The following is a 535,255-nucleotide window of genomic DNA, read 5'->3' on the forward strand; positions in this document are numbered from 1 at the left end:
ACAGAGAGTGAGCAGGGCCCCAGCTTCCAGAGGGTGCGGCCGCAGGGCCCCACGGGCTGGGTGGCTGCAAACAGCAGGCATGCGCACTCTCCCGGTTCTGGAGGCGCCTGCAGGGCTGCACGCGTGCGGAAGGCCGTGAGAGCACACTGCCCTGCCTCCTCCAGCTGCGAGGGCCGGCTCAGGCAGCCCCAAACTGCCCGTCTTTCCATGGACCTCTCCTTTCTCTGATGACCCCAGTCACTGGATTTAGGGTGTGTCCCAAAAGGCTCCGGGAGAGGGAGGTTCCAACTCTCCAACCAACCCACTCAGAGCTTTCAGGACCATCCTCCACAGGCCAGACACTGATGTCCCCTGGCCCTTGGCTTGCGTATCTCTTGAGAAACTTAATTTGCCAGCAGGTGATGAAATCGCCCCGTGTGGGGCAGTAAGGTCCCCATCATGACCACTAGGCCTTTCAGAGCTCTGAACTTCCATGTCAGTGGCTGAGATCTCTCAGTAAATCCCTCCTAAAGGAGTAAGTGGACTTTGGCATGAAGGCGGACACAGATTCCCTGCCCCTTGCCTGACCTCCCTGACCCTGGGCTTCCCTTGTACTGCCCCTCATTTCTCTGACCTCCAAGGAGAGGGCCTGCACCACAGATGGAGAAGGGAAGCCGAATCCTGAGCCCCGGTGGGTGAGCACTCCCTGCAGGGCTTCCCTGTGTGTCTGTGACGGTCGGTGGTCAAGTGGGAGATGTCTGGCCCTCCCCTGATCCCCTCCAACCTCTGAGACCCGCACAAAGTCTCGTATGCAGCAGGAGCTTAGCATGGACTTACTGAATCGTCAGAAGGTAGCCTGCTGAATTGTCTAGGCCCCGCCTCAGGGAGCAGCCAGGGGCTGGAACTGGTGGCCAGCTCACAGAGCAGACTCTGAGTCAGAGGTCTTTCTGTCTGATTGGATTTTTCCTCCTGATTCAATCTGTAAACAATCAACATTTAATTTGTCTCACAATTACATTGAAAGGCAGATAAACCCTGGTAAGCCTTCATCCGGCATTCTGGTTTCTAATCTCCCTTTATCCTCTCTCTCTTGCACATGTGTGTGCACACACACTGAGTCTCTGGGGCAGGCAAGGGAAGGCAGAGTGGGGACCCCACCTCACCTGCCATCTCCAGCGCAGCACCCAGCTCTGGCCATGGAGCAACCACAAGACGAGGCAGGGTGTGGGGCCGGTCATCTCGCCCTTTGCTCAAGCTTTGGCTGGACCCTGAGTTGTGGGACTTTTCAGGACCTTTGGTATATTTAATGCGCTGTTGCTCTCCATGTGGGGAGCAGCTTTCCCTGGGTGCATTTAATTATAAAAGGTGCAGCCCAAATCAGTCAGTAAAGGAGGAAACAGGAAGCAAGGCCTGGTCCACCTCTGCAAAGGCCAATGACATCCTACTGTGACATCTTTGTCCTGCCCTCTGAGCAGCAATGGGGGTCCTGCGCACAGTCAGGGGCTCTCTTACCAGAGTTGGGGTCCTCCCAAGGACAGCTCAGACCACCACGGAGGGGAGAGACACCAGCTGCAGGGTCAGAACATCTGATTTCCGAAGCCCACTCAGGCGCTCACCAGCAGTGTGATCTCAGCTCAGCCCTCACCCTCCCGGGGCCTCGCCCCCTGGCCCCAGGACTCAAGAACAGCACTGTCAGGTCTGTGGCTGCAGCGAGTCACCACCTATACCACCGGTTGGGAAGCAAGCCCAGAGTCTTTGGCGCACACTCCCTGCCCTTCTGGGGCAGGCTGCACCACCATGGAGCTGCTGCAGCGGCAGGAGGAAGCACAGCGGCCCAGCGCAGGACCGCCTGTGACAGCTCAGAACCTCCTTCTCCCAGCCTGAGGCTCACAAATGCAGTCGTTTCACTTTCCATAAGGAAACGTCCAGTCCTCTCTCGGACCAAGGATCCCCTCTCCCCGGGACCTCCCGCAGGCAGGCCGGCCCCTCCTCTTTTCCATGCATTTGGCCTTTCCGGGACTGCTGGCCCAAAGCCAGGGACAGTCCAGGCTCCTCCTGCCTGCGTGTGGCGGGCAGAAGTGTGCAACTTCGGGCATCTGTGCTCAGGGCTGTGGGCGCAAAGCTCTGCACGTGCACTCCAGGGAACACGTGCACCTGGGGAGGTGGCCTGTCATCCGCCCTGACTCCTCCCTTGCCCGGGAAGCTCCCAGCCGCTCCAGACAGGGTCCTTCTTCCCGTCAGCATTCCTGGAAGCTCAGTGGCCTAAGCCAGACCGATGAGGCTCCTTCCTGGGCCTTTCCCACCAGTACGACAGCCGTCCTTCTGTCCCTTTCACCCTGCGGCTGGGAGAGTGAGCTGGCGTGTGTGGGGACAGCCGCCCTGGGGAAAGGAGGAGGAGGAGGGGAGCCCAGTGTCACCCCTCTGTGAGGCTCAGCTCCCCTCAGACTTGCGCCCAAGCTTCCACCTCGGGTTCTGCTGCTGCCGGGGACCTCGGGTGGCTCCCGGGCGCCTTCCCTCTCCCGCTTCTGCCCAACCGGGAAGGGCCCAGGGGCCCGGGGGTGGGGGGGCCTGTCTCAGCGGGAAGCCTCAAGCTTTCCCTCTCGGGCACATTTTGCCCATCAGTAAGGTAACCATATTGCTCCCTACGGTCCCCGGGTGCCTTCCAAACCCAGAGGGCAGCAGAGAAGGGTGCCCGGCCAGCACCGCCCACACAATCCCTACTTCCTCCTGTGGGGCTGTGCGTAAGCGGCTTGACCTCTCTAAACCTCTGTTTACTCCATTATGACCCTCCAATAACAATGGCCCTGTCCCCACAGTGTCAGGAAAATGGAACGAGCTGGGCTTCCCAGATGCTCAGCACGGTGCCCGCCGGCCGAGAGAGCTTGGCATGGGAAGTTGTAATTGTCCCAGCTGCTCCGAACTCTGAGTCTAAACCCCAGCAGGAGCTGGCAGCTCCGATCGTCTGGGGCCTCCTCTTTCCCAGATAAAGGGCTGAGATGCTGAACTAATAATGCCTTTTCCTTTCAACAGAAATGGCCATAGGAATATTAAAAACCTATCCCCACCCCGAGAACCCCACCAACATGCATGTGCACTTGTGTGCATAAATACGCTCACACACTCACAGGCTGCTCTCATGTACACACTCTCACACACATGCCCGTGTGTTTACACACATATCTACACCCACACATGTGCTCCCATACTTACATGTACACACGTCTTCACACACTCAGGTATGCACATAAATGATCACACATGTGCACAGCCATATGCATGCACTCGCATGCACACACAACATACACATGTATGAACACACACTCAAAGGCACACACCTGCCCCCTCCTCTCTGTTCAGAATGTACTAGCTGTCTTTTTAGTTCAGTAAGTCCCTTTAATTTTTTTTCTATTTGAACCAAATTTTTATTTTATTTTTTTTTCCATTTATTTTTATTAGTTGGAGGCTAATTGCTTTACAATATTGTAAAAATATGGAACGCTTCACAAATTTGCGTGTCATCCTTGCTCAGGGGCCATGCTAATCTCTGTATCCTTCCAATTTTAGTATATGTGCTGCCGAAGCGAGCACAGTAAGTCCCCTTTTTAAGCTCTCAGGGGAGGGGGTTGCACACAGTCACACTGAGACCTTATATGCCAAGTCCCAGCCCTGGAGCCAGACTTTATGACGGAGTTGTAAAGCTCTGTTGATGGGAGTCAGTGGTGCTGGTGCAGACACGGGTTCAGCAGAAGAGGGGCCGGTGCGGCCCTATCAGAGCAGCGCAGGCAGAGGAGAGCCAGCCCACAGCTCACTAGACGCGGTGAGGGGCAATTATGAATGTCGGCCCTGATGGTTTTCTACCTCTCTTATAGAAACCGTCGTAGGTTCTCCTAATATCTGGTCAATTTTCTCTCAAATTAATGGAATTTCCATCCTATAATATGTGGATATTCTGCTCGGGCTCTCCAAAGGCACACAAGACTCTGCAGACGCTGGCTCTCCCCCGACAGGGGCTGCCGCCAGCCCTCTTAGCACACACACTCCTGTTTTCTTAATCACTCCTTTATAAATCATGACATTCCTGGTCGTTCCAGCTACCTGTAGAGGTGATGGATTTGCTCAGAAGACTGGAGCACAAAGCCTCAGCCCCCACTTCTGAAAGGAGGTGGGGGCTCCCTGTGCCCCAGGAACTCGGATTTCTGAGGCCAGTAACTGCTCTCAGAACAAGGAGAGGGAGAGGCGTGCGGAGGAGGAGGTACCCGCAGATCCGGGCTGCACCGCGGACTGTCGAGGAGGAGGGCGGGACAGCGTCTGAGCAGCTGTGGGGGGCGGGGGTGGGCAGGCCCCTGGGCCCGCAAGGGCAGGGCCGCGGGGACTCTGGGCCCCGCTCGGCGGTGCGCTGGCCACCCGCGGAGATGTCCTCTGCTGGCCGGCTCGGCGCCTGGGCCCTGGAGAGGCCGTGGTGCTGGCCGAGCTGACTGCGCAGGGGCGGTCCCCCCGCCAGGCCCCGGAGCCGCCGGCCTCCAAGGCACACACCCGGTCCGCGAGCTGCAGGCCGGCAAAGGCACTGCCCGCGGGAGCTTCTCAGACCGACCAGTACTGGCCCCGCGTTCTCCTAGACCGAGGGTCACAGACAGGCAGCAGTGAGCCTTTCTGACCCATGGGTAGGTGCTCCTTGTCTTGTGCTTTATTCTTAGTCATTAGAATTAGTTAAGGTATTTTAGAATGAGATTTTCACATAGATCTTTACCTTCTTTCGGAGAAGAGGTTCACACTCCTCCAGAGCAGCATCTGAGTGGAGTGACATTCCCCCACCCACACCTGCTGCCCCCCCCACACACTCATATACACACACTCACATGCACACTTACACACACTCACCCACGCACTCACACACACGCACGCGCGTGCACACTCATACACACTCACACGCACGCACACTCACACATTCACACATGCATGCACACTCACACACAGACACACACATGCACACACATGCACATTCACACACACACACTCATACACATGTACACACGCACACACGCATGCAACACTCACGCACACTCACACACATACACACATGCACACACACTCACATGCACACCCACACACACTCATACACGCACACTCATACACAGTCACACACGCACGCACACTTACACACACTTACACACACACACACAGTCACACACACACAAACACTCACATGCACATTCACACACACACTCACACACACTCATACACATGTACACACGCACACATGTGTGCAACACTCACGCACACTCACACAGTCATACACACACGCACACACACTCACATGCACACCCACACTCACTCTCATACACACACACACTCACACTCATACACACACTCACATGCACACCCACACGCACTCATACATGCACACTCACACACACTCATACATACACTCACACGCACACACACTCACATGCACACTCACACGCACACACACTCACATGCACACTCACACGCGCACACACTCACACACACTCATACACACACACACACACGCACACACACACACACTCAGCGCCCTGGGATGTGACTTTCTCTGGTGTGGACGAGCCCCTCATGGCCTCAGGCATTGCATCCACCCTGCCCTACCAGGCCTGGTACAGGCTCCCCCAGTGCGCACAGGAGCCTCAGCCTCGTGACCCTGTGTCTCAAGAAGGGCACGGCGGACTGGGGCTGGCTCCACTGCCAGTCTGTTTTAGAAGTGACAGTGCCCAGCTTCTCACTCCTGGGGACCACCTGCAGTTTCCCCAGAGTCCTGCTCTCCTGCCCAAGAAACCGGAGCCCAGGAAGGAGGGCCAGGCTCCGAGGCCACGGGCCAGGCTCTGCCCCACCTTCGTCCTCCCCTCCTGCTCCTCAAACAGAGTACCCACCAGTGTCCTGAAGATGCCAGCGTCATCCCACTTCACCTGGACAGCAACTGTAGGGAGCAGGTACGACCCAGACAGTCTGAAGAGCAGGCACTCCTGGGAGGCCCCCAGCCCCAAATATCCCACTGAGCTGCACCTGCTCTCTCTTTAGTGATAAGTGTGGCCCTTTCTCGCCTTCATTCATGGTGTTGGGTCTTGGGGACAGGCATGCCCCCTGCTGTATGCACCTGGGGTGCAGACACCAACATTCAAGCAGGACATACTTCTTAGGTTCTGGATAAACCTGCCCTGTGGCCTCCCTCTGACACTTTGCAGGACTGAACACAGTCACAGAAGGCCAGTATGACTGCAAGGGGCCAGGTTTACCTTTCACTGTGTGCCTAGCAGAAGAAGCAGGCTACAGAGAGGCAGCCACAGAGGGCCACTCAACAAATTAGAAGCACTTTTGTGTCTAGGACTCCAGTCCTCTCCTTCCAGGCCCAGACCCATGCTCTCCGCAGAGACATCCTGCCACGTGAAGAATGCCTTTTAGAGGAGTGATATACTTTATATGTGTGTGTATATGTGTATATACAACTATGTATTTTTTAAGAGGGATGATTTGTTATAAACTATATTCAAAATAAGGTTCAAGATATATTACCCCAGTGAGTAATCCTGGGAAAAAATGTTCAGTTCGGTTCAGTCCCTCAGTCATGTCCGACTCTTTGTGACCCCATGAACTGCAGCACGCCAGGCCTCCCTGTCCATCACCAACTCCTGGAGCTTGCTCAAACTCATGTCCATCGAGTTGGTGATGCCATCCAGCCATTTCATCCTCTGTTGTCCCCTTCTTCTCCCACCTTCGACCTTTCCCAGCATCAGGGTCTTTTCAAATGAGTCAGTCCTTTGAATCGGGGGTCAAAGTATTGGAGTTTTAGCTTCAGCATCAGTTTTTCCAATAAATATTCAAGGATTGATTTCCTTTAGGATAGACTGGTTTGAGCTTCTTGCAGTCAAGGGACTCTCAAGAGTCTTCTCCAACACCACAGTACAAAAGCATCAATTCTTCGGCGCTCAGCTTTTTTTATGGTCCAGCGTCACATCCATACATGATTAATGGAAAAACCATAGCTTTGACTAGATGGACTTTTGTTGGCAATGTCTCTGCTTTTTAATATGCTGTCTAGGTTGGTCATAGTTTTTCTCCCAAGGAGCAAGCATCTTTTAATTTTATGGCTGCAGTCACCATCTGCAGTGATTTTGGAGCCCAAGAAAATAGTCTCTCACTGTTTCCATTGTTTCCCCATCTATTTGCCATGAAGTGATGGGACCGGATTCCATGATCTTAGTTTTTTGAATGTTGAGTTTTAAGCCAGCTTTTTCATTCTCCACTTTCACTTTCATCAAGAGGCTCTTTAGTTCCTCTTTGCTTTCTGCCATAAGGGTGATATCATCTGCATGACTGAGGTTATTGATATTTCTCCTGGCAATTTTGATTCCAGCTTGTGCTTCATGCAGCCCAGCATTTCGCATGATGTACTCTGCATATAAGTTATGTTACCCTTTCCTTTATATGGACCATTTAGATTTAGAAAAGGTCTCAAACTCCAGCGCCTTCACAGAGGGCAGTCGAGTTCTATAAATGATTGCAGCAGGGTGGTATAGGACAATAGGGAGGAGTGAGGTCTGTGTACTCAAGAAGACAAAAGGCCACAATGACGCAGTCAATGTCAGCCGTGTCCTAGGGTAAGGGCCACAAGCTGCTTCTGGTGATATCACTGGAGAATAGGCATATGTCACCAGCACTTAATTTTTGATAAATGTCCCCACTTTGGAGGATGCTCCTGGAAGAAAGTTTACATGAAGATGATGTTTTATCAGAGATGAGGTGAGTCATTAAACACCTGTGCTGCACACGCTGTGGGAACCATCTAAATACAAAGGGTCCATGCAGCCCTTGTTTGTGACCACCTGTCTGTGACCCCTGAGGCGGGCTTGATGGCTCTTCTGACCTGCCCCAGGGACCTTGGCTAAACTCTCAAGTCACAGGACCCTGGTGACTGACCCTGCCCCCGGCCCCCGGCCTAGGCAAGGCCATGGATCCTGGGGGAGGCACAGCAGGCCAGGTCCAGGTGAGCAAGGGGTGGTGCTGGCTGTCTCAGTGCCTCAGAGGGCTCCTGATTGGCTCTACCTGAGGTTTCCTGGGAAGTAAGCTCGTTTGTAAGGAAGCTGACAGATGGCACAGACTTAACCGTGGTTCAGAGCCAGGCACTAGAGCAAAGGCAGGCTAAGGAGAGACCTCCACCCCCACTTCTGTCTCAGGCACGCACATCTGGGAAGCCATGACCAGGAGGAGCACCCCCTCTGGGCGGAGGCGGGGACACCTCCCCCACCCTTCCCCCCGGCCACGACTCTGCGTGTCCCCCGACTGCCTCCATGCAGCCCATGACCATCTCCAAGGGAAAGACAACTAGCTGCTGCTCTGCCTATGTTAGGGGAAGCACACTGATTGAAACCGCCCACCCTGGCCAGGCACCATAGTAACCATTTGCATGAGTTGTTTTATGACAGGAGATCCTGATAAGGAATACGGAACTGATAAGCCACCACCAACCGGAAGAGTTCAGGAAAGGTCGAAAGGAGACACCGCGTGTCTGTCCACTTCCCAGAATCCCTCTCGCTAGCATCCATTTTGGCTAAGCAATGCGTGCGCCACCAGGAAAGACTCTGAATTAGAATGATTGGCCAAAGACCACCCGGAAACTAATCCCATCACCATAAAATCCAAGATTGCAAGCCACGCGGCAGAGCAGTTCTCCTGGGTTCCCTTACCCTCCTGCTCTACCGGGTGCCCTTTCCCAATAAAATCTTTTGCTTTGTCAGCACATGTGTCTCCTCCGACACATGTTAGACATGTGTTAGACAAGGCCGAGTGTTAGACAAGGGCCCAGTTTTGGGCCCTGGAAGGGGTCCCCCTTCCTGCAACACCTAGACCCCACCATGTGCCTTTCAACCTTGGTGGTCAGAGCCCTCTGGCACCTACAACAGCTTGGGTCTCCAAGGGACCACCCGGCCCCTCCACCCATCCCGTGCAGCATCTGAATAGCAGGCCCCCTCCCAGCCCCTCACCTCATCACCCCCAGCCCTGCCTCTGGAGGGAACACTTCCGAGCTTATGCGGAACCCTCCTCTCTGCATTAAGAAGCTCCACGGGGCCAGCACTGAGGTTGGAGGCTGTTGGTTTGCCGCAGGGGCACGCGTCCTAATCGTAGACACAGACCCCTCACCCACCCTGCCACTCACCAGGCCCCCTTCACTCTCTGAGGTCCAGCCTCAGGACCGCCTTGGAGTTTCTCTAAAGGGCCAGCACCTCTCCTGCCACAGAGCCTGGGCATCTCTGCCCGCCGCCTCTGCACACACCCCACCCCCAGCCTTCTTGCTCCCCTCACACACATCCCACCCCACCTTTCTGCCCCTCCATGTCTGCACACCCCGCCCTGGCCCTTCTGCCTCTCCCCTCCTCTTCTGCCCCTCCCCTCCTCTGCACACCCCACGCCTGCCCCACTGTCTTCCTCTGCTCCCCAGTCTCTTCGTGGTTCTTAGCCTCCCAGGGGCCGTCTGGAGACGCTCTTGGTGGTCAGAACTGGGAGATTCTTACTGGCCCCTAGCAGGCAGAGGCTAGGAGTACTGCTAACCATCCTGACACACACAGGCTGGGCCTAGCAAAGAAGTATCCAGCCCAGAATGCCCGGAGTGCTCAGGTCTGGCAACCGTCAGACCCCGCAGCCTGCCTGCCTGTACGCCTCCGCCCGCCCGCCGGGGCCTCGCCCTCCTGCACAGCCCCCGGCACCGCGGGTGGGTATCCCTGAGGACTGCCGTCACAAGGGAGGCTTCAGAGGGCGAGTGTGGGGTCTGCCTCGGAAGAATGACGAGTGTGATACAGGAAGAAGCAGTGGGCTAGACCTGGGAGCCCAGGAGCCCAGCCCAAAGGCAAGACCAGGCCACACAGGGGTTCATGCACGCTGAGAGTGCAAGGCCTTCAGAAGCCTGTCAAGGCCTCAGCCTCCTGCGCCTCCTAGGGAGGAAGAGCCCCGCTGGGGTGGGGGTGGGGGGCGGCGGGGAGGGGGCCTGGGAGGATGGCCCCGGGCATTTCAGGCACTCGGGGCTGTAACTCCATTCAGAAAGGCACATTGAGCGACTGGCAAGGGGCGTGCTTCCAGGAAGCACACTCTCCCTGGACCCCCAGTTCAGGCCAGCCTTACCTCCTCATCATTCCTGTGGAGCCCGATGCCCATCCTCTGGAGATGCTGCCTCAGTGACAAGTCCAGGCATGCGAGGAAGTCCCCTCTTGGAGGCCTGTCTCCCTAGGGAACAAGGCACTTCAGCACCTGTGGCCAGGAGGGAAAGAAGGCGTCAGCCGAGGGGTGTGACACCCCTCCTACACCCCACCCAGCCCCTGCATGCCCCAGCCCCATCCTGCCGGCCCTGGCACAGGCCTGGCCCGAGCTCCCTCTCTTTCAGGTACTAAGCGGGGAGTGGAGGATGCTACTTTAGGCGGCCGTGTGAAAAGGGCAGGTCCTGAGCTCTGGGCAACTCTGGGTGCCCACTGGGCCAGCTACCCCCGCCTGCAATTGAGAGCATCACAGCTCTCAAGTCCCACGAACATGACAAAGGTCCGGGGCCACTCAGGGCTCACCAGCTCAACCAGCGGGTCCTTGGGGTCTTCAACCTGCTTTTGTTAATTAATTGATAGATTCAACAACTCATTAGACATCTACCATGTGCCAAGACAGGACAAAGAACAAATTTCCAAAACTACTGCTTGTTTCAGAGAAGGAGAGCAATAACAAGTGGGTAGTGAATATACATGGCTCAGTGAATGGGGTGGGGAAGGGATTCTACCTTGGCTACAGTGGTCAAGAAAAGCCTCTTGAAGACCGTGACGCAGGAGCAGAGATGTAAAAGTTGACAAGGAGATACATCTCAGGAAGATCTGGAGATGGACCATTGCAGGCACAAGGGGAAATCAGGTGCAAAGGCCCTGAGACATAAGTAAGCATGGAGCACAGAGGAGAGGCTTTGGTGGGTGCTGGGTACGCTTGCCCTGGTGAGCACACATACACTGCACGTTCATCGCTCAGGGATCACGTGTCCTCCTTGATGTCTCACAGGGTCTTTTTTCCCTGGTAGAGAGGGAGAATGCAGCAAAGGCCAGGCAGCCTCAGGACCCCAGAAAGAGACACTCTGCAGTCAGTAAAGACTGCTAGAGCAGAAGAGCCACCCAGGTGGGGAGCCAGACCCTGGCTCAGGCTCCTCCCAGCCCTGGCCCCAGGCAGGGGGCCATCTGGGAGCTGTATCTGCGCCCTCCATCCCTTCCATGCCAAGGCTCAGCTGCCCCACAGAGCCTTCCTGGAAGAAAGGGCTACGCGCTGGAAGCAAGGGAGGAAGTCGTCATCGCTAGCCCATCATTCTCCTTTAGCAGGCTTTCATTCTTCAGCTTAATTCAGTGAGAACTGAGCACCTACTATGAGCAAGGCTCTTTGCTATGTCTTCTGGATGGAGGGTGGACACAGTGGCAACCACACCAGAAGAGGAGAGATTAAGTCAGTTGCATGAGTCAGAGACATTTCCCAGAATAGATACCATCTATTGCTGTTGTTACATAGAGCTTCTCTCCATCAGAGGCTATTCTAAGGGCATTACATGTGTTAACCCATTTAGTCCTTACAACGACCCTCTGACTATCAGCTTCATTTTATAAATAAGAAAACAGAAGCACAGAGAAGCTAAGTGACTTGTCCGAGGTCAGGATGGCAAGTGGTAGAACCTGAATTTGTACCCAAGCATTCTGGCTTCAGAGCCCAGGCTCCTACATGTCCCGAGGCCTCTTAGAATGTGGCATTTGAGTTTGGCCTTAAAGGATGGGTAGGATTTGACAGGTGGAGACAGTTGGCAGAGAGAACATGCCAGAAGGAGGGGTCAGCACAAGAGAGGCTCCCAGAAGGGAGAGTCAATCCCTAGGGGCCGCCGGGGTAGCGGCGGAAACCGGGCTCTCCAAGACAGGGCCGAGGCCTTGTCCTGCACGGTCAGCAGCGAGGAGGCTCTCTGGGCTGGGAGCGCGGCCACATCCCTGTCACAGGCCCCGACTCCCCTCCCCGGTTCGCCAGCAGCTCCTACCCTGCACTCTGCTGGCTCCCTCACCTGCCCCGCCCCTGAGCCCTCAGACAAGGCAGCCAGGGAGGGGCTATTCTGGTGCCCACTTTACAGATGAGAAGACCAAGGCTCAGGCCGGCTAAGAAAGTGGCTCCCACGCAGCTATGTGGGGCTAGGCCAGGGCCCTCGCCCTGGGCTGCAGAGCCCAAAGCTCACAGGGCCCTCCGGAGCAGCCCTCTGAGGCTGCCTCTGTCCTGTCTCCTGCTCCCCCTCCTTGAACCGCGTGCCCTGCCAGCAACACAGAGACACTCACAGGCTTGACCGCGCTGGCCTGCAGAAATAGAGCAAGCTGATGGCCATGTGCATCGCTCTAATGACACTCGTAAGAGAGTCAGAATTAATTTCCCAAATGCACGTAGACTCGAGGGATAGACTGGGTGCTATTCACAGACAGCACAATTGTGGACAATCTTAGGCAAATGAACAGCCAGTATTTGCTTTTCTAACTACTGCCCGGTGCATTTTGGTCTTGATGATGGCATTTCCAAAGCCATTTCAGAAACAGATTAGAGAAGTACATTTTTAATCTTTAGCAAAAAAGCAAGTTGTGAGGGAGGTTTAATGTCTGGGTTTTTATTGGGGGTGGTGGGCGGACAGTTAGCACTATGCTTTCTAAAGTTAGGGCAAAAAGTAGCACCAAATAAAATAGTATCACTCACTGTGTAAACGACTACATTATCTCTAATTACGGTTACTTAGGCTGCGTGCACCCACCCCACCCTCGCCAGAGAAATAAAAGGAATCCACCTGCGGGTGGGGACAGAATCATCCGGGCAGCCATGCTGAAAACCACCTCTCCCCAGGAGGACTAGGGACCCTAAGGAAAGCCCTTACCCACCCCCACAGTCTGGGATTCCGCTGTTGAAGGGTACACTTTGCAAGTAATGTAAATACCCTAAGGGAGAGTGGTCACTTTAGTGGAAAACAGACTGGACCTTAACCTGGTGGAGAAGGAGTGTGTGATATCAAAAAGAAATACATATTTGGTCTTCGTTCATAGTTGCTGACACACAGTTCCTGGGACTCTTGGAAAGTGGGGATCTGACCACTTTCTGGGGACCAATGGAGGTCTGGTCCCCCCACCTTCTGGGAGGTGAGAGGGGCTGGAGGTTGAGTTACCAGTGGCCAATGATTTACTCATTTGAGCCTACATAATGAAACTTCTATAAGAACTCCCAAAGGAAGGGGTTCAGAGCATCCAGGTTGTTGAATGCGTCCGCGTGCTGGGAGGCGGTGTGCTCAGAAAGCAGGGATGCCTGGGGCTCCTCACAACCTGGCCCTGTGCGTCTCTTCCATCTGGCTCTTCCTGAGTTGCGTCATTTGTAACCAACCAGAAATAGTAAGTAAAGCACTGTCCCGAGTTATGTGAACCAGTCCAGCACATTTTCTAATCAAAGGAGAGGGTCTCGGGAGCTCCCAGTTTATAGCCAGTTGGTCAGAAGTACGGGTGGCTTGGGCCTTGTGACTGACACCCGAAGTGATGGGCAGTCTTGTGGGACTGAGCCCTGAGCCCGTGGGACCTGCCCTGACTGGGCAGTTAGGCACTTGAATGGAAATGTAGGACACCAGTTGGTATCCAGAGAGCTGGAGAACTGATTGGCGTGGAGGAAAAAATTCCCACACATTGGTGTTAGAAGTGTTGGTTGTTTAAAAAATAAATAAATAATGGTTCGTAGAGGGAGAAGGAAATCAGAACACACCCTGAAGACAAGCAGGCGCCATGTGGCAGCATCGCAGGATGAAAGGACAAGTAACGTGACGGGTTTGACTGGTGCTGGGCGGACGGCACTGTGCCGAGGGAGGGCGGGGCGGGAGAGGGGACGTGGGAGTCGGTGCACACCCCGTCCCCGCTTCCCTCGGCATCACCAGCCAGCCCATGCCAGTCCCCGCGTCTTGGCCCAAGGGCAACCTCTGGTCCCAGGGGAGGGCGAGCCCAGCATCCCCGCAGAACAGAGCAGAGGCGCCCTGCATCAAATGTCCCCAGGCGCAGCCTTCCCCCAGTGACGCCCGGGAGCAGGTGGATGAACACCCGGCCTCCCTGCCCTTCAGACAGGACCACTTTGAGGCCTGTTCCACAGCACCTCCCAGGGCCGTTCAGGACTGAGCCCCGGCCACCCACGGCAACAGCCTGCTCCCTGGCCTCTCTGCCTCCCCGTCTTCCCCACCAGCCCTTCCCACAGCTCCAACCCAACTTTCCCACCCCTGGGTCTGCTTCTGGGGAAACCCGGCGAGACACAGGGTCTCCGAATGACCTGCCTCGGGTCACAGGCCCATCACTGGTTGGCCAGACCTGGGCCACAGGGCGCCTGTGAGTCCCTGCTGGGCATCACAGCAAAGAGCAGCTGGGAGCTTTCAGAGAGGGAGGGAAGGGCACCCCACCGGAGGAGGCAGCGCAATCAAGGTGTGAACGTGAGGGGCAGCCCAGGGGACGGGAGCCAGGTGATGGCAGAGGGTGCGTTTATGGCACAGGAGGCTGGGCTGGGGGGCGCAGGTTGTGAAGGACCCCGTGTGCAGATGAGGACAGCCTGCAGAAGGGATCGGACCGACGTTGGCTGAGATCTCCCTTAGCACTGGAGTGTTATGGGGCTGGAGTGCCGTCAGGAATGGATTAGGGTGGGACTGAGAGTTTGGCGCAGATCAGGGAAAGGTCAAAGGTCACATCCCGTAAGGCTCCCCGGGGTCAGTCCCTCGGACATAGCTTAGAGGGCAAATGTGGGTGACAGTGTGGCTGAGTCAATCCACCTCTTCTGGATGACACTAGCCCACACCTAGCACAGTTTGGGAGGGGATGGGGTGAGGGCCCAGCCACCTTCAGGGCACTGGTTCTTCCTGGTGAAGAGGATGTTCGGGGGAGGCAGGAAAAGGAAACCGGCCCTTATGAGCCCATCCTATGGGCTTGGCACTTGCCACAGTTACCTGGCTTTCTAGCCACATGGTCAGGAAGCAGATACTATACCTATTTTACATATGAGGAAACTGAGGCTAGAATTAAGGGGCCTACTGAGGTCAAATGGGAGAAAAGGAACATTCACACTCAGGTTTGCCCAGCTTCAAAGCCAATCACAACCCTTGATGTGGAGCAGAGCGACTGCAGAGCCCTTTAGGTGAAGAGGTCTGGGAGGGCTTCTTGGAGGAGGTAGCATTTAAGCTGAAGCTAAATGAAGACATGGAACTGATGAAGTAAAAAGCTGAGCAGAAGGAGCAGCAAACATCAGGCCTGGCAGGGGTGGGGTGAGAAGTGGAAATATTCAGATATATTTGGAAGTCAGAGCTGACTGACTGCATGGAAATAGGAGTAAGTCCCTTGCCCTCTGGCAGGGGTCTCATTTCTCAAAAGGAGTGGCCCTCCAGGGATACTGGCTGATAGCTTCTGTCACCAGAAATCAGGGGCCTGGGCTCCTGTCCTCCTGTGTCCACTTACTTGTCACGACTCTGCCCAAGCCTTTCTCTCCTGAGTTTCATCTCTGAAATGAAATAAGAACCCCTGTAGGGCTGCCCCACAGGAACTCATTCAAAGCAAGTAAAGTAATGGCCCTGGAGGCTGCAGCAACTCTGATCACAGATGGGACTCCCTCCAGGGCCTTGACATGAGCGCTGGATTAAAATGCAGATTGTGGACATGAGTGTGAAAATTGCTACAACGACACTGCACACACCAAGGAAGACAAAGAGTCTGGATGGAAGAACTATGGGGCGGAGACGGCATCTTGGAAGAAGCTGCTTGTAACCTGGGCCTGAAGGCCAGGCCCACCGTCAAGCAGAAATGGAGGAAGATGACTAGCCGAGGGGGGCACGCACATGCAGGAGCACGGAGTGGGGTAACGACAAACGTGTCTGCGAAGCAGAGCACAGGGCAGACTGGCCTCAGCGAAACCCCGAGGAGGGCAACGCTATTCACCCAACTGCCGGGACCACCAGGGACCACCAGCGCCTCTCGGGAAGACCTTCCTGCATCACCCAGGATGGCCCGGACTGGCCCCCAGCACCCGCCAAGACAGCCCCAACAGCTTGTCGGTACCAGCAGACAGCACCAAACTCAGACAAGAAATGTATAATGAATAAACATTATTTAAAGGGACTGAGTAATGCCATGAATTTTTCAGTGGCAAAAACAGCCGAGAACTTATTTAAAAATGCATGAATTTCATATTTGATTATAAGTCAAGAGCAGCCAAAAAGAGAGCGGGAGGGTGCAGAGGGGTGGCAAAAAGACACCAGCAGCCTTGCAGACTGGAATTAATGAGGTTGTTCCTAACGGGAAAGGAGTGACATGGTGATTAGTTAATTGCTATTCAACCGCGTGTAATTAATGCACAACTGAAATTGGTGTACAATGAATTAAACTACCACATAAAGCTGCTACCCAAATTGAGCCCAGGACCTTGATTACTGATTGAGGAGGTTATTACCGCAGCTTCACCATTGTGATTTCAACAGTGTCTCCCTCCAACGACATGCTACACAGCTAGTGGGGGAGCTGCAGCAATCCACTGTTTGGTAAGGGTGTGATGCTAATGTCATACTTGGGGCGGGCTCCCTGTGGCTGGTTCTCAATGACCGTGTGGGGAAGGGGTGTGGAGGACAGGCAGAAGTGGTGCTGGGAGGAAAGAAAGATAGGAGGGGACGGGAAGCTGCAAAAAAGGAGACAAGCACCTGTCCTCTTTTCTCCAAGAGCACCGCGGTCATCCCGGGCTCCCCGTCACCCTCGTCTCTTTTTGAGACCACAGCAACCATGATGGAGGCTACCGCAAGAGCCCATTCCAAGCGCCCCCTCTAATGCATTCTCACACAGTAGCCCGGGTGATGTTTTACAGAGACAAGTCAAATCGCGTCTCTCCACTGCTGAAAACCCTCCAGTGGATTTCTACCATAGTGAGAATAAAATTTACTCTCTGCACATGACTTAACGAAAGGCCCAGTGTAATCTGATTCCTACTACCTTTCTGCTTCAGCTCCCCCTGTCCCCCTCAGTCACATGGCCCAGCCATATTGGTCTTTCTGTGCTACAAAATCTCCAAGCCCAGGTGCACCCCAGGACCTTTGCATGTGCTGCTCTATCTCCTTGGAACTCTTTTCCCAAGCTCTTCCTATCAAGCAGGTCTCAGCTGAAATGTCACCTTCTCAGAAAGGCCTGTCCTAACTTCCTCATCTAAACTAGCCCCGCCACCATCATCACCACCACAAGCACCATTATTCTCTGTCACATAAACCTTGATTATTTCTTTCATGGTATACCCCAGAATCTGAATTACTGTTCTTAGGTATGTTATTCCTTGTTCACACCCTGCTCCCTCATTAAAACGCAGCCTCTATGAGGGCAGAAAGTGTCTGTCCATGTGTGCCCAAGGCCCAGGACTAGTGTCCAGTGAGGAGGAGCAGGCAGGGGGACCCCAGAGGAGGAATGGGCAGAAATTACAAATGCCCACTGCCTGATAGCAAGTGGCCCAGAGGCAAGATGGCAAAGCTCGTGAGTGACAGGCCCAGCTCCAGCCCATGGAGTAGAGGCGCAGCTGCTTTTGAGTCTTGGTTTCCTCACCTACCAGTGAGGACTTTGGCCAAGCCACCTACTTAACCTTTCTGAGCCTTGATTCCTCCATCTGCAAAATGGGGAAAATAACCAACTCCTAAGGAGCAGAGATTAAAATTGAAGATCAGGATAAACGCAAGGCACGCATTGAGTGTTCAACAAATCTTCATGCCTTCTTCTCTCCATGAATATTTCTGAGCATTCACTACACACATGCATCTGAGACAGGGGGACCTGGATGCATAAGACAGTTTCCACCCAGGGCAGCCTCTAACAGGCCCCCAGCGAGTCCCTGTGGGTCTGCAGCAGATTAAGCCTTTGGGAGTTAGAAGGGCCCGGGCAAAGAAGCCAGGTACTGCTGAGGTCAGGGAGCCCTGGGGAGGGAAGGCGCTATGGGGAATTCTCACAGGGCAGGGACTGTGGGCTCAGGCCAGACTCAAGGTCACCTTGGACCCCCTCAGGTCTACTGTCCTTGGGCTGCCTTTCCCCTTTTGGGTCCCACATCAGGAGGCAGAGTCACTTACCCAAGCTTCAGCCCCACCCTCATCCACACAGGAAGAGAGGAACACTCTCCACTCCCCAAACTAATGCCATAGGTGGAGAGCTGAGGACCTCAGCTGGGCTCCCCAGCTCAGTGCCCAGGGAGGTGAGGGGGATGAAGCTGAGCCGCCTCTGCCTGAGCTCCGGCAGGAGGGAGAAAACGCCTCGGCCTTTCCATCAGCCTTAAAGGGAAGCAACAGTGAATCCTAAGCAGGAACCCCATGGGAGGCCTTGCAAGTCTCTGCAGCCTCAGTTTCCCCACCTGTAAATTGGGGGCAAGAACCACCTTCTGCAGTGTCCTGAAATCACAAGGATGTATGGGAAAGCATTTCCCCCACCAGGTGCCCCGGGGAGGAAGGAACCGCAGGGCTGGCCCTCAGGGACTGAGCCGGCCCTGTGGGGACGAGTGCCCCGACCAGCTCCTCCAGGCCCTGTGTCCTCCTCCTCTGGGGCTCTACAGCGTCTTCAAGCTCTGACTCCCTGGGTGACAGCCAGAGCCAGAATTGCAAGATTTCTCAAAGAGGAGAAAATCAGAGTTGTTCTGGGTCTGACTTGCCCTCCTGCTCCTTTTGAAGGTTCTCTCTTTGATTCTGAGGCTCCACTGAGAGGCTAGTTCCGTCTCTGCTGGCCCCTCCATTTAGCCACCAGGATGATCAGATGGGTAGACCATGGGGGAAACCTTCCTTCCTGACTCTGGAGAGACCTGCAGGAGACAGGATGCCCCGGCCTGCAGAATGGGGAGGGAGGAGGTCGGCAGGGTGCCCCCCTGGGATTAGAGACCATGCCCTGGTCCCATCTCTGCCACTAACAGCTATATGACATTGGACCATCCTCCTCTGGGCCTCAGTTTCCTCGGGTAAAGATGGATGCGCTTATTCCTATCCTGAGTGCCCCCCAGAGGAGCTCAGGAGGCTGAAGTCAAGAAAGTACATGCTGGGTGCTACATCAGAATGAGTCCTGGTTCTGAAGGGCCCAGATGGTTTGCAGACCCCTGCTGCCTGGATGAGAGTGACCCACGGCCCTGGAAAGCTCGGGAACCTGGCCAAGTGCTCTCACTGCTACTTGCATCCTGCTGGAAGGAGTGCAATGTGACTCCAGAGGGCCATGTGCTGGCCCAAGGGTCTGGATTCACCTGGTCTGAAGAACAAGGGAAATAAATACCAGGCCAGTGACTTTCCCTCTTAGTATTGTGATGAGGAGCCCAGAGCCTGGCGGACTGTGCCCAACATCACCCCAGGCAGAGAGGCCTCCATGCAGGAAGCTCCAGGTTTTTGGAGTCCCCTGGACGGCGGTTCGGGCCAGAGTTCCCTCCTTCTACCAGGCTGATGTCACAGGCCGCGCTGCCATCCCAATAGCTGAAACCAAGGACCTGCGGGGTTCTGGCTGGGGAATGGGGAGAGGGCTGCTGGCAAGCACCGCAGATGGTAGAGGAGAGCTCCAGAGGCTCGTGGGCCTGGGGACATCCATGGTGGGGGGGTGGGGGGCGACTCCTGTTCATTATGGAAAGGCCACAGGAAGACCCAGTCCTTCTCCCATTAGGATTTTGTTTGTTAAATTTTTTTTGAGGTATAATATACAGCAAAGTATTTCAAGTGTCCGATTCAATTTTAACCCATGCATACACTGTGTAACCACAATTCAGATTAAGATGTAGAACATTTCTAGTACCCTGAAGTTCCATCCAGCTCCCTGCCAAAGTAACCCATTATTCTTTTATCACTGTCAATTAGTTTTTTAATTGCATTTGTGTTTGTGCTTAGTTGCTCAGTCGTGTCCGGCCCTTTGGACTGCATGGACTGCAGTCGACCCCATGGACTGCAGCCTGCCAGACTCCTCTGTCCATGGGGATTCTCCAGGCAAGATTACTGGAGTGGGTTGCCATTTCCTCCTCCAGGTAATTGCATTTAAATGGCTTTTTCTCTTTTTTTGCACAGGGTAATGTCTGTGAGATCTGTCTCTGTTGATGCACACATCACCAGTTTTCTATTTTACTGCTGAGTTGTACTTCATTGTGTGGCTGGACTTAATTTGTTTATCTGTGCACCTATTGATAAGCACCTGGGTGACTTTCCAGTTTGGTTTATCATGAATAAAACTTCAACGAACATTCATATTTCTGTCTTTTTGGTGCACGTAAGCCATCCATATTTCTTGATATATAGCCAGAGTGCAAATGATGGCTCAGAAGGTGGGTAGATGTTCAGTTTTATGAGAAAAGGCCCAATAGTTTTCCAAAACGTCTGCATGTTTCCACGCGCAGTGTGAGTCCAGTGGTTCTGCCTCTTCACCAGCACTTGTTATTGTCAGTCTTTTTAGCTTTAGCCATTCTGGTGATGTGAAGTTGTATTTCATTGTTATCTAATTTTGCACTTCTCTGATAGCTGATGATGCTGAACATCTGTTTTTGTACTTATTGGCCATTCATACATCTTCTTTTGTGAAGTACCTGTTCAATTCTTTTACCCATGTTCTTACTGAATTGTCTTTCTCTCCTTGACTTACAGGCATTCTTCATAAATCCTTGATAGCAAGGACTTTGTCAAATAAGTACATTGTGACTCTTCTCCCACCAAGGAGCTTGTGAAATGGCTGATTCCTTGGCTGCACCACTGGAGATTCTGGCTGGGGGTGGGGGGGTGGGGCGCGGGCTTGTAACTGGGACTCCCCAGGGATCTGCTACTCTGCTCACATCCTGCTTTGAGAACCCCACTGAGGTTCAGGCTGGGAAGGCAAGGCATGAGAAGAATCCCCACTCTAAACAAGGCTGCAAACCTGCAGAACATTGGGCACAAGGACCTGAAACTCTCTGCCTACACTTGGTGTGAACATCCCAGTATTCTGGAGTTCCATGTTGATTCTGCCATGTCTCTGCACTCTTCCACTAATGCGTGGAGGGGAGGGGAAGGAAAGCAGGCTCCTCAAGAGCAGAATGTCCAGGTTCTGCATACAGTGTGAGGGTCCACAGGTGTGGATTGAAGGTCTCTGGCTCTGCCACTCCTGAACCTCCCTATGCCTCAGCTTCCTCATCAATAAAAATGCACCTAGTAGCAGTGTCTGTCATCAGGTCACTGAAGGAATTAAATGAGACAAAGCATGCGAAGTTCTCAGCCTACCTTACCGTCAGTGCTCAGTAAATGGTAGACAGTTTCATTCATTAGATGAAGAGTGGAATTAGACCCCACACGGTCCCTTTAGCTTTAAATGTTCACCAGCTATATCTATAAGGCTCCATTTTAACTTCCAAGAGGCCACCAAGCAACCCTGCAGTTCCACGCAGAAGTTTAGGAAGGCCTGGACAGTGCGAAGCAGCAAGCTGTCCTGAAGCCTGACCCTGTGCCCTTGGGTTTATAGTTCACTTTCCTAAGGACAGACGATGGCCCTCCCTGGAGCGCGCATCTTAGCCAGGCCATCGTTCTCCAGACAGACACTCAGTCCCGCCCCTTCCCAGGAGTGACTCTGCACTCATCTGTGCCGGTTCTGTGTTGGTGATGACTCCCACCACCTGCTGGCAGCAATGTCAGCCAGGGAGTTTACCCAAAGTAGTAAGACGGCCATCACCCCCAAGAAAGTAGCAACAGAGTAAGTACATGCAGGCCCCTTTAGATTGCAGAGAGCTCCTCAGTTACTCTGCCAATTCCAGAAAGGCAGCTGCAGGCGGATGGAAGAGCGTGTGGGAGAATCACGCTCTGGCCTCCTCACAGCGCAGGGGTCTGGACTCCTCTGGCATAGGGACTTGGATGCCACCTGTAACATTCAGTCTGTTTTTGTGGAATAACTGGATTACATAATCTCAGATTCATTCATTCACTCATGCATTCATTTAATTTCATGTAAACAAGCATTACGGAGCCACTCCTATTTCCAGTGAACTCTGTGACCAGCACTGAGGAGCTCTCTTGCAAAGCACAGACTCACTCCCACTTGATGGTGGGGGTGGCGCGGGGTGTGACTTGCCAGAGCTGTCCCCCTGCCTTAGAGACCCCTCTCCTCCCCTCAAGGGCCCCAGGGACTCAGAGTCTGCACACAGGATGAGAGGTTTTTCTGTGTGTCTGATCTCTACTCAGCCTTCTTTGACTTAACTGAACACATTTTCTGAATCCATACTCTGAAAATAACATCCTGGCACACCCTTCAGTTCAAGGGGCCGTCTCTGTTGGTACCACCTTCTCCCTCAGACTCCAAGAAATGGTCCTGTCTCAAGAGCAGCTAATCTTGGAAAGAAGGAGCCTTGAGGACCAGGCCCGACCCTGGAGGGATGATGGACGTAGGTCCCCTTGACAGGATCAAACATAGGCATGTGGACCTTCACAGAAGCCTGCTCAGCTATCCCACGGACCTCAGTTCTCTCCCTCTCCCCGCTCCCACCCCAGCCTGGCTGACCGTTCTATCAGTACGCTGGGGGCGACTGGGTCTGATGCCCCTCAGCCTCCAAGCTCTGGGCGGCTGTTTCCCATCTCTAAGGTGGTGTTTCAGAATGCCCCGGTGTCAGCTGATCAAACACAGAATGCGGCCGAGTCAAAGGCTCAGTCAAGGACAGAGCCTGTGTCAGCCACCTCCTCAGACGCTGCACAGATGCTCTCAGTGGGACACCCCACTGAAGATCATCTGGCACCAATCTCCATGTACCAGTCCTGATGCCTCTGGAAACTGGGCTTCCCCCATGGACACTGGGCTTCCCCTGTGGACACTGGACTGCGGCTGGACTCGAATCCCCAAGGTTCTGGTCCTCCCTGGGCATGTAAAGATGGATTCCACAAAACTCCTGGGAGGTTTGGGGAGTATCTTCAGCATGCACAGCTGGCCTCTTCCTCTCCAATCCTCTCAACACCCAGCCTCTCCAAGTCAGAGCCTGCTAATGTGGCCAAGGTCAGACAGGACAACACAGAGATAACACATCACCTCTTGGTCCAGAGGTACAATACGTCTTAGGGCAGAAGCCACTCCACCCCCGTCACCACCCACACACCCCCTCCCAGTTTCTTAAAAAGCTCTGACTTGGCAAACCATAGCTGCAGTGCATAAGTGTATTATGATCCAGCCCTGGACACATAGTCATTACCAAGACCCAAGTCAGCTTTTTCAGGGAGTCTTGTATAGGAAACCAGATCTGACCTGGTACCTTCCACATGATCAACGGATGGCCCCTTATTCAACTCAGCACCAGGGATCCACGCTGAACCGCGTCATCTCTTGCTGCCAGAGTCAAGTCCCTGGCGAGCTGGCTTCTCAGACGTGGTCAGTGCTCCCTGCCACAGAGTGGGGACCGGTGGCTGGTGATCTCCTCGCAGCCTTACCTCCAACTCCAAAAGCCTTTTCTTTGTCATGCTCACCCATAGATGTGAGTGGAAGTCGCTCAGTCATGTCCAACTCTTGGCGATCCCACGGACTATACAGTCCATGGGATTCTCCAGCCCAGAATACTGGAGTGGGTAGCCTTTCCCTTCTCCAGGGGATCTTCCCAACCCAGGGATCGAACCCAGGTCTCCAGCACTGCAGGCAGATTCTTTACCAGCTGAGCCACAAGGGAAGCCCTTGTGGATGACCCCTGGGTAAATTGGTTTGACCTAAGAACCCAGTAATCCCCACCATGTCTGTTCCCTGTGTGATCTCTGAAATGCCTGGATCATGGCTACACAGTCATAGACATAAGGCGTCGCAGGGTATGAACACAGTCATTGATGATGGTTTGCACACTTCCCAGTACCTGCCCCCTTTAAGCATCTTATAATGACAACTAATAAGAAAAAGATAACATCCACAAACAATAAAGCAGGCAGCATGCCTGAGGCGTAAGTGCTTATCCAGAGAGGTCTGCTCCATGACAGTGAAAGGGAAGTGGCCAAGCCAGTGGAGACCCTCCCAGGTACTAATTAAGAGCCCTTCTCTCCTGACGTGTCCCCAGCAAAGAGATGGCAGAATCCACAGAGAGAGAGTGCCCCCTCTTGGACAAGCAAGAGGGAAGATGTGATAGTCCTGCCATGATAGTCAAACCTCAGAGAAGCCCACAAGTGAAAAGTGATACAAGCCCCTGACGTTTATTGGGCACGTCTTCTGTGTTGGACTCGAGGGTAAGAATTTCACATTTGTTCTTTCAGTTTATCTTTGCAGCTACACTATGAAACCAACACTATTATTTGCTGCTTCTATAATTAAAGAGATGGAGACTCTGAGAAGTTAAGGAACTTGCCCAAACTCACAGAGCTAGTGAGTAGCAGAGTAAGTTTATGCCCAGGCCTGCCTGGTTTTAAAATTCTTTCAGCCTGCCACCTGTCCATGGCCTTGTCTCTGCAGCATGCTCGCTTTATACTAGGACCAGCCTTGACGTGGCCAAAGCTTAGCCTGGGCCTTGCCACAAAGCGCCGTGCCAGGACACCCATCAGCAAAGCCATCTCTGGACCAGCCCAGGAGGCTCTCCCCTGGGCCGTGAGTGAGGCTAGGGTCTTTGGGTTCAGGGTTATCCCGCCTACTGAGGAATGGGTCCTTAGACATGAGCAAAAGCGATATCGACGAGGGTTCTCGGTCTTCCGTAACCTAGAGGAATTGATAAGAAGCCAGTCAAAAAATTCAGGTCAGGGCTTCCCTGGGTCTCATGGGCCACAGGAAGAAGAAAAGTTTCCCTTGCTCACTGTCTGAGGCGGTATGAGCTGGTTCCTTATATGGGGTGAGGGTAGGTGTACGTCAAGGGTCAGACCAGGGGGGAGGCTTAGGTGGCTTGCTTTGGTGGTGTGTGCAGGGGTCATGGGCAGACACCCTGGTTTTGCTCCCAGCTCTTCAGAAGTGGCAGTTTGTGGGGGCAGAGGCACAGGATTGGTCTTTTCGTAAATTGTTGTCCAGAATTTGCCCCAACTGCGCATGCACACAGTTATTTTCAGCCCCTTATAGTTTCTTTGTATTTTGTCGCTTGAAGAGACATTTGTCAAGATGCGAGCACTGCATCAAAGGGCCCCAGGTCCCAGCCTGTCTCTTTCACCTGCCCAAAACGGAAGTCTCCATTCAGCTGAGGAAATTCATCCCTCACTTTACTTGATTATAAAGACCACACATCAATTAACCTCAAAGCCTGTTTTGACCCCACAGTCTACTTTAGAAACTGGAGATGGAATTGCATTTTCAGTCCTCCCCCAAAGCCAACCAGCCAACACATTGAGCCCTGACAGCCCTCCTCTCATCCCCATTCCTGAAACAAGCCTTAGGGTTCCAGCTGCAGCCCGACATTGCCCTGGCCTACCCCAGAGCCCCACCCTCTTCCCTGAAGACAGGCTGGCCCCAGGCTAGGAATCCTCTTACAGTCAAGCTTATACTCTCAGGACGGTCAGAAGAGTCACTGACCAGGAGACCAGAGACATGGACGCAAGCACTCTCTCTGGGCTTTGGTTTCCTCCTGTGTAAAACAATGGTCCTTCCAGCCTGCTCCACTGCCCCCTGGTAACAAGGTGAGGTGCTTGGCAAGCACTCCTTTGCCAAATCGTTGCAGGGAAAAACCTCCTCTCCAAGGGGTGACAAGTCCCACCACTGTATTGGCACTCTACCCCCAGTAGCTCCAGGTAAATGTTCATGAGTCTCACTTGAGAAATTATGTATACAAATCCTATTATTAGGAGGTAGTCCCCTCTAATTTCTCCCTGAGAGCTCTCTGTAGGACCTCAGTCAATATTTGCTGAAAATCAAATACAGGCCTTGTTATGACTCAATGCAAACACTGACTGAACTCCACCAAAGCATGCCCCAGACTTGAGAGAGGGAGCATTAAATTAATTTGCACAAGTGTCTATGGGATGAAAGGCATCTCCTGACTCCTCAGCCAACTTACAGAAATTCTCACAAATTCCAGGGCTCCACTATCCTGGCAGTGAATCACCAACACAGTTGAAAATATCAGGCACTGAGCTGATCACTGGGTATTGGAAGGAATGGGTGGCTGAATGAAGGGGAGACAGTGGACAGTGTCCTGGAGGGTCACAGGATCCAGGTTAACCTTGTCTCCACTCACTGTCTGCTATTTTCTTGCTTACCTTCTGAATCTCCATTTTCTCATCTGGAAAATAAAGTGAAGATTATATGGGGCTAGGATTAAATGAAACGATCTTTGTAAAGTACGTGGCACCATGTCTGACACATTGTAGATTTTCAAAAAATATAATAAATCTACCATCGTGTGTCAACAAAGCCACATAACCAAAAAAGCATGATTAAAACTTATGTACTTAGAGACATCAACTACTTTAAAATGTAGACTGGCTGGGTCTTCACTCAGGATTGAGTTGTAAATTCCTCTTTTGGAACCTGACCTGCTTCAAACACATGCCATTGTGATAGATAAAATATAATTCAAAAAGTTAGAAAGAATACAGCTGTCTTTGAAAACATTGCAAGGACAAGAGAGGAATTGTAAACATAAAGTGGCAGTCAACGGTCACACAAACAACAAGTGGCAGACTTCCAGTGGCCAAAGTCACGAAGGGGTGGTGGCGACCAAGAGGACCCCAGAGGAGGCAGGCTGTGCCTGAGCACCGCTGTGGGCGCCCGCAGGCTGGGGCTGCGCCCTTATCTAGGAAGGGCGGCTAGGAGAAGCCACACCTGACTGCATTCGGTGGAAAGGGACGCATTAGGTTATTGATAGGTCTAGAATCTGAGATACAGTGTGTGTGGGCTAAGTCTCTTCAGTTATGTCCAGCTTTTTGCAACTCTATGGACTGTACCCTGCCAGGCTTCTCTGTCCACGGGATTCTCCAGGCCAGAATACTGGAGGGGGTTGCCACGCCCTCCTCCAGGCAGGGGATCTTCCCGACCCAGGGATCGAACCCATAGCTCTTATGTCCCCTGCATTGGTAGCTGGGTTCTTTACCACTAGCATCACCTGGGAAGCCCCATGTCTGTGTGTGTGTGTGTGTGTGCGCGCATGTGTGTGTGCGCATGTGTGTGCGTGAGTGTGTGCTATAGAATGTAGGAATTATAAGACTGTACCGTTGGTTGGATGCTGCTAAATGCTATTGGTGCGCTAAATAGAGAAATGACAGGCTCAGATCAGCTGATTAATTACCCAATTTGAGGTATGGCACGGCAATCAGAAGGCCTCTGTGGCAATGTCCAAACAGATCATCCTTCCTCGTTGGAAAGCAGACCATGCTTAAGGTGTGACCCAGGATCTGACTGTAAGAGCAGCAAGTCTCCAGAGAGGACTGAGGTCTCCTAAGCCAAAATCAAGGCCTAGATAGAAAATAACTGGGCCCCCAAGACTTGGGATAGAGACATCTGAGTGGATACTTCAGAACAGTGAACTCTTGGACTCCCCTGAACCCTCTGCCTACAATAGTTCACTTTCTTTCAGGAAGATGGAAGATCCTTTTGCCTGAACTCTATTCAGAGACCCCATGGTCACAAACCTTTGCAAGACAACATCTTCCCTCCTCAAGATCTATTCCCTCATCCCGCTCTAGGCGCTAGGACAATAACCCAAGGTTGAATCTCAGCAGACCCTGCTAAGGAAAGGGAATTATTCACCAGCAGAGCAGAAGGACCTGACCTACAAGAGCCCACAGGATCGAGAAAGGCTTGCCTGCAAGGGGATCCCAATGGTACTGAGCCAAGGGTAGGTGCGGAAGGGACACAGAATATGAAACTGGATGAAGTTTTGACTCTTCGTCAGGTTCAGAGAGTCTGTCTTAGTAACTTCTGAAATGGCCTCTAGAATCTTGAGAAAGAATTCTCATCTTAAATGTAATACGAAAATATAAGAGCGGCCTTGTTAAACAAGGGCTTCAGATCTTTGATCTCAGAGAAGTGGGCAAGTTGGAATGGATCTATCCATAAGATCTGAGTTTTTCACCATATGACCACATCTGTTGAGAAAATCCATAGGAAACGTCCTTCACTAAGGAGCGGGGAAAGAGGGGTTGGGGAGGGTGGGGAGGTACGGGCTTCGTTAAGAAGTTCAGTGGTGGCTATCTTCTGAAACCGACGCTGATAATGGATCTTTTAAGGGAGTTGGCACCACAGAGTCACCGAGGACAGAAGGATTTGGGAACAGCAGAGACCATACAGTAACATTCAATCTTCAGAGGCAACATAGAAAGCAAGGTTAGGATGGCAACGGGATAGCTTTGACCTACGTGGACTTGTGGTGATTCCCAATAGACCATCATAGGAAAAAGACATATAGGTGGCTGACAAAGGTATTGGGCAAAAATGGATGAAAATGAGCAGAAAATAGAGATAAATCACACCAACAGGCAGCCCAAGTGTTGTTGCAGTTCTCAAACCCAGAACCCATCAATTGAGGAATGACCCTGCAATGAAATGCCGTAGGGAGTTTAAACAATAACCATTACTCCAGTTCTGGGTAAGAGTGCACCGGGAAGGGGAAAACCTGTCTCTTTAGTATGCCGTTGGACATAGCACCTGAGGTGACTTCCGTACGGGAGCATCATCATTCCCCATCCCTCATTAGAGTAAAGTGTAGCTGTTGTTTGGTCACTAAGTCATGTCCAACTCTGCAACCTCATGGACTGTAGCACACCAGGCTAGGCTCCTCTGTCTTCCACTGTCTCCTGGAGTTTGCTCAGATTCATGTCCATTGAGTCAGTGATGCTAACTAGCCATCTCATCTTCTGCCGCCCCCTTCTCCCAATGCCTTCAATCTTCCCCAGCATCAGGGTCTTTTCCAATGAGCCAGCTCTTCATATCAGGTGGCCAAAGTATTGGAGCTTCAATAAATGGAATCTTTCTTGTGGTGAGTCCACAGATCCACCAAGTGGTCATTTCCTCAGCATTCTGCATGAGTAATCAGATGGACGTGTTTAGCAGCTAGCAAGGTAGGAAAGGCCAAATGCCAGGCCCTGAAATTGTCCCTGATCCCCTGACTCAACCAACCAAAAACAATACCACATCCTGGGGGCAAAGGCAGAAATGAGTTCTATTCTCAAAAACTTAAAGAATGCAACAATCGGGGCCCGCTGGGTCCCCCAGAACTTGCACAATCCACAGTGAATCATGGTGATGAATCACTTCAGACTTACCTGAGTTTCACCCCAATTACAGTTTCTGTGCCAAATCTTTGTCTTTATCTAGAACAGAATAACAGAGCCTCTGCTCTGTAGAACGCAGATATTGAGCTAGTAAATTTGTTGGATTTTTTTTATTTTAATTGGAAGCTAATTACTTTACAATATTGTGGTGGTTTTTCTTTAATCCCCATCAAGAAGAAGAGCCAGAATCCCATCCATTCACCCTGGGTGGGTAGACGACATGGGGTCGCAAAGTCGGACACGACTGAGCAGCTGAGCTGGGTAGGTGACAGCGCACATCAGTCTCTCCCAAGGGCTGAGTCCGTGCTTGGGGCAACCTTTGACCGTCTGCACGTTTCACAGAACATCACGTAGTCCACAACTGTCCTGAAGAAGACGGAAGAGAAACTACAAAGATCCCAGGGTCTGTCACATTGGCCCTGCGGTCTCAGGTACGTTTGCACACCTTACATCTTCAACCACTAACATAAGTACCGTGCTTGGAAAGCCTTTCAGCTTCTGAAGCAGCATGCGCTGCACTCAGAATGCTGCTCTGATCCACTTGACAAGTGATTTTAAGTAGGATCCGGAGTAGGAGAATGCTCTGCCAGAGGCCCAGGAGGTAGGGCAGTCGCTTCTGCCAGTTGGTTCAGCAGATGCCAGCCATGTCCGTGGTATTTAACAGCAGCGCAGTCCCACCAGGAGAGTTACAGCACAGATTCCTAAGGTGTGGGAACAAGCCATGCTGTCTGCTGCAAACAAACACACTTTATTCAAAATTCAGTTCCTGGAATGTGAGCCACACAGAAACTCAGCCTCTGATCAGGGAGCATCAAGTGACTGCCACAAAAGCTGCCCACACCACACCAGGTACTCTCTGAGGCAGCAAGTCAAGCAAGTTGGGTACTAGCCACACATCATCCTGCGGGCATCCAGGGTCAGGCACGAAAGGGTATTAAACAGAGGCAAGCTATACAAAGTGGTGAGCCAAACACGACTGTCACAGTCTTACGTTGAGTCCGTAGGTATGAGTCAGCATGGGGTGTGACCTCTACAACCAGCTGACGGGGGAGGGGAAGATCTGGATCTGGGTCATGGAAAGGTTCCACTCAGCATGGTGATACCAGACGAAAGTATCGTCTGGTACTGCAACTGCACCTAGGGGTAGCCTGCAAAGGTCAGGCCGTGCATCTGGCCACCCAGTTTGCTCAGAGAAACGGCCCAAGGTAAGGATGTACAGGATTCCTGGGTAGCATGAAATGTTTCACTGATTGGTCAGGGGCAGTAAACCCCAGACTCTTCCATAACGCCACAGAAGAGGGGGCAGAGCCCAGCTACTCTGACAAAGCCTGAATATCACCCAGAGATGCCCTCACCTGCCACATCATCACCTCAGACAGTGGGTTGAAAGGAAAGATGCGGACACCATTTGCAGCTAAAGGGGATAACCTATGAGTCTCAGGTACAGTGGTCAGAGCAGTGAAGATGCTGTGCATGACCTAGATGGAACGACTCAGTGCAGAAGCCGTGAAAGCAAGGCCGTGAGAACAGAGCACAAGCCCCAAAAAAAGCCTGAACTGGACAAGTGCATCACTAAAGGGTCAGGAGAGAAAGCCCACTATTGCTTGAAACCAGAGAAAATTTAAAAGAAACATGAATCAAATAAAGTTAAAAGTAAAAGATGAGATGATAAAAATATAGCATGAGATGGAAATAGGTATTAGAAAACAAAATTAGAACCCGTAAGTATTATTGCAGAGGAACAGAATAGATACTGTTGATAATATAATTACAGAACTAGAGGAAAGATTTAGGATGATAAAAATGAATATGGATTTTAAAAAACAAAGAAATCAAAGTTATTACGGAGACAGATTGACTATAAAAAAGAGACAGTTTGTCAGGTATAATTGGAATTCCTAAAGAAGAAAACACAACAAATGATACAAAACACAATATAGGGAACAAAACATGTATTCAAACATGTATACATGAAATTTTCCCTGTATTAAAAATAATTGAACCTGAGAAAAATTTTTAAAAGAACATAATGTGTGTCAGCAAATTCTGATATAAAAACCTCAACACAAAGACATATCACATCCTAATTAAATTACAAAGCTTCAAAGTTAAGAGAGAAATCCTCACACATCGCAGCAGAAAGAGCAAAACAACACACAATGGGAAAATCTGCCCAGACTCTGGCTTCTCTGCAGCAACATTCAGAGCCAGAATAAAAGGTATTGACATCTCAGAGTTCCAAAAGCAAGAAAAAGTGAACCTAGAATCTGACACTCAGCCAGCTTATTTCTGTAAAGGCAAGAAGCAGCCATTCTGAAACATTAAGTACATGAGAAAATACAGAACATATGGACTTTTTAGGGGAAAAAAAGTAACTATTCATAATTAAATCCTTTCATTTTATAAAAAATAATAATAACAGCAATAATAATTATAAACTCAGGAATTTAGAGATTGGAGAAAAAGAACTAGGGCTGAGCAGAGAACTCATCTACACCTAGAAAAAGGGCAAACGATCTAGAGAATTACGATACCAGAGCAAATTATGACTTTAGTTAAAGCTGGATAATGTAAAAAGCTCCCCTCACAGCTCAGTTGGTAAAGAATCCACCTGCAATGCAGGAGACCCGAGTTCGACTCCTGGGTCGGGAAGATCTGCTAGAGAAGGGATAGGCCACTCACTCCAGTATTCTGGGGCTTCCCTTGTGGCTCAGCTGGTAAAGAACCTACCTGCAATGCAGGAGACCTGGGTTCGATCCCTGGGTTGGGAAGATCCCCTGGAGAAGGGAAAGGCTACCCACTCCAGGATTCTGGCCTGGAGAATTCCATGGTCTGTATAGTCCATGGGGTCGCAGAGAGTCAGACACAACTGAGACACTTTCACTTTCTTTTCAAGGTAAAAGTCATACTATAACTGACAACTCTGAGACAAGAGGGAAATTCATCAACGTCTCATCTTTCAAAGAGGAGAGTCACCAAACTGAACTCGAAACTTTGAAACAAACTCAAAATTTTAAACATACCTTTTTTTAAAAAAATGATTATCAACTCTGAAGCTTTTCAAAATCTTTCTTTTCTATTTTTGAAGGATCTTCTAGGAAATAATTTCGTTTATCTTTTTTAATGTCTGATGTTCACAATTCCTTCAGTTTTGCTTCAGCTATGTTTTCTTTTAAGTTCTAGTAACAGTAAATACTGGGTTGGACAGAAAGTTCATTCAGACTTTGGCCAACTCAATATAGTACTCTATATTTTAAAAGAACATCTGGAGATAGTCATATTTTTATAAAGGTAAATCTCTGTCACTAGAGGTCACCAAGACAGAATAGGAAGATACTGAGCTCACCCCCTCCCGCAAACAAACCAAAATTATGATTACTTACAGAGAAACTGTCTATGAGAGTGAACTAGACACCAGCAGAAAAGATTTTCCACAACTGAAAACATAAAGAAGGAACCATAATGAGACAGGGATGGGGTGGAGATATAGGCAAGGCCCACACCCCTGGATTGGCTACCTATAAACGGGAAGACCGTCACAGTCATAGAGAACCTCCCCAAACAGTGAGAGGTCTGAACCCCACACTAGGTTCCACAGCGAGGGGGTCCTGCACTAAGATGAGTCCCCAGAACATCTGACTTTGAAGGCAAGCAGGGCTTGTGTCCAAGGCTGTATATTTATCTAACTCATATGCAGAGTACCTCATGTGAAATGTCACACTGGAAGAAGCACAAGATGGAATCAAGATTGCAGGGAGAAATATCAATAACCTCAGACATGCAGATGACACCACCCTTATGGCAGAAAGTGAAGAGGAACTAAAGAGCCTCTTGATAAAGGTGGAAGAGGAGAGTGAAAAGCTGGTTTAAAACTCAACATTCAAAAAACTAAGATCCTGGCATCCAGTCCCATTGCTTCATGGCAAATAGGTGGGGAAACAATGGAAACAGTGACAGACTTTATATCTGGGGGGCTCCAAAATCACTGTGGATGGTGACTGCAGCCATAAAATTAAAAGGCACTTGCTCCTTGGACGAATACCTATGACCAACCTAGACAGCATATTAAAAAGCAGAGACATTACTTTGCCAACAAATGTCCCTCTAGTAAAAGCTATGGTTTTTCCAGTAGTCATGTATGGATGTGAGAGTATCCATGAAGAAAACTGAGCATCAGAGAATTGATTCTTTGAACTGTGATGTTGGAGAAGACTCTTGAGAGTCTCTTGGACTGCAAGGAGATCAAACCAGTCAATCCTAAAGGAAATCAACCCTGAATATTCTTTGAAAGGACTGATGTTGAAGTTGAAGCTCCAATACTTTGGCCACCTGATGCAAAGAGTGGACTCATTAGAAAATACCCTGATGCTGGGAAAGATTGAAGGCAGGAGGAGAAGGGGACGACAGAGGATGAGATGGTTGGATGGCATCAATGACTCGATGGACATGGGTTTGAGCAAGCTCCAGGAGTTGGTGATGGACAGGGAGGCCTGGTGTGCTGCAGTCCGTGGGGTTGCAAAGAGTCGGACATGACTGGTAGAGTGAGCAACACAATACAACACAGGGTCTGTGTGTCAGAGAGCCAGGTGACTGTAGCAAACAGGGATCCACTCTCAAGGAATGCATTCAAAATCTTACACACTCTGAGACCCAGTACAGAGGCGGTGGTTTGAAAGCACTCTGGGTCACACCCACTTGCTGATATTGGAGAGCATCCAAGAGGCAGGAGGCAACTGGAACTACTCCTGGGGACAGAAACACTGGCAACAGCCATTTGGGGAGATTATTCTACCACAATACACCAGTACTGGAAAGCATTTTGGAATCTTATCTCTAGCCTATTAGCTCCAGGGAACCAGCCCTGCCCACCAGTGGGCCAGCACCAACCCTACACCCCCCTGGGTCATGCAACCAACTATGCAGGTAGCCACAGCGAGCCCACAGTCACCACACGAGGCATAGCCTTGCAGTCAACCAAGCCACGGCCCATCCTTGCACACCAGCATGCCCATAGTAATCAGCCCTGCCACACAGAAGGAGCAGCCCACATAGCGGGGAATCCTCGAGCACACAGCTCTGGCGACAAGAGGGGAGCACGCTCCTGGCTCCACAGGACATGTCCTACACAAGGCCGCTTCTCCTACGTCAGAAAGCAGAACCAACCTAACGCATGGAAATAAAAAGAACTGGTAAAGTGAGGGGACAGAGAAACACGTTCTAAACAAAGGAATAAGGCATAACTTCAGGAGAAGAACTAAACAAAGTGGAGATAAGGAATTGATACAATGAAAAGTTCAAGGCAGTGTTCATAAAGTCACTCACCAAACTCGGAATGAACAGAGTAAGAATTTCAACAAAGAGAAAATATGAAGGAGAACCAAGCAAAGCATAAGAATACAACATCTGAAATTAAAAATACACTAAAAGGAATCAATTGTAGATTAGATAACAGAGAGGAATGGATTGGTGATCTAGAAGAAAAAGTAATGGAAATGCCCCAAGCTGAACAGGAAAAAGAATTTTTTAAGATGTTGTTGTTGTTGTTCAATCGTTAAGTCATATCTGACTCTTTGCGACCTCATGAACTGCTGCACTCCAGGCTTCCCTGTCCTTGACTATCTCCCTCAGTTTGCGCAAACTCATGTCCATTGAGTCAGTGATGCTATACAACCATCTCATCCTCTGTCACCCCCTTCTCCTCTTGCCCTCAATCTTTCCCAGCATCAGGGTCTTTTCTAATGAGTCAGTTCCATACATCAGGTGGCCGAAGTATTGGAGTTTCAGCTTCAGGATCAGTCCTAATGAATATTCAGGACTGATTTCCTTTAGGATGGACTGGTTGGATCTCCTTGCAGTCCAAGGGACTCTCAAGAGTCTTCTCCAACACCACAGTTCAAAAGCATCAATTCTTTAGCACTCAGACTTCGTCATGACTCTCACATCCATACATGACCACTGGAAAAACCATAGCTTTGACTTGATGGACTTTTGCCAACAAAGTGATTTCTCTGCTTTTTAATACACTGTCTAGAATTATCATAGGTATTCTTCCAAGGAGCAAGAGTCTTTTAATTTCATGGCTGCAGTCACCATCCACAGTGATTTTGGAGCCAAAGAGGATGAAACCTGACATTGTTTCCACTTTTTCCCCATCTACTTGCCATGAAGTGATAGGATCAGATGCCATGATCTTTGTCTTTGGAATGTCGAGTTTTTTAAGCCAACTTTTTCACTCTCCTCCTTCACCTTCGTCAAGAAGCTGTTTAGTTCCTTTTCACTTTCTGCCATTAAAGTGGTGTCATCTGCCTATCTGAGGTTATTGATATAACTCCCAGCAATCTTGATTCCAGCTTGTGCTTCATCCAGCCCAGCATTTCGTATGATGTATTCTGCATATAAATTAAATAAGCAGGGTGACAATATACAGCCTTGACATACTCCTTTCACAATTTTGAACAAGTCCAAATGAGAATAGTTTAAAAGACCTCTGGAATAACATCAAGTATATTAGTATTTACATTATAGGGGTTCCAGAAGGAAAAGAGAAAGAAGGGAAGAGAATTTACTTGCAGAATAATAGCTGAAAACTTCTCTAAGCTGGGAAAGGAAATAGACATCTAGGTTTAGGAAGCACAGAGAATCTCAAATAAGGTGGCCCCAAGGAGGTCACACCAAGACACAGTACAATTTAAATGGCAAAATTAAAGATAGAGGGAATCTTAAAAACAGCAAAAGAAAAGCAACTAGTTAAATACAAGGGAACTTCCATAAAACTGTCACAGACTTTTCAACAGAAACTTTGCAGGCCAGAAGGGAGTTCTTAATATAGTCAAAACAATGAAAGGGGGGGAAAATGAACCTTACAACCAAGAATACTCTATTTGGAAAGGTCATAATTCAGATTTAAAAGAGAAATAGCAAAAGCTAAAAGAATTCAACACCATGTAACCAGCTTTACAAGAAATGCTAAAGAGACTTCTCTAAGTCAAAAAAAAAGGCCACAATTATGTATGTATGAAAAATATAAAAAGAAAACTCTCATTGGTAAAAAGCAGTCATATAGTAAAGGTAGCAGATCAATCATTTATAAAGACAGGAAGAAGATTAAAGGGCAAAAATAATGCAAGCATCTATATGCACAATAAGTAGTTAAGGGATACACAAAACAAAAAGGTATAAAATATGACATCAAAAACATTAAACATTGGAAGAGGGGAGTAAAACAATAGGATGATTAGAATGTGTTTGAAATAAGAGATCATCAACTTCAATTAATCACATACACATAATTTTATGTGAACCTCATTGTAGCCAAAAACCAAAATATAATAGATACACACAGACAAAGAGAATGGAATCCAAATATAACACTAAAGATATTCATCAAATTACAAGGAGAGAGAGCAAAAGAAGAAATGAACAAAAAAGAAATACAAAAACAACTAGACAACAGTTAACAAAATGGTAATAAGTACTGTGTTGTTTTTGTTTAGTCACTAAATTGTGTCAGAGTCTTTTGCAATCCCATGAACTGTAGTCCATCAGGCTCTTCTGTCCATGGGATTTCCCAGGCAAGAATACTGGAGTGGGTTGCCATTTCCTCCTCCAGGGCATCTTCCCAACCCAGGAATCAAACCCATGTCTCCTGCATTGGCAGGAGGACTCTTTACCACTGAGCCACTGGGGAATCACGGCAATAAGTATGTATCTATCAATAATTACTTTAAATATAAATGGACTAAATTCTCCAATCAAAGGGCACAGAGTGGTTGAATGGATACAAAAGCAGGACCCATGTACACACTACCTACAAGAGATTCACTGCAGATCTAAAGACACTCAGACTGAGAGTGGAGGCATATAACAAGGTATTCCATACAAATGAAAATGAAAAGAAAGCCAGGTAGCAATATTTATATCTCACAAAATATATTTTAAAACAAAGACTGCAACAAGAGACACATAAGGACATTTCATACTGATAAAAGGATGAATCCAACAAGAAGATATAACAATTGTAAGTATATATGCACCCAATATAGGGGCACCTACACACAGTAGATATTAACAAACATAGAGGGAGAAATTGACAGTGATGCAATAATAATATGGGATTTTAACATCCACTGTCGTCAATGGACAGATCATCCAGACAGAAAATCAATAAAGAAACACTGGCCATAAACCACATAGTACATCAAGTGATATAACAAATGTAGATCATTCCACCCAAAATCAGCAGAACACATAATCTTTTCAAGTGTACATTGAATGTTCTCCATGATAGAGCACATGTTAGGACACAAAACAAGTCTCTATAATTTTTTAAAAATTAAAATCATAGCAAGCACCATTTTGGGCCACATGGTATGAGACTAGAAATCTCTGCAAAAAACTTCAAAAAAAAAAAAAACACAAACAAGTGGAGGCTAAACAACATGCTACTAAACAACAAATGGGTCACTGAGTAAATTTTAAAATACCTGGAAACAAATGAAAATGTAAACACAATGATTCAGAAATCAATGGGATGCAGAAGCATTCCTAAGAGGGAAGTTTATAGTAATACAAGCCTGCCTCAGGAAACAAAAAATATCAAATAAACAGTCTAAACTTACACCTAAAGGAATTGGAATGGAAAAAAGAACAAACAAAACCCAAAATAAGTATAAAGAAAGAAATAATAAGTATGGGACCAAGAATAAGAAAAAAGATACTTAAAAATAGAAAAGATCAATGAAACTAAGAGCTTGTTCTTTGAAAAGAATAGAAAAAAGTGATAAAACTTTAACTAGAGTCATCAAGGAAAAAGAAAAAGAGAGAAGGACCAAATAAATAAAATCAGAAATGAAGGAGAAATACAAAGGATCATAAGAGATTACCACAAATAACTATGAAATAGACAACCTGAAAGAAATGGATAATCCCTAAGAATGTACAACCTTCAAGACTGAATCAGTAAGGAAAAGAGAATATAAACTGACTACCAGTAACAGAATTGAATCAGTAATTTTTTTCAAACTCCCGATATACAAAAGCTCAGGACCAGATGGCTTCATAAATGAAGTCTACAAAGCATTTAAGGAAGACTTAACAACTACCCTTCTCAAATTATCCCAGAATTTAAAGAGAAAGGAATGTTTCTGAACTTATTCTATGAAGTCAGTGTCACCCTGATACCAAAACTAGACAAAGACACAACAAAAAAAATAAATTACAGGCCAATATCACTGATGAGCATAGATGTAAAAATTCTCAATAAAATATTAGCAAATTCAACTTGACAATATATTAAAAGAATCAAACACCATGGTCAAGTAGGATTTAACACAAGATACAGATCAATATGATACACTACATTGGTTAATTGAAGAACAAAAGCCATATATATATTCATCTCAGTAGATGCAGAAAATACTTGCAACAAAATTCAATATCCATTTATGATAAAAAAAAAAAAGTTGGTATATAGGGAACAAACTTCAACATAATAAAGGTCATGTATTACAACCCATAGTCAACATAAAACTCAGCAGTGAAAATCTGAAAGCATTTTCTCTGAGATCAGGGACAGAACAAGAATGTCTCTTCTGTTTTTATCTACTTTTATTCAACACAGTATTGGAAGTCCTACCCACATCAATCAGACAAGAAAAAGAAAAGGAATTCAAACTGAAAAGGAAGAAGTGAAACTGTCCTTGTTTGCAGATGACATGAAATTATATACAGGAAATTCTAAAGATGTTATCTAAAATCTATTAGAATTAATAAGTGAATTCAGTAAAGTTTCAGAATGTAAAATTAATCTATTGCATTTCTACACATTAAAAATGAACTATCAGAAACAGAAGTTACAAACAACCTCATTCATAATTGAATAAAATATCCAGAAATAAATCTAACTAAAGAGGTAAAAGATTTGTACTCTGAAAATTATAAGATATTGAAAATATCACAAACAAATGGAAAGATATACTGTGCTTAAAAATTGGAAGAATCAATATTGTTAAAATGACTACATTACTCAAGGCAATCTACAGATTCAATACAATCCTTCTCAAATTATCAAATGCATGCATTTCACAAAACTAAGACAAATAATTCCAAAATCTGTATGAAACTACAAAAGACTCCAAATAATCAAAATAGTCTTGAGAAAGAAGAACAAATCTGGAGGTATCATGATCCCTGATTTCAAATTATGCTGCAAAGATTAAAAGAGTACAGTACTGGCACTAAAACAGACACATAGATCAATGGAACAGAACTGAGTGCCCATAAACCATCTAGTCAAAGCTATGGTTTTTCCAGCAGTCATGCATGGATGTGACAGTTGGACTATAAAGAAAGCTGAGCACTAAAGAATTGATGCTTTTCAACTGTGGTGTTGGAGAAGACTCTTGAGAGTCCCTTGGACAGCAAGGAGATCCAACCAGTCCATCCTAAAGGAAATCAGTCCTGAATATTCATTGGAAGGACTGATGTTGAAGCTGAAATTCTAATACTTTGGCTACCTGATGGGAAGAACCGACTCATTGGAAAAGACCCTGATGCTGGGAAGGATTGAAGGCAGGAGGAGAGGGGACAACAGAGGATGAGATGGTTGGATGGCATCACCTACACAATGAACCTGAGTTTGAACAAGCTCCAGGAGTTGGTGATGGACAGGGAGGCCTGGCATGCTGCATTCCATGGGGTCACAGAGTTGGACACACTGAGTGACTGAACTGAAATGAACTCAAATCCATGTTTATATGGTCACCTAATATATGACAAGGAGACAAGAATATACAGTGGGAGAAAGAGCCTCTTCAATAAACAATGTTGGAAAACTGGACAGATGTATGCCAAAAAAACTCCACTGGACTACTTTCCCATACCACACACAAAAGTAAACTCAAAATAGATTAAAGACTTAAATGTAAGTCCTGAAACCATAAATTTCCTAGAAGAAAACACAGGCATACTCTTTGACAGCAGTCTCAGCAATATGTTTTTAGATCTGCCTCCTCAGGCAATAGAAACAAAAACAAAAATAGACAAATGGGACCACATCAAACTGAAAAGCTTTTGCACAGAGAAGGAAACTACCAGCAAAGTGTATTTGCAAATGATATATCTAAGGAGTTAATGCCTAAAATATATTAAAAAAAAAAAAACTCATAAAACTCAACATTAAAAAAAAAAAAAACCTGGTCAGAGGACCTAAACAGACATTTTTCCAAAGAAGATACAGATAGCCAAAAAATAATGAACAAATGCTCAACATCGCTAATCATCAGGCAATGCAAATTAAACCACAAGGAGACATCATCTCTTACCTGTCAGATGGCTATCATAAAAAGCTAACAATTAACAAGGATGGCAACGATGTGGAGAAAAGGGAACACTCATGCACTGTTTGTGAAGCTGTAAACTGGCGCAACCAGTATGGAAAACAGTATGGAGGTTTCTTAAAAAACAAAAAATAGAACAACCACATAGTTCAGCCATTTCACTACTGGATATTTACTCGAAGGAAAAAAGAACACAAATTCAAAAAGATATATGCACACTAATTTTTATTACAGAATTATTAACAATATCCAAGATATGGAAGCATTTTAATTGACCATCAATAATGAATGGATAAAGAAGAGATAGCACAATAATATATACAATGGAATGCTACTCAGAATTTAAAAACTAAAATCTTGCCATTTGCAACAAAATGGAAGGATCTAGAGAGTATTATGCTAAATGAAGTCAGACAGAAAAAAAAACACCATATGATCTCACTTATATGTGGAATATAAAAAACAAAACAAATAAGCATGTGTTTGCTAGCCATCTGTATGTCTTCTTTGGAGAAATGTCTGTTTAGTTCTTTGGCCCATTTTTTGATTGGGTCATTTATTTTTCTGGAATTGAGCTGCAGGAGTTGCTTGTATATTTTTGAGATTAATCCTTTGTCTGTTGCTTCGTTTGCTATTATTTTCTCCCATGCTGAGGGCTGTCTTTTCACCTTGCTTATAGTTTCCTTTGTTGTGCAAAAGCTTTTAAGTTTCATTAGGTCCCATTTGTTTATTTTTGCTTTTATTCCCAACATTCTGGGAGGTGGGTCATAGAGGATCCTGCTGTGATTTATGTTGGAGAGTGTTTTGCCTATGTTCTCCTCTAGGAGTTTTATAGTTTCTGGTCTTACATTTAGATTTTTAATCCATTTTGAGTTTATTTTTGTGTATGGTGTTAGAAAGTGTTCTAGTTTCATTCTTTTACAAGTGGCTGACCAGTTTTCCCAGCACCACTTGTTAAAGAGGTTGTCTTTTTTTCCATTGTATATTCTTGCCTCCTTTGTCGAAGATAAGGTGTCCATAGGTTCATGGATTTATCTCTGGGCTTTCTATTCTGTTCCATTGATCTATATTTCTGTCTTTGTGCTGGTACCATACTGTCTTGATGACTGTGGCTTTGTAGTATAGTCTGCAGTCAGGCAGGTTGATTCCTCCAGTCCCATTCTTCTTTCTCAAGATTGCTTTGGCTATTCGAGGTTTTTTGTATTTCCATACAAATTGTGAAATTATTTGTTCTAGTTCTGTGAAAAATACGGTTAGTAGCTTGTTAGGAATTGCATTGAATCTAAACAGACATTTATCCAAAGAAGACATACAGATGGCTAACAAACACATGAAAAGATGCTCAACATCACTCATTATCAGAGAAATGCAAATCAAAACCACAATGAGGTACCATTACACACCAGTCAGGATGGCTGCTATCCAAAAGTCTACAAGCAATAAATGCTGGAGACGGTGTGGAGAAAAGGGAACCCTCTTACACTGTTGATGGGAATGCAAACTAGTACAGCCACTATGGAGAACAGTGTGGAGATTTCTTTAAAAACTGGAATTAGAACTGCCATATGACCCAGCAATCCCACTCCTGGGCATACACACCAAGGAAACCAGATCTGAAAGAGACACATGCACCCCAATGTTCGTTGCAGCACTGTTCATGATAGCCAGGACATGGAAGCAACCTAGATGCCCATCAGCAGACGAATGGATAAGGAAGCTGTGGTACATATACACCATGGAATATTATTCAGCCATTAAAAAGAATTCATTTGAATCAGTTCTAATGAGATGGATGAAACTGGAGCCCATTATACAGAGTGAAGTAAGCCAGAAAGATAAAGACCAATACAGTATACTAACGCATATATATGGAATTTTAAAAGATGGTAACAATAACTCTATATGCAAAACAGAAAAAGAGACACAGATGTACAGAACAGAATTTTGAACTCTGTGGGAGAAGGCGAGGGTGGGATGTGTCGAAGGAACAGCATCGAAACAAGTATACTATCAAGGGTGAAACAGATCCCCAGCCCAGGTTGGATGCGTGAGACAAGTGCTCGGGCCTGGTGCACTGAGAAGACCCAGAGGGATGGGATGGAGAGGGAGGCGGGAGGGGGGATCGGGATGGGGAAACATGTAAATCCATGGCTGATTCATGTCAATGTATGGCAAAAACCACTACAATATTGTAAAGTAATTAGCCTCCAACTAATAAAAATAAATGGGAAAAAAACAAATAAGCAATAAAACGAAACAAATACACACTCATAGATACAGAGAATAAATGGGTGGTTGCCAGAGAGGAGAAGTCAAGGGACAAAATCAGTGAAGGGGAATAAGTGGTGCAAACCTTCAGTTATAAAATAAATGAGCCATGAGGATGTCATATGCAGCATAAGAAATATAGTCAATAATATAATAACTTTATATGGGGACAGATAGTTACTAGGCTTTTTGTGAAGATCTTTTCATAATTTATATAGATGTCAAGTCACTATATAGTATACCTGAAACTAACATAATACTGCATGTCAAGCATATTTCAATTTTTTAAGAATCTGTCACTATATCTATGTTACTATGTTGACAAGTATTCATAGTTAAGTGTCTGGAATTATATTTGCCTAAGGACTAGGACTTAGATTTTTTACTTTCTTCATGGTACATTCCTATCTTAAGTCTTTATATTTGCTTCATTTTTATAAAAGTTAAAATTATTTCCCAGATGCAAATATGCCAAGATGTTAAGTGATTAACTTATGGTGGTAAAAATACTGATGATTGTTTTATTTTGCATTTTGGAATTCTAGGCAATTCAAAATTCAAAAATGTGCTTAGGAAAAAATAAGGATAATCATTTTAAAAATACAAATAAAATCTAATATATATATATATATATAATTTCCAAATCAACAGAGGAAAATAATGAAAGCTTTAGTAATCAAATGTAAATTAGAAAAGGGATTAGAGAAGCAAAGAAAACATAACAAATTAGATAGCAAAAATAAGTCCCAATATATCATATCAATATTTATCATAAATATAAAGAGATTTAGATTACCAATTATAAGACAGAATCTAACATATTTTAATCCTCTTAATCTAGTGATATGGCTGTTACTACAAGAGACACAGTAATATAAACAATAAACCAGTCCATCCTAAAGGAGATCAGTCCTGGGTGTTCATTGGAAGGACTGATGCCAAAGCTGAAACTCCAGTACTTTGGCCACCTCATGCAAAGAGCTGACTCATTGGAAAAGACCCTAATGATGGGAAGGATTGCGGGCAGGAGGAGAAGGGGAGGACAGAAGATGAGACGGTTGGATGGCATCACCCACTCAACGGACGTGGGTTTGGGTGGACTCCAGGAGTTGGTGATGGACAGGGAGGCCTGGCGTGCTGCTTGCGGTTCATGGGGTCGCAAAGAGTCGGGCACGACTGAGTGACTGAACTGAACTGAACTGAACTGAATATAAACAACTCAGAAAAGCCAAAAATAGAGAAATGAAACAAAAACAAAACAAGAATAATAATTTTTGAGGCAGATAAAATGTAACAAAACAAAAAGCATTCATAGGAATAAAAAATACTGTGTAATTATATAAAAGGATATAACAGTCATAAATTGTGTGTACCTGACAGCAACGTAACCTCAAAGCACATAAAGCAAAACTGATAGAATAACAAAAAGAAACTGAGATCGGGACGGGGAACACATGCAAACCCATGGCTGATTCATGTCAGTGTATGGCAAAACCACTGCAATACTGTAAAGAAAGTAGCCCCCAACTAATAAAAATAAATGGAAAAAAAAAGAAACTGAGAAATCCACCATCAGAGCAGAACACTCCAACTCACCGCATCGGAACCTGATTCTGCAGACAAAAATAACTTACGATATAGAACAATTTTACAACACTGTAAAAGCATGATCTTTATATATATATGCAGTCAACAGAAGAAAACATACTTTTCCAGGAAATGAGGAATGTTTATAAGTAGTCACCCTTACTGTAGAATGAGACAGAAGTGTCATCCAATTTCAGAGATTCAAATATCAACAATGCAGAACCCAATGAAATTAAATTAGAAATTGACAATTAAAAGACCATTAGGAAAAAAATATCGAACACTTTAAAATGTCATTCCTAAATTAACTCATGTGTTAGTGCAAATCTCAAAACAATTAAGATACTTAGGGCTAAATGAAACAAAATTCTACGTCCATAAGTTGTGAGATAAATTCAATACAATTCTTGATAAACTTATTTACACAAAAAATAAGAGGAGATGAAAACAACTTGAGAAGAGAAATAAACTCAAAAAAAGTAAAAGGGAGAAAATTACTCTATTAAGAAAGTATCCCAGAAGAATCCAGTAAGGAAGTGTGGAAGGATGGTAAGGAAGGAGAAAAGTTGTTCCGTCTTTTGGGGCAAATGAGTTGGGACTTCGCAGTCCTGTACAAGACGGGCCCTGGCTAAAAGCAGCCTGAGGCTGGAAGGGATGCAAGCTTCAGGCATGTCTAGCTCTCTATACCAGCAGGTGGCTCCAGAGCCCAACAGCAGTCCTTCGAAGGTTTCACGTGAAACTAGCACCAGAGCACACAGAAGCTGGGCGGTGGGCACGCTCAGGTGGCAAATAGGAAATAAAGGCATTTTTTAGGGGCACCGATGAAGCCTTCTGCAGAATTTTATTGCTTAGGAGAAAAACAACACTACTAAAAGAGACACTCAGTACAACAAAAACCAGTTATTTTAAAAGAACGATAGATAGATGTCTAGAAAAACATAAGAAAAATAGCAAATTACACTTTTTAAAAGGCAGTATTTGGGCAGTCAAGATCGAGTAATTCCAGGATAGCCTATCCCTTTCACCAAACACAACAGAAATTCTGGACTAAATGCAACAACCTAAGAACTTTGAAAAATTAAAAATTCTACAGACACACTAAAAAATGAGTCAATACATTGATCTAAATGAAATATACTCCCCAAAATCGAAATAATCCAAAAGTAGGCAGGATACTAAGAAGAATGGAACAAAAAGTAGAGAAAATACACAGAAAACAAACAATAAAATGCTGAACCTAAATCCAAATATATAAATACTCATATTAAATGTAAATTATCTGAATATACCAAGTAAAAAGGTAGAGATCATCAGTTTGGATTTAAAGGAGGAAATGCCCAACTATACACTGTGCAAACACTTAAGGGAGAAACAATAACAACTCAACCAATGTATTTCAGAACATAGAAAAGGAATTTTGTGAGGCCCACAATACCTTGATTCCAAAACTGACAAAGACTTTATGTGACTAACCAATAAATAAACAAACTACAGACCAATATCTCTCATGAACATAGGTACAAAAATTCTCATGAAATATTAGCAAATCAATTGCAATAATATTTTAAAACAATAATACATCAGGATCATGTGAAGCTTTATTTCTAGGAACTCAAAGTTATTTCAACTTTGCAATCAATGTAAATAAATCACCATATTAATAGAAAAAAGAATCAAAAGCATTAGATCATCTTAATAGGTGCAGAAGAAGCCCCTGACAAAATTCAATCTATAATTTTTTTAATAACTTTTAAAAATTTAATCTCACCAAACTAGAAATTTAAGGGAACTTCGTTAACCTGATGAAGGACATCTACAAAAAACCTACAGGTAACATCAAATTTAATGATGAAAGATGGAATGATTTCCCCCTAAGATACGAAATAAGGCAAGAATACCTATCCTTGTCAGTTTTAATCAACCAGTCTGGAAGATCCCCTGGAGGAGGAAATGGCAAGCCCACTCCAGTATTCTTGCCTGGGAAACCCCATGGACAGAGGAGCCTGGCGGGCTGCAGTCCACGGGGCCACAGGGTCAGACAGCGCTGGGCGCAGGACTTCTGTCACAGAAACCAGAAGTCCCAAGTAGTACTGTAAGGCCAAAAAGGGAAATGAAAGGCGTAAGTATTGCAAAGGAGGAAATAAATATCCCTTTATCCACAGGCAGCATGAGGCCTATGCTGGGAACCCCAAGGAATCTATAAAAATAACTCTTACAACTAACAAAGGAGTTTAGCAAGATCACAGAATACAGATCAATATAAAAATCAATTTTATTTCTATATACTAGCAATGAACATTAGAAATTCAAATTTTTTAAACAGTATCATTCACAATGTACTTAGACAGCTTACTGAAAAAATGAAATTAATAAAGTTAATAAAGAAAAATATAGAATAAAGAAAAAAATAAAGTTAATAAAACATGTGTCAGGCCTCTATGTGAAAACTGCAAAACACTGCTCAAAGAAAAGAAATGAAGATCTAAATAAATGGAGTAATAAATCTGTGTTTCATGATTGGTGCCTCAGTGTTGAAATGATCTATAGATTCAATGTAGTCCCAGTCAAAATCCCAACAGAAATTTTTGAGATTGACATTGACAAACGTTGACAAACTCTCTAAAATTTATTTGGAAAGGCAAAGGAAATAGCCAAAAAAATTTGAAAAATAGCAGCAAAGTCAGAGGACTTCCAGTACCTTATTTTAATAGAGTCGACTCTTGAACAACATGGGGGTTAGTGGTGTCAACCATACCTGCCATTGAAAATACACATGTAACTTGACAGTCAGCATGCTGTATCCACAGTTTCTCATTCATGGTTTCAACCAACTATAGATTATGCAGTACTGTAGTACATATTTAGCGAAAAAATCTACATATAAGTGAACCCATGCAGTTTGAGCCTGTGTTGTTCAAGGGTCAACTGTCCTTGTCATAAAGCTACAGCAACCAAGACAATATGATGGTGTAAAGACAGTGTGACAAATTAACGCACAACTCTAGGAACAGATAAGAGTCCAGAAACAGACTCAGACAAATGCAGTCAACTGATTTTTTTATAAAAGTGCAATTCCAGGTTTCGGTATTTAACCAAGAGTAATGAAACTTATGGGTTTCCCTTGTGGCTCAGGGGTAGAGAATCAGCCTGCCAATGCAGGAGACACAGGTTCAATCCCTGGGTCAGGAAGATCCCCTGGGGAAAGAAATGGCAACCCACTCTAGTATTCTTGCCTGGGAAATCCCACAGACGGAGGAGTTCATGGAGTCTCAAAAGAGTTGGACTTGACTAGGCAACTAAACAGCAATGAAACTTCCACACACAAAATTCTGTACATAGTTGCTTATACTGACTGTGTTCATAATCGCCAAAACACTGGAAACGATGAAACAGCTTGGAAATGTATGAACAAACTGTGGCATGGGTATAAAATGGAGTATTATTCAACAAGACAAAGAAAAAAGCTATAGAGACATATAACAATGTGGATCAATTTCAGATACATTATAGTCAGTTAAAAAAAGAGTCAGACTCAAAAAGCTGCATGCTGTGTGATACAGGCGTTTTAGAAAAAGCAGAACTGTAAGGATGGTTGCCAGAGGGTGGAGGTATGGAAAGTAACTGACTACAAAGAGACAGTGTGAGGAAATTTTGGGAGGTGATAGAACTGCTCTGTATCTTGATTTTGAGGATGGCTACATTTGTCGAAACTTACACATCACAAAGGTTGCATTTCTCTGTACTTAAATTGAAAATAAATAAGAACAATTTGAAAACAATATTGGAGTGAAGGAGAGAGAAAATTAGAAATGAAGTAAAGATGTTTTTCAATCATAAGAAAACAATATAAACAACTTGATGATAGTAAATTTGAAAATATAATAACAGAGACAACTGGTGAAAACAATCACTAATATTTACTCAAAATGGAAAACTTGAATGAACAAAGAACCATTACCTACGTTGAATGTATTTCCAGGCAAAAATCTTACTAAATGGACAGCAAGCTCAAATATTTTATAGGCAAATCTTCCCTAGATTCTAAACATACCACTCCACCTTATTAAAAACAAAAACCTATTTCAGTTAACAGAAAAACTAAAACTATCCAATTGATGCTATAGGACTATATTAACTTCAATACCAAAACCACATAAAGATAAGGCAAGATCAGTTTTATCTATGAATAGAGTTTTTAAAATTTAAGTTAAATATAGAGATCAAATCCATCATTATATAAAGATCCAATTTGTGTTATCCCAGGAGTGTAAGATTTTCTAACATTAGGAAATTTTCCAATGAAAGTCACCATAATATTCAAGACTAGAGGGAGGGAATAAGTATTTAATCATCTTTAAAGAAATACATTAAAAAGTATTTGCTGAAATAAAACATGACTTTATAATTTACAAAAATATTAGCACACCAAGGCAATTTCCTTAACTAATAAAGTTCAACCACCAAAATTGTTTGGTAAACATCTTACCTCTTAATAAAACTTTAGAATTATTTATATTAAAGATAGTAAGAGGATAAGAATGACTATTTTGACTGCTGCTATTCAATATTTTTGTGGCAATCCCAGTCAATGAAAGAATAAAAGATAAATAAATCAGTGGAATAAAGATTGGAAAGTAATAGATAACTATGATTATTAGAAAATAAAAATCCCTACATAGAAATTTCTTCATAATACACACACATAGTAGGAATTCTGGACTCAAGAAAAACATACACGGGACTTCCCCTGGTGGTCCAGTGGCTAAGAATCTGCCTTGCAATGCAGGGGATGTGGGTTCGGTCCCTGGCTGAGGAACTAAGACCCTCCACACCGCAGAGCAACTAAGCCTGCTTGCCAAGCAAGAGGGTCCATGAAGGTGAGAGCGAGTCGCTCAGTCGTGTTGGGCTCTTTGCCACCCCATGGACTATACAGTCCATGGGATTCTCTAGGGCAGAGTACCGGAGTGGGTAACCTTGCCCTTCTCCAGGGGATCTTCCCAACCCGGGGATCAAACCCAAGTCTCCCGCATTGCAGGTGGAGTCTTCACCAGCTTAGCCACCACCGAAGTCCATGAGCCACAACAAGAGATCCTGTGTGCCTCAACTAAGACCTGATGTAGCCAAATCAATAAATAAGCACATACATACATTAAAAAAAGGAAAAGCATGCCAAAAATAATAGTTCTAGAATCCAGCAAATAAATCATTTGGGTAATGTCATTTGTAAAAGTATCATTCATGGTAGCTGCAAAATCTAGCTAAACATATTATGCAGCTGTTTAACATACTTATGTAAAATATCACAAAGAATATACAAATACCAAAATAATGAAAATAAATTTATGTATAGTTCATGGATGAGAAGATTCATTATCACAAAGATGTCAAGTTTTCCCATATTAAACTATAAAATCAAAGCTATTTCAATTAAAATCCAAATGCTTTTTTTATGGAACTTGGCAATCTGATACAAAAATTCAAACTGAAAGGTTAAAGAAAAAGGATTGGTGACATAATTTTTAAAAGAAACTGTAAAGAGAGAGAATGTGCCAGGCAACAGATTCATTAAAAAGTTAACCTCATTGAAACAATGTGATATTATTCAGAAAGAGACAAATAGGCCAGTGGAGCAGAAGAGAAAGAACCGAAACAGATCCAAGCTAATACAGAAACTTGGTTTTTAGCAGAAGTGGAATTTACAAACTAGTGGGGAAAGGTAAACGGTTTGCTGAGGCAATGGTGTACCTATCGATATACATATATACAAACATATATGAGTCTGTATGTATAGCTATATGATACACAGAAAGATACAGAGACTTATATATATATATCTGTGTACATATAAGAATATTTACATGGATATTCTGCATATATTTATATATACATATTTAGAAAATGCAATCCAGGAACTGTAAAATTATAAAGGTAAAAATATAAAAAGGTTTAGAGATCGATACCTTAAATGCAATACCAAAAGCATACACCACCAAAAGAGAAGGATGATAAATGTGAACATTAGAACTTTAGATGGTGTCTGTGTGTCAAAGACACCACTAACAAATTTTTAAAATAAGTCATAATGTAAGAGTATACATTCCAACATATTAGCATCAAGAATATACAAAATACCCCCCAACATGCAAAATGCTAGGCTGGATGAATCACAAGCTGGGATCAAGATTGCTGGGAGAAATGGCAACAACCTCAGATATGCAGATGACACCTCTCTAATGGCAGAAAACAAAGAGGAACTAAAGAGCCTCTTGATGAGGGTGAAAAGGAGAATGAAAAACTGGCTTAAAACTCAACATTCAAAAAACGAAGATCATGGCATCTGGTCCCATCCCTTCATGGCAAATAGAGAAAAAGAGAAAACAGTGGCAGATTATTTTCCTGGGCTCCAAAATTACTGCAGACAGTGACTGCAGCCACAAAATTAAAAGACACTTGCTCCTTGGAAGAAAAGCTATGACAAACCTAGACAGTGTATTCAAAAGCAGAAATATCACTTTGCCTACAAAGTCAAAGCTATGGTTTTTCCAGTGGTCATGTACAGATATGAGAGTTGGACCATGAAGAAGGCTGAGCACTGAAGAATTGGTGCTTTCGAATTGTAGTGCTGGAGAAGACTCTTGAGAGTCCCTTGGACTGCAAGGAAATCAAGCCAGTCAATTCTAAAAGAAATCACCCCTGAATATGCATTGAAAGGTCTGTTGCTGAAACTGAAGCTCCAATACTTTGGCCACCTGATGTGAAGAGCCGACTCAGTGGAAAAGACCCTGATGCTGGGAAAGATTGAGGGCAAGAGGAGAAGGGGACGACAGAGGATGAGATGGTTGGATGGCATCACTGACACAACGGACATGAGTTTGAGCAAGCTCCAGGAGATAGAGAAGGACAGGGGAGCCTAGCATGCCACAGTTCATGGGGTCGAAGAGTCTGATATGACTTAGTGATTAAACAACCACAACAACATCTCCCATAATACAATCAGAAACAAATAGTTTAATAGTCAGATTCAAAAGAGATGAAACCCTAATGTCCCATACACATACAAAACGCTGCTTAATTTCACTAATATTCAAAATTAATTAAAACTGAAACAATGAGATGCAATTATTCCACATCAGAGCATATCACCAGATGAGCTGAAATTTTAGAATCAGGCAATTTCAAGAGGCGCTTGAGGTTGAGAGGAAATAGAAACATTCATTAATTGAAATAACCACTTTTAGAAAAAAATAGGCAAAAATCGAATGAAGTTCAAAGTTCACATACGCAGTGGCTCATGAACCCCATTTCTGGGCCCGTACTGCAGAGAAAGTGATCATGTGTGCTCAAGAGCAATGTGCTCACGAGTGCTTGTGGCTGCAATATGAAGTCCACCAATAGGAGAATGGACAAATCATTGTGGTGAAGCCATGCAGTAGAATGCAACCACATCATTAAAATTAATGCATGTAAATTTGTAAATTTACATATGTAAATATGTAAATGTAATAATGTACAAGAATGTGTAAATTTACATATACATTAAAATAAATGTATATGTAAACTATACATATACACTTTAACAGGGATAAACCTAAAAAACAATGTTGAGTAAGAAAAAAACAAAGTGTCAGGTATGTGTTGTGTGACCCTGCTTCTGTTAAATGTGGATCACACACACAACAATCCTTCATGGATACATACACAGGAGGGAAAAGTATAAAACCTGATGAGGAAGCATACACCCCACTTCAGGGAATGGCCCTGGGGAGATGTATAAAAAGGGTCTCCAATTCTATCTGTAACCATTTTCCTTAAGAAAGGAAAGAGGGAAGGAGGAGAGAGAGGTGGATGATGAAAACCATGGTATTTCTCTATTTTCCCATGTGTCTTGTTTCTTTCTGTTTCAGTTCTTTTGTAACAAAAATATGAAAAAGAAAGAAGAGATGAGGGAGAGAGGAAGGAAAAGACTGAATGGAAATTCACCAAAATGTTTAGAGCAACTATCTCTTTAGACCATTGTAGGGGGGGTAATTTTTTTCTTTACACTTTTAAGTATGTTTTAAATTATCTCCAGGAAGCATGTATGACTTTTATAATCTGAACAAAACAATACATGATCTTTTAAAAGCAACTTGCTAAACTGTTGTGATTTAAAAACCTGGATTGTGGAAGAGACACTGGTATTTTAGACATCCAGGCCGGCTCTCACAGTGCCTTGTCCAAGACAGGTTTCTGGGGGAGCTGATAAGGGCACAAATGAATTAAATTCCACTATCAGTACCACCCTCTGAGCCTCGGGGGGTGAGGGTTCCAGAAGTCTCGATCCCTCTGCCAGCCTCCCGGGGGCCAGGGACTGCAAGAAGAGATAAAAGCCAGCTTTGTTGTTCTCTCTGAAAATCATTCTTGAAAATTGAGGTCGCCATCCCCACAGCCAGCTTATCACAGGGCAAGTCCCCTTGATGACCTTGAAAACACGTCTGTGACCCCCTGGCTCCCAGCACATGGGCACGATCCTATCGTCCTACGTGCCCTGTGTGGGCACCATGCTCAGCAATTTAGTTTTCCCCCAGTGGCTTCCACATTTATTTCTCAAGACAACTCTAGGAAGTCTTGTCTCCATTTCACAGTAGAAAAATTGGGACTCAGAGAAGTTAATTAACTGGGACAAGGCCACCCAGCTAATAAATCGGGCAGAATCAATATTCCAGGAGGCCACATAGAACTCTAACGGTAGACTATTAGGCACCAGTAACAAGCAAAGAAAAGAAATAATTCTTGGATCAGGACGGAATATTCCCACACCCAGAGAGCAGCCCCAAGTGTAGCCGCTGGGGGATAGACTCTGGGCACTCCCATCCAGACACCAGCTCTCTGGTTCTAAGACGGGGTGGGAGGGGCAGGCTTCTCTGTGAGTAAGAGCCCACCCACTGCCCTAACCACCTAAGGTTAACTGCCAGGCACGAATGTTAACTTATGAGACCTTGGAAAGGGCCAAATGAGTGGGAATGAGAAAAATCCCAGCATGTTCTCCCAGCAGTCTTTCTGATTGCTCTTAACTCTTATTTTCTGGAAAGGACCTGTTGTAGTCAAGCTCCAAACTAGTTTCATTTTTTACCATGATCAGGAAAAACAGACAGTACTTAGAGGCCTGCAGGGGCCCTTGTGAGATCCAGGCAGAAGACAAGCCGTGAGGCGGCTGCTCCTCAAAATGGGCAGTGGCCCTGGGAAGCCCTATAGGTTTCTATACACCAGCCCCACCGAGCTCCCAGGAGGGCAGGAGGGGGCTGGAGTCTCTGGCCCTCCTGACTCCCTCCCCAGGACCTCTGGGCCCGCCAACTCCAAGGCTTAGCCTAGCATCCAAACTGGGTAACTTGATCTTCCCTCCCCGGGGGGCAAGCGCCCTCTGTGTACCAAGCTGTCCTGCAGATGAGATGTGCCCTGAAGCAGGTTTCACCCTCCACACGGGAGATTATCTCAGAGCAGCAGAAGCACTCACTCACCAAATGGGCCTGGGAGCCTCGGGGGACAGCACATAGGCCTGACGTTGCTTAGCTGCTCTGGGCTCCACTGTTCCCAGAGAGCCTGCTTCACCCCTAGGCCTCAGGCGTCATCTTGACCCAAATCCAGGCTGCTTCCCCCTCCCCTCCTCACACAGTCCCACGGGGATCAGGCAGGAACAAACTGGGGGATTCCAAGTGGGGGTCCCCAGGGTAAGGGGGCAGCGTCCTGGACAGCACCTGCTCCTCTAAAACGATAACCCCACTCAGGGTGCAAGTGGAGTCGAAGCAACACCCCAGACCCCAGCGGTGGAATTCAGGCACTAGCTTCGGGCTAAGGAGAGAAACCGTTGGAGGTAGGGCGACTGAGTTTTAACACATGAGAATGAATGCCCCATCATCCCAGAACTTCCAATTTTTCAAGAAAAACTGGAACTCGCAATTTTTACATGACAGTACTCAAATTTGTAAGAGTGGCAACTAATTTTAAAAGCTCTGCATCTCTCTGGACCAATTAAACAGGTGTACTACAGGTTGGATTTGGCCTTGGGACTACCATCAGGTTTGTGGGCTGCTAGGGGCAGGTCCAAGTAATGTACAGCCATCACCCCGATAATGATGACAGAAGGCAACTCTCACTTATTATTCGTCAGCTTATGCTAAATCAGTCCATTAGGTAGGGTCACTGGAATTTTGACGCCTTGCACCCAGCCCATCGCGGGTGTCAGGGGCACTGGGGTGGGCAGGTCCACACGGGCAGATACCCGGCCTACCCAGCCCTCTTGCCAGAAGCCTGTCTTCTAGGGATGGAAGTAGGAAGCCTTCCAGTGCGAAAGCTGAGTCAAGGCTAGGGGGCCAACCGTCCAGAAATAGGGTCTCCTGGAGACAAACCCCAGCCAAAGGGGTATAGGAGTCCGTGGATCAATGCCTCAACCTGTCGCCTTTGGAGTGACAATTCTGAGGGCATCCTGCATGCTAACTTGCAAGGTCCCCCGCAGGAGGGGACCCCACTGACCACTGCTGCAGGCAGCTTGGCAGCATACGGCTTACTCCCCTCTCCTCTCCCTTCATCTCGCCCCCTCCCCACACCCTCATCCCAAATACAGTCTGTACCCAAGTTCTTCAGGCAGCCTCTGCTTTCAGAGGAATTCAAATTAAGGCAGACGACTTGTAGATAAGGACACTGAAGCTCAGAGAGGTTACTAACTTGCCCAGGGCCACTCAGTTGAGAAAGGCCAGAACTGAGACTGAAGAAGGATGGGCTGCCTCTCAAGTCCTGCCTTAACCACTGCCCACTCCCTCCTGAGGGAGAGCCAGCCAGTCCCTTTGACCTCTCTCCCTCTGTGTCCGTGGACAGCTCTCTCCTTGTGAATCTGAACCCTTGGTACACCCAGGGAAAAGTGCCAAGAATGTAGAACACCCACCAAAAAGCAAAAGAGTCTACCCTGGAACTGGGCGGAACGGGTCCACTGCATAACCCCGGTTAGAGTGCAGTGGGAGACCCCACCTCTGTGGGCTCGGATACCCTTGGACGTTAGCTGCCTGCTTCCCCTTGGGAAGGACCCACAGCACCCTCCAAGGACCAGCAAGACCCATTCGAGCCCGAAGTGTCAGAGCTGAAAGACGCCTGGAGCACTTAGAAGCCCCTTTACTTTCCAGAAGGGAAGGCTGAAGCCCAGACAGGGGACCCCTCTCCCCAGGACCAGGTCCTTGATGAACAGAAGGCTCGCACAGAAGAATTAGTTCCAAAGCTTTGACTTAGCACACACACACCTTTTCCACTCTGGGAAGGGCAGGCCTCCCATCTCCAGGGCTTCCTGCTCTTCCAAGTGGAAAGGAGGCAGCCAGGCCAGCCTCTGACCTCCTCGGGAGCATGCCAGGGAAGCCAAAGTTGGAGAGACAGGGTCCTGAGCACAAGGAAGACAGGGAGGGCAGGAGGCTTGCCTCCCTGCAGAAGGACCCTGGCGAGGAGCCCCGTGCTGGCTGCAGGACTGGCCCTGGCACCTTTTGTGGGGGCCTGGCCCACAGGATCCTCTGCTGCACCTGTCTCCCATGGACCCAGCAACAGCCCCACCACCAGCTGACCCCTCCATGTGGGCCTTTCCTGCACCACTGACGGCCTGACGACTCAGCTGCTGACGTCCCTGCTTTAGAGCTGGGGATCGCAGGTACAGAGGTTAAGAACACACCCCAGGTCACACAGCCCAACAGCAGCTCAGCGGGCTCTCTGATTCCAAAGGCCATGTGGGCTCCCTTTATTTTTAGAAAAGATGGTCATAAAATAAGCCACAAGTCCAGCTGTGTTTTCCCAGGGTTCCTGGTTAAAAACCTGTTGTCCGCCACGGCCACCCCATAAAGCAGGACCTGGAACCCAGGCTCCTGACACTAGACGCTTCACCCCTCCCTCCTGTGTGCCCTGTCATCATTTGATTATCCATTCCAAAAATGCTTGCAGAGCACCCGGGCCAGAGCCCATCCGGGGCTCGCTGCTTCTCGCGGGGGCTCTGGACCACTGGCTCTTTGGGGTCTCAGTGCCCAGAAAAGTAGGCATGGTGCCTCTGGTCTGCTTGTCTCATCAGACAGGTCTCCCCACATGGCTCCAGCTCAGAACCAGCCCAGAAAGGTCCCTCATCCGCCTCCAGTTTGCAGAGATAAAGCCAAGGAGACATCAGCTCCTCCAAGTGCCCAGGAGAAACGCTGATTTATTTCCCAAGTGGGGAGCACCGTGGAGGTGCCGCAGGGGCTCTCAGGGGGAATGATTCCACGTCAGGGTGTTTCACTGGCTGGGCTGCGGCGCACAGATTTACTGTTCCAGGAAGAACGGGAACAAGGACTGCGATAAACTATGGGCCGTAGGTGACCGGAAGAGGTGGAGAGAGCTTGGCATCCAGAGAGATTTGTGGAAATCTCTAGAAAATAGAAAAAAAAAAAAAAAAAAGCCCTAGTTTAAAATATACTAAATAATTCCCACCAGCCTATTCCCTTCCCATCAACTCGCAGGAACACTCGTCCACGTCCTCCCAGAATCCAGACAAAGACGAGCCCAGACAGCCGGCCCTCCCGGTGGCCCCTCAGCGTTCCCGGCTGCTCCACAGCCTGGGGAAGCAACACTGGTGATGATTTCACCCGACAGCCTTTCTGTGCAACCTGCACATGCCTCCCAAACACTAGTGTTTATTGCCCACAGGGATGCTCTGAAGAAGGCATCTCTATCACCCTCATTCCCAGGTGAGGAAACTGAGGTTGTGAGAAGTTACGGGACTGACTTGAGGTCACAGAACCAGGCTCATCTGACTGCAAACCTGATCCTCTGAAGGGCCGGGCCAGGCTGCACCAGCAGTGACCCAAGTGGCCCAAGATGAGGGCTTTTCCCTGTGAGACTACTTGGGAGTCTCCCTGGCTCAGGATGGATGCCCGAGCGAGGGGTGCAGACCGCTGGCAGGCCCCTCCTCCGCCCTCAGAGCCTCTCAGGGTCACGCCTACCCCTTCCCCGAGTACATGCCGCTGCTGCTGCTGCTGCTAAGTCGCTTCAGCCATGTCCAACTCTGTGCGACCCCATAGACGGCAGCCCACCAGGCTCCTCTGTCCACAGAATTCTCCAGGCAAGAACACTGGAGTGGGAGAGTGCAAGCCAAGCTACCACTGCACCTAATCCTGAGGAAGGAAGACGGTCTGTCCATCCCCGTTTTTCAGATGACACCGGGGAGACCCAGGACCTCCCAGCAGAGGGGACACTGCGCCAGGCCTCTGGGTGCAGGCAGTGGAGTGGAGGTGTGGGGGAGCCCGCTGAGGCCTGGCCTGCTGGGAAGCAGGTGGGCGCCCAGCACATAGGCAGAGGCGGGGCTGCCCAGGGGGAGCCTGGCAGGCGGGGGCCCCAGGCACCCCCAGCCCCTCCTCTGGCCTCACCTCCTCACACCATAGCCTGACCAGCCAGTCAGCTGTGCTCCGTACCTTCCTGGGGGCCGTCAACTGACTCCAATCAACCTGGAGCTGCCAGCTCCAGCCTAGACGCCCCAGAGGAGGTCGGGCAGTGGGGAGAACTCTTCTGGACCCAGCATCCATGGAGCAGTTCTCCCATGCCCGCCCTGTGACCTGGGTACTCAGGGAGCACAGTGGGGCTCGGAGAAGCAGGGTGAACAGCCTGAGCCCATGGGCCTGGGCCCTGGGAACCTGGGCTCCCGTCCCTCCTGGACTGCCAGCCGGCGGCACCCCTGTCCACTCCCACATTCTCCCCATCAGGGCAGGCGTTGCCAGATAGGAGGGCCTGCCTGGCTCCCATCTGCACGGTGGGGTTCCCAGGCACAGCCTGGAAAACCTGGCCCAACCAGGCTGAGCAGGACCCTCTAAATCAGAGGCCAATGGAAAGCATCCTGTCCGGTGGAATTTGAGAGTCCTCCCAAAAACAGCCCAAGCACTTACATATGCCTGAAACACACCATCTATGCATCATTTCTTTGAGCCACCAAGCCCCCTCAAACTGGAGGCTTCCGGTGGTCCTCTCATCCACAAGATGGGAGAAGCAGCCCCCAGAGAGGGGTGGAGAGAGAAGGAAGATGGCCTCCCCTTGCCCTCCTCTCTGATCCTCCTGCAGCCCTGTCAAATCTGTGCTCATATTTTCGCTCCACAAATGGCCACGATGGAGAGGCAGCTAGAGCCAGGACGCACACCTGGGTCATCTGACTCCTGAACTCTTTTCCCACAAAGAACTGGAGGGAAGAAAGGATGAACAACAGAGTAAAACTGGAAATGAATAATAAACGTTGAATTCTTAAAACCTAATCCTTTGGAGCTTTTAATTTTTTTTAATTTAAGCTCTGGGATTAAATAATTTCTGCATGCTACTTGGAAAAGGACAACAAAGAGCTGTTCACATCACCGTGTCCCAAGCAATGGGATCCATCCAAAAGTAGACTCAGGAAAATCAATAACCTTGGCTAGTTTCATTACTGAACAAGAATAAAAGTAAATGAACTGAGTATTCAATTCTATACACAGCAAAAAGAAAAAAAAATAGATAAAATGTAGCATAAGAAAGTCAAAGAAAGCAAGAAGCTTTAATAAGCAGGCTTCTGTCCTAATCTGAGAAGAGGAACATCCAGGCTCCCACTTCATGTAAATGTGGGCTATTTGCATAAAATACAACAATATGGGTGCTCAAGAGTATTTTGTAGACAACTTTACTGATAGAATCTGTTGAAATATGCATTGTCGGATACTTCCTTCAATTAAAACATTAAATGGATGCTGCCCTTCAATTCGAGGAGCAGACCAGACCTTGTGAGTGAAGGTTACCGACCCACATCCAGAGCAGCCCAGGTCCAGCACTTTCTCTTCCTTACACTCTCTTTCCCCACATTTTAACTCCAGCTATCAGATTCAAAGACTAAAACGCCCTACATGTATGGTTCTTTAATACAGATTAATCGAAAAGCGGAATTGGTGATGATGAAAACGTTCAGGTGAATTCATGCTAGCAATTAATAATGACTAATTATTGAAGTTTCTTTTTTTTTTTTTTTTTCACAAAAAATCTCTAGAAAAGACTATCCTGAAGGCAGAAATTCTGAATGAGGTTCTATAGGAAGTCGCAGAGAAAACAGGTTGCTGCATGCATGAGTTTGAGGAAGGATCTCACCAAGTTAATGCTGCCTCCCCCAAGGACAGCCCCACCCCCAGCACTAGCCATGTCCCCAGGAAAGCAGAGCAAGCCTGTGTCCCTTCAGTCACATGATTGAAGTCTCTTGGGCTTCAGTGTCTGTGATACTGACTCTTCTTCCTGCAGCTTATAAACTGCCAAGGGGGGAGCCCAGAAATTGGGGTTCATAGGACCCTCCAGAAAGCCTACTATTATGTTAAGCCTAAAGTAAGTACACATCAGAGATTAAATTCTATAAAACTTTACCACAACTGGAAAGATTCCACCCATAGCATAAGCAAAGCCAAAAAAAAAAAAAAAACCAGGAGGTGATGAGGAAGAGGAGGAGGAAGAGGGACAGAGGGAAGAAAGAAGGGAGGGAAGGAGAGGAACAACTTAGCTCAATATAGACAAAGGGCCACCAGCATTTACCTTGGACACCTCTGCCAATTAAATCTCAGGATCACTCAGCGTTGCCCTCTAGACCTTCCCGGGTCATTCTCATCTCATGAGATCTGGCCTGGGTCCATAGTAATGATTCTCTCTGATACATTTATTTCTATATTTGATTATAATTAATTTAATAACTATTAATATTAAAATATGAATAGCTATCTTATTTTTAACAGCTTTATTGAGGTGTAATTTACGTACCATGAAATTCACAGAGACTACTTGTAAAGAATGCATAATGTGTAATTAGGAGCTGAGCAAAGCTATTGTGCATAACGAACTCAATGAAGTTGTTCGGGGACCTGCAATTCAGACACGCATGCATCCCTGAGGAGCAGCTTCTGTACACCAGACACTTTGGTGACCTTCCTGAGAAAGAGTGAAGACGTGTGGATTCCAAGAGGCAGATGCATGTGTCCAGGAATTCCAGACATTCTAGCAGGCTGAAGAGCCCCATTTCACTGCTCAAATTATTTCAGTGAAAGCTGTTGAAAGGGATTGTGGGCTATAATTAGAATAATACCCTGCAGGATTACATTCACAAATGTAATTGCACAATCATTTAGAGGTAAATGGCACCATGAGAGGGCAGAGTTTCGCTGGCATGCAGGGAGAGGAGGTGCAAGCGCCTCTCGTGAGGCAGCCCCTTTCTGATGCCAGCTGAGCCAAGAGACAGTGCAAAACGAATCCGAAGATCTTTCACTCCTCAACCAGCTTGTTTTGGGCCTCAGGCCACCAGAGACTCCTCAGTGATGGTGCTTCCAAAAGCAAGTTCATGTGCCGGATGCCAGTGAGGCCAGGCAAACCAAAATGATGCAGTTTGGAGCAGAGAAAGGTTTTATTGCAGGGTCGAGCGAGAACAGGTGGCTCATCCTCAAAAGAGCCCCGACCCCCCGAAAGGGTGTTAGCAGAGCATTTTTAAAGACCCAGTGAAAGGGAGGTGTTCTACAATATGAGATCCAGTCATGCACAATTCTCTGATTGGTTGATGGTGAGGTAATAGGGTGGGGAACATGATCAATCCCTAGCCGCCCATAGGTCTAGAGGCTATGTGCCATGATCATCAAGCAGTTAATTTCTTCCATTTGATGGTGGTTTTCAGCATCTGAAAAACTCAGGAAATATACATGAGATACAATTATCTGGGTACTTCAGAGGAGCTACAACAGAAAATAAGAGGAAGGGGTCTGACTCAGCAAGAACCCACAGGCTCCTGCTCAGTCACAATGAGGAAACGTTTAAATACGACCCAGGCTGGACTTTTCAACCAGTTTCCATTAAACATGCCTTGAAAGAGACAATGGGCTAAGGATTCATCAGCTGCTTCTCATTTGGCTCACGAAAACCCCATCTGTGTCTTAGACGTGGTTGCAAGCACAGTACACCTGGCCACATTGAAAAGGTGTATAGAATCTGCTGCCTCACTCTCCTGAAGCCTGAGGAATGTGAGCCCTTCGGAGATTCTCAAACATCATCTAGCTAAAGATTCTGAATTGTTCCTATTTCATAACCGAGACCTCCAGGGCGACCGCACACCTGGGCTTCCAGAGAAGTCTTGACCTCATAGTGCTTCATTCTATCTGCCAGGCTTTATTCACATCATTCAGTGTGCTGTGATTTCCGTAACTTTGTAAGGTACTCCACATGTTTAAATGCGCAACTAAGAAAAGTATCCTTTTTAGTCCAAGTGTCCTAAATTTTGTCCCAGAAAAAAAAAAAGTAGCTATATAAGTAGACTGCAACTTTGAAAGCCATGACAATAAATCGCATTAATTTGGACCCATTAATCTAGAGTACGTGCTAATCCCGTAGGCCTAGGAGGAAGCTTAGCTTTGAAGAAAGAGTTTGCTTTCTAAGCAAAGAAGGATGCAAACAAGCCACAGAAAGCTAGCCTACTTAGAAGCAGATGTTGTTCTTAAAGAAACAGGTGCACATTAAGCTATGCCTGCTTGTGGGTCCTAATCTCCCAGCTCACTCTTCACTGTAGACATTAACCAACTCTCCTACTGCAGAGTTTGAAATTCCAGGTCCCTCACCAATTCCAGCAAGCAAGTGCTTCCTCCAATAGAGAGTTAAGAAAAGGATGCGGCCCTGGAGATCCACTGAGGTCCAGAGAGGAGAAGGAACCAGCCCAAGGTCACACATCCAGCAGTTCCACTGTTAGTGCCTCAAGCTCTGCCTCACACAGATCGTGGTTCTAATCTCAACCAGTCTCTTATTGGGTGCCTTATTGGTCTCTGTGTGCTAATGTATGGAATTCAGATGAAGGCTGGAGCCTCCCCACGCTCTGAGATCCGGGTAAGACTGGCCCAAACTGCAGCTCCAAACTCTGGAAAGTGCCCTTCCCGAGATCTCTGCAAATCTCCACCACTTGCACAGCTTCTTTTCCTACTGTATCCAATTCTGTCAACTTTAATAATGTAATAGTCAGGTTTCTTACCACCAAAAGCAAATTTATTTGGGAATAGCTAGAAGAATTACAATTCAGGATATGCAAACTATTGCAAACCATAGGCAAAACCAGAAACAAAGAAGGGAGCTGGCTTTTCTAGGGAAAAGAAGGGAGTTGGGAGGGGCTGTATCACCAGAGTCCCCTGAAGGAAGCTGGAGGCTTCTCGCTGGTTGGGCTGCTGCAGGCTCAGATTGGCAGGGCAGTCAGGGTGGAGAGAAGTTTCCTTCTTCCTGCTGGATAGTAAAGTGGTTTGCTTCTTCCTGTCAGGATGTAGGCGCCTGTCTCTTCCTGTTTGGCCATGCCTGACTGGGAAGGGGAGCTCCCCCTACAGGCCTTCTTCGCTCCAATTTTAGCTGAGGTTTCTTTCATTCACTCCGCAGCTCCAATGGAAAGCCCGACCCACCTTTAGCTGGTGGGCGCACACACACTTGCAAATGTGCTAGACTTTGCTGAAGGGCGTTCTCTTGAGTTAGGTTCCCTAGTAGCGCTAGGCGGGCAGCCTTCTGCACGCCCTTTGTCACCCAGGCAACTGCTGAGGGGAGCAGGGAGGTGGACTCACCTTGGGGCAATTCCCCGGAGAGGGGCAGCAGCTGACACTCACAGCCGTGAGGCTGTGGGGTGTGAGCAGCAAGCAGCCCAGTAATGCTGCAACTGTATCTGGCAGGGCACAGCCAGCAGCCACACACAGAGCGGGTATTAACACAAAGGTGCTTCGAGGCATCTGTCACCACAACACAGCCCCACGCTCAGCATTGGGCACCTGGTCCTTGCACCTTGGGGTGCCCCTCGCCCACGCAGCTCCACTGCACAGTCTTGCTTCTTCACCCCTGTTTTCTGCCCTCTTACTGCCGTTTCCCCTCCCTCTCTGGAACAAACAAACAAAAAAGCTTCATTTTCTTCTTTAGAACGGCCTAATCACCCTTTGCCTGAGCTGCTGCCAATGCCCTCTGTATATGGTGACCACCAGTTTCAGCACTAAACGCCCCACATCCCAGAAACCCCTCTGTCCTGGGCAAACTGGAAATTGCTCTTTCAGCGACTGTGACTTTTCAAGGCTCCCTCCCAAACGGGCAGTAAGTCCGGTATTTGCTAACGTGGCTAATCATCTTTTCTTTTGGATCAGGAATGTGTGGTGAATTACATCAAATACTGCTTCAGCCTCTATTAAGAGACTCACATGATTTAACCTGCCAGTGGAGTAATTAGATTAGTATATTTTCCAATGTTGAATGGTCCCCTGTTGCTGGAATAAGCTGTAGTTGAACACACTGTATGTTTTTTATGATCTCATGCTTGATTTGATGATATCCTAATATTTTGTAGGTAACTTGTTTTTAAATGAGGTTCACCTATGGTTTTCTTTTGTTGCCTGTGTCTGATGCTGGTGGCTGGAACAGACTTGCCTTGCAAGCTGAGCTTGGGAACATTTCCACTTTTCTCACATCCGTTTCCTTCCTGCTCATCCTGAGCACATGAGTGAAAAATAAAAGAGAGATATTCAAGTATATAATAAATTTTCCTAACGATGATGAACTTAATTTTTGCATCCAAAAGACATAACATGTTCAGGAAAAATTGTGTTAAAAGTGATATAATCGGGAAACAAGAAAACAATCTTTGTGTGTTCACAGAGGGGTGGGGGGAAGGGCATTTTCAGATGGAAAGAGGTTCATGAAATCACACTGCGCTCAGACTTTTCCTCAGCAATTTTCAATTCAGTGAATAAGAGAGAATGTTCACAAACTGTAGTGAAAATGTGAACCTAAAATGATATGATGATTCAATTTGCTATTTGAGCAAAACAGTAACAAACATTATGAAAGAACACTAAGGAACTCAGTAAATATAGTATCCAGGAACTTTTCTTTAAAATCTTATTTACAGCTATATCCAGGCAAAGTATATCTAAAGAAAAAGGAAACTGGAGAAATCATAATATTAGATGAAAAACATAGAGAGGGGGAGGGGGTAACCTAGGAGTCTCCAGAGCAAAGCTGAGGAAAGTAGTTTTAAAGGCAAACTGTGTATGTCTCAAGTTGTCCTTTAAATATAAAAATCAAGACAGGCAATTTTTTTTAGCACGGAGAACTCAGGCAACATAGTACCCATGAATCTTGGAGAAAAAATCTATCTCACAATAAAATAGAGCATCAAAATGAAAAAAAAAAAGGAAAAATCATGAATAAATGACAAGCACTGACTATAAGAAAATATAGGAAAAGGAAACCCTGTGGAAGAGAATCTTAAAGCTGCAAATTTGGACAAAGTAAAAGAGTAACTTAGTGAAGAGAAATTGGCAGAGAATCTTCAGAAGAGAATAAACCTGCCGATTTCCTCATCTTTCAGAATCCAAAGCCAGCTCAAATTGTCTAGAACTGAGATATCCTTAAAAGAAAATGATTCCCAGCTCATATTGTTTTTCATAACTTTCTTTTCTTAATCTGAGGTACTCTTTCAAGAATGATGGACTATGAGGTGAAGAAATATTGTTTCCATCTCACTTCAGGTTTTTCATTGTTGCTATTAAATTCAACCAAAATTTGACAATCTTATTTTTACATAGCATGTTGAAATAATCTCATTTTATCAAACTCTATCTATGAATCTGTACATGTTCCTAGAGAGATATCTAGAATGACCACCACCTAATTTTAACAATTATGCTTCTCTCTTTTGCTTGATTGTTTGTGATCGTGCATCTTTATGAAATCAATAAAGGGGAGAAATCTAGAGAGAAAGGGAGGGAGGAAGGAGAGAAGGGGGATGGTGGAGCAGAACACGTTTCAGGAACAGAAACGTGACTGAGTTGGTTGATGGCACTCACTCCGACAAGCACAGATGGAACCCCGGGAACCGGGGAGGGGTCTCTTTCTGTCTGAGGAACTAACCTGGTCAGACGACAGCACATAAAGCGGGTATCCACATGGGCGAGCTGGCAAAGGATGAGGCTCAGAGAGGAAGACAGAGAAACACATGAAAACAGAACAGTTGAGCCCCTGGATCAAGCCATGCCTGAGACCTAAGCCTTCTGGTTACTGAGTCAATAAATTGCCCTCTTTGCTTAATCCAGGCATATGATGATTTTCTACTGTATACAACTGCAAGCATTCTAAAAAAGCAGCCTCCAAAAGCCCTCCGAGTTGAGATTTGGGAATCCGATTATCCTACGAATGCTTCCCTGTGAAGCTCCTGACAGTACTCCTGATTACGTGTCAGTTGCCCATCCTGTTCCCAAGGCTAATTGTCAAGTAAGACAGTAGCAAGTGGCAGAGGCCAGTGAGCTGACACCGTGGATCAGGATGCTGCCTGCTCCCGCGTGACCAAGACACGGCTCCCCAGCCTCACCCAGGCTCTGCCACGGCAGGCCTTCCTCTGCTTCAGAAGAACTTCAAGACAGGACTTCAGCTGTCCCACCCACTTCCAGGAAGGAAATTCTGGGGTGGGAAGCAGGAAGAATTTAGGCCAAGCATCAGTTGAAAGGTGACTTTGACACAGATCCAGGCAGACTTCCCCAAGAAAGATGGTCCTGTGGGAGTGTTGTGTGCCATCAGTCAGAAAGGGCGCTCTCAGTGAGAACAGTGAGTTAGGGCCCCAGAAAATGGAGCGGGGCTGCAGGTGAGAGGCACCAGCCTTAACTTGCTCCTGTGGTCTGCTGAGCCCGCACTCCAACTCCTGGCTCCCCACCTGCTTTCCTTCACTTGTCATGGGGCCTGCTCTGCTCAGTCACTCAGTCGTGTCCCACTCTTTGCAGCCCCCCATGGACCATAGGCTCCTCTGTCCGTGGGATTCTCCAGGCAAGAATACTGGAGTGGGTTGCCCTTTCCTCCTCCAGGGGATCTTCCCAACCCAGGGATCGAACCTGCGTCTCTTGCATCTCCTGCATTGGCAGGCAGTTTCTTTACCACTGAGCTATCAGGGAAGCCCCCATCATAGGGGCCTACCTCGGAGTAAAGAGCTGAAATGTGGCCCATCCCTGCACTCTTCAGCCCAGACCCTGGCCTGACCAGTGTTCAGAACTGAATGAACAAATGAGTGAAATGAATGAATGAATGAATGAAGCAGGTTCTATGTACCTGGCACTATTCTTGGCTCTGGAGGCCCCAGAAGCTTCAGGCAGGTGGGGTCCCTGCTCCACGGTATGTACATTCTTTCAGATCACACATCTGAACAAGAGAAAGAAGAGGCCATCTGGACAGGGGCCTGGCATGGGGGACATCAGACTGCCTTGGGCAATCTCTGCCAGTTAGAATTGCCCAATCTTCTAACTAGAGTTAAATGTCTCCTGTCTGAGCCAATTTCTTCAAGTGTCTGCACCACGCCTGGCATTTGCAGGTTTCCCTGAGCAGCAGAGCTGACGCAAGAAAACACCATGAAAAGAGCTGGGGACAGGAGCCCAGGAGAAAGTAGCCCTCTCCTCTCCTGCGTTCCTACAGTGACAATTCACTCTGGTCTCCAACTGTTTGTTTCTGCAATGAGCCTTCCCACAGAGTCCTCCTGTGGAAATGAGGGTCACCATCCATTTTACTGGAATCTAGAACACATTACTATGGCCAGACTTGGGTGTGATACTTCAGGAGCTTAGGAGGGGGGGAGGTATCTATGCAAAGAAGCCCCTCCTTCCCCAGCAACCACCTGTGAGGCTGAGTCCAGAAGAGCAGGTCCTAAGGGACCCCTTCTTCAGGGTCGTGGGATCTCCCCTCATTCTCTGTTTGCATAAGAGGGCCACTCAGATGCCCAAGATCAAATAAGCTTGAGGAATTTCTGTGTCCATCCAGAGAAAGTGAGATAGCTGGCCGACCCTCCCCTTTAAAAAGTGAGTTGTTCAATCACCAGCCCAGGTGGGATGCATGAGACAAGTGCTCCGGCCTGGTGCACTGGGAAGACCCAGAGGAATCGGGTGGAGAGGGAGGTGGGAGCGGGGATCGGGATGGGGAATACGTGTAAATCCATGGCTGATTCATATCAATGTATAACAAAACCCACTGAAATGTTGTGAAGTGATTGGCCTCCAACTAAAAAAAAAAAAAAAAACTGATGAAAAAAAAAAAGTGAGTTGTTCATCGCAGGCATCTGAGATGTGGTGGGGGAAGGGATCCATCTCCCCAACTCACCAGTGGGGAAATGAGGAAGTGACTTCCCCAAGGTCATGGAGAGCCTCCCCTGGGGACTCCTGGCCCAGTGCTCCTCCCTGTGCTGCAACGTGGAACATGGTGGATCTTTTCCTCTTCTATTGAAGTCACTAAAACAACTCAGCTATCAAAAATATCAGATACAAGAAGAGGCAAGAAGATTACATGCACAAAAGAGCAAACTTTGATGATTGTCCAAAATTCTCTAGTTATTTGAAAAATAGTCCCTTCTGTAAAACCTCCCCATGCCTAACATGTTACCAAACATTTCTTAAAGTCACAGATCAAATTGTTTCTGATATCTTCAGAAGCTTCATGTCAAGGCTGATGTTAATATTTCGTAAGAGACAGGCACAGTAGAACAAATGCAAAATCAATGCCATCTGTCTGCAGGAAACTACTCGAGATTCCAGACATCAGAGAAGCCTGATGCAAGCAGATTCAGGAGCAATGGCCCCATAGAGGCAGGGAAAGATGGGAAGGGAAAAGATCCATTTCTGGTTAAGACAAATCCACCTTTGATGGTTAGAAACAAAATTAGTGAGATTAGGCCATTTTTGAATGACTCTTTCTTCTTTAAAATCCTCAGCCCAAACACAAGGTTATAACACAGTCAGTACACTTTGCAGCAGAGTGGCATGTGGTCAGACAGCAGGAGAGATTTCCTCTGTAAAGAGATGGAGAGTTCAGGAATAAGTCAACCGGTGAAGCTGACCAATGTGAATATGCCCATTAGCCCAGGGATGGGGAACTGCACACAATGGCCTCTCGGGGCGCATATAGTCCACGTCTTCTTAGAAGCTTGGCCCAGCAGGTATAAAGTCAGAAGCCAGCTCTGGAACATGGGGCAGAGGGGTTGATTAGAAAGGGCCTGAGGTCTCACAGGCTCACCAGAGAGCCACCTGGGCTTGGGGAGTGGGCCAGGGGCCTCCAGAAGTCCAGGCTGCACAACGCACTGTGACCCCTGGGTCAGCCATCAGCGGGCTCCCTGGGCACATAGCACTCCCGGGGTGGTCCTTCCAGGCAAGCGTACGAGACTCCCCATGGATGTGACCACTCTGACTCTGGAGCCCCTGAAGACACTAAAGCCTCTTGAACGACCTCCCTTCCAACCTGGCATTGTGGCTATTCAGGTACATCTTGTATCTCTGGTGACCCCACACACCAGGCCTTCATGGGGACATAACGCGTGATGACAGCAAGATGTGTGTGAATGGAAGAGCAAGGGGAGGATGGGAAGTCAAGGGGCTTCTGGCTCATGGGTGTCCTCGTCACGGCCATGGACTGTCTAGCAGCCATGCCCCATGCGGCTCCAAGGCCCCAGAATCCCTGCATGTCAGCGACATTTGCTGACCGAGTGCACAGAGCATCCCCATGCCTACTGAGCCCTCCTTCCTCTGCCCAGATCAGGGTCTCCTCTCCTGGGCCGGGCTGAGTGGGTGCCGTGGACGGTCAGCCAGCAGCTCCCCGTGACACCATTTCCTCCAACCACGCCTCCTCCAGCGGCTGGAGGGGCCATACCTCTTGTCCCTTTTGCCCCTTTTCCACCTATTTCCCTGAGGACCACCTCGATCCTTGATCAGATTGACGCTCGTGGGCAGAGAGCTTCGGTGATAAAGGATATTCCCTGAATGGCTGACCTGGAGCGATCTGCCACAGGACAGGCTGCACTGCTGCTGCGACCATCGGGCTCCATCAGCAGGGGCCTCAGGGGCCACACGTGTCTCGGTAGGGGTTGACAGGACCCGGCGTGACAAGTGACAAGATCCCAGCCCAAGCCAGATGCAGCAGAGCAAGGATGTGTGGGCCCCGTGGCAAACCCCAGGAGGGGTGCAGGTCTGGGGGTCTCGGGGATGACCTGGGTCCTCAAGACCCTGCTCCAGGATGTGTGGGCCCCACAGCAAACCCCAGGAGGGGTGCGGGTCTGGGGGTCTCCGGGATGACCTGGGTCCTCAAGACCCTGCTCCAGGATGTGTGGGCCCCACAGCAAACCCCAGGAGGGGTGCGGGTCTGGGGGTCTCCGGGATGACCTGGGTCCTCAAGACCCTGCTCCAGCTGTCAGCCCGGCTCTGCCCAGGTGAGTGCATTCCATCAGAGGTGCGGCTCCACACGGCTGGCCATGGCAGCCGCAGCCTCAGGGCCCCCAAACCCCCAGCTTTCGCCGGGATGAGGGGTGGGAGTGGAGCTCTTCCCTTGGCTCCAGATTGAAACTCCCCCTGACGTGCTCTCTTGGAGCTGCATGATGGAGTGGCAGAGAAGGTCCCCCAAAGAGGAAGGTGCCATCCAAGCCCGTGAAGGACGCCCACAGGGACCAGACTCCAGGGCACCCAAGGAAACACCCTGGCAAGAGCAGGCCCTGCGGGGCAGTCAGACAAGCCCTGCAATCTGACTCGGCTTCGTCCTGGTCTGCGGGGTGACTGGCAGTGGTGGAGAGTGGGTAGCGGGGCTCCCCTCCCCACATGTGGTCTGAACGAGGCCCTCAAATCTCCGGGGCCCGTGAAACACAAACAGCTCGCTGAGCGCGTCTATTTGCCAGCAAGGGCCACCTTGACAAAACGTCACAGACTGGGGGGCAACAGACATTTATTTCTTCACAACTTTGGAGGCCAGATGTCCACGATCAAGCTGTAAGCGAAGCAGGTTTCACACTGAGGCCTCTCCTGGCTTGCAGCAGCCACCTTCTGTCCCGTGTGCTCAGACGGCCTTATCCTGGGCTGAGGGTGGGGAGAGAGATCGCTTTTCCTCTTCTTAAAGGGACCCACCAGCCCTGTGGAATTCGGACTCCACCCTTGTGACCTCATTTAACAACATTACCCCCAAAAGACCCTATCTCCAGATACAGTCATATTGGGCACTGGGAATTAGACCTTCAACATGTGGGTTTGGGGGATGCAGTTGGGTCCACAGCAGCACACCAGGCACCGTGATGAGTGGGGAGGGTGGAAGACGCCCGCAGGCAACGTGTCCCTTACGCCCTTCAAGTCCAGGCACTGCGCCGCCCTGGCAGCGGGCTGAGGGCAGGCACGCCTCCAGGCACACGGGCACACCACTTGTCCTCCACCCTCTCCAACAATCTGACTACCAGGAAGCAGTGCAGAGCCAGGGTTTACGCCCGGTAATCCTGTTGGGGACTAGCAATGTGGGACGTGGTAGTGAGCAGGCTGCTGTGGGTAGCCCGCCAGGAGACTGTAGACCATGTCACCGCTGTCCTACCCAGAGAGTGTCCAGCCATCAATGCCCACTCGTCACCGCTGAAGGCTGCCCCTGGGGGCATCAGCTCCCATGTACCTCCAGGCACAGGCTCGTGGCTCGAGGGACAAGCAGGCCACGTACCCACAGCAAGAAGCTGCTGCGGAGCAGGGCAACTGAGAGTGACAGGGCGTGCGGACTGGTCACCACACTGCCTGAGCAGATGCCTCTATGGGGAGAGGGCAGGCACCCCACAGGGCTTAGTCCCTGTGGACAAGCCCAGACCTCATTCAAAAATGACCAAAGGCCCCAGGACAGCTGGGCACCTCTCGGGGCCTCCCATCTGCCGACAGTGAGTGCGGGAAGCCATGGACCCAAGTTGGCTGTCAGAAGTGACTGGTCCCCTCCTGGGTCTGTGCACATAGCCTGACAGGGACTCAATCTACCAAGGTAAATCAAGTCAGATAATTCTCTTGTCTGTATCATAATTACTTTCTCCAGAGGAACACATTATAGCAAAATGTTGGGCTTTTTTTTTTTTTTAAAGAAAAGCCACTTTCCTCACTAGTTTTATTTTGAATGAGCTAAGTGGTGCTAGGTTTTAGACTGCAAGAGAGAAAACACATACACAGAGTAGGTGACAATTTTCATTTTCAACAGTCATGATTGTGCATAATGCTACTAATGGCTTCCACAATGGTTCATCTTCATTTACCTAAAGCCAAACCCCAAACTTCTATATTGAAGAACTAAAAAAAAATGACTTGGGCCATTTAGTGACTGTCTTGTGCATTCCACCAACCCGTCTCTGGAAAATCATTCTGTACTGTACCCATTTTTCAGAATCATGAGGTGTACTGGGGCTCTTTAGCGGGACATGGAATAGTTTGGGGGAATAGTTTAAATTTAGACCCTCTGGCTCATGACGTGAATCGAGCATAAAGAGGGGCTTGGCTATTCCCTGCAAATGACCGTCCACCGACAAGAATATGAAATGCTCCAACACAAAATAATCAAATGGACAGCAAGCAGCGACCAGCATGCTGTGGGCGCCTTTAAAAATAAGGCTCATTGTTCCCCAACCGTCTATTAATAGCTTGAAAAGACATCTGCTCCTAATTTAGTCTTCTCAAATCAAGAAATCTTCCCTTCACTTCCCTCCAGGGCCCGGATGAAATCAATCAAGCAACGAAATTTATCAAGCACCAGGCACATTCTGGCCCAGAGCTCAGAACCAAGCCTGCAACTTAACCCGAGCCACCCAAAAGCCAGGTCTGCAGGGAACATGCACCCTTTCTCCAGCCCGACATCCTTCACCCTGCACGCTCAAGCAGTGCAGAGACCACCAAGGGAGACCCCAGCGTTGGTGAGCCCCACCCCCATCAGTACCCAAGAGCCGTCCGCTCCATCACCAGGGGTCGGCTGTTGCACAAGATCCTGACTCCAAGCAAAGCTGTATTCCGTCAGTAACAAGCAGCTCTCTGCTCCTCAGGGCAACTCTTCTCATTCCTGAATATCTACGACTGTTGAACACACCTAAAACCTTTCCCCATCCCGTAGGTATAATTCTGCTCTCAGGAGCCACAAATATCAGGTCAGTTCATCTTCCTATGATAATCCTTCAGCTACTTGAGTGACGTCTGCCTGGAACCTGAGTAGCAGGGGGTTGTTATGGACTCAATGCCCAGACAGGACAACTGAGTCACAAAGCCACAGGGTGGTTCTGCCTCATTTCTGGGCAGTGCCCCTAAGTGTTCATGTGTCCCCTTGCACACCCACTCCTGCAGTTCTAGACCCACAGCTCACCTCCCCTGCACGCCATGCTCACGTCTACCCAGGGACGCTGCCAGACCTTCTCTTCACACAGCGTGATTCCTCCAGTTCCCACATAGCTCCTTCCCATCTTTCAGGTCCCAGGTCCATAAGCAGCCTTCTCCAAGTTCCCTGCTAAAAGGCACCCCACATCGTGCCCAGACACACCCTTCTTTTTTAATTCTCTATATAGCAGTGAACACTATCTGCTCTACTTTTCTTCCTTTTTATTCACATGTTTATTATTTATCTTCCCCTCTGAACTGTAAGACCATGAATAAGCACAGGGTAGGAACTCAAATGGTTGTCATCTGAATAAAGAAAATAGCTTTCTAGGCAGAAGCAGCAGCAGCTGGAGCCAAGGCACCCAGAGAAGCCATAGAGTCTACAGATCCTGTGAATGAGCTTTGGAAGCGGAAAGACTCACTTTAGCGAGCTGGGTGGTCTTGGGCAAGTCACTTGGTCATCCTGAGCCTCAGCTTCTGCATCTGCAAAATGAGGACAAGAACAGCACACACCTCCCAGTTCTGCAAATGAGGCCGTGTTTGGGGAGCATTTGGCAGAAGGATAGGTTCGGAACAGACCATCCGCCTGTGGGACTACGGTGCATGCTGGGGGCCGGGTGCCCAAGGAGCCGTGCCCCGTGCAGAGCGACAAGGCGGGGCTGGTGGGCAGACAGGCGGCACAGTGCAGGAGCTGCCAGCCCAAGGGGCTGAGGGCAGAAGATCCAGACATCAGGGCCACCACTGGAAGCCCCGACTGGGAGCCGGCCCTGACCCGTCAGCTGGTTCCCACCCTTCTCCTCCCACCCCTCAGAAGAGCCCGCTGAGGGCACCAGGCTCAGAGAAGGTGGCTAGAGGGGCCAGCCGCCAGCTGTCACATCTCTGCTCATGGCCCCTGGTTGCGCGGTGGCTGAGGAGGAAGGCGCCAGACCCAGCGTCAGCACCCCTTTCAGAAAGCTCAGGCCCTCCTCCTTGGCCAGCGTTGGCTCCCACGGGCAGGGCTGCGGGGAAAGCAGAGGCCCTAGAGAAAAGGGCTCCCCACGGGCCCCACCTCCAAGCTGCCAGCCCGAAGCCCCCTGCAGGGCCTGGGCCGGAGCCAGGGCGCTTCCGCGGGCCGCCGGCCCCCGGGACACAGCCAGGATTGTCCAGCCCGCTGCAGGCATCGACCGCAGCTGAGAGGACAAGGCCCGGCTGTTCCTGCAGACAAGCGGGCAGCTCTCTTCCCACATGACAAGGGAACCTGTGTCCCTGGGGGAGGAGACAAACAGAGGGAAGGGGCCAGGGCAGACCCAGGCGGGGCCGTAAACACCCCTCCCTGGGGTCCCCCACGCCCGGAGCGGAGCCAGGGAGGGGAGGGCAGCACGGGTCCTGAGAAGCCCCCCAGCCTGCCACAAAAGGGGGACAGACGGCCTGCCAGCAGGGCCGAAAGACAGGGCTGTGAGCGTACACACACGCGAGGGCTTTCAGAGACGGGCTCGTTTATGCCGAGCCTCATTCAAGACAGCAGCAGCTTCTATTTAGTGAGTAGGTTTTAATCAAGGATAAAGACCTGGACAGATCCTGCCAAGACTCTTCCAGTAGGACCTGACAGAACACTGCACCAACTAGAGTGTAAAAATGAGGGTAACAGCCATGGAACCGAGGAGAGGAGGGGTGCACCTCCTTCCAGGCGTGGCCGCACCAGAGAGTCCAGCGACCCTGCAGGATCAGCTGTATGCCAGCTCTGGTTCCCCCCGAGGGAGGTGCCTCTGGCCATCTTCACAGCCTGCCATTCTGGAGACCCAGGAGCAGTGCCTTCCCAGTGACCCTGACCAGACATCCCCCCATGACACGGACACGTCATTCAGCCAGGCTCTTGCGCATCCCCGGGCTCAGGAGGCAGAGTTCTGCCTGGCAAGGCTTGAGTCACATTTCTGCTTCTGAAGCTGGGGAAAGAGGTCAGCTCCACTCGGCCAGTAAGGACGTGCAGGAAGGGAAGGCTGCAGACTTTTCCCTTTAAACATCAGCCATTGGCTATAAATGTGAACAGCATGCCGTATCACCCTCCCCACATGGAGGGGGAGGGTTTGGGGGGTACAACCTGCAAGAATCAAGAGAATGAGGCTGACATTCAGAGGAAAAGCTCAGAGAAAACAGACCAGGGTCCTAACAAATTCATTTGAGTCCCTGGATCAAGCTCTGCCTGAAAGCCATTCCAGTTACACGAGCAAATTAGATTTCTTTAGGTAGTGTGAATTGTTTTTAGGTAGTGTGAATTGTTTTTCTGTCACTTGCACCCAAAATGAAAGCACGTGTAAATGCCTAAACATCTCTCCCCCTAGACGGTGAGCTCCAAGAGATCAGAAACCATGTCTTTTCTATCTCTATACCTACCACCTGGTACGGGGTTTGACATGGAGTAGGTACTTAAGAGTACTTGTTGAATGAATGAGCACGTTACTAATGATGAAATTTCTCACTGTCCTCCGCAAACTCTCAGAATCTGTGGAACATGTTCATCAGCCTCATTGCACCTGAACTTACAGCACCTTCCCCAGGCCCCACAGCATCTCTCAGACTCTGGTGGGGCAGCTGGCCTGGCCCCCATTCTACAGGAAGAACGAGGGCTGAGGATATCGCCTAGGCTTCCTCAGGGATGGTCATTTGTCGGGTGTTGATTCAGCCGTCTTGGAGAGGCCCGCTCACGTCACTAGAGAGCCACCTTTTGGACAGGCGCTGTCTGGGCCTCCTCAGAGGGCATCCCCTCTCCAGGGTCTCCCTGCAGAGCCGCTGAACACGTGGGGCTCCTGCGAAGCAAGGCAGGCAAAGCCTCGGACATATTTAAGAGCGAGTTGGAAGTCGTTAGCTCCCATTTTAATTTAACAAGCCCAATTTTATAAATAAGAGTGAATTTTCCCAGGCTATTATTTCTAATTATGCATTTACATCAATTCACATTATGCGGTTGATGAAATGTTAATACCAAAGGCAATTTTCTGCTGACAGGCAGCATGGAGAAGAGCTTTCTTCACATTACGAGTCAATATTTTTGGAAATAATTACCGAGTTGCTCACCAAAGTTTGCACTGACTAACGCAGTTGCTGCATCTACGCAGCCCCCAGTGGAGAGACTAGGAGGGAAATCCCCTGACAGGGAGCGTGGGGAGGAGGCCGAGGGCTTAGGGAGCTGAGCCAGGGACCCGGGCGGCTCCAGGGCTGGCCGCTGCTGGTGACCACTTGGAGAAGGAAACGGCAGCCCACTCCAGGACTCTTGCGTGGAAAATTCCGTGGATGGAGGAGCCTGGCAGGCCACAGTCCACGGGCTCGCAAAGAGTCGGACACACTCTACTGGTTCACTGGTTCAGCTCCACCAGGTGCCAGACTAAACGGCTCCAGGACGTAGACTTATCATCTGCATCATGGGAGTGATCAGAGCAACTCTCCCACAGGGTGTTAATGCATCTATGTTTTCATTCATTTATTTGTCCAGGAGGAATCTATTGTAGATCTACTCACTATTGGTACTCAATAAATGGTAAGGATGCTTATGAGGAGAAGGAAACACTCTGGACTTCCTAACAGAGCAGGCTGGAGGTGCCTCTCACCCTAAGTGACAATACAGGACTGGTGGAGCCCTGCAAGAAAGCCGGAGGACCAACACTCAGGACCCGCAACGCAACTTCACAGAGCTTCCTGCATAACAGAGGCAAGTGCTAGGTTCCAGGGCTGCAGGGGGCCTCAGCATGGCCCAGGGGTGGCGGGCCAGCTACTGAGACAGAGACGACCACCAGGACCACCCCAGACCAAGCTTGCGGGGGGAACGCACAAGCCTCAGGTGGACATCCTCCAGGTCCTCTGTGGCATCTATACGGAAGCCCGCGCAGACAAAGGACCACTTCTACCTGAGCCAGAGAAGCAAGCCTGGGACTAAGTTGTGAGGAGTCCAACTCAGCAGCGTGAGAAAGATAACCAGCGACGAGGAGACTGGGGGCTGTGGCCAGGGCAGTGGGGGGAGAGCAAGGGAGCAAGCGCTTCCCGGAGAGGAGCACGCCCAGCTCTGCCGATGTGCTAGCAGGATGCAGGGAAGGACTCAACAGCGCTCCCGAGGTTGGAGAAGTCGGGCACACGGAGGCATCACTGCAGGAGCCGCGGCGGTGAAGGAACGGGGTGGAGCCGTGCTGAGAAGGGCCCGGCGGCGCTGCCAGACACCGCGGACCACCAAGGCCGCCGCTTCCCAACCTCAGCATCTCCCCCGGCGACCTCTGGGCTCAGACACGCCGGCGCAGCACATGCAAGAGACCCCGGGGACCGAAAAGAGAAGAGAGCCAGGCTCAAGGATAACATTCTCACTTCAGCTTAAAATAGACAGAAAACGCAGAAGAGTCTGAAAAATCCAGCAGAGCCGCACCTCACGGAGACCTGCGGCCTCACCGGTGTCCCCGCCGTGGGTCCAGAGTGCGGCCCAGTCCTGGGTCAGCGTCTGCACAGCTGCAGGGAGCGGCCAAGGGCCACCCCAGAGTGTCCTGCCTCCGGGGCCACGCCTGGGGGGGGTGACGCCGCGCCCGAGGCCCTGGAGCCAGTGTTAGCCTGCAGACCCTGCAGCGTTTGTTTCTGCAGTGAAATCAACATTTTAAAATTAGATTTCTCGTAAAAACCTGGGTTTCCAGCTTCATCTGGGACTGAAACACCAGGCCTCTCAGGGTCTGCACCGAGCCGTGCCCCTGGGCGGGGTGTGACGGGGCTGCTCTGTGCTCACGCCATTTACACACACCTACGCTGTCTTCTCACACCAGCTGTCACTCATCCAAACACTGCCTGTGCACACACACACACAGAGGTCACGCTGTCTATGCACAAGCACCCCCTCCCCCCCCCACACACACACAAGCACACTCAGCACGCGCCCACCACCCCTGTCCTGAGGGTGCAGCCGGGGACTCCAGTCCCTGGAGGCCGGGCCCAGTGGAGGCTTGTGAGCTGAGAGGCTCCAGGACAGGAGATAGGGCCCAGCCCGCGGAAGGTGAGCGCCTGGAGGCCCGGGCCTGCAGGCAGGTGTGGGGAGAGCCACGGCCCTTTGTCACCCCCGGGGTACCCCAGGTGCGCCCTGCCACTCTCTCTCTTACTGTGGGGTACCTGCAGCTGTCACCGTTCACAGCTGCACCAGCCCCTCGACCTGGCTGCCCTGCTCTCCCTGCCCCCTCAGCTGGGCGGGCTCTGGAAGCCAAGGCGCTGCGGGAGCACTCCCACTCAGAGAAGGCCCACCGCAGCCAAGGCCACGCTCCTGCGGGGCGGACCTCCCCATCCCCGCAAGGCGCATGCACACTTGCCCAGAAGCCCCGGGCTGGGCCATGCACACAATAGGCACTCACTCAAGGCTTGCCAAGCCACCTCTCTTTAAGCACCATGGGACAAGATCGAACCCTGACAAAAGTTCTCGTCCCCACGCTCCACCCCAGAATGAGCAGGACTGGGGAGGACGGGGCCAAGGTGAGGGGCCAGGCCAGAGAGGCTCAGGGCCTGGGATCTCCCCAACTCAGGCCTCTTCCCAGAGACTCTCATTTTCTCCGTTTTTTCCTTTTTTGGAAAAAAATGACATTTTGAAACATTATTGTGAAAAATTAATTTAGGCCTGAAGCATCAAAGACATTTTGCAAACAAAACTACGGCATCTGTGTGCGGCCACTGCCTGAGCTGAAAACCCCCTGGGACCTTGGCCAGCCACTGGTCCCCACCAGGAGAAGCGGCCACACCCACCCGAAACTGCTCTCCTGGGAAAAGCACGGCCTGATTCCAGGGCCCGGGGACAGAAGAGTAATCACATGCATGCAAGGGCATGGCAGCCGCTGGCTTCCAAGGCAGGGTGACCTTTTGTCAACTTCGGACAGGAACACAAATCTCCCTACCATCACGCTGGATCGGCCTTGATTGGATCAAAATCCCATCGGAAAACAGGGGGGAGGAAAGGCAATAAAACCTCCAGAATTGATATTAAACCACTGACATTTCACAAACTGAGCGGCCCTGGCAGCTGCCAGTCTAACAGCAGGAGGAACTCTGAAGGGGCAAGTCAGCCGTGAAGGTCACAGCAGCGCGGAGCCTCTCCCAGGCCCAGGCGTCAGCACCGAGGGGGCCGGGGCCCGGACGGCGGGGTGGAGCGAGCCCCTGCCTGGCGCAGCTGCCCCTCTGAACCCTGCCCGCATGCCTGCCCGGTGCACCCAAGCAGGGGACACTAGGGGACCTCAGAGCCTCCCGGACCAGACGCTCTGAAGCCAAAGGTGACACTACGCTCCGAACCTGTGCCTGGCCCCTACTGGACCTACTGTAGCCTCACATGGGGATGGGCCCCCATCCAGCATTAAACTGGGAGAGACAAGAGGTCCTTCGAAAACAGCCTGGGACTAAAACTCTCTGGCAGCCTCCTGTGGACCACAGCACCTCCCACTGTCCCCAAGGCCCCCATACAGATGCTCTGGGCAGAAACTTCTAGGTGGTGGCCAAGAAAGATGTGGAAGGATGCCACAACCTTAGAGGCCTGGAAACAGAGCCCAGTTGGCACTTCCTGAGCGGCTCCTGAAACCCGGAACTGCAGAGGACGTGGGACAATGATCATCATGAATCCCCAGTCATGACAGTCCACAAAGCTACTTGCCAGACCTCAGCTCGTCTAACCCCACAGCAGTCTGGGAGGCGGGGACCCCAGTGCGCTCTGCCGGGGGAGCTGAGGCTTAGCTCAGCACAGCAGAGAAACAGCCACACTTCCTGGCTTTGACGGTCCCATCGCTGCCTCCACTGTGCCCTGGGCTCTGGACTCTGCCCACCTTAACTTCCTGACCACGCGACGCTAACTCTTCAGAAAGCTGGCTGGTCAAAGACACTGGAAGGGCACCAGAGACATCTCTGGTCCCCAACAGCATCTCTAGGGGAACCAACACACAACATCTTGCCAATGGGGAGACTCCCATGGGTCTGGAGCAAGCACTGGAGCCACAGCCCTGACTCTCTGGCCAGCCCCTGGTCATTATTAGCCATCTCCATGTTTTATAATCGCCATCCTCACCATTAAGGTGAAGAACACTCACGGGGAAATAACAGAGTTTTATCTCAAGCAGATTGATCCACTCACATCCATCTGCCCAAGCCTCTTAATTCTCCATAAAGTCAAAGCAATTTTTGGTTAAGTATACAGTCTGTCCTCTACTAAATTAAACTAATAAGATCCAGTGGGAAATAAAACCCCAAGTGTATTGAGAATATTAAAAAACACACAACTCTCCATGGATCTATAAGATTTACTCTGGCAAATAATTGTGAACATAACACACACAGAGACTATAATGAAATCATTAGGGGACACAGAACACCACTTATCACTTCCCCCTGATAACACCATGCTTCCCAAGTACCCAGGCTCAAGGAGAGCCAGTCCACACCCTGAAATCTCCCGTCCCACATTGTCACATTACCAAAGTCAGCTAGGCATGCACTTTAAAATATGAATTGCTGCTGTTACTGCTACGCCCAGGTGCTGAGTGATCTGCTGTAAACACTTTGTCTTAAAATCAATCCTCCCATTCACCCTCTGCAATCAGCAAAGCTGGTATACCCTTTAACAGATGGGAAAGCTGAGTTCCAAGAGATCAAGGCAAGACCAGGACCAGAACCAAAGCACTCCTGACTCCACAGCCCTGGAAGCCACCTGGCTCTGCTTGCTTAGTTTTGCATCTGACTTACTTTCCCATCGAGCAATGGGTCCCCCAGGTCACTGGGCAGGATCTTGCTCATGCTGCTCATCAGAGATGGTGTCAAGAGCCCCCTAAGCCTGCTCACCAGCTGTGGCCTAGGACCATATGCATCGTCTCAGTGGAAGGTGGGAGAGAGAGACAGAGAGGGCAGGAATGAGAACCCACATTGCAGTTGGGGAACCTGAGGCTCACAGTCCCTCCCAACGAAACCCATAGGTCCAGGGGTCTCAGTAGATCAAGGACCCAGGAAGGAAGACAGGGTGAGGCACTTAGCTGGGGACTCAGGCGTCATGACGCTCACCCAAAGCCCACACATTTTGGGGGCCAGGTGCGGTGCTGTTGGTCAGAGCCAGCCGCCAAGTCCAGAGGGACAGGAGAGGACAGGGCCCAGCGAGCTCTCATCAAAAGGCCTCTTGGAGCCACGTCCAAACAAGGAGCCGTCTGCAGCCTTGCACTTGCTCCCAGGCTCTCTAAGAACTTGCTTCCCTGCCCCCACCCCACCCGACGCTGCCTTCAGGGCCAGGCCTCCTCCTTATCCCCTCAAGCCCGGCGCGTTAGCCCGTCCTGCCCTCACCTCACCCTGCTGACTCTGGACTCCTCTCTGTCCCCAGAAGCGCAACCCCCACACCGCAGGTGTTTCTTCCCTGGGCTGGGCCCCCAGAACCTGGCCCTGCCCCGTCACTCAAATTCCCACTCTGCGCTCAGGGCTGAGCGTTCGGGAACTGTCCAACGTGGGGTCCACCTGCCACCTCTCTGCCAGACTGGGCTCACTCTGGGCTGGATCTGCACCCCATGGGCTCTAAGCCCCACTCTTCTGGGCACGGAAACCCTTACTGTGGCTCCAAGGCCCTCTGTGCCCCCACGTGCCGTCCCCCAGGCCACCTGAGTTCCTCACTCGCACCCCCTGCCCTCCACCCTACAGGTCCCTGACTTTGACCTTGGCCTTGGCACGGGCTGTGCCTTCAGCCCCCAGCACCCTCCCCCTCCCGCCTTTGCCTGGCTGATGCGTTACGTCTTCCCCCACCAGCAGAACCACCACGATGTGTGTGTGGGGGGGGCTGTGTGTTACACATCGCAGACTGGGCTGATCAGGCTTAGCTTGTTCTCTCTTTGTGGGTGCGTCTCTGCTCCCTTCTGGGCTGAACTGCAGCTTCTGTGTAGGCAGGTGCTGTGAGCCCGCAGATATGCACCAGTGAGATGCATGATGAGGTCCTCAAGACGTGCCGGCTGAATGAATGTTTGAGGTGACACACGCTCTGTCTGGAGTCTCTCTGCCTTAGTCCATCTCTCCAGGCAGTCCCCAGCCTCAGAAGTCCTGTCTCTGATGAGCAGACTAACAGCCCCAGGCTCCGGGGACCCAGCGTGGGGACACTGATCCAACACGGATAGACCAGACCCATGGGCCTCACAGCTTGGGGTCTCCTACTGCTGCAGGCCCAGCGGAGGCGGACTGCAAGCCAGCCCCACGCTGCGGCGTGCACACAAGCAAGGGCCGCTCAGCTCCCCAGAGGCCTGCAACAGCAGAGCTGAAGCCCCAGCATCTTCCTCCCAGGATGCAGGGCAGAGGAGGGCAACAGGAGCTGCCACGTGAGCCTCTCCACGCGCCACACCCCCATCACAGGCACTCGATGCCCCCATCACCCAGGACAGAGACCCCCCGGGCACAGGGAGGGCCCGCCTGTGCTGCCCACAGCAGCCGCCGGAGGTGTGCCCTCAGGGGAAGTCCTCTGGGGTGGGACTTCTGGCCTTTATCCCCAGACACTAGTGGGGAGTCAATGACTCAACTGGCCAAAAATGAAAGTCCCTGTAACTCTGATCTTTTCCTTTAAGCTGTTGGGTACACAGAGTGTGGCCAAGATTATTGATAGAAAAGTTTATGGATGAGCTGCATCTTAAAATGAAAACACATTACCCAAAATCAATGTTGCTGGATGTGGTTCAGGGAGGACAGGAAAGGTCAGCTGAGACAAGAATATCAAAACCAAAACTCCAAGAGGACATGAACATTAAAGCAAATTTTGAAAGTGAGTTCCAGGAAAAACATTTACGTAGGGCTATAATTTAAGGGTGCTTTCATGAGAGGCTGGGCGGTCTTTCTAAATAGCATTTTTGAAACATCTTTGAGAGTCCGGTGAATTCATGCACAAAATGGTATTGACAAGTGCTGCATACCCCAACTTGCAGCCCAATCAGAACAGCACGTGCTGGTGGTAGGCATGAGTTAGGTTAGAGAGTTGAGGATGGTCACAAGCAAGCCCCTAGGCAGAGCCGGACCAGCGGGTCAGGCAGGTTGAGCGCCTATTGATCACATTACCCCTGTACACAGTGATCCTGCGGGCATTTCAGAGCCCGTGGACACAGAGAGGAAGGAAAAAAAACCTGGAAGCCAAAAGGGCAGCTGTCACTGCCTACCAATGAGGACTCGGGACTGGCCATGCAGTAGTTCTGAAACACTCTGACAGGTCCATCCGTGGGAAACTAGTCTCATCTCACATGGCCAACGTGCTCCCTAAACAGGGCATCTTTCTGTTTTTTTTTTAAACAGGGCATCTCTGAGGAAGCCCAGGGGACACCGGCAGCTGGCAGGGCTGAGGAGCTCTGGTCCCCAGAGAGTAGTTTTCCTTTGGGGAAGCAACATACACACTTTGTCACAGATGCCTTCTTTAGAGCTTCCAACAGAGACCGTGGCCCACCACGACTCAGTGAGAAGGGACTGGCTTCCCTGCAGGAGGGCGCCCGGCCAGGCATCGGCCAGGACGGTGGGGGCTGCTGCCTGGCAAAGGCTAGATCAAGGAGACTGAAGACCACAACCTGCCCGCCAGGGAAGCCCCAGGAAAGGAGCAACTTCGCCCTCTGGAAACTCCTGACAGGGCTCCTGGTTCCTACAGCCACAGAGCCCTAGGCATGGTCAGACCCAGCCTGGAGGTAAAGACACAGAGAAGAAAGATAGAGCTGTGGCCTCAGTCTAGGAGACAGAAGGGAAGAGCGAACCAACCCACTCAGCACAGAGCGGCCGCACACCACAAGCAGCCTCGTCAGGCGCCATCAGTCAAGGGCCGAGGAGCCTCGCTGTCTGCACCAGCTCCAGGTACCGGACCTCAGTCTCATCTGGGGTGGGGCTGTTTGAGTTAAAGTTGGGACCTCAGAGGAAGACAGACCTGGTTTAAGCCTTACTTGCCTGTGTGACTGTGGGCTAGTTCCTCAAACTCTCTGAGTACCACACCTCTAAGATGGGTAAAATCAGTCTACCACACAGGAGTAGGTACCCACCATTATAGGGGTTAAATGAGCCCATCCATTTACTCCACAAATATTTATTGAGCACCGACTGTATGTTGGACCCTGTTCTAGGTGCTGGAGATACATCAATGAGTGTAGACTTTACAGATCTCTGTGCCATTATAAATAAGGATACTGGATCATGTGTTGGAAAGAAGTTGGTGCTAAAGAAAGGAGTGCAAAGTCAGGGACTGGGAGTGCTGGAGGTAGGGACGGAGGAGTGCAGATTGCATATTAAAACTGTGACCCCAGTGGGCCTCACTGAGATGTGACTGCTTAACAAAAATCAGAAGAACCAGGTAACTGAGGAAGGAGTATTCCAGCCAGACAGAACACCTGGTGCAAAGGCCCTGGGCGGGAGCACGCCCGCGTGGCATTGTAGGAAGGAGGCCAGTGTGGCAGAGGATTCTGACCAAGACAAAGACAGAAAGCAAGAGACGAGGACCGAGGAGGGGGAGGTGGAAGGCAGATGGTTTGACCCTGCCAGTCATTGCAAGGTCACTGATGTTTGTCCTGAACGAAAAGGGAGCCACTGCAAGGCTTTGAGCAGAGGAAGAGTGATCTGATTTCTGTTTGAGAAGGACTGCTCAGTTCTCACGTTGACAACTAACGCACGGAGAGTGCCTGGTACACGAAGAGTATGTAAAATGTACAGCTACCATTCTCATTCATCGTAACACCGATTTATGCTGTGGGAAAGAAAGACCTTACCCCCACAGGGTGGTACAGGTTCAGAAGATTCTCCAACCTTAAAGGTGAGCGAGGCGTCACTTCCTCTGGTTGCAGGAATCCTCCCCCTGTGTCTCCCTGGTCCCTGGCCCTCCACCTCGGTATGCTATCAGGACAGGAGACTGCTGCATCTCCGGGCAGGCCACTGCACAGTAGGCTAACTCCTGCCATCATAACCCTGCTTGGAATCAGCCCCCAAATGAATCTGGTTTCCTAGAATCCCACCAGCATCCTGAGCCTGTGCAGTACAGTGCAAGTCTGCCCCCTCCCTTCGGAAGCTGAGGACAGCAATGGGCCTGGCAGGGTTTTATATTCAGTGATCCAACTGTGGTTTCCAAAGGAAGGTAGAATTATTAAGGGAAAGCTCCCAGGGGGTGGGGGCATGAAAGGACAGAAAGCAGCCGGCAACTGCCTCTCTGGGGCCCCTGGAGAGAAACTGCAGAAGAGGAGGAAGGCCCTGAGACATCCCTCCCTTCCTGGCCAGAGACCTTGGCCAACAAGGGCCCAACAGATAAGCAACAGTGGCCTGAGGACACAGGAATAACTCCTTGGCCACAGATGAGATGCTGAAACTCAGGCCTAGGAGGGGGTAAATGGACCTGCCCAGGGCACCCAGCTGGCAAAGACCTAGCTTAGAAAGGACCTGCAGCTTCCTGGACCAAAGTCAGCTGCTGGGAAGTGTCAGCTCCTTGGTTCTTGGGAAACCCTCTGGTGGAGCCTCCAGAGAGGCTGGGGAATAGGGACAGCAGTCACGTTAATCCACAGGGCTCCTCTCCTCTCCACCCAGGTCAAAGCTAAGAGATTAGAGATGGGGTGGAGACAGAGACGCTGAAGTCCGCTGACTGCTTTCCCTTGGTGAAGTCAAGAGACGCCAAGCGCAGGCGTGGGACTCGCCCCTACAACTAACTATGTGTCCCTCCAAACCGCAAGCGCGCCCCACGTTTCCCTTCGGGGACCAGACTGCTCTCTCGAAGAGGGCTGAGGACGGAGGAGGCTCTGGGCGAAAGCTTTGAGAAGTCCAGGGTTTCGGGGGATGCGAAGCCAGGGCTGGGCTCCGAAGCCGGGCTGCGGGCCCGCCCTTTGCCTTCCTCTCGGGGATCCCCCCGGGCACCGGGTAAAGCGAGGGCTGCGACCCATGAAGAACAAGGGGGGAGGCAAGGGCCACGATCGAGGCGCAGGCACCCCACCCCGCTCGGAACCCCCTGGGCCTGGAGTCGTGCCGGGCGCTCCGCAGCCACCCCGCCCCACCCCGCCTCTGCCGTCACTCACTGCCGCCGCTCCGGCTCGCTCTCGCGCTCTCGGCGCCTCGGGCACCTGCTCGCCCCGCGCCGAGCGCTCACTTCTCGCTCGCACGCTGCAGACTCCGGCGTGGCCGCCCGCACGCTCCGGCCCCGGCCCCGGCCCCGCTCGGCGCTCCGCCCTGCTCCCGGGCCCGCGGCGCCCACCCTCCCGCGCCCCAGCCCGCCATGGCCTGGGCCGGGGACAAAGAGCGGGGCAGCTTTTTGTCCAAACCGGGGTAAGAAGTTGAGGGCGGGGGTCTGCGGAGAGGGCCTCGGGCCCCGCGGGGCACAGGGATGCTAAGCCGCCGTCTCGGGCGACGGAGATGGAAAAGAAACAAGGGAGAGTTGGGGTGGGAAGACCCCCAGCCCAAGCGGGGGCGGGGCGGGGCTGCACTCCAGCCTGAGGCTGGCGGTCCCTCCAGGCGACCGGGCGGGGCGGGGGGAGCGCTCCGGGGCGGGGGCGGCGCCGGCTGTGGAAGAGAAAAGAAGGGGAGAGAAGGGAGGGGGGCGGGAGGGCGCGGGTGATGCGGCTCTGGAGGCGGCCCGGCGCCCAGCCGCTGACCGCCCCCTCCCCTTCCCTTCCCCCTCCTCTCCCGCCCCTCCGGCTCCCGGGCCGCCACGCTGGACCCGCTCTCCCGGCGCTGCGCTGGGTCGGACGCCAGGTCTGCGCGCCGCGGCTGAGCGCCCACTCGCCCTGCGGAAAGAGCCGAGCAGGGACCGGCGGAGGCGGCAGCGGGAGAGCGGGGCGGCCGCCGGAGGAGGAGGCGGTCGGGAGCCGCAGCAGCAGGAGACCTGCAGGCAGAAGCTCGGGGCTCCGAGGCGCGCGCTCTCCTGGCCAGGGATGGGTCCCAGCGCGGCCCGGCCCCCGACCGGCCCGCCAGGCAGAGACTGAATTGCGGGTCCCCAGAGTCCGGAGGACTACCGGACAAAAGGAAGCACGGACTGACTGCCAGGAGCTTCCCGGCGGGACCTCGCGTTCCGCGCACCCGGAGCAGCGCCCCCCGCCGGAGCCGCGCCTGGCGAGCCGACGAGGGAGCTGGACTGATTGGCGGCCGCCGGCGGCCGGGGGAGGGGGCGCCGCGCGGGGCCATGGCAGGCTCGAAGGCGTCCTAGCCCGAGCCCGACCGGATCCGAGCCCGCGCCGCCGCCACAGCGGCCTCTCCGATCCCGGGTCCCCGTCGCCGCCGCGCCCCCTGCGGGAGATGGACCAGAGGAACCGGCTCGGCGCTCCCGGATACCTGCCGCCGCTGCTGCTGCGCGCCCTGCTGCTCTTCGTGGCCGAGGGTGAGAGCGGGAACTTTGCTGCCGCTGGGGACTCAGGGGTCCTCCCGGGGCCTCCAAAGCCATCCTGTCCCGGCCGCCGCGGAGAAAGAGGCGGAGGAAGCGAAGGGGAAGGCTTCACGCTCTCCAGCGATCCTAATGTGCAGCCACGGCCCGGCGCGGTAGGGGGTGGAGAGCGGCGAAGGGTCGCGGCATCAGTGACGCCCGCGCCCAGGTCCTTCGGAGCCGGACCTGGGCTCCAGCTGCGGCCAAGCGGCTCGTGGGGCGCCGGGAGTTGGCGCGCCCCAGCCTGGCGCTGGTAGCGGCGCGGCCGGCCGCTGGGAAGAAGCGTGAGCCGCCCCCGCCGCCCCGCCCGGACTGGAGGGAAGCGGCCTGCAGTGGCAGCCGGTCTCTGCAGCGGCCCGGCAGCTGCTCGAGCGGACTTGGCCAGTGCCTGGGCCGCGCGAGCAGCTGGGGGGGTGGGAAGCGCACGGCCCAGAGAGCCGGGGTGGCCCCGGGCCTCCGCCCCACAGCTAGTCACGCCTCTCTCCCCCCCGCCCCCAGCGACATTCACCGAAGTCCCCAAAGATGTGACCGTGCGTGAGGGAGACGACATCGAAATGCCCTGCGCCTTCCGGGCCAGCGGAGCCACGTCGTACTCACTGGAGATTCAGTGGTGGTACCTCAAGGAGCCGCCCCGAGAGCTGCTGCACGAGCTAGCGCTCAGCGTGCCCGGCGCCCGGAGCAAGGTACTGGCCACCCGCGCGGCGCCTGGGGTGGCCGGGGAGAGGCAGGCAGGGCGCCGCCCCGTGGTGCAACCCGTCTCCTCCCGCCCCCGTCTTCACAGCACCTTCAACAACAGCGGTTGTTACCGCTAGGCATTCGCATTCCCTTCACGGAAACCTCCCCTGAACTCCATGCCTAGCCCTAGGAAGCTACCCTTCATCCAGTTTGCCCGCTCTTGCCAGCTGCGGGTCCAGAGGGTGATGGGTTCCGGGTGTTGAAAATAGACCGCTTGCTGGGGCCGGGCTTTCCCTGTCCTCTGCCACTCCGAGGTCCCCAGGGCACACGGCCAAGCAGCTAAGCTCCTCCGGGCTGGGTTCCAGAGGCTGGCGGAGCACGCTGTACAGGTTACCTCCAGCCGCTGCAGGGTCAGAGGGACTTCCCCCTCTGCCCATCTGCCTCTTAAACAGTCTCTAGCGCTGTCTCTGTCCTTCACACACACACACACACACACACATACACACACACACACCCCTACCTTCGCTGCGCACACACACACACACACACACACACACACACACACACACACACACACACACACACACACACACCGCCTACCTTCGCTCTACCCAGAGTCCCACCCTTTGCTCACATCTCCCATCAGGTCCTGTCCATCCAGCTTTCCAAGGGGTTTAGGGAAACAACATAGGGAATGGGGATGCTCCTCCAGAGGGAAATGGGTCTTCCTTCCCACCCGGGAGGCAATCCAGCCTCCCTTCCTTGGCTGGCAGGGGTGCTCCAGCAGCCCCTCCTTGGCCGGGCGCCATGCTAGCTCCAAGCCCTGCTTCCTTCCGGATAAAACTCCTAAAAATTCCGCTGTTCTTCGTGCCCTCCGCCGTGGCTACATCCCGAGCGGTTTCGAGTCTCAGCCCGCCTGCGGAGGATCCTCTTGCAGGAGGTGCGTCTGAGTTCCCTGAGCCTGAAGGCCAACAGCCTAATGTCTCTCTCTCCCTCTGCATTTTAGGTAACAAATAAGGATGCGACTAAAATCAGCGTAAGTGTGGAGCCCAGCGCGGGCCGCGGGAGACCCCTTCCGGCCGCTTTGCGCCCCGCAGCCTCCTCCCTCTTAGAAAGGCTCCTTGGCGGTGCGGTATAGGTCCCAGCTCACACCCTGGCATTGTCGGCCGCTTGGTGTGTCCGTGCGCCATCTGTCGCCGGTCATGGATCGGGTTCTCTTTTGCGTAAATCAAGGATCCCAGGCCTGAATCTCCTTCCTCCTCCGTACACTTGCCTGTAAAGCTCTCCTGCAGGCTCCTTGCCCTAGCTCCTGGCTCAGGGCTGTGGGCCCCACTCCCGCCCCGCACGCAGCCCACGCCCTGGCGGTGCCCTCCGCGGCAGCCCTCTCCTCCGCCTGGGTTGTGGGTCGCGGTGCCGGGCGCTGTGGGCTGGCTTGGAGTTGCGGTGGAGAGGAGGAGTCTTGCCAGGGTTGGGGGAGACATGCGCCAAGCCTTCCCCGCTGGAGATGGAGGGATCACGGCCTGGGGATGACCAGGGCCTCCTATGCCCGGTTCGGAGATGAGGGTTCCCTGGGAGCTTGGTGAGGGCCACAAAGCTGTTGCTCCCCGGCGTCTCCGGCAGCTCGCAGGGAGCTGAGCTTTGTCCGCCGCTCCACGCTGCCGCCGAGAGGCAAGTTCCTAGGCAGCTGGGACCCAGTGGGTGTGGCAGCAGCCTCTGCATCCGCTGCCTCCCAGCTAGGGCAGAGCGCTCGCTGAGAAGGGCTGGAGCTGGGAGCAGGTATCTGTGCACGATGAGGACAGAACGACTCTCCCTCGGACCCCACCTCGGCCTTCCGGGCTCTAGAATGAAGGAGCGTTAGTGGGAGCGGATGTGAAGGCTCCGGGGTCGAGGCGCCGGCCCGCCCGCCCCGGGCCCTGACCGAAGCCCCGCTCTCTTGCAGACCGTGCGCGTGCAGGGCAACGACATCTCGCACCGGCTGCGGCTGTCAGCCGTGCGGCGGCAGGACGAGGGCGTGTACGAGTGCCGCGTGTCGGACTACAGCGACGACGACACGCAGGAGCACACGGCCCAGGCGCTGCTGCGCGTGCTCACGCGCTTCTCGCCGCCCGACGTGCAGGCCGCGGAGGCCGTGTCCCACATTCAGAGCGGCGGCCCGCGCCGCCACGGCCCCGCCAGCGCCGCCCGGGCCGACGGCGCCCAGGAGCCCGGCCGCGGCGACAAAAGCCCACCTCCCGGGGGCCCTCCCGCCGCCGCCGCCGCCGCGCCGGGCGTCCCCGAGTCCGCCGCCGCCTCCGCGGCGCACCGAGCCGCGACCACCGTGGCGGCCGCCGCCTCGTCCGCGCCGCCGCCGCCCCGTGAGGCGGCCCTTCTGCGCCAGAGGCACTCAGGTAAGGGCCCCGCGGGAGGCTCTGGCCGGACGGGCCGCCCCGCTGCGGTCGGTCGCGGGCGCCGAGCCGTCGGTGGGTCATCTGCGGGGAGCGTTCCCGGAACCCCGCCTCTGCTCTCTTCCCGCCGCTTGCCCGGGGTACACGCGGCTGGAGGCGGGGAGCTCGCTCTCGAGTTTGGGGAACCGGATCTCGGGGGGCTGCACCCCAACAGCGTCGGGCCTGCTTGTCTCCTAACACCGAGGGTGGGCAGTAGCACCCAGTCTGGAGTGAGAGGAGGCGGTTACGGTTACAGGCCTTGTACACCGGGGTGCCACCTTGACCGGACCAACAGACACAGCTGGTCCACTGCGGGTGGACCTGGCTGCGTGCGCCCCGCCCTCCTTGGTAAGCTCCAGGCGGTCCTAGACACCGGCTCGACTATAATGGCCACTCCAGGCTCCTTGGGCCCTCCTGGGGCCGGGGTGAGGATGGAGCCCTGCCATTGTTAGGAGGGCACCCGGAGGAGGTTCGGTTCGGGGCTGCTCTCCCAGGGAGCTGAGAGGATCAGGGGAGGGGGAAGGGGCAAGGAGAGAAGGGGAGAAGGGAGTCAGAGCAGAGGGCAACGATGAGGGCCTGCCTGCAGGCCGGGAGCAGGAGGCCGGCTTAGCGGTGTGGGCTTTTACCCAGGGCAGGGGGCCTCCTGCGCGGGGTGTCAGTCCTCCAAGGCATCCCTCACTCCCCGCCCCTACTCAAAGGTGGGACCTCAGAGATAGCTCAGCTCCGGGGCTCACTCCCTGTGTCTGCCTTTAAGCTTGGCACTCCCTCTCAGTCTTGTCTGAGGCACAGTCTCAGAGAGAGCATCTCGATCGGCCTTGCAGCGCTGAGGGGCTGGGCTCCGGGACAGTCATAATAAAGCACCATAAGGTGGGGGAGCTGAAGCCCACTGCCCTACTCTCATGGTTCTTAAAGTGCAGACTTAAAGGTTCTTAAAGTGATCCTGCCCGCAGCATCAGCACTTTGTAAGCATGCAGACTCCTGGGCCCCCCGCTGAATCCAAGGACACCAGCATTCTAGGCTCCCTCCCTGGCTCAGACCCTGCCAGTTTGTCTTCCACACTAGTTCAGTTGTTTCTCACAAAGTCATCCTCCCTGTGGAAGCTTCTCCATGTGGCTCAGGCTTTTGGCTATATCTGGAGGCTTCATCCCTCTCAGGTTCCACACAGGTACCCACAAGACCTGGTCCCCCAGGCTGGGAGGGAAGGCCTGTCAGCTGGGAACTTGTGAAGGTCCTCTCCCCAAAGTCGTCCCACCGGTCTTGGAGCTTACCCCGTATCAGTTTAAGATAACATGACTTGATGTGCAGAACTCCAAAATGCCAGAGGCTTAACACAATTCGAATGTACCATTTCTGGTTTACATCACCGGGAGGAGGGGCTGAGGAAGGATGGCTCTGTTCCGTGCAGTCATTCAGAGATTCAGGCTGACAGAAACTCTACCATCTCTAAGAGGTGGCTTCCATGCTCACTCATCAACATCCAGCCCACAAGCAAAAGGAAGAGGGAATGGAAGTAGCCTTTCTGAGCCCAGTTCCCTGAGCACACCAAGCCCCAGGGCTCCAAGGCTCATGTAGCACGTGATGAATCTTTCTTACGCATTTAGAATGGGTCTTGGTATCTGTCATTTTTTGAAGACTGAGAAAATAGTCACTCAGATAATTTTGGTAGAGTTCAGTTCTCTCAGAGAAAAGCTGATATGGAGAATGTCAATGGAAGTTTGTAAAGGCCGTGCCTAGAAGTGGTCAGTATTACTACCACCCTCATCCATCAGCCGGAACTCAGTCTGATTGTTCAACACACGGAAGCAGGGTAGAAAATGTAGTCCTTGGCTTGACAGCTGTTCTGCAGTCTCATCTCTTCAGGGTGGAAGAGGAGCCTAAATCACGTGCCTAGCATGCTGGAAAAGGGTTATAGGGATACTGGGAAAGGGTTACCAGCCTAGTTACTGCTGGTTGGTGAAGAAAACTCCCTTCTGCCCCATCCCTTGGGCTCTAGCAAGTAAACGTGTGTCTTGGGCTGGAACATTCCTCTGGGATGTCCCATAGACTATAAGCAGAGCAGCAGAGGATGTTGTGCGTCAGATATGAGTTATGTTTCCTTCTTTTACTGGCTGTGTGTCTTTAGGCACGTGACTTACCCTCTCTGAAAGTATTTCTTTTAGAAATACCTGAGTAATCCCTGACCTCAGAGGGAGCTCAGCATAGAAACTGCTCTATAAAGTTCACTATTATCGTCAAGGCCATTATATTCTCTGAGCGAGGAGGAGAGGGTGAGGGAGATGAAGTGAGTGGCTGGTGGTTGGAGGCCAGGCTGAGAAAGGTCTTGAATGCTGAGTGGAGCAACAGGAGCCATTGAAGGTTTCAGTAAAGGAAGCCCCGTGTGATAAGAGGTCATTCCTGCTCGATCTCCCTCCTCCCTGGGCAGAGCTTGACCCCTCGAGCCTCATCACAGCTGACCTGACTGTGCCCGGCATGGCTGGTCAGAGCTCCAGTCTCTGGGCCTGACTGCAGGGAAGCTCCAGATGACGCATCGCTCCAGCAGGGACCCAGCCACGGAAGTTGGCATGGACAGTGCCTTCTTTCTGGAAGTCCTCAGGTCAGCCCCGTTCTGGTGGCACTTGCCAGCCCAGGCGGGGGCTCCTCTGCCCTCCCTGTAGTGAGAAGCAAGACTACTTCCCCCCAGAAAGCAGAGCTCACAGGGTGGCACGACCGGATGGGTTCTTCCACTTGGTTACCAGGCAGGCGTGTCTGCAGAGCGTAACAGAGAGGGTGCTGGTGGAGCAGATGGCACATTCGAGCAGAATCTTGGAGGGGAGGCAATGAGAGTATTTTTTAAAGGTGTGAACAAGGTTAGGACAGCCAAGGATGAGAGCTGGCCCCCGGCTCATGGCAGTGGGAATCATGAGCACCTTTGACCGGGAAGGGGCAACTAGCAGAATCCAGAGAGGTCAGGTGGACTGATAGACGGAAAGAGCTGAGGCCTTGGGAGAGGGATGTGGCTGACCCCCGGTGGCCTGGCAAGACCCCCCTCTTCTGCTGACCTCTAGTGCCCTGTCAGGCTCTCCCAGGGACCAAACCCTCCTGGGAGCTGAGGACAAGGGCACCCAGGTGATGCAGCCTGTACAGGCCAGCTTCTCAGGGCTCAGAGCAGAGTGGGGAAAGGTGAAGGGTAGATCTGGAGCGACAGAGTCAACAACCCAGCTCTCAAGGGAGGAAGATGCATTCTGCCCCAGCCCCAACACCAGGACAAACCCAGAGCTGAGTTCCTAATTAAAGAGGTCATCTAATGCCTGAGCTGAATGGATACTCTGGCTATTTCAGGTTGGCAACCTCAGAGGTGGTCCCAGCCCAGCTCCCCAGTCACCTGTTAAGCAGTTGCTCCTGGGAGAAAATCAGAAGCCCCAGACAACACTGTGTCACTGTTTTTAAAGTGAGCCTCTTTGCTAACGCCAGCAAAGGGGTGGGAGGACTTACTCAAAGCTTGGTATTTCAGCTTTCTCACAGCCAGGCCAGAAAAGCCTTCCTATACCCTGTACATGCCCAACAGAGCCAAATACATATTTGCACTAAAAGTTTATGTTCAAAAACTCATTCATTTCACGTCTCATTTGTCAAGAGACATTTTGATATTTGTGCCTAAAAATAACATGGGCTGGATTAGCACAGCAGAGCCAGCACAGGAGATTGGGGTCCTTCTTAGCCGTGTTCATAAATCTGACTCCTAATTAATTTGAACACTGACCTATTTTTCATGAACACTTTGCTGCTGGTTGCCATGTCTAGAAGAAAAAAAAAAGAGAAAGCAAAACAGTATCTTCCAGACAAATCCTTCTACTGGAAAGTTGCCACAGTGAAGCCAAGTGTGGTCTCAACAGAATTCAGTTTGCAACTGACTGGCTTGTATGTTGGCAAGTGGTTCCCCTTTGCAGGGACCTGGGGATCAGCTCCGTGGTGTGTGAACCTCTAATTAGCCTCCAGGCTCCAGTTCAGAGAAGAGCCACCCTGGCCCCTGCAGAGAGCCAGCTGGATGTGGCAAATTGCTGCCTGGTACCCACCCAGAGAACTGAGTCTTAATATTTCAATTAATAATGAGAGAAAGACAACCAAGGTCATAGGTGTGATGGCTTTAGAGAGATTGCTACTGCTGGGAGCCATCAAGGGGAGCATCCTTGGAAGTCACCATGGCAACTGTAAACCATGGCCGAAGAGGGCTGTGGACAAGGTGAAGGGACTTCCTCTCAGCCCGGGCCCCTGGTGGACAACAAAGCCAGCAGCAATGCCAGTGTGACCAGAGAGAGTCTCCGCGCACTGAGGGGCTTCCAGCTGGGCCAGCAGAGGCAGGCAGCAGTCAGCTGGTCTCCCTCCTCCCCAGACCCACGAGGACCTGACAACCATCACCTTAAATAAATAGCCCGCTCTTCCCTCAAGCTCTGATGTGACACAAGGGTCGTGATTAAAGAGAAAGTAAATCTGGCAGAGGTTGTCTCAGAGAGGAGGAGTGAAACTGAGCATCCTGAAAGAGAACATGAAGGGACTTGATAAAGTAAATGGCTGAGCCTCACCGCTGGCAGGAGGCACCCACATCCTGCAAATGCGTGTGATTATCAACGTCACGGCCTCCCGTCCCTCATCGGCCAGTCCCATGGTTGCCTTGAGCAGGAACCAGCAAAGACAGCCAGACTCGGCTCAGGGCATCAGGGGGCCCACGGGACTCCGGGACAAAGCTGTCTTCATCAGCAGGAGTCCCGGGGAGGACAGCCCCAACCCAGACGAGGCTGACAGAGGAGGCCTGCTCTGGGCAGTGTGAGGCCTCAGGCTGGAAAGAGGCACCTGGGCTTCGTCCCCCTCTTAGATCAGCCCTGGGGACGTTGCCGGGGGCCTCTCTGCCTCCCAACTCTGTGCCCCATGGATTGAGAAAGTCACACCAGGTGTAAGGGCCTTTTTTGCCTATCATCCAGCCATGAGCCGGCTCACAATGCAGCTGATTCTCTCAGCACCGGAGAGACCCCAAATTAAGGAGGAAAAACTGTACTACAGATCATCATAGTGATAAAGAATACTTGCCTTCACTGAGCACTCGGTGTGAGTCACACTCGCATCTTACCAGTGCCCCCCCTTTCTACATGACCCCTTCTGCCCCACTCCATCAAACAGCCCCCACCCCAGAGCCCAGATTCCTTCCCTAGCCGGGGTGGCAGCCCCACGGGAAGAGTGGAGAGCCAGGCTTTCTAAATGTCACCGGGAGCCGAACCCACCAAGGAGCCTCTCATTAAATACGCCAGGCGCACAGTGTAAAAGCTCTGAATATTAAGGATTCCCCAAGCATCCATGGGAATAAATGAGGTCAAGTGCTTTTGTAATGCCATATTGATTACTGCTGCCCCATGTGGACAGAGGCAAGGGCTTGGCTGCGGTCTAAACCTCTAAGCTTTATGGGAGATGCTGACTTGGTTTTAAGATACCTTTGCAGCACAAGAAAAAAGAAGAAAGTATCATCTTTTCTATTCCCCCATGCTTTGCAGGCATCTCTTAGAAACTGCAAAGCAGTGAGAAGCTTCCCTTTGTCTTACACAGGGGCTTCAGGAAAGTTTAAGATTACAAGCAAACAGGCCCAGCATTTGCAACTGCTGATCCCTACCTTTTCTTTATGAAGGATGACAAACCTCCTTCCCTGGGATGGGGCTTCCAGGGGAAACAGTCCGCTTGTTGGTGGCTTTGGTGTTCTCAGGGAAGTGAAGTGAAGTTGCTCAGTCGTGTCCAGCTCTTTGCAACCCCATGGACTGTAGCCTCCTAGGCGTCTCCGTCCAAGGAATTTTCCAGGCAAGAGTATCGGAGTGGGCTGCCATTTCCTTCTCCAGGGTTCTCAGGGGAAGTGCTCCCGGTGCAGGATGGATTACCCAGCCCAGTCTTCTCTGGGCTAAGGCTTAGCTGCCGGTGAGCAGAGAGCGGTGAGAGGGGCTGCGGGGTGCTCAGAGCGGCAGGCCCTCGCTCAGGCCTTCTCTCGAGCCACACCCCCGCCAGGCAGCCCTTGAGAGGCAGGCCTTGTGAGTCTCGTCCCTGTGTCGGCATCCTGGGTGAGGCCATCTCTGGGGAGCACTGGTGGCTCCATTCCGTCATTACCTCTCCCCGGGCTGAAATATCAGCCCTACGTTGGCCTGGCTTCTGGTCTTTGTGGCTCAAGGAGAGTGTTTTGGGGGCCCCGCCATTCACCGGCTCACCCACGCCAATGCATTCTGCTCCCTCCAGCTCAGAAGTGACCACCCTGCCAGAGGGCTCCTCGGGTGAAGGCCAGCCATGCACAGGGCACCTCCCGAGTGTGCCCAGCTGGATGCCCAGTGCTGCTGAGAGCGGAGGCCACGGTCAGCCAGGCTTCCCTGCGGCTCGGCTGGTAAAGAATCCGCCTGCAGTGCAGATCCCGGTTCCATCCCTGCGTCAGGAAGATCCCCTGGAGAAGGGACAGGCTACCCTTCCAGCATTCTTGGGCTTCCCTGGTGGCTCAGCTGGCGAAGAGTCTGCCCACAGTGCAGGAGACCTGGGTGTGATCCCTGGGTTGGGAAGACCCCCGGAGGAGAGTGTGGCAACCCACTCCAGTTCCCTTGCCTGGAGAATCCCAGGGACAGAGAAGCCTGGCGGGCTGCAGTTCATGGTGTCGCAAAGAGTCAGGGCCTAGACAAGCTCTCTTAAAGGAGCTGCCCATTATGCTGGAAAAGACAAAACAAACCTAAGTAAGGCTGACAACAGCTCAAGAGAAAGTGTTACCACTTTTCCAACCACTTAATTCTTCCTCTGACATTTCAAACATTCCTTACTATTCAGCTAAGCTGGTTCACGGGCAAGCCAGTGTTTGAATGCCAACCAATCATCCTATTTCTGGGCCTCACAGAGCTCCAGCCACCCAGAAGTTACAGTCCATGCGTCATTCCCTCACCCTTCATAAGGACTATGCTTCTCATTTTCCACGAGTCCAACTGCTTGCATTCCAATCCTGACCCAACACTTCCACCCCCCACAGGCAAGTTCTCCTATCTGTTATCATCTTGGTGATAGTAGTGCCCATGCAGGACCAGGGGAGATAATCCACAGAAAGAGTGGAGCTTAGCACAGGCTGGGCACCTAGAAAACACCCACTGATGTTGGCTGTGACCATCAGCATTGTTCGTGGGAATGGCATTGACTGTCCCGGGTCCCTTCTTGAACATTTCTGGGGACTGGACAGGGTGCTCTGATCTGAGACTTTGCTCTGAGACGTGTTTCCCTCTGTGCACTGAGTGCATCGTGGGGCTAAAGGTGAGGAGACGGCTGATGGCACTGCAGACAGAAAATGCCCTCAGACTGCAGACGGCTCAGTGAGGTGCTATTTCTGTCCTTTCTCCTTGCCACTTGGAGGGGGGAGGAAAGGAAGTGGGGATAATGCCATGTCCTCATTCTTTCCTGGCTGCAGCTATCTCGCAGGAGTCAGGAGCAAGGTAAGCAAGGCCAGGTTCAGTACGGTTCCCCACATCCCACCTGCACACATCTGTGCATCTGGCCCCGAGGGATGGTCGGGCAGCTGGAGAGGAGGTGCCCAGTGTCCTCCTCACGGGGACTCTCACTACGTGCGATACGGCTGCTTGTGCAAGGGTGGGTGTGTCGGGCGACGGCTCCAGGCCTCTGCTGCAGGTTTGGGCCTGCACTGTCTCCCATTCACTCTGGTACTCTGCCTTTTGTGTTGGTACCTGCTTGGATGCATTCTCTGATGACTGCCAGTAAAGGCGCTGCTTGGCACCCAAGGACTCATGGGGAGAGGGTGGGATGAAGAAGGGGCTATATGCAGAACCAGGAGGCCAGGAATCCTTCAGGCCCACATAAGCCTCCCTCCCACCCAGCACTGCAAGCTTACCCTGTAGGAGGTCTGCCCGCCTTTACCGGACGAATACAGGCAAAGATCCAGAGTCCCACCCTGTCTGCCCCCTGGCCCCTGCCCATCGGCTCTCCCTAAAAAAGTCTTGGTTTTCTCTAAGCCAGGAAAGCCCAGCTGCAATGTCAGATCCTTATAGCAACTCATTACAGTTGATTCTCACACAAATGCTGCTTAGCCCAGAGGAAGGATCTTTAATAAACCCCCAGGGAGACAGAGCTGACATGGTTCCATGGCTTATTCTGAGCTGGAGCTGCGGTGGGGGTTCCTAGCTAACTGTATCTGGTCTGACTGAAGGTGGCCACTGCCCAGGGCATCTGGTAGACCCAGCCCCTGCTTTAGGGAGAAGCTGATGGCCCAACAGTGGTGCTCTGAGAATGTACTCAGGGCTCATAAAAGGTACGAGCAGGGTGGGCTGGTAGTGGGGGATCACTCCACAGAGGGAAGGACGCTTCTCTGACCCTGCGTCTCAAGGGGTCTTATCCATCCTGAGCACCCAGGAGGGCCGCACTGCCGTCTTAGGCCCCCCACATTTCCCTCCTGTCCTGGGACTGATGCCCTGGGCAGGCAGGCAGAGTTCGTTCTCTTGTCTTTGTCCCCAGCACCCCACACTCACATTCCCTGGGCCTGGCACTGATTTGCTCATTCATTCATTTTCTTGTACATTCAGAAAACGTCCACTGAGCATCTTATGTGCAAGATCTGTGCTGGGCACTGGGAGCACGTGTGAATAAGACCAACAGAGTCCTCGGAGTCTGAAGAGACAGAGACATAGCATGACTATTGATCAGATAGCCACACAGCAAAGAGAAATTTGCAGCCATTGCTGGCACTCTAAATGAAGGACCCATGGGCTATGGGAACTAAGAGTAGGGGGACCTGGCCCAGTCAGGAAAGGGCCCTGAGGGAACAACAGTTAAGCCATAGTCTGGGTGATAATTAAGAGTGGGCTTGAGAACGAGAGTGAGTAGGGCCTTCCAAGAAGAGGGGCAGCATGTGCAAAGACCCTCTGGCAAGAGGGGAGTACAGAGGCCCGACAGAGAGTGACTGTGTCCAGGGCACAGAAAGCAAGACGAGGCACGGGGGAATTAAGTGAAGAGGCGTTCAGGTCACACCCCAGGGAGGCTTTGGCTCTTGGCCACGGATGGGAGGGCGTGATGCTTTCTGAAATAACATCCTGGCTGCAGCTGTGGAAGCTGGGGAGGTAGGAGCAGAGTGGATATGGGGACTCCACTTCAGAGCCGGTGATCCAGCCAAGAGGTGACAGGGCGGGAACTAAAGGTTTGGATGGATAAGTGACAGGATGGATGAAGGGATGAATCAGAAAACAAGTGTCTGATGAATGAGTGAGGGGGAAGATGTGTGAGTGGATGGCAGAGGTTGTGGGGGTGAAAGGAAGGATGAAGGGATATGTGGCTGGGTGGAAGGAATGTGTGGGAGAAGGCTATGACTAAGCGGCTGGATGGAAGAATGGGGGATAGAAAGAAGGATGAGTAGATACGTGGATGAAACAGCAATGCAAGATGGGCCTTGCAGGAGGAGCGGGGCTGGGGGAGGAGGCATGCCTGGGGTCGGGCTTCTCTACACCTGACCTCTGCACACCCAGGCCACATCCTCCAGGAAGGGGAGGCCAAAGGGAGAAAGGTCCCAGGTGGTGGTGTGGACCAGACAGCTAGGCCCAGAGTTTCATGCCAGGTCATGCCTCTGCCTGCCGGCCCTGGGTCACAGAAAGGACAGGCAGAGCAAGGGGACACAGCCAGTCCCCAGCCTTCCCCAGCTCCCTTAACCCCTCAGCCTGCAGAAGGCACCTCTGTCCCTTGCTGTGAGGGGCAGGAGTGGACACTGGGCATTCTGGAGGATGCAGTCTGGCAAAGACTTGATGATGACTGTCCATGTAAAAGTTAAATATATTTTTTCAAGCATTTAAAAAGTCAAATCTCCAGGTAGGCAGATGAGTAGCTGTATTTGCATTAAAAACTAATATAACAAAAATACACAAGGCAAAAAAAAAAAATATACAAGGCAATAACTCATAATGCATTCTATTCTACAGAGTCATCTTTTAATGCGTGACATATCCTGGGCCGCTCCTCTGTGCTAATTTTATTTAATGAGCACATGTTATAGAATTTTCAGAGCACTGTCCCTGGGCAATTAAAATGTGTGAACCTTTTCAGTTAAACTGTGTTCCTGAAGAAAAGTCCTCAGTGTGAAAAAGAAAGAAATGTCCAGGTGTTGCCAAGGTGGGCTCTAGAGAAAGGCGCTGCGGTTGTGTTCTGTGCTGGCCTGGGGGACCTACAGCCCGTCTCCCCTGGCCCTGGGCCTTCAGGCTGTCGCTCCTGCTTTTTCCTGGCCATGCCCAGCTCCGCTGAATGGGATAAGGAGGCTCAGGCCTGGACCCACACCGTGAGAAGCCCTCCCTGAGCAGGCCCTGATTGAGTGCCCACTGTTTGCCTGACCTGGGGAGTCTGGGCGCACTCCGCACGGAAAGACATAAAGGCTATGCAGGGGACGAGTGGGAGCTAAAGGAGGCTAAATGCCCGAGCGAAGCAGGGACCACTGCCTTGAAGCACTGACAGGTCTCCCCTTCCTATCTATGTACTGGGCACGCCAGCATTCCAGCATCTACAGGTCTGTGAGTTTTAGGTCTGGAAGGGGCCATAAAGAGTCTCTAATGAGTGGTTCCCAAACTTTCTTCCTTGGAGCCCTGGGCTCCCCAGCCCTGCCTCCAGCCACAAACAAAGCAGTTCTGCTTCTCATGTTTTTTCTTTTTTGGGAGGTGGGGATTGTCGGAGGTATGGGGAGAGGAGTGACTTTATTTTTGCCACACTGCCGGGCATCTTAGTTCTCCAGCCAGGGATCAAACCCATGTGTCCTGCATTAGAAGCGCAGGGTGACTGGACCATCAGGGAAATTCTCCCTCTAATGGTTCTAAATATTGAGGTTCCACACAGCAATTAGTTTGAAAAGAGAGGTCTATGCTTTAAAAGATTTTAAAACTGATTTAGCCCATATTATTTATATATATGTATATGTATATTATTGTTGTTATTTAGTCACTAAGTCATGTCCAGCTCTTGCAACTTGTCCAGTCAAACTCATGGGCTGGAACCCACCAGGCTCCTCTGTCCAAGGGATCTTCCCGGCCCAGTGATCAAACCCACACCTCCTGCATAAACAGGCAGATTCTTTACCAATGAGCCACCAGGGAAGCTCATATACAAGTGTGTGTGTGTGTGTGTGTGTATATATAAATTACACAAAATACTACTGTTGTTCAGTCACTAAATCATGTCCAACTCTTTGCGACCCTATGAACTGCAGCACACCAGGCCTCCCTGTCCTCCACCATGTCCTGGAGTTTGCTCAAGTTCATGTCTATTGAGTCAGTGATGCTCTCTAACCATATCATCCAAAATATACAAATTATTCAAATACACTTTTATATATATACATATATATATAATTTTTCCCTAAGGGAAAAATTTGAAGTGGTTTACAGAGCCCCATGTGGCATAACAGAGTGAAAATTATTTAATGACAAAACTAGAATAAAGGGAAAATGCAGGTGAAGTTAATTTGGAAAAAGGTAGACAAAGAGATGTGTGCACACAGACTTGGGCAGGTGAAAGGTCAGGCAGCGATATGTAGTCGAAGGCACAGCTTGTGTTTAAGTTGACAGACATGAAGCAGCTGGCCAATGCCTGGTGCATCACGCCCGCTTAGACCGCTGGGGGCCTCTAAGAACGACTTCCACTCATTCGTTCAACAGACACTTTGTCAGCGCTGCAGGTGTGGGCAGGGTGCGAAGCGACCGTGGGTTCACCCACTGTCGGAGAAGACAGCTGCCAAAACGTAAGCCACCGTGGCCGCTCAAACACAGCGCAGCGTAAATGTGACTTGCTCTGGAGCCCATGGGGCAACGGGAGCCTCCAGCCAGGCCAAGGAGGATGTGGTGTCTGAGGGACCCCCGTGGAGGGGAGGGCAGGTGGTGGGCGGGAGGACATGGGGTAAGCCGCGTGGATGGATGCTGGACCCAGAAGGGAGGTGCGGGGGATGGAGGAGGACCCAGGGAGGAATTAGCCCAGCCTGCACGAAGCCGCCGGGGGCTGGGGCTGGGGCGGGGGAAGATGAGTGCTTTGCCTGCCCACAGAGCTCTCTGGCCTCTGCTAGGTGGCTGCCCGGCTGTTGGGTTGGTGGACGTGGACAGGCCCGTCAAGACCACTGCGCTGCCCATGTGGGCGCTGATGTGGCGAGAGGCAGGTTCAAGGACCAGGGCAGGGCTGGGCCTGGGGCAGGGGCTCCGGGGCAAGAAGCAGGCAGATGGAAAGTTGTCCTGGAGGTCGTGCTGTGGGCGTCTCTGGGCTGAGCCACGGAGGGTGGGCGGGCTCCAGCAGAAGGGAACAGGAGGGGCTGTCTAATAGCAGGAGAGGGAGGGCCCCCGTGGCCTCTGTGAGGCAGCCAGTCTGCCTGGAGCTTGGGGCCCCGGAGGCAGTGTGGACGCAGGTGAGACAGAACTTTCCCCGAGGTGGGGTCAGGAAGGCATCCCGGACTGAATTCAAAAATACTGGGGAGTGAACTAGAGATAACTCCTCTACGGCCTAGCAGCTATTCAAACTTAGGCATGTTACCTAACCTCTCTGTGGCTCACCTGTGTAAGAGCACTGCCGTTCCACCTCCCAAAGTCTCCTGAGAGGATTAAAGGAAAGAATTCTCTTGGCACCACGAACCAAGAACCACAGGCCTATTAGCACCCCGCAGCCTCAAAGTTTAAAGAATTTGAATGGCGGATGGGAAATCCTCTCCTGAAGACTAGGCCCGGTACTGAGGAGCTGGGAAGCTCCATCCGGCCTGGGAAGTGCCCTGATCCTGTGGTCAGGGCGGCCCTTGGCCCTGCAGACAGCAGCTGCCTGACCAGAGAGAGAGGCCTGTTTACTATTTTCATTAAGTGGCACCATTAAAGGGTCCTTTGGGGCAAGATTTCATTTCAAAAGAATTAAGGATAAAAATGATTGGGGAAAAAAAAAGAAAAAAAGAAAGAGAATTAAGGAGCTGGAAGGGAGCTAGCAACAAAGTTGGCCACATTAAAAACCCATTATAAATGTTAAAATACAAAAAAAAAATCTCATTCCCATGCTCTCTCCTTTGGTAGCAGCATGGGGCCGGGATCAAGCTGAAGCACCAGGGGAGGGGAGCTCCTGACCTTCGACCCTGAGAGTTGGTGTGTGCAGTGGTTAGGTGTGTGGACAGAAGCCAGATGGTCTGGGTTCATGGCCCAGAGTTGCCAACTGTTTTAGTGTGGTCTTGGTAGGGCTGCTAGATTTTAGCAGCTTAAAATATAGGACACCCGGTTAAATTTGAATTTCATGTAAACAATCAATAGCATTTTAGTGTAAGTATGTCCCATGCAGTATTAGAGTTTAACATATATTATACTTTAAATTATCTGTTGTTTATCTGAAATCCAAACTTAACTGGGTATCCTGTATTTTATCTGGCAACTCTAGGCTTTGGGCAAGTTACTTCACCTCTCTAGATCTCAGTTTCTCCATCTGTAAAATAGGGATAAAAAAGTAACTCCTACAGTTAAGAGGGTGGGATTTAAAATATTGCACTTACTGTGGTACCTGGTCCCAGCAGGGCTCTGTCTTCCTGGGCCCTTGATGTGGGTGGGGCCGCTTGCTGGGGGAGTAGGGGAGAAGGCCAGGCCCAACCTTCTGGCACATGGGGTCCCACCATGGCTGGAGAGGCAGGACTTATGAGGAAGCCATTTACGGGGCTAGGGGAGAAGGGGACACAGCCAAGGGCCACGAGAACAGACATTCATTTGTGGGAAGCCCTCTGTGCCTGGGCGCTCAGAGAGGGCTTCCTGGAGGAGGCAGCACTTGTTCCAGGCTTGAGGTTTAGGTCAGACCTAGACAAAGGGATAGACGTCAGTGGTTCTGCAGGGTGAGCCTGGAGTCCACTCGAGGTGCTGGCAGAGAACAGTGGGTTGGAGTACAGAGCTGACAGCAAAAAGGCAGTGGGGGTGAGGTTGCCGGGGGCGATCACGGAGCACACCAGCGGTGGCACTGACATGGTGGGGCTTTCTCCTGAAGGCAGAGGGGACCCATCACAGTTTCTGCCCCTCAAGGAGAGTGAGCCAGACGCATTAGAAGGAGGGAGGCAGACACAGGGTGGAGGAGGAAGACGCTTTAAGAGGTCACTGCAGCACTGGGGCCCAGGCAGGGGACAGGGCACCATGAGGCATGGCTAAAACAGGCAGGGACATTCGTGTCTGCCCCCACCCCGTGGGTTTCCCGGAGGCTCAGCTGGTAAAGAACCCGCCTGCAACGCGGGAGACCTGGGTTCAACCCCTGGGTTGGGAAGATCCCCTGGAGAAGGGAAAGCCTACCCAGTCCAGTATTCTGGCCTGGAGAATTCCATGGACTGTATAGTCCATGGGGTCACAAAGAGTCGGACACGACTGAGCGCCTTTCACTTCACCACCCCATTGAGCCCGGAGCACTCACAATCCTCCCAGCCCAGACACGGAGGCTGCCCTGCGGACATCACCTCCAGTGGACATGTGACACCCACCAGGAGGACAGCTTGTGCTCAAACCCAGGAGCCAGCTGCCTAAGGCTGGGGCAGGATCAACACAGGACCAAGGGACCCACATCTCGCCCCCTCTCTCCAACCTCCTCATCCCACACTTTCAGTTTCCTTTAAAAACCAAGGCCGTTGCTTGCTCCTTGTTTTTGCCCTAGTTACCGGCATACATTAATTTTATGGCAAAAATTAATTCTATCCAGTCCTGTTAGTGCTCGATTATTCCTTGCTGATTCCCTTTGAATAAATATCCATGGAGAGGATTTAATTAAAATATCAACAAGGGGAGCAGCTTCTTGAAAGGTGGTATCTTCCCACCCACTGCAGCCAGGCCGCCTGACCTAACCAGCGCAGCGTTCAGGGGAGGCCAGAGAGCCAGGATAGGATGGGTGCCAGGGCCACCAGGCACGTCAGGGCGAGGGGAGCCAGCCCTGCACGGTCACCCCAGGGTGTAGGAAGGAAGGAGAGCTGACAGCCAGGCCTCCCAGATCCCGTACCAGAGCTTGCCCAGAGGTTGCACACTCAGATCCCTAGAGGGCCGAGCATGGGGGTGCAGGTGAGCGAAGCAGGTTGAGGAGACAGGGCTGACTCCAGGGCGTCAGGTAGGAAACAGGCAGCCACCCGTACCCGGCCTGGGCTGAGGAGAGCAGTGAACAGGAGATCCCTGCTGAGAGGACAGCGGCCAGTCATGCAGCTAGGTGGCTAGCAGGCCCAGAGCTGCTGGGTCGTGGGCCTTTCCAGTTAACATACCGATCTGTGCTTTTATGTAAAAGTTTCCCACATTTTACATGTCGGATTATAATTTACGATTTTTAGAGCTCTGCATGCACCAAGCCAGACCCTTCTGCGTTCCAGACTGAGTCCTCAAGTGGCAACTCAGTGCCTCTCCATTGCCCCAGGCTTTGTGACTGTACGTGTGTCCCCCACAGACAACGGCACTGGGCCTGACCATGGCCAAGATGACCAACTGTTCTATTCCACAAGCCCCTGCAAATCTCCTTGTACCCTGCCCCCAGGAAGCTCCTAGAGGAAGCCTTCCTCTTTGTCTGGGCTCGGCCACCACCACACTCACAGTCAGGGCCAGTGATGGGAACAGGCGTAAGAGCCAGTCTGTTCCCGGCTGCCCCAGGCAGACAGGCCTCCGCCTCCACGGTGAGTGGATGTCCAAGTGCAGCCCACAAAGTCCAGCTGTGCCCAGACTCTTGCTGCTTGGGGCTGGCCCCTTCTCATTCTCAGATGGCAGCAAAGGGGAAAAGGAATAGAATCGAACAGCCATGCTGAAAGAAACTCATCCAGGGCACTCCACTTGGTTTTCTAACATTTTCAGCCAAAAAGCCCCTATTCAAAAAACATGTTATGACAGCACAAAATGCCAAACGGATGTAAGTGGCCTAGCTCTGCTTGACACAGAGGAGGGACCTGTCCTCCAGACCTCCATCACAGTCCGGATGTTAGGATGCTCACTGGTGGAGTGGATTTGTTCATGAGGCTGGACTAGTTCTTTTCTGCCTGTGTTCAGCACGGGAATATTCTAATGCAGCACTTGAGGAGGCAAAGGCTAGGCACTGAGGGGTCACCCACGGACTGAACCTCCAACTTTGCTTAGGTCACAAGAGCCAGAATCAGCCTGTTAGCCATTTTTGTGTGTGGAACCAGACCACAAATGTATCTGAATTTTACTGACTCAAACCTGAAATTAATTTTTAGTTTTTAAGCTAAAGACAAAACAAAACAAAATACAGCCTCTGAGCAGCACTGGCCTCTGAGGGCACCTTTGCAAACTCCTGACCCAGGCCAGCCCCTCAGCGGCAGCCCCCAGGCCAGGAGAAGCCGGTGGTGGGGAGGGGAGGGGCTGCAGACATAGCAGGATGGAGAGAGCCCTCCTCTGTGATCCCAGACGTGTGGGCGGAGCAGGTGGCCGGGGGCGTGGCCGTCCTGGCCAGCCACGCCCACAGATCAGCTGGGGCGCAGCCCACCCAGGTCCTGATGCCTGTAGAGGGGGTGGTCCCCCCAGTGCCCCGTGCCTGTAGGAGACCAGGCCAGAGTAGGGGTGTCCTCTGCATCCCCACCGCAAGAACCAACTGTCAGGAACCTCCAGTGGGGGCAAAGTGAGGATCCCAGAGGGCAACTGGAGCCCAGCCTCCTTCACTTCCATCATGAGGTGATAAATGGCCCCAGAGATTCCCTGTTGTCTTCTGATGTGGCCTTTGGAATTCTGCCATTGCTGGGTAAATAGAGAAGCAGGATTTTCCAGTGGAAGCTGCCCAAACTGGCGCCTTCGCTAAGCCCGTGGGTCTGGGTGCACCCACAGTGTTCTTTGCAAAATGGCTCTGGTGTGAGTCTTACCCACTCGCCACTCAAACAATAAAAGTTAATATTCACAGAGAAGCTTTGATTTCTGTAAGAATGATTGGCAAAACAGTGCTATTTGTTTAACATAAAGAGTGAATCAGATACTACTCCATCAGATGCTTCCCTCACCTCTCAAGCAGCCTAATTTTCCCGCTTAACCACAACATAACCTTCTGCGTGTTGCAGAGCTCTTCCTGGCCCTCTTAGGAAAGGAGGAAATAGACTGTTAGTAACCAGTCATCACAGCAGCCCGCATGTCCTTGGGAACATCGACCTCTCCACGGCGCATGATACAGGAGGCCAGGATAGGAGGCCCTGCCTCAGCTGAGCCAGAGGCAGTCTTCTGGTCCTTGCTCCGGAGGGTGGGGTGAGCCCTGGACAGCGCAGACAGCCCTACCTCGCTCCAGGAGACAGTGAGGACGTGGACTGGGGCAGCAGATGCTGGGGCAGGGGCGGATGGGGGGAGCCAGCTGCTAGACGATTGCCCAGGCCCCTCCACTGGACAGCGGTGGGGAGGGGACGGGACTGCCAGACCCCCGAGCTCAGACCCGTCCTGCGGTGAAGGCCCCTCTGCCTCCAGGAGCAGCCCGGAAGCCTGCCTTCCCTGGTTGACCCTGGCTCATCTGAGTATCTTGTGAGGCATGCAGCAAGAGGTTCCAAAACCTGAGTCCGCCACCCCTCAGAGACTCAGGGGCGTCGTCTGTCTTGAACACAAATGCTTGGGAAGATATTCTGTTTATTCCATCTTGGAAACTTTCTCTCAGGAGGACAGTCCTCAAAATTGGATCTTCTCCAATACTTTTCAGAAAAGTAATTATGTTGTCCTTTTCATTAACATTTTATTCACATGGCTCTTACTGTTTGAGGCACTTTTTTTTTTACATGATTGTTATCTATCAGTGAGCTTCTGACTCTAAACCGTGCTGACTTGGATGTGACCGTCAGCCATCTATTCAGGTCATGGTTCTGTGGGTGTTTCTCCTGCTGGTGTCTGTCAGCTCCTTCATGCACCTGTGGTCATCTGCCCTTGCGTGTGGGGCCGGCTGGGACATCTCCTGGCTCTTATCCTGCCCCGAGCCAGCCCAGTCTTCTCACATGGCAGTGGGTTCCAGGAGCCACAGAGGAAGGCAAACCTCAGCGTGCTTTTCAAGCTGCTGTTGCTTCACGCTCGATAATGTCCATTGGCCAAAGCAAGTCCTGTGGCCAGCCTCATCAGTGAGCGAGGGCAGTGTCACAGAAGGTGAGGGAGGAGGGGCGTTTGTAGCCATTTCTACAATCTACCACTGTCATCTTGCTTAGTCTGGACCTAGCCTGGGGAGCCGTGCCCTGCACATACTCATTTCATGGCGCCATGCGTGTGAAATCTGAATTTTATGGAATGTGCCCCAGGACCCAGAGAGGTGACAGGTATTGCATGGGTCCCACAGCACCCTGGCCCGGAAGCTGTCCTGGTTCCAGCCCACTACCCCATCCCACCTCCTTGGGTCCCGTCCATGGCAGTGCAGGGTCAGGGAGACGATGACCTGCCACCCAGGAGCCAAACGCGGCTCCCCCGACCCAGACATCCTCAAGCAGAGACACGGACGACCCTGCTGTCTGCGCTCCCCAGGCACTGGCCCCCGGGGGCCACCCACTCCCCAGCCGCTGCTGCTCCCTGCTTGGCCCAGCCCAGGAGCAGCGTGGTTGTTTCAGTTCAGGGTTGTTTGCAAGTCTTCTGCAATTTTAAAACCTTTAAACATGAGTAGGCGAGACTGCAATAGTGGGAAAGACAAAGTCGACAGTACTCAGAGGCAAATTAACATTTCCTCTCCAGTCTCCTGTGCCCACAGTTCTGCAGCGTTCACCCTGCCTGGCTTGCAGCCCATTTGCCGTGCCTCCTGGCCCAGCGTGCCTTGAGGATCTGGATGTGTCCTACTGCGCACACACATCTGCTTTTAAGTGCCTCACGCACTTGTTTCTGTCTTGCCTGCACGGGCCTGAGTGTCAGGGTTTGCAGGAGCAGAAAGGTCTGCACCAGAAGATGGGGAGGCCAGTGGGGCTGGTCTGGCCATGTGAGCTCCGTGGGCCCAGGAGCCAGTGCCCTGCTGGTCACCCCATTTCCACACCTCTGAGCCCCGGTGAGTCCACCCAGCCGTCTGGGCTTCCATCAGCTGGTCTGTTACCACATCCACCCTTGTCCTTCCCAGCGACACGTGGCCATAAGGAGCAGCAAAGGAAGACCCGAGCCTTTGGAGTGACCACACCGTGGTCCTCCTGATGAGGGGGAGCAAGAGGGTTTGTCAACTCGGGTCACGCTGCACAGGAGGCCAGGCGTGGTGACGGTGTGAAAAACTGGTACTGCAAGGGAAGGTTACCCGTTTGGGCCCTCCTGTCCTTGTGCTTCTCAGCGGGAGCCCAGGACTAGGTTCGGAAACGCCGACCTTGGATAGGACGGGCAAGCAGATGGCCTCTGCACTCTTTTCTTTCAGATCTTCCAACACAGCCCTCGTTTCCTCAAACGAACAGATGGAATCCTGGCATCTCAAGCCAGGATGGCCCTGGATCATTTGTCCAGGCCCCTCCTTGTACAGAGGGGAGACTGGGGCCCAGGTCACAAGAATGAGAGAAACACCTTGGATAGGAAAAACAAATGGCTCTTCCCCCCTGGAGCGGGGAAGAAGTCAGGGGCCGAAGCCCAGGCTTGTCAGGGAAGCACAAAGCCGGCCGGGCTGGCGGCAGCTCCTGCAGGCAGCCGGGTGGAGGGGCCGCAGCCTCTGTGCACGTTCACGGGCCGGGAAGGGCCTTCTGCACCTCCCCTCAGGGTACAGGGCTCCAGCCCAGCTGGCTAGGCGGGGTGAAGGGAGGAGAGGTTTCCATACGCTGCAGGTAGGCAGGGTGTGGCTGGATACTGCTTCCATGGACGCAGCCCGATCCTTTGCAAGTTGGCAGTGACGTCACACGGTTTGGGCAGGACCGGGGCGTGCGTGGTACCTCTACATTGGTTCCTCTTAACAACCTGGAGGGAGCACCCACCCCCGGTGAGAAGCCTGGGGCTCGTGGGTGGGCTTCCGCCGAGCTGCACAAGAGGCCTCCCAAACAGATGAAGCGCTGACGACTGACAGACGGGGAGTCGGGCAGGCAGCCTGGTGAGGAGGGTGAAGGCAGTATGTCACGGTCCCAGGAGTGCGCCAGAGGCTTGGGTTAGAGGTCACATGGAAGACACAGATGGGGGTGACCTCCCGTCAGGATAGTGCAAGGGTCACTCCTGGGGGGCCCTAGCCCACTGACCTCCACCAAGCAGTGATTGCTGAGTGCCCCACTTTGACCCCAGGGGCTGGGCTGACGGTTTGTGGAAAGAAGACTCACACATTCAGGATGCCTCAGGCAGGGTGTCTGTGAGTGCAGGACTGTGAAGCTCAGGCAGGAGCTGGAGGGGATGGAGTTGTGTGCGATCAGGGGGTCTCTCTGGAGGAGCGGGCCTTAAGCACCAAGGGCACTTTGCAGTGTAGTCTTGGGGGCAGGAGTGGAGAGGGAGCACCCTGTCTTACTCAACTAAAGTAATGCCTGGACTTGGGATCTGCTGTCTAGCACACACCCTCCAGGCAGGGGCACCCCGTGTCCGGACCGCGAATGGGCTCCTGTGCAGTTGGTAAAGAGGAAGCCGCCGCAGGGCAGCGGCGTCTGGCCGGGTACCATCAGGGCACTCACAGCGACAGCCCACCTGGGGGGTCTCATCCGCCCCCCACCCCCACCCCACCCCACCCGCTTCCAGGAGATGACCCTGCCCCTTCTCTCGTCCCCTGCAGGCACCGGCCCGAACTATGCCACAGACCCGCTCCTGTCTCTGTTCCTGTTGGCCCTACATGAGTTCCTGCACCTGCTGGTGGGGCCCTGACAGACTCACCCTCCTGTGCTCCTCAACGGCCCACACGGCTGCCCAGGCCCTGGGTGAGGACCGCGTCACCAGATGGACAGACAGAGACGCATGACCAAGTCCACGTGGAGAGCAAATAAACCATATTTTTTGGGGAAGTTACACAAATGTAGACCACCTAAAATAATGCATCTAGTTTCCAAATAAGATGGAGTTTGAGCCGTGCAATATGCATGGGATCAGTGATTTCTCTATTTTAATGTATTTTTCTTTTCATACTTTTCTTCCAAGTCTTCATTTTGCACGAACTGTTGAGCAGTTATCTTTAGGATACTATGTAAAAATGTCGGGTCAAAGCCTTTTTGACAAAGCAAAATATTTTTAGTAGATTATTGCGTTTAGGAAATTTTTTAATTTACTTTTTTCTTTGGGGGGTTTTCTTTTTTATTAAATTATTTCTTTTGAGACATTTTGATTAAAAAAGATACATCTTATCATAATTAAAATTCACTGTCAATAATATTTATTTTTAAATAAAGATTGGAAACAAGGTCAGACACTCGTTTATAAACTGTACTGTATATTGCTGAATAACAGTTGAATAAAAACGACTTTGAAATAACCTCTCTACAGACATGTATGAGTCTAGCCGTGGTGCCCCGAGCAGCCCAAATGCCGAGTGCTGTGCCCTCCTGGTCTCTGCTGCCAGCTGCACTGGTGGCTGGCTGCAGCCCAGGGCCCCCAGCCAAGGCCACCCTGAGCAGAGCAGAGTGCTTGCCCAACCTCCGCCAGGGACAGGGAACCGCGTGGAACGCGCCCCCAGTCCTGGTCCTCAAGGAAAGGAATTATTGGAAAGAGGTGTGATATAAATCAAGAACCATTCTTTTCCCTTCTGGCTTAACTACCTGTACAATGCATTTGCCCAGTTAGAGATTATGCATCCAGGTGTGATTACTGTGGCTGGATTCACTGCTAGTTTGAGGAGAGAATATGGGGAGAATGTGGGGCACTCCACACTCTCTTCATGCATCCAGAGATTGTGTTGAGCCCCTGAACTGTGTGTGTTCAGGGCAGGTTGGACGTGACCATCACTCAGTCGTGTCCGACTCTTTGCGACCCCATGACTATACAGTCCATGCGATTCTCCAGGCCAGAATCCTGGAATGGGTAGCCTTTCCTTTCTCCAGGGTATCTTCCCAACCCAGGGACCGGACCCAGGTCTCCCATATTGCAGGCGGATTCTTTACCAGCTGAGCCACAAGGGAAGCAGGTTACACGTCTTAAAGAAATAGACAAGCTGTGGGGGGTGTTATTCTTCATTCCATGACAGTTCAGTTCAGTTCAGTCGCTCAGTCATGTCGATGACAAGATGCACTAAATCACCAGATCCCATGGATTTGTTTAAAATCTAGCCAGTTTTTAAACAAACGTGCTTGTCACTGATGTTGCTCACCAGACATCATTACTTCTTCACTGGCTGGCACCCTGTGGTGGTTGGGGCTATGTCACCTGCTCTGGCCACTGAGTTGAGAACAGAGGGGCATATATGATTTCCAGTCCCAGACACTGGATCACTAATGCAAGAAGCATTCCTTTCCCCCATAGGACAACTGGCGGCTTTCAAGATAATAAACACTCTGCCAGCCTAGGTCCCGACTTTCTATGATGGGCAGAGCTCCCTCTGCAGGCCAGCTCTGGAAATGCAGCATGATGAGGGACTGGCCTTTGCCGTTTCAGGCTCCTGAGCTTTGGAGTTGTTATTGCAGCATAATCCAGCCTATCCCTACTAATTTACCAAGGTGCTGCCATATTTATTTGAGAGGAAAGAGAAAGTAAAAGTTTTTTTGGACAGTCCCACGTGTGCAGAGAGCCCCAGTGTGGAGCTGACATCCTGGGATACCTGTGAGAAGACGACCTTGAGCCAGCTGTTTTTAGTGGCTGCATTAAGCTGTTTCACATTTCATTTATGTTGATCAACACCAATCGAGTTGTAAGTTTAATCATTTTGTCTGGTGGATAGTGATTCGGTCCAGAAGGATCATCAGTGTTTATAGTTAACTCAATACTGCACTGGGCTGTCATGTTAAATACAGGCCTCTGTGCTTGAAAAGAAAAACAGACTTTCTGGATGAGAGGCTAAATGGAAACAATGTGTCAGTGAGGGGTTGATGTGCCAGATCACTCTAGGGGCCAGGAGCCAGGCCATCTCCCATCACCAAAACCAGACCGCTCTGCACACGTGCAGTCAGCCAGGTCCCTGCCAGGAAGTGATTGGCCCTGCGTGTGGGGTGCGTGTGGGGAAGAGGAGGCAGGTGTGCTTGGAGAACTGCTCCCATGGGCTGCCCCTTTTCAGCACTGAGGCAGCGCCTTGCACCCAGAGGAACAAGCCCTTAAGTCTCTCCCTGGAGATCATGTTCTCCTGGGAAGGAAGTCACATATGAACCTTAGCAATTTCCCTAAAGTGGGAGCTTCACTGCCTCCCCAGCAATAGATGACAATGGAAGGAATGGCGGGATCAGGGTCCACAGGTGGCAGCAGCAAATCCCTCTGACCCTGGGACCCCCGTCAGCCAGCCTCCCTACTGGTCAGTGCTCTGGACTCACAGGAGCAGGGGGAGTCAGCCCCTGCAGACCCACTAAGCAGGCTGATGGGATCTGGGTGCATGCTCTCTGGGGTCCTTTATGCCACCCACCTAGACAAGGACCAAGAATGAGTCGTTTGCGTTGAATATTATGGGCTGCATACAAAGTGGGAGGGCTGAGCACCCACCAAAAAGAGAAAACATGGGGCTGGACTCAGCCCAAACCACCTTTTCCTTTCGATTTTGGTCCCAGCCCCGGGCAGACAGGGGTCCAAGGACAAGACAACTTATTTCAATTTGGGAAGAACACACTGTGGCTGATTCAGGAGCTCTGGCCCCAGCCTGTGACAACTACCCGCTCTGCTTGGAGGGACTGGGAAAGGGACGGTCAGCATAGTGACCCACACCAAAATGAGGGCACGGAGGCGGGAGGGAAGAGGAGGGAGATGATGGTGGGCAAACTGCACCCCAGCCAGAGATGGAGCGAGAGGGGGAGAGCACTGGGCAGGGGAGGGGGCCAGGTACGTGGGGAGCAGCCGCTGCACCCCAGCTGTGATAAGGCACTGGCACCTCATGCTGATGGTCCACGTGGCCCTCAGGCAGCATCTTGGAGCACAGCCTGGGGGAAGGGCAGGAACTCCTGAGTCTGATGGGAGGGGAAGCGACCGGGGCCAGCGCACTCCCAGTTTTGTTTCTATCTCAACCCCACAGTCTCAGTTACCGCTCTGAGTCAGAAAAGAGTGCTCTGTCTGACTGATCCAAGACTGGCCTTGGTTGGACTACACCAGACGGAGCCTTCTGGAGCTGCGCTTGCGGCTCAGGGGCTTCTCCCACAGGGCAGGGGCACCCGTTCTCACCCATTTGTGCCTTGCTTTCCCGTAGAGGCCCCTCTCTCCATCAGACGCATCCATTCCGTCAGGGTTCAGAGGAAGCAACCTCTTCACTCCCCGGATAACGAGCGGCGGGAGGCCCGGTCCTCTGCCCCGTGTGCATGTCTGCTTAGCCGTCTGCCGCTCTAACACTCTCTCCCAGGTGGGGGCGGGAAAGGACGCAGAGGGACTGGGCGCCAATTCAACCAACCCGCGCAGTGATGCTGCTGGCCCAAAGAGCCCCTGTCCTCCTCAGCCCGGACGAGATCTTATCTCCTCCTTGGGGCTCCAGGAACCCTAGAATGCGTGGAAAACCCATGTCCTTTAGGAAGGACCCGCCCTATTTTGTGGCTAAAGTCTGGAAACAACATTGGCAGTGACCCCTTTTAAATGACAAAGACCCATGGAGCACTAAAAATACATTTCAAGTCAGAAAACATGATTTCACATCAAGTCTAATCTGCCAGCAACTAACAAAAACACAACAAAAATCAGATTTTCTCCCTGCATCTGGTTTTTTTAAGGGGGAACTGCTAAGCAATAATTTTTAATATATAATAAGTGATTATAGTAAGTGATAAGTAAGTGATAATAAGTGATAAGTAGTACTCTTAGCAAATATAGATATCTTTTAGATTTTGAAATCAGGGAGGATTTCTTAAATAAGACACCAAAAGTGGTCACTATAAAAGAAAAGATGAATAATTTTGACTGCATTATAATTAAGAGCATTTATCAAAAGCCACCATAAAGAAAGTGGAAAGAATTCATAAAATACAACTAACAAAGGATTAGAATCAAGTATGTATAAACAACTCCTAGAAATCAGTAGGAAAACCACAAATAATACAATGGGAAATTAGACAAGAGACATGAACCACCATATCATGGAAGAGAAAATATGTCCAGAAAATATATAAAAGGTCAGTTCAGTTCAGTCGCTCAGTCATGTCCGATTCTTTGCAACCCCATGAATCGCAGCACGCCAGGCCTCCCTGTCCATCACCAACTCCCGGAGTTTACCCAAACTCATGTCCATCGAGTCGGTGATGCCATCCAGCCATCTCATCCTCTGTCGTCTAGTATTCAGCCTCAAAGTGATGAGTACTGTAAATCAAAGCCACGATTATACCCACTCAACTGCGTGTGTGCATGCTCGGCTGTGTCTGCCGTGTCCAGCTCTTAGCGACCCCACAGACTGTAGCCCACCAGGCTCTTCTGTCCATGGGATTTCCCAGGCAAGAATACTGGAGTGGATGGTCATTTCTTTCTCCAGGGGATCTTCCCGACCTAGGGATTGAACCCATATCTCCTGCATTGTAGGCAGATTCTTATACCACTGAGCCACCTAATTGCAGGAGGAAAAATTGGTCTAACGTCACTGGAAAACACTTTGGCACTAATTCTTAAAATCGAACATTCACATACATACCTTTTGACCCAGGAGTTCCACTTCTAAGTGGCAAAAGCTCGAGCTTATAAACAAAAGTACACGGCAGCACCATTCACATAACCTGGAAACAGGCAAGTCGCCACAGACAGGACAATGACTGAATCTGCCATGGAACATGCTGATGGCATATTACACACGAGCCAAAGTGAATGAACTACATCTCAGCATCTGTTAGTTGAAAAAAGTAAGTCCCCCAAAACTACAAATAGTATCACTATAACTCTTTTTATAAAGTTAAAATCCAACTAAAACCAATAGATGGATGGATGGATGGACGGACTCTTAAAAACACACAAGATGAGATAAAATTATCTAAAAAGGAAAGTAAGGGAGTGATAAATATGGATTACTTGGTGGTAGGAGGCAGGAAAGTGGGGTAGGGGAGAGAGGAGCCCACAGGTGGATGTAGGTTAATTACCACAATCAGTTTTCGAATTGAGTGGTGGGGTTGGTATTATTTTCAATAAATGAATGAATAAAGCCATACACAAATCAATGATGAGAGCCTATCATAAATAAGGACAATGATTAATCAATTCTGTGCAGATGAAATTAAAAACAAAAGAAGCAAAAAAGACTGCGAACTATCAGGGATTTTTATTAAAACCAAAAGCAAAATAACGTTCTCTTTCCACAGCCCCAAGACAATGCATGTCTCATTCAGTCTCCCACCCAGAGGTCACAAAGTGGCATTTTGTGGGCCACACAAGGATGTCTGTTTGGCCTAAACAAGAATGTTTATTATTACTTCACAACATTGGGAACTCTCGTGTAAAACTCACATTTCTGGCTTCCCCTGGAGAAAACCGTAGTATGTGGCCCACATTCCCACACGGTGAGTGTGGGTGCCAGGCAGTGGCTGTCTCCCACAAAAGAACAGTCTCCCCACTTCCCCACAAGGTCTACCACTCCCTGTCGCCTCACCCAGCCTGTGGCATACAGATACAGTCTGCGAGCACCTGCAGGCAAATGAGCGTGCGCCCAGGAGGTCCCCGGTCTCCAGCCCTCCTCTCCCCTCTGAGCCTCTCACAGCTGTGGTCCCTTACAGGGCCAGAAAGCAGCCATCCAGAATGCTCCTCAAAGAGACTGAAGCAAGACAAGATTCAGGGTTCACCAGAAACCCATTCCCAAAGCAGGTAACTTATGTTTTCAAATAACATGTATCCAGTTTTTTATTTAAGTACACATCAAAGAAGTTACATTGGATTGCAGATACCCTGAGTTTCCTTTCCTTGCAAATGCTATTTTTTCTGTCCCTTTTTTTTTAAAGTAAATTATAGTATACAAAATTTTCCATTTTGCTTTGAAAGGTCTGCTGTGTGTCTACAACAAAATCTACCAACATACTTCACATAGCTGACTAATACGCTTTGCAGCAGCAAACAGATTCCTGCCCCTTAAACACCAAAAGGCTTGGTATTATTATTCCAGCTCCCTCCACTGATCCAGCCCCAAGCAGTTCCATGGTAAAAATACGATCCCACCACCACCATGTCCCATAGCTTCTCCAAACTGGCCCTAAGGAAATGGTGCTTTAAACTAAGAAAGATCACAGTCACTTTTCAGAACGTTAATTCCCATAAAATGGAATGTCAGTTTTACATGGACGGCTCTCCTTTATCAGAAAAAACTGATTCCATTTGACTGATTAATTGTCCGTAGAACCGTCAAGACTTCCAGACTAGAGGTGATGGCTGGGGAGGAGGCAGTCACAGTGTTGTGATGTGTGGGGCAGTTCTGGACTGGGGAAGCCAGGAGATTACAAATGTACAAATTATTAATTCAAATCAATACAGCAAGGGGTTCAGGCTGAGAGACATTCAATTACATTGTTCAAAGAGAAGATGCTCATCTTCAGCTAGTCCGCTCCATGCTGCAAATAATAGAACATTTTTAATTTGTACGCAGGGATGTTAATCTTTTGCCATGTAATCCAGTCCTTGGGGCACGCCATAAATATGTGGCACGGAGTGCGTGAGGCTCCCTGCGGAGGGCACTCCATCAAGTCAGCCCTGGCTTCCCTGCCTGTCTCTTTACGTTAATCTCTCAACACTCAGTTAGGAAATATAAGCAAATGGATGATGGAAGGATGGATGGATATGGAGGCAGAGATAAAGACAGAAATTTTCAAAAACTGTCAGACACCCAGACTCCCAACCATAAACAGTTTATGATTTCCAAATTTTGCCTGATCCAGTAGCACAAATAAATCCCAGAGGAATTAGTCACATTCCAAAAGGAATCACTTTAAAATTCCTTTAAGTAGCAGGCTCCTGTTGCACGTTTAAAATAGGACTTGACTTCCAACTTCATTATACAGAGAAAGTGAAACACACAAGCAGAAGTTAAGTTTTCGAAGCTTATACATCAAGGTGCTAAAAGTTTGTGTCTCCAATGGTGGGTGGTATGGTGTTTACGCCCGGCTGTGAGGTTCAATTTTTCTTTGTTGAACACTTACAAAATATTTTTAATTAAAGAAAAGACCATTTCACTCACACAAACACACATACATAAAGGAAGATTCAATTATAAACGTGGAACTTCCCAGTGGGGCTTCCCTGCTGGCTCAGTGGTAAAGTCATCACCTGCCAATGCAGGAGACTTGAGTTCAATCCCTGGGTTGGGAAGATCCCCTGGAGAAGGAAACGGCAACCCATTCCCTTATTCTTGCCTGCGAAATCCCATGGACAGAGGAGCCTGGTGGGCTACAGTCTGTGGGGTCAGAAAGAGTTAGACAGGACTAAGCGACTAACGCCTTCACTTTTCAGTGCTTTTTCATGAATAGCTGTCACAGAAGCAGAGGCCTTATTACATCTCTTCAAGGTGCGCTGAGACATAGAAACAAGAACCAGCGAGTCTCAGGCTGTCTGAGCAAAAGGCAGCGCTGTGGGAGTCTCGGAGCCCGCTCGGGAACGCAGAGCCAGCTCTTGACGGGCTGTAACAGGCAGCCAGCACAGAGCTGGTCAGCCACAGGGAGAGACCGCTGCACCGCGTGAATCAGAGGGCGTCTGTCATGACAGAGACAGGCGTGGGGGAAGTCAACCACATCACAAATCAAAAATAACAAGGAAAACTCCAGTCAAATAAGACTGAAGAAACTTCAGCTCTTCTCTTAGCCTTGCCAGAGCGGGCCACAGAGACTCACCTGGGACAACAGAAACATGAGGCACATGGAGGTTTTGGTAATGAATAGGCAGATCCAAGTCTAGAGGATGCATTTGTTGACTGTGTAGAAAACTAAAATCAGTCAAATAAATGAGAAATTTGCCATTTCCCTCCTAAATTTCATGAGACAGGGACTAAGAAAATAATTTATCAGGCAGGAAATATTTCAGCAATTGGTTTTTATTTATTAAAGAGCTGCATGGTGTTTGGCATGCTGTCGTGCGCATTTTCTACAAAATAGAAATCATAGAAGTCCATAAAACCAGGGAGAAAGTTCAGAGATTTCTGTCCTTGATTATTACTATAAATAAGTTCTCAATTTCCCCATTTATACTGTTGGTAAAGATTAAAAGGGAAATTTCACTGGAAGATTATTTGTAAATGCCACTTGAAGTGATAATTTCAGCCATGCCAATTTGGGGCATCTACTACATTCCATTCAGTTACAACTGGACATGGAACAATGGACTGGTTCAAAATTGGGAAAGGAGTACATCAAGGCTGTATATTGTCACCCTGCTTATTTAACTTATATGCAGAGTACATCATGAGAAACGCTGGGCTGGATGAAGCACAAGTTGGAATCAAGATTGCCAGGAGAAATATCAACAACCTCAGATATGCAGATGATACCACTGTAAAGGCAGAAAGTGAAGAACTAAAGAGCTTGATGAGAGAGTGAAAGAGCTGGCTTAAAACTCAACATTCAAAAAACTAAGATCATGGCATCTGGTCCCATCACTATATGGCATATAGATGAGGGAAAAGTGGAAACAGTGACAGATTTTATTTTCTTGGGCTCCAAAATCACTGTGGATGGTGACTGCAGCCATGAAATTAAAAGATGCTTGCTCCTTGCAAGAAAAACTATGACAAACCTACATGGCATATTGCAAAGCAGAGACATCACTTAGCCAACAAAGGTCTGTATAGTTAAAGCTATGGTTTTTCCAGTAGTCGTGTATGGATGTGAGACTTGGACCATAAAGAAGACGAGCACCAAAGAATTGATGCTTTTGAACTGTGGTGTTGGAGAAGACTCTTGAGAGTCCCTTGGACTGCAAGGAGATCAAACCAGTCAAGCCTAAAGGAAATCAACCTTCCATAGTCATTGGAAGGACTGATGCTGTGATGCTAAAGCTCCAATACTTTGGTCACCTGATGCGAAGAGCCAACCCAATGGAAAAGACCCTGATGCTGGGAAGGACTGAGGGCAGGAGGAGAAGGGGGTGACAGGATGAGATGGCTGGATGGCATCATCCCGACTCGATGGACATGAGCTTGAGCAAGCTCCAGGAGATGGTGATGGACAGGGAAGCCTGGCATGCTGCAGTCCATGGGGTCACAGAGTCAGACAGGAGTTCCTGCTCCTGAGTTACTTAGGCACGGAGTTGTGAGGGTGCAGATGTGACTGTCGGTGTGTCCTGACCGTGGAGGTACTTTCTAGGCCACACAGGCCTTTCAGCCCTCTCTGACTTCACAATGCTACGGTGGATGCTTCCAGACAAGGACTGAGGCCCCTCTCAAGGTGTGGCCTGTGTTCTCTGCTTCTCTACCAGGGTTTCCTCTAAGCGGTGGAGCCTGTCCCATCAAGGACAGACACAGCAGAAGCACACTGAGGATGGACAGTGCCTTGGAGGATCCCATGGGCGAATGCCCCTGCTTCACGATCCTCAGGCAGACCATTCTGGAAGGCATTCTGCCTGCTTCACAGCGTACAGGCAAGCGACGCGCTGTCAAACACATCTGCTTCTGTCTTCTGTCTGCCGACTGGCCCCCTTTGCTCAGGGCCCTGCAGCTGGTGAGCTGTGATCCACTCCCAAGTAGACCTGTTATACATCAGTTGCCCAAGGAGAAGGTGTACACCCACCCCAGTACACACACACGCGCGCACACGTGAGTCCTGTTCCAAATTCCCAAGAGAAGGGCTCTGATTGGCCAGTCTTAGGTCAGACAACCAGCCTTAACCCAAACAAACATGACATGGAGCCGGGGTCAAAGCATCCAACAGGGCTGCAAGCCCCACTCCATTCTGCTGGCGAGGGAACAGGGTATCACTGTCGGGTAAGATATTACAATGAATCCATTGTATCTGTGCCATGAGCCACTGGAGATTCCTGCTAAAATGCAGGTCTGGGGTACAGGTGGGGCTGATGTGAGTGTCCAGTCCATACTGTTCATAGCCAAAGAGGACATACTCATCCTTCTTCAGTCTCACTGAGTAAGGACCCGCCCTCCCCACCCCCAACAGAAACCTCTTTGCTAAGCAGCAAAGACAGAAAGGAAGATGACTTCTTGCTCTTGAGATACGATAGGAGTGAGCTGTCAATGACATTTTGATGGGCGTTGTTTTTTACACAGGGACATTTAACTCAGCCTACAAACCGAATCATTAAACTTACAGCCAAGTAATGACTTTTACCAAGTAGTGATCAAAGCAGATCAGCTCAGACCCTGACCCCAGCCTAGAGCTTACACCATCGTCTGTCAAGGACCATGATGGGAGTACCCCTGATCAATTAGAAGTAGCGGTCTCACATTTTGGCAACGCAGCACTTGTGGTGCAGTCACACCAGCGTCCTCAGCGGTCCTGTCTCCCAGTCCCTGGGGTGGCCCTCAGCCCCCTCGTCCCCATCCACGCCAGTCCCACCCTGCCCCGTCTGTGGCCTCAGTGACAACCAGTCCAAGCTGCTCCCACTTCAACTGCTCTTCTCAGCTGTGTTCACACGCCCCTCACAGCTCTTCCCCTCTTAACAGCCAGCTGGGAGATGGTCAAACCACCATGGGCTGTGGAGGGTGCCCATTTAGGGCGGCAACACAGTCTCAGTGGAGAGGCGACCACCTGACTGTGACGGAGCCTGTGAGGCCCCCGGGGGCTGGGGAGGCCCACCCGGCCCCAGGCTCCACGGATGGGGCTGCAGGAACAGTGCGGCCTCAGCGCTTACTACTCAGCATCTCACACTGTCTCTGTAGCCAACCCTTTCATCCAAACACTACATACCTCTCTTCTAGAAAAAGCCACCAATGGCAAGTTTCCCAACACATCCAAAACACCCAGCATTAGGACCCAGAACAAGCCTTAAGTCTTCACAGACTTCAGTCTTTTGTAGGCCTGGCACCAGAGCCAGAAGTTTTCTTGTTAGCAACCACACCCAGGAGTCACCTAGACCTCCATTAAGGAAGCGATTTCTGAGAAGGGAACCCTGTACTCCCCCAGAGAAACCCTCTTGGTCAGGACTGGTTCAATCCCAAGTGACAGAAAAACAGCTCTGGGAGAGTACTCATGTGATGAGAAGCACAGACAAGACCACTACCAGGCCCTGTTCTGCTCCAGCTCCCAGTGCTGTCTCCTTGGGGCTCACAGGTGTCCAAGGCAGGCCCCTCTCCAGCCTGTATCCCACTAGTTTAGCAACCTGTGCAGACAGACCACCTCTCTCCTTAAAACTTCAGGAAAAGACCTCTCACTGGTCTGGGTTGGGTCATGCACCAAACCGAGAGCAAATCACAGTAGCCAGGGAGATGTGGCACTTTCACTGGCCAACATGAGTCACAAGCCTGTTACTGGAGCTAAGGCTGAGGGTGGGAGAACAACACTCCTGAAAGCAAAGCTGAGGGACTGCTCCAGAAGGCAAGCACATTACAATTTGGCTACAGCAACTAGATCTCTGGGGACAATGTGTACGTTCTTATAATCACAACTATTATACACAATATTATATAAGCTGCTACCCAACATGCCCGAGGAGTAGCCGGTCATGGATAATCCTGTTTCTGGCTAAATGGTGGGCCCACATAGACACCATCCCCATATTACTCAATGTCTTAGTTTGAGTCACTCCAGATGCAGCTACTGGGATGAAGATGTTTGGAAGATAATGAAATATCTCTAGTGGACAGGGAAAGTGAAACAGGGAAGGCAGGCAGCCAATAACGGGTATGTATCAGGCTAGTTACCATGATGGGGATGTGGAACACTGCAAGACAGCGAATCACACCTGAGAGTTATCCCACCAAGGAATGAGGGAGCTGTGGCTTTTAGACGGCAAGTCCTGTCACTCTTGAGAACTCACCTGGAACTGCCAACTCCCTGGCTCTTCCGGCTCACGGTGCATGGGTGAGCGCACACTCAGTTACTCAGCCATGTCTGACTGTTTGCAGCCCAATGGACTACAACCCACCCAGCTCCTCTGTTCTTGGGATTCTCCAGGCAAGAATACTAGAGTGGGTTGCCATTTCCTTCTCCAGGGGAACCTTCCTAACCCAGGGATCAAACCCGCATCGTCTGCATTGGCAGGCAGATTCTTTACCACTGAGCCACCTGGGAAGCCCTTGGCTTATGGTGTCCAGTGACAAAGGAGTCCTCTGAGAAAGAGATGAAGGTGCTGTCTATCGGAAGCAGGGCTCACAGACACAAAAGTGAGACAGGTAACAGAATACGGGCAGGGAACCAACAACGCCCACGATTTCCAAAGGCTGACTAGACTAAATTGCACTGTCTTGGAGGTCTTAAAGTCATATGAGAATGCTTAAATTCCTCCAAGTCTGTAACAGGAATATCACTTACCACTGTATCAGGCCCTTTACAAGAACATAGTAGAGATTTTTCATAGATAGAATGTTGAGTAAAGTCACTTTATGAGGTTTAAAAGTTAGAAATTCTCAAAGAATGATACTTTTTTCCTCTTTAATATTATTCTGAGAATTTCAAAACATTTTATAAATAACATGGTCTCTAAGCCACCCTGAGAAGGGAAATTGAATTGATTGAGGTTTTTATTTTTAAAATCAATTTCTTTTTTTAAAAAGATCCAAATTGTTTGCATAACCTTCTGGAGACAATGCAACTGATTGATTTTTGCACTTTTAACCCTTTTGAATAAGATGCCACCCTATCAGATACAGGATTTAACCTCTTGAAGACAACCGTGACCAGTCCCCAGAGCTGGGCCCCAAGTGTCTTCATCCCAAACAGATAAAAATTGGAGTTTAAAGAAGGCACACTTTGCTCCCAGAAAGTCCAAGCCAAGAGTTTGATCATGATGCATAAGAATCTTCCCAGCTGCAGGTCATTAGCCCACATGCACAAGGTACTTTACCATTTAAAAGGCATGTTACCTGTGAAACGGGAAGGACATGAATTGTGAGTTCCACTCCAGAGACTCATCCACACAAGGGAGTTATCAGGGTTGGTGGAAGAAGTAAAAACCAAATTCAATTCTGAAAGTGAACATGAAAGTCGTTCAGCCTATTCTGACTCTTTGCAACCCTATGGACTATACAGTCCTTGGAATTCTCTAGGCCAGAATACTGGAGTGGGTAGCCTTTCCCTTCTCCAGGGGATCTTCCCAACATAAGGATCGAACTCAAGTCTCCTGCATTGCAGGCGGATTCTTTACCAACTGAGCTAACAGGGAAGCCCAAATTCAACCCTAAACCCACCCAATCTTGGCATGAAATTCTTTCCAACTATATCACAGGGTCCCAGATGTTTAGTTTCCCAAGCATTAGTAAAATTGCTAGACTGAATTATCCAAAATTGCTGTTCTTATTGATCAAATGATGAAATAACAGCGAATTTGCCATTTTTATAGTTCAGAACAGTCAAATATTAGCAATTTCACATGATTCAACGGAATACAAAACAATGTGGGTAACTAACTTTAGTAAGCAATAACATCGGGGGAAAAATCCATTTCAAATAGAGAAGACTATCACAACCGATAATATAGGCAGGTCACTGTCTCACAGTGCGGGACATGCTGCTTGTGAAGCGCTCGCTGGGTGGCCCGCACTGTGCTCATCAGACCAGCCTGGGGAGCCAGGGAGCCACGTCAGTCTGGAGTCTCCAGGGCTGACTTTCTCCATCTGGACAAAGACATGCCAGGGAATCCCATCCTGGGGCCACTGCCATGGAAGCCTTGTGCTGCAGGGATGACACTCTGCTTTGACGGCCCCTCCTCTATCACACTGACTCAGCACCCCCTCACTGGCCCCAGGAGAGGGACAAAGGTGGCAAGTACAAGGGAACTGCCACCAGGTCCCCGGGCCCTGCGCAGCGAGACACTGAAGGGGCTGCACAAGTGGTGAGAGGCAGGCTCTGCCCGCGCAAGCAGCCCCACTGCACAGTGGGGACCAGCAAAGTGGGCACCATACGCGAGCGACCGCAACACACCTCACAGCAGAGAGCCGCGGCTGAACAGAAGTGACAACTCACAAAACCCACAACTGTTTTGAAACAAATTCCTTTTTATGTAAAAAGGAAAAAAAAAGGAGAAAGAGAAATATGTCTGTTTATTCTTTGCAAGCACTGAGCTCAACATTTAGATGAAGCATTTTTATGAACGGGCCCCACAGATCATCATCTCTGCTGCATTAGTTCTAATTGCATTATTGCTTAACTGCAAAGCAACAGAGAGTGTAATTCGGGAGCTGCAATGCCTGGGGACATGGGCATGATCTAACTGTTCATGCGAAGCCCAGCCTTGGGGACACTGTCCTGAGGACAGCAGCGAGAGGCCAGCATCTCTTTCCCGCTGTCTTATTGGACAGTTCAGCGCCCTCCATCAGGGAGATGACAGAAAACAAAGATCCCTTGGGTCGTGCCTCATGCTACCCTTGCAGCAGAACCTCATGAAGGGATGCAAAGTTTAAGAACAGAGTGTCCACTGTGTACCTGATGCACAGATGAATGTAGCTTAATTCCTGTCTGCAGGAGAGCCCGTCCAGTGAGGGAAGAGACACGTCACCAGAGCCATTCAGGGATGGAGACAAGCTGAGGTTTCTTCACAAGGAGAAGCCTCCCCCTGAGTGTCCAAAAGAAAAAGCTGGATAATTAAGGTGCTGTGAGATTGAGTAAGTGTTCACTAGTTCTTGCTTCTCTTGGGAGCAATTGATTTGTTAAAAATATGCTGCTGAAGATGCTAGCAACGGGGTGGAAGGAAGCAGGGTTGGGGGGGAGAAGGCAAACAGAATGTAACTGATGCAGTTGCAGGTGAAAGTCCCAAGCCTGATCCATGGAAAGTATAAATTACATCTTGGAGTCTGACCTGCCTCAAGGCAAAGATACTGGTCCTTTCCTCTCCCAGAGCAGTCAGTCATGTTTACATAATATTCTCTACATTCACGGGGAGAGGCTCTGGTACCCAAGAGCAGCCCACAAAAGGTTGCGGGTTCTATCTGTAAGCAGAAAGCAGACAAATGCTCAGAGATAGGTGCATGCAGTTGATGAAAGTGACCCTTGGGGATTAAGGTGCCAACACCGGCTCTGTAACATGAAGTGACGCCACCCTGACCATGAGATGTGGCTGGAAGGTTTGCCAAGTCCAGCCTGGTCATAAAACCCCGGGCACAGTGAGCCAGGGATCTGCTTCCCTTCCAGTCTCTGCAAGTCCTCCAAATATGTTCATTCTTTTAAAATGTGTTCTAGGTATTTTAGGACTTCTGTAATTCCATACAAATTCTAAAACTAGCATGTCAGTTTCTTTAAAAAGTTTCTGGAATCTTGACTGAATTTTTGACTATGCTGAATCTATAGGATCAAGTTGAAGAGAATCAACATCTTAACGAGGGCTTCCCTGGTGGTCCAGTACTTAAGAATCTGTCTGCCAAGGCAGGGGACATGGGTTTGATCACTGCTCCAGGTAGATCCCACATGCAACTAACGGGCCACAACTACTGGGCCAGCCCTCTACAGCCCTTGAGCCACAACTCCTGAGCCCACGCAAGGCAACTGCTGAAGTCCGTGTGCCTAGGGCCCACGCTCTGCAGAGAAGCCACCGCGATGAGAAGCCCACGTTCACCACTAGAGAGCAGCCCCTACTCACTGCAACTGGAGAGAGGCCGCAGGCAGCAGCAAGACCCAGCACAGCCAAAAATAAATCAATCAACCTTAAAAAAAAATTTAACCATACCGAGTCTTCTGATCCATGAACATATTTCTCTCCTCATTTATGTGGGTCTCTTAATTTCTCTCAGGAGTGTTTTGTAGGTTTCAGTTTACAGGATTTGTGCTTTTTTCGCCCAAACTTATCTCTAGATGTTTCAAAATTTTAATGCTAATGCCAATTATACTATTTTAAATTATGATTATTGCTAGTATACAGAAATACAATGTACTTGTTAGAAGTGAATAAAAATGAGTAAAAGTGGGTAGAAATAATAAGAATAGATATCCTTGTCTTGTTAATGATCTTACAGGGAAAGCACTTTGTCCTTCATCATGAAGTATGACGTTAGCAGAAGCATTTTCTTTTTTTTTTTTTTTTTATTTTTTTATTAGTTGGAGGCTAATTACTTCACAACATTTCAGTGGGTTTTGTCATACATTGATATGAATCAGCCATAGATTTACACATATTTCCCATCCCGATTCCCCCTCCCACCTCCCTCTCCACCCGATTCCTCTGGGTCTTCCCAGTGCACCAGGCCCGAGCACTTGTCTCATGCATCCCACCTGGGCTGGTGATCTGTTTCACCATAGATAGTATACATGCTGTTCTTTTGAAACATCCCACCCTCACATTCTCCCACAGAGTTCAAAAGTCTGTTCTGTATTTCTGTGTCTCTTTTTCTGTTTTGCATATAGGGTTATCGTTACCATCTTTCTAAATTCCATATATATGTGTTAGTATGCTGTAATGTTCTTTATCTTTCTGGCTTACTTCACTCTGTATAAGGGGCTCCAGTTTCATCCATCTCATTAGGACTGGTTCAAATGAATTCTTTTTAACGGCTGAGTAATATTCCATGGTGTATATGTACCACAGCTTCCTTATCCACTCATCTGCTGATGGGCATCTAGGTTGCTTCCATGTCCTGGCTATTATAAACAGTGCTGCGATGAACACTGGGGTGCACGTGTCTCTTTCAGATCTAGCAGAAGCATTTTCATAGAAACCCATTATCAGGTTGAGAAAATGACATCTATGACTGAAGATTTTTTATCATGTATGGATGTTTCATTTTATCAAATTATTTTTATATCTATTGAGATGATCATGACTTTCATTTTTAATCTATTAAAGGAGAGTCACATTGATTTATTTTCAAATGTTAAATTGCTTTGCAATCCTTAGATAAGCTCCACTTGGTCATGATGTAGTCTTTATATTTTGCTAAATATAAAGGATCCAATTTGCTAAAATTTTGTTAAGAATTTTTAAATCTATGTTCATGAGAAATCATAATTTGCAGTCCCCTTGTATTGTCTTTTTCTGGGTTTGAAATTAAAGAATAGACTGAATTGGGAAGTGTCCCCTCATCTTATTTTCTAGAAGAGTTTGGACATAATTGGTATTATTTCTTCCTTAAATGACTGGTATTAATAGAATACCCCACTAAAGCCATCAGGGACAGAGGTTTATTTTGTGGGGAGGTTTTTAACTGTAAACTTATTTAATAGATACAAGGCTCTTCAGGTTACCCACTTTTTTTTCTTGAGTAAGCTTTGGTAATTTGTATCTTTCAAGAAATGTGTTCATTCCACCTATGTTGTGGGATACAGAGTCTTTTTCCACTCTGGCCACTGGGGACACAGGCCTATATCGATTCCAAGATTGTTCTACCTGGTTCTTCTGGTGGTTCTTCCAGTGGCCTCAAGTACCTTCCTCACACCGACACACTGCTCAAGACTTGACTAGAATCTGCAGACTTCCAGGGCCCTCTATCATGCTCTCTCCATCTCTTCTCTGGTATTCTTCTGCCTGTAAACTTTAGCTGCTTTACCTCCCTGAATCTTCCACTCAGTCTTTCAATTCAGGGAAACCACTGGGCTCTGTGTGAACCCCTCTCCCTGGACTTGCTCCTGGCAGGAAGCACAGGCGTGCCAGCCTCGCCTCACTGGTCTTCCTTCTCTCCTAGATCACTGCCCTGTGCTGCTTTTCATTCAATGGCTGACGGCAGTTACTACATGTATTTTCTTTTTTTTTGTTTGTGATAAATCCAGTCCTTTTTCTCTGTCATGGGCAGAGGCAGAAGTCCATTTTGGCCACTTTGAAATTGAGGTTTCCTGTAGAATATCCAACTGCAGATATCTACCCAACAGTTGTAAGTGACAGGAGAGATTGTGACCAAAGTAAATATCCAGGAGCAAGTGCACAGAGCTAGTAACTAAAACCAAGAGTGCCACAGGAGAGAGTCCATCGTGGAGGAAGAACTGCATCTTAAAGGCAAAACCCACAGAGACAGGAACAAAAAGGAGACCATGAGGTAGAGAAGTGTAAGCAGGAGAGAAGTAGAAGAAAACTCATCAGAGAATGAGGTCGTGGAACTCAGGGCGTGGAGAGTTTCACGAGGGGCTCCAAGTGTCCAGTGCCCCAGAGGCCCGTACACAGGCAGACACAAAGCCGCTCGTGCCTTGACTGTGCCGTGCTGTGGTTCTGTGTACGCTGGTTCCACCAGTTCCAATATGGCAAACTGGTTCCCTTTATCAGAGAAGACTGAGATGGGCGTGAGCGAATCAGATGAGAGGAAGTGGTACAGCTGACAAGGGAAAGAGATTAGTAGCTAGAGGATGGCACAACCAAGGCTGGGGAGAGGCCTTGGTCCTGCCATCTGTGCACAGGAGGAAAAGGGAATCAACAGGTACAGCCAGAGTGATGGAAGAAAAGAGAACTGCTGGATGAAGATCCCAGAAGATGGGAAGGATAAAGGAGGGAAGGACAGGTACAAAGCAATGAAGGCTGAAGACGAGAGAGAGAACAAATCCGCCAAGGACCACTCTCCCATTTACCAAGAGAGACTGTGAGACACAGATAGGTCACATGCTAGGCTATGACAGCCTGACTACAAACCTCAGGCTTGTTTCTACTGGCCTAAGCCTGCAATTCTGAGACCTCTCCCCATGGCTGGTGGCAGGAAGTCCCATATATGCATAGCGGCAGTAGGCCCAGTTTAGGACTCCCTTGGACCACTCAAATGATGTGATATACACAAGACACTAAGGAAATCCATCCGCGACAGCACCTGTACCTGAAGCATCAGGTTCCACGTAGGAGAAGTGGACCCACCTGATGTTTAAAAAGTAGAAGTGTATCACGTTGACCAAATATGGGAATCCAAACTGGTTCAAGCCAAGAGAGAATGCAGAGCGCTGGATCTGGCCACAGCTGGCTCCAGAGCACAGAAGGAACAAGGCCCGGCCTCTTCCTGTCTCTCGGGTCTGCCTGACGCACAGGCGGCCACATGTGACCGTGAGCTGAAGGCAGCAGGTCCATCAGCTCAACAAAAGTGCCAGAACTGAGTCCCTGGTTTCACTGGCCTGGCCTGGATCATATGTTCATTGGGACCAATCACCAGGGCCAGAGGGACTGGTTGGGTGAGCCCAGGGTGGACTCACCTTCACTGGATGCACGTGGGCTAAGAGCAAAGAGCAGGTAAGTGATTCCTAGGAGGAAGGCACAGTTAAACAACTAGCGCCTCCTACAATTAGAAATCTGACACCGCTCCAAGGCGTCAGCTGGGGGTGGGGGGCACTACTCCAGGAATGGAAAGCACAGAGCCAAGAAGCCATGGCCTACACCTGCATCTGTGATGGAACGCAGTCCTCGCAGAAAACGTGTAAGAAGCCACAACACTGGACAACGACAATGCCATTCTGGAAACACTGTTTTTCAGAGTGTGCATCATGGATGCTCAGAAAACAGCTTCGCCTCGACCTTCGAGCCCACTGCTCCTTTTACTCCCCTTCAAATGAATCCATAATTCCATCTTGAGAATTCAATTGGAACTAATTCCTTTATTAAATAAGCTTCATTTGGGAGCTGACTGCCACAGACCTCAGGAGAAAATGCATCTTGCTTTTGCAGAGATCAACACAGTTCAGCAATGCTCAAGCTCCTCTTTCAGAGAGGTGAACCTCAGCTTAGAGGAAGGGCTGAGGAGGCTTCCACACTGAAGGTGACATGGAGAAGATGTAGTAATCACATGGGAGCCAGTCCAGGAGCAAACCGAGTGCATGGCCACCTGCTGCTTCCCTGTGCCCTGCCAGGACAGCGCTGCGAAGCAGAGGCATCCGGGTTCCCAAGCGGGCACCAGCAACACCTCCAAGGCAGACCTGAGGAACCTGAGGATGAGGTTCCAAAAGTAGACCCTGCAGAGGATAAGAGTCTGATCAGGAATAAAAGTAGACGGGGGTGGGGGCATGGTGTGTGTGTGTTCAGTCGTGTCTGACTCTGCAACCCCACGGACTGTAGCCCACCAGGCTCCTCTGTCCATGGAATTTTCCAGGCAAAAATACTGGAGTGGGTTGCCATTTCCTTCTCCAGGGATCTTCCTTGACCCAGGGATCGAAACCAGGTCTCCTGAGTCTCCTGCATTGGCAGGTGGATTCTTTACCACTAGCACCACCTGGGAATCCCCAGACAGTGATGAACCAAACACTTAAAAAGGTTCAAATGGTAAAATGTATGTCATGCATTGTTGTTGTTCGGTTGCTAAGTCGTGTACAACTCTTTGCAACACCATGGACTGCAGCATGCCAGGCTTCCCTGTCCTTCACTAACTTCCTGAGTTTGCTCAAACTCATGTCCATTGAGTCAGTGATGGTATACAACCATCTCATCCTCTGTCACCCCTTTCTTCTCTTGCCCTCAATCTTTCCCAGCATCAGGGTCTTTTTCAATAAGTTGGCTCTTCCCATGGGTGGCCAAAGTACTGGAGCTTCAGCTTCAGCATCAGTCCTTCCAATGAACATTCAGGGTTGATTTCCTTTAGGATTGACTGGTTTGATCTCCTTGTCCAAGGGACGCTCAAGAGTCTTCTCCAGTAACACAGTTCAAAAGCATGAATTCTTTGGCGTTCAGCCTTCTTTATGGTCCAACTCTCACATCCATACACGACTACTGGAAAAACCATAGCTTTGACTATATGGACCTTTGTCAGCAAAGTGATGTTTCTGCTTTTTAATACAGATTTGTCATAGTTTTTCTTCCAGGGAGCAAGTGTCTTAATTTTGTGGCTGCAGTCACCGTCTTCAGTGATTTTGGAGCCCAAGAAAATGAAATCTGACAGTTTTCACTTTTTCCCCATTTATTTGCCATGAAGTGATGGAACTGGAATGCCATAATCTTCTCTTTTTGAATGTTGAGTTTTAAGCTGCCTTTTTCACTCTTTTTCATCCTCATCAAGAGGCTCTTTAGTTCCTTTTCAGTTTCTGCCATTAAAGCGGTGTCATCTGCATGTCTAAGGTTACTGATATTTCTCCCGGCAGTCTTAACTCCAGCTTGTGAGTCATCCAGCCCAGCATTCCTCATGATGTCCTCTGCATGTAAGCAAGCAGGGTGACAATACACAGCCTTGACGTGCTCCTGTTTCAATTCTGAACCTGCCCATTGTTCCATGCCCAGTTCTAACTGTTGTTTCTTGTACTGCACACAGGCTTCTCAGGAGGCAGACTAGGTGGTCTGGTATTCCCATCTCTTTAAGAATATTCTACAGTTTGTTGTGATACACACAGTCAAAGGCTTTAGTGCAGTCCAAGCAGCAGAAGTCGATGTTTTTTGCAATTCCCTTGCTTTTTCTATGATTCAGCAGATCTCTGGTTCCTCTGCCTTTTCTAAATGCAGCTTAAACATTTGGAAGTTCTCAGTTCACATACTGCTGAAACCTAGCTTGAGGGATTTTGAGCATAATCTTACTAATATTTGAAATGAGTGCAACTGTACGGTAATTTGAACTTTCTTTGGGGTTGGAATGTAAACTCAGCAGGCCTATAGCCACTGCTGACTTTTCCAAATTTGCTGGCATATTGAGTGCAGCACTTTCACAGCATCATCTTTCAGGATTTGAAATAGCTTAGCTGGAATTCCATCACCTCCACTAGCTTTGTTCGTAGCAATGCTTCCTAAGGCCCACTTGATTTCACACTCCAGGATGTCTGGCTCTAGGTGAGAGACCACACCATTGTGGTTATCTGGGTCATTAAGAGCTTTTCTGTACAGTTCTTCTGTGTATTCTTGCCACTTCTTCTTAATCTCTTCTGCTCCTGCTAGGTCCTTGCTGTTTTTGCTCTTTATTGAGCCCATCTTTGCATGAAATGTTCCCTTGGTATCTCTAATTTTCTTAAAGAAATATGTTATGCATATTTTATCTTTAAAATTAAAAGAAATAAAAGAAAAAGTAGACAGGGAAATTGAGGGCTCTGTTCTCCAGTCCCAGTCCCTCTGCTGGCCCTGTGGTAGCCAGCCTCCCAAATTGTTGCCAGGGATCTCTGTTTCCTGGTGTTGAGTAGTACTGGCTTGTGCAACCAGAACATTGCAGAAATGATGATGTCTTTGGAGGGCAGGTCATAAAGGATACTTCAGCCTCTGATGTGCAGCTCTCTTGGATCATTCACTCTGGGAGAAGTCAGCTGCCATTTTGTGAAAAGACACAAACAGTGAGTAGAAAGGCACACTTGGCAAGGAACCAGGATCCCCCACCCACATCCATGTGAGCAGATCCTCCTGGGATCTATTCCCCTGGGAGCAGATCCTCCAACCCGAGCCAAGCCTTCAGATGATCAAAGCCCTGGCTGACATCTGGACTCGAAGATGAAAAACCATGTGCTAGAACTCCTCAATTAAGCCACTGCCAAGTTCCTGACCCACAGAAACCAAGATCATAAATGTTCTTTTAAGCCACTAATCTTAGGTACTTTGTTATCCAACATTAAGTAATATAACTCCAGCTGTAGGCACACAAGTCTTGTCTCCTAGCTACCCATCTCACGTTTGCAGGGCTTGCTCTCCCTCAGGGCCACGACCCCTCCCTGTCAGATGAATGCTTCCAGAGGGCGTGGACCCAGGATGTCATTAATGCCCTCTGGCCCTCTATGTCCCCAGTTTCCCTGTGTGCTGTATATGCCCAATAAACATGTACTAGATTAACTTAAATTTCTTTCTGTAGGGGAGAAACCTCGTGAGCACAGTGTTTCCCTCTCCTAGCAATCCCCTCCCATAACTCAAAATGAGACATGAATCCACAAGTCAATGCAATCAACTTCAAGAAAATGTCCAGCAGGCAACCTCGATTCCCCAAGAAGTACCCCCAGTGCAGCACAGATCAGCAGCATGTGTCTACCCAACTATCCCTGCCGAGTCTCAGGATTCAAATGGTCCATCAACAAGGACTTAACCCACCACCACCTGCCACTCCGCCAAGGGGTCAACGCAGGGCCCTGGGGAAAGACGTCAGGAGTTCCTCATGGACCTCTCACATTTCTGCACACCTGGTGAGCAGAGGCACTGTCGGCCTTTGTTCTGGACTTTTTTTCAAGGATGTTCATATCGTGAACAGGCTTGGAAGACAGAGACAGACTTGCTCTCTGACTGCTCGTTGTAAAATTCAGGCACCCTGATGGCTCCTCTCCTGTAATACAACCGGCTACAAGTACAGGTGTCCCCGGCCCTGCACACTGAACCTGTCCAAGAAAATGCTCATTCTCTGGCCACGCGACTGCTATGAGAACAAAGTCCTTCCACGGAGCCAGGACGCCTGCGTCTCCTGCCAGCGACCATAATGCTGCAGCAGGCTCACCAGTTAACTTGCAAGCAGGGTACAATCTCAGACTTGTTACAACTCCTGATAAGAGATCTGGAATTCCAGGTTTTACCCTGCTGGTTCTTGAGCTGAAAATTACGTATGTCTTCAGCCATAAAAGAGTGTCGTTAAGAGCACAGGAAGGCGCTTTGATAAATGGTCATTGATTGATTGGGTTGTTGTTGTTTTTTCCAAGACATACAGAAATCTCAAGAAAATAGCTGAATTCCTTGGATCTTTTTTCTTAGCAGGGTCTAGTAACAGCCTACAGGGCAGAGCGGGGAGGAAACTTGGTATGCCCAACCAGAAGTAAGAAAAGTGTCTATGACTGTGACTGTGAGCCCACAGAAGTCCCCAGGACACCTACCTAGAGGGGTTAACCAAACTCCCCCAGCCCCCAAAATAAACGGCCTACTGGCCAAATCACCGCGTTCCTCTGCAGACACGGTAGTCCAAACCTCCTTGGGCTGCCATACAGAATGCCTTAGACTAGGGGGCTCAACAGAAATCTTCTCACAGTTCTGGAGGCTAGACGTCTGGTGAGGACGCTCTTCCTGGTGTGGAGATAGCAGCCTTGTGTGTCCTCAAGTGGTGGCAAGAGAGGAAGCCAGCTCTCTGGGGTCTTTCCTCATAAGGGCACTAACCCCAGGGGATTAGGGCTTTGACACAGGAATGGGGGAGAGGGGCAGGGAATTCAGTCCACAGCAGGCAACCCGAGGTCCTGGTCCCCAAGAGGTCCCAGGACACACTCTCAATACTGATTCAATCTACAGCACTTATGGACCCCTCAAGCCCAGGGAGAACCTTGAACACCACCTGTCAGTGGGTGGGGAACAGCAACATAATGTACATTAGGTGACTGGTGATTCCATTTATAAAATCTCAAGGGAGCAGGAACCGTCCTCACTCCTTCTCTCAACACTTCCGTGTACACTGATGGTCAGATCAGTCAATCATCTGAAGACATTCCCAACTTTTTGGTCTCACTAAAAAAAAACAAAAAACTCATTATTTGTCACAAAGAGTCAGAGACGACTGAGTGACTAAACTGGACTGAACTGAAGTAGTTGCAAGGACAGGTGAAGACGCCCAATCCCCAAGAGTCATAAGACAGTGCGCCATTATAATGCAACATCAGGCAAAAGCAGGAAAGAGGGGAGATGTCATGGGAAAGGAATCTACTCAGTTATGTGTCTGAGAAACCTCAATAAAAACCGGGGCCTAGAAAAGCTACCAGAGCAAAGGCCAGGTTGGACTAGACTCTCCCAGTCAACTGGGCCGCCGTCTAGAGTGCCCCTCGGTCACAGGGCAGCTCAGTCACTCCACAGCAGGGGCTCTGACTTGGGATTCCCAGATCCCAGAGCCAGGGCCTCCTCACGCACTTCCCAGCCAGCTGTCCACAAACGCTGGACCTCCCCCCACACCATAACAAGCACTGCTTACCACAGTGAAAGTAACACGGGTCCACCTCCAAGACCAAACACACACAAAGAACGACATTAAAAAGCGGAATATATCAACACTCAAAACTAAAACCCTAGAAGCCTTGACACAGTTATCTTTCAACGGAAAATTTTCTCACAATAGTGACAAAATCCGGGTTGAGAAAAGAAATGTGTGCTGGAGGGGAAGAAGAGGCTGGAACCATTCAAGGGTGTGGCCATCCGGGGTCCACTCGGTGGCACATTGAACAGGTTTACCCCGTCCAGTTAGCACCTGCTGCAGGTACTGATGTACAGAAAATCAACACCCTTGATCTTCAACCAAGAATATGGTCAACAAGGCATATTTTTTCTGATCAATGCTGCTGATCAATTACGTAATAAAAGAGGGGAAAGAGAAAAGGGAAAGAGGAATTCACTCTTGGCATCAGAAGAATTTATGTGCCTCTCATGCAGCACTTGCAAACCTCAGGACTGTTCTCTGCTCAGGATTCTGCCTTAATAACAGATGAGAAATGTGTGCTCTGTGTTTCAAGGAAATCATGTGTGTCTCCAGGAGGGAGAGGAAGCCAGCACCTCCTGGAGCAACCAGCCTCAGGGCGAACAGAACTCACGCCTGACACTGCTGGGTAAAGCCGAGTGGCCCTCTGTAAAGGCAAGTGCCCACAGCTGCCCTAACCAGAGCCTCTGATGAGGGGAGGCCAAAAGGAATCGTAAAAAAGAAAAACAACTCCTCCCCAGTTACATTCAACTGATGGAAGTCGCTCTCAGGACTCTCCACGTCAGATGATATTGCAGGTCCAGATTTTCACTGTGAAAACAAATTGGGAAATCAACCAAGTGTGGGGTCAGTCCCAAGTCTCCCCACTTTTTAACTCCCTCTTTGCTGTCACCTCCCACCCCATCCTGACTCCTCAATCAAGGCTCAGCTGCCCAGAGGAGCTCGCCTTGTCACATGGCAGGGTTAGCCTCAATAGGGATGTTTGCATTTCAAAATAAAACTCCGCAGGAAGCAAAGCTTGGCCTAAACAATGAATCTCCATTGTTGGAATTCCAGGCACCCTGGTTTCCTAAGGGTCCAGAACTTGCTTGTTATCACACTACTGGGGGGTGGAAGGGTGGTATTTTATGGCCCTTGGAATCACACTGCTTCAGAAGCCATGTCTTCTGCCTAAGAATGAGGCAGCCCCTCTCTGCGCCTCTCAACTGATTTCAGACTTTCAGTCACTCGTGCCTTCTTTCAAAGGGCTCTCTGCTCTGCTGCGTCCCAGCACTGTGAACGCACAGACCCTGACATGCCTGTCGGCCTCTCCTCCCGAGCACGGGCTGTCCAGTGAGGAGGAGGAGGGAAAACTGCAGTCACGTGGTTCCTAACCCAGATGTATTGAATAGTCAGTCTCTAACGTAAAAAATAAAGCTTAATTGGTAGTAATTTTGCTAAGCAACTTCAGTTCCCTTTGTCTCAATTGCTACCTCTATAAATACAGAGAAAGACACTTTTTACATGAAATTCATGAGCTCATGTCTATTTGTCACTGTCCAATACCATATACCCTCCACAGGTATGACTATCTCTTTCCATGGTAATAAGATCACTGGCAGAAAATCATTTCACAGTAAAAGGACACCTCCCAAAGCAAACCCGAGAGAAGTGGCACTTCACCCCTCTCCTCCCTCTAAGCAGCCCAGTCTGTTCAGGCCACGGTCTACCACAGACCCCGCCAGCGGAACCGCTCCTCGCTGCCTCTGCTTCCACCTCCTCGATGGGCCATCCCTTTCTGGGCATCATCGACAATCGTGCCACATTGCAGTCTCGTAACTTCTCTCTCCTTTTAACCTCTGTGTAAACCACTTGACAGTAACTGTCCATTCTGGCAGAGAAGGTCTTGATCAAAATCGTTTGTTTACAGAGAATTAATCCCAGCTCCTGGATGTCAGTGCTGTGATTCTTTGAAGAGGCCAGGAAGCTGGAGTTTTAACAGCCTTGGAGGAAAGCAACCCAAGACTCAGAGAAGAAGCTGCAAGCCACTGATTCAGTCATTGCATTCGGCTGCCATCTAGTGACAGACAGGGATATCTGCTGCGGACCGTGGGTAGTTTTCACCTCCAACATTCTAAGTTGAGGGAGAGGGGGAGAAAACCTCTAAATAATAAATGCCAATATAACCTGCAATAGTTCAAATGGCCAAATTAATATTCAAGCTATTCTTCTTCAGACATCAAGATACATCATTATTTAAGAAAACAGATTTCATAGCAGACTCAGCCTTCGTCAAAAATCTGGTGGCTTCCCTGGTGGCTCAGACGGTAAAGCATGCACCTGCAGTGCAGCGGATTGAACCTGGGTTCAATCCCTGGGTTGGGAAGATCCCCTGGAGAAGGGAAATGCTACCCACTCTAGTATTCTGGCCTCGAGAATTCCATGGACTATACAGTCCATGGGGTTGCAAAGAGTCGGACACGACTGAGCAACTAAGCGCAGGCGCGCACACACACACCCAGTATCTGTACTTATAGGGTTTCCAAGGCGGTTCAGTGATTTAAAAAAAAAAAAAAATCCTCCTGCTAACACAGGAGACACAGGTTCGATGCTTGGATTGGGAAGACCCCCTGGAGAAGAAAACGGCAACCCACGCCAGTATTCTTGCCTCAGAAATCCCATGGACAGAGAAGCCTGGTGGGCTACAGTCCATGGGATCGCAAATACTTGAACACAACTTAGCATTCATCACAGAGACACAGGTACAAGATATCTGCTATAACATTTTAAAAGAAGATTGCAAAAACCTAGTTTTCATCAGTAGAATCAAATAAAGTAAAATTGATCCAAATAACAAGCTGCAGATCTCTTTCACCACTGGTGCGGAACTTAACAGCTTTTTTCTCAAGTATTTTGGCATAAGAAAAACCTTATTTCTTTCACCTTTCGGGTTCCACAGCATTTTTCAACAACCTTTAGTTATAACACATCAAAGGAAAATTTTTATGTAAAATGAAGTCATGATTCTTGAGTTCTGAGACTGCTTCCTGGTTTTGTTGTTCAATCGCTCAGTCGTGTCCGACTCTTTTGGACCCCATGGACTACAGCATGTCAGGCTTCCCTGTCCTTCACTATGTCCCGGAGATAGTTTCCTGATATAAACTGGCTCAAAGCAGCTAATTATTAGATCTTTGACTATCAACCATTAATTATATTTATTTTTTCTCTGATTTTCTCATTTGTGTACATCATTGTTGTTGTTGATCAGTTGCTCAGTTGTGTCTGACTCTTTGCAACCACATGGACTGTAGCCTACCAGGTTCCTCTGTCCCTGGGATTTCCCGGGCAAGAACACTGGAGTGGGTTGTCATTTCCTCCTCCAGAGGATTTTCCTGACCCAGGGATTGAACCTGTGTCTCTTACATCTCCTGCACTGGCACACAGGTTCTTTACCACTAGCGCCACCTGGAATGCAAAAGTGAGTCTAAACAAACTTTCAGACGGGGATGAGACCTCCCTTGGTAAAAAAAAAAATACCTGAAGAAAATTTTATCCCCAGGGCAAGGGCAGCCAGAATAGATCTTCTGCTATCATCGCAGAACTTGATGGAGGAAGAAAAGCCAGTTGGCCTCTGAGAGCTGTCCCGGGGCTGAGGCTGTGACTGCACATAACTGATCTGCCTGTTCCCAGCAGCAGTGAGCTTGAGGGGCGGGAGGATCTGTCCCGCACCGAGCTAACTCAAACAGCTACCAGGTCCCAACCCCGCCCATCTGAGCTGCCTGAGCACCCTGGCAGAGGAAAGGACCTTGAATATTCATTGGGAGGACTGAGGCTGAAGCTGAAGCTCCAATACTTTGACCACCTGATGCGAGGAGCCAAATCACTGGAAAAGACCTTGATGTTGGCAAAGATTGAGGACAAGAGGAGAAGGGGGCGGCAGAGGGTGAGACGGTTAGATGGCATCATCGACTCAATGGACATCAATCTGAGCAAACTCCAGGAGATGGTGAAGGACAGGCAAGCCTGGAGTGCTGCAGTCCATGGGGTTGCAAAGAGTCAGACATGCCTGAGTCAGTGAACAACAACAAACTGATTTCTCTGGCCATAACTTACAGTTCTGTGCAAAGTGTTAGTCTTGGAATCTACGCTAGCTGGAGCATTCTCTTTGGCTGGGTCTTATCCTTTGGCTGGCTACTTCCCTAAGCAGGATGGAAGACATTTGGGCAGAATCACAAAGTCACAGGACAGGACAGGACCCACATCCGGTTTATCACTGGTCTTCTGATGGCTTTCCAGGTCTGAAGACCAGCTCTTAGTTTATCAAAACCATCAGGCTTCCTAAAAACTGCCCCCAACCCTCCCCACTAACTCACAGTTTCGCCCGGTGTTGATCTTCTCACAGAGAGCTCTACGAAGGAGCTTTTCAAAGATGCTGAACATCATGTTCCAGACATGCTGTGCCTTGTAAGAGGTCATCAACAGGTTGATCAGGTCTTCTTTGGTTGTCCTTAGATCGAGTGTTGGGATCTCTGGCAGTCCGAGCTCCACATGTTTTTGTCCAAGGTGGATCTTCCATCTAATAAATTCCTTTTTATTAAGCTTTTCTAGATACCACAGCAGGTGGTCTGATTCTGCCATCTTGCCTGTCCAGCAGGATCAGACTTAGAAAGAGTCTCCAGGACCAAGGAATTGTGGAATCTAGAAAATAAAGATGGAATCGGAGCACTGCAGCATTATTTACAACAGCCAAGACATGGAAGCAACGCAGATGTCCATTGACAGATGAATGGATAAATAAATTGTGGTACATATATATGATGGAATATCACTCAGCCATAAAAAGAAATACATTTGAGTCAGTTTGGTGACATGGATGAACCTAGAGCCTGTTACACAGAGCAAAGTAAGTCAGAAAGAGAAAAACAAATACCATGTATTAACACATATATATGGGATCTAGAAAAAATGGTACTGCTGGGCTTATTTGCAGGGCAGGAAGAGAGACACAGACAGAGAGAACAAACTTGTGGACAGGGCGGGAGAAGGCGAGGGTGGGACGAACTGAGAGAGTAGCACTGAAACATATACACTACTTACTATATGTAAAACAGATAGCTGGTGGGAAGTTGCCGTCTAACACAAGCTGCTGTCTAACACAGGTGGAGCTCAACCCAATGCTCTATGATGACCTAAAGGGGTGGGATGAGCAGGGCGGTTGGGAAGGAGGTTCAAGAGGGAGGAGACATGTGAATACCTATGGCTGATTCATGTTGACGTTTGGCAGAAACCAACACAACACAACATTGTAAAGCAATTATCCTCCAATTTTAAAAAAATTCAATTGATTTTTAAAAAGGCAAAAAGGAGGTAAAAAAATCTAGGCAAAAAAAAAAAAGATGGAATCAGAGAATCCAACTACACAGCAGCATCAATTCATTTGAAGTTGACATAGTAGAAAACTTCTGTGGTCTGAGATGAGCTTCTTAGATAGTTCATCAATAACAAGTCTGAACTCCCCTAGGACAAAAACCTTGACAACTGACCTTGGTAAACTTGTGGGTTGAGATAAATGTGGTATATTAGTTTCATTAAAGGTCAATGTTCTTGCCTACCATGTGATCCAGCAATCCCACCTCTGAGCACATATCCAGAGAAAGCCATAATTCCAAAATATGCATGCACTCCCATGTTCCTAGCAGCACTACTTACAATAGCCAGGACATGGAAGCAACCTAACTGTTCATCAAGAAATGAATAAAGAATATGTGTGTGTGTATACACACATGCATGCATGCACGCACGCGCACACACCCACACAGGAATACTACTCAGCCATAAAAAAGAATGAAATAATGCCATTTGCAGCAACTTGGATGGACCTAGAGATTATCATACTAAGTGAAATAAGTCAGACCAAGAAAGACAAATATATGATATCACTTATAGGTGGAATCTAATTTTAAAAAACAACACAAATGAACTTATTTATAAAATAGAAACAGACTCACAGATAACAAACTTACAGTTACCAAATGGGAAATGTGAAGGAAGAATAAAATAGGAATTTGGGAGAAATAAGATACACACGAAAATATATAGAAAAGTGAAAGTGAAGTCTCTCAGCTGTGTCCGACTCTTTGCGACTCCATGGACTGTAGCCTACCACGCTCCTCTATCCATGGGATTTTCCAGGCAAGAGTACTGGAGGGGGTTGCCATTTCCTTCTCCAGAGGATCTTCCCAACCCAGGGATCGAACCTGGGTCTCCCGCATTATAGGCAGACACTTTACCATCTGAGCCACCAGGGAAGTCAAGCCATATATAGAACAGATAATCAACAAAGACCTACTGCATAACACAGGGAACTCTACTCAATATTCTGTAATAACTTACACAAGAAAAAATCTGAAAAGGAATGAATATGTGTATATGTACAACTAAACTACTACACTGTAAACCTGAAACTAACACAACATTGTAAGTCAACCACATGCCAAAACAAATAAACAAAATAAACGTATTCAGATGAAGGAAAAAAGGCAACATTCTTGTTGTAAAAATTATCCCTGGTTACTAAAGCTTTTAGCTTTTGAGAATTCAGTGTCATACAAACCTTTTTGAGGAAGGCATGCCTCAGCTCTTTGGTATGGAGTGTTAGACAAACACTGTACTTAAGAGCCATGAAAAAAAGCATCTCTGTGCACCTGGTGTTCTCACGCCTCCACGTGCAGCCAGGATCAGGCACACGATAAAATCGGTGCCCTGCATGCACATGCAAAATGACGCTGAGGAAACTGTCTACTTAGACGAGAGGAAAGCACAAGCCTTATACCACTCCACATAGCAACTCTAAAAATAAGATTATATATTTTTAAAGGAAAAATGATCGGAGCTTAATAAAAAACACAGGAATATATCATAGGTATGATTTTGAGGGAAAAAAATATTATACCTAAAAGCACTAATTGAATACAAAAGAACCAAGGTTTTTGTTTTTGTTTTTACATTGACTTCGTGGGATTCCCTGGTGGCGCAGTGGATAAGAATCTGCCTGCCAATGCAGGGGACATGGGTTCAGTCCCTGATCCAGGAAGATCCCACATGCTCATGCACCACAACCATTAACCCTGTGCTCCAGAGCCCAGGAGCCACAAGTACTGAAGCCCACACGCCCCAGAACCTGTGCTCCCCAAAAAGAGAAGCCACTGCAGTGAGAAGCCTGAGCACCACAACCAGAGAAAGAGCCCCCGCTCACTGCAACTAGAGAAAGCCCGCCCAGCAACGAAGACCCAGCACAGCCAAAAATAAAGTTACAAAAAATTAAAAGCATTTAATATATTTAAACACCAACTCAGCATTTGCTCTTTTAAGAACCTATGAAGAAGAACCACTAGGTGTCAAACTTATGGTATTCTTTAAACTGTCCTATATAATGGTGTATAGTCAGAAACTGACGACTGACAAAGCATGATTAAATATTTCGATCATATCCAGGTTGTATATTATAAACCCAACTAACATCATGCTTTCAAAGAACACTTAAAGAGACAGAGCTCACACTACTATGTTCAGGGAAATATAAGTCATGTAAAAGTACTTATAAGGTCTCTCCAGTGTTTTAACAAACATACCAGCAGAAGGAAGTACATCTCTTCAACACTGGCTGTATTTGTGTAGCACAGTTGTTTTCTTCTTTTTAAACCTTGATTCTCAGTGTTTTTTCAATAAACATAAGATTATGCAGTGATAAAAGTTAAGTCTTACAGAAAGCAGAACACCCCTTACACTGTTGGTGGGAATGTAAGGAGTGATGCCACCGCAGAAAACAGAATGTAAGTGTCTCACAAATCTAATAATAGAACTACCATGTGACCCAGCAATTTCACTCCTGCATACAGATCTGAAAAACTAAAACAAAAACAGAAACACTAACTCAGAAGGACACACGCACCCAGATGTTCACAGCAGCACTGTTTACCGTAGCCTTCCAAAGGACACATGCTCCCCAGTGTTCACTGCAGCACTGTTTACCATAGCCAGGACACAGAAACCACCTCAGTGTCCATCAACAGAGGAATGGATAAAGATATGGTACACGTATGCAATGGAATACTACGCAACCATAAAAAGAATGACATTTTGCCATTTGCTGCAATACAGGTGGACACAGAGGGCATTATGCTAAGTGAATAAGTCAGACAGAGGAAGACAAATACCTACATCACTTATATGTGGAACCAAAAAAGACAACAAACTCTAATGAATATAACAAAAAAGCAGCAGACTCACAGATATAGAGAACAAACTAGCAGTTACCAGTGGAGAAAGTTGGGAGGGGCACAATAGGGGTGGGGGGAGTGGGAGGCACACACTATTCGATGTAGACTAGGCCAGGAGCCCCCCACCTCTGGGATCTAATGGCTGACGATCTGAGGTGGAGCTGACATAATAATAGTAATAAAAATAAAGTGCACAGGCAATGTGCTTGAATCATCCCGAAACCATCCTCCACTCCCATCCATGGAACAAAATCAGTCCCTGGTGCCAAAGAGGTTGGGAACCCCTAGAATAGGCTATAAGGGGACTTCCCTGGGGTCCAGTAGCTAAGACTCTGAGCTCCCAATGCTGGAGGGCCAGTTTCGACCCCTGGTCAGGGAACTAGATCCCACATACCACACACACACACACCCAAAAAAAAAATCCCAAGTGTCACATGTAAAAGAGGCTTCACAGCCAAATAAACAAATAAATACCTGTTTTAAAAATAAGTTATAAGAATGTATTGGGCTTCCCTGGTGGCTCAGTCGTAAAGAATCTGCCTGCCAATGCAGGAGACATGGGTTGGATCCCTGGGTCAGGAAGATCCCCTGAAGGAGGAAATGGCAACTCCAATATTCTTGCCTGGAGAATCCCATGGACAGACGTAGCCTGTCAGGCTACAGTCCATGGGGTCGCAAAGAGCTGGACAAGACTTAATGACTAAACAACAAAAAACAATGTATTGTACAACACTGGGAATATAGCCATATTTGGTATTAATAGTCACCATAAATGGAGTGTAACCTTTAAAAATCGCATAAAAAATAAAACTTTATAAAAAGTTAAGCTTCACCAAAGCCATCCCTCCCGCTAAGTCTGTTTCACATCATCTTCCTCTGAGCCTCCTCCTGGGACTCAGACTTATTGTAAGAGATGAGATGGAGTCCAGCAGGCCCCAGAGACTTCACGCGGAGAAGCACTGTGGTATCCTGACTACACAAATCACGTGGCTGAATAGCTGCCAACCACCCATGGGACACTCTGAGCACCTCTGATCCGACCTTCCGGAGTATTTGTGCCTTCCTGTTTCATTTGGGCGGCCCTGGATATCCATAGAAGCAGGATTTTGGTTTCCTTCTTTTTTTCTTCTTTTTTTCTTAAGTGTAAGCAAAATATGCTGTTTGAAATTGGCTCCTGAAGGGTGGCCTCTATTTGAGTTCTGTTTCTGTTACTTCCTGCATGTTATTTCTTCAGCAAAGGGATCATTTTGCAGGGCTTCCCTAGAAGCTCAGCTAGTAAAGAATCTACATGCAGTGCGGGAAGGGAAAGGCAAACCCTCCAGTATTCTGGCCTGGAGAATTCCACGGGCTGTATACTCCATGGGGTTGCATACTCCATGGGACTGCAGAGTCGGAAAGAGAATATGAAGTACCCGTAGGTCCTGCATTTGAGAGTTGTTGTTGCCCCCAATGGCCACGAGGCACAGCATGTCTTCCTGCCCTGCTCTGAGTACTGGGGACACCTGAGCCTTCCCAAGGGCTTCCCTGATAGCTCAGCTGGGAAAGAATCCGCCTGTGATGCAGGAGACCCTGCTTTATTCCTTCCCAAATATTGTGTTCCAGTGACGGGAAAGTGTGGTGGGAAGTGCAGAACAGACACATCGGGCCCGAGCGTCATTCCTTCTGCCCCTTACCCTTCACCCCCAGAGTTATGCCAATCCCTGCCAAAGTGTTATGCCAAGGTAGCTGTCTTAGGCAGGTGAAATTTCTCTAAGGAGAGAGGCTTGGAAGTGAGAATCCACTGACTGAAAGAGGTGGAGATAGTGTGAGTCTTCAAATCTCTTTCAACTCAGAGAGTCTACCATTTTCTAGGTGCAAGAGGCTTGCTTTAGGTGTAGGAGGACCATCTGAATTTTCAGGTGGCGGCCCCACGTATGGGGGCAGGCGGTCAGCATATCACTGCAGCTCACGGGCTGGCAACACCTTTCCAGCTCTGTCGTGGAGACCACAGTCTGACCTGGAAGTCAAGACCACTGAACCCAGGCACGAGACAGCAGCACAGGGTTCGGAGGCCTGAGGAGAATGCAGCAGACGTTGGTTTGGGGGGATTTATCCGGCAGTAATTTTTATTTGCTGTTGGAGTATAGCTGGGTTACACAGTTGTTTGTTTTTGGTGCACAACAAGGTCATTCAGTTATACATACACATGTGCCTGTTCATTATTCACGGGCCTGTTTGTAATCACGTAGAGCCTGTGAGAGGGTGTAGAGTCCACGTCCTTATTCTATGGAGCATGTTCCTGTTCATTTTTTGTCTATTTGTGTATTTATCTATCTAGAATTTTATATGGTAATATATGGTAATACCAGTCTCCTCAGTTACCTCCTCTTCCACTCCCCTGTGTTCTTTCCCGTCAATAGAGTCGAAGTTTTCTAGGCTTCTGAGTTTGCTTGGCCTAATAATTTTTTTTCCACCTGTGTGCAGATTTCACCCCTGGGTGAGAGCACACTTTCAGTCTCTGATGACCTGCCTAGTGTGAGCACCGCCTGGTCCACATCTATGCTGCTGCAGCTGGCCCCGCTTCATCCTCCCATGTGTGGCAGTCGCAGCCCAGGAGGGTGTGCAGAACATCTCCAGCCTCCATCCGTCTGTGGATCAAGTTCTGGTTGCTTGCGTGCCCTGGCTGTTGTAAATAGCACCACAAAGAACGGTGGATGCATGTGTGTCCTGGAGGGACGCTTTTCCTAGGGTCTAGGCCCTGGAGGTGGACTGCAGCATCCTAGGCTGCTTTTTGTGTCTAAAGGAGCCTGCATGCACTTGTCTATAGTGGCTGTTGTCAACTGCACTCCCCCTGCAGCCTAGGATGTTCTCCTGGCCTTCTGCAGTATTTACTGTTTGTACACTTTCTGCTACCTGCTGCCAAGGAGAGCTCCCTGTAGTTCTGCTGTGCCTTCCTCTTTGAATTGGGTGGCCCAGGATTTCCACAGGAGTGGGATTCTGGTTTCCTTTTTGTTTCAATGTAAGAAAAATTTGCTGTTTGAACTGGCTCTTGAACTCCAGCCTTCTTTGAATTCTTCTTCTGTTACCTCCTGCGTGTCATTTCTCCAGGGAGAGGATCATTCAGAGCCCCGCGGGACTGGTGCCCACAGACTCAGGTTTAGAGCTGTTGTTGCCTGAGAGGGCCACAAGGCAGCAGCACATCTCCCTGCCCCACACCGGGTACCAAAGAAACCAGAGCCTCGGCAAAGACTGTGCTCCTGGGCTGGAAAGCGCGGTGCAAGTGCCGGACGGTCCCACAGGGCCAGTGTCACCCCTCCGCCCCTCACCCTTCGCCTCCCAAGGCCTATCCCAACGCCTGCCAAGGTGTTATGCTGAGGCCACTGTCCTAGGCAGCTGGAGCTTCTTTAAGGACTGAGGCTTGAAGTAAGAACCCCATGACCAGGAGAGATGGAAACAGGTTGTCTTTTAAAGCTCTTCCAATCCAGCCTGTCTCTTTTTAGGTGCAAAAGGCTTGTAATGTGAATACTGTGGTCCCATCTAGAGAGGCCCAGGCAGTGTGGATTCAATGGGGTATTAGAGAACTGCGCATACAGATCTGGTATGGATCTTTTGAGTTGCCAGGGGAAAAAAACCTGCAGGCCAAAGTCCACACTGATCGTTTTACAGCCAACAGGCATCCAGCTGGTGGGAGCTATGATGTTTGAAGAGGGGAAAACTGTAACATGCTAGTTACACCTCATGCCAGACAAACCTGGGTTTGATTTTTTCAGCTACCATCCATAAGTTGTGTGACCTTGGGTGTTTCATAACCTCTCTGAGCCTCAGTTCCCCCATCTGTAAAATGGGTATTATACCACCTAGTTCCACGGCTTCTTGTAAGGTTTAAATGAGATAATGCATGTAAACTGTCCATCACATTACCTAGCATGTAGTAAGTGCTCAGGAGATGATTAACACTTCCTGCCTTAATGGTAGAAAAGTAACCCTAGATTTTCAACATCTCAAGTACGTATCACATTTGTACACACCGTGTGTGGTGGAAGAATGCTTCAGAGAGGGGAAAACGCAGAAAGTGCATTTCTGCTGGGGCTGGAGTTCTGCCTAAGGGAAGCACGCTCCATAATTGGGTGAGCACACTTTGCAGCTGATGAGGTTTAAGAAGGTGGGTGGAAGCAACTGGTGTACAGTGGAGAGGGTTTGGGCTTTGTATGTGCCCAGTTTCAGATGCTCTGTGACATCAAGAAAGGGGCTTGGTTTCCCTGAACTTCTGTCTCAAATCTAAACGATGAGATGGTAACTACAGAAATGTCCAGTGGTTCAGGAGTAACTGACCCCAGAGAAATAAAGTGTGTCCTTGGAAGTGGTCAGCTCTGCAGTCCATGTGTGTCCTCTGCTTGTCCCCGAGCTGCTTTACAGAGGCTGAGGCTTCTGGTGTGGGACAGTGGTGGTGTTGCATGGGTCATGGGTTGTGAAAGTGGGTCATGTCCCAGATCTCAGGTCCCTGGGGCAGCGGCAGAGTGTGCGTCCTTGGCTTGCCAAGGGAAGCTCTAATACTTTGGCCTCCTGATGTAAAGAGTCAAGTCATTGGAAAAGACCATGATGCTGGGAAATATTGAAGGCAAAAGAAGAGGGCAGCAGAGGAAGAGATGGTTGGATGACATCACTGACTTAAGAGACATGAATTTGAGCAAACTCTGGGAGATAGTGAAGGACAGGGAAGCCTGGCGTGCTGCAGTCCATGAGGTCTCTAAGAGTCAGACACGACTTCAAGACTGAACAACAACAACAAAGAAGACAAAAGACCTATACTCAAAACTATATGACACTGCTGTATGAAATCGAAGATGACACAAGCAGAGGCATGTTGCAGACTGGAAGAATCAATACTGCCAACATGATTATGTGACTATACTACCCAAGGCAATCTACAGATTCAACGCAACCCCTATCAAATTACCAATGGCGTTTTTCACAGAACCAGAACAAAAAAAATCTTAAAATTTGTACAGAGCCACAAAAGACCCCAAATAGCCAAAAGCAATCTTTAGAAAGAAAACAGAATTGGAGAAATCAGCTCCCTGACTTGAGACCATTTTACAAAGCTATAAGCATCAAAACATTATGGTATTGGCATAGAATAGGACAGAAAACCCAGAAATAAACCCATGCACCTATGGTCAACTAATTTACAACAAAGGAGGCAAGACTACACAATGGAGGAAAAACATTCTCTTCAATAAATGGTGCTGAAAACTGGATAGTTACATGTAAAAAAACGAAACTGGAAATTCTTACACCATACCGTACGTAAGTCCCTCTCATATGAAGCTTCAAGCTGCAAACTTTCAAAGATGCAACCATGTGTCCACACGCCCAAACACTTACGCTGGCCCGTGTGCATGGCAGCAAGGCCGCGTGCACGCGTCCTCTACAAGCGGCTGTGCCTTGTGTACTTCACTGTGCAGTGCCGTGACGAGCACAGCAGTGCATCATCTTTATTTCCAGCTGGGTCTGCAGAGGATGACTTCACTGAAGCAAGCTCCTCCTTGCTGGGCAACACGAGGAGCTAACTAACGAAGACCTGATGCAGTGAAGACCCACAGAAAGGAAGAAGAGAAACACGAGGAAGAACTAACTACAGAACCAAAGGGACGGACGACATAGGAAATGGGAAGGGGATTTGACTCAAGGAAGCACTGTTAGTTTTTGAGGCACAGGACCTGAACGTAGACTGCTACACGAAGGTTGCAGCATTCAGAATGCAACCCAGTGCCACCATGTCATCTACGGCAAGAAAAAAAGAGCCACTACCCAGACACCGTTGGATCGTTTTTTCAAGAGGGTAGACAGAACTGAATCCAGCAAGGAAGCAGAGCCCATGCCGTCATCAGCATGCGTGAGTGAACTTGCAGCTTGCCCTCAACCTCCCATCGCCGAGGGCCCTTCAGCTCTGCCGTCTCCCGCCCCTCCCCCTCCTCCTCCAGTCAGTGACCCCTCGTGCATATTCACTCAACGCAGCCCCTGTGTGCCAGCTGTCACACTCTACTTCTCAAAGTCCTGTACTGTAAGGTTCAAAATGCTTTATTTTCTGTTTGTTTTTTATGTATTCAGTTAGTTGCTCAGTCATGTCCAACTCTTTGTGACCCCATGAATCACAGCACGCTAGGCCTCCCTGTCCACTGCCAGCTCCCAGAGTCGACCCAAACCCATGTCCATTGAGTCGGTGATGCCATCCAACCATCTCATTCTCTGTCGTCCTCTTCTCCTCCTGCCCTCAATCTTTCCCAGCATCAGGGTCTTTTCCAATGAGTCACCTCTTCACATGAGGTGGGCAAAGTATTGGAGTTTCAGCTTCACCATCAGCCCTTCCAATGAATACCCAGGACTGATCTCCTTTAGGATGGACTGGTTGGATCTCCTTGCAGTCCAAGGGACTCTCAAGAGTCTTCTCCAACACCATGGTTCAAAAGCATCAATTCTTTAACGCTCAGCTTTCTTTATAGTCCAACTCTCACATCCATACATGACTACTGGAAAAATCATAGCCTTAACTAGACGGACCTCTGTTGACAAAGTAATGTCTCTGCTTTTTAATATGCTGTCCAGGTTGATATAAATCATGGCAATAGTTTTTTTTATCCATCTCTCAGAGTAATGGGAAAAAAAATATAAACAAATATAACTCAACTAAACTCAAAAGCTTTTGCACATCAAAGGAAACAAGAAACAAAATGAAAAGAAAACCCACAGATTGAGAGAAAATATTTGCAAATGATGTGACCAACAAGGGATTAGTCTCCAAAACTCACAAACAGTTCATGTGGCTTAATAGCATCAACACAAAGAACCCAATCAAAAAATGGGCAGAAGACTTACACAGACATTTCTCCAAGACTACAGGTGGCCAAGAGGCACATGAAAAGATGTTCAGTATCACTAGTGGAGACATGCAAATGAGATATTAATTCACACCAGTCATAAAGGTTATCATCAAAAAATCCACGAAAAGGACTTCCCTGGTGCTCCAGTGATTAAGAATTTGCCTGCCAATACAAGGCACACAGGTTTGACCCCTGGTCCGGGAAGATGCAACAGGCATGTGGTAACTAAGCCCCTGTACCACAATTACTGAAGCCTATGCACCCTTCAGCCCAAGAGCTGCAACTACTAAGGCTGGCACACCTAGAGCCCATGCTCTGAAAAAAAAAAAGCTACAGCAATGAGAAGCCCACACACACCACAATGAAGAGCAGACCCCACTCACTGCAACCAGAGCAAGTCCATATGCAGCAATGAAGACCCAGCATAGCCAAAAATAAAATAAAAACTTTTAAAAATATATATTTTTTAAAAATCCACAAACAATAAATGCTACGGAGTGTGGAGAAATGGGAACCCTCCTACACTGTTAGTGGGAATGTAAATTGGTGCAGCCACTATGGAAAACAGTATGACGGTTCCTTAAGAAACTGAAAACAGAGTTACTATATGTTCCTGCAAACCCACTCCTGGGCATGTACCCAGAGAAATACATGGTTCAAAAGGATACATGCACTGCAATGGTCACTAAAGTGCTGTTTACAAAAGCCAAGACATGCATGCAACCTAAGTGTTCATCAAGAGAAGACAGGATAAAGAAGATGTGTATGTGCCAGTCAGAATGGCTGCTATGCAAAAGTCTACAAGCAATAAATGCTGGAGACGGTGTGGAGAAAAGGGAACCCTCTTACACTGTTGGTGGGAATGCAAACTAGTACAGCCACTATGGAGAACAGTGTGGAGATTCCTTAAAAAACTGGAAATAGAACTGCCATATGACCCAGCAGTCCCACTTCTGGGCATACACACCGAGGAAACCAGATCTGAAAAAGACACGTGCACCCCAATGTTCATCAGAGCACTGTTTATAATAGCCAGGACATGGAAGTAACCTAGATGCCCATTAGCAGACAAATGGATAAGAAAGCTGTGGTACATATACACAATGGAATATTACTCAGCCATTAAAAAGAATTCATTTGAATCAGTTCTAATGAGATGGATGAAACTGGAGCCCATTATACAGAGTGAAGTAAGCCAGAAAGATAAAGACCAATACAGTACACTAACGCATACATATGGAATTTAAAAAGATGGTAACGATAACCCTATTTGCAAAACAGAAAAAGAGACACAGATGTACAGAACAGACTTTGGGACTCTGTGGGAGAAGGCGAGGGTGAGATGTTCTGAGAGAATAGCATTGAAACAAGTATACTATCAAGGGTGAAACAGATCACCAGCCCAGGTTGGATGCATGAGACAAGTGCTCAGGGCTGGTACACTGGGAAGACCCAGAGGGATGGGATGGGGAGGAAGGTGGGAGAGGGGTTCAGGATGGGGAACACATGTAAATCCATGGCTGATTCATGTCAATGTATGGCAAAAACCACTACAATATTGTAAAGCAATTAGCCTCCAACTAATAAAAATAAAAATAAAAAAATAAAAAAGAAGATGTATATGTAAATATGGAATATTACTCAGCCACTAAAAAGAATGAAATAATGCCATTTGCAGCAACATGGAATGACCTAGAGATTGGCATACTGAATGAAGTCAGACCAAAAAAGAAATACTGTATTTCTCACATGTGGAATCTTAAAAAAAAAAAGAAAAAAAAAAGATAGAAATGAGCTTATTTGGAAAACAGACTCACAGATTTACAGAAGGAAGTTATGGCTGGGGGAGGGGGATAGGGAGTCTGGGACGGCATGTACACACTGCTATATTTAAAATGGGAAACCAACAAGGACATACTGTACAGCGCAGGGATCTCTGCTCAATGTTATGTAACTACCTAAATGGGAAAACAATTTGAAAAAGAATAGATACATGTATAACTGACTTTGCTGTATAACTGAATCACTTCATTGTACACCTGAAACTAACACAACAATATAAACCTTCCAGTAATATTAATACAAAGAAGGACTTGCCTGGTGGTCCACTGGTTAAAAACATGCCTGCCAATGCAGGGAAAATGAATTTGACCCCCAATCCAGGAAAATCCCACGTGCCACTGGGCGGTGAAGCCCTTGTCAACAGCCTGTGCTCCATAACAAAAGAAGCCACTGCAGTGAGAAGCCCCCACACCACAACAACGAGAAGCCCCCACACCACAACAAAGAGAAGCCCCCACACCACAGCGAAGAGAAGCCCCCACACCACAGCGAAGAGAAGCCCCCACACCACAGCGAAGAGAAGCCCCCACACCACAGCTAGAGAGAACCTGTGCACAGCATCTACAGCACAGCCAAGACTAAAGAAACACAATTTTTAAAAACAGATTCCACTCTCCTTTAAAAAAAAATGCAAAGGAAAATATAAAAAGTGGGTCCAGTGAGGAACATACTACATACTGAAAGAGGAAACACCATACACATGATAAAAATATATATAATATTTTGTCAGAACAGAGACCACACAGTCATATCGATAAATGCACACTGACAACTTCCCTATTTCTTAAAAGACACTCTTCCAAATTAACTTAAAGAGCAAAACTCAACTCTACAACATAATAAAGAAACATCTAAAATAAAGTGATTCAAAAAGTAAAAATATAAGGAACAAATTTATTTAAGGAAAATGGAAACAATAGGAAGCAGGTGTTGTAATTCTGATATCAGACTTGATGGAATTGACATCAAAAGCAGTACATAATAAAAAACAACATTTCATGATCAAAAGACCAATTCAGGATAAATGTATATTAGGAATATCTATGTACCACAGCAAGTACTATGATAAAGCAGAATAAAGGAGAAATAAAGATTCAAAAAGAAAACAAATAGAAGACATCAACATACCCAACATACATGCAATACCAGTGTGCAAAAAACACAAGGATGTGGAATATAGAAACTAAACAAACCATATCAATATCTTTAAACTCCCACAACAAATAATTTCATTTTTAAGTGCACATGAAACATTCATGAAAATTGATCACGTGATCGACTCAATGGACATGAATTTGAGCAAACTCCAAGAGATGGTGAGGGACAGGGAAGCCTGGTGTACTGCGATCCATGGGGTCCCAAAGAGAGGGACACAACTTAGAGACTGAACAACAACAAAATTAAGTCTCAAAAAATGTTTCAATATGTTCCATAAAGTAGAAACAATATAAACAATATTCTTTGGTCACAGGATTAAGAGCAGAAATTAAAAACAAAATAAAAAGGTTCTTTCACTTGGTAATTTCAATGCTTTCTAACAAAGTCTTTGGTGAAAGGGGAAATACAAACTAACACAATAAACAAAACAGTCGGAGGAGCCAAGATGGCGGAGGAGTAGGACGGGGAGACCACTTTCTCTCCTACAAATTCATCAAAAGAATAACTGAATGCAGAGCAAACTTCACAAAACAACTTCTGATCGCTAGCTGAGGTCATCAGGCGCCCAGAAAAGCAGACCATTGTCTTCGAAAGGAGGTAGGACAAAATATAAAAGATAAAAAGTGAGACAAAAGAGCTAAGGACGGAGACCCGTCCCGGGAAGGGAGTCTTAGGCGGCCTTGCTTGGGCTAGGGTCCGGGCCTGAGTGCCCTGAGGACAATCGGAGGGAGCTTCTGTGAGGTGCCAACTTGAACTGTGGGAGACCAAAAGAAAGAGAGAAAATTAACCGGCCGGAACACACTGCCGGCCGTTCGCAGAACAAAGGGACGGAGAAAGTCCCGAGAAGAGCTCGCAGGCTGCGGACCGGCCCAGCCCCGCCGGAGGCAGGAGGCAGGGGGGAGGGGAAGGTCGCGGCGAGACACAGGGCGCGGGCACCCGACCTGCGCGGGCGGGGACTGGGGCTAGGGCCGCAGAGGGCGGAAGGCGCGCGCACCCGACTGGCGCCAGCGGAAACTGAGACTGGGTCCGCGGAAGGGAGTGAGTGCGCCACACCTGGGGATAGTGCGCCCATCAAGCCCCTTGCTGCCTGGACCGCTCTGACGGGGAAGGCACAGAGAGCAGGCGCAGCTTTTCCTTCCGCGCTTTTGTGTAACACCCGAGGGCTGGAACCTCGCGCAGCGCGGGGCGCGCTCCATATAGAACAGCCGGGAGCCTGAGCAGCGCAGACGGAGAAAGCAGCGTCAGCCCCTCCCGGCAGCGCCAGCCCGCCCCCGCAGGGCCAGCCCCTCCCCGCAGTGTCAGCCCCGCCCCGCAGCGCCAGCCCCTCCCCGCAGCATCAGCCCCTCCCCGCAGCGCCAGCCCCTCCCCGCAACGCCAGCCCCGCCCCGCAGCGCCAGCCCCTCCCCGCAGCGTCAGCCCCTCCCCGCAGCGTCAGCCCCTCCCCGCAGCGCAACGGAACTAGCTACCTGAATAACAGTCCACCTCCGCCCGCCTGTGTCAGGGCGGAAATGAGGCTCTGAAGAGACCGGCAAACAGAAGTCAAATAAACAAAGGGAACCGCTTCAGAAGGGACTGGTGCAACAGATTAAAATCCCTGTAGAAAACACCGACTTCACCGGAAGGGCCCTGTAGATATCGAGAAGTGTAAGCTGGAACGAGGAGCTATCTGAAACTGAGCCGAACCCACACTGACCGCAACAGCTCCAGAGAAACTCCTAGATATATTTTTACTTTTTTTTTTCTAAGTAAGGAAAAAAAAAAAATTTTTTTTTTCTTTTTATTTTTTTTTTTTATTTTTTCTCTTTTATTTTCCTTTAAAATTCCCTATTACTCCCCCATTACTCCTTAACTTTCATTTTCATAGATTTTTACGATTTTTTTAATTAGGGGGAAAAAAAAATTTTTTTTTTCTTTCTTTCTTTTTTTTTTTTTGTTTTTTTTTGTTTTTTTTTCTTTTTCTTTTTTTTTCTTTTTTCTTTTTTTTCCTTTCCGTTTTCTCTTTTATTTTCTATTTTTCTTTTTCTCTTATTTCTTTTAAAGTCCTCTAGTACTCCTCTACTACTCTTCATTTTCATTTTCACTACACTATAACCTTACAAAAAAAAAAAAAAAGAGAAGCCCTATCTTTAAACCGAAGATTATTCTCTCCCAATCTTGACTCTCTGTTTTCTACCTCAGAACACCTCTATTTCCTCCTTTCCCCTTCTCTTCCCAATCCACTTCTGTGAATCCTTGTAGGTGTCTGAGATACGGAGAACACTCTGGGAACAGACAGCTGTGTAGATCTGTCTCTCTCCTCTTGAGTCCCCCTTTTTCTCCTCCTGCTCATCTCTACCTCCCTCCTCCCTTTTCTCCTGTTCATGTAACTCTGAACCTCTCTGGGTGTCCCTAACGGGGGAGAATCTTTTCGCCATTAACCTAGAAGTTTTATTATCAGTGCTGTATAGTTGGAGAAGTCCTGAGACTACAGGAAGAATAAAACTGAAATCCAGAGGCAGGAAACTTAAGCCCAAAACCTGAGAACACCAGAAAACTCCTGACTACATGGAACTTTAAGTAATAAGTGACCGTCCAAAAGCCTCCATACCTACACTGAAACCAACCACCACCCAAGAGCCAATAAGTTTTAGAGCAAGACATACCACGCAAATTCTCCAGCAACACAGGAACATAGCCCCGAATGTCAACATACAGGCTGCCCAAGGTCACACCTAACACATAGACCCATCTCAAAACTCATTACTGGGCACTCCATTGCTCTCCAAAAAGAAGAAATCAAGTTCCACGCACCAGTACACTGACGCAAGCTTCCCTAACCGGGAAACCTTGACAAGCCAATCGTCTAACCCCACCCACTGGGTAAATCCTCCACAATAAAAAGGAACCACAGACCTCCAGAATACAGAAAGTCCACTCCAGACACAGCAATCTAAACAAGATGAAAAGGCAAAGAAATACCCAACAGGTAAAGGAACGTGAAAAATGCCCACCAAGTCAAACAAAACAGTCAAAACTAAAGACAATACCAGGGCTTCTCTGGTGGTCCAATGGTTAAGAATCCATCTTGCAATGCAAGGGACCCAGTTTGACCCCTGGTCCGGGAAGATCACACACGCCCTCCTGGTCTGGGAAGATCACACACGCCACGGGGCAACTAAGCCCATGCGCCACAATGACCCAGCCGGTGCTCCAGAGCCCCTGAGCCGCAGCTACTGAGTTTCATGTGCCACAACTCCTGAAGCCTGAATGACCTGGAGCCTGTGCTCTGCAACAAGAGAATCCACCCCAATTACCTCAACCAGAGGGTAGCCCCCACTTGCCACAACTAGAGAACACCCAGGCAAAGCAACAAAGATCCAGTACAGCCAAAAATATAAATAAATAAATAGTTAAGGAAATAAATACAATACCAAGTGTTGGAAAAAATATGGAGCAATTGAAACACTTACACAATAAGTGGGGCTGTAAATTGGTTCAACCACTTTAGAATAGTGTCTGGCCATTTATACGAAAGCTAAACACATTCCTCCTTATGACCCAGCAATTTTTCTGACACATACATAGATAAACACACATATACATACATGCAAAAGACATGAGTATATATGTCTATAAGATGACATGTAGGGGCTTTCCTGGTAGCTCAGTGGTAAAGAATCTGCCTGCCAATGCAGGGGACTGATCCCTGGTTTGATCCCTGGTCTGGGAAGATTACACATGCCATGGAGCAACTAAGTCCGTGCTTCACAACTACTCAGCCACCACCCTAGTGCCATGAGCTGCCACTACTGAAGCTCGTGTGCCTCAGAGCACGTGCTCTGCAAAAAAAGAAGCCCCTGCGATAAGAAGACCGCACACTGCAACCAGAGGTAGCCCCTGCTCACTGCAACCAGAGAAAGCCTGCACACAGCAACAAAGACCCAGCACAGCCAAAAAAAAAAAAAATGTTTTTAAGACATGTACTAGAACATTCACAGCTGCTTCAAAATTCATAGCCAAACACTGGAAACAACCTCAACATGTAGGAACAAGAGAAATGATAAAATGCAGTATGAATTTATACACTGAAATATTGTAAAGCAATGACAAGAAAGATGGGTGTACACAACAAAATGACATCACACAGTATTTTCAGTAAAATAAGCTAGCCACAAAGTAGCACATACTTTTAAATACAGTTCAAATTCAAGCAAAACTGGTGTTTTAAGTAAGAAAAAAGACATCCAAACTGGAAAGTAAATAAAACTATCTCTATTCACAGGTGATGTGATCTTTTATGTAGAAAACTCTCAACAGTCCACAAAAATATTTTTAGAATAAATGAATTCAACAAAGTAGCAGGATACAAAGTCAACACTCAAAAATCAGCTGCATTTCTATAAACTAACAATCAGAAAAGGAAATGATGAAAACAATTTCATTTACAACAGCATCAAAAAACAAAATACTTCGGAATTAACCAAGAAGATGAAAGACTTCTACAATGAAAGCAATACCGAGCAAAAAATTTTACTGTACACTTAAGATTAGTGCACCTGATACACATTATTGCATGTTCAACAACCAAAACTATAAGAAAAACAGTCATGAATTGACACTTTATTAAAAAAAAAAGAAAAGAAAGAAATCCAGATGGTCAGAAAAACATAATATGTTCAGCCTCATTAGATATCAAGGAAATGCCAATTAAATCACTACTACAATCCCCACAAGATTAGTTAATACACTATCTGGTTGACTGATCAGTAATTCAGACTGACTAATATACAATCTGTTGGTAATACAAACTGGTGCAACCATTGTGAAAAAACGTGATGTAGCTTTGTGCAGGCATGCTCAGTCATGTTTGACTTTTTCCAAACCCATGGACTGTAGCCAGGACAAAGGCTAACAGAGTTTTCTCAAGAGAATGCACTGGTCATAGCAAACACCCTCTTCCAAAAACACAAGGGACAACTCTACACATGGACATCACCAGATGGCCAACACTGAAATCAGATTAATTATATTCTTTGCAGCCAAAGATGGAGACGCTCTATACAGTCAGCAAAACAAGACCAGGAGCTGACTGTGGCTCCTTATTGCCAAATTCAGACTTAAACTGAAGAAAGTAGGGAAAACCACTAGACCATTCAAATATGGTCTAAATCAAATCCCCTACGATTATACAGTGGAAGTGAGAAAAAGATTCAAGGGATTAGATTTGATAGACAGAGTGCCAGAAGAACTATGGATGGAGGTTCATGACATTGTACAGGAAGCAGTGATTAAGACCATCACCATGGAAAAGAAATGCAAAAAGTCAAAATGGTTGTCTGAGGAGGCCTTATAAATAGCTAAGAAAAGAAGAGACATGAAAGATAAAGGAGAAAAGGAACGATATACCCAACTGAACACAGAGTTCCAAAGAATAGCAAGGAGAGATAAGAAAGCCTTCCTCAGTGATCAATGCAAAGAAATAGAAGAAAACAATAGAATGGCAAAGACTAGAGATCTCTTCAAGAAAACTAGAGATACTAAGGGAACATTTCATGCAAAGATGGGCACAATAAAGGACAGAAATAATATCTTCTGCTTCTGTTAGGTCCATACTAAGAAGAGGTGGCAAGAATACACAGAAGAACTATGCAAAAAAGATCTTCATGACCCAGATAACCACGATGTTGTGATCACTCACCTAGAGCCAGACATCCTGGAGTCCAAGGTCAAGTGGATCTTAGGAAGCATCACTATGAACAAAGCTAGTGGAGGTGATGGAATTCCAGTTGCACTATTTCAAATCCTAAAAGAGGATGCTGTGAAAGTGCTGCACTCAATATGCCAGCAAATTTGGAAAATAGTGGCCACAAGACTGGAAAAGGTCAGTTTTCATTCCAATCCCAAAGAAAGGCAATGCCAAAGAATGATCAAACTAACACACAACTGCACTCATCTCACACACTAGCAAAGTAATGCTCAAAATGCTCCAAGCCAGGCTTCAACATTATGTGAACTGTGAACTTCCAGATGTTCAAGCTGGATTTAGAAAAGGCAGAAGAACCAGAGATCAAATTGCCAACATCTGTTGGGTCACAGAAAAAAGCAAGACAGTTCCAGAAAAACATCTACTTCTGCTTTATTGACTATGCCAAAGCCTTTGACTGTGTGGATCACAACAAACTGTGGAAAATTCTGAAAGAGATAGGAATACCAGACCACCTGACCTGCCTTTTGAGAAATCTGTATGCAGGTCAGGAAGCAACAGTTATAACTGGACATGGAACAACAGACTGGCTCCAAATTGGGAAAGGAGTATGTCAAGGCTGTATACTATCACCCTGCTTATTTAACTTATATGCAGAGTACATCATGCAAAATGCTGGGCTGAATGAAGCACAAGCTGGAATCAAGATTGCTGGGAGAAATATCAATAACCTCAGATATGCAGATGATACCACCCTTACGGCAGAAACCAAAGAGGAACTAAAGAGCCTCCTGATGCAAAGTGAAAGAGGAGCGTGAAAAAGTTGGCTTAAGGGTCAACATTCAAAAAACTAAGACCATGGCAACCGGTCCCATGACTTCATGGCAAATAGATGGGGAAACAATGGAAATAGTGACAGACTCTATTTTGGGGGGCTCCAAAATCACTGCAGATTGTGACTGCAGCCTTGGAATTAAAAGATGCTTCTTGCTCCTTGGAAGAGAAGCTATGACAAACCTAGACAGCATATTAAAAAGCAGAGACATTACTTTGCTGACAAAGGGCTGTCTAGTCAAAGCTATGGTTTTTCCAGTAATCATGTATGGATGTGAGAGTTGGACCATAAAGAAACTGAGCGCTAAAGAATTGATTTTTTTGAACTGTGGTGTTGGAGAAGACTCTTCAGAGTCCCTTGGACTGCAAGGAGATCCAACCAGTCCATCCTAAAGGAGATCAGTCCTGGGTGTTCATTGGAAGGACTGATGCTGAAGCTGAAACTCCAATACTTTGGCCACCTGATGCAAAGAACTGACTCCTTGGAAAAGACCCTAATGCTGGAAAAGATTGAAGGCAGGAGGAGAAGGGGACAACAGGGGATGAGATAGTTGGATGGCATCACTGACTCGATGGACATGAGTTTGAGTAAGCTCCAGGAGTAGGTGGTGGACAGGAAGCCCTGGCGTGCTGCAGTCCACGGGATCGGAAAGAGTCGGACACGACTGAGCGACTGAACTGAACTGTAGCCTACCAGGCTCCTGTCCGTGGAATTTTCCAGTCAAGAATACTGGAGTTAAGTTGGCATTTCCTACTCCAGGGGATCTTCCAGACCTAAGGATTGAACCCGTGTCTCTCACGTCTCCTGCCTTGGCAGGCAAATTCTTTACCACTGCACCACCTACTAAACTAAAATACGTAGTTCTCTCAAAGAACAGTTTGGCTTCTTATCTATTTTGTAATCAAGTCCTCAGTCCAACAGCCACACCCACAGTTCTTTTCTAAGCATTCTTAGGTATGCTATGATTTTTTTCCTGACTTTTGACTTCCATCTCTCTTCCTAATTACAGTAATATTAAGTCAATCATGGATCATAGGCAGAAACTTTTTCATAAAACATTGTTTAATTAAAAGAAATTGAATAGATATCATATCGAAAGTCAAACTTCACTCTGAGACATCTGATAAACTCTGAGGTTTCATGAATGGTTGTGAAGGTCATGTTTTTTACTTGATCCTTGCTAAAAGACTGAGTTTTAACTGGGCTTACCTCTCAAAGCCTTTATAAATTTTATTTGCTGGAAGTTAGGATTAAAAACAATTACACCTCCCAACACTACTGTCCCTTTAAATTTCCTTTCATGCTTTTTCTTTGAAAAATGACAGTCCTGTCTGAGCTCTTCTTTCTTCTTACATCTTCTAAATGAAGCCACCAGTAACCAACACACACAATACTGAAATTCCTTTTTCCTGCCACTTGTCCTAGAGCTACAAATTTACTAAGTACTTGATCTGCATCAAACATACATGATTTTTTTTAAAGTATGTTCCATATAGTAGTTTATCCTTTGAAAAAGTTGATCGGTCTACATTTTATTAAGTCCCACTTACTAAAATACTGGCTAGTAGTATAACAAGAATAACATCAGATGAAAGCAAACTATTCAAATATCAATATACCTCCCATTTCCCAATCCAGATACTATAAGCTTAGGAAATTTAACTACAACTATGAAATATTTTAGACCTCACAATATATCCTCAAACAAAAGCAAATTATCTTACTTTTAGATCTCAAATATAACTCAATCAGATACAGCAGGGCAAAACAAGTCTAGAATTTTAAATGACTAGCTACACTATAGTTTTGTGTAAAATTCAGAGATAGTATAAAGCCTTCTTAATATTTTCAGTGAGGGAACTTATATAACTCCCATCACATTGAATGAAACATCATGAAACCAACTGCATGACATTTTTCATTTGCCTTGCATGTATAATTAAACTCAATAAAATATAAAAATATAAAGAATCTTTCCAGAGCAATAGCAGCTCACCCTCAAACAACTTGACCTACACATGATTTGTCTGGCAAAGTCAACCTATCATTCACAAATCAATCCTCCATTTTTCTCTCCCCATAATACTCCATACACACCAACAACTAGAGAGAAAAAATTCAAGTAATAAAGATTCAGAAGTTCCTGCTACACATTCAGGAAATTAAAATAAAAAACTGATAGTAATCTTAAATATGACACTATTTATAAAATATTCAGGGGGAAAAATAAATAAGAACATATCTTTTCTATCAAGAGACATTCCTGATGACAAAAGGTTTCAGGTGGAAGAGGATATTAGACTATCATTTAAATAGTAATTCCTCATTTCATTTTAAAGGACATAAACCATAACATGTTATATGGTGATGAAATTTAACCACATATTACTTACAGAGTAAAATCTGGCTCATCTAGATCCAGCACCTATAAAATATAAACTGACATGATATGCATATAGCATATTACCTTCCCTGGTCATTTAACTGAGCTCTTGTCCTGTTCTACAGGAAAGAAATTTATTCCAGGTCTCACAGCACTAACTTACAAAGTTTATGTTATTGTTCACAAAAGAACAGTGAACATCACTGAAAATGTCACAGTAAAGAGCTCTGAAAAGCTTCTCTCCATAAAAGCAATGAGAACACTAGCCGAAAAAAAAAAAAGTCAAAATCAACTTTTTTTTCTCAAAATGCTAGAAATTAACCAAAGACTTGCAGCAATCTTGGAAATGATTATTCGAGAAAAAAAAAAAAAAGCTTCATCTTAGTAAGAACAATGAGTTTTGTGACCTTTTAATTTGCTCTATGCCCATCTGCCTGGGCTTCCCAGGTGGCTCAGAGGTAAAGAATCCACCTGCCAATGCCTGGTGAGCTACAGTCCATGGGGTCTCAAAAGAGTCAAACACGAGTTAGCGTCTAAACAACAACAAATGCCCATCTGCCCATCACCCAGTCCACAGGAGTCCTGAAAAACAATGGCCACAATCAAGTCTAGCAGTTCTGGGAGTTCCCAGAAAAAGGTCATTATTGGACACGAAAGATTTCACATAAAAGGCAGTCATTATGTGAACTTACTCAGAGCTCACTAGTACAAAAAGTATTTTCCACCAAAACAATCTATCAAAACCAGAAGCAATTGAACATAACTCTTAAAACTCAACGAAACAAAACCCATTAACAGGCAAAATATCTGAACAGGTGTCTCACCAAAGAAGATATACAGATGGCAAAAAGCATATGAAAAGATGTTCAACATCCTAATGCATTAGGGAATCGCAATTAGAAGTCAGTACACACCTATAAGAATGCCAGAAATCCAAAACACTGATCATGACAAATGCAGGTGTGGACGTCGAGCAAGAGGAACTTTCATTCATTGCTGGCAGAAATGCAAAAAGGTACAGCGACTTTGGAAGATATTTTGGCCTTTTTACCTCTTTTTACAAAACTAAAATACACTTACTATAAAACCCAGCAATTGTGCTCCTTGGTATTGAATATTTACCCAAAAGAACTGAAAACACATCCAAACAAAAACCTCCCATGGGTGCTTACAGCAGCTTGATTCGTAAGTGCCAAAACTTAGGAGCTAGCAAGAAACCCTTCAGCAGATGGAATGATGAACTATGGGACATGAAATACTATTGTATAGTACAATGAGATACTATTCAAGGCTAAAATGAAATGAGCTGTCACGCTATGAAAAGATACATTGAAACCTTAAGTGCATATTACTAAGTGAAAGAAACCAATATGAAAAGGCTAAATACTATATGCTTTCAACCATATGATATTCTGCACGGGCAAAACTATGCAGACAATAAACAGATCAGAAGTTGTAGAGGTTGGGGGCGGGGTGGGAGGCATGAATCTGCAGAGCACAGAGGATTTGGGGCAGTGAAACTATTCTGTATGGTACTAAAATGGTGAAGGCATGTCACTATCCTTGTCAAAACCCATGACATGTGAAACACCAAGTGTGAACAAACTGTAAACTATGGGTTCTGAGTGATAAAGATGTATCAGTGCAGGGTCATCAGTCATAACAAACGCACTCCGGGTGCAGGATGCTGACAGCGGCTGAGGCTGCGCACATGTGGGCAGACGGGGCACATGGGAACTGTGTGTGTTCCGATCAGGTAATGTTACCAAACAGTTAAGGAAGAAACAGCACTAACCCTTCACAGGCTTTTTTTTTTTTTTTAATAAAGAGAAAGAAACATTTTCCACTTCACTGTATGACACCAACACCACCAAAATCACACAAAGCCACTACAGGGGAAAAGAAAATTAGACATTAACATTCTTATCAAAACATTACGACATCTGATTAGGATATCAGCAACATAAAAATAATTATTGTAATAATGATTACATTACTTCTTCATCATGATGAAGAAGTTTATTCTAGCTCTGCAAAGTAGGTTCCACAGGTAAAAATCAATGTAATTCTCCACCCACCAGACGGGCAACCCACAACCTGGAGCACAGTCACATCACAATCCTCCCAGTGTAGTGAAGGTGCTGGGCCCCACATCCGGATTCCCAGCCTGGGGTCTGGCAAAGGGACTAGGAATCCCCAGGGAATCTGACTCTGAAGGGCAGCGGGACTTGACTGCAGGACTTTCACAGGACTGGGAGTAAGAGTCTCCACTCCGGAAGGGCACACACAAAATCCTGTGTGTACCAGGGCCCAGGGGAAAGCAGCAGGGGCCCCACAAGAGGCTGAACCAGACCTACCTGCTAGTGCTGGAGGGTCTCCTGCGGAGGCGTGGGTTGGCAGTGGCTCGCTGTGGGATGGGGGCACCAGTAGCTACAGTCCCGGGAGGTGCCCTTGGCATGAACCCTCCTTGAGGTCATGAGACAGGACTCTATAAAACTCCTAGAGGAGAACATAGGAAGAGCTCTGGTGTAAACTGCAGCAATGCCTTTTTCAATCCCTCTCCCAGAATAATGGAAATAAAAACAAAAATAGACAAATGCAACCTAACTAAACTCAAAAGCTTTTGCACAGCAAAGGAAACAGTAAACAAAACAAAAAGACAACCCTCAGATTGGGAGAAAACATTCGCAAATGATGTGACTGACAAGAGGTCAGTCTCTAAAATCCACAAACAGTTCATGAAACTTAACATCATCAAAACAAACAACCCTATCAAAAAATGGGCAGGACATTGGGGTACATGTGTCTTTTTCAATTTTGGTTTCCTCAGGGTATATGCCTAGTAGTGGGATTTCTGAGTCATATGGTAGTTTTATTCCTAGTTTTTTAAGGAATCTCTATATTGTCTTCCATAGTGACTGTATCAATTTACACTCCCAGCAACAGTGCAAGAGGGTTCTCTTTAGTCCACACCCTCTCCAGCATTTGTTTGTAGATTTTTTGATGATGGCCATTCTGACCAGCGTAAGGTGATATGCTGAACAGCTTTTCATGTGTTTATTAGCCATCTGTATGTCTTCTTTGGAAAAATGTCTGTTTAGGTCTTCCGCCCACTTTTTGATGGTTGTTTGTTTTTCTGGTACTGAGTTGAATGAGCTGCTTGCATACTTTAGAAATTAATCCTTTGTCAGTTGTTTCATTTGCTATGTACCCACTGTTCATTGCAGCACTATTTACAATAGTTAGAACATGGAAGCAACCTAGATGTCCATTAACAGATGAATGGATAAAGAAGTTGTGGTACATATACACAGTGGAATATTACTCAGCCATAAAAAGGAACAACTGTGAGTCAGTTCTAATGAGGTGGATGAACAAAGAGCCTATTACATGAAGTAAGTCAGAAAGAGAAAAACAAATACTGTATATTATTGTATATTAATGCATATATATGGAATCTACAGAGACAATACTGATGAACCTATCTGCAGGGTAGCAGTGGAGATGCAGACATAAAAAAAACAGAAAATAAACTGGTGGTGCGGGAGGAAGGAGAGGGCGGGATGTATGGTGAGAGCAACATGGAAACATACACTGCCCTATGTAGGATAGACAGCCAATGGGAATTTGTTGCATGACTCAGAGAACTCAAACTGGAGCTCTGTGGCAACCTAGAGGGGTGGGATGGGAAGGGAGGTAGCAGGGAGGTTCAAAAGGGAGGGGACGTGTGTACACTGATGGCTGATTCACGTTGATGCTTGGCAGAAACCAATACAGTATTGTAAAGCAACTATCCTTCAACAAAAAATAAATATTTTTAAAAATTGGCAGAAGACCTAAACAGACATTTCTCCAAAGATGACACAGAGATGGCCAAAAGGCACAAGAAAAGATGTCCAATATCACTAATTATTAGAGAAATGCAACTCAAAACTGCAGTGAGGTTACCACCTCACACCAGTCAAAATGGCCATCATTTAAAAAAAAAAAAATCCGCAAACGATAAATGCTGGAGAGGGTGTGGAGAGAAGGGAATCCTCCTACACTGTTGGGAGGAATGTAAACTGGTACAACCACTATGGAAAACAGTATGGAGGTGCCCTAAAAACTAAAAATAGAGCTACCATATGACCCTACAATCCTACTCCTGGGCATGTATCCAGACAAAGACATGACCCAAAAGGACATATGCACCCCAGTGTTCACTGCAGCACTGTTTACAACAGCCAAGACGTGGAAGCAACCTGAATGTCCACTGACGGAGGAAAGGAAAAAGATGTAGGACATACATACAATGGAACATTACTCATCCATTAAAAAGAATGAATTAAGGCCATCTGCAGCAACATGGATGGGCCTAGAGATTGTCATACTGAGTGAAGTATGTCAGACAGAGAAGAAGAAGTATCATAGGACATCCCTCACATGTGGAATCTAAAAAGAAAGGAAAACAAATGAACGTACTTACAAAACAGACTCACAGACTTAGAGAACGACCTTATGGCTGCAGGGGTGGGGGATGGGGGGAAGGATGGGGGGAAGCGACAGTTAGGGAGTTTGGGATGGACATGTACACACTGCTATCTTTAAAACAGATAATCAACAAGGACCTACTGTATAGCACACAGGACTCTGCTCAGTGTTACATGGGAGGGGAGGTCAGGGAGAACAGATACTTGTACACGTATGGTCGAGTCTCTCTCCATTCACCTGAAACAATCACACCATTGTTAACTGGCTATACTTCAATACAAAATTTAAAAAATTTAATTTAAAAAAAATCAAGGTAATTCTCCATATTAATGGGATAAAGTAGAAATTCATAGGACCATTTCAACTGATACAGAAAAACCACTGGGCATAATTCAACACCTGTTAGTGATGAAAACTCTGAGCAAATAGGGACTAAAAGGGAATTTCCTCAACCTGAAGGACAATTATGAAAAGCTGTAGCTTTCATAATATTTAATGGAGACAGACTAAACATTTTATCCTCAAGATCAGGATAAGGCCAAAATGTACTTTTACTTCTATTAAAAATCATACTGGAGGTCCTAGATGATGCAAAAAAAAAAAAAAAGATAGCTAGATAGACAAAAGGTATATATATTAGAAAGAAAGAAGTAAAATATCACAGATAAATTTTTGTAAATGTAAACAGTCAATTTTAGCAATTTAGTCATAATTTTAAGTTAATATATAAAAATCACTGGCATTCCTAAATACTAGTAACTAGCAAAAATTAAAGAAAAACAAAATCTGCAGTATTATCAAGAAATATGAACTACTCTGGGACAAATTTAACAAAATTTGTGCAATATCTATACAAGGAAAACTAAACTGAATTTAAAACACTGAAAACACAACTGAATTTAAAGACAATGCAAAAGGAAAGAAAATAGATATCACATGATTCAAAAAATCATATTTCTTATGAGATAATTGCCAGCTTATTGGTCTAACACAGATTCAGTATGATCCCAAACAGATTTTCAGCAAACTTCTTGCAGAAACTGACAAGTTGATTAAAAATTTATATAGGAAAGGGCCAACAATCACAAAGATGTCTTAAAGGAATATAAAAAGCTAGAAGAGTGACACCACTAGATACTAAGTATTATATACAGACTTAAAGAATTATTATACCTAATTTCAAAGCAGTGTATGGTAACAGCATAATGGATAGACATATAAATCAACATAAGAGTGAGTGCCAAATAGAACAAAAAGCCAGTCTGCTTTTGAGACCATCCATTGATTGGAGGGGGTTGGGGCGAGGGGTAAGTACTGTTTTTCCAACTCTAGAATTACCCACCACCAGTACTTTTTAAAAACAGTTCTACCTATACTTTTTCGGTGATATCCTATCTCTTAGTTTATTACAATACATGTCCCCTTGTATTATAGAGCATATCTATGATGTTGCTTTAAAATTCTTGTGTTTTAATTCAACTTCTCAATCACATTGAAGTCAGATTCCATTGATTGCCTTTTCTCTTGGACAAAGATCACATTTTCCTGTTTCTTTGTATATCTAGTTTTTTTTTTTACTATATTTTGGACATTCTGAATGACTTATGAGAGATTCTGAATTGTTTTCTGGTTCTCTGATGAATACTTTTATTGCAACGATGATATTTTTATTGCAATAGGCAGTTAACTTGGCTGAAGTAAAAACACCAAAGTGCTTTTCCTGTGTGGGCAACCGCTGAAATCTCTGTTCAGACCTTTTAGATTTATCTGGACTGCTTGAAAACTGTCTCATGCAAGCCCAGTTCAGGGGTCAAGCGATGCTATGGTGAGTTTATAAACAAAATTTAGAGCTCCCCTTTGTGAATCTGTCATCTCCCCACTTACTTTCCAGCTGCTGTGTGGCGTGTGTGCCAAGTGGCTTCAGTCATGTCTGATTCTTTGTAACCACATGGACTGTAACCTGCCAGGCTCCTCTGTCCATGCAAATCTCCAGGCAAGAATACTGGAGTGGGTTGCCATGCCCTCCTCCAGGGGGTCTTTCTGACCCAGGGATCAAACTCATATCCCTTATGTCTGTCGCACTGGCAGGCAGGTTCTTTACCACTAGCGCCACCTGGGGAACCTTCCCAGCTGCTGGGGTTACCCCAAATCCTGACCTCTGGCTACTCAATTGGAAAGTCTGTCAACATCCTTTTCAAGTTTTACCTTGGCCTGCACATTGGGGTAGAAAATGTGGTAAACATGGGACGTTCATGCAGTGCCACTCTCCTTTTCCAAACAGATACTCATCCAGTTTCTGCCTGCTTTTGCTTGTTACCCTTGTATTCAAGCAGTTAAACTTTCATCTTTTTGACAGATTGTAATTGTTACCACAGATGGATTGTTCAAAAGGTGGTACTCCTTCCTTATTAGAAGCAATGGTAATTCAGTCGGGAAAGGTAAAAATGGTACTAAAAGAACTGGATATCCATAGGGAAAAAAATGAACCTTAACCCTCCCCTCACACAAGAATGAACACAAAACAGATCAGAGATTTAAACGTAAAAGCTGAAGCTATATATTTCACAAAGAAAATCTCTGTGACTCTGAGGTAGACAAAGAATGCTTAGATAGGACAAAAACGCATGAGTCAAAATTAAAAATGAATGAACATCAATGTTAATTTTATGACTCACGCATTTTGTGTTCTATCTAAGCAATCTTTCTCTACCTCAGTCACAGAGATTTTCTTTCCGGAATATACAGTTTCAGCTTTTACATTTAGATCTCTGATATAGTTTGTGTTCATTTTTGCGTGAAAAGAGGATTAAGATTCACTTTTTTTCCATATGGATATCCAAAAAAAAGACGCTTGCTCCTCAGAAGGAAAGCTATGACAAACCCAGACAGCGTATTAAAAAGCAGAGACAAAAAAAAAAAAAAAAAAGCAGAGACATCACTTTGCCAACAAAGGTTCATATAGTCAAAGCTATGGTATTTCTAGCAGTTAAGTATGGATGTGAGAGTTAGACCATAAAGAAGGCTGAGCACTGAAGAACTGATGCTTTCAAACTGTGGTGCTGGAGAAGACTCACGAGAGTCCCTTGGACTACAAGGAGATCCAACCAGTCCATCCTAAAGGAAATAAACCCCAAATATTCATTAGAAGGACTGATGCTGAAGCTCCAATACTTTGGCCATCTGATGTGAAAAGCCAACTCACTGGAAAAGACCATGATGCTGGGAAAGATTGAAGGCCAAAGAAGAGGGCAGCAGAGGATGAGACGGTTGGATGGCACTACAGACGCAATGGACATGAATCTGAGCAAACTCTGGAAAACAGTAAAGCACAGATATGCCTGGTGTGCTGCAGTCTATGAGGTCACAAAGAGTCAGACATGACTTAGCAAAAGAACAACAAACATCACTAAAACTAAAAACTTCTCTAGAAAAAACATCATTAAAAAATGAAAGTGCCCCTGAAAAAAAAAAAAAAATGAAAGTGCAAGGACCTTTCCTGGTTGGTCCAGTGTATAAGACCCTGCGTTCCCAATGCAGGCAGCCTGGGTTCAGTCCCTTGTCAGGGAACTAGATCCCACATGTCACAACTAAGATCCCGCATGCCACTACTAAGACCCAGTGCAGTCAAATAAATAAATAAAATTTTTTAAAAGAAAGTGCAAGTCTCAGACCAGAAGATATTCTGAACGTATATAATTAACCAAGCACTTTTATATAGAATATAAGGCAATTTCAAATTCTCAATAAAAAAAAGACAAGCCAGTTTTTAAATTGACAAAAGATTTAGATAGACACATCACGAAAGATATCCAAGTACTTAATGAAAACATGAAAACATGGTCAATGTCACTGGACAGCAGTAAAGTACAAATTAAAAGCACAAAGTGATACAAATACCCACTAGAATAGCTAAAATTTAAATGATTAACATTTACAAGTGTTGGCAAGGATATGGAGAATTGCAACTCTTATACATTCCTAAAGGGAACCTAAAATCATACAAATACTCTAGAAAACAGTTTGACAGTTTCTTATAAAATTGAACAATTATTGTGTGATCCAGTTATTCTACTTCCCAGGTACTTAACCTAAAGATTACACACAGATGTTCACAGCAGCTTTATTCATAATGGCTTCAAACTAGAAACAACCCAAATGTCAATCAACATATGAATGGATAAACAAATTATATATATATAAATACATACAGATAAAGAGGACCATAATATTGACATACACTAAAATAGGAGTTAATGTCAAAAACATAACAGAGAAAGAAACTAGATACAAAACAGTACATTCTGTATAATTTCATTTATTTATATGACATTAGAGAAAGTCAAAACCAATCTATAAAGTAAAAGCACATTAGTGGTTGGCAAGGGTTGGCAGAGAGGAGATACAAAATGACTCTAAACAGGACAAGGGAACTTTACTGGGGTAAAAGGCGAGAATGGGGAAGAAGCTGTATCTGAGAAGATACTGACCAAGAATTTTACAAAACTGATGGGATATATCAAGCCGTGATTCAACCCTACAAAGGATAAACAGTGTGCATTAGAAAAAATATATAAGCATAGGCTATGGTTTTTCCAGTGGTCATGTATGCATGTGAGAATTGGACTATAAAGAAAGCTGAGCACAGAAGAATTGATGCTTTTGAACTGTGGTGTTGGAGAAGACTCTTGAGAGGCCCTTGGACTGCAAGGAGATCCAACCAGTCCATCCTAAAGGAGATCAGTCCTGGGTGTTCACTGGAAGGACTGATGGTGAAGCTGAAACTCCAGTACTTTGGCCACCTCATGTGAAGAGCTGACTCACTGGAAAAGACCCCGATGCTGGGAAAGATTGAGGGCAGGAGGAGAAAGGGATGACAGAGGATGAGATGGTTGGATGGCATCACCAACTCAATGGACATGGGTTTGGGTGGACTCCAGGAGTTGGTGATGGACAGGGAGGCCTGGCGTGTTGCAATTCATGGGGTCGCAAAGAGCTGGACACAGCTGAGCTGAACTGAACTGCTAACTGCAGTAGGGAACTAGGTAGGGCCCAGGAAAAGTAATGAAGATACAGAATGTATGAGGACAGCAGTGACAAGTTATTATACAGACCTGGAGGTTTAAAACAACAGAAATTTATCCTCTCTTAATTCTGGACACTAGAAGTCTGAAATCAAGGTAGTAGCATGGCCATGCTCCCTCTAAAGAGTTGAGAGAAGGCTCCCTCTTTCCCTCTTCTTGGTTTCTAGTGGTTGCCCACAATCCTTTGTGCTTTTTGGTTGCAGCTGCATAATTTCAATCTCTGCTTCCAGAATCTTCCCTCAGTGTGTATGTGCTCCCACTGTCTCTGTATTCAAACCTCCTTCTTTCTCTTATAAAGACACCAGACACTGGGTTAGGACCCACCCTAATCCAGTATGACCTTACCTTCGATAAAATCTGCAGAAACCTTCAGCTCAGTTCAGTCGCTCAGTCATGTCCGACTCTTTGCAATCCCATGGACTACAGAACACCAGGCTTCCCTGGCAACCTCCCGGAGCTTGCTCAAACTCATATCCATTGAGTCAGTGATGCCATCCAATCATCTCATCCTCTGTCGTCCTCTTCTCCTCCTGCCTTCAATCTTTCCTAGCATCAGGGTCTTTTCCAAAGAGTCAGTTCTTCGCATCAGGTGGCCAAAGTACTGGAGTTTCAGCTTCAGCATCAGTCCTGCCAATGAATATTCAGGACTGATTTAGGATGGACTGGTTGGATCTCCCTGCAATCCAAGGGACTCTCAAGAGTCTTCTCCAACACCACAGTTCAAAAGCATCAATTGTTCAGCACTCAGCTTTCTTTACAGAAACCTTATTTCCGAATTAAAATCACATTCACAAATAACAAGGGTTCAGACTTAAAACATGTTTTGGGGCAGGAGACGGGGGTACACAATTCATCCCATACCAGAGACTGTTTCTAAATTTAAGAAGCTGTACAAAGTGCTAATAATTCCTATCCATGTTCTTCAGGTCTGAGTTTCTGGAATTCCCTTGGGCCTCCTATTAGCTTTGTTTCTCTCCATGGATAGTGCTTTTTAAATGACCCTAGCCCTCTGAACTTACAACTCCTATAAAGCCCTCTCTACAAAAATTTCTCTTTCCAGGTGACAGGCTTGATGGTGGAGTTAGAATAAATTCCTATCCTCCTTGATGACAGGGATCAGATCTTTATAATCCAATAAAAAGCAGAATAGGTTATGCTATTCAATAAATTAAATTCAGCTGTGTAATGTTTCTCATGGGACCTCATCATTACCTTCTAACTGAGCTTTGCCATGTAAGAAAGATTTCCTTATGGTTTTCCCTCACACTCCACATCCTTGCTTTCCTCCCTCTGAGACTATTTAATAGTTTTAAAAATCTAGAAGGCACTTATTTAACTTCTGAGAGTAGAACCACAATAGTAGATATAATGGTCATCTGAGTCAAATTCACCCATTCTAGTCCATTTTAGTTAGCTGATTCCTAACATGTCGACATTGACTCTTGCCATCTCCCGTTTGACCACTTTCAGTTTGCCTTGATTCATGGACCTAACATTCCAGGTTCCTATGCAATATTGCTCTTGACAGCATCGGACCTTGCTTCCATCACCAGTCACATCCACAACTGGGTGTTGTTTTCGCTTTGGCTCCATCCCTTCATTCTTTCTGGAGTTATTTCTCCACTGCTCTCCACTAGCATACTGGGCACCTATCGACCTGGGGAGTTGATCTTTCAGTGTCCTATCTTTTTGCCTTTTCATACTGTTCACAGGGTTGTCAAGGCAAGAATACTGAAGTGGTTTGCCATTCCCTTCTCCAGTGGACCACATTTTGTCAGAACTCTCCACCATGACCCATCCGACTTGGGTGGCCCTACATGGCATGGCTTAGTTTCACTGAGTTAGACAAGGCTGTGGTCCATGTGATCAGATTGGCTAGTTGTCTATTACTGTGGTTTCAGTCTGTCTGCCCTCTGATGCCCTCTCTCAGCACCTGCCGTCTTACTGGGGTTTCTCTTAGCTTGGACGTGGCGTATCTCTTCACAGCTGCTACAGCAAAGCGCAGCCACCGCTCCTTACCTTGGACGTGGGGTATCCCCTCTCAGCCGCTCACCACTCCAGCGCCGCGCAGCCGCTGCTCACCGCTCATATGTCCTGAATGCGGTACTTGCGTGCAATCTCAAAAATGACAGAATGATCTGTTCGTTTCCAAGGCAAACCATTCAATATCACGGTAATCTAAGTCTATGCCCCGACCAGGAATGCTGAAGAAGCTGAAACTGAATGGTTCTATGAAGACCTACAAGACCTTCTAGAACTAACACACAAAAAGATGTCCTTTTCATTATAGGGGACTGGAATGCAAAAGTAGGAAGTCAAGAGATACCTGGAGTAACAGGCAAATTTGGCCTTGGAGTACAGGATAAACCAGGGCAAAGGCTAATAGAGTTTTGCCAAGAGAATGCACTGGTCATAGCAAACACCTTCTTTCAACACAAGAGAAGACTCTACAAATGGACATCACCAGATGGCCAACACTGAAATCAGACTGATTATATTCTTTGCAGCCAAAGATGGAGAAGCTCTATACAGTCAGCAAAACAAGACCGGGAGCTGACTGTGGCTCAGATCATGAACTCCTTATTGCAAAATTCGGACTTAAATTGAAGAAAGTAGGGAAATTCATTAGACCATTCAGGTATGACCTAAATAAAATCCCTTACAATTATACAGTGGACATGAGAAATAGATTTAAGGGACTAGATCTGATAGACAGAGTGCCTGAAGAGCTATGGACGGAGGTTCATGACATTATACAGGAGACAGGGATCAAGACCATGCCCATGGAAAAGAAATGCAAAAAAGCACAATGGCTGTCTGAGAAGGCCTTACAAGTAGCTGTGAAAAGAGAAGTAAAAAGCAAAGGAGAAAAGGAAAGATATACCCATTTGAATGCAGAGTTCCAAAGAAAAGCAAGGAGAGATAAGAAAGCCTTCCTCAGTGATCAATGCAAAGAAATAGAGGAAAACAATAGAATGGCAAAGACTAGAGATCTCTTCAAGAAAATTAGAGATACTAAGGGACCATTTCATGCAAAGATGGGCACAATAAAGGACAGAAATGGTATGGACCTAACAGAAGCAGAAGATATTAAGAAGAGGTGGCAAGAATACACAGAAGAACTATACAAAAAAGATCTTCATGACTCAGATAATCACCATGGTGTGATCACTCACCTAGAAACAGACATCCTGGAATGTGAAGTCAAGTAGGCCTTAGGAAGCATCACTATGAACAAAGCTAGTGGAGGTGATGGAATTCCAGTCGAGCTATTTCAAATCTTGAAAGATGATGCTGTGAAAGTGTTGTACTCAATATGCCAGCAAATCTGGAAAACTCAGCAGTGGCCACAGGCCTGGAAAAGATCAGTTTTCATTCCAAGCCCAAAGAAAGGCAATGCCAAAGAATGCTCAAACTACTGCACAACTGCACTCATCTCACATGCTAGCAAAAGTAATGCTCAAAATTCTCTAAGCCAGGCTTCAGCAATACGTGAACCATGAACTTCCAGATTTTCAAGCTGGTTTTAGAAAAGGCAGAAGAAGCAGAGATCAAATTGCCAACATCTGTTGGATCACAGAAAAAAGCAAGACAGTTCCAGAAAAACATCTATTTCTACTTTATTGACTATGCCAAAGCCTTTGACTGTGCGGATCACAATAAACTGTGGAAAATTCTGAAGGAGATGGGAATACCAGACCACCTGACCTGCCTCTTGAGAAATCTGTATGCAGGTCAGGAAGCAACAGTTAGAACCAGACATGGAACAACAGACTGGTTCCAAACAGGAAAAGGAGTATGTCAAGGCTGTATACCGTCACCCTGCTTATTTAACTTATATGCAGAGTACATCATGAGAAACACTAGGCTGGACGAAGCACAAGCTGGAATCAAGATTGCTGGGAGATATATCAATAACCTCAGATATGCAGATGACACCACCCTTATGGCAGAAAGTGAAGAAGAACTAAAGAGCCTCTTGATGAAAGTAAAGAGGAGAGTAAAAAAGTTGACTTAAAGCTCAACATTCAGAAAACTAAGATCACGGCATCTGGTTCCATCACTTCATGGCAAATAGATGGGGAAACAGTGGATGACTTTACTTTTTAGGGGTCCAAAATGACTGCAGATGGTGACTGCAGCCATGAAATTAAAAGACACTTACTCCTTGGAAGGAAAGTTATGACCAACCTAGGCAGCATATTAAAAAGCAGAGACATTACTTTGCCAAAAAAGGTCTGTCTAGTCAAGGGTATGGTTTTTCCAGTGGTCATGTATGGATGTGAGAGTTGGACCAGAAAGAAAGCTGAGTGCCGGAGAATTGATGCTTTTGAACTGCGGTGTTGGAGAAGACTCTTGAGAGTCCCTTGGACTGCAAGGAGATCCAACCAGTCCATCCTAAAGGAGATCAGTCCTGGGTCTTCACTGGAAGGACTGACGTTGAAGCTGAAACTCCAATACTTCGGCCACCTGATGCGAAAATCTGTCTCATTTGAAAAGACACTGATGCTGGGAAAGATTGAGGGCAGGAGGAGAAGAGGACGACAGAGGATGAGATGGTTGGATGGCATCACTGACTCAATGGACAGGAGTCCATTTTGGTGGACTCTGGGAGATGGACAGGGAGGCCTGGCATGTTATAGTTCATGGGGTCGCAAAGAGTCGGACATGACTGAGTGACTGAACTGAAACAAATCGAATTTACTCTCATTTTTAAAAGTTTGTTAAATAATTTTATTTATTTATTACAGATTCACTGCCATGTGGACTTTTTTCTAGCTGCAGAGCATGGGGGCTTCTCATTGCAGTGACTTCTCTTGTTGCAGAGCAAGGGCTCTAGGGCATGTGGGCTCAGTAGTTTTGGCTCCCCAGCTCTAGAGCACAGGTTCAGCAGTGCTGGCACATGGGCTTAGCTGTTCTGAGGCATGTGGGATCTTCCCGGACCAGAGATCAAACCTGTATCTCCTGCACTGGCAGGTGGATTCTTTACCACTTAGCTACCAGTGAAGCCCTGCTCTCATTTTTTAAATTTCATTGAAACTTCAAGAATAAAGTGCCAGGCCTGGATGGATGCATTGGTGTTTTCTATCAAATATTCAACAAAAAATTAAAAAATAAAAACAATCCTATACCAAAATCTTCAAGAATCAGAAGAATAAACACATCTCATATCATTTAAAGACAGTAATGTCCTAATTCTAAAACCAGACAATCACAAGAAAGCAAAATCAAGATGATTCTCCCTTATGTGTGTGTGTTAAGTCACTTCAGTTGTGTCCAACTCTTTGCGACCCTATGTACTGTAGCTTGCCAGGTTCCTCTGTCCATGGGACTTTCCAGGCAAGAATACTGGAGTGGGTTGCCATGCCCTCCTCCAGAGGATCTTCCTGACCCAGGGAATCAAACCCACAGCTCTTCTGACCTCTGCACTGACTTGCAGGTTCTTTACCACTAGCGCCACCTGGGAAGCCCATCTCCCTGATGTATCTCTATAAAGGAAACAATCTTAAGATCACATTAAAAGACATGAAAACCATCAGGATACACTGCACTCATGAATGGAAAGACTGAATATAGTAAAGATGACAACTCTTCCCAAATTAATGTGTTATATTCAAAGCAATTCCTATTGAAACCTCAAAAAGATTTCTTATGGGATTTAATAAACTAATCACGAAAATTAGTATGAAGGATCTAAGGGCCAAGAATAAATAAGGTAGAGAACAACTTGGTACAGGGAGTAAGGAAAGCAATTAACCCACTAGATATTGTCTTATTGTAGAACTAAAGTAATTAAAACACTGTATTATGTATGCATAGCTAGACAAAACAGAATAGAAAAGCTCAAAAACAAACATGTATATATCAAAGCTATGTGGGAATATGACATTATCCAATCAGTGAGGAAAGGATGTCCTATTTCAGGAGTTGGCAAACTTTTTCCGTTAATGGCCAGAAAATAATATATTAAGCTTTGAAGCCCATATAGTCTCTGTCACAACTACTGAACTCTGCTGTTCTAGCACAAGAGAAGCCAGACAATAAATGTAAAACATGGATGTTCCTGTGTTCCAACAGAATTTTATTTACAAATACAGATAGTGAGAAGACTTCCCCAGTGGTCTAGTGGCTAAGAATCCACTTTTCAATGCAGGGAACAAGGGTTTGATCCTTGGTTGGGGAATTAAAATCCCAAATGCCTCAGGGTCAACTCAGCAGGCACCAAAACTAGAGAAGCCCTCTCACCACAACTTAAGATCCCACACACCGCAACTAAAACCTGAAAGAGCCAAATCAATAAATAAATTTTTTAAAAACAACAAACAGATGGTGAGCCAGATTTGGCTCATGGGCCATGGTTTTCCAAATAGCAACAGAACAATGACAAAACTTTACTAACAGCCATTTATCGCATCATGCACCAAACAAAGTTTCAGGTGAACTAAAGTTCTAATGTGAAAAAAGAATACAACATAAATTATATTCATTATTTTTCACAATAAAAGTTATTTTAATATAAAACAGAAAATAAGGCATATAAATTGTTTAACTCAGTATTGATCAAGAACCCTCCTACTTTGTGTATTAACTCAAATAGACAAGATACAAAATCTTACCTTTTCCTTCTTGTACACATGTGTGCCCATACCCTCATATGTGAATGACCTTCCTATAACTTTAGAAAGCATTTCAGTGTCTTCTCTTAAATTCTTAATCCAGTGCTCATTTTAAAGCTGTGCTACTAATTTATCTGAGTAGGATCCTATGAGGCCTTCTCAGCACAGATTCCCCCGCACCCATGTCCTCCACCTGCCTCTTATTTATAGCAAAGCTTTAGCCTCCAAGGACTTCCCTGAATTCCACAGAACAAAATTTAATCAGAGTTGAGAAAATAAAGAAATAAAAGAAATCAAGCAAGACAAAATAATAGTTCAGCCATAAAACAAAGTCAAAAATCTTCAGTCTCCCCTTAAAGGTTATAGATAATATTCTGAACCATATTCTTTGAGCTACTCTGCAGATACTAAAACCCATACTAGGTGTAAGAAGTTAACTGCATGATGACCCAGAGCAGTTGGAACCAGAAGATCAAGGATACTGACTCCCAATCACCTCACCACCAACCAATTAGAAAAACGTCCATGTTTTGACCATATACCCCCCAACCCTCCCTAATAAGGGAGTCTGAGCCTTTTGAGCATCAGCTACCTTGACTGCTTGTTTGGTGCCTTCAACAAATGCTAAATTTCCCTTCACCACAACCCAGTGTCAGGAGACTAGCTTTGCTGCACACCAGGAAGGAATCCAAGTTTGGCTTGGTAACACTAATGTCACTGCTTCGGCCGTCCCAATCTCACTTCCTTCAGAACAGTCATCATAGCAAAGACACAAGGTTAACGAAGCGAAGTCTTTTCTATCAGTGGTTGTTTCAATGTTTGGATCGAGCCTCGACGTTTGACAGCCCTATTGGCTTTGCTCTGTTCCAAGGTCTGAACAGTAATACCTAATGCCAATATGCCATGTATCAACAGAGTACGACCAAGAACAAAACAGTCATGTATTCGATACGAATCTATCCTCATCAAGAGTCAGCAACTGGGACAAGAGCTTACATTTCTGTAGCACTCTGTATAGAGCTTCAGGTCGCTGAGGAGTCTTTCCCACCCTGTCGAAGGTAGACAGAAAGTTTATGGCAGCGATGGTGATGGAGAGGGGGATATAATTAGGAAAACGGTCGGAGGTGAGGGGGACGTCAAGTACGCTGAGGAGGGAGGGAAGCTGAGAGGCACCGTTAGTGAAAGAAAAGGAAGGGGAAGCTCAGGAGGAGTCACCCACCAGGGCCGACAGAAGCGGGGCGCGCGCGTCGTCTCTGAGACGCGGGGAAAACCTAGACGCCGAGAGGAGGCCAACTGAGAGCGCCCGCCTCAGCGAGGGAAGCAGCCCGGCTGAAGCCCCCACCTCAGGGCGGCCTGCTTGGCGTCCTGCACCTCGGCCGCCGTTTTCGTCAGTTCCCCTCAGGGTCACTCACCACCAACGCTGCCAGCGCCAGCAAGCCGCCCGGCTCCACCCCGTTCCTCACACTCGCTCAGCTACACAGACTCAAGCACGAGCTCCCGGACCTTGCGGCCCCGAACGTCTCCCGGAGTGACGGACAGACGGGCCAATCGGAGCCCGGCTGGCCGCAGACGTACACGGCGGTGGGCGGGGTGGGACCAAACCGCGCGGTCGAGACGACGTCGCGAAGGCTGGTGGGCTGCGGTGTCTTACCGCCGGAAGGCGCGGCTCCGCGGGAAAAGCGGTCTTAACAGGTGGTCACGGTGGTATGGGGCTGAGACCGTCTCCTCAGGAGTAACCGTGGGCCTGTACCACGCCACCAGCCTACGATTCCTTTGGCCTTCTCCTTCACCAAACGATTTTCCTGTCGTTATAAAGTGCAAGCTGCTTTCCATTGTAAGCGTGTATTACCATCACCCCCTTGTTGTATAAAGGGTAACGGAAACTTGAGTCCACTGTGTCACCCAAGGAACAGATACTAAAAGAAGAAAAATATGAAATTTTTTATTTCTAAACCTTCAATTTCTTACGTCTGAACTTTATATTGTACACATTTTGTTAGTGTTTAAATATTGGGTGCAATTTGAGTTATGATTAAATTCCATCTGGCCGGTTAACAAAAAAAAAAAGGCCTGACTTTTTAAATTTTCTGTAACAGTCTTAAAGATTCTCTAACTTCAGTTCTTAATCTCCCATAAATCTGAAGATGGCTGGTAAGATGGGCAGGTGCTTTGAGTCCAAACCTACAGGAATAAAACTAATTTAGCTGAGGCTCCTTCTTTCTTAGAGCATCATTTGAATCTAAAATAATTAAAACCAGATGCTAAATATGTTTCAGTGTGTGCCTCATTCAGTGATGATGGTCTCACATAAGTTTCATTTATGAAAGAAAGTAAACATTGTTGAAATGATGGAGGAGAAATAAGGCTTTCTATAGATGAGTAGTTCTTAGGCAAAACAAACAACAAACCTTACAGCTTTGAAACACATCTTGTAACAAACCACAAAAATCGTTGTTAAATTCTTGCTACCAAAATCTAAAAGAAGACTTTGGCAGGAAATTACCAGCTTATTGAGAATTTCTTCCTCTACACATAAGGTAGAAAAGCATTTATGAAAGCATAGATCTACATGGGTTTCTGTGAAAATACTGAAGTGCAAGAATACTGGAGGGGGTTGTCATGCCCTTTTCCAAGGGATCTTCCTGACCCAAGGATCGAACCCAGGTCTCCGCATTGCAGGCAGATTCTTTACCATCTGAGCCACCTGGAAAGCCCAGGTCTGTAAGTGTTTAGATACCTGGCAACCATTTTCTTAAAATTCCATCCTCGAAACACATGCTAATGAACCAGCCATCTGCAGAGTCAAATGGGGAGAGATTCCCTTCCAAACTCCCTCAGTGTGTTGACAAAATTCATTTCCTTGCAGCCACTTGAAGTCCCATTTTCTTGGCAACTGACAACAGGGAACCACTTTTAGGAACTGGAGACCACTCCAGTCTCAAGAAAAACAGTTCAGCTATAAAGCAGAGTCCTAGTTCCTCCCCAAGGGAGGGACATAACAATTTGATACAGTCTTTGAGTTCTGGAAGAACTAAGGCCCACACCTAGGAGGAGGACAGAATGATGATGTTGGCCCTCATGACTGTAATCAACTAAAGCCTAGACGTTTTTGATCATGGCCTGAGTTCTGTGCTGAATTCTCCACTGGTCAAACCCCTTCATGAAAATCCATGTACCTTTAGGTTAAGACTTTCCCCAGTTTGCTTTTGAGGGGGAGGGAGACACTGCTTTGGCGGAGATCATGACTGTTACTTGTCACAGAAACAATAAATGCTTCCTTCTCCCCATCTTTGGCTTGGTCGTGCCTTTTGGCTCAACACCCACCAAAAGCTGAATCTACTTTTTGGATAACAATAGACAGACTGCTTGGTTTTTTTATTGTAATTTATTTATGTGTTTTAGAAATATATATATCACAATTCAAACCCAGCATTATGGGGCATAAACAAGGCTTAAGTAGGAATTTTAAAATTTTTAAAGTGAGTTGATCAGAGAAAATATTTTTTAAACACTAGTACAAGTGACTAGGATATAGCGAAAATCAAGAAGGCATTACTCTAATTTGTAACATTGGCATATAAGAAATTGACTGATGACTAAAGTAATAAATGAACTAGTGGATTCAGTAGGTGTGGAATAAATTATGCAAAGCGATTCAAGAGCCCCTTCGTTGTCAGGAACGTCTGCAGAAGCCCACCAGGTGCCAAGGCTATTATGTGCAGGCAGTGGAGTACATGGTACACGTGCCGCTCCAAGCAGGCCTCAAACACGGCCCACACTGTGGGGGCCTGCAGGCCAGAGTGGGGGCGGGGAGTGCTGCCTTGCGGGGGCGTGGCCGACCCACCAGGGGTGTGGCCGGTGAGGGGCGGGCCCAGCGGCGGAAGGCGGAAGCTGCCTGAGGTCACCTGACCCGGGAAACATGGCCGCCGCCCCTGGCGCCCGGCAGGCACTTCTCCCGTGAGCTGCTGGCTGGCTCGGGGCAGGAGGACGGAGACGAGGTTCACGCCCGGGCTCCGAGGGGGCGCGCGGCCCCGCGAGACTCGGGCTGGGGCGGCGTGGCTCATGAGCCGGCGCCGGAGGCAGCGCGGAGTCGCAGACGCCCCTGGTCCCGGCGCGGCCCCGGCTGCCGCGGGCTGAGGAGCCGCGGGGCTCCGGGAGGCGCGCCCGCGCTGCTACCATGAACCCGGAGAAGGATTTCGCGCCGCTCACGCCCAACATCGTGCGCGCCCTCAACGACAAGCTCTACGAAAAGCGGAAGGTGGCTGCCCTGGAGATCGAGAAGTAAGAGCTGTGGGCCCGGTCTGGGGCGCGGGGAGTGGGGCCGGGGCTCCGTCCTGGCTGCTGCGGGGTCCGCTCCTCTGGGAGCCGGGACTCCGTCCTGGATGTTGCGGGTCCCGCTCCTCCGGGCAGCTCGTCATGCTTTTGCAGCTGGTGTTGCTGCCCCAAGCTTTAGGCTCTCAGTGTCGTGGTTAACAGCAGGAGATGGGCAGTACTGTGTGATCAGGGCCATATTATTTAACCTCCTGGTACCTCAAAGGGGCTACGGTGAGAGTGAAGCGATGTTGGGTATGTACGGTGCTTAACCCAGTGCCTGGCGCATGATGCGTCCTCAGTGTGGTCTCTACCAAAACGAGCAAATCCGAGAGTAATCTCCGGTGGGAAGGAGGTGGGAAGCGTGAGAATTTGTCATGGATGTTGACCTGCCTCATTTCTTACCCACTTTTTGAGAAGTGAAAAGAAAATAAGTTGACCAAATGAAGAAGTCAGATCTAAGATCTCAAGGCTCAGAGGGCTGATGGTTTTATCTCTGTCATATCACCCTTCTCCAAAAGTGGAAGTAGGAATAATTTGTTTCTGCAGTCTTAATTACATGTGCAGTAGCACCCTCTTGTCTGTGGGGGATATGTCCCCAAACTCCTAGTGGATGCCTGAAACCCCTTGGATGGCACCAAACTCTATATATGCTATATTTTCTCCTACACATACAGATGTATGATAAAGTTTAATTTATGATTTATAATTAGGTACAGTAAGAGAATATCCTAACCGTCAGCATCACTACTGTTGCACTTTAGGGTTGTTATTAAGTAAAATAAGGGTTACTTGAACATAGCACTACCATACCAGAGTCAATCTGATAACTCAGACAGTTACTAAGTGGGTGTGTATCATATACAGCATGAGTGTACTGAAGGAAGGGGTGATTCATGTCCTGGTGGGACAGCACGAGATTTCATCTCAACACTCAGAACAGCATATAGTTTAAAGCTTATAGATTGTTTATTTTTGAATTTTCCATTTAATATTTTCTGAACTGCTGTTGACCGTTGGTATCTGAAACTGTGGATAATGGGATCCCACTGTATGTGTAACCATGACCTGACATTTTGCTTAGTTATTTTTATTACAAAGCAAAGCGTTTCACTGGGAACATTGAGATTTTTCTGCTGTTATTCTACACGTGTATTTTTTTGTTTCCCAGCCAAATCTTTGTGACAAAGTCAGGTGGGTAGGTAATTTCAGAAGAGTGGAAAGAGGCAGGCTGTGAAACAGAAAGAATGCCAGTTTAAGCATCAGGAAATAGAGGCTTTAGTTCCGCCCTGTCCAGTAAGGTAGCCACTGGCCATGGTGACTATTTACATTTAAATTATTAAAGGTAAAGTAAAGATTTTAAATATAGTTTCTCAGTCATTCTACCTGTATCTCACATAGCCACGTGTGGCTGTCGGCTGCCATAATGGACAGCACAGATTTTCAAACAGTTACATCACCGCAGAATGCTTTGTAAGGGCCTAGTATAGTCTGTTGTGTGTCGCTCGTTCTGTGACCTCTGGCAAATTCCTTAACTCAGGGTTTCTTAACCTCAGTGCTATTGATATTTTTGGACAGGTAACTCTTGGTTGTGGTGGACTTTCTTGTGCACGGTAGGGTTTTTAGCAGCATCTCTGATCTTCACCCACTAGACACCAGTAGCTTTCCATCACTAGTACAACCAAAAATGTCTCCAGACAGTTGCCAAATGTCCCCTGGGGATGCAGAATCACCCCAGGTGAGAACCACTGCCTTAACTGCTTTGGTTTCAGTTTCCTTCTCCACTAAAGGGTTTGGATTTTGCCAAGAGGACCCTCCCGTTCAGCTCTAAGATTCAGCATGTCCAGAACCACACTTCTCTCATCAAGCTCCGCTTTCTTGAGTGCCGTCTCTCCCCACAGCTGCTTATCGTTGCCCTGGCTCTTGCCATTGCCAGCAAATTGTATTGATGAGTATTGCTCTGATGAGTAGGAGACTCAGAACTGATGTACAGACATGGCTCCATGTCTGTGGTTTTATTGGCTGAAGGTGCAGTGACACCGGTTTTGTCCATCACCCGCTCTGCTTCTCAGAAATGTTTGCTATTTTCATACTTGAGTCATTGGTTGAGCCCTCGAATAGAGGTGCTCATCTCAGCCTTATTGTTGCTTCCAGCACAACATCCTGTGTAAGTGCTGTCACTCTGTAGGCTGTGCTGGAAGGATTTTGTCTTAAACAGGGTTTGTTTAGTGGTTAACATTGCCTTTGGCTTGTGGAGCTGGGAATGTGAAACATGTGAGAAAGAATTCATGACATTCGATGAAGCGGTGGTGAGCCCGGAATGCAGCGTCCAGGGGAGGAGTGGTCCTTCCTGAGATGGTCAGCAGAAGCAGGGGTGGGTTGGAGCTGACGTTTGAGGCCTGGCTAGGCTGTAGAACGAGACAGAAGCTTGCCTGTGGGGTGGCCTGGGCAGGAAGTGTCCACGGAGTAGACTAGTAGGCCCAGTAGGAAGCTGGGTCTGGCTGGAGGGAGGTTGCGCGTGTAGTCAGGCTACAGACTGGAGAGGCAGCTGGCCCTCTGTTGACCCCCTGAGTGTCAGGTAGCGAGTGTGGGCCTGATTCGTGGGACAGGTCTTCCTGCTGTGACCCCAAGGGCTTGGCCCAGTGCTCTACAGGCGGATGGATTTGCTGACCACCTGTACTCAGGGCTTGCCCTCCAGAAGAAACCACTGCTTGTCTTGTTTTCCTGGCTGCGGACAGTGTTCTCCCCTCAAGTGCAGGGGTGCAGACAGCAGAGACTTGGGGTTCCAGAGCCTTGGGACTTGAAGGGGCCATCGTGTCTGCAGTGACCTGGGGTGCCCTGAGCTACGTCCTGGTGGGATTCAGGGTGAGGGGCCTTCCAGCTGGTGTGGAGCAAACAGCGGGGTCGGGGATTGTTGCCCGTCTGCTCCTGCTTCCGGAGGCCCTGTTGCCCTTGCCAGCCTGCCCCGACGAAGGTGCCCATTCCTCATGCTCTCCCAGCATCCGGTCTCTGCAGCCTTTCTGGCTTTCAGCGCTCCCTTAGTGCGGGTCAGACCACACCGCCCGCCGCTGCAGACCTTCCCTACCATCTGTAGCTGCTCACAGAGCAAAGGCCACCTCCTCTGCCAAGCCCGTGAGTGGGTGCAGCCTCTCCCCAACCTCTGTCCTTTCAAGCTGCCAAACCGAGTGCCCCTGTCCTTCCTCTGAGCCTTCACACATGAGCTTCCCTCTGTCTGAGCTTCCTTCTCCTGCATGAACACCTACTCATCCCTCAGAACCCCTCTCAAAAGCTGCCCCTCATGAAACCACATCGGATCCCCTCCCCACCAGAGATGCGTCACGCTCTTTCTCTCCTGCCCCGTCCTCACCTTGCACGGTCCTCAGCAGATTTTTTCCTGTTTTGCATGAAAGTCCTCATGGCCTCTCGTTTCTCACCTACCGGATTCTAGCAAAAGCCCCTCAGGCAGGGAATGCACCCCGTTTGCTGGCTCTCCAGCGGGCTGGGGGACCCTTTCCAGTGGCTCAGGGACCATTTGTGACCTGAAACAAGGAGACAGGCAGGAGGTGGCTCCAGGAGGGGCTGGGCTGCTGGCCAGGCTGGGTCTTCTGTGGCTGCCCTGCCGGAGCCTCATGACAGACATTACTCCGCGTCCCGGGGCTGCGCTCACGTGGGCTGAGCAGCTCAGCCTGGTTCCCTGGGAGCCTCGCAGGCAGAGGCCACCGGCAGCCCATCTGGGCGGGAGTGGGAAGACAGCTGCTTGCAGTGGCTTTGGTGACCCCTCCCTCCAGTACTCCTCAGGCACAAGGAGACCACAAGCTAGATCTTCGTGGAAGTTAGGAAACAGGTGTGGAAAATCAAGCTAGAAAAAAGTCATTCTCAGGTTTTGAGTGTATCACCAATGCTGTGAGCGGTGTGAAATCTCAAATCCAGTCTCTCGGATTTTTTTTTTTTAATGATTTTTTTTAAAAATGTTTGCTGCTGCATTGGCCGGGAATCGAACCCGGGCCTCCCGCGTGGCAGGCGAGAATTCTACCACTGAACCACCAATGCTCCAGCTGTCGGCAGCTGTGTGAGCACCTCCCTTTAACCCCAGGACCAGCCTCCTTGTCCACACGCTGATTCCCAGAGCCCGAGGCCACGCTCTGAGGCTGCCACATCAGCTCCGCCGCAGAAACAGAAGCTCAGACTCCAGAGCAGGAGGGGACTGAAGGGGGGTGGGGGGGATGTCTGTGTGTCTGATTTGCCTTCATCCATCAGGACAGAAACCACCTCAGATCCCTCCCTCTCAGTAACAAGAAGCCCACTGAAACTCCGGGGGCTTCCTCCTCTCTGAAGTGTGGTCCCCCTCCCCCGTCCACATGGCATGTGGAGCTGTTTCACAGCTCACAGCCTTCACCACAGCTTCCTGCTGGAGACTGGCCAGGGCTGGGGGGTGCCCAGGAGTCCCCTGACGGCTGCAGGGCACTCGGGCCTTGGCCCCGCAGCCAGGAAGTGGCGCGTGTGTGGAGAATCCAGCTGCTGGTCACGCTCCCCAGGCAGGGAGGTGCTCCCAGCTTCAGAGCAGCCTTGGCTGCGGCAGGCCGGGTGTGGCTGAGGAGCTGGCTCCTGCGGCAGGATCTCTGAGGGAGTTTGCCTAGAAGGGGCCAAAAAAAGCAGCCCTGCATTGGCCGGGAATCGAACCCGGGCCTCCCGCGTGGCAGGCGAGAATTCTACCACTGAACCACCAATGCTCCGCTGTTTTGTGGCTCACCTGCAGGGCCTTTCTCAAGGGGCTGCTGTCTGTGGACACTCAGCTCTGACATCACTGAGACTCGTCTGCCTGGGGTTCTGTTTGATAATCCAGCGGGTTTATTGCACTGCTTAGGAAGTGTGGGCACCTATGGAACTGCCTTCCTCCCGAGGCCCTTGGTTCGTCCACAGCCCTCAGTCCCCAGGGGTGGGCTTGGTGGAATCACACGCTATAACTGGCAAAGCAGGAGGCCCCCCACAGGCCATTAATGCAGCCTTTTCCTGGCACCTCGTCCCTGCTAGTCCCGTTCACCTGATGATGGAACAGTCTCGTCCCCTCCCATCCATCTCACAGCATCTTAAAACACAAGCGTCTCTACCCTTCTTGTCCTCTCCCCGATTACAGGGGATCCTAATGCTTTTCTGTTTAATTTAAAACTGTTCCTCCCTGTTCTTCCCACTGCCTCCGCCATGTTTAAGCCCCCTGTTTCTGACCTGAGAGCTGGGGTGCTGTCCTCTGGGGATGGTGTATCTCCGGTCACACCAGCCCCTCCCGTGCAGCGCAGCCTCTCCTGCAGGCGCCGCCCCATGACTGTGAACCTTCCAGCAGCTCGCCTGTCCTTTGCTCTGTCTTCAGCCGCCCCTCGCACACCCTGGGCTCCTCACCCGCCTCTAGGTACACTGTGTGTCTTCTGGGCCCTGCCATCAGCCAGGCTCTTCTCTGTGCCTCAGGTGCCCAGCCTTCCTTTCTTCTGGACAGTGCCAGCTGCTGACTCAGTCTCACTCAGGTGGCGCCACCCAGGGAGACTCACCTGCAGCATCTGGCTTCTGTAGTGATGCTGTGTGCTGTGGCTGCACCTACTTGCTGAGTGTGGATCCTGCCTGTTGGACGTGGGCCCAGTTCAGCCCCGTCCCTGGGAACGATGACAGAGAACCGCTTGAGTGCCTGAATGGAGGGCTGAGCAAAGGGCTGAATGAAGGCGGTGGATCATTGCAGGTTTTGGTCCCCAGCACAACATTGGTTGCCTTCTCAGAATTGAGATTGGTCACTGTTCTTTGATCCATTCTCAGGAAGGGGAATTGGAGACCACAGAAGGGAAAGGGAAAGCCAGCGCCCCCCAGTCAGCAGCGGAACTGGGGCAGGACCCGTGACTCTGATTCCTCTTTCTGAGCAGGTCCTCTGCACCCCTCATCCCGGCGCCAGGCCCCGGGGCCAGCAGCAGGAGCAGGAGTAGCCTGATCGCACTGGCCTAAGACCCTCTCTTCTCTCTCTTCAGGCTGGTCCGGGAGTTCGTGGCCCAGAACAACACGGTGCAGATCAAGCATGTGATCCAGACCTTGTCTCAGGAGTTTGCCCTGTCTCAGCACCCCCACAGCCGGAAAGGGGGGCTCATCGGCCTGGCCGCCTGCTCCATCGCACTGGGCAAGGTACGCCTTTATCCTGAAGGGACGCACACGCCAGCCATGGCCTCGACTCTGCCCCTGACCCCAGCAGGGGTCGCAGACGCATGTTTCCTGTTGCCATTCTGTGTACACCCTGAGTCAGCACGGCTGGCTCTGCCACCTCGCTCCCCAGTTCCTGGGTGCAGCCCCTAACCCTAGAGGTAGGCTTGCAAAGAGCCTTTGAGCCCAGCCCTGAGTCAAAGGTCTGAGCACCTCCAAGGGAGCCGGGGCTGGGACCCCGGGCTCTGACTCTCTCTGAGTAGCACTTGCGCTCCCGCCGCGTCACAGGACTCGGGGCTCTACCTGAAGGAGCTGATCGAGCCGGTGCTCACCTGCTTCAGCGACGCCGACAGCAGGCTGCGCTACTACGCCTGCGAGGCCCTCTACAACATCGTCAAGGTGGCCCGAGGCGCCGTGCTGCCCCACTTCAACGTGCTCTTCGACGGGCTGAGCAAGGTGAGCCCTCTATGCTTCAGCTGCTCTGAGCTCGCCCCCTGCCTCCCGGACCTGACCCTCCGGGACTTGAGTGCTGGCTGCCTTTCCCCAGAGGCAGGGGAGCAGATGAACAGGTGCTGCCAGGGACGCTCCTTGTATGTTGAATCTGATGATACATTGTAAAGTGGGCTTGTATTTATGTTTGGTTTCCCCCCACATCTCTGTTAATTTAACTTCACCGCATTTTACAAAAGCATCAGTCCACCCCAAGCTGGGGGGAAGACAGCCATCTGAGAGCACTGACCTCCCTTGTAGAAGGCGACGGTGGCGATTCTGCACTGTTAGTTCCTCCATCGTGTGCGACCCTTTGGCGACCCATGGACTGCAGCCTGCCAGGCTCCTCTGTCCGTGGTGCAGACTGTATTTCCCCTGTGAGGAGAGCACAGCCCGTGAGCTCTGGAAAAAGCTCTGCTTAGAAGGGCTCTGGGGTCCCTCTTAGTTCATCAGCGCCTCTCAGCATCACGGAGTTTCCCTCCATGAAGTCGTTTCTAGAGAATCAGTCTCGAAACTGCTCCGGCCACCCCTCAAGGAGTGGGGAGAGGACCCGGCGTTGTTAGGCTGGAAAGCCCTGGGGAACGCCAGCGGGAAGCAGCCACGCGGCCAGTGGCAACAGGCCCTGCGGGCTGCTGAGCAGAACAGGGCCCCCAAGCGCATCTCTGCGCCTTCCCCAGTTCCTCGCTGCCTCCCCTACCTTCCTTCCATCTGTGAACAGGCTCTCCCAAGGCCTTGTTATAGAATTCCAGTGGATTCTTTGCCTTAATAAATTGACTGTGATCCTCCTTCTACCTCTGTCTCCCGTAGTTGGCTGCTGACCCAGACCCCAATGTGAAAAGTGGATCTGAGCTCCTAGACCGCCTCTTAAAGGTATTAGTACCTGGTCCCCACTTTTGCTTTTAGCATTTCTTTCTTCCATCTGTCTATGCAGCTTTGAAGCTCTATCATTGGGATGGTCTTCCTAATTAAAAAAAATATTTACATACAGTAAGTGGGATAATAAGCAGTTCTGAGTATATAGAGTTGCATCAGCAGCAGGATCACACTACAGAACCGTCCGTCGCCCCTAGTGTTCCCACGAGCTGGCGCGCCCCGCCCCCAGTGTCGGGCAGTGTATGCTTAGCCCACTGGGCGTTCAGTCCAGACCCTAGAGGTGTAGGAAGGGTTTTGCCTTTTCATTGCTTCTGTTCCCCTTGAGTCCCACTTCAGTCCATCCTCGCTTGTCCCTTGGTCTGCCTGACACAGGCTCTGTCCTCCTCCTCTGTGGCCACCTGACCCCTGAAGTCAGGCACTCAGCCAGGTCAGGCCACCCAGCCCCCAGCAGCTCATACGCCTTTGACCCCCAGGACATCGTGACGGAGAGCAACAAGTTCGACCTGGTGGGCTTCATCCCCTTGTTGCGGGAGAGGATTTACTCCAACAACCAGTACGCCCGGCAGTTCATCATCTCCTGGGTAAGATCTGGCCCTGAGGCTGTTTCTCACTGCCCATGAGCCTACTCTCTGACCCACCTGGACGCGTCCCGTGGCTGTGGAGGCGCCTCACTGTTGCCCCTCCAGGAGCCGTGATGGCACATGATCCCAAAACACGTTTCCTCAGCTCTGCCCCCAGAGCCCATCACATTCGCCTCTGAAGCAGACGGGGTTCCTTCCTCGTCTCCGGAAACACCCAGATTTCTCTTTGAAGCCAGCCTCTCCCGCGGGTTGCCTGCTTTTCCCGCGGGTTCGCTTCTCAGGGTGTCTGAGCTGCTGTTTTCCTGCACGCTGAACAAAAGCAACGGCAGCCGGCACGCCCTCCCCCGTGGGACACCCCAGGGCCATGACCTTCCCTGACGGTCTCCTTCCTGGGTCAGATCCTGGTGCTGGAGTCTGTGCCCGACATTAACCTGCTGGACTACCTGCCGGAGATCCTGGACGGGCTTTTCCAGATCCTGGGCGACAATGGCAAAGAGATCCGGAAAATGTGAGTGAGGAGGGGCGCGCGGAGCTGCATACGTGCCCCACACACCCTCACAGGCGCCAGGAGAACCTGAGGTTCACTCTCCTCTTGGCGCGTGAGCTTCCCGCTTTGGGATGCCGAGAGCGCCTCCTCCCCCAGCCTCTGAAGTGGTCCCTCTGACCCGGGCGCCCGTGCCGAGCGGAGCAGAGACGGCGCTGGGGAGGCTCCCCGGCCCGGGTGGCAGGGCTATCTCCCTCCTCCTTCGCTCACTGCAGGTGTGAGGTGGTCCTTGGAGAGTTCCTAAAGGAAACGAAGAAGAACCCCTCGAGTGTTAAGTTTGCGGAGATGGCCAACATCCTGGTGATCCACTGCCAGACCACGGGTGAGCACGTGGCGGGCCTGCAGACCCCCTCCTCCTCAGAAGCCCCCCTCCCCGTCCTGGGCAGAGTCCTGCTGGGAGTGGGAAGCGGTGTGACGGCGGGTCCTGGAGCCATGGGGCCTTGCGGGAGAGATTCTGCTTCTGTCAGCATGGAGGCCTTTTCACTTGGTCTTGGCCCTAGATGGGGGAAGATCTGGAGGCCTCCTTGCTGGCAGGCTTGGCATCAGCACCATGAATTGAAAGGCTTGGAAGCTGGGGTCATGTAACTGTTTGTTTCTATTGAGTATCAAACCACCACCAAATGTAACTCCTGCCCATCTCAGTCCCTTGTTATTGACCTCAGGCTTCAGATCAGCTGGGCGGCCCTGCCCCGCTGTGCCAGGCCAGGGCCAGGGGGAATCGTGTGCCTACAGTCAGCTGGGGGTGGGCTGAGGCTGGGTGGCCCGTTGTGTCACTAGTGTCTGGCTGTCCAGCTGTCACCCGTGGCAAGCGGCGACAGTCGTTCCAAGTACCGTCACCCGGTGGGCTAGCCCGGGTGCGTTCATGTGGAATCAGCGGATTCCAGAAGATGGGAGGCGTCAGCGAGACCGGGTCTGGAGGCGTCCTTTCTCCCGCCGTCTCTCGGCCAGCCCCGGGCCGGGAGTGGGGAAATAAACTCCCGCTCCTGATGAGAGGGGCTGCAGAGTCCCCCCGGGGCGTGGACACAGGAGGGCGGAGCACCATGGCTGCTCTCACGGGCGGCCGCAGGACTGCCGTCCATGTGCCCCTGGTGCCCGCGGCAGGAAAGGGCGAGAGCGCAGGAGTCCCAGGGGGCCGGCAGCCGCGCCAGCCCTCAGCCCCACTCCAGGGCTCCAGCGCCCATGGGCGTGTGGGGGGCGGGCACCGGCCGCGCTCACCCCAGGACCCCGTCCCCCCACAGATGACCTGATCCAGCTGACGGCCATGTGCTGGCTGCGGGAGTTCATCCAGCTGGCTGGCCGCGTCATGCTGCCCTACTCCTCAGGGATCCTGACCGCCGTCCTGCCCTGCCTGGCCTACGACGACCGCAAGAGGAGTATCCTTCACCCCGGAGAGCGGAGACAAGGGCAGCCCTGAGGGGCGCGAGGTCACCCTGGGTAGGGAGGGGGCCCCAGGGCCCGCCACACCTACAGACAGCCCTGGAGTAGGAGGCAGAGCGGAGCGTGACCTGGGAGGGCCCAGGCGGCCCGGGATGCCCGGGCCTCAGCTGCGTCCTCAGAGATTTAAGCGGCTGTCCCAGGCCCGGGCTGCGGAGTCTCTGCCCCCCTCGGGGGTGAGGGGTCCTCCAGGAAGGGAGGAGACAGGGCAGCCCCTTGGGGGAGCAGAACGGGTTCTCAGTCCTGCCTGGCTGGGGCTGCTCCTTACATCGGCGTGCTCAGACATCAAGGAGGTAGCCAACGTCTGCAACCAGAGCCTGATGAAGCTGGTCACCCCCGAAGACGACGAGCCCGATGAGCCCAGGCCGGCGGTGCAGAAGCAGGCAGGCCCCAGCCCTGAGGACTGCGCAGCCACGCAGGAGGGGGCAGCCAGCGGTGAGTGGGCTCTGTCTTCCGCCCCCACCTCCCAGCGAGGGCCCTGGGGGCCCGGAGGTTGGAGAACTTGACGTGGGGTCTCCCTCAGCCAGCCAGGGCTGTTCCTGTGTCTCAGCCCCTAACTCTGGGACAGCTAGGAAGGTGAGAACTGCTGCCTTCCTTCTGCAGGTGGGCACAGAGAGAGGAGGCCCACCACCAGCGTCCGGCAGCTCCCGCGGCAGGGGTGGCGTTTGAGCCTGGCAGTCGGCCTCCAGAACCCGTAGCTCTGAACCCTTTCTGCCCCAGAGAGCATTCATTCTTTCCTTAGTCTTGTTCTGAGCTCAGCTACAGTCGAGGTAGAGAGGCGTTGAACCTGGCAGGAGGGCCGTTGAGAGTGCAGGCTCAGCTGAGTCTCGGGGGTGGACATCCAGTGACTCAGGAACCGCCTGCCTTTCCTCTGCCACTCATTCTCAGGGAGGTGGGGTTCAGACCAACCCAGCTGTGGTTTATTCAGTCCTTGGGAATTCTGCTCCTCTCCTTTAACGTTAATGTCTTGTTTATCCTTCACATGAAGAAAACCGCTTTTATGCCTATTGGAGTCTAGAGTTGGACTCTCTAAATGTAGAACTCTGAGACTTTTTTCCATCTCTTGGACTCGGTCCAAGATGAGCTCTGGGATGATGTTCTCCTTTGCAAAATCAGCCAAAGACTAAACTGATGCAGAACCTACTGAAATCTTTAAGGTTAACGGACTGAGGTCTGGAAGTTGCCCCCCAGGAGCCAAAAGGGTTCTGAAAGCATTTTGTCCCATTGGCTTCTCTTGAACGTCAGCAGAATGGCAGGCACATGTGTCCCGTGGGCGTCCTCAGGGGCCTGGCCTAGAGTGGAGCAGCACTGATGCTGGACCGTCCCGGGTGTCAGGTTACAGCCATGCCCACGTCCCGCGAGCCAGCGCAGCAGAACAGCTGGGGAGGAGGAGCGCTCAGCTGGAGCATTGGTGGTTCAGTGGTAGAATTCTCGCCTGCCACGCGGGAGGCCCGGGTTCGATTCCCGGCCAATGCAGCTCACTTAACCTTTTCGACAGCTTTCCTAAGCCTTCCTCAAACAGCTCTCTGCTCAGGAGAATCTTGGTCCTAAGTCAGGACACATTCAGGCAGCTTGGCTCCAGATTTTACTGCCTCATAAACAGCACTTCAGCAGACGCAGAGCTCACTTTATAGTAGTTCCCAGAAATGGCACCGGCGAATTCTGGGGCTCCACAGCCTCCCCAAACCCGCTCAGCTGGTCCCAACCACCGCTTTCCCAGCACGCCAGCACAAGGTGCCAGCAACCCGAGAGAGTCCGCATTTCCTTACGCAGTCCCCGGCTTCAACCAGTGCTGACGCCAGCGCTCTCTGCCCATCTCTTCCAACCTGGCGGAGGCAGCAACTTCCTGCCTGGTCTCTCTCGCTTGGTGCCCCCATCCCCACCCAGCCTGCGCCGTGCAGGCCACGGCGCACCCCAGGCAAGCCACCCAGTGAGGCCTGGCAGCCAGGCCCTCTGCGCACGAGTGCACGCACACTCTCAGGCGCACACTCGAGTGTGTGCACACACAGGCACACACATGAGTGCACACACACACTAGAGTGTGTGCACACAGACACGCACATACTTGCATGCTTGCGCAGATGCGCACACACGAGTGCATGCACGCACACTCACAGACGCACACACTCGAGTGCACGCACACAGACACTCACACTCAAGTGCACACAGACAGGCACACATACGAGTGTATGCACACGCAGGCACACACGAGCGCGTGCACACGCAGGCACACACGAGCGCACACAGGCACACACACAAGTGCATGCACACTCACAGACATGTGCACACACGGGTGCATGCACACTCGTGCACACACGGGTGCGCGTACACTCAGAAACACGGGTGCACGCGCACTCAGACATGCACACACTCGAGTGTGCGCTCAAAGTGCATGCACACGTGCGCACACTCACAGATGCACACACGCAAGTGCGTGCACACTCAGACACGCACACACATGGGTGCACTCACACGCACACACACAGGTGCGTGCACACATGCGGGTGTGTGCACACACAGACACGCACATGCGGGTGCGTGCACAGAGACATGTGGGTGTGTGCACACACAGACACACACACACATGGGTGCACTCACGCACACAGGTGCGTGCACACAGACATGCGGGTGTGCACACACAGACACGCACACGCAGGTGCATGCACACAGACATGCGGGTGTGTGCACAGATACGCACACGCGGGTGTGCGGGTGCATGCACACAGACACACACATGCAGGTGCACACATACTCAGATACACACACATGCGGGTGTGCGCACTCACACCCACACACGCGGGTGCGTGCACACTCAGACACACGTGGGTACACACACAGACGCACACACACAGGTGCGTGCACACTCACAGACACCCACACACATGGGTGTGCGCACACTCAGACATGCACACACTCGCTCTCACATGCAGGTGCTTCTCCCTTGCCCCACCCCAGAGGGCTCCAGTCAGGGTGGCTCTTGTTCGGTTGATTGCCCCTAGCCCCTCTGCTTTTTGCCCTGGCTACCTCCCCCGACCCTTCTGCCTGAGGAGTCCACAGCACAGGGTCCTTCTCTGATTCTGAGCTCCCAGGCACTTGGCACATCCTCCTATCCCCCCATGACGTTTCCTGACTGTCTCGGGCATCACAGTCTGCACTCTGCGGTCAGACCTGCCTGCCTGGGCATCCTTCATGCCTGTTGCCCTTGGACAAGCCCCTCGGCCTTTCTGTGCTTCAGGTTTCTTACTCATCAACGGGAGCAACAGTGATAGTACGGAACCTATGGTGTGGCTGTGAGTGTCGGAGGAGATTTTTTGTGTGTAGAGTTCTTAGCACATGGTGTGGGTCACACACTCCCAATAACAGGCGCTTCAGTGTCAAGTTGTTTCAATGTCTGTTTATAATGAGACCCACCACTTAGCAAGAGTGTCAGGGGCAGGACTTTGGCTCTCTTGCCTTTTAGCATTAGCTTTGCCCAGGTAATGGGCCTCTGATGGGTCCTAGATGAGGGATCGTAGTGGTTTAGGGATGGAAGTTCAAGCGGTGAATGAGGAGCACAGCTATAAATACAATTTCCAGTGGAGGACTGGTGACCTCCGTGGGTGAGCATGAAATGGAATCCACCTATTTGCAAAGCTTTGATGGGATTGGGTGTTATCAGCACTGCAGATCTGAGTGACTCAGACCCAGGACCTGCCAGCAGAGGGCTCAGGGTTGGATCCTTAGATGAGTGATCACAGGACACTGGACGTGGTCACAGAGGACTGGGGCACCCGGCCAGGCTTTGTGGAGGGCATTTGAACTGAATCTCTTCTTTCTCGTTCCCGTCCACTCTCCTGTACCACCCTCATTTTTCACTCTGGTCACAAGAGAAATGCACATTCCCTGGAGAGATTTTGGAACAACCAGACACTCCTACTGGGAGAAGGTGAAGAGTAAACACCTTAAATACATTGTTTGGTAGATATCAATACATTTGGCAGCATGTTCCAGAACATTTAAGAATTTATCCTCAGGAAACAGACATGGGTCAGGTTTTCCGTCTTAACCCCTGAACACACATTGGCTCCATTATTCTCACAAGACTCCAGGAGGCCCTGGCATCACACAGGTGAGGCAGTGGGGTGAAGGCAGGTGACCCAGAAGTCACACAGGAAGTAGAGGAGTCAGACTGAGATCCGGGCCCAGGGGCTCCTGAGTCTGGAGATTGAGACAAAAGGGCAACTGAAGATGGCTAGCTTGACTGGGAACCCCAGAATCACGAAATAAAACAGTCTCATTTTTACTCATCGATTTGGCAAACACTGTAAAGATAACTAGTATCCCAAGGCTTCCAAGGTGGAGAGTGGGCTGAACAACTGCTGGCAGGTATGTGGACCCTTCCTAAAGGCCAACCTGGCAAGGTCTGTTCAAGCCGCCCGGGTCTGGCCCTCTTGCTCAGCAGCCCCCTCTAACGGGGTCCTGGGGAAGTGCCCACACTTGTGCAAAAGCAAGCAGAGGTGAGGTCTCAGAGTGAAAATAGGAAACAGTGGAAATTCATCTGAAGCCAGTTTTTAACATTGGATCCTTTCACCTATAAACACAGTGTGTTCCCAGCAGGCGGGAGGGAGGGAGGCCCCAAGCCGCAGGGAGCTCCCGCCGCTGTTCCTGGTGGGCCCACCCAGGTTGCCCCAGGTGTCCGCCTCACCTTCCCCCAGGCCTGTTCAGGTAATCGGACTCTTTCCTGAAGCAGCTGCACCATTTCCCATTTCTACCAGCAGTGTATAAGGGTTCCAGTTTCTCCGCCTCCTCACCATCACTTGCTATCAATATCTGTCTGTTTTTTAATGGGTGTGAAATGGCATCTCACAGTTTTGATTTATGTCTCCATGGTGGCTTGTGATGTTGAGTGTTTAAGAAGTCACTTTTAACATCTGTTGCCCTTGAACCAGCAGCCCCTTCTGAGATTTCCCGGATGTGTTCAGCACTGATACCCCTGCTTGTGAGACCACTGTGCCTAAGAACCTACAAGCATGCATACCATCCAGAAGTTTCAGGGACCACTAGGCATGGGGTCTTCAGGGCCCCAAAGCCACTTTCCTCTCCAAGAGCCAGAATCAAGGTGTGGGAGACTGGAGGGTCTGTGTGTCCTCGTGAACAGGGGCCTTGTTCTTCTAAAGGCCCCAGTGACCTTTATCGTGATGCCTCATTCCTCTTTCTCTCCCCAGGAGGGCCTGATGGTTCCTGCGACTCTAGCTTCAGTAGCGGCATCAGTGTCTTCACTCCAGCCAGGTAAGTGGTTTGTTCTGGCCAGAGCTGTTTGTGCAGAGCTAGCAACGTACATCTTTTCTGGGCACGGGAGATCGCAGCACCCTGAGGCATATTTTGCTCAGGGTTAGCACTTGTAGGACACAAACTGTCTGATGAGGGAGTCCAGAGGACACTAAACAGCCCACCCCACCTGGTTCTGGGGGACACATAGCCTCTTGGGAAGAACTAGAGGCTGTGAGAGATCAGTAAATACAAGGTATAAGAGTGTAGCTCTAGGTGACTCAAGGTAAAGAATCCGCCTGCCAGTGCCGGAGACCCAGCTTCAAGCCCTGGGTCAGGAAGATCCCCTGGGGAAGGAAATGGCAACCCACTCCAGTACTCTTGCCTAGGAAAGCCCATGGACAGAGGAGCCTGGCAGGATAGAGTCCACGGGGTCACAAAGAGTCAGACAGGATTAAGAGACTAGACAATAATAACAGTGTAGGTAACGCGTGGTGACCACAGGGGTACCTTGTGGACGCCTTTGCCCAGCCCCGTTTGCTTGTACAGGATAATGTGAGGCCGATGCACCTCTCTGGGGAAGGCCATTCAAGGAGCTCAGAGCACATGCAGTGATTGACTGAGCCGGAGCGTGCTCACGCGGGGGTGTGGGAGCTGTCCTCCGAGGCTGGCTGCAATGGCGCCGCCTTCCACGTGGGGGCAGTGCAGGCCAGGCAGGGAGATGCCACCCCGGGAGGGACTGTCCGTGCTCTGCAGGCGGATGACGGTCCCGGGAGGGACTGTCCACGCTCTGCAGGTGGATGACGGTCCCGGGAGGGACTGTCCACGCTCTGCAGGTGGATGACGGTCCCGGGAGGGACTCTCCACGCTCTGCAGGTGGATGATGGTCCGGGCAGGGACTGCCTGAGCCCCTGGACTGGCCCCCAGCCCCGCTTTGTCGGGCACGGCTGGCTGCGGGGCTGGAGTGGATGCAGCTCCTCCTGTATGGAGTTCTTCCCTCTGAATCCAAGCCTGAGCGTGGGCCCTGAGGGCACAGGTCACTCACAAGAGAAAACGTGTACTTATCCCCAGGAGACTCTTCTCCACAGACCCTGAGGAGGCTCTTCTCTCCGTTCACATTGTTTTCTCACTGACTCCTCTCTCAGGACCTTGGGGGTGTTTTCAGAGTACTGACCGTAAATATGGACTCTTCCTAGGATCTCTCCCACATTGTTGGAGCAAGCCAATGAACACCATTCATTTATTTGTTTTTAGTTTGTTGTCACACATCCAGAGCCTGTGTTCAACCCTGCAGTTTCCAAGAAAAAGATGTGGTCCCTGAGCTTGAGGTTTTCCAGTGTGGGGTCAGAGACGTAAGCAGGAAGTTATGGGAAAGGGTGGTGACGGTTGTGCAGGGCCTCAGAGGGCCTTAGGGCCAGCGCTAGTGCCCTGCTGAGGCTCGCTGGAGCACTGGCTGCCCACCTCAAGCGCTCGGGGAGGCCTTCCCAGGCCCGGCTGGTGCCCCACTGAGGCTCGCTGAAGCACCGGCTGCCCGCCTCGAGCGCTCAGAGAGGTCTTCCTAGGCCCGGCTGTGCCCCACACTCTGGGTCACGTTGTCGGGTTCTGCTGATGGTTACGTTTCAACCCCACAAGCTCAGTAGCAATGCTGTCGCCACATCAGGGCTGAGGAGGGACAGGAGGTCGGGGCTGCGGTAGAGACTGGATTTAGCAGGGTCTGAGGTGGGCGCAGACCAGTCAGGGGCTTACTGCCACGTCCCGGTTAGACGGGACGGAGGCTCAAACTGAAGAGGTGGCAGAATGTGGAGAAAGTTGATAGACTGGAGCTGTTTTGAAGGTAGAATTGACAGAATTGGCCAATGGATGGGGTGGAGTGAGGGGGGGAAATGAGTGGAGGGAGACTTCTAGATGCGGGGTTGAGCCGGATCAGGGCATCCTGGTTTCGTTTCCCAAGCTGAGCAGGAGGAGGAACAGGGGTGTGAGTGGACCCATTGAGAGTAGAGTTCAGGGCGGCTCTGGGCATCCCGCCGGAGCGGGTATGGAGGCTGGTGTGGATGTGGGATGCTGGAACTCAGGGGAGAGGTCTCAATGGAGATGCAGGCAGACTGGCCCACCCTGCTGAGGAGCCGCTCTGGAAATCGGAGGGCCCTGGCAGGGAGGGCCATGTGGTCTCGAAGCCCCTCCGGCAGTGTGAGAGAGGACAGGTGTGGGCGCAGGGCAAAGCTAGCAGCAGGAGGGCCTGGTGAGCCTCGTCACTAATCTAGGCCGCTGGGAGGGGGCGGTCCAGGAGGACCGGAGATCAGCCGTGACTGACGGCCCTGTGCGGGGGGCACAGCTCCCCCCGTCACTGGGGAGACAGTGGTTCCTCCGCCCAGAGGAGGCCCTGATTCCTGCGCTGTGGCCAGGAACCTCTGACTGGGACCAAGCCTTGCTTTATACCCGTCATTCAGCAGCGAATGCTGAACCAGGCTTTGAAATTGAAAAGCCAACGGAGAGCACATTATCTGCCGCTCTGTTTCCCTCAGACGGAGGCTTCCTCGTGGCAGCTGCCAACCTGAGTCACCGGCTGTACCAGAGAGGGGCGGCCCCAGAGCCGGGAGACCTGAGCCCAGCCCTCCCACTTGAGGCGGCAGCCGAGGACGGAGGCTGGGGTGCCTGCTCTGCCGGTTGGTGCTGCCTGAAGCGGGCTGAGCTCGGGCACGCTGGCCTCTCGCAGGGTCCCCGCGAAGCGTAACTCGGGCTGCGGGTTTCCGACGCACAGTCACCCCGGGCACTGCCTGCACAGGGGGGCCGCTCCCACCGCGCCGAGGCCCGCCGAGGGCGGCGGGACCCCTCCCCGCCTGGCAGACAGCCAGCAAGGTGACAGTCTGCTGAAAGCTCTGGGTTCTGGCCTTGTGCACGAGACTGGGTACGGCTTTAGAGGACCATTGTCATCGGGGGCATTCAGTACAGGCCTCCAGTACAGTATACTGTACTCTTCAGTACAGTATAGCTGGCTGCAGCAGGCAAGCAGAAAGATCTAGAAATCAGTGCTTCCCAACTTTTAGCACCTGCTGATTGAAAGATGTGCTAAAGATCTTTTATTAAAAAAAAAAAGCTCTGAATTCAGAAACAGTTCCTTTTTTAGACTTACCTTTGTTCTAATTTGATTAGAGCTGTAACATAGTGCCATAAAGGGTTAGATGTTACAGAAATAAAGTGCTGCTTCCCACGGAGAAATGCTGGACTTTATCAGGATGTGTTAGTGATATCAGAACCCTTATGCCTGAAGTCAGTATTTTAACAGCCACAGAAGCACCACGCATTTGGAAGTCATAGTACATGTACACGTATGACCTTCGTTATGAGATGCTTTCTGAGAAAGTGCACAGTGAGAACAAGGTTTTGCAGACAGCATGAAATAACTCACAAGCACCCAGGAGTAACTAGACTCTCTGGAACCAGCACAGAAATGTGTTCTAAGCTGTGACTGAGCTCCGTTCCGTTCTCCGGGTGGAGTGAGCCAGGGTGGAGGCTGCACACCTCTGGCTCCAGACCAGCAGCTCAGGAGCTGAGCACCGGGCGCAGCATGCCGGCGCTAGGAAGAGCCCAGGTTCCAGAGCCCCGGCTTGGCGTGGAGCTCACGCCGAGCCCAAACAGTGCAGCCGGTCCCCCGGCAGGGTAGCTGAGAGCTGCCCCTCGGAGGCAGGATTGCCCCCTCTCCCCGTCCGTGGCACCCTGGGCCGTTCGGCCTCCCAGGCCCTTCACCTCCAGCCAGCCAAGGACGTGGGAGCCAGGGAGAGTGTCCCCAGCTGAGGGGGGGACGCACCAGGCCTCCTGGTCCTGTAGTGTCCCATCGCGTACCAAAGGTACCCAGGGGCCTGTTGGCTGGCTGAGGCCGACGCCCACCTCACTGTCAGTCTGGGGTGCCCCGTGTCTGGGGACGGCCGCTGTGGGCACACAGGGTGCCGCCCGCTCTCAGGCCGGCTGCGCGACACCCTTCCTTCCTTGTCTGGCCCCAGGGCAGCGCCCCGAGGGAGGTGCAGTCACAAGCCAGCCCTCGGTGTCTGTGCTCTGTAGACATGTTTCGCTGGCCCGCAGCACCTCAGGATTGTTGTCAGTCAAGGAGCCCGGCTGCCCGAGGGGCTGTCTAGCCTGGCTTCCTGGGGCCACTGGGATTTGGCCCACCGCCCCCCCTCCCCCCGAGATGAGCAGCAGCTTCCTCGGTGTCCCCCTCCCTGGGAAACAGTGCTGCCGGGGTGCTTGAGTGCATGCAGCGCGTCAGGAGGCAGAGCCGTGCGGTGGGCAGGGCCACCCTGGGCTCAGACGCCGAGAAAGCGCCGGGTCCACGCTTGGCAGCCGCGTGGTGTGCACAGGTCAGCTAGCGCCTCCCCGCTCTGCCTGCCTCATCTGCAGACTGGGAGTAACACGGCTCAGCGCGGAGCCCAGCACAGTGCTTGCCCAGAACCTGCGCGCGCATCGTCTTGCGCACACCGCTGTCGTCACTGCTCACTGTCAGAGCCCGACCCCCAAGCGTCATGCACCCCCCAGGGCCCGGGCTGCAGGTGGAGCGGGAGCTGGGCTCACACTGCCTCCCGGCCCCCAGCAGCTCGGGGCACAGCTGGGCCGGGTCCCAGGGACCTGCCAGGCCTCCCCCCAAGGGCTGTTTCAGCCAGGAAGCGGCAGGACCTGCCGGGCGGGGGAGCCCTCGTTCACCTCCTGCTGTGCAGAGGGCCTCTCTGAAGCCCTCGGCTCACAGGGCCAGGAAGGGGCTTCCAATCATTCCCCACTGCTTTCCAAGCTCATTTCACTAAGACCTCGGGCTCCAGGAAGGTGTCTGGAGTGTCTCCAGCCGTGGGATCCTGCCCACCCAAGAAGAGCTTACAGAGCACGCCCGAAGGAGCCCAGGAGGAGGCTGGTGCGATGGGGCACAGCAGGACCTGGAGGTCAGACAGGGAGAGGGACGTCAGGAAATTGTCAGAGGAGAGGGAATGCACGGGCAGCCTGGATGGTGCCGCAGAGCCGCGCCATCCACACATGCGCCTCTGCCCCTCGTGACCGCTGCGCACGCCGTGGCCTGTCTGAGCCGAGGGCGCTGATGGCAGGAGACAGGCGGGTTTAACAGACTCAGGGCACTGAAGAGAGTGCACAGTCTGTTACTAATCTCCGCGTCGACTTTTATGTTGATCACATGTTGAAATGACATTTGGGGCTTATTGCATGAGTGCGTGCTCAGTTGTGTCCGACTCTTGCCCTCCAGGCTCCTCTGTCCATGGAGTTTCCCAGGCAGGAATACTGGAGTGGGTTGCCATTTACTTCTCCAGGGGATCTTCCCGACCCAGGGACCAAACCTGTGTCTCCTGCACCTACTGCATTGGCAGGCGGATTCTTTACCACTGTACCACTCGGGAAGCCCTTGGGGTATAATGGGTTACTTAAAATATATTGTTAAATTTAATTTCACCTGTTTCTGTATACTTTTTAATGTAAAACCAAAAAACATAATATTCCATGTGTGACTTGCATTATATTTCTAGTAGATAGTGAGAAAGAGAGAGAGGTGAAGAGCAGCGGGTTCCTGGGTGGCTGAGACTGTCTGGGAGCCCGCCTTTGCCACCCTGGACTTGTCTGTCTGTGAGTGAGTTTCTCCATCTGTCCAGGCTGCTGAAGAACTCAGATGCTTGGCTGTCCTCGGAAGACCCCAGCACTTGCAGCCACACGGCTCTTGGGGAGCCTCAGCGGCAGCCCCACCCCAAGGCTCAGTCTGCTGGGCCACATCCCTCACATGTACAGCCCCCCGGCCACCAGAGGCTAGAAGTGCCCGCTCATGCCCCCAAAATGAGCTCCATGGGGAATCATCAAACCATGTTAAATAGCACTTCCATTTAGCACTTTACAGAGCTCAGAACCCTGCCCTTTAGGAGTTCACATCAAACAAGCTTCAGAGAGGCTGCAGGCGAATTGGGAAAGCATAGGCATTGAGTTCCTGACGCAAATGAATAATTGAGCAGTCTGGAAATACCACGGAAGACCGTTTTGTCCGGGCAGGCAATGGCGTCCTGCGTCAGATGGGAAGGGAGCCCCTCCCAACACCTTAAGGGCCCCTGTCCTTAAGGGCCCCATCCCGGCCTCTGTCTGGGGACCCCACTTTGGGCAGAGGGCTAAGGGTCTGTTCCAGCGGCACCCAGTCTTCCCGGGGCTGCTTGGCAGGACTTTTCTCTGCCTGGAGACCAGCAAGGCTTCAGGCCAGGGCAGCAGGGAGCCTGCACCCCGCCCTAGAGCGCAGGCATTCTGAGCAAGCTCCGATCTACAGGCTGAGCCTGTCACCTCCTTCCTGCCTCAGATGAGAACGTTAACAACTTCAGAGGCGGCTCTGAAGGCCCCTCACCCAGGCCGGCCGCTGTGCTGAGGGCCCTGCATGTGACCGGTTGAAGCGTCATGGGTCCTTGTTGGAGAAGTGGGCTTCGGGTGCCTGGGGCAGGGCCTGTGTTACTTAGGGGCGTCCCTGGGGCCTTTCCCTGGACTCTTTGGGCAGGGAGGTTTTGTTTCATTGACAGGCTCTGGACGTAATGCGCTGAGGGCGCTGAACTGCCTTTCAGCTACGAGGTCCGCTGGCCCCGTGTCCGCCCTTCTGCACCTTCTCTGGTGCAGCCCGCTGCTAGAAAGGGGGCTGCGGGTAGCTGCCCAGCAGACTGGCCCTCCTGCCGCAGCGTGGGTGTCCGCGCTCCCACCTGGCAGAGCAGCACCCCAGCGCCCCGGGTGGGGGTGCGGGCCTGTGGGCCTCAGGCCAGCCCCCTCCTGGTCTCGCCCGCAGCGCAGAGAGGGCCCCAGTCACCCTCCACCTGGACGGGATCGTGCAGGTGCTGAACTGCCACCTCAGCGACACGGCCATCGGCATGATGACCAGGATCGCCGTCCTCAAGTGGCTCTACCACCTGTACATCAAGACGCCCCGCAAGGTGAGCCCCCGGCCGGAGCGGCGCTCCTGGGTGGTCTGCAGGGCCTGCCGCGCCTGGCGGGGCCCTGGGGTGGGAGGGCCCTGCCGCGGCTCACACGGCCCCTCCCTGCAGATGTCGCGGCACACGGACAGCCTGTTCCCCGTGCTCCTGCAGACGCTGTCGGACGAGTCTGACGAGGTAGGTCCCCATCCTCCTCCGGGCTCTGGCCGCCGGCCTCCCCTGCTGAGGGCACGGTGTAGCTCAGGGGAACTTACTTTGCTGTGTTCTCTTAAGCCAGCACCCCTAAACTCCCCCCGTTGCTCCTGTTTGGTGAGGAGCAGCCGTCAGGGAGAAAGCTTTGTCTCCTGCCCTCTGGAGATAAAGGCTCTTGCTCTGCTGGCCCTTCTGATGAGCGCCGGGTCTGGCTGTAGCGAGGAAGCCAGTCGGGCAGGGAGCCCCCGGTCCCCGGGAGGCCATGGGGAGTGTCGGCAGGAAGCCCAAGGGCGAGCTCCGGCTGCCTCGCTGCCCGACCCTGCGTCTAGGTTTCCTTTCTCCATCCAGTGGGGTAGTGACAGCACAGAAGGGTGTGAGAAATGTCTCCAGAAACGCCGAGTGCTGTGCCGGGCACCAGCTGAGCCCTCGGAGCACCAGTTGTGATCCCTTTCAGCTGACTCCTTTCTGGCCTCCAGTTTGAACTTGGACCCTGAGTCTTCACTTTTGTTGGGGGTCACCACAAGCTAAAGGGAGAGGCTGGCCCCCTCCCAGGCAGCAGGAGTGACCCCGAGTGGGGTGGGCAAGGGCTGCGCCCTCAGCCTCCCCACACCATGCCAGCAGCGTCCTGCTCGGGGGCCTTCTTGGTCGGACGCCCCGCCTCCCGGCCGAGGAGCAGGGCTTGCAGCCGGGCATTGCCTTCTCCTGGGGGGCATCCCTGCCCTCCACCCATGCCCACTCCGGGCTTTGTGCTGGATGTTGGCGGCCCTGGCCCTGACCCACCCCTCTCCTGCCCTCCTCTGGGCCCCATGAGGCAGTAGGTGCTCGCATCTGCAGACCTCCCAGCGCCGAGCAGGAGAGGACAGGGGCTGGGGAAAAGGGAGCGGGACCTGGCCCATATCTTCCCATGCAGGAGGTATCTCAGTCTCTCCTGGGCTGGCCCCTGGCTTGTGTGGGGTCCCGGGCAGCCAGCCTGCAACCTGACTTTGCTTCCCTGACTCTGAGCCACAGAGAGATTCAGACAGGCAAGTGTCCACCTCCAGGTCCTCTCAGATCCTCCACGTTTTCTTAAACTCAAAGCAGATGGTCTGGGCCTCTGCTCAGTACCCCTCCTGCCTGTCCACCATGCACCCGTGTGTGCACGCGCGCACACACACTGCCTAACCCCCCCGCCACTGCAGTGCACGTACACACACACAGACACCCCGCCTCCCCCCACCCCCGCCGCTGCAGTGCGAGGCCCAGGTGGACATGGCCCGGTTCTGCGTGAGTTAGGACTGACTCGCTGCACACTCACAGCCCTCATTTCAGCACAGAAAGGGAGAGAAGAACTTCGCTGATTGGTTCCTTCCCCAGGACTTTAGTGGAAGCAGCTGAGTTTTCAGTCCTTTAAATTGAGTTGTTTAATCCCATCCAGCCTTCTTCACCCGCGGTTGGTTTTTGTGTGCGTGTGCATTTAAAGGGAGCCGGAGGAGATGCAGTCCATTAAACAGCTCTGTTCAGGTTGCGGCTGTGGAAACTCGATTTGCCGAGATGCCAAATGTTTTCGGGTTTTGGGGCACATCTTGTGGGCCTCCAGTGGGGAGAGGCTGCAGCTGCTCTTGGGGACAGTTGCCGGGGGTGGGGTGGGCAGGCAACGCTGCTGTTAGCAGCAGTTCAGAGTCCCCGCTGTCCCATCTCTCTCCTGGGGAGGGATTTGGGAACCCAGTATCACTGCTGAGTCGTGATCCTGCCACGTCCTGGTTCTTCCCCAGAATCCTGTCCCTGGTGAATCCAGTGACCTTGAGGGTGTCCTGTGTACTTGACAGTGGAAATGCAACCATGAATGAGACAAAGTCCCTCTTCTCCTGGAGCGAGCTTCCGTTCCAGGGTGTCCAAAAAGTGCCCTCTGGGAGGTTTCCCCAGTTATTTTCAGGCACGCCCCTGATCTCAGATTGGAGCTCCAGGGGTATAAAACCCTGAAAGCCCATTCAGTCAGATCAGCCCACAGCCAGACCGGGGTGGGGGGAAGCCCCTTGCTAATAGACCGTAACCACGGCCTGCCCCACGCAGGGCTGTACACTCAGCCTAGGTGGCTCAACACCCGAGTTAGCCCGTTAATAACCGCCAGCTTGTCTGAAGTCATCCCAGTGTCAGGGAATGTGCTTAGACACCTTCCCTGTGGTATCCAGAGAACCCTCGACAGTTCTTCTGCAGGAGAATGGTGTTGTTATTTCCATTTGGCAATTCAGAAAATAAGGCTGGGGAGGGGAAGTAGTTGGCACACACCTGGGAGTGGTGGGGCCAAAACCAAGTCTGTCTGTCCCCGGAGCACGCAGTCGCTGCACCTCTGTGCCTGTGTTTCCCCTGTGTGGCCCCCAAGCTCGTGCTTGGTCATCGTATCATCCCCCCATCACCTGGCCTTTTTCTCTCGTGCTACAATTTCTCGAGAAGACTGTGCAGTCTGGTGTGGAGAGGGCTGTGGGGCTTTGGAAAAGCTCTCCCTCAGCGCCCTGATCCGTTGTCCACTCTTCCGACTGATTTACAGGAGCTCTGTTTATCCAGGACATCCCATCTATGGTCTGTGTCGCAGGTGTTTTCTCTCCTAGTGTGATGGTGATAAACCCGCATACCCGTCACCCTGGGGGAGAGGCACTGGCCCTGGGGGACAGAGTGTACCAGGTGTTCATGATGCAAGAGCTGGCCGCAGGGAGAGGCCGAGCCTCAGAGCCCCAGCTCCGCCGCCACCACGTTCCCCAGCCCCCGGCACGTGGCCTCCCTGGGGTGTCTCACGGGCCCTTGTTTCTCTGCCCGCCTCCCCCTGCCCCCTTCCAGGGACAGCTCGGCAGTCCACACCCCTCCAGGATCCTCGGTTGTCTTTGCTTCTCCTAATTCAGGATAAGTGGCTGCTCCCTCACTACCGCCTGCTCCTCACAGCCTTGATCTGAAAATCCTTTTGTCAGAAACAATTTTGCAGGTGTCAAATTAATATTCTTGGCACTGGAGTAGAAATCCTCCCATCAGCTAGCGATCCAATGACTTGTTTTTAGGTGAAAATGCGACCCTGATCCCACAGTCTGGAACGCGGGCACATATGCAGAGCTTTCTGCAGGATCCGCGGGCGGCAGGGCCGCTCTTTCCCTGCCCAAAGGTGTCAGTGTCAGCCACCTCCCGAGCCCACAGCTGCCCGGGCAGGCTCTGCCCGTGAACCCCCGGACGACAGACGGGTCCTGTCCACGTTCCCCGTGGTTCCCATCCCCACCCCAGCCTCAAGCACAGCTGCCTCCCCACCTGCATTTCAGATCCGCTACGGGTCATGGCAGGTATGTGTCATCACACACGTGCCCGGAGTGAGCCCTGGCGTCAGCTGTGGGCTTCAGAGGTGATGTGTCCCAGTGCAGGTACACTGACCGTAACAGGAGCACTGCCGTGGTGACGAAGACCGTTGAGGGGAGGCTGTGTGTGTGCCGGGCCAGGAGGTGCGTGCGAAACCTCTGTTATGTTCTGCTCAGTATCGCTGCAAACCTAAAACTGCTCTAAAAGTTGAAAATCTATTTTAAACAAAAATATGTGGGATTGAAAAAAAAGTCTTAAGTTTCAGAAGAGGTCTGGAAGGAAGGTCGGGTGCCCCTCCTCCCCAGGGACCTGGGCTGCTCTGACCTGCACGGAGGGCAGGGTGTCTCCACCTGCCCTGCCGACTGCTGTTTCAGGAGGCCGAGGAAGGCTCCCTGTCTGTGCTTGGCCCTTCCTCACAACCTGTCCATCACCCTCAGTCTTTAGGGGCAAATCGTGCCCCCAGGAGGGAAGGCCTGCTGCTGGAAATGGGCCGTCCCTCCATGTCCGCCCCAGAAACGAGGGCTCCCCCTTGTTGCCTTCATCTGAGAGCAGCTTAGAGAGGCGGGGGTGGCCTGTCTGACACCCCCGCGCTGGCTTCCTCCGGAAACCATGGGGGCTGCTGTGTGCTGAACCCTGTCTGGGAGAAGGAGAGGCAGAAACCAGTTTATGGAGTCATGGAGCTGGTCAGAGTGCATCGCACCCTTTGTCTTCAGAAATCTGCCTGGTGGTCCAGGAGTAGTTTCATCATCCCCCGTGTGACATGAGAGGAAGCTCAAGCATGAAAGAGATAACTTGCCAGGAGCCAGCTTTGGAAGCTGGGTCTGTCAGATTCCAGATCATCTAAACCCCACACGAGGTCTGCCCTCACTCACCTCAGTGAGAGTGCCGCTGGGAGGGGTACTGCTCTATCCAGGCTGGATGCACTTGGCTCTGACCTGCCCCCCGGGCTGCCCCAGGTCTGCTGAACCCCCTGGGCCCCACCCCAAAGCAGTGAGCCATGGCGGGACAGCCCAGATGATGTGGCAGCCGCCCAGTGGAGAGCAGGAGGACAGCCTCTGCCCCGTGCTGCCCCCACTGCATGGTAAGGCTGAGGCTCCTTCCCACCTCTGCTCTCCTCCCCGCAACGTGCTCAGGCTCAGTTCGGTTCAGTCGCTCAGTCGTGTCCGACTCTTTGTGACCCCATGGACTGCAGCACGCCAGGCTTCCCTGTCCATCACCAACTCCGGGAGCTTACTCAAACTCATGTCCATCGAGTCGGTGATGCCATCCAACCATCTCATCCTCTGTCATCTCCTGCCCTCAATCCCTCCCAGCATCAGTCTTTTCAAATGAGTCAGTTCTTCCCATCAGGTGGCCAGAGTATTGGAGTTTCAGCCTCAACATCAGTCCTTCCAATGAACACTCAGGACTGATCTCCTTTAGGATGGACTTGTTGGATCTCCTTGCAGTCCAAGGGACTCTCAAGAGTCTTCTCCAACACCACAGTTCAAAAGCATCAATTCTTCGGTGCTTGGCTTTCTTTATAGTCCAACTCTCACATCCATACATGACCACTGGAGAAACCATAGCCTTGACTAGACGGACCTTTGTTGGCAAAGTAATGTCTCTGCTTTTAATATGTTATCTAGGTTGGTCATAGCTTTTCTTCCAAGGAGCAAGCGTCTTTTAGTTTCATGGCTGCAATCACTATCTGCAGTGATTTTGGAGCCCAGAAAAATAAAGTCAGCCACTGTTTCCACTGTTTCCCCGTCTACTTCCCATGACGTGATGGGACCGGATGCCATGATCTTAGTTTTCTGAATGTTGAGTTTTAAGCCAACTTTTTCACTCTCCTATTTCACTTTTATCAAGAGGCTCTTTAGTTCCACTTTGCTGTTTGCTGTAAGGGTGGTGTCATCTGCATATCTGAGGTTATTGATATTTCTCCCTGCAATCTTGATTCCAGCTTGTGCTTCATTCAGCCTGGCATTTCTCATGATGTATTCTGCATATAAGTTAAATAAGCAGGGTGACAATATACAGCCTTGACGTACTCCTTTCCCAGTTTGGAACCAGTTCCATGTCACCTCCGTTTTCCTCCCTAAAAAGGAAGGAAGTTTGGGCTGGATTGTGTTAAGTCCCTTCTAGCCCTGACTCTGTGTGGTCCTGACTCCACTGCCTGGAATACTAATGCGGCCTGCTCAAAAGTGGACAGTCTTCTGTAAGAATGGGGCTTGTTTTTCCTTCTCATATCCTTGCCTCAGTTTTTATTTCACTCCAATTTTAATTCCATCCACTCTCCAAAACAAACAAAAACAACCCCGCCACCCCGCGCGTCAGTTCTGAGTGTTTCTGTACGGTCGGATCACACGGTCAGGTCGGGCGCCAGCCTGAAGCACCGAGGGGCGAGACAGCGGCCAGGAGCTCAGTTCTGCCTGTGGAGGGCCCACCCCACATGGAGAGGCGAGGCGGGCCACCACTCGATGGCCCAGGTGAGGACATGCGGGCCCTCCCGCTGCAGGCCTCACGGCTGGTCCTCTCTACTCTCCCTGGTGGACCCCGTGGCCTCCTGCGGGGCTTGGGAAAGAAAATGAGGGGCGGGAACAAACGAGCTGTGGCCAGCAAGGCGCGACCAGGCCTGCAGCCACACGCCCCGGGGACGGGGGCTCCCAGCCCCCACGGCACAGCAGAGGCCCCGGCCGTGGGCACCGGGGAGCCCTTGGCAGCGGAGTGCTGCCGTGCACGGGCGGGGCCCTGCGGTCTCAGGCCCAGCATCACGCCGGGGGCGCCTCCTTGGGGTGAGGCCGCCACCCCATGCTCTAGGAAGACAGGTTTGTGCTGGGAGGGTTTGCAGTCTATCTCTGTCTGAATTCCCTCCACTGATAGGAAGGTGAGGACCCGGGGCTGCACCATAACTAGAGCACGGGGCAGAAGGCTGCCCAGAGGGGCGGCTTGTTTCCCAAAGCAGGAAAAGGCGGGCCCAGAGGCGGCTTCATGAAGGGGAGGAGGGGGGGAACCACCTTCCCCTGGACAGGGCTGGGGCTCCCAGGAGGGGCCGGCCACTTGCCCCAGCACGTCTCTCCTTGAGCTCGAGAACTGATCAGGCATCTCACCTAGAAAGGCCGACGTCCACCCACCCCACAGAGTCCCCCGAGGCAGCCACGCACACCAGGGCCACCGTCAGAGCCGCCAGAGCTCTTAACCACCCGGCTGCCTGGGCTGTAGCCTGGGCCTGCGCGAGCTGCTCTCTCCCGTGGGGCCTTGTGGCCTGGGTTCCCCACAGGCCCCCAGCGACCGATGCTCGTGTCTGACTGAGAACCTCGGTGTGGACCCGCCCCAGTTCCTATTGGGAGCTTGGGGCCAGGCCCCATCTGTCAGTTCCAGCACCCTCTCTCCCTGCCGTCGCCGAGGTGGCCACCCAGGGCCCTTGTTTTCACACGCACACCCCACCGCGCCTCACCTGGGGCATCGTCGGTAGCCAAGATCTCTCCCAGGACGTGCGTCTGTTTTTCCTCCTCCGGAGGTGGCCAAAGCAGAGTCGGTTGCGTTTCCCTGACGTCTTCCTGTTGGCAGTTTGCAAGGCCTGCTGACAGGGTGGGGAGTTGCTAGAGATGCTGAGGGCAGACGTGCGCCTCATGCTCACTCGGTTCCCAGCCTGTACTGGGCCTCACTTGTCCACAGCAGCCCTTCAGGCGTGCGTTCTGCTGCATCTCCCCTTACCAAAGCAGAAACCGGCTCAGAGAAGTGAGGTGACCAGGTCGGGATCTTGGCCGGATGCCCCGTGAATCCGTGAAGGCATGTCTGTCAGTACACTACCCGCTGCTCTGCTCCTCCGGGCCGGCCAGATCCCTGTCTGTGTCACTACAGCACCCAGTACCCCCAGACCTTCTCACGGCCCTCGTCACACGCCGTGAGGGCAGAGGCGTGTCTGCACACGGGAGGGGCCCGGACGCGTTTCATGAGCATGTGCACAAGCAGGAGGCGCGCAGATGGCAGCAGAGCGCATTGTGGCCCGTCCTGCCTCCTTCCTCGCTCACGGGGGCCTGGGCCTGCCCGCTCGGACAGAGCTGAGTGGGGCTCACACGGGGCTGGGGTTGAGCAGAGGCCAGGCGCCCGTGCTGCTGTCCTGGTCGTCGTGGACCGGGCCCTGGAGACAGCAGCCCCTCGGCCTGTCGCCTGGTGACCGAGCTATAACGGTGCCCGCACTGCCCCAGGCTGCCCCATGCGGAGGCCCCTCCCCGTCCCTGCCCGCTCATGGGGAGAGTTCACCTCCTGCAGGAGTACCTGCCAGTCAGAGCTGCAAGTGAGCGAGGCCTTCAGCAGGAAGCCCCGGGTGGGAGGCAAGGGGGGCCTGTCTCCAAGCCGGCTCACCCCGGGAAGCTGGGGGCCCTGTCTCCAAGCCGGCTCACACCAGGAAGTTGGGGTCTCTGTCTTCAAGCCAGCTCACCCCAGGCTGGCCTTGTCCCCCTCTGCCCTCTGGGGCGGCGGCTGGACGGTTCAAGCTGCCAGAACCCGCACTGTCCTGTCATCAGGGAACTTAATAAGCATCAGGTGCTGCCCTTTGGCAGTATGGCATGGAACTGGCGCCTTGGAAGGACTTCTGAGTCCACTAGAACAGAAGAAAAGAAAAGAAAGCTGTTCCTGATTCCTAAAGGCGTGCGTTCAAAGTCGGGCAACAAACCAAGACAGAATTCTTGTTCCTTTTTTTCAAGTTGTTTTTTGCTTTACTGAGGCATACAAGGTCTTAATCAGGGTGGTTTCCTCAATGGGAAAATAGGTCTAAGGCTGAGCAGTGCCCTCGCTCGCACCCCCAGATCTGGGAGTCTTTTTGGCAGAGCTGCCCCAGTGCTGTAGAAGGCAAGGCTGTGGGCCACCTCCCCGGCATGCTGGGCCCGGCCTGCTCCCGTCCTCATGGGGGAAGCTGTTCTGGGGAAACTGCCCCCTCGGGCCGGGCCAGGCCAGGCTAGGGCCTGGTCGTTGCTTTCTCCAGCCCGGGTCTGCTGTGTTGAAGGCCGGCGGGTGCCAGCAGCCATCCCCCAGAGCTGCACGGGGTCTCAGGCACACAGGAGCTGTGCCGGGGCCTGCGGACATCCTCCCCCCGGCCGCGGCTCCCCGGGTGCCACTCCTGGGCCGGCAGCTCGGCCTCCTGGACCGAGTTCTCCAGATGAGTCCACCAGGCATTGGGGCTCGAGAGGCCTGACCCCCTGGGCTGCAGCCCTCGTGAAGGAAGGGGGCAGGCTCCTGAGTGGGAGGAGGCAGGCGGCCGCAAGTCTTCCCATGCAGGCCCGGCCTAGCGCCTCTTCGTTTGCTCTCAGTTTCACTCCCCAAGAATAAGGGGTAATCCAAATTGCCCGGGATCTCAGGTGTGGCCCTGCAGCCGCCCTGCTGTGGGCGGAGGCATCAGCTGGCCTGGGCGGCGCCTGCAGACCTTGGCCTCAGGCCTCCTGCGTCCTCTTCCCCGCCAGCCCAGGTGCCGCCCTCGGAGGCTCGTGCGGCTCCCTCCTGGCCGAGACTACAGAGGGCCCAACCCAGGGAGTTCCTTCCCTGCTCGTGGGACTGGAAGGCTGAGCCCGTTGACATCTGGGGCCCGGTCAGCTGACCAGGGACCTAGCCAGACTCTGGACTGAGTTTCTCAGAGACACGTGGGTAGAGAAATGGAAGATTTTTCCAGCCATCCCTTGGCAGAAGCTCTCCAGAACCATCCATCTTCCATTTCCTGCCCAGCTCTGCAGCTGCCGGGTGCCTCGCCTGGGACTCCGTGTCCAGGGGTCTGGGCGGGAGGAGAGGATAGGCCTGCAGGCCTGGGGGCTTAACCTTGCAGAGCTCTGGGTCTCCCCTGGTCCCGAGGTGGTGAAGGGGCAGGCAGGAGCATTTCCAGGAGACAGAAGGGTGCGTCCTGCAGTGAGGGGTTTTCCAGGGCTGTTCTGTGGACACGCTGTGGGGACAGAGTGCCTGGATGCACCAGTAAATGAGGGCTGGAAACAGCTGTTGTCCAGGAGACTGTCCTTGGCCTGCTGGAGGGCAGGGGCTGACAGCCTATTGCGGCCCATCTAGACAGTGACTCCCCTCCCATGCTGAAACGTGCCCTTTGCTGCTGTCCGGCTGCCTCCCAAAAGGAAGGCCTTCCTCACTTTGCTCCCCAAGCCACGGAGGGTGTGACACCCCGTGCCCCTCCCCCCCAGCCGCCTTCCTCCTGGAGCTGCTTTGTCAGATGCTTTCTTCCCCAGTTGCCGCTGACCTTTTCTCTCCATCGGTGGCCAGCCGGCTCAGGGACCAGCTGATGCGCCTTCCCCCTGCCCCCCCAGCCCGTTGCCATGGTAACCACAGGCCCTCCTGCTCCTGCAGAATATTGCTTTCTTGTAACCTTCTTCCCTCCCTCTCCTTCCCCCCTTTCTTTCTCTCACACAAAAAGAAAGCACAAGTGTTTTATATTCATTCTGCAAAATCTGTGGAGCGCATACTAATTGGCGTGGCTTCCTCCCACTCTCTGTGAGCCTTTCCCATCCTCGGGGCCAGGACCATGGGCCAGGGTCGGCATGGGCCCAGCCGGCCTGCGCACTGCCATGGCACTGGCTCTGCGTGTCCTGAGGCCGCGTGGGGCATTTCTCACCTTGTGTCCAAGCCCTGAGCGTGACCGAGGCCACGGAGACCACCGTGTCCTTGTCGCCAGACTTCCTGCCCTCAAGCCGAGGGCCGTGAGGTCTTCAGGGACGAGGGGAACTAACAGCCTTGCTGGCACAGAGACCAGAGCCAGGTCCAGTGGACGGCGGCTCCTTATGGTCCCCCTGATGTCCCCCGGGGCTGCCCCCCACTGCCCAGGCAGAGACAGAGTCCTGGCCTAGGCCTGTGTCCAGATGGTGGTTACCCATAGCCATGTTCAGCTTGGACTGAGTGGTTTTGCTGGTCTGCTGGGGGAGAGCCAGTGGCTGGACTGGATGGGCTGGACTGAGAACCCCAAAGTGGCTGCCCACCAACTCCCCACTCTCCTCTTCCCGCCATTGCTTGACCTCCGCTTTGGCGGCCACTCTCAAGTCCTTTGCTCTAGAGCCTGAAGGGGACAGTGTTACTGTTCCCCAGCTTCCACCTAAGGGGGCTTCCACTATGTGTGTGTACACGAGGACACATGGTTTTGCTCCAAGCCCACCTGTCTGTTGGCTTTAGCCCCCAGGGGACCAGAGACAAATCTTCTGATACGGAAGCACGAGAGGGGTGGCCAGGATTACTGAAGGAACCTGTAGACAACATTTCCGGCTGCAATTGTACAGTAGAAGTGTGTGGTCTGCATTCATTTGTGGGTTGGTGTTAAGCTTTCTAAAACGAGAGAACGTGGAATGTGAAACGCAGATTTGCTGGCCGTGCGGTCCTGTGGGGAGGCGGCGGCATACTGGGATGGGTGACACAGATCCTCCTGATGCAGAGGTGAAGCTGGAGGCCTGGGTGTGTGTGCTGCTGTCCCTGCCCTATCCCCGTGCAGGGCTGCTGGCAGGCCAGGCCCCAGATCCTCACACAGAAGTCATGCAGGAAGCGTCTCCTGTGATCGGCACAGCGCCCTGACAAGGGCGCGTCCCCGTGGGCACACAGGAGGAAACAGCCTCCCGGTCCCCTGCAAAGCCACGTTCAGACACCCTGTGTCCAGGTGGTGGTCCTTGATGACCTGCCCCTGCCTGGTTTCCACCCCCACCCCACACCCCGCTCCAGGGCTGGGCCACAGCTCGGGCTTCGGGAATGTGCGTCTGGGTCTGGTCCTGTGTCCATGAAAAGCTTCCGCTAGTTAAGAAACTGCTCTGCATGCCTCCCTCTATCCCCGGTTCCCTAGCAGATCTGGGCTCAGCACTCCCGAGGCCCGGCAGTCCCCCTCAGGGCGAGCTGCCGGCCCCGGGGGCACAGGCACTGCACCAGGGCAGCCTGTGGCCTTGCCTCTCCTCCCGCCAGTTTGGGCCCGGCCCCCAGCAGGCGCCGCTCAGTAGAAGCTGGTGGGGGCGGGTATAGTGGAGCTCACTGGTCCAGAGTCAGGCAGCTGATGTCAGGGTTGAGACTGAAGCCAGGACAGTGAGCACAGAGCCCCATTTGTGGACTCATGCTGAGTCTGATGTGGACCCCAGGTTCCTCGAGCAGGTGCCTGTAGGCGAGACTAAGGACAGTCAAGGGCTCACCTCCGACTCGGAGCCGGGACAGCTGCCTCCTGTGGCCTCCCCCCTCACAGGGCCACTCGGTGCGGGCATCTCACGGACCAGGCCTCTCAGGCATGCTGGGTCTCCCCAAGCGTATTTTCCGATAGGGAAATAACCCGCTGGGCCTAGTGTGGGTTGTGTGACCCTTATGGGGTCAGCATTTGGCTGAGCTGGTTGAGCTGAGCTGGCTGAGGCCTGACCAGCCGGGGGCCCCCACTGCACAGACTGGGCCCTGGGCCTGAGACCCTCCTCTCTTGGGGACCAGAGAGCAGTGATCACTGGAAGAGCTGACCCCACCTTCTCCCCCCACTTCCTGCTGTCAGCTGTCTGCCTGTGTTCTCCTGAGTCTGTCTCCTTTGCAGCAGTCTCTGAGCACTCAGAGCTGTGAGCCAGGCAGCCCTCAGTGGCCTGTCGCCCTCCTGGTGCCCCTGGAGGCAGCTGTCCGTCCGCAACCACAGCGCGGGGTGGGGGTCCTTGTCCATCATCCTCCTCTTCTCTCCCCAGGTTATCCTAAAGGATCTGGAGGTGCTGGCAGAAATTGCTTCTTCCCCCGCAGGCCAGGCGGATGACCCAGGCGCCCTCGATGGCCCTGACCTCCGGGTCAGCCACTCGGAGCTCCAGGCGCCCACCCCCGGCAGAGCCGGCCTGCTGAACACGCCCGGTGAGTCTTCCCTTCCCAGATGGTTGTGGCCTCGGGGCCCCTGGGCATGGGATTGCTCAGTCTTGTCCTGGACCGGCTGGCACCTGGGCCACCCTCCTGAGCCCGGGAGCTCCCCGGGGCGAGGGCCGGCGATGTGCCACTCTGCAGGCAGCAGGCAGCCTGACCCTCCCGCCTCCCACTCCAGCAGCCCCCACCCTCTCAGGAGATCCTCACAGCCCTTTCCCTCATCTCCCTGCAACTCTTGGCCCTTTGAGCCATTGGCTGAATGTGAAACCATCCAAGTCAGCTGATGGTCTCTTCCCCTGGGATGCCGTCACCTGGTCGGGAATCAGGGACCCCAGAGGTTGGGTGTCCTGGGTGGAAGATGAGGCAGCTGTTATTTCCTCGTTGAGAAGCTAAAACTAACACAGCAGGTGGCCCGGGCCTGAGAGTGGATAACTCAGACAGGGTGTTCCCGGGCAGTCCTCGGACGTGAAGGTGGCCGTGGCGCCCCAGGAGCCCCCACTTTGGGGTCCCTCCAGCCGCAGATGGCTCTTCTCCTGCGGCCAGCGTGACTCCCAGGTCCTCCCTCGCAGGCAGACGCCACTGCCTTCCAGCGACACGATCCTGGAAAACACCCAGGGAGACAGCTTGGAAGGAGCGTACCCAGCGAATCTTGGGTGTTTGCCTGGGGTGTCTGTGTCCCCTAGTGGCTCTTGACATCCAGATACAAGGTCTTAGATCTCCTCTGATGCAAAAGCCAAGAGTCAGATAGATGTGGGGCCTTTTCAGTGGTGGCTTCCCTCACACAGCCCCACCGCACTGTCCCTGAAGGCGTCCCAGTACTTGGCCCTGAGGGCACCTGCTCGGTGGAAGTGGGGGCCAGGCTGCCAGCCGATCCCAGAAGGCCCGTGCCTCAAAAAGTGAATGAAAATCGCCCAGTCGTGTCCGACTCTTTGTGACCCCATGGACTATACAGTCCATGGACTTCTCCAGGCCAGAATACTGGAGTAACCTTTCCCTTCTCCAGGGGATCTTCCCAACCCAGGGGTTGAACCCAGGTCTCCCTCATTGTAGGCAGATTCTTCACCAGCTGAGCCACCAGGGAAGACATCTCGCTAGTAACACCTGAAGTCAGACCCCGGCCATGGGGTGTCCCACAGGCCCAGGCTGTCGCCACTGTGCATGCTCCGCCTGCAGCTGCTCTTGTTCCCAGCTGCTTCTGACTGAAGGCGGGAAGGAGGCAGGGGCTCTCGTGGCAGCCCGGCATCCTTTTCTGGTTCTGCAGGAGGCAGCGGTTTCCAGCCTGGACATTGGGCTGCGGCCGGGAGGCTCCCGCATCCTGACCGCGCGACCCCTGTGGACGCGAGTCCTCCCCTCTGTCTGTTCTCGTCCTAGGTCCCCAGATCAGCACTTGGGCACAAACCTGAAGTCTCTGGACGGGTGGCAGGGTTGCCAGAGGCTGGGGGAGCGGCCAGGCCCCAGTGTCGGGGGGGGTGCTCACTGAGAGGAGGTTTCCTGTGGGTGGGAGCAGCCCCAGAGCTCCCTGCCCAGGAAGCCGAGACCGTGCATCCTCAGGGGAGAGGCAGCAGGAGCACAGCCCCAGGCAGGGGACACGTATCCTCTCCACGGGGCTGTCTGATCTGTCCCTCCTCTGTGAGGGAGGGAGAAGGGCGTGGAAAAATGGGTGACCGTGAAACGCTTCCTGGCTAGTGGAGGGGTGGGCCGGAAAGCAGCTGTGCACAGCCCGTCCTGGAGGGGGCAGGGTGGGAGCCCTGGCCGCAGGGCCCGGCCCCGGGAGTTCAGGTAGCACGCCCTCCACTGCTTGGAGCAGGAGCTAGAGGGACTTGGGTGGCAAAGAGCTCTGCGCCCCAGCTTCTGGCCCTGTCAAGACGCCTGGGCCCCCGGAGAGGCTAAGGTGATGAAGACTTGCCCCAGCTCCCAAGGCTGTCAGACTGGCTTGCATCAGCCAGAGCCTCACCCTGAATTCATAGAAAACAGCTAAGTGTGCCAGACGGGAAGAAATTCCGTCCTGGAAAGAGCACCACGGAAGTGCCTGCAGCCAGTGAGACTCCCCGCTGCGAGGGCTTCACGGCGCCATGCACCCCGCGCGCCCTGTCGGGGTGGCACCCACCCAGCGCGCAGTCCCTGGCTGGCACCAGGTCTGTCAGGCGGGCTGTGGTTCTCCGAGGTCAAGCTCACAGCAGTAACTGGAAGTAAGAGCTGTGCCCTGTTGCTGTCTGCCTCGGCCGCCTTGGGGAGGGCAGGAGCTGGGCGCCAAGGATGCTGGCATGGGGCACAGGTCAGAGGGCACCCAGAGACGCACACGCGTTCCGTCCTTTCTCCCATGGCGTCTCTGCACACAGGGGGTCCTTCTGTCCGTTTCCGGCTGGCCACACACGGAGGCTGCGAGGCAGACCGTCTTCCGGTTCGGATCTGCCTTCCCCTGGCTCGCCAGGGCACAGCTCTGAGAACTTGCAGGTGCAGAGCTGTGCCTCTTTAAGACGGATCACCCGCCCTGCCCCCCTACCAAGGGCCTTGGGAAGACTGAGGAGGCGGGGAGCCTAGCAAAGATGGGCCCGGTGGCATAGTGCCTGCACGTCGCGACTGTCAACTCAGACCGTGCAGACAGTGCGGCGGTGGCCGTCACCTGCCTGGATGCTGCTGTGCTGGCCTCAACGTCAGCGCAGCAGTGCCCACCAGGGACCTGCTCTCGCCTGGCCTGTTAGGGACACCCCTGCCTGCAGCGCAGCGTGGTGTGGGCGCAGGCAGTGGTCTCCCTTCTGCCCAGCCCTCTTCACTCCTGGCCCCAACAGAGCCTCGGGCTGGGGCGGGGGCCGCCGCTGGGCCAGTCAGGAGGACCGTGAGCTGCCTGGGTGGGTGGCCCCAAGAGAAGCCAGTGGAGGGCTCCATCTCCCTAACTTGGGCTTCCGTGAAATGACATGAAAGCGCCCGGTTTGGTCCCCTGTGACTTGGCGGTGTCTGTGCCTCCTCTGCCTGGCTCCACATGTCTGGGGCCCTGCCAGACTCCGAGGAGAAGGGCCTGCAGGGAGGAGGGCTCTGGGTCGAGGCCCTGCTGCAGGGGAGGGGAAGCTGAGCCCTGCACAGCTGCGTCGTGACCTGTGACGAAGTCTCCCGAGACGGATGTTTGCCCCCAGACCCAGCCTTCCCAACCTTCCCTTCCGGCCCGTTCTTGGGGTGAAACTGCTCAAGTCATTGCGCCCTGCAAGGCTGTCTGCTCCCCGCTCCAAACACGTGGGCAAAGACGAGCGTGCTGATTCAGTTTCATTGCTTATAGCCCAGCCTGGTGTGACCAGATGCAGAGATAAACTCTAAAGGAAACCCAGAAAGCCATCCCTGGTGGTTCCCCAAGGACAGCAGTGACTCTGATGTGCTGAGCTCTTGTTCGGGATGGGGCTTTGTTTTCAGCACTTTCCTCATGTCAGTTCACTGGAACCTCCCCGTGGGTCAGCCCCTTCTCTGAGCACAGGCTCGTGGTGGTGCTGGCCCCGGAGCCTGCTTCCTTCACTTTCCCGCGGCCCCCCTCCCCACACCAGCCATGGGTGCTCCCAGGCCCTGCCGGGCCCCTTCACTTCTCTCTTGCTCTGAAGCGGGCAGCTGGACAGCCTTCTGGAGCCGGGGGACTGCCCGGGGCAGAGGGCTTGCTGGCCTTTCCACAGAGACCAAAGCAACTGCCTGCTGGATCGGTCCTTGCCGCCGTGGGGGCTGGGCCCTCTGACAGGGCTTCCCGCCCCCTGAGACCCCCGTCCCAGCCCCTTCCCTCTGAGCACAGGCCCTCGGTTCCACCAGCCTCCCCGTCCCAGCCCCGCCCTCAGGGCACTTCGCTGTGGGCTGGGCCTTGTGCTGCTCAATTCCTCGAGCCTGTTAGGCTCCCAAAGGGACCGGCCCAGAGGTGTCGCCCCCGGGTGGCCGGCCGGACCTGCCCTGGGTGTCTGCGGACCCTTCCCTGCCTCCCGGGCGGGGCAGTGACGCTCTCGCATCTGGTTTTGTTGAACTGTAGCGGGTGGTGTATTGAGGCCAGAGCTATTTTTATCCTGACATGTGAGGCTCGCGCACGTCACAGCCACAGAGCTCTATCCAAAACATCCCGGGGAGGCTGTTTGTTGGTGCTCCGCAGAGTCTCCTGTCGCCACATCAGGTTTCACTTAGGAACATCTGCAGTGCTGGCTCGCCAGCCGCCCGCCCCCGCCCAGCCCTGCACACCCGGTGCTCCCGGCGGCATCTGCCTGCCCTGGGCCAGCGGCGCTCACGTGAGCCTCCTGCCTGAGCCCCATCTCTGCAGCAGGCAGGAGCGGGTGGAGTCCCGCTCTCCTCGCCCTTCGGGTGCCTCCTCCTGAGACCAGGCTGCTCCCGCGAGCACGTGGTGGGGGCGGCGCGGGCCCTGACCGCCCCGTCCTGGGGCCACAGCCCCTCGCCCTGGCCTGTCCTCCCGGCAGACCCGTGAGCACGTGAGGGGGGCGGCGCGGGCCCTGACCGCCCCGTCCTGGGGCCACAGCCCCTCGCCCTGGCCTGTCCTCCCGGCAGACCCGTGAGCACGTGAGGGGGGCGGCGCGGGCCCTGACCGCCCCGTCCTGGGGCCACAGCCCCTCGCCCTGGCCTGTCCTCCCGGCAGACCCGTGAGCACCTGAGGGGGGCGGCGCGGGCCCTGACCGCCCCGTCCTGGGGCCACAGCCCCTCGCCCTGGCCTGTCCTCCCGGCAGACCCGTGAGCACGTGAGGGGGGCAGCGCGGGCCCTGACCGCCCTGTCCTGGGGCCACAGCCCCTCACCCTCAGGCTCTTCTCAGCTGCCGGAGAAAGGAGGTCAATCCAGTCGCGTGCAGAAGGGCAAGAGGCGGGCGCCCCATGGGGAGGAGCAGGCTGCGGTCGGGCAGACATGAGTGTTCAGCTGAGAGAGGCCTGGCCCTCCCCGTGGGAGCACTCCTGGAGAGTTCCTTCTCTCTCCACCCCGTCTCCCCTCCCGGGCCTGCAGCCCTGCCCAGAACCCTCTCTCCTGTCCCACCTCGAGCCAGCTGGTCAGTCAGAGCAGTGACTGGTGGGCCAGGGGAAGGAGGCCGGGAGGGAGCGAGGGAGTCGGGAGAGACGGCTGCCCTTGCCCAGCCGGCCCAGCCCGTGTTGCCCTCCCCAGGGCTCCCCGCCCGCTGCTGCAGGGCCTCCCCTCCTGGGGCAGCGGCCTTGACAGGAGTCCACCTGGCAGGGAGCCTGAAGGGCCACAGGCCGCGGGCAGCCCCGTGGCCTCTCCCGTCAGCCTCGGAAGGCACGTGGTGCCCACTTAGACTGCACCCAGCCTCCTGCTCTTTGAAGTGAGTGGCGGAAGCGTCCATGGTAAGCACCGCACTGTGAGGCCAGGACCCTCTCGACACGGCTTTTCCCACGTGCCTCTGCCCCCCCGCCCTCCCTCCTAAGGGCCTCCTCAGCTCCAGGGGCCACCGTGTTGGCCTGGACCTCGAGGGTTGACCGTGGGCCCCAGGGGCGGCCGTGGCTCAGGAGGTGGGACCCATTCGCCTCATGCAGTGCTCCGGGTTAGGGCAGGTTTGCTGGTAGTAACAGCCCCTCTTGTTCGAGCACAGACTATGTAGGAGGACCCAGGCCTGGTACATTACATCTTCTGTCTCATTTAATGTGGGCTCTCATTGCCCCCATCTTACAGATGAGAAAACTGAGGCTTAGAGGGGCTGAGAGATTTGTCCAAAGCTGCGCAGCTAGTCGGGGCTTGAGTGAAGATCTGATCTCAGGCGTGATGGACTCCCAAGCCAGTCTCTAAACACCATGTTTGGGACTTCCCTCATGGTCCGGTGGTTAAGAATCCACCATCCAATATAGGGGACAGAGGTTGGGGACTGAAGACCCCGCATGCCACATGGTGCGGCCAGAAAACCCCACTGCCTCCGTGAGAGCCGAACCACCCAGGACCTCGCCCCAGAGCCTGCTCGTCACGCAGTCCCCAGGGCCTGGGAGGGGGTGGGGGGCGCGGGGAGGATTTCTTTATGGTCAGTCACTGTTTCGATCTCTTTGTCCTTTGGAATACCATGGAACCTGAGCCTGCTAATGGGTGGGACAGGGACACACCTCCAGAAGGTAGGGGGGGACAGGGACATAAGGAGCCATGGTCATTGAGCACCCAGAGGACTGCAGGGAGCCGGACCCCAGGCCACACGTACCTCCACGCGTGGGGGGAGCCTCTGCCCTCCAGCCAGGCCTCCACAGGGGCAGCAGAATTCATGGCCTCAAGTGTGGGGACAGGGACAGCTGTGTCCACAGCCATCTCTGCAGAGTCAGCCCCAGCTGGGCCTGGAGTAACTCGATCTGTAAGAATGTGACACTCGATTCTGCAAACAGCCCCTCGGGGGCGGGGAGCAGACTGTTTGCCATTCCAGAGACACTCAGGACGGCCCTGGGCCAGGCTCTTCCGGACAGGGACCCAGAACAACATACTGCAGACAAGAAGTGCCGTGAGGCCTGTCCTTGAACTGGCTCCTCACGCAGGGCTCGCCGCAGGCACGATTCACAGGAGGTTCTGGAGAGATGACGGTAGTTTGAAGGTGTGGCTCCTGGTGAGGCATCCTCACAGACCAGTTCAGAAAGACTGGTCTGTTTTTTCCTAGGGGAAAAAAACCAGGAAACACCTTTTCCAGTTCCCATCCGCTTCCCTGTAAGGACCTCGCAAGGGTGTAAGGAAGTCTGGGTTCAGCACAGTAGACCTTCTGGGAGAAGGTCTCACTGCTGCCTCCTGGACCCCAGCATCTGATGAAGTCAGCCTGCCAGGGCTCCTCTGTAAGGCTTGCTTATGCTCTGGACGATGCTTCCACACACTTGTGCTTTGGGTTGACGCTTCTGGGAGCTGATATACCCTCTCACAGCCAAGCTTGATTCCCAGAGACCCCACTCCCTGCCTGTTTCACTGAATCGTACACTTTAAAAGGGTGAACTTGATAGTATATGAGTTGTATCGCAATTAAACTGTTACCAAAAAAAATCAGATGCCCTATTCATGCCTGAGGCAGATGGACTTGAGGATTCCTGTCATCACCACCACTTCTTTCCAGCGCTGTTGAGATGAGCATGTGCTAGAAAGCAAGGACGGGGCGACCCCAGGGATGTATGAACACACGACGTCGGGATCGGCTGCGAACTGTGTCAGCCCCACCCCAGTCCCCTCTGCACCTGATGCCTTACACGGGCCGTGTTTGAGGCTGGGGGTGGGGGTGCTGTTTCTGGCCTTCCATGTATTTTCAGCTGGGATACATAAGGGGGTGGAGGAGGAAATGGCAACCCACTCCAGTATCCTTGCCTGCAGAATCCCATGGACAGAGGAGCCTGGCGGGCTACAGTCCATGGGGTGGCAAAGAGTTGGACACAGCTGAGCGACCAAGCACGTAAGGGGGAGACCTGGAGTGTGCTTCTGGTTGTAAAGCCAGCTCAGGGTCTTCAGGGTGCTACTCTGACACAGCATCTTTGCCTGAAGATGAAGAATGTCTGATTTCAGAGCACCGGGTGCAGGTGACAACGCCTGGTCACGTTTTGCCAGGGTGTGCCATCTTTGACTTCTCCTTGAGCAGCGGTGGGAAAGGAGTGTGGCCTCTGCCTCTGGGGGTCTGTGGGCTTTATGGACAACTGGGGCTGTGTGCCTGCCTTCCCTCTTTCTTCTCTATGACTTGCCATCTGTTCTCAACCCTCCAAAGCCTGGGTGTATTTTATATATTGGGATGATGAGTTAAAGATGTGTTGTGTTTTTTCAAAAACACCTGGCACCTAGCACCTAGTCTCATGTAGGGAGTGTCACTAAGTGATGGAGGGGTGACCAGGGGAACGGGTGCGTTCGTAGAGAGCAGGGTCGTATCAGCTTGCACACACTTGTTTGGTCCTTGCTTTTTTGCTGCCAGCGTGGCCCTTGGTTGACGGTGTTCCCTCATCTGGTTGCACAGGGACTTTCCCCACCTTTTTGGCATCAATAACTACTTCCTTTCTGTGGGCATGCAGAATAAACCCCGTCTATCCCTTTCTCTGTAGGTACCAAAGGCTTGGAGTGTTCTCCTTCCACCCCGACCATGAACTCCTACTTTTACAAGTTCATGATCAACCTTCTCAAGAGGTTCAGCAGTGAGCGGAAGCTCCTGGAGGTCAGAGGCGCCTTCATCATCAGGTCAGTTCTGGGAGCTTCCCTTCTCCCACGGCCTCGGATTTTCATCCTCACGTCTTGCAATGGGTCAAGGCAACCATGGTCTCTCCTGCTTCTCCAGTGTGTGATGGTTGCAGAAAGAGGGAGAAGCCGGGAGAGGAGGCTGAGAAGAAGGGCCTGGGAGGCAGAAAAAAGACGAGGAGAGAGGGAAATGCAGGAAGCAGTGAGGGGGCAGGAGGCGGGGAGGAGCCTGCTGAGTGCGCTGGGAGTGGCGGGTAGTGGCAGGCAAGGAAATGGGGGAGCAAGCCCAGGGCCCCCAGCCCCAGAGGGAGAGTGGCGTTGAGGCCACCCTGGGGGTGGTCAAAGGATTGATTCTCAGGAGGGGACGGAAGGGCAAAGAACAGGACAGCACAGTCCCTGCCAGTTGGGAAGGACCACCCAGGGCTTCCTGGTGGTGGTGGTGGGTGTCGCTGCCCCCTGCTTTCCTGAGCTTGAGGAGGGAAGGGCTTCTCCGCTTCGGCACGTTGGCGTCTGGGGCTGGTTAATTCTCAGTGGCGGGGGTGTTCTGTGCTCTCTAGGGTATCGAGCAGCGTCCCCCGCCCCGACCCACTAGGGGCTAGGAGCACCCTCACTGCCCCAGTGGGGACAGTCAGAAGTGTGTCCCCAGACAGCGCCAAAGGCCCCCAGGGGGCAGAGTGATCCCAGGTGGCAGTCACGGTTACAGAGGGCAGAAGTGGATTCTGAACCTCACTGGCCAAAAGCGGAAGGTTTCCACGTTTGTTTTTTCACAGTGAGTTGCAGACTGAAGGGACCCCCCACCAGGAAAATGACAGACTCTCCCCACACAAGTGACAGCTAGCTTCATGTGGCTTTCCAAATTGCAGAGGTGTTGGCTCTTTTGATGAGTCCTCCTTGCCTGGAAGACTTTCAGGAAACCAGTGGGGAGAGAGGCCTTTGGAAAGGGAGTTTGTAGCTAGTTTCCTCTCTGAGAGCCCGCTGCAGTGGGTTTTTCCAGCCTCCATCAGCCTGGCACGCCCCATCGGGGCCTGGGGAGAGGGTGCTGGGGGGTCGCCAACCCCCCCAGACAGCACAAGGTGGAAGTGGGGGCCGCGTGTGCATGTGCGCGTGTGCAGGGGTGTTCCCTCTCCCGTCAGTGCCGAGGCTTCGCCAAACTGGTGGTCCTGCTGTACCCATGGTCCTGTTCAGAGCCTCCAGGGTGGCGAGGCTTCGCTTTCTCTGCAGGGTCCCCCAGGCATCCTGGACTGGTGGGAATCCTCATTTCTGCAGGAGGGAAATGAGAGGAGGCCACGTGCCCGGCTGGCTCGGTTGGAGCTAGGCTGCAGACCCCTGCACTCCGCTGATTTTGTAGCTGCTCCCCGTCCCATCTGTGCGAGACGGCCGAGCTGGGTCCCTGAGGGGCCTGCCTACCCCACATGCCAGGACCTCCCGCCACCCCGCCTCCCAGAGGGTCCTCGCCCCTCAGCCTTCTAGGGCCGAGTCCATCCAGCAGGGCAGTTACTCACTGCTCTGGAGCTCAGGTCCCTCGAGGACCACACTGGGGCCTCCGTGGGCACCGCGCCTGCCCCCAGGGCACAGCTCACTCCCAGCCTGCTTGGCCAGCATGCTCTCCCAGCCCCAGGTGGAGAACGCCGCAGGCAGGATGGAAGGCGCTGCCACTGGGCCCCTCACGTGTGTTGTCCCACCTGCCATCCTGCCTGACCCCCGAAGTAGCAGCAGCCCTTGTCATGTCCAGGTACCGCTTCCCTGGGGCTGCACCGGCCCCCTGACGTGGAAGAGGGCCTGAAGCCATGTGCCCTCCTCCTCCTCGTGGTCAGACGGGGTCGAGGTCCTTCAGCAGAGCTTCGCTGGGGCCCGCACCTGGGAGGGTCAGCCTGCCCACCTGCCTCCCGTCTCATTTCCTTACTTTCTGCTGGCGGTTTTAAAGAAGCAAACACTAGTGATGCATGCAGACCGCTGAGGTGAAGCCACAGGTCTGACAAGAGACCGTGGATGTTTCTTAACCCCTCTTTGTGGTGTTCAGCCAGCTATAAGTTGCTCCCCTCAACCCCCAGGATTGAGCACAGAAAGGAGAGAGACTCTTCTGGCAGAGAAGTGACTAGCCGTGGTTCCTACAGTGCTGCATTTAGCTCGGTCCAGGGACGGTGACTGGAAGGACAGGCGTCCGGAGTTCTTGAGGACAGACATCTGGCTGGGGGTCTCAGCCTTGAGGAAGAGGCAGGACCCTCCGCAGGTCCGGAGCGGTTTCCCCGCCCGCCTGGCCTTCCCAGGTTGCCCCTCCGTGGGGGCGGGAACGGAGCCCCTGCAGGGGTCAGACATCCGCTCGGTGTCCACGTGGCCTTGTTATCTGGTGGACATAACTGTGTAGAGGCATGTTGGGTTTGGGGAGGCCAGGGATTCTAAAACCTGATCTCAGCAGGGCTTGCTGTGCCCCGCCCCAGGCCCAGGCCCTTCTGCCAGCTGCAGGGACTCAGGGAGGCCGGGGGGGCGGGGTGGATGCTGAGAACAGGTTGTGTGAGCCGCCAGCCCTGCCCACACATGCACCCCCTCCCAGGGCGCCACGGCGGTCAGGCGGGTGCCGTGGGCACTTGGGAGCCGGTTGAAGAGGGGGCTTCTCAAGTCAAACGACCCTGGGTTCGAATCCCAGTTCCTCCAGTTCTGAGCTGTGTGGACCGTCTCCAAGCCCAGTTTGCTCTGGCTGTAAGACGTGGTCTCGTGCCTGCCCCGTCGTTCTGCAGAGCCAGGGGCAGCAGCCGGGCACAGCTGGGGGGCGCTGCTGTTGGCCTCAGGACGCGGCTGCGGCCTCCGCCCCGCCCCGTGGTCTGTGGGGAGGGGAGACCGCCCGGCAGAGGGTGAGAGAATCAGCCTTCTGTGCCGAGCGCCGGCTCCCGGGGCGCCCACCAGCGGCCCAGCCTGGCCCCGAGTGGGTGTGCGTGTACGTTTCCTCCGGCCCTTCCCACCCCCCAGCCCGTGCAGACAGAACAAGCCCAGGGCTTGTTTTCCCACGAACCGTCCCACTATATTCCGGAGAAGAGGCGAGGAGGGAGAAAACGCAGCCTCTTTGATAAACTGCGACGTGAACTCCAGCACAACCCAGCAGCTGTCATCCTGACAAGGCCTGCTTCTGTGCGGGAGCCTGCGAGGCTCACCCCGGCCCGCGCGGCCCTCCGGCGGCCTGGGGCCTAATCAGCTGGGCCTCCCCGCCCCCCTTCCTCCCTGCTGCCTTGCAAAGAGGGCTGGCCAGAGAATGCTTTCTTTTCAGCCAGTGACTGTGCTGTGAACTCAGGGCTGCAGCCCCCACCAGCCCCATCCCTGGTGGCTGGGGTCCCGAGCCCCCTCCCGGGAGAAAGGGAAGCCCCCAAGATGAGGCATTGGGAAGGGGCCCAAGTCGGGGGGGAGCTGTCACGAGGCTTTCTTCCATGAGACCCTGACCCCGAGAAGCCCCACTGGATACAGCTTCTGGTGCATTCTGGCCCTCCTCCGACACAAACACGCCTGGCAGCTCGTCCAGTGGTCCAAGGCCCAGCGTCCCTAATGCGTCCCCTGCTAATCCTGTGCCCCCTTACCCCTGCCCCTGGGCTCCGCAGAAGAGCCCCGCATTAGGGACTGGTGGGCCCAGAGCCCCAGCTAGGAAGCCACTGGAAACTGGATTGGTTTTTAATTGTGGGGCGGGAGGGGGCACGGTGGCACAAGAGGAGCTCTCTTTTCACGCCGTAATTGGGAAATTCCACTGTGCTGTCCTCGTGCGCTCCTCCCCGGGACAGGCGGCCCACACTGCGGGCCCGCCCTCCCGACCTGGCCCTGCTCGCCGTCTGCATCCCCCGGGCCTCTGGAGTTCACTCGGCACCCTGTGTCCCTGTGCCCTTCTGCGTGCCACCTTACCTGCCAGGGTCATTGGTTGGTCCCCCAAAGCCCCTTGTGCTGGTGTGAATGAAAGATGAGTCGAGGGACCGGGCCAGACCCTGTTCACAGAGCGGTGCAGAAAAGTGGCTGGGAAGCTGCTGGGAGGCCCAGCTCAGCTCTCCCTCGCTCCCCAGGAGAAACAAACTGCTGTGACAGACACACGCCCCTAAGTCTGTCTGCAGAAGCAGGTCCCAGGCACCTCCCCGGCGTCTTCCATCAGGTGTCCGAGGGGCGGGGGACAGGACACGGAGCAGGGCTGGGGGCCTTCTCCAGGCGATCGCTGCGTCCCTCTCCCTGCCCAGCTGCCTGTGGGAACCTTCTGGAGCCTTCCGCCGTCAGTCCTCTCCAGGGCCAGGGTGCGTCTGTGAGATGAGACGCAGGACAGCGCGGGGAGTGTGTGCCAGAAGCTGCTTTGCACAGCCAGCTCCTGACTTTCACCTCCTAACCGGAATGACACTGAGGGCCTGTGAGTGCAGGGTGGCACGAGCCGACATGCCAGAGATGGCCTGCCAGAAAGCCCTGCCCGCAAAGGTGAAAGGACGCTGCTGGAAGGGGCAGAAATCTAGAGAAATGCCAGCACCCTGCACCTCACAGAACCGTCTGTGACCCAGGGCCTCCAGCAGGCAGTCCTCACACTGCCCGTTTAGAACCCACTCTCATGCACACTGGAGTTCCCGGCAAGAAGTGACGTCTTTTCTTCTGGAATATGGAAACCACATGTGATGGGCCTTGCTGGGTCAGGCTGGGATTAATTAGGTGCAGCCAGGGGTGTGGGGGAGGAGAGGACATGCTGGCCAGAGAGAGCCCTGTGCAGCATGCTCTGGGAGTCTGGGGAGTTCTAGCGGGAAGTGGCCCCACGTTCCGAGGGCCCTCCTGGACCCTTGAGGGGGGCGCTGATGGAAGTAGGGGCCCGAAGGAGGCTTTGAGCAGGGCTGCTGGGAGGTTAGAGGGCATGGGTGAACTTGGCAGAGGGGGGCCATGTGACCCATGGAGCCAGCGGTTTGCCCCACATCCAGGAGCGCCTGTGAAGGGGAAGGGCTCGGGGCCCACCCTGTGCCCACCACATGGGATGCCCTAAAAGGCCTCCAGAGACTCATCACATGGGTGGCGGCACCTACGGGGCCGTCCCAGCCTCCCGGTAAAAGCGCTTGCTTTGTAGTCCACACACCTGAGAAGCGTCAGCTCCCCGGCACTGTAGCCAGAGGCTGGGAACTAGACAGTGAGTTTCTCTCTGAAGCTTGAGAGGTTGTGGGACCTGCAGTTGTCCCTGGATCTGTTTATGCCTTACCTCAGGACGCCAGGAAACTCGCAAAGCTTTGACCTTGGGAAGTCAGACTGCTCGGGGGTCACAGTAGAGCAGCTTAACAGAATATCAGCAGGCTTGGAATTGGCCCCCAGAGGTCACTTTCATCCTCCGCCTCCCTGGAGTAGGGCTGCATCTGAGCCAGGAGAGGCAAGTGGGTGTCCTCGGCCTAAGTGTGCTTTGAAACTCCTGGGACAGCAGTTACAGAAGTCTGGTGGTGCTCTGTGACCGGCTCTCAGGAAGCTCTTTGTTGCTTTCCACCCAGCCTTTTCACCTTGAGTTTCCTAGAGTAGGCTGCTCTGGGAGGCCCCTGTGGGGTCCTCCCCTCTCCCCACAAGCATATCCTTTTAGCAGGTGGCCACAGAGATCACACACACACATTCTCATACTCATCTTCAGTAAAATACGTGGAAGGGCCACAAGGCATCAGACCAGCTGCCCTTTCCACGTGGAAGGAGAGCTCCTGTCTCTGAGCAGATGCGTCGGAAGGGCCCTGGCCTGGGGGAGTCCTGGCGCCGAACGCCGCCTCAAACGGCCAGAGCACAGCCCATGAGGAGGGGCTCTGTAAGCCCGCTGTGCGCTCGCGGGGTCAGGGAGGGCAGTGGGAGTCTGCTCACAAGCGGGCAGCTCGGCTCCCGGAGAGCGTGGGCACTGGGCCTTTGCCCTCACCCTTACGTCTCCCTGCGGCCCAGGAGCCCCTGCGCCTGCCCCTCACCCGTGTCTCAGGGCATCTCCTGGGGCGCTGCACACCCACCGTGGAGCCTGGAGCCCAGAGCCTTAGCCATCTTCTGGGTGCTGGAGGCCATGGGGAAAACTGCCCAGCGTCCAGTCTGGACTTGCTTTTCCTCAGCCTGGCTGGAAGGGGCTTCTCCAGGCATCGCTGACCCACAGGGAACCCTGCTGTGACCCAGCCTCGCCACCCTCTCCCAGCTCTCAGCCTCTGCCTGTCCCCGCTCGGAAGGGGACCGAGGATGAGTCTGCAAGTCCCTCCCCATCTCCCTCAGGCCCCGGGCCTCCAGACTCCTGCCGGCCCGCCACGCTGGCCTGCTTCCGGCCTGTATTTAGATGACATAATCTCACTGGAACTGCCTGGCTCTCGGACAGGGACTGTCTGTCTTGGTCTAAATCTCCGTTTTGATTCTTGCTCAGAAGGACAAGTCTCAACCCCTCTCCTCCCAGCTCGTTTGTTTTTCCTCCGGTTTATCACAGTTGCTCACATCACCCACACTGGCCTCTCTCTCTCTCTCTTTGAAGCTGAGCTGAGACAGATTTCAAGTGCAGTCCTGAGGCATCTCGTTTTTCTCCAGCCCTCTGTCGAGCATCTGTCTCCAGCCTTGCCTGTCACTCTTTCCCTGCCAACGCTGCTTTCCTGGGCGTGAAGTTTGTGTGTCTCCTGCTGCGTCTCTGCCGGCCGCAACCCGGTCAGAGCTGCGGTCACGGTCCCGCGCCTCAGCCCCTGCTCTCGCCCGTGACCGCCTGCCCAAACGTGGGGCGTCTGAGCCTCCTCATCTCGCTCCCCCAGACAGCTGCCGCTGTCCCGATAACGGAGCTCCCGTCCTCACCCACAGCCTTGTCATCGGTAGCCTCGCGGCCTCCTGTGTCCCCGTTCTGCCTTGTTCTCTGCCATTTTGCCGTCTGTCTGGCAAAGCCCTCTCTTCTCCACCGCGTGACGCTGACACGTGTGGCTTCTGTGCCGCACGTCCATCTCCTGCTCCTGGTCAGGCCTCCAGGGCAGCCTCTCCTCCCTCCTCCCTCTATGGTTCGGTTTCCACGATGCCATTCTTTTTTAATGTAAATGTTTCATTAAATAACAGCATACCGTATAAAGGTACGTGAGTCCTAAGTGTCCTACAGCTTGGTTAGTTTTCGCCGGTTCCCTGTATCCATGTAACAAGTGATGAAATCAAGAAGCAAAGCGTTTCTAGCACCCAGAGGTCCCTCTCGCGTCTCCTCCCTACCCTCCTCCCCCAAGTAGGCACTGACCCGACTTCTAACTGTGTATTCGTGTACCTGATTTTTTTGTTTTGGTTTTTGGAGGGTTTTTTGTTGTTAACCTGATCTTTTGAGCTATATGTACACGGAATCATACAATCTGTGCTCATTTATAAGCTTTCTCTTGACCCACCACGTGTTTGTGAGACTCACTGTGTCCCACATAGCAGCAGTTCATATGTCTGTCTCGTCCCCCACTGTGTGAGGAGTGGAGACTCACTTACCCTTCTGCTGGCCGTGGGCATCCGGGTTGTCTTCTTTGGCACAGCTATGAATAATGCTGCCATGAGCGTCCCTTCCCTTGTCTTCTGGTGGACACACGTGCACATTTCTCTTAGATAATGCCTGGGGATTGCCGGAGCAGGGCCATACACATGTTTAGCTTTGACAGGTAACTGTCCTAGCTGCACCAGTCTCCGCTTGTATCCAGGATGTATGAGAACTCTTGTTGCACACATCCTCACCAACACTTGTATCATCAGTCTTTGCTTTTAGCCATTTTGCTAGGTTTGTGGTGGTATCACCTTGTGGGGTTTTGTTTGTTCGGCTTTTGGCCATACTGCTTGGCTTGCAAGATCTTAGTTCCCCCACCAGGGGCTGAATCCAGTGGTTCCTTCACTGGAAGCGCAGAGTCTTAACCCCTGGACCACCAGGGAATTCCCCTCACCTCGTGCTTTTAATTTGCATTTCCCCGAAGACTAATGAAGCTAAAGAACTTCTCATCACTTTTTTGCCTTCTGGATATTGTCTTTTGCCATGAGCCTGTTTAAATCATTTCCCCCTTGGGTCTTTGGTGACTTTCTTATTGATTTGTGGAAGTTCTTTATACATTCTGAATTCAAGTCGTTCTCCAGTGTGTGTACTGTAATTATCTCCTATTTTACGGTTTGCCTTATCACCCCCTTAAAAGTGTCTCTGATGAACAGAAGTTCTTTATTTCTAATGTAGTCCAGGTGACACGTTTTGCTTCTCAGCATTTTTTATGGTTTGTGGTGCTTTTCTCGGGGGATTAGGAGCTCATGAGAACCAACCATAGAGCTGCCTATTTCTGGTAAGCATTCCCAGTGAGCTGGACTCTGAGTACAATCCGCCTAAAGCCCAGAGGTATTAGAGCTTCGCTCTGGACAGGGTCTCAGAGGCCACCTTGTCCAGCCTGCTTGTGCAGTGATTCCCACCTTCTTTTCATCCCCCCATCAGCTGAATCCCAGGGCTTCTGGTGCAACCCAGCCAGTGGAGGTCTGCAGCCTGGAGTTAGAGCCGCGTAGACCTAACTAGAGTTGTCAGCAGTCGTGGGGTCACAGTCACCAGTACGACAGGGGGCCTTGCCTGGCCCTTAGAGTCACACCGAGGCGCGGGCTGCCAGGCCCAGGAACTCGGTGTCTCCCTGTGGTGCCGTCTCCTCTCAGCCTCTCTGCTTTGGTCTCACTGTGGGCGGGGAGATGGACCCCTGTCAGGGTCACGGGCCCCCGGGTGGGGCGGAGTGGAGCGCTCTCCAGAGGAAAGGGCCCGCAGTGCTCTGCTGAGCACCGTCCTCCCGTGTGAAAGTGGAGCAGCAGCCACCGTGATCTCATGATCACCGCCAGGTCTCGGGAGGTTCAGTGCCACCACAAGACGGTGCTCTGGGGAGTGTCTTGTACCTGGTGATGGTGCGGGAGGTCCTGGTGGTGACGGTGACGGCGAGGGTCCTTGTGATGAAGCTCCCACCCTCTGCCTGTCAGTCAGGGAGCCAGGGGTGCGGGTCTGGCCGTCCCGCTCCCCCCATTCCCAGCCCCTGGCCCCTCCAGGGCCATCCGCGGCTGCTGCCCTGGGCTCGGCTCCTGGAAGGCCTGCGCTCTGTGGCTGACTGTCACTGCCTCTTGTTTTCTAGGGACGTGTAGGCGGGACAGCCGCTGAGCGACTTAAGACTTGCCCCCTGGCGGCCTCCGCGCCTCCGTCCCCACCCCCACGCCCTGCCTGTCGGGGCTCTCGGTTGCAGCCCAACGCGGACTGGCAAGGCCGAAGCGGGAACCCCCCAGGCGTCCTCAGGTCCCGTCAGCCCCCCTCCGGGCTGGGGTCTCAGGACTCAGGCCTGTGCCCCGCCTGTGCAGGACGGGGTCGTGTGCCTCCCTCCCACGGGGAAGAGGGGCCGCTGCTCGTGGGAAATTGGTCTGGAACCAGAACCCCAGGCTGTGGACAGGCAGACCCAGCCGGCGTCCACTCTGTGGTCAGCCTCGGTGCTGCCTCCAGGGTATGAAGCCAGCAACACCGAGGGCTCTCCAGGGTGGCGGTGGAAGGAGGGACCCCCCTCCCCTCCGCCTGCAGGCTGGGAGCTCTGTGTGTCCTGTGGCCTTCCCAGAGACCACCGCGGGGGGCAGGCGGGCGGTGGGGTGGCGCCTGAGGAGTCAGACCCCCAGCTGACGGGACCCCTTTCCTGTGGTCTCCGTCTGCAGCCCTGCGCCGTGCCCGAGGCTGGGACTTGTCTGTTGTGTGTTGCTGAGTCACTGTGTGTGGAGCTGGGGCTGGACTCGGACCCAGCCCTGCACCCAGTGAGGCGCTCACGCTGTCTCCCCACCTCTGCCGCAGCATGGTGGCCCCGGGCCATGACTGAAGGAATGAGGGCCATCTCAGTCTGGCTTTCGGGCTCAGTTTGGCGCCCAGGAGGGGCCTTGAGGGCCAGCCGAGGCCTCTCACACAGGCGGGGACTTGGGCTCTGCCCTGCACCACGCCCGGGCTAGGCCACTGCAGACCCGCCCCCGTGGTTTGCAGGACAGACCCTCGGGTGGTGCTGGGCAGGGAGGAGCGCAGGCTCAGCCAGGCGGCGGCGGGGTCACAGGTGCACGCCTCGCGGTTCTTCGGGGCTGGTCCTGGAGCAGCCTCCGCGTTCCCGGCCCTGAGCCAGCCCTGGGCACACGCGCCTGCCTTCACCCAGGTGGCGGTCCAGTCACACAGGCGGACGACTGAGTGAGAAGTGTGAGCCCCAGCACCGTGGCTCCTGCTCCGGAGGGAGCGGCAGGGTTGACGGGGGTCGGCAGGTTTGGGTCTGCGGGGAGGTGGGGTGCCTGGCAGCTTCAGCAGAGCCAAGAAGCTGTGACCTGGATCTTATGTTTTCTCGGGGCATAAAAGTGCTCTGATTTTCCCTCTCCTCAGGCTCAGCTGAAGCTACGCCAAGAACTGGCTTTTAAAGGCTGCCTGAAATGTGGTTTGGAGCCAAGAATCTATAGAGCCAGTGCATTCGTGACCTTGTTGAAAACGCTTACTGAGGAAAATCAGGGGGGTAGGATTTAGGAGCTGGCTTTTTGTTGTTGTTGTTTTTCCTTTTGAAGATTTAAAAAAAAAAAAGCCACCGCTCTGGCCCGCCTCACCCCGTGCTTTCCCCCTGCGCCCCCGGCCCCCGAGTCCACCAGCCCCAGGCGCTCAGCCCTCTGCTATCCACGCCTCCCCCGCCCCAGGCCCTCTCCATCCCCCCGTGCTGCAGGAGTGAAAATACCAAGTGGGTAAAATTAAGGAGCCGGGTAGAGCCCTGGAAATTAGGCCACAGCTGTCAGGCCAGGCAAGAGTCCTCGTCTCTGAATGGACTGCCGGGAGCAAGCGCTCACCCCCCGTGAGAGTGGGTCAGAGTCCTCAGCTCCCCCCGTGCCCCCCGCTCCGGAGGGGCTGCTGCTGTGCCGGCCTCCATGCATCACCGAGCAGCCCTCAGAGACAGGGTCCCAGTGCCCTCCGGGGGGCCCCAAACTTGAGCAGCAATGATGCTCTGTGGGAGCACATGAGGGGGGGTGCCCAGCATGGAGGGAGGGGTCCAGGGAAGCTTCTAGAAAGAGATGCAGAGTCCCTGAGCCATGGAAGAGAAGGCACTCAGTGGCGGGGAGGTGGTAGGAGAAGGTGCCCATGTGTACGAAGAGTGTGCCCGGAAGCCTGGGGCCAGGGCGCAGACCCCCGGCGGGGCTGGGAGTGAGGCGGGGGCCAGGCCCGAGCAGCCTGAGGCTCCCCCGGAGTCACTGACGGACCCCGGGCAGGCTCAGAAGGCCCTCTGCACCTGCTGTGGGCGTGCACAAGTGCTGAGGGGCACCCCGACACGTGGCCATGCTGGGGTGGGTGGCACCGAGCCGGGGGACTGCCTGAGCTCCCAGAGCCCCGGGCCCCACGCTCCCATGAACGGCAGGGAAGTGGGGCCCAGGGCTTGTGGTGATGGGGACGCTATCTGTCTCCAGCTGCGTCAATGGCCTCCTCAGACACCAGAGGCTGGTTAAGGAGCAGCTCAGGAAGCTTGCTTGACAAGGGAGGTGGCCGTTACAGCGTTCTGGAAGGTTCAGTGGTGCCGGGGCTGGCAGTGTGAGCAGATAACCTGGACTGAGTCTCAGGCCTTCTTGATACCCAGACGTCCCTGCCCTGATGCATGTGGCTCTTCCAGGCAGTTAGTCCCAGGTGCCTGTGAGCTCAGCCAGCTTTCCCCACCTGTCCCCAGAGAGGAGTCAGCCTCTCCCTTCCTCCTGCGTGAGCTGATGCCCTTCCTGACAGACTAGCCGGCTCTTGAGGGGCCCCCCGCCCCTTCTGCCAGTAGCCCCTGGCCCGAGCAGTTGGCAGGTTCCTGGCGTTACCTCACTTCCTTCCTACCCTTCAAGCCTGAGCCGCCACCCCAGTCCAGTTCCTTCTGCTTCTCCTGCACCCCCAAGTAGCACGGTAATTGCTTCCTCAGATCTTCAGCTGTGCACGCCGTCTGTGAGTATTTCCCGGTCCTCTGACCCTCTGCAGGAGAACCTGTGATCTTACCGCTGCAGGGTCCCCGCGGGGAGCAGGGACGCAGAAAGGAACGAGCCCCCCCTTCCCCTCCCCGGCGACCCTCTGCCCTGTCTCCGGCCAGCGGTGCCTGCAGTAGCAACAGCGTTGCCGCGTTCTGCCCCAGCCCCATCGCTCGTGTGGTCCAAGGGCACACTCCCCACAGGGTGGGGTGCTGGGCCTGTTGGGACAGGGCGGCTGCCCGGTGATACTCGTCCCCAGCTCAGCTCCCGAGATGAGGATGTGATTCCAGAGCTCTGGGAAGGTCACAGCTTCCATTTCATTCGTGTGGTGTTTGGAGAAACGATCAGACATCCCTTTACATGTTTAGTCTTGCTGAGCCAGCTAGGGGGCTCCTAGGAGAGGAAAGACAGCCATCAGAGATGCGCCTCCAGGCCAAGCATAGTGCCAGCAGAGTGGGGAGCCCCGCTCGGGACGAGAGGCCAGAGAGGGAGGCAGGATGGATGGGCCTGGACAGGCGTGAGCGCCCGAGGGGCTGGGGAGAGGGTGGCACGGGCTGCAGCCCGCTCAGCACAGCGGCGCCGCCTCCCAGGGCCCCCATCGCCTCGGGGTCGGGGGGGACACCTCCCCACACGCAGGCGTCCGAGTCCTGGGCAACGGTCCCCGCCTGCCATCTCCCCAGCCCATCCATCTTCTGCATCCATCTTCTGCCCTGACTTGGCTCTGACCTCCCCCTCGGAAGGGGCATCTAGAAAGGCAGCCCCCAGACCCTCTGTACTTGAAATGGGAAGAAGGTGCTTACATGAGGCAAACGTGATTTAAATAGCCAAGCAGATGGGGAGGCCTCCCATGCGAGGCTGCAGTCTCAGATCTCCCCTGGCCTGGCTATATCGCACCCACCAGCCCCAGGCCCTGGGTAGAGGCGGCTTTCCAGCTCTGGTGGAAGGCTGGGCCTTCGTCTCCATTGATGAGACTTTGCTCTTCTGCTCAGATGCTATTTCAGGAGAAACCACCCAGTAGTAGGCACTCCTGCCTCAGAGTGGAGCCAGGCGTTTTCTCCTGTGAGGAGTATTATGCTAATCACTCCTTGCAAACAGGCAGACTCTGTAGGAGGTTTGCCTGGTTTTATGTGAAACCTACGCCTTTGAAGCAAAGAGCCACCGTAGCTAAAAATACCGTTCCTGGCTGTTGATCCTCTCCTTGGTGCAGTGCTTGTTTCCATTGTTAAATCTCACTGCTCCGCCTCCGAGATCTCCTTGAGGGGGTCCACGACCATCCCCGAAGGTGTCGGTTTCTAAGTGATCTCTGTATTGTTTCAAAAGACATTTTAACCCATGTAAGATAAAAATGGAAATAACGCAGAAGAATGTAGTTTGAAATGTGAGAGACCCTCCCCACCCCTTCCTCCCCCACAAGTAGCCTCTGCTTTCCTCCCAAAACTTGTCTTTGCATTTACAAACGTGTAATTCTGTTTGTGGTGAAGGTTGTGGTTTTCTGGCAGAGAATTCCAGACTCAGTCGTTCTGCCACTTGCCTTGTATTCCCTCACACTCCAGCCGTCGTCTGACAAGCGGATCCATCAGGATCCCGAGCTCGTCAGGACACTGCCCTCTCGTCTTCAGGCTGCAGCAGGCCGACTCAGGGTCAGCTGTCTCTGAGCAAGGCTGCCGTGTCAGGGTTGAACTCCATCGCCCATGTCTGTGTGCGGCATCCAGACCGTGATCTGTGGGTGGTGATGGGGTGCTGGGAGGACCCCTTGCCTGACACACTCTGTCGGGGAAGGTAGGGGGCTGTCTCTGTAACCGAGACCTGGGACTCCTCGGGCACCTGCAGGACACCATCACATCTGGAGCCGTTTCCCATTCTCGTGTGCTTAATCCCATAAAGATCTCCTGGGCTGGGAAGGGACATTCAGATGAAAAGCCTATTTCATGCATCTTAAATTTCCCTGAAAATGACTGATCACAAAAGGAATTTTTGCAGCCTCCTGACAGCGGGTGGGAGGGGGTACAAATAGGAGAAGCCCCTTTGCATCTGGCCACGGAGAACTGAAGCAGTCCCCTCCATGCTCTCTTTGTCCCATACCTTCAGCTGTGACCCTGCCATCCTCCCAGCCCTTTCACTCTGATCTCTTCATGCTGTCCAAGAGACTCAAGCGCCGAGGCTGCTCTGATATTTGCTCTTTGTTACCAGCAGTGGGTATTAGCGTTTCACTTCCCTGTCTGTCCTGACGTTTATCTCAGTGCCCTTTAAGTGGGCACTTGTGAAGAGCTACAGAAAATGATCTCAGATCATAAAATTCCGTAGAACTCCCAGACGAAAGATTGGAAGGCCAGAAAGGCACTAATCGTTCCAGCTCCCTGATTGGAGGCGGTTCTCTCCTGTGGAAGCCAGATGCAGCCAGGAAGGCAGGAGAGGCGCACGCAGGGACGATGAGCGCTGTACTTTCCCCCTGGGGCCGCCAGGCGGGGAGCCAGGGAAGCACTGTGCTTCCCCCACCCCAGGCCTCTGAGGCGGGGACCAAGGGGAGCATGGTGCTTCCTCCCCTCTTCCCCCCCTCCCTGCCCCAGGGCCTCCAGGAGGGGACCCAGGGGAGCGCTGTGCTCCTCTCCCCACCCCCCACCCCCGGGCCTCTGAGGCTGGGACTCAGGGGAGCTCTGTGCTTCCCCCCGGGGCCACCAGGCTGGGACCCAGGGGAGCACTGTGCTTCCCCCCGGGCCTCCGAGGCTGGGACTCAGGGGAGCTCTGTGCTTCCCCCCGGGGCCACCAGGCGGGGAGCCAGGGGAGCACTGTGCTTCCCCCACCCCAGGCCTCTGAGGCGGGGACCAAGGGGAGCATGGTGCTTCCTCCCCTCTTCCCCCCCTCCCTGCCCCAGGGCCTCCAGGAGGGGACCCAGGGGAGCGCTGTGCTCCTCTCCCCACCCCCCACCCCCGGGCCTCTGAGGCTGGGACTCAGGGGAGCTCTGTGCTTCCCCCCGGGGCCACCAGGCTGGGACCCAGGGGAGCACTGTGCTCCCCCCCGGGCCTCCGAGGCTGGGACTCAGGGGAGCACTGTGCTCCCCCCGGGCCTCCGAGGCTGGGACCCAGGGGAGCACTGTGCTTCCCCCCAAGCCTCCGAGGCTGGGACCCAGGGGAGCTCTGTGCTTCCCCCCGGGCCTCCGAGGCGGGGACCCAGGGGAGCACTGTGCTTCCCCCCAGGGCCGCCAGGTGGGGACTGAGGGCAGGGTGGCCACGCTGTCTGGGTCTGAGGACTCAGTTCTCTCTCACCCTTCCAATGGAGCAAGTCAGGGCTATGCACAGAGGACCTGGGACCCTAAGGCAGGGACAAGGTAGAAACTCAGGGGAAGCCAGGACGCAGGCCCTGGACAGGTGGGGAGTGGTCGGGAGGAGGAGAGCAGCCAAAGCCCCGAGCCAGGCCTGGGCCCTGCAGCCCTTTGCCGGGACATCTCCAGGCTGGCAGCAGTTCAGGGCGGCGGTTCTCAGTCCTGACCGGGAAGCCTGTTAGGAATATACGTCACCTACTCCTGGAGGCCCCAGCGGTCTTCGGGTGACTCCAGTGTGCAGCTGGGCTCAGGGGTCTCAGTAAGGGGCTGTTTCTGATGTGGAGGGCCTCCTGGTTCTGGAGGGTCACTGTGTGACCTGACCGAGCCAGGACTCTGAGACAGGAGGTGTGTATGGCGCCCACAGGCCGGGCACCGAGGCTGCCGCCAGAGCAGATGGGAGCCCTTCAAGGCACATCCTTGGAGGAGTTGCCATGGGAATGTGAGATACAGATGGACCGCTGTGGTCGCCTAGGACCCACACCACAAGGGCAGCCCATTTGGGTGAAGAAGAATTTAAGGAGGGGGCCATTCTGGCCTGGGTGGGGTGACCATGTGAACACCAGGCTGCTGGGCCCGAGTCTGGAGGCGGCGTTGAGAGGGGCAGTGTGGGGGGACACTCAGGCTTCTGTGTCCAGCCCAGGGTGACTGAGGTGGAAAGGAGGTGCTTGCCATCTGTAGGTGCTTGTGGTCCCCTCACCAAGCAACAGGGAGTGATCCTTGGCCTGGAGCAAAGGGCTAGTTTGGGAAGAAGGGGATGGAGTAGAGGAAAGTGTGAACAGAGCAGCTTGCTTACGGGAAGGCTGGTGGGGCAGGCGCGTCCCCAAGCCACTCTCAGGGACGACAGGGCAGTCCATCCGGCCCCTGACTCCTGGCACTTCTGTCACCTGCTGCCTCATTGCTCAGAAGGTCACCCCCACCATTTGAGGGGAGAAGTGTCAGCGATTCAGCGGCGCCTTCCCCTACCTGTCCCCTCCACCTCAAGGGACCCTGACGATTAAGGGCACATGTCATGAGGTCTGTGTGCCTTAGGCATTCCGGTCACAGGGAGCTGGAGCCCTCGGGTGGAAAGAGGGGCTAACCCAGGAGGAGAGGTCTGTGCTGCAGGTGACACCCAGCTGACTGTCCGGTGGAAGGAAGCCTGAACTCTGGGTCTGGGGCTCGGCGGCACCGTGGCCCCGGCGGCGTGGCTCTTGCAGGGCTTCAGAGGGGAGGACCGTTCCGCGCAGTTCTCCTGATGGTCCCTGTGGGCCTCCAGGCCTGCAGGGTTCAGGGTCACTTCCCCGACCTCTCAGCCTGGACTCAGAGCATGGGAGTCATCGGACTGAGACCCCCGCTCCTCCTGGGCCTCAGGCGGCAGCTGCTCTGGGGCCTGCTGGTGGGGTCACCCCCATGGGTTCCGTCCTCGCCCCCACTGGGCTCCCCAGCCCTTGGAGACAGGCCAGCACCCCAGCAGAGCAGACTCGGTGTGGGCGCAGGTCACCACTGCCAGGGATGGCTGTGTGGCTGCTCCGTGCCCACTACCCCCAGAGGCAGCCTGAGGGTGGGGCGGGAAGAGCTGCTTTGCTGGTAAACTGCCCCAGCGCCACAGGAAGGTTCTGGAGAAACCCAGGCTCCAGTCCATCAGAAGGCCTCGTGATACCTGTAGTCAGGGTGCCCTCCGCCTTCCCCCGAAACCCTGCATCTTCCCGAAAAAGCCCATCAGAGCTGCTGGGTGAGCCGGGCAAACAGCGAGGCAGCAGCGAAGCGCTCAGGAGCCAGGGAGGGCTGACCAGACAGGGACCTCAACAAGGCTCTGGCCTCACCCTCGTTCTCTGCAGCAGCTCCTGGCCCACGTGAAAGGGGCTTTAGGTATCTGACAGGCCTGATGTGGAGGAAGCACTCACAGACCTCTGTCCTGTGGGGCCGACGCTGAGGAAGCTGTGATTCAGCTTGAAGGGAATCCCTGTGACGGGAGAGGCAGGGCCCCTCTCAAGGGCTGGCTGGAGCTGATTGTCATGGAGACCACAGGATTTCCCACGACGGCCCATCCCTTTCTTTTCCTCTCCCTGGAGTGCTCAAAAGGTGAAATGTTCTGAAGCCATGGGCTTCACCTTCTGGGGTTTGAGGCTTGGGGCGTGGAGAGACAGCCCCCAGGGGCTTCCCCCTCCTTCCGTGGTGTCCCCAGAGCCTCCGGCAGGAGGTCGCACCCCTGCCCCCTGACGTGCCTCCAGCCCTGCTCCCTGTGTGACCAAGGTGCAGCCTCCTTTCTAGGACACAAACTCGGACGTTGTCTGTAGGTCAGCCCTGCATGGTTCACAGCCCGCCTGACTCCCTGGGTTCCCGCGCACACACGGTTCTCAGTGCCAACTGCGTGCCACACCAAAGTGAGCCGGGCCACCCCGCCCTCCAGTCGTTAACTTCTGGCCCACAAGTCTCCGTCTCCCGTTGCCCCCAGCGGCCCCTCACGATGGGGCGTCTTCCCTCGGGAAGCCGAGGTCGTGAAAGGAGATGTCCCCAGGGAGCGGCAGGGGCCGGCACCCCGGGGGTACAGGCAGATGGCGGGACAGGCTGAGTCGGGGCACAGGCCCGTCGGGGGCCAGAGGCACTTAGAGCGGACAGGGGCTGGGCTTGAGCAGACTGCTGTGGCACACGGGAAACGCACGCCAGAGGGGCGTCTGGTGGACGGGCGGGAAGGAGGAAATGGGGGTCACCTTTCCTGGGCTTCCCTCGTAGCTCAGTTGGCAAAGAATCTATGTGCAGTGCAGGAGACCTGGGTTCCATTTCCTGGGTTGGGAAGATCCCCTGGAGAAGGAAATGGCAACCCATTCCAGTATTCTTGCCTGGAGAATCCTATGGACAGAGGAGCCTGGCAGACTACTGTCCATGGGTTTGCAAGAGTTGGACACGACTGAGTGACAAACAGACTTCTCCCGGCTCTGCCCCCTCTCTCCGTGGTCCCTGGAGCAAACCCTGAGCCTCCAGAGAGGCCCTGGCCACCTCCAGGAGACCGCTTGGTTTTCTTGGCCCCTCCCGCCCTAAGGAGGCCTTCCCTGAAGGTCCCAGGATGAGCCCCGCTCAGGCGTCTGCCCCCAGAGCCTGCCACACCCTCTGTAGCAGGGTCAAACAAGCTGCGTGGACCGAAGCCCCTTCCTTCCCGGCCCTCTGCCTCTGCCTATCCGCCTCTGTCTTCACCCCCACTGCACCGACTCCCAGCAAGACCTAGAAAAACAACTCCTGTACCCTCTCTTCCCATCACACACCCCCCCAAAAAACTTCTCAGTGTATCAGAAACATTGGCTGCATTAGACACGATGAATTTTTAAGGCATGAGTTGGCAGGGTTACCATGGCTGCCTCTGCCCTGAGGGGCACACTGCTGAGGATTGATTGAAATAAATAAAACAGATTTACAACTTTCATACTTGGGAAGCAGAGAGCTGGAAGGGAAGAGAAGCCGGGGGCTGTTGGGGAGGAGGCAGGGAGCTCTCTGAACTTCAGAAGGGAGCCCACGGCCTCCTCCCCCATCCAGATGTCTCAGCGACCTGAGAGCCGCTTTCCCTTTAAATTCCTAAAGGATCCCAGCTGTGGGGACAGGGGCAGGGCAAGGCGGGAGGGCCCTTTCCTGTGGGAATGACTCTGGGCCCCGCGTTCCCTGTGCTTGACATGAGGCTGCGCTTCAGAGTTACGGCTGTGGGGCTCCCGGCAAAGGCCTGTTCCATTGGCCTCGGATCACTGAGGGGCCGTGGACACGACCTAGGGCCAAAAGGCAGAGGAGGTGAGGGCCTGGCCCTCCATGCGCGGTGCTGGCAGCTGGGGATGGAGATGAAGGGAGGCCAGGCCTGCGGGAGAAGGCGCGCTCCACGTGCAGCCTCGCAGGGAGCCTGACTCAGGGCACCTGCCTGCTCACCTCCCGCAGCCCAACGCGCCCCTCCCCACGGGCCACACCACCCCCTGAAGCTGAGCTCACAGGGTCGGGCCCCCGGCCCAGAACCTGGGCAGGAGATGGGTGCCGGGCGGGCTGGATGGCCGGCATGGAGACGGAGGCGTGACGGACCCGGCGGGCAGTGCTGGCGGAGAACGCAGAGGATGCCTCCGTGAGCGACAGACCTGCCCGCGTCAGGAAACCATTGGTTGGGCCCAGTCAGACAGGAGGCGCTGAACGAAGTCACTGGCATTGCCTGTCCCCCGTGTGGCGCTAACACAGCGCGATTCCTCAAGATCTGGAGGGGCCTGGGAAGGTCTGGTCCTCCGGCTCCTCGGGAGGTAGGGGCCCTAGGGAGTGGCGGCACGCCCGCTGGGGCTCATTTTGAGTTCTCTGTTCGTCGTGGGGCAATGAGCAGGGGTTGAAGCAGGAACAGACTGTGTTAAGCGTGACTGGGGCAGCAGAAGGCAGCCCCCGCGTTTATGCCTGTCTCTCAGCAGCAGCGTCCCCTCCTGCTCCAGTGGGGTGAGTCCAGGCTCTCCCCTTTCAGGCCAGCTGCTGGCCACCCCGTCTGTGCGGGTAGCTAGTGACTCGGGACAGTCAAGATAGGAAAGCCCTCCAGCCTCCATTTCCCCTTAAACTTCTCTTGAGTCCACCTGATGCCAGCCCCACGTCCCCCGACCAGTAACCTCGGGCAGACTCACCAGTGGGCTGGGCTGTGCCCCCAGCTGGTCCCAAAGCCGGCACTGTCGGCCTGGGTAGGGGACACTCCCGGGCCCTGCAGGCTGCTTGCTCACCCAGCACCTTCTCTTCGGGGATCAGACATACTGTCTGCTTCAGCTTTTCTACAAAAAGCCAGGCCTGAGCAAGGAGTGGGGAGGGGAGGGCCGGGCAGCCGCCCCCAGCGCCCCTCGAGAAAGGATGAGCTCACTTCGCTTCCCAGCCAGCACTGGGCGCCGGGCTTGGTGTCAGAACCCGCAGGGCCAGGTGGCGGGGGCGTCAGCATGCCCTGACTTGGCGACAGGCGCCAGGGAGACCGGAAGGGAGCCCGGGGACCCGGGAAGGCTTGGCCAACAGCGTGGGTGGGGGAACGTGGCTTCGCCGGTCCTGTTTTTGGAGGATGCAGGGGAGTGGGGTCATGGGAAGAAGTCTTCCGTCTTCTCCCAGAGCCACATGGCTGACTTTAGATTTCCCAGCGCGCTGTGCAGCAGGCAGCAGGCAGCAGGATGCCTCCCCAGGAAGAGTGCCCGTGCTCGGGCCCCTGCTCCTCCACGCAGGCCTGGCCCCCAGCTGTCCCCACCGTCCACGCCCCCCTCCTCTGTGCCAGCCCATGCCTGCCCCCCGGCCCCCTCTGTCCCGAAAGGACTGGGTCCCCTCCCTCTCTCAGCACCCCCACTACCAAGACGGCCTCCCCCAGACACCCTGCCCCATGCACCCCCGCCCACAGGATGAGCCCCGGGAGAGCAGGGTCTCCACTCCTGTGCTCTGCACTCGGCCCGGCAGGGAAGGCAGGGGTCTTGGCCCCCACAGCAGGACTTGGCCTGGCCCAGCGTGGTCCCAGTCCCCGGAAAAGAAGCGGCGCGGGGCCTTCCCACACCAGGACAGAGGGAGGACCTGCGGCCTCGGGGCACGGCCCGCACTCTCCAGCCCCCTGCCAGGCCGGCTGAGGTCTTCCTCCTGCCCACTCTGGCCCATGGTCACCTGCAGCAGGGGCTGTGGGTGGGCGCCAGGTTGGGCCCAGGGCAGCAGCTCCCACCGCGGCTGAGGCCGTTCAGGGGCAGTCTGGTGGGTGCTTGGCCGGTGTCTGTGGTTGGGGGACAGTGAGGAGGCTCACACCAGCCCAGCAAGCGTGGTGCGGCCCCTGCGGGCGGGCTCTGGTCCTGAGCCTTCCCAGCCCAGCGCCTGGCTTGGCCTTTTGAGGCTGCCCCTCTCTGTCTGTGCGTTAGGGAAAGTGACGGTCCCTCTCATGACCTGGGGGTTTCAGAGCCAGCGGAAGGTAGGCTGCTCCCCTGAGAGCCCCTGTGAGTGACACAGGGTCCCCTGTGGGAACTCGGACCTGGAAGCATGGGACAGTGGTCCATGCCGCAGCGGGTGGCTGGAGGAGAGGGGGCAGAGTGTCCTTGGGATCCAGGGGTGCACTGCGGGCCGCCCCAGGGCAGGTGTGGGTGGACCCCTGCTCTCCTCGGGCCTAAGGGGGCCCCCAGGTTGTGGCCTCCCAGACCCCACCCAGGTTCCCTTGCACCCCACTTCTCTGCCTTGTCCCCAAGTATTTTCCAAGCTATTGCCTTATCATGAATAGCACATTAATGTGGGTATTAAAAAATATGGGCAAATGTTTAATGCTCGCAAGCTGTGTTCCATTATTGATGCTCTGCTTGAGGGCCCGGCAGGCAGCCCAAGCGGGCGGGGCCTCCGTGGAGAAGTGATGACGCAGCAGCCCCGTGAGGCCGCCATCTGCCGGGCCCGCTGCGGGGACAGCCGAGCCCGCTCACCACGGGCTCCTAGGAGGCAGAGCGGGGAAGGGAGCCGGGCCCCTGGGTCTGAAGCCACTCCTCTTCCGCTGCGGTGGTGTGGCTGGGCCCCTCTGCTTGCGTGGGGTGCAGGCTCCGTGAGGTCTCAGGAGATACCATGGGGGGAGCCTGGGGCCGGGCCGGGGAGGCTGGCCCGCCTGTGCGGGTCACGCCACAAACTCAGGGTTGAATGGAAAGTGGCCCCTTATTTTTGGCCGTGCTGGGTCTTCATTGCTACGTGCAGGCCTTCTCTAGTTGCAGAGAACGGGGCTGCTCTCTAGTTCCGATGCACAGGCTTTTCATAGCGGTGGCTGCTCTTATTATGGAGCAGACTCTTGGTGTACGGACTTCGGAAGTTGCCGCCCAGGGGCTCGTTACTTGTGTCTTGAGGGCGCTGGAGTGTGCTGGCTTCGGTAGTTGTGGCGCTTGGGGTTAGCTGCTTTGCGGCATGTGGAATCTTCCCAGACTGGGGATTGAACCTATGACCCCTGCATTGGCAGGCAGATTCTTAGTCACTGCGGCACCAGGGAAATCCATAATTAGCACTTTTTAAGAAGCACCCCCATTGGGGCACGGAGGGTGAAAAAAGAAGCAGGGAGTCTGATTAGAAGGTGGCTTGGAATTGAGCAGGCGAGAGGGGCCGACCGGTGGCCCCGGGCAGGATGGCCGAGACGGGCCAGGAGGCAGGCGTGCGCTGAAGGCAGAGCCCTGGTGAGAGGGGCCCCGAGGGCCATGGAGGACTCTGTGCTTTGGGCTGCAGCAGCTGCGTGGGCACTGATGTCCCCTGAAGGCTGGGGGCCTGAGTCAAGGGGGAGACCAGGAGGTGTGCTGTGGCCCTGCCAAGCCTGAAGGGCCTTCTGGTCAAGCGGGCAGGGCAGCCACCAAGTGAGCGGTGCCCATCCAGAGGCCACCAGGGCTCGAGAGGCGCGTGTGGGAGCCACTCATCCAGAGACAGCTTTGAAGACATCCGCCGGCCCAGACGCAGCCCCCGAGGGTGCCAGCCAGAGAGGAGCCGAAGGTGACTGAAAGCCCCAAGGAGGAGGGCGTGGTGATGCGGACGTACTGAGCGCTCTGCTGTCCTGACCTTCTGAGGCCCCCTTGCAGTCGGGGCTTCTTAGGGACGCCGGGAGGCCGTGGCACCTGCCTCCGCGCCTCGCCACCCCCTTGCTGGTCCCTCTGCACCCGCCCTGGCTGTCCTCCGGCTGCCGCAGGCCCCCCTCCCGGGCCTGGGTCCCCGGGGAGCGCTGCCTGGCAGCAGCCTCAGCTGTCGGCCCCTGTCATGGAGACGGCGGCAGCTGCGGGCGACGGTCATTTGTGACCATTTGTCAGAAAGCGCTCCTTCCTCCCGCCCTGCCCTCCTGCCCCGTTTCTCTCCCACGGCCCTGGAGAGGGGGCCCGTCTCGGGCTGGGAGGGCCACAAGGGGACGGAAGCGCCGTCCGTGCTCTGCCGAAGGGCCACCCGTGGTACCAGCGCAGGACCCAGCCAGGGGTCCCGTCCCACATACCGCGCGCCGCACAGGCGATCGGGAGTCTGGGCGGTGCCCTCTGAGCCGCCCCCACGGTACAGGCAGGCATCACCCCCAGTTGGAAGGTGGGGAAACTATCCCACAGACACACTGGGTCACGCAGCTGGTCAGGAGCACTAGGCCCGGGCGCCGAGGCCCATCCTCCACCCACCCACCCCCCCCGCCGCCCCCAACAGCTTTATTTCCATTTCTTTGGTGGTTTCTGGCCCGGGCCTGCTGGTTCCAGCTGGGCCTAGGCTGGAGACGGCCTGCCTGCTCTTTGCACTTCGTGGTTTGGCCTCTCCGTTACCAAATGCTCTGGGATTTTTCTGGAGCCAGGGGTGGAAAAGAATCTTCTCCTGTCTGGCACCAGGGCGTGGCTGGTATTCGGAAGGAAGCAGGAAGCCAGACCCTGATAATGCTGAGTTCAGTGTATGTTCAGTGACCGGAGACAGAGATGTCAGAGGCTCGTTGGCTCCAAGTGGGGCTCATTTTGTTCAGCACCTTTGAGGCCTCAAACCCCTGTCCCCACAGGCCTGAGGCCAGGAGTCAGGCAAACAGACGTTGACCCCGGATGAGAGACAGGAAAGGGGGTGCCATGCTGGCACCAGCCCCCAGCAGGCAGGGCTCAGGGGCCATACCCCACCCTTCTTACCAGCCTTTGCCGACTCCTGGGTTTGCTCTTCTTGCTTCCAGAGGCCTTGAGATTCCCAGACTCCCAACAGGAAGGCCTGCTTGTCCCCGCAAGACCAGGCCTCTGTGGGCAACTGGCAAACCAGGGAGGTCTGTAGGCTTCCCTGAGCCCTGTCCTTGAGACCTGGTGTCACTGTTGACATCACCTTGGACCAGGGACCCGGGGAAAACTGCTTTCTTCCTCTGTTCTCTGGGTTCCCAGTTTTCCCTTTTATAAAATGGAGACTCCTTCCCAAAAAGCCCAAGCCTTATTCCTCCAGCTGTCTTTCTTGGGATTTCACATTCTGGCCTGGGGTGGATGGATAAATACAGCCTGTGGGGCTCTGGAGTGCCCGGGAGCTGTGGACCCAGCTCCACTGTGAGTGGCCCCCTTGGGCCCCCCAGAGGCCCAGGAGAGAGCAGGCTCCCTTGGGAGCTGGAAGATGAGCGAGAGGGCGCCGAGCCTGTGGCCCAGAGCCGCCTCCCCCGCAGGCAGCTCTGCCTCCTGCTTCATGGGGAAGCCATGTTCCCCTCTGCCCCCCGCCCCCCAGGCAGCTCTGCCTCCTGTTGCACAGGGAAACCACGTTCCCCTCTGCCCCTCCCCCAGGCAGCTCTGCCTCCTGCTGCACGCGGAGAGCATCTTCCACTCGATGGCGGACATCCTGCTCCGGGAGGAGGACCTCACGTTCGCCTCGACCATGGTCCACACCCTCAACACCATCCTGCTGACCTCCACTGAACTCTTCCAGCTGCGAAACCAGCTCAAGGACCTGAAGACCCCGGTACTCCTCACCTGCGAGCTCCAGCCAGTGTCATTCGTGTGCGCACGGGCGCGGCCATGCCAGCCCGCCCCGCGGTCCCCAGAGGTTGGCGGGGAGGAGACAAGGATGCGACCCGAGGCCTCCCAGTCCAGTGTCAAATACGGGTCCTCTTGGGTGGGCTGCATGTGAGTGCTAGCCACGGGTGTGAGTGTCCTTGGAGCTGCCCACTGTGAAGGGCTCTGCCAGCAGAAGACTGGGGACCCTGCTCCAGGGTCCGTGCCCTCCCTGACACCCCACCCCACCTGGCACTGCCCCCGTGCACGCAGAGCGGCTCGGGTTCTGAGTCCACCTTGCAAGCCCGGTAGAATCGTGCTTGCTGGGCTCTGCCACCCGGTCAGGGTCGGGCCTGTGGATACAACCCCACTGGGGTTCGGGCGTCACTGCTCTCCTCACCCTTCTTCTTGGCCTGGGCCCTCCTCTCCTGCAGAGGGACACATCTGTGTCAGCCAGGGTGTCATGGTGCTGTCTGGCCCAGGAGTTTTAAGTGAGGACCCACCAGGGCCGGTCAGAGAGAGCAGGGAGGTGCTCACCATTCTGCCAAACCGCCCTGGGGGACGTGGGTCAAAGGCCTTGCTCGGACTGAGCTGCGGAGGGTCCCTGGGTTGGCTTTCATCCAGGACAGGCTGGCGGCTCCGCAGCTTGTATCAGACTGTGCTGACCACCCTCCCCCTCAGACCCTGCACTGGCCGGTCTCTGGGGTCTCCAGGACATCCAGGCCTGTGCCTGGCGGCACTGGGGCCTGGCCTCTGGGGATGAGCCAGGCCACACCCCTGCCTCCCTCCTGTAGGGTGTTCCTCAGGGCAGGGGCGCTCCCTAGGGTGGGCTCCGCTCCAGGCAGGGTTTCAGGTGCAAGGAGGGCTGCAGAGGAAGGAAGATGTGGCTTTGAGGATGACAGGAAGGCGCTGCCTGGGAGAGGGGGCCGGGCCCTGAGCAGCCTTCCTCCCCGCCGGCACCCAGGCCTCCACGGCCCCCCAGCTCCTGCCGTGGAGGGCTGGGAGGGCGACTGCTGTTATCTGCCGAGCCAGGAGCCCAGCGCACAGGCCAGGCTCGCTGCCGGCAGGCCCTTGCGACCACAGCACGTGGCTCTGTGGGCCCAGTAGTAATGACAGGGTCTGAGGAGGAGCGTTTCCTTTGCGAGGGCTCATTCCGGCTGGGCTGCCACATAACAGCCCTGGGTGCCGCGCTGGCCCCCAGTGCCCTGCAAGGGGCCCGCGGCGAGGGGCGGGGTCATGGATGGGGGGTGTGGGAGCACGGATGGGGTGTGGGGGGGCACGGATCGGGGGGCGGGGCACGGATGGGGGGCAGGGTCCCGGGTGAGGTGTCTCGGATGGGGGGGCGGGGGAGGGGGCGGCAGGCACGGATCGGGGGCGGGGGCCCGGGCGGGGGGTCAGGGGGCGGGGTGTGGGCACGGATGGGGGGTGGGGGCCTGGGCGGGGGGTGGGGGGTGTCAGGGGGCGGGGCGGGGGCCCGGGCCGGGTGTCTGGGATGAGGGGGTGGGGGCCCGGGAGGGGTGTCTCTGATGGGGGGCGGGGTCCCGGGGGGGTGTCTCGGATGGGGGGCGGGGGAGGGGGGCGGGGGTCCGGGGTGGGGTGTGGGCACTGATGGGGGGCGGGGGCCCGGGCCGGGGGTGGGGGGGGTCGGGGGCGGGGTGGGGGCACGGATGGTGGGGCGGGGCCCGGGCGGGGTCTGCTGACCGCGCACACTCCCTCATCCCCCTCCTCCCGTAGGAGAGCCGGAACCTGTTCTGCTGCCTCTATCGCTCCTGGTGCCACAACCCCGTCACCACCGTGTCGCTCTGCTTCCTCACCCAGAACTACAGGCACGCCTACGACCTCATCCAGAAGTTGTATCCTTCGCTCACCATTCTGCCGCCCAGCCTCGGGGCGGTGGGGGCCGGTCCCAGCGGAACCCCCCCAGGCTCCCCTCCGGCCTGTGGCTTCAGGGCCCGTGAGGCAGTGAGGGACGCAGCTGAGGAACCGGGGTCATGTCGCAAGCCAGAGGTCGGGAAGGCTGCGTGCTTAGGTGAGGGAGCCCCAGGAGAGAGGCAGGGTGTCCTCAGCCCAGTGCTGGCGCGGGGACGGGGCGGTCGGACGGCAGGAGTTGAGCTCAGGGCCCTTTGGGGGCCGCCGAGCCCCGCAGAGGATGTGACCGGGAGAAGCGGAGCAGCCGCAGGGCCTGGGGTCGGCCGATCTCAGAGGAAGGCCAATCTCAGAGGAAGGTCAGGTTTTGTTTGGAACACTGTGAAGCAGCCCAGCTTTCTCTGACTGCGTGGTGTGTGACCTGGATCAGACAGCTAGTAGGAGGCAGAATTGGCCTCCTCCTCTGAGGCGTGGAGAACTGGGGTAAGGAAGGAGGGTCTGCCGCGGCCTTGCCTGGTGCCCGCATGCCGTCACACCTCCGTCTGCCCCTCGGCCCTGCTCGCGGCCACTCAGGCGGGAACGGGTCTGGCGGGTGCAGAGGAGAGGAGCAGGAGGGAGCGCGGGGACCGTCCTGCCAGCTCTGTCTGGAGGGGCGGAAAGGCAGAGGGAACAGGCCACTGTGCTTTGTGTCCCGAAGCCGCTCAGGCGGAAACGTGGCCTGAGCCCGGGAGCCAGGGTCTGGGGCGGGGGCTGCATGCTCCATGCGCCAGGTCAGCCCTGGGGCCACTCCCCCAGCCCAGCCCCTCAGACAGGCGGGCTGCCCCGGGGCCCAGCGCCCCCCACACCCCCACCCCAGCCCCTCAGAGAGGCAGGCTGCCCTGGCCAGCGGTGAGGCTTCCTTGACCACCCTTGCAGTGGGGACCTGGAGGTCACCGTGGATTTCCTCACGGAGGTGGACAAGTTGGTGCAGCTGATCGAGTGCCCCATCTTCACATGTAAGCGTGCGCCGTCCGGCAGGGAGCCCGTGGAGCCAGGCTCAGAGAGCGGCTCTCTGCCCCTGGGGAGGGAAGGGGCGCGGGCAGGCGCCCAGGGGCGCTTCTGGAACTTCAGGAATGTGAGAATGGGAGGACAGGGCTCAGGAGGCCGGCTGGAACAGGGCATCAGAACCTGCCTGTGCGCTGGCAAGAACCACCTGGGGCCGGCGAGGCGGCTGTCGAGGGTGCGCTCCCCAGCGCCCAGGAGCCAGCCCCTTGTCCCTGCAGAGCAGAGCCGGCATCCGCCGGCAGCTGACAGGCAGGCGCTGAGTGTAACACCCGGGCTGAGTATGCAGGAGGGGCAGCTAGCCCTGGCGAGCGTGGCTCTTGGGGCCTTACCTCATCCAGTACCTGCTCCCCAAAGCAGGCGGCTCGGAATGCAGCCCGCGTGCTTACAGTGTGGAAGTGAAGCCGGGAGGCAGCCCTGCTGACAGCCAGCTTCCTCCCAAGCCCAGCACCCAGGCCCTGTGCTTGGGCAGCACCCCTGACCTACTCAGGCCAAGCCCTGGAGCCCAAAGGCGACCCAGGGGCCGCAGGCTGCCCACCCCCCATCCAAACAAGAAGGCAGTTTCTCTACACAGCCGCCGTCTCGGTGACAGACACATGAGCGGGAGGGAGACCTTGTTCCAGCGGAGGGCATCAGAGCGTACCCCAGACGGCCACTAGACTGACATTTCACTTTCTCAGAAGCCTCCCAGAGCAGCCTGGCCTGTGCTCCCCGATGGCAGGTCCAGCTTAACCCTAGAGAAGCCGCGAACACCTCTCCAGGCCCAGGGCTTTCGCGCAGGGACAGCAGCAGAGTGGTCCACAGCTGGCCCTGCCTAGGCCCGTTCCCACCCTCGGCAGCCTCAAGCCCTGTGGTGACTGCTCTGCCCAGGGCCAGAGCAGGGACGGGGTTTGGAGCCGGCGCTGCTGGGCCTGGGGTGGGGGGGCTGCTGCAGGAGACCCCCGCGTCCTGCCGCAGCCTGGCCCCAAGGCCCGCGCGGAGCTGCCGGGTGCCGTGGTCTCCAGGGCTGTGAGGCTTGTCCTCCACCGAGGATCCTCGAGACTGGGCCTTAGACACCAGAAAGAAGCAAGTGAGTCCCTGGAAGGGCTCAGGAAAGCCGCGTGGTCCCGTCTAGTTGGGATCGTGCTGGGCAGAGCCTGGCTGCGCCCCTCCCATCTGGCACGGTGTGGGCAGGGCAGGTATCTGCTGCGGATGTCCAAGGCGTCCCCCAGACACTGCTGGGCTCGCTGTGTTCAGACACACACCAAAGCGCTTCCCCAGCCTGCTCTCCTTCAAAGCTGCGCCAGCCCAGCCTCTCTCCGGCTCACTTGTTCACAGCACTCTATGCCGCACGTGTGGAGCGGGCCCGGGGGTCCGTCGCGCTCCAGCCCAGGCCCCTCGGTGCCAGGGAGCAGTGGGCGTGTGGGGGGTTGTCAGGCTGAGGCGACTGTCGGGAAGGTTGGACAGCAGGCAGGGAAAGGCTGATCTCACATGATCACGGGGACAGCTCAGACACCGCTGGAGCGGGGGCAGGCATGCGAGGAGCCCAGCCACTGGTCTGGCCCCCTGGCCAGGCTGCGGTGCCATCAGAGCCGACCTGACCCCCGCCTCTGCCCTCCCTGGCCCCCACCTCCGCCCTCCCTGACCCCCGCCTCCGCCCTCCCTGACCCCCACCCTTCGCCCTCCCTGACCCCCACCTCTGCCCTCCCTGACCCCCTCCTCCGCCCTCCCGCAGACCTACGCCTGCAGCTGCTGGACGTGAAGAGCCACCCGTACCTGATCAAGGCCCTGTATGGGCTGCTCATGCTGCTGCCACAGAGCAGCGCCTTCCAGCTGCTGTCGCACCGGCTGCAGTGCGTCCCCAACCCCGAGCTGCTGCAGACCGAGTGAGTGCCCGGCTCGCGGACAGGGGGGACCTGGGCCCTCCCTGACCTCCGCCTCACACCCCCATCACTGCAGGCACTGTAGAAGGTTGTAGGTAGTTGGGTTGAGTTTGTCAAAAAATTTGAGCGCGTGCTGGAGTGACCCAAACAAAAAGTGCAGAGGGAGGATTTCATGCCCCGTTTCGGAGACTGTGTCGCCTGGAGCACATGGTGAGAGAGCTGCAGGGGGTCCCTCCCAGGTTCAGACAGCCCCCACCACGTGCAGCAGAGAGACAGCCCTGGGCCACGGCCTGCCTTGGGACGCCTCGGACCCTCCCTGCCCCCGAGTGGGGTGAGAAGCAAGGGTGCACACATGGCCACCCTGCTCTCGACCTGTCCACAGGCAGCACAGGTCCCAGGCTGGCTGCCTGGAGAGGCCCCCACGCCAGCCTCCGGGGGTGTCCAGACTCCCACCCTGAGCCCACGGCTGGCCCGGCCCCCGAGCCTGTTGGGTCATGTCTATATTTGGTAACCCTTGGAGGCTTTGCCTCATCCACAGGCATTTGGCATCCGAGATGGAAAATTTCACTTGTCAGGTCGCCATGGAAACAAGCAGAGCTACTGAGAAGATTTACGCTGAATGGAGCGCACCCAGCTTGCACCAGATGCCCTGTGCGTCTAGAATTCCCTCCCAGGCTGCACGAGCCCCTCGGCAGGCCAGGCGCCTCGCTCCCGCAAGGGGCCTCAGGCCTTTGCCCTTGCGGTGGGCGCAGGCAGCCTTGAGATGCCCCTGTGCCCTCTGTCCTGCAGGGCCTGGGGCACCACCCCCCCAACCTGACTGGGGCTGGACGTGCAGTCCCCAGTGGGCTATCTGCCTGCCCCAGGCCTCTCGGGGGGCCAGAGCCCCCAGGCCAAGGCCCAGCTGCTCGTGACACCGCTGGGTGACCCTCAGGAGGTGGCACTCAGCACTCGGGGTGCCCTGGGGGACGGGGGCAGCCATGGGTTTAGGTGTGGGTTTTATTCCCTCAGCTGGAGCACCTCTGGCTGCTGGGACTCAAAGCCCCTGGGCCTGTACTGTGCTTCATTGGCCTGGCCTCTGCTGGCCTCGCCAGTGCCTGATGGGTGTTAGGGTGTTAGGGTCGCCCTGGCAGCTCCTTGCCCCTGCACCCCGCTGTGGGCTGAGGGCTTGGGGACCCTGGCCACCAGTTAGGCTTCTGGGCCATTGTCTCCTCTGTGAGGCAAGAGGGAGCCTCCGAAGCAGAAGCTGGTGACACTCACCCGCCAGGAGCCGGGTGACAGGTGCATGGTGGCAAGAGCGAGGGCTGGCCTTGGGTTCTGGAATCCCAGCCCCGCGCTGCTGGCCAGGTGTCCCTCAGCCACTCGCGGCCTGAGGGTCATAAACATACAGGGAACACGAAGGGCTGAGCAGCGGCCACACCCTGGACTGGCAGGGGGCGACAGTGGGGCGAGCCTCCTTCCCAGCCTCCATGTCAGAGGAGCCCCCCACCCCCAGACACAGCCCTTCCTGCTCCCAAGACCCCGGGCGGAGAAGGGCCTGGCCGCAGGGGGCTGAGTCACGGGAGGGGCAGGACTTGCTGCCTTCGGGGCGCGGGAGCAAGGGGAGGCCCAGCCCCCCACCCCCGCCCGCCCAGCCACATCTGTGCACAGCACCCGGGATTTGCCGCCGTCGCTGGCATCTCCCTGGCAACCCCTAATCTCAGCCCCTCTGCATCTAATGCGAAGAGTGCTGGGGGGAGGAGCACACGGCCAGTGGGTGCCGGCCTCAGACGATGCACTTCAGCAGCATCTCTGGCCTGCCCATCTCCCCGTCTTCCGTCTACATGGGTGGGTGGCATCTGGTCGCCCCCTGGGGTCAGGGCTCCAGGGTGTCCCTCAGCCTCCTCGGAAGGGGGAGCTGCTCCCCTGTGGCAGTGACACCCGGGCCCCAGGAATACTGTGCCAGGGATGTCCCTTCTGCTTTCCCAAGGGAGCGGAAAACTGCAGCCGGAGCCTGGAATGCTGCCCACAGTCTGGCCCCCGAGAACGAACCCAGCTCAGCTCCTTGTGAGCTTTGCTGAACCAGTGTTGCCCGAGGCCCAGCTCTGGGGGGAACTAATAGTTCACCCCAGCAGACAGCCCCTCAAAGACTCTTCTCCCTCATTTTGGCCTCGCTGGAGGCAGATCCATGTGGTCTGGGAAGGATCCGCTTCTGCACTCTGAAGCCTGGATACCCTGGTGAAGGGCTCTCATGACGACTGTGAGCTGATCAGCTAAGCAGAGCATCTTTGGGCCAGTGGGCCCAGGAAAGAAGCAGCCACAGCCACACTCCAAGGTGTTTTCAGGCTGTGTGTCTTTGTCAGGGAGGGAACAGGCTGAGTAGGGGTCCGGGCTGCTCTGGATGGCGTCCCAGCCATGGGAAGAGTTCCCGCTGCCCCTGGTCCTGGTGTTTTCTCAGAGGCACCTTCCAGGCTCTGACCATCGGTGGACTGCGCCCCACCAGGCGCCAGGTTCATCAGTGAGGGGTCCATCTGAATGAAGCACTGCTGTGACTCCCCCAAGCGGACTGAGTTGCTGGGCCCCAAAGGGACATGGTTGTGGCTGCAGTGGCCCCCGTTGGGCACCTAGGCTGGGACTGAACACGGGGCAGCTTCCCCCCGTCACGTCTGGTGTTGCAGCTGCGCAGTGCAGCACCGTGCTACAGGACGGGGCAGCTGGGCGGGCACTCACAAGAGGAGTTCTCAGAGGCGCCAGCTGCCCCGCGGTGAGACCAGCTCTCCTTCCCCAGGCACAGAGTGACTGCGGGCCCCTGGGCCCCAGAGCTCAAAAACAGATGTCCTGCCAAGTGGAGGGCCAGTGGACCTCGGCCATCCCTGTGGTCCCCGGCCTCAGCCCTGCCCCTCCCCCGTCTCCCTGGACCCTGTTCCAGGCCCCAGCTGGCTTCCTGGCTGGCTGCTGGCCCTGGCTTTCACCCCAAAGGGAGCCACTCATAAACAGGAAATGCTTCCCGATGTGATGCCTGCTCTGGGCGCCGTTGCCAGCCCACAGGCTGAGGGCCTTATCCAAGCGGCAGTGTTGACTGGTCCCACCAGCTGTGGGGGAGGGGGTGCTCTGGAGCACTCCACTCTTTGGGGCGAACAGTTGGGGGTTTGTCGGGCCTGAGGGACACGTGTCCCGAGGTTGGGCTCCACCAGCCTGTGGCCCCCTCCGGCAGCCCCCACTTGCACTCAGGCCTTGACGCTGAGCCCCTCTGCCCCCTTGCACAGAGACGGTGTGAAGGTGGCACCCAGGTCGCAGAAAGCAGACTCCCCGGGCATCGACTACGCGGAGCTGCTGCAGCACTTCGAGCGGGTCCAGAAGCAGCACCTGGACGTGAGACACCAGCGGAGCGGGCGCGGGGACCACCCGGACCGGAGGGCGCTCCTCTGACGGCCTGGCGCGGAGACCGGCCCTCGGAGTGGGCCGTGAGCACTGGGGCTCTGCAGGCCTCCTCCCCGCGGCACCCAGGGCTCTGCCTCGGGGGCAGGGTGGTGGGCTGGAGGCGCTGACCACCATGCTGCTCTCAGCCCAGCCCTGGGCCCCCAGCACAGCCAGCTGCACTTGGGATCAGACAGAGCTGGCTTCCCACCAGGGTGGGGCCGCAACCTCAGACATCCCCGTTTTCTGGAATCGGGTTCTTTCTAACGCTCTCTTATAAAGAGCTTGACACCCCCCAAGCCCACCAGAGCTCTGACCTCATGCAGATGTGTGTACATACATGTATATGCGTCTGTGTGCACATAGGGACCAGCACAGAGATTCGTATGAAGGACGCACCCCAGCCCCAATAAAGAAGTGACAGAAAACTCTCCACCCACGCCTGGCCTGCTCCTTCCCACGGGTGCCCGCCCCGCTGATGCTCAGCTGCCCTGGGACCTTGCTGCGATCCTAGAGACCTATTCTCATGCCCCCAGGCTTTGGGAAGCCTCAGATAGGCCCACTGATCTCCCAGGTGGCTCTCGTGGGGCCCTGGAGTAGGAGAGAAAGGCCTTGGGTGGGCTTTTCCCCAGAGGCTCAGCATAGGCCCCGGAGGGTGGGTTTCCCCCCCTGGAATCTCCAGGACAGGAAGACAGGCAGAATTCATCATGGCCCACGTGCACACACATGCGCATCCTACGTGTGTACCCAGGCATCAGAGAGGGGAGGAGGGCTCGCCTCTGTCCTGCTGGTCCCACGGCCCCAAACCCTGAGGATTGGAGCCCACCATCCACAGAGGCCCGGCCTGGGGCACCCCGCGCAGGTGGCATCAGCACGGGCCCTACTTGGAAAAGGAGCCAGAGAACTTCTGGAGGAGGGTCCAAACTCCTGTCCTGGGGATAAAATGTCCCAAGGCGGGCGGCCTCCGGGACACCGTACGCCCCTGCTAAGTGTGGTGTATCCACCCCACGGGATGCGCCCCAGGACCTCAGCTTGCTCCCCTCTTCTGAAAGCGCGGGGAGACACACACCCCCGACCCTTGACCAAAGGCCGGAGCCTGGTGGTGAGCCCCTTCCCGGGGCGGCACCCAACCGCCGGCCCCACCCCCGCGGGGAAGCCAGGCAGCACCGCCCCCGGATCGCGGCGGCGCCTGCGCCCGCCGGGCCTGCTCGAACTGCCAGTTTGGCCGCGCCCGGGCTCGGATTTCAAAGCCCGGGCTCCGGGCGGTGAATGGGCCGGCGCCCGCCCGGCCTCCCCGCAGACCCCTCCCCGCGGCCCGCCCCCCGCGCCCACGTGACACCCCGGCCTCCGCGCTCGGGTTACGGCCGCCGCGGCAGTCCCCGCGCCGAGGCTGCGCCGCCCGCCGCCCGCGCCGCGCCCCCTGCGCCGTCCGCCAGCCCCGCCGCGACATGGCCCGCGCCGCCCCGCGGCGGCCCGCGACCCCCGAGCGCGGCGCGGCCGGCCGCTGAGCGCGGCCCGGAGGCGCCAGGCCCGGCCCGGCCTCGGAGCGACAGCCGCCGCGGCGCGGGTCCCAGCGCCCTGCCTGCGCCGCCGCCCGGCCCGAGCATGGAGACGGCGGAGAAGGAGTGCGGCGCCCTGGGCGGGCTCTTCCAGGCCATCGTCAACGACATGAAGGTAACGGGCGCGGATGCGGCGCGGGTGCGTGTCCCCTTTGGGGACGCGTGGCGGCGGGCAGCCGCGTCCCGCCGTGTCGGAGCGGCCCCGCATCTGTGTGCCCTTGTCTGAGCGCGTCTGGCCTGCGTCTGCCGTGCGCCCTGCTCTCCGGGCGCCCGTCGTGGGGGGTGTGGGCGCTCGTGTGTCTGGGTGTCCGTGCGATACCCGGGGTCCGTGCCCCTGGTCGCCCGGGTCGCAGCGCCCCCTTGGGGTCGCGACCTGAGCCTGCGCACACGCGGGCTTCCCGCGCCCCAGACCCCCAAACCAAGAATGGGGATTTGGCTCCGGGGGCGACTCACGCCCCTTTAAAGGGTCCAGGGTCTCTCCGGCCTCCGCCCTCTACCACCCTCGTGCCCCACTTCCCCGCCCCCGACGGCCCCGGAGCCCAGACAATGCTGTCACCGCCAAAGCAGCGAAAAATAATAAAGCAGGGAACCGTTAACTCCTTCCCTGCCAGCCTCGCCTCTGCGCCTGCCGCCCGCGTCCCAAACAAGCTCCTGGACTCCACGGTCTGCTCGATGAGTGCCCCAGGCCCCAGGGCCTCTGACCCACCTTGGGGGGAGGAGGGAGAAGGTGGGGCTGAGGGAGCAGCCCCAGGGGAGGGCTGCTGCTGCTCCAGGCTCTCAGCTCCAGCCCCTCTCCCGGATGGCCCAAGGTCAGGCTGCAGCGGGCCACCACCTCCTGGCCCACACTGGCTCACCAGGTGGGGAAACTGAGGCTGGGAATGGCTCAAGGTCACTAAGGAGACTGCTGGACAGCCTGTGACCTCACCCGTCACTGTTGATCCGGGGAGCGAGGGGGTCCTCGCCCCCGAAGAGGCTGGGGCTTGGCGGAGTGGCCCAGCTGACTGGGCAGAGAGGAGGGCCAGCCGCAATGACAGGCCGCGCCTCTCCCCTTCTGCTCTAGGGCGGGGTGGCCGGGCAGGAGGGAATGGGGAACTCCTCAGAGCCCCCCGGCCTGTCACCCTCCCCAGTGCACAGCCTGGCATCCTACAGTGACATCGCAGGCCCTGGGAGGACACACCACAGTGCCCAGGCAGGCCTTCAGGGGGGCTGCCAGATCCCTGTGTCCCCCACCCCCAGGAGACCCGGGGCCACCCTCCCCCAGAACTGCAGGGTTGGCAGCGTGCATCGGTGCCCCTCAGTGCCCCACACGGGGTGCTCCCCTGAGACCCCGTCCCCCCAGCTCCACCTCCAAGCCCTCTGCTGGCCCCCGAGTCCTGGCTTCCCGGCACCTTCAGCAGACCCTGCTGCCCTCTGAGCGTCACAGCCTTGGCACCAGGTTTCCGTTCCAGACCACCCTCCCCGGCCACTCCCAGGGCTGGCGGGGGGGCACCTTCCCGCACCTTGTCCTGCTGGCATCCTCACCGCTTTCGCTCAGAGAAGCGGGCAGGACCGTCTCCCCGCCTCCAGGCAATTTGCGAGGAACTTGGGGATGAGACCGAAGGAGATGGGTCCAGATTGTAGCAAGCGGCTCGGGATTTTCTGACGTGGGGAGGCAAACTCGGAGAGGTTCCACCTGGCGGAATGCTGAGCCCCACTAGTCCCCCGCCTGTGACACAGGCTTGTGTCTGGGCCAGGGACAGGGCAGGGACGCGGGCCGCCTGGAGGCCGGTCATCTGGATTTGGGGGATGGCTTCCGCTGTTTCGCCCAGTGGCTTGAGCCACAGAAGCAGCGGGGTTTCCACAGAGGAAGGTGGCCAGGGTGAGGAGACGGAACTTGCCTGCAAGGCCCCGCAAGAGCCCACCCAGGGCTGCAGGCCCAGAGCCTGGCATGGGGGGTGGCCGAAGAGGGGAGGGGGGCTGCACCTGAGGCCTGGGGGGCACAGCTCAGGGCAGAGGGGCCCCGGGAGCATTCCCTGCCTGCTCCGCCTCATTTAAGCAGCCCAGATGCCCCCCGAAGCTCAGAGAGGGGCAGGGACTTGCCCGGGATGACAGGGCTGGGTGCAGCTCCAGGGCTCGGCCTGCACCTTCCGGAAACGGGGTCACAACCTGCCTGCCCCCAAGAGTGGGCAGTGTCACGCAGGTCCCGGCCGGGTGGCAGAGGCAGAGACTGCGTGTCCACTCTGTCCGCAGCGCCAGCCAAGCGCTGTCTGTGTGCCGGGCCGTGAGCTGGTGCTTCCCAGGCGGCCTTCACACCGGCCTGCTCCCGCGCTCATCTCTCAGGGGAGCAAACAGGCGCAGAGGGGAGCCTCCCGCAGAGCCCCTCTCCCGGGGTGCAGTCTGGGCCACTCACCTGTACAGCCCGGGGCCTGCCCACCGGAGCACCCCCTTGACGAGCGTGTGACTGCCCCCCCAGAGCCGCCCGCTCCTCTCCCAGTACTGGGGTCCCCACCCCTCCCCACCCTGGGTACCCAGATACTCACCTTCCAGACCCCGAAGTAAAGGGGGTGTTCCTGCCATGCAGCGACCAGTCAGGCCTGGGGTCAGAGCCTGACCCCCACACTCGGTAGCCGTGAACAAGCCAGTTAATCTCTCTGAGCCTCAGTTTCCTCATCTGTAGAATGGGGGTGATGACAGTGATGACCTCAAAGGGTTGCTGTAAGGACTCAGTGTGACCCCAGTGAGAGGGCTCGGCCAGGCGCCTGGCCCACCACACTCTTGACCCCAGTCACAGTCCCTCTCACCATCAAGACCACGAGCCCCGAGGCCTCGAGCCTGCCTGACAGACGGGCGCAGCCCGCGTGAGGGGTCGCCCCTGGGCGCCGGCCCCTCGAGCTCGCCTCTGGGCTCATCATGACTTCCCAGTGGGCGCTTAGAGGCCAGGAGCTCCTGTCCACCTGCTGAGGAGGGGCCGGGCCTGGCCCCCAACCCCCACCCTGTCCCCTCTGCCCCGGGAGGACCGAGATTGGGAGGGCCGGGGATGGAGTGAGCCTGGGGGCTGTGAGGGTGCCACTTCAGTGGGGTCCTGTCTCCCCTGCTTCTCCCAGCCCCTGGCTCTCAGATAGAGGCTGCCAAGGGGCTGAGACGCCTTCCCAGGACCGCTGCCTCTGCACCCCTGCCCCCACGGCCTTGTCTCGGGCTGGGGGTGCTGAGCAGGGTGGTGCCAAGTCCTCAGGAGAGCCAGGGGAGACCCAGGCTCCTTCACCCTAGGCTGTGCCGCACAGACCGCCCACCCACAGCCTCCGCCTTCCCGCCCCAGCCTGTGAACCTCTCAAATATTTGCTTTCCCTGGGCACTGGCTGGGCTGGACTGGGAGGGGAGGGTGTTTCTGAGGCTCCCAGAAGCTGCCCTGTCCTTCCCACTCCAGCAGGCTGGCCTCCCTGGGGTTCCAGCCTGGCAGAGCCTCCCCGCTGAGGCCTTGGGCACTGGGGTCTGCGCCTTCCCCCTTCCCACTGGAAAAGCCCCGGCTTCCAGCACCCCATCCCACATGGAAGGGAAGGTCAGAAGAACCTTGGGGCCTCGCTGACCTGGGGTTCTTCTTCAAGGATCAAGGCTTCCTTCCACAGGGCCGTTGGGCTGGGACCCAACAGCCATGGGAGGCCCATTAGCCAGAAAAGCCCTCTGATCACACTGGACAACTTGATCGTCAGGAGCCCAGCCTCTCTATTGGGAAACCCCCTCCCAGCTCAGAGCTTTGAGCCAGGCTGGGATAAAGGCCACACTGTGTCCCCAGGAGGGGCGGGGAACCGGGGGTGGAGAAAGGTGGCCCTGTTGGCCGCACAAGGCCCCATTCAGCCTGGGCCTGACGGTCCCGGGCAGGCTGGCCAGGCCCCGCAGCAGCCGTGGTCCCCCGGGGCCTGCGATGGGCGGGTCAGGCTGGCAGCAGCTTCCGGGGCACGGGGCACTCATTCAGATCCAGCATGTCTCGCGCTCCCCACGGCTCACGGTGCCTCTGCCCCCAGGCCACGCGGACCGTCCAGGGCTCTGTCCGGGGACACAGTGCCCCTCGTGTGGCCCGCCCAGTCCCCCCATGCCCTCCCACCCGCAAGGAGATGCGGCCTGCCTCTCACTGCTTCCGTCCCCCTTGAGGATGTGGGCCACCGCTGCTCACAGTGGCTGGGGTTCCTGAGCGTTTGGGAGCACAGGGCGGGCGGGCAGAGGTGCCTGTTTCTGGAGCCAGGCCTTCTTCATGCCTGTGTCTGCCCCCAGAGGAGCCCCGGAAGCCCCCTCTCCACAGGGGTGAGGCTGCTTTCTCAGACACGGCCCGGGGTCTAGACCGGGCATGAGGGGGCCCGGCCCAGGGGGCCCCTCGTGGCGGCTCACTGCCTCTCCCGTCCCCTCCACAGAGCTCCTACCCCATCTGGGAGGACTTCAACTCCAAGGCCACGAAGCTGCATTCCCAGCTGAGGTGAGGGTGCCCCAGCTGGGGAGAGGTCAGGGCGTGAGGCCACCCTCCACTGACCGCCCCCCGCCCGTCTCCCCAGGACCACCGTGCTGGCTGCTGTGGCCTTCCTGGACGCCTTCCAGAAAGTGGCCGACATGGCCACCAACACGCGAGGTGGGGAGGGCACGCGGCCGCAGGTTGGGCTTGCACGCAGAACGGCGGAGTGGGTGTGAGCCCGAGAGGACCCGGGCCCAGAGTCGGGACCTTGGGTCCTGCTCGCCCGTGGAGGGGGCTCTCTGGAGAGTGAGCCTCGCGTCACCAAGCAGGAGCGGGTGACAGACAACAGGGATGTTCTGGGCGGGGGGGAGGGGGGCACGCCTGTCTTGCTGCCGGCTGGCTGGGTTGACCCCTCAGCCAGTGTTCACACTCTGTAGGTGAGTCTGTGGCTCTCTCCCTGTCTGCCTTTCGGGGCACACACGGGGCAGGGGAAGATTCCCTTGCTGGCCTTGGCAGCTCCGCGACCTTCTGGTACAAGCAGTGGGGACCGGGGGCCCCTGCTCCTTGGCTGGTGAGACCAAGGTGACGGGCAGCTGCTGGCACCCTCATGCCTGCATCTGGGCACATCTGGAGGGGATCCTGGGAGGGAGGGAGGGAGGGGTTTTGTTGGCTCCTTGACCCGTCTTTGGTGTGGGCCTCTCCCGTCTGGGGTTCGGGGACAGCTTTTGGCCTGACCACTTGGAGAGAAAGATCAGCTCTCCTGCCAGGGCAGCGGAGTCGCAGAACGGGGCACGGCTGGGCGGCCAGATGGGGATGCCGGGAGCTGTGCGGGCGGTGGGGTCGCAGGCTGGGGACTTCGGGGCCGGCGGGCTGCAGGCTCGGCTCGCGGGTAGGACGCGCCCCCGCGTGGCCCGGGCTGGGCCTGCAGGAGCCCGGCCGCCCCGCCCACGCGGCGCTTGCCCCCAGGGGCCACGCGGGACATCGGCTCGGCGCTCACGCGCATGTGCATGCGCCACCGCAGCATCGAGACCAAGCTGCGGCAGTTCACCAAGTGAGTGCGTTCGCGCCGGGGGCGGGGGTCGCGGGAAGACCCCGGGTTGGCCCTGACCCGCCTTCCGTCGCCCACAGCGCGCTGCTGGAGAGCCTCATCAACCCGCTGCAGGAGCGCATCGAGGACTGGAAGAAGTCGGCCAACCAGCTGGACAAGGATCACGCAAAAGGTAGGTCCGGGCCCCGCCGCGCCCTCCAGCTCCCCACTGGCAGAAACCTGGTCATAGCGCCGCTCTCTCGCTCTCTGCACAGAGTACAAACGAGCGCGGCACGAGATCAAGAAGAAGTCTTCGGACACGCTGAAGCTGCAGAAGAAAGCACGCAAAGGTGAGCCCCGAGCGGCCGCAGCGGCGCAGCCCCGCGGGCCCCTGCACAGCCCCGCCGTGCCCAGGGCAGCGTCCGACCTGAGGCACCCCGTTGCTGGACGCCTCTGGGGTGGGCAGAGGGGGTGCCTGCCGCCTCGGACTGGACGCCCTGCTCGGGAGGCGGCGGGAGGCCCCGCCCCCGGGAGCGGCTCTATCCATCCGGCTCTTTCACACGGTCTCTCTCTGTCTCTCCTCTCCTCCCCCCACCCCTCCTGTAGAGCTGCTTGGTAAGTCAGATGCCCGTCCCCACTGCTCTCCCTCCGTCTCCCTGTCGCTTTGTCTGTCTCCCCCGGCTCAGGGCCATTGGAGGAGCCTCTTCAGGCCAAGGAGGAGCGAGGAAGGTGGTCGGTCAGCGAGGGAGGGGCTGGGGCCGAGGCCGGGGCTGTGCGGGGTCGGCGTGCCAGGCCAGCAGCGCTCGGGTGGGCAGGGTGGGGGCCGGGCCCCCCAGGGCCCTTGCCCCCTGCTCTGCCGCACCCCCACGCCTGTCTCTTGTCGCTCTCTGTGGTTCTTTCGCTGCTGCTTTGTGTCGCTCCTGCTGTTGTTGTGCATCTTTCCTGAGCCGAGTGGGGAACCCCATGAGACACCCCCTCTCCCACGCCCCGGGCCCAGCCCGCAGCCCCGCCCCATGCTCTACTCTGTTGGCTTCCACGCTCCCTCCCTGGGCCGGGGATGGGGGGCGCCTCACCCCACAGGCAGTGGCGGCGTCGGTGTCCCGGGGACAGAAGCTTCTGCTCTCCTGGAGGTCTCCGCCCGACTGCCCTGAGCACAGCTGCTCCGGGTGGCCCGGGCTGCCCAGGGCTCTGCTCGCCCCAGGGCCTGGGTGGCTTTGCAGCTTTGGTGTCTTTCCTGTGTGCTTGTCTGTCTGTCCTCTCTGCCTGCACTGGGGACCAGCCTTTCCACGAGCCCCAGCGTCCTGGCTGCCCTCCCCGGTCCCTGGGCCCCCCCGGAAGTGCCCAGCCTCACGGCCAGGGATCCCACTGGGGGCCCGAGCCTGGGATGCAGTGGGCCGGCCCGCGTCCCCAGCGCGGCCTCTCGTCCCCACCCCCCAGGGAAAGGAGACCTGCAGCCCCAGCTGGACAGCGCCCTGCAGGACGTGAACGACATGTACCTGCTGCTGGAGGAGACGGAGAAGCAGGCGGTGCGCCGGGCCCTGATCGAGGAGCGCGGGCGCTTCTGCACCTTCATCACGTTCCTGCAGCCCGTGGTGGTGGGTCCCGCGGGCACACGGAGCCCTGCTCAGCATCTCCACGATGCGGCCAGTTGAGGGGCCCTCACCAATCCCAAGAGGTCCCGAGGACTGTCGCCCGAGCCGCGTGGGCAGGGGGGAAGGGTGAGGGAGGGGTGGCCGGGCGGGGAGGGCCGGGAGGCTGACTCACTGCCCTGTCAGAACGGCGAGCTGACCATGCTGGGGGAGATCACCCACCTGCAGGGCATCATCGACGACCTGGTGGTGCTGACCGCGGAGCCGCACAAGCTGCCCCCCGCCAGCGAACAGGTGCGGCCAGCCCCAGGGACAGCCCGCCTTGGCTGGGGACAGTGGAGGAGGCAATGGGAAGGCGTGTGGGGAAGCAGCTGGGCACAGAAGGCCACCCCTATGGGTTCTAGGGGCACCTGCCCACACAAGCAGGGTGTGCCCGGGACCCGGCGGGGCCTCACACTGAGCAGACGGCCGCACGTCCCGGCCGGATCCGCAGGGCCAGGCTCCGAGCAAGCCAGTCCTGATGGTGCCTCCGGCCTCCATGCCCACACCTGCCAGCTCCCGCACACACGTGCAGCTGCCCCGTGGCCGCCCTGCCCAACTCTCAGCACCAGGCTCCCCTGCACCAGGGGCAGTCCTCACTGACAGCACCGTGGCGCTCCTCTCGCTCGGCGCTTACTGTGTGCCCAGCCCCATGCCGAGCCCTTCCCATGGGTCACCTAGTTCAGTCCCCTCCACGCCCTCTAAGACAGGAGGGATCAGCTGCATTTCCCAAGGGAAAACTGAGGCTCAGAGAGGACAAGCGGCTCGCCTGGGGGCAGAGCAGAGCCAGGGTTGGACCCCATGGTCTTGCACGGCCACTCTGGGCCGACTCCTCCACCAGCCCCAGGGAGTCCTCGGGAGCACCAGGTTCCCCCGTGTCCTGGCTGGGCCAGCATCCCTGAGAAGCAGAGAGGGCACAATCTCCCCGGCATCCCCTCGCTCTCTGGCAGCCCTGCCTTTTGTCCCTGAGTGAGGAGCTGGCTTTAGGAAAAGGCTGGGATGCAGAGGGCTTCCGAATCCCCGAGATCTCCTCTGGGGCCTGGTTCTCAATCGGGAAGGCCCTGCCAGCCCTCTGGAGGGAGACTCAGGGAAGTGCGGAGGCTTTCTGCGGGGCTGGGCTGCCCCAAGCGACCCCATCCACGTCCCTGTCCAGGTGATCACAGACCTGAAGGGCTCAGACTACAGCTGGTCGTACCAGACCCCACCCTCATCGCCTAGCAGCTCCAGCTCCCGGAAGTCCAGCATGTGCAGGTCAGCGGGGGACTGGGTGGGGGCAGGGAAAAGAAATGGGGGAGGTCCCCCAGAAGTCCGTCAGGAATTGCTTTGTGGCCCCAGAATTCATGCAACTGCTGCATCGTCAAGGAATCTGCAGGCACAGGGAAAATACACTCACATTGCAAGACTGCTGCTAGTGCAGGCGTAGGGGACAGGTGCGGGGCGGCGGCAGGGAAGGATGCGCCAGCTGCCCTGTCAAATGCTGTTTGCATTTTCTTCATTGAATCCTAACACCACTCCATCAGGTACGGTATTGTCTCCGTTTCATGGAGGGGGAAGCTGAAGTACAGAATGCCAGCATTAACCCCTCAGCTCAGCCGGGCCCAGCACAGCCTGGGCAGCAGTAAGAATCTAAGATGGGGAAGGCATGTGCGGAGGCTCCAAGCTTACCTGTGGACACTGTGGCCTGGCTGGTCCCTGTGGGCAGCTGCCACAGGGCCAACCCTCAGCCCAAGCTAGCCCCGGGGGCTGTGCAGGGCCAGGGCGGGGCTGGCCAGCAGGCAGGCTCAAGGTCGGGGCGCTTCCTGGGAGGGGTCTGGATTCAAGGCTCCCTGGGCGGGGGTCGGTCTTTGAGCACAGAGCAGGTTACTGGTGGGGAGACTCCTCTGTGCCAGGCACACTTTCTCTAGAACCACCTTGGCTGGGCACCCAGGCCGTGGGCGGTGACCCAGGGAGAGCAGGTGCTGCTCCCGCAGGGAGGGAAGGGTCCACGGCAGCTGGAGGCTCTTCAGAGCCGGGGTGGGTGACTGACGCAGGAGGGAGGTTGACCCCCGGGGTCACCCGTGGCCAAGGGTGGGGGCCGGGGACTCCCGGGTCGCGCTCGGGAGGATGGTGACCTTCACTGCCAGGAGCGTTGCCCAGCCTGGACACAGATGCAGAGAGGATGAGCTACAGAGGTGGAAAGGGGGAGGGTGGTGGCGAGTTTAGGACCAGCGCCCCACTCTAGACGTTCTGTCAGGATCTGGTAGCAAATACCAGACTTTGAGAAGACAGTCAGGACCCGACTCGCGTCTGGTTGTGGCCTGACTGGGAAGTGTTGACGCGTGGTGACTCGGTCTCCACCTCGTCAGCCTGAGGTCTCGACGGGCTGCCTTGCCTCAGGGTGCCTGGCGGAGGCTCCTGGGGCAGCGGGCAGCCCCGCCCCCCGGCCCGCAGTCTGGGACCCCGCTGCTCTGGCCCGTGGTCTCGGGGCCTGGTCTGACCCTGTCTTTTCCTCCCCCCGCCCGCCTCTCTGCCCACCCTCGTGTGTTGCCCTCCCACACGCGCCCTGTGTCTCCCTGTCTGGCCGCCGTGCCCCTCCCTCCCCAGCGCCCCCAGCAGCGGCAGCATCGCCAAGGGTGGCGGCACCCCCTGGCCCGGGGGCGCCCAAACGTGCTCACCCGGCCCCGCCTGTCGCTACCGCAGCCTGGCGCAGCCCACCCCCGCCACCCGCCTCTCCAGCGTCTCCTCCCACGACTCCGGCTTCGTCTCCCAGGACACCACCTACTCCAAGCCCCCCTCGCCCATGCCTTCAGACATCACCAGCCAGGTGAGGGGCGTCTGCTGAGCTCATGCCAGCGCCGGGCCATCCACACTGTGGGGATCCACACTCTCAGCCTACCGCCGCTGAGAGCAGCCTGCAGGCCCCCAGGACCGCTGCGCCCAGACCAGCCTGAGCCCACTGCCCCAGGGCAGGGGAGGGGAAGGTCTGGAGGAGCCTGCCAGCTCTGGGCCCCGTGACCCCCGTGCCAGGGCTGGCTGAGATGGGGCGGGTGGCCCGCGGAGGCGTCCCCAGGAGCCCCAGGATCTGCGGGCATCTTCCCCCACTCTCACTCTGAATACGAGGACCCCTTCAGAGGCAGGCTCAGACCCTCAGGTGCTGTGAGAGGCACTGGAGGGGCTAGGGCAGAGGACATGGGGTCAGGCTGCGTGCCCAGGCGCCCACCGTGGCCCTGGCCTCCCTCCGAGCCCAGTGTTCTGCAGGCTGCCCTCTCGCCAAGGATGTGCCCACGGCATGCCCAGACTGCCCTCCTCGGCAGGCCCACTCCTGTCGGCACATGGACACACGCTCCAGCACCGTCCCTCCTCAGCCTCCTCCAGCCGCCTTGCCTCTTCTCCTCAGCGAAACTGCTCAGGAGCCTTGTCCACACTGACCGCCTCCGTCTCATTCCCCACCCACTCCTGTCTGCGTCACCTTTCCGTAACGGAAAAGCTAGCATAATTCACTCTCCTGTGCCCTTAATCCATGTATGCATATGCCTTTGAGACTATTAGGTCCATACAGCTTTAAAATGTTAACTCGCAGGGAACTGGATCTCCCCACGTGATGTAGCTGACCCTCTGTTGCTTGTGCATTTTCTAGCATAGAGTGAGTCTGTTTTGTTTGATTTTACTGCACCTACTTCAGCTCAACATTTATGTTATCATTTCCTATCTCTTAGCTTTTAAACTCACTATGTCCTTATGTTTTAGATGAGTCTCTCGTAAACAGCATATGCCTAGATTTTCTTTTCTTATCCAGGCTGACAATCTCTCTCAACTGACATTTTTAAGTCCTTTCACATTTATTGATATTACTGGAATATTTGGACTTCTGTCTTTTTTATTTCTGTTCACTCTGTTTTATCTGTGCTGCTTTTGTTTCTTCTCTTGCTTTTTGTTTGTTTTTTCTTCCCGCATTATTTCCTTCTACTGGATTTTAGGTTATACTTCCTTCCTTTCTTATACATGTTACCTTGAAATTTTACAATGCATCCTTAGCAAAGTCCTAACCCAGGCTCCTGAATCATTCAAGGACCTTAACAGGTACTTTAACTTCGGTCACCTACCCCCTCCCCTTATAAGCTATTTTATGCTATTTTCTTTCTTATCATCAATTCTAGGGAATTGACATTTTTCTTCTTAATTTCATCATTATCTTATACGTAAGTATCTGTTAGATTTACCTGTGTGTGTTTATACCTTTTTTGTTCGTTTTCTCCTTTTACAGTCATTTTGCTTCTTTCTGAAGTAAAATACATCCTCTAAAGTTCCTTTAGAATGGGTCTGTAGTAGCAAACTCGGGTCTTGTTTTTCTGTAAACAGGCTCCACTTTTTTCCTCTTCCTTGAAAGCTGGTTTTGCCAGGGAGGCAGGGCTGGGCGCCAGTTGCTCTGCCGCCACACTCCGAGGGTGTCTCCCCGTGTCCTGGCCTCTGCTGCCGGCAGAGAGCCCGCTGTCCCCACTGCCGCGCCTTTGTGAGCGACCTGGCTGCTCTGCCTGGCCACTTGCGTTTTCCTGCAGCGTGTCTGGTTGTGGATTTTCTCCCTGACTCTCCCTGGGTGGGTTTGAGTTCCTGTCTTTGCACTCGTGTTTTTCATCGGTTCTAGGAGTTTGCAGGCATTCTCTGTTCTCACTCCTCTCTGCCCCCCTCTTGGTTCTCAGGGAAGCGTGCGTCAGGCCCTCTGGCCTTGTTTCTGTGTCTGCCCCCGCCACACCTCCCATCTCCGTGTTTCTCTGGATCATCTCTTCAGGTCTATCTTCCAGTGCACCTTCTCTATTTTACAGCAATTTAACCTGTCCATGAAGGTTTATTTTTATTATTATTATCTTGGAATAACTCTAGCCTTGTAGACAATCTGTAAAAAGAGTACAGTTCCCACCCGCCCTCTGCACTCTCCCCTGAGGTTAACATCCCGTGTAACTACCAAGTTCTCAACACCAGGGGACCAGCATGGGTGCGACGCTGGTAGCCGCTGGCATACTGTGTTCACGTGATGCCAGCTTTCCCACTGGCAGGCTTTCCCAGCCCAGGAGCCCAGGCTCTGACACAGGCCTTCTGCTGCCTTTCACGCCGTGTCCTTGGGCTTCTCCGGCCTGCGATGGCTGCTCGGTCCCCGCTCCGCGACTTTGGAATGCTGTCGTGTGTTCTGTGGAACGTCGCTCGTTGCGGCTGTGTCTGCTGCCTCCCCGTAGTTAGAAGGGCAGGAGGAGCAGAGCAGCAGCTTTATTGCTGTTCCTCCGCCTCGTCAGCCTGCGTGTCCTACATTCTTTTCACATTAGCTGTTCTGGTAGGTGTTACGGTAACAGTGCCCTGTGTTTTTAATTTGCATTCCCCTAATGACTAATGAGGTTGAATGTTTTTTCATACTTTTAAAGGCCGTATCTTCTTTTTTTGAGGGAAATGTTCAGATCTTTTGTTGCTTTTTCTCTACTGGGTTGTATGTCTTTTTCTTGTTGATTTGAAGAACTTCTTATACACTGTGGCTACAAGTCTTTTCATCTAATAATCTGTTTTGAGTCTGTGGGGTTGCTCTTTTTCTCCTTTAATAGGAGTAAAATTCTAAAGTTCTTAATGTATGTCCAATTTATCCATTTTTTCCAATCGTTAGTGCTTTTTCTGTCCTGTTAGCACTATTTTTGTGTACTCCAGGGTCACAAAGATGTTTTCCTCCAAAAGTTTTTTTTTTTTTTTTTTTTTGGCTCTGCTGCTCCGCTTGTGGGATTGTAATTCCCCAACCAGCAGATATTGAACCTGGGCCTTCAGCATGGAAGTGTGGAGTCCCAACCACTGAACCACCAGGGAATTCCCTGCAAAGCCTTTTTGTTTTACCTTTTTTCACTCAGATCTGCAGGTCATCTGGAATTGACTGTGTGTATGTGTGTTAGTATGAGAGATGGACAGGGAAGCCTGGCGGGCTGCAGTCCATGGGGTCGCAAAGAGTTGGACATGATTGAGCGACTGAACTGAACTGAAGGAGTCATTTTTTTCCATATGGATATCTAATTGACAATTTATTGAAAATCGCATCTTTTTCCTCTACTGCACTGTAGTGTGTTAACTTCGTCATAAAGCAGGTGTGTGTGAATGTGTAGCTGTTTCTGGAGTTTGTATTCTGTTCCACTGGTTGATCTGTCTGTTCTTATACCAGTAGGACACCGTCTTAATTATTGTAACTTTATACAGAACCTTGACACCTGGTAATAAAAGTCCTCTAGGTATGTTACTCTTCAATATTATCTGTTTTGGGTCCTTTGCATTTCCTTCTAAATTTTAATGTTAGCTTGCTAGTTTCCACTTTAAAAAAAGCAATCCCTGGGATTCTGACTGAGATTACATGTGTCTCTCCATTTTATTATGGCTTAACCATCTTTCAATAATATTTTGCTGTTTTCATATGAGGATCTTGCACATATACCACTGGATTTTTTTCCCCTGGGTATTTGATATTTGTTGATGCTATTTTAAATTATTTTGGCTTTTTCAGAGTCTCTTACTTGTTTTTCAGCTGCTGATATTTAGCAATTTGATTTTTTTTTTTTTTTTGTATATTGATCTTGTATCCAATAACCTCATTAAAAACACTTGTTAGTTCTGATAATCATAGAATGAATATTCTACATACACAATCAGGTCTTTTACAAACAATCAGTTTCTTTTTTTCTAGTCCTTTTGCTTTTTACTCCTTTTTACTTCTTTTTCATGCTTTATTGCACTGCTAGGACTTCTAGTACTTAATAGAAATGGTGATAGTGGGCATCTTTATCTTTCTCCAGCCTCAGAAAGAAAAGAATTGATATTTTTGCAGACAACTCTATCAGATGAATGAAGTTCCTTTCTATCACTAGTGTGAGTGTTTTTCATGAATGGATGTTGAATTTTTTCCACTGAGTTTTCCAAGCATTTTTTTCTTTTTCTGTTTTAGCAATTATATTGGTAAAACTCTCAATGTGTTTATTATTTTCTTTGAATCCTTACTTACAGAGTTTACTTTTCTTTTGGTCATCTTGGCTCATCATAAACTTAAAAAGTCTGGGAGTTGAAACCAAGATGCTTTAGAGAATGTGCCTTGGTGGGCACAGGACGCGGAGAGCTGCACCTGACCAGTCCCCTTCCAGACTTACTTCCGGTCGTCGGGCGGGCTCTCCGCCTCGCGCCTGCCCAGTCCCTCAACCACAGTGCTGAAGCCGCCTCTGCCCTGGGGGCCCTCGTGGTCCTGCTCTGCCCTTGCTTCTTTTTCTTCATCCTTTGTCTTGAGCTGGGGGCCTCCCGGGGCACCTGGTCCCTGCCACTGCCCAGAGCAGGAGCCTCCAGGTGTCCTCGGCCCTGTCTTCACTGGGCATCCGCCCCGCTGTTCTGTGAACAGTCCTGGGGGTCTCCATGGACACCCCGCTGCCCCACCTGCCAGACTCCAGCAGCCCCCGCGCCACTGGCCCTCCCTCCGTGGCGGGTAGGGTGCTTCCCTGATTTCTGTGACAGTCGCCTGTTCGCGGTCTTCCACGCCACTGGCAGGTCCCGTCACTCCTCTTTACTGGGCCGTCCTCTCCTTCCCAAGCGCTGAGGGCAGCCTGGCGTCCTGAGCCCTTTTTCTAACCACCCTCATCCCGACTGCCTGCGTCACCTGGTTCCGTCTGACGCTGCTGGATTTGTGACTCCAAACCTGACTTCTCCCTAAAGTCCAGATTGTTAAATACCGTTGCCGGCACTGCATCTGGGCTTAGACAGCTAACAGGCAGCCCCGGGTAACACTCGCAGGATGGAACCCTGGACTCCATTCCCCCCAGGCCTGCCCTTCCGAGAGAACGGTGACAAAGCCCCCCGCAGCTCGAGCCAGCACCGCACTGCCGTCCTTAGCGTCGGTCTTTCCCTGCTCGCCACGTGCAGGCCAGCAGCAGTCAGCCTTTTTGTTAATTCTTAGGAGTGTGGTTCTTGGGCTGCGGTGGGGTAGGTCCGCGCCGGGGGTGCGCTCTGGGTGCTGCTTTCTGCGCAGGCGCTGGCGGCGCAGGGCGTGGTGTGGGCGGGGAGGCCGTGGGGGGCTGAGTCAGGGCCCCCCACGTGCTGGCGCTGTGACCGGATGTGTTCTCTCCCTCCCCGCCTGCCACCCTGTCCCGTCCGCCTGCCCGCTCGCCTCCGCTTGCAGAAGTCCTCCAGCTCCGCATCCTCCGAGGCCTCGGAGACCTGCCAGTCCGTTAGCGAGTGCAGCTCCCCGACCTCGGTCAGTGCCCCCGACCTGCCCGGGCACTCAGGGAGGGACCAGGTCCGACCAGAGGGGTATGCGTACGCACACATACCCCACAAAAGAAACCTCCTGGGCACCCTCTGCAGCTGTTCCCCACATGCTCACCTCCTCCCTTCTGCGGGACAAGGAGCCCAGGAGGGGCTGGGGAGTCACAGTGCCCTGGGTGCTCTGCCCTCAGCCGTGAGGAGCGGGGCGCAGGGGCCTCCTGACCCGCCCGCCTCGCCCTCCAGGACTGGACCAAGGCCGGCCCCCACGAGCAGCCCGCAGGCACCACGCTGCAGCGGAGGAAGGACCGCGTGGAGCTCCTGCGAGACCCGGAGCCGGGCCAGGCCGGCGGGGGCGCCCCGGGCCCCAGTGGAGAGGAGGCCCCGCGGCCCCGCATGTCCCCCGCCACAATCGCAGCCAAGGTAAGGGCTGCTCCCAGGACGGATGAACCGGCCCCCCTCTCTCCCAGGCCAGCTCTAAGGCCCGGCAAGTGGCCACGGGGCCAGCCCGGGCCACCTGGGAGGACTGCCTCCCCGGCCGGGCGGAGCGGGAAGCAGGGAGCGAGGCTTCAGCCTGCCGTCTTCCCGCCCCAGCACGGCGAGGAGGTGTCCCCTGCGGCCAGCGACCTGGCCATGGTGCTGACCCGCGGCCTGAGCCTGGAGCACCAGAAGAGCAGCCGGGACTCCCTGCAGTACTCGAGCGGCTACAGCACGCAGACCACCACGCCCTCGTGCTCCGAGGACACCATCCCCTCCCAAGGTAGGCCCCGGGGCTCGGGCTGGGGCCGCGCCTTCTCGGCCCGAGGCTCTGGGCTCACCGCGTCCCGTGCCCCGCCAGGCTCTGACTACGACTGCTACTCCGTGAACGGGGACGCAGACGGCGAGGGGCCCCCCGAATTCGACAAGTCGTCCACCATCCCTCGCAACAGCAACATCGCCCAGAACTACCGCCGCCTGATCCAGACCAAGCGTCCAGCCTCCACCGCGGGGCTGCCCACCGCCTCGGGGGCGCCCCCGGGCGTGGCCACCATCCGCCGCACGCCGTCGACCAAGCCCACCGTGCGCCGCGCCCTCTCCAGCGCCGGCCCCATCCCCATCCGGCCGCCCATCGTGCCGGTGAAGACGCCCACGGTGCCCGACTCCCCCGGTTACGCGGGGCCCACGCGGGCGGGCAGCGAGGAGTGCGTCTTCTACGCCGACGAGGCCGCCGCGGCCCTGGCGCCGGACCTGGCCAAAGCCTCCCCGAAGAGGCTCAGCCTGCCCAACACGGCCTGGGGCAGCCCGTCCCCAGAGGCGTCCGGCTACGCGGGGCTGGCGGCCCAGGATGATGAGGAGCAGCAGCAGCAGCTGGCCGCCAACCGGCACAGCCTGGTGGAGAAGCTCGGGGAGCTGGTGGCGGGCGCCCACGCGCTGGCCGAGGGCCAGTTCCCCTTCCCCTCCGCCCTGTCGGCCGCCCCCGCGGAGGAGACGCCCGCCCCACCCCCCGCCGCCCCCGGCGAGCCTCCGGCCGAAGACATGCTGGTGGCCATCCGGCGCGGGGTGCGGCTCCGCAGGACCGTCACCAACGACAGGTCGGCGCCCCGCATCTTGTGATGGCGCCTCCCTCCCTCCCGCCCCCTGGCCCGGCGAGGCAGGGGACCTGGCCGGTGGGCAGCGGCGACTCACAGCAAAGGCACAGTCAGGAGTGAGCAGAGCCAGGCGAGCTTTTTTTTTTTTAAGTCACACGAGTCAAAGCCACTTTATTGGGAGGAGAAACCCAGCTTGGATTTCATGGTTTAAACAGGAAGTGACTTCTTAGAGCGCGCCAGGAAGGAGCCTGCCGGCTTTGAACTGGATTTGGAGCCTGTTTCAACCTTTTCTTGCCTACTCTGCCCTTCCTCTCCCTCCTGCCGGGCTCTGCCCTTTCCCCACAGGGGCGAGCCACAGAGCGTGCCCGCGCCCCCAGCGGAGGGGCCCACCTGCCTGGCGGGGCCCGCAGTGCACAGCTCAGGCAGCAGGGCCCAGCGCCTCCCCGTCTCCCCTGGGACAGTGGTCCCATGCCCCTGGCCAGGGCCCCCCACGTCCCTCTCCGTCACCCACTGTCACCCCTGTCTCTGCGTCTCCCAGGCTCTCCTCCATCAGGGAGGCGGGGGGCCATGGAGGGGCCAGGGCTAGTGTCTGGTTTAACCCGAAGGCTCCACAGAGCGGCTGGCCGTTTGGGGGGGTCAGTGAAGTTAGGAGCCAGCCCACCCACTGGGGACGGGGGCCTGGGGCCCAAGTCGAGTCTCTCGGGGAGGACATGCAGGGTGCCTGCCGGGAGGAGGGTGGGGGCCCTGAGACAGCTTCCCTGCCTGCAGGTGTGGCTGGGGTGGGGCGGGGCAGCAGGGAAGGCGGTGGAGGCCAGGCTGTCGGCCTGCCGGCCTCCCAGGAGCTGCTCAGAATCCCATCATCATCTGGGCACGTGGGGACTCTAACTCTGGTAACAGTTTCAGCCACCTTTGGGTCAGGGACTGAAACTGGAGAGGGTGGGGGGGTGGGTTCTTCTATGAATATGTAATAAAGTGAGCTGACCGAACAAGGACTGCGTGTGGGGACAGGGTAGCCGGTACAGGGTGTGTCCAAGAGTGCCTGAGGGACAGAGGGCCCTGCGGTGGCCTGACGGCCGTGGGAGGAAAACGAGAGCCGGCTCGGCTCCCAGGGCCGGGGGCAGGGGCAGTGTTCCCTGCAGCGTCCAGAGCAAGCCACAATGCGCTGGGAAGGGGCCGGGGGCTGGGCCTCCTGCCCATTTGCTGCAGGCCAAAGGGGGAGGGCTGCTGGGGGTGATTGGCTCTGACTCTGTTGTCAGAGGAGATGCCATTCCAGGGTGGTCCCAGGTGGCAGGACTGAGGTGGGGGAGTGCACCCCTCCACCCGCACAGCATGTTGCGCCAACTCTAAGCAGGTAAAAGCACGTGTGCCAAGGGCAAGCGGAGGGCTTCCTGTGACCCGCAGGCCCGCAGAGGGCGGCCATGCTGGCAGGGTCATGGGGCAGGGGCTCCTGGGGTCAGGAGAGCTGGCTCTTCCTGGTCTGGATGGACCTGGGGCTCCCGGTAGTTCTTGTTCCGGAAACGGGTCTAGGCACGGCCGCCAGGCGGGTGTGGGGAACCAGGGATGCCTCTGAGGGGCTCCCCAGAGGTCGGTGGACGACGGTACCTGTAAGTCGCTAGGTGGGAGAAAGGAGCCTCGCTGAGCTGAGCGCACCCCACCTGGGGGAGGGCCGGGGGAGCAGACGGCCTGCACTTGGCGGCTTGGGCAGAGTGTACGCTTCCCCCCTAGGGTTTGCCCAGGTGGGCTGATTGAAGACGCAGGTTATCTGATGTGAGCAGGGTAAGGGGCAGTGGCGGGGAGGGGGGGTCCCGGGTCCCGTGAGAGAGAGCTTGCCCGGAGGAGGGGTGTGGCCTCGGGGACCCCAGGGGGGTGGGCATGGCACAGGCACCCCTCACCTAGACTGCGGGCCCCCCCTCCAGGCCACTCCCAGGGCTGTACATAGCTCCTCCACCCCCTTGACCGCCTCATCCCTCTAGTGACCGCCAAGTAGGCCCGCCCCTTCAGGATCCGAGCCAACCATCCCATGTTACAAACTTTGGTTTGGGGAACTTCTTTACGTTTGTTTCATTTTTTTCTTTTTGTACAGAGAAATATTCTATTCAAAGCGTCTTTTGACTGAAGTAACTTTTCTGGTGCTGTTGTTAACTTGTTCCTTTTTTTAATTTATTTCCCCTCCCTAAGCCTCCCCTTCTGGTTCCCACTCACTGTGTCTCCCCTCCACCACCCGCCCTGCCCCGTGCCCCCATCCCATCTAAACCATTTTGTTTCTCTTCTGTCTGTTTTTGGATAAATTATCCTCTCCTTCCCCCCCACCCACCTCCCGCAGCCCACCCTCCCCTTGATTTAAATAGTCACTGCTACAAGTAACAAATGCACTGTGAAGATCCCAGTATTAATAAAGTTGTACTGTAATTAACACCGCTGTCTACCGGCTTCCTCCGCCGCCTGCGCCCCCAGCCAAGGAGCGCGGGGCTCCGTGTTGGCAGGGCTGGAGTGGCCAGGTCTTGTGCCAGGACCCATGTGTCTGAGCGCCTCAGTTTCGTCCCTGCTGGGGGTGGTCTTGGGGCTGCCAGATGGAGGGAGAGAGGGCAGTATCCAGGACACGCTGTGGGGGATCAGCCCGACACCGCTGCTCCGTCAGGCTTCATGGGCTGGGGCGGGGCTAGAGGGAACTCAGTCCCTCAAATATCCACCATTCCGGACCCTGGCAAAGGCCCTGACCACTCCAACTCTGAATCCTCAGCCCCAGGCCCCTGCGCCAGACCAGCCCGCCCCGCTTCCTGCTTCCTGCACTTGGCAGGAGGGGAAAGCAGCCTTCTCCAGGTTCACCCTCAAAGATGCAAGCAAACCAAAACAAAGCGGTGTTTAATAGAAAAAATAAAAGAAACTATGGCAAGTCGTGGCATTTGGCGGCCATGCCCTTGTCCCAGCTTTGCTGCCCCCGCCCCGGCCTTGCTGAGCCGGGCGCCGCCCACACCCACCTGGTACCGCTCCCACCGCCTGACTCAGGAGAGGGTTGGCGCTGCCTTCGGGGACAGTGCCAGGAGCAGCCAGAGGCTCTGCCTTCATCGACCTTCAGGTGCCCCGGCCCCCGCCGCTCCCAGCGAGACCACAGGAGGGGGAGCTGCACGCTTCTCAGGCTCTGTCCTCAAAGGAAAACACTTCGGGGCCTCCTCTCCGGGAGATGCTCCCCACCACCACCCGAGATCTCGGGCCCAGTCCGTCTCTTGCAGCTCCTCCAGCTGCCCCCCAGGTCACCCTAGGCACCTCCGGGCAGGAAGCCTTCGCCCTGTGCCCTCAGCAGCTTCACTGAGCAGGGGGGCCAGCCGAGGGTCCCAGGACGCGGGGCAGGGAGGTGGAGGGCGGCTGGGGCAGAGGGTACAGCTGGGCGGCCTCAGACTGTGCCGAGGCCGGGCTGCAAGGCTGAGGCTGAGGCGCCTCACAGTCCTGCCAGTTCAGCACAGAGCTTTCTTTACCTGCGGGGACACACACAGACACACAAATGAGGCTGCAGGACTGGTCAGCAGCCCCTCACCCCAAGCGAGCCACACTGCCCTCCGTGTACCCAAGTCCATCTCCGCTCCCAGAAATGGCCTGTGGCCCTGGGGAGCAGAGGATGTGCTGAGGAGGGCCCCGGCCCTGCCCGGTGACCTGGCTCAGACCCCGGTACCCCAGCCCCAGCCCCTCAGAGCTCCTCACAGCAAGGGCAGTAGAGCAGCTCCATGACCCGGAAGCAGTTGTCCAGCAGCGCTTTGGGCCGCACCAGCTTCAGGCTTCCCGGCGCACTCAGGAGGTTCAACACTGCTTCCACCTGGGGGCTGACCTCCACGCCCTGCAAGGGAGGAAAGCTTTAGGGCCACAGGTGCCACCCTCAGCCGGTGCAGAGATCCCCAGAGAGCTGGCGGGGGTGAGGGTGGGGTGGGCAAACTCGTCCCGCCTGGAAAGAGGTGACCAGAACACCCAAGAGTAACTTCTCTCCTTCCTGCGGGCGCCATTTTTCCTGGCAGGGGCTCCCTCAATGCCCGTCACCCAAGCACAACACACAGAGGCTTCTCTTTCTTTTCCTGGGGGTGGCCAGACCACGAGGGGCTGGGGGCATCCTCGCTGCTCCAGCGCAGGCCTGGCCGCCCCTGCACGAGGAGTCCCCATCCCAGGGACACTGCCCCTCAGGTGCAGAGACCCACACCCACTCCAGAAAGAGGAGGCAGGACCCGCAGGAGGGTCAGTCGTATCATGAGGCCAAAGCAGGCCAACAGGGCTGGGTCTCCGGCTCCAAGCAGGTGGGCTCCTCTGAGTCCCACTTACTCTAAGGGGTCCAGTGCGGGAGGCATGGGCACCGTGCTCGGGACGGAGCGGGGCCCGGAGCTGCAAGAGCAGACACAGAGCAGGGGGGCTGTGGGGCCTGAGCTGGGCAAGGCCATTCATCAGAGTGAAGTGTGCTCCTCTGCCCCACGTCCCCCTAAAAAAGCTGTGAAAAGTGTTGGTCGCTCAGTCTTGTCCAACTCTTTGCAACACCTTGGACTGTAGCCTGCCAGTATCCTCTGTCCATGGGATTCTCTAGGCCAGAATACTGGAGTGGGCTGCCATGCCCTTTTCCAGGGCACCTTCCCTACACCAGGGATTGAACCCAGGTCTCCCGCATTGGAGGCAGATTCTTTACCAGCTGAGCCACAAGGGAAGCTATACCAAGTCCTTATCGCTGGCACCTGTGAATGTGAGGAAACAGGGTCTTTGCAGGTGTAGTTAAGTCAGGGACCTCCAGATGAGATGAGTCTGGGTTTAGGGTGGGCCCTAAATCTGATGACTGGAGACAGGAGAAAGGACATGGGACACAGAGGGAAAGGCCGTGTGAAGACAGGCGGAGGCTGCAGTGATGTGCCACAAGCCCAGAACCAGGGCCACCAGCACCGGAAGCTGGAAGCGCTGGGAAGGAGCGTCCTCAGCAGCCTTTGGGGGAGCGTGGCCCTGCTGCCCCCGTGATCTCAGACTTCTGCTCTTCAGAACCGTGACAACAATTTTTGTTGTTTTAAGCTACCGTGCATGCTAAGTTGCCTCAGTCGCGCCCGACCCTGTGCGACCCCATGGACTGCAGCCTGCCAGGCTCCTCTGTCCATGGGCCTCTCCAGGCAAGAACACTGGAGTGGGTTTCAGTGCCCTCCTCCAGGGCATCTTCCTGACTCAGGGATCAAACCCAAGTCTCTTATGTCTCCTGCACTGATTGTCAGGTTCTTTACCAGAAGTGCCTCCTGGGAAGCCCCAAGCGACTGGAAGAGAGGAGGCGCAGGCTCGGATTGAAGTGGTCAGTTAGTAGTGATCTGTGCTGGCAGTCCCAGAAAGCTAACGTACAAAGGCTTAGAGAGAGCAGCGAGGCTGAGAGGAGAGCCAAGAGCCTCGGCCTGGGAGGACCCACTACCCCAGAGACACGGGTCACCCGTGAGGGGGCCTCGGCCACCACCACTGATAAAGGCGAGATTCAAAACTGGCTCACCCTGAACAGCCCAGGTGGGCAGGGCCTCAGCCTACCCACGTCTCCTTCCCAGCCCCCAGAGCAGCTCCCTGGAGCTCCAGGAGCCAGAAACACTCCCAAGGAAAACTGAGGATGGAGTACGACGGTCCGTTCCCCAGGTCAGCATCCCCCTACCCTGCCCCCAGGCACAAGAGAGCTACCAAGGACACGGCCTAGCCTCCTGGCCTCTGCCGGAAAACAGAGCCTGCACAAAGGTCCAGGCGGCTGCAAAAGCAGGCGCTGGCCCCGCACCCTGAGGTCGGCAGGAGCTCATAGCTGGCACCCTGTCGGCTGTTCCTGCTGGGCAGCAGCTGGGGGCCTGGCAGGGGTTTACCAGGGTCCTAAGGAGGGCGAGTGGGCGTGCGGGGAGGGGGTCCCACAGCACACACACGGCCTGCGCAGACAACACAGTGATCCTGTCACCTTACTCCTCAGGCCCTTTGGAAGACATATATACCAGGCCTCAGATCAACACCGCTGAAAGGCAGCAATCAGGAACCCCTATTATCATTATTAATTAAACTCTCTTTACGTTAGGGTTCACTCTTTCTGCTGTACATTGGTGGGCTCTGACAAATGCAATTACAGCATCACGCAGAAGAGTCCATCACCCTAAGCCCCCTGTGCTCCGCCCACTTACCCCTCTGCCCTTCGCTTGTTCCTGAGCTGTGGAAACAGTGAGTGGGGCCAATGACTCACCTGGGCTTGCAGAGCCTAACAGGGTCTCAGTTGCATCTCTTGCCCCCAAAGCCGAGCCCATCACCCTGACCCCCACTTCTCCCACACCCTCCAGGACAAGCCAGGACTTTCCACGCGTTTACCTCCTCCTTTGATAGCTTCTGGCCATGCACACACATAGGCGCACACACACACACACCCTGCCTGCCACACCCCGCAATGCTCACCTTCAGGCACACACACACACACACACGCACCCTGCCGCCCGCACCCCCAGAATGCTCTTCAGGCACACACACACACACATACACCCTGCCTGTCTGCACCCCCAGAATGCTCACCTTCAGGCACACACACACACACACGCACCCTGCCGCCCATACCCCCAGAATGCTCACCTTCAGGCACACACACACACACACGCACCCTGCCTGTCTGCACCCCCAGAATGCTCACCTTCAGGCACACACACACACACACACACACGCACCCTGCCTGTCTGCACCCCCAGAATGCTCACCTTCAGGCACACACACACACACACACGCACCCTGCCTGTCTGCACCCCCAGAATGCTCACCTTCAGGCACACACAGACATACACACACACACGCACCCTACCGCCCGCACCCCCAGAATGCTCACCTTCAGGCGCACACACACACACACACACACGCACCCTGCCGCCTGCACCCCCAGAATGCTCACCTTCAGGCATACACACACACACACACGCACCCTGCCGCCCGCACCCCCAGAATGCTCACCTTCAGGCACACACACACACACACACGCACCCTGCCGCCCGCACCCCAGAATGCTCACACGCGCGCGCACATACACACACACACACACGTACCCTGCCGCCTGCACCCCCAGAATGCTCACCTTCAGGCATACACACACACACACACACACGCACCCTGCCTGTCTGCACCCCCAGAATGCTCACCTTCAGGCACACACACACACACGCACCCTGCCGCCCGCACCCCCAGAATGCTCACCTGCCGGCACACACACACACACACACACACGCACCCTGCCGCCCGCACCCCCAGAATGCTCACCTGCCGGCACACACACACACACACACACACGCACCCTGCCGCCCGCACCCCCAGAATGCTCACCTGCCGGCACACACACACACACACACGCACCCTGCCGCCCGCACCCCAGAATGCTCACCTGCCGGCACACACACACACACACGCACCCTGCCGCCCGCACCCCCAGAATGCTCACCTGCCGGCACACACACACACACACACGCACCCTGCCGCCCGCACCCCAGAATGCTCACCTGCCGGCACACACACACACACACGCACCCTGCCGCCCGCACCCCCAGAATGCTCACCTGCCGGCACACACACACACACACACACGCACCCTGCCGCCCGCACCCCAGAATGCTCGCGCGCGCGCGCACACACGCACCGGCCCCACCTGCCCGCACCCCCGCAGCGCTCACCCGCAGGCCCTGCTTGACGTCCAGCAGTAGCGTGTGCACCTCCTCCAGGTACTTCCAGGACGGGTGGCCCTCGAGCAGCACCTCCTGCACCCACTCAGTAGCACTGAGACTCACCAGGACCCACAGATACCGAAGCTCCTGCTGGCTCACCCGGGCCCGCTGCTGCAGGGACAGAGAAGCTACTGAAGCCCCGCCCCCAGGCCCGACGCCCCCCAGATTTGCCCTGCACAGGGGGTAGACCACGGGCAGCCCCCGGGGGTGGGGAGCAAGCTTGGGCCTGAGCCAAGGGTGGGCTTGCCTGAGGGGCCAGGAAAGCCTCCTGGCAGCGGGACCGGCCCAAACCAGTGAGCTTCCCTGGCAGGGCGCCCAGGGTGTCCCGGGAGGCAGGGGCCTCCCCAGTCCAGAGGAGGGGATTCTTACCAGCCTCGTGACGTTGGCTGTTCGGAGCACCCCCTCATAAGGCACACTGACCCTGTAGTTGATGGGGAAGTAGTGTTTCTAGGAAGATAAAAGAACAAAGGATAAGGTCAGAGTCAGAAACGGCTCAGATTCCCCCAGCCTCCCAGAGGAATCTGATGCAGGGGAAGAACCCCGGACCGGCCCTTGACAGCAGAGGTCATAGCAGTGGTCCTCCACAGAAAATATGTGCTTGGCCCCCAGCTGGGACAAAGATAGCTCTTTCCTCCAGGAAACAGGGAAGGATAGGTCCTCACCAGGCCTAGTCTCAGGCCAAAATGTGGGATGAGAGGCTTACTACTCTGAGAGAACCATCTCCTTTGGGTGAGGAAGATAACTTTTTTTTTTTTTAAGGAAGATAACTTTAAAGGATTTCTCTGAAACTTATCATAGTGATGGTTTCATAACTTTGAAAATGCACTAAAAATCAGTGAAATGTACACTTAAGTACATAAATTGTGTGGTATATGAATTATGTCTCAATATGTCTTCAAAGCTGTTGAAAAAAAAAAGGACCTATAGAGCCACATGCCACATGATTCACCCTAATAAAAGAATCAAACATTATAATTTCCAGGTCCTTATCACCCTGGTTAATAGTACATGTCTGGGCTTCCCCCAGGATTTCCTGCAATTCCTTCTCCCCTGGGGCCACGTGGAGGTGGGATCAAGGGTCAGATGAGAGGCGGGTGAGGGCCTGCGGACGGCTGGCAGGGGCAAGGACAGGCAGCGCAGCCCGGGCTCAGGGTGTGTGCGAGGGGCCGGGCGGGCTCGGGGCTGACGCCAGGCCAGGGAGGGGCACGGTCCCATCGGGAAGAGGACGCGGCGAGGGCCCGAGGGTACCATGTACTGAAGGCGGTTCTGGTACTGCAGCTTGTCCCGCAGGAAGCCAGTGACGGCGCACGCGTCGCTCTGGGTCAAGGGCCACGGCTCCAAGCCCTCATTTCCCAAGGCCAGGCCGAGGAGGATCCCAAGATCTGCGGGCCGCACCCAGCAAGAACACGTGAGCACCTGCTGCTTCACACTGCTCCTGCGGTGTGCGGTGAGCACACGCCTCCCTTCACGCACCTGTGTGCAGAGTGAGCACGCGCCTCCCTTTACGAGAGGACACGTCCTCACAGGCCGGGCTGGGGGCGCTGGGCCCCCAGGAGGCCATCCTAGCACTGGGCAGCCTTTCCCTGGGGCCGGGGCTCCGGGACAACAACTCAGACATGCACGTGCCGCCCAGCCCAGCCACTCCCACCTCGGCCGGGCAGAGCCCCCAGATCCACGGCCCGGGGTTGGTCCCCAGCCTCCTGCCTGCTCCTGCCCTGGGAGCGGGCACCCTCCTTTCCAGGGCAACCTCTGCCCCTCGTCTAGAACCAAGGAGTTTCCAAGGCCTGCTGCTGCCCTTTCCACGCAGACTCTGGAACTGTGGAGTCTGGTCAGAACTCTTCCAATGACCCCAGGGCGACCCGCGCCACTGTCCTCCCTGCTGTCTGACTCTGACAGGCCTCTCAGGTGCTGGTGCCAGCAGGCGTGTAGCGGCCCTTCCTGTGTGGTCTTTCTAGAACGCTGACCGAACCTCACTCAGGCTGTTTCTCTTTCCATACAAACGATCTGAACATTACCCACCTTCACCACTATGGGTCACTGTGACTTTAAAAACTGTGATTTCTGCATACCTGAACAGACTTAAAAATATATTTGAGAGAATCTACAACAAATAAGAACAAGAGTTCAATGGATCAGAGCAGAAAGAACAAAATATGGATTTGCAAGGGACATATCTGAAAATGAACCTCATTAATAAATTCACACTAAAACAATCAGATCCATGCTTCACCTACCAAATAGAAAATGAGTTGTTTTTGTTGCTGTTGCTTTATTTTAATAGAATAAAATTATTAGAGTGCTGGTGAAGTAGTGAGGCAAATGCTCTCATCTTGGAAAGCACTTTGGCAGTTTTTGTTATTGATGGACTTTAAAATATTCACATTTCAACCCACTAAACTTTAAAATTGTCCACACCCTTTGACCCATTAAACTCATTTCTAGGAATAAATGTGAAGGAAAACAAATGAGAGACACTGACTTCCACTGCAGTATTATTTTATAATAGCAAACATCTATACGTGCCCTAGATGTTCATTAATAATGAATCCAGTCAATAAAAATCACATTGTTAAAGAATACTTATGATATACTTTCATGACAAGAAAAATACTTTTGATATGCTTAGTGAAGTTTAAAAGAGCATGACTTGAATTCATTAACTCTGTGTGTGTGTGCACAGAAAATGCAACGGAAAGAAATGCACCAAATATCTATGGGATGTTATGTTCTTCTTTATATTTTGTAGGGTATATTCTACAAGTATTGCCTATTATTGTTATAGCCAAAAGCAGTGCTTTTTCCTTTCCTTCCTTTCCCCCCAGATTAGCCAGGCAGGCTGAGTCACCTCTTGCTGCAAGCAGGAATTACTGGCCGGACTTTCCCCACCCACCTCCCCGGCACTTGGGAACCCTTCTGTTCCTACACCTCCTGGGCCTGAGCTGGGGGCTTCACTGCCCACCCCAGCCCCACCCCACCCCTCACCCCCACTGCTCAGAGCTGTGCCCCCGCCCGGCCAGGAGCTCAGGTCTGCTCAAGCCTGCGCCCCTCACGGGCTGCAGCCCACCCGCGCTTCCCGTCGTAGAAGTCTGACCCCAGCAAGAACTTGCAAATTTGTAATCCATCTGGCACTTCCTGTCTCTCTCCCCTTCCCATGTTCTTGACCCAATAATTAGACCAAGGAACAGACAAACCGGTGTTTCCGCTTGCTCCCTACCTTGTCTCTACATCAGTCGCCCCCTCAGCTGGGTGCTCCTGTCCATCAAGATCATTCCTGCCTTGGGGTTTTGGCCCACACACTGCCCCTGCCCTGGCTGTCCTCTCGCACTGTAAGACCAAGACTCCTTCCCTCCCTGGGGCCTCCCCCGCCCGGACCAGCCTCTGTCTCTAGCACCATCTGGCCAATTTCACTCACTGTCTTGAGCAGACAAGGCAGCTCCCAGTGTGTGGATGCACAGCGCTCTGAACCCCAGCGAGGTCATGTTACTCAGCACTTTAGGGAACTGGGAGCAGGCATCTGGGTCTCCTGCAGAAGCTGGTAAAGGCCCAGAGTGCCAGGCCCCACCCACAGTACCTGATTCAGCAGGCAGGGTGTGGGGTGGGGGGCAGAGAATCTACACTTCTAACAGGTTCCAAAGTCAAGCTGATGCTGCTGGTCTGGTGACTGTGCTTGGCAGAAAGTGACAGGGCACAGACAGGTGTCCTCGGGGCACAGAGATGTCACATAAACATCAAAATTTCCGTCTTTTCTTTCACAATCAGGGTGTCTGTCCATACTGAATTTCCTTTCCAACGTGGCTGGCACCCTGTGGCTGCCCACTGCACCCCCAAGTGGCTCTCCACCTGCCCTCATCTGAGTCCAGTCTGGAGCCTTCAGGGCCTGCCAACGAGGCACACAGCAGGGACTTGCGGAGCCCCCAGGCTTCCCAGACTGGCAGCGGTGGGCGCCCCCAGAAACCCTACCCAGATGACCTGTCTCCTCCCAAACTGAGGCTCCCTCCAGCCCTGCAGCCCAGCTACCATCTCCAGGGTTAGGCTCCTTTCCCGCTGCCTCAACTCTGAAAAGCCGGGCAGCACACAGATAAGCAGGCAGGGGCAGCAGGACTGAAGCCTCACTGCCTATCTGCCTTCCAAGGGCAGGGTCTCTGCAACTGTTGTTAAGAGTCTCCAGCTGAACTCACCCTGAATTTAGGGTAGGCCCTAACTCCAATGACTGTGTCCTTTCAGGACAAGGAAAGGACACAGAGACGCAGAGGGAAAGACCCTTCACATGGCCTTCACAGAGCAGGGCAGCCTGGGGCAACGCAGCCATAAGCCAAGGAACACAAGGAGCCGCCAGAGGCTGGAAGAGGCAGCAAGGACCCTCCACAGAGCCTTCGGAGGGAGCAGAGCTCCGACAGCTTGATCTCAGACCTCTGACCTCCCAAACTGTGACAGAGTGCACTTCTGCTGTTTCACCAAGTTTGTGGCAGTTCATTAGGACAGCCAGCCCTTCTCCAGCACCCAGTCCCTTCTGAGCTCCTGATCCACAGCCCCCCACCGCAGCCGGCCCACTACCCCTGCGCTCCACCTCACGTGCCCTGCCCCTCTGCCAGGCCTCTTCATTCTCACCTCCATCTTCGAAGGGACCCTCATCACCTCCTGCCCGGAAGGATGGAACAGAGACTCTCCCCAAAGCAGAGGGACTCCCAATCCCAGCTCCCACCCCAGACCACGCATCTTCCAGGGCTCCCTGCTATCTCATCAATCAGGCGCCCTTCACCCTGGCTCCCATGGCCTCAGCCTCCTGAGCCCAAACGGATGCCCAGCCTGGCCTCTCGCCCCCCCTGCTGGGCCTCTGCGCACGCTGTTCCCCTCCCTGGAAGGAGCGCCATCCTCACCTCCCCAGCTTTAAGGATGCGGACCCACCCGCCTCTGAGACCATTTCAAGTGGCACCTCGCTCTGCTGTTTCTCCTGCTCCCCCTGCTCCTCATGACTTGGAAAATTCCAGAACACCAAGTCTGGGCCCTCCCAGCCGTTCTGAACATCCTGACCCTTTGCAGTGCCCTCCACAAGGGCCGGGGAGGACCCAGCTCCTCAGCGCATCCCTCGGAGGATCAGAGCCCAGACCTCATGTAAACAGCACATGGCTCCCAGCAGCTAACTCCATGCCAGGTATTAGAGACGCACAAGATAGCCTAGGTCCTTGTCACCATGGCAGTGCCTCTCCAGTGGGCATGTGGGTGGCACCAGAAAAAACATGTTGAATTTGAGTCGATTAAATTGAATCCTGGAGTCTGAAGGGAGCTTGGTCTGGCCTCCCACCAGCAGGCTCGATAGGCTTCTAGATTCTTTTTCTTTTCTGTCCTCATTTCAACTATTTTTCTTTTTCCCAACAACACTGTTCTCTTCCTGCCTTTTGATTTAGCTTTGCACGGAGGGAGAGGCAGAGGGACAGCCTGCACTTCTGTCATGTGTCTCAGGGCCCAAACAATTTCATAAGCCCCCACCCCGGCCTGGCCACCCCCAGGGAAGCCAGAATCTCTGCACCGTACTCCGCAGCACCAGTGAGTCTGGGCAGGTGAGACCCTGCCTCCCACCCCGAGTGCCTGTCCTGTCCCCGTGACCCACTGACTGTGCCCACCCACTCCAAGGCTCACAGCCACCATGCCTGTCTGAGCTGGAGATGGGGCAGACGGCGTGGGAGTCCCTGAGGGTGCCTGCCGTTAAGCTGGGAAGCATCTCAACTTCTCCCCAGGAAGAATGCCCTGGTTCCCGTGGTTACAGCAGAGTCCGGCTGTGGGCCAAGGCCTCCCCGGGCAGTCCCCACGGGCCCCCCAGCCCTGCTGGGTACTCACAGCGCAGCCAGGCGAATCCCTGGGGCATGGTGGTGCGCTGGGTCTCGCAGAGAACAGACGTGCGTCCCCAGAGGTGTGTGTGCTCACAGAGGCCCGAGGAGGGTCTACATGGCCTCAGGTCAGCAGAGGGAGCCCGGAGTGAGGAGGGCTGGCCTCGGGGGAGTGGCCAGGTGCTGGCAGGTGCTCCGGGCAGGGCTCACCCTTATCTGCCCGGCAGTGCGGAGGGCAGCCAGTGGGCGGCGGTCGTGGGTCCCATGGCAGCAAGACCTGGCTTGAGACGGTCGCCTCGGGGTCTTCCTTCTGAGTGGGAGGAGAGTCTCCCGCAGGCCCTGGAATCTGTGGCTGGCTTGTGCTTTCTCTGATTTCTCCGTCTGCAGCTGCTCAGTGTGAAATCTGGCTCTGGAAAGAGAAAGGAGGAGAGAAACCGATTATGTAAGAGTGGTGCTGCCACTCAGCCCCCAGCCACAGGCACGCAGAGCCTACCGCGCGGGTGGCAGCCACGGCCGGCTGGGCCCACGGGAAGGCCAGAGGCGCACCGCTCAGATGCAGGACGACAGGGCATCCACAGGACAGCCTCAGTCCAGGAGCAAGTTCAAAGGATACAGGCGGACGGCCCGGGGCCAAAACAAAAGCAGGACCAAGAAATGAATGGGCTGTGTGGGTTAAACCCCGAGAGATTCCTGAGGGGAGATCATAGATAAACTAGATGAATGATTTAGACTGCAGGGAGATTAAAAAAAAAGAAAAACAGATCATTCACCCCTCTACTCACTTTCAGGCTTAGTTCCATTCCCACATTCCAAATCTGCCTCCCCAAGTATGGAGTGCCCAGTTAAATTTGAATTTCAGATAAATGATACAAATTTTTTTTAGTATAATTATGTCATGAATGGGGCTTCCCTGTTAGCTCAACTGGTAAAGAATCCACCTGCAATGCAGGAGACCCCGGTTTGATTACTGGGTTGGGAAGATCCCCAGGAGGAGAGCACGGCAACCCACTCTAGTATTCTTGCCTGGAGAAGCCCCATGGACAGAGGGGCCTGGCGGACTACAATCCATCAGGTGGCAAAGAGTCAGACACAACTGAAAGACTAAAGCACATTATACTACAAAAATATTCACTGCTTATCTGAAATTCCAAATTAACTGGGAATCTTGTATCTTCATTTGCTAAATCTGGCAACCCTATTATAAAAATGCTGTGACTTTTTCTGAGTGTTCACTATATGGTAGGCCCACAGCTAAGGCCTTTATACTCATTAAATCCTCACAACAACCTTATGGGGCCATAAAGCTTCATTTTATCAATGAGGAGCTCAAAGCCCAGAAAGGTTAAGACACTTGTCCAAGGCCACACAGCTTGTAAGAAGAGCAACAGGAATTCAGCCACAGCCAGCTAGTGAGTTACAGCTGGGTATGGGGCTCGGGGCTTTCACACAATCACCATCGTTTATCCCTCACCCGGCTCTGTGAGGTATGGGCTGTTGTATCCATTTTGCAGATGAGGAAACTGAGGCTCTGAGACGCTGAGTTGGCAAGTGACAGAGCCAGCTCTGAAATTCAGCCTCTGATTCAGTTCTGTTCCACCCTGTTCCCTTCTCCCCATTGGGGAGATGGCCACAGGCTGCTGGCATGAGGGGAGAGCATGTGTGATCTGGGGGTCTTCTCCATTGTGACATCCATGGCTCCTCCACAGCGTGCTGGATGGGCCGACTCACCCGTGGCGCTTCCCTGCAGGCAGGAAGGGCCTCACGAGAGAACACAGGTGTCCGTTCACCCCGTGTGGGAGAGCACCCCTGAACCTCCTTCTACGACCCACACTGGTAACTTTCCTGCTGCCACAGCATCACCACAAATACTGACCAGGCTGAAACCTTTTGTCATCATTGTGTTTGCTTTATTTAGGTTTACTGAGGTAAGAACTACCCATAGCAAATTTCACCTTTTTCTAGCATACAATTCTATGGATTTTGACAAATGCACAGAGCCACGCAGCCACTGTAATAATCAAGATGTAAAACATCTCCATCCACCCAGAAGGTTCCCTCCTGCCAGCCTACGGTCAACCACTCCTCCCGCCCTGGCCCCAGGGTGGGAGGAACTACGCCTGTTCATTGACCAGCAGTTTTGCTTCCAGAGAGCCTCATAAATGCAATCACAGAGGGCGGTCTGTGTCCCTTCCCTTAGCTGACTGCCATCGGGGGCTTAGCCGGGATGCTGCCTGTCTTGGTCGTTTGTTCCCTTTCCTTGCCAAGTAGTGCCCCACTGCACAGCCTCTGCTCACCAGCTGAAAGGCAGCTGGCTTGTTTCCCGTTTCTGATGATTGAGAACACAATGAGGCTCCGTGGACAGGTTTTGGTGCGGATGGAGCTTCCATTTCTCCAGGGCCGCCCTGTAATCTGGCGGTCCCGCAGCCCTTCAGATACCTTGGCCCTGCATCCTGTGCACCGGGGCCTGGACGTTGCTTCCTGCTCCTGTCCTGCTCCCACCACCAGAACAGCCGCGGATCCAGACCTCCTACACGCACGCCAGAATCTGCCTCTGCACCCCATCCATGCCCCAAAACTCTCCCAGCCAGCTCCTCACTAAGATATCTCTCAGAAATCTCTCAGAAAGGCTTCTACCATGTACCCTGGGCCACCAGACTGGGATGAAGAAGCTGAGAAAGTGAGAAAAGGGGTCATGGTCACATTCAGGCCACACCGCAGAGCCCTGGCCCTGGGTGCCACCCACTGAAATGGGAGAGATGTGTGGAAACCAAGGCAGGCACAAAGCGGGCGCTGCCTGATGACACAGAAGCCGGACCCTTCTCTGGGAGGGGGAGGGTGCCACGGAGGAAGTCACCTAAGAGAGGAGCCTTGCTGAACCCTGGGAAAGCACAGGGTGTCTGTCTGTCTGCCTGCCTCTCTCTGCTGAGGAAGGGGACAGGGAGGAGTTAAGAATCGCCTCTGCCTCCCCAGCCCCACTCTACCCAGGGGCTTAGAAGAGTCCTATGGAAGCTCATGCAGAGAGAACTTGGACAAGAAAGCAAAAGTTGGAGTATCATTTTACATAGTTCAATAGCAAATAGCATTTTCAAAGTCACAGTAGCAAGTCAAAAGTGAATGTTAATTTAACAGAACCATGACTTATGGATCGTGGAAGGACAAAGGGCCTGGGGAGGGTGCGTATGTGTGGGGAAGGGAGGGAAGCAGTGACAGGGAGCCACACGTTCACTGGGGGGAAGTCAGCAGACAGTGCCTCAGACAAAGGAGCAAGATGAACATGTGAAAATGAAAGTCGAAAAAATAAAAATAAAAAAAAGAAAGTGAAAGTCGCTCAATCGTGTCCAACTCTTTGCGCCATGGGATTCTCCAGGCCAGAATCCTGGAGCGGGCAGCCTGTCCCTGCTCCAGATGTATAACTGAGTCACTTTGCTGTGTGCCTGAGGGTAACACAAAATTGTAAATCAATCATACTTCAATTTAAAGGCAGAGAAAGGTATGGATGCCGGTGCGTGTGAAGAACTAGGGCCACTTTTGCCACAAGTCTATTACACCAACACAGAGCATCCTTCTTCCCAAAGAGGCTTGGCCTGACCTGAGACCCAGGGCACAGAGAGCCGGACCACCTGCCGCATCTCTAGGCAGGGAAGGGCCACAAGGGCCTCAGAGACATGCCTTGCAACCCCCTCGTCTAGATATGAAGAAACAGGGCTGGCAGAGGGAGCTGTCCTAAGACTAACACCCAGTCCCACCTCCTCCTGTGAATCAAGCCATTCTGCCCTTTGAGAATGTGGGGAGGGATACTATAGCACCTAGCAGTCCTGAGCAGTGAGTCACACACGCTCAATTTAAGGAGGAGGAAGAAGAAAAACAGGACTGAGTTTAAGCCACGGGGAAAGAAAAAAATAAATAAATAAACAAAAGCACAAACAGGAATGATTTTCTTCTGTTTGCTCAGGGTTTATATTTCTGAATAACATTTCACCCACCACCTCTGTTCTACCAGTGAAGTGAGGATTCTAGAACCAGGGCACATGAATTACACAGGGTCCACTCTTGGCCACATCTGAGTAGTCAGTGACATCCAGAGATGTGGGCTGAGTTAGACCCTGCCTGGCCCCTTGGCTCCCATTCCCTGTTCAGTAACTACAAGTCCCATCTGCAAGGGAGGCTCTGTTTCTACCTGCTTTGGTCTGGGCTGGGCCATGTGACTTGCTCTGATCAATGGGGTGTGCCTGGGCTTCCGGCTTGTCCTCTCTTGCTGCTGGGAGGGCTTCACATCGTGTAAACAATTACAGGCTAGCTTCCTACAGGAGGCCCCAGGCATCTGAATGAGACCATCCTAAACTAGTCCATCTGGCCCCAGTCAAGTCAGCCCAGAATCCTAGCCACCCCACAGAATCATGAGAAATAGTCAATGTTTGTTTATTTTCAACCACTAAGCTTGGGGATAGCTTGTTACACAACAGAAGATAATTGATAAAGTCTGGAAGTGCATCATCTCTGCAAATGTTCTATAAAAATCCCATCAAGTCGAATCCAAAGCATCTTCTGGGAGTGGTTCCCGTGGCTTCTCTCCTCTGAATGAAACGCAGAAGGCTGTTGGCAAAGGTGTGCTTTCACTGCCCTAGGGCCCAGCTCAGAATCTTCTATTGGAAGATGAACTCTTTGGAATTCTGTACTAATCAATACTTTTGCCCCTCTGCTATATTTGATGTATTTTTGAAACAGTATTATAGCATTGTTAAACAAACCAAACAAGGTAGAATAGAATAGTATAATGGACCCTCATACAGCCATTGTGAAAGTCACTCAGTCATGTCTGACTCTTTGAGACTCCATGGACTATAGCCTGCCAGGTTCCTCTGTCCATGGGATTCTCCAGGCCAGAGAGTGGCTACTGGAGTGGGTAGCCATTCCCTTCTCCAGGGGATCTTCCCAACCCAGGAATCAAACTCAGGTCTCCCGCATTGCAGGAGGCTTCTTTACCAGCTGAGCCACCAGGGAAGCCCCATATAGCCATTATTCAGCTTCTAAAATTATCAACACTCTGTCATTCCCATTTCACCCATCCTCTAAATTTTGCCCTAGAGTATTTTAAAACAAATCCCAGACATGCCATTTTACCAGTGTGTTAAGATTTTTTAAAGATTACTATTATTGCATATTTCCAAACCAATAATCTCTTATATTGGGCTTCCCAGTGGTTGCAGATAAAGAACCCGCCTGCCGATGCTGGAGACATAAGAGACACAGGTTTGATCCCTGAGTCAGGAAGGCCCCCTGGAGGAGGGCATGCAACCCACTCCAGTATTCTTGCCTGGAGAAGCCCATGGACAGAGGAGCCTAGTGGGCTACAGTTCATCAGGTGGCAAAGAGTCAGACACAACTGAAGCTACTTAGTATACACACACAATCCCTTATCATCTAACACAGAATCCATGTTCAAGTAAATGCACATATATAAACCCCACAGTTAATTTACTACAAAGGTTCAAAGAACTTACAACAGAGAAAGGATAGTTTCTTTAATACATGGAATTGGGGGGACTTCCCTGGTGATCCAGTGGTCAGGAATCTGCCCTGCAACGCAGGAGACTCGGGTTTGATCCCTGGTCGGGGAACTAAGCTCCCACATGCTGCAGAGAAACTAAGCCTGAGCGCCACAATGAAAGATCCCACGTGACTGCAACTAAGACCCAACGCAGCCAAATAAATGAAATTTTAAAAAAAGAAATAAATGGAGCTGGGAAAACTGGACAGCCACATGCAAAAAAAAAAAAAAAAAGAGAGAGAGAGAGAGAGAAACTACACTACTATTTCACAGCATTCACAAAAGTCAGCCCAAAATGGATTAAAGATTTGAATGTAAGACCTGAAACCATAAGACTCCTAGAAGAAACCATAGGTAGCATATATATATTTTAATCTATTTGTTTATTTGGCTGCATTGGATCTCAGTTGTGGCGCGTGGGATCTCACCGCAGCAGGCGGGATCTTTTATTACAGCAGACTCAGTGGTTGCAGTGAGCAGACTTAGTTGCCCCATGGCAGGTGGGATCTTAGTTCCCTGACCAGGGCTGAACCTGAGTCTCCTACGTTGGAACGCAGATTCTTAACCACTGTACCACCATGTAAGTCCTGTCAGTATACTCTTTGAAAACAGTTTTAACAATATCTTTCTAGATATGTCTCCCCTGGCAAGGGAAATAAAAGCAAAAAATAAACAAATGGCACGGTGTCAAACTAAAAAGCTTCCACACAGCAAAGGAAACAACCAACAAAATAAAAAGACAACTTGCCGAATGGGAGAAGATATTTGTAAATTGCATATCCACTAAGGGGTTAATATGCATTACAAAGAATGCATACGACTGAACAACAGTTAAACAACCTGATTGAAAACTAGGCAGAGGATGGGACTTCCCTGGCTGTTCAGTGGTTAGGGCTTTGTACTTCCATTACATGGGGAGTGGGGTTGTTCCTTAGTCGGGGGACAAAAACTCTGCATGCTGCCCAGTGCAGCCAGAAATTTTAAAAAAAATGGGCAGGGGAGCTGAACAGACATTTTTCCAAGGAAGACATACAGATGGCCAACAGGCACATGAAAAGATATTAAAACCACAGCAAGATACCATCTCACACCTGTTAGAACTGCTATCATCAAGTAGGCAAGAAACAACAAGCCTTGGGGAGGCTGTGGGAAAAAACCCTCATATACGGTTAGTGGAACTGCAAACTAGAGCAGCCAGTATGGGAAACAGTAGAGAGGTTTCTCAAAATATTAAGAACAGAACTACCACCTGACATAGCTATTTCACTTCTGTGTGTTTATCCAAAGAATATGAAAACATTACTTTGAAAAGATACATACACCCCTATGTCCATCACAGCATTATTTTAAACAGCCAAGATATGGAAATAACCTAAGTGACTATCCATGGATGAATGGATAAAGAAAATGGAATATTACTCGGCCATTAAAAAGATTAAATCTTGGGAAATTCCCTGGTGATCCAGTGGTTGGGACTCTGTGCTTCCACTGCAGGAGACATGGGTTCAATCTCTGGTCAGGGAACTAAGATTCTGCAAGCCTGAAAACACAGCCAAAAAATTAAAAAATAAAAAGATGAACTCTTACCGTCGTGACAACATGAATGCACCTTCAGGGCATCATGCTAAATGAAATAAGTCAGAGAAATATACTATATGATTTTGCTCACACTGAATTTACAAAACAAGTGGAGAAACCAAACCGAACAAAAGCAAACATGTAGATACAAAACAGAGTAGTGGTTACCAGAGGGGAAAGGGTGAGAAGGGCAAAATGAGCAACATATGGTATAAGTGTATGGCTGGCAACTGGTGGTGGGATGAAACTAAATTTTTGGTAGTGAGCAGGCTGTGGTGTATATAGAAATAGAAATATAATGTTGTACACATGAAACATATACTCACACACCAATGTTACCTCGATAAAAAGATCAATTTAAAAAAGAATCCATATTCAATTTTCCTTAGTTATTTAAAAAATGTCTTTTTAAAAGTTGCCTTATAACACTGAAACATACATATTACCATATGCAAAATAGAAAGTCAGTGAGAATTTGTTGTATGACACAGGGAGCTCAAATCCAATCCTCTGTGACCACCTAGAGGGGTGGGATATAGGCATATCTATGCCTGATTCATGTTGATATAGGGCAGAAACCAACACAACACAACAATATTGTAAAGCAATTACCCTCCAATTAAAAATTAAAAACTTTAAAAAGTTGCTTTATTCATGTGAATGTATGGCAAAAACCACCACAACATTGTAAAGTAATTAGCCTCCAATTAAAATAAATTTTTTTAAAAGTTGCTTTGTTTGAATCAAGAGCCCAGTAATTTGGTCCACTGATTGATGTGTCTCTATGTCTTTTTCCTTTCTTTTATTTTCTAAAAAATATTAAGATATAAATCCTTAAAAAAAAAAAAAAAAAGATATAACTCCTTGCAATCTGCAAGGAGTCCAACCAGTCAATCCTAAAGGAAATCAGTTCTGAGTATTCATTGGAAGGACTGATGCTGAAGCTGAAGCTCCAATACTTTGACCACCTGATGCAAAGAACTGACTCATTGGAAAAGACCCTGATGCTGGGAAAGATTGAAGGCAGGAGGAGAAGGGGACGACAGGATGAGATGGTTGGATGGCGTCACCGACCCAATGGACACGAATTTGAGTAAGCTCCTGGAGTTGGTGGATTTGCATATTCTGGACATTTCATGTAAATAAAATCTTATGTGATCTTTTGTGACTGGCTTCTTTCACTTAGCATATTTTCAGGGTTCATTCATCTTGTAAACTGAATGTTTGTGTTCCCCTCCCCCGCAAATTCCTATGTTGATACTCTAACCCCCATTGTGATGGTATTTGGAAATGCATCTTAGTGAGGTAATCAACACTGGATGAGATCATGAAGGTGGGGCCCTCATGATAGGATTAGTGCCCTTAAAAGAAGTGACTGACCAGAGAGCTTGCCGCGGGCTCTCCCTCTCCGTGATCCCTTAAAGAGGCAGTCACATGAGCACACATCCAGAAGGTGGCTGTCTGCAACCCAAGAGGAGAGTCCTCACCAGAAACCAACCAAGCTGGTACTCTAATCTTGGACTTCAACCCCCAAAACTGTGAGAAAATAAATTTCTGTTATTTAAGCCACCCAGTCTATGGTATTTTATTATGGCAGTCTGAGTAGGCTAAGACAGTACTTCAAATCATTTTTTTTAAATAAGGGTAAAACATTTTATTCCCTTAAATTTTTAATAAATTTAAACAGTAAAATGAAAATTCACACGCAGTTTCCCTGTTTACTCTCTGCCTCCCTCCTCAGACGGTAAAGCATCTGCCTACAATGCAGGAGACCTGGGTTTGATCCCTGGGTCAGGAATATCCCTTGGAGAAGGAAACAGCAACCCACTCCAGTATTCTTGCCTGGGAAATCCCATGGACAGAGGAGCCTGGTAGGCTGCAGTCCATGGGGTCACAAAGAGTCGGACCCGACTCTTTGAAAGTGAGTGGCTTCCCTTTTCCCTCCCCTACCTGCAGTGTTTAGTCTGGCTCCCTTTCTGTCACCCTTCTCACACAGGCACAGGGTATCCAACTAAGAAAACAAAACTATGCCAAGTACATGGAGACATGATGAAGGAAGGAGGTGACCTGCATCCACATTCAAGGTGAAACTGGGAAAGCCTACATTTTCTGGGCCCCAAACAGTTTCATTAGTCAAACTGAAAAGAAAAAAAAAATCCCTGGACCAGAAGTTTCAAAGCTCCCAGGACCCCCAAAGAATGCCTTGAACTCCCAAACTCCGAATTTATACCCACCCCCCACCTTCTTTAGATAACCATGCTTGTTTTCTATGTTTGTGAGTCTGTTTCTGTTTTGTAAATAAGTTCATTCATATTTTAGATTCCACATATATGTGATATCATATGGTCTTTGTCTTTCTCTTTCTGATTTATTTCACTTAGTATGATAATCTTTAGGTCCATCCAGTTGCTGAAGATAGCATTATTTCACTTTAATGGTTGAGTAGTATTCCATTATAGGTCATTTTACATATAATTCCATTGTATACATATGTATATATAAGATAAAAATTCACAAGCAATCTCCCTATTCACTCTATGTCTTCCTCCCCTACCTGCAATCTTCAGTCTATATGTGATATAAATATATATCTTCTTTATCAATTCATCTGTCAATGGACATTTACGTTGCTTTCATGTTTTGGCTATTGTAAACAGTGCTGCTATGAACATGGGGGTGCATGTATCTTTTTGAATTAGAGTTTTCTCTGGGTATATGCCCAGGAGTGGGGTTGCTAGATCATATGATAGTTCTATTTTTATTTTTTTTTCCTTCTTGAAAATTCTATTTCTTTCTTTATGGCTGTGCTGGGTCTTCATTGCTGCAAGCAGGCCTTCTCTAGCTGTGGCGAGCGGGGGCTACTCTCCAGCTGCAATGCACAGAGGCGTCTCCTGTTGTGGAACATGGGTTCTGGGCTCAAGGGCTCAGCAGCCGTAGCTCACAGACTGCACTCAGACTCATAACTGTGGTGTGTGGGGCTAGCAGCTCTGCACCATGTGGGATCTTCCCAGGCCAGGGGTCAAACCTGTGTCCCCTGCATTGGCAGGTGGATTCTTCACCAGTGCACGACCAAGGAAGTCCCATTTTTAGTTTTTTGAGGAATCTCTACACAGTTTTTCTAGCAGGTACACCAATTTACATTCTCACCAACTCTGTAGGTCTGTTATTCATAGACTTTTTAATGATGACTATTCTGACTGGTATCAAGTAATACCTCATTGCAGTTTTGATCTACATTTCTCTAATAATTAGTGATATTAAGCATCTTTACATATGTCTACTGTCCATCTGTATGTCTTATTTGGAGAAATGTCTATTTAGGTCTTTTGCCCATTTTTTGATTGGGTTTTTTGAGCTGTATGAACTATTTGTCTGTTTTGGACATTTGTATGCTTTGAACACTTGTATGTTAGGTTCTTGTATTTGTGGGTCTGTCCCCAGAGTTTCTCTGCACAGTTCATATGCTAGCTTGTAGTCTCCTTCTTTAAATGCTGTATTCCCATTATCTTTTTTGTGTGCTCTTTGGCATTTCTACAAACAATGCAGGTGTCCTCATGGTCATGAGCCATCCTGAGAGGCTGTACAAAAAACCAAACCACTTCCTCAGTGCAACCTTCATAATACAGAGCAGCTGCAAAGGTGAGATCCATTTGCAAAATGTTACTGGTCACATACTGGGCTTCTGGATAACCACTCAGACTGCTAAATATTCTTTGATGATTCTGAAGCAGTGGCAGGCAGGGGCAAATTCTAGGGCACAGTCCGTACAGGAAACAAACTCCCAAAAATCCCGATTCTCAAAGTCTGTTCCTGCTGTTTTCTCATCTTCTGTGCCTGTATTAGCATTCCTGAACTTCCATTGTGCCTGAGCATGTTCGGAAAGTTCTAGTGCTCGCCAGCAACGGCAAGGTGCCGCCAAGGCATTCCCTAGAGACAGGTGGTAACTGCCCTCTCATAGAAGTCCCTGGGTGGGACTGTCATACACCCTCACTCACTGCTGTGCGTCTGCAAGAGCTTTCTGGAACCCTTTGATCATCATCTAGATGACTGCCCAACCCCCATAATAGCATTTTTAAGGAAACATATCTACATATAATAGCTATAAGCATCACTGTACTCTTTCTTGACATAGTATGCACCTCCTTGCTTCTTGAAAGACTCTGCCGCCCTCTCAGTTTCTTCGTGGTTGAGCAGTTCTGGCTCCTTCGCTGCTCTCACCACATCGCGCTCAGTAGTGGTCACCATCTTACCACCGGGACTAGTATCTTCATTTCTTTTTATTGTCATATAATATTCCAAAGGTACTGATATACCACGTCTTCTTTATCCACTCACCAGCTGATAGGCATCTGGGTTGTTTTCTTTTTTTTTTACTTCTCTGAGTTATACTGCTATGAACACTTGTGTATAAGTCTTTGTGTTGGTGTATGTTTTCCGTTCTCCTGGGTTTATTTGTAGGAATGTAGTTGCTGGGTCATATGGCTACTCACGGTTAAATTTTGAGGAAATGTCAGTCAGCTTTCCAAAACAGCTATACCATTTTATAGTCCCACCATCAATGTATGATGGTTTTGATTTCTCTGTATCCTCACAAACACTTGTTAATATCACTTTCCTGATAATGTCCCCTGAGGCACAAAACTTTTTAAATTTGAGGAAGCCCAATTTACCTTTTTTTTTTTCTTGGTTGCTTGTGCTTTTGGTGTCATATCTAAGAAAAAGTGTCTAACCCAAGGGCACAAAGATATACATGCTTTATTCTAAGACTTTTATAATTATAGCTCTTGCATTTAGGTCTTTGATCCATTTGGAACTGATTTTTGTATATGGTGTGAGGAAAGAGCCCAACTTCACTCTTTTGCATATTACTATCCAGCAGTCCCTGCACTAGTTTTTAAAAGATGATTCTTTCCCCACTGAATAGTCTTAGCACCCTTACTATATTTCAGTTGACCATAAATACATGGGTAGATATGGATTTACTTCTGGACTCTCAATTCTATTCCACTGATCTATTATGTATATCTTTTTTTCATGGTCACGCCACACAGCTTGTGGTATCTTAGTTCTCTGACCTAGGACTGAACCTGACTCCGGCAGTGAAAGAGTCAAGTCCTAACCCTTGGAGAGCCAGAGAATTCCCTATTTTTATATCGTTATGCCAAAATCACTCTGTCTTGATTTCTGTAGCTTTATGGTACATTTTGAACAATTTTAAGACATTTTAATCTATAATAATTTATTTTTCCCTTTCTGTTTTTATTGAAGAAACTGAGTCACTTGTCCTGTAGACTTCCCACATTCTGGATTTGGATAATTGCACCCCTGCAATGTCATTTAACATATTTATCTCTGTAATTATAATATTTAGATCAGGAAGCTTCACTGGGCTCAGGCATTATTTTCATAGGAGGTGTTGCATTATATCAGGAGACACAGAAGCTTTGTTTGTCCCACTTTAAAGAGCGAATGTCATGTTCTTTCTCCATGATCCATCCATTATAAAGTTTTCCATCATCGTTTTACCTTTCATCACATACTCAGGATGACAGCCTTGATCCACTGTTTTCTTAGGTGGTGACTTTCTATCTTCTCTTCTACATATACTGCTGTGATTCTTTTATAAAGTAGAACATTCCTTCCTCATCTATTTTCTTAAGATGTGGCCTGGGTAGAAAAAGCAGGATAGAAGCTTGACTCTTGACCCCAGGGCACCAAGGCATGAGTGACGATCACCATTATGCAGGGTTCTCTCTGATGCGGGAGCCACCGCCATTGCCACCAGGAGATTCTTGTCAGGATGATGAAACTGTCCATTGGAAACTTGTCCTAGGAGGCCACAGAGCAGGAGATCCGCTCACTCTTCGAGCAGTGCTGAAAGGTGCTGGAATGTGACAGTATTAAGAACTATGGCTTTGCGCATACAGAGTACAGACAGCAGCTGAGGACGCCACACACAACCGGTCCCACTGCTGGCTGCCTGTGGGTGAACAGCAAGGTGAAAACCAGCCAGGACAAGAGCAAAGCGTCAACCAAGTTGCATGTAGGCAACATCAGTCCTATTTGTACCAACCAATAGCTTCAAGCCAAGTTTGAGGAGTATGGTCCAGGCATCAAATATGACGACATTGTGAAAGATTATGCCTTTGTACACATGGAGTGGGCAGAGGATGCAGTGGAGGCTGACAGGGGCCTTGATAGTTTCCAGGCAAAAGAATTCATGTGCAATTGTCCACCAGCTGCTATGGACTGCCCCTGGGATGGGAGACCAGAGTGGCTGCTGTCAGTGTGGGAAAGAGGGGCACCGGTCAAAAGAGTGCCCAACAGGCCGTACAGGTCGCGTGGCGGACTTTACCACGCAATTATAATGAACAGTATGGAGTGGTGTGCGCAGCTTACACCATGGGCTACGCGGAATCCATTTATTACAACGATGCTATCCTCTGGAGCACCTGACTACTGCAAGCGTCCCTGAGTTCACTTTCATGAGGCAGCAGTGGCGGCGGCAGCGTCTCCACACGACTACACAGAGCAGACCATGTCCCATCTGCCTCAAGTCCAGAACATAGCTGTGACCCGCCGCCTCAGCTCCACTTCTGTTGATCCCGACAGACAGACACCTGTTGCCACACTCAGGCGCTACTGCGGCCACTGCCCACCACTTCCTCCTGAGATGGAGGGGACAGGAGCCCCCTGCGTCCTGCAGCAGGGCTGTGCGCCGCACAGGTGGAGAGGGCTATGGTTACGGGCTAGAGAGTGAGCTGTCTCAAGCTTCCGCAGAGGCATGCAATTCTCTGTGGCATGGCCCAGTACAAACGGGAGCGGTATGCGGGCTGAGCTGGGTACTCAGCCTTTGAAAAGCTGGAGATGGGATAACTGCAGACTGCAGATCCTCACGCTGCTGTCACATAGGAGAACTTGCTCCGCATGGGCCCCCTTGCGGACATGTTTCCACTGCTTCATGTCTCAGTAAACAGAGGAGTTTGTGACCAACCATGTTTTCTTTCTTTTTTAAAAAAGCTTTTTTCTGTTGTTGTTTACGTATTTTGGCTGCCCCGGGTCTTCGCTGCAATGTGGGTTTTCTCCAGTTGTGGCGAGCAGGGGCTCCTCTTCGTTGTGGTGTGTGGGCTTCTCATTGCGGCAGCTTCGCTTGTGGAGCACGGGCTCTGGAGAGCAGACTTCAACAGTGGTGGCTTCTGGGCTCCAGAGCACAGGCTCAGGAGCTGTGGGTCAGGGGCTTAGCTGCTCCGTGGTAGCACGTGGAATCTTCCCAGACCAGAGAAAGAACCTGGGTCCCCTGCACTGGCAGGTAGATTCTCAACCAGGGAAGTCTCTTTGTTTTCTTTTTAATTCTTCTAAGCTGACTTTCTTCTTTTCTCCTGGTACCAGTCCCCGTAGCCTTTCACTCTGACCCTTATATTCTCAGCCTTTGAGCAGCCCTAGGTAAGGGTTTTGCTGGCATCCCCTTCCTCCCACACAGTAGAATCCCTCTTATCCTGCTTTCCTTAGATGTTAAACCCTTCTCCCTGTCTACCCGCAACATCTCCTTTCCCTTTAAAATGACATGTATGGAGAAGGAAATGGCAACCCACTCCAGTATTCTTGCCTGGAAAAGTCCATGGACAGAGGAGCCTGGCGGGCTGCAGTCCATGGGGTTACATGACTGAGCATGTGCACACGAGGGTGGAGGGAGATGGGTTGGTAGCAATAAAGTGGTAGAACTGAAATTAAAAAAAAAATAAAAAATAAAATGACATGTAGAGGCAAGCAAACTTTTTACTTTTCTGTGTTAGCTCTGAACTCTAACATTGAAGCTAATCCTTTGAAATTGCTAGGACAATTGGGGTTTTGGCTGTTGCTGTTGTTGTTTTTATGTGACCTGTGATTGTGGCATAACATTAGCTGAAACTCAGCCTTGTCTTACTCCACTTTAAAAAAATATGTATTTTGACAAATTTATAACACTTTAAAAAAAGTATGATTCGTTTTCTTTCCTTACCAGCTTTCAGAGTGAGTTGTTGCCTAACAGCTTCCAAAGGTAATTAATGATGATTTTTCAGTTATCACCTTGAGTTCATTAATTTTTAAAATTTTTGTATTTCAATCCATTAAAGTCAGGTTCAGTCAGTCAGTTCAGTCACTCAGTCGTGTCCAATTCTTTGCAACCCCATGGAGTGCAGCAGGCCAGGCTTCCCTGTGCATCACCAACTCCCGGAGTTCACTCAAACTCATGTCCATCAAGTCGGTGATGCCATCCAACCACCTCATCCTCTGTCCTCCCCTTCTCCTGCCACCTTCAATCTTTCCCAGCCTCAGGGTCTTTTCCAATGAGTCAGTTCTTCACATCAGGTGGCCATAGTACTGGAGTTTCAGCTTCAGCATCATTCCTTCCAATGAATATTCAGGACTAATTTCCTTTAGGAGTGACTGGTTGGATCTCCCCATAGTCCAAGGGACTCTCAAGAGTCTTCTCCAACACCACAGTTCAAATGTCTTTGGCGCTCAGCTTTCTTTATAGTCCAGCTCTTACATCCATATATGACTACTAGAAAAACCATAGCTTTGACTAGATGGACCTTTGTTGGCAAAGTAATGTCTCTGCTTTTTAGTATGCTGTCTGGGTTGGTGATAGCTTTTCTTCCAAGGAGCAAGCATCTTTTAATTTCATGGCTAAAGTCACCATCTGCAGTGATTTTGGAGCCCAAAATAATAAAGACCCTCACTGTTTCCATTGTTTCCCCATCTATTTGCCATGAAGTGATGGGACCGGATGCCATGATCTGTTTTCTGAATGTTGAGTTTTAAGCCAGTTTTTTCACTCTCTTCTTTCACTTTCATTAAGAGGCCCTTTAGTTCCTCTTCACTTTCTGCCATAAGGGTGGTGTCATCTGCATTTCTGAAGTTGTTGATATTTCTCCCAGCAATCTTGATTCCAGCTTGTGCTTCATCCAGCCCAGCATTTCTCATGATGTACTCTGCATATAAGTTAAATAAGCAGAGTGACAATATATAGCCTTGACGTACTCCTTTCCCGATTTGGAACCAGTCTGTTGTTCCACATCCAGTTCTAACTGTTGTTTCTTGACCTGCATACAGATTTCTCTGGAGGCAGGTAAGGTGGTCTGGTAGCTCCATCTCTTGAAGAAGTTTACACAGTTTGTTGTGATCTACACAGTAAAGGCTTTGGCATAGTCAATAAAGCAGAAGTAGATGTTTTTCTGGAACTCTCTTGTTTTTTGATGATCCAACGGATGTTGGCAATTTGATCTCTGGTTCCTCTGCCTTTTCTAAATCCAGTTTGAACATCTAAAAGTTCAAGGTTCATGTACTGTTGAAGCCTGGCTTAGAGAATTTTGGGGATTATTTTGCTAGTGTGTGAGATGAGAGCAATTGCACGGTAGTTTGAGCATTCTTTGGCATTGCCTTTCTTTGGGATTGGAATGAAAACTGACCTTTTCTAGTCCTGTGGCCACTACTGAGTTTTCCAGATTTGCTGGCATATTGAGTGCAGCACTTTCACAGCATCATCTTTTAGGATTTGAAATAGCTCAGCTGGAATTCCATCACCTCCACTAGGTTTGTTTGTAGTGATGCTTCCTATGGCCCACTTGATTTTGCATTCCAGGATGTCTGGCTCTAGGTGAGCGATCACACCATCATGATTATCTGGATCGTGAAGATCTTCTGTGTATTCTTGCCACCTCTTGAACAAAGTCAGGTTCACTGAGATATAACTGATAAACACTAAAGTTCACCCTCTTTGATGAATTTCAACAATTACTCACACCAATACATTATTCAATTTATAGAACATTTCTACCACCCAAAAAAAGTCCCCTGTATCCTTTAGCAGTCAATCCTCTTCCCCACCCTACACATCTGGCAATCATTTAATGTCTGTTCCTGAAGTTTTATTTTTTCCAGATTATTATATAAATGGAATCATATAGTATGTTGCTATTTCTGTCCTGCCTTCTTTCACTCAGCTAACAGGTCAGGGATCCTTCCGTGTTGCTAAGTCTATCAGTAGCCTCTTCCTTTTATTACTGAGTAGTTTTCCATCGTTCCAGGTGTTTGCAAGTATAAATAAGGCTATATTGTACATTTGCATACAGGTCTTTCTGTGGATATATGTTTTTATTTTTCTTAGGTAAATACCTAGGAGTGAGTGGCTGGGTGATAGCCTAACATTTAAACAATAAGACATTGCCAACCTATTTTCCAAAGTGGGTGGTTGTTTTTCTTTTTAACATTCAAATTATTTCATCATTTGGCGAGTGGGAGCTCCTTGCAGTGGGTCCTGTCCTATCCACATGACTCCAGGAGTCTTCAGGAGCTTCCTTGCTTTCAGCCATGATGGGGGTTTCCTGGCTTACTGTGTACATTTTCTGCCTCAGACTAGATAGAAATCAGCTACTTTTCCATGGAATTATTTTAGTGGGAATGGTACTTAGAAACCACAATCTGAACACTACAGTGCTCCTTACTCCTGGGTTTCAATGTTTACAGGCCTTTTCAGGTGGATAGACCTAGGAAATTCATATTTTTTAGAAACAAAAATATTCATTATTTTGTAGATAAATCACTAGAATCATAAACCTTTTAAATTCTTTAGATTATTTTTTGCATCTCTTTTGTGCTGAAAATCTTGTTTCTTAATCACATTTAAGATAATTATTTTCTTTGTCCTTTCACATATTATTACTACTGTTTCAACACAGTAACACTGATGTTTTAACAATAAAACAAGTCTGTGCAGTTTAAGATTTTTTCATGGTTCTTTCTTAGATTATATTCTCAAAATAATGGGAATGTACAGTCAAAAAATCAAGCATTTCTGTTTCTTATTTTTAAAGATTTTTAAAATTTTGTGTTTTAATTATATAAAACATATCATTTCCAAGTAAAAACTAAATGATAAAAGTCATATTCAGAAAGCTCTATCTTTCTCCCCCCTTATTTCTCCCTCCCTGATAAAACAATTTCATTAGTTTTTGGTTATCCTTACATTGGTTACATTTTTAAAAAACAAGCATATTTTTCATATTTCCTCTCTTTGCCCCCAAAGGTGGCATTTTACCCATATTCCTTTGCACTTTGCATTTTTTTAAATTTATTTATTTTTAATTGAAGGATAATTGCTTTTTGATATTGTGTTGGTTTCTGCCATACCTCAACATGAAGCAGCCATAGGTATTCATATGCCCCTTCTTGCATCTTGCTTTTTAAAAGCTATTTTAAAATAAAATATAGAAGTAACAGAAAACAAATATATAGTTTAATGAATTATTATAAGATAATCAAATCTTATATCTACCATGAAATCAAGGAACAGAACCTAGTAGGCCACTCCAGAAGGCTCTCCATGAGTCCCATCTCACTTACCAAAAAGTAACCACCATCCTGATTATTACAGAAACATTTGTTGGGTTTCTTTCTGTTTTATCAACCAAGTGTGCTTCCCTAGACAGTAAAGGTTTTAACTTTGCCCATTTTTAAAATTCATGTATCTTTTAATCCTCTTTTAGTCCACAGGATTTCTCCTCCATCCCATTCTTCCCTTTACAATTCATCTGTTAAAGAACCCAGGATAGGAACCTCCCTGATGGTCCACTGGGTAAGACACCAAGCTGCTACGGCAGGGTACCTGGGTTCAATTCCTGGTCAGGGAACTCGATTCCACATGCAGCAATGAAGCCCCGGCACAGCCAAATAAATAAAAACAAATTAAAAAAAAAAAGAACCCAGGACGCATGTCCAAGAGTGTCCCCAGTCTAGCTTTGCTGGTTGTGCATTCATGGTGCAATTCAACACGCTCCTCTGTCCTGTGCTTTTTGCACACTGGGGATTGGATCAGACTCAAGTTTAAATCCTTCGTCACAACTACAGGCGGTGCCAGGTCCACTCTTCCCTGGTGTTGGTAGCTACTGATGCCTAATGTCTAGACTCAATATGAATTAATGGGTTCATTAATTCATAACCCTTGAAAGGGTTGCTACGTGTGATATTCTCACTCACACTGCCATCTGATCAAGCCTTTTCCCATGAGGCAAGCAGAGTCAGTAGCAGATTGGCAGCTTTGCCAAGATGTCTGATATGACATATGATATGCCACAATATGACATATGGTGCTTTCTTCCCACATCTGACCTCTCTATGAAATCAGAAAGTCTCCAGCCTTCTGTGGTTTGTTTTCAAATACCGGCTTCTCAGAAAAGGACTGGCTGGCGACCAGACATGCACGGCCTTTACCCTTGTGATCCAAAGCCACCTGAATGATTTTATCAACTGAGACTCACTCCTGGGTCCACAGACCAAATGCTTGGAGCAGGCGGCACACTTCTGACAGGTGCTGCATGTATACAATCCGTGTCAGCACATCTGGGAAGCTTGGCACTACACCAGATCCCTAGGGCATCTCCCAAGCTGGAGACTGTCTTAGGCAAAGCAAAATATGAAAACCTGCCTGCCGACAGGAGCCCTGAAACAGGAAGATGCATGACTCAGCGTATCCTTAGAAGCAGGTATCTAGCACAGCACTATTTGGGTCACAGCTACATATTTGAGATATGTTTCTCTATATTCATTCAACTTTTTACTTAAATTCATTTGTAAAGAAAACTCCACAACACTTAACATTGAGAGAAAAACAGTTCTCACTCGCCAAAATGAGAAGCTAACATCAGGGAAAAGTAAAATAACGTAAGTTCAAGTGAGAAAGCATTGCCTGCAGAGCTAGGGACGTGCTCTCTTTTTTGGAAAGGGAGTATTAGCAAGGATTTCTGTTGTTTGTTTTTGGCCGTGAGGCTTGTGAGATCTCAGTTTCCCAACCCCAGGTACTGAACCTGGGCTCTAAGCAGTGAAATCAGAGTCCTAACCACTGGACCTCCAGGGAGTTCCCTCGCAAGGCTTATAGAGGTGTTTGAAATACAATAGCACCAGCATGAGTCTTTCTCCCAGAGCAGTCCTTCTCAACCTGGAGGTGACATTTGGCAATGTCTCGTATTCTTGCCTGGAGAATCTCAGTGACGGGAGCCTGGTGGGCTGCCGTCTATGGCGTCGCACAGAGTCGGACACGACTGACGTGACTTAGCAGCAGCAGCAGAGATAACTCTGGTTGTCACAAGTGGGAGTGGGGGCGCTATCGGCACCTAGTAATGGGTGGAGGCCAGGATGCTGTAAACATTCTACCGTGTACAAGGCAGCCGCCCTGCAACAAAGAATTTTTCAGCCCCCATACGTCAATGGCTCTGAGACTAAGAAATCCTGTCCTAGAGAAGAAGAGTTGAAAAAGAACTGAAAAGAAATGTCCTCACTCTGAAATTCAATATTATTTAATGTAGGATACAAGGACCCTGTTACACCATCCCAGCATTAACTAATGGCACACAACCCACACTTAGAGAAAGCTTTCTAAATGACGCAAAGCCTTGGAACCAAAGCACTAGTGCTAAAAGAACACTGCTATCAGAAAACGGAGAGACATCCGCAGACCCAGCCGCTGGGTCACGCTGCACTGCATGCTGCTCTCACAGTCAACATCCACCAAGGACCTAGTACTTGCTGGCACTGTGCTGGCAGCTGGTAAGTGTGATTCCAGTAAGACGGGTGCATGCCAGTGGGGAAGGCAAACAGCTAAATAAATGAGTAGAAAACAGTATCATTGAAAAGTGTGTTCAGCTAAAGGAAGATGAAAAACCACCAACTGCTGGGGGGTGCGGTGAGGTGTTGGTGGGGGGGTGCCAGAGAAAGTGATGATTTCAGTTCTTAACCCTCCCGAGGAGATCCCGCTGGTTAGAAGCAGAGCTAATTCTAAAGCAATGCATAGCTTCTGGCTTCTGGTAGGGTATATGCTTCTGACACTAACTGTAGAATGGATTAAGATCTGTAAATATACTCTAAAGTAATTTTAAAGGAAAAAAAAAAAGGCAGTACACTTGGAATATCCACTGCATTGCTGTTTACACTTCAAGAAGGAAAACTAGAAACAACCCAAATGCCAAACAACAGGAAGGCACTTAGCATGACCTGAGAACCAACGGCTGTTTATTGAGTCCTGCCCATGTGCCAATGAGCTTACATCCTGTGTAGCAAAATGATTACACCTTTTTCTCCTTGTAGCAACTGTGAGAATTAATCCTCCCATCCCCTGAGAAAAGCCAGACTCAGAGAAGACATGAAAAGGGAGTCTTTTCAACCAATGCTGTAGAAACTACCTGAAATTCTTATTTTAAAATGTATATATCTATTTATTTGGCTGTGTCAAGTCTTCATTGCAGCATACTAACTCTGAGTTGTGGTATATGGGATCTGGTTTCCTGCCCAGGGACCGACCTCAGGCCCCCAACATTGGGAACACAGAGTCTTAGCCACTGGACCACCGAGGAAGTCCCGGAAGTCCTTATTTTTGAAAAAAAATTAAGCAAAACCCTAAAAAAAAAATAAAATAAGCATAGCCCTTACCTCACACTATGCATACAATAACTTGAAATGGATCATAGATGTAATTGTAAAACCTAAAACTAAATAAATTTTAGGAGAAAATATTTGTGACTTTGAACTGGGCAAAATTTTCTTATATTTGACTCAAAAGCACAAACCATTTTAAAAAAATGGTGTTGTGGATGAGGAATAACAGGAATAAGTTAGAATAATACCATTATCAGAGTATCTGTTTTTATAGTTATCATCTATTATGGCAAATGATATGGATCTCCCATTTGTGCTAGTGATATAATGACTCCCTTTTAAATAAATGTGTCTAGGTTTCCAAAATGTGAATGACCCTAAGGAAAAAAATGTGCAGGTAAGATACTGACTCTGAAGCTAGAACCTTGTGTTCAAATTCTGGCTCCATCTTGCCTTGGGCAACGTGAGCATTCTCGTCTTCCCTCAGACTCCTCATCTGTAGAATGGCCTTGAGACAAAACTCTGACCTCAAAGGGTTATGGGAGTATTTACCAAGTTTCCATATATAGAAAACTTAGAACATGGGATGGTATGCAGGAGCTCAGTATTTACTATAATAATTATTATTCACTATTATAAAAGGCAGCAAAGACGTGTCTTGGAAAACTGAAGCTTTTTCTTTTATTCCTGAATTATTCCCTTTATTGCTATTGCTTTAGCACCATCAATAGAGATCTGTGAGGAAAATACTTAATTGTGAAAGAAAGAAAGAAATCCAGTGTGGAACTAGTCACGTGGGACCCCTGAACATTCTGAACAGCTCCTGAAAGCTGCTGATGTCCTTCTGAAGGACTCCAACCTCCGACCTTCAAACTCTGACCTCCAATGAGCAAGGAGACTCAAGAGTGAAAGACCAGAGTGTGGAGGGCTCAAACTTCTGCTATTCTTAGAAAAAAGTGACAGCTGACAAAGGGATTCCAGCAGACCTTTGTGCCCAAAAACTTCCTTGGAGCAACACAACCAAAAAGCAGCAGATCAGTAGCTGGAGGGCCTTGAGCTCTACAGCTCATGGATAGAAACGTGAGCAGAGGTCTACCCTCTCTATGCACCAAAGAAAATACTGCCAAGAAAGTAACCAAGATCATGAGAATATGGAGCAACTGGAGCTCTGACACACTACCCTTGGGGGCCTACAATCATTCTGGAAGACTGTCTGGCAATACTAATAAAATGAGCTATATACCTGCTGTACAAAGCAGCAATTCTACCCCTAATATCAACCTAGAAAAATCAAGACCCATGTGCTCAAAAACAAAAAAAGAATATGCATTGCTACTATGTTCATATCATGAATTATATGCAGTCCCAAAAGTTGAAAACGATTCAAATGCTCATCAACAGGAGAATGGATACACAAATCTGGTATAATCACACAGTGGAAGACTGCTCAGCAAGAAAAAGGAACAAACTAGTGATCCACGCGACAACATGCATGACTCTCAAAAACACTGCCAGTAAAAGACGACAGACACCAAAGAGCACATGCTCCATAATTCCATTTATTTGAATGCAATAATGTAGCTGACTCTGCAGCTACAGAGTCAGGACAGAAAGGGGCATGAGCAAATTCACAGTGATGGAAATATCCTGGTTCTTGAATGGGGCAGTGGTCACCTGGGTATACACAATTGTCAAAAGCCATCTTAACTGGGAGGAATACTGTCCCCCCAAAATTCATGTCCACCAGAATCTTAGAATGTGACCTTATTTGGAAATAGGGTCTGTAATTAGTTAAATTAGAGTGAGGCCCTATCAGGTTACAGAAGGCCCTCATCCAAGGACTGATGTCTTTATAAGAAGAGAAAACAGACACCCAAGGAGAAGACAACGTGATGATCAGAGATGAGAAAAATAGGTCCACAAGCCATGGTGGCTGCAAGCAATCACCAGGAGCCAGGAAGAGGCAGTGAAAGGTCAGGAAAATCATGGCCTCGTGGACACCTTGATTCTGGGTTTCCAGCTTCCAGACCCATGAGAGAACGCACTTCTTTTCTCTTAAAGCCACCAAATTTGTGGTACTTTGTTACAGAGCCCCAGGAAACTAATACACCATCAAATAATGTTTAAAGTCTGTGCCTTTTAAGTAATTTTACTACAGCTTTAAAAATTGCAAATAACTCATCGGAAACAGCAAATTGGGGATGAGGGTTTCAACCTGGTTTCTGTTTCACCATATTAGACAGAATACCTGAAGGAGAGCCAGACCCTGCTGCTCAGAATCCACACTTAATGAGAGAAGCCAGGCATTGCCCAAGGGGTCTCTCCCTCCCAATGGCTCTCCCTTTTACAATCAACCACTATCTGCATCTGTTTCCTCTGCCCACAGCAAAATGCCTCTTTCACTCTCTCAAACACAAATATTTGGGTACTGTAGGCAATACTACCCAGGAGAGCCACTGTGCGGATGCCCCATTCAAAAATGAACCAACCCACTTCTCAGGGAGCACCAAGCGTCAGAATTAAAGGCTGCAGAAAAGCCTGGTTAGGGACCAAGCGCCTTAACCCAACTTTTCAGTAACTCACAGATTGATTATCTGAAATGCCAACCTTTAAGAATCTTTGATTCCTTTGCTTTCTGTAGCGCAGACACTTAGAAAATGGGACTTTTTATTTCATTATTTTGCTTCATCTTAGAAGACCCTGACCCTGCGTGGGAAAACCATCTAAGGGTTGGAATCTGCGATATCTGCTCGCGTTTACCGATCCTGGACTTCATCACTGACTCCCTCAGGCTTGTCTCAAGTAGGAGATTCTGTCAGCAACCAAGGCCTTCTGTTCAATGATGGGTTTTACTTCCAATTCCAGGGCTTTTGTCTATGAAATCTGCAGTGTTCAATACATTGCTCCATTAAAAGTTCTGCCTATTGTAATTTTATTTCAACAATCATTTATTAAAAGCTCTGCCTATTATAATTTCAATAATCATAACATTGGTTTTAAATGTTAATAAAACAGTATACCTAAAAAAAAAAAAAAGAAGACGACCCTGACCCTGAGAACTTTTCACTTGTCTAAGGACACCTGCAGATATCTGCATGAGGATTGGGGTCAGCAAAAGTCAGGAAGATCACTGAATGTAAAGACCACCTGGTCCAATCCCCACTGGATGCTCCAATACCCATTCCGGCTCCCCCATATTTATGGCTGCGGAATTTGCTGGGCATGAACTGACTGATTCCACACAACAAGGCTAGAGATAGAACCACTATTATCTTTATTTTTTGTCTGCAGAAACTGAGGACCAGAGGTGTGATGTAACTCGTCTGAGGTTACACAGTAGTACACAGAGGAAGATCTGAGCCCAGACAAACTGGCCTGGAAATCTTAACCACCAGGCTGCACTGCCAAGTGGACGCCTCTTTCGATTGGGCACTGCATTCCCCAGTGACTGAGAACCCAAAGGTTTGTTATAGATCCAGAGCTCCTTCAACGTTTTTCCCTTCTCGAAAACCATTAGAGCAGTGAGTCCCAAGGTCCATTGGGACATCCTCTAAAGCACTAAATAAACAAAACTGAGTGGAACAGGATTAAGGTTGTTTAATTTTGTTTTGGGGAGTTTTGGAATGTTTTGTTTTATTTTGAGATGAAAGCTAACCAAACAACTACAGAGCTAAACCGAAAAAGACTAAGATCAGGATCAGGCATTTTTTCCCAACTTGACGCAAAACCATAGTTGCTGTTTTCTTTTTTGCTTTTTTCTTTTGGTGGCATTATGCAGCTTGCACAACCCTAGTCCCTGGCCAGGATCAAACCTGTGCACATGCAGTGAAAGCATGGAGGCCTAACCGCTGGACTAGGGAACTCACCAAACCCCAACTTCTATTGTCCACTACACCAGGAAGGAGTTTGGAGCTGGGCTTCCCAAAAGAGAATCAAACAAAGGGTGCCTTACCTTGCAGGCGGACTCTGTACTGTCTGAGCACCAGGGAAGCCCTTAGAAAAGGACACTTCCGCCCATACGTACCATATTCCTGACTCTGTACATGTCCAGAGATCGTCTCCAGAGGAGTCCATAATAGTTGTTGACTCAAAGAAGATCCTCCAGTAGGGTGGCATGCACACGAAAAGACCAAAAGGAGGGAATTCCCTGGAAGTCCAACGGTTAGGACTCGACACTCTCACTGCTGTGGCCCAGGGCCATCCCGACCAGGGACTGAATCTGTGCCATGGCTGTTAAAGCCCAGAATCCTAACTACTAACCCACCAAGGAGCTCTCAGAAACTTAACGTAATGATAGATCCCAGGAAATCCATAAATGTTGAATAAGCATTTAACAAAAAACACATTCAGTTCAGTTCAGTTCAGTTGCTCAGTCGTGTCCGACTCTTTGCGACCCCATGAATCGCAGCACACCAGGCCTCCCTGTCTATCACCAACTTCCAGAGTTTACTCGAACTCATGTCCATCGAGTCGGTGATGCCATCTAGCCATCTCATCTTCTGTCATACCCTTCTCCTCTTGCCCCAAAACACATTATCCTGATTAAAAATCCTTAAGTAGGATTCAGTGGATAATTCCTTAACATGATAAAATATATAAATCTCAGTTATAAGCCAGCATTCTGCTTAACTAGAAAACAACAGGTGCTCTTTTGCCCCCTTCTGATGCCTATGTCAGAAGCTTTCTCTATCTCCTTTATACTTTAATAAAACTTTATTACACACACACACAAAAAACATGACAAACTAGCAAATATAATAATAAAAGAAGCAGATTCACAAAAAAAAAAAAGAAAGAAAACAACAGACACACTCCAACTAAAGAGAGAAATAATACATCTGTGTGTACTATCACTGTACAGGAGGTACTAGCCACTGCAACTAGATACACTAAAGAAATGAGAGACAAAATAATTGGATGAAAGGATACAATGGACAGCATGGTGACTATACTTAACAATACTGTACTAAAAGCAACTGAAAGTTGCTAAAAGAATAAATCTTTAAAAGTTCTTGTTATAGAAAAAATTATAACCACTTGCGGTGATGTTAACTAACTTATTGTGGTAATCACTTCATAGATATACATATAGCAGATCATTATGTTTGTATCCTAAAATGAATACAATGTTATATGTCAATTATATCTCAATAAAAAACTAAAAAAGAACTGGATGGAAGGAGGTAAAATTATTTCTAATTATAGATGAAATAATTATAAGCCTAAAATGGCTACAAGAATCAGCTAAGAAACTACTACAAACAATAGCCAGTTAGAAAAGACTCCATAAAAAATATCTATCTAGGAAAAACCTATCAAAAAACGTGCAAGATACATACTAAAAAACTGTAAATAATACTAAAGGACACAGAAGATTTAAACAAATGGAAAGCTACACCATGTTCCTGGATAAGAACAATCAACATCATCAATATGTCCATTTTCTAAAGTTAACGTATACATTTAAAACAATCCCAATATATTTTGTGAAACAAAATATTTAAATGGCCGACAAACGCATATTTTAAAGTGCTTAACATGACTAAGCAACTGAGCACACATGCAACCTCACTGTTGTCTCAGAAGTGAAAATTAAATCCACACTAAATTACCACCAGAGTAAGTAAAATCCAAACAACCAACAAAATCAAGTGTTGCAGGAACTCGAAATAACTGGAATTCTCAGACACTACTGGAAGGAGGGTAAATGGTTACATATCTATTTGGAAAACTGTTTGGCAGTATTTTCTGAAGTTGAACACATGCACATCCCATGCACAAGTTCTCATAAGCAAATACCCAACAGAATTGTATATATATACACACACATACATGCATAGACACCAAAAGCAGTATGTTACAATATTCAAGGCAGCGTTATTCATGATAGCCAAAAACTGGGAAACAACTTAAATGTCCATCAGCAGGAGAACAGATTTAAAAAACTCACAAATTGAGCAAAAGAAGCCAAATACAGAAGAATCCATTTATATAAAGTTGTTTTTTTTTTTAAATCCATCAAAACCAATCCACGACAGAAGAAATGAGAATGATGACTACCTTCTGTGCTTGGCGGCCAGAGCGGGGCTTCTCCACGCCGGTGCTGCTCCAGCCTGGCTCGCTTTACTGGGTGACAGTTCATCAAGTTGCATGCTTACAATCGGTTCCCCTTTCTGTATGTGCGCGACACTTCAGTTTTTATTAAAGCAAACCCACTAAAAACACCAACACATGGGAGTGTAATTATATAACAGATTTTAAAGTTCAAATAGAAAAATGAGTAAGAACAGCCTGAAAGAGATCTAAAAATAAGGGGAGCAGCCTTTCAATATACTGAAAGATATTTTTAAATATTATAAACCATGGCAAGCAAAATAGTGTGAACATGAATGAACATGAATAGCCAAAAAACCAATGGAATAGAGTAGCAAGTTCTGAAATAGACTTACATATATATGAGAAAATAAGCTTATGATAAACAGTTTATGATTAAAATAGCTCTCAATTCATCAGAAAAGAGATAGCCATCTGAAAAAAAAAAAGTTGATTTATACCTCACAGCATACATCAAAAGAAATTCCAAATGGATCAAAATTTGAATGTAAATTTTGATCCATTTGGAATGTAAATTCCAAATGGATCAAAATATGAATGTAAAATCATAGAAGAAAATAAAGAACATGTTATCTTGAAGCAGGGAAGACCTTTGTACCTATGATTCAACACTGAGAAGCCATAAAAGAAATGACTGATAAATCTGACTGCAAAAAATGAAAATATGTGTAAACAGAACCAACAAACCATCAATAAAAGAGAAACAGTAAGTTGGACACGACTTTTATCAAAGGCAAAAGGCCACCCTTCCCTAATAGATAATCAGTTCCTAGAAACAAAGAAAAAGGCAACAATCCAATTTTTAAAACAAGCAGAGAGTATTAATAGTCACAGAAAAAGAAATAGAAATGGTCTATAAACATACTCTAGGTTAATGAAGACTCAAATGAGTCACTGCTTTTCACCTATCAGATTGGTAAAAATCCAGCAATACGACAACTTAACAAGCTGGCAAAGACGTGAGAAAACAGTTGCTTCTTATCCAAAGCTGGTTGAGGTGCAAACTGGCACCAGCTTAAGGAGGGCAAGTTGGCAGTATCTCTTGGAACTACAAATACAGACACCTAGCAACCTCATTTCTGGGAATTTATCCTGCATATAGAATAAGCACTGGCAAAATGCCACATATACAGCAGTGTCTGTGATAACAGAATGGAAACAACTGCTATCACACAACACAACTGCATAATATATTCAGTGAAACCAGCACGGCTCAGAACAGTACCGTGTATTCTATTTTGTAAATTGTGTTGGCAGAGGTGACGAAGCATTATATAGACATAGATACGGACACTATTTCACAGCCAATATATGCTATATATAACACACTTATAAATATCTATGTACATTCGTATTTGCAAAAAGAAATGCTATATTAGAATAATACACACAAAAGCATCCAAGAGCAGCAACTCAGAACCTCTTCAAGATGGTGCATCTTTAAGAGAAGATGCTTGTTAATCGATTTGATGGACTTTTTGTCAGGATGATAAAGTGAACTGGGAAAATGCAAGTCCAGAGATCTGGGGGGTCATGAGGGTAGCCTTATATCAGGAGATTCCAAGGTTTTATAAAGAATCAGCATTAATTAGGTTAAATCCAATAAACTAAAAACAGTTCTCTAGGGGAGGAGGGTATAGGGTGGCTATGGAACAAGAGTGACAGAAAAACTTTGACTATAGTCCTTTATTACGGAGAAGGCAATGGCACCCCACTCCAGTACTCTTGCCTAGAAAATCCCATGGCCAGAGGAGCCTGGTAGGCTGCAGTCCATGTGAGTCGGACACGACTGAGCAAATTCACTTTCACTTTTCACTTTCATGCCTTGGAGAAGGAAAAGGCAACCCACTCCAGTATTCTTGCCTGGAGAATCCCAGAGACGGGGGAGCCTGGTGGGCTGCCATCTAGGGGGCTGCAGAGAGTTGGACGCGACTGAAGCGACTTAGCAGCAGCAGCAGCAGTCCTTTATTCCATGATGTTTAAACCATGTGAATGTATTACTATCCAAAACAAGAAACAAGAAAAGAAGAGCTGCAGTTCACGAGCTCTGAAAACTTGATCAAGACCCACAAAATCTTTTCCAGCTCATGTTCCAAGAGCGCCTACTTGGTGGCGTGTTGGGGGTTGTGGGAGGGAGGCCTCAGAGGGAGGGGATGTATGTATTACATACAGCTGATTCACTTCATTGTACAGCAGAAACGAACACAGCATTGTAAACCACCATGCTCCAGTGAAAACAGTCTCTGTCATTTATCAACAGGTAATGTTAAATACTCACGAGCAGTTTTATTACCGTGTAATAGCTAACTCACACTGCCAGAAACATCTTGTGTCAATAACACTATCGAAAAACATTGTGAGATAGAAAGGTCTTGGGCAACTCACTTAACCTCCCTTAAACTTCAGTTTTCTCTTTGGAAAGCAAAGCTAAAGACACCCCAGAAATGCCATGGAGTACGGGTATGTGAGTGTTCCCAGAACCACAAAGTGGCAGGGAGCAAGCCCTGTGTGTACAACAGCTACAGAGAGGGGCATGGCAGCCCACTCCAGGGTTCTCGCCTGGAGAATCCCATGGACAGAGGAGTCTGCTGATTGCAGTCCACGGGGTTGCAAAGAGTCACATGACTGAAGCAACTTAGCACACACACATATAACAGCCAAACCTCTGCTAGAATCTGTGTGACTTGAGGAAGGGCACTTACCAAAGGTCAGTGCGCCTGAGAATCACCTGGAGAGGCTGTCAGAACATAGGCTCCTGGGCCCCACCCTGAGGTGTCGTTCAGTAGGTCTGGGGCCCACGAACAGGCATTTCGAACAAGCTCGGGTGATGCTGATACGTTAGTTTAAGGACCACATTTGAGTGGTCTGTTCCAGAGCAGGGCTCCTCAAACTGAGATGTGTATACAAATGACCTGGGAATCTTCTTAAAATACAGATTTATAAGGTCTAGGGTGAGACCCAGGACTCAGCATTTCTTTTTTTTTCTTTTTCTGGCCATACCGTGTGGCTTGCGGGATTGTAGTTTTCCAACCAGAAATTCTCCCAGACTAGTGAAACCACGGAGTGTTAACCACTGAACAACCAGGGAATTCCCACGACTCTGCACTTCTTTTTTTTTCGTGGGGTGCAGGGGCATGCCATGAAGCTTACAGGATCTTACTTTCCCAACCAGGGGTTGAATCCAGGCCCTTGCTAGTGAAAGCGCAGTCCTAACTGCTGGACTGGCAGGGAATTCCCAGGACTCTGCATTTCTAACAAGCTCCCAGGTGTAAATGCTCCTGGTCTGCAGACTACACTTTGAGGACCAAGATTGTGGACTTTCTAGCTCTACTTGTTTGGACAAGGAAACTGTATATGGGGAAAAATAAATGACTTGCCCAAGGCCACTTGGACAGAAAAGTGAAACTCTGCCGGGGGGGGGCTGCCATTCCTCAGGAGTGTCTTACCTGCCATCTCCAGACCTAAATCACAAGCCTGCCTCAGCCAGCAATTGACACCAGCCCTTTAGAAAACGGTATGGAAATTTACTACATCATACACAGCCCTCCACGCTTCTGAGAAATTAATCACTTGCCAGGGAGCTTAGCTCAAATCACCAGTCTGTTCTTTTCCAAAATGCACTTTTGGCCAAATTATTTCTTTAGCTGAGTCACCTTCCCCTCCATCGACTCAACCCTTTGAGAGGCCTTGCAATTGACCTGAGGAAGGCATGGAGTGCTTCTCAACATGTGTGGTCTGACTGTGGCGAGAAGAGGGTAAGGAGAAGCAGAAATGGGGTGGGAAAGCTGATCCTTGGGAAAGCTCGGGAATTACCTGATATACGGCTTCCTTATGACCTCAAATGGCGAAGGGAATGGCAATCCACTCCACTGCTCTTGCCTGGAGAATTCCATGGACAGAGAAGCCTGGTGGGCTACAGTCCATGGGGTCGCAAAGAGTCAGACACGACTGAGTGACTAACATACACACACATACGACCTCAAATGGACTTCCCTGGTAAAGCGTCTGCCTACAATGCGGGAGACCCGGGTTCAATCCCTGGGTCAGGAAGATCTCCTGGACAAGGAAATGGCAACCCACTCCAGTATTCTTGCCTGAAAAATCCCATGGACAGAGGAGCCTGATAGGCTACAGACCATGGGGTCACAAAGAGGCGGACACTTTCACTTTCACTTATGACCTCAAACCCAACAGAATTGCACTAAGAAGAAAAGTTATGACCAACCTAGACAGCATATTAAAAACCAGAGACATCTCTTTGCCAACAAAAGTCCATCTAGTCAAAGCTATGGTTTTTCCAGTCGTCATGTATGGATGTGAGAGTTGGATTATTAAAGAAAGTTGAGCCCTGAAGAATTGATGCTTTTGAACTGTGGTGTTGGAGAAGACTCTTGAGAGTCCCTTGGACTGCAAGGAGATCCAACCAGTTCATCCTAAAGGAAATCGGTCTTGAATATTCATTGGAAGGATTGATGCTGAATCTGAAGCTCCAATACTTTGGCCACCTGATGTGAAGAACTGACTCATTAGAAAAGACCCTGATGCTGGGAAAGACTGAAGGCAGGAGGAGAAGGAGATGACAGAGGATGAGATGGTTAGATGGCATCAGCAACTCAATGGACATGAGTTTGAGTATACTCCAGGAGTTGGTGATGGACAGGGAAGCCTGGCATGCTGCAGTCCATGGGGTCGCAAAGAGTCCGACATGACTGAACGATTGAGCTGACTGAACTCATTCATCACCCTGACAAAAAGTTCATTGAATTACAGATTTATTACAAGCATCTTCTTTTCAAAATGCATTGTCTCTGAGCTGCCAATCTTTCATACTTCAGGGTGAATTACTCTAACATAGGAAGAAGCAGATGGAATTCTGGACATAAAGTCTCCGGAGCAATTAAGGCAGAGAGCACAGCTACTGGTAAACCACAGCTGCGACCTTGGCTCTGCACCACATTCACCAGCAGGCCCCACCCCCACCCTTGATGCCTTCCTGGGCCTGGCTCTGCCAATCACCTATTGTGTGATTGAGTAAATCACACAGTTCTAAAGACTTTCAGAGCTGGAAGGTTCTAATCCCAGAACCTCAATTTCAAGTCCAAAAAACACATGGTCCCTGGTGGCTTAAGTTTGGTTTCCCCAGAAGGAGAACCTGAGACAGGGGTTCAGTTTTACATGAATTTTTGAGGGCAAACTTTCCAGAGAAACCTTCAGGTGAAGGAGCAAGAGGAGAGGATAGGGAAGGGCACGTCTTGGAGGCCTAGAGCATTTTTAAATAACATCAGAGTCCTCCCAGCCTAGGGCAAGAAGGCTGGGCTTTCATACCCCTTGCCAGGGGATATGACCCCATCAAGTAATTCTGGCAAGGTGGCTTAGAGAACAGCACAGTCGATTGTCAGTGGCAGTACAGGAGTAGAAATAACAGTGGCTAAAGGCAACCTGGTGGGCGGCAATACTTTCAGTTCTGAGAGACTCTCAAATATTTTTCCAAACAAGAGACCCTCTAAATCACAAAAGACAAAAGATAAGAAAAAAATACAAGAACTTTTTTCATTTTCAGAAGAATCCTGGAATCTGTACTTAGAGTAAGTCCTCCTGCTCCCCCCACCCCGCCCCCCGGACTTCCCCGCACACTGCAAGGTGACCCCTCCCCTAGCTCCACACACTGTCCACATACTGACGCCAGTTACTCATCAGACTGACTCCTCCTTAAGGACTTTGTCTGTTCCCTCTGCCTAGAATGCCCCGCCCCAGAATCTTGCCCAGCTGACTCCTTCTTGTCAACTGAAACATCACAGGTACAGAGAAGCCTTCTCTGACCAGCCCAGGTCATTCCCTGTCACACTGTCTGGGGCACTTCTGCAGGCACTGGTCTCTGCCATCATTTTAACTGTGTTCACATAGGTGTTACCTTGTAATCATAAGGATGAGCCTTGTTCTGACCTCATCACTGTGTCCCCAGAGCCTAATGCACCAAGAAGACGGTAACATCTGATGAACAACATCTGCATGAGTAGGGCATTTGGCTCAGATGCCGAAATGCCAACAGAGAAGTAGAAATAGGTCAGCTAAGCACTCAGCCTAAGAAGCTGGAGGAAAAACCCAGCCCAAGGCCAAGATGGGGAAGGAGAGAATCCACCAAGAGCTTCCTTGGCTACTTGATTCCTTTCTTCTCTCCCAGTTCCCTCAATGTGGGACCAGAGTTAGCACCAACCCTGGGGAGATCCTTCACCTTTTAGATGGGCACAAACCTCCCAAATGACCAAGGGAATCTGGATTCCAATTCGAGCTCTAGCTCTGAGCCTCGCCCTTTCTGCTGGCACTTGGGTGGTGCACCAGGATCATGCCAGTCTGGCAGGGGTGCTGAGAGCGCCACTCCATGGCACAGTATCACTCAAGTGCACAGCACTGCACACTTAACCCAGGCCAGGGCACGCTCCTGCCCCTGGCTGCCTCTGTGGCCCCTCCAGCTCCAGGACAGTCTCCATTGCAGCCACCCCAGCACCTGAGATGCCTGCACGTCACCCAGCACTTCCCACGTGCCAGGAACTGTGCCAGGTGCTCACTCATCTATTTGCCTGATGACACTGAATTGTCATCAATACAATTCATCTCGTAAAACTGTTATCTCCATTTTCTAAGTGAGGAAACTAAGGATGAGAGAGTCAGCCTGGTGAGTGAGGGACACTGGCTTGGAACATCATCCATTGGCCACTTTTATCCGATTTATTTAAGTGGTCTGTCACCATGGGCTCACTGAAGACAGCAGCCCTGGGAGGAAGTACCATACCTTCATTTCACGGAGACGGGGACTGCCAAGGAGCTCGCAGCCTGCTAGGTCGTTTCCACGGCACTCAGGAATGCAGACTGGCCTCCTGGGCCTGGTCCCTGCGCCCGGGTGCCCAGCCGCCACCAGCTCCGTTTTACAGAGGCCAAGAGTTCCCAGAGAGGCAAGTGCGGTGCGGGAGATCCGGCAGAGAGGCTGCTAGCAGGGATCACCCAAGCCGCGCGCGCGCACACCCAGTGGGAAGCTGCCGATGGCACTGCGCCCCTGACTGGGCCCTGTCTCTCCTGGGGCGGCTCCCCTGCGGTGGTAGGTGCAGCCTGACGTTCAGGTTCTCCCCGCCCTTGCCCTTTGCCCCCTCCCTCCCTCTCCCCATGACTGGGCACAGAACCTGGTCTCCTTGAGGGACAAGGCCCCTGATTCTCCAGAGGCACCTGAATTCCCATGCCCTATTCTAATCTCACAGGCAGTACCAGGAACGAAGGGTTGGTTTCACACCTGAAAATCAAGCGTTGTGAATTCCGCCCCCACCACCATTAGCAAACTAACAAAGAAAAACTGATGATTACCTCAGCAGATGCAGTAGATTTTATCCCTCTGACAAAATCCAGCATCCCACTCCCAATGAATCTCTCAGCAAACTATGAAGAGAAGGGAATTTTCTCAAGCTGCAAAAAGGCATCTATGAGAAACTTACATGATGAACGATTGAATGCTCTGTCCCTAAAACTGGGAACAAGATGAGCTAATAAAAGAGCTCAGCAAGGTTGCAGGACACAAGTGAAGTAAAGTGAAACTCGCTCAGTCGTGTCTGACTCTTTGTGACCCCATGAATATTCAGTCCATGGAATTCTCCAGGCCAGAATACTGGAATGGGTAGCTGTTCCCTCCTCTAAGGGATCTTCCCAACCTAAGGATCGAACCCAGGTCTCCGGCATTGCAGGAGGATTCTTTACCAGCTAAGCCACCAGGTAGGCCTGCAGGACACAATCTACATACAAAAAGCCACTGAATTTCTATTTATGAGCACCAAAAGCTAGAAACAATCTCAATGTCCATCAGCAGGTGAACAGATAAACAATCATGGTAGATCATAAAATGGAATACTACTCAGCTATGAGAAGAATGAATTGCTGAGGCACCCAACAGCATGAATGAATGAATCTCAAAACAATTATGCTGAAAGAAACCAAACCACCCATAAGAAACAGTATGAACTGTGTCATTTCATGTACTTAAAACTCAAGAAAATACAAACTAATCTACAGGAACGGAAAGCAGACAGTAGTTTTCTGGGGAGAGAGGAATTTAAAAGGACACAAGGAAATTTAGGCAGTGACTGGTATAGGCATTATTTGGCTTACTGCATGAATAATCAAGAAGTAGGGAAAACCATTAGGCTGTTCAGTGAAAGTGTAAGTTGCTCAGTTATGTCTGACTCTTTGTGACGCTATGGACTGTAGCCTGCCAGGCTCCTTTGTCCATGTAATTCTCTAGTCAAGAATACTGGAGTGGGTTGCCATTCCCTTCACCAGGAAATCTTTCTGACCCAGGGATCGAACATGGCCTCCTGCATTGCAGATGAACTCTTTACTGTCTGAGCCACCAGGGAAGTCCTAGGTCATTCAGGGAGGACCTAAATCCAATCCCTTATGATTATACAGTGGAGGTGACAGATAGATTCAAGGGATTAGATCTGGTAGGCAGAGTGCCTGAAGAACTATGGACGGAGGTTTGTCACACTGTACAGGAGGCAGTGACCAAAACCATCTCAAAGAAAAATAAATGCAAAAAGGCAAAATGGTTGTCTAGGAGGCTTTACAAACAGCTGAGGAAAGAAGAGAAGTGAAAAGCAAGGGAGAAAGGGAAATGCAACTGAATGCAGAAATCCAGAGACTAGCAAGGAGAGATAAGAAGGCCATCTTAAATGAAGAATGCAAAGAAATAGAGGAAAACAGTAGAATGCAAAGGACAGAGATCTCTTTAAGAAAAGTGGGGATATCAGGGACCATTTCACGCAAAGATAGGCATGATAAAGGACAGAAACAGTAAGGACCTAACAGAAGCAGAAGAGATTAAGAAGAGGTGGCAAGAATACACAGAGGAGCTCCACAAAAGTAGTCTTAATGACCTGGATAGCCAGAATGGTGTGGTCACTCACTTAGAGCCAGACATCCTGGGGTGTGAAGTCAAGTGGGCCTTAGGAAGCATCACTACAAACAAACCTAGTGGAGGTGATGGAATTCCAGCTGAGCTATTTCAAATCCTAAAAGATGATGCTGTGAAAGTGATGCACTCAACATGCCAGCAAATTTGGAGAACTCAGCAGTGGCCACAGGACTGGAAAAGGTCAGTTTTCATACCAATCCCAAAGAAGGGCAATGCCAAAAAACATCCAAACTTACCATATGCTCATTTCACAAGCTAGTAAGGTTATGCTCAAAATCCTTCAAGCTACCAGGAACCAGAGATCAAATTGCCAACATTAGTTGGATCACAGAGAAAGTAAGGAGATTCCAGAAAAACATCTACTTCTGCTTCATTGACTATGCTAAAGCCGTTGACTGTGTGGATCACAACAAACTGTGGAAAATTCTGAAAGAGATGAGAATATACCAGACCACCCTACCTGTCTCCTGAGAAACCTGTATGCAGGTCAAGAAGCAACAGTTAGACCCAGACATGGAACAACCGACTGTTCAAAATTAGGAAAGGAGTACGTCAAGGCTATATATTGTCACCCTGCTTATTTAACTTATATGCAGAGTACATCATGCAAAATGCCAGGCTAGATGAATCATAAGCTGCAATACAGACTGCCAGGAGAAACATCAACAACCTCAGATATGCAGATGATACCACTCTAATGGCAGAAAGTGAAGAGGAACTAAAGGGCCTCTTGATGAGGGTGAGAGAGGAGAGTGAAAAAGCTGGCTTAAAACTCAACATTCAAATAACTCAGATCATGGAATCCAATCCCATCAATTCAGGGCAAATTGAATAGGAAAAAGTGGAAACAGTGACAGATTTTATTTTCTTGGGCTCCAAAATCACTGTGGACAGTGACTGCAGCCATGAAATTAAAGGACACTTGCTCCTTGGAAGGAAAGCTATGACAAACCTAGACAGCATATTAAAAAGCATAGGTATCACTTTGTTGACCTGTGGTCTGTAGAGTCAAGGCTATGGTTTTTCCATTAGTCATGTACAGATGTGGGAGTTGGACCATAAAGAAGACTGAGCACCAAAGAATTGATGCTTTTGAATTGTGGTGCTGAAGAAGACTTTTTTTTTTAATATGGATCACTTCATGAATTTGCATATCATCCTTGCACAAGGGCCATGCTAACCTTCTCTGCATTGTTCCAATTTTAGTATATGTACTGCTGAAGTAAGCAAGAAGACTCGAGAGACCCTTGGACTGCAAGGAGATCAAGCCAGTCAGTCCTAAAGGAAATCAACCCTGTATATTCATTGGAAGGACTGATGCTGAATCTTAAGCTCCAATACTTTGGCCACCTGATGCAAAAAGCCAACTCACTGGAAAAGATCCTAATGCTGGGAAAGACTGCAGGCAAAAGGGGAAGAGAGAGGCAGAGAATGAAATGGTTAGATACCACCACTGACTCAATGAACATGAATTTGAGCAAACTCTAGGAGACAGTGAAGGACAGGGGGGCATGGCGTGCTGCAGTCCATGGGGTTGCAAAGAGTTGGACACAACTCAGTGACCAAACAACAAGAAGTGCTTAATCAAAAGTTAGCAAGTTGTGCACTTTTGTGCAGTTTATTGCATGTCAATTTTACCATTCTTTAAAAACTGCATATATATTGAGAGACCCAGAATAGGCAAAATCTAGAGCTAGAAAGTATAACAGAGGTTACCAGGGGATGGAGAGATGGAGAAAGGAAGAGTTGTTTAATGTGTACAGAGTTTCTGTTTGAGATAATGAAAAAGTTCTGGAAATAGTGATAATGGTTATGTAACATTGTAAATGTGCTTAATATCAATGAGCTGCACACTTAAAAATGTTTAAAATGGTAGTTTTTAGGGATGCCCTGGCAGTCCAGCAGTTAAGCCTTTGACTTCCAATTCAGGATTGGGAGGGGGGATACTAAAATCCTACATGCCAAAAACCAGAACATAAACAACAGAGGCAATACTGTGACAAATTCAATTAAAACTAAAAATGATCCACATTAAAACCACTCTTTTAAAAAATGGTAAATTTTATGTTGTGTGTGTGTGTGTGTATTAGTCGCTCAGTCATGTCTGATTCTTTATGACCCCATGGATTGTATAGCCCACCAGGGTCCTCTGTTTGTGATTTCTCCAGATAAGAATACTGGAGTAAGAAGCCATTTCCTTCTCTAGGGGATCTTTCCTGACTCAGGGGTCAAACCTGGGTCTCCTGCCTTGCAGGTAGATTCTTTACCATCTGAGCCACCAAGGAAGTCCTACATTATATATGTTTTACCACAATTTAAAAAAGCAAAAACAACTAAAAAAGTATTGCACGTAAGTGGACATGTGCATTTTTGGAGAAAAAGGAGGGTTCCCTGCTTTTCTCAGGCTAAGGCAGAGAAAAGACAACTGTCTCCTCTCACAGGACAAGACTCTCATGATCCTTTCTTTGCTCCATGGAGCCAGGATCACCAAGGGGTCAGGCTCTCATCCCTGGAGCCCACCCCTTCCCTCACATGATGGTTGGTTGGCCTCAATGCCTTTGCACTTGCTGTTCCCTGTGCATAAAGCCCTTCCCCCACCCTCTGCCAGCCTAATTCTCTTTCCTCCCATTTCCCCTTCCCCTCACCCACACCCTCCCAGACACTTTCGCATGCTGCCCTGGACCCACAGAAGATCCAGTTTGCTCCAGCTGCTCCCTTTCCAAGGGAGCTGTCCCTCTGTATTCCTTCCATCCCCACCCCCCAGCACACACACCCCACCCCCGCAGTGCCCCTCTTCCTTTGACCTGATCACAGGGTCCTGAGCCAGGTGGGAGGTCCTCAAAGTCTCAACCTTCTTCTAACTCTGTCTCCTGACTTTTCAATTCTGGTTAGGCACAGCATAGCCGATCAACTGCCAGGAGAGGCTGAGCCAGTCCCTTCTTTACCAATGCAGGAATGTCCCTAGTGGAGAACAATGGAGAAAACAGAAATCTGGGTGAACAGAGCAGCTTTGTTTTTCATTTTTTGGCTCATCACAGAGGATGGACTGTGGGGACTCGGGCAGGCTTAGCATGGTGCCAGGGAGCCTGTCTTTGGCTTCTCCTTACTAATTTGGGACCTAGAGAGCAAATCAGTTCCTTTCTATAGGCCTCACTTCACCCATCTGAAAAATGGAGCTTGAGAAACTCCTGTTTGAACTGAGTTGGGAAGGAGTGGTGGAAGGGAAATGGGGGTGTTTGCAGAGGTCCCTGCTATGTATTTGGCCTCACACTTGTTGAGTTTGGGTTCAAGCCCTGCTCTAATAAGACCATTGGCAGGAACACAGTCTGGCGCACAGGCTCTGATCTGGCTCATCATCAAACTTGCTTTGTTACACCTTCCAAGGGCAACAGGGCCTGTGTTTCATAATAGCTATCATAGCTGTAATTAAACAACTATGCACTAGTAGTTTTGAATCTCCCACCCCTCTGGAACATAAGCCCCACTGAATTCCTAGCTCAGTGCCTACCATGAGGAGAATTCAATCACCATGTTAATTAACTAACGCAGAGAGATCCGAAGGGAGGCCTGGTCTCTTTCTAACAGGCATCAGTATTGCAGCTAAGGTAGAATCAGAGGCAGTCCCCTGTTCCCAAGCCACTTGGAACAGAGTGGTCTGGGGCCAGGAGGAGTCAGTCGCCAACCTTCCCCCACCCTGCCCTCATCATACACGTCAGTCTGACCCAGGACCCTCCTGGTTCCACCACGACCCCTACTCTTGCCCACGCCCCCTGTATAAGAACCTGAAACTTAGAGGGGTCAGAGTTAAATTCTGCTCTACATTCGTTCCTGACCCGAGCCTCTCCCACGTGCCATGCCGGGGATTGGCACACGAAGACAAAAACCTGCAAGCCCAGCTGGTGGGGAGGCCAGATCACAGAGCAGGCGGCCAAGCCAAGCGGGAAGGAGGCGCGGAGGACATGAGGCTGGGAGGGGCGGGGCTTTAAAACAAGAAACTGCTCGAGGAAAGGGCGGTTCTTCAAGATCTTCCAGAAACGTCTATTTCCAGGAAAGGGGCCCACAGACTGGCAGGCGGGTCCCTCTCTCCACGGTACAGTGGTGGGCACCCTCGGGTTCCGCCACAACCCCCACTCCCCTCCTCCAGCTTTCCTTCAGCGCGCCTCAAACCCAAGCCAGCCTCGAGCCTAGGCAGAGGTAAGGCAGGAGCCAGCGCGAACCTTCAGAGTGAACGTGACCTTGGCGTTAGACTTCAGCTTACAAAACCGAAAGCCACAAAACGTCTGGGGCGTGTGATGTGTCCAACTTGACGTCAAGTGCCCAGCTTTATGTCGGGTGCTCGGCTTTTCCCAGTGTTCCCTGAATTTACATCATGTGCCCAGCTTCACGTCACGTTCCCTGGCTTTACATCAGATGCAGAGGCTGTCCGTCACGTTCCCTGGGTTCACATCACGTGTCCAGCTTCACGTCACATTCCCTGCCTTTCCGTGACGTCACGTTCCCGGCTTTCTGTCACGTGCCCTGGCTTTCCGTCACGTTCCCGGCTTTCCGTCACGTGCCCTGGCTTTCCCTCATGCTCCCTGCCTTTCCATCACGTGCCCTGGCTTTCCGTCGGGTGCACTGGCTTTCCGGCACGTTCCCTGCTTTATGCCCCTTGCTTTTACATCAGTGTCTGGCTTTGTGTCAGTTGCCGACACCTGTCTTTCCACATCTTTTCCATGCTCACACCAATACATGAGGGTGTGTATACACATAGAAAGGGCATTTGCTTATTTGTGTAAATAAAATAAGATCACCAGATCCATATAATTTGCTTTCTTCTCCATTGCCACAGAGGGCATATCGGTAAGTCAGCAGTCTGATTTTTATCCCATGGAGGTGAGCATGCACAATCAGATATCCTCTTTCATAAACAGGATCAGAGCAGACAGAGTGAAGATTAGGTATTATAGATATTTTCAGTTGCACCAAAATCTTCCTTTTTCTTTTCCTTTTCTTTCTTCATCTGCAGCCCTACATAAGCAACCCTGATGGGAAGCCTTCACTACCTTCTTCATGCTCCTGTATGTTTATACAGAAATACACAGGCAAATACAAGTGTGGGGTTTGGGGTCAAGTTTGGCTTTATTTGGAGTCACTTTGCCAAAAGGGGATCATATTAACACCCATCTCCATTTCTTATTTTTCTCACTCAATAATAAAATCCTTAAGGGAAATCCCTCCAAATCTTTTTTTTTCTTCAGCTTTTTTAATTGTGGTAAAATATACATAACATAAAATTTAGCATACAGTTCAAGAGTGCTAAATATTTTCATGTTGTTGTACAATCTCCAGGACTCTTCATGTTGCAAAATAGAAACTCTATATCCATTAAACAGCTCCCTTTCCTCCCGCCTCCTCCGCACAGGCCACATCCTGGCCACCAGCATTCTACTTTCTTTCTCTATGAATTTTCCAGCCGGGAGTAGTTTTTATGATCACTTCCTGGCCTCCAGACTCTAGGATCACATGAGTAGTGTAAATTTAATCTCAAATCCAAAAGAGGGCAGATGTATGATTATACATTTCTAAGAGGAGGCCTTCCTCTTCTCCAACCCGACCCAGTCCGGGTTAGAAAAGCTTCCTCCTCTGCCTTAGTGGTTGAATTTTTTCTGGCCTTACTTCACTTAAAAGAGGTTTAAATCCTGGAGAGTCTCAGCTGTATGTGGGGCTCTTATTTCTACCTCCGTGCTTCATGTAGGCTAAAAACTTTGGCCCTAGTCTCTATGGTTATTCCAGTCTGCTTCCTTGGGTTATCCAGACCAGTGAAGGGCCCTCTGGGAAGGCCCTTGCTCCCTCCCAGCTTCCTTTACTGTCTTGCCCAGGGGCCGTCCATGAGCTCAGCTATGCATTACAAAATATGCTGATTGTTTTGTATCCTGAATTTCTGGGTCTTTTTGTAGTTTTCTTGAAAAACTATCAAACCTTACATCTCATTGAAAAGGAGCCTCACTTACACTCCTTTTTCCTTATGTTGGTTTTATCTATAACCTTACATGGCCTTTTTCTTTATTTTTCTAATGAAACTAGAGCTCTGGTAATCAGCAGGCAACAGCCGGGTACTCAGGAAACTAACAGAAAGAGGGATAAAGAGTCAGAGCTCCCAGTCAGCACTGGGGATGGCCAGGGAGATGGTGCTCCCTCTGCTTCAGGGGTGTTTGGGGCCCATAAAATCTGGGTTGATAATGTAGGCAGTGTCCATGAGAAGAAGCTACCTCAGGGGCTGAAGGGGCTACCTCAGCTTGAATAAAAAGACGAAAAGACAATGATAATCAGCAGCAGCATAATAAAAGCTAATGTGAAATCACTTTATGTCATTTAATCTCCTTTCCACCACTGCACATGCACATCAATACCAGAGTTAGAAATTCTCACCCTCTTTTTTTTTTTTTTTTTTTGGCTATGCCTTGCGACTTGCAGGATCTTAGCTCCCTGACCAGGGACTGAACCTGCACCCTCCGCAGTGAGAGTGCAGAGTCCTAACCACTGGACCTCCAGGGAATTCTCTCACCCTCACTTTAAAGATGAGGAAACCAAAGCTCAGAAAATTTTACAAGCTGCCAAAAATCACACAGCTAGCAAATGGGACAGCAAGTATTAAATCTGAATATGTCTCACCCCAAAGCCCTTGCTGCTAACTCCACATTAGAGGGCAGTCTGAAGGCAAAAGACCACACATTCTTCTACCCAGCAGCTTTATGCAGCTAGAGCGTGACTGTGAAGCTAAGGGAGGTCCAGCATATGAGATGAAGCCCCAAAGAATCAGAAGCTGGAGGGGTAACCTGAACACCCTGCAACTTCAGAGAGGGACCCAGAGGTTGCCTCTGGGAATCAGCCTCTGAAGTAGCATATGCACAGAGGATAGGAACATGAAAAGAAGGAATACCTGAATCAACTTGAAGTGATTCAGGAAGCTTCTGGGCTCAATAGTGTACCCTCCCATCCTGTTCTAGTTTCCCCCACTTCTCCCAGCATCTGTCATCTCCCTCAGCATCCTCTCTTCACCCAGTTTCCCTTCATCTTTCCTAGAATCCCCTCATTTCTCCCAGAAACTTTATCAGCAGGTCCATTCCAGAAACACATTCTCACATCAACCATTAACACCTCATCTCCTTAAGTCTAATGCACAACTGATTATAAAATGCACCAAAAGAGGAGCCAAGATGGCGGAGGAGTAGGACGGGGAGACCACTTTCTCTCCTACAAATTCATCAGAAGAATAACTGAACGCAGAGCAAACTTCACAAAACAACTTCTGATCGCTAGCTGAGGTCATCAGGCGCCCAGAAAAGCAGCACATTGTCTTCAAAAGGAGGTAGGACAAAATATAAAAGATAAAAAGTGAGACAAAAGAGCTAAGGACGGAGATCCATCCCAGGAAGGGAGTCTTAATAGAGGACGTTTCCAGACATCGGGAAACCCTTGCACTGGCGGGCCTGGGGGAAGTGTTTGAATCTTGGAGGGCAACCTGACTGGGAGGGAAACAATAAATAAAACCCACAGATTACGAGCTTTTCCTAAAAGCAACTCCCAGCAGAAAAGTACCCCAGACACCCGCATCCGCCACCAGCAAGTGGGGGCAGCACAGAGAGGAGCCCGCGGCATTGCTTGGGGTAGGGTCCGGGCCTGAGTGCCCTGAGGACAATTGGAGGGAGCTTTTGTGAGTTGCCAACTTGAACTGTGGGAGAGCAAAAGAGAGAGAGAAAATGAACCGGCCGGAACACACTGCCGGCTGTTCGCAGAACAAAGGGACCGAGAAACTCCACAGAAGAGCTCGCAGGCTGCGGACCGGCCCAGCCCCGCCGGAGGCAGGAGGCAGCGGGGAGGGGAAGGGGGCAGGCTCGGCCCCCAAGGACCACATCCCCTGCCGCACTGCAAACAGGCCTCCAGTTTCTAATCAAAGACCTCCCAAGATTCTGGATAGTTGACATCCGCCGGGAGGGTCGCGGCAAGACACAGGGCGCAGGCACCCGACCGGCGTGGGCGGGGACTGGGGCTGGGGACGCGGAGGGCAGAAGGCGCACGCACCCGACTGGCGCCAGCGGAAACTGAGACTGGGTCCGCGGAAGGGAGTGGGCGCGCCACACCCGGGGAGAGTGCACCCGTCAAGCCCCTGGCTGCCTGGACCGCTCTGACGGGGAAGGCACAAAGAGCAGGCGCAGCTTTTTGTTCCGCGCTTTTGTGGAACACCCGAGGGCTGGAACCGCGCACAGCGCGGGGCGCGCTCCATATAGAACAGCCGGGAGCCTGAGCAGCGTAGACGAAGAAAGCAGTGCCAGCCCCTCTCCGCAGCGCCAGCCCCTCTCTGCAGCGCGACGGAACTAGCTACCTGAATAAGAGACCACCTCCGCCCGCCTCTGTCAGGGCGGAAATGAGGCTCTGAAGAGACCGGCAAACAGAAGCCAAATAAACAAAGGGAACCGCTTCAGAAGGGACCGGTGCAACAGATTAAAATCCCTGTAGAAAACACCGACTACACCGGAAGGGGCCTGTAGATATCGAGAAATGTAAGCTGGAACGAGGAGCTATCTGAAACTGAGCCGAACCCACACTGACCGGAACAGCTCCAGAGAAATTTCTAGATATATTTTTACCTTTTTTTTTTTTTTAAGTAAGAAAAAAAAATTATTTTTTCTTTTTTATTTTTTCTCTTTTATTTTCCTTTAAAATTCCCTATTACTCCCCCATTACTCCTTAACTTTCATTTTCATAGATTTTTACGATTTTTTTAATTAGGGAAAAAATTTTTTTCTTTCTTTTTTTTTTCCTTTTTCTCTTCTATTTTCTATTTTTCTTTTTCTCTTATTTCTTTTAAAGTCCTCTAGTACTCCTCTACTACTCCTTAATTTTCATTTTCAATACACTATAACCTTACAAAAAAAAAAAAAGAGAGAAGCCCTATTTTTAAACCGAATTTCATATATATTTCTAAAATTTTTTGTGTGTGTTTTGGTCTTTGTCTTTAATATAGTATTTTTAAGAGTCTAACCTCTACTCTAGATTTTCAATTTTTGTTTTTCAGTATATGATATAAATTGTGAACATTTAAGAATCCAATATTCAGTTCCCATTTTTATTCAGGAGTGTGTTGACTATTCTGTCCCAATCTTGACTCTCTGTTTTCTACCTCAGAACACCTCTATTTCCTCCTTTCCCCTTCTCTTCCCAATCCAATTCTGTGAATCTTTGTGGGTGTCTGGGCTACGGAGAACACTCTGGGAACAGACAACTGCGTAGATCTGTCTCTCTCCTCTTGAGTCCCCCTTTTTCTCCTCCTGCTCATCTCTATCTCCCTCCTCCCTCTCCTCTTCTTCAGGTAACTCTGTGAACCTCTCTGGGTGTCCCTAACGGGGGAGAATCTTTTCGCCATTAACCTAGAAGTTTTATTATCAGTGCTGTATAGTTGGAGAAGTCCTGAGACCACAGGAAGAATAAAACTGAAATCCAGAGGCAGGAGACTTAAGCCCAAAACCTGAGAACACCAGAAAACTCCTGACTACATGGAACTTTAAGTAATAAGTGACCGTCCAAAAGCCTCCATACCTACACTGAAACCAACCACCACCCAAGAGCCAATAAGTTTTAGAGCAAGACATATCACGCAAATTCTCCAGCAAAGCAGGAACATAGCCCTGAACGTCAACATACAGGCTGCCCAAGGTCACACCTAACACATAGACCCATCTCAAAACTCATTACTGGGCACTCCAGTGCTCTCCAAAGAGAAGAAATCCAGCTCCATGCACCAGAACACCGACGCAAGCTTCCCTAACCAGGAAACCTTGACAAGCCAATCGTCTAACCCCACCCACTGGGTAAAACCTCCACAATAAAAAGGAACCACAGACCTCCAGAATACAGAAAGCCCACTCCAGACACAGCAATCTAAACAAGATGAAAAGGCAAAGAAATACCCAACAGGTAAAGGAACATGAAAAATGCCCACCAAGTCAAACAAAAGAGGAGGAGATGGGAAATCTACCTGAAAAAGAATTTAGAATAATGATAATAAAAATGATCCAAAATCTTGAAAACAAAATGGAGTTACAGATAAATAGCCTGGAGACAAAGATTGAAAACATGCAAGAAATGTTTAATAAAGACCTAGAAGAAATAAAAAAGAGTCAATTAAAAATGAATAATGCAATGAATGAGATCAAAAACACTCTGGAGGGAACCAAGAGCAGAATAACGGAGACAGAAGATAGGATAAGTGAGGTAGAAGATAAAATGGTGGAAATAAATGGAGCAGAGAGGAAAAAAGAAAAAAGGATAAAAAAAAAATGAGGACAACCTCAGGGACCTCTGGGACAATGTGAAACGCCCCAACATTCAAATCATAGGAGTCCCAGAAGAAGAAGACAAAAAGAAAGGCTATGAGAAAATACTCGAGGAGATAATAGCTGAAAACTTCCCTAAAATGGGGAAGGAAATAGCCACCCAAGTCCAAGAAACCCAGAGAGTCCCAAACAGGATAAACCCAAGGCGAAACACCCCAAGACACATATTAATCAAATTAACAAAGATCAAGCACAAAGAACAAATACTAAAAGCAGCAAGGGAGAAACAACAAATAACACACAAAGGGATTCCCATAAGGATAACAGCTGATCTATCAATAGAAACCCTCCAGGCCAGAAGGGAATGGCAGGACATACTGAAAGTAATGAAAGAGAATAACCTACAACCTAGATTACTGTACCCGGCAAGGATCTCATTCAGATATGAAGGAGAATTCAAAAGCTTTACAGACAAGCAAAAGCTGAGAGAATTCAGCACCACCAAACCAGCTCTTCAACAAATGCTAAAGGATCTTCTCTAGACAGGAAATGCAGAAAGGTTGTATGAATGTGAACCCAAAACAACAAAGTAAATGGCAACGGGACCACACCTATCAATAATTACCTTAAATGTAAATGGGTTGAATGCCCCAACCAAAAGACAAAGATTGGCTGAATGGATACAAAAACAAGACCCCTATATATGCTGTCTACAAGAGACCCACCTCAAAACAAGAGACACATACAGACTAAAAGTGAAGGGCTGGAAAAAAATATTTCACGCAAACGGAGACCAAAAGAAAGCAGGAGTCGCAATACTCATATCAGATAAAATAGACTTTCAAATAAAGGATGTGAAAAGAGACAAAGAAGGACACTACATAATGATCAAAGGATCAATCCAAGAAGAAGATATAACAATTATAAATATATATGCACCCAACATAGGAGCACTGCAATATGTACGGCAAACGCTAACGAGTATGAAAGAGGAAATTAATAGTAACACAATAATAGTGGGAGACTTTAATACCCCACTCACAACTATGGATAGACCAACTAAACAGAAAATTAACAAAGAAATACAAACCTTAAATGACACAATGGACCAGCTAGACCTAATTGATATCTATAGGACATTTCACCCCAAAACAATCAACTTCACCTTTTTCTCAAGTGCACACGGAACCTTCTCCAGAATAGATCACATCCTGGGGCATAAATCTGGTCTTGGAAAATTCAAAAAAATTGAAATCATTCCAGTCATCTTTTCTGACCACAGTGCAGTAAGATTAGATCTCAATTACAGGGAAAAAATTGTTAAAAATTCAAACATATGGAGGCTAAATAACACGCTTCTGAATAACAACAAATCATAGAAGAAATCAAAAAAGAAATCAAAATATGTATAGAAATGAATGAAAATGAAAACACAACAACCCAAAACCTATGGGACACTGTAAAAGCAGTGCTAAGGGGAAGGTTCATAGCAATACAGGCTCACATCAAGAAACAAGAAAAAAGCCAAATAAATAACCTAACTCTACACCTAAAGCAATTAGAGAAGGAAGAAATGAAGAACCCCAGGGTTAGTAGAAGGAAAGAAATCTTAAAAATTAGGGCAGAAATAAATGCAAAAGAAACTAAAGAGACCATAGCAAAAATCAACAAAGCTAAAAGCTGGTTTTTTGAAAAAATAAACAAAATTGACAAACCATTAGCAAGACTCATAAAGAAACAAAGAGAGAAGAACCAAATTAACAAAATTAGAAATGAAAATGGAGAGATCACAACAGACAACACTGAAATACAAAGGATCATAAGAGACTACTACCAGCAGCTCTATGCCAATAAAATGGACAACTTGGATGAAATGGACAAATTCTTAGAAAAGTATAACTTTCCAAAACTGAACCAGGAAGAAATAGAAGATCTTAACAGACCCATCACAAGCAAGGAAATCGAAACTGTAATCAAAAATCTTCCAGCAAACAAAAGCCCAGGACCAGATGGCTTCACAGCTGAATTCTACCAAAAATTTAGAGAAGAGCTAACACCTATCTTACTCAAACTCTTCCAGAAAATTGCAGATGAAGGTAAACTTCCAAACTCATTCTATGAGGCCACCATCACCCTAATTCCAAAACCAGACAAAGATGCCACAAAAAAAACTACAGGCCAATATCACTGATGAACATAGATGCAAAAATCCTTAACAAAATTCTAGCAAACAGAATCCAACAACATATTAAAAAAATCATACACCATGACCAAGTGGGCTTTATCCCAGGAATGCAAGGATTCTTTAATATCCGCAAATCAATCAATGTAATACACCACATTAACAAATTGAAAGATAAAAACCATATGATTATCTCAATAGATGCAGAGAAAGCCTTTGACAAAATTCAACACTCATTTATGATTAAAACTCTCCAGAAAGCAGGAATAGAAGGAACATACCTCAACATAATAAAACCTATATATGACAAACCCACAGCAAGCATCACCCTCAATGGTGAAAAATTGAAAGCATTTCCCCTGAAATCAGGAACAAGACAAGGGTGCCCACTCTCACCACTACTATTCAACATAGTGTTGGAAGTTTTGGCCACAGCAATCAGAGCAGAAAAAGAAGTAAAAGGAATCCAGATAGGAAAAGAAGAAGTGAAACTCTCGCTGTTTGCAGATGACATGATCCTCTACATAGAAAACCCTAAAGACTCTACCAGAAAATTACTAGAGCTAATCAATGAATATAGTAAAGTTGCAGGATATAAAATTAACACACAGAAATCCCTTACATTCCTATATACTAACAATGAAAAAACAGAAAGAGAAATTAAGGAAACAATACCATTCACCATTGCAACAAAAAGAATAAAATACTTAGGAGTATATCTACCTAAAGAAACAAAAGACCTATACATAGAAAACTATAAAACACTGATGAAAGAAATCAAAGAGGACACAAACAGATGGAGAAACACACTGTGTTCATGGATTGGAAGAATCAATATTGTCAAAATGGCTATTCTACCCAAAGCAATCTATAGATTCAATGCAATCCCTATCAAGCTACCAACGGTATTTTTCACAGAACTAGACCAAAGAATTTCACAATTTGTATGGAAATACAAAAAACCTCGAATAGCCAAAGTAATCTTGAGAAAGAAGAATGGAACTGGAGGAATCAACCTGCCTGACTTCAGACTCTACTACAAAGCCACAGTCATCAAGACAGTATGGTACTGGCACAAAGACAGAAATATAGATCAATGGAACAGAATAGAAAGCCCAGAGATAAATCCACGAACCTATGGACACCTTATCTTCGACAAAGGAGGCAAGGATATACAATGGAAAAAAGACAGCCTCTTTAACAAGTGGTGCTGGGAAAGCTGGTCAACCACTTGTAAAAGAATGAAACTAGAACACTTTCTAACACCATACACAAAAATAAACTCAAAATGAATTAATGATCTAAATGTAAGACCAGAAACTATAAAACTCCTAGAGGAGAACATAGGCAAAACACTCTCCGACATAAACCACAGCAAGATCCTCTATGACCCACCTCCCAGAATATTGGAAATAAAAGCAAAACTAAACAAATGGGACCTAATGAAACTTAAAAGCTTTGCACTACAAAGGAAACTATAAGTAAGGTGAAAAGACAGCCATCAGATTGGGAGAAAATAATAGCAAATGAAGAAACAGACAAAGGATTAATCTCAAAAATATACAAGCAACTCCTGCAGCTCAATTCCAGAAAAATAAATGACCCAATCAAAAAATGGGCCAAAGAACTAAACAGACATTTCTCCAAAGAAGACATACAGATGTCTAACAAACACATGAAAAGATGCTCAACATCACTCATTATTAGAGAAATGCAAATCAAAACCACAATGAGGTACCATAACACGCCAGTCAGGATGGCTGCTATCCAAAAGTCTACAAGCAATAGATGCTGGAGAGGGTGTGGAGAAAAGGGAACCCTCTTACACTGTTGGTGGGAATGCAAACTAGTACAGCCACTATGGAAAACAGTGTGGAGATTTCTTTAAAAACTGGAAATAGAACTGCCATATGACCCAGCAATCCCACTTCTGGGCATACACACTGAGGAAACCAGATCTGAAAGAGACACGTGCACCCCAATGTTCATCGCAGCACTGTTTATAATAGCCAGGACATGGAAGCAACCTAGATGCCCATCAGCAGATGAATGGATAAGGAAGCTGTGGTACATATACACCATGGAATATTACTCAGCCGTTAAAAAGAATTCATTTGAATCAGTTCTAATGAGATGGATGAAATTGGAGCCCATTATACAGAGTGAAGTAAGCCAGAAAGATAAAGAACATTACAGCATACTAACACAAATATATGGAATTTAGAAAGATGGTAATGATAACCCTATATGCAAAACAGAAAAAGAGACACAGAAGTACAGAACAGACTTTTGAACTCTGTGGGAGAAGGTGAGGGTGGGATGTTTTGAAAGAACAGCATGTATACTATCTATGGTGAAACAGATCACCAGCCCAGGTGGGATGCATGAGACAAGTGCTCCGGCCTGGTGCACTGGGAAGACCCAGAGGAATCGGGTGGAGAGGGAGGTGGGAGGGGGGATCGGGATGGGGAATATGTGTAAATCTATGGCTGATTCATATCAATGTATGACAAAACCCACTGAAATGTTGTGGAGTAATTAGCCTCCAACTAATAAAAATAAAATAAAATAAAATAAAAATAAAGTAAAAAAATGCACCAAAATTATATGTGGCACTGAGAAAGAAAAAAAAAAAAAAACTGTCAGTTAAATTGTGATTTGCCATTGATCCTGATTTCAGAGGAGATGTTAAAATGCAGGGAGTGGGAGAAAGGTGTGTTTTAGAATCAGTGGAGTATGGTAACACTAAGAGCCCTATTGAGCATTTGCTGTCTTACCCGAGAATTACAGACTATTTCCATATGCAGTGTCTTGCTGTTAATGGCTAGTTAGCAAGGCACTATAAGCCCAGAACCACCGTAGGCTGGTTTCAGCCTATGTTGGGGATTCAGTTCTTTGCTCTTATGGAAATCACAGGCTAGTTGGTGATCTTGGGAGGCAGGCCCAGAGAACATATACAGAATGATTCAAGGCTAGTCTGTATGGTGTGGACGGTAAATGTAATAAGAGCTTGAAAAAGGATGGACCAAATTCAGCCAAAGTGGTCCAAGTAGGCTTCATGGCAGGGAGAAGGAGACTTAAGCCAGAGGATGAAGGGTGGAAAACGGGGACAAGAGACATTACTGAGGAGGGAGAAGTGGGGATAAAGTGAGCAAGGAATGGAGATGAGGCTACAGGGTAAGTGCTCAGGACAGCAGAGAAGGTCCTTTGTCCAGAGCTGAGGAGCAGCATCAGGGTATCACGGGAGTCCACTCTGGACAGGCAGGACAACACCAGACTACAGAAGGCCTTCAACGCCACACACCTCTCGGTGTGCCAGGCATCACAGAGCCAGCACAGGTTGTGAGCAGGGGAGTAAACTGGTGAACACACTCAGGGAGCACTGTTGTGCAAGATGAGCTGGAGGCAGAAGCCAGGACATCAACCGTTTTCTAAGTCCCATGATGAAGGTGACCTCTGAGGGGTCTTTTTAATGGAGGTTCACATGCCTGAAAGGGCCTGGGGAACAGTTCTTGCAGGAGGTCTGAACCATGCCTTGAGGGAAAGGACTCCCAGGCCCTTTATGGAATTGTTCCTACAGGGCCTGGGCCAACTGGGCATTTGCCTGAGGAGGTACAGCTATATGAAGAACCATCCTCTACTCAGTAAAACTGGTACCAGTTATTAGATACAAGGGCTGAAGAACACATCGCTTATATTTGTACGGAGTGTCAGTCACCATATAAGTGGGTCTTACCTGGTGGTCCAGTGGTTCTGTGATCCCAAGGCAGGGGGCCAGGTTCGATCCCTGGCCAGGGAACTAGATCCCACGTACAACAACTAAGCGTTTGCATGCTGCAACTAAGATCCAGCACAGCCAAATAAATTTTTTTTTTTCTTAAATCACCATATAGGGAATTCCCTAGTGGTTCACAGGTTGGGAATCCACCTGCCAATGCAGAAGACATGGGTCTGATCCCTGGTCAAGGAAGATCCCATGTGCCTCAGAGCTACTAAGCCTATGCGCTGCAACCTCTGGGCCCACGTGCTCAGCAAGCTTGTGGAGTAGCCCCTGCCTGCCACAGTCAGAGAAAGCCCACGCACAGCAGTGAAGACCCAGCAGAGCCAAACACAAATAAACCTGTAAATGTGTAACGCCAGAGTGAACCCTAATGGAGACTGTGAACTTTAGTAATGTGTTAATATAATAATGATGTGTTAATACTGGTTCATCAACTGTACCAAACTTATCACATTGCTAACCCATGTTAGTGACATGGGGCATTGTGTATCTGTGGCCGCGTGGCTGTATGGAGCTCTCGACACTTTCGCCTCAAAGGTTCTGTAAATTAAAACCGTCCTTAAAAATCACTAGTACTAAAAACTGAAAAAGTATGCAATGAAAATGATTCATCCAGTGTTATGGGTTTTGCCAGCAGATAGCCCAGGGTTTAAGCCCAGATTCTAAACCAGCCTCAGCTTCTTCCTCTGGGGTTAACAGTCATGCACTATAGACTCACAGGTTCCAGAATGCCGTCGCTGATTATGTTGCCTCTGTGATTTCCGTGGACAGGGAGAGGAGGAGTCTTCTCTGGGCTGGGAGGCAGACCAGGGCAAGTAAGACCAGGAGGCACCTTCTGCAGAGCTGTCATCCAAGAAAGGTTTCCCAGCTGCGGGAGGACACTGGAAAGTACCTGGCCCCAGCCCAGCCTCTTCTGGGCCAGCTGGTCTGCTGGCCTCTGTGCCTAACCCGCCTCACTGGGGCCCGGGACAGAGCCTCCAAGGAGGCCAGCAGGAGGGCTACACAGCCTGACACCAGTGCAGGGCGGGGAAGGGGCCTGCAGAGCAAGGAGGGCCAGAAGGATCACCACCCTCCCTGCTCTGGTGTGCCCTCTCCTCTGTGAGGCCCTGGAAGCCCCAGATCACCTTCTTCATCCATGAAACAGCACTTCCCAGGCCCGCTCCCAGGGCGGCAGTGAGGGTGCCAGGAGGCAGTGGGGGAGAAATCTTAAGGGTACGTTAAAGCAGCCAAATAGCAAGTGGCACTATTCCTACTGCTGTCAGATCAGCTACCAGTGTAAAGCCTCCAAGGCACCCAAGGGGGGAAAGACTCCTGACTTCCACACAGGTGAATTCACCTCTCTAAGCCTCAGTCACCTCATCTGTAATATGGGAGAATCCTGGGCTCTGTATGGATTGGGTGAGATAGTGCCCATCTGGCAATGGAGATGCCTTTATCTTTATTTTAAAAAAAAAATTTGGCCACGTGTAAAATCTTAGTTCCCCAACCAGGGATTGAAGACTGCAGTCTGCAGCAGGAGCGCGGAGACTTAACCACTGGGCCCCAGGGAAGTCGAGATGTCTTTACATGGTAGCTGCCTGCACCTCCATAAGGTGTCAAGGCCAGCCCCACGAACTGAGTCATTCTGTAAGGCCGCCGCCCCGGCAGGGCTTCCTCTATAACTCTGAGGACGCAGGAGGCCGTTGGACTGCCACTGTTAGGGGTGGCATCTATTGACTTGTGGGTGCTGAGCCTGGGAACTTGGACAGATTGAATCATGCAGACAATGTCTTGGCACCCAAAGAGCTGCATTGGAAAAAACACAGTTGCAAAAAAAAGACAGAATGAACTCACTCAACAGCTATGGGAAAGACTTGGAACCTTGAAGAGAGCTGTCAAGCAGGGTCCTGTTTACCAGAAGGCGAAGGGGGATGTTGAGTGACCAGGAGCCTGGCTCTCAATCCAGGCCAGGGTTGTCTGCCAAGGGTTAACCTTGAACCCTGGAGCCAAGCAGGTGGGGCCTGGCTCCGCAGAGAAACCAGATGGAGGGAGCGGGGCAGCTGCTAAATCCCTGCCTTGTGAGAGTGTCAGCTCCCAGGGACTGCCGTGGTGCAGGGGAGCAGGGAGCAGCCAGCTTGCAGAGGCAGAGGGCTGGCGCCAGGCTGCTTGGGTTCTAACTCCAGCTCCGTGGCCTGCTGGCTGACCTTGGGCTGGAGACTTAAGCCTGGGAACCGGGAACGGGGCCTCAGTTCCCAGCTGTAAAATGGAGTCGATAGTAGCACCCACCATCTGGGGTTGTGGTGAGGATCTCAGGTCAAGCCGGTTCAGCATTTAACACAGTCTGTACCCAGAATGGCAGCAGCTACCGTTACTGTTATTTAGGGGGAGGCTGGCAGCATGCCTCCCCCACTGCCTGCCCCCTCCCTCTGACTTGGGTCCCATCTTTACACAGGCCTGGACTGGATCACATCACAGAGGCACAGAGCCTAGGAAACCCTCTGGCCCTACCCTTGCCTCATGCAAGAGTCTCATCTGCAACTTGCCCAAACTCTCCTTACATGCCTCTACTAATGGGGAGCTCAGTACTCCATAAGACAGCCCATTCCACACTCAAACAGCTCTGACCACAAGTTCTCCAGGTGGATCTAAAATCTCCCATTCAAACTGCCCTTTAGTGGGAGTATTTTTTTTTTTTTTTTTTTTGCCGGGGACTTTCCAATGTCTCGAACCTACTCATCCCACAAATGCTAGGAGCCCTCTGGGCAGGGCCTCAGTCATTCCTTCAGGAAGTCTCCCCTGAGCCTCATCCTGAACATCTCATGCAGAACAGCACAGCTGCTCCCCACAGGGACACACGAATCTTCTCCAGTGCTGAGTCTGTGAGGCAAAAAGTCTTGATGTGTCCAGAACCTGACATTAATAATAATTCAGTTCACTTGCCTCATTCAATTCTTAATCCCTATGAGGCATATACTACTCATCCCCCCACACCAAGTTTTAAATGGTAGTGATATACACAGACAACAAATCTCAACCATTTCTAACTGTCTGTGTCAGTGGTATTAAGCACATTTACTTTGTTGTGCAACCATCACCACCATCTGTCTCTAGAAGTTTTTCATCTTCCCAAACTGAAACTCTAAACCCACTGAACGATAACTTCCCCATTCCCTCCTCTCCCTGGCTCCTGGCAACCACTTTTCTACTCACTGCTTCTACACATTTGACTCCTCTTAGTTACCTCCTGTCGGAGAAGGCAATGGCACCCCGCTCCAGTACTCTTGCCTGGAAAATCCCATGAATGGAGGAGCCTGGTAGGCTGCAGTCCACGGGGTTGCTGAGTCGGACACGACTGAAGTGACTCGGCAGCTGCAGCAACAGTTACCTCCCGTAAGTGCAATCATACAAAATCTGTCTCTCTTTGTCTAGCTTATTTTGCTTAATATCCTCAAGGTTCATCCATGTCATAGCATGCTCCAAATTCCCTTCCTTGAAGGGAAGATTGAGGAAGTCTGTGGGTGATAAAGCTTGGATGTGGCGAGAGAGTCCTGAGCCAGGACGTGGGCATTCTCATGCTATGAGAGACAAGAGGCAAGCTTGACCAGCAGGGCTTGACCTTTCTGAACAGCTGTCCACATTAGCAAGTCCACATCTCTTTGGCCTTTTAGATTCATTGCCCTGACCTCAACCTTGCTCACTGTAGCTACATCCCCACTCATCCTCCTCTTCACCCACTTAAGAAGGCCCCAAATGGGAAGTCCTGGCCTGGTTCTCCAGGCGTGGCTATTGAGCTTTCCTGGCTGAGATGCACAGACAGAACTCTCTTGGCGCTGCGGGAAGCTCAGGAGTACATTCCCAGGATGACCGCAACCCTGTCCCGGGGCACGCCGCCCCCAGTGTGGGACAGGGCTGTCAGACAGAAGTGTGCAGGGCAGTCAGAGCCCAGAAGCTCCGGGATTCTCACAGACTTAGAGGCCGCTGTCCTCAGACTGCCGTGCACCCTCTCTGGGTCACGGGGTCAGACTGTCCACTTCAGACAGGATGCCTCTTCCTCCCAAGACCAAGGCTGGGTCCTGGACAGCTACCACGAACAGACAGGGTTGCAGGGGTGGGGGATGGGGAGATGTGGCCTCCAGAGACACTTTGCAGACCCCCAGAAGGAAGGAGCTGGAAGAAACCTGAGTGCCCTTAACTCTCACCAGGAGCTGGAGAAAAGACCCTGGCTCTGAGGATGGCAGAGCTGGACCAGAGCCCCAGAGCCCTGGGCCCCGACTTGCAATCCAGCCTCCCCCACGCCAGCTTATCTTGTCCTTCCTCCCCATCTTTGCCTCACAGATTATTCTTCCCTTTCAAGCGTGGTATCTGGGAGTGCCAAGGCAGCCGCTGTCTCCTCTGTCCCCTGGGATGGGCTGTACACTGTGCCAAGAGCAGGGAGCCTGTGTTATACACCTCTCCAGAGCATCCAGCACCATGAATGAGGAGTGTTTGTTGACTGACGATGAACGTGAGTCTTCTGCCTTTTATGGCTAATTCTGGTACTTTCCCAAGGGCTCTGGAACATAGTCTTGACCTTCCACGGTAATGGGCCCCTAAGTGCCAGCCGCTTGAGCTCTATAATTTCATGTAATTCTATAGCGCAGGTATTAATATTCCCATTTTACAGATGAGGAAACTGACACTCAGAGGAGTCCATTGACTGGGAATTGGTACGGCTAGGATTAGAACCCAGCCTGGGAGCATTTCTCTGTGCCTCGATGTGGCCTCCCAGTGGCCTACCGGCATGGAGGACAACAGGTGGGTCCACAGGCCGTGGGGGAACCCTCCATCCTGTCCAGTGATCCCTGAAACCTGCCCTTTGAGGAAGGTGGCTAAGAGATGGGACTGGTGGCGTCAGAGCTGATGGCTGGTGGCCGAGAGTCTGGGTGACCAGTGCCCAGTTCACCAGCCTTAGCTGGATTGGGGCAAAGTTAAACAAAAAACATCTCTAATAGGAGGCTGAATTAGAAGGGGGGGAAGAGGCCAAAAAGGTGCCCTTGCGATGACTGTCTCAGCTCTGCGCAGCTTCTAAGCGGCCCAGAGAAAGCCCCGGGTTTGAAAGAGCCTTCCAGGGTGCTTATTACACACCGACGTTGTTTTACAAATACTATTTCTGCCTTTCCTATACCGCTAAGGAGTTTTAAAGTCTGTATTTTACATGTGAACTAATTGAATTTATTAGGTGAGGGTTCAAGGTCAGGCAGCTATGCATATAAGCCCAGGCTCTCCTGCCTTCACAGGCCAAGTCTTAACCACTGTACTAAACTGCCTCCAGCCCACTTCCTGAAAAATTTAGAGAAAACAAGTTCCCCACCCACTCCCTCATGCCTCACAGTCCTGAAAATCTTATGAATGAGCAGACTTCATGTGTAACATGATCTGAGCTACAAAAATGTTCTTGCCCTTTATCCCAAGTATTTATTCTGGATGGAGAATAAAATCCAAGGAGAGATTAAAAGAAAAAAAAATCTAAAAGAAATTATTTCCACAGAGTTGTCCATAAAAGTTGAATTATTAATCACGAAACACCTGGAAGCAATCTAAACTTCACAACTAAGGGACAAAGGATGCTTATCCTGGCGGATACCACACGGACTTAAAAATCAGTTAGTTGGTTTCAATGCAAAGTGCAAAAGCAGAACATTCCATTTTAATTTCAGAATACTGTTGCAACAAAACCATCTGAAAGAAGAAGGCTAACTTATGCCATTTTATTTTTTTCCTTTCCTTTAGAGAATTTTAAGTCAATTTCTGATAAGGTAACTCAAGTACATAATTCAGGCACACAGTAATACATTAAGGTCTAAAAACCAAAGCAATATCCGGTGGAAGAGCCCTCAGTAACCCATGACAACCATTTAAGAATGTGGGTTTGTTGATTTACAAAACTCAGAAGGGAATGCAGAGAGAAGTGACTTGCTTTATAGCTATTTGGATCTGCTTTTTTCCTGCAAAGCTGATGAAAGCAAAGGTTTAAAAAAGAAACACAGAGCAGAGAATTCACACCATTTTTCTAAGACGTAATTCAGAGCTTCTTGCTGGGACTGTTTTTCAAGTCTAGCTCAAATCCCTCTTGCTGTGATCTGTGAAGGAAGCAGCTAAGTTGAGTTTTGGACAAGTCAGGCAAAGAAAACCACGTGAGAGAAAATCAACCACTTTCTTACCTGTTCAAGTACCAAGATACAGTCTTCTAGGGCTTCGCTGGCAGCTTTAAGGGGCTCCAGGGCTTGGAACAGGTACCAAGGGCAGGGGGCAATGGGTGCCAGGTGGGAAAGGCTGTGGCTTCCCCCAGCCCACAGTCCAGGCTTCCCGACTGATGGGAAGGGCGGGGAAAGCAGGCCACTGCAACTGATTCAGAAACTGGAGCCAGCAAGGGCGGGGCAGGGCCACGTGGCCCCAGCCTGCCTTGGAGAGTGGAGTAGGAGGGGGCCACAAGCCCAGAGGATCAGCCAGGAACTCTTCTGACCGAGTGCGCCAGGCAAGTAACGGTGGAAGGCCCCAGACCAAGTCTTGGCTCCCAGGCAGGATGGGCTGTTTTAGGGGGCCACGCCAACTCCTCTCCATAGCACATTTATTCCGACAAGAACCCTTCCACAAAACTCAACAAAACTGTAGTGACGTAGTCCTGTCCGGACTGCACATGTACACAGGGGGACGAACTTCAGAGGAAGAAAAGGCCTTTGATAAATATCACCAGTGTTGAGGACCAATCAATACCCAGCCTACAGATGGAGACCTGAGCCCAGAGAGAGGAAGTATCTTAAGTCAAGATCACACAGCCAGAGGGCTTCCTTCTGTCCATGACTCCGGGCCTGTCCTGGGGTAATGCGTGGTGTGGCACATATATCTGTGGGAGTTCCTGGTCACACAGCAGATGCTCAAGCCTATCTCCAAGGACAAGGAGCACGCTCACTTTGCCTGGGTCGGAATGAGAGCCGAGAACGGTTCTGCCTGCAGTTCTGTGGCCACTGAAGGGTGAGCTCCATCTCTACCTAGTTTTCAGAGCAAGGTCCCTGATGTACTCAGACCATATTTGGAGTGCTTCGGGGTGGGCCAGTTCCCCAAGGGAGCCTTACAGGGTCTTAGTTCCCTGGCCAGGATTGAACCCAGGCCACGGCAGGGAAAGCGCCAAGTCCTAACCACTGAACTACCCGGAATTTCCTTCAAGGAATCCTTCAGCTTCTCTACCAGTGGACAAGTAGAGATTGTCCTCAAGGGATTGGGGAAGGGCTGTGTCCAAAGCATTAAACTGTCCAAGATAGTTTTCAGGTTTCCCTGATACAAGCACAGGATCCTTCACTAAGAGGTCCCTTATTTAACATTTAGGGTTCCACAGCACCTGGTTTGGGAAATGCTGGCCTAGATATTAGCGTGTCTTATTCTGGATGTTAGTGCTTGGCACAAGAAATTTCTCAAGAAATGGTTTCTCAATTGGACTGACAAAACCGGATTCCTGGTTTGGCCCTGGACTTCCAGTAAGACAATAATGCCTACATTTGGAATGTACTGGGTTGCCCAAGAAGCTCGTTAGGATTTTTCCATGTTACAGAAAAACCAGAACCAACTTTTTTGCCAACCCAATACTACGGCTAACTCCCTACTCCCATCTGCAAGACAGCGACAACAGTGGCCACACCCTCAGCAAGGTCTTGCTGAATTTCTGCCCAGCTGAGTCAAGCAGTCGAGCAGCCCATGGGAGGACAGATGGGGTGGAAGTGACAGGGGTACAGCCACAGGCTGGGGCCCTGCAGAAGACTGAACAAAACTCCACTGTGCCCTCTCTGGGACCTTGTGGCTTAGAGGAATAAACCTTTCTTTCAAGGCATCACATACAGTTCAAGATAGGGGTGGCTCCAGGTCTCCCAAGGATTTTGGACCCAAGTTCAGTGGCCAAACCTCCTCAGATCCCCAGAAACTCAGTGGAAAGTACTTTACTGTTACTATGATAACCCCTAGAGGTTGGTCTTATTTTACAGAAAGGAAGCTGAGGCCCAGCTTAGAGACTGGTGAACCCAGGTCATGTGACTCTGCATCCAGTGTTCTGCTATGGACTTCACTCCCACTTTACACATGGCAGATGGGATCTGGTTTCAGACTGACTTGTGTGAAGTCCCTCTCTCCAACTGCAACATCAACTCCTTAAAGGCAAGAGACTCCTCAGTGGCCCTTGTTTGCAGCACTACATGCACCCACCCCCAGGGACTCACAGTGAATGCTGACATTTCTCTTCACCATCCCGTCACACTAGCTCACACACATTTTACTCATGACCCCAAATTATTAACTTTGAAAGTCTCTTGAAATGACCTAATCAAAAGCAGGTCTCATTCCGAGATTTTGCTTTACACAAAAGGGTAAATTCTGCTGGGTGGGCCTGTGGGATAAAATTTTGAGGACCAGACTCTAAAAGACAGAGGTGGGGAACTGAGGTGACTTTGACTCAGGGATCACAGCCAAACCTGACTGGGTACTGACTGAACTGCTGGATTTAGAGGGTGAGGTGGTGCTGACTCTTTAGCTTTGTCCTCTCGGGCAAACTTGGTGTTCTGATTTCCTTTGCTTCATTTTTTAACAAGAAGTAATGTTCCCTCAGTCACCTGGAAGCCACCTAGTGATTTCCAGGTCTGATTACTACCAGACTGTGAAATAGACGGATGCCCAGTCATCCCTAGCAGACTAATTTGGGGCAAAACAGATATCGCCACTGCAACAGGTTGCCTGAGCTAAAATCTTTCGCTGTCTCTGATTTCCCCCAGAAGTCCCAAGGCTGTGCCTGTTTTATCTGAAGGGATAGAGACATGGGCCTTAGGCTTGCCGGCAGAGTCACCTCACCACCAGACTCAGAGGGACAGAAACTACTTTGTTATAAGGACTCCTGGGTGCAGTAGACATTCAAGGAGGTGGTACACAGTAGGTGCTCAGGCAACACTGGTGGAATAAATGAATGTAGCCCCATCTTCTAGTGGATTAGGCATGTCTCTTGATGTTGACTTCCAAAGCCTCTGTAGAAACAGCTTTTGGTTATGTTGATGCAGAGTGGTGAAGGGGATTTTCCTGAGTGCTATGGAGTCCACATCCACTGACTTCAGTTCAGACTTCATACAAGGTCCACACAGTGGGTTATCAGATACCCAAATATAAATCAGCCACTGACAACAGAGGTGTTGAGTCCTACCTACATATACCAGTCATCTGTATCCCTACATTCTTTTTTTGAACATTTCACTTCAGCACCAGAGCTCTGAATATGGCCGTTAAACATATTTTAAGGGTACAATAAACTTAAAATATTCACATAAAGTATTACATATGCAAATGAGCAAGTGGATGATTCATGCAAACACATGCCATTTCTATTTTGAATAGAAACAGAATTTAGGAATTAAAAAGAAAAAAAAAAAGCTGAAAGCCAGGTTGATTCATCTGCAGAATTCTCCAAACATTTCTGGCTTCCCACCAACCTCAAGAGAGGCTGCAGTCGTGAGAGCAGCATGGGTTCTGGAGATGAGAGCTCTCCCTTTAAGTAAGTGAACCTCAAGAGCCTTTTCCAGTCCCAGCAGCTGTCTTGCTAGCAATACATTTAAAAAAAAAATAGATAAAAGCTGACATTCCACCCACAGTCCAACTTGAACCCCCTCCCCCCAAGGAATGCTATTCCTAGCAAAAGATCTTCCAAATGAAACAACATCTGTGGAACCTCTACTCTTGAGGTCAGGGAAACGCTGAGGCACTTAAAAATTTTTGAGTCCTTTTTTCAGACCCAAGTTGCAGAGACTTAAAGGCAGCAGAATAAGAGCAGTCCTAATAACCAAGGGCAAATGCTTTGATGAGGTGACATTCCTTCTGTTCCGTGGCAGTCTCTAATGTGTGTTCTGCAAAACAGCAGAGTTCTCCATTTACCGGGTTACACAACTAAAGCAAAGGAGTTGATGTGGTCCCCTTAACACAGATGGAGTTTGCAATTGTAGTGATTGCAATCCAATCACTAAATCTTACTAAAAACTTTCTGTAGGTCCTACAGCAGAAACTCTGAACTAGACAAGACTGATCTCAACATATTCAAGCCTAATTCCTTGTGTCTGTGATCCTAAAATTCCATTTGTCACAGTCCTGTTTTGCAGAGAACGAGCAAACTCATGGACATGCAGAGGAAGCGCAATGGTGACAATTCCTGGGTACAAAACCTAAAAACTCAAGCAGCAAAACAAAAAGATGAGCAAGTGGGACTCCATTAGACTATCATACAGCAAAAAAAATCATAGTAAAAGACATCCTATGGAATTGGGAAATTATTTGCAAGCCAGGTATCTAATAAAGGGTTAACATCCAAAAACATAAAGAACTCATAGAACTCAACAGCAAAAACACAAAAAATCCAACTAAAAAATGGGCAAAGGACCTGAACAGGCTTTTTTCTTTATAAGATACATGAATGGCCAACAAGTACGTGGAAAGATGCTCAATGCAAATCAAACCACAATATGCTAAATCAGTTCTCGCCTGTTAGAACCGGCATGAATAAGCGATAAATGGTGCTGAGGATGTGAGGAAAGGGGGAATCGTGCACTGTTGGTGGGACTGTAAACCAGTATAGCCACTATCATACAGTGGTACAGCCACTGGTACAGTACAGAGAACTCTCAAAAACGTGAAAATGTGGTGTGTGTGGATGTATAGTAAAATATTACTCAGTCATAAAGAAGGAAATCCTGCCATTTGCAGGACTGGATAAATCTTGAGGGCATTATGCTCAAGTGAAATAAGCCAGACACAAGACGACAAATTACCCTGTAAGTTCACTTATATACAGAATCTTAAAAAAAACAAATAACAAAACTTATAGAAAAAGGTCAGACTTGTGAGGGAAGGAGTGGAGGGGAGAATGGGGGGACAGGACACTAAGACAAAGAGGTCAAAAGACAGAACTTCCAGTTAAGAGAGAAACAAGTCCTAGGAATATAATGTACAACATGATGACTAAACACTGCTCTGTGATATGTATCAAAGTTGGCAACAATAGATCCTAAGAATTCTCTTCAGAAAAAAAGTTTCTCATTTTGCCTTTTCAAGAGATGATGAATTAAGGCTACATATATATATCAAACCATTATGATGTACACCTTAAACAAACACAATGATGTATGTGAATTAGATCAAAACTGGAGAAAAGAAAATCTTTCCAGCTGTGAGATTTCATGAAGAATCAAGTCCAGAGAAGGTCCCTCAATTATGGCGCTGAAATGCTCTCTGCACATCCTCCAAAGCTCTTGCTCTCCTTCAGCACCCAACTGACAAAGGCAACAGACACAGCGAGCGTGAGGCAGTGTGAGGGGAAGAGAACAGCACTGTGATGTGTCAGGGGATCCACACCCTCGTTAGCTCCTAAAGGAAAATGGAGGACTTAACCATGCTGATCTAGGCCCACATAGTAAGAGCTCACATGTGGATCAGGAAGAACCTATAATGTGCTGGGTGGACTGCTGGGTGTTTTGAGGCATATGCCCGCATTTTACTGACATCAAACTGTTTATCTCCACGTTATGCATGAGAAGTCAATGGCCTGACCAAAATCATGGATCTAATCAGAGGTAGAGACTTGATGGAACTCAGGCCTGTGAGTGGCCTAAGGGATGATTTTCATGATTAGGAAACTTGGGGAAGAAAATAAACATAGTTTGTACTCCCAAGAGACAGTCACCAACGTGTTGCCAGTGCTGTAATTCAGAGGAACTAAGATGCTGGACTACGTTCTTCGGGACTTCCGAGCAGCACATACTGCCTCTCTCCTTTCTTTCTATGGCGGGGGAGCCAAGCCTCCGAACTGTCAAATGGCTTGCCCAAGCTCACTCGGCAGTTATTTGGCCTGACCAGATCAAACACGTTGCCTGCTTACTTCACATGTGTAGGCTTCTTCTCCCCTACTAGAATGTTAAGTTCAGCTGAGCAAGCCCTGAGAATTTCTCACGTGCTTAGCACAATGCTCAGAATATTAGCTCATAATCTGCTGTCATCTATCATATAACAGTTTCCAATACACACCCATATTTCTCTGACAATTCCACTGAGCATGTACCATCTTCCCTGGGAACAAAAGAGAACCTTGGAGAACACTGGAAGCACAGGATGATCCAGTGTGAAATTCACCCTTGCCTGACCTACGGGTAGCTCTCAGGTGGGGCAGTAATCACATGACCATATACATTCCCAGTTGTTGTATAAGATCTAAAATTAAGGTTCAGTTATCATATGCTACAAAATCAGAAGGGCTTCAAATGGCCGAATCCCGAGTGTCCCTCCCCAGTTTTCATGCCCACCTCTGGGGAGCAGTCTGTGGGTTTATTTCAACAAGCCAATCACACCTTCCCAAAGGAATTAGGAACTCCCCTGTGCTGATATTCCAAAGCCTCCCAAAGCCCCCAGTTGTTTACTGGGTTCCTGAGTGCAATCCCCCTATTGTCTTGCATAGCCTGCAGTGTCCCTGAGTGATATGTGGTTTCTCCCCTCCCCTGGGCTGGACCAATAAACCGATGTCTACCTGGTCAGAACAACAACAACAAAAGGGTGGTTAATTCCTGATTCTACAGAGATCAAGTTTTCCTTTCCTTGGAACGCTGCTCAGTGTTATGTGCCAGCCTGGATGGGAGGGGAGTGTGGCGGAGAATGGATACATGAGTATGTATGGTTAAGTCCCTTTGCTATTCACCTGAAACTATCATTGTTAACTGGCTATACCAATACAAAATAAGGAGTTTAAAGTTTGGGGAAAAAGAACATTTCCTTTCTTACATAACTGCCTACTATTGTACGAAGAGGAGAGAGGCTGGGAACAAGGAGCTACTGCTCAAACATCTATGCCGTCTCCCATACTACGGCACATCAATGCCATAGTCTGATAGATGACATGGAATGGGTGGGGGCCACGGGGAAAATGAGCCCTAGAATCAGGCTATACAAATGTAATTCCAGAGTATGGTCTCCTAAGCATACCCATGAGCTAAGTGAGAAAGAAAAGTGTCCGCTAGGGATTCACTGCCTGGCAAAATGAGGTCTCTACTGACCAACCTCGTATCAAGCTATGACTGAAGAGATACCGTTCCAGGGATGGCATCAGGGACACTGAATTGTGGAATGTCAGCTGTTGGAGGTCAAAGATTCTACCGAACCATGTTCACTCCTGACTCTAACCCGTGCCTGCCCGAAGATCTGTCCAATCGAAGTACTGAGCACATACACAGAGAAGCGTGTTACTCTATGAAGCACTCGGAAAGAATCTGACTTGGGCCTCAGTGAAGTTAAGGGACTGCCCAGAATATTAAGGCTTCCCACACAGCTCGACAGGGGAAGGCTTGACAGCGGAATTCTTAAGTGTGAGCTGGAACATTTGAGTCTGGGTCACTTCCAGTCACAACTCCGCATACTCTGAGGGCCTTCCGGAGCTATGCTGAAGACAGCCCCTCTCCAGCCCATTACCCATGTGCCTTTCTTTTAAAAGTGACCACATGTACTGATTATTCCCAAGGGCAGGTTCTTCTGTACTTACTGATCCTTCCCAGTAGACAGATGGCAAATGATTATTTCAAGAACTGTGGAAGTAAAAGGAGCATCTACTAAGAGATGAGGCAGCTGGAATTCAGACCAAATCCTTCACTCTACAACTTCAAAGAAGGGAGGCAAAACAGGGAAGAAGACATCAGCCACCCTTCCTCACTAATCCAATGGGAAGAGGTATGGACGACAACATATCATTAGAGTCCACACTTCATCTGCATCACAGCAAAGACTAGAGAAAGTCCAAACGCCGGCACAGAGCTGGGAGTGCGAGGCCACAGGGTGGCAGAAGTCCAAGTTGGTTGGAAGCAGGATACGATTTTCCAACTCAGGCTCAATCTTCCACCTAAATTCTCACCCCCAGAAAAGACACACGGACGCCAGCCACCTCAAAAGCTAGGTTTGTATTCCTGGTTAGGTTCCAAAGTGGTAGAACTCCGGAGCTGTACTATAACCAACCTGGGCCCCACGTCAGCTAGGCCCCACAAAGACAACATCATACAAAACTGTATTTACAGGTAAACCAGTTAAAAATTAAAGGTGTGTACAAAAGTAGGCAGGATAGCCAAAAATATCAATGCAAGAAAGCTTTGGGAAAAGGGACACTGTATTCCACACCAGAACCTGGGGGCAATGGATTATGTACCAGGCAACGAGAAGGGTACAAATCTCAGTGCCAATGTTAGGGGAAACCTGTCGCTCCCGGAAAAGAGTGGATGGGGAAGAGCTACTAGCTTTAACATTACAAAGTCTTAATTATCACCACCCTTCTTCTGTCACAGAGATTCACAGCCCCATGGTGAGGGAAATAAAGTCTCTGATAAGCCCCACAAGAAAAGGAAGAGCTCAGAAGGCATAGCGAGTCCGGATGTCCTCAAGCTTCTTGGACACCTCAGGTGGGGTTCGGTCCAGTTCTTCAGAGACATTCTTTTGTTTGTTGGGCTCCATGGAGTTGAACTGTTCACAGAGATCTCCATCAATCACATTCTAAAACATGGAAAGACGGGAAAGAAAGAAAAAGGTGAGATGCCCAAAGAAAATGGCACATGCTAAAGCAGCAACTGCCAGGAAAGGTTTTTTTCTCCCTCAGATATCTGAACTCCAGTTATAGTGCCAGGAACACTATTCAAAATTGCCTGAGGAAAACTGGGTGAAAGCTTTTCTCTGGCTATGGTCTGTCCTGAGGGAAGAGGTCTCTGAATATCACTAACTATCCCTCCCCCATTACTGCCTCCATAAATCCATCCCCCCAATGCTCCTTCATTCAAGACTCTGCTGATTTTTAAGGGTGGGAGGCCCAAAGATAAGACTAGTTAAATGGGCTGAGAATCCCCCTTTCCAACCCGAGTTTCCAAGAAAGACCTACCTTAACAGGGAAATAGTAGGAACGAAAGCTGAGGTGGTCTCGCCCACAGAGAGGGGGGTGCTCGGACCGGAGGTGCATTTCCACATGCTGGAAGAAGTCATGGTCCTGGTGGAAAAAAAAAAAGAATCAATCACTAAAGAAAAAAGATTTCAACTACTAGTCTATGGTTTTTCCAAAGGCACAGTGAACAGATAGGCCATTGATTTTTACCACCCAGGCAGATGTGAAATAACTGTTCCTCAGGTTTCCTACTACACCAAGATAGCTAAAACCTAAATGAAAACCCCTTTGTATTTGCAGAATATGAGAGAAAACACCATATGCAAAGAGTGGTTTGTGAAGTCAGATTCCTAATCCCATCTTCCTTGGCTACAACTACATAAACCAAATTTAGCCAATCCCAGACTTGACCCTAGGGAGCATTAAGTACCCAGTCCACACCACCCCATCTGGTGTGGCTCTGGGGCTTCCACCCCTGACTATCCTATAGTCACATCAGAAAACTGAAGCAAACCCTGGCTTAATATAAACATCAATGGCTTTCCCCAAGGGAAAAAGTCAAGATTCCTTTCTCCTAGATACTCCTGTCACCTTACAAAAATTCCACAACACTCCCAGTTGCATATGACACAAACTGGACTGCCCTCTTAGGCCGATTTAACACTAAGGAACAACTCGAGGAATGAAAAGCCAGAGGAGTGTGGAAGATGTTACCTCATGGGATGTGAATGGGACAAGGATGCCAATGCCTCCTGACAAAGTGGTGTAGACAAGTGATTCTGAGCCTCCAGGGATCAGCGTGGTCTTCTGTAAGGAAAGTACTGTTTCGCCCACATGATAGTTCATTATCACTTCTGCCTGCAAGTCAAAACCAGACTAGTCACTATGTGTGCCCTCAGAAGACTGTTCCAGATTCCCAAGAGCAAACTGCACTTCCAAAGGGCACATTTCACCACCTTGATAAATTTATAAATTATTAAAATTTAAACATACTTTGAAATGTTCTTAGCATAGAGTTTAATACCTTCACAAACATGCTGAAAGTAGATAATTTCTGATTTGTAACTGAAAAACATTTTTGTTAAATATCAAGTTTGCAAAAAAGGAAGAAACAAGGAAAGTTTAAAAAACTGCAATCTATAGGCTTGTCTTCTAAAGTAAAATGGATCTATTTTTAAAGTTCAGAGCTACAAAAGAAGACACCTACAGAAGTAGAAAGCCCAGGACACACTGAAGAAAGAGCTGGTTAGTGTCCTGAGTGAGCCTGTGCAACCACAGTTTCCAAGGAGCCCACTATGTGCGGAAGAGATTCATAATGCTAAAATGTCTCAGAAGAATCTATCATGAGAACACGGTAGTCGCTTGGTTATCTTGTGTCAAAGCCACCATGCACACAGTCATGTGCACTGTGGATGAAACACTAAAGAAATGCTTCCTTGGTGAAGGTCCTGATGCCCCTCCTTGGGGCCGCTTCCGCAAGCCTACCTTCTGAGAGGCCCCGTTGAGCAAGCCCCGGTCCCACAGGGCTTTGTTTCCAGTGGGATCCTCGTCCACTTCATCATTGGTGTTGGGTGGGAGCCGCACCTAAAATGGAGAGACGCAAATCAGAGAGCTGGGTTCTCACTCATTGACCTTGGTCACCAAGCAGCACGTCTGCCCCAGGTCCCTGCAAGCAAACCTGGGGGCACTGCATTTGGCAGACCTGAGCCAGCACCTGTTCGGGTGTCCAGTGAGTGAGAAACTCAAGAGCTATTCAAGAAAATCCAGACTGGGCTTTAAAAGACAAGCCAAGGGTGAGGAGAGAGGCTTGAGAGGGAGGAGACAACATGTTTAATTACGGCGATTCGCTGGTGCGGCAGAAACCAACACAACACTGTAAAGCAATCTTCTTCCAACTGAAAAATAAAATACAAAGAGAGCCCCAAATTCTGGCAAAGAGTGAGAGTCTTAGTCCTGAGCTCAAACTCAATCTATCATTATTAAGTCACTTGGCATGGGGAAGAAGGCAGTGAACAGCAGGATGGGGGCAGAGGAAGCTAAAAGCATGTTACACCCATTTTTACTTTCCAAATTAGAGATTACAGTATTTCCACAAATTGGGCCACTTTTTTCATACAGCACTATAACCCAAGTAAAAATCAACTTACCACACAAATGTTGCCAAACTTGTCTGCCCCAGCCACAGTATCATAGTCAAGGAGACTAGCTGTGGTCACCCATCGGGGGTAGGTATCATCAGCAAAGATGATGAGCTGGTTCTCATTACGCTTGTAGCGAACCCAGATGAAACTTTCTTGGACATCAGATACAATTACCCTGTGTCCAATTGTCTGGATCCCAGAGATGTAGTTGGCGATATGCTGGGAAAAACAAGGACAGCAAGGTATAACCCTGGGGTGCAGAATCAACAGGAAAATTCCAGGTTACCCTGACTGCAACATAGATAGGGTCTAAAGAATGGCACACACCAAAGAAGAGCAGTCAGCAAGAACTTCCTAGAAGGTGGGAAAAAGAGCTGACTGGTTTTAACGTGGTGGGAAAATATGCTTAATTGTCAGTTTAACTCCTTACAGACACAAGCAGGATAGAAATCTGGCTCTTGAAGTAAAGAAGTCAAGAAACCTACCTACTCTTTCCCTTCTCAAGAGCCTAACTGTTAGCCCAGGAAGACAAAGACAGTCCGGATAAAGACACGATTCTAATAGCTGCTGTCCATCACCCTGCTTGGGTCTCCTTCCTCACAAGCTAGATCTGGACCCTCCACCAGCATATTTACCTTGTTCTCACACTTGCGGAGTAACTTCTTCTTTCCGAGGTCATAGACTCGCAGAAGTTTTCCCACACCAATCAACACTCTCCCTTGGAATGGGGCAATAGCAGCAGGGACCTCTTCCACTGGAGTCTGTGAGAGGAAAAACAGGTGATGCGGCTGTTTTCAACACATACAGCTACACGCCCTCAACCCCAAACGACTTTACAGGCATCTGTCAGGAAGACAGACAATGAGAGACCTTCTTTGGCTCATCAGAGAAAATAAACCCACACATATAACAAACAGTCCCTATAAAACCAGGTGTTTGGGTAAACAGATCAGAAACACTCCCTTTTGGCAAGTGGATCAATGAATGCCACAGGTGAAAAGAAGTCCTGGTACCTGATGAACACTGCCCCAAAGCCGATGCTAATTGAAGTGGCACCATTAACTTCCTACCTTGAAGCCTCAGTATCAGAGAAGTGACTGGGGCATGTGGAGGGAGAGGAAAAGAGTGCTAGAGACAAGTAAAGGAGACGCAGTGACTTTAGCACAAAGAAGGTTCTGTGAAATAGTTATTTCCTATAGTAACATGCCCCTTGTGGAAGGCCAAGAGAAATCACATTCATGTGCTGTCACTGTAGAAGAGAGATGAAGAATTCTTTAAAATATATATATATATATATGTATATATATATATATAACATGACCTTAATTCTGTAGGACTGCTGAATTCTGGTCACAAATGGCTGCCTACTTAGTAAGCCAAGAAAATACGGGGCTCATTCATTATGCATCTATTCCCCTTAGAGGGTGGTTAGCATACAGGCCTCCAGGGGGACCAGCAGGCAGTGGCATGTCACTGGAGCATTTTTCACGTGCCGCTAAGAGATGGGTCAGAAAGACCTGATCCACGACTGATACAAAACTGGTTAAGTCTAAAGGACTTAGGGGCTTCCCAGGTGGCTCAGTGGTAAAGAGTCTGCCTGCCAATGTGGAAACGCAGGTTCAATCTTTTGGTCGGAAAGATCCCCTGGAAAAGGAAATGACTACCTACTCCAGTATTCTTGCCTGGAAAAACCCATGGATAGAGGAGCCTGGTGGGCTGCAGTCCGTGGGGTCGCAAGACTTGGACACAACTTAGAGACTAAACAACAAGTAGGACTTAAGATCCAGGAAAGCCACTGTCTGGTTCCTACCTTGTGCAAAAACTCCAGCTTTTCCCCATTGTTCACGAGCTTGTAGGTATAGACAAAGCCCCCAGCGACAGATCGGGGGTTCAGTATCAGGTCTTTGGCCACGCCCACCAGCACATACCAGTCATCACCAGTGTTGGAGAACCTGCACACAGCCACGCTGCATTTTCAAAGAAAGAATCAGGAGTCAGGCATTAGGCACAGCCCAGGGAATTCCCATTCCACTCTTCAAAACCCTGCATGGTCAGGGCCCCTTACCTAAAAGCGGCTTCATTCTGTTCCAGCTGGACAAGGTCCAATGTGTTCCCCTGGATAGGATTCATCACTCGGATCACAGAGGCCCACTGCCCATTGCCAGCCTTAGGAGCCCCAAAAATGGACTCGGGGAGGTTTTCATTGAGGAACGCTGCTGCCATCTCTGCGGCCAGCTCTCGCTCATCCTCCCCTGCTGCTTCTACCATTTCCTAAATCCAAAGAAGCAAGAAGAGTTGGTGCGTTCAGAGGTGGGTGCTGGGTGAGAAGTGGATAAACAAGAACACCTCCAGGGGGTGTTCGCAATACACAAAGCAGCAAAGTCTGTCCACCAAAATCATTATTCCCCAAAATGAAGATCAAAGGGAGAGGCGTACAAATAAGGGGAAGAGGAAAAGATAACTAAGGGGAAACTAAAATCATCAGCCGTGGTGAACACTTGAGAAACGTGAAGATGAAGACTGACTGCTTCCTCTCTTCTGGGCCAGATACAGTTTTACATAGTGGGGACTATTTTTTGCTGAGAAATAATTTCTGGAAGGAGATGGTGTTGTGAAGAATACAAAAGCTGTCTTCTTTGGGCCCAAATCCAGGAAAGATATAACACAGGCTATTTTGGAAGTTCCAGGAGAGAAGAACTGTTCCAGTATTTATCCAGCTCAATACTGAATAAATCCAGGTCAACATTTCAGTCCTAAGTCACAAGAAAGCCCCTGAAAAACAAAGGACTGTGGCAAAGGACTCTGTTTGAAGGACCTGAAAAGACTCTGGATCTTTAAATATAACAAAGGCATTAGACATCAATTACAGAGGTTTAAACATGGTTTCACAAGACTGCCTTTTTATTGAACCCTGCATTACCTCTGCCATCTGCTGCTTCCTCTGAGCTTTAGTGGCCTCAGTGTAGGCATTGTGGTCAGTCTCAATGATGATAAGGTTGTTACTTTCAGGGTGGATAACAAATTTCCTGGGTGTGTACTGCAGTGGAAAGGCTACTTGATTGAAGACAGCACCCAGCTTCTCCAACGCCAAAATCCTATGGCAAAAGGCAAGGAGTTAATAGGTCACCCACTCAGGACCAAGAAACTGGTGTTGAAAGGGTCAGTAAGCAGTCACAGCTCTAATATCAGCATTGGGGAACATGAAACAATACGCTTCTCATCTAGAAGACTATGCACAAGAGATAGGAGATCTGGGAAGGGCCTTTTACTTCAGCAACAGCCCATCACTGTTCACAGTGATTCGTTTCCCCCAGTAAAATTTACATTAGAACCCTCAAAGATCTGTTTTATCCCTCCAATGATAACGTGATAGTGAAAAGTTAAAATCTCTTCTTGCACTGCAATTACCCGAATATATGTGATTACTTGTGTGACAGTGTTTCATAAAATAAAGTGAATGCCATCCTGAACGAAAATCACCTAGGCTTTAGGAAACCCACACAATGCAGAAAGAGATGGCAAGTATGAGATCTACAACCTCTGTCAAGCAGAAAGAAATGTTTATAAGTCAAATTATGTGCAAAATAAACAGAACTCAGATGCTCTTAAAAATATAGACACTTCAAAGTGCTGAAAGAAAAAAAACAGCTAATTAAGAATCATTTAAAAAGAGTACATTACAAAAACCAGAACATTTTCTACAAGACTATGATTGGCAACATTCCAGGACTTACCTGGTGGGTCAGTGGTAAAGAACCCACCTACCAATGCAAGAGACATGGGTTTGAACCCTGTGGTCAGGAAGATTCCCTGGAGAAGGAAATGACAATCCACTCTAATATTCTTGCCTGGGAAATCCCATGGACAGAGGAGTCTGGCAGGCTATAGTCCATGGGGTCACAAAAGAGTTGGACACGACTTAGCAACTCAACAACACTCTGCTCCCATAAATATCCAAAATACTATGAGGGGGTAATGAGCAAGGTTCATTTCTTTGAAGACATAAATCAAATACTTCACCAAATTCAGACTTAAATTGAAGAAAGTGGGGAAAACCACTAGACCATTCAGCTATGACCTAAATCAAATCCCTTATGATTATACAGGGAAAGTGAGAAACAGACTTAAGGGACTAGATCTGACAGACAGAGTGCCTGATGAACTATGGACAGAGGTCAGTGACACTGTACAGGAGACAGGGATCAAGACCATCCCCAAGAAAAAGAAATGCAAAAAGCAAAATGGCTAACTGAGGAGGCCTTACAAATAGCTGTGAAAAGGAGAAGCGAAAAGCAAAGGAGAAAGGGAAAGATATATCCATTTGAATGCAGAGTTCCAAAGAATAGCCAGGAGATAAGAAAGCCTTCCTCAGTGATCAGTGCAAAGAAATAGAGGAAAACAATACAATAGGAAAGACTAGAGATCTCTTCAAGAAAATTAGAGATACTAAGGGAACATTTCATGCAAAGATGGGCTCGATAAAGGACAGAAATGGTATGGACCTAACAGAAGCAGAAGATATTAAGAAGAGATGGCAAGAATACACAGAAGAACTATATAAAAAAGATCTTTACGACCCAGATAATCACAATGGTGTGATCACTCACCTAGAGGCAGACATCCTGGAATGCGAAGTCAAGTGGGCCTAGAAAGCATCACTACGAACAAAGCTAGTGGAGGTGATGGAATTCCAGTTGAGCTATTTCAAATCCTAAAAGATGATGCTGTGAAAGTGCTGCACTCAATAGGTCAGCAAATTTGGAAAACTCAAAAGTGGCCACAGGACTGGAAAAGGTCAGTTTTCATCCCAATCCCTAAGAAAGGCAATGCCAAGGAATGCTCAAACTACTGCACAATTGCACTCATCTCACACGCTAGTAAAGTAATGCTCAAAAGTCTCCAAGCCAGGCTTCAGCAATACGTGAACCATGAACTTCCAGATGTTCAAGCTAGTTTTAGAAAAGGCAGAGGAGCCAGAGATCAAATTGCCAACATTTGCTGGATCATCGAAAAAACAAGAGAGTTCCAGAAAAACATCTATTTCTGCTTTATTGACTATGCCAAAGCCTTTGACTGTGTGGATCACAATAAACTGTGGAAAATTCTGAAGGAGATGGGAATACCAGACCACCTGACCTGCCTCTTGAGAAACCTGTATGCAGGTCAAGAAGCAACAGTTAGAACTAGATGTGGAACAACAGACTGGTTCCAAATAGGAAAAGGAGTACGTCAAGGCTGTATATTGTCACCCTGCTTATTTACCTTATATGCAGAGTACATCATGAGAAACGCTGGGCTGGAGGAAGCATAAGCTGGAATCAAGATTGCTGGGAGAAATAGCAATAACCTCAGATATGCAGATGACACCACTGTAAAGAACTAAAGAGCCTCTTGATGAAAGTGAAAGAGGACAGCGAAAAAGTTGGCTTAAAGCTTAACATTCAGAAAACTAAGATCATGGCATCCGGTCCCATCACTTCATGGTAAATAGATGGAGAAATAGTGGAAACAGTGCCTGACTTTATTTTGGGGGGCTCCAAAATCACTGCAGATGGTGACTGCAGCCATGAAATTAAAAGACGCTTACTCCTTGGAAGCAAAGTTATCACTAGTCTAGACAGCATATTAAAAAGCAGAGACATTACTTTGTCAACAAAGGTCCATCTAGTCAAGGCTATGGTTTTTACAGTAGTCATATATGGATGTGAGAGTTGGACTATAAAGAAAGTGAGCGCCGAAGAATTGATGCTTTTGAACTGTGGTGTTGGAGATCCAACCAGTCCATGCTAAAGGAGATCAGTCCTGGGTGTTCATTGGGAGGACTGATGTTGAAGCTGAAACTCCAATACTTTGGCCACGTGATGCAAAGAGTTGACTCATTTGAAAAGATCCTGATGTTGGGAAATATTGAAGGCAGGAAGAGAAGGGGACAACAGAGGATGAGATGGTTGAATGGTATCAGAGACTCAATGGACATGAGTTTGGGTAAACTCCAGGAGCTGGTGATGGACAGGGAGGCCTGGCATGCTGTGGTTCATGGGGTCACCACGAGTCGGACACGACTGAGCGACTGAACTGAACTTACCAACATGTGAGTTTAAAAAAAAAAAAAAATCAACTGCTAAACAGTAAAGACTGTCGTTCTCTAAGGAAAAAAAAGAGAAAATATCTGCAAATCATGTTATCTGATAAGACAATTGTATACAGAATATAAAAAGAACTCTTATAATTCAATAATAAAAAGACAATAATTCAATATACCTCACTGATGAAAATGTAAAATGGTGTAGCCACTTGAGAAAGCAGTGTAGCAATTTCTAAAAAAGTTAAAGTTACTAGCAATTCCATTCTTACAGGTATACACCCAAGAAAAAAGAAAATATACACACAAATAGAACCTTGTACACGAGTGTTCACAGCAACATTATTCATAATAGTCAACAATGGAAATGACTGGTTCTGACAGTAAGTACCATGACCATGCAGTCTTCCCTGATTTTCTTCTGGGAGGAAAATGCTGATGCTTTAAAAAAAAAAAAAAAGTTGAAAATCTGTGGTGTTGTCAAAATTTATAGGAATCCAGGAAATTGCACATGTCAATAAAACAACTAAAGAACCCATGGATGAGGCTAAGACTTAACAGACAGAGATGTGTGTGAAAAGCATTCCAAGATCAAGTGCAGAGGTAACAAACCAGGAAGGAACATATGGAGGTGTGCAGGGAGAACAAGTCTGCTGGAGCCAAAGATGCTGAAGCTTAAAAACAGAGAGAACAGTGATGATAAAGTTCCTGAAAGCTTCTGCAGACAAATCTGGGAGTTCACTTGACTAAGTAATAAGTGATTCATATACCAAGAGGCCAGAGTTCCACTGTAAACAAGCGACAGTTGTAACTAGAACACGTGAATGGCACTGGTAACATTAGAGAGTTAAAAAAGAAAACAAAACAAAACCAACCACCAAAATTTGACAAAGTCAAAACTGACTAGGTTATCTTCCATCTTGCAATACAGACAGTGCTCACTCCAATGTGATCAGTATAAATAATCTGTCAACCAGCAAAAGGTCTAAATTAATTTTGAGGTTAATAAATAAGATATAACACTGCAAATGCAAGACATAGTGAGAAAAGACAATCAGTGATCCAACAATGCCTGCTATAACACTAATTCAACAGCATGGCCCTGGAAAACAAGAATCCTACATCTCAGAGACTGAACTACATTGCCAAATATGAAAACATGGTCCCAAAGTCTTAACAGAAGCTAAAACTCCCACACACCGAAACTTGGCTACCAGGTACTGAAATCCTGAGCCAATGAAGGTTTCAATTACAACACACCAGGCCCAGGGCAGAGTCGGCTCTGTGCCAGCCTCTCATGGGGCTTCAGCCGTGGGACTCTCTCACCTCAGGGTATTGGTGGAGATGGCCACAATGCCCTCAGGGCACTGTTCAGAGGCGAAGCCAGAGGCAAATTCCAGGGTCTCATAAGACAGGGGAGTGAGATGGAAACGAGACTGGTAAGAATAGCTCAACCATGAGCGGCTTGACATGGCCAGCACCTGAGGAAAGAAAAACATCTCCAATAAGCTTGGGAAAAACCCAAACAAACATGATGTACTAACCCAATTACTCTGTCCCCAGATTTCAGTGTGTGAAATACCCCAAGGCATTTTAGAAATCTAAAAGGCTACCTTAAGAAAGAGAGGTCTACAGAAGGGTCAGTACAGCATTTGCTACAAGTGCTGGCTCCTAGCCAGCAATCACTCAATCTCCGATCCCGGGCTCCATGTGTGTAAAATGAGAATACCAACACAAAGCTAGAGAGCTGCAAGGAGTCAACTGCAGTAACAAGCAAAGAAGTGGCAGGTCCCTCAGCAACACTGACATTCTTAACTACAAAGAAATAATGTTTCCTGGCCTCTTTCACATTGCACAGTAAGTCACAATACCTATACCAGTTTACCCCTAGGTAGTGGTATCCTACATGGGAGGTTTCCGGCTAACTCTCAGTTCACTCCATTTGCTCAGCCTCAGGGCTGAAGGGATCGATATTCTAACGCACCTATAACTTAATCATGGCACAGTGCCATGGAACCTCAGTTAAGAAGCTCTAGATTAAAGGACTCAAGATTTACTGCATGAAGGAACTGAATCAAGATAAAGTTAATGTCCAACTAACTAACTAACTACAACACTTGTGAATTAATGACAGCAAGATTTATGCCACAGGGCTCAGTTGATGCCACTAACATCCAAAAACTTACTGCCCCTTTCATTACTTACTGCCTCCTGGCCTTGCATCCGGACACGAAAGAGTTTCACAGGACGGGACCCCAGGTACCTAGTGCGGGTGTCAGACAGGTCCCCAGTGACAGGGTCCAGGACAGTTCTCAGCAACACACCGTTCTAATAAAAATGAGAGAGGTGTTTAAGGCCTAGGCATAATGGAAGCTTCTTTAGCTACCCTATTTCTGTTGGAAGAAAATGACTAGGTGGTTTAAATATATAGTCATCAGCCAGCCATTCATTCATTTTCCTAAACCACTCACTCAAATAGTTACTGAGCATCTACTAAGTGAAAAGCAGTTTCCTTTCACCGTATATCCTTAAAAATTTTTACCCTTTATGTTAAACCCTTTACAATTTTAAGATACATGTACAGTTTAATATACCCATGCCTATTGTGGTCTCTAAATACCATTTCCCTTAAAAAAAAATAAGAATCCTGAGAGAAATGGCTCATTCCAGTCTGAAGCAAGAATGTTCCAGATGTCTGTGGAGCACTTCCTTGTGCCAGAAGGAAGCCCCCAAAGATAGTGGGCACCTGTTAATTGGACAAAGGAAGCAACTTCAAAAGGAAAATTCCCACTTGTCTAAATTGTGGGAACTTAGTATCTAAAACAAAGACTGTGATAGTCTGATGTAAATCTAAAAATCTGCAAATGTTACCTAAAATTAAAACAAAAACATTTCATCAGTCTTTACTGGAGATTGCTATGGCACCAACCTCTTACTCTAAAACACAAGTGAACAAAGGGGGAAAGTGAGGTATTTATCCAAGAACTCGGGTCTGAAGGCCGTGATGCAGCCCCCATGGCAGTGGTAGCGCAGCTGGACGCACCACCTAGAATCAGAAACACGCGCTCTGCCCTGGGGATGAGGAAGAATCGCACTGCGATTCTCTGGGAGGCCGGCACATGCGTAGGATGGGAAGTAGGAAATTCCCCAAGAAAAATGAGCTGGTTTCTTTTTAACAAGCTGAGACAGTTGTTAAAAGAAACGTGAGGACTTCTCTGGTAGCCCAGTGGCTGAGATCCGGTGCCCCCAATGCAGGGGGCCCGGTTTCAGTCCCGGTGAGGGAGCAAGACCACACATGCTTCAACCAAGACCTGACACAGTCAAATAAATAATAAAACAATATGAGAGGATTAAGCAGATAAAAACTGGACAGTTTTATGCAGATTCTGAGTAGAACCAAAAGTAAAAACATTTTTCAGAACAGAAAAAAAGGGAGAAAATGAGAACATGGGGGTATCAGAAGCTATTAAGGAACGTAAATTCTGTTAAGTGTGATATTAAAGCTTCAAAATACACACACACACTCCTCTGTTACAGCTACATTCTCAAGTTCTTATAGATGACACTATATTGGATCTGCCTTAAAAAAGAAGAGAAGAGAGAGGCAAAATGCTGATAACTGGTGATGGGTACATGGAGGTTCATTTCATTAGTCTAACTCCTGGGCACGTTTGAGAATTTCTAAATTAGGAAGTAAAATTAAAAAGCAAACAGTTCCCTGGGCTAGGCAAAAAAAAAAAAAGAGGATATGGTCAAAACCCGACACTCTCTGTTTCTTGCGTTCCTGCCTTTCATGCCATGAAGAGCCTAGGTGCTTTGATAACAGGGAACACGGAGGGGCCCTTTATTGCTATGTTCATGGAGCCCATTATGAACAGTGAGGCCCTCTGTAACCACGGATTCTGAATCCACAATTCAACCAACCACACATCAAAAATATTTCAGGGGGAAGAAAAAGCAGAAAATTCCAAAAAATAAACTTGAATTGGCGGCAAATGTACAGCAACTATTTATACAGCATTTACCTTATATTAGGTAATTAAGCAATCTAGAGATGATTTAATTAAAGGTTACGAGAATATACAACCATTATGCCATTCTATATAAGGGACTTAAGTATCCTCTGATTTTTGGTATCCAAGGGAGATCCTGGAACCAACCCCAAGGACATTGAGGAACAACTGGATTATAGTCTCACAAACTGCAAACTGTGAAAACCATAGGCGATATAGTTCTGACCCAAAACAGTCACTGCTAAGCAATTTTATCAGACTCTATAAAATACTTTTTTCCAGGCCTGATTTCTTCTAAATTAGAGCGAAAACAAGTGGAACCGAGAGCAACACTGATCACTTTTCATAAGGTGGGTAACTAAAACACAGGCACAGAAAATACCTGCATTAAACAAAGCAGTCATGAAGTAAAAGATGCCCCGACCCCAGGAGTGTGTTTCTGGATCTCTTACCTGGAGTCCAATATTCAGGTACAAGAAGCCAATAGAACCTCTCTCCCCCAGTTCATCCTGCTTCTCAGTCCCACCCATTTCCACGATACATAAGGACTCAGGCTGGGCCGGGAGAGCCTGCATGCTCAAAGGCTGCAAACAGTCCTAAAGAGGAAAGAGAAAATAAAATATAGCAAGTGACCAACTTTGGGAAAAAACCTGCCCAGAAAAATATAATTCTTAAAAGTGAAGAACAGCTCTTTTTTGTGGACATGGAAAACCTGAAGAATGAGTTCTCAACAGGTATGGGGTCACTAGAGAACTAAACCTTAAAACAAGCTCTGGGGAGGACTGGGCTTTCTCTTTTTTGTAGAAGTGGATAATGATAAAAATAAGCACAGGGCACCTTTTTAAAGTCATCTAAGGCTCTTTTCTGTAAACATAGTCTTGGATTTTGTTTTTATTTGTTTAAACTAAAAAAGGGAATCAGGACTTAAGCCAAAGAAACATTTAGTAGTCTTGGATCAGTCATTTTAAAGCACCGCAGAAGACTCCTGAGGTGTGCTGCTACAATAATCAGAAGCAGAAGTATAGATTCAGGGCCCGGCCCAGCTGGAAGACCCTTGAAGGTGAGGGTGACACTCACTGAGGGGTCCAAGGAGATGATCCTGACAGTGTTGTCCACCAGCCCCACAGCCAGGAAGCGAGACCGCTGCTCTCCAGGGGGCACATTGGCCAGACTCATGCACACCACGTCTGCTGACATCTCCTTCCGCTCCGTGTACTCGTTCAGCTGTCCTGACTGCAGGATTGAAGACAGAGGTCACAGACCACGCCACCCCACCCTCAACTCCTGAGCCTGGAGAAGAAAGGGGGCTTGCTAAGTAAGTTCTTTTTTGCTTCCTCTCACTCTTCTTACTATAATTGGTGACCAAGAATTTCTCTACTTGAGGTTCCAAGACTGAAATCTTCAGGCTAATGGCAAGCAAAATTACTGACAAGATAATCAAGAGACCTTTGACAAGTATAATGCATCACAAGTTTCCTAAGCCAACCTAGATCTCAGGAAGTGAAAATATATCACTGTTTTATCTGTTCATAAAAAGACTCATGGGTGAAACAGAATTCAAATATGGCAGTTAGAGACAAAACATTTCAATCACAGGTACAGTTACACTATACAAGTTGGTCACATCCAGAGATTTCTTGAGTATAATTAAATATGGCTATCTTTCCATATATAAAAGTAAAACAAAATTTTCTGAAACTGAATCAGACTGCAGAAATTAAACACATAGCAAATATCTGGTGGGAAAAAGTGTGAAGGTCAGAAAAAGCATTTCATTGCTAAGACAGCATTTCATAACTCCAGTTTAAGAATTAAAGACATGAAAATGTATCCCCTCCAACTCCCAGTAAAGGACTTTCCCACCTCATTTCTCCTTGTGAATATATAATCTAGACACCTGGACTGCAGCTCCCATCTTCAACTCTGAACTCTACACTAAGTCCCACTGCTGCTGCTAAGTCACCTCAGTTGTGTCCGACTGTGCGATCCCACAGACGGCAACCCACCAGGCTCCCCCGTCCCTGGGATTCTCCAGGCAAGCATACTGGAGTGGGTTGCCATTTCCTTCTCCAATGCATGAAAGTGAAAAGTGAAAGTGAAGTCAGTCAGTCAGTCGTGTCCGACTCTTAGCGACCCCATGGACCGCAGCCTACCAGGCTCCTCCGTCCATGGGATTTTCCAGCAAGACTAAGTCCCACAGTGAACAGTAAAATAACATACGGGATCCATTTCAAAATAGACCAGTTCTCCTCCTGTTAGGGCGATCACCACTTGTCGCTGGTTCACCGCACATTTCACAATTGTTTTCTTCCCAGGAGTCTTCCACTCATTGACTCGCTTGTCTGCTCGGATGTGCCGAATCCCATCAGGATACACCTAAGGGCAGTAAGAGAAAAATCCCCCAACTTTAGCCATTTAGTGATTAGTGATTATAAGCATGACCCTCATACCATCGGATCTGTCAGATCTAGAGGCATTGCATTTGAAGCACCAGCTGGGTCAATGACAAGAAGAGTTTAGGGTTCCAGGCAAAGTTAACTTCAAAAAAGTTCATGTTTCACAGCATAAATTTCAAAGAAGTTCAAAGCTCATTAATGTGAACCCAGCAACCAACACCACAATGAAGTCAGAGAAAGGACAAAGTAAGGGAAGCAGGTAAGTAGCTCTCTGAGAATCCTCACCTGCACCAAGGCATCGTCTCCTAACAAGGAGCAGGACAAGGTAGGGGTAGTGCCCAGAAACCCAGAGTCAGTCACTTCTTCTACAGTCTCTCCGATGGACAACACCAGTGTGGCATTCACGAAAGACACAATGATGTAGGCATCAAACTCATCTGAAAATGAAAGAGAAGAAAGAAGCTGGTTAGCAGAGAATTCATTAGCTACAAAGCCAAATGAAACACACTAAGCATTCTCTTCAGAGCCTTCCAAGGCACTTCTTCTATGTGGAGCCATCACACTCATGTGGCAAACAGCGTAGGATGATCCAAAAGATAATTAATGGTCATAACAGCCTACAGATACACTTTGCTTCCTTAAATGGCTAAACAGTTAATAGAGTACACATGCCCACATCTAGTACCTTGGAAAACTAATATTTTCCTGAGAACTTTGCTAGAAAAATCCAAGAAAAAAGTAAGAGGAAATTTTGAATACTACAATATTTTTGTATTCAAAATATCTTTGTATTCAATTCAGTATGTATTGAAGCTAAAGCTTCTTTCAGGTGCCAGTCACAATCCATTAAGAGATACTCCCTATAACCAAAAAAGGTCTCCCCCTTTTTCTGAAAGAATCTTACATAGGAACATAAGACCTAATGAATGAAACAAGTGACTATTTTAGCCTCCATGAGACTAAGTCATTCTAGGATACGGAGTTGGAAACTAAGAATCCTAGGATGTCCCAGAAGGAATGATGTAAGAACACTGGATAACCAGGAAGAGGGGTGGTGGTGGGGGGAGGCAGCTTGTATTGTCAGCCCTTGACCTCTCTAACTTTTCATATTTAAAAATCCTAATGGTTCAGTGGTCACAAGCAATCCAATTAGAATCCGCTTTCCATTTAATAAAATGTATTTGGATAAACAAACACCAACAAGTTTTGAAAAGATGTCAGAGGCATACAAGTAACCCCAAAAATTTCTCACGTACATCCCATAGTTAAAAGCTGTCTATTTCCTACACATTCCACCCCACAACATAGAACAATTTCCGTGTGTGTCTCCCATATTTAGAACAATGTTTGGCATAAAGCTTGATAAATGCTCAATAGATGTACATTCATTTTTTTAAAAGATGAATTGAGATTTTCCTACATTTTAATTTTCTGTTCAATTTCCCTCTTCCTGCCCCCTTCACACAGAAATCTGGCAAGCGAGGGCCAGAATGCCAAGTAGACAAGGTAACAGACTGGAGTGGCTACCTCACTCTTAGCAGAAGCAGTGAAAGCTTGCTGGAGCCCTTGTCTGAGTCCAACATCATAGGCCTGATCCATCCCACTCACATCAAGGACACTTTGGATTCTGATTGCTCCAAAAGTGGTTCAGCTTAACTAAGATTACTCAGTAGGTTCAGCAGAATTAGTGTTCTTTACAGAAAAGGGACCAGATGAAAATGAATTAGGTTGGCCAAAAAACTTCATTCAAGTTTTTCAGTAACAGCCTACAGAAAAATCTGAACAAACTTTCGACCAACCCAGTATTACTGGTGTGACCTATAGTAGCATTCTGAATTAGGAGGAGGTAAAATCAATCTAGTAGATGGCAATCAGCATTTTAAAATATAAACATATAGAAATATAATTTATAATTTATTAAGGGTTAAGTACTGTCCTGAAACACTTTTGCTTCAATTAATAACATGTGAGCACTGAATGAGTGGCTGAAAGGCAAAAATCGAAAGATTTTCCCAATGGATATAATCTTAATGGCTACATCAGGGATCCAGAGGAACGGTTCAATTTCCAAATCACATGAAGTAATGCTGGACAAGCAAATAACTGGTTTCAGGTGATTTCACATGCCTGGGGACACCTTATAAGAAGACTGCTCTGTAAAACTGTACTGTGCATCATCTTAAAATATTGAGTACAGACATGTCCATCCCTGAAGTGGATGTCTTAACAGCTTACAATAAAACCACCATCAGTCTCTAAGCAACACCAAACTTGAAAGCTTTACTCCAGCTCTATTTTTAAACTGGAAATCTCTGGTGTAAAAGTTAACAGGAATTGCTTAATTTTAACATTATATAAATAGTGTACTTTCCCACGTTCTCAACACTGAAACTTTGTATCTCAAAAGCTATGCCAGGGCAAATTAAAGCCAAACAATAAAGGGCTAAAACTAGCCAGGATTTCAGCTTCTTCCTTCAGTCAAGGGAGGAGGGTCTCCAGAAAAGAAACCACGCATTTTTAACCTACATGTGGAGACTGAGGGGAGTGAGGAAAAGCAGCAGCCTGCGTCCTTATCCTCCCCCTGACTCAAGGCCCCAGACAGCTGAGGTGTAAAAATAAAACCAAGCTCGGTGGTCTGGGTCCTATGTTTGCCGGGCAGTTCAACAAGCAGCAGGCAATGGCTGCTGTCTGAAAGCTGTAAACGTCCACTCCCCTGTGAATGCTAAGTAAGCACTGAGACATCTACCCTTCCCATTCTATGACCAGGGAAACCAGAAGCAGCCAGCAGCTCTGGCTCCTAGGCAGGCTTTAGGGTAAAAGCTGGACTAGAGAACAAAATAAAGATTCAGTCAAGGCAAATGCCAATGAACTATCAAGTCTATGTTGCCTTCTTCCAGAGGTTTCAAGTTTCATATAAAATACCATTAGTTCCTATCTCACTGAAGAATCTATTAGCGTATGAGACTGCATCTGTCTCAGGTAACTGGGACTTCTGTCTGAGCACTGCGGAAGCAGCCCACAGAAGAGGGGATGAGCCCTTCTTTCTCTTGTCCTAGTACCTCAGGCTCAACAGAGCCCATTCCAAGAGGAAGTGAGTGATCACCGAGATGACCGAGGCCTTCAATATCTCATTCTCACTCCATATTCAGACTACTCAGTGGTTTGTCTTGCCTCAGCACAGGCCTCACTAGACTCAAAAGAAAAAAGCAGGGGCTTGCTCCAGGGCCCAACCTTTCAGTTACACATGGAACATATAAAAACATCAAGGGAGAGTATGAAGTTAAGATCTTTTAGCTACAGGCCCTTTCGGCTTAATGGGAAGCAAATCAGTCCTAGGTTCTACATTCTGTGGAGAAAGTGACCCCTGCCTCTGACCACCTCACACACTGGCAGATGGGCGTGCATATACAGTGCACACGGACAGCACACTGCTAAGTTACCCTCTGAGAGGTGCTATCAGGGCAGCCTCAATACTCTGTGCAACTCCCTCTCCCTGGGCAAACTGAGACCCCATGGTAGGCCCTAGCAGTAGGTACACACCTGTGGTGATCAGCACCTCCACCAGCCACCTGTGGAAGAGAAAAAAAGGCTTGGTATTGGTAGTGTGCATCACCAAGTACCAGCCAAGGTTAGTAGTTGCCTGGAAGACTGCAGCATGTGTGCACATGTGGAATAGTAACTTAGGAAATCTGGAAAGAGAATGAACTGAGAGAACTTGACCTCTTTTATGGGTGAAAACCCAAATTATAGTTCCTAAAGAGTAAAATTTATCAGGATTTAATAGTTTCCTAGATGTTGGTATTTAGAGGAGGAAACATTTTACCGACAAGCTCCATCAGGCAATATACCGCTCACCTCTAACTTATCAAACATCACCCCAAAGCCTTTCCTGGTTCTCAAACACATGCCTCTTCCCTCTCCTCTATCCCCTCCTGGCAACAACGTGCCTTATCATACCAGAACACACAACAGTTTTGTATACTTCTTTTTTAGATGACACATGCTCTGAGAATAGAATCCTATCTTAATTACAAAGCAGCAGGATGAGAATACTGAACTTGTCCTAGTAAACCAACATGACCCAGACTCACTTAGTCAAATGAACACTGGGTTGAGATTCGGGAGACAAAGCTTTCAGTCTCTATTACCTATGTGCTCTATCTTGAGACAGTCAACATCTGTGATTTTCAGCTTTCTTCAAAAAAAATGAGGGATAACTTTCCTGCAAAAAAATGAAGGGTAACTTTCCTGCAAATCTAAATCGATTTTACAATAAGTTTAATAAGTCAGAACAAAAAATAAACCAAAAACAGGAGCACACTAGGTTTTATCACAAAGGCTCTTTCTAATTCAAACAGTCTAGAGCCTTCATATCAACCAGCCCCCAAGGTAAAGGTGAACATCAACACTGACCAGTTTATGACCACTTTATGAAAATAATACAAAACTGGGGAAATCTTTCAAAACCAATCATCTAATAAATACCTTCTCAGCTAAAATGAACCTACTGATTTCCTACTCACTTATTTCTTTCTACTCAGATAGGATTCCAATGCCCACATGAAGATAAAATTCACTGTGTATTCTATTAATAGAAAGAGGTTTCCCTCCTACACATTTCCCAGCTCCCTTAAACTTGTTCCATACAACCAAAACATCTAAAAAGCAGGAAGATTCCCAGCTGTTTTCTTGAAAAAGCTTTGTATTCTGGCCAGTTTCACATTCCTGAGGGAACAAGAGGAAAATGAGGTCTAGGAATAGAAATGACCCACAACCCCAAAGAATCAAAGGGAAAATGAGAACTGAGTTTTATTTCTAAGGGACTGAAATTCAGTTGTCACAAGAGTTTTCTGCTATTGCGTTAATATGCATTTTCACATAACTTTCAAATTTTTAGGATGAGGTGACCATTTTTATTCAGGAGCTCAGACTTCCTCTTTCTTCCATTCCTCCTTTTCCACTCACCCTAAAATTCTGCTTCAATCAACCTCCACTTCCCTTAAGAACAACTACTATACCTACTGAACAGAACATCCTTAACATCCTCTTAACATCTTAACATCCAGAATACCTTCAATTTCACTGTGATTTCAACACAACAGGAGAAAACATCGTAGAAGAAGCCAAAACTTTTCCTTACATCATACCTCTAACATATAGAAAGAGTCCCTTAATGATGAATATAGTTAAACAACCGATATTTGACAGCTCTATCTATGATACTGAAGTGTCTAAGTACTGAGTATGAACAGCCACCCTGTGTGCCTCTTACCCTTGTGTACAAAATGTAGTAAGTGAAAGCATCTTGATTGGGAGCCTCAAAAACAGTGTTGAGTCAAAAAAGTTTCTCGTATATGAAGTGACACAGAAGTATTATGAATGCAGCCTCTTAAGCTTCTACTGTCAGTGGCACCTGGACCCTCATTCAGACCTCTGGGAAAGGGCTGCTTACCTTCAATGTGCCGACGCACTGTCCAGACAGCATTGGGGTTACCGGGTAGCTCTGAGACAGCCATTTCTGATACCTGACGGGAAGGAGACAAACCACAGACCCAGTGAGCCTGAAACTCAGCTCCTTGCTTACAATCACACTAGATAATACAGTCCCTATAATACAGCAGTGCTCACATGTACACTGGATTAAACACTGGAACCAACTAGTCAAACAGAGCATTAAGGACCAAAAGGCTAGAAGTACTGTCAACTGTCAAAACTGACTTCAGCAAGAGGTGATGGAACATCTAGGACAGCTGCTGCAGCCAAGGCCAAATGCTTCCTTTTGAGTGTAACATGCCTGCATCCTCCACAAAAAGCAAGCATGTGGGAATGAAACAGTCCATCTCAATTAGCATCCTTTGCTTTGCTCCCTTAAGGCGAAATTCCATATCTCTTCACATAACAATTCAAATGCCACATCCTTCAGAAAAAATCTTCCCTTATTTTCTGGGCTGACAGTCATCTCTCCCTCCTATAAATTCTCATAGGAATCACAACCATCACCTCTTAGGACACTTATCTAAAAGTAATCTGAGGAACTGTTTCGTCCTTCCTACTAGATTTTTATGCCCTTTAATGTCAGAGTCAAGAATCCTTTGAATGTCGTATAGACTCTCAAATAAGAATAAATAAAAAATATAAGATAAACTCAAAATGATCTAGAGGAGAAAACAAGATGTGGACTAAACATTAATTGTCTATAATATCCTTGCAATTTTTCAAATCTAAGACCATCTAAGATAAAAATTTTATTAAATATTTTAAATGATCTAAAGATAAAAAGGCAGCCTATCATATTGTACAACTGAACAGTGGAACTACATTTTACAGGAAGAACTCAAGAATATATATGAAAGGCATTTTATCCTTTGTTGGTTTATTGATGCAATGGTAGCAGGAGTACCTGATCATGGTACAGGACAGTCTCGGAAATCTTCGCGATCAATAAAACATAAATGTCAATATGCTGCACTACCTGACAGTGATCCTGCTCAGCTGAGACCATAATCCAGCCGAACAAGATTCCACAAATAGATACACAGGAACAAAGCAATGCCCAACAATTTAATAAAAAATACTTTTGCATAACACAGATTTTTTTTAATAGAATTAGAAAAAATCAGGAGGCAACAGAGGACTCAAAAACAATGATTCTTCATCAGGTTCTTTATCTCCCAACACCATACACAAAGTTTTGTTAATGCATGTATGCATTTTTTTGTGTTTAAGTACTTACTTTCACCAGATGATCACTGGGATCCAATGAGCAGCAAGTAACTTATCAAGAACTATTGGTCTAAATTAGATTCAAATCATTGAAATTTTGGTGACTTGATGCATATTTGGGCAGTCAAAACTTTTTAAATCCCCTGAGATGGCAATATTAATAGCTAACATTTATTAAACAGTTACTATAAGCCAGAACTTGACCAAGTGCTTCTTTTGCATTCTCATTTAATTCATACAGCAATCTTTAAGGCAGATGCTATTAAGCCCATTTTACAGAAGAGGAAACAAAAGCTTAGTAACAGCTATTAAGTAGAGCCAAAATTCAAAACAAAGGTCACCTTGCCTGTGTTCCAATAAAAATTTACAAAAAACAGGTAGTGGGCCTTTTAAGAGCCTGGAGTTTGCCAACCCCAACTACTAAAAGTAACTGCCATAGGAAGATTTATTTTATTCCTAACAAAATCAAGCCCAAGGCTTGCTAAAAGGCATCAACACAAGAACCATGATGAGAAGAGGATATGGGATTTGAGAAGATAATTTTGAGTGTCCATTTCACCTAAAAAGTCCAACAATAAAGGAGTCATTAAATAAATTCTGATCCACCCACTGTGGAGGTATACTGCAAAAACATTAAGAATTGTACGACTTAAAAACACAGAGTAACAAGAAATAAACTTAGTAAGATATAAATATATATATACTGTATTTAACATAATTAAAAGTGTAAGTATTTAAAAACTATGCAGAAAGATCAAGACTAAAATGAGATGCAATAAAATGTGCCATGCAGACTTCTCAACCTACACATCGTGGCGCGTGAACCTGGAACTAATAGTTGTTTTTCTTTTTTCCCCTTTGATATCCATTTGCCAAATTTTTAAAGTGCCTATTGTGTTAACATGTTAAAGATTAGGAAATTTAAACTGTAAACTTTATGGAAACAGGTGAAGAAGAAAACATTTTTGTTTCATATAAACAATGAATACATCTTCGATCTCATCAGAATAAAGCCTTAGGCTGCTTTGCCAGCGCTTCCCTCCAAACCCTGCATATGATCTAGAAATTCCAATCTTACCTCAAGTCCATGCCTTAACACTCTCAGAGATGACCGCGGTCCCCTACCACAGGCCACATATAGCTGGGGAGTGTCTTCATTGGCCAGATCAGCTATCTGCACAAAGAAAAGCGGGAGAAATGTCTACTTGTGCTACTTTTCTACACACAAATTTGATTATTCTCAGGGGGACAAATCACTTTTTTAGTTTTTATTAGGCTTAAATATTACTACACATGGAGTAGTATTAAATATTACTGGCACACGGAGTGAAAAAAAAGACCCAATGTCCCAAAAAGCAAGCAGTCTGAAGCAGCAAGTTTTAAGAACAAAGCTTTTATCAGTTCCTTTTTTTGGTCACACAGCACGTGCGATCTTAGTTCTCTAACCAGGGATGGAACCTGTGCCCCCTGCAGTAGAAATGCAAAGTCTTAACCACTTTATGCCAAAGGATTTATGTAAAGCTTTTTAACTCCCCAATTGCCTTCAGCTGTTTCACCCTTGTACTCTGGCAAGTCCATGGACATGCTACTGAACCTCTTTGACTATGAGGTTAATTGAAATTAAAACTTTAAACTCATTCATATTCAAAAACAGTTGGTTAGCACTGCTCATTAAGGAGTGACAGGAAAGATCCACACCTGGCAAAACAAAATGGGAGAGAGGCTGTCCAATTCATCAACCAACACAAGGTTTTTCAGTGGTCTTGGCTGAAAGAAGAATGTGTCTCCTTCTTCCAGAGGCATGGCAGATGAAAACTCAGGTTCTTCATCATCATCTCCAAGATGTGCAATTTGATATAAGTAACTGGGGAGAAGCAAAGATTTCAGGTAAAATATTTTGTCCGATGTATATTATAAATATAATTAACACTTCCATATGTTATACATGAAAGCTGTCAAGAGAGTAAATCTTAAGAATTCTCATCATGAGAAAAAAAATTTTTTTTTCTATTTCTTTAATGTACCAAATGACATGAACTGTGGTAACCATTTCATGATCTATAAGTCAAATCATTATGCTGCACACCTTAAACTTGTACAGTGCTATGTCAATTTTATCTCTGTAAAACTGGAAGGAAAAAAGCCAATAAGCATTTAAAAAGTACTTTTTCTTAAGATGTTTGCCATCAACATAATGCTCATAAGTCAGTTTAATATTGAGTCAGTATCTACAGTTTGAGATCTCTGCTTATTGACTAGGGTTTTCTATATCTTTAAGAACAGGATACATACCCAAAAGAATTTAAAACAAAGACTAAAACAGATATTTGCACACCAGCATCCAATATGGTATTATTCTTAACAGCCAAAAGGTAGAAAGAACTCAAGTGTCCATTAACAGATAAGTAATACGTGGTACATACATATAGTGGGTTATTATTCACAGATAAAGAATATAGAGCTGACACATGAACTCTGAAAATATGCTATATAAAATGAGCCAGACAGAAAGAGTGAATGTGTGACCAACCGCACTTAAGTCATCAGGGCTGAGGGAAAGGGCCATGAGGAGCTATTCCTTAATGGGCACATGGGTTCAGTCTGGAGTGATAAAAAAAAGTTTGGAAAATGGTAGCAATGGTTATACAACACTGCAAATGTAATTAATGCCACCAAATGGAACATGTTAAAATGACAAATTTTATGTTATACCTATTTTACCACCAAAACAGAGATAATGGGTGCTAAAAAAATGAATGTTAAACCTATTAATAAAGAAAAATATTTATTATTATTCACTACTGTATAAAAATACATAACTTACAAAACACTATACACTATAATTTTTATACAAACATTGAAATATATATACACACAGGAAGGCTACACACAAAAACATGTATCTTTGGGCAGAAGGATTACAAGAGACATTTTTGCTTACAAATGTCTCTCTCCTGGAGAGAGAAATGGCAACCCACTCCAGTAATCTTGCCTGGAAAATCCCATGGATGGAGGAGTCTGGCAGGTACAGTCCATGGGGTCGCAAAGAGTTGGGACACGACTGAGCGACTTCACTTTCACTTTTGTTTACATGCACTTTTCTAACTTCTCTACAACGGAAATTCCTTGTTAAGAAAACTAAAAAATTAGAAATGGGTGAAAATACTCATAATAGTAGGCTAAGTTGTAGAAAGTGAGACAAAACAGGTATAAACTGGGAAAAGGAATAATAAAAAGACAACTGGAATAAGTTCTATGAGGATGCGTTAAGGACATAAAGAAAGGGAGAACAACTGTAGAAATGGCAAAACTGGAATAGAATCACAGAATTCTAGACAACACTTTCATTTTCATTACACAGAAATAGCATTAGATAAGTGTTCTGCATGCACTGGCAAAACCTGAACTAGAAAGCAAGACCATGGCATCTCAATTCATAAGCAATCTGGAGTCTTCAATACTGGTTTTAAATTCAAAGCCAGAGTAGAGTTCAGAGTTAATTCATTTGTCTATGAAAAGCCATCAAAGACTGTAACATAGGGATGAGGAAACGCTTTCATCAGGGTTGTGTCTTGTTTGCTTAAAGAGATGACCCTCTATAAAGGTTGAGTTTTACAGGACAATGAACTGCAATAAGGAATTACGGAACGAATTCAGACTTAGTACCACAAAAAAGGAATACAAAAGTAATAATCAACTTGACTTTCAAATGAAAGCTGTAGAGACAGCAAAATCGAGACTTGACGCTCAAGTTGCTGGAATTGGCCCGTAAGACATTAACAGAAATAGTGAGGACGGCAAAACCAAGTCATGGAAACTACCTGGACATCCATCATCAGATGAACGCATAAAGATGTGGTATATATAAATACACAAAACAGAATACTACTCAGCCATAAAAAAGAACAAAATAAGCCATTTGCAGCAACATGGATGCAACTCAAGATCATCATACTAAGTGAAGTCAAAAGGAAAAAGACAAATACCATACGGTATCATTTATACATGGAATCTAAAAATATGACACAAATGAACCTATCTATGAAACAGAAAAACAGAGAACAGACTGGGGTTGCCCAGGTGGAGTGGGCTGGGGAGGGATGAGGTAGGAGGTTGGGATGAGTGGATGTAAGCTTTTATGTAAACAACAGAGGTCATGATGGACAGCACAGAGAACAAAACTCAGCATCCTAAAATGAATCATAACGGAAAAGAACGTTAAAAAAAAAATGAAATAGTGAGGTTGGAAAGACTGGTGACATGGCTGGGAAGCTGCTGTAGGTACTAATGAGTTTCAACTTCAGATTTGTACAAGTGAAGTGTCTATGGAACATCTACGTAATACTAAGTAGTTCAGCAAGTATTTATTCAATGAAATGTCCAACAAAAAGCTCAGGAGAGATTACTTCTAAAACTACTTTTTGCAGCTATCCACAGATATTGATTCAAACCACGAAAATAGAGGAAGTCATCAAGAGAAAGAGCATAAAAGGGAAAAAGGCAAAACTTCTGAAGGATCTAAAATATTCTCAGGAAAAGCTACAAGGCCTTGAAACTACCTCTCTTCCGTCAACTTTTACAGTAACCAGGGTGAAATGGGGTAATAAAAGGATTACTCACTGGTTTCCAAATTCTGATGCTACGAAAAGGAAGCCTGTTTTAAGCACACACATGGCAGCAGCAACAGGCACAGTATCAAAATATTTGAGTCGGATCTCAGTAACCTGGAATGGAAAGAGAAAGATTCTAGTGTGCAGGTAAATGAAGCCACACCATGGAAGACAGCCCAGTATAATAAGACAATGTAATAAAGTGGCAAAAAAATTCCTGTCCTTCACATCCACACCAGGAGTCAGCAAACTGCAGTCCGCAGGCTAGCCCTGCAGTCCATATACTCCTGATGGCTGCTTCTGTGCCCCAAGGGCAGAGCTAAGTAGCGGAAAAAGGGACCACACGGCCCACAACATAAGTTGAAAATGTTCACTACCTGGCCTTAAAAAGAAAAAACAAAAACAAAAAACTTGCCAACTCTTGAGCTAAACAAGTATCTAAGAAATTGCTCAGTGCTCCTCCATGGGATAAAAGTGACAGATCTCGTATATTGCGTTTTCAGGAGGAATAGAGGGCTTTCTCTTGTCATTCACTAGACGTGGCATTACCCATTCTCACATTATATGTAATCAGACCAAAAATCTGTTAACCAGAGGGAGAAAATTTACATTCATATTCCAATTCCAAACTTTAAAAGCTTTAACACCTTAAGCAATATTTTTTAAGGCATTCTGCTCCCGTTTTTTAAAATTTAACTATCCTTTCTATCTCAGAGAGTAGTTGAACAAATGGCTTATTAACACCACTCTGTAAATCTTAAATAACCATCATTTTTCAAAATACAGTTATTTAACTAAAATTAAGATGAAACTGTAGCAAGTTTTATCAAATTAGACTAATAAGAACTAACATACCTCTTCCTTTTTTCCCCCTCCTCCATGGTCTACTTACCATATCTTCATCTGTCTCCAAAGTGATCTTAAAGATATCTCCCTGTTCAGTTTGAGCCAAAAAGAAGAACATCGATTTGGTCTTATGGGTGGCAGAGCAGACAAAAATCATTCCTCTTTCAGGGTCATCCAGGTCATTCTAGCAAAGTCAAATAACACAATCAACATCTTAGAAATTAGGATTTCTTTTCCGGAATTCAGCACCTTACCAATAAAGATCAAACAGGCCACCAAATGCCTAGAGGCACCTGGAGTCTTTCCATGCAAGCTGTGACCCAGAGCAGCTTACCAACCAAGAAATTTTTGTCTACCATAAATACATAATAAAGCTTAGGTTAAAAAAAAATAAAGCCACAATTCCACTCTACAGCCTGATCAGATTAATAAGGCAAAAACTATCTCCAGAGAAAAATGTCAAAGAGACATGAAATTTAAAGAACCATCATTTCAGGCTGTGAATAAGACTCTTACATGTTCACAGTACTATCCAAAAAACCATCATCATCCCTCTTCTGTATCAACTTGCCTGAATCCCAAAAGGCATCCCTCTCAGCTGGATTTTGGTGTTTTTTTTTTTAAATGTTTCCAACATTTTGTATTTCTCTCAAGGGCAAAACATGTTTTATACTTCTTTGTAGTCCCAAAGTCAAGTACAGCACCTGCCAATCAGGTGCTTAATAAATTTCTGATCAACTAAATTTAATTACTTAACACCACTCCAAAAATTTAACTTGCTAATCTTACCAGATTTCTAAAATTGATGGAATCAGTGTACTAGATAAACTAAGTCTTAAAAAGATTTAACCCCAGGACCTATAAATTAATATTAAAAAGATAAATAAGTTGGGGTGAAGAGTTTGAGGAAGCAGAGATCAATGAAGATTACCCATGTGCTGCTGATAACTGAAGCTGGGTACACAGAACTTCATTATAGTCATCCCTCAACATCTGCAAGGGATTGGTTTGAGGAGGCCCCAGATACCAAAATCCACGGATACCCAAATCTCTTAAATAAAATAGGGTAATACAAGAACAGTCATAAAGTGTCATGATCCCTACAACTTATCTTCAAACGGTCTTGCCTAAAAAACAGATACAAAAGAAAGAAAAGGCCAATGTAGCAAAGCAGTACTAATGAGTGAATCTAAGTGAAAGGTATACAGGAATTAACTGGTTGCTCCTTCTAGATGGGGTGGGGTAGGGGAGGATGAAAGACAATTTACCTCCAATGAATACACCTGTATTCTTCAAACGAGAAACTTGCAGGAATTTCAAATTGATAATGTTCATAGATTCGTCAAGAATGAAAACTATCCGCTTTTTTAAAAACTGAAGTACAAGTGACTTACAATATCATGCTAGTTTCAGGTGTACAACACAGAATCGTGTTGATTTTCAATTTTCTTTCTCAGATTTTGTTTTGTTGTGCTAAAATACTTTACTGTCTTCATTAAAAACACTTAACAAAAATTAAGTTCATTTCACAACATAAATATATCTTCTCTTACGGTAAACAAAGACCTTACCCGTCTCCTGGGGATTGGACAGCGGATATCCGGTTGGTCACCAAAGTTCTTATAGGTAATGTAGTTTTCAGAGCAGATAAGCACTCCACTTGGACCATCTGATCCCCCTGGAACTGTCAAGAGAAAACAAAAACCAGCAATGACTTGACATAACCATGAATGTTATCTTTAATTCCTTCTCTCCTTCAGCACAACTTAAAGGTACAGTGTGCCTGAAGGTGATAAACATTCACTGTGTTTCTTTTCCCTGAGAGTTACACTAGACAAGGATGGAGCACCATCTGGGTGATCTCAGCCTGTCCAGATATCTAATAAGGCATCTAGAAGTTTAGCTCCAAGCCCAGAACTCAGTTCTCAGCTTCGGACCTATAATTCAACTGCCTACTGGACACTGCTACATGGAAATTCCATAGCAGGTTAAAAATGAATCCATTCATAAACCACTGCCAAGGTCCTTATCAAACCATCTCCTGGGTTCTCGACCTCAGAGAACACTGCTGCTGCTGCTGCTAAGTCACGTCAGTCGTGTCTGACTCTGTGCGACCCCATAGACGGCAGCCCACCATGGTCTCCCGCCCCTGGGATTCTCCAGGCAAGCACACTGGAGTGGGTTGCCATTTCCTTCTCCAACTCATGAAAGTGAAAAGTGAAAGTGAAGTTGCTCAGTCGCGTCTGACTCTTAGCGACCCCATGGACTGCAGCCTACCAGGCTCCTCTGTCCATGGGATTTTCCAGGCAAGAGTACTGGAGTGGGGTGCCATTGCCTTCTCCATAGAGAACACTGCCATCAACCAATAGACAAACCAGAAAAAAGGATGCCATGCTTCAATTCTCTCCTCTCCCACATTGGTTCTACCTCTTCAGCAGTCCTCATGCTGCAAATCTCTTTTGGTTTAATGGAAATGCTTCCTGACCTTACTATCTTCCATTCTGTAACCAAAATGTAATCAAGTAATCTTTCTAAAACACTCACCTTTAACAGGTCATTATTCTTCTGCTTCCTCCACCCCAGCTCTTTACCTCCAATGATTCAACCACAATGAGCTTTCAATTTTCAATGAACCATGTTTGTTTCCTGTATTTGGGCTTTTGTGCATTCTGTTTCCTCTGTCCACAACAGAAACTCCTCCTCCATCCCCACTGCACCTAACTCCTAACTATTCCTTAGTCCTCAGCTGAGAGCACTTCTGAAAGCTTTCTCTAATGCATTCCCTTCCTTTTCCTGGTTAGGAACCCCTCCTCCATGCTGTCACGGCATGTGGCACACTCTGGTAATTTTTGTGTTACTAGTATGCATTCACCATTATACTCAATCTTGTATAAAAGGAGACACCACAACAAATATTTCACCACACAGTCCCAGGGGCCAGCAGATTGACTTTGCACATATTGATCATAGAGGTGCAGCAAACATTTGGTTAATGAATGAAACCCTTGTAAATGAGAAGTATCACAATACATTATAACAAGTAATTAAATATAATCCATTTTAAAAAAATGCTTCTGTTTAATATATAGTCTCTTCCTAACATTTAACACTCAAAGACAAGTGCTGTTTTATATTTTTCTTCTCTAAAATCCTACCCAACAACAGACATACTTCATTTTAGACATTAAATGCAAATGACTCAAAACAGAAAGGACTGGATCACCATCTTACCTGAGCCTGATACAATTTAGATACCACAAATACAGTTGTCCTTTAGTCTTTCATTAAAAGAATTATTATCGAATCAAACTAATATTGATTCTTCATGGTGGACCTCTTTGAGCTCCTACAAAAATCTTACTTTGCTATGATGCACATAAAACACTGTTGAATCTGATTTGCTAAAATTTAAGATTTTTGCGTCTACCATCAAAGGATAACTAGGCTGCAAATTTTTCTTATTACTGTCCTTCCCCAGTTTTGGTACTGAAGTTATATTAAGCTCTTAAAGTGGTACAACAGTTTTTATTCTTCTTCTAATCTCTCAAGAAATTTAAGGTCCCTAAAAACTCTGAACCTTAAATCTTCTGAGGAAAATAAACTTTTGATTATTGCCCCAATTTTTTAAACAAATGCTGGTCTATTCAGGTTCTTAATTTCATCTTGGATCAATTTTGGTGACAGTTTTCAAAAATATTTCTATTTCCTCTAGGCTTTCAAACTGATGGACAGTTTTATCTTGTTTCATCCATAACATGTCTTTTCATAGAGCCAGATTTTAATTTTTGTAATGAGAGTGAAAGATTGACTACAATCAAAACACCAGAGCAACCAACAGAAATTAATACTCCAAGCTGACTGTTCTTTTCTTCTCTGCCCCATGAGAGTAAGAGTTAACCACCACATGAATTTCTAAGCTCCCCAAAACACAGACAAGGCACTCAGGTTTACAATGAAAGCTGATTACAGTTTCCAAATCCTATTAAGTGAACATTCCTAAGTTTAGGCATAAAATGGGCCAAGCAAAATGGTACAAAGCAGATCTAAGAAAAAAGTACCTGTAATTAGGAAGTTTCCATGTTCCTCCAACGGCTCACTGTATTTTCGGACTACGTGATTTAAACCAAGGTCTAATTCATAGAAAGTAAGCGTCTGCTGGGTATTAGCTGCTGCTTCCCCAGTTGGATCATTGTCTGCTTCCTAGGTAACAGTGGCACAAAGACTAGTCAGTACCATAAAATCAAACTTTCAAAGCTGCAAAGTAAAAAAGAGAGGATATATGTGGATGCGTAACTGATTCACTTTGCTGTACACCTGAGACTAATACAACATTGCAAATCAACTATCCTCCAGTAAAAATTATTAAAAAAATGAATAAACAAAGCTGAAAAGGGCATCAAGAGTCTTCCATTTCACAAACCAGGAAACAGAGGTCCACAGATGCCAAATGCTTTGCCAAAATTCACACTAAGAAATGGCAGAATGGGAGCAAGAACCCAAGTCTTCTATTTCTGGGACCAGAAAATATTCCTTCCTCTCAAGGGAAAGAATGGTATGTCCCATCTTTCACTACCTCCCAATGAAAAAATATCCCAAATACCACTTTACGTCTTTTTTTCAGAGAGTTTATCCCAATAAATACCCTGTTTACTCAGGGAGACTGTTCAAATCAGAGCAAAAGTGCTATCATGTAGTCAGGTAAATTCTGAAACATTCCAAAGTATTTCAGAAAGACATTTGGAATATAATAATAATAAAAAAAATTGTGAGCAAGTAAGATATACCTCATAATCCATTTCCAGACAAGCAAACATTGGATTTTCAAATCCCACATCTACTCCAACTACGTGATACACTAAAGTGTTTGCTTTGTGAGCCTCCAGTGGAGATGAAATGGTAAGTCGAGCTGCAGCGTCTCTGTTCAAGATGTACACCAATTTCTGTTTCTCAATGGCACCTGTGGATGGAGACAAAACATAAAAAAACTCCAGATAATGAAAATAGAGGCTCCAGAACAGCTAAATTTACATCACAATTATTTTCTAAATGATAGCCAGTGTTAACCTTTACAAATGCATTAACTTTAGATTTTGCTAACACTAAAATAGACAGGAGCAAAATTTTAACCTTCTCATTCTAATAGGAATTTTTTTTAAAAAATTTAGCACTGCTGAGTCTTAGTTACAATATTCAAGATCTCCACTGCAGTAAGACAGCCCTCTTTAGTTGTGGCATGTGAACTCTTAGCTGTGACATGTGGGATCTACTTCCCTGACCAGGGATTGAACCCAAGTCTGCACTGGGAGCTCAGAGTCTTAGCCACTGGACTACCAGGGAAGTCCCCATAATAGGGATCTTAATATCCCACTAACTTTTCAAAAATTTTTATGACAGACTAAGCAAAAATTCATAAAGTGCCACCTTTGTTCTCTGAATTAGATCTAATGATTTTGTGACTGGTCACAGAAGGTTGCCCTCTGGAAGCCTGATCAGATATGCAGAGTTTTCTTCAAGAGATTTATCAGAGAAGAGACATGAATGTAAATCATCACTTCAGGCTGATGAAAGCAACCATACTCTTTGTCTAATAATGTGAAAACTTTCAGCGTGGTCTTTTTGCTACAGTTAAAGAAACGGAAAAGACCCATTTCCAACTAGATAAGTAGAAAAGGTGTGTTACAACTTTCCTCATTGTTTTAAAAGGGAAAGCAACTTTAAACACCCAAAATGATACAAATTTTATCCAGGTGAGTGATTTCTTGGTAGGCTACCAAGATGACAGCATTGCTATTCTGAACTGAGCTTCTTTAAGAATCGAAAAGCCAAGAGAGTAAGTCACTCACTGATCATAACAGCTCGCCCTTTGGGATCCACAGCTAGGAACTGGCCGGGAACAATGCGGCGGCACCCGCTCTTGCCGAAGGTCTCCTGGTGAATCTTCTCAAACATGTTCTTAGACGGCTGGTACTCCAGGATGACAATCCGACCTGAGTCACTGCCAACCACGATGTAGTCCTTCGTGCCACCCGTCAACCTGAAAGCCATGAGCGACCGGATGACACCAAACACTTCCACAGTTAGGAGAGTGTGCACTTTGCCAGTGTTGGGGTCAGGGCGAAGAAGTTCCAAGATCTTTCCTCGGGAAACAACGATTTCCTGTTGTTTTGTTCCTGAAAGACACACAAAATAAAGATCATGAACAATAAAAACTAGTCCAAAAAGTAACCTTCATGGATCAAAATGCTACTACACATAAATACAATGAAATCAGTTGGAGGCTTAGTATTTTAAATTAATTTATTCTACTTTAAAAGATCCTTTTCCTAAAATTTAAAACATTTAACAAAGTGGTATCAAAGAAAAGCTTTTCATAAATGATCACTCAAGCGTTTTTAAAAACTTCTTCTAATTTTTCTAAGATTTGCCATCAATAAGCATAACTGGGAGTTGTCTACAAATGACATTAACATGTAACATTTAGCTTCGTAAAATTAAAAACTACTAAAGGCTCTTTCTAGTCCATTTTTAAGGCTATTGTTCTAAGAATTCATATTAACTTTTTGTGCAGTTAGATGTAGTGTCCCATAGAACTTTCAAAGTTTTGCTGTCTAATATATGCTATTAATTTCTAAAAAGCTCACTTGCTTTCAAAATTGCAATCAACGCCTGCAAATGCATAAAAAGCCAACTTGGACCCATCTCTCCCTGCTACTCATCTCCACCCTGATGAGTTATCATCACCTTCAAATGTTGAGAATAACCAATTTCCTCCTTCCTCACACTCTCTGATCTCAAGTAACTTGTTATCAATGTTACTGTCATTTTCTCTGCCACCCAGGATGCAAACTCATATTCTTCTATCTATTCTCACTGCCCCAGTGCAAGTCTTCACTATCTAATGCCTAAATGGCCTCCTATCCTACCTGATATACCACACCTACCCATCCCAATCCATTCTCATTTGCTCAATGCCCAATCACTTATCAAGACACCTTACTTTCTAAAAGTTCTTTGGAAATGAGATAAGATCAATTACTTTAGAAACTGTAAAGCATTACATAAGTTACAATGTTTTCTAACAATTTTTTTTTTCATAATTTGCTTTTTAAAAAAAAGGTTTGATGTTGAAAAACCAATCTGAAGCATAAAACCATGAATATTTAAAATGTGAGGAATTCCCTGGAAGTCCAGTGGTTAGGACTTCTCACATCCACTGCAGGGAGCACAGGTTCAACTTCTGAACTAAGATTCAGCAAGCCAAAAGGTGCAGTCAAAAAAAAAATCAAAAAAAAAAAAAAAAACAAAAAACACAAAACTTTAGAGGAACTTACCAGAGAAGTTGCCATGAATGGCAAAGCTGATGCCAGTGGCTCGCTGCAAGGTCAAGTTGTACAGGAACATGGCAGCAGTAACAGTGAGCCACCCAACTCCACAATTCAGACCTTGGTTATACCAAGTCAAGGCAAGCTAAGAGCACATAAAAGCAGAAAAATATCAGCTGTGAAACTGTTAACAGATATTTCTGTATGGGAACATCTAGTGAAGACAGCAGAACCAGTAGAGTAAGGCTTACTGAGTAACAACATACGTATATAATTAAGAGTGCTTTCCACATGCAGGCACTATGCTACTATACACTTTGCTTCTAACCTCACAAGAAATATATAACGTACATGATATTACACTAATTTTACAAGTAAGAAAATTAAGCTAAGAAAATAAATCGTCCAAGGTCACAAGTAGTAAAAAACATTAGGGAGCTGGACTCTGTACCATTTAATGCAACAATGTTTATTTGACTTTATTGTCATGGAAACGAAGTAAGTCTACATTTACTTCTATTTGAATAACCTACTTTCACATGGCTCAGAATTCAAAAGCACAGCAAAAAGCTCACTCCACCCGTTCCCTAGCTATTCAGTTTTCCTTCTTGGAGGAATCAATTTCACCAAGTCATATCGTGTCCTTCCAGATATTTTCTGTATGCACAAGAAGAGACATATTAATACTGTATACTATGCCTTCATTTTTAACTAAAGATCGTTGTACACTCACATTATAGCGCAACTGATTTTTTTTTTAATCTTTTTACCTATCTTGGACATAGCGACAAATAAAAGACTTTCTCATTTTTATTTTACAGCTATGTATTAATACAAGGATAAGTATTCCATCGAATGGGTATATAAGAATTCACTTAGCTAAAACCCTACAGATGAACATTCAGGTTCTCGCCAAACTCTGGCTAACACGAATACTGCTGCAAAGAAAAACCTTCATATATAGGTCGTTCACATGTGCATGACTGTATCTCCAAGATTAATTCCTAGAAGTGCAATTGCTGGACTGAGGGACTTACACATTTGCAATCTTGATAGATACTGCCAAACTGCCTTTCAAAGAAACTCTGCCAATTTATACCCCCAGCAATGTGAGTTCCTAATTTTCCACAACCAGACTTTTGCTAATCTAACAGACAAAATACTTCACCTGCATCTCTTATAGAGCTCTATATTTACATTACTAGAAACTTAAACCTGTTGTTCAGTTGCTAAGTCGTGTCCCACTTTGGGACTCCATGGACTGCAGCACACCAGGCCTCTCTGTCCTTCATTATCTCCTGGAGTTGGCTCAAACTTATGTCCTTTGAGTCAGTGATGCCAATTTTTAAATTCAAACCTACTCACCACCAAAAAACTAAAACTTAACTGTCACTTCAGGAGGAAGCCTCCCCAAAGGAGTACACAATCACAGAGAAGGATTCTTTTCATCAGATAGAACTCAAAACTGCAAACTGATGTATCTCTACCATAAAAGAATTACCAAAAACAACATCTATACACACCTACTGCTGGAAAATTAACTGACCTATTTTTCCTCACTCAGAGACAAAAGGTAAGGATCTCTAGAAATTCAAAGTTGATCACCGTATAATTAACATATCAGTTTGGTCTTGTTAAATGAGAAAAGAGAACTTTGAATAAACATCCTCACAAATAATAACCACTGGGCTACCAAAGAGAGGAAAAGATATTCCAGTCTGGAAACAAGTCTTAAGAAATACACATTTTCCTACTTGAAACCAAGGAACATCTTTTCATCTAGGAGCACAGGGAAAGAAGGCAAAGGCCTGAAGTGGAATATCAGTTGAAAAATGACCTACAAAAAGAAAAATGGAAAAAAAAAAAAACCACACACACGGAGACATAGATACACACAGTCGTAAGGGCTTAGACACTGAGAACGTTCCAAGGAAAGTTGTCCTCAGCTAAAGGTCTGGGTAAAAAATAGAGAACGTGTGGCAATTGCTGTCAATCAAAAAGTAGTAAATGCATTCAGTTCAGTTCAGTCGCTCAGTCGTGTCTGACTCTTTGTGACCCCATGAATCGCAGCACGCCAGGCCTCCCTGTCCATCACCAACTCTTAGAGTTTACTCAAACGCATGTCCATCAAATCGGTGATGCCATCCAGCCATCTCATCCTCTGTCGTCCCCTTCTCCTCCTGCCCCCAATCCCTCCTAGCATCAGGGCCTTTTCCAACGAGTCAACTCTTTGCAGGAGGTGGCCAAATTACCATAAGTAAAATAGACAGGGCATTTGCTGTAAGGCTCAGGACTCAAACAAGGGCTCTGTATCAACCTAGGGATGGGGAGACGGGAGGGAGTTTCAAAAGGGAGGGAATATATATATACCTACGGCTTATTAGGTCTGACAGAAAACAGCAAAATTCTACTGAGCAATTATCCTTCAATAAAAAACAAGTTAAAAAAAAGTAAATATGACTCTCAGATACAACTTATTCTCTTGCATCTTGCTGTGGTTATAAAACTTCAAATAATTTCAAAATTCCAGTTATCAACAACAGAATTCACAACGAAACCCCTATCATGTTGTCAGTATGATCCATGTGGTAGGACTGACTGACTGAATTTAAAATATGAAATTTTTTTGAAAACAAATAGAGGAAACCACAGGCCATTTCTGAAACCTGGAAAAGCGCCCCCCAGGCTACCTTTCATTCTTCATAGCTTACTGAGGAACTCGGCCTGTTTTCTAGTTGCTTTACAACTGATGCCATCCATTACTATCTTTAGAAATCACGTTCCCCAACGATTGTTATCTTGGGTAATGGAGGAAGTTCAGCCAAAATAATACACCAGGAGCCACTAACGGGCCTAACCTTGGTATATTTTTATTTCCCATACTAGACTGAAATATGGGAATGCTGTCTGTAAACACCAGAAGACAAACCTGTGATTGCTCCCTCCACCCCTTTTCCATGTGCCTAAAGAACATCACTGCATGATCACGGAAGGAAACAAGCTATCCAAGTCCCAAGGATAAACACGACACAGTCTCGACTTCAAAGGCTGTTTTCATTATTTACACTTTTAAGGCCCGCGACCTTTCCATTACGCCGTCGGTGTGTCGTATTTCTCAAGGGGAAGTCGTCCCTCCTGCCATTCTCATACCTCCTCCAGTGCCTAAAAGGTACAGTCTCTAAAAAGCTTATTTTGAGCCAGGCGTAGTTCCCTCACTGTGAACTCAAGCTGGAGGCGATTCCCTAAAGCCGACCCGAGCATTCCCTCTCCGCCACCTACTCGTCCTTTGCCCTTTCCTCTTGGGCCTAAGCTGCCTCGAAAACCCCTACCAAAGGCTCGGCCCAGCTCCCTACCTAGCAGCTCTCCGTCTCCCCGGATTCAAGGGGGTCAGGAAGCTGCTTCCTTACCTTGTAGCAGGGAGGATGGCGTAGATATCCAATAGATCCTCAGTTTCCTTGAAGGCCTAAGCCACAGACTACGCCAACCCGCCGGCATCCGCCATTACCCCCGAAGATAGGGACCTTCCGGTTGGCGCGCGACGGATAAAGGTCCCCACGGGCGCCTGAAGAATGTATATATACCTTTTTTAACTGCTTCTGTCTTGCTTCCACATCGCACTGAAAATTATTTAAATATTATTTATGGCCATCATTTTTTCCAGGAGAATATGGAATGAATTGACTTTCTAAAGTAGACATTAAAAAAAAAATTCTACAAATTCATTAGGCACTTCCGTGGGCAGCCCCAAAGACGTGGAGCGCCAACGAGGAGGGGGCCTCGCGGGGCCGGAAGCGAGGAATGGGGACGAAGATGGCAGACTTCGATTCCCCTCAGAAACTGTCAGGCGTGCCTTCGCCGCCTGACGGGGTGGGAGGAGGCAGCTGCTCAGAAGTCTCCACCGAGCTCATTCGCTCCCTGACCGAGCTGCAGGAGCTGGAGGCTGTGTACGAACGGCTCTGCGGCGAGGAGGTGGGGGAGCTGAGCTGCTTTTTCTGGGAGGACGCAGAGGCAGTGGGCCTAGGAGCCGTCAGTGGGAAGTTCGGGCTGTGGGAAGTTCTATTCTTGCCAAGGAACCAAAAAAGCACCTACGCGAGAAGCAGGCATGTAATTGAGTGTAGTTGGGGCGACCTGACATCTCTGTTTACTCTGTCTCACGCCCCCAAGCATGCTTTCCTATTACCTAGGCGATCTGCCCGCACTCACCCATTGATTTCCCTGGCCCTTAATCGCCAGATTTCTCCGCCAGAGTAATGTTAGACTTGAGGGGTGTACGCCGACTCGCTTGCTTTTCAAAATAGGAAGAAAGCTCTCTTGCAACGACTTAGCAGTTTAAAAATTTTGAAATGCACTTACCTCATTATCTCATTTAGGCGAAAAAGCATTGCAAATAGACTCGAAGCGTTTTAAGACTTCCTTCTGTTGCGAACGATTTAAGAGTGTAATTTTAGTGTTTCAGGTTAATTCAGGGATTTATAGAAACTTTAGATTTTAAGATTCAGACACAACTGTCTAATCTTTAGTCGCTAAATCGTGTCGGACTCCTTTGCAACCCTGCGGACTGTAGCCTGCCAGGCTCCTCTATCCATGGCATTTCCCAGGCAAGAATACTGGAATGGGTTACCGTTTTCTTCTCCAGATTATCTTCCCTATCCAGTGATCGAACCCCTATCTCCTGCATCGGCAGGCGGATTAGTTTTGGCTATATTGGGTCTTACGTTGCTGCCTGGGCTGTCTCTAGTTTGTGGAGACAGGAGTTTCTCATTGTGGCGGCTTCTCTTGTTGCAGAGCACAGCTCTAGGGCGGGAGGGTTTGAGTAGTTGCCAGGCAGTGGGCTCTGTAGTGGAGGCTCCCAGGTTCTAGAGCACAGGCTCTGATTGTGGTGCAGGGTCTTAGTTGCTCTGTTGCCTATACTATCTTCCTGGTCGGGGTATCTGACCCGTCTTCTGCATTTGCAAGCGGATTCTTTACCACTGAGCCACCAGGGAAGCTGTACTTAGCCCTGCCTGATATCAAATGAGGAGTGTGGGCTTTATGCTTTCTGACATTCCTTACACCCTTCTTTACTTTTCTGTGTGACTTGATGTGAATACATTTTTGACTGCCAGCTAGCTTCCTTGCCAGTCAGCAGAAAGATCTAAGCTCTGATCTAACAGTTTAGTAGCTGTTCCCTAAACCAAACTTTTATGAAGGTTGAGCACAGAAGGCAGCTTCAGCCTCTAGCAGGGATGGTCATTGGTATCTTTCAGAATTTTCAAATGTTGACTTACTACAGCTCCAGCGGTTTTTAATACGTTTTTTAAGCAAGATGTGCTTAATAACGTTCAGTACTAAGCTTGCATTCATTGAGTTAATCAATACTTTGGGGGGAAAGATTAAGTCAATCTTACAGACAGAATAATCTTGGTTTTGTGTTTGTATTTATGTATGTTATCGTTTGGCCTACCTAACATCTGTAAGGGGTATATAGTACTATCCCTATTTTGCAGATGAAGAGACTCAAGCATAAGAAGATTACATTAGTTAAAGTAACTCAAAAATTGACTTGGGTGAGAGAAAATTCTATTTATTGCTTTTGGGTACTGATTATACACTAGAAGAGATTATTTATAACTGCCAGTTTAGAAGTTTCATTTCTTTATTTGAGCCTTTATATATTAAATGCCTCCCTGTGTTAGACACTATACTAATGAAATCAAATAAAAGTTTATTTGGTCTCTTTGTTGTGTTCACCTCCTAGCTGGAATGAGATATACCTAAGCTATCAATTATTATGTAATGTGATAACAGCAAAAATGAAGTAGTATTTGTTAAATCCCTAGGGAGCTTAATGACAGGAAAGAAGACACTTGAAATGGGATTTACTCTTCAGCTAAGTAGTTAGATTAGACAACTCTTAAGGTCTCTTAAGGTTCCTTCCGACCATGCTAATGACAGAATGTTTCTTTGTTTCAGAAAGTGGTGGAGAGAGAGCTGGATGCTCTTTTGGAGCAGCAAAACACCATTGAAAGTAAAATGGTCACCCTCCACCGGATGGGGTGAGTCTTCAGCTCAGCAAGAGCTATTTTAAGTTCCATCGGAGTCCACTGGATAAGTTATTATTTTTCATAACTTTGTGTTATACAGTGACAGTTGAGTTTAAATTGGAAAGGAGAATTACCGCCAGGTAACGTGAATACCCTCGGGTGTGGTTAGATTGTTCTCAAAGTGTCCTTGGACCAGGAAGTATCAACATCTTGTTTGGAAACTTGTTAGAAATGCAGATTCTGAGGCCTCACCCCAAACTTACTATACCAGAAGCTCTGGGGGTGGGGCTTTAGAATCTCTAGCTTAACCTGCATGTCAAGTGATTCTGATGTATGGCTCAAGTTTGAGAGCCCCTGTTTTGTGTATTTTGTATATTTGCTAGTCATAAAAATTGCTTTGATTTCATCATCCTCTCAGACTGTTGGTTAGTGCATTTTATGCTCACTTAGCAATGGGGAGATTCTGCACTCTAGTTCTTTGGCAGTACTTATTTAGGGCTGTCTTTTGTATTTATTTAAATTAAGTTATTATTCAACATAAGCCTAACTTTTCAGTAAAACACTCTTGAGAAAAAGCTATGAATAGAGGGAATGGAGCAAAGAGTTGTGGGGAGATACAAAAGAAGTATGACTTCCCAGGTGGCTCAGTGGGTAAAGAATCTGCCTGCAATGCAGGAGTCGCGGGTTTGATCTCTGGGTCGGGAAGATCCCCTGGAGGAGGGCATGACAACCCATTCTAGTATTCTTGGCCTTGAGAATCCCATGGACAGAGGAGCCTGGCAAACTTACAGTCCATAGGGTCTCAAAGAGTTGGACATGACTGAAGTGACTAAGCAAGCATGCTCACACAAAAGAAGTATTAATAGAAGACATAGTCTCCATCTGCAAAAATGTTTTTTCATCTCTTTTACCATCTACTCCTGTGGATCTGTGTACTAACAATGTGTGTCTCCAGTCCAAATCTACAGTTGATTGAAGGAGATGCAAAGCAGCTGGCTGGAATGATCACCTTTACCTGCAACCTAGCTGAGAATGTGTCAAGCAAAGTCCGTCAGCTTGACCTGGCCAAGGTAATCCCATTGAGCTTTTGATATTTGAGTTAGTAGAGGGCAGTAGAGAAGCCGCCACATTAGAAATTAGAGCACGACCATCCAATAGAAACCTAATGCGAGATACCAAAACCAGATAAAGATATCACAGAAAAACGGCAGACCAATAGCTGTTATGAATATAGACAGACAGATCCTCAACAACAGTAGCAAATCATATCCAGCAATGTATTTAAAAAGACTATACTATGAGCAAGTGAAATTTATCCCAGTCATGCAAGACTGATTTATTAGACTATCAATTAATGTAATACACCAAATCAATAGAATAAAGGACAAAAACCACATGATCATCTCATAGGCTCAAGGCGTTTGACAAAACTAAACACCTGTTTTGATGAAAACACTCAACAAACTTGGAAGAGAAGGAACTTCCTCGACCTGATAAAGGGCATCTTTATGATGTTAAAGATGGACTAACATCATACGTACTGGTGAAAAACTAGTTGCTTCCCCCAAAAGATCAGGAACAAAACAAGGATGTTAGCTCTTGCTGCTGCTTTTCAACATTGTACTAGAGGTTCTAGCCAGAGAGGTTAGGCAAGAAAGTGAAATAAAAGTCATTCAGGTGGGAAAAGAAAAGGTCTATCATGAACCACATATGTAATTTAAAACTTCCCAGTGACTGTTTTTTAAAAAGCAGAACAGGTGAAAATAATTTTCACAATTTAGAAACATTTGTTTAACCCATTATTTCAGAAATTACTATTAAATGATATTAATGAGACATTTTTACCTTATTTATTTTTGTGCTAAGTTTGAAATCCAGTGTGTATTTCACACATATACATCTTAATTTGGATTAGTCACATTTGAAGTGCTCAATAGCCACAGGGGGAGAGTGGCTACTGTACTGAGTAACACAGGATCTGGGTTGTAGGTTTTGGTTTGTTTGCTTGTTTTTTGGTTGTGTGGCTTGTGGGATCTTAGTTCACTAACCAGGGGTTGAACCTCATCCTCTGCAGTGAAAGTGTGGAGTCCTAAGGATTGGCTGGCCAGGGAATTCCTCATTCTTGCTTATTTGAAACAAAAATACTTTCCATATATTTTGCATACATTATTTTATTTATTTTTAATTGAAGAATAATTGCTTTGAATTGGTTTCTACCAAACATCAACATGCATACATTATTAATTGGATTGCAATGTCATGTTCCCAAAATGTCAAATACACTGTGATTATAACTTCAACAATATAAGCGAAATGTAAATATGGATTACTCCACTACTGCCTTATTAAAATAAATGACAGTTCGCATAAATAAAATTGTGTGATACTTGTCAGTAGTATTGACCATCATCCACAAGTTTTGTGAGTGGTAGTGGTAATGTTTTTTAGTTTACCAGTGAAGGCTGTAAAGGATCTCTGGTTACTTGGCTTCAGCCCCTGAAACTCACAAACTTCTGGAGAGATGCTTTTGAAAGAAGAGGACATTGTTTCTAAGCAACAAATCTTTTTGCAGAATCGCCTTTATCAAGCCATTCAGAGAGCTGATGACATCTTGGATCTGAAGTTCTGCATGGATGGAGTTCAGACTGCTTTGAGAAATGAAGATTATGAGCAGGCTGCAGCCCACATTCATCGGTACTTGTGCCTGGACAAGTCAGTCATTGAGCTCAGCCGACAGGGCAAAGAAGGTTGGCATCCCAAACTGTTGCTTCCTAGTTTAGTTACAAGCATCTGTAATCTGAACTCGGCAGTCTCAATCAGGAAAAGGAAAATTAGGAAATTTAGGAAATTTTCTTGTCTGGTACTAGACACAGTATAGGTTCTAGACCATCCCAGGGCAAAGGTTGTTATTCCTACTTTATGGAAAAGAAAACAATCCAGATCCACTGTTCCTCTGACCAGTGGGTTGTTTACACTGGACAATATTGCCTGTTTATACAATTAAAATTAAATTTTTGGCTTTCTGTTCTGGACCTTCCATGACCTCCACCCACTCTTGTCTTTCTAGCCTTTTTTCATGCTATTCACTCATACATCCATTCATTGTACACATTTATTGAGCTCCTCTTTAGACCAGGGTATATACTGCTTGCAGTTCTCTGCAAATATTCTTCATCTTTCTGTGTCCAGTGCTTTGCTGTTTTCATTCCCCTTGCTTAGAATGTATGTACCCCATACTCAGAAATCAAAATCTTGCCCATCTTTGAGAAACAAAATATCATCTCTGGGAAGCCTTTTCTGATTACTTCAACCAGAAATGTCACTTGTGGGCACCTTTCTCATGACACTTATCATACACTGAATTTTATTACGGTCGTTTGTGCACAAATCTCGTTTCTTGAAGATGATTGTAACTCCTGTGGCAGTGGAAGTGTGGCTGATTCATCTCTTCATCATCTGTATTGCTAGTACAGCATCTTGCACACACTTAAGTGCTCAATACCTGTTTTTGGAATGCACAGACCGAGTGGCATAAACCTAACAGAGTACCGTTCCTTATGTTAATTCTCATCTTCTCCCCATTGTGCAGGCAGCATGATTGATGCCAACCTGAAACTGCTGCAGGAAGCTGAGCAGCGCCTCAAAGCCATTGTCACAGAGAAGTTTGCCGTTGCCACGAAGGAAGGGGACCTGCCCCAGGTGGAGCGCTTCTTCAAGATCTTCCCACTGCTGGGCTTGCACGAGGAGGGATTAAGCAAGTTCTCGGAATATCTTTGCAAGCAGGTATGGCTCCTGCTTGCTTGGCAGCATAATGGCACAGTTCTCTGCCTGCAAATCGGGGCACTGGATGAATATCTTTGCAAGCAGGTATGGCTCCTGCTTGCTTGGCAGCATAATGGTACAGTTCTCCGCCTGCAAATCGGGGCACTGGATGGATCCATTTTCTGTGGATACTTTTTTACCTCTGGATTTGAATCCCCTTTTCTGCTGTATCCTGGCAGGACTGGACACATGCATTCATTCAACACTTACTGTTACCAGTCTACTTTGTAGCAGACATGGCCTGGACATCTACTGATGTATTCCAACGGACCAAGTGAAAGCATAAGAAAATTAAAATTTAATTTCTCTGACAAGTTGAATCACCTTTTCCAAGCTGTCAGCCAGGGACTGGCTTCCTTTAAGAGCATTCAGAGAGGTTGGTTAGTGGTTTTTAGATCGTAACTAGGCCTGAGGGCTCCCCTGGTGGCTCAGTGGTAGAGTCTGCCTGCCGATGCAGGAGTCGCAGGTTTAACTCATGGGTCAGGAAGATCCCCTGGAAAAGGAAACGGCAACTCACTCCAGTATTCTTGCCTGAAAAATCATGGACAGAGGAACTTGGTGGGCTGCAGTCCATGGGGTCACTAAAGAGCTGGACATGACTTAGCGACTAAGCAACAACACCAACCAGGCTTGAGTCTCAAAATAAGATTTGGAGGGGAAAAAAGCCCCAGGCTTGCAGCTCAAAAATTGAGATGAAGCAGGTTAAAACTGAAAAAGAAACAGGCTTCAATTTAGTCTCCGCTCACCTTCCCCTGGAGCCTTAGATTGGGAAGAAGCAAACATTAGTAGGTGTGTGAGCACAGAGTTGTTATTTTTTAAGTGTGTGTCACAGTGCATCCTGTCCACATCCCCCAATTCTGTGTAATGGAACATTATTTTGCCGTTCAGGAAAATGCGACAGTTCCATATGTGCAGACACACTTTACTCTCTAACATGTGGCTGACTAAGTTAAACAACAGCGTGCCATCATTCATGTTGAAAATGGAGATAGCGACAGTAAAGATTGTATGTTACATAAACATGGGGTATTTTGGGGACAGTTAACAGCAGTCACTTCTCAAGAGGAAACTTAGGAGATCAAGAAACATAGATAAGAGAAAGAATTACTTTTTTTTTTTCATTCATTTTTATTAATTGGAGGCTAATTACTTTACAATATTGTAGTGGTTTTGCCATACATTGACATGAATCAGCCATGGATTTACATGTATTCCCCATCCCGATCCCCCCTCCTGCCTCCCTCCCCATCCCATCCCTCTGGGTCTTCCCAGTGCACCAGCCCTGAGCACTTGTCTCATGCATCCAACCTGGGCTGGTGATCTGTTTCACACTTGATAGTATACTTGTTTCAAAGCTATTCTCTCAGAACATCCCACCCTCACCTTCTCCCACAGAGTCCAAAAGTCTGTTGTGTACATCTGTGTCTCTTTTTCTGTTTTGCATATAGGGTTATTGTTACCATTTTTTTTAATTCCATATATATGTGTTAGTATACTATATTGGTGTTTATCTTTCTGGCTTACTTCACTCTGTATAATGGGCTCCAGTTTCATCCATCTCATTAGAACTGATGAAAGAATTACTTCTCATCCAGCACTCCTTTGTTCCTTTTGAATGTTTAAGTGTGTTTTACCCATTCTAAAAATTAATTAACAAGAAATGAAACTGCTTTATGGTACTTTTCTATCAATACTTTTTTCTTAATCAGTACTTTGTTATCTGAAACCTGGAAAGGGCTTCTACTGTTAATCCCTTAAAATTCCCTTAGAAGTACCCAGATTCTGTCCCCTACTCAATAGAGCACCATTAATAATAACTCCTGAGTTATTCTTTGAAACAATTATTGTAACTTGGGACTCTCTCCCCAGTTTAACAGCTGTAGATATTATCAAGGAAAAGGAAAGCATTATTAATCCCTCTGAATGGAAAAAGAGTTAACTACCATGTTAAGTTCTTTGTCTTGCCTGAGGTTTGGACAGCCCACAGCCCCCAGGGGACGTTCCTCTGTGCCATCTAGGCTTTCTAACATCGAGGGAAGCATGGGGGAAAAAGTCAGTGGGAGGTGTTTTAGAAAAACTGAGGCTAACCTTTGGTCTAAGAAATATATGTGGATTTTCTACTTTTTCAGGTGGCCAGTAAAGCTGAGGAGAACCTCCTGTTAGTTCTAGGCACAGACATGAGTGATCGAAGAGCTGCAGTCATCTTTGCAGATACATTGACTCTTCTGTTTGAAGGCAAGCCTCTTTCTCCACTGCAGACACTTCCAGCATCTGCATCCTGGCTTTTCTTTTCTCCTCACCAGCCTGATGCCTTTACTTTAATCCTGTGGTTTGCTATATACTGGTTTCTTGGAGAGTTAACTTCCCAATTCAGTATCTGATTCTCAAAGATTAGAATCTCTCAGATGTTTTGTTCTCCCTAGTCCTCGAGAATAAAACTCCAGGAGTGGATTTAACTAAAACATGATAGGGGAGAGAGTGATGCTCATTTCCAAAGATGCTCCTGTAGAAACTGTCAGTATAATTTATCAAATGCCTGCTGTTTACCAAGCACTGTGCATAGGTAACAGATTTGCTTAGCAATTCCTGACACCAATAAAGAACCATTTGTGTTCATTTTGGGAAGTAAAACAGCCAGAAAGGGTTGAGTTAGACCCCAAGTCAGTCCTGGATAGAAGAAAGGAGTGTATCTGTGGGAAGAACATTTGGACTCCAGCCCTCTCCCTTTCTCCCTTCCAGGAATTGCCCGAATTGTGGAGACCCATCAACCAATAGTGGAAACGTATTATGGGCCAGGCAGACTTTATACCCTGATAAAATACCTGCAGGTGGAATGTGACAGACAGGTAGAGAAGGTGGTAGACAAGTTCATCAAGCAGAGGGACTACCAACAGCAGGTAAGCAGGGGAAGCATATAAGGGGTTTTGGAAGCAGCATTAGCTGGCAACACTGAATAGAATAAATCAGGGGCAGGGAGGCTAAGGAGGTGGGGAGTGCAAAAAAGAAAAAGTAGGAACAAAATGTCAAATGCAGACTGGCCTGCATCTTGCCATTCCCCAGCTTACTTTGGGCAGGAGGTGTTGTCAAGGTGATGAGGCCTCAGTGCAAGGCTGAGAAGGAGATAGAAAGGATTTCCTAAAAGGAATACAACAGAAACATTAAACCACTTGTCAATCACAGAATGTGCAACATTGCCATCTGGTGACTGAGTGAGAATTTGATTTCTTAAGGTCTTATTCAATGTTAAATAATTTTGTCTCAGATTTCTCCTTCATTCCTTAAGGGCTAAAGGTAACATTTGCTTTTTCAGAACTTTAGGTTTCTCCATTTCTTTAAGCAGATAAAATAAGAATCAGTTCAGTTCAGTCGCTCAGTCGTGTCTGACTCTCTGCACGCCAGGCTTCCCTGTCCATCACCAACTCCCAGAGTTTATTCAGACTCATGTCCATCGAGTCAGTGGTGCCATCCAACCATCTCATCCTCTGTCATCCCCTTTTCCCTCCCACCTTCAATCTTTCCCAGCATCAGGGTCTTTTCCAATGAGTCAGTTCTTCATATCAGGAGACCAAAAATATTGGAGTTTCAGCTTCAGCATCAGTCCTTCCAATGAATATTCAGGACTGATTTCCTTTATGATGGACTGATTGGATCTCCTTGCAGTCCAAGGGAGGGACTCTCAAGAGTCTTCTCCAACACCACAGTTCAAAAGCATCAATTCTTTGGCACTCAGCTTTGTTTATAGTCCAACTCTCACATCCATACATGACTACTGGAAAAACCATAGCTTTTACTAGACAGACCTTTGTTGACAAAGTAAGGGCTGAGGTAACATTTGCTTTTTCAGAACTTTGTTTCTCCATTCCTTTGAGCAGATAAAATAAGACTAGAACTTAGAAATAGGAGTAACCCCATATAGTTTTATTTCCAGAACTCTGGGAGACTAAACATTAATTCATTGGAATACCACTAGCATCAGTTTTAAGTACAGTAATAGAGGTGAACATTAGCATATAAATCAAAAGTAAATCTTTGGCACCTCCCGTTGAGAGTCTCCTTTTAGCTTGCCTGTTAACAAACTAAATCTAAACATTCTTATACCAGAAGTCTGGAGGGACCAGCAGGAAGCAGAGAGAAGGAGGGAGGGGAAGAGTATTCTCATTTCTGTGGTATGTTGCAGTTTCGGCATGTCCAGAGCAACTTGATGAGAAATTCTACATCAGAAAAAATAGAGCCAAGGTAATAACCCTCTTTCCTTCACCCCATGGAAGTGTGAATCGGTAATCAAGTATCATTCAGAGGCTGCTCTCCTACAGTGTGGTTTACACTTTAAAAATACTTTATCTTTGACTCTTTTTTTAGAATGGAATATAGCATACAAACAAAAGCATGTGTATAACATATTTGTGTTTTGTCAAGAATACTAGATCATTACCAATGCTGCAGTCTGAGTCTAGAGTTGGTGCTGTTAATCTTTACAGTATACTGAGCATAGAGTACAGGGACGCATGTAATAAAGGAATATAACCTAGACTGATGAAGTGCAAGGAAAGGAATCCTGAGGACATGATCTTGCATCTGAGACTTTAAGAGTAAATAGAAGGGGATGATGGATAAATGTATATGTATGGCTGCGTCCCGTCACTGTTCACCCGAAACTTCACAACATTGTTAATTGGCTATACCCTTACACGAAAGAAATGAAAAGTTTTCTTTTTTTTTGATGAGTAAGTAGAGGACCTTCCCTGGTGGTCCAGTGGTTAAGACTCTGTGCTACCAGTGCAGGGGCATGAGTTCAGTCTCCAAGATTCCACATGCTGTGTGGCGCAGCCACAAAGATCAGAAAAGGATAGATAGGAATAAGAGGTGAAGCGTGTTCCAGGCAGAGGAGAGGGAAAGTGTGCAAAGACGCCGTGTATTTGAAAACCCAAAGAAGGCCAGCAGAGCTGAAGTACAGGAGATGGAGGGAGCCTGCCGTGCGCTGAGTCTGGCGAGGCTGTCGGTCAGGCCGCTTGGCGTTTGTCCCAAGAGCTGTGGGAACTCATGATTCTGACATGACCAGATTTACGTCCAGAAAAGACCTCTGGAACGGCAGTGTGGAAAATGAGTTAATTTTGTCTGAAATGTGAGGGAAGGGATCAACTTCATTCTTTATAAGTGGCTGTTTGTTATCCCAGTACAGTTTGTTGAAAAGACTATATTCTTTCTTCATTGAATTGTCTTAGCATTCCTGTTGCAAATCAGTTGACCATAAATGTCAAGATATCTGGACTCTTATTAATATGTCTGTTCTTATGTTAGTAAAACCACACTGCCTTGTTTGCTATTAGCTTTGTGGTAAGTTTCAAAATTGGAAAGTGTGAGTCCTCCAACATTTTTTTTCCAAGATTGATATTTGGCTTTTTATCTACATAGGTGATGGGTGTGGGACACAGTTTAAGGATGTATCCTAAAAAATTCCACCACAGCTACATGAGGGGTTAGGGAAGCATGATTTGTTTTACATGAAACATAATTTTTACTCGAGCCACTAACAAAAATACAGGCTTCCCTGGTGGCTCAGTGGTAAAGAATATGTCTGCCAATGCAGGAGACACGGGTTCAGTCCTTGGGTCGGGGAGATCCCCTGGGGAAGGAAACAGCAACCCACTCCAGTATTCTTAGCTGGAGAATCCCATGGACAGAGGATCCTGGCGGGCTACAGTCCATGGGGTCGCAGAGAGTCGGACACAACTGAGCATATTACACGAAAACTAAAAATACATGTCCCAGTCTCTTATGTAACTCTGGCAGAATTTTTAGGGGGTAAATAATTCAGGTGAAACATGTAAATGGAACGTGTGGTTGACCACTGTCTCTGATCACAACTGGGCCAGCAGTGCCAGAAGGACCATCTGGCAGAGCTGACCCTCCTGGGCCTGGGGGAGGGGGACTTCGGGACTCTATTTGCCCTGTAGCTCTTATATCTGAAGGAATCCAGGGTCCTGCTTATGCTTTCTGCTCCACGTGTCTTAGGGAACTGGATCCTATCCTGACTGAGGTCACCCTGATGAATGCCCGCAGTGAGCTGTACCTGCGCTTCCTCAGGAAAAGGATCAGCTCAGATTTTGAGGTGGGGGACTCCATGGCCTCAGAAGAAGTCAAACAAGGTAAAAGGTGTTGCCCATGTTCCCTGGGATGGGTCGGGGACTCTCAGAGTCAGAGTCAACTGACTCTGTTTTGTACTAGTTAAGTCATATTCTTTTAATGAGGAAATAATTGGGGCTTATTAGTCTCTGGGGGAGATCTGTGGACAAATTGACTCTCAGGAGGAAATTTGGACTTATCAGATTTTAGAATTGGACTGGGTCTTTGAGGCCATCTAATCATTTTACAGATGAAAAAGGCTAAAGGCAAGAATGGTTCAATGAGTGTTCTGCTCTTTTCCCCATGCCCTGCTTCCTCACCAGCTCAGATTTAGGGACTGGTGCTGAGGTAGGCAATATGTGCACATGATAGATAGGTAGACTGATAGAACAAAAAAATGTACATAATTTCATGAGGGAACTTTAAGGAGTGATAAGAATATTCTAAAACTGGATTGTGGCTATTGTTACAAAATATAAAGTTACTGGAAAAAAAAATCATTGAATTGCACATATACAATGGTTGAATTTTATGATATGTAAATTACACCTCATGTAGTATTGAAGAAATTGTAATATTGAGAAAACCTTTTACTCCCTCCCTCAGTCTCCCCATTCCCTCAGTCACAATTTTTGAAGGAATAAGTATGTTGACTAAAAAGGTATGCCACTGTCCTATTTCACTGACACACTGACTCTCCAGGTTTTTAAGAAGACGTTTAGTTCCTGCTGGTTGAGTATATGAGTCCTCTTAACTGGAGATCTGAAACTCACCCAGCATCTGTGGCAGTCTGCATGGCTTGTACCAATAATGCATGGCAAGGGGATCATTTATAGGACCTGGTGGTTTGGTTTTTTTATTTGTTTTGGGCATTGCTACAAGATTTGTGGGATCATGTTTCCCCATCAGAGATCAAACCCATGCCCCCCGCAGTGGGAGCACAGAATCCTGACCACGGACCACCAGTAAAGTCCCTGAATTGGTGTTTAAAGGAGGATATGTGCTCACTTGGAGTTTGGTACTTATTGCTGTTAATAATGACCATGTATGTTCAGGGTTGTGCTGTTTAATACAGTAGCCACAAGCCACATGTAACTATTTGAATTTTAATTAAAATTAAATAAGGGCTTCCCTGGTGGCTCAGGATGATAAAGAATCTGCCTGCAGTGCAAAAGATGCAGGTTCAATCTCTGGGTCAGGAAGATCTCCTGGAGAAGGAAAGGGCTAACCACTCTAGTATTCTTGCCTGGAGAATTCCATGGAAGGAAGAGCCTGGCGGGCTACATACAGCCCATAGAGTCACAAAGAGTCAGACAGGACTGAACAACAAATACTTTCACTTTTCACAAAATTAAATGAAATTAAAAATTCAGTTCCTCAATCATATTAAGCACATTCCAAGTACTTAATAGCGGCTACTACATTAGGCAGCAGATACAGAACATTTCTATCATCACAGAAAATTTTGTTGGGCAGCACTTTATATAGAGTGAAAAATCTAAAAACTGCAATTTCCAGTTATCTCTAATAATACCAAAATGTTTGGAAATAACGCAGTTGTCTAAAAAAAGTAGTTTAAAGAAATATGGACTGTCTACGTAAGATATTACACGGCCATTAAAGATCAGTAAGCTAAAAAGAAGAAAAACTAAACTACATAGAAACAATGAAATATTTATGATGTAATTTTTAAGCAGGATACAGAATTGTATCGGTACTGTGATTGTAACCATGTAAATTATGTACAGATTTGGAACAGAGACTAGAAAGGGACCTAAAAAAGAGAAAAGCTCTATTCCTTTGGGGAAGAAGAGTGAGTATTCCTTTCTTGGCTGTCTCCTAGAGCACCAGAAGTCCCTGGACAAGCTCCTCAATAACTGCCTGCTTAGCTGTACCATGCAGGAGCTCATTGGTCTCTATATCACCATGGAGGAGTACTTCATGAGGGAGACTGTGAACAAGGTAGGACAGCCCTCGGAGATGGGGCAGCCTGTCCGGGAAGCCAGGCCAAAGCCATGGCCGAGGCCGCTCGTATTTCCCAGTCCTGCTTTGAGAATACCCTGGCATGCCGACTAACTGTACTGCTTTGCATGGTCAGTGGGCATCTTTGGGGTGATCGGGCTCTTCATGGACCCCGCTGGGACTTCTTTCACAAGGGTCATAGAAGAGCACCTCAGCTCCTCAGGAGCCTCTTTGTCCCCTCCCTCCCTAGCAGTGTGTGGGTGAGGAGCGGTGGAGAAGATGGGCCTCCCCTTGTGTCTTATATCCTGCATAACAGATATTCTCAAGGCAGACGCCCTAACTAGTTTCCTAACACTGGTGATCTGTAGGGAAGTGAACTTCTTTAGCAAGGAGGAGCCACTCCAAGCTGTGACCAGAACAAGCTATTTTAGGAAAAGCACAAAGTACAGAACCATCTAGAACCGTGACAGAACTGGGGCCCTTACTGGGCAATCTGCCTTTGGGGTAGGCTGTGGCCCTGGACACCTATGAGAAGGGCCAGCTGACGTCCAGCATGGTGGACGACGTCTTCTACATTGTTAAGAAGTGCATCGGGCGGGCCCTGTCTAGCTCCAGCATCGACTGCCTCTGCGCCATGATCAACCTCGCCACCACAGAGCTGGAGTCTGACTTCAGGTACAGCCGCCACCCTTTCCACTCTCTGGGAGGCGGGAAGGTCCTCGTGTTCGATTCCTGGGGCCCATTTTGTTTCTTCCTTTTTCCCCTGATGATTCAGGTTCAGGTCTTGAACTTGAACAGGATATAAGCTCCTATCCGTAGCACCACATCCTTGACTCCAGGCAGTCGTACAGCACCCAGTACCTCATGGGCCAAATCTGTATTCGCTGGGCCGGGTCGGAGGAGCTTCTGGCCCTCAGACCGAGCAAAGGGAGCAGGCGCCTCAGATGAAGGCAGCAGTTGTAATGTTAATGGTCATACCTGCCTCTGCTGCAAGCCAGACACTGTGCTGATTTCCTGCTCCCCTTCAGTCCTGATAGCGACCCTGTGAGGTGGGAGCCAGTGGCTCTCTTCTGTCGATGAGGAACCCGGGGCTCAGGGAGATCACATGTCTCACAAGTGGTGGAACATGGAGTGGAGTCTGACTTTCACAAGCTGTTCTCTCTGCTCTTACATGGTGCCACCTTCACCAAGCCGCACTTCCTCCCGAGCGTGTTGGAGCTCAGTGCCGCCCTCAGTGACAGCCTCACAGGGGGTCAGGAGTCGCCAGTCTGCTCTCTGTGTGCGCCTCACATCAGCGCCTTTGAGGGGGTGCGGCCTCCCTGCCCTGACTGCTCAGGGCCTCCTGTTCCCTGGGAAGAGCAACTCACGCCACTGGCTCGGGGTGGTGAGCCCGCTGGTGCGCATGCTGGAGGCCAGGCTGCGCCTGCCAGTCCCCGCGTGCCCTTCTGCCCCCAGGGACGTGCTGTGTCACAAGCTGCGGATGGGCTTCCCAGCCACCACCTTGCAGGACATCCAGCGCGGAGTGACCAGCGCCGTGAGCATCATGCACAGCAGCCTGCAGCAGGGCAAGTTTGACACCAAAGGCATCGAGAGCACCGACGAGGCCAAGCTGTCCTTCCTGGTAGGCGGCCCGCGGGCGGGAGCTGGGCTGAGCCCTGGCCAGCCAGCCCTCGACTGGAGACCTCTCCCCCAGTGTCTGCAGAGAAGGAAAGTTCCTCCTTTAAGGAAGGCTCCTTTTAGAGGGTTCTGAAAACATTTCTCACCCAGGGCCCTCTTTCAGAGCAGCCTGAGCCAGGACATGTCCTGTTCCTGCCAGGAAGGCAGGGCGCCTCAGAGCTCCCCAGTGCTCATTCCCAGGAGCACCCCCAGCTGTTGAGGGCTCCACTAAGTATCAGGCTTGGATGACATCTGTGCCAGCCCCCAGACCACTTCTCTGAGGACGGCCCGCAGCGGGGGAGGGGGCTGACCCATTAGGCCTACCAAACTGCTTTTCTGGCACACTTCTTAGGCTTTCAGCCTCCTCAGGAAGGTGACCTTCTTCAAGTGCTACTACCCAGCATGACAGCTGTGTGACAGCTGAGGAAGAAGTACGGGAGGATGAAAGGGTTCATACCGGGCAACAACCAACTTGTGATGAGCCCAAAAGAATGCAGATGAGTCCTGCGCCTGTGGTCAGGCCTTTCTGGCCCCTGCTGTCTTGGCATGTGTGGGTACAGTGCTATCAGAGGCCGTTCTGCACTCCCCGCATTGGCCAGACTCCTCTTGGCTCCTGGGGTTCAGAGACCTGAAGGAAACAGCCGAGAGTTGAATTCTTAGTCGACAGCAGTCGACACAGATGGAATCCTGAACACCACCCTGCAGGGGATGCAAAAACGTATATGTCTTTTTTTCTGGAAGCAAGGTTCTTAAAGCTTTTATTACTCTTAAAGGGAACTATGACACCAAAAGAGTTGAGATGTTGCTTTCAGAGACAGAAGCCTAAACATGCTCATTTTTACCTTGTCCCTGTGCAAGGGAAACCCACAGTAACCAGTCCTCAGACCCAGTGAAGTCTATTCAGGCAGTCCTACTTTCTTTTTTTTTTTTTTTGGCAGTCCTACTTTCTTCTTGTCATTGAAAATATTTTCCCTGAGCATGCGTCCTGTCGATTTAGGATGTCATGGTTGTTGCCAAAAAAAACCAGGATTCTCTCCAAGAAATTATTGCCTCTGTACCTTTAGAGAACTTTGTCAACATTTCTGGCAACCAGCTTCATATAATCATGAACTGACTTTAATTTTTCATTTTTATTTGCATTCTATTTCATTCTTCACAAAACTTACTTTCATTCTTTCATCTCTTTGCTCAGAAACGACTCCCTACTACCTACCACATCAAAACTAGACATCTTTGCCTGGGTGTTTTGCTGAAGGCTCCTGAATCTGACACATCTGTCCCTCTAGTCCTGTCTTCCATCCCGTGGCTCCACAGTCCCCAGTAGGCTGGCTGCTGTGTGTTCGCACATTCGCTGCTCCCATTCAGACAGCCCCATTGTGTGAGGCCCAGAAGATAAGGCCGACAAGAAAAGGTGATGCTAAATGCTTGGTGACAGTTTTCTAGTTTTCCTGACGCCAAGTACTTAAAGTGTCATCACTCCCACCACATGGCCTATTTCTTATGTCACCTTGATTTATTTGGCTGTCAAGATGAATTCCCCGACGGTGCTGATACATCAGTCACTGTGAGCTGGGATAAGCCCAGTGAATCCATGCTTACAAGGACTGTGAGTACAAGGGAACTTTGAAATCAATACCATTTGAACCCAAATCCATCTCCCCTCATGACAGATTTTCCTTATGTCCTCAAATGCCTTGGAAACATTCATGTTGTGGCTTCCATCCTTGAGCTGTCGTGACAGTGCAGTTACTTCTCTGGAGGCTGATGATGTTGGTGGCCTTGTATCGAGCTTGTGATGTTGGTGGCCTGGTGTTGTGGCATGCGAAAGGAGCACCTCAAGTGTCTTCCGTCCACCGTGCAAGCAGCCTTAGCAGCACTGTCAGCAGCATGACCTTCCAGCACTGGCTGCAGGACGCTGACAAGGGCAGTGTTCTTGTGGACAACAAGGACATCCTAATCTCAGTCCCTGGGGTTCTGAGCTTCTTTCATCCGGAAACCCTGAAGTTTCTGACTCACCTCTTGAAACATCAGCCCCTGTCTCCCTCACCTCAGCCTTTTGCTCATGGGACCAGCACACCCGTTCAAGGGCAGCGTGAGCGTCTCAAACTCTAATTTCTCCCAACAGTGTCTTCTAGAACAGTATTCCCAAACCACAGCTGTGCTCATATAGTGTCCACCCACTTTGCATATCCCTCAGCCCCACCCCGTTGTCCAGGACAGCGTGGCGCCCGAGCCCCAGGCTGACGTCACCCGTCCCTGCAGCTCCACCTCGTGTCATTTCCCTGCACGTCCACCCCAGCTCTCCTGGTCCCCGGATATGTTTTGGGACTTTCTGCCACTCTGCATTTGCCTTTGTTATATTTTCTCCAGAAGACAGACATTCATTCATTCAACAAATATTTATTGAGAAACTTCTATATATCAGGCCCTGTTGTTGGTTTTTGAGCTGCACTGCCCAGTATGGTGTGGCTATTTAACTTGAAGCTAAAAATACAGTTGCAGAGTTGCACCAGCCACATTTCAAGTGCTCAGTAGCCACACATGGTCATTGCTACTGTGCTGGACAGCTGAGATTTAGAACATTGCCATCATCAAGAAAGTTCTCTTGGACAAGCTAGATCCCTGCCTTCATGGAGCTCTCATTCTAGTGGGAAGGGCAAACAAGAAACAAATAAGACAATATCGGATCATCCTAAGTACCGTTAAGATACTATCAAACAGCGGACTATCAAACAGTGGACTAGCGGAAGCTGGTGGGGTGGAGAAATGCACTTGCCTTTCTCTCCAGAATTATCTTCTAGCCTCGTAAGTCCCTCTCAGGTACTGGCTCTGCCATGGAGCCTCCTGGCGTGCCTCAGACCAAAACAAGGTTTCTTTCCTCTAAATGGCCATCGCAGTTTTTACCTTGTTATCATTTTTGTCACACACTGCTTTTTATGATTGGTGTTTCTGCACCAAGCTCATCAGGAGTTGCATCATAAAGGAGGGAGCCCTTGACCTGGAGTGGCGAGACCTAAATTCTAACCTGGCTCTAGCGCTGTGGCCTGTCGCTCACTGAATTGCTATCCTCCTCCTCTGCTTTATGTTTCTTTGTGGCGTTTATCACTCCCTGACATTTATTATCGACTTTGCTTCAGGAATTCAAGGGGCTGAATTTTTTCTGTTAACCACTTTCTTCCCAATACCTTCCACAGTGCCTGGCACATAGTGGGCACTTTAAATATTTGCTGAATCAAGAGTTGACTGACCTTGTTGAGTCATTTCACTCTCTTGGGTGTCTTGTTTCCACCTGTGAGCTGGCTTGATAATACAGTTGACTGTATTATCAACATGGGTTTGAACTGCACAGATCCACTTATACATGAATTTTTTTCAATAGTAAATACTACAGCTCTATGATTCACAGTTGGTTGAATCTATGGATGCAGATTCACAGATGCAGATGGGCTTCCCAGGTGGCGCTAGTGGTAACGAAGCTGCCCACCAATGCAGGAGGCATAAGAGACGCAGGTTCAGTCCCTGGGTTGGGAAGATCCTCTGGAGAAAGAAATGGCACGCCACTCCAGTATTCTTGCCTGGAGAATCCCATGGCCTGAGGATCCTGGTGGGCTACGGTCCATAGGGTCTGAAAGAGTCAGACACGACTGAAGTGACTTAGCACGCATGCACAGATGTAGACATGGAGGGCCAGCCCCAAGTTATATGCTGACTTTTTACTGTGCCCCTAACCCCAGTGTTATTCAAGGGTCAACTGTACTTGTTTTGCAGAAGGTATTTGGCAGAGCTGCAGACCTAATGGTTGAGAAAATACTTCATAGGTAACAGGCTCTCAGGAAGCATTTCTTAAATCAGTGACAGCCTTTGCATCACCGACCTTGGCTTGGAGGTTCGGATCCCCAGGACTTCTCCCAGACTTGTATGCCTACACATGGAACAAAAAGACCTGAAACCCTGGATCCCTACCTCTGAGGTCAGATAGCTTCTCTGCCTCTTTGTGTCAGGCCCAGGAGAAAGGGTGAGCCTGGTTCACCATTCTGCCCACTGAGACCTGAGACCCTGCCTGGTACAGTGCTGAGGTAGTCCTTGGCCGCCCTGAGCCTCAGGAGTGGGTACCAGCAACAGTGAGCAGGAAGTGACATTCTTCTGTCCTGTCTCCCAGGTGACGCTGAATAATGTGGAAGTCTGCAGCGAAAACATCTCCACTTTGAAAAAGACCCTGGAGGTAAAGGGGACCCTGCCTGTCGGCTCTCTGCAGCCTTCCCACGCCTCCTGTTGAGAGTGAACCCTGTATGCTTCTCCTGCTGGGGCCATGGCATTCCTGGCATCGAGCCAGCTCTTCCTCAGAGCACTTGAGGGGATTCATTAGTGATTGACATGCTAGCAGCACATCTCGGAACTACAGGAAGATTATGACCCATGAGTTGGGAGATGAGAATTCAAGTTAGCTCTTTCAGCACGTACTTGGCATGTGACCTTGGACAAATGCCTGAGCCTCAGTTCTCTCACTGATGAAATGAAATACAGATCTCCATGGGGCCCTGCTCTTGGTTTGTTGGGTAGCCTGGTTTAAAAAAAAAAAAAAACAGGATTGAAAGCACTTTATAAAAATAATAAAGTCCTCCAGAAAATTTGAGATAAAAATGATTATGAGGGGAATTCACTGGCAGTCCAGTGGTTAGGACTCTGCGCTTTCACTGTGAGGGTGTGGGTTCAATCCCTGATTAGGGAACTAAGATCCCACAAGCTGAGTGGCACAGCCAAAAAAAAATATGATATAAGGTTCACTTAACCCTGTAGAGAGCCAGTTGTCATCGTTTTTTGAAGGAAGGCCATATAACAATGGAAGTACTTGGGCTTGGAAGTCAGATACCCCTGAGCTCATGTCTGCATTTGCCCACTGACAAGCTGTGGGGCCCGAGGCAAGTTCTCTAACGCCCCTGAGCCTGCTTTCTCTCCTGTAAACAGGAGTGATGGCCTCTGCCCCACAGGTTTGTTGTGAGAATTAAACAAGAACATAAAGCACCTGGTACATGAGCAGCATGCAGTGGTGGTTAATGGTTGTATTAGTAGTTACACACAACAGCATGGAGTATTTGTTAAATACTAGAAAACAAAGAGCCCAGCTCCGCTCCACCCCTGAACGCTGCCTCTGGGAGAGGAGGGAAGCCAGGGTCCCGCCTCCCAGCAGGCACCGGTACCCAGGAAGGCGCTTTGCTGCAAAGGCACGGGGCTCTGCGCTGAGGCTAGTGCTGCGCGCTGACCTTAGGGCTGGGCTGCCTGGGGTGGCCAGGAGCAGACACGAGAAAGAGGGCCTCCGCGCTGGTGGGCTTCCTGAGGGAGGCTCGGGGGGCTGCTATAAACTGGACCAGCTTAGGAATTCACCCCAAAAAGGCCTTAAAGTGGAATAAAGTAAGAGCGATAGTCACAACAGACCCGTAGCATAGTGTCTCTCACGTCGTGAGTATTCAACAAGGTGGTTGTCACCATTGTTTTTAGGTCATGGCACGTTAGATTGTGTTCCTGACTTTTTCTGTAACTTTAATTAGTCTGCTGGACTTTGGTCCCTTAGCAGCTCTTCCTCCCTGCTGCTCCCGCTGTAGCCAAAACAGCACAAGCTCTGAGAAGGCTGTAGGAAATGCCGGCAGCTCCTGGCAACCCACAGCAGCTTCCCTGTGCATTCTCTGCCACTCAGCCGCAGTGTGGGGTTAGGAACAGGTGCTCTGGAGCTGTAATGCCCAGCTTCATGACTTAGTGCTGTGTGACTTTAGGCCAATTATTAACTTCTCTGTGCCTTAGTTTCCTCATCTGTACAATGGAAATAATAATAGTACTTACTTCATAGGAAAAGTACTTTAATAAAAGTAAAATGCTTGAAACTGGGCCTGGCACACAGTGAGCACTTGAATCTTAGCTGTGGTCATGATGACATTCCCTGGGCTCAGAAGCCTGATGGCTGGGTGTTCTCCCCTAGAGTGACTGCACCAAGCTCTTCAGCCAAGGCATTGGAGGCGAGCAGGCCCAGGCCAAGTTTGACAGCTGCCTCTCTGACTTGGCCGCCGTGTCCAGCAAATTCCGAGACCTCCTGCAGGTAAGCCCCAGTCCTGGGCTTGTGTCTTGCTCTGAGACTGTCATCACTGGCTTATCATGGGTTACACGCATATGAGGAAATGGGGGTGGTGGGGAGGAAGCGTGAGGGAGCAGCGTGCCCACCACTGATCTTGTGCGAGTCCCTTGAGGACTAAAGGTTTCTCAGCAGTGCTGCTGTCACGTGGACAAGCTGGCATCCTGGCCGTCTAGAATCTGCACTCGGCCTCCGCAGTGCCAGGAGCCCTCAGAAAGGTGCTCAGAAGAGACGGAACCGCGTGGGTACTCAGACCTGCGTGGCCTTAGCCGAAGGCGCTGCCTGGTACCAGGCGCTCAGAAATCACACCAACCCCGTGGCCGCTTCTCTGGCCTGGACCTGATTCAGGATATACCTCAAAAGGAACAGTTGTTCCTGGCCTCTTGGATCAGCATCCTCTCTCTTAAGACTTCAGAGAGGGCCTGCAGAAAAGGCTCCGAGCTGAGGACGCCCTGGCAGACACGGTGGAGGGAGCGGAGGAAGGGAAGGGAGGGGCACGTGCCTCCTGCGTCTGACGTCTCTGCCTTGTCTCTGCCTTGTCTCTGCCTTGCCTGCAGGAAGGGCTGGCGGAGCTGAACAGCACAGCCATCAAGCCGCAGGTGCAGCCGTGGATCAACACCTTCCTCTCTGTCTCCCACAACATCGAGGAGGTCAGCCTGACCACAGGCAGCCGTCAAGCCCAGGACTACCCCGTGTTCCCCGGCCCCCAGCGATGGAGCTGTCTTACCGACTGCACCTTATGTATTTCTCAGGCTCATTTCTCTCACCCTCGAAGGCTAGCTTCCTCCCAGTGACAGGTTGTTCCTGCAGTCAGAGGGCTCCGAAAGACATCTAAAAGGAGTTTGCCTTGATGTATTCTCTTTTATTGAGGCTCTTTTTGCCCCACATCTTAGCACCTTTTCTTTCTAGCTTTATCTTTTCACGGCCTCCCAGCTGGTGCAGTTGGTAAAGAACCTGCGTGCCAATGCAGGAGACACATATTTGATCCCTGAGTCAGGAAGATCCCCTGGAGGAGGAAATGGCAACCCACTCCAGTATTCTTGCCTGAGAAATCCCATGGACAGAGGAGCATGGTGAGCTATAGTCCAATAGTCACAAAAGAGTCAAACACAACTGAGCATGTACACACAGCCTTTTCACTCCTATAGAACATGAGATACAAGAGGGAGTAAACTGCCAGGAGGTCTACCATGTTGTTTGGGCCAGTGCTTCAGTTGCTGGTCAGAAGTGTGATGCAGAAACAGCAGTTTCTGTAGCCTGGTTTTAAGTTGGTTTTAGGCTGGATGATAAGCTACAGAAGCTGTTTCCTTAGAGGAGTGGAAGTGGGGTGGGGGTGAATGATCCTTGGAGAAGCCCCTGCTGACCCACCATGCTTCCTGATGTAGGAGGAATTCAGTGACTATGAGGCCAACGATCCTTGGGTTCAACAGTTCATCCTTAATCTGGAGCAGCAAATGGCAGAGTTCAAGGTGAGCAACGGCTCTCAGGACCAGTCTGTAGAATTACCCACCTCCACCCATATCAGCAGCCTGAGGCTTCTCATTGCATTCCTGCTGGGAACTCTGGATGCCCTTCCAAGCCCCAGGCTGTGGAAGCACTCCCGACAGCTCGTATGGAGGCAGGGGGCGAGGTGGGACCCCCACTGATATCCAGCCTCTGCGTGCAGGCCGGCCTGTCCCCAGTCATCTACGACAGCCTGACCAGCCTCATGACCAGCCTCGTCGCAGTCGAGTTGGAGAAAGTGGTGCTGAAGTCCACCTTCAACCGGGTAATGTGAAGACAGCACAGGCCTCCGCCCCACTGTCTTCCCTAAGGAGGACCAGTCTGTCCCCTCCGTGCTACCCCAGGCCCTGTGCATCTAGGCTCAGTGCTGCCCTGAGGCAGTAGAGCCAACTGAGGCGCCACCCGAGTCCCCGCTGGCCGTGCAGCCAAGCACGGAGCAGAGCTGGGGCCGGGGCTGCCTGGCCGGAGGGCCCGGCCTTGAGCTCGTGTTCCCATGCAGCTGGGCGGTCTGCAGTTCGACAAGGAGCTGAGGTCACTCATCGCCTACCTCACCACGGTGACCACATGGACCATCCGAGACAAGTTTGCCCGGCTCTCCCAGATGGCCACGATCCTCAATCTGGAGCGGGTATGTGGGGTTCCCCTGGCCTTGCCAGAGAAAGGTGACTGAGAGGAGAGGCAGAGACAGAATCTGGGTCTCCACTGGCAGCCCAGCCCTGCAGGCCGCCTCCTTCCTCAGCGCCCCTGCGCTGCCTCTGGTGGAGTTCCCGGGCCTTCCCTCGGGCTGGCCCTTCCTTGCTGACTCTGTCTGCTCTTACCACAGGTGACCGAGATCCTGGATTACTGGGGCGCCAACTCGGGCCCGCTGACGTGGCGCCTCACGCCTGCTGAAGTGCGCCAGGTGCTGGCTCTGCGCATAGACTTCCGCAGCGAGGACATCAAGAGGCTGCGCCTGTAGCTGCCGCATGAGCCCAGCCGGCCCGTGACTCTTCGGGGCCCGTCCCGAGTGGCCGCATCCAGGAGCTGAGCACGGCTGTCTAGCGCGGCAGAGCTCTGATAGCGCAAAGTTCCCCTGCTGGCAGCGGGGAAACAAGACTTTGATTCAGTCCATTCTCTGTTCTCAGACCTGTCGGGGTGCTTTAGGGGACAATGTCTCCCCATCAAGAGAGGTGGGTCCACCTTGGCTTCTAACTTGGTGGGAACGCCAGGGTTGGCCAGCCTTCCACACGGAGGGCCATCCTCTCGTCCTTGGACACAGCAGCACATGAGCTGCCTCCCTGCCAGTCCTGAAGGACTTGGCTTGACCTGGGGACCTGAGGTTTACTCTGAGGAGAGGCTGATATTTATGGTCGCCCTGAATAAACAGGCTCCTTGAAGAGAGGCCAGTGTGCTGTTTCCAGGAAGGGCTGGATGCTACAGGGCAAGACAGGTCCACGAGTTGCACTGAAATACGAAGGCAAAAGCCTGACTCCTCGGCCTCCTCTGGTGCCCAGAGTGGCACATGACAACAGGCCTCACCCAGTCCCAGACCCTCATCCCCTCTTGGCCCTTGGCACCAGAAGCCGGATCATCCCGGGGGCAGGCTCCCACAGTCCCAGCGGGAGCAGTAAGGATCTTCACGAGGACAACCTGGACAGGCAGAGTGAATCTATTCCAGGAAGACGGAGAACCCACAGGCACGTGGTAGAGCTGCAGCAGGGCTGGTTAAGGCCTCAGTCAGCAGCAGCTTGCTGCAGGACTGCACTGGCTCTCTGCCACAGACATGTTCCCACTCCTCCACTGGCTCAGCCTGGGAGGGAGTGCTGAACAGGAAGTCTCTACTCAGGCAAAAGCTGGACCTCTAAGGAAGGCCACAGGAAATGCCCCCAAGGCCTCTTCAAGGTCGGCCTTACCAAGGGACCCCAGCAGTCTGCCAAGGCTGGTTGTCATTCCTTCTTCCAGGCCCTGGTGGAGAGTGAGAAGGCCAAGGCCCAATCAGGGCCATTGGATTTGTAAAGGCCACAGGGGACGCTTAGCATAGGACTTTCCTAGGTCCAGATGGAGCACAGGCTAAGCCTAGGCCACCGTCAACCAGGAGGTCTCAGTCCTGTTCCCAAGCACCGTCTCTGCTTCACCAAGTTTTAGAAAGGGCCGGGCTAGAACTTGGGTCGCTTTCCTTTGGAAGCAGATTCACAGAGAAGGGTGGAGAGAAGGCTGAACACTCCCCTGAGGAAGGACAGGAGGGGCTGCTGCAGCTGCAGGCTGTCTCCTCTTGCAGAGGGATGAGCCTCAAGAGAAGGGGTCTCAGGTGGAAGTCTCAGTCCCCAGCAGCTGCAGGCTCAGGCCCTGAGTGTCCACTTCTACCAGGTGGACGCTGTAATTCCCGAGGCCCTAGGAGCAAAGGATGGGAGGTGTTAGTGGGCTCTGCGCGGATTTCAGGCCCTCAGGGGGCTGGACTTAGGCTGCAGGGCCAAGGGGGCTTGCAGCTGTAGCCCTGGTTCACTGGTGGGCCACAGGGAGGGCTCCTGTCCCCACCAGTTAGCGTACCCCAACCACCCGGTACCTCTGTCTTGGCCAGCACGGCCTCCAGAGCCTCCTTCTGCCGCGGCTCCTTGGTCAGTAGACAGAGAAAGCCCCCGCCACCTGCTCCTGCCAGGCTCTGGCCGTGCACGTGGGGGGCCAGGACATCCATCATACGCCGCACCGCCAGGGGCTCACAGCCTGGAGCCATGAGCTTCTTCTGCTCCCAGTATGACGTCAGGCACTGGCCCAGCAGAGGCAGACTCCCTGGGGTGGGGACAGAGCGGGGGCCATCTGTAGGCTGGATGAGGTGCCAAGAGGCACTGCTTAACTGGCGTCCTGGGTCAGAACCTGGGTCCAGTACTGGCTGGAAACAGGAGCTGCAAAGCCCCTCTCTGGGTGGTTTGAGCACAGAGCCGCTGGCATGGTACCCAGCACAGTGATCATTTAGCTGTGTGGCCCTGATCAGCACTGACTCCCTGGAACCCAGCTGTGGAGCCAAGCCTCTTCCCCCATCCGCTTCCCGGAAACTGGGCTGGAGGCCTTCCCCAGGATGCAAGTACTGTTCTGAGACATGACTCGCACCTAAGCGTTGGACCCTGCAGAGGACAGACTGTAGGCCTCTGTCCCCGGGGGCCTCGTACCGAGGGCGGTGCCAAGCCCTGCAGAGCCCCCTGGCCTCAGGCCCACGAGTCGCAGCAGGCACTCACTCCGGGGTCCTGAGCTCCAGGGGGGAAGCGCCTCACCTTGGTGGAAGGCTTCCGCACACTCCTCGGTCTGCTGCACCAGGCGGCGGGCGTTCTGCACAACGGCAGGCAGCCGGGCATACCAGCTCCTCAGCACATCCTGCAGGGAGGGCAGGAGCCGTGAGGAGGAGGCAGAGGAGCTGCCAAGCCCCGCCGAGCGGTCCGCCTCCTCCCTCCTGGGGCCGGGGCTGACCTGAAGCAGGTTCCGGGCCAGGCGGGTCTTCCCAGTGTACACCAGGAGCAGGTGGTCATTGAGCTTCTGGAGAAAGCCCTTAGGCACAGAGACCTCCTCCACTTCCACCTTCAGTGGCAGCTGGGCCCGGGAGCGCCCCACCTTGATGCCGGGCAGGAGGCCACCCACCTGGTCCTGCCAGCCACCTCCTACGAGAGCCCCAACCCCGTCACCGCTGGGGTCCCCCGACCAGGCTTCCCTCTCCCGGGCCAGGCTGCTGGCCTTGGGAAGACAGCTTCCCCCACCAACACTGAGTCAGCTGAGTTGTACAGCTTCTGCCCTAGCCCTGGGAGCAAGACAAGCCCAGTGGAAGGGGCTTTGTTCCAGAGCCCAAGCTTAGAACGTAACCCAAGGCCTGAGGTTTGCTGCAGACCTAATGTGTTCTTGGAACTGGGGTAAACCACATCGAAGGATTAAGACCTTACCCCAACCTTCCCCCGAGGGCAGGATGGCACAGGACTCTGCCTACAGCCTAACAGTCCCTGCACCCTGGCTTGATTGATAAAGGGTGTTGATGGTGGAAATAAGCTTCTTTTATCAAACTTTATATAAAATAGCTTGTTCACATTCTGCTTCAGTAATGAAAGGTATGGATCTCTTTTCTTCTGGCAGCTACATAAAAATGTCAAAATCTGAGGTGATTCTGGGATAGGTCTTTGATATTTGGAAAAAGGCCTGCAAGGGTTTCGAGTATGAAACGCAAATGGCAGGAGGCATCTGGAACGCTCCCGCCAAACGTGGTGAGTGTCACGGCCTGGATCGCTGAGAACTCCTTAATGGCACCCCTCCCCTCCAGAGCACCTAGCATAGCTCGTAATTATACGTTCATTTGAGTGGCTATTGATTAATGTTTGTCTCCAACAGCCCATGTGACTTCTGATGACAAGGACCCTGTTATTGTTCATTCTATCCCCAGGGCCCAATACAGAGTGGGTATCTAATAAACAGCTGTCATTTAACCAAATGAAGGATATGAATGGTACACTTCAAAAGAAAACTAAAAGGCTTCCCCATCGGGCCTTTGTGCTAATGACCACCTATTACAGGATGTGAGTCAGGACAGTGAGAGGAGGAGCTGGGCTACTCGGCGGCCAGGGAAGAGACCATCAGCAGGCATCTCTGTGTCTCTGTGGCAGCTTCCTTCCCAGGGCTGTGCTGGAGGGGGGGCTCGGCATCCTGAGGTGAGCGGAGCACCCTGGAGCCGACAGGCCTCACTGCTCTCTACTGTGTGGACGCTGAGGGGCCGCCGTGGTGAGAAGCCTGGTGCTAGGCATTCTGTATGACCACCGCCCTGCGCCGCGCCCCCTCAGGTCATGGTGGGGGCCCCAGCCAGGGGAGGAACAAGGTGCTGAAAAGCAGGCTGAGGGGCCTGTCCCCTACTCCAAACCCAGTCCCGTCCTGAGGGACAGCCCTTAGGAGCACAGACGGAAGGAATACCTAACAGGAAAGATGCTGCACGGACTCTTAACAGTATGTTTCTACATCAAGTCCTTTGAGGTAGAAATATTTCATTCTGAAAGCTACCAGAGAGGGTGTCAGAGGGATAAGAAGGCAGCTCTTAATCACTGTGCGGCCCAGCGCACTTGTGGGCGCTCTGCAGGTCCAGGGGAGCCCCTGTTGCTGATGAGCCCCGTTCTGCCCGGGGGCACCCCCCCTACCTGTGGTGAGCACCTGCTCCAGGTGCAGGACTGCGTGGACCAGGGCCTCTGCGCCCACCGCGCGGCCTGCGGCCCGCTGCACCGCGGCCAGGGCGGCCCCCGCCAGGATGCTGCTGGTGCCTGCAGGGCAGGAGAGGGCCGGCATGAAGCCGCTCCGCCAGCCCATCCCGCTCCACGGGGCAGGGCCCGGCGAGGGGGCCAGAGCGAGGCTGAAGGGGCGAGCGGGCCGGTGGGCAGCAGGTGCGGACCCACTCACCAAGGCCAGAGCCGTGGGGCAACTCAGACCAGGCGTGCAGCTCGAAGCCGCCCCCGAAGGCACGCAGCAGCTGCTCCCTCAGCGAGAGCTCGGAGGAGACACTGACGACGCCCGCGCAGATGAAGGCCGCCTTCAGTAGCGCCCCTACGGAGCGAGCAGCCCCCAGCGGGGCGTCTGGTCTCCGAGGCGGAAACAGACCCCACCCCGTCTCCGCGCGGCCAGGGGCTCAGCCCAGCAGCAGTGCACACCCCCTCCCCAGTCACTACAGGCCCTGCGGGCTCTGGGGCACCAGCGGGCTGCTCTCCGTCCTGCCCCCATGTGGGCTGGGGGCTGACGGCAGGGCGCCCCTCAGGCCCGCCCCCGTGGCCCGCGGGCTCTGGGGCTCCGCCCCCACGCCCCGCCCGCGTCTCAGGCGCGCTGACCTGGGGCCTGGGGCTGGCAGTAACCCCGCATGTCGTCCAGGCTGCAGCACACGATCTTCACGGCTGTCTGGTCCTGCCGGGGCCCCACCGCCAGCCGCAGCTCGGGCTCCGGGATGCGGCGAACCCTGGCCCCGATGGGCCGGCGGCCGTCCACTCGCACAGCCAGGCCCAGCACGGCCCCACCGAGCTCGTACGCCAGGGGCGGCGTGTCACTCCAGCCCCCTGTGGCGATGGAACGAGACCCAGCTGGTCTCGGGGGGCTGCCAGCTCAGCTCTGGGTTGCCGACCCCCACCCCACCCTCCTCCACCGGCTCACCTGAGAAGTCCACCCGCGCCGGGCACTCAGCCACCACCCACTGCCCGGGCGCCGGCAGCTCCGCCGGCACGGAGCAGACGAAGCGCTGGGCGGACATCACGGCCTGGCGGATCAGCAGCTGCCCAGCCCCCTCGTAGTGGCGGGCAGCCCGCACCAGCAAGGCTGGCCTGCGGGAGGGAAGGAGGGGCGTGGGGCCCAGGCTGGCGGCCAGCGGTCGCCCTGGGTCCCACTGCGCTGGCCGCCTGGGGCCCTCCGCCCGTCTGAGCTCCCACCTCCAAGGCCAGCAGGGAAGTCCTCAGCCTACCTGCTCAGCCACCTGGCCCGCTCCTGGGTGAGCGCCTCCACACCCCGCGCCAGGTCTCCACGCTCCAGGAAGGAGAAGGGCCGCACCCACTCGGGGTTGGCGGCCGGCCCACTGCGCAAGCCGCCTCGGCCCTCTGCCATGCAGCCCAGGACATCCGCCACGCAGGCCAGGGCCCGGGCGGCCACGCCAGGGTCTTCCGCACCAGCTGCCACTGATGGACCAGGAGGCGGGCAGCTGCGGAGGAGCCCGTCCCCAAGGCCCTCTGCCCTCAAACACCCCAGACTCCTCACACCTCTGCACTGTGGCCCCACATGTATCCTGGCCTGAGAGTGCTCCCCACTTCTCCGCCTGGCAAAGTTCTCATCCTGGCGAGTCCCAGCCCAGGACGCCCTTAGTGAGTAAGAGCTCAGCCTCGGGAGGCAAACCACCTGGGTTCATCCTCAGTCCCCCTGGGTGGCTGAGTGAACAGCATCGACAGGGAACAAGGCACTGCCTGAGCCCCCCGCTGGAGCGCTTCACCCCATCCGGCACAGAATGCATGCTCTGCCAATGCTCAAGAGACCCAGAGGCTCAGCCCCAGGGCCCCGCGTCTCCTCAAACCCCTCACTGACTCGGATGGAACTTCCTAGCACCCAGACGGTAAACTCCATTTGTGTTCCCCCCCTGCTTTAGAGTCTCATGTCTCCCTAATGCCCGAGGTTGATGACCTAGAGGGCAGATAGGGCAAGTGATGCAGGGTCTGGTTTCCCAGCTGGGTGCCCAGCACACTCACCCTGGTCCAGCGTGGCCAGCAGGCTCCCAGTACAGCCCTCATGGACAGCAGCCCGGGTCAGTGGGCGCAGGCTGAGGTCCTGCCGGGCCTCCAGCACGTGCCGCGCCTTGTGCAGGGCCTGGCGGAAGAACAGGTCCCGGCGGGCGGCCAGCGTGGCACCCCGATCCAGGCACGGCTGCAGCTGCTCCCAGGATAGACGCCAGCAAGCCCGCCAAGCCCGCAGGGCCCGGCCCCCGTCCTCCTGGGGGTCCAGCATCCACAGCAGGTCCCAGGGGCCCGGGGCCCTCGAGGGGTGGAGCACGGGGAAGAGACGGGCACTGAGGAGGCAGCGCTCAGCGGGGGGCACATCTGGGTCCCACAGGTCCCAATCCCTGAAGTGGAGAGAAGCCGCATCAGCAGGAGGGGAGCAGGGGCTCCTGCCTGGTCCCCCAGCCCCGACCACCTGTCAGCGGGGGCCTGGCTTCTTCCTGGGAACAGGAGGAACGCCTCCAGAGACCAGATAAGTGAGTGATTCAGGGAGGGAGGCCCAGCTGGCCTGCCTCCTTTCCCAGGCTGCTGAACAAAACCCCAAAGCCTGGGCACGGTCAGGAATCTGGAGTAGCCCAGGGAGAAGATGCTAGGGCAGATAAGGCTGCTCAAAACTACCCCAGGCCCCAGGGATTGAGGGGGGTGGGCCCTGAGCCTCCAGGCAGCTGCTACCCCAGCTGCCAAGGCCCACGGGGCCCCATGGGGCCATCCACCCTACCGGATGCCCGTCTTCTGGAAGAATTTACTCCAAGACATGTTGAGATACGTCCCTGTCCCCTGTCTCTGGGGGAAGAGAAGGAAGCAGTCAGGGCTGACGGGGCCACAGGAAGGGGTTAAGGACAATAAGGCCAGGGGACCGGGGTCGGGGCCAGAGGGGGCAGGAAGAGAGACGGCCCTACCAGCCGCATCCTCCTCACAGCCTGTATCCCCCAGGTGAGCGCTCGCAGAGCCCCGCAGGGGAGTGGGCGCTGTGCTGGGGACACTGGAGCCCCCAAGGCCTAAAACTGGGGGTGAGGGGAGGCCACTGAGCACCTACCTCCCAGCTGTCCAGGCGGCCCACGAGGGTGAAGGCCCGGCTGGGGGCGCCGTGCAGCTGCAGGTGGTGTCCCCGCAGGACGAGGTCACGCAGCTCCACGCCGTGCAGCGCCTGGGACTGGGCCATGTCCAGGCCACTCAGGAAGCAGCCAGTGCCAACGTGAATGGGGCCCTGGGGGGAGAGGACAGGGTCTGCGTGCTCAGCGGAGCCCAGGCGCGCCCCGGAGCGGGCCTCCCCCTTGCACGCCCAGCCTCACCCGCAGGTGGCAGTGCTGCAGGACGCTCCCGGGGCCCAGCCGCACGGGGCCCTCCAGCAGGCAGCTGACCACAGCGCTCCCGGCCCCCAGCAGCGGCCGCTCCTGCAGACCCGGGAGAAAGCCGTGAGGCCCAGCAGGGGGGGCCCCAGTCCTCCTCCACAGCCCAGCCCCAGCCAGAGCTCCTGCCGCTCCACGCCAGCCGGCCAGCCAGACCCCCCTCCGCACCTCCCTGGCCCCAGCCTCAGGCTTACTCCCACCCCAACTTGGTTCCTGCTGTTCCGCCAGGGGCACGCTCCCCTCCAGAGCAAACCTGAACCCAGAAACGGGGATCCCACCAGATGACAGCCCCCCAGAAAACTCCCACCTGTCCCGCTAGTCCAACCCCTGTCGCCCTGAGGGTTGCCTCTGCACTCTACCTGCCCATCACCATGAATTTGCCTGATTCCCTGAGCAGACCCTTCAGAAAGGGTTAGGGGGGACTCTTCTCTACCTTCTCAATCAGTCAGACTTGGATGTAGAATCCTGACTTGGCTACTTAACTGGCTCTGTGGCCTTAAGCAAGTTACTTAACCTCTCTGAGCCTCCAGTGACTCCTGTGTGAAATGGGGTAATAACACCTACGCTCATAGTCTGTCCTAAGCATGAGCTGTTCCCACCCCTTCCTGCAGCCCCCCATGGCCACCGTCTCCAAGCACCCTACAGGCACCTCTGCGGGCTTCACCTCCAAGCAGGTCTTACCTCCACCTGGGAGTGTACGACCTGGGCCCCCAGAGCCCCCGGGGATGTGAGACTGTGCAGAAACTCACTGGCTGAGTTGGTCATGTAGTTGTAGCTGCCGTCAGGGATATACGCTGTAGAGACACAAGTACTGACCTCAATGTCCCGCCTCCTGCAGCTCTGACGCCAGGCTGGGTCTCCCACCAGAAAACATGGCTTCACCAGGGCCTGGGAGGGCAGGCATGAACGAGCCCACTATGCTGATGGGAAGCTAAGATCCAGAGAGGCTCGGCAACCTGCCCAAAGTCACCCAGCTACAAAGCAAGACCAGGACGGGGGCCCAAGAATGAGACGAAGGAAGAAGGGAAGTGGTATGTCAGCAGGAGACTCGGAACCGAGAGAAGGTAGCTGTCCCGCGCAGGCGCTCACGAGGCTGGCCTGGCCTAGGGGCCCAGGGGCCAGAGGGTGAGGGAGGAGCCTCCCCTGGGTGTCCCCACCCCCATGGCTTCCCCACCCAGAGCGCGGAGAGGCAGGACCCACCCACTGTGAGCGGCTGACCGCGGAGCTGCCTCCACAGCTCAGCTCGGGCGCCGTGCAGATAGCCCGCGACGTCCGCGTCACCTTGCCCCATCTCCGGGGGCCGCCCCACCAGGAAGTCCTCCCTTTGCACGTTCCGGGCCATGCAGAGCAGGATGTCAAAAAATAGAGACAGCTGGGACAGGGGCAGGCACTTCTGTCAGTGGGCTCCCCGGCTGAGCGGGGCCCATTCCCTCCCCAGAGTCACCGACACACAGAAGGGAACAGACTGGCCCGAGGCCTCACAGCCAGACCAGCAGCGTCAGGGCCTCTCGCCCAGGCCAAGGCCTCCCGGTCCCCACTCCTGGGCACCTGACCAGGCCGGGCTCCCGAGTCCAAGCCCATGTAGGTGCAGGCATCCAGAGGCGGGCTCACGTGGGTGGCCAGGAGGCGCTCAGCAGTTTCCACAGAGAAGAAGACAACTCCAGACACCTGCAGGGACCCCCACAGGGTCAGGAAAGAGACCCCGGGGCCAGGCGTGTGCCCGAGCTGGGGAGAGCAGGGGCAGACGGGCCCCCAGGCCACACGGAACAAGGTCTTCATTTTCTGGGCCACTGCAGCGCTGGGACTCCAGGCGGACTGGAAGCAGCTCCCCACCAAGGGCCCCGTGACAGGGCCTTCTGGGGACCCCTCAATTTTCAGGGCTCCTCCGTCTTCCCTACAGTCTAGTCCCAGACTCTTACCCACCACTTACATCTCTGTCCTCCCTTCTAGAAATATCCCTTGAGCCTGGTTCTGGCCTTTCTCATTCAGGACAAGACTCTGAATGCCAAGGCTAACCCTGTCCCTAGGTTTTGGCGCCACCTGCCCCCCTGAATACCTGTTCCAGATCTGCCTCAGATTCCGGTTCTAGCCTTCCCTGGAAGGTGGGGCGCTCTGCCCTGGGCACAAAGGCAAGCCCTCCCTCTCCCATCCCATAAAGTCTCCAAGCCCCCCACCCTGGGGGCTGGCAGCCGTACCAGCGGCACCCGCCCATCAGGTCTGGCGCATCGTTGTATCTCTGCCTCAGTGCCCTGGTAGTAAATGTCCAGAACGAAGCCCTAGGCGGGAGGAGGAAACAGAGTTAGGGGCGGAGGCAAAGAGACTGAGAAGGAGGGCGTCCTCCAGATGAAAACCTCCGTCACAAGTCTGATGGGGCCGGGACACCCCCGGGGCACCCGTGCCCGAGACCTGCCCCGGCCTCACGGCAGACCGTCTCCACGGCTTTGAATGTCTCCACGGCCCCAAGTGCAGGTACAGAGCCCGGCACAGGGTCAGGGGCAACTCATGTTTGGCAAAGGACTAAGTGAGCACAGGAGCTGCTGCCGTGGGGAAAACCTCAAACCCAGGCTGGCTAGGAACCAGGACCAGGCTGCACAGACCACTTCCCGGGGCCCTACCTGGGGGTCAGTCAGGTAGACGCCGTGGCTCCGGGCGTAGGCTGTGCTCCCCGGAAGGGCGATCCCTCGGGCTCCCCGGAAGCCGCCCCAGCTGATGCCTGCGGGTGGGGGAGGCAGGAGGCTCTCCAGGGACCCCAAGCCAAGGCAAGGGCGGGGTGGGGGGCCCTGCCAGGAGGAGCACGCTCTCAGGGCAGGGGTGTGCAGGCACCTCTAGAGAAAGGGCGTTTCCGTGGTTTCCAGCATGGGCATTCCCCTGGGAGGATAACAGCACCTCACCCCCCAAAGCTCGTCCCCGGAGCCCTTGGAGGCCAGAGTGACAGGACTGGGTGCCTCCATCCCACGGGCAGCAGAGGGAGGCGCGGCGGGGGAGGCCTGCCTCCTGCTCTAGGCTCCATCCCGAAAACCTCAGAGCGCCCTTTCTGCAGGGGCAGCGGGCCAGGCCGAGATGGCGGGTGGGAGAGGAGAGGCAGAGCGGGCGCAGGCGGGCAGGGCAGGCTGCCGCAAACCTCCGCAGGCTCACCTGGGCTCGGAGGCACCGACAGCAGCATGTCCGTGCTGCACACCCACACGCCCGGCGGGGAGCCCGGGCCCAGCTGCGGGGACAGAGAGAGTTGGCGGCCTCCGCCTGTTCCGGGGGACCAGGCTGCTGAGGGGCCGGGGCCCCCAGACCTGCGGTGCCCGTGCCCGCCCTCCCACCTACTTCTGGGGCCACGCCTCCCCCAGGGCGGCGCACTACCCTCCTGAATAGTGTGGCTAAACACGGGCACCCAAAGCCATTGTTCTGGCGTCCCCCGTCTCAGCCAGCAAAGACCGTGGCTGGGGCACGGCGGGGAATAGGACAAGGGCCCGGCCTCACCCGATGGCTCATGGTGTCCAGCAGGCAGTCCAGGTTGCAGACCACAGCCTCCACGGGGGCCTGGGGGTTCTCCACAGGGAGGCAGGTGAAGGCCCGGCCACAGTCGTCGAAGGCGAAGTCTCGACCCTGGGGGAGTGGGGACAGGCAGAGGAGCCTGGGGCAGAGGGCCGGAGCGGAAAGCCACCAGGCTACAGCACTCTGACCAGGGTTTTTCTCAATAATTTTTTCATATAATTTTTGAAATGAAATGATTATGGTAAAAAAAAAATTAGAAAATGCAGATACACAAAAGGAAAAACAATCCCTCGGGAATAATAACCATTGCCCTCATTTGTGAGGTATATCCTTTCATATACCTCATATGCAGACTATTTTTTTACAAAAATTTAAAAGGTGGAGAAAATAGAACTTTACACACACATACACAGGAGTGTAAGTCAAACTGGAGAAATAAGTCAATGTCAATATCCTGGCTGTGATTATACTATAGTTTTGGAAAATATGACCATTGCAGGGATCTGGGCAATGTTTACAGAGGTTTCTCTCTGGACTGTTTCTTACATGTGCATCTATAATGATCTCAACCAAACTTTCCATTAAAAAAGCTGAGATCATTCTATTCAAACTTGTGTGGCTTGCCTTTTTCACTGAATAATGAAAATACACTCACTGACACTCACAATGAGCCAGGCCCAGCCCCGATTTAAACATTTAATGGGTCATCTCAACACAGCCACAAGGAGGAGGAATTGTTAACAGGCCTAGAAGTGATCATGTGACCATTGCCCCAGGTCACAGAGTCAGTCAATGCACAGGTGAGTGCAAAGAGTTAAATGGACCTTTTACTTACTGTCTAATATTCCTCCAGGAGGATATGCTGTTTTTATTTATCCAGTTCCCTATTTTGAACACCTGGATCAATTCTGATTCTGACAGTTCTGAATGAGCACAAGGGACACCTTGCACGCAGAGGTAGAAGCCCTCTAAAGTCCTGTCCAACCCCAAGAATCAGCGGCTCCATCCTTCTGCGTGGGCCCTGCCGGGCATTCTACTAACCGTGTGCAGGATAAGGATCCAGGCCGAGTGCAGAACATCTGACGTGACCACCTATCAGAAGTGGGAGAGCCCTGTTGACAGAGGTCTAGACAAGTGGCAGCCTCCCCTCCAGGGAGAAACCCCAGCACCAGTCCACACAAGTAGCAAAGGAATATCAGGTAAGACCAATGGCCAGAGGCAGGCACGAGACAGATGAGGGGACAAAGCGGCCCTCTGGTGGGCTACCCCCTGCCCCGTTTGTAGGGAAGCTTGCAGCCACACAGTGGTCCCTGACTCGCTGGTGCCACGCCCATTGCCAGGCTGCACCCATGTCTACAGCCACGCTCACTCCCCGTGCCAGGGCAGGGTGACGAGTGAAGCGACTGCGTGTGGGGGGGACATGGGCTGCTGCAGCCCAGTTCCAGCAAGCCACTGCCACGTGGGAAGGAGAGCCCAGGGTGGCAAGACGAGCTTTTCCAAGAGCAGCCAGAAAGCCTAACTCTGACACTGGCTCTGAACCACTACGAAAGGCTGGCCCTGCATTCTGCCCTCACCTGGGTGAGTCTGCCCAATCTACAGACGCGAGCACGATGCTGACCCTGAACGGGGCAGGGCAGTGAGGCCCGAGGAGCGGGCACCAGGGAAAGGCTCCGCTTGAAGCCCCCACCCCGCTGTGCCAAGGAGGGTACGTCAGGACAACTCACAGTGAAGCCGGCGCGGGCACTCAGGTGCTCAGCGGCCACCAGCAGGGCGTTGAGGGTGGCTCCTCCACTGCCCACATGAACCTCAGGGTCCTCCACAGCCAGCAGCAGCGTCCCGGCAGGGATCTGCTCTCGCTTCTGCCGTATTTCCAGCTCTGCGGTCAGAACACGGCTGGGACTTGCCCCCCAGCACCTCGCCCCCCATTCCGGAGCACCTAGAGCAAACCTCCCAACCGCCATTATTTTCTCTTCTTTGACTTAGCACCTTTTCATCTAGTAGCTCATTAGATCTTTTCCCAACTCAGTGAGGTAAGGACAGTTACCCCCATTTCACAGATGAGAAAAGCAAGTCTCAGTGAAGTGACATGTGTCTGAGGTCACATGGCAAGGAAGAAGCAGAATCTGGGTTTGAACCTGGGACTGCCCGGCTCCTGGGGCTCCAGGGATATGTGGCAAGGAACAGGGAGTGGTTCTATATCAGGGGCACTGTGCAGAGTGAGGGCCAACTACCTCTCTGAAAGACCTCAACGCTGTCCTTGTACTGACACGTCAGGATGATGACCGTCCAATCAATGCCCTTTGGCTGCTCCATTCTGGCCACAGTTGAGGGGTTTTCTGGGCAGAGATACAGAGATGTGTGAATGTTTTTAAATTAGCATATCCTAAAATTGATTTTTTTGGTTGTAAATAGATTTATGATTTTTAACACACATATAGATTCTTGTGGTCACTACCACCATCTGCATCTGAAAGAACTCCTATACCTCATCCCTTTACAGTCACACCCTCCTCCATCTGTCACCTCTGACAACCAGCCATCTGTTCTCCAAAGCTATAGCTGGAATGTACTCTTTTGAGATTGGCTTCTTTCATTCAACACAACGCCTCTGAGAGCCATCTGAGTTGGCTAAGCATAGCCGTAGCTCTTTCTCCTTTTTTGCCAAGCAGCGCTCCATCGCCTGGACATTCCACAGTCTGTTTCTCTACCCACCCACTAAAGGAAGGCTATCTGGGCTGCTTCCAGGTTTTGGTAATCATGAATAGAACTGCTATCAACATTCGCGTGTAGATTTAATGTGAACATAAGACATCTCTCCAGGTGGACACCGGGGTGTGGGATTACTGGGTCGCATGATGAGTGTATCTTTGTCTTTATCAGTTTGACATTTCCTCAGGAGAGGAAGTAAGGGGAAGTAAGGGGAGGGTGTGGCGTTGACAGCGGGCCCCCACTTAAAGCATGGGGCTGCAGGCCCCTCATCACCCAATCACTGGCTCCGAGCTGAGGCTGGGGAGGGAGGCTCTCTGTCCAGGCTCCTGAGGATACAGGCAATTCCCTGCAAAGAGGGAAGCTCTGGGAGGGGTGCACCAGTCTGTTCAAGGGCAGTGTGCCCACAGCACCCACTACAGTGCCCTCGGAGGGGACCTCCCCTCTCAGAGACTCCAAGCTAGATGGGGCTGCAACCCCACCTGTCAGTCACCTTCCTCCAGAGCACTCTGAGCAGTAGGGGGAAGGTGACGCCAAAGCCACGACTTCACCCACTCCTATCCCTGCAACGCTCCTCTCCTGCCAGGTAAGAAAATGGTCTAACCTCCGAGGCTCGGCCTCCCCAAGACCTCCATAGCGAGTCCTTAGGAGTGTGCTGCCCACGGTGGTCCCACGAAGCAGCCCCTCCCGCCTCTTCCTTCCAGCCCCCAAAGCTCAGCGTGGGGAGGGCCGGTGGAGCAAGCTGCATGATCCCCCAGAGGTGCCCTGAGCACACCTCCGTCCACAGCCCACCCGCATTCCAGTCGGAGCCAACGGGAAACCTGAATCTCGGTCCGTTTCTTCCTGTGTCAGACTCTGCTGCCACAAGCCGTGGTTCGGGCTGACAGACACTGCCACTTAGCAACACCCACACTCCCACGAGCTTCCAGGGAAAGCCTCCACCACTAACAGAAACTGCTCCACCACTAACAGAAACTGCTCAGCTCCCCACTCAGCTCAGGAGGGGAATCCAGAGGGAAATCTGAGCAGGAGATCTTGGCCAGGGATCTGAGGTCAGAGGCATTCCCCAGGTTACCCATCGGGCCTTCCCAGTGAAGGGTGTGGCTGGGGATTCCAGGCTGGCCACCAACTCCCTGTGTGACCTTTGGCACCCCCTAACCAGCTCTGGCCTCCGGTGGTAGGAAGCCTAACAACAGATGCCCCCCATCTCATCCACACGGAGGCCCGGCGACCCATCAACCAACGACTGAAAGAAGACAGACCCACTAAGACAAGATAGGGATCCCCTGGGAGGCCTCCTTGGTGCCAGAACTCCCCATTCAACCCAACAGAAGCTGTCTCAGAACTGCACTGCAGTCTGAGAGCTTCTGGGCATAACTCCTGTCTTCCTTCTCCTGTTCTGTCACAGGAAGTGGACCTGGAATGCAAACAGACAGCTCTCCCGGCTTCCTCCAGGTCCCTCCCCTTCTGCCTCCCCCCATAAATCTCTTGCACCTCATCCTGTTGTCTGCTTTTCTGAGGACCTGAACCAATATGGCAAGTACATCATTTTCCTCTCGGCACCATCAAAGGAAAAATTATTCTAAGAACCTCTAAGTATTGGGAAGTACTCTCTTGATCCTTAAAGATGAAGAAACTGAGACACAGAGATTGACTTGCCCAAGTTCACACAGCTAGCAAGTGGTAGAGCCAAATCTGAACCAAGACACCTTTTTTCCAAAGTCCATTCTCTTAACCACTACACCAAACCTACTTTGTAGAACGGAAAATAGAACAAAAGTACTAAATATATGTAAAGTGCCCAATACAAGGTGACAGTGAATCAGGGATGGCATTAAAGATGACAGCTGTTATGAGTTAGCTCAGCCACTCACTCTGACCCATAGTCAACTGATTTTTCATCCTCACAACACCACTGCCAGAGAAGTATTCTGTCCAGTTCACAAATGTTAGTTGATACTGCAGCCATGACTGGGACCTGGGTCGCTCAGATTCTTATTTAGGTAATGGGGATAATGTAGGTCATATACAGCTTGTACAGAGAGGTCAGGTGTGTCCAGCTCCAAGATTTATGTCCTTATGCACCCTGCAGAAACAAGACCTCTCTCCTGGAGTCTTTGCCCTCTGTCATACTTAACATTTGTAAAGAGATCTTAGATAGTAAGGCCTCTATTCCAACATTCTGCACACTTCCAACAGAACTTCATCTACTGAGGTCAAGTTGAAAAGGTTTTTAATGCCCTCAGCCACACACTGCCCAAAATTAGGATAGGGAAGGGGAGTCAAGGCCGGAATAAAATAAGGCCTCTTCATATTTGCTTCTTGAAAAGAAGTAGGCCAGTGCTTTTGCATTTTAAAGGGGAAAAAGTAGTTTCACAGAGAAAAGGGGGAAAAGGAAGGCAGAAAGAAGGTGATTGGAAGTAAAGACTACACTGCAAATCACACAAAGGAAATATGGTTGAGTGGACGGCGTAAAATGAGGCCGGAAAAGTGACCTCAGAGGGAAAGTCACCAGCGCCGGCACCCAGCGGCCCAGCCGCCTGGAGTCCCTGTCCCGGGCGTCCCCAAGTCCCAGAGCTCCTGTTAAAAGACCTGGGCCAACGCGATGAGGGGCCTGCAGCCACCCCACGGCAAGCGGGCGCTCGGGGGCGCCGGCAGAGTTCCGAGAGACTCTTCCCTGTAAGCAAAAGGGCAGCCAGTGGCCCAGCTCCGTCCTGAGGGCCCAAGAGGCGGGCAGGGGTCCGCGAAACGGCTGGGGGTACCCGCGCGGCGCCGGGTCTGCGCGCACCCACGTACCTGCCTGCGCCCGGCCCCCGCGCCGCGAGCTCTCTAAAGCGGGGCGGCGCGTGCCTCGCTGCGCGTCCTGGGAAGTGTAGTTTCAGCGCTCTCCACACCAGAGGCGGCCCCTCCCCGAATCCCGGCTCCGAGCGACCCCGCGGGTCCTCAGACATGGTCCGAGCAACTCCTTCCTAAAGGGTAGTGAGCCGTCCCTTCGAGAAGGGGCGCTGGGGCGAGAGACGGCGGCTCCGCGGGGCAGCAAAACTACAACTCCCAGAGGAGCCAGGGCGTCTCCAAGACAGAACGCGTTTCCTGGGGCTCGAGTCCCAGGCTTGGGGTGTGTGCATTCGTTTAACCCCGGGGTCGGGGAGTCCTGAGGGTGCGGCGGAACGGGCCGCCGCTCTCCTCCGCAGAGGCAGAAATCAAACCCGGAGATAAAACCCACAGGTGGTGTCCCAGCGTAAGCGACTACCGTCGGATTGGCAATTAACCAGGCTTGCACGAGTTCATCATGGGGTCCTTCTGAGTTGTGATGGGGTCCGTCACAACTCTAGCGAGAAGATGTGTGGCTCTTTTGGAAAAGTTATGAATGGCAGCATTGTTTGTAATCTCGGAAAAGTGGAAACGCACGGGCACTCTCTCTAGGGTACTGGAAAAATAAATTAGGCACATCCATACAATGGAATACTGTGCAACAGAGATAATTGGCTAGATCGACATATGCAATAGGGAAAGATGTTCAAGACATTTTGTTTAAAAAAAAAAAAAGGCATTTTGTTAAAGAACATAATGTATGGGAAGCTACTCATGTTGAAATGTCTGTGGATATGACACTACCTATGGACAGGAGCAGGACTGGAAGGAGCGCAGGGAGGAGGATACTGCCAGGTGTGGGCATAGGCAGGGAGACCTTGAGCTTCATTTGCTCTGCTTGAGTTTTTCTTAGAAGTACTTTACAAAACTACTGTCCTTAAGAGGGAGCCTGGGAGGCCCAAGCAGTGAGTTTCAGAGAAAATGTTACATTCCACTCTAACTCTTTGTAACCTTGGCCAGTCACATGGTTATTCTGTGTCAGGACTCTTTATCTGTGAAATGGGGTAATAATTGTATCAAATGCCTGAGATTATTATGAGGATAAGATAAATTCTTGACTCTGTAGTAAATGCTCCAAAATTACTAACCCTTGTTGGGACTATTGCTGTTATTCCCACACGGCCCCCTTAAAGCTGGATCCGTGGTTTGTTCCCTATTGTATCCTCAGCCACTGGAACATGCCTGGGACATCATCCGTGGTTAAAACAATGTGTTGAATGATGGAATGAATAAACAGCAGTCCTGTGCTCAGCTCCCACTCATCCACTTCCTCCTGCAAACCTCTCTCCATCCCTCTTTCTCCCCCTAGAGTCACCCCCTCTCTTCCTTTGGCCCAGGTCTCCTCCTCCTTCCTTCACTTCAGCACCTGCTCCTTCTCCTGTGAACCCAGGAGGCCTCCAGGAAAGCTGTTCCTAGCAAAGCAGACCCCACTCTGCAGTGGAGGAGAAGGAAGGGGTGTCTGCAGCTGCAGCCCTGGGGGTGGCTCAACAAAAACAGTGAGCTCCAAGGAGCTCAGAGGCCAAGGGCTTCACCCCACATCCTCGGGCAGGCAGGCTCGCTGGGTCGGGCTCCAAGGCCACTAGTAAAGATATTCACAGAGTTTTTTTTAATGAGATAAAGTCCTCAGTACTTTATCTGTCAGCAGCAGACACAAAAACGGTGTAGCTCTCCACCCCCGCGATCTGGGGTAGACAGAGCCTTTTAAAAAAAAAAATTCTGATGTTATAATATAGGATAGATTCTAGGGTTTGGAATCAGACAAATCCTTTCCAATTCTCATCACTTTCTGACAGTGTGAGCAAACCACTCAAATTCTTTGAGCTTCAGTTTCTTCCTCTGTAAGAATACAACAGTATTTGCCTAACGGTCTGCCACAGTGCCTGGCACAGAGAAGGTATCCAGAAGTGAAGTGAAGTGAAAGTCTCTCAGCCGTGTCCGACTCTTTGCGACCCTGTGGACTGCACAGTCCATGGCATTCTCCAGGCCAGAGTACTGAAGTGGGTAGCCTTTCCCTTCTCCAGAGGATCTTCCCAACCCCGGAACCAAACCCAGGTCTCCCGCATTGCAGGCAGATTCTTTACCAGCTGAGTCACAAGGGAAGTCCAAGAATACTAGAGTGGGTAGCCAATCCCTTCTCCAGTGGATCTTCCCGACCCAGGAATCAAGCTGGGTTCTCCTGCATCGCAGGCAGATTCTTTACCAACTTAGCTATGAGGGTAGCCCAAGTAGGCGTCCCACTTCCTAATTAAACATGCTGCCAGAGTGTGAGGGTGCAAGACTGGAAGGCTTCTTGGAGGAGTTGCAATCTGCAGGACCCTGCATGAGATGAGTGGCTGCCGCTGGTAGCAGGAAATCCCTCTGGGAGTCAGGGCTACCCAGGGATATCTTAGGCTGAGTTCCCTAGATGCAGAACAAGAGAAAGGGATTCTTCTGCAAGTGATTTTTTAGGGTAGTGAGGAAGACAGAATAAGGCAGGGGAAGAAGCCAAGCAAAGATGGTTCAGCTAAGTCTAGCCTCAGTCTCATCCTCTGGGGATCTCAGGAGCATAAAATGCTCCACAGGGTTTACTTTAGAAACAGGGGATCTGGACTTTGTACCCCACATCAGTCATTTGTCGGCTATGGGTGGGCCAGGGGGAAGTAGGGAAGAGGAGCGAAATTTCCTGGGCATCTCCAGACAAAGCAGTTCACAGGGACTGATAACAATTCTCCGGAGAAGGGGTCAGCTAGCAGCCAGCACTCATGATGGCTGGGGAATGGGTGATCCATCCCTGTGAAAGCGTATAACCAAGAGCACTTACTGCAGGGGAACTGCTGAAGAGAAGGGAGTTAGATGATGAAGATGAGGAGAGGATATTAAACTCTCCTACTGCTCTTTCAAGGAGAAATTGAAACAGCTGATTATTTTTTCTTCTTTTTTCCTTGCCACTCCATGTGACTTATGGGACCTTAGTTCCCTGACCAGGAATGGTCCCTGCAGTGGAAACATGGAGTCCTAACCACTGGACTGCCAGGGAAGTCCCTGGTATGGTTTTATATAAATCCAGACCCGATAGGATAACCAAATAGGTAACCCTCTCTGGAGAACTATTAAGTGTACTTTATCATTAAGTGGCCATCTTCCCCAAAGCCTGACTTGCCTTTGCCAAATATCTTATGCAGTATAATATATTATATTCTATTATATATATTATATTATATATAATATATATATATATTATAGCAGCAAAGAGTGCTGCTATGAAATGTGTATGTATCTATATACTTGCTATAGGATGTACATATATACATATATGTGTATATATATTCTATAAGATGTGATTATATATTAATAGTAGTATATAGTAGGAAATGGCAACCCACTCCAGTATTCTTGCCTGGGAAGTCCCATGGACAGAGGAACCTGGTGGGCTATAATCCCTGGAGTCACAGAGTCAGACACGACTTAGCAACTAAACAACAACATAGGATGTTACCAAGTGTTGCTTCAGAAGAGGTACAGATCCATTAAATAAAGGTAAATGGGTTTATTTTATTACCACAACTTTAAAATAAATAGACTGAGCAAGCAAAATGTGTGTGTATACATATATATATATTTATACAATGACATACTATTCAACCATAAAAAGAATAATGCATACTCCAACATGGATGAATTGAAAATATGCAAAATGAAAGAATTCAGGCAAAAATTACTAAATATTTTATGATTCCACTTATATGAGGTGTTCAAAATAGTTAAATCCATAGAGACAGAAAGCAAGCTAACAGTTGCCAGGGGCTGGGGGTGGTAAGAATGAGGAGTGATCACTTAATGGGTACAGGGTTTTCTTGTGAGGTGATGAAAAGGTTTTGGAACTAGAGGTACTGGTTTCTAGACATTGTGAATGCACTAAATACACTAAATTATATGCTTTATCAAGTTAATTTTATGTTCTGTGAATTTCACCTCAATTAAAAAAAAAAAAAAAAAAGCACTGAGGGACATCCCTGGCAGTCCAGTGGTTCAGACCCTGCATTTTTACTGCAGGGGTCATGGGTTTGATCCCTGGTTGGGGAACTAAGATCCTACATGCCACACAGCCAGAAAATGTTAAAAAACAAACAAACAAACAAACACATTTAGTGTGCTTGTTGCTGATGGGGTGTCATTGCTCCCAGGTCTTCTCAGTGGACAGAGACAGAGCTAGGGAAAAACAATGCCTATTTGCATGGGGAACCTCTAGGCTAAGCTATAAAGCATTTCACAAACATGTTAAGGAATCCTATTTTCAGGCCATGCCTGCGGCTTGCAGAAATCTTAGCTCCCCAACCAGGGATTGAACCCACACCCTTGGCAGTGAGAGCTTAAAGTCTCAACCCCTGGGACTGTTAATATACAGTTTCCCTGAGCTGAGCCTTAAGTTTTTACACCAGATCAATGGTCTCCATTGATATTATTGAAAGTACACTTTGAAAAAAGTTGAATACTTTTAAGGTCTGTCAGAGTGCTTCACAAGGTCTCAAGCTCCGAGAAGATAGGGTTCAATTCTTCAATTTCAGTCATTTTCACAGTGCCTACCAGTGTGCTTTGCACATAATATGTAGTACCCTTCTGTGGATAAACCACTTTATCTCACTGAGCTGTCTGCCAACTTAGTTCTGCCAGAGGCTAAGAAATAGTTAATCTGATCAATATTTCTGGAAGGTCTGTTTGGGCCTACAAAAGCCCGTCCTCTATTCTTCAAAAGTCTGTTATCTAGTGAAGTAATGATAACAAAGGGCTTCCCTGCCTGGTTCAGGCGGTAAAGTGTCTGCCTGCAATGCAGGAAACCTGGGTTCAATCCCTGGGTTGGGAAGATCCCCTGGAGAAGGAAATGGCAACCCACTCCAGTATTCTTGCCTGAAGGATCCCATGGACGGAGGAGCCTGGTGGGCTACAGTCCCTGGGGTCGCAAAGAGTCGGACACGACTGAGCGACTTCACTTCACTTCAATGATAACAAAAGGGCTTCCCCAGTGGCTCAGTGGTAAAGAATCCTCCTACAGTGCAGGAGACGTGGGTTCATTCCCTGGATCGGGAAGATCCCCTGGAGGAGGTCACAGCAAACCACTACAGTATTCTTGCTGGGAAAGTCCAGTGGATAGAGGAGCCTGGCGGGCTACAGTCTATAGGGTGGCAAAGTGTCGGAAATAACTGAAGTAAGTGAGCAGGAGTGATAACAATTGACACCATCAATTGAAACTTCCCCAGTTCCATTCATTTAATCTGTAATCTGGATCATCAATATTTCGATCATCTTTAATCTTTTCTCTTACAATGCTTTGACAAATATCCATCTCTATATGTAATTAAGAACAGGTGCAGATAGGATACCTCCTTAGAAATTACTAGGTCAAATTGTGTGTGCATGTGTAATTTGAAGACATTACCAAGTTGCTCTTCACAGAGGCCGTATGGATTTCCAACCACACTGGCAGTGTACGAAAATCCTTGTCCCCCATACTCTTCCCAAGATAGCTATCAAGCTTTTTGATCTTTGCCAATCTGATAGGTGAAAAATGATATCTCAGTGTGGTTGTAATTTGCATTTCTTTTATTATTACAACGAAAATCCTTGTCCCCCATACTCTTCCCAAGATAGCTATCAAGCTTTTTGATCTTTGCCAATCTGATAGGTGAAAAATGATATCTCAGTGTGGTTGTAATTTGCATTTCTTTTATTATTACAAGTGAAACTCAGAAAATAAGTGTCAGGATGTGGAGGAACTGGAATCCTTGTATACTGTTGGTGGGAATATAAAATGGTACAGCCACTATGGAAGACATTATGAGGGTTCCTCAAAAAATTAAAGGCAGAATTATCATATGATCCAGGAATTTCACTTTCGGTATACATCCAAAGGAATTGAAACTGGGAACTCAAAGAGATATTTGTAAACCCGTGTTCATAGCATCTTTGTTCACAATAGCCAAAAGATGGAAACAACCCAAGTGTCCATCAACAGATGAATGGATAAAATGTGGTATATATCAGTGTATACAATAGAATATCATTCAGCCTACAAAAAGAAGGAAATCCGGACGAATGCCCCAACATGGATGAACACTGAGAACATTATGCTAAGTGAAATAAGCCAGGCACAAAAGGACAAATACTGTCTTCATACTTACAAGCTTTGATAGTCAAATTCATAGAGATAGAAAGTAGAATGGTGATTGTCAGAGGCTGGGAGGAGAGGAAAATGTGGGGAGTAATAGCTTGGGTACATAGTTTTAGTTTGGGAAAACCAAAAAATTATGAAGATAAATGGTAGTGTTTATCATACAACAACTTGAATGTACTTAATGCCACTGAACTGTACAATTAAAAATGGCTAAGATGGTAAATTGTATGTTATGTATTTTTTACTACAATTTTTAAAGGATTTTTTTTAATGTGGATCATTTTTAAACTCTTTTATTGAATTTGTTACAATATTGCTCCTGTTTTATTTTTTGGCTTTTTGGCTGTGGGCATGTGGGATCTTAGCTTCTCAAGGAGGGATCAAACGTGCACCCCTTGCATTGGAAGGTGAAGCACCAGGGAAGTCCCTACCATAATTTTTTTTAAAAAGGGTGAAGCTACTCATGTTTTCACATCACAGCTGTTTGTTTCCTTCTCTGTGAACGGTTTGTATTCTTTTTACATGTCCCATTGTTCCTTGGAAATTTTACTGATTTACAGAGCACTTTGTATTAGCCTTTTATACCTGATATAAATTGCAAAATTTTCTTCCACTTTTCTGTTGACTTGGTTTTTGTTGTGGTTTTGGTTTTTAGCTAGGTATGCTGTACACATCTGACTGAACATTAAAAAAACATTTTATAAATTATGAATTAGAAGTTTGGGATTAACATATGTGTGTGTGTGTGTGTGCACACGCGCGCTCAGTTGTGTCGGACTCTTTATGACCCATGGACTGTAGCCTGCCAGGCTCCTCTGTCTATGGAACTTTAAAGGCAAGAATATTGGAGTGGGTTGCCATTTCTTCCTCAACATATACACACTACTATACGTAAAATAGGTAAGCAACAACAACAACAAAAAATAGGTAAGCAACAAAGACCTATTATATAACACAGGGAACTATACTCAATATCGTGTAATAACCTATAATGGAAAAGAATCTGAAAAAAGCCCCCACATGACATTGTACAGGAGAAAGGGATCAAGACCATCCCCAGGAAAAAGAAATGCAAAAAAGCACAATGGCTGTCTGAGGAGGCCTTACAAATAGCTGTGAAAAGAAGAGAAGTGAAAAGCAAAGGAGAAAAGGAAAGATATTCCCATTTGAATGCAGAGTTCCAAAGAACAGCAAGGAGAGACAAGAAAGCCTTCCTCAGTGATCAGTGCACAGAATAGAGGAAAACAATAGAATGGGAAAGACTAGAGATATCTTCAAGAAAATTAGAGATACCAAGGGAACAACCATTTCATGTAAAGATGGTCACAATAAAGGACAGAAATGGTATGGACCTAACAGAAGCAGAAGATATTGAAAAGCGGTGGCAAGAATACACAGAACTGTACAAAAGAGATCTTCATGACCCAGATAATCACGATGGTATGGTCACTCACCTAGAACCAGACATCCTGGAATGTGAAGTCAAGTGGGCCTTAGGAAGCGTAACTACGAATGAAGCTAGTGGAGGTGATGGAATTCCCGTTGAGCTATTTCAAATCCTGAAAGATGATGCTGTGAAAGTGCTGCACTCAATATGCCAGCAAATTTGGAAAACTCAGCAGTGGCCACAGGTCTGGAAAAAGTCAGTCTTCATTCCAATCCCAAAGAAAGGCAATGCCAAGGAATGCTCCAACCACTGCAGAATTGCCCTCACCTCACACTCTAGTAAAGTAATGCTCAAAATTCTCCAAGCCAGGCTTCAGCAATACGTGAACCATGAACTTCCAGATGTTCAAGCTGGATTTAGAAAAGGGAGAGGAACCAGAAATCAAACTGCCAACATCCACTGGATCATCGAAAAAGCAAGAGAGTTCCAGAAAAACATCTATTTCTGCTTTATTGACGATGTCAAAGCCTTTGACTGTGTGGATCACATCAAACTGAAAAATTCTGAAAGAGATGGGAATACCAGACCACCTGACCTGCCTCTTGAGAAATCTGTATGCAGGTCAGGAAGCAACAGTTAGAACTGGACATGGAACAACAGACTGTTTCCAAATAGAGAAAGGATTACATCAAGGCTGTATATTGTCACCCTGCTTATTTAACTTATATGCAGAGTACATTATGAGAAACGCTGGGCTGGATGAAGCGCAAGCTGGAATCAAGATTGCTAGGAGAAATATCAATAACCTCAGATATGCAGATGATACCACTCTTATGGCAGAAAGCAAAGAACTAAAGAGCCTCTTGATGAAAGTGAAAGAGGAGAGTGAAAAAGTTGGCTTAAAACTCAACATTCAGAAAACTAAGATCATGGCATCTGGTCCCATCGCTTCATGGCAAATAGATGGGGAAACAGTGGAAACAGTGGCAGACTTTATTTTGGGGGGCTCCATAATCACTGCAGATGGTGACTGCAGCCATGAAATTAAAGACGCTTGCTCCTTGGAAGAAAAGTTATGACCAACCTAGACAGCATATTAAAAAGCAGAGACATTACTTTGCTGACAAAGGTCCATCTAGTCAAAGCTATGGTTTTTCCAGTAGTTACATATGGAGGTGAGAGTTGGACTATAAAGAAAGCTGAGCACTGAAGAAATGATGCTTTTGAACTGTGGCATTGGAGAAGACTCTTGAGAGTCCCTTGGACTGCAAGGAGATCCAATCAGTTCATCCTAAAGGAAATCAGTCCTGAATATTCATTGGAAGGACTGATGCTGAAGCTGAAGCTCCAATCCTTTGGCCACCTGATGTGAAGAACTGACTCATTGGTAAAGACCCTGATGCTGGGAAAGATTGAGGGCAAGAGGAGAAGGGGATGACAGAGGATGAGATGGTTGGATGGCATCACCGACTTAATGGACATGAGTTTGAGTAAACTCTGGGAGCTGGTGATGGACAGGGAGGCCTGGCGTGCTGCAGTCCATGGGGTCAAAAAGAGTCAGACACGACTGAGCGACTAAACTGAACTGAAGGGGCGAGGTGGTAAAGAATCTGTCTGTCAATGCAGGAGGCACAAGAGATGCAGGTTCAATCCCTGGATTGGAAAGATCCCCTGGAGAAGGAAATGGCAACCTACTCCAGTATTCTTGCCTGGAAAATTCCATGGACAGAGGAGCCTGGTGGGCTACTGTCCCTGGGGTTGCAAAGAGTTGGACACGACTGAGCAGAGCACACACACGTGTGTGCATAACTGAATCACTTTGCTGTACACTTGAAACTGACACATTGTAAATCAACTATACTTCAGTAAAAAAAAATACTTTATTATGTAAACTTTAAATACTGTACATGCAAAAGTAGGAAAAAAAATGTTAAAATGAACTCAAGCGACCGTCTGGTCTCCCAGGTTCAACAATTACCAATTTAGCCAGCCTTGTGTCTATACCTTTACCCCAACCCTGAATTATTTTGAAGCAAACCTCAGACATCATTCCATAAATAAACTTTCAGTATATATCACTAAATGAAGTCTCTTAAGCACACACACACACAACTAACCATAATACCATTAATACACTTAAATGAATAATAATTATTCAATATCCAATGGTTTGTATTCAAACTTCCCCTCTTCTCATGCAATTTTTTTCAGTTTGTTGGAATTAGGAGTCAAACAAAGTCCGTACATTGCAGTTGGTTAATGTAGCTTGTTTTAATTTACAGATTCTCCTCTGTCTTAAATTTTTTTTCAATGGATTCATTGAAGAAATTGTATCATTTGTCCTATACAGTTTCTCACTGAAGTTTTTAGATTGCATCCCCATAGTTTCAAATAAAACATTCCTCTCAAACACCTGTGCTTTCTGTACATTGGTAGTTGTCAGATTTGGGGTGATTTATTTTTTTTCACCACTACTTTCTGCATATTTTACTTCCATCAGGGGTCCATTATCTGTCTTCATATTTCATATTGGTAGCCATTGGTGATTTTTTTTTACTAGATCCAGCGTTAACTTAATATTTGAGCAGATGGTTCTCCAACTGTCCCTATACCATTTATAGAAAAATTCATCTTTCCTCTCCCTTATTTGAAATGTATCTTTACCATATGTCAATTTTTGTGAGTATTTGAGTTTATTTGTAGACTTACAGGTCTATGTTATTGATCTATTACACTATTCTAAAGGTATGTTTATAATATGTTTAATATCCAAGAGGACATTCACTACTTCATACAATTAGTTTTTCAAAAATTTCCTGACTCGTGATTAAAAAAAATTCATGTTTCTTTGCCCATTTGGGCCTCCTCTCTCTCCTTTAGAGTGTATCGTGTACTTGCATAAAACAGACCTCCTTAGGAGATAACCTTCCTTCTTAATCTTGTAAGTGGTCATGATGACACATCACTTGCTTTGTACAACGTGCACATCTGGAGTCTGTAAACTGTCAATATGTCATTTGATGAATAACCTTTTGTCTCAAGAACTTATATAATTTTGCTTTGACCTCTGATGGGCAGAACAGTCCTCAGGTTGGCTCAAAAAGATTTTTCCATGTCTTTCTTAGATTTGACAATTGATCTTTTTTGTTGTTGACACTAATCTTACCTATTATTTTTTCAAATGCATTTTTTAAAAGATATATTTATCCATTGCCTGTGGTGGGTCCTTATTGCAGCGCTCGGGCTCCTCACTGCAGTGGCTTTTTCTCAGGCACGGGCGTTTCAGGAGCTGTGGCTTTCGGGCTGTAGTGTGCTGGCTTAGTAGTTGTGGAGCTCGAGCTTAGCTCCACATGTGGGATCTTCCCTGACGAGGGATCTAATCGATGTCCCCTGCATTGCAAAGCAGATTCTTGCCCACTGGACTACCAGGGAAGCCCTCCAAATGAATTTTTAAAATAAACTGACCTGTTCCTCTTCCTCCCTCTCCAAAAAAACATAACAAATGCTGCTGGTATTTGTACTGTGATCACGTTAAATATACAGATGGACCTGATTTCTTTTTGACAGTCTTTTTATCCAGCATCATTGTATGTTTTGTTTTTTTTTTCTTCGTTTACTCTTTATAGCAACTCTACTAGAAGGGTCTGTTATTATGGCCATTCTGTTGTTATTGCCATTTTACAGATCACAGAACTGTGTAGTTTGCTCTGGGTCACACAAACCATTAGGTGTGGGAGCTGCCACCACCAGGTCAACCAGAAAGCAGGGGAAGGAGGGAGGCACCTCCTCTTTGCATCCTGCTACTTAGTAGCAGTTTGCCTCCAAAGCAAGGGATGGCTCCTCTGTCTCGCCCACTTCCGGTTCCACTGCTTCCCCTGCTGCGGATGCTCACCAGCAAAGGTAGGCTTTTAAGTCAATGAAGCAAATTCAAGTGCTACACCAGGGGTGAGGTTCGCAGTGGATGTGCAGCTGAGGCAGTTGGGGAGGCAGTTGAGGAAAACTCAAGGCAGACTTTGAACAGTCAGGCAGAATTTGGATGGGTGGAGAGGACAGGAAAACAACCCGCAAGAGGAAATGGGTAAAAACCAATCTGATGTCTAACTGGGAGGTGGTTGGGTGCTGATGGGAGCTCCTGTTGGAGTTGAGGGATAGAGAGGTTCTCTGCGCTGCCCATGAAATGACATCGTAATTCTCCCCAGGTAATCTGCTAACAGACATCTGGGTGATGGGTGTAAACTCGAAAAGACTCATTCCCTTCTGCCCGTGAGGGAAAGTCGCCATTGCAGATGCAAAGTCCTTACAGGAAGGGCCTGGCAGCTGGTCTTAGGGGCAGAGCATGGAGTTGTATGTGGATTACTGAGCCCCCTGTAGTCTGTGACAGGCTTCCCAGGTGGCCCAGCGGTTAAGAATCTGCCTGCCAATGCAGGAGATGCAAGAGACGCAGGTTCGATCCCTGGGTTGGGAAGATCCCCTGTAATAGGAAATGGCAACCCACTCCGGTATTCTTGCCTGGAGAATCTCATGGACCGAGTAGCCTGGCGGGCCATGTACAGCCCATGGGGTCGCAAAGAGTCAGACACGACGGAGCACGCAAGCACTATAGTCTGTGACAGGGACACAAATCAAAAAATAAAAAACAGAAAAGCATTCAAGAATTCAACAGAGGGGTCAACATTAATCAGGGTCTGACACCCCTGGTGTCCTCTGGGCTACGTGCCCAAGGACCTAGCGATAACTCACCCTTTGGCCTTTGGTGGATGGGAGGAAGGCTGGAGTCTGGGGACCCAGGGCCCACCACTCATATCCATTTTGTCAAAGATAAAAACATCTTAATAGTTAACTAACAAAAAATCTTAATAATTGAAAAATAAACAAAGCAGGAACTAAAGTGGTAAGGACAGATTTTAACCAATATATTATCGATATACACTGCAACTTGGATTTACACAGAGGTGACTGGGCACTTTACAGGGAGAATGAGAAAGTATGGAGGGAGGTGAGCAGAGAAGTGAAAACTACAAAGGGTTGGTCAGTGTACATGTTGATTAGGTCAGCTGTATCTGTTAGCTGGCAAGCATTGAAGCTAGGATTCTACCCTCCCACAGAGGCCCTATTCTTTCCAGTGATTATATTCCAAAGGAATGGCTTTCAGGTCCTTGAGAAAGATACGTAACACATATACATTTGATGCACACCTTAAAAGGAAAGGAAGAAGTCACAACTGTAAGCCTTTTTAGTAAACGCTCTAAGAAGGGGTGGGGGTGGGGGTAATTACAACTGGTATTGGCTAGAATAAACAGTAAATTTTTGAGCTTTATCAGGCAGGCACTTTAAAGGGGGGATAGAGTCATCCCAGGGATGCGGCCTTGAGATGTTAGAAACTATGTTACAGTGTTTAAGTCTTTTAATGTGGGGGGAGGTTGTGTGTGTTAGTCGCTCAGTTCTCAGTCATGTCCAACTCTTTGTGACCCCATGGACTGTAGCCCACAAGGCTCCTCTCTCCATGGAATTCTCCAGGCAAGGAGACTGGAGTGGGTAGCCATTCCCTTCTCCAGGGGATCTTCCCAACCCAGGGATCGAACCTTGGTCTCCTGCACTGCAGGCAGATTCTTTACTGTCTGAACCACCAAGGAGGAGGGTGGATAAAGTCATCTGTGTTGAAAGTACAGTTTTTTGGTTTTGCCGGGGTGGTTTTGTGGCTGTGCTGTGTGGCATGTGGGATGTGACCTTAGTTCCCTGACTAGGGATTGAACTGCAGTGGACCGACAGAGTCCTAACCAAGAGTATAGTTTTTATAGGCCAAGGTTGAGACATACTGGAGAAGAGGGCCTACAGGAGCCTGGTTAGAGTTTGGTGGAGCAGAGAACTTGATCATCTCACAGCTGAAAGGGTCTGAGATCGTGCCAGAGGGTGAAGGTGACCAAGTTTCCCCTTGGAGTTCTATAGCTCCCAGAACATCAGGATAGCAGGTGGTTAAGGGTCTACCCAGGTAAGGTGTGGTGTGAGAGTCACTTTCAGATACCTGACAAGTCAAGAATCCACCTTCCCACCTCTCAATCCTCCAGCCTGTTATAGGTCATAGAACACCTGGAAGCAGAGGATTCTACGGAGCTGACCCTATCCTAGAGGTTTGAGATCTCAATCCCATAGTTTGGGGAGTAGCACCACACCCAACAAGCTCCCCTTTGAAACAGAAAACCTTATCAGCTTTGAAGAGAATGCTAAGGGCTAAGGACTGGGACATCTTTCAGGCTCATGTGGAAAGTGAATGTCGCTCAGTCATGTCTGACTCTTTGCGACCCCTTGGATTATACAGTCCATGGAATTCTCCAGGCCCGAATACTGGAGTGGGTAGCCTTTCCCTTCTCCAGGGCATCTTCCAAACCCAGGGATCAAATCCAGGTCTCCCGCACTGCAGGTGGATTCTTTACCAGCTGAGCCACATGAAAGTCCAAGAATACTAGATTAGCCCTTCTCCAGGAGATCTTCCCGACCCAGGAATCGAACCAGGGTCTCACGCATTGCAGGCGGATTCTTTACCAACTGAGCTATGAGAGAAGCCCTCAGGTTCATATAATATTTTCCTTTTACTGCATCAACTGATTGATTTATTTAAATTAAAAAGAACTTTTTTTGTGCTAAACTAGCCTGAAACCCCACTTTCTATGGCCTGACTTTTCTGAGGCTCATATTATCCCACAGCAGGCTTGTCCTTGAAGGACAATGCCAGAACTCTAGCCAACAAACGCCAATAGGCGGGGTTCTCAAAGTGGTTCCTCAAACCAGCATCTCCTGACAACGTGTTAGAAAGGAAAACTCTCACAGCCACCCTGGACTTAAACCAACAGCAACGGGAGGGGTGTCGGTCAGCTGTGTCTAAAAAACTCTCCAGGAGAATCTGATAGACGCCTGTTAGAGAACCAGCGACTTACAGGCCTCCCTCTGCCAGAAGGGATAAAGCTTGGAGGGCAACCGGGCGTTCCATTAACAATTTGAGGTAGATCTGGAAACTGGGGAAAGCACGTGTTAAGAGAAGACATAGAAAAATATTTAAAATGGGTAATACCTTGCCCTATGTGTGTACTTTGCCCTAAACAGTTGGGAGCTAAGGGCGTCAGCTAGAAAGAGAGTAGGTGGGACTAGAATTATCAATAGAAGGTCCCCAGGGGGGTGAGCGCTCCAGGAAACCGAGAGACACTCGGCCCCCCTTTTCCAGGTAGGGAAAACCCCACGCCCACGTGGGGTGATCTCTTTTCTCCCGCCTGGGCGCAGCGGCCTCACCGCAGCTCCGGCTTGCGGAGCCCGGGCAGGAAGCCAAGCTAGCCTCAGGTCAAGGCTCTTTCCGCGCGAATGGTAACCGTCCCCAGCGTGAGGCTCTCGGGCTAGAGGCTTCGCCTGCAGCCCTGCGCGGCTGCAGCGGACCACAGCCGTGTGAGAGGCATCCTCCACTGCTGGGCGCCCCCCTCGAGGTCCAGGTATTCAGCCCCGGCACAGCGCGTCGCAGACCCCACATCCTGTCTCGGCCGTCGGTACCCCGGCCTCACGGGGGTGGAAACCTCCCATCCCCCTCCCCACCCGCGCTGTAGATGTCCCGAGCCCCCGGGGGACTACAAAGCCCACAAGCGCGCGGGCTGGCGCGCTGTCTTCTGGGAGTAGTAGTTCCGCATGTCGGGCTCTCCTGGCGGCGCGGCGCGCGCTGGACTCCATTTCCCAGGATGACTAGGCGAGCGGGGGAGGGGGCGGGGCAGGGCCGGAGGATGTGAGTGGGGAGGGGGCCCTCGCCCCCCCGCCCCCCGCCCCCACCCTTCCCTTCCAGTCAGCCTGGGTGGGGGGAGGGGCCGGGCTGAGGCGGCGGCGGCGGCGGCGGCGGCGGCTCGCTCCGGGCGGGCAAGGGCGGGACTGGCCCGCTGCGGGCGGACTGGGGAGCCGCTGAGCTAACGGGTCCGGACGCTGGCGGCGGCGGCGGCGGCTTTCTCTGCATCGGCGGCGGCGGCGGCGGCAGCGGCGAGCATGGCCCGCGCAGCGCCCGGAGCTGACTGAGGTGCGCGGGCGGGCGGGCGGGATGTGAGGCGCCCCGGGCCCCTTGCTGCCACGAACCCCCTCCGCTCGGGCAGCTGGCTCGACCAGCGGCCCAGACCCTCCCGGTCCACCGCGTTAACTTCCCCTGGGTCGGGGCGCTGGGCTCCGCCGTGGGGGCGGTGGTCCTCTTACCCTGGCCTCCCTCCCGGTTGCCCGCCTTCTGCTCCTGCACCTCCAGCCGTTCCCACGCGCGGCTCTTCCACCCCGTGGTGGCAGTCCCCAGCCCCCCAGCCCAGCCCGAGAAGCGCTCCGTGCCCCAGTCCCGACTTCAGCCCACTGCCTAGTTCGCACCCCCAGCCCCGCGCGCGCTTCTGGCCTGTGCACCCCTTGGGGACCCTCGCTCCGCTCCTCCTGGCCACAGGCTGTCTTTGCACCATCAGCAGCTCTCTCCTCTTTTCCCTACCTGGCACTGCCCCCGAGCCATCCACAGTGGCCCAGTTCTCTCTGATGAGACCTAACAGCCTGACCTCCTTCCCACTTCGGAGAAACCAAGGCTTGGCACAGTGAACCAGGAACTTGGCCAAGTCCATGCCCCAGCCCTGTCGGGCTGATCTGAGCCCTTGCCTTGGCATGAAAGAGTCATTTCTTCCCTCAGTCATTCCTCTGTGACTGGACCAAACTTCCCAGTTGCCTGCCGCAGCTCCGTGCTGAGCTCCGTTTAGTCTCCCTTTCCCCGTTCTCCCACTTGTTTCCCCCTCCTCCTTCCTGTATTTAATTTCTGGCCTCCTTTGCCTGTAGAGTCCCCCACCCATCACTCCTTTACTCAAGTTAGCCATTTGATTTCTATTTCTTGCCAACTGCATCCGTCTCCCATCTTGCCTCTTGCTTTACAGCTACAGTGAAACACTGAAGAACAGAGTCTAAGGTGGTGTTGGGGGGAAGGAGAGAGGTGCTGGTGGTGGGAAGGGAGTGGCAGCCTCTTCCAGCTAAAGCTGCCGAGGGGGCTCAGGGCACTCTGGAGTCCCTGCGTCAGTCAGTCCTAGCCAGTGATGCACACTCCCATCTTGTCTTTGGGACAGTTGTCTGGAAGCTGGTTGGTCATTTCTTCCTCTCGTTATGCGTGGTGGACTCCACCATCCCTCAGAGATGGAGGGAACCTCCCACATTGGTGGAGATGGCGGCATAAGAGAAGTCTGGGAGACCACACCCCTAACCCTCATCTTGCTTCTGCTGCTAACTTTGGAGATGGTTGCCGGCAAAAGGAAGGATGCCTGCTAGGTGCCCCCTGAGCTCTTTGTGGAGGAAGATGTAGTGACTGTAGGTGGTGATCTCAAGTTTATTTGTGGTATTCAGGGTTTGAAGGAAAGAGGGAGCCAGGGCTCAGAGAGGTGGTGGAGACTTGCCTGTATCAGTTTTGTGTTTTTTTGGTTTAGTTTTGTTTTATCTTCCTTCGGCAGATTTGCCTATGGGTCATCCCTTCCTAGCCCAGTTTTTAGTTTCCCAGTGGGAAGTTGGGGGAGGGAGGGAAATCTATGAGCCATCATGAAGGCAGGCTCTGGGAGTTCCGTTGGGGTCCTGAATGAGCAATCTTGATCTGAACCAGATGGTTCCCTGCTTCAGCACCCCCTCTCTCATCCCTCCCCCTTGGCTGTGAAGAGGACATCTTTAACCCTGTAACTTGAGAATGGAGGCAGGGAGGCCAGGGGGCCAGCTGTCTGTGTCCGTCTTTATGTCTGCATCTGCGCTCACTGTGTGAGCTTGCCAGGGGCCTGTGGGAGTGACCCTGCTCGGGAGTGCAGTTGCCGTGATGTGCTGTGGCACGCTCACAGCCCTCTAGGAACTTTCCGAGCCCAGACCCCACATGGGGTCAACTTCTCAGCTGCTAAGAACCACTGGTTGTGGCCTCATGGTCCGTTTCCCCACAGGCCAAACCTCTGGACCTGAACGATGCCTCAGGGTGAGGATCACTCTTATTTTGAAAACTGTCTGCAGTTATGAGGAGTCTCAAAGAGAAGCCTGGGGTGGGGAGCGGGTTTCCTTGAATTGGAGTTCTCCCTTGCCAACATGGAAAGAGAAGAGCTGGCGGGGGGAGGAGGAGCTGGCAAGAGGGGTGAGAAGCTGATTCCTTTGCCTTGTTCTATACCCCATCCTGCCTTGTGTATTGGGTACTTGATTTTGACCACCCCTCCCCCCCGCCCCCGCCGGCTGTTAGACTATGGAAGTTCTTCAGATGTGTCCTCGTTTCTGAAATATCACCCCACAGCTCGGTCCTTGGCACAGAGTAGGTGTTCAGTAATCCCCCTGAAGAGCTGTGTAAGGCGCAGTTTGCTGGGCCCCACTCCCAGACGTTTCTGATTCAGGCAGTCTGGGTGTGGCCTGAGATTTTATTTCTGTCCGGCTTCCTGACCATAGCACTTGAGAACCACTGGTTTGGGGCCATGAGAGTTGCCTAGGCGATTAATCCAGGCCCATGTAAGGTCTTCAGGAGGCTGCCTCCCACCTTGTTTCCCCACCCAGGACTGTTCTGGCAGCTTCCTGGGTTGGTCTTTTCCTTCCATTCCCATGCTTTCCAGTGTGGGCTAGATTAATGGTCGGGGTGACTTGTAGGGCCTGAGCTCCCAGTCCCCCGTAACCACATAGCAGACACTGTACTGTGGCCATTTGAAGGAAGGACCCCCACCCCCCACCCCCCACCCCCGGCCAAAGCAGGACGTTCAGGCACCAGGGCTTTGGAAAAGGGGTAGCTGCGAGGACATGGGGAAGCAGACACTGAACCAGGCGCTCCTCTGTCCCGCCCCTCAGACTGAGCGGGTTGGGTGCTGGCCATGGCTGCACGCTGGACAGGGTGCCGGGGACTCTCTGATTGAGACAAACAGGAGGAGCCCCGTACATTGTGCTTTGTCTCCGCCATGCATTTGTTCACCTACTGTTTTTCAGGAGGTTTATAAGGCAGAGGTAGACCCAGGTGGGGTTACTAAGAAACAGAGATGCTCTGTGGGTCACACAACAGGCCCAGGGCTCATGATTTCAATCCGCCGAAAGAGCATCTGCTAACCCAGGAGTTGTGGGTAGCTGGAGTGACAGCTGCTGTTCCCTGAGTGGTTACTCTTAGCCAGTCGCCGGGCTGGATGTTCTTGCATGTCCGCTCGTCACATTCTCACAGCAGCGTTGCAGGGTTAGCATTATTGTCACTCTTTCACAGAGGAAGAACTGAGGCTTACAGAACTTATGAGGCTTGCCCATAAACTCAGCTGGTAAGTGGAGGATGTGGAAGCCAAATGGGGTCTTTCTGACCCCGTGCTCTTTGTCACTCACTGTCTGTCTTGCCCAGAAAACCTGTAATTGGCCTTTGAGTTGTCTGCCCACAAAGCCTAGTGAATTTATTGAGCCTGGAACTCTGCCAGGTGTTGTGGAGGACAGGATGACCAAGTCCCTGTCCACCGGGAGCGGGATAAGACAGGTACTCCAATGTCCACAGTGGGAGGCAGAAGGGGTAGCCAGGGACTTGTGGGTTTAGAGGAGGAGAGGTCATCCCCAAAGAGGGCTCAAAAGAGGACTCTGGGTTGGGCCCTGAAGGGGAAGGCAGAGTTCCAACAGTGCCTGCAGGCCAGGGAGTATACTGGTCAGCAGGGGAAGGAGAGACCATAACGGCGCTTTCAGGGAATTTTCTCTTTTGGTTGGAGCATAGGAGAGGTATTTTAAAAAGAAGTTTGGTTACAAGTAACACCTTGGCTGACTTTGGTAGGAAAGGACTTCATTGGAAGGCTGTGGGAACTCCTAGAATCTGAGGAATGACTCGAGACCCAAGTCCCCTGCAGGGTCTTTTTTAAAAGCAATTATTTGTCTTTTTTTTTTTTTCTAAATAGGTTTTTAAGAAATTATATATTTATTTTATATTTGGTTGTGCTGGATCTCTGTTGCTGCATGCAGGCTTTCTCTAGTTGCCGAGAGCGGGGCTGCTCTCCAGTTGCGGTGCGCAGGCTTCTTCTCACTGCAGTGGCTTCTCTTGTTGTGGAGAACAGGCTCTAGGGCATGCGGGCTTCAGTAGCTGTGGTGCATGGGCTTGGTTGCTCCGTGGCATGTGGAATCTTCCCAGACCAGAGATCAAACCCGTGTACCCTGCATTGGCAGGCGGATTCCTAACCACTGGACCACCAGGGAAGTCCCCCTCCAGGGTCTTGGAGTAGGTATGTCAGGAGCCAAAGGCCAGCCTCTTCAGGGTACCACTGTGGCCAGGATAACTCTGTTCCAGCTGTGCTCTGGGATTTTGTCACCATAGGTTGGGAGTCATATCCCAGAGAGGAGATGTCTGGTTGGCCCAGACTGGGCCATGCCTCCTCCCTTGGCCGGGGAAGGACTGGTGACACAGTAGGCAGTCCCCCCAAACTGTATCGAAAAGTTGGAGTCCCCAGAAGAAGAGGCAGTAGAGATTGCAAGAGATCAGTCCAGCACAGTGTTGTTCAGTGAGGACTTGACTCAGCAGATAGCAGAAAGAGGGCTTGGTTTCGACAAGTTTCTGAGCAGGCAGAGGGCAGGCTGGTAGCAGGGTATGGCTGGGTCATAAAGGGACAAGGAAAGAAGGGAGGGAGGAAATGGAAAACTAGTTAGGGTCCAGGTGAGAAGTAATGAAGACTGGAACTTGGCAGTAAAAATGGAAAGAAGGGACTGATTCTAGAGAACTATGAAAGTAGATATCTTCTGGAATAGACAGTCAGTTGGCTGGGGTTAGACACTTCCTTGCCTGGGTGATGAGGTCAGGTCCTTTAGCTGAAGTGGGGCAGTCAGGAGGAGGAGGAGTTTGCAGGAGATGAAGTGTCCTTGCTTTGGAGGAGCTGTGTGCAGGATGCTGACAGCGCTTCCGGAAGCCTGGTTAGCTTGTTACTCCGGACTCCACGCTGCCTGCCTGAGATTTGGGGCCTCAGCCCTGAGGGGGTGGGGCCCCACCGCCTCAGGGGCCCGGTTCATTCTGAAAGCAACTGGGGCTTTGTGGTCCATGCTCAGCATGCCCGCATCTCTTCTTGTCTCTCCACTTCCGCCAAGGGTGGCCTTCTCCTTCCTCCCCCTTCCCCGTTCTCAGTTTCCGTGCCGCAACTTTCCCCCACCATGTTGTCCCAATATCTGAGCCCTTACCCACTCCAGGAGCTGGCCCAGCTCTTTGGGGACCTCGGTTTTAGATTTTCCCCTCTTTTCTTTAGCAACAAGTTCTCACTATTAGGACTGCTGCTGTTGCTAAGTCGCTTCAGTCGTGTCCGACTCTGTGCGACGCCATAGATGGCAGCCCACCAGGCTCCTCTGTCCCTGGGATTCTCCAGGCAAGAACACTGGAGTGGGTTGCCATTTCCTTCTCCAATGCATGAAAGTGAAAAGTGAAAGTGAAGTCACTCAGTCGTGTTCGACTCTTCGCGACCCCATGGTCTGCAGCCTACCAGGCTCCTCTGTCCATGGGATTTTCCAGGCAAGAGTACTGGAGGGATTGCCATTGCCTTCTCCGAATTATTAGGGCAGATATCTGCAAATGACATTTTGCATGTAGGGGATGTGAACTTTGCCTGCTATCTGAGGAAAACAGTCATTTCCTTCAGTTATGCTGGGCTCACCAGGGACGCCTGTGTGTGTCCCTAAGCAGCCATTCTGGGGCACCTCTTGGTGCTTATTTATAAATCATGATTGTAATTACAGCGTATTGTCAGTCACACTTTCACGTTGCCATTGCAGACCTCTCCTAAGGCTCCAGGGCATAGGCTGGGCTTTGGGCCACCCCAACTTTCTAGCTGAGCACTGGAGAGGTTTCCTACTGCAGGAATGGGAGAAGGACTTCCCAGGTGGTTCAGTGGTTAAGATTCCACTGCAGGGGGGCTCGGGTTTGATCCCTGGTTGAGGAACTAAGATCCCACATGCCACTCAGCCAAAAAATTAAATAACTACATAAAAAGAAAGTGAGGAAGGGAGCAGGGTTCTCTGTGAGGTGGGGCAGAAGGAGTGATGCTGAAGGGCACTTATCCCTGCAGGTTTTCAGAGAGGATCATCTTCCTGGGGTGAAGAGAACTGCCCCCCCCCCCCAGTTATAGCTGTTAGCATTCAAATGAGTGTGTTTTTTTTTAAAATTAATTTATTTTTTATTGAAGGATAATTACTTTACAGAATTTTGCTGTTTTCTTCAAACCTCAACATGAATGAGCCATAGTGGATGTGATATTTTGCCATGCATGATATGAACGCACTGCCTGCTACCCGTGTACAATAAGGTGAACTAGGAACAAGAGAAATCTAGAGACAAATGTAATTTTTCTTTATTTTGCTGTCAGTGCTAAATTTGTGTTGTGAAATAATCATATTAAAACAAAACAACAGTTCTGCTATCAGATGTTGAAAAACATCCTCAAACGCCTTCTTCCTTAAGGGGGATGTGACTGCAAATGAGGAAGCTCAGAGAGGGAAAGAGGTTGATTGGCATCCCCCCACTGGCTGCTGAGGTTGGGGGGAGCGGGTAGCACAGGCTTCTCCTGCCTGGAGGGGCATCTCTTCCTGGTTTGATCACGTTTACCCGTTAGCATCCTTTTTCCTTTTCTCCCCTTCTCTTCTTCTCTAGGCTCAGGGTGGGAAGCAGGAGGGGGACACAGAAAGCAGCTCTGCTTGTGTACAGTTGAGGTGCGAGGCCCATCCTGCTCCCGAAAGGGGGCTTGGGGGACAGAGGAGACCCTGAGGGGTCAGGGCATGACCCAGAGACCCCAGAGAGCAGTCCTTGCCCCTTCCCTCTGAACCCTCCAACTGTGAAGTCCCTGCACAGAGGGCCAGCAACACTCCCCGGGCTGGGCAGGTCTGCAGCCTTCTGAGGGAGAAAATCAGCAAAAAACGCAAATCGCAAATTGGTCTAGAGGGGACTGCTCTGATGAGGGAAAAAATCAACAACTTTTCTGTGTGGTTTAAAGGAATTTGGAGGGGGCGGCGTGGGTAGTGAAAGGGGAAGTTGAGAGGTGGATTGTAGGAAGAGGAACAAGGGAGGGAATTGAGGGCTGGAGTGGGGCGTCCCCCTCCCTGCCCTGTCACCCCACAGCCCCACCCTGCTCCTCCACTCTCTCTCCCTCCTTCCTTCTTTTTTTTTATTGACATATAACTGACATATAACGTTATATTAGTTTCAGGTGTACAACATAACGATTCCACACTTGTATACTCTGCGAAATGTCTACAAATTAGTTAACGATATGTTACCATGCATAGTTACTACCTTCTTCCTTCTTTGTAGGGAGGATCCCTTTGGGTTTGCAAGGGACTCTCCCTGACCTTTGAATAGAGTTCCCCCCAACTGTCAAGTTCAGTTGAAAACAAAATACTCATCGTTTGATGCTGGTGGAGCCAGAGTCAGGAGGAAATGAAAGTCTCTGTGGCCCCTGTGCTGTGTGCTCTGCCCGAGCAAGCGAGCAGGCCGCAGCCAGAAGGACCGAGGCTGTGCCGGAAAGCCGGGGAGGGGTGGGAGCCCGGTCCTGTCTCTCTTGGGTTTTCTCGGGAGCCATCTGAGGCCCAGGCAGCCAGCCGCAAGGGGCTTTCCAGCAGTTGGCCTTCTCTCTGTTCCATCCTGTCCCAGAGGGCTTGCTATCTCCCCGGGCCCATACCTGTGTAGCTTCTGGCCGGTTCCTAGGTCCTCCAGCATGTCTCAGGAGGAGACCCCAAGTGTCACAGGTAGGGGGAGACAGGACAGCTTGAAAGGGGTTAGGAGAGTCACGGGGACTCCTGTTGTGGGCTTCCCAGGTGACTCAGCAGTGAAGAATCTGCTTGCCAATGCAGGAGATATCGGTTTGATCCCTGAATCAGGAAGATTCCCTGGGGAAGGAAATGGCGACCCACTCCGCTGTTCTTGGGTGGGAAATCTCATGGACGGAGGAGCCTGGTGGGCTATAGTCTGTGGAGTCGCAGAGTCGGACTCAGCTTAGAAACTAAACAGCAGCAGGATACTCTGTTCAAGCTCTTCCAATGTAGGGAAGCCAGCGTTGGCACTTCCTTAGGAGGATGCTGTGAAATGGGACTGTGTGACCCAGGGCAAGTTGCTGCCCCTCTCTGGGCCCCAGAGTCGCCTCATCTGTAAATAGAGAATTTAAAGATCTGTTCATGGATTTGCTGTCAAATCGTCCAGTAGGCCGAACAGAGGAGCGCCATATCCTGCGAGGGGGATACTGCTGGGGCCCCAGGATACCACCGCAGGGTCCAGGAGGCGCTGAGAATTGTTCCGACCTTTCTGCTAACCAGTTGGACGTATTGAACATCACCCAGCCTGCTCTGTCCTCTCTGGAGAACTTGGGCTCCTGCAGCCAAGGGAGCTGCCCCCTGCCTCCCGTTGTCCTCATCCCCCTTCCCAAACGTTGCCCTGCCTCTGTCCTGGGCTCAGGCAGAGAAATACCCCTCCGGTCTCTCATCACATCCATCTCTTCCTGTGCTGGCCATTGGTTAGGCTTTGGAGTGACTGTGTTTAGGCTTTCTGTTTCTCTCTGCTCCCAGTCCCCTCACCTCCTCCTGCCTTGGGCTCTGCTTTAGTGAGAATTTGCCCCCAAAGCCAGCTTGGGGGTTGGATCACATGCTGAAGACAGGAGGTGCCGGGTCAGTAGCGCAGACTCTGGGTGGGCCTACTGAGGGTTGAGAACTCGCCTGGAAAGGGGGGCAGGGCAAAAAGACCTTTTAAAGGTTTTTTAGGAGAGCGGAGGATGCGGTGAGGCCAAGCCACATATAACGTGATGCGGAGGCCTGACCTGAAAGGCCAGGGGACCACGGGCAGGGGTAGGCCAGGGTGGGCTGAGCGTAGGGTTTCATTGCCCAGGAAGGAGGGGCAGAATGGGCGGGCTGGCCGACAGGCGGACCCCCGAGACTGCCCTGGCAGGAAGAGAGGCCCTGGCTCCCCGGGCTGGGCTGGTCACACCGGGTTGTGCGCGAGTGTGGGCAGGGTTGTTAATGACTGTTTGTTCTCCGCGGGCTGCAAGGCTGCCAAGGGTCAGTCTGATAAGAGGGAAGAGATAGACTCCTTGAGGTTTATCCTCCCGCCAGCTGCCTCCTTTCAGATGGCCCCAGATACTGACAGGCTATTGTGGCCCTGCTCTCTCCCCTTCCTGACACATACCGCCCCTGGCTGCAGCCCAGCTGGGCTTCCCCTGCCTGGCCTCCAGCTCCCGTTCCCATCTGGGGTCAGATGAAGCCTGCGCTGGGGGAGGGGTCAGTCCTAGAAGGCTGAGCCAGTTCCAAGTCAGCCTGGGATGGGAGAACCCGGGGGTGGCCAGGGCTGTGGACTGAGCAGCCTCTCCTAGACCTGCCTGGTCCATGTTGGCCTCAGGGTTACCCCCAGCTCCACCAGCCAGGCCAAGGGGTCTTGAGGGAGCCCCACCTTTGCCCCAGAGCTTTGGAAGGTCTGGTTCTTTCTCTGAGAGGAATAGAAATGGGGATCTGATGGAATTTGCATTTGGGAAGATCATTTGGCCTTTCTGTGGAGAATGAATTGGTGGGAGGGAGGTCTCTTGAGTAGATTTGGGGCTTTAGCGGTTCAGGGGCTACTGTAGGTGGACGATGGCAGTGCTTCGATAGAGAGGGAGTGGCAGACGTGGAGGAAAGTAGAAAAGGGAGAGATTTAGGTGGGAAACCTCAGATGGACTTTGTAAGAGGTTGGCTGAAGGAGGTTGAAGGAAGGAAGGGGCGTAGATGATTCCCAGGTTTCAGGGTCAGATGGATGATGCCCCTTTGCTGACACTGGGAATACAGAGGGAAGTTCAGGTTTTGGAGGCTTAAAGTGTGGGTGAGTTTGGCATTGTGAGTAGGGTGAGTTTGAGGTACTGTTGGGTACATGCAAGGTATCTCATCAGAGAGGTGGCTGCTAGAAATGAGTGGGATAGATGGATAGAACTCAGGGTAGTGTCTGGCAGCATTTAGAAAAGTCAGACATGACTCTTAGGTTGAGAAACAGATTTGGAAAGGGTTTTTTTCCTCAGATCCATTGCCAGACAAGGAATGGCGCCAAGGGTCCCGACTCCCCGTTGCAGTCCATGTCCAGGTGGTCTTCTCTTGCCCTGATCACTTCAACTGGGTCAGGGCCCAGCCGGGCAGCACCCTCCCCTCCAGTCTTGCTCGTGGTTGGGGGACTTTGGCTGTGAGCAGTCCTGACCCCGGGCCACCCGGAAAGACTGCATACATCAATGGCTCTCCAACCATCTGTGCATCCGGGCAGTGTCCTCAGCTGGAGAAGGGTGTGGGTCCTGGCCAGGGAGTTCCCAGAGTCACCGCTGGGAACCCAGAATCCCTCTGTGCCTGAGGGCCCCTCAGCTGGACAGACTTATCAAGGGCAGGGTTTCAGGGCCAGGTTCAGGGCAGCCCTTTTGCACTACGTGGCAAGTGATACTGTAGTGGTTGTTAAAAATTCTTTTAAATGAAATGGAAAATAGTTGTACATGTGTGCAAGATTGTATCAGTTGGACTTCTTCAATTACAGCAGCCGAAAGCCAACTCTAAAAGTGCTTTGATGAAAGGGAACTGGTTGACTCATACCTGAGGGAATGGCTGGCCACATGCAGGGAAGGGAGGAGCTCAAACAATAGCCGCCTCACCCTGCCTTCTCTGTCAGGACACCTTCCTCGCCCCCCACGTGGTAGAAGGTGTCTGCCAGCAGTGCAGGCCTCTGCCTTCTGAGCATCCCAGCCCAGAACTGCCTCGGGACTCCTGGGTTCACTTGGAATCGGGGCCCTCCCCCAGCCCTGGATCAAGAACTGAGCTGTGCTTAGTCCCTGAGTCGTGTCCGACTCTTTGCGACCCCATGGACTGTAGGCCGCCAGGCCCATCTGTCCATGGGATTCTCCAGGCAGGAATACTGGAGTGGGTTGCCATGCCCTCCTCCAGGGGATCTTCCCAGACCAGGGATCGAACCCAGGCCTCCTGCACTGCAGGCAGATTCTTTACTATCTGAGCCACCAGGGAAGCTGGCTGGCTGTATTTGGTGCTCTGATTGGGCACAGAGATGGAAGTTTGGGAAGAGATGATTCTCCGAAGGAAGATGGGGTTGTTGTCCATTCTAAGGGCATCGTGTACTGAGGCGCAATAAGCAGAGCTGAGTGTGTGTGTCAGAATCACACCGTAGGCAAACTTACAAGGATTTGTTGCCATTTATTCACTCACCTTGTTAAAAACTGAATGCTGGAATGTAGACTGAGACTCAGAATCACAGAGTCACTCCATTTTTAGATCGGGAAGTGGGAGCTGAGAAATTTGCCTAAGATCCTCAAACCACTAGATAGAAGCACTGAGTCCAAGAACCCAGGCCGCCTATCTGAGTTGCAGACAGAGGTTCTTTCCAATAGGAATGGCATCTTTATGGGAGGAGCTCCCTGCTGCAACCCCCGTGCCCTGGCTGCCCATCCATGGAAGTCCTGCATCCCCTGGACTGCAAGATAAAGAGCAGACACAGGCGGCTCATGGCAATGGTCCCTTCCTCGTGGTGGCCCAGGGCCATCCACGTGGTGGCCGGTGTTATGCAGGCCTCTGTCTGGGCTCAGGGGGTCGTTCACTCTGCATGTTCAGCCAGCTCCCTTGGCCCAACTAGGCCTGCCCGAGCCCTGGAGCTGCCCCCACGCTCTCCCGCCTGCCCTGCCTTCTTGGCTCCTGAAGTGCCCACCCTGCCGTGAGTTTCCTGCTGAGACCCTGTAAGGAAGCAGCTCCAGGGCCGCTGCGCTTCCTGGGTGAGTGGGGCGCTTCCTGCTGGACAGGGCCGTGCCCCGCCCTGTCTTCTTGGCTCCTGAAGTGCCCACCCTGCCGTGAGTTTCCTGCTGAGACCCTATAAGGGTGCAGCTCCAGGGCCGCTGCGCTTCCTGGGTGAGTGGGGCGCTTCCTGCTGGACAGGGCCGTGCCCCGCCCTGTCTTCTTGGCTCCTGAAGTGCCCACCCTGCCGTGAGTTTCCTGCTGAGACCCTATAAGGGCGCAGCTCCAGGGCCGCTGCGCTTCCTGGGTGAGTGGGGCGCTTCCTGCTGGACAGGGCCGTGCCCCACCCTGTCTTCTTGGCTCCTGAAGTGCCCACCCTGCCGTGAGTTTCCTGCTGAGACCCTGTAAGGACGCAGCTCCAGGGCCGCTGCGCTTCCTGGGTGAGTGGGGCGCTTCCTGCTGGACAGGGTCGTGCCCTGTCCCCTCCCTTAGAAGACGGTGCTCAGGTCAGCGGTGCCGGTTTCAGCTACAGAGACGATTTTGGCCTCAGTTCGCCCGTCACTTCCCATTTGTGGGGGTACAGAGGTTTGACTCAGCCTGGCAGAGCCAAGAGTGGGGTGTTGTGGAAAGAGCTCTGTGGGGATTCCCTGGCGCTCCAGTGACTTTCACTGCTGAGGACCCAAATGCAATCCCTGATGAGGAGCCGAGCTCCTGCAAGCCGTGTGCTGTGGTCAAAAACAAAGCAGACAAAGCCCCACGGGGTGAGCCCACCACAGACCTAGCAGAATGGCTAGTCTCCTGAGCTGTCGGCCGACCCGGCCTGGCCAGAGCGCTCTGTTGCGCCGCATGCTTGGCTCCCGCAGGCTCTCTGGCCCACCTGTCTCTGTCTGGGGTCCTGTTCTCGGAGATCGGCCAGTCTGGGCCAGGCCTCCTGCTCCCGCAGGCGGGGCCATGGTGTCTGTGCGCGTCCCCGCCCCCTCCCCTCTGTGATGCTGAAACCCAGCGGTACCTCGGGTGTTAGTGCCTTGTAGCTTACAGTCGTCACTCACTGCATCTTGACGGTGACTGTGAGGTAAGCAGGGCGGCAGGTGTCACCATACCCATTTTACAGACAGAAGACCTGAGTACCAGAGAGGTGTGATTTGCCCAGACTCGCCAACTTGCAGATAGAGCCAGTCCTGGAACTGAAGTCCAGAGTCCACTAGGCTAAACTCACAAGCATGTGTTGAAGTGGGGCTGCCTCATCTCACCAGGTGAGGGGCTTGGGAGGAGGCCCTGGGCCCCCCGTCTTCACAGCCCCGGTCACCCGTACAACCCAAGCTCCAGACAGGCACCATCGTGTTGGCCAGCCCCTGGTAACCCCAGGGCACGTAATTAAGTCAGTCAAGAAGTATCCCTCCCTCGGGACTCTCATGGTGGACCCTGGTCTCCCTATTCCTCCTCTCCATGTTCCCCAGAGTTGACACCAGTAATGTCATGATGTCCATGATTACTGGACATCCTGACCAGCAATGTCAGGATGTCATGACGGTTATTATCTTAGCCTGGAGTGTATAACTCAGGCCAAGTCTGGGAGGGTCAGCCACTCTCTGCGGATGGGACTGGGGAGGGCTCCTTGCTTCCCAGCCTGGCTCCCCTCACCCCGGGGCAAGGGGCCCGAGGCAGGGCGAGGGGAAGGCCGCCTTTGCGGTCCTCACGGCAGGGCAGCCGACACTGCCACTTGGCTGAATTGGTAAAGCGGATTACCTGCCTAGCAACCTTGGGGGGGGGGTGGTTCTTTCCCCACAGGGGTCCAGCCTGAGTCACTCACAGTGTATTATCAGCTCCTCAGTGACAAGGACGGTGGCTTAGCTGGAGCCAGGGAGGAATGGAAGCAGGTGTGCACTGGTCTCGACAGTTTCCCAGCCACCTGCTCTCTGCCCCCTGGAGCTGACTGTTAGTGACCCGGGATTGGTGCGGGCACAGGCAGGAGTGCGTCCACGGGGTTGGTGCTGGGGGCGCCTCTGTGGCACTGGGCAGGGCGCAAGCTCAGGGCCTCTGCCTGGATGGCACAGCTCTCCCTTTCTGCTGGAAAGATGACTCTGGAGAACACAGGCTGAGCGAGGGGCCCACCCCTGGGCTTCTCTGCACCTCCAGTCCTGGGGGAGAAAGACGACATTGCTCCCTTTAATCTCCTGGTCCAGGCGTGGATGCAGACACCTCCTTTGGGTTTTCATTAACATAGCTGTCACAGGCTGACCTTTCCAAAAGACATTAATAAATATAAAAGGACTCTTCCGGGGACGGCATCTAGAGGCATTCAGGATGGTGCAGCGTCTGACGTACTGTCATAGGCTGTCCTACAATACAGCCTCTAACAAAACCAGGCTGTCCCGAACCCATGGTAATAGATTTGTTTACTTTTATACCAAGAAGTTTGGGAAAGCACCAAAATCCGCATGTGGTGTGTGCGCAGGCCAACTTAGAGGCGTTCGTGCCGTGAGACCTAAAGTTCTCATGAGGTTGTCTAAAATGAAGAAACACATCAGCCGAGCCTATGGTGGTTCCATGTGTGCTAAATGTGTCCGGGACAGGATCAAGCGCGCTTTCCTTACTGAAGAGCAGAAGAGCGTCGTGAAAGTATTGAAAGCACAAGCACAGAGTCAGAAAACTAAATAAAAAATGAACCATTTTTGAGTAATAAATACAAAAAATAAATATAAAAGGAGAATAAAAGAAAGCTAAAGATAAGGTGTATGAAGAATAAAAACAGTCTGGCTCACAAGGGACAGGTTCCTGGTTTGTTTCCGGGGTTTTTGGGGTACTCTTCCCCACTGGAGATATGCTCCCCTAGCATGGAGCGCACCTCTGCATGCCTTTCTTCCAGAGTCTCTGGTCTCCTAGTGCTGACCTGTCTCCCTGTCTAAGGAGCCCTGGTGCCTATCCTGCCTTGAGTCCTCCCTGGAGCAGGTGGGTCATCTCTTCTCGTTGTTATTCCGTTGCTAAGTTGTGTCTGACTCTTTGCAACCCCAGGGACTAGAGCATGCCAGTCTCCCCCGTCCACTGTCTCCCAGAGTTTGCTCAAAATCCTGTCCATTGAGTCGGTGATGCTACCTAACCATTTCATCCTCTACCTTGTCCTTTTGCCTTCAGTCTTTCCCGGCACCAGAGTCTTTTCCAGAGAGTCAGCTCTTTGCATCAGGTGGCCAAAGCATTGGAGCTTCAGCTTCAGCATCAGTCCTTTCCGGTGCATGTTCAGGGTTGATTTCCTTTGGGGTTGACTGTGAGGGAATGTGGCTCCTTCCCAAGGTCCCCCAGAGAACTGGAACCGACTGGGCTGTACCTGTAACAGTGCCGCCTCATTTATCCTAAGTAAGCCTTGTAACAGGAAGGCATTCTCTTGACACGGTGCTCAGGCCCCAGCTTAGCCCGTGAGCTGCTGCAGAGGGCTAGTGGCTCCTCCAGCATCTGATCTCACCACCTGGCTCCTTCTTCCCACTGGGCAGCAAGAATAGAAACTGATAAGTTGGCCTGGTTGATGAAAGTTTCTGGGTGAGTTGGGCGAAAGATTGTTCTGGTTTAAAAAACAACAGAGAACACTTTGAAGTCATCTAGTCCTGATAAAGGAGATAAGCACCTGACCACAGATCGGCGTTTCTGGTCCGCCTCCTGCCTGGCTTATGAGTGGTGCTGAGACGGGCCTCCACACCCCACCGGCATGCAAGGTGGTCCGATTTCATTCCCGGTGTTGAGATGAAGCCAGAGAAAAATCAAAAGAAACTGCCACCTGATAAGGAAATGTGGGGGCAGGATGGATAGAATACGGGAGGTTGTCTACAGTCCACTGGCCCTCCCCTGCTGGAGCTGTTTAGAGGAATTTGCAGCTGACAAAGTAGGGCTCTGTCCTGCAGCCCTGGCCGTCCCCTTCACGACGTTGCCTGGTTCCAGAGGCTCGGCAGACTTACCACCTGGGTGGCTTGGCTGGGTCGTGAGGATTGAAAGGTTCCAAGCAAGGTATCCTGAGGGTATCCTGACCAAGGGGAGGAGGTTGGCACAGTCCTGGGGCAGAGGACACAGCCCTATTCTCACTCGCACCTTCAAGTATGATGCTGGCCCGAGCGGAGAGTGCGTTCCTTACTTCCCTCCTGGGCTGGGGGGCTGGAGAACCCTGGAACTGGGGCTGCTGTTTTCCTGGAAGCATTGCTTCTGGACCATCACATCCCAGGAGCTCTGTGAGCATTCCTGGGGGCTGGAGCTGGTCCCACGGATCAGAGCTGTGGGTCAGGTCCGTCCCACTGTGTGCCCAGGAGGAGCTGGTGTCTGCCCTCTGGTTGCTGAGGGCCTGCAGTCCTGCTGAATCGTGCGTGTGCTGTGAGGACACACCCCGGTCCTGCGGCCTGCCTTGCCCGCAGAGCATCGGTCACCTGCCTCCTGGGCTCCTCTCCTGCAGGGTCACCGTGCTGGTCCTTTAAGTAGGACCTCTTCTCTGACATTCTCTCTTGCCCCCGTCATCCCACAAAGGATACAGGGGTAGACGCTGGAGTTTTAAGTTGAATCCTTCAACTCTGAGCCTGGGCCAAGGCCTGGCTGGAATTGGGAGTCATGGAGATGGTGGCCTGGAGGCTTCTAGAAGCACAACTTCTCCCTTCCCTGGGTGTGCACTGGCAGAACTAGTGTAGACCCTAGCTCCAGCCTTCTCCATCAGCTGCTTCAGGTTGCCAGCCCCCCCAGGCTTCCGGTGCTGGGCGGAGAGCCCTGTCCGGAACCCCGTGCTGGGTGCAGGCTGGGGAGGGCGCGGACCAGGACAGTGGTGGGGAACGGAAGCACCAGTCCTGTCCCTTCCCCGGTGGGAGGGCGGCAGTGATCAGATGCAGGATTCCTGGGGTGCCATCTCAGAGCGCTGGTTGGAAATGAGGGAGAGAACATTTGCCCTTTGCGTGCAGCCCCTGGAGCCTCCTTCTCAGCCTGCACACCCTTGCCGGGAGTGCTGCAGGCAGCTGTCTGGGTTCCCTGACTGGTCCCCCGCCCTGTGGGTGCACGCGTTGGGGAGATGGAGGTTGGTTACCTGGAGAAACCATCTACTCCTCTTCCTGTTCACTCAGTTCCAGCAGGGGCAATGGAATGCCGTGAGCCTCTCTTCTAAACCCTCTATCAAACCTACACCTGCCCTCCCACCCCAGGGCAGAGGGTGTGTGCGCGTTTGGGGGAACCGCTGTTGAGAAGGATTGGATTAACCCATGTTCCTGAGAAGAGCAAAGAGTGCTGTCTTTCATGAGCGTGAGCTGGATGAGAAGCATTGTCCTCCCCAGGGTTTAGGAGCTGAGAATCTGACTCACCCCTTCCTTCTGGAAGCCCTCGGCTCTGCCCACCACGCCTGTTCTAGCTGTGGGCATTGCTCTGGTTATGCTCTCCTAAGTCCTCTGGGATAGGCCGTCCCCAGCTCCATCTTCTTTAGCGGCAAGGCCAGCAGCTGGTCTTTAGGGTTGGCTGCCCTTGGCATGCCCTTGGAAGGGGAGCTCTCCTAGGGGGAGCCTGGCCGGCAAAACCAGGGAGCCCTGGGTGGTAGGTGGACCAGAGGGGCTGGTGGAGCCTTCTCAGAATGGGGTTCGCATTGCTCTGCTCCTTGAAGGAGCAAGAGCTGAGAGGCCAGAGAAGGCGCTTTGCTGCAGGGTCAGTGATACAGCTGCTCAGGATGGGGAGGGCTGGGCCCTTCTGTGCCGCCTGCCTCTCCCGGGTGCAGGAGATGCTTGTTGAGCAAACACATCCTCTGCTTTGCTCTTGAGATCTGAAATGTCCCCTGGACACCCAGACAAGGGACAGAAGGAGACGGAGGGCTCGGTGGCAGCTCTGCAGCTCTTCATTACATCTCTGGTGTGACTGAGGTCTAAATCGTAAACTGTGATGAAGAGCCAAGCCACCTGGCGCTTTGAACCTTATCTTTAAAGACAATCAGAGCAGACTCAAAGCACCCTTGTCCCCTGGCCCTGGTAGGCGGTGTGGTCACGTTTAATTGCCTTAGGGAGGCAGAGTTGGGCAATAAGGTCTAGACTTCAGGTTCTCCAGACTGCTCTCTGGCTTGACCCAGGCCACCATTTATCCATTTACTCATCCCACTCCCTCTGCCTCCAGAAGCCCTCAAAGATGTCTCTCCCAGTCTCTTACCTTCAGCATCTCCTGGCTGTCTCCTGCCTCTCTCTTTCTCTTTCTTTTTCTTTTTCCCTTTCTTTGGCGGGGGAGACTGCCACACAGCACTCAGGATCTTCTTCAACCAGGGATGAGACCCATGCCTCCTGCATTGGCAGCACTGTCTTGACACTGAACTGTCGGGGAAGTCCACCTCCTGCCTCTCAAGGTCAGAGGCTTTCAGCCCTGTGAAGAAACCCTCTTATTAACTTTGTCTTTTGTAGAATCTTGTTGCCAACGTATGTCTAGAGAGTCACAGAGGTGGCCAAGTATGGGATGGACCTTGGTTTAGAATCAGCTTAGGGACTACCCTGGCGGTCTAGCGGTTAAGACCCCAAGCTTCCAATGCAGTGGGTATGGATTTTATCCCTGGTTGGGGAAACTAAGATCTGACATTCCACGCAGCACGGCTGAAAAAAAAAATGGACCAGCTCAGGACAGGCTTGTGTTCTGAGTGTGTGATGAAGCCAGGCACAGGTGACAGGCTCCGTGACCCCCAGGCTCTGGCGCAGGATGGACACAGCGTTCCTTACTGCGCGGCCTGGGGGTGAAGGTCCACGGGGCGACTGGCTCTGAGACCTCAGGCCTCTGCTGCCCGCCCCGCCCCCGGAAGCTGCCGCTGTGGGGGTCGGAGGTTGGGCAGGCAGTGCCTGTGCTTAGGCACAGGAGGGAGCTCTGGGGCGAGACCTTGGCTGTCCGGGCCTGGGAGGCGGGGGCTGGGGTGGGACTGGCCGACCCGTGGCCCCCACCTGCCCAGCCTGGGAGCACAGGAAGTTTTCTGAGCTTCCTGAGCTGGAAGTTTTCTGGCTCTCATCCTTACAGAAACTCTCCAAGATACGCGGTATCTCCATGTTACAGAAAAGGGCATGGATCAGAAAGGTTAAATGGTTCATAGCTGACAGGTGGCAAAACCAGAATCTGAAGCCAAGCTTTTTAGGTGCTTTTTTTCCCCGCCCCCCATTTTGGAAGGTTTAACTGGGAAGGACTCTGAGCTGGGGTGGGCGGTCGTGAGATCTGACAAGTCCCAGCTCGAGAGAACCTAGCCAGCAGCCTGTGGTGCTTAGGGTCAGACCAGAGAGAGGTGCGTCCTAGCAGTCCTGGTGTCTCTGCTGGTAGAAACTGAGGAGCGGGCTGCCTCAACCATTCCTACCATCCAGGCAGCCCCCTTAGCTTTTATACATTCACCTTTCTCCTTGCCTCTGACTTGTGAAATCTGGTTTGTGCTTGAGGCCTCATGTTTCCTGGTGGTCTGCAAGAAGTCAGAGAAAACTTTCATTTCTAGACTGTCATAGCCGTAAGAGTGGGGGCTGATTATAATGATCGTTTCCCTTTGCACATTTACACAATGATTTATGAAAGTGGTTTCAAAGTGTTTTTTATTACCCTTATTTCTTCTGCTTCTTACAACCCTGTGGTTATATAGAGAGATGATATTCAGTTGAACAATTTTTTTAAAATTTTTATTTTATATTGGAGTCTAGTTGATTTACAATGTTGTGTTAGTTTCAGGTGTAGAGCAAAGTGTTTTTGTTATACATATATCCCTTCTTTTTCAGAAAATCTTTTTCTGTATAGGTTATTATAGAATATTGAGTAGAGAGCCCTGTGCCATCTAGTAGATCCTTGTTGATTCTCTGTTTTATACATAGTAGTGTGTATATATTAATCCCAAACTTCGAAATTATCTCTCCCATCTATGGACAAATATTTTTTGATGCCTGCCATACAAAGGCCAATGCTAAGTAATGAATTAAATAACATGTCCGTGTCTTTTTAGGTTTTGTGCAGGATCTTAATAAACGTGGGCTAGATTTGGCCTATGGTCCAAATTAGCTCATAACCCGAGAGGAATGGGCATGGTGAGAGATGAGGCTTGGGAGGGTGGCCTGGTTTCGGGGGTCTCTGGGTGCTCTGTGAGCCTGACCTGGGCCGTGTGAATGAGAGTGCTGTGTCTCCATCTCATATGCTTTTGAATGCAGGAAGGTGATGCATTTAAGTCTGAAATGCCACATGGCTAAAGAGGCGATTGAGAATGTAGGTCTGGAGTCTAGGGTAGAAGGGTAGGCTCCTATTTGGAAGGGGCGCATAGAGAGGCAAAGGAGGAAAAGAGCCGAGGGCAGAACCTTCAGAATCCATTAGCTGCTGGAAAAAACAAGCAGTGGAAGGGTCTGAATCAAGAAGGTAGGTCACAGTGGCTTGGAAGTCAAAGTGATGGTCAGCAGGAAACAAACAGGAAATAATCAGAGGAAGGAGAGGGGGGTGTGGGAGAGCCTTCCTCTGATTGTTCAAGAACCTTGTCCTGGAAGGAAAAAGTGTCTAGCTGCCTGATGATAGCCCAGACTAGAATTTGGCTCCCGAATTCACTGCTGTCCTGATGTAATTGAGACTAAAGACTGGGCCTGCTGCGGGGGGCTGGGGTCTTGAAGGGAGTCAGATGGGCCATTCATCAAGAGTGTCCATGTGTTGTGAGGTAATTAGCCTCCAACTAATAAAAAAATTTAAAAAAAAAATAAAGTCACACACACACACAAAAAAAACCAACAAAAAAAACCCAACAAAAACAAAACAAAAAAAAAGAGTGTCCATGTGGCCAGTATGCAAGTTTCCCTGGCCAGGTAAAACACTGGTAGATGCTGAAGTGGTGTGGAAGAGGGGCTGAAGGCATGGGGCTGGGTGTCTGCCCACCCCTGCGGCCGCCCCACGGTGGATTGGGATGAAGATGGGGTGGGGGTGGGAGAGCAGTTTTAACTGGAGCGTTTGCTTAGCTTACCCCAGGCCGTCTCAGTGAGCTTCCCTCAGTGTCCTGGCTGGAGTTCTGTGAATCCCATTAGAGAGGGCTTGACATGCCTTCTCGGGAGATGGGTATCGGCAAGGAGTCCTAGTTCCTTGGTACGAATAATTTAGTCCAGCTCATCCAGTCAAGATGGCACTGTAAATGTATACGCTAAACACATAGTGATACGTAAAAAAGACAAAAAGCTGAAAACATAGTCGGATCCTCCCGCTCCCTCCCCACATAAAATGATAAACACCCCTGTAACGAGAAGCGGAGCGAGAACACTCGGGCGAGCAGGGCAGACGCTGCAGCCCTGCTGGTCTCTGAGGCTGGGTGTCGGCAGAAGCGACTGGACATCTGGGGTAGCAGCTCCGAAGTGCCCCACACAAAGCCTGGCACTAGCGCTGGGCACCCTGCTGCCACACGGGGGCGGGAAACTGGCGGTGCCGCCTGATCCTGGGGCTGGGGCTCGCGGTGAAGGTGCCTGCCTAGGCACAGCCCAGGGTCAGAGCCCGGACCTAAGCTGAGCTAGTGCCGCAAGACATCATTCTAGGCCAGGGGGCCCAGAGGGCCTGGGGAGGCAAAGGTCAAAACCCCTGATGGTGGAGGGGTGCGCTTATATACTCAGAAACATGTGAGGAGGGAGTTCCCTGGTGGTCCACTGGTTAGGGGTCTGTGCTTCCACTGTAGGAGGCATGGGTTCAATCCCTGTTCAGGGAATTAAGATCCTGCATGCTGTGTAGCCAAAAAAATTAAATAAATAAAAATTTTAAAAAATCACAAAGATGGTGGCCATGTTTGGGTCAGCCTTTAAAAACAAAAGTAAGGAAAACTAATATGAAAAAAGAACACAAACAAAGAAAAATTTACCCTAGAAGAAATGAAAATAACAGAGTAATCAGTAAATATCTTTAATAGAAATAGGTTCAGTTCAGTTCAGTTCAGTCGCTCAGTCATGTCTGACTCTTTGTGACCCCATGAATCGCAGCACGCCAGGCCTCCCTGTCCATCACCAACTCCCGGAGTCTACTCAAACCCATGTCCATTGAGTCAGTGATGCCATCCAGCCATCTCATCCTCTGTCGTCCCCTTCTCCTCCTGCTCCCAATCCCTCCCAGCATCAGGATCTTTTCCAATGAGTCAACTCTTCGCATGAGGTGGCCAAAGTACTGGAGTTTCAGCTTCAGCATCAGTCCTTCCAGTGAACACCCAGGACTGATCTCCTTTAGGATGGACTGGTTGGATCTCCTTGCAGTCCAAGGGACTCTGAAGAGTTTTCTCCAACACCACAGTTCAAAAGCATCAGTTTTTCGGCACTCAGCTTTCTTCACAGTCCAACTCTCACATCCATACATGACCACTGGAAAAACCATAGCCTTGACCAGACAGACCTTTGTTGGCAAAGTAATGTCTGTGCTTTTTAATATGCTGTCTAGGTTGGTCATAACTTTCCTCCCAAGGAGTAAGCATCTTTTAATTTCATGGCTGCAATCACCATCTGCAGTGATTTTGGAGTCCAAAAAAATAAAGTCTGACACTGTTTCCACTGTCTCCCCATCTATTTCCCATGAGGTGATGGGATCAGATGCCATGATCTTAGTTTTCTGAATGTTAAGCTTTAAACCAACTTTTTCACTCTCCTCTTCCACTTTCATCAAGAGGCTCTTTAGTTCCTCTTCACTTTCTGCCATAAGGGTGGTGTCATCTGCATATCTGAGGTTATTGATATTTCTCCTGGCAGTCTTGATTCCAGCTTGTGCTTCTTCCAGCTCAGCATTTCTCACGATGTACTCTGTATATAAGTTAAATAAGCAGGGTTGGTAGGTGTTGCGAGAGGGCATCAGAGGGCAGACACACTAAAACCATAGTCACAGAAAACTAGCCAGTCTGATCACACAGACCACAGTCTTGTCTAACTCAATGAAACTAAGCCATGCTATGTGGGGCCACCCAAGACAGATGGGTCATGGTGGCGAGGTCTGACAGAATGTGGTCCACTGGAGAAAGGAATGGCAATCCACTTCAGTATTCTTGCCTTGAGAACCCCATGAACAGTATGAAAAGGCAAAAATGATAGGATACTGAAAGAGGAACTCCCCAGGTCGGTAGGTGCCCAGTATGCTACTGGAGATCAATGGAGAAATAACTCCAGAAAGAATGAAGGGATGGAGCCAAAGCAAAAACAATACCCAGTTGTGGATGTGACTGGTGATAGAAGCAAGGTCTGATGCTGTAAAGAGCAATATGGCATAGGAGCCTGGAATGTTAGGTCCATGAATCAAGGCAAATTGGAAGTGGTCAAACAGGAGATGGCAAGAGTGAATATCGACATTCTAGGAATCAGCAAACTAAAATGGACTGGAATGGGTGAATTTAACTCAGATGACCATTATATCTACTACTGTGGGCAGGAATCCCTTAGAAGAAATGGAATAACCATCATGGTCAACAAAAGAGTCCAAAATGCAGTACTTGGATGCAATTTCAAAAAAAAAGAGGTTAAGGATCGTCAAAGAAATTAGGGCAACAAGAAACTTATTAAAGAAAAGAAAGGGGAGTCATAAAGGAAAGAATAGGTGAATATGAAAATTTTAAATAAAAAATTACAGCATTGAAAAATAGTGTAATTAGAACTTGAGACGATGGATCACTATAGCCTGGACACATAGAAATCATGAATTGGACACTCATGCTGAGGAATTATTTAGAATGCAGGATAGACATGGAGGACAGAGTGCAGGCTTTAGTACGAGTCTAGTAGGAGTTCCAGATATGAATCAAGGAAATGGCAGAAAAACATCTGAAGTGATAATGACGAAGAATTCCAAAACTGACGTAACAGCATGAATACCAAACAGAATGCTGCTGCTGCTGCTAAGTCGCCTCAGTCGTGCCCGACTCTGTGCGACCCCACAGACGGCAGCCCACCAGGCTCCCCCGGCCCTGGGATTCTCCAGGCAAGAGCACGAGTGGGTTGCCATTTCCTTCTCCAAGGCATGCATGCATGCTAAGTTGTTTCAGTCGTGTCCAACTCTGTGTGACCATGGACAGCAGCCCACCAGGCTCTCTTGTCCAAAGGACTCTCCAGGCAAGAATACTGGAGTGGGTTGCCATTTCCTTCTCCAATCAAACAGAATAAATGGCTAGATATAATACAGTGAAACTGCAGATAAGAATAAAGGGGGTAGAGTAACTTATTACCCTTCCCCCCAAAAAAGAAGAAAAGGAAAATGTGGGAATTCACTGGCGGTCCCGTGGTTAAGACTCTGCACTTCCACTGTAGGCGACACGGGTTCAGTTCCTGCTTGGGCAACTAAGATCCTGCAGGCTGCGTGGTGCAGCCAAAGAAAAAAACAAGGGAAAATATTAAAAGCTACCAGGTGGGGGGACTAACAGAGAAATAAAAGATTTCAAAGAAATGACAATTAGACCGACAGACAACATTTCATCAACATTAAATGCCGGACGTGATAGAAGACTGTCTTAAGGGAGCTAGAATTCTATATTCAGCTCTCATTCAAGACTGAGGAGAAATAAACATATTTCTGGACATGCTAAGACAGTTTTTAAGAATTTATTTTTGATAGAAGGATAATTGCTTTACAGAATTTTGTCATTTTCTGTCAAACCTCAACATGAATCAGCCATAGGTATACATATACCCCTCCTTTTGAACCTCCCTCCCATCTCCCTCCCCAGCTAAGACGGTTTTATCACCTGTAGATAGTGACTAAAAGAGCTACCAAAGGTATACTTTAGTAAGAAGAAAACTTGGGGGAAGGAGATTGCTACCATGAACATTGAGTGCAGAAATTGACATAGTATGTTGATAAATTTAACTATGGAATATATATTCAGATAATTCAGTCACCCACAGTGACTTAAATTCCAGAAAATATTTAATAAGCTTATGATGAGAAGTGTGGCGTTAGGGAGTCCCAGGGTTGGGGCAGTGGTCTAATACTGATAGGAAAAACCCTGGGTCATTCCATTGTTCTGCTCTGCCGTCTCGAGGGTGTAAGATCCTTCTCCTCATGGCTGAGAGATGGCTGCTACAGCCGCGGGTAGCACAGCATCACCCTATAACTTCCCAAGCAGGGGGATGCTAAGAAAAAGGAAGCTTTCTAATGTGCCTCTTTGTTGGGAAGAAGAATCTTTCCAAGAAGGCCCCAGCAGATACCTCCTTATGTCTCATGGGCCCGAGCTGGTTCATCCCTACACCAGTTCCTGGTAAAAGGGGACAGGCTTACTGTGGTTGCCTGTCCAGGCGTGCCTCATCTCCTGGGACTGGGTTCTTTGCCGCCTGAGCCAAATCAGGACTCTGTTGGCAGGAAAGAAGGGGGAGCGGCTGCTGGTAAGCAACCAGCAGTGTCTGCCACAGACGGCAAAACACAAAAACAGGGATTCTGTGTCTAGTTTGGTTTTTTAATTTTAAGAAGGAAAACTAAAATTGTTAACCACATAGGCAAGGAAGAATAAGGTAGAGTAAGGAAGGGAATACCATTCTTAATTCACATCAGGTTTCTGCCGTGTTAAATAGAACAGTATTACTGAAAACCTTAGGCCTCGTTAAGAAAGTGTATATATGCTAGCAATTTAAGATAGCCACTAAAAGAGGAAAGAAGAGGGATATGATTTCCAACCCAGGAGGGAAAGAAGTGGTGGGAGTAGGGATAATGTGTCAATCCAACAAGGCAGGAAAAGGAAAAAGAACTAAAGGAAAACTAGTAAAGAGAAAACAGAGAGAGTAACATGAGTCCAAATACATCAGGGTAAAGGGTTATACTCATGTGTTAAACAACTACCAGATAAGATGCAAATAAGGAGTGGTCTGAAGCCTGGAGAGACTGGTCAGTGGACACACGGGCTTAACAGGAACCACCCTAGCCTTCACCGTACGAGTGGTTCTGTTCCTTAAAACACTTGTTTATTCCTTGTGCTATATTCTGGCCTCTCCTCAATTGTTTCTGTCTGGCTTTGCCTTGCTATTGAGATAGTATTGCTTTTCCAGACTGCTTCCTGCCTACTGTAGATACATATAACAAAGTCCTGGACTCCGTCCTGCCACAGGACACCAACACACCACGCAGGGACTCCTTTAAGGGCAGGTGTGGTGCAGCGCCGGGACCCCGCACCCCGCGTCCCCCTGCCCCGCTGCTTGCCCATGCCCCAGGGCTCAGCATCCCTCCCTTGGAGCCTGTTTCTTAGGCTGCACCATCGATCCTCTCGCAATGAAGACTGATGTTTTATTTCTCCCGGGCTTATTGGAAAGTTAGCCAGAGTGACGACCATAGGCTGGAAGAGCTGTGTTAGCTCTTGCTTTCTGGTTTCCTGGCTGCCAACTCTGGACAGCGTCAGCAGTCCTGGAGCTGAGATCTCAGACTGGACATCCAGTCAGAGTGAGGTGTCCTGCAGTAAGACGGACTCCTGAAGCAGACACTGCCGGAGGGGTTGTGACTGGGGAGCGAGGGGGCCTGAGTCACTAGGATAACTGAGGGGTCTGTGCCAGAGGCTGGTGCCAGTGTGTTGCAGTGGATGAGTTCAGGCAGCCAGGCATGCAGAGGTCAAGCTAGCAGTTCTCAGATCAAGGACGTGGGCTCCAGTTGAGTGTGAAAGGGGGGGCTGTTGGGTCCCGTCCTCCGCGTCTTGACTGACCCCCCCCAGGCATCTGCTGTTGCCACACCCAGGAGGCAGGCAGTTTGCTGGGTTGCTCGGTGGCCAGGTTCTGGGACACAGGGAGTGCTTTGATGATTGTACCTCAGTAAGTGGGAAAAGCCTCTCCGTAAGGAAGGCAGTGAGAGCCTGTGGAGGGAGCGCTGGCCTTGGAGCCATCAGCCCTGGGATAGCATTAAAGCTCCGTCCCTCGCCGCCTGGCTGACCTCATTCGGCTGTCTTGGGACTTCTGTGAATACCGAATGAGAGGCTGTGCCTGCAAATGCTCAGAAACGCAGAAAGCATCACACATGTGAGTACTAATCTGGGCTTGATGCTTTTCCGTTGAGGCTCTGGGACACATCCTTAGGCCGTGTGTCAGTGGGTGGAAAGAGGGAGCTTTATCAGTCTCAGGCTGGGATTTTCTTTCCTTCCCTCCACCCCCTCCAGCTTCAAACAGCCTCCCTCCCCCCCAGCCTCTGCTCCTTATTTTGACGTTTCTTTTCTCTGCCTGCCAAGAAGATTGTGTTCAGCTGCGCTGGTCTGAGGCTGTGCTATCCTGTGCTTCATTAGGTTAATTCGATGGCTTGTCTCCTGGGAACGGACCAGAGACTGGCTCTAAAACCGCACTCACCTCCAAAACCCAGTTCCCACTGTTCTCCTTTGGGGCTGGCTTTGCTGCTCAGTTCCATATGCCTGCTTTTCCTTTCTTCCACCTGCAAGCTGGCCAGGGCCTCCTTTGGCTTCCCTTGGTTCTTTCTATTGGCGTAGTTGTTCAGGCTTGCATCCCCTACTGGGTAGAAGGCTCTAGGGGTCAAGGCTGCCCCCGACCTTCTGGATTCTGGTCGCCTGTTCCTCTGTTCAGCCTCAGAATCTTGAGTTCAGCCAGTCTTTCAGGGGGCATTTATCATTAAACGGTCTCAAAAGATTTGCTAACTTTGCAACCACAACCCTCTTGGACGACGCTAGCATTGCCTTGCCTCCCACCAAATCCCCCTCATTTCTCTCCTCTCTTAGAGGATTCTTTTCATCTATCTCTGTAAATCTCCAACCCCAGCTGTAAAGGTGCATCACTCCCCGTGCCTGAGCCTGGGCCCTGCCTTTCCTCCTGCTAGGCTAGTAAGCCCTGTCCATGTGGGACTGGCTCCCCCCACCCGCTGCCCTGGTCCTGCTACTCAGGACTTTGCTTCTCCATTAACCTCTTTTTCCTGCAGCATTAACTTCTCCCCCTACTGAACCATCCCCACCAGTATACAAGCACTCTATATATCGCATTCCGCATCTCCCATTCCACTCTACCTCATGCCCGGTTTTTGGTGACACCTTTATTGAGATGTAACTCACGTAAAGTTCGTCCATTTCAAGTGTACCAGTGAGTTGGTTCCAGTCTAGTCACCTGGTTGTGCAATTTTAGGCCACAGACCATTTTAGAACATTTCATCATCCTGTTCACAGTCACTCTGCACTTCCTCTAACCCCCAACCCTGGGCAATCACTAATTGACTTTATTCTGGACATTTCCCGTAAATGGAATCACATTGTAGATAGGCTTTTGTGTTGGGCTTTTTTCTTTTTTGGGGGGGGGGGGGTTTCACTTAGCACCATGTTTTCAAGGTTCATGCATGTAGCTTGTATCAGTGCTTTGTATGGCTAAGATTCCATTGTATGGATATTAGACATTTTGTTTATTCATCAGTTAATGGAACCTTGAGTTCTTTCTATAATCATTTGTATATGTGTTTTTATGTGGATATATATTTCCATTTCTCTTGAATTATAGACCTAAGATTAGAATTGCTGAGTCATGTGGTAACTCTGTGTTTAACCTTTTGACTGCCAGACTGTTTTCCAAACTGGCTGCACCATTTCATATTCTCACCAGCAATGTATGAAAGTTACAGTTTCTCCATATCTTCACTAATACTTGTTATTATCTGTGTTTTTTGATTATAGCCACCCTGGTGGGTGGTATCTGGTGGGATTTTTTTAACCATTCTACTTTAAAAATTTTTTTAATTTTTATTTATTTATTGGCTGTGCTGGGTCTTTGTTGTTGCATGGGCTGTTCTCTAATTGCAAAGAGCAGAGTCTACTCTCTAGTTGCAGAGCACGGGCTCCAGGTTCCCGGGTTTCAGTAGCTGTGGCACATGGGCTCAGTGGTTGCAGCTGCTGGGCTCCATAGCACAGGCTTAATAGTTCTGGTACATGGGTTTAGCTGCTCCATGGTCTGGGGAATCTTCCTGGCCCAGGGTCGAACCTATGTCTCCTGCGTTGGCAGGTGGGCTCTTCACTGCTGGGCCACCAGGGAAGCCCTGATTGTGGTTTTGAGATGCATCTCCCTGATAGCTAATGATGCTGCATCTTCTCCCCTGCGTGCTGGCTGTTTCTCATCTAGTCAGGTGTTCACCCCTCCATACCTCTGGATCAGCCATTGTGAAGGTCGCTGCCAACAGCCTTCTCTTATCTGAGTCAGGCCTTCCCTCGACACTGTCTTCTGGTCCTGTAGTTTTAAAAATGAACTATGCTGATGACTCTTGCTGGATCACTTCAGCTCTGACCTCATCCATGGGCTTCCGACATCTGTGTCCTGCTGCCTGTTGCCATTTCCACATGGATGTTTAAAGGGCATCTCAGATTTAACCTGTTGTAAACAGAGCTCTTGTTGGTTTTTTTTTTCCTTTTCTCTCACCCAAATCCATTTCTTTCCTGACTTTTCCGCATGAGTGAATGGCACCCCCATCACCCTCCATCTAGCCCATCAGTTAAATCCTTCAGAATACATCCAGCTACTCACCACCTCCACTGCCTGGGATATTATAGTAGTTCCTCTCCGGTGCCCTGCTAGTCTTACGCAGCAACCAGAGTAGTCCCTTAGCAAAAAATGTTTTAACCTGCAAAAAAAAAAAAAATTAGATTTTATAATGAAATTCATCACACATTCAGAATAGTACGTATCATGTAAATTCCTTAAAGAATAAAAATTTAAAATACTCTGTTCTTCCTACCTGGATTAAAGAGGAACACATTTTCCTAGTACTTCTAACGTCCCGATAGGCCCTTCTTCTTCTTTTTTCTTTTCTTTTAGGCCCTTCTTATCTTACCTGTCTTCTTCCTCTCCAGGGAAACTTCCTGAATTTTACAGTGTTTCCCTGATTTTATCTGTTGTTTTATCATCTTTGTACAGAGGCTTAAACAATTTACTGCTTAGCGTTGCATACTTTTGAACTTTTCATGAATTCACACAATAAGTATCCCTGACTTATTCTTTTTGCTCAGCATAATAGTCTTTTGGTCGTATTCATCCCTGTTTATTTCTGAAACTGGAGTTCATTCATGTTTACCATATGACATGAATGGACCACAATTTATCCATCCTATTCTGATGGGCATTTGGGTTGTTGACAGTTTTCAGCTATTAGCCAGTGCTGCCTTAAGCATTCATGTATGTCTCTTGGTACATATGTTCACTTGTATCTGGTGGTAGAAACACCAGAGTTTACTACACAACCACAAGGATAACTAAAATTAAAAAGATAGAAGATACTCAGGCCATGAAACAAATGATACTCTCATTCATTACTGGTGGAAACTTATGCTACAGCCACTCTGGAAAGCTATTTGATCATTTCTGGTAAGGTTAAACATACTGGTGTATGTACCATATGACTCTATAATTCCACTCCCAGGTATTTACCCCAGATAAGTGAGACTATGTGTCCACAAAATGACTTGTACAGAAAGGTCAGGGCTGTTTTACTCATAGCAACCAAAAATTGCAAACAACTCACTGTCCAAACATGGATAAGAATAAACTACTGATACATACAACATGGATGAATCTCTAAAACACTGTGTGTTGAGCAAAAGAAGCCAGCCAGGCAGGAGTGTTTATATGAAGTTCAAGACTCAAGTGAACCTAGTGTATGATGACAGGATTCAGCAGAATGGTAGAGCGGTGAATGATGACCAGGAAGGGGCACAAGAGAGCCCCCTGGGCGGGGGAGGGGGATGGCTGTGTGTGGAAGTGCACTGTACTTTATTCTGGGTGCTTACACACACACACACGGGTAAACATGCATTAAGCTCTACATCAAAAGGCGTCTGCATCTTATTGTTTGTGAATTAAACCTCAGTGGAAGAAATAGATTGTCCCGAGTAGGGGCAAGATTTTAGGGGAAAATGAAACAGCTGTCAGGGTTCAACTTAAGCTTTATTTATTTATTTCTTGATGTGGACCATTTTTAAACTCTTTATTGAATTTGTTACAATATTTTGTCTGTTTTATGTTTTGGCTTTTTTGGCCTTGAAGCGTATGAGATCTCAGCTCCCCAACCAGGGATCGAACCCACACCTCCTTCATTGGAAGGCAAAGTCTTAACTGGACCAGACGCCAGGGAAGTTCATGAACTTAAGCTTTAAATCAGCTTTATAGGACAAGCAGGCTGGACTCACCAGTTTTATAACTCATTGATTCCAAATATCCAGTCTTTGGGTGACAAACTTCATTCCCAGCCATACTGGAGGAAGACTGCAGTTACTCCAAACGTCTTCTCACCTGGGGCATCACAGGATAAATCAGACCAGGACAGACGGGGAGACTTTCTAATCTCTCATGTTCTCATGCTCTCTGATCACGTATGTTCCCATGCCATATTTCCTGTGAGAAAGATGTTTTTAAATTTTTCTTAAAAAAAAATACTATTCATGTCCACGTTTTCTAAGTAATGCCAGATTAGCCTCCCAAGCATTGTACCAATTTATTTTCTTACCAGTGGTGACTGAGTGTTCTTGATACGCTGCATCCTCTCTCCACTCTTGGTACTGTTAGTTTTTAAAAATTTGCTCCAAGGGCCCATTTTAAAATATAAATCAGGTCATGACACATCCCTCCCTTAAAGCCGCCCATTAGATTCATAATAAATCCTAATCCTTTCAAAGCCCATCGTAACTGGGCACCTCATACTTTCCTCTCCAACACTCTCCCCCATTTCCCTGCCCTTCTTGCCGTGTTCATTTATTTAATACTTATTTACTTATTTGGCTGCTCCAGGTCTTGGGCTCCCCTGGTGGCTTAGACAGTAAAGAATCCACCTGCAATGCGATCCAATCCAATGCAATCAAAACCTAGATTTGATCCCTGGGTTGGAAAGACCCCCTGGAGGAGGGCATGGCAACCCACTCCAGTGTTCTTGCCTGGAGAATCCCATGGACAGAGGAGCCTGACGTTCTGCAGTCCATGGGGTCGCAGAGTCAGACACGACTGAGTGCCAGGTCTTAGTTGTGGCATGGCACACAGGATCTTCAGTCTTCTTGCTGCGTGTGGGATCTTAGTTCTCTGAGCAGGGACTGAACCCCGGCCTCCTGCGTTGGGAGCGTGGAGTCAGCCGCTGGATCAGCGGGGAAGCCCCTCTCCCAGCTTTAATGGGTCAGGCTCTTTCTTCCTGTGTCCCCTGCTCGCTCTCACGGCACCTGTCATTTCTGTCATGGCATTCATCGCCCCCGTGTGTTTGTGTTTGCCCTGGACCGGAAGATCCATGAAGACAGGACGCGTATGGACTGTCCCACACTAGCGCCTGAGCCCTCCCTGGCTCCTTCAGTATCTGTTGAATGAATAAACAAGCCAGCACCATCCAGGCGGCGCTGGAAGACTGGCCTCCTTCCTTCTGAGTGCCCCAGAGGCAGGGGCTGGTGCCCAAGTGTGTGCCCTTCCCCTGTCTTTTTGACCCTGGGGTTGGCCTGGGCTTAACACAAAAGACCAGAGCAGCTGTGAAAGGGGAGAGATCAGAATTAGGCAGTGGCAGCCAGAGGCCACGGGGACGCTTAACCATGCAACTTCTGGACTTGGAGCGCTTGTCGATGACCTCGGGAAGTTTCTTGCTGCTTTAGCAACAGCCCCGCCCTGTGCCCAGAGCTGCCCTCAGCACCAGCTCCCACACACAGCCCAGCCTTGGGATTTGTAGAGCAAGGGTTCTTGCTGGTGACCGGCTTCTCTGCTCTTCTAAACACAGTGACGAAACTTGGGCTTTTCCTCTCCCTGACAAGCAGCCAGTTACCTCAGGTGCCTGCTTCGTTAGGACTCCAAGGAGTTACTGCAGGCCCAGCCTGGGAGCCTTCGGAGCCTCCTGTGCTGGCTTCGGCTGGAGTCTGCCTTCAGGGGCCACACTGGGCCACCCTCCAGAAACCAGGTCTCCCAGCCTGACCCCTCGCCCCATCCCTTACTCATTCTGGAAAGTCGCCACCTCTGGGCGGGTTGCCTCGTGGCAGGCTCTCAGCTCACAGGGTGCTGGGAGCAGGACCCTGCAAACCTAAGTTCTTTTCGTTAGATGTTGGGTGTGAGCACTCGGAGGCCCTGAGGAGACAACAGAAGGAGACTTCTGTTGATACTGACAGACCACGCGCCCAGCCGCTGTGCCTGGAGAGGGTGCAGGAGACCCTCGGGCAGGAGCGCACTGGACCAGTGTGGCTGGGCCTGGGGCTTAGAGCTGGGAGCCCCGCTAAGGCCTGTGGGCGAAGCTTCACCCTGGACCCTGGGAAGCCAGCTTCTGTGTCTCCTTGTCTCTTACCCCTGAGCCTCTGGGCCGTTGAAGGAACTCGTGGGCTGCTTTCTACACCCTGGCCAGTCTCAGGCTTTGGAACCATGTAGAACTGAACTTAAATCTCAGTTCCACTCAGGAAGCTACGACCTTAGGCAAGTCCTTCACGTGTGCAACCATTGTTTCCCCACCTAGAATAATGTCTCCTCATTGGAACATGCTAGTTCCCCTCCCTGATGGCTTTGTGGTTTGGCGTGCCCCAGAAATTTGAGCTGCCATGAATGGAGAGGGTGGCAGAGGTTCTTGAATGTGGAGCCGAGAGGCCTTCTGTGCAGCAAAGGACCTGGGAGGGCTGGCTGAGGTGGCGCTCCTGTGAGCAGCTGTGCCCGGGGCCAGGTCAGAACCAGGGCAGGCGGGATTTGGAGAGGAGCTGGTGGAGACATGTGGGCCACGGGGATTAAGTGCTCCCCATGGCGTGGAGTCAGGCCTGGGGCTCCACTCCCAGCCTTGTCCTCACTGTCACCCTGGCTCCTGAGCACGTGGCGTGAATTCGGGCTCCTTTCCTTCGGGCGGATCCACACACCACCCTGCCGCCTCTTTTCACGGCGCTGGCCCAGGGCCTCAGGCTGTGAGTACCCACTGGGGCCCTGGCGTTTATTCCATAGCCTGCAGATGAAGGCAGCTGTCCAGAGGGCTGAGCCGTGGCCCCAGCGTCCTGTCATGGTCAGGTTCTCTGCTGACACCAGAGCTGGAAGGAGTGTGAACGATTCACCCGGCTAACCCAGGACTGCCTCATCTGTGTAGCCCACGCTGGGGAGAGAGGAGGGTCAATCCCAGGGCCCAGGCCGGCTGCACCCCTCACTGTGGGGGGGCTCTATCTCTTCTCAGGGGTCCAGAGCACCCAGGCCAGGGGGGTCATATCTGCAGTCCCCCATGATCTTTCCTCTGAGCCATCTTCTCTTGTTTCACCTGAAGTTAACCTCCTATAGCTGGAATAGGAGCTTCCTAAATCTGGCTTTTGCAGGTACTCATTTTGTGGCTCTAGGGAGATCACTTTCCATCCTTGTTGTTGAAGTGTCAGAGTGTTAGCTGCTCAGTCGTGTTTGACTTTTTACGATCCTATGGACTGTAGCCCACGCGGCTCTTCTGTCCATTGGATTCTCCAGGCAAGAATAGGGGAGTGGATTGCCATTTCCTTCTCCAGGGGCTCTTCCCGACCCAGGGATCAAACTCCACTCTCCTGCATCACAGGCAGAATCTTTACTGTCTGAACCACCTCTGGCTCATAGTGAGGATGGCGGGCTGCTCTAGTCCTGTGATGCCCGAGTTAAGGAGTAGAGCGCGGTGCTGTCTGCACGGGGAGGGAGAAGCCCTCCTTTGTCCGCCCTTTGGTTAAGGGGGCGTCTCCTTCCGCCAGCTCTGCCCACTCTGGGCTTCGGGGGTGGGGCCGGGGGACAGCATGTGTGCGTGTGGGATCTGTCTGCACGTTATTTTTCCTCTCTGATTTCAGAGTCACGCTGCGGCAGCCTGGTGCCTGACAAGTGAGGGGAACCTGCCGGGGGATTACTGCTCGCTCAGGGCAGGACCGAGGCCTCGGAAGCGGGGATGGGCAGGGCAGCCTCCAAGCCTGGGCCAGCAGCACCAAGAGCGCCCGCTCGGTTGCCCCAGGTGGCACTCAAAGCAGTACTCTTCTGAGGAGCGGGGGATCGCAGGCCCCAAAGGACCGCACGGCAGGAGCTGGAGCTCGGCCACCCCTACACAACTAGGACCATCAGGAGAAGGGGCTGGCGCCTCGGGGGAAGTAGGAAGGAGGAACCCAACGGCAGGAGGACCTTGTCCCTGAAGAGTTTACGGCACCTGCAGAGCTTCCTGAGTCTCTTGTCTCCAGATTGGGCTCGTTCCCTTTCCTTCCCCGGCAGAGGCGTTGGGCCCAGAGACGGGAAGACTTCATGACGTTCTGGCTGCTGGAAGCCCACGTGCTCTCTGCTGTGACTGGGGTTCGAGGGTTTCCCCGCTGCGGGGGACGAGGGGCCGCCTCGGCATCTGCTCATGAACCACAAGGACCCCGAATGCTCCAGACTGGATCATTTCAAGCCGCCAAAGAGGGGGACCCCCAGAGCTGGCAGCCAGCAACCCCAAGGGACTAGAGGGCTGGGATGGACTGACCTCCTCTTTGCCGCGGCTCCAGGAGCAGCAGAGCCTCTGTGGCCCAGCTAGTGGCAGACGGAGCTGATGAAGCCGTGAGCGGGGCTGGCGGCCGGGACAGGAGCCGCTGCTGCCGCCGGACTCTCCTGGCGCCGGGGGCGCATGCGCGGGCCCCTGCTGCAGTCCCAGCTCGGCACCCGCCCGCATGTCCTTTGCACGAGGTGCCAAAGCACGTGGGCTGCTCTGTAGCTGGCCTGTCGGCGGGCTGGGGAAGCAGTGGCCGCGGTGAGGCCTGCCTGCCGCCGGCCTGAGGGCCCAGCTCCCGGGGCGCAGCACCATGAAGTGCTCGCTGCGGGTGTGGTTCCTCTCCATGGCCTTCCTGCTGGTGTTCGTCATGTCGCTGCTCTTCACCTACTCCCACCACAGCACAGCCACCCTGCCCTACCTGGACTCAGGCGCCCTGGACGGGGCCCCCCGGGTGAAGCTGGTTCCGGGCTACGCTGGCCTGCAGCGCCTCAGCAAGGAGGGGCTGGCCGGCAAGAGCTGCGCCTGTCGCCGCTGCATGGGCGACACCGGCGCCTCCGAGTGGTTCGACAGCCACTTCAACAGCAACATCTCCCCCGTCTGGACTCGGGAGAACATGGACCTGCCCCCCGACGTCCAGAGGTGGTGGATGGTGAGAAAGTCGTGGCCTTTGCTGCCCCCTCCCTGGGGTCTGTCCCCGTCTGTTTAGGAGACCCCCTGAACGTCCCCTCTGGGATTTGGGCCGTCTGCCTCCTGGCCCCCTTTGCACCCTTCACTGGACCAGAGCCAGCCACCAGGGGCACAGAGTGTGAAGGGCAGAGCGCGCTTTGGCCGGGAAGGGGAGAGAACGCACATTTCTAGTGCCTGTAGAGGCCAAACAGAGACCAGAAATGCCTGCTGGGTCAAGGAGGTAAAATAAACAGGAGAGGCAGGTCCCTGGGGAGAAGATGCTGAGAAGTGAGGCCCATGGCAACAGGAAGGCCTGCCCTTCAGAAAACAGGTGGCCACTCGGCTCCAGTGCTTACTGTGATGCTGGCTGCTTCCTCATTTGTAAATGTTTGCCCCAAATAATTTGAAACACCGTTCCATTCACTTGGTTCTCTCCACTTGCTGGAAAAGGTTTCCTTCTGGGTTAGGATAGGAAAGCATCATGGATCCTTTGGGGGCTGAGGGGAGGGGAGGAGAGGAAGCCACTCTGCTGGACCCTGTCACCTCTTTGCTGCTTTGCCCCCCCCCCCCCCATCTCTAGCGCATCGCTCCACAGGCTCTGCCAGGGCCATCTGGTTGCCACACATGTCAGCTGTGGCTCTGTGTCAGTCCTCAACCCAGGGCCCCGCAGGCTGCCGGCGCTCCCTGCTGAGGGCTGCGGAGGCACTGCATGCTCCCCGGTTTCCCCAGCTGGCAAACAGGGAGGGTGGTAACTCTCCCTCTTTCTCACATTTAGGGCAGCTGTGAGAATGAGCTCCTGCGACCAGGCTTATCAGAGCAACTCACAGATCCTGCTCCTGGCCCAGACTGTCAGGGCCCCCAGGGAGGGGGAGTTTACAGGGCAGGATCTACCAGGAGCCACACGGGCCCTTCCCATGACAACGCGGAGCCCTCGAAGGGTCCTGCCTGTCCCTCATAGTCACATCCGTCATTTTATGGGGAAGTCTAGGTTCGGAGAGCGCGCAGGGCTTGCCCAAGGGCATAGGTCTCAGAGGTGGCCACGAAGGGCCAGAACCGGCCTCTGGGCAGCGATGGGCTGAGAGGCCGGCCAGGCCCCCCTGCCCACAGGGATGAAACTCAGAGCTGTCTAAGCCCTAGAAGCCACTTCTCTGCTGCTCCCCACAGTCACCTGCTTTTGCTGTGAACCTAGAAATTCTTACTTCAGAGCTAAGCCTCCTCTCCACACTGAGTCCTTGTTCGTGTGCTCGGGGGCCCTTCTGGTGCTCAGGGCAGCAGGCCCACCATCCCCTTCCTGCGTCTCACCCCTGAGCAGCTCCTATGAGCCGCAAACCTGCAGTGTTACGGCTTGGACCGCAGAGCACGTTAAAGCCCTAAGAGGTGGTGGCCGGTGGTTGAGTCCAGCTCCGTGTTCTAAAATTGTTTGCCTTAATTGCCATTGTTAGGAATCAGCATATTTCACATGAGATCTGTATTTTCAGCTTTTCTTGAAAAATTAGAAAATCTGGTCCCTCTGACAGTCCCACAAGGCAACAATCGGCTGAAGTCAGCCCTTTTTCATGGCGGCTCCTGTCTGCTATGGGCCCACCTGCCTCTTCACTCCTTAGTGTTACCTGTCTGGCACTGTGGGCCTTTAAGTGCTGCCCTGGCCTCATTCTACAGTCTTCAGAATCACTGGTGGCGAGAGGGGTGGGGACCCGTTTCTCTCCAGCTCTTCTGACTCTGGAGGATATCTGTGCCCTTTTGCCTTTTCCCCAGGGCTGAGGGCTCCAGGTCTCCCCCGGATCTCGCCTGGAGCTTCGGGCTGAGTCCCAGGGGCGCCCCCTGCAGGCTGACTGGGAATGAGTCTCTGAAGCTCCCCGGAGACTTTCCTTATCAAGGCATTCAGAATGACTGGAGCAGCTGCCCCAGAGGACCGAAGAGCAGGGGCCTCTCCACTTTGTGGCACAGGCCTGCAGACTCCCAGAGAGCAGGCTGCAGAGCACCTTGGCCCCTGAGTCTGACCAGGATCGCAGAGCTGCTCCTGAGAGCAGGGCACTGGTCTGGACACCAGCTCTGTTGAGTTCCGGGAGGGCCCTCACTGCTCAGGGGGGCTTCCGCCCCACGACAGTAGGAGACCTGGGCAGCTTGGACCCTGCAGGCTGAGGGCAGCGAGGGGGAGCAGGCGGGAGTTGCCTCCTGCTCGCTCCACCCTCCCTGCTCCCCCCTTTCTTTTTTCTCCCTCTTCTCCACAGATGCTGCAGCCACAGTTCAAGTCACACAATACCAACGAGGTGCTGGAGAAGCTGTTCCAGATAGTGCCAGGCGAGAACCCCTACCGGTTCCGGGACCCCCGCCAGTGCCGGCGCTGTGCCGTGGTGGGCAACTCGGGCAACCTGCGGGGCTCTGGCTATGGGCCAGACGTGGACGGGCACAACTTTATCATGAGGTGAGTCCCGGGGGAGCCAAAGGCTGGATACGGGACAAGCCTCCAGGAGGGGGCACTGGCCTCCTTGGCCTTGCCCAGCTGTGGGAGGAATTGCCAGCTGCTGGGGGTCCTGGAGAACCCTGACTCCCAGAATCTTCCATGACAAGCTCAAGTTTCTTGCTTTTGTTTCTGAGGTGAATTTACTGTTGTTCAGTCTCTCAGTCGTGTTCGATTCTTTGTGACCCCACGGACTGCAGTGCGCCCGGCTTCCCCGTCCTTCACCATCTCCCGTAGCTTGTTCAAACTCAGGTCTATTGAGTTGGTGATGCCATCCAACCATCTTGTCTTCTGTGGATGAAGAGACACAATTCCCATTCTAAACTTTGCTTGAGGCCCATACTCAGCTTTCAACTCTGAATACCTCTGGAGAGAGCTAAAATCAGACTCCTGGCTGAGGTCTTGTGAAAACTCCCACAAGAGGCCCTTTCACCCGTCTGGTCCCCTTAGTTGTTGGGCCAGGAGTGTGGGCCCCAAACAACTGTGGGTGATCCCTCTGGCGACTGACAGAAGAGGGGTGTCCTGGGCAGAAAAAGGAGCTGTTGGTGCCTGCTCTGAGCCCTCATCCCTGACCCTTTATCTTTTTGCATTTAGACTGTGCAAGGGCTCATTCCCTCCACAGACATCTGAGCTCAGCCTTGAGGAGAAGAGAAGGGTTGGGAGGGCACGCCTTCCGGACAGAGACGTGGAGCAGGGAGCCCGGGCAGGGGAGCAGGGACTAGAGGCGGACTTGTGACCGGAGATGGGCTGCTGTGCCGCCCCTGAACTTCTGTGTTCCCCGCCTCCGCCCCCCAGACGTGGGGGCAGGAGATGCCACGTGGGGGATCCTTCCATCTCACTCCTGGGTGGAGGGAGCGCCCTGAGAATAAAGATACTGAAAATGCCAGTTTTCACTAAGCATCTCTTAGGATGAGCATTGAGAAAGACCAGGTTTCACAGGAGGCGGAAGGAAGGGCTTTGTCTTAGAAACTGTTGCTGTCTCCATAGCAACACCAAGGCAGCAATCTGTCTCTGAGGCTTTCCACAGTCCTTGCAAAACCTTTCTCCTGTTAAGAGTGTTGGGCGTGGGGGAGAGAAGGGGATGCTAGGAGTGAGGAGGGTGGGGCAGAGAGGGATGCTAAGAGTGGTGGGGGTGGGAGAGATGGGGGGTGCTAAGAGTGGGGGGGGAGAGGGGGGATGCTAAGAGTTGGGGGGAGAGAGAGGGGGATGTTAAGAGTGGGGGGAGAGAGGGGGGATGCTAAGAGTTGGGGGGAGAGAGAGGGGGATGTTAAGAGTGGGGGGAGAGAGGGGGGATGCTAAGAGTGGGGGGAGAGAGAGGGAGGAATGCTAAGAGTGGGGGGAGAGAGGGGATGCTAAGAGTGGGGGGAGAGTGGGGGATGTTAAGAGTGGGGGGGAGAGAGAGGGGAATGCTAAGAGTGGAGGGGGAGAGGGAGAGGGATGCTAAGAGTGAGGGGGAGAGAGAAGGGGCAGATGCTAAGAGTGGGGGGGGGGAGGGGGGCAGATGCTAAGAGTGGGGGGAGAGGGGGGGATGCTAAGAGTGGGGGGAGAGGGGATGCTAATCCAAATCCAGGGCCCTGAAGCCACCTGAGATCCTCCCCATCTTCTGGCTGCTGGCACCCAGAAAACAAGAGAGGCGGGCTGGGAGCCAGAGGGGACCTCTCTCCCTGAGATGGTGGCTGAGATGGGTGATAGGTGGCTGGCCAGCACCTCAGAGCAGCCGTGGGACCCTTGGAAAGCCCGGGAAGGGCTCTGTAGGTGCTGCCTGCAGGGCCTCTCCACCTCCTGCAGGCCTCACCATGCACCTCAGGACAGTTGGGAAGCTCCAGGGAGTGGAGCACAGCGGGCAGAGACGCTTGGCTGCTGGACAGACCTGGATGTCACCTGGTCCTAGTCAGGCAGAGAGAGGTTCACAGGAGCCAGGCCAGGAGACGGGACGGCACCTGATCCTAGTCAGGCAGAGAGAGGTTCACAGGAGTCAGGCCAGGAGACGGGTGTTGTGGACTAACACCAGGACTTCTTTGTGGGTGTCATGATGTCAAGTCGCTCAGTCGTGTCCAACTCTGTGCGACCCCATGGACTGTAGCCTACCAGGCTCCTCTGTCCATGGGATTTTCCAGGCAAGAGTACTGGAGTGGGTTGCCATTGCCTTCTCCAGGGTTCTTTACATATTCCGTATCAATGACCAAAACCCTCAATAGTGGCAGGTCTAAAGATACTCTTACTAAAATCAAGTGGAAAAGAAGGATATTTTCTGCAACATCATTTAACATAATTCTCAGAGTTAGGAAGGAAGTAAAGCAAGGAATGAACAGCAAAAATGGCGATTGTGCACAGGATAAAAAAAAGTTTTACTTATAGATAATATGAATAAACCAACAAGCTTGTAGAATTAATAACAGTTGAGTAAAATGGTTAGATATTATGATAAATATCTTTTACTTATATGAAACTGCAGATAAAGATTTGAGTTTTTCTGTAGGTGAGTATTTGTCAACCCTGATTGCACATTATTAGTGTTACAGAGAAGCTTTAAAAAATATACGGATGCCTGACCCCCACACCAGACTAGTCAAATGCCGGTCTCTTTGTGGAAGGAGTGGCTTTCAGCTGATTTGTGGAAGCAGCCAGATGGCAATGGAGGGTGACTTCTTATAGGCGCGTCTTGGTTTGGAACCTGTGGGGAGGCCTCCCTTCCTGGAAACAGGACGGATGAAAGCCCCACGGATGAAAGGGAGGGCTGAGCTGAGTTACAGTGAACTGATGGGGGAGTGTGCCCAGCCCCCAGGCCCTCCCCTCGCTGCCACCTCCCCTCTGACTCCAGAGCCCCCCCCCCACTAGGTGGAGCTGAGCTGGTTCCCCTCAGCTGGCCAGCAGATGGATCTGCAGCTCCTCAAATAGCCGTGTGCAGATGGTAGGCTCACTGTGAATACATGAAAGAGTGAAAGGGACTGAGTGCCCACACTCTGAAGCCTAAGCATGCCCATATGCGCATCCTGCTCCGGGTGCTCTGGTGGCAGGGGACAGAGAGAACTCTAGAAGCTTCTCCCTGGAGTCACGGAAATCCAACTTATCCTCTGCATCCCGCCCTGGTCCCTTTCCAGGGCCTGGCTTCTCCAGAATGAATCAGCTGTCTCCAGAAGCATGCCACTTCCTTCCCTCTCCTTGGAGGCTCTGAAACATCTTTTTAGATCCCTTTTCTATTCATCTCCAAACTTTTGGAAGCGGCTGCCTGCCCAGCAAATCGGGGGCACTCGAGGGAGGTGGAGACTCTCCAGGAGGGCTGACTCGAGGCTGGGAGGCTGTGATCCTGGACGACAGGTCTAAGGAGGGGCGTTGTGACAGCTCTGGCTGCTGAACTGTGAGAAAGGCCGATGGGGGGTCTTCAGGGCTGATCTGGGGCAGCTGTAGCCCTGTGATCTGCAGGGCCATCTTGGCCTCTCCATCTTCAAAGAGATGAGGTGTGTTTCTTGGGTCCTCACAAGCGTGAACCTTGACCCCAGCTCCTGCCCAGCCCAGACCCCAGCCAGCTTAAGTGCCAGCAGTCCAAGTCTGCTACCCACTTGCATACCCCAGGCAGCTGAGAAACACCATCTGATCAAGGCATCCTCTGCAACTGCTCTGTTCCTCACAGACCCCAGGGCTATCGTGGCAGAGCCAGATCCAGACTGTGGCTGTGCTGACAAGAGGACCAGTGGTGTGTGTGGAGCTGTACCCCACAGTGGATGAGAAAAAGGCATTTCAGCTCCTCTAGGAGACGGGATCTCTCAACCCTAAAGACCAAGACATCAGAGGGGCAGTTAATCTAAAGAACTGGGTTTGGGGGAAGGGGGACAGGATCTTAATCCTTGTTCTGGGGCCAGAGCACAGTTGGTCCTGCAGGAAAGAATCTAGGCTTCTCCTTGAAGCAGACAGGAAGTAAAGTGGCTAAGAATAAGGACTCACTTTCTAGTTCCAAATCAGGCTACTCTTGGTTTCCCAAACATAATACTCTCCAGTCCCTCAAGGAAAGGGAACCAGAGAGGCAGAAGGTACAGCAAGTGATTGGTAGAGGGGGGCATCTTGGACATACCCTTACCACGCTGTGCCATCCATAGAGGTGGCAGGGGAGCCCCTGTGACACAGGGCCCAGGACCTAGGGGGTGCTGGCCCCTTTAAGGACAGGGCATGTTTGAACTGGCTAAAAAGCTGGGAGAGCAAGTGGGGACTTTGCTGCCTGTCTCCCAGATCCCAGTGAAGGCCCAGGTTACAGCCACCAGCTTGGGTGGTGTGATTCTGCAGTGTGATCCACATAAGACTGTGTTCTCACAGCAGAAAAGACCAACAGGTTTGTGTTTAAAGCTGGATCACTTGTTTTTAAGATGCTCACAACAAGAGAAGCTTTGATTTTATTGATCCTATGTTTTGCACCACTTGAAAGGAATTGGAAGCCACCTTGGTGTGTCACACCGCGGTGGGCAGGGGAAGGTTGGGTGGAAGAGACTGTGCTGGGGTTCCAGGTTCTTTTAAGACGGCAAAGGAGAGAGCCCCGCACTGCACGTGTGCCCGGGACAGCTGAGGTGGGCACTGTCAGAGCTCCGGGTTTCCCCCTTGGTCTTGGAGTGGAAGGGCAGACAGGAACTGAAAGTGCAGCGACAGGGCGCTGGCGCTGGTGGAACTGAACCGGCTGCCTGGGGACTGAGGGGGAGCGCCAGCTTCTTACCTTGCTTCACTGTCTTCTAGGAAAGGACAGAACAGCCTAGTGAGCTGTAAGCTGTGAAAGGCTGTCTTTTTATTTTAAAAAATAGTAAAAATAATATGTGCTCATTATTGGGGGAAAAAACAGAAGTGTACACATTAAAAAGTGGATTATCCCATTCTCCAAGAGTAAGCATTGCTAAAATTTTAATACTCTCCCAGCTTTTTTCTATTTATATACAAAAGTCAGGTTTTTCCCTCCCTCATCCCTCTTCCCTTCTTTCCCTCACTTCCTCTTTCCCTTCTCTCTCCCTTTCCATCCTTCCCTTTTTTTTCCTCTTTTACAAAAAATGGAATCACACTATTGAATTTTCAGTTTTCCTTTTTTGCATTGTGATTTCCTCTGACTGCATAGGTATTCAAAAGATATGTGTTGAAAGAAGTGAGATTCCTCACCACTTTTTTTTTTTTTTTACTGAATAGCTCTTGAAAACTTATTTCTTACCAGCACATGAAAAATCTGATTCATTCATTCTGATGACCACATGCTGCTCTGTTACATGAATGTGACAAAATGTGTTGATATTGACTGGTTCTCTGTTTGATTGGTTCTTCTTTTTACTATTATAAATAATACTGCAATGAATATCCTTGCACACATTTTTGCACAGTGATGCAACCATTTTTATAGGATAGATTTCTGGAAATGGAATTGCTGGGTAAGTGCACACCTGTTCACATGCATGGTGGCCAGCACCAAACTGTCTTCTAGAATTCTTGTACCAGTTTCCGTGTCAGAGTCTTGTCACACCACCCTCTTGTCCCCACAGGATGAATCAGGCACCAACCGTGGGCTTTGAGCAGGATGTCGGCAGCCGAACCACGCACCATTTCATGTACCCCGAGAGTGCCAGGAACCTGCCCGCCAACGTCAGCTTCGTGCTGGTGCCCTTCAAGGCCCTGGACCTCCTGTGGATCGCCAGCGCCCTGTCCACCGGGCAGATCCGATTGTGAGCTGCTGCCGGCTGCAAGTGGGACACGGGGCGCCGCCCCGCCTGGGGAGGAACTGTTAGGGACCAGATCTTAGAATTCCTTTCATTGACTACTTTGGCCAAGAGAGGCTGGTGAGGAGAGAAGCAGCAGTAGGGATGGCCCCAAAGGTGGCTGGCCCAGGCCACAGCCTGTTTGGGGCCACTCCCTGCATGGTGGCAGCCAGCCTACTGGTGTTCGAGAGGTGATGGATACCTTTCCAGGCCCCCTTTCCAGGAGGTGGCTCCTGTCTGTTAGCTCTGCTTTAACAGCTTTATTGAGATAGGATTCACATACCATACAGTTCACACATGTAAAGTGCAGTTCAGTGGCTTTTAGTATATGCACAGGGTTTAGGGTTATGTAACTATTGCAAGAAATTTTAGAACACATGCATATTCCAGAGATGAAGATAATCTAAAGATGCCCCTGTACCCCTTACTCATCACCCGACTCCCTCCACCCCTAGCCCTAGGCAACCACTAATCTACTCTTGTCTCACCATGGTTTTTGTGTGTGCACATGTGTGTGTAAAAATGTGTATATGTAACATAAAATACTATTTTAACCACACAGTTCATGAGCATTAAGTGCATTCACATTGCTGTACAAATCTCACCACAGCCCACCTCCAGAACTTTTTCAGCATCTCAGATGAAAACTCTGTACCCATTAAATGGTAACTCCCCAATTCCTCCTCCCTCCAGCCCCTGATAACCACTGTTCTTTCTGTCTCTATGATTTGACTGTTCTAGGTATTTCATACACGTGGAATCATACAGTGTTTGTCCTTTTGCCTCTGGCTTATTTCAGTAGCATCATGTTTTCAGGGCTCATCTGTGTTATAGCCTGTGTCAGGGTTTTATCCCCTTTAAAGGCTGCATAGTATTCTGGTGTATGGATATATCATTTTTATCTCTTCATCTGTCCATTGGATTATCTATTTTATCTATTCATCTGATCCATAACTGGATTACTTCCACCTTTGCCTGTTTTCACCATGTATTTTTTTAAACACAGAAGTTGCAGTTTTCTGACTTTAGCTTATGTTTGGGAGTCCTCAGGGCTAAAATAAGTGCTGTAGAGTTTAAGTTCCAAGGATACTCAGAAATGGGAGCATAGGTTACAGGCACCATGGCTAATAGGGAAGCAGGGATTTGTGCCTAATGTGAGGACAGTAGTGTCAGGGCTGCTGTGGGCAGAGGTTAAGAGCACAGACATGCTGGGTATGAGAAGATGGGCTAACCCAAGTGGAGACGTCACAGCAGACAGTCATGGGAAGAAAAGTTGCGGCTGAGTTATGGAACGCCCCAGTGCTTGTGTAAACCATCCTGATTTTATCTTGGAGGACGTAGGGAGCCATTGGTTTCTGGACAAGGAGCTGCAGTGAGGTGCAGTGGGAGAGCGGTCTGGAAGGAGGACAGCCTGTCATGAGGCCGTCATCACTTGGGCCTCAGCGGGAGGAAAGGCATCCTTGGGTGTATGGAGCCAGCTCAGTGTTACTTTTCTTTCTGCTTGCAGCACCTATGCCCCAGTGAAGTCCTTCCTTCGAGTGGACAAAGAGAAGGTAAGCTTCCTCCTCCCCACCTCAATGGAAATAGTGCAGGCCTGACTCATGCTGTGCCTGGTCCTGTGGTTCAGGTATCCCCCAGTACCCTTCCAGAACCTTCAGAGTCCCCATCTGCTGGTATGCCTGACTCCACCTCCCCCTGCCCCCCGACCCCCCCACACACAGGCTGCAGGAACTAGGAAACCCTGATGGACAGGTCTACTGGCAGGTGTGGAGGAACTGGTCAGAGCTTGGCCTGAGATTTCAGGTCCCAGAAGCCCTCATATGCTCATTACATTTTCTCCTCCTAGGTCCAGATCTACAACCCAGCCTTCTTCAAGTACATCCATGACAGGTGGACAGAGCATCATGGGCGGTACCCTTCCACTGGGATGCTGGTACTCTTCTTTGCCCTGCATGTGTGTGATGAGGTGGGTAGCCTGGTCTGGGGATAAGATAGTAGAACCCAAGGGGCAGAGGGAACCAGCCTTTGTCAGGGCTTAGCAGTGCATCAAGAGGAATGTGTTTTTGTAGGAAGGAACTAAGTGGCTTTCATACCCCCTATTTCTAGGCTGCAGGGTATAGATCTGCATTTCCCAAACTTACTATTTTCATGATTTTACCATATCTGATATCAGTTCATTAAAACGTTAAATTTATTTAAAAAGGAAAGTGAATACCATAATTGATATTTACTTGCCATAAAGAAAGAATAACCATAAATGAAGTGGAACAGTGTTGTACTTGCTTCAACAGAACGGTGTCTCCCACAGCTGTGGGCCCCAGGCCTACTCCGTGTTAAAAACGGAGATTAGTCATTCAAGGAGCCCTTCTCTGGGCTCTGCCTGCTACTCTACCATGGATAGCAGTGCTCATGCCCAGTACACCCTTTTGCCAGTAAACTATTCAGTGTATGATATTGCGTACCTGACCAGCTTTCAATAAAATACACCATTAAGGGGGAAGAAAATGTTAGCAAGGGTTGGTGAGCTGTCAGGCTGGCCCCAAACTCAGGCGTTCTTGATGTCATCAGAAGGTGGCTGGAAGGAGAACCGGAAGGGAACAGCCCTCTCCCTCTGGGACAGTGTCCTCTGGAACAGTGTCAGGGTTGGGTGTCCCGGGTCTTCTAGGCGCGTGCAGCGCGTCGGGAGCGGATGAGCCGCCGCCTGCTCGGGTCGGGGCGCCGCGGCCCCTTTCTCGTCCCCTCCCACGACCCAAGGCTCTCCCGTGCCCTCTGCTCCCTGCCCCGACGTGCAGTGACCCGCGCCGCCCTCACCCGCAGGTGAACGTGTACGGCTTCGGGGCCGACAGCCGGGGCAACTGGCACCACTACTGGGAGAATAACCGGTACGCGGGCGAGTTCCGGAAGACGGGCGTGCACGACGCCGACTTCGAGGCGCACATCATCGACATGCTGGCCAAGGCCAGCAAGATCGAGGTCTACAGAGGGAACTGAGCCCGGCCGCGTCGCGACTCTTTGGCCGCGCCGAGACTCTTCGGCCCCGCAGCGCGGCTCCCGCTGGGACTCGGGGTCAGCCCCGGGGCGGTGCCCTCCGGAGCGTCAGCGGGCAATCGGAGCGCCGCCGCCGCGGCCTGGACCAATCACGTTGCAGCCCAGCGAGCGCCGGCTTCCTCGGCCAGCGAGGAGACGCCCCCAGCCGAGCACCAATCAGCGCCGCCGGCGGGCGGGGCCTCCAGCCAATCATGCGACTCAAGGAGGACTTCCGGCGCCGGGACCCGTCTCCGCCAATCGATGGCCTTCGGGGGCGGGCCGGCGGTCGATTAATTTCCCACTCCCTTATGCTTTTGGGTAGGATTTTATTTCACGCTTTCTAAGGAGTAGGAATTCGTTCCGGCTTCGAGAAGTATACTTCCCGCAGGTTCGGCAGGAGGCGTCTCAGTCACTTTCCTGCCTAACCTCGCTGGGGGCGCCGAGAAGGAAACGGTGGGGAGGATGCGGGACAGCGGGGAGACTCCTCCTTCCCGGGAGTGCTCCCTGACCGCGGGGCGGGCGGAAGGGCGTTCCGGCAGCCTTTGGTGTGGGCGGGGAGCGGGGCGGTCAGGTGGTTTTCAGGGAGCGCACTTTTCCCCAGGGGAAAAGTTAGAGCCCTCCCAGACCGCCCCGGACCGCCTAGAGAACTAGACCCACATTTCCTTGATCGGTCAGATGTAGATGGGTGAGTGCAAACCCACCAAAGAAATGCAGTGAGAATCTGAAGGGCACGTGGGTCCTCTCCTCCTGCCTCCTCCCCTCCCGCCCTTGGCCACCCCGTGGAATGGCCCTTCTGACCGCGGCATTTAGTGTCTCACCAGAAAACTAGGATTGTGTGCACCCCTTCCTAGGCGGGCGAACTTCGTCTAGGGCTCAACTCTGAAACACAGGTGTAAGGAATAGGACAGGAAACCCCGTCACGTCAGATGTCAGGTGCTTTCCCGTGTGCCCTGGGCCTATTGTTTGCTCACAACCTTTTCAGTGTCTCCCTAGGCCCTGGGTCTCCTCACCAGGCTACTTGTTTCTCTGAGGGGGAAGACTGCCCTGTGATTAGGGCAGTGCAGCTCCCCCGCCTTTCCGCCTTTGGCTGCCTCTAGGGAGAGGGAGCAGCACGTAGGACAGAAGGCTGGAGATGAGACCAGCTCTCTGGTCCTTCACCCATCACCCCCCAAAAGGGTAGGAAACCTCTTGCTCTGGGTTGGAATTTGCTTTAGCCTTATGATTTAGCTAACCTGAAGTTATCATGGGTGGCCGACCAACAAAGATGCTTTTCAGATACTGAGCTGGCCATGCAAATAGCTGGGGAGGAGTGGACTTGCCCCTTGCATGCCTCCTCCCCTGCTCACATATCCTCTTGCCCGTGCTCACCTTGCGCCTTTTCCCTCTGACCCACTTTCCGTTTCCAGTTCTAGAAGGGCTGCAAAGCTAACAACCAGAGGTTACAGCTGGTACTTGCATGACTGAACCCAGCTTAAGTTCCTAGCGGAAGCTGCTGAAGGTATTCTCACCCTTGAAGGTTGGGGGAGTGTAGGAGGGGAAAAGGGCTTCTGTGAAGCTTCCAAACCACTAAAAGGATCCCCCTTCCCAATAATGACTTAAAAAACATTAAACAAACAAACAAACATTAAAAACCACCCTTTTTTCTTAGGGAGTTGATACCACTCGGCAGCCTCCTGGTCTTTGGTATAGTTCCTGCAGCTGGCTGAGGGAACAGGAGCCAGCAGAGGAGTATGTTAGAGGCTTAGTGGGGGGCAGTGGGCCCCGCTAAAAGTTAATATATTGAGAACTTAGCTTGAGTCTGTCCCTTACCAATTCCAAAAGTAGGAGGAGTGAAGAACGGGGGTGGGTTAGGGAGGGCTTTAGTGGAACACCTCTTTCACCACCTCCTCCCCATCATTTTAGAAAGTCAAGACCAGTTATTCTTGCCAGTCTCATCTCAGTGCTTCCTAAAGAGGCTTTTGAGCGTTTAAGAGATGAAAAAATGCAATTATGCCAAACAGTATTGAGCAGAATAATTTATTTCTTTTGTTGTTGTTGTTCCTTTTTCTTCTTTTGTTTGGGTTTTGTTTTGTTTAGAACATTAATAAATCCCCATTCTGGAAGAGGTAGGTCCCAGCACCCAGCCCAGATCTTCTTTTCTACAATAGTTATTTAAGCAAATGTTTTTTATTTTCTTCCCTTTCTCTTTCTGAATTAAAGATAAGAAACTGTATATTCACTTGTTCATTTTGAAATGTGTTTGATGGTGGAAAGGTGTATCTGTCAATTGGAAGTTGTGACCAAGTAATGGTGAAGACTGTTGCGGGCATTGCTGGGAGGGGGTGGTGAAGTGGGGAAGGGACAACTCCCAGGCACCCATCCCTTATACATGAAGCCTCCCAGCCGCCAGCTGTGCCCTCTGGGAGGGTGGCCTTCACCACTGCCCGCTGTGTGGGCCCAGTGCAGTGTGCAGACCCTGCAGGTACAAGGATGGGGCTTTCCCTGCTCCATTTCTGGGTTCTGTGCAGCTTCGCATGATGCCATAGGTGTGGGTTGGCAGGAAATTGGCAAAATGGTTGGAGCTGGTGCCACAGGCGTCTGAGGTAACTGCCATTTTCTTAGGCTGTCTGGATCTACTTGACCTTAACTTTCATCATGCATCAGAATGCCCCTGAACATACAGTCTTATAGCCTGGTGGATGAGTTATCTCACGATGGCTCTTTTCAGAGTCTGTACTCAACTTGGTGCCCTGCTGTCCAGTTTCTGCCAATGCCCAAGAGCAAGCTGAGTGACTTTGCAAATGGAAGATACTTTTTGGTGGAGGAGGGCACCACTTTTTGGAAGTGGTGGAGGGTTTATTCTGAAACTGTAGGTCTCTGGGCTGTAGTTCTCCTATTTGGAGTTGCTAGAGGCTCTATATGACAGTTCTCTGCCACAGACACTCCCCGGTAGCATGTACCTGAATCATAAGGCCCAGTGTCCAGATGACATGCATATAGCCAGGACTGCCAAGAACTGTTTCTTGTCTGGGCCCCACTCAAAGCCACTGTCTTATGGGTCACTGTCCTTGGTGGGAGCAGCACTCCAGATGTTGTACATGTTACCTCCAGGGTTGAGCCTCACAAATTATATCTTTTTATTTTTTAATGTTGGCCGTGGACTCCATTGCTTTGATTTGGCAAAGATACTGTATCAGGAATCACAGGTTAGCACTGGTGCAATAAACTACTGTCATTCTCCATGATTCAGATGGCGAGTGAATGGGATGAGGAAGAAGTCACCCATCCTTCCATAACTCAAGCTGGACAGCAGCACCAGTTTCTGCTAACCCTGCTGGAATGTGGTATTGAGTTTGACTTAGCATGTTGGAGATAGTTCCAGGGACATCTGTTAGGCCTTACCCCCATGGGTCTGGTTGCCAGTATGGAGCTTTTGCCAGGTAGTAAATATCTCTCTTTCCTTTTGGAACTAAGGAAATTACCTTAAGATGAATCTGTGAATGTCCAATGAATCTCATTGGACCCACCATTAAATGGACTTGAACCAGAGCTCCATCTGTCATTGGCCGTAAGAAGGTCAAAGTCTCATAATAAAGTGGACTGCTTTGGCATTCCGGTCTCAAAGCTAGCGTATGGTGACTCCTCAAAGTCTGGGTATTTCCCTTCTCCCAGTGCACTGTCACTCCGGAAGTAGGTTGCTCTGGAAAAGCAACAGCTGCACAAAGGACCCTGAGATCTGCTTGAGGAGGGCTCCAGGTGTGTGGCCTGATTAGGTCTGGGAACTGAGTAAAAACCTGAAAATTCCCATCACTGCAACTCAGGTTTCTTCCCAGCACTCTTAGAATCTTCTCTCCCATACACATCAAGCAATACTTTAGTAGGCTCCCAAGCATCTGTTTCATTTCTGGGGACCTTAATGGTCAATTAACTATGGTTCCAAATTCTTAGAGGTCAGAACTCTAGTTGCCAAACTGGATTATTGTGGTAGATGTGCCTCCCTGTCTCAAGTCAGGAGGCATGGCTTTCTAGTCTTTGTTACGCTGGGATCCCATTATTTGCTGACCCTCAAATGACAGCCACCAGAGTGGCTTTAAAGATGGTGCCCCAATCACTAATACATTTTTAAAAATTTTATTGAGGTATAGTTGATTTGTAAGTGTTGTGCTTTTAACTATAGCTCCCATGAGCTTATCCCTAGAGCTTATTTATCCTACACTGGAAGTTTATACCTTTTGGCCGCCTTTGCCCATTCCTCCTCCTTTTTGGCAAGCACCAATCTGCTCTCTGTTTCTGTGAGAGCAGTATTTTTAGATTCTGCATGAAAGTAAGATCACACAATATTTGTCTTTCTCCATCGAACTTATTTCACTTAGCATAACGCCCTCAATGTCCATCCCTTTTGTCACAAAAGGCAGGATTTCTTTTTTTTTTTTTTAATGGCTGAATAATAGTCTGTTGTATATATATTCATATTTTCTTATTTTCTTTACCCCTTCATCTGTCAGTGGACATTTAGGTTGTTTCCGTGTCTTTGCTATTGTGAATAATGCTGCAGTGAATATGGGAGTGCACATGTCTCTTTGAGATAGTAATATTCCCTTGGATGTGTACCCAGGAGTGAAATTGTTGAATCATATGTTCTATTCGCAAAAGTGAAGCTAGAGCCTATCTCACACCCCTCACAGAAACTAACTCCAAATGGATTCGACTTAAATGTAAAACATAAAACCAAAATATATAAAGAACTCATATAACACAATGGCAAAAAAGCAAAAACAAAAATAATCTGATTAAAAAATGGGCAGATATGAATAGACATTTCTCCAAAGAAGACATACGGATGGCCAACACGTCCATGAAAAGATGAGCAACATCCTTAATCCTCAGGGAAATGCAAATCAAAGCCATAATGAGATATCACCACACTACTTTTAGAACAATTTATCAAAGAGACAAGGGATAATCACTGGTGAAGATGTGGAACAAAGGGAACCCTTATGCACTGTTGGTGAGAATGAAAATTAGTGCAGCCACTATGGGAAACAGCATAGAGATTCCTTAGTGATTTATTTTAAGATGAACACTGACGTAGTCACCCTCAGGTTGTGCAAGCAACCCAGAGGCCTTTCTGCTCCATCTTGCTTGCTAACCCCCATCCTTCCCCTAAAGGTGACCACTACCCTGATACTTGCCTCCTGAGAAATCTGTATGCAGGTCAAGAAGCAACAGTTAGAATTGGACATGGAACAACAGACTGGTTCCAAATTGGGAAAGGAGTACAAGGCTGTATATTGTCACCCTGCTTATTTAACTTATATGCAGAGTACATCATGTGAAATGCTAGGCTGGGTGAAGCACAAGCTGGAATCAAGATTGCTGGGAGAAGTATCAATAACCTCAGATATGCAGACGGTACCACCCTTATTGCAGAAAGTGAAGAAGAACTAAAGATCCTCTTCATGAAAGTGAAAGAGGAGAGTGAAAAAGTTGGCTTAAAACTCAACATTCAGAAAACTAAGATCATGGCATCCAGTCCCATCACTTCATGGCAAATAGATGGAGAAACAACAGAAACAGTGAGAGACTTTATTTTGGGGGGCTCCAAAATCACTGCAGATGGTAACTCCTGCCATGAAATTAAAAGATGCTTGCTCCTTGGAAGAAAAGCTATGACCAACCTAGATAGCTTATTAAAAAGCAGAGACATTACTTTGCTGACAAAGGTCCATCTAGTTAAAGCTATGGTTTTTCTAGTAGTCATGTATGGATGTGAGAGTTGGACTATAAAGAAAGCTGCTGCTGCTGCTGCTGCTGCTGCTAAGTCGCTTCAGTCGTGTCCGACTCTGTGCGACCCCATAGACAGCAGCCCACCAGGCTCCCCCGTCCCTGGGATTCTCCAGGCAAGAACACTGGAGTGGGTTGCCATTTCCTTCTCCAATGCATGAAAGTGAAAATTAAAAGTGAAGTTGCTCAGTCGTGTCCGACTCTTAGCAACCCCATGGACTGCAGCCTACCAGGCTCCTCTATCCATGGGATTTTCCAGGCAAGAGCACTGGAGTGGGGTGCCATTGCCTTCTCCGAAAGAAAGCTGAGCACTGAAGAATTGATGCTTTTGAACTGTGGTGTTGGAGAAGACTCTTGAGAGTCCCTTAGACTGCAAGGAGATCCAACCAGTCCATCCTAAAGGAAATCAGTCCTGAATATTCGTTGGAAGGACTGATGCTGAAGCTGAAGCTGCAATACTTTGACTATCTGATGTGAAAAACTGATTTCTTAGGACAGGCCCTGTTGCTGGGAAAGACTGAAGGCGGGAGAAGGGGACGACAGAGGATGAGATGGTTAGATGGCATCACCAACTCAATGGCCATGAGTTTGAGCAAGCTCCAGGAGTTGGTGATGGACAGGGAAGCCTGGCGTGCTGCAGTCCATGGGGCCACAAAGAGTCAGACACGACTGAGCAACTGAACTGACTGACTGACCCTGATACTCAGTTCTCTTTCATTAGTCTGATTGCCTAGACCTGGAAATTCAGTTTATAACAGAGATGACCTCTCAAGTCACTTAGGAAAAGATGGATGTTGCAATAAATGTTATTGAAATAACTAGATAACCATCTGGAAAAAGATAAAATTAGATCCATAGCCAAAACCACCAAAATACCAAAAGAGTCAGAGCTAAATGTAAAAAATAAAACAATAAAAGTAGTTGTTCATTGTTGTAGTCAAACAGAATACATCGACTTTGTAGCTGGTTTTTGGATTGGGATTTTTTTTCATGTTCTATGTAGTTTCCCGTATCGCTAAAAATTGGAGTTTTTTCATTCATTTTTGTGTGTTCCAAACATTTTGTTTAATTTCCTCTTCTGATGTCACAGCTTCCATTTTATTTGTCCATATGAGTTTATACCTTTCTCCTCCCCTATAATTTCAACAAGCTCGTGGAAAGGAAAGTTAGCTAAATGTGATATTTAATTGCATACTTAGCAGATACCCTTTTCTTCCTCAGTTTTCCTGTCTTCACAGAGCTGATTTTTTTCTGATTTTTTTTTAATCCCTCTCTGTCACGATGGAGGCTTTTTAAATAATTGGGAATTGTTCTCTCTTCTAAAATAATGGATTAAGAAACTGCTTGGGAATTTTGCATACCTGGATGGAACATACCTGCTATCTGGGTTGACATTAGGTTGCCTGGACAGGGAACCAGCTTTTCTAAGGCAGGGAGAGATGGTAAGGATAAGCTGCAATGGTAAGGTTGTGCTGCAATGATAAACATCTTTCCAACTGGCAGTGGCTTAAAATATTTCTCACAAGCTATTTTTCCATCAGGAGCTCTGTTCCTCAGACCACTCAGGACCCAGGCAGACAGTGGCACCATCTGGGGGTGGGTCTGTTGTTTCAGGGGCAGAAAAAAAGAATCTGGTGAGCCACAGGCTGTCTTTGAATGCTTCTGTCGAGAAGTTCACATTTCCTTGATGCCAGAGAAGTCCCACGGCCATGCCTCAATCCAGTAAGAATGTGTACTCTAAAGAGAGGTACCATATTTGGGTAAGCAGTAATGCTGTCTGAATACAGAGGGATCCTTGAAGAGAAACACTTGGATTTATGGCCTGGCCAGAGGTAGGTGGATACACACTTGGCTGGCACTCTGCTGGATGCCAGGGGAAGGGGCAGGAAATGATTAAGTATTTTATTTATCTATCTATCACAGGAACGAATGGCTGGGAACTGCCATTCGGCAGGCAAGGAACTCCTTCCTGTGACACGCTTGGCACGGTAGGTAGGAAAACATCATTCCTGGCTTGCGGAGGGGAAGGGTGAAACCCTAAAACATTTTTAAAAATCAAATTTTTCCTTTCTGAGCGTGAGTTAGGAAGCAATGCTCCTTCTCACTACCCTTCCAGAAAAATCACAGCTTCTGCAGTGAGTATATGTCTGTGTGACAACTAACACAAAAATGCAAAAAGATGCCCCTTCCCCTTCCACTCAGTGAACTGTGTGTATCAGGGCCACCCTGTTCCCCAAGAATATAGAAACAATACCTTTCATCCAACAACTGGTTTTTGTTTTTGAGAAGAATACAGGCTCTTTCTGGTAACGCACTTCTCTCTAGGGAGAAGGCTTGAAGTAAAAAGAACATACAGTGAGTGTCCACATTCAGAGGGATCTGAGTTCAGTCCTTCCTTTACTATAAGGTAACTTTGCTTTTTCTTTCTATACACTTACAACTATTCTAAAAAAATCAAGTCTATTTTTTTTAAAAAAGGTTTTTTCCATGGAAGGAGTTGGGGGAAAGGGTCAAGAGTCAACCAATCAGGAACATCCAAGAATAGTCTTACTGTGTGAATCTGCTGAAATTTGGTTGTGTTCATATTGCAGGACAGGGCCCAAGTCCTCCTCCCTGCCTCCAGGGCCCATGTCTTGATGGAAGCCTCCATCCAGCGGGTGGGCAGGTGAAGCTCCTGTCCAGCGCCATCCGAGCAGTAATGCTGCCTTGGGTTCCGATCTTGTATGTGGTGCTTCCCAGTTCCTCAGCTCCACGGGACCTGCTGGCCGGCAGCTGCTCTGCCCCCAGACGGGAGCACAGCAAGCTCTGGCTTCAGCCCTGCTCAGCACACTGCATTTCTCCCGGTTGCTGATCCACAGTATTCACCTCGTTTTGGGGGTTGGACAGTATGTTTTCTGGTTCTCCCTTTTCTGTATCGCTGCTGTGTTTCAGGGTCCACCTGGGTGTCACCTAACTGGAACACTGGCTCTGCACCAGGCCTCTTCTCCCTCCTTGTTTCCCTCCGAACACCAGCACGCCTCCTCCTCGCCACCCCCGCTGCCTCGTCCCCGACCTTTCTGGACCCTTGCTGCCTTTCTCACCCAACTCTTCTCAGAGCCACTCCCGCACCCGTGGCTCATGTGCACCCCTCATAACCTGCGGTCACTGTCTGCCTGCTTCACTCCCATGACTGTCTCCTACGTCTGGTCCCATTTGGACCTTGTCACTCGGTCTCAACTCTGACCCACGCATGCACAGCTCTGCAATACACTCACCCATAGGTAATAGTAATACCTCACAGAAGATCAGGCAGGCAAATCATTTTAAGACCTACAAAAACATGAGTAATTTATAATACTGAGATGAGCAAAGATTTTCTGCCCACGACACCAAATCCAGATTTCTTAAAAATGAATGTTAAGACTACTGAAGTTAAACTTTTGTGTAGTATTAAGAAAACATGATTTTGTAAAGACAAACTAGGAAAACATCTACCACTCAAGACAGTCTAACTTCCCTAGAGTAGAAAGGTGGCTATAACTCACAGAGGTCAAACAAGCTGTTGACAAAATGGTGAGATGGGAATGGGCAGCACCCCCCAGAAGAGGTGCTGGTATAAATACCAATAAACCCAAATGTCGCTACAATTAAAAAAAAAGCAATTGTGTAATCTATTTTTGCTGCTCGGAGTTGCAGTTTTAAAAATTCATATGGAGGGGGGTTGGCAAGCAGGTAGGTATTTTTGCTATCACTGAAATGACATGTTGGTAAAAACTTGTCAGCAGGCTACATTAGCAATGTGTTAAAATGTTAAGCATCTCCACTCTGACGCAACAACTCTACTTCCAGAAACACATCCTGAGTAGGTCTCAGCGGGGCAGAGAGGAGAGGGGCCAGCATTAGCCGTGGGCAACAACCCCGTGTTTCTCACTAGGAGCCAGGACGCAAATGCTGGGGCAGCTACATCCTGGAACGGTGCTGATGGAGAGGGAGGCACAGCCGTGTCACGTGTCCAAGACACAGGTGAGTGAGAAGGCAGGCCGCACGACGCCAGCAGAATGTTCACATTTTTGCAAAAGAAAAGTAGATTGACATAATCAAACAGAAGGCGATATTCTGAATATTCATCAAGCTGCTAGCAGTGGTGAACCCAGAGAGGCGGGGACCAGAACACTTGCACTTTATAAATTACACACACACACACACACCTTTTTAATGAGCATGTATTAGTCTAATAAGCAGAAAAATACAAGTAAAAACAACAAATCATGATTAGTAAAGCGATCCATAATTATTTTTAAATTTTTTAACATAGTGGATGATGGGTATAGCTCTGATTAGTCCGTCCTTATTCATAAAGACAGTGTATGAAGCAGAGTAAGCAACAGGTTCACTGTTATGGATGAACGGCATCACCAGAGCTTTCACTTGGTCATAACTTCCCCTCCAAACTCTGCTGCTCACGTCCAGGCATAGTGTACCATCCATGGTAAGAGCTCACCCGGCCAGGTGTGTGTCAGAAACCACCTCAGCGGCTGGGACACCAGGCACCTGGGCAGACAGAGCCACTGCGGGAGGGGGAGGCAGCCCTGGGCCACCCAGCTGTGCCAGGCCAGTGCCTCTGAAGACAGTTCGCTGACTTCGTGCTCCCCCCCAAATCTGAGGTGTACAAAAGGAGCCAAGATGCTCACCCCGGGAGAGGGCGGGATTCCTCTGCAGAGAACAGAGGGAAAGCAATCAGCCGGGACACCAGTGGATCCGCGGAGGGCCCAGGCTGCTCCTCTGTTGTTGCTTCAGGGCCTCCAGGCAGTTTGAACACCCATGGCCAGAAAACAGGCAGTGGCTCCTGCAGCCAGCGGTTACCAATAGTGACCACATTATTATAAAGATGGGGGAAACCGTGGCTTTGAAAAGGGATGGGAGGAAAAGGACTCAACTTTCCAAAATTCAGATTTTTTTCTTCTACCTTCCTGAATAATTTGGGCAATTTTTGTCAAGTCCAAACGTAATTTCAGATGAGGTAGGCAGTTTGTCTACTCGTGCTGTCATCCTCGCGGGAACACTCAGGGTGCGCCGTGGAAGCACTCGTGTCCGGGGCGGGGGCGGCACAGAGACTGCAGGGGCTTCTCAGTTGGCTATTTTCTCAATCTCGTCCAAGTCGTCCGTGTCCAGTCTTTCTATTTTCTTATCTGAGGGAAGGGAAAGGCGGCTTCAGAGAGAGCCCCGCGCAGATCGCAGTGGACGCAGGCAGGGGAGGGGCTCCCTGGGACGTGCCCGCCCCCCGCCCCCCGCCCCCCGCCGCAGGCCTCCCTGCGCCCCCGAGGTGGCGGCCCGGCCGAGCGCTCCGGGTGCACGGAGACCATCCTGTCCTGGGGAAGGCGAGGGCCGGGACAGGGCCAGGGCCCTCCCGGGACTCACTGAAATGCTCCTGGATTCTATTCAGGATGTTCATGCTGTGCTTGCTGTCCACCATGTTCACGGCCAGGCCCCGCTTGCCAAAGCGGCCGGTGCGCCCGATCCGGTGCAGGTAGGTCTCGTTGTCCGGGTTCCCGTCCTTGTCCACGGGGAGGTCAAAGTTGATGACGACAGACACCTGTTCCACGTCGATCCCTGCGTGCGGGAGAGTTGGACACGAGTGAGCACGGGAGACAGAAATCGCCGCCGCCCGGCCAGGCCCACCCTCACCCAGCTCAGGCGGAAGGCAGGGTCTGGGACAGGCCAGCTCTGGGGTTGGGACACGGGCAGGTGGCAGAACCCAGAGGGAGAGGACGGGCCGTCCCGGTGCTGGCCAAATTCCGGCATCAGCCAGAGAGCCCCTGCTGGATCCGAGGATCTGGAGAAGCAGCTGACGCCGCACTGGGGCCAAGAAGAGCAGGCGCCGTCCTCGGCCACCAGCCAGCACTCCCGGCTTCTGTGGACGGTCTCCTCGGCTGAGAGCCCCCCACAGGCTCGCCCACAAAACAGCATCTCCCCCAAACCACCGCAGCCTCCCACACACGAAGATCCCCCTGCCGCCCCGAGCCTGGCGGGCCAGGACCCGGCCTCCGCTCACCGCGGGCGCACACGTTGGTGGTGACCAGAACCTTCTCTTTGCCCTCCCGGAAGCGCTCAATCACCGCAGCCCTCTGCTCCACCACCATCTCCCCACTCAGCAGGGCCACCTGGTGGCCTTCTTTCGAGAGCTCTGCGGCCAGCCAGCTAGCTGTTTTGCGGGTCTGGAGTGAAAAGAAGTGTTTTAAATGAAGACGCCTGTAAAAAAAAAAATGAAGACACCTGCAGAAAAGTGGCTTTTTTTTTTTTTTTGCTGTTAACACACATGAACGCTCTACTGAGTTCAGTCAGCAAGATGGGCTTAAAGTTTCTGAATATTTTTTAGCCACATGATTTTGGGGGGATAAATTACATCAATGATCTCAGTGTTATTGTGGTTTGAGCCAAAGGTCTGCATTCTGAAATAATCTACATTCTTAATACTTCAAAATTATTTACTTGGAAGTTATTTGGAATTTTTTTCCCCCCAAGTAATCTCTTAAGAAGTGGGGATCGGAGAAGGTTTAGCTCTTCAGTCTTCCCCTTACAACTCATCACAACCTGAGAGACTATGTCCTGGGGCTGATTTCTCTCCTTTCCAGCCACAGGCAGTTAGCACGGTCCCCAGCACTAAGAGCAGCGGGCTGAGTGGGAGCAGCGGGGCCACATCCTTAGGCACCCCCCCCACCACGAGACACCGCCGCCTCCTGCTGCTGCTGCTCACATGGCAGAAGATCATGGCTTGAGCAATGGTGATGGCCCCGTAGATGTTACACAAGGCCTGGAACTTCTCGTCTCTGCTGTTGCACAGGACGTAATACTGCTTGATGGTGTCCAGTGTCTCCTCCTCACGCTTCAGTTTGATGATGTTCGGGTCGGGGACCACTTTCTGGGCAAATTTCCAGACAGAGTCTTCAAAGGTGGCAGAGAAAAGCAGCATCTGGCAGTTCCTGGGCAGCATCCTGCAAGGGGAGGCCCAGGTGTCCGGCATGACCCTGACCCGGGCTTTCTCTGGAAGGACCAGGGCACAGCCTCCCCAGGCCTGATGACCTGCATCCCCAGGAAGGGGCAGCGGGGAGCAGCTTTGGGGAGGAAGCGGGAGCAGACGTGGGGCAGGGACCGGTGACCAAGAGTCTCTGAGTCTCCCTCCTCAACCCGGGCGGGGGGCGCGCTCAGTGCTGACACAGAAATGGCCCATCAAACAAATGCCCCTGAAAGCTGTGAAGAGCCTGGCAGGGGCAAGAAGGGGAGTGTGAGGTAACAGGAGCGGGAACTGCAGGTCGGGAGCCGAGAGGTCCCTCCTGGCTCGAGGGCCTACCTCTGGATGCGGATGCTCTGATCTTGGTGGCCCTGAGTGGCTATCATCACGTCAGCCTCGTCAAGAACAAACACCTTGATCTTCTTGGGGTCGATGAACTTGAGCTTGGAGCACCAGTCCAGAACGGTCCCCGGGGTGCCAATGACAATGTGCTCACTGATTTTCTGACCTCTTTCCACTGTGGAGAGAAGATGTGTTCTGCAGGCATTTCTATCTAAAACTTTTGGGTCCTTCTGCTATAAAACGGCCATGACACCTGTCTCACTGTACTGTGGTTGGGAATAAATTGTACAGTGAATCTTCCATGCATGTTAGTTTCCTTTACCTACTTCCTCCTGTAATTTCCCATCACCCAGCTCTTTTTCTTTAGCATTACTCTTATTCTTTTTATACCATCCCTTCACTCACGCTTCACTGATTTCCTTATAAATTGGTAGTTTTGAGTCCCAGGATTCTGGCCCAGTGATTTTTTGCCTTGTTAGACATTCTAATTGTGTAGATGGTTTTCCTAAATACAAATTCTACTAGAAAAAAAAACACAACAGCACATTACTCTCCAACTACTGCTGGTAGCAGTTGAAACTGCTTTATCCATCAACACAATTACTAATGCATGGGACTTCCCTGGTGGTCCAGTTGTTAAGACCCCATGCTTTCACTGCAGGGGGCAGAGGTTCAAGACCCGGCTGGGGAAGTAAGAACCTGCATGCCATATGTCAACTGTTGCCTGCTGCACCCCTCCTCCCCCCAAAAAGCAACTTAGAACATTAAAAAAAATTTACTAATGCTTGTAGCCTTTGATCAGAACTTCCACTATTAGGAATCAATCCTGTGTGCATACGAGTATGTGTGAAATAACATATATACAAGGATATACATGCACCAAAACATAACTAATTAAGCAAAATATGATGCACCCAATGGATGACACCAATAAAAGCATAAAGCTCTTTAGGAACTGATATGCAGTAATCTCCAAAATACATTATTAAATGTGAAAAAGAGGTTGCAGAGCAACCTATATGCCAATAGGGGCAAAAAGTAATACATGTTGTACGTGTACGTGTGTGTGAATGCACACATCATATATGTACACACACAGTATCGCTTGTCAGCAGCCACACAGGCCATCTCTGGTAGGACACATGAGGGACTGTTTAGTACTGGGTGCTCTGTGCTGGGCTATGCTTAGTCACTCAGTCGTGTCCGACTCTTTGCGACCCCACAGACTGTAGCCCACCCGGCTCCTCTGTCCATGGGATTCTCCAGGCAAGAATACTGGAGTGGGTTGCCACTTCCTTCTCCATGGGTGCTCTAGGAAGAAGAACCAAATGGTTGAAGGGTATAGGAGACAAAGAAGTTTCTACCATACACCCTTTTTAATTTTGAAACACGTGAATGTTTTTAACTTAAATTTTAAAAACAAAATTTAAGGAGGGGACTCTGGTTAGGAATACATCAACACCACTGGAAGAGTTTTAAATGAAATCTTCAACACACTGTGATTTTCACTGCACACTGCTGATCAGTCTACATTGAATTTAAAAAAAATACAGTACATTAAGTGGTTATTACTATATTTAATATATAATATATAGTAATATATTAACCCCTCACACAGAGTGAAGTCCCCTGTTATTATAAACAACCTAGAGAAGATCCATGTTGCCACAAAGCTCCAGTATACTACACTTAGTTGCACCTGCAGTTTGAGACATCAAACACATACAAGCACACCTAGCCTAATACTTTCTGGTTAAAGTGGTACTGCTGCATGCTGAAACATGATGGTTTTCTCCAGGAAAAGTCCTTGTGTGACCATTTGTGTGTGAGCTGTACAAGCCATTTTTGTTTCTTGACTGACAAACTATAGAAAATTAACCAGGGAATCTGATATACACTTTCTTGAATGTGAACAACGAGAGCCTGACTTTTCAGTGAAAACAATCGACGGTTATTTGCTGTTATGAACATCAGAACTTTGGAAAACTTGTAGTGATGCTGTAAACTTGAGAGTTTCTCTGTATGTAAACTCCTCTGAGTTGTTTGGTGGTGACATTAATGCATTTTAAATGCTGTTTAAAATTCTGTATAATGAAACATGTCAACATTCTCAGCATAACTCAGTAAGACATTTGGTATTTTCCAAATGACCAAGGTATAATGTTAGAAAATTACTACTGCACAAAAGATGCATTCAAAGTGCAAGGGAGAACAAGGAATTTTAATGTAACAGTATGAAGAGGTCATTAATATGATTTCAAATATCACACGGCAATTATCTTTTACGTAATTACTACTTGTTGGGTTTTGGTATGGCATCCTAAAAACAGTATCTGAAATTTTAAGAAAGGCTAGATTTTCTTCATATTCTTTCAAAATAAGCACTTAGGGCCCTCAATACTGTTTAAGAGTAACAGTCGAAAGGTTTAAGAATTGCTGCTCGAGGCGATTATGAACAGCTGAATTGAAGGGATGTCCCTCTTCTCTTCGTCGAGGTAACGCCCGCTGCTTCCTGAAGTGAGTGTGCCTGTGTATACTCCCCACTGGAGCGCGTGAGCTTCCTAGTTCTACATCTTGGCCAACACTTGGTATGTCATACTCCTTCATTTCTGCCATCTGAGAGGCATATAGTGGTTTCAACTGACGTGTCCCTGATGACTAATGAAGCTATATTTCTTTTCCCATTGACCAGCCATCTGAATTCCTTCTTTAGTGAGGGGTCTGTTCACTCCTCTTTTGTCCATTTTCCTATTAGAATGATTACTTTTTTCTATTTGATTTGTAGTTTTATATTCTGATAACTTCCCCATTACCAATTTTCTACCTGTCCTCCTATTATAACTACATTCTCTAAATTTTGCAGAAAAAAGAATTGGTGGAAGGATTTCTGATTTGGTAAGAACTGTACATGCTCGTAGATCACTCTAAAGAAAGGGATCTGATCCAACCTACCATCCTCCCTGCTTACTCTCTCTCGTAGGCAGCTTTCAGAACTCTGGATGCTAAATTCAAACCCTGCCTCCTCAGGGAAACACTCCACACCTTAAGAGCCCCATGACTCAGGCAGGGATTTTTTTTTTTTTTAACAACTTAAAATCTTATTTTAAGAGTGGAGAGAATTATTAAGAAATGGGCAAGTATTTAAATAAATTTGCTGAAATCCATGCTGGGCTCCAAGGTCAGACTGAACCAGAAAGTTGAATATCATCACCTCATCTTCAAAATTCAAACACCCCACCTGCTGCCTGAGCTCACAGCCTGGGTCTTGCCCCTTTATACTCACATTTATTGCCTCGAACAGCATAAGCAAGCTTTAGTTCTGGATGAAATTTGCCCATTTGTTCAATCACTTTTCCTGTTTGAAGCGCCAGCTCATACGTCGGGGAGAGGCACAGACACTAACGGGCAGATCATAGGAGATGAGTTTAGAAAAGCCTTGCAGTGGCAGGCCACAGGTTCTAGAGCAACAGGAACACTGGTATCATTACCACCCGAACAGTGTGGGGAGCCCCGACCTCATCAACCAGGCCCGCCTGTCAGCGGTAGACGGAAGCCTTCAGCAGGGAGGCCTGGCTTGGCAGATGCTGTCAGAAGCCACATTCAAGGCTGCTGCTTTGAATCCTACCCATGGAAGCGCCTGTCGTGCCATTGGGCTTTGCCGGAGCAACAGTCTGAGGCATCAGGAGCATTCAGATTCCACCAGGGATGCCCTTGTCAACCGCCGCCCCCAGATGGCACTGCCCTTCCAGGGCCCCCAGGATCCCCTCACCTGCGGGTATCTCTCTGCTGGCTCCACCCGGCTGAGCATGGCCAGGACGAAGGCGGCCGTTTTCCCAGTACCCGACTGCGACTGGGCAATCAGGTTCTGTGGGCTGGACCCAGGAAGAACAGAGATGAGGATAACATTGGTTAGAAACAATCAAGTGTCCAAATGTTCTCTCTGGGTGGTAGGGAAAGGGATTTTCCCCCTCATTCAGGTTTTCTGCCTTGAGCACAATGATAAATTTTTTTATATGTTGTTAAAAAAAACCTGCTTAAATATTAAGGGAAATGATGATTATTTTAGATGGGCTCACACTAAATATTCATTCTAGACTCTAGTGCAGCTACAGTTCCCTAGTTTTATACCCCAAGAGGCCCATGGGAATTGTGACTGCAGAGTGAGATCTGGGCAAATCTTACTGCACGATGTGTCTTCAGGACTCGGCTCCTTCTCACCTTCGGAAAATGTAAGATACTAAGTCAGATGCTTCAGAGGAAGCTTTCATATTTCACTCCATGTAATTCAGTGTCATGGGAACAGGTGGCATTTTCATCATTAAAAAAGAAAAACAATATAGCTGAATGAAAAAAGTTGCTATGTAAAGTATGACACCATTATCTAAGGTTTAAAAATATGCCAACTACTCTTTAGATCCTTAGGGAAACACAGGTATGTAGTAAAAGGATAAAGAACCATGAGAAATGATGACCCACTTCCGTGATGCGCTCTTGGGTCAGGGAGGGGCTGTGAGTGGAGAGGGTTACATGGGGACTACAACTGTCAACTAGATTAATGATGCTTTATTTCTCGGCAGGATGCGTTACAGCAATGTTCCTGGTATGGTTCCTGATACTTTTTTGAAGCCCTCAAAATTTTCAATATTATTTTAAAAAGTGTTTAAAACAGCACTGACTTTCTCTATCAGTTTTTATTAAGTGGAAAAGGCAGAAAATGTGTTGGATTGCACCTGATTCTCTCGCCACCTGTCCAAGCTGTTTCCCTGAAGAAGCCTGTCGCTCCCAATGGCTCATCTATGCTCAGGAACACTACCCTCTTGGTGGGAGATGCGAAACCCCTTCCTGGAGATGTGTACCAGCGTCTGTATACTCACGGCTCAGCAAGCATCATGGGTAATGCATTCTCTTGTATCTTGGATGGCCGATTGAAGCCCATGGCATAGACTCCCTGGAGAAGCTGTGGTTTCCTAGGAGGCCGGGGAGAGAGAGGATGGTTCCTAGTTGTCGCAACTGTTTTCAAGACCTAAGATTTTATTTTTCCCTATATCTAGCAAAGAGTGATACTTTCTGGGCCGTCAGACATATTTTCCTGTGCCTTAAAAAATACTAACTAAAAATAAAACCAACATCTTTCCCTACTAAATCTTGATCTGAAACTATTATGCAATTTATAAAATCTGGGCTCGTTTCCTTTCTTAGAGAAATTCATCTCTCAGTAGACCCACACATTTGATTGGCCTGGATGCAGTAAGAATGGTTCCTATTAATTCACAATATAAAATAAATTATGAAAGATATCTAAAAGCAAACACTGCTTACTGTACCGCTAAGATACACAAGTCCCTTTCGAGAATGAGACTTCGGTTTTCATTTCTCAGTGCAGGTGCTCCACGGAACCACAGCCGTGTTGTGTTCCATGGGCCTTCCAAACAAGGCAGCTGCACAAGGACTCGGGACAATTGAGACGTAAGAACATGGATTCAGCCAGTTTCTAGTAAATAGGTGACGGAAGTTCAGTTATCATACTGGACTTTACAGCTGCTCAGATTTACTATGTCTAGTCAAAAGCACCAACTTCTTATATAAGTGGCTACACAACAAATATCAATTAAAGCTGTTCTTATAGCACATTTGTAATAAGCTCTCTGCTACTTCTAAACTGACAGGATGTTTAACAAAAATCACACCGGATTATTATTAAAGAAACATCAAACTAAGGCAAGAATGTTCTCTAAGCCTTCTTGAGAGTTCCACAGGGTCTCTAAAAGGCAGTTTTTCTGGCCTCTGGTGGTTCTCAGACACAAAGAACTTTGAAAATTAGCGTACTTCCATTTGGAAGAAAAGGCTGTGAGGCTTGGCAGGTTCTGATTTAGTTGCCAAGGAAACAAAGTTACTACTGAAAGAGGACTCAAGTGATCCAGGAACTTTCAGTGGCTCATTATTTCCCTTTTATTTTGCCTATCTTTTCAGTACAAAATAGACCAAGTATATAGGTGGCCTAGGTTTTATTCTTTGTTTCGTTCGGCTACTAACAATTAAATCAGAAAGAACTTGCCTTTTCAGAGGCCAGTTCATCACTGGTTGACCTGAGAGCTCCAGTCCTTTGAACAAGACCACTGATACTAGGAAAGGCAAGCTGCCAGAGCACGTTGGGCTGCTCTGACAGAATGTATGAAGAGAAGCAGAGATGACACATTTACTGACAAAAGCCCTTCACAGAGAAAATACACATAGAAAAGTATAATTTCCTGGGGGGAGAAAAAAAGGCCACACTTTAGAAATCTTATTTTTATTTTTTATTTAAAAAATCTTATTTATTTAAAAATCTTAGCTATTGCTTCATTAACACCTTGATTTGGTTTCTAGTTAGTTCTCTGACTTTAAGTGTGTATGTGTGGGCAATGAACAAGACAAAGAATCCATTCATTCCACCACTTTTTTATTCACCAGCTATTCTGTCTATGATTTGGGTGCTGGTAAGCCGCAAGAACGGTAGTTACATCTTGTATTACTCATAACACCCAGCCGTGTCAAGAATATAAACCAATGACCCACAAATACCTCTTTACTAACTTACTGAAGGGAACAGAAAACTTGGTGTGACGTTATATAATTCTCTGCGTTTAGAGTAAGGACATCTTAGAAGTCATTCTCAGCACAGTGCCATAAAGGTACACACTTAAGGCTTGATCCTGGGTTCTGGATTTTTTGAAAAAATTCTGTAACACTGAAGGCTGATTTTCACTATAGTTACTGGGAATCCTGCACAGGCTTTTTGGACAGATTTTATAAAAGTAGATAAACTTTTCTTAACACTGTAAACCCTATAGTCTAACAAAAGGGCTTACCTAATAAGAAATGTTCCTGACATCCAGAAATCACCTGTCAGCCAATATTTTATTGAAAGTTCTAAGAGCATAAAAGAAAAAAGACTTTCAGCTATGATGAATAAATCTGTGGCATTTTATTTTATTTATTTTTTTTTTTAAATCTGTGGCATTTTAAATTCCCTAAGGAGGAAAACTGGGTTGCCAAGAGACAAGGGTGGAGGGAGACCATCACTTTTTCATACTTTTAAACTTTTGAATCATGTGAATTATTAACTAGTCAAAGAAAGTAAATATATATTAAGATGTTAAAAGAAAGCAGAGAGGAAAATTCCCACAAGGTCTCTGAGATACTAAGTCTTACAAAAGAGGAACTAGCAAGGATCAGTTGTTCAAAGGAACAGGTACTCACAGCCGAAGCTCCTCGAAGGACTTGACTGAGTAGAGCGGGGAGCTGGGATCCCGCTGCAGGACTTCCACTTGGTTGGTGTTATCGACAAGGTTGCTTCTGATCAGCTTGTTGAGTAAGGACTGGGCGGCTCTGTCCTCTGTAGGAAAAAAATAACAGATCTTCCTCATACTCATCAGGCAAACCCCACGTCTGCACCCACTCCTGGATAGCCCAGCAAGGTGGGAGGAAAACACAGTCACACCAAGAAGTCTCACTTTAACTCCTGATCTCTAGATGCAAGTAGGCTGAGTCTCTGGGCAGTGTTTATGTTTCTATACACCACTCATTCACTCGTCTCCCTTCTTCAGTTTCTGACCTCTCCACTTCTCAGGACCCCGAGAAGGAAACCCCATCAGAAGTGCCTCCACATGCTGTGGTGACAACCCACACACCCACCTGTGTCTGTGGGCATCCTCTCTCTACCTTCGATGCTATTAACTATGGATGGACAGTTATGCTCCTGATCCCATCCCGTCTTCTGGACAAGGACATTTCTCCCAGCAGTGACCTTTCTCTCTTGCATTCTGTCTCTCCCTCTACTAGATCACTCCCACCAGCATGTGTACCTCTTTTGCCATCCCTCATCATGAATCTTCCTCCTTTATCCTACATGCCCATCCACTTACCGCCCTAATTCTCGGCTCCCTTCATGGAGCATCCCCTCACAGGGCTGTCTATACTTAGACTGTCCACTTCTATACTGTCTATGCTGTCCACTTCCTATTCTCCCCAGAGTGCACACTTAGAGGTTTTTTCATTACTCTCCCCACTTGACTTCAACAGCCCCTTGTCAAACTCATCAATGACTTCTACATTCTAAGTCAACTGAGGAGCCAATTTTCAGTTCTGTTAACTTATTGCCTATACAGGACTCCCTACCTTTAAAACACTCCCTTATTCCGGTCTCTGGGACACCACCCTCTATTGGTTCTATCTCACTGGCTGCTCTCAATCTCCTTGGCTGAGTCCCCTTCATCTCCTTGATCTTATAACTCACAGTGCCTCTGGCTCCAGAGAGGCAAGTCCTAGGTGACAGGGTTTCAAAGGGTAGTTACCTTTCTCTTCTTCATCTGTTTTCTCTGGAGTGGCATTGGTTTTGATAACACCTACACAAGAAAACAGTTATCATAATCAGAAAGGCAAATATCAAATCCATTCAAAAGGTGGGACAATATAAATATCAGACCTTATTTAAGTGATCAAAATGTAAATAGTTGGGTTTCTTTATGTTTAATGGATTTTTATTCTAAGTTTAGTGCATAAGAAAATTCAAATTTCTAGAAATGTTGGTTGACTTCAGAGTGATGTCACCTCTGACTTCCTTATCCTAATTTAAAATATACCATTATGTTAGCAGACACAATGAGACATAAGAAAGAAAATAAAGGTATTAAAAATTTTAAAGAAGTAAAATGATCACTTTCTGTAGAATATGTGATTGTAAACTTGCAGGACTAAGAGTATAACTTAAAAATGACTACAAAATATCTCAATTAAAGATGGAAGAGCTAGGTACAAAATAAATAAATAGAAGACAGTAGCTTTTATAAATACAGGTATTACTGAAGAGATACTATTTATAATAGCAACTAAAAGATAAAATACTGCATCTAGAAATAAAGCTAGCAGAAAATATATGAAGAAAAACTTTAATAAAACTCATAAACTGATGCAAAGAGATAAAGCTAAAAAGCCTATAAATAAATTAAAATATAACTCTAAGACATTCAATGAACCCACAAGAAAGCAGGAAAAGAGGCAGAGAAACAAAATATGAGGGGACAAACAGAAAACAAATAGTAAAATTGCCCACCTAAACCTAGCTGCATCAATAATTACCTTAAATGTAAATGGATAAAATACTTCCATTAAATGACAGTGAGAAAAAAAAAGACAGTGATTATTAGAATGGATTAAAAAAAAGCAAGATCCAATTGGTAGCTGTTTATAAGAGGCAAACTTTATTTTTTGTTTTTAATTGTGGTACAGTTGATTTTACAATACTGTATTAGTTTCAGGTATGCAACATAATGATTCAAAATTTTTATAGATTATACTCCTACAAGAGGCACTTCAATATAAAGACACAAATAAGTTGAAAGTCAGGGGATGGAAAGAGATGCAACCAGTAAGCATATGAAGGCTGGATTAGCTCAGGTAATGCAGATTTCAAGAACAAAATCATCACCAGAGATAAAGGAGGATAGTTTTTTTTTTTTTTTTAATTTTAAAAAATAATGTTATTTATTTATATATGTATTTATTTGGGGGAACTGTGCTGGGTCTTTGCTGCTGTGCCAGCTTTTCTCTAGTATCAGCAAGCCAGGGCTACTCTCTAATTGTGCATGGGCTTCTCTCATTGCAGTGGCTTCTCTTGTGCAGAACACAGCTTCTAGGGCACATACGCTTCAGCAGCTGCGCCTGTGGGCTCAGCAGTTTCGGCTCCTGGGCTCGAGAGTCCCAGGCTCAACAGTTACGGCACACGGCCTTAGTTGCTCCACGGCCATGTGGAATCTTCCCAGATCAGGGATCAAACCTGGGTCTCCTACATTGGTAGGTGGATTCTTTATCATTGAGCCACCTGGGAAGCCCAAATAGGGATATTTCTAGTAAGAGGATCCATTCATCAGGAACACATAAATGTGAATGTACCTGGCAACAGATCTGTAAAACACAGGAGGCAAAACTGACAAAATTAAAGGGAGAAATAGACTATTCCACAATTACAGTTGGAAATTTTAATACCTCTCTTTCAACAACTGAAACAACTAGACCAAAAAGCAAACAAACAAAAAACAGTCAAGACACAGAAGATCTGAGCAACACTATCAACAAAGACTTAGTACAGCTAGCTAGGTAAATTTTTTTGTTTTTTAAATCTGGAAAACTAATCTATCCTTGTCAGTCATGAAACTGTTAGGTACTTAGAATAGGAAAGAGGAGTCCAGAATGGCGGTGGCTAAAAGACAAGAAAGGGGAAAGCCCGCAAAAATAGAACAAAGGGAGGTCTGAGGACCGGAGTGAGGACCTCAGGTAGAAGAAACAGCACTCCTGGCTAGCCCAATTTACACAGGACAGGCCCAGGGGGAGGAAAAAACATATAAAAGGAGGAGCCAAAGGGCCGGGGTCTCTCTCTCTCCCTCCCCGCCCGCCACCGCTGAGTGCTCCCCCACTCTTCTCTTCGCATCTTTGGGTAGGCATGCCCTCACGCCTAAAGGCTGGATTTTCCTGCTATTTTCTAAATAAAATAGAGCTGTAACACTGATCTGTCTAAGAGCTATAACACGGTCTGTCCAAGACCCAAGAGCTATGTCACGCCAAGGGCTCTAACGTCCATCACTTCAAATTTTTGTTGAGATGAGACAGAACCGAGGAGAATCCACTCGCCTGACAACACTGAATTTACTGGCTGTCATATCTGGTGCCGACATCTGCCACAGGTGCTAGTGAAAGCTGCTTTCCACACTGCAGCTGAGAGTACAAAGCAGAAGCACACATGTAGATTGTAGTTACTTGTGACTCACCATTGGTCTCTGGTTTGACTTTTTCTTCCTTAATCTGCAAATTACTCATCTGAATGGGAATGAAAGGAAACACTTAAGAGCAGAGACATGTGATAACAGAATACCATGAGTTACAATTGACTGTTAAAACCAGGTTTGAACTTCAAGGGTTCACTTATTCAAGGATAAATACTACAGTATTACTCAACCCATGGCTGGTTGAATGTGGGGCCACATATACAGAGGTGCAATGTTATTTGGGGATTTTCAACTGCAGTGTGGGTTGGGGGCTCATAACCCCCAAATTGTTCACTGGTCAATCACATTTATCAAGCACTTAAGTCTAAATGGTAAAATAAAAGGGGTCTTACCCAACCATTAGGAAGCAATGTTTTAAAACATTTATTTACACCAACCACTCAAGACACAGAATGGATAAAACCAGATATGAGTATGTTTAGGTCTATATTTGTATTATTCATAGGATTGTAGGTTAAAAAAGATTTGAAACCAATTCTCAGTAACTGTCTCTAGGGAATACCTGATGCTGAAAACTAGTTTTAAACTCTAGAGTACAAACGATAACCTTTATAATATTTTTCTATTTATTTGTGGATAACTGTCAGTTTTACACCCCTGAAGTGATTCTGCCTGAACTCCAGTGCCAAATCTCCAAATGCTTCATGGGTACTTTACAGACAGGAGTTAACACAGCAGGTCTGACTGCTAGCCTTCAGAAAGCCAGCTTAGAAAGCTGAAACCTGGCAGGCTTCTGGGAGCCTGGATGATGAGAAGGTTCCCACCATTCCAAAAACTGCTGAAGGGTTCACTAACCATGTTTCTAAAAACATATGATGGTTTATGATAACAACTGCTTTCCTTCCAGGAGTCTGGAATTTTGGTACCTGCGAGGCAAAGAATGACTATGTGACAGGCACCCAGTAAAAACCCTGAGCACTTAGTCTCTAACGAGCTTCTTTGACAACACTTCGTATGTGTTGTTACTAACTGTGGCTAGAGTAATTAAGCAGGAATAAAGTGGAGCTTCTGACTCCTCTAGGAGAGGATTGTTGCCAAACTTGAGACTGGTTTCCTGTGGACTTTTCAACATGGCCTTTTCCTTTTGCTAATTTTGCTTTTCATTGCAATAAATCATAGCTGTGAGTACAATTACATGCAGAGTCCTGTGAGTTCTCTGAGGAAACCACTGAACTTGGACACCTCTTGGTGACTCGCAACACAGGTACTTACCAAGTTGTCTCCTTATTTCAAATTCAGAACTGGCAAACCTGTACTCATCACGCTACACATCAAATCTGCTGTTCCTCCCACTCCACTAAACCTGTTATTAGCACTTTATTAATGCCACCTTGTGGGTTCCAGGTTGAAAACTGTAATCTATGCTTTATCTCTCTTCTTTTTCCTAAATCTTTTGTTGTTGTTGTTTAGTTGCTAAGTTATGTTCAACTCTAGTGTGACCCCCGTGGACTGTAGCCTGCCAGGCTCCTCTGTCCATGGGATTTCCAACAAGAATACTGGAGTGGGTTGCCATTTCCTTCTCCAGGAAATCTTCCCAACCCAGGGATCAAACCCCCATCTCCTGCATTGGCAGGCCGATTCTTTACCAGTAAGCCACTGTGGAAGCCATCTAAATCTTTTATACCTCCACAATTATCTCTGAAATCCATCCTTTCATCTACACTTTCACCATTCAATGCAGGCCCTCTATCTCTGTACTATTAATTTCCACACTGATCTTTTCTTTAGCCACCACTCCTAATATATTCTGTTCTCTGTAGCCCAATAGTTCTTGCTAGTCCTCAGATCTAGTCTTGTCAGTATCCTTAAAATTGCCCAAACCAATCAAATAAAGCCTCTCCTCTGTAAATTCTTTGTTAAGGTCTAAAGTACACTCTATTTTCAATACTGCTCCTACCACAACCCAATAGCCTTATGCTGCAGCAAAAATTATTCTGATTCCTGTTCTCTGTACAAGTCCAGCACTTTGGTACATTCTGTTCTAAAATGCTGTTCACCTTCATCTCTCTTCAGTTCAGTTCAGTCGCTCAGTCGTGTCCGACTCTTTGTGACCCCATGAACCGCAGCACGCCAGGCCTCCCTGTCCATCTCATCCGCTGTCGTCCCCTTCTCCTGCCCTCAATCTTTCCCAGCATCAGGGTCTTTCCAAATGAGTCAGCTCTTCGCATCATCTCTCTTAGTTACTGTAATATCCACCACAAATATAAACTTCTTTACAAGGAATTTCCCTGACTTTCTTACTCATAAACATCCTCTTCCCGCTCAGAGTTCAGTTCTAACATGACTCTTACCATTTTCACAATTCCCACCAGTCAGCCTTGTTAACTAAACCATAAAGGTTCTTCCTATACTTCCTTGGACTTAGTCCATTTCAACTACCTGCTGAGAAACTGATAATCCTTCCAAAGCAATAAATGGTGACTGGAGAAGAGTTATAATTTAGGCATTAAAAGGTTACATAAGACTTCAGACTACAAAAAGCAACACAAAGAACCCCTATATTCTTAAAATCAATAGTCCATTATCACCAAATCAACATACCTTAAAGAGGTAAGAACAGAGTCACAGTTTACACTATAATTACCTTCCCGTTGAATGGATCTTCATTAATTAAAGAACCATTGCATGAAATTAAATGTCACTTTAAACACCGATGAAACAATTTGTACTGCCTCCCGCAACGTTTGCAACAGATTGAAACACTAAATATAAACCTGAATCCGTTATTCTGCGAAGTGATACAAACTGCCAACAATGTTAAGTCGGCATCTAAAAATTGGTAAAATAAGAGTAACATAGAATCACTCAGAAACAGATGAAAAAGAGAATCAGCACTGTTCCTTTCCTTACAATCCCCACTGAGAAGGCGGTGCAATGTAGGAAAGACAGTTTACACAGCAAGTACAGGATAAAGCCTTTAACTGGCTCAGATCAAAGGAAAAGGCTCCATACTGGCCTCTTCTGCCTTAGCCGCAAATCAGGGCTAAGAGATTCCCGCAGCAAACCTGCGGGGTGTGCAGGCCCCGGGTCTGCTCAACCCAGACAGCTCCCCGGACCCCAAGCAGTATCAGCTTGGGCCCTCCTACTACGGTCGCCCCGCCTGGAGCTGAAGCCACTGACCGACTTGACAGCCGCTTCCTGCTCGTCCACTGCCAGGGCCCACGAGTCGGTGGCCATGGTCCCGGCGGAGGAAGGCCGACTTGGGAAACACACACAGCGGTTAGCGCAGCAACACCAGCCCCGGCCCGGCTGCAGGCGCCAGACCCACACTCACGCGGGCCGGAAACGGCGGTTCACGAAGATGACGTCAGTTCTCTTACGTCACCATTCCGCGCCGCGCGGGGCTTCGCCCCGCCCCTCCTGCGCCAGCTCGCCTTTTCTGCTGATTGCCTCAGGAGCGGCCTCGTCGTGCCTTAAAATCCGTAAGTTCTGTGGAGTGAAACTCCACGCCCTCACTTTTCTGCCTCACGTCACATTGCAGACACCTCAGTGTATTTTTAAGTCTGTCACATCCTGTAGTGTTTGCGTCTCTGAGCTGTAAGGCCTTGCACAAAGGAAAGTCCTAGAAGAAAACTGTGGTCCCAGTTTCTGCTGTTACGAACGAGGTAACAGGTAAGACAGCAAAAACCGGAGCGACACCGAAAGCCCTTCAGCCCCCGTAATTCCACCACAAAGCAAACGGGGGTCCTTCTAGTTTCTGTCCATAAACACAGGTGTTTTATATAGTCCTAAACAAAATACATGTACAGTTTTAACTTTGACTTTTTATACGGCTAAGAATTTTTAAACGTCACAACTACCAATTTGATGTTACTATAGTCTGTCAATCTCATATCAGGTAAATTACCTAAGTCCCCTTTCTCCTCCTCCTCAGGGATATAAGTTGTTTTGCATGTTTTGTTATTAGTTGATAACACTTCAAGGAGCATTTCTATACCATCAAAATTATCTTGTTTGCTTCTAATTTACTTTTTGTCTCTCCCCATTAAAATATTAACTCTTCAGACAAGAGCAAAGATCTTATCTTTCTTAATCTCAGCTGATTAATAAACCTAGAAAAGTGTATGACACATGGTAGATTTTCATTAAATACTTTTTAATGTATGACTGAATAGACTAACAAAGCTTTTAATTCAAAATATATTACTCTAGAGCACATTTCTAATCATTGCAACATTTATACCAAAATGTGTGAATGATATGACCGGTTTATAAGGGAATAAATACTAAGCACAAGAAAAAGAGCTCAAAGTCTTTAATTATTAAGGAAATGCAAATCAAAGTCACAGTGAGATACAACTGCACACTGGCTACAATGACTAAAATTAAAGATTGACCCACCATGTGTTGGTAAAGTTGTGGAGTGTTAAAGAAAAAAATATTCAGTGACGCTTGTTAATGATGATAAGGCAAACTTTATTCAGGACCATTGCCATAAGCATAAGGATGACTGTAATGGAATTTTCAGCAGAGGAGAAATATTGGGCTCAATTCCAAATACAGCATGGGCAAGTGGAAATTTATTGTCAAGGAGCAGGGGGGTGGATGGAAAATTACTGAAAGGAAACATCAGGGGTAAGGAGAATTCTTGTTAAGCCAATTTAATAGGATTTTTGCTGAAGACAGGAAAGGGTGATCAGACATCACCTGGAAGATGGTGGAGAATGAAGAACCTGACCAGAGATTAAGGGTGATGAGATATCAAGGGTGGGTGGTTCTCGCTAAAACTGAATCTTACAAAGACGTGCACAGATGGGCCTAGGAGAAGGTTCCGGAGCCTGACTAAATGCTGGTCAAGCAAGGAAGCTGTCAGGAGCACCTGGAGCTCTCACAAGCCCCTCAAGAGAATATAAAATGGTGCAGTGGTTTCACATAACTGTCCTGCAGTGTCTCAAGAAGTTAAATCTATGCTTTCTCTGTGATCCAGCAGTTCTACTCCTAGCTACTATCCAAGAGAAATGAAACATAAAGACTTGCACACAGATGTTCATTGGAGATTTACTCATAATAATCCCAAGTTGAAAACAACTCAAATGTTCATCACAGGATGATGGATAAATAAATTTCAGTATATTTATTAAATAGAATACATCTCAGCAATAAAAAGAAACAGACTACTGATACACATGATGAAACAGAAGAATCTTACAGACATTATGTTGAAAGAAAGATGCCAGACACAAGATGCATAAATGTATAATCCATTTATATGAGATTCAGTGTAAGCAGCTCTTTGCAGGAAGCCAGCCGCAGCAGGAAGCCTCTTCTCTTGTCACTTTAGTACAGCTATACTTTAACATTTAAACCAGGCACCCCCAGGCTCTACTCATCTCCAGGCCAAGCACACCTTTGAAATCTTCTAATCAAACGGTACCTTGCCTAACTTGTTGGTTCTTTCTATAGATCAGAGAAGTAGAAGTGAGGAATAAGTAAGTAACTGATGACCAGATCTCTTCCCTAGCTTCCCCTTCAGTAATCTCCCAAACTGTGTGATCAGTGTGTGAACAGGATTACAGCTAGAAGAAGAAAAGTTGAGGAGGCTTCCCTGGTGGGCCAGTGGTTAAAACCACTCTTCCAACGTGGGAGAGCAATTTCCGTGGTCAGGGAACTAGATCCCGCATACCACAACTAAGACCCGGCACAACCAGATGAATAAATTTTAAAAAAGAAAAGAAATGCAAAAGAATCCTTGCCTGATAAAAGTAGCTGGAACCATAAGATTCTTGTATTTTTAGAAAGAGAAGCTGAGGAGCCTGCACACTGTGGGGAATGGCAACAACTCAACCCCCCCGTCTCAGTGATTGACTGATAACGCTTCCCTGTAAAAGTTTCATTGCCACGCAGAGTCTTCAGAGATGGTTTTTTGGGGAAACTGAATCCACTGTCTCCCCAGATTGCTGGCATTCTGATTAAAGGCACCTTTTCTATCTACCATTTGTGAGTACTGATTTTGTTAGCAGCTGCACCCCCATTAGATAACAATGAAAAAAAATTTTTAAATTATGTTTTGATCTTAATTGGTGGTTAAACAGGAGAAATATCAATAACCTCAGATATGCAGATGACACCACCCTTAAGGCAGAAAGTGAAGAGGAACTAAAAAGCCTCTTGATGAAAGTGAAAGAGGAGAGTGAAAAAGTTGGCTTAAAGCTCAACATTCAGAAAACTAAGATCATGGCATCTGGTCCCATCACTTTATGGCAAATAGATGGGGAGACAGTGGAAGCGGTGCCTGACTTTATTTTTTTGGGCTCCAAAATCACTGCAGATGGTGATTGCAGCCATGAAATTAAAAGACTCTTACTCCTTGGAAGGAAAGTTATGACCAACCTAGATAGCATATTAAAAAGCAGAGACATTACTTTGCCAACAAAGGTCCGTCTAGTCAAGGCTATGGTTTTTCCAGTGGTCATGTACAGATGTGAGAGTTGGACTGTGAAGAAAGCTGAGCGCCGAAAAATTGATGCTTTTGAACTGTGGTGTTGGAGAAGACTCTTGAGAGTCCCTTGGACTGCAAGGAGATCCAACCAGTCCATCCTAAAGGAGATCAGTCCTGGGTGTTCATTGGAAGGACTGATGCTGAAGCTGAAACTCCAATACTTTGGCCACCTCATGCGAAGAGTTGACTCATTGGAAAAGACCCTGATGCTGGGAGGGATCAGGGGCAGGAGGAGAAGGGGACAACAGAGGATGAGATGGCTGGATGGCATCACTGACTCGATGGGCATGAGTTTGAGTAAACTCCGGGAGTTAGTAATGGACAGGGAGGCCTGGCGTGCTGCGATTCATGGGGTCGCAAAGAGTTGGACACAACTGAGTGACTGAACTGAAACATGTATACAATTGTCAAAACTCAGAACAATCATACACCTAATATTTGTGCATTACAACCTGTGTATATGTCAATTAAAAATAAAACAGTATAATGAGAAAATAAAATATAAAAAATGCTGCTGCTGCTAAGTCACTTCAGTCATGTTCAACTCTGTGCGACCCCATAGACGGTAGCCCACCAGGCTCTCCCATCCCTGGGATTCTCCGGGCAAGAATACTGGAGTGGGTTGCCATTTCCTTCTCCAGTGCATGAAAGTGAAAAGTGAAAGTGAAGTCGCTCAGTCATGTCTGACTCCTAGCAACCCCATGGACTGCAGCCTACCAGACTCCTCCGCCCATGGGATTTTCCAGGCAGGAATACTGGAGTGGGGTGCCATTGCCTTCTGCAATAAAAAATACAGGTAGTAGTAAATTTACTTTAAAAACTGGAGGGCTAAGAATGTTTTCTCGGTTCTTAACCACTCATCAAAACAAGTGGTTAAGGGCATGCACACATTATGTGCATATTGTCTTCCCAAGTAGCTGGTCTAACACCCAGCATCCTCACCATTAATGGAGTTACTGCTTTGAGGCTACATTGTTTATTAGGAGAAGCACCATGGTCTGACTGTGTGTCAGGCACTATAGGACAGTGGCTCTGCTCTTGGAGTTACTGTCCCTTCTCCTTGTGATGCCTGTACTGGTGGGGAAGGGGAAGTGGAATGCTGTAAGATTCGGAAAATAATTTAGGAATAGTGGCAGGAGCCAGACCAAGTTTGTATTTTTCCTACAAAGGTCTGATGACTAATTTATAAATATCAAACAGGTTTTTAAAAATTGTATGAGAAAGTGATAGGGGATAATTTTTTTAAAGAAAATATGTAAAATATATTCCACTATTAACACACTTTAACAGCAGCAACATGCCTGCTGACAGCTAGAAGTTCAGTGATGGCTGATTTTACCCACCTCCCAGCCTTACTCAGCTTCATCTCAAGGGAACACGGATGCTAAACAAGTAGTCCCAAACATGTGCGTATTTGTTTATGCAGCAGGTGCAGCCTAAGGATGCGGGTCCTGGAGCCAGACTGCCCAGGGGTGAGCCTGTCCTGCTACTTCTGACCTGTGTGTTATAGGGCATGTGACTTAACCTCTGTGCCTATGTCCTGATCTGTAGAATAGGAATCCTAATACATCTGTTGTCAGGAGTAAATAATCTATGTAGAATTTTTTTTTTTAAGGAAAGTCTTTACTGAATTTGTTACCATATTGCTCCTGCTTTATGTTTTTTTTGTGTGTGTGTATGGCATGTTGGATCTTAGCTCCCCTGCCCGGGATCAAATGTGCACTTCCTGCCCTGGAGCGGGGGGTGTTAACCACTGGACCGCCAGAGATGTCCCTCTATAGACTTTTTTTTTTAAATTATTTGACAGGTTTCAGTTGCAGCACACAGGATCTTCAGTCTTCATTGAAATCTTTTAGTTGCAGTATGCAGGATCTGGTTGCTGCGAACTCTTTAATTGTGGCATTTGGGATCTAGTTCCCTGACCAGGGACCAAACCTGGGCCCCTTGCATTGGCAGAGTGGAGTCTTAGCCACTGGACCACCAGGGAAGGCCTCTGTGAAGACCTTTATTTTTTTAATGAGTTACTTTATTTTTAACTGCTCTGGGTCTTCGTTGCTTTGTGCGGGCTTTCTCTAGTTGTGCCCCAGCGAGGCTACTCTAGTTGCAATGCATGGGATTCTTATTGCAGTGGCTTTTCTTGTGAAGCACATGCCCTAGGGCATGCAGTCTTCAGTACTTGTGGTGCATCTGCTTAGTTGCTCTGCACCATGTGGGATCTTCCCAGAGCAGGGATCAAACCTGTGTTCCCTGCATTGCCAGGCAGATTCTTAACCACTGGACCACGAGGCAAGTCCTTATGTATAATGTTGCCTGACAGTAATGTCAGTCGGGAAGTACAGACACCAGTACAGGGCACCCTAGAGATCAGTACAGGGCACTTAGGGACACTGAAGAAGCGGTTTTTCTATTGAAAGAGGAAGGACTTGCAGGAGTGAGACCGAAGGAGGGAAGAACTGGGAGAAGAGTTCGAAGCAGAGGGGTAGCCACAGCAGTTGGTGCACCTGGTCACTTGGCAGAGGGGAGAGGTTCTCCCTCAGGCTCCTCTCCCTACACGGGTGCCCAGCTCTCCTGTGCTCTGTCGAGGGCGAGGGGCTTTCAGCACTTTTGAACAGGAGGTTGGCTGCAGATGACGCCCTGGGGTGGCGTGAAGAATTATCCTCTGATCTTCCACTCTGTTCCCTGAGTGCCTGCAGCCCGAGTTACTCACTCTTTCCACATGCCCATCTTAGCTAGAATCCTGGAGGTGAAACATTCTTAGCTTCATCTATAAGTGCTGACAGTTCCTTTGAATTTTTTTTCTTGCTTCAAAGTGGGCTGGCTAGGGGAGGAAATAATGGCCTCAAAATGAGAAATTGGAGAGGGAAATGCACAAGATCACTAACTTCACCAAGGCGTATCCCAGCACAAAAGGAAATTTCGGTGAGGATGGAGTTGGCATCGAGTACAAGGGGGAAAGTAAAGGAAGTGAGGCATGCCTAGTACATAAAGTATTAGGGATACACACACACACACACACACACACGTTACCCAGTTTGACTGACACACACACACACACACACACACACCCATGTTACCCAGTTTGACTGACACACACACACACACACACACACACACACACACACACCCATGTTACCCAGTTTGACTGACACACACACACACACACACACACACACACACACACACACACACACACACACACACACACACACACACACACACACACCCATGTTACCCAGTTTGCACTTAAGGAAAATGGAAAGTAAGGGTTGGAGGACTTAAGGAGGAGAGTGGGATAATCAGACTCAAACGTTACAAACATTACCCTGGCTGCTGTGTGACAAATGAACTGGAGGAAAATCCAAGTAGAAGCAGAACACTGTTAGGGACCAGTGTAGACCAGATGTCAATGGTGATATAGACCAGGGTCTAAGCTAAGACTGTTTTGCATTTCTCCAATTAAAGAATTCCAACAATACAGGAGGCCTATGGATGAGGATATAACAGTTGTAAAGACTCACAAAATATGTACTAGTACTTCCAGGAGAGTTCCATTTAAATAGTACCCCCCCCCCCGGGACCCTTCTTCCTCTGGAAGAAGCTGGCTGTAGGGCTGCATAAAAGATCTGCCACCCAAGCACCTCTGCCTATGAGATATGGATAAAGCAGAGACTGTGAGTGTCTCATCGGAGCAGCTGACATCCCAGACAGCCATCACTCTCAGGCTTCATGTAATATTCTTTTTCTCTACCTACTCCTGTTCTCCACTTTACAATTAGGGCTAAGGAAAAGCCCCTTGCTCTGCTGAATACTAGTGGCAGAACAGCTCTTCTGGGTATTGGAGCCTTCTAGCATCAGCCCTTCAGGTTCCCTCTCCACTGTGTCATTTTTAGAAAATGCTGCAACCTGAGTCAGTCAATAGAATAAGGAACATTTATTCTCAAGCGGAAAAGCAAAGTCAGATAAAGTGCAGGGGGTTCCTGAGAACCTTTTATCTGTGTTCAGGATCAAGGGAAACCTGAAGAGAGTCCCTGAAATCTACAATAGCTTGAGGGTTTTGGTGAAGAAGACGGGTCAGTCCTTCCTGGCGAAGGTGACAGGCATGACTTTATGAGTCATTCGTTTGTGACTCAACTCTGATGTCATCTGTTCTTTCCAAACCTTCCCTTTGAGTTTCTCCCCAAAATTATTGCTGCCTAGTGTGCCTAAATTTTAAGAGCCACAAATTTGTTTTTGGAATAACAACAGTAAGTAGGTGTTGCTGGCATCGGCCTTCTTTCCAATTAGCCAGCAGCCTCTGGCTGCTGCAAGAAAAACAGGAAGGTAAGGAGCCCTCTGGCAACTGAGTAGGGCTCGTGGCCTGTGGAGACATCCCAGCTGCTCATGTTGGAGCAGTGTCAACTCTGAAATGGGATAGTACTATCAGGTGATGACTAGTCTATGGAATAATACATAAATCTTCACCAGCACCAGCAACGAAAACATGCTGCTGTTTTTTGTACTCAGAAATGATGTCTTAGTAACATGGACACGTCATAATTAGTTCCATTAGGCATCAATAAAGAATACATTAAAAAAATACATTAAAAAAAGAATATATTAACAATTCATTAGTTCTTATGCAGTCAACGAACACTCCAGAAAATCAGTAAAATCTATTGTTTATGGATAATGAACATATCCAGAATTTTCTTTTTTTTTTTTTTTTTTCATATCCAGAATTTCCACTGGGCCAGAATCTTTTTCAAGCAAGTTTCTCTGTTCTAGGGCACAGTTTATCATTTAATACATAAGAACTTACTAAAAACAGCAAAAGACACTCTGGGGGCTGAAGCTCATTAAGGGCTCAATACATTTTTACATCATTGGTGTCTCAAAATGGCACAAGGTCACAGAGGCAGCTGTGGCCCATCACCCCCCTGAACCCAGGCACTAGCAGGAATGAGTATGGATGGCAGTGACACTGGAGGGACCATCTAGAGCCATCCATAAAGTGAGTCTTACCTTTTAAAAAGACACATAGTCTTTTGAGAGTTTTTCTCCAAGAAAACACATTTAAACAAAATACAG

At 50.1% G+C, this 535,255-nt stretch overlaps 10 protein-coding genes, 4 long non-coding RNA genes, 8 other non-coding genes and 2 pseudogenes across 41 annotated transcripts; 9 read left to right on the plus strand and 15 right to left on the minus strand.

Moving 5' to 3' along the window:
* Window positions 1-712: 712 nt before the first annotated feature.
* On the minus strand, window positions 713-96,409 carry LOC122691473. Its single transcript, XR_006340417.1, has 3 exons — window positions 95,590-96,409; window positions 10,123-10,248; window positions 713-958 (listed from the first exon to the last, which is right to left on the minus strand). It is a non-coding gene; the product is annotated as an uncharacterized LOC122691473 (long non-coding RNA).
* LOC122692928 lies at window positions 3,464-3,567 on the minus strand. Its single transcript, XR_006340740.1, has one exon. It is a non-coding gene; the product is annotated as a U6 spliceosomal RNA (small nuclear RNA).
* VSTM2B (V-set and transmembrane domain containing 2B) lies at window positions 85,536-111,274 on the plus strand. Of its 3 annotated transcripts, XM_043898006.1 has the most exons (6): window positions 85,536-85,766; window positions 86,193-86,814; window positions 87,355-87,539; window positions 88,538-88,567; window positions 89,471-89,918; window positions 110,577-111,274. In XM_043898006.1, the coding sequence occupies exons 2-6, from the start codon at window positions 86,733-86,735 to the stop codon at window positions 110,663-110,665; spliced, it is 834 nt and encodes a 277-aa protein (XP_043753941.1). In that variant the 5' UTR covers window positions 85,536-85,766; window positions 86,193-86,732; the 3' UTR covers window positions 110,666-111,274. The 3 variants fall into 3 exon arrangements, with proteins under 3 accessions (XP_043753941.1, XP_043753940.1, XP_043753939.1); XM_043898004.1 differs by lacking the exon at window positions 85,536-85,766 and having other exon boundaries at window positions 85,898-86,814; XM_043898005.1 differs by lacking the exons at window positions 85,536-85,766; window positions 88,538-88,567 and having other exon boundaries at window positions 85,893-86,814.
* A 21,432-nt stretch (window positions 111,275-132,706) lies between these two features.
* On the minus strand, window positions 132,707-180,384 carry LOC122691470. Of its 3 annotated transcripts, XR_006340412.1 has the most exons (6): window positions 180,274-180,384; window positions 167,305-167,400; window positions 165,048-165,189; window positions 140,024-140,348; window positions 137,388-137,784; window positions 132,707-136,481 (listed from the first exon to the last, which is right to left on the minus strand). It is a non-coding gene; the product is annotated as an uncharacterized LOC122691470 (long non-coding RNA). The 3 variants fall into 3 exon arrangements; XR_006340413.1 differs by lacking the exon at window positions 137,388-137,784; XR_006340414.1 differs by lacking the exons at window positions 137,388-137,784; window positions 140,024-140,348.
* Window positions 141,887-141,958, minus strand: TRNAY-AUA. The gene has a single exon. It is a non-coding gene; the product is annotated as a tRNA-Tyr (tRNA).
* A 2,372-nt stretch (window positions 180,385-182,756) lies between the features above and the next one.
* On the plus strand, window positions 182,757-259,123 carry VAC14 (VAC14 component of PIKFYVE complex). The gene is made up of 19 exons (XM_043898023.1): window positions 182,757-183,142; window positions 189,178-189,328; window positions 189,632-189,799; window positions 190,640-190,702; window positions 191,179-191,286; window positions 191,685-191,794; window positions 192,046-192,152; window positions 193,069-193,203; window positions 193,547-193,699; window positions 198,469-198,532; window positions 205,302-205,446; window positions 205,558-205,623; window positions 217,605-217,761; window positions 225,769-225,901; window positions 250,322-250,496; window positions 252,263-252,381; window positions 253,310-253,389; window positions 255,150-255,300; window positions 258,540-259,123. The coding sequence occupies exons 1-19, from the start codon at window positions 183,039-183,041 to the stop codon at window positions 258,700-258,702; spliced, it is 2,352 nt and encodes a 783-aa protein (XP_043753958.1). The 5' UTR covers window positions 182,757-183,038; the 3' UTR covers window positions 258,703-259,123.
* TRNAG-GCC lies at window positions 187,152-187,222 on the minus strand. The gene has a single exon. It is a non-coding gene; the product is annotated as a tRNA-Gly (tRNA).
* Window positions 187,832-187,902, minus strand: TRNAG-GCC. Its single transcript has one exon. It is a non-coding gene; the product is annotated as a tRNA-Gly (tRNA).
* LOC122691482 lies at window positions 189,791-191,447 on the minus strand. Its single transcript, XR_006340420.1, has 3 exons — window positions 191,344-191,447; window positions 190,083-190,207; window positions 189,791-189,944 (listed from the first exon to the last, which is right to left on the minus strand). It is a non-coding gene; the product is annotated as an uncharacterized LOC122691482 (long non-coding RNA).
* TRNAG-GCC lies at window positions 194,670-194,740 on the plus strand. The gene has a single exon. It is a non-coding gene; the product is annotated as a tRNA-Gly (tRNA).
* A 940-nt stretch (window positions 259,124-260,063) lies between the features above and the next one.
* On the plus strand, window positions 260,064-279,537 carry MTSS2 (MTSS I-BAR domain containing 2). 7 transcript variants are annotated; one of them, XM_043898013.1, is made up of 15 exons: window positions 260,064-260,364; window positions 264,632-264,693; window positions 264,770-264,843; window positions 265,633-265,717; window positions 265,795-265,886; window positions 265,969-266,043; window positions 266,300-266,308; window positions 267,131-267,288; window positions 267,469-267,576; window positions 268,475-268,572; window positions 269,905-270,124; window positions 275,474-275,548; window positions 275,803-275,979; window positions 276,151-276,316; window positions 276,395-279,537. In XM_043898013.1, exons 1-15 carry the CDS (start codon window positions 260,296-260,298, stop codon window positions 277,147-277,149), a joined length of 2,223 nt encoding a protein of 740 aa, XP_043753948.1. In that variant the 5' UTR covers window positions 260,064-260,295; the 3' UTR covers window positions 277,150-279,537. The 7 variants fall into 7 exon arrangements, with proteins under 7 accessions (XP_043753948.1, XP_043753950.1, XP_043753954.1 ...); XM_043898016.1 differs by having other exon boundaries at window positions 260,128-260,364; window positions 270,001-270,124; XM_043898015.1 differs by lacking the exon at window positions 275,474-275,548 and having other exon boundaries at window positions 260,126-260,364.
* Window positions 279,538-279,969: 432 nt separating this feature from the next.
* IL34 (interleukin 34) lies at window positions 279,970-351,113 on the minus strand. 4 transcript variants are annotated; one of them, XM_043898025.1, is made up of 8 exons: window positions 344,258-344,376; window positions 330,065-330,221; window positions 290,669-291,067; window positions 286,082-286,215; window positions 285,203-285,280; window positions 284,783-284,944; window positions 280,821-280,953; window positions 279,970-280,597 (listed from the first exon to the last, which is right to left on the minus strand). In XM_043898025.1, the coding sequence occupies exons 3-8, from the start codon at window positions 290,694-290,696 to the stop codon at window positions 280,428-280,430; spliced, it is 705 nt and encodes a 234-aa protein (XP_043753960.1). In that variant the 5' UTR covers window positions 290,697-291,067; window positions 330,065-330,221; window positions 344,258-344,376; the 3' UTR covers window positions 279,970-280,427. The 4 variants fall into 4 exon arrangements, with proteins under 4 accessions (XP_043753960.1, XP_043753959.1, XP_043753962.1 ...); XM_043898024.1 differs by lacking the exons at window positions 330,065-330,221; window positions 344,258-344,376 and adding an exon at window positions 349,719-351,113; XM_043898027.1 differs by lacking the exons at window positions 330,065-330,221; window positions 344,258-344,376 and adding an exon at window positions 325,098-325,352.
* On the minus strand, window positions 300,585-305,897 carry LOC122691480 (annotated as a pseudogene).
* LOC122691447 lies at window positions 303,585-304,660 on the plus strand (annotated as a pseudogene).
* On the minus strand, window positions 328,384-328,486 carry LOC122692932. The gene has a single exon (XR_006340744.1). It is a non-coding gene; the product is annotated as a U6 spliceosomal RNA (small nuclear RNA).
* A 6,374-nt stretch (window positions 351,114-357,487) lies between the features above and the next one.
* Window positions 357,488-396,157, minus strand: SF3B3 (splicing factor 3b subunit 3). Its single transcript, XM_043898008.1, has 26 exons — window positions 396,009-396,157; window positions 392,611-392,746; window positions 391,123-391,449; window positions 390,064-390,236; window positions 389,338-389,479; window positions 386,851-386,963; window positions 385,326-385,463; window positions 384,444-384,547; window positions 381,522-381,687; window positions 380,902-380,997; window positions 378,553-378,625; window positions 373,386-373,537; window positions 372,925-373,080; window positions 371,782-371,937; window positions 371,157-371,300; window positions 368,897-369,019; window positions 368,018-368,172; window positions 363,530-363,704; window positions 362,675-362,880; window positions 362,420-362,576; window positions 361,245-361,370; window positions 360,616-360,828; window positions 359,954-360,052; window positions 359,183-359,326; window positions 358,469-358,573; window positions 357,488-358,089 (listed from the first exon to the last, which is right to left on the minus strand). The coding sequence occupies exons 2-26, from the start codon at window positions 392,678-392,680 to the stop codon at window positions 357,949-357,951; spliced, it is 3,654 nt and encodes a 1,217-aa protein (XP_043753943.1). The 5' UTR covers window positions 392,681-392,746; window positions 396,009-396,157; the 3' UTR covers window positions 357,488-357,948.
* On the minus strand, window positions 385,692-385,779 carry LOC122692997. Its single transcript, XR_006340803.1, has one exon. It is a non-coding gene; the product is annotated as a small nucleolar RNA SNORD111 (small nucleolar RNA).
* Window positions 390,761-390,840, minus strand: LOC122692998. Its single transcript, XR_006340804.1, has one exon. It is a non-coding gene; the product is annotated as a small nucleolar RNA SNORD111 (small nucleolar RNA).
* Window positions 396,158-396,370: 213 nt separating the features above from the next.
* COG4 (component of oligomeric golgi complex 4) lies at window positions 396,371-421,191 on the plus strand. 3 transcript variants are annotated; one of them, XM_043898020.1, is made up of 19 exons: window positions 396,371-396,570; window positions 398,554-398,636; window positions 399,580-399,694; window positions 401,197-401,371; window positions 402,214-402,407; window positions 404,576-404,681; window positions 405,186-405,343; window positions 406,624-406,682; window positions 408,459-408,592; window positions 410,413-410,531; window positions 411,040-411,206; window positions 411,987-412,152; window positions 416,347-416,409; window positions 418,159-418,275; window positions 418,866-418,958; window positions 419,694-419,777; window positions 419,975-420,076; window positions 420,311-420,439; window positions 420,635-421,191. In XM_043898020.1, exons 1-19 carry the CDS (start codon window positions 396,400-396,402, stop codon window positions 420,767-420,769), a joined length of 2,370 nt encoding a protein of 789 aa, XP_043753955.1. In that variant the 5' UTR covers window positions 396,371-396,399; the 3' UTR covers window positions 420,770-421,191. The 3 variants fall into 3 exon arrangements, with proteins under 3 accessions (XP_043753955.1, XP_043753957.1, XP_043753956.1); XM_043898021.1 differs by lacking the exon at window positions 396,371-396,570 and adding an exon at window positions 396,610-396,701; XM_043898022.1 differs by lacking the exons at window positions 419,975-420,076; window positions 420,311-420,439; window positions 420,635-421,191 and having other exon boundaries at window positions 418,866-419,049.
* A 252-nt stretch (window positions 421,192-421,443) lies between these two features.
* On the minus strand, window positions 421,444-437,502 carry FCSK (fucose kinase). 4 transcript variants are annotated; one of them, XM_043898010.1, is made up of 24 exons: window positions 437,381-437,502; window positions 434,110-434,214; window positions 433,603-433,754; window positions 432,920-432,970; window positions 431,864-431,989; window positions 431,528-431,600; window positions 431,008-431,105; window positions 430,588-430,668; window positions 429,941-430,060; window positions 429,593-429,764; window positions 429,074-429,186; window positions 428,336-428,437; window positions 428,080-428,250; window positions 427,762-427,826; window positions 427,017-427,387; window positions 426,245-426,455; window positions 425,941-426,107; window positions 425,625-425,846; window positions 425,203-425,346; window positions 424,947-425,066; window positions 423,250-423,437; window positions 423,057-423,156; window positions 422,354-422,577; window positions 421,444-422,181 (listed from the first exon to the last, which is right to left on the minus strand). In XM_043898010.1, the coding sequence occupies exons 2-24, from the start codon at window positions 434,189-434,191 to the stop codon at window positions 422,095-422,097; spliced, it is 3,240 nt and encodes a 1,079-aa protein (XP_043753945.1). In that variant the 5' UTR covers window positions 434,192-434,214; window positions 437,381-437,502; the 3' UTR covers window positions 421,444-422,094. The 4 variants fall into 4 exon arrangements, with proteins under 4 accessions (XP_043753945.1, XP_043753946.1, XP_043753944.1 ...); XM_043898011.1 differs by lacking the exon at window positions 437,381-437,502 and adding an exon at window positions 437,177-437,370; XM_043898009.1 differs by lacking the exon at window positions 437,381-437,502 and adding an exon at window positions 435,189-437,035.
* A 4,388-nt stretch (window positions 437,503-441,890) lies between these two features.
* Window positions 441,891-467,810, plus strand: LOC122691484 (60S ribosomal protein L34-like). Its single transcript, XM_043898031.1, has 3 exons — window positions 441,891-441,902; window positions 454,345-454,354; window positions 466,921-467,810. The coding sequence occupies exon 3, from the start codon at window positions 466,975-466,977 to the stop codon at window positions 467,326-467,328; it is 354 nt and encodes a 117-aa protein (XP_043753966.1). The 5' UTR covers window positions 441,891-441,902; window positions 454,345-454,354; window positions 466,921-466,974; the 3' UTR covers window positions 467,329-467,810.
* ST3GAL2 (ST3 beta-galactoside alpha-2,3-sialyltransferase 2) lies at window positions 452,808-502,048 on the plus strand. 2 transcript variants are annotated; one of them, XM_043898029.1, is made up of 7 exons: window positions 452,808-453,031; window positions 487,304-488,614; window positions 490,863-491,056; window positions 496,597-496,776; window positions 498,317-498,362; window positions 498,656-498,775; window positions 499,627-502,048. In XM_043898029.1, exons 2-7 carry the CDS (start codon window positions 488,276-488,278, stop codon window positions 499,798-499,800), a joined length of 1,053 nt encoding a protein of 350 aa, XP_043753964.1. In that variant the 5' UTR covers window positions 452,808-453,031; window positions 487,304-488,275; the 3' UTR covers window positions 499,801-502,048. The 2 variants fall into 2 exon arrangements, with proteins under 2 accessions (XP_043753964.1, XP_043753965.1); XM_043898030.1 differs by lacking the exon at window positions 452,808-453,031 and adding an exon at window positions 479,221-479,573.
* A 6,021-nt stretch (window positions 502,049-508,069) lies between these two features.
* On the plus strand, window positions 508,070-517,643 carry LOC122691488. Its single transcript, XR_006340421.1, has 3 exons — window positions 508,070-509,601; window positions 515,425-515,517; window positions 517,507-517,643. It is a non-coding gene; the product is annotated as an uncharacterized LOC122691488 (long non-coding RNA).
* On the minus strand, window positions 509,786-527,042 carry LOC122691487 (ATP-dependent RNA helicase DDX19A). Its single transcript, XM_043898034.1, has 12 exons — window positions 526,870-527,042; window positions 523,732-523,780; window positions 521,263-521,313; window positions 520,169-520,304; window positions 517,804-517,896; window positions 516,699-516,801; window positions 516,213-516,327; window positions 512,927-513,104; window positions 512,333-512,570; window positions 511,631-511,793; window positions 510,997-511,188; window positions 509,786-510,767 (listed from the first exon to the last, which is right to left on the minus strand). The coding sequence occupies exons 1-12, from the start codon at window positions 526,924-526,926 to the stop codon at window positions 510,706-510,708; spliced, it is 1,437 nt and encodes a 478-aa protein (XP_043753969.1). The 5' UTR covers window positions 526,927-527,042; the 3' UTR covers window positions 509,786-510,705.
* Between the last annotated feature and the right edge of the window lie 8,213 nt (window positions 527,043-535,255).

Source organism: Cervus elaphus, chromosome 4, assembly GCF_910594005.1.
Source record: "Cervus elaphus chromosome 4, mCerEla1.1, whole genome shotgun sequence".
Classification (NCBI taxonomy): domain Eukaryota; kingdom Metazoa; phylum Chordata; class Mammalia; order Artiodactyla; family Cervidae; genus Cervus; species Cervus elaphus.

Bases quoted from the DNA above. Each gene is read 5' to 3' on its own strand.
- LOC122691487 (XM_043898034.1), bottom strand. From the start codon at position 526,926: ATGGCCACCGACTCGTGGGCCCTGGCAGTGGACGAGCAGGAAGCGGCT. The intron at 516,802-517,803 runs GTGAGTATACAG...TCCTGGGTCCAG, and splicing joins CCCATGATGCTTGCTGAGCC to CCCACAGAACCTGATTGCCC. The intron at 512,571-512,926 runs GTAGGCCCTCGA...CTCCCCTTGCAG, and splicing joins CAGAGCATCCGCATCCAGAG to GATGCTGCCCAGGAACTGCC.
- LOC122691484 (XM_043898031.1), top strand. From the start codon at position 466,975: ATGGTGCAGCGTCTGACGTACTGTCATAGGCTGTCCTACAATACAGCC.
- FCSK (XM_043898009.1), bottom strand. From the start codon at position 435,219: ATGGAGGTCTTGGGGAGGCCGAGCCTCGGAG. The intron at 431,990-432,919 runs GTTAGTAGAATG...CCACTCCCCCAG, and splicing joins GGATCCTTATCCTGCACACG to GGTCGAGACTTCGCCTTCGA. The intron at 428,438-429,073 runs GTAAGACCTGCT...CCGGGTCTGCAG, and splicing joins TCGTACACTCCCAGGTGGAG to GAGCGGCCGCTGCTGGGGGC.
- MTSS2 (XM_043898013.1), top strand. From the start codon at position 260,296: ATGGAGACGGCGGAGAAGGAGTGCGGCGCCCTGGGCGGGCTCTTCCAG. The intron at 260,365-264,631 runs GTAACGGGCGCG...TCCCCTCCACAG, and splicing joins CCATCGTCAACGACATGAAG to AGCTCCTACCCCATCTGGGA. The intron at 276,317-276,394 runs GTAGGCCCCGGG...GTGCCCCGCCAG, and splicing joins GGACACCATCCCCTCCCAAG to GCTCTGACTACGACTGCTAC.
- ST3GAL2 (XM_043898029.1), top strand. From the start codon at position 488,276: ATGAAGTGCTCGCTGCGGGTGTGGTTCCTCTCCATGGCCTTCCTGCTG. The intron at 491,057-496,596 runs GTGAGTCCCGGG...TTGTCCCCACAG, and splicing joins GGGCACAACTTTATCATGAG to GATGAATCAGGCACCAACCG. The intron at 498,776-499,626 runs GTGGGTAGCCTG...CCTCACCCGCAG, and splicing joins CCCTGCATGTGTGTGATGAG to GTGAACGTGTACGGCTTCGG.
- IL34 (XM_043898024.1), bottom strand. From the start codon at position 290,696: ATGCCCCAGGGATTCGCCTGGCTGCGCT. The intron at 280,954-284,782 runs GTGAGCGCTGCG...CCTCCCTTGCAG, and splicing joins ACGTCAAGCAGGGCCTGCGG to GGCGTGGAGGTCAGCCCCCA. The intron at 280,598-280,820 runs GTGAGGAGCTCT...GTGTCCCCGCAG, and splicing joins GCTGCTCTACTGCCCTTGCT to GTAAAGAAAGCTCTGTGCTG.
- COG4 (XM_043898020.1), top strand. From the start codon at position 396,400: ATGGGGACGAAGATGGCAGACTTCGATTCCCCTCAGAAACTGTCAGGC. The intron at 396,571-398,553 runs GTGGGGGAGCTG...TCTTTGTTTCAG, and splicing joins AACGGCTCTGCGGCGAGGAG to AAAGTGGTGGAGAGAGAGCT. The intron at 410,532-411,039 runs GTAGGACAGCCC...CCTTTGGGGTAG, and splicing joins TGAGGGAGACTGTGAACAAG to GCTGTGGCCCTGGACACCTA.
- SF3B3 (XM_043898008.1), bottom strand. From the start codon at position 392,680: ATGTTCCTGTACAACTTGACCTTGCAGCGAGCCACTGGCATCAGCTTT. The intron at 385,464-386,850 runs GTAAGGTCTTTG...TGACTTTGCTAG, and splicing joins GTCCAATCCCCAGGAGACGG to AATGACCTGGATGACCCTGA. The intron at 381,688-384,443 runs GTGAGTAATCCT...GCTTCTCCCCAG, and splicing joins GCATCAGAATTTGGAAACCA to TTACTTATATCAAATTGCAC.
- VAC14 (XM_043898023.1), top strand. From the start codon at position 183,039: ATGAACCCGGAGAAGGATTTCGCGCCGCTCACGCCCAACATCGTGCGC. The intron at 205,624-217,604 runs GTAGGTCCCCAT...TTCTCTCCCCAG, and splicing joins TGTCGGACGAGTCTGACGAG to GTTATCCTAAAGGATCTGGA. The intron at 252,382-253,309 runs GTATCCTTCGCT...CCACCCTTGCAG, and splicing joins TACGACCTCATCCAGAAGTT to TGGGGACCTGGAGGTCACCG.
- VSTM2B (XM_043898004.1), top strand. From the start codon at position 86,055: ATGCGGCTCTGGAGGCGGCCCGGCGCCCAGCCGCTGACCGCCCCCTCC. The intron at 86,815-87,354 runs GTGAGAGCGGGA...CCCCGCCCCCAG, and splicing joins GCTGCTCTTCGTGGCCGAGG to CGACATTCACCGAAGTCCCC. The intron at 89,919-110,576 runs GTAAGGGCCCCG...CGTCCCCTGCAG, and splicing joins TCTGCGCCAGAGGCACTCAG to GCACCGGCCCGAACTATGCC.